Source organism: Mercenaria mercenaria, chromosome 5 (assembly GCF_021730395.1).
Source record: "Mercenaria mercenaria strain notata chromosome 5, MADL_Memer_1, whole genome shotgun sequence".
Lineage (NCBI taxonomy): Eukaryota > Metazoa > Mollusca > Bivalvia > Venerida > Veneridae > Mercenaria > Mercenaria mercenaria.
The window spans coordinates 72,815,824-73,267,729 of record NC_069365.1 but is presented as its reverse complement, the minus strand read 5'-3'; the positions used below and the strand labels follow the sequence as shown (position 1 = coordinate 73,267,729).

General features: G+C 35.9%; 14 protein-coding genes, 1 long non-coding RNA gene and 1 pseudogene across 19 annotated transcripts; 10 read left to right on the top strand and 6 right to left on the bottom strand.

Annotated features, from left to right (window-relative positions):
* The first annotated feature begins 8,537 nt into the window (after window positions 1-8,537).
* Window positions 8,538-12,653, top strand: LOC128557142 (uncharacterized). Its single transcript, XR_008371059.1, has 4 exons — window positions 8,538-8,665; window positions 9,480-9,785; window positions 10,257-10,358; window positions 12,600-12,653. It is a non-coding gene; the product is annotated as an uncharacterized LOC128557142 (long non-coding RNA).
* Window positions 12,654-17,429: 4,776 nt separating this feature from the next.
* Window positions 17,430-25,094, bottom strand: LOC123557601 (perlucin-like). The gene is made up of 5 exons (XM_053544684.1): window positions 25,066-25,094; window positions 22,296-22,479; window positions 20,029-20,130; window positions 18,958-19,048; window positions 17,430-17,748 (listed from the first exon to the last, which is right to left on the bottom strand). Exons 1-5 carry the CDS (start codon window positions 25,092-25,094, stop codon window positions 17,456-17,458), a joined length of 699 nt encoding a protein of 232 aa, XP_053400659.1. The 3' UTR covers window positions 17,430-17,455.
* Window positions 25,095-33,600: 8,506 nt separating this feature from the next.
* On the top strand, window positions 33,601-45,677 carry LOC123557615 (uncharacterized). The gene is made up of 5 exons (XM_053543967.1): window positions 33,601-33,738; window positions 36,010-36,203; window positions 36,779-36,905; window positions 37,531-37,723; window positions 40,836-45,677. The coding sequence occupies exons 2-5, from the start codon at window positions 36,017-36,019 to the stop codon at window positions 41,019-41,021; spliced, it is 693 nt and encodes a 230-aa protein (XP_053399942.1). The 5' UTR covers window positions 33,601-33,738; window positions 36,010-36,016; the 3' UTR covers window positions 41,022-45,677.
* A 19,038-nt stretch (window positions 45,678-64,715) lies between these two features.
* Window positions 64,716-67,543, top strand: LOC123557614 (uncharacterized; annotated as a pseudogene).
* A 2,587-nt stretch (window positions 67,544-70,130) lies between these two features.
* Window positions 70,131-95,580, bottom strand: LOC123557612 (protein SGT1 homolog). The gene is made up of 13 exons (XM_045349181.2): window positions 95,476-95,580; window positions 95,324-95,372; window positions 88,048-88,138; window positions 87,273-87,342; window positions 86,505-86,575; window positions 85,349-85,402; window positions 84,646-84,704; window positions 82,539-82,624; window positions 81,060-81,156; window positions 80,385-80,492; window positions 75,144-75,237; window positions 73,911-74,092; window positions 70,131-72,693 (listed from the first exon to the last, which is right to left on the bottom strand). The coding sequence occupies exons 1-13, from the start codon at window positions 95,493-95,495 to the stop codon at window positions 72,586-72,588; spliced, it is 1,089 nt and encodes a 362-aa protein (XP_045205116.2). The 5' UTR covers window positions 95,496-95,580; the 3' UTR covers window positions 70,131-72,585.
* Window positions 95,539-147,172, top strand: LOC123558528 (RNA-binding protein 41-like). 3 transcript variants are annotated; one of them, XM_053543952.1, is made up of 7 exons: window positions 95,539-95,679; window positions 140,828-140,995; window positions 141,504-141,699; window positions 142,605-142,732; window positions 143,794-144,502; window positions 145,386-145,533; window positions 146,553-147,172. In XM_053543952.1, exons 1-7 carry the CDS (start codon window positions 95,606-95,608, stop codon window positions 146,645-146,647), a joined length of 1,518 nt encoding a protein of 505 aa, XP_053399927.1. In that variant the 5' UTR covers window positions 95,539-95,605; the 3' UTR covers window positions 146,648-147,172. The 3 variants fall into 3 exon arrangements, with proteins under 3 accessions (XP_053399927.1, XP_053399928.1, XP_045206337.2); XM_053543953.1 differs by having other exon boundaries at window positions 142,602-142,732; window positions 143,794-144,379; XM_045350402.2 differs by having other exon boundaries at window positions 142,602-142,732.
* Window positions 147,173-147,485: 313 nt separating this feature from the next.
* LOC123557613 (uncharacterized) lies at window positions 147,486-149,127 on the top strand. The gene is made up of 3 exons (XM_045349183.2): window positions 147,486-148,055; window positions 148,453-148,601; window positions 148,853-149,127. The coding sequence occupies exons 1-3, from the start codon at window positions 147,974-147,976 to the stop codon at window positions 149,012-149,014; spliced, it is 393 nt and encodes a 130-aa protein (XP_045205118.2). The 5' UTR covers window positions 147,486-147,973; the 3' UTR covers window positions 149,015-149,127.
* Window positions 149,128-157,090: 7,963 nt separating this feature from the next.
* On the top strand, window positions 157,091-158,440 carry LOC128557504 (uncharacterized). Its single transcript, XM_053544897.1, has 3 exons — window positions 157,091-157,368; window positions 157,686-157,834; window positions 158,149-158,440. The coding sequence occupies exons 1-3, from the start codon at window positions 157,287-157,289 to the stop codon at window positions 158,308-158,310; spliced, it is 393 nt and encodes a 130-aa protein (XP_053400872.1). The 5' UTR covers window positions 157,091-157,286; the 3' UTR covers window positions 158,311-158,440.
* Window positions 158,441-185,742: 27,302 nt separating this feature from the next.
* LOC123557611 (CWF19-like protein 2) lies at window positions 185,743-241,233 on the bottom strand. Of its 2 annotated transcripts, XM_053543943.1 has the most exons (18): window positions 241,127-241,233; window positions 239,568-239,678; window positions 238,940-239,107; window positions 238,342-238,428; window positions 237,298-237,417; window positions 231,756-231,971; window positions 227,807-228,488; window positions 226,955-227,112; window positions 224,832-225,044; window positions 220,217-220,294; window positions 218,375-218,440; window positions 196,071-196,185; window positions 195,354-195,442; window positions 191,692-191,808; window positions 190,584-190,739; window positions 189,300-189,380; window positions 188,757-188,858; window positions 185,743-186,313 (listed from the first exon to the last, which is right to left on the bottom strand). In XM_053543943.1, exons 1-18 carry the CDS (start codon window positions 241,202-241,204, stop codon window positions 186,134-186,136), a joined length of 2,817 nt encoding a protein of 938 aa, XP_053399918.1. In that variant the 5' UTR covers window positions 241,205-241,233; the 3' UTR covers window positions 185,743-186,133. The 2 variants fall into 2 exon arrangements, with proteins under 2 accessions (XP_053399918.1, XP_053399920.1); XM_053543945.1 differs by lacking the exons at window positions 185,743-186,313; window positions 188,757-188,858; window positions 189,300-189,380; window positions 190,584-190,739; window positions 191,692-191,808 and adding an exon at window positions 192,641-192,778.
* Window positions 200,329-201,848, top strand: LOC128557135 (uncharacterized). The gene has a single exon (XM_053543947.1). It carries the CDS (start codon window positions 200,352-200,354, stop codon window positions 201,633-201,635), a length of 1,284 nt encoding a protein of 427 aa, XP_053399922.1. The 5' UTR covers window positions 200,329-200,351; the 3' UTR covers window positions 201,636-201,848.
* Window positions 208,132-210,308, top strand: LOC128557134 (uncharacterized). Its single transcript, XM_053543946.1, has one exon. It carries the CDS (start codon window positions 208,292-208,294, stop codon window positions 210,104-210,106), a length of 1,815 nt encoding a protein of 604 aa, XP_053399921.1. The 5' UTR covers window positions 208,132-208,291; the 3' UTR covers window positions 210,107-210,308.
* A 3,305-nt stretch (window positions 241,234-244,538) lies between the features above and the next one.
* Window positions 244,539-269,561, top strand: LOC128557133 (exosome complex component RRP45-like). The gene is made up of 14 exons (XM_053543942.1): window positions 244,539-244,698; window positions 249,308-249,402; window positions 249,657-249,776; window positions 249,911-250,013; window positions 250,529-250,626; window positions 251,349-251,388; window positions 252,812-252,894; window positions 253,584-253,716; window positions 254,769-254,857; window positions 256,103-256,273; window positions 257,031-257,055; window positions 258,102-258,261; window positions 263,513-263,573; window positions 269,476-269,561. Exons 1-14 carry the CDS (start codon window positions 244,633-244,635, stop codon window positions 269,519-269,521), a joined length of 1,290 nt encoding a protein of 429 aa, XP_053399917.1. The 5' UTR covers window positions 244,539-244,632; the 3' UTR covers window positions 269,522-269,561.
* A 6,781-nt stretch (window positions 269,562-276,342) lies between these two features.
* LOC123557608 (G2/mitotic-specific cyclin-A-like) lies at window positions 276,343-282,808 on the bottom strand. Its single transcript, XM_053543941.1, has 8 exons — window positions 282,418-282,808; window positions 281,847-282,099; window positions 281,427-281,545; window positions 280,927-281,150; window positions 280,383-280,587; window positions 279,768-279,881; window positions 279,089-279,222; window positions 276,343-277,729 (listed from the first exon to the last, which is right to left on the bottom strand). The coding sequence occupies exons 1-8, from the start codon at window positions 282,586-282,588 to the stop codon at window positions 277,663-277,665; spliced, it is 1,287 nt and encodes a 428-aa protein (XP_053399916.1). The 5' UTR covers window positions 282,589-282,808; the 3' UTR covers window positions 276,343-277,662.
* Window positions 282,809-291,895: 9,087 nt separating this feature from the next.
* LOC128557132 (DNA repair protein RAD50-like) lies at window positions 291,896-345,116 on the bottom strand. Of its 2 annotated transcripts, XM_053543940.1 has the most exons (14): window positions 323,115-323,237; window positions 321,681-321,882; window positions 320,612-320,641; window positions 319,056-319,136; window positions 316,692-316,750; window positions 310,760-310,907; window positions 309,476-309,649; window positions 308,965-309,090; window positions 305,976-306,028; window positions 304,376-304,461; window positions 300,403-300,545; window positions 298,606-298,739; window positions 293,102-293,230; window positions 291,896-292,200 (listed from the first exon to the last, which is right to left on the bottom strand). In XM_053543940.1, exons 4-14 carry the CDS (start codon window positions 319,077-319,079, stop codon window positions 292,152-292,154), a joined length of 1,125 nt encoding a protein of 374 aa, XP_053399915.1. In that variant the 5' UTR covers window positions 319,080-319,136; window positions 320,612-320,641; window positions 321,681-321,882; window positions 323,115-323,237; the 3' UTR covers window positions 291,896-292,151. The 2 variants fall into 2 exon arrangements, 1 of the variants encoding a protein (XP_053399915.1); XR_008371058.1 differs by lacking the exons at window positions 291,896-292,200; window positions 293,102-293,230; window positions 298,606-298,739; ... (4 more) ...; window positions 309,476-309,649; window positions 310,760-310,907 and adding exons at window positions 325,705-325,852; window positions 327,220-327,315; window positions 337,176-337,289; ... (2 more) ...; window positions 343,679-343,713; window positions 345,028-345,116 and having other exon boundaries at window positions 323,237-323,294.
* Window positions 345,117-360,975: 15,859 nt separating this feature from the next.
* LOC123558527 (DNA repair protein RAD50-like) lies at window positions 360,976-448,497 on the bottom strand. The gene is made up of 41 exons (XM_053543927.1): window positions 448,391-448,497; window positions 436,446-436,616; window positions 435,864-435,950; window positions 406,154-406,255; window positions 405,664-405,768; window positions 401,195-401,268; window positions 400,330-400,435; window positions 398,519-398,587; window positions 397,937-398,026; window positions 397,556-397,616; window positions 396,764-396,841; window positions 396,245-396,321; window positions 395,730-395,831; window positions 390,709-390,778; window positions 390,210-390,307; window positions 389,658-389,762; window positions 388,543-388,644; window positions 387,685-387,797; window positions 385,326-385,424; window positions 384,506-384,592; window positions 383,743-383,835; window positions 382,348-382,382; window positions 380,628-380,718; window positions 377,564-377,699; window positions 376,706-376,819; window positions 376,434-376,529; window positions 374,297-374,444; window positions 373,923-373,980; window positions 373,248-373,449; window positions 372,075-372,104; window positions 371,445-371,525; window positions 370,599-370,657; window positions 369,891-370,038; window positions 368,588-368,761; window positions 368,093-368,218; window positions 367,733-367,785; window positions 367,183-367,268; window positions 364,992-365,134; window positions 363,924-364,057; window positions 363,024-363,152; window positions 360,976-361,529 (listed from the first exon to the last, which is right to left on the bottom strand). Exons 2-41 carry the CDS (start codon window positions 436,572-436,574, stop codon window positions 361,481-361,483), a joined length of 3,939 nt encoding a protein of 1,312 aa, XP_053399902.1. The 5' UTR covers window positions 436,575-436,616; window positions 448,391-448,497; the 3' UTR covers window positions 360,976-361,480.
* Window positions 416,597-423,161, top strand: LOC123557605 (uncharacterized). Its single transcript, XM_045349175.2, has 2 exons — window positions 416,597-416,722; window positions 420,117-423,161. Exon 2 carries the CDS (start codon window positions 420,118-420,120, stop codon window positions 422,251-422,253), a length of 2,136 nt encoding a protein of 711 aa, XP_045205110.2. The 5' UTR covers window positions 416,597-416,722; window position 420,117; the 3' UTR covers window positions 422,254-423,161.
* Window positions 448,498-451,906: the final 3,409 nt, after the last annotated feature.

Below are 451,906 nucleotides of genomic sequence, written 5' to 3'. Positions count from 1 at the left end.
TTTATGCAATTTATTAAAATTTGTCTTGGAATTGAGTACCCCTTTTTCGTATTTATTTTTGTTATTTGAAACTGTGTCGAATCTGCATTAAAATATTGTACACATTGTTTCTTTATGACAAGAATTACTTCATACAAAACAACAAGAATTGTTCACGTTGATCTAGGTACATTTAGTTAAACAACTTTTTGCAAAACATATCTAATAGTGTACTTTGTATAATAACTTCGCTCTTCTATACGTAATACACTAACGATCATGTTTTTATCGCATGTCTCGATTTTCTGTTTTTGATATATTTCTAGCTGACGTTTAAAAGCTTAACAATACAGACAGTGAACGTTTTTTTTACATAATGCAACACAAAATGTGAGTAATAGTAATAAGAAAGTGAAAACAGCTGTTTGTCCTGGACTTGCTTTCAGATGATTTTGATGATATAATAATCGTCAAAACAGATATATTTTCACTCTCAAAATTAAATTTACTTAAATTATCATTATCCATTTCATTTACTATTGTTTTCACATTGAAATTGATTAACTGTAATTAAATATGACTGCATAAACGTAATTATGACTCTTTGCAGGAAAATCAAACTAAATATTTGACGAAGAAACAAATTCATCAACCAGACAAAGGTATTAATAAAAGGGCAAGAATCGAAGAAGAAGAGTTACTTTTGGAGGACATGGACAGTAGTGATGACGATATGTCATTATTCGCCAGTACAACATATAGCTGTAGTGACATAGAAATAGAAACAGTTATGTGATTTAGAAAATGAATCAGCTTAATAAAGAATAGAACTGTTTAAAAGTGGTACTGGTTAAAGTGTGATTGTACGAGAGTGTTGAAATATCCTCCTTTTAACAAACATGTGATTGAATATATATATGTGCACATTCCTTATTGAATATAGACACTCCGTAAGGAGAAGAATATACACATGCCCGATCTAATATAAACATGTTCTCAGGACAGGAACATAGAATGTTCCTTCGAACAGATACCATAACTTTGTCCCATTTTTACCAAACACGTAAAAGATTCTTCTTCATGAAAACGTTTTATTTATGTGTTATTTACAGCTACTGTAGATGCTGGACACCAATTTACGCAGTAATCACTACGCCTATAGTCACCATTTTCGCATTTATTGATGCGTTGTTACACCTCAAAATGGTAGCAACGCGTTTTGGTAGTCGTGATCACTACCAAACTTCGGCCGAGTTTTGGTAGCGGCAAAATACGTTGTAATAGTACATATGATGTGTTAAGGATCATGGAATGGAACGTGTTTTGGTAGTTGTTTCTACACCGGGGGCTGAGCTCATTTTTGCAATACGCATAAAAGAGAGAGATAAAAGGAGTGAATGCATCCTATGAAAATGGTCGTGTGGGGGTTCGGCTTCCCCCCCCCCCCCCCCCGATATATAGTTTTCATATAAAAACAACCAAAACGTAGATTCCCGAGAGTGTGAAAGGGGCTTCAAACGCCGCTTCCTATGCAATAACATTTTATTGTTCTATTTTTTGTTTTATTTACTTCCGAGGAATAATATGATGTTCGAGTCCATTTCAGATTAAAGTAGGCTTATTAGCTTATTTATTCGCTAAAAGATTAATAACTTTCCTGTCATGAAACCTGAACCAAATATATCATAATCCCATCTATTATAGCTCGATTCTTTCTTAAATAAAAGAGTAATTGTTGTCAGCCCATTGTCAGCATCCACACAGCACATAATGTTGCAGGATGAAAGGTTTGTAAAACACTGCTAGACCAAATAATTTCAAACTCCACACAAGTCTTTGGCAACGTGCGATGATCTCACAGGACAGGGACCGTAGCTCTGGCTTACCTTTTGTCATAATAATGCCCCTTTTTAGCTCACCTGAGCAATGCTCAGGTGAGTTTTTCTGATCGCTCGGTGTCCGGCGTCCGTCGTCTGTCGTCTGTCTGTCGTCTGTCAACATTTAGCTTGTGTATGCGATAGAGTCTGTATTTTTCAACTGATCTTCATGAATTTTGGTCAGAATGATTACCTTGATGAAATCTAGGCCGAGTTCGAAAATGGGTCATCTCGGGTCAAAAACTAGGTCACTAGGTCAAATCAAGGAAAAACCTTGTGTATGCGATAGAGGCTGTATTTTTCAATTGATCTTCATGAAATTTTGTCAGAATGATTACCTTGATAAAATCAAGGCCAAGTTTGAAAATGGGTCATCCGGAATCAAAAACTAGGTCACTAGGTCAAATCAAGGAAAACCTTGTGTATGCGATAGAGGCTGTATTTTTCATTTTATCTTCATGAATTTTGGTCAGAATAATTACCTTGATGAAATCTAGGCCGAGTTCGAAAATGGGTTATCTGGAGTCAAAAACTAGGTCACTAGGGCAAATCAAGGAAAAACCTTGTGTATGCGATAGAGGCTGTATTTTTCATTTTATCTTCATGAATTTTGGTCAGAATGATTACCTTGATGAAATCTAGGTCGAGTTTGAAAATGAGTTATCTGGGGTTAAAAAGTAGGTCACTAGGTCAAATCAAAGAAAACCTTTGTGTATGCGATAGAGGCTGTATTTTTCAACTGATCTTCATGAAATTTTGTCAGAATGATAACCTTGATGAAATCTTGGCCAATTTTGAAAATGGGTCATCTGGGGTCGAAAACTAGGTCACTAGGTCAAATAAAAGAAAAACGTTTTGTATGCGATAGAGGCTGTATTTTTTAATCGAGGTTGATGAAATTTAGTCAGAATGATTGCCTTGATCAAATCTAGGTCAGATTCGAATATAGGTCATCTTAGCTCAAAAACTAGGTCACTAGGTCAAATTGAAGAAAATGCTTGTTTACACTTAAGAGACCACATTTTTGATCCAATCTTAATGAAAATTGGTCAGAATATTTGTTTCCATGAAATCACTATGTCAAACATGTTTACACTGTTATGGTGTGTTTATCAGGTGAGCGACCTAGGGCCATTCTGGCCCTCTTGTTATAAATTTTGACAGAAGGTCTATATCTTATATGCAGGCTTCCCAGAAGCTACCGGACATAATACTTTGAATTTTTCCGAATAATAAGGTAACCTCTTATGGAAGGTTATCAATTCTTTAATTCTAGCATAAATTTGATCAGAATATGGGATAAAAAGTCAGTTCCAAGCATTTTGGTTCTCTAATACCAAATTGCATTCAGGCTAACAGAATTTGGTACTGACTAAATAACTCGCCGAATATAAGTAGTACTACTAAAACTCGGCCGAATTTTGGTAGTTTCTTCCAAAATGCGTTGCTACCATTTTGAGGCGCGGTAATGGAATACATTTTTGGTAGTTTCGTTTACATCAGGGGCTGGATCATGCGTCCTCATTGTCACATAATCATTGATTTTTATCAATTTCGTCAACAACATTATTTTCATCACTGTTTTACTGTTTGGATGGTGATTTTAAGACGTAAAACAGCTTTGTCTATATTTGATATGGAGTTAAAATATGTTTTGGAAAGCTGAACATGTGAATAAAATGTTTAATTTATTAAAAAAAAAGAATCAATTTCACAACACAAGCAAAATATACGTTCTCTTGATTACAAATCGTTTAACAATTGTAGGGTATGCACTGTCATGTCTAAGATATAAAAATGTATGCAAAACACAATTGAATCGCGCCATGAGAAAACCAACATAATGGCTTTGCGACAAGCATGGATCCAGATCAGCCTGGCCAGGATCCATGCTGATCGCTTTCATAGTCTATTGCAATTAGAGAAACCGTTAGCGAACAGCATGGAGCCTGACCAGACTGTGCGGATACGCTGGTCGCAAAGCCATTATGTTGGGTTTCTCGTGGTGCGGCTCAATTAAGAATTGTAAGAAATAGGAAAAGCTGAATATATGGTTAATATGTATAATTCTATGAAACTTAATTATTTTCATAATGCAAGCAAAGTATACGTTATTTTGATTACAATAGTCTTAGAAATAGACAAGAAATATCTTTAAAAAAGATGGTCGGCGTGATGTAACTGAAGCACAAGTTATATATGTGCAGAAACCTGTATTTTAAATCTTTTGGCAATGTTGAAAGGGACCTCTGTGAAGTTTTGTATAAATGAGGACAGTAGTTCTGAAGAAGACTGTGTTTAGAAATTGTGGAGGGACACACAACGGACACCAAACAATCACAAAAGCTCACTTTGAGCCTTTGATGCTTAAAAGAAGGTAACAGTAAGCAATCAATATTGAAATACGTTCTATACTTTATTTCTGGAATTGTTGGAAACAACATGAACACTTACCCTACTTCAGCTTATTATAAAGTTTGTCTATCATTCAGAATATGTACAGTATTGTTTTCACCGGAAAGATTGATTTAAAATTTAACAGTATCGGACATGTTGTTGCAGGTTAATAATGATTTGCACTGGTTAGAAATTGTTGCTGTAATGCAGGGTAAGAGTTAATGACTGTATAAAAAAAACAAATAACCTTATTGTAAAAACAAAACTTAAGGAAAGGAAACTTAACAAAACAGAAATAACTTAACAAGAAAACTTAACAAGACAGAAATATGTCCGGATGAGCAGATAAATATTTTGTTGCGCACACCTGTTCAAGTGGTACGCATACAACCCGATGGTGCTGTACTTATAGAGGTTATATATGACGAACGCGTTGTCATTTCACTCAGTGTCACACATTACTCAGATTGAAGCATTTTCAGCCTTTCCTCCAATTAGCGCTACTCTTACAAAATCTCTTATTATAGCTGAAAATACCGAGAATACCTTACCCAGCAATCCGATTGGTACATTATTCAGGCGGCATAAGGTCATACGAGGTCATAAAATCGTGCTTAATACGGCACGCCGAAAAAATGTGGTTAAAATTTTTAATTCTTTAAACATTAATTACTTTCACAACGCGAGCAAAGTTGACCTTACAGTAGTTTGATTTCAAAACGCTTAATCAATCGTAGGGTATGTACTTTCAAGTCTAAGACATAAAATGTATGTAAAATACAATCAAGAATTGTAGCGACTACAATGGTTGGTTTCATACTTATAAACCACACATATACCGGTCACCGTGGCCCAATGGTAAAGGCGTCCGCCTCGGGATCGGGAGGTCGAAGGTTCGAGCCCCATGGGGAGCGTTCTGTCATGAGACTCGTTCCGAAAAGGCCGGTTCGTGAGCCGCGAGCTAGTTAAATGAATGGTTACCGACTTCTATCCGCCTGGCGCCTGGCATAGTGGTAGGAGTTGGGAGGTAATTGGTACGCACAATAAAGGTGTCTCATAATCCAAATTGGCTCGCCCTTTCAATAGGGGTGACACTATAATAAACAAGACCTTTACCTTTTTTATACATGTAATATACAATTATTTCCTTTTGGTAAGGTCGATATGTGGATTTATCGACTTGATAAAAGCGATACTGACCGAGGGCGCAGCCCGAGGTTGATATCGGCTTTATCAGATCGATAAATCCGCATATAGACTGAACTTAAAAGGCAACAATTGTTAAAATTATTAAATCCAGCCTTATTAAATAAGTATCAAAATTGAATACAAATATCTGCAGCCTTTGGTAATTTTTCGCACCAAATTGTGTACGACGTCGCATTGTTTTGACGTCAAACCGTGATGACGTCACAGCTGGAGGTCAATATGTGTTTTTGGCCCCGCCTTCGAGTCAATACGGCTTTTTATTTTTGAACATGTGACTACATTTAGACCAATGGAAAGGATTATATATATGAATTTAATAATAAATATCTATCAGTATCAACAGAGTCTGTTTTGGTAATTCAAAGCTGTTATCAAGGGCCGATTAATTCCTTCTATCGTAGCTACCGAATGCCAGCTATTTCATACCAACTGACCTGATAAGATCTTCTTATGCACGTAGACGGAGCGAATTGTCTGACCATCTTGGTTTCTTTGTCACATTTTTATTTCTGAAACTACACGGCTACGCTGATTCTTCGCGGGACTTCCTCAACTGTGCCTTCGAAAAGGTAGATGCTGGGTCTGATAATTCCTGTTAATTTAATTATTTTTCTAAAATGCTCTACATTATTTAAAACAAATCGTACTGCAGGATTCTTCTTCAGACAAATTTTCACTATTTGAATGTGTACGTGTAATGGTAGCATATCAAAGCGATATATAGGAGTACGCGTATTTTTATTCCTATGACGCTGTCTTTCAACTAATCGTTGCAAAGTTAAAATATCCAAAAGTTCTGTGGAGGTCCTAATGTGATAAATGTTTCTTGTTCCAAGTCGCATAAACTATTTATCCTGAATATTCAGTTATAATAATAAGGCTCATGTTGCCAATGTACCAACATTTAGTCGAGTTATGGACACCCTTAGCAAATGTGCAACTGACTCTCAACTTTAATTCAGGAGAGTACATTTGTGCATTCAATCCAAAGGCAATTCTACAATCTGGGGTGTACGAAAAGTTTTTCTAGCACCAGGTGAAAATACGAGAAGTTATGTCCGGTAAACAAAAATACAAGTGCCTGATATTTACTCGGCCAACCTCGGTAGCTCTCGGTGAATGAATTAATCAGTAACCCTCGGAATTAAATTCACTACGAGGTTGGATTATTTAATTGCATTTCAATATATAAAACAATATTGAAAAATTCTAAAGATTTTTTGGTGGATAAAGGTTGCATGTCTACCGTGTATATACTTTTAAAGGTATTATACAAACCGTCTTATGTGACCTTTTTCCCTGAATCGCCTGACTCTTAATCTCAGACAGTCTATACTTACATATGGGCGTTTGTGAAACCTGTTCCAGGGTCGGGCCATGCGAAAGACATATCAAATAACTGTGGTAAACAGTTGTGTCAAGTTCCTTCAATATCTCTCGATACATGTCAAAGTTAGACTCATGTGTATTCCAATGGTCCTGCCTGACTGTATATATTTTCAAGATTAAAAGGTCAAGGTCAGATGAGCGATTAAGTTCCATCATGACTCTCTTTATTTTTTTGTAAATCATTAGATTTTTCTTAGTACCGTTTTGCTTTGGATTTGTATATATCCAACGCATTTTTTTGTCAAAGTTCGAATGTCGTATGTCGTATGTCGCACACTGAACGACATTCAAACTTTTTTGTCAAAGTTCGAATGTCGTATGTCGTATGTCGCACACTGAACGACATTCAAATTTTTTTGGTCAAAGTTCGAATGTCCTATGTCGTATGTCGCGATATGGACGACATTCAAAATTTTCGAATGTCGTATGTCGCGCAATGGACGACATTCAAAATTTTCGAATGTCGTGTGTCGTATGTCGAGCAATGGAAGACATTCAAAATTTTCGAATGTCGTATGTCGTATGTCGTTTGTTTAGCCAACTTCACACAGCTAGTTCTATTATATTTCCAAACATGATTTAGTATCTTAACGAATTTAGCATAGGCTTAAGTGTGCCATTATCTCTTGCAGATATCGTTTATATCTTGATTTTATAACAAACATCAAGTTTTGTTTTGGCTTTATACGCTTTTCTCGCACAAGTGACGTCATCAGCAAGGTTGCAACTGTTTATATTAGTAACGTTCCTTTCGTGACGACATTCTATATACGACTGTAGGTATATTAGCGTTATTTGCTCATGAAAATATTTAATTTTATTTTTTCCTTTTGGTATTAGGCCATTTTATATAGGAAAGCGTACCGAGCTCTGTTATCCTTTTGTTTAAATAACTTATTACCCATGTTGACAGCTAAAACGTTTGATATAATATATCATGGTTATATATTTACAGCTTGGCCATATTCCAGTTTGTGTATAAATTTTAACGTTCGTTCTATTATCACACATTTTGGCATGCCTAGACGGTTAATTATTTTTGAGGTTTTGGTTGTAAGATATGAATCATGCCTGATTGATTTGTTTTGTTTGCAAATTAAGAATTGATTTTTCACAAAAGACTTAATTATGATCTGAACTCATCTCACACATAAGCAGATATTGTTTCATAAATGGTCATTAAATTGCAATCTTACTTTGTATTTGACCTAAATGTCCGCTTCAAGTACGTTTTTCAATAAACATGCTTAATACCATACTTATAGTCGAAAGAAACTCAAACAAAGGCTATGAAATTCATCAATTCTATTTGATGACTTGCAGATAAATTAATCAAAACGTATTTTAAAACTATTTAGTTTTTCAAGACGTTAAACACATTTTTACAATACCTCATTCATGTTAACCTATTGATAACCCTCACTGGTGCAGTAATTATTAAAAGCATTCGCAATAGAGATACGGGCGTGGAATAAAAGTTAAAAAAACATGGCGTTTTATAATGTGGATTAATGAGTTCGTTTAAACGAAATAGTTATTTCGTAAAAACGAAATGATTTCGTTTAAACGAAATGATTTCGTTTAAACGAAATAAAAAAAGTCTCACATTACCTAAGTGGAAAAAAAGTGTGTAACATGTCACTTTAGGGGCACCGTACAAATGTCTTCTTTACCAATTATTTTATAAAGCAAGAAATGGCAAGCATCTATAGTTTCCTGTCAAAGGTCATAAACCAAGCTGCCTGGCTTTCACGAGGTATAGACTTCAACTGACGGACACTGACAGAGCAATTGTATGGAATTCAGGTTTCGAAGTATGCAACTTTTTATTTGTTTTGCTTTGATTTTAGAGTCGTTTTTCTAATATATTTCAATTATGTAACGGATGGCAGTAAAACTTACTAGCTTTCTTGGATTCTGCACCAATACTTGTTCCCCGCAAGTAATTGCCAACTTCCCCATATGAATTAGAGGTTGAGGACACAATTTCTTTCAGTAATCGTCACGGAGAACATACGCCTAGCCCTCCGATCGACCTCACGATCCAGCGATCTGTAGATCTGCTGTATTGCTATTGAGTTAAGCGGGCGGACAGAGGTACACAACTAGATCCATAGAACAGAGTAATCTGTATCATGTTTAAAATGTACATTATATAATGTGGGTGTTACTGTTTGAGTTCCAGCGTTTTAGAATTTTTACGAATATTAGTACCTTGTCATAAAATGGACAAGTCCCTTAATGTTTGCGTTTTATACAAATGCGGTCACTACCTGAATAATGTGTATAACTGTTTCCACCAGCTTAATCGCCCTTCTTTTTTTAACGTTTGAATACAATCCGTAAGTATTCATTATAGTGAGACTTTGAAATTAATGATAATTTGAATAAAGGTATAATGTACCAACTGCTTCAGTGTCACATTATCTGAGCACTGCAAATCAGCGATTCAACTGGCAATTTCCTCATAACGATATATCTGCTTGTGCCAAGAGACCATACATTCTGTGGAAGGAAATAGTTGGCAAGTTGGTTTTTTTCTTCAGAATACAGCAATTTTGAAGGTTGAACTGATTTTCACTTTCTCCTTAAGATATTCGAAACAGACAGTACTACTTTTTATTTTAGATTTCAGTAAACCTACTTGAAGAAATAGAAGATACTGTGAATGGATCGTTTTTTATGCGATACCTGTATATATGGAATCACGCTTATTCGATTATTTCTGCAATATGCCTATGTTTAGTATCGTTTCTGACAGCACTGTTTCTTCTGCTGCTTTTGACTACGGGTGGAAGAGAAAAAACAAACATTTATCAGCCAGCTGGATATGTTCTTATTATTGCTTTATCAGTTGTCCCTTCTGTTTTCTTTGTTTGTGTAAAGTATTCATCTAAAAATAAATGGAGAGGATTATTCAGTATATATATAAAGGTGTGTATTTCATTCTAATTTTCTAATCTGCGTTTGTCCATCAATTCTTTAGCACTATGATTTCGTTAGATTAACGTATATGTGTTTCTACATTATTACTCACTCATATTTTCTGAAAGAGGTAGGTGTAAATGTTTAAATATACAAATGTACATTATTCCTCATTCATACTTCCTGAAAGATGTAAGTGTAAAAGTTTAAATATACATTAATCCTCATTAATACTTTCTGAAAGGCGTAAGTGTAAAAGTTTATATTCACTCAAATTTTTAAGAAATTCATATTTTAGATGAATTGCTGTAATTATAAAAAAAATGATAATGATAATAATAATTACTGATGACATATAGTATTCCTTGAATTTTAAATACATTGTCCGATTAAGTTTAGAATTAAAGCTAAAATTTTAATTGAAATAGTTTTATTGATATGTTATTTTAACAATCATTTTAATATATCATTTCATAACAGGCTTTCGACGTTATGCGGGACATGATCTGGAGAATTAGCGTGAAATACGAAGAACAGACAGGAGCTATATTCTACATTTTAGCAAATGATGGCAAGAATATTGTATCCTTTTTGAATTATATCGTAGTAATAGATAAATACGAGTGATAAAATATAGTTCTGTATTTCTGGTCATTTTTATACTTCTACCCTTGAATCACTGTCTCGGTGATCGTTTTTGCTTTGTCGTCTCGACAAGATCACCCTTGCGAAAATGGAACAGGAAATCCTGGGATTATCCCAGGAAGTCCCAGGACTATCCTGGGATAATGTCCTGAAAATATCTCAGGAATTCCTGGGACAGTCCTGGGACTTTTCACGCCGTTAAATGGGAATGGGACAATCCCAGGATTTTCCTATGAACAGGAAAAAAACAGGACATCTGAGAATTCCAATCCTGCTATTCTGAAAATCCCAGGAATGTCCTGAGATTTCCTGAAGACAGGACATAAAAGTATAATATTGTCCTGTTCTCAGGAAATCCCAGGAATTCTTGAAGTCAGGATATCCCAGGACAATTGTCCTGTCTTCAGGAAATCCCAGGAATTCCTGATGTCAGGAAATTATAGGACGATTGTCCTGTCTTCAGTAAATCTTAGGAATTCCTGATGACAGGAAATCTCAGGACAATTGTCCTGTCTTCAGGAAACCCCAGAACATGTAATTGAATACCTTGTAAACATGATTTGAAATTCTCTTTGGCGGGAAATACAGTTAACAAATTGACTGTTAAAGTTCAATAGTATTTACAGTAAGAATATAAGGATTATCATTTTCTAATATTAAAAAATATTTTGTAGTTAAAAGGCATACATCATGTACATTGAAACAATACAACCTGTCATAGCAGAAATATTAATTTCTTGGCACATCTTAAATCAGCGCAAATATATGCACTCATGGCAAAAAAACTAGGTGAAAGTACTACTATCTAGTCTAGAATCATCAAATTATGAGCTTCATACTGAGCAAAAAGCTCTTATCATTCTATGATCCGTTCACTAGAGTGAAACTGTCTTTGATCAAACATGCATGTACAAATAACCTAAACTGTAGTAACGCATTTCACGTTTTAATGCTCTGACTGACTTTAGAGGAAACTACTTTTCTAAATAACTTATTGTTTTGTAAAATCATTAAATGCAAGAGTACATTTAGTATTATTTCTAAAAGTTTATACAGAAATAATTTGCTAACTTACCACAAATTTATAGAATATATTCCTGTTACACTGACAACACCACAATCAGAAGTACTTAATGATACAGTTTCTCTCAAAACATGGGCCTTCAAAACCAGGATGTAATTAACTTATTACACCATTACAAGATCATGTTTCAAATTAATTACAATCTTTCAATCTGTATCTTTTAGAAAAAATCCTGTCTTTTGCCTGTGAACAGGACAATTTTTCTATCAAAAGTCCTTTCTTTTAGTGTTAAAGTCCTGTCTTCATGACTTTCTTGCAGCCTTGCTAAAAGAATCCCAGGATATCCCAGGATAATCCTGGGATTTCCTGAGAACAGGAAAATATTTCTGCACGGGAAGTTACGTGTACTTAATATTACGTTCTATTGAAATAGTTTACCTGTGAAAGAAAGAAAAATCAAGGAATACTTAACAATTGAAAAACCGAACGACCAGCTATTAGTAAGTAATGAAAACTGTCATTTCTGAATTTGTGCGGTTGATTCTTGCACGAGATATCTTTCTTGACGATGCGACTTAAATTAAACTTCTATCCAGAAGGGTTTGTCCATCAGTATTGTACACATGAAAGTTGTTATTTTCTATGAACACTTAACTGAACACTGTTTAATTCTAAATGATGATACGGCACCAAACCAGCCTAAAAAAACAAATATTGGACCAACAAGACACTATGCCTGATAGATATGTTATATACTTAAAACCAGCTTATATATTATAGAAGCAGCTGTTGAAATACACTCAAAATTTTGATACTGTAATGAAAGTATTGCCGGCAGAAACATCACTTTTTACATAAATAGTAAATGCTTTTGCAAGTTATTTTTCTGATGGACAAACACACCATAATCTAAAATTGCTTTGTGGAAGGAGAAATAAACTCACAGCACATAAATAGATAATCTTAATAACACGGTTAGGGACATGATGGGAATGAGACAATAGTTTTAAAGAGTTTAAGGAATTACCATCTTAAATGAGGCACAGCCGTATCTATATATATCCATTACAGTTTATATCAAGATTTTAGTTAAAAGTAGGTCGTATAGAAATGAAAGACGAGTCCGATATAAGTACTTAACTTCAACTATGCAGGATCGCATTTCATTAAATATCATGCGATACAACTTCAGAACATGCAAGGTAAACGTATAGTAAGCTTGTATGACATGCTTTGTTTACATTATCATTTTGCAGCTTAAAGCTTTTAAAGTGATATATTTTTCTTTCATTGTAAAATTGTATATATACCAGTGACGAAACTATCATTGCCACTTCTTACTTCAGGCATACTTTGCAAGAAGGTTAGAGACAAGAGAAAAGTTGCATCATTTTTGTTTGGTGCACGAAACAAATGAGGTATGTGACAAAATGTAACCTAAGCACCAGAGTGTTGTTTTGTAACAGAATCGTATTTACCTACCGCAGTATACATTTAAATATCAGATTAGTATTATATATTTTATGATTAATGGGTAACTCACACAGCATGTGATTCTATTGTTAACAATCTTTTGTAATGTTTTACCTTTTTATACTTTCACAGGCAGGCTTGCCCAAATGCTTTATTCTGTTCTGACTTAGATTTTATTTGACATTTGACTTAGTACTTTGTTTTTATATTAAATTAAAAAGCTTGTAGCTTACTCAGTCCTATGACATTATATATGTTTACAAGATAACATCTATTTAAAATAAAATATTGTTTAAATCAAAGTTAAAATTACATTCCTTTTATACTTAATTGGAGGCTGTAAAATCCTATACACATTTTTACACGTAGAAAATGGAATTACAACCTCTTTATATATAAGTTATATGAATAATTGTTTTACCTTCTTATTGACAACACGATCCAATGCAACTTCAGATAGAAAAAAGACACCAGTACAGATAAAACAAGTCGATATTTTGTCCCGAACATTACAACTATATCACATTTTAGGCTAGATGATTTTTTTTGCTAGTCTTATTTACAATGTTTCAAAAAAGGTATGCATTGTAATCAAATTAAAGTATTCCTATCAAATAATTTGTAAGAATAAAATATAAAATGAGATTGGAATAATTAAATGATACGTTGGAAACTGAATACTGCCTTAACTTCTAAATGCCAAAGTGATAACAGGCAGGGCATTAATCATTGAGAAAAAAATACCCAGGGGTAGTATTATTTAAATCAAAGTAAAAATTGGCACTTTAAATAGAACCGATTAACTTAAAGAAAGAAGTTGAGGAACGTTTCTGCCTGTCGGGTCTATGTGGACACTTCATTAATAATGAAGTAGTAGCTGACTGCATACATATTTATAAGGGTAAAACAGAATGAAATTACAGAGGTGTTAAACACATCACCTTCGAACTTTATAGGCTTCTTGTTCCTGGATAGATCTAATTATGTGTCAATAGGTCAAAAGTGAAGATCAATGGGGAGCATAAATCACGCACTTGAGATACACTCACATTCGGTGGCATCACTGACATTTTCCACCTTTTGGCCTTGGTTTTTATTTGATTTATACTATTAGTAATTTATTTTAGATCCATTGTAAAACGAGTTATTTCAACTTAGTTAAATCGCTCTCGACACCTCATACCTGATGATATCGCCGCGAGTGTATGTGAGAGAGGAAACCTTTTTCCATTTTAATGCTGAGCGCCAAGCAAGGGAATTTCTTGTAACATTATTACGTCTTTGGCACGCAGCCAGGGATTGAACCCATGACCTTGCGCACTCGAAGCAGACGCTCTACCACTGAGCTATCGAGGCGGAACTACTCTTTTTCAATGGCATATCACTTTGAGCTCCATCCCTGTCCTCTCATAACGGGAGCTAAGCGAGCCACTTTCTAGTGACTTTTTAAAGCTATCCTTGTTGTGAATTATCTTAATCTCGAGAAAGAAAATGCATGTTAAATATGGTTTATAAATGTGTAAAATGCTGTTTCTTATTTTTTCTTTCAAATAGTTATATTGAAATACTGCTTTGGTCAGCATACTGGTACACGCTTCAGCAAATGATAAATTTATCTTTTTAATAACCTTCAATTTTATTCCGTTTGTAAGTGTGAAGTTTAAGCTATTTTCATCAAAATATCGTTAAGATCAGTCAGCTTTAAAAAGTTTTAGCGTATTAATAATCTTTCCTTTTTTTCATTTCAGGAAAGCACAAAAAGACTGTTTGATGAATTCTTAAAGATTCATCCAGAATACATGGAAACGGCAAGCTCAAATCAGCGTCATAAGATGGTGAATGGTGCTAAATGCGCATGTCTGCTTGTTGAAGAATGGCTCGATTCTCAGTCGAAATAAGACACATATTCTAAACCTCAAACGATTTTTCTTGATTAAGATATTAGTACGTTTCCCTCCAGACAATAAAAGTATTCAGACTGTTTGCATTTGTGACAAATATACAAATATATGTTACATAATAATTCGTCAAAATAGAGAACTAAGAAGAATGTTATAATTTGCTAATTCGTCTTGTCATGTTTTAAAGATCTGGCTTTTCAATTTCTTAAACGAGCAGAAAAAAACAGAGTGAGTATGATACAATATTGAATTAAGGTGATTTTGCTAGGGGCGCTCAAACAAAATCAACGAATCTCAGAGCTGAACACAACGCTCTTGGACTTGCTGCTTATACAGAACATGTTAGTCATTTGAGATTTTGTGAATTACGTTACTGTTATAAAGAATTTTTAAATTGATACAAATGATATAAATTACATACACATTTAGAATTGTAATTCAATTCCTTGTACAAAATAATATCTAAGTGGTAATAGAGGAAATTACAGAAATACATTTTTGATGGTGCTGTTATATATATATAGAAGACATGTTAAGATGTGAACGGACCACCGTATGAACATAATCTTTTATGTCAAAAAATTTCAGAAAATGTGGATACGTAGACTTTGAAACTATTTTCACACATTAAAGATAAATTCAGTGATTCAATGGAGTATATTCTGTTACTGCTCTAAATATTAAAACAGAACAAGAAATAGATTTCTGTGCGTTATTTATAAAACCGTAATGTGTATGGGATATTATTCTCAAACTGAGCGACGCGCGAATTCAAAACATTTGTGAATATTAAGTATCATTTACTCCATGAAAATAAACAACCAGGAAGCACGAATTCTAAACAACGGGAATATGTTTGATGTCAGTCAAAACGCGAAATGAAACTGACGCATAAATTACCCAATCTGCAGTGATAAATAAATCAAGGAAGTCGAGGCACAGTCTAATTTCCAACTTATCCATTTCTGTCATGATTTAACTTTGAAATACCAGCCGCTTAATTACAAAATATTTACAGGTATACAATAACAAAATATTATTTAGATATGCTACATTAGTTAATGATAATAAATAAAAACTACAATTTTTGAGGTATTGTAAATAATTGTTGGATTACAATACAACTCAAATCTCTTTAATCTATTCCCTCCTTGCCTCGATTGTCGTTGCGAAGTTCCGTACAATTTTTCTCTACATAGCAATGCAAAACTTAAAAAAATATTCTCCTCTGAAGCAGCCGACTCAAAGTCAAATTAACTTTACACAGACGTTCCTTGGGTGACCATATACCAAATTTCTTCAAGCTCCCGACCACTCGTTACTCCCCTATAACAAACGCACGCGCGCTTTAGTTTATTGTATTTTTTTATATTGTTCCTTATTATCAAGTCATCATTCCCCCACCCTACTCCACCCCACATGTTCACACCTTACCAGCCCCGATTTATTTATTAGAAACTTTAAAATCTTCTTGTCTGAAAACGTTGACAAGATCTCTATTTCAAAATATTTTCACAGATATTTTCCTTTCGTGACTGGCCAAGCAAGCCATCATGACCCTGTTGTTTTACATTGATGTAAACTGAGAACAATATATTCCATTTATCAAATGCACTCGATTTGATTGAAATGATGTACCATGCACTAATCTTATACATTCTTTAGACCTTGGAGTGCAAGAAAATTGAATAAAGTCCGCTTTTATTGGCGACAACAATATTTCTTTAGTCTACAAGCACTACTTTCCCAATGTGACATTGCACATAACGCGATTAATGTTTTCTCTTACAACTTCATAGCCAAATGACTATATGTTCTCACCTGAGCATGTAGTATTTATGCGGAGCTTCAAACGACATCTCCTCCTTACAGGAATGTTCCTTGGTTTGTTTTCTACTTAATTCAATCCCATGCAGAATTCTGGAAAAAATGAGATTTTTTAAAAAAAACTCTAAACTCTTTTTCAAAAACCTCAGGACCCAGAGCTTAAATATTTGGGACGTAGCATTGCCTACACGTCCTTCAACAAATTTATTCAAATTATGCCTCTGGAGTTAAAATTGGCTCCACCCGAGCTTCACTTGCTTTACATGGCATCATAAAAGCAAAACTTTAGAATTCTTCATGTCTAAAACATTACGGTCAACATCATGTAGCAGTGTGTAGTGGTCTTCTACCAAGTTTTCTCAAATCATGCCCATTGGATCAAAAATGGCCTTAGTTTACATAGACTTACATAAGTTAAACTTCAAAAATCTCCTTGTCTAAAACCTAGTATCATTGTCTAGAGGTCCTCTGCCAAGTGAGTTTAAATCATTTTTTTCTTAATTGTTTAGTTTGAGACCCGCTAAGGGTAACCCCGTGTGTGTTTAAATCTTGCATTTTGGTTAAATATTGGCTCCGCCCCCGGGCTCACTAACTGTAGATTCTTCAAAAGTTCTTTTAATTCTTTGAAAGTCTGTACTTAATCCTCAAGGCTCCGTAAAGATTTGGCATGTAGCATAGTGTAGTGGTCCTCTACCAAAACATTATGTGACAATTTGTCAGGTGAACGATACAGGGTCATCATGACACTTGTTAAAAGATAATGATAAATACAAAGAAACCCAGTAAATTTGTATTTTTTCTTTAATCAGTTAAACACTATCCATCTCACAAACAAAATATCTTCCTCGAAAACATTTCTCTGTCCGCCAGTGTCCACTTGGATACATCAATCCTGCTGCACAATTTGTGTCGCAGCCGGTATCACAGGTTTTACATCCATCCCAGTTTGTATAGTTTAGTGACTTTATACTGGTCATCCATACCCAGGTACCTTCTTCATTCAAGTCCGTGAGTCCGATCCAATAGCTGGTGCGCATTAATTGTGTCAAATCTGGTGGGCTCACTGTCGACACACCGTAACCATGTGAACTAGAGTATTTGTCTAAAATATATATTTAGATAAAAAAACTTTGCATTAAATATAAATTATATTGCAGACATAAGTATCTTTGTTTTGACAAAATTATCCATTCATATGACATAATTATGTAACTTACACTGGAAATTTATTTCATTAAATATATATTTGTACCAACTGTGGATAACTTAAACATTATTATATCAATGTTGAAATACCAACGTTTTCTTCCCATCAAAATATCATCCTTAATTATGTTTGCATTGATACAAACCGGAAAAATGTGTTAGAAGCTTATTTAAGTTTCTTTATAGAGCAAAAGAGTTAACAGTTTATGTTTAGTTTATTAGTTTATTAAAGTCTCATTCATGTATAAAACCAACATTGACATTTACAATAAAACATTAAGACAACATATACATGGCCAATGTATAAAGATTTAGGAGACTAGAACATGCACATTTTATGACTCTGCATGTTGTTTTGAAAAACAATATACATGTACATGCATAAACTGCATAGAAGAAATCAATCAATGTGTAAAGCGACCAGGTTTACAAAAAATTCTGACGGAAGATAACTAAGCTTTTTAGCGGTCAAATCGCGATGGTTTCTAAATGAAGAGAATATGCTTTTCGCGTTCAAATCGCGACAGTTTCTACCCGAAGAAAATATACTTTTTGCGATCAGATCGCGACAGTTTCTACCTGAAGGAAATGTGCTTTTCGCGATCATATCGCGACAGTTTCTAACCGAAGAAAATATGCTTTTCGCGTTCAAATATCGACAGTTTCTAACAGAAAAAATATACTTTTCGCGATCAAATCGCAACAGTTTCTAACCGAAGGAAATATGCATTTCGCGATCAGATCGCGACAGTTTCTACCTGGAGGAAATGTGCTTTTCGCGATCATATCGCAACAGTTTCTAACCGAAGAAAAAAAATGTTTTTCGCGTTCAAATATCGACAGTTTCTAACTGAAAAAATATGCTTTTCGCGATCAAATCGCAACAGTTTCTAACCGAAGAAAATACGCTTTTCGCGATCAAATCGCGACAGTTACTAACTGAAGGAAATTAGCTTTTCGCGGCGATTTTCTAACCGATAAAAAGCTTGTTGATGATATTATCGCGACATTTTCTAACCAAAAATATTGTTGATAACTAAATCGCGAAATAAACAATTTTAATCCATTATAATATTACCCATACATTATCAACAACACACTTTACCATTTAATTGTTTTGCCACACCATTCAAAAAGTTGTCTTCACTCTCGCTATCGATTTCAACCAGATAACCTCCCAGTATCTTACACATTGACTGTAAAGACAAAGCAGATTATGCATTTCCTATTTCAAATATTTAAATGTAATTACATCAGGTAAAAGTATACAGTAAAGAATTGTAGCATTTTATTTCAGTAACAAAGTAAATTCCAAAAAGTATTAAATTATTTATTTTTACTTTTTACGGTGCAGATATTTCGATTATAAATATCATGGTGGCCAACCCGCGTGACTTTTAGATACCGTACCTACGGAGAAAACGTCCCGACTGAGGTAACATTTTGCCTATATTTTCCTTATTACTTGACGGATTTTCATCAGATAAAAAGCGTCGAAGACAGCAAAATGCGTTCTTTCCTCCGAACAAAGCCTTAGTACTTTTCTTTAACACTTCGCCAAACTGCATTTCTTTATGTTAACATGTAGGCGAAATGCTACCTCAATCGGGACGCTTCCTTCGTTTGCACTATATCCAAAAGTCACGTGGGTTGGCCATCCTGAATATCGTCTTTATCGTATGACTGATTATATTTATCAACAAACTAATGATGTTAACTGAATTTACACCACATTAACGAATTTTAAGTATAACTTGGTGTTTATATAATTCTTTTTTAAAGAAAAATGGAATGGAATTTGCGTACCAAAGTTTCCAGAAACATCTTTTAGCAATTAAAAATGTATTTGAAGTTTAAAGTGTGTTCCAGAAGTAATGGATCGGTATGCTTTTCAAGTACATTTATTTCATGATTTTGCTATAACACGTAATTATAATGTCATAATGTCATGTGTATTACCTAATACGGATAAACAGTTTTTGTCTGTTTTTCCGTGATATAAAAAACAATTTATTTTCATAAAACCTTTTTTCAGCACCGCTACCGTAATTATTACAAAGGATGTATGAATATTTGTTTAGATTACTACGTTTTAAACAATGGAATGTGACAAATGTCAAGAAACTAACGTTTAAACTAAGGAGATGTTACCCAAGTATTTAAGAAATATACATACGAATGCTCCAGCCCAGCTAAATTCGTCACTGCTGAAGTTGTAACATGACTCACCAAAACTGTGCCATCCACTTGGACAATCAGCAACTGTAAATGAATTAAACTAATATGCATCCACTGTTGATACATGTAACAGCTTTCTTATGTATTATAATTTCTCATTACGGGTTTTTACTACCATTTATTTCGAACGATTTGTTATAGAAAACACGTTTTCTAATTCGTCTTCAATTTTATGATAACAGTTATTACTTGGCTTTACTCAACTTTTACAAAATTCAAATTTCCTGTCAACATTCATGGAGGTCACGTGCATTCGTGCCTTTTTATTTGTAAATGCAAACTAGAGGCTTCCAAATTTCAAAAAAAAAATCTGACAAACACATTTTTTTAAAGTTACGTTTATACGTGTACATTTATTAATTAATGGAATTTTTAGATAATGGTTATGTCAGAATGAAAACGTTGGTCTTAGTTAGATATTCATTAGGTAGCTGGCGAATATCAAGGTTAAGACATTCATAATTTAGTGATATCATTGAAAAAATCAAATTTTAGTATTCATATTAATGATTGAAAAGTGTATACACAATATATTTTATTATATGCAAACGATATTATTTTTACTGCAGGTTATATCAGATTTTCTTGATAATTGTGTGGAATTAATAAAGACAGTAAATTGTGAAAAGGGATAAGGAAAATATTATCTATGTAAGGCGTTAATAATAAATGTTTAATTTTTTTTATCTATCTATGAAAAAAATATTGATAGATTGGACATGGGTAATTACTTTATTTACTTGACCTCTGTGTGTAATTATAAGCAAGAACCAAGGGTTTAGTTTTGTATGTGACATGCCAAACTATTTGAATATCCACCAATGCAGAAAATGTCCTCCAAATATCTGACATCTAAGTTGTGTGTGTGTTCAGGTTTAAAGTCTTTTTCAACAATTTTTCAGTCATATAAACGACGGTGTCACTTGTAGCAGTGAGCACAATGCCCAACTTTATAGTGCTGCCTCACTGGAATATCACGCCGTAGACACGTGGCATGATACCCTACACAGTCACATTATACTGACACCGGGCTGACAAGTCCTAGCACTATCCACTTAATGCTGAGCGCCAAGCGAGGAAGCTGCCAGTACCATTTTTTAAGTTACGTCTTTGGTATGACGCGGCCGGGGATCGAGCCCACGACCTCCCGCACTCGAAGCGGACGCTCTACCACTAGGCTTCCGAGGCGTAACACAATACTGCTTGAATGGCATGCCGGTCAACAGGCAAAACTATTTACACTCGGTCGTTTAGAACCCGGGCATTAGCTTTTACTATCGCCGGTAAGCCATTCAGTAAATGTAAATTATTGCATAACTCTTTCTGTGAATCACATGGCCTTTGCTTGTACTATTGACCAGTCTACAGTCTATAGCTTGATAGGTTCAAGTAAGAAGATATGAAAAGTTATAATAATAAAAACTTATTGGACGGCTTGCTGGTCCATAGTCAAAACTATTCTCTGACAAGTCATTCAATATGTGTATATTGTCATACCAAAAGTTGTAGAAGTAGTACAACAATATTTCTTTTTTTCCCCAGGAAAAACATGACAAAATCTAGGACTGTCCTAGCATGAAATGCAAGCAAAAAATCCGGGTCCCCAAAATCATCCGAAAACTCGATTTTCTCACAGGTCCCGACCTGTGCAGAAATGACGATTTTTAAGGGTACCGTTTCGGGCCGTTTCGCTAGTTATTTTTCAAAGTAGGTCACTGCTTGGGCTTCTAGGACTGTCCTAGCATGAAATGCAAGCAAAAAATCCGGGTCCCCAAAATCATCCGAAAACTTTTATCCCGCCATGTCACACCCAGTATGCAAACTCTTTATTCCAATAACCATACGTGCTTTGAATAACACTGTTTCGCAAACAGGACGATCACGTTTGCCCTAATTTGATCTCTTGGGTATTCAAATACGAAATGACAATATAAAGCCACTATCTCGGGTACTCCGATTTTGTTCTTGTTAAATTCAATCCGTGCTTGTATTATACCTAGTTGATAACATCCCGTCCTACTTTGACAAAAATGATTGATTCATTCATAACCAATATTGTTTCAGTTCAGAGCTTATCTGAGAAACAAAACTTATAATTTTCACGGAAGAGGCCTTTGAGAATTTTGAGAATGACCAGCAAACTGACAATCATGGTAACGCACTTTGCTAACGCTTTCAACAAGGTTGACCACCATAAAGCAATACATAAATTCCACTGGGAGTCCAGACATTAGCATCACAGAGAACAAAGTCATTACTAAAAGACAGGTCCCAAAGTGTCATTGTTGACGGCTGTCCCTCCTGCTCTCTACCTGTTCTCTCTGCAGTTCCTCGTGGTTCAGCAATAGGCCTCAGTCTCTTTCTGATTTGCCTTAACCATTTACCGACTCTATTAAAAGAAACAGTAGATCATTTGCATATAAAACCGTTGTGTGTCTTATGCAGAAATCCAAACGTGTTACACAAACTTTGCAAAATGATCTTCATTCCCTAGAAGCATAGGAAAAGGACTGGTCAATGAAGTTTAACCCTGAAAAATATGGGATACTAGAGAATACTTGAAAGAAATTGAAATAAAATGTATTTACAATTACACAGTTATTTCATAACATAATTATCAAATTAATTGAATGAACAAATTATACAGGGTTTCACGTTGATTAAAGATCTCAGTTGGTCAATGCACGCAATTATCATAACTGCAAAAGTAAAGAACTCACCTAGAATCAACAACAGAAATGTCTAAACAACAAAAAGAAATGTCATAGAAACAGCATATAACACCTTTATGTCCTACCAAAACTTCAATGCAGCACTCCTATCTGATATTCAGCACATAAAATTCAACGAGTATAACTATCAGCAGACCGATATGTATGCAACAACTATAATCAAACAAGCAGTATAACCTTTAAGAATTTAATTGGTTGGCAATTTCTTGGAAATCGCAGTTTCCAAACCTCTCTCTCATAATATTCTATAAAATAAAATATTATCTTGTTGAAACTTACCATAATGATATCATACCCATCAGGAATTTAATATATTTGAATCCGCAATGTACACCAAGTATATAAACTCTTTATTCCAATAACCATACGTCCTTTGAATAACACCGTTTCACAAACAAAAGGACAACATTTGCCCTAATTTGATCTTCTGGGTTTTAAAATAAAACATGACAATATGAAGCCACATTCTCGGGTGATTTTTTTTTCTTGTTAAATTCATCCGTGCTTGTATTATACATATACCCGCACGGGGTTCTCCTGGGCCTTGTAATTGGCAGAAATATGATAGAAAGATATCATACTGTAGCTGGGCACATACACTTTGAACCGATACTAAGACTTTTGAAATGACACGTTGAAATTGGGAGAAAGCAGTACGCTAAATATAGTGCCAAAACAGACATCTTTTATACATAATAATATATATGTGTGCATAGAAAATAACGGTTTTTACCCGAATTCGGTACAATGAATTTTTCTTTGCAATCAACACTGGGATTGTCCTAGAAGACCAACGGCTTACTTACATTACAATATAACAGTATTAAGCCCAATCCCCGGGTCTTCTCTCTCTTTCAGATTTTATTATTCTTTGATTGAATTTCATCTTATGTACAACAAAGTGCGTAATACCATTTTAAGGAAAAATAGTAGGAAATAGCATGGTTAAGTTTTGAAGGGGCGAAATCCTAATAAAGACTTTGCAAGACTACTCAAGGAGATACACTGCACCAAAGGCCAGCTCTAGTCATAAAAAAATATATTTAAACTATCGCTGAAAACTGGTCAAGTCCGGGTAGATGGAAGAATGCAGTAACTTCGATCCAGTATAAAGGAAGGCCAAAAATCCGAAGCTAGCAACTAGCAACAAGAAATAGAAATAAAGGGTATTTACAATGACAAAGTTATTTCATGACATAATTATCAAATTAATAGAATGCACAAAATACACAGGGTTTCACTTTAAGTAAAGATCTAAGTTGGTCATCGCTCACAATTATCATAACAGCAAAAGTAAAGAACTACACAGGATCACAGAGTTATGATAACTGTGTGCTTTGACCAACTGAGATCTTTACTTAAAGTGAAACCCTGTGTATTTTGTTCATTCTATTGATTTGATAATTATGTTATGAAATAACTGTGTAATTTTAAATACCCTTTGATTTTGTTTCTTTCAAATAGTCTGTAGTACCCCATATTTTTCAGGGTTAAACTTCATTGACAAGTCCTTTTCATATGCTTCTAGGGATGGAGATCATTTTGCAGAATTTGTGTAACAAGTTAGGATTTTTGCATAAGACATACAACGGTTTTATATGCAAATGATCTACTGTTTCTTTAAATAGAGTCGGTAAATGGTTAAGACAAATCAAGAAGAGACAGAGGCCTATTGATGAACCATGAGGAACTGCAGAGAGAGCAGGTAGAGTGCATGAGGGACAGCCGTCAACAATGACTCTGTTCTCTGTGATGCTAATGAATGGACTCCCAGTGGAGTTTATATATTATTTTAAGTTTTGTTTCTCAGATAAGCTCTGAACTGAAACAATATTGATTATGACTGAATGGATTATTTTCGTCAAAGTAGAAATTAGGACGAGATGTTAGCAACTAAAATATGTTCCATCATTTAACAGGCAGTGCATTTTAAGGATATAGGCCTATAGCTGCTAGCTTCGGATTTTTTGGCCTTCCCTGTATACTGGATCAAAGTGACTGCATTCTTCCATCCACCTGTATGTGCCCAGCGGATTGAATTGAACAAGAAAAAAATAGCTATTTGAATAAAGAGTTTGCATACTGGCTGGGACATTGCGGAATCAAATATATTAGATACCTTAGGGTTATGATACGTTTCAATAAGATAACATTCTATTCTATAGAATAATATGAGAGAGAGATTTGAAAACTGCGATTTTCAAGGGTTTGTTGTCACATAATATCGTTGAGACATGGCTTACGTTGGAACGTACTTCTCCCGGTGTGCCATTGTCCTAATGTGTGATCTTGATTTAAGCTTTTTGAAGTTGAGAAAGTTTTGTTTGTTTGTTTGGGTTTATCCCGTTTTTCAACAGTATTTCAGTCAAGTAACGGCGGGCAGTTAACCTCACCAGTGTTCCTGGATTCTGTACCAGTACAGTCCTGTTCTCCGCAAGTAACTGCCAACTTCCCCACATGAATCAGAGGTGGAGGACGAATGATTTCAGACACAATGTCTTTTATCAAATCGTCACGGAGGACATACACCCCGCCCGGGGATCGAACTCAAAACCCCGAGATACGTAGACAAATGAGCTAAGCGGGCGGGCAAATTAAGAAAGTATCCATATGTTACTATTAAGCTTCTTCTGACAGTTATTGCTGCACATTTTCCTAATTTACTTAATCGTTAATAATTAGTTGATACAAATGAGCCGCACTATGAGAAAACCAACATAGTGCGTTTGCGACCAGCATGGATCCAGATCAGCCTGCGCATCCACGCAGTCTGGTCAGGATCCATGCTGTTCGCTAACGTTTTCCCTAATTGCAATAGGCTTTGACGGTGAACAGTATGGATCCTGACCGGACTACACGAATGCGCAGGCTGGTCTGTATCCATGCTGGTCGCAAACGCACTATGTTGGTTTTCTCATGGCATAGCCCAATTGCAGATGTCAGAATAACACGCCAATAACTTGGAGAGTACTTTTAATTATGAAACGGGGTGCATACCAAAAAGTTACTGGCTGAATGGCAGACAGTGCAGATCATGATTAGTCTGCACGGATGTGCAGGCTGATCATGATCTACACTGATCGCAAATGAAGAACCAATTGAGTCCAGCATGGTAAAGGTTAAATATTTCCTTTTAGAAATATAAGTTTTATTTCTATACTTCTTTTTCTTTAAAGCGACTGGCCTCCAGATCGTTCGACAACAAAAATATACTTTTTAGACATCTTGAAAAAAAATGCTATATTTTTTATGAAGTCTTCAATACTTAATTACTGACAAACTTTATGTTACGTAAATACATGAGAATTTGCTGTTCTTACTACCTTTAACGATGAAAATCGAAAAGCGTTAGTGATTTAGAATTTTGAAAATATTTTAGAAACAAAAGCTCATATTCTAATGTTCATAATATGTGAAAGAAAGCGCGTATAGAGGAAGTATATACGCTTTCTAAATATTTTAGATAACATATTCATATTTTTGAATATTTATTTTATTTACAGACAGTTTCTTGTGGGTAAATAGTTCTTTTCTGTACATAGATATATGTTAACATGATGTTTCATGTATTAAAAAGAATGTAAATTTATGTGTTCGATGTATAAAATGTAACGATTTCTAAATATTTTAGATAACATATTCATATTCTTAAATATTACTTTTATTTGACAATTAATAAAGTATTATATAAATTTTCGACTTGTTCCGATTTTCACAACTTCATTCAAGTATATCGTTAGATATTAGAAACCGCCCGCCTGTAGATTATCTAAATGCATCAGATAATGACCAAAGCTGTTAATTATCGATTTTCCCCCGTGTTACTACAACAACAACAATAAGTACGGAAATGTGTGGCAATTAGTCTGCTGATGCAACAAGTGTGGTGTGCTGTGTGTTGTGTGCTTGTCACCGTCCGCTTTCAGCCTCCACCGCTGGCTAACCTTCTGGTGAAAAAGGAGCCGAGTACGTAAGTCTTCCCTGCCAGTACATAGCCTCTCTGCAGACAAGCCCTTTTGCAGTGCCTCCGAGTTGGCGACACACGGTAACTGAGCACCTTGCGGCCTCAGGCAGAACTGCAGGGGACTCGGAAGAGGTCTGCCCCCAGACATGTGGAATGCCAGGCCCACCGGTGTGTGGACACGCCCTGATGCCTATGAACAGGCCCCCAACTATGGGACAAATAGCTCCTGTGTTCCCAGGATAGGGTTTTAACTCGGAACTAAGGGTGAGGTAACCCCGAAAGAAACCTAGAGAGTTGAAGACAGAGGTGCTGGGCTATTGGCACTCTCTTAACGAACCACAGCACCATGCAATATCGCTATGACTACACAGCCATCTGGTTTTCAACAATGTGGTGCTGAATCTCTGAGGTCCCTCCAGGGGGGTTCAGTGCCGGGCTCTGAGCTTCGACAGAGTCACCCACAGCTACTGGGGGTCCCTCCTTCAATCCACAACATGCAAAGAGAAGAAGGAGGAACATACCAAGGAGAAGAACCAATCCGCATCAACCTTTCAGGCTGATGCATTGGAATGCGGAGGGTGTCTTCAACAAGAAAGCTGAACTTAAGCATATCCTCCATGAGAAAGACATCAATGTCTGTTGCATTCAGGAAACTCACCTACAGCCAGAGAAATCCTTCAAAGTCAGAGGATACCAGTGTTTCCGCTGTGACAGAATTGGCAGTCGGAAAGGAGGCATCATGACATTGGTCAGGAAAAACATCAGCGCTGTCCAGACCAACACGCATATGGATGACTCCGAGTTCCAAGTTCTGAGCCTCAGAAAGAATGAGGTCAGTTTGAAACTTGTGAACATATACTCTCCAAGTGACAAAGCTCTGTCCCTTGACAAAGTTACAACTGATGAAATCAGGTTCATCATTGTAGTCACTCACAAAGCTGGAGATATGACCACCTGATAAACGTGGAGAGGTAGTGGAGACCTGGCAAGATGATAATAAGCTAAACCTCATCAACAAGCCAGATGATCCCCCAACGTTTTACTCCAAAAGCTGGCGAACAACATCAAACCTGATCTTGCTTTATGTACTGATGACATACATGGACATGTCAAGCGGGAAGTCAATGAACAACTAGGAGGTAACGACCATCGCCCAGTCCAACTTACTATGGACCGTATAGCCTCTACTTCACCTAACATCCCCAGATGGAACTACAAGAAGGCCAGGTGGACCTTTTACGAAAGTCTGAGTGATGAGCTCTGTAAAGACATCAGAGTGGAAGGTAGAGACATCAACCGGGTTGTCAAAGACTTCAACGCCAGTATACTTAAGGCTGCTTACAGCGCCATTCCAAGGGGAGCAAGAAAGGACTATAAGCCCTACTGGAGTGATGAGTTGGAGAATCTACAGGCAAAGTTATCAGAAGCCAGGGAGGAAGCAGAAAACAATCCCACACAAGAAAGTAACCTCTCTCTACAGCAAGCCAAGGCCAAATTCCTCAGGCACATACGGGAAGCACAGAGGAAGAGCTGGAGAAAAAAAACAACCCCGCTCAACCTAGAGCGAGATGGCCAAAAGCTGTGGAGACTGATGAGACAGCTGAACGATGAAGAAACAGGAAGAGGCTCAGTAACTTTGGAAGAGAATGGTGAACTGTTGACGGGTAAACAAGCGGCAAACACTTTTGTCTCTAACTACAACGATGTTTCCAACATCCCCATCAACAGGGAACGGCAAAGGGAAGCCCGAAGAGAAAAAAGAGAAAGGCAGACAAGCCAAAGGACACCAGAATGCATGAAGCAGGGTCTTAAACTGCATGAGCTACAGACAGCCCTTAGGCAGTTGAAGACAAAGAAGTCTCCTGGACCAGATGGAGTCACAAATGAAATGCTGACCCATCTAGGCACTGAAGCAATTTGCAAACTCCTGGAAATCGACAACTACAGCTGGACACAAGGACTGCTTCCACAGAAATGGAAAGAGGCAGTCATGATCCCCATCCACAAGAAAGGGAAGGATCCAAAGAAGGCTGCAAGCTACCGCCCAATCAGCCTAACCAGCTGTGTTGGAAAGACCATGGAGAGGATTGTGAATGCACACCTGAAGTGGTACATGGAGACTAACAACCTATTCGCAACGCAACAAGCTGGCTTCAGACAATTCGGCTCCACTGAGGACCAGACCACTTATCTATCGCAAGAGATAGAGGACGCCTTCCAAGAGCAGAAAGTCGTGCTTACAGCATGGATTGATCTGCAGAGGGCGTTTGACACAGTCTGGACTGATGGACACCTCGTCAAGCTGATGAGGACTGGAGTAGGAGGTCACATGCTGAGGTGGATTAAGTCATAACTACACAACAGGAGAGCAAGAGTCAGTTTAGAACATGCCAGCAGTAGGAAGTTCCTGTTGCGTCACGGTGTCCCACAAGGCGGAATCTTATCCCCTACACTATTCTTGCTTTTCATCAATGATCTAGTGTCTGAACAACCGAAAGGTGTTAAGGCTGCTCTCTACGCTGACGATCTGTTATGTTATGGTGTAAGGATGAACATGCAACTACAGACACATACAGGATGCAAGAAGCCATTAACAAGCTTTCAGCTTGGGCTGAAGATTGGTGTGTATCGATCAATACAGAGAAATCGTCCACCACACTATTCTCCCTGTCGTCAAAGCAGAGGGCGGGTAAAATCAAGATGGGAAATACTTCGCTGATTGAAGCAGACGAGGCAAAATACCTCGGAGTGACCTTTGACAAACGGCTAACCTGGAAGCCCCACATTAGTCAAGCAGAAGGGAAGGCCCGTAGGAAGCTTGCCATGATGCGCAAACTTGCTGGAACAACGTGGGGAGCAAATGAGCAAATACTCAAGACAGTATATCAGGGAACAGTGAGACCCCATTTAGAGTATAGCTCAACTGCCTGGTCCACTACTGCCAAAACTAACCAACAGGCTTTAGACAAGGTTCAAAACCAAGCATTGCGGATCATGACAGGTGCTACAAAGTCTACACCAATCTCCTTCATGGAGAAGCTAACAGGCACACAGCCGTTATAAGACAGAAGACATGCAAAGGTTCTTCTTCAAGCAGAGAAGTTCAGGTCTTTTCAAGACCATCCCATGAAAGCCAAGCTAGATGGCTACATAAAGAATCGGCTCAAACGTAGCAGCTTCGTACATGAGGCAAAGAAACTCAACCGAAAGTTCAAAACTGAGCTGAGCATACAAACGACTCCCCTAGATAGTGAAGACATTATAAACCCACTAGCGAATGATCTGTCTTCAGTGACTGTGAGACTTGCTGTTCCTCGTCTTGACCGCGGGAAGCGAGAGGATGAAGAATTCGGAAGAGTCTCACACTTGCTATGATCAATGAAGACTATCCTCCGGAATCATGGACTCACGTCTATACAGACGGATCAGCCACATGCGCCGTCAAAGATGGAGGAGCAGGAGTTTTCTTTCAATACCCATCTGGCAAGAGAGAAACACTACATGCAGACACAGGAAAACACTGCAGCAATTATAAGGCAGAGACTGAAGCACTCATGAAGGCCGTCTCAATGGCTGAAGACTCGACAGAAGAAAGCTCCTCAGTCGTCTTTCTCACAGATGCACTGTCTGTCATGGAAGCTCTGATCAACAATAAAACTCCGCAGCTAGCCAGGAGAATTCAGAGCCTGAGTATAACCTGCAAAGTAGCACTTCAGTGGATTCCATCCAATTGTGGACTTGCAGGCAATGATGAGGCAGACAAACCTGCTAAGCTAGGAGCTCAGTCAGAACAACCAACAGAACCTGTGAGTTACAAGGAGAAAGTAACAATCATCAAGGCACTTACGGGACCAAGGATGGAGGAAGATGCTTTTCATCTCCTTGATCGGTCTGAACAAGTGATGATGGTCAGACTCCGCTCAGGGCACAACAAGCTCAATGCTCACATGTACAAGACTGACATCATCGCCAACTTGTCCATGTGGTGAAGAAGATCAGACTGCGGAGCATATACTTCAGAGATGTCAAAAGGTATTACCAGGAGCGAGCTGCGACGTGGCCGATAGATACCTCAATCCAGCAAAACTGTATGGAGGCATTGAGGATCTGCGGCAAACCACAAGTTTTATCGAGGCTACTGATCTGACAGTGTAGTCGCGAACGAAAAGAAGAAGAAGAAGTACGGAAATCAGCGAATCCGTCCGGTAGCGCTAATATTGGATTATTGGTTTTATTGATTTTTATGATAGGTAGACCTGTCCCGCTTTATCGGTTTAGAGATGTTACTAAAAATTGGTAATGATAGCCACGAGAGGAAGGTAAAACATGGTGTTCATGAGTTAAACATATTTTGATCTTATATGTTAAACAAACAAATGTTCTTTTATTTCGTGAACATTCACTCTAATATTTAGATAATTCACTGAAAAACATGTAATAAATGATGTTCTTGTGTAAAAGATATTTTGATCTTATATGTGAAACAAACAAATTTTCTTTTAATTTCATGGTTTACTTAATTTGCCAATTTCATAATTTGTTACCAGTGGAAAATGTATTTGACATTTTCACTGTGAAAATACCAGATATGTTTCACTCATATTTCCATAATTCACTGAAAAAAATGTGTATTAAACGCGCATATTAGTGAATTGTATTTTCTTTATCCTTTTACTTCAGATATACTTAAAATTGTACAAGTCAACGTCCTTCGCCATCCCTTGTTTGGATTCAGTTGTCATTGTGGATGTATTTTTGACATTTTGGTAGAAAAAAAATGGGAGAGGAGGTTGTATTCGGTGAAGTGAAATTCAATTTTAGTATGAGTAGTGTTTCCAGGTCACAGCAGTGTGATTTTTATGCGATTTTTCAGTAAGCAAAGGTGACAAGAGAAGTCTCTCCTAAAAGATAAATGCTCCTATTTTTCTCTTCATTTTATGTCAGTTTTATTATGATTTGTTAAAATGAGGTATGGATTTGTTCTCTGAAATGGATCTAGCTATGTTTGGCAGCTCTTTAAAGAATGTCAAGTTTCAAGTTTCAAGTTTATGGATAAAGACAATTCCCTCTAGGGCATCTGACAACAACAACATAAACAGTAACAAAATAATGAAAATGGCAGAAATGACAATGATGGTATGATGTTCAAGTGTGACAGTATGAAATATAGTTTTTGCATGTTTTTCAGTTAATTTTCGGAACAATAGAGTGAGATATAACTGGCAAATTTCGCAGTGAAAAATGTCAAATATATATTTTTCACTGGTACGAAACTATGAAATGGGTAAATTAGTCAAAACATGCAATAAACAGAAAAAGATGCCCTTTTCTTATACAGTTTTCTGCACACATTGGATATACAAAAATTAGTCCTTTAGAAAAAATATGATAAGTCAAACATGTCATAACAGGAACTCCTTTTGTTGTTTTTTTTTTAGCAAAGGCGGATCCCCCAACTTTGCGACTGGTGCCAACATATGCTTCCCACTCAACTGTTATTCCATTTCACAGGGTGGGGGGGGGGGGAGGGGTAGTAAAAAAAAGGTAGAAAATGAGACTAATTTAAGAACAGACATATATACTAGAAAACGATTTTACTGAGGAGTATATTTCAATTTAATTTTTTTATATCAATGAGTTTTAATTTTATCAAAACTTTCAGAAATAAATATAGTAGGGTTGCCAATTTGCCGCCCCGGCCCTACGTCACATACACCCCTTCATGCTTTTATACCAATGTATATCTGTATTTCCAGGGGTTTATTCATGGTAAATACCGTGCAAAATCACAATGTGCGTCGCGCTTCATTCCATTTTTGCGTGACACAGTAAACAAATATCGGTCCTAAAATTGAAACATCTTTTAAAAGACTGTCACCTGAATTTTATCTAAACAAAGTTTCTACATAGAATAGTATTTAACTTATTTTAAAACAACCTGTCTAAAACACTAGCTATCAGTATGACATGCATAAATTTTTGATGATTATAACTTACTTTTAGTGAAAACCGTCTGCACTGTATACGTTAATCACCACGGATTGCACGTGATTTCAGTGGAAATTAGACAGGCTTTTAAGTTCGCACGAAATGTCCGCAGCTGTAATTAATTGCCATGATTTGCACGGGTTTTCCATGATATGTAGCAGATAGATAGATAAATAGTTACTATGAATAGAACGGGTATCCCTGTAGCTGATAATGAATGACGAGAAAAACTTGCGCATAGTCTCTGACTCTAGAAATCCGTTGACACAGCTGGCGGCACTACAGATACCGCTGGTGAAATACTATGAATTGTGTCATGCATTGAATACCTGGCAGCAACAGCGAATACATTGCAATAACAAAAAACAGTGACATTTTAAAATGAATAAAATAACATCCTAAAGAAAGACTTTACTTTTTCAATGAAAAAAAAAAAGATAGAATTGCCGGATTATTGACCGCGGTAGTTATATCATCTAAATAATGTAACGTTTTCCCTAAATAAAAGACGAGTCTCGAAATTAAACAACTTTTAAGCGTCAAAATCAAAATATATCTGTCTTAAACCAAAAAAAAGGTAGTTACATTTGACCTTTTGCTGTGACCTTACCATACCAATTAGAAAGCGACAAGCCCCACTTTAGTTTTCCCTATTTTCATAAATGGCTTTTGAGTATTAACAAAAAATTCATCAAAGGTAATTTCTATGCCTCTTTTTCAAAAATATAGGTACTATTAAGGTGTCTGGTAGTTGTTTAAATTGTTATTGTTGCGGCGAGGTAATTTAATATCTTAAACCTCTATACGTTATGTAAATGTGCATATTTACCGGTATGTGGTTTTTCAATTAATTTTGCCGTATACTACCTCATTCGCTTAAATTATAGATGTCACACTCATGTATAGAAATTTAACCATTTTAAATATATCTTTTCACAGCGTACGGGAAAATTATAAATCAACGGTAAGACGTGTTCATTATTTGTCGTTTAAACACGTTTTTCATAATTTAAAATTATTTCTATTAGTCTTTATAATTGTTTTCATCAGTCTTATATCTCTGGCAAATTTCTGAGTCGCACCTTCATAAGAAATTTACAATTTATCATTTAATTTCGTAGACAAAAAAATCGTGCTTTTAGCCATGGAGATAAGGGAATCGTGGCTTTCAACTTTTTAACTTAAATGATTGGGAACTTTACTTGATTGTTGGTATTTAAATTGTGTGGATTGTCCAAAAACTAAACCAACGTAAAATTTTAAAGCCTTATAATGCCTTTGTTCAAAATTTGTATGCAATATTTTCCGTGATGAATATAAAATATATAGATTTCTCGTTAAATCCTATTTTCGATAATTGTTTCTTTAATATTTATCGAAGATTTGAATATAGATGAACACAGTAGAAAATTTCATTGAATTTATTGTTTCTGATTACCTCCCTTTATGAGTCTCACTTTACTATAAAAGCTCATGTTCAACATCTATTGTACATCTTTTTTTGGACAGCTTTTTCATATTTTTGATATAAATTCTAAAACCTTATGGGACTTTGATTTCACAGTAAGTATGTTTCTTGCAAGACTGGCTACGAACAGCCCGATAATTTCTGTTCTGTTTTATAAAAGTTTAAAAAGGTTGCAGCAAAGGGCTTATTTTACTTCCTGAATTTCTGACGGATAGAAAATAGCATATAATTTCAACTTTGATGAACTATTTGCATTTTGCACACGCTGTTTATATCTGCACACCCATTTTATGTATTGATAATAAAAGTTTAGCCTTGGGGAAATTTTCTCGAAAAAAAAGGGCAAATATCTAAGGTTTAAGAAACTACCAATGCGTAAAATTTTATCGGGTTGAACAGGTTAAATGGTTATATAATATGTGTACCAGCCTATCAAATACAAATTGTGAAATAATGGAAAACCCCGCTATTGCGCAGAAAGAAAGAAATAGACAATTATGAAAAGATAACCAGTATTATGATCCTTGTACATCAAATGTCTTTCAAAGGAGCATGTCACTGCAATATCAAAACATTTGTAAATAAAGAAAATGTGAAAAATCATTATCATTTAATGGTTATTGTATGATAAAGTTCAACTAAATTCCATTTATCTGACATAATTGTTTTAATTACTGTTTATCTAACTCAGTTGATCGCATTTTCCAAATTTTGACGTGATTTGTACTATTATCAAAATAAAGCAAGAGGTAAAATATCGACTCAAAGTGGCTCACCTGAGGACAGTTGTTGCCGGTCTTCCGTCAGCTCAACTTAAAACACTACCCACTGTGGTCAAATATTTCAATTATAGAATATCTCGAGTCTAAATCTGTCAGAAGGAAGAAAGTATTTAACGGTTTTCTTACCGTAACATTATGTAAAACACTGACCCATTTAGGGGCCCAAAATCTGGTCTCAGGGTCCAAGCCTAAACACACATGACAGAGTTCCTTAAGTAACTCTTGCAAAAGCTTACTTCTGTGGCGGCCAAAAATTTGAACACATGGACCAGACTACGGTAGACGCTATAATCCAATTCTATATGCAAACTGTTTCATGTTTTAGCCTTCCACTTTTAGAGAAGATTGTTCAAAGTTTTCTGTTTATAACTAGAACAACTATGCAGTGTAATGTATATATAGTACCGTGTCTTTCTCGTGAGCAATTCTCGTGACCGGGATTATTCTAACTCACACTGTCCTGTAACTTTGAAATATGATGGGGATTAAAAGTATCATAAACAAGATTTTACTTCCGAGTAGTAATTATGCCTATTCCCTTCCAAGGTAGTGCCCCGCTGTGCTCTTTATTTCTTGTATTGTCCTGGCTGTTTGTGTATATATATTAAAGATGTGCATATCTATACAGTTTCTGGGGGGTGTTCTTTAAAAGTTGCTATTCACTTCGCTTTAGATGTTTTAAGTTTTCTACAGACTATGTTTCAAAAATCATAGCCCCTGTAGTTTCACTAAATGCAGTTACAGGGACTCACCAGGAATACATTTGTTTTGTAGCGACAAGCTTATGTCACTGTGTTTAAGCCCTGCGTTGTTGAAGAAGATTTGTTTTGAAGTTCTGCCTGCATAAATTTTATGTAAAAACCCTTATCTAACCAATATTTCTATGTCAATATCTAACGGGTATCTGACTCGCGATGATGTGAGTGCCGAGTTCAATACAACTTGTACTCTCCAAACTTGAAAACTTTCAGATAATTGTTTTCAGAATAGGCATGATGAGATTCTTACTTACTCTGCAAGTCGTCTGCGTTCTGTTTGTGGCAGTGAAAGCAGACGGACACAGCGAGCTTAAATTGTCGGAGTACTTGTGGGAAGAAACGTACCAAGAACAGCAAGCCGCTCTCAACTCGAGTTTGATTAAAGGAATGGTATCAACAAAGCTAAATCCTGCAAGTTTTGGTAATAACTTTTCAACTTATATTGGATTGACAATAAGGTTAGAATTCCGCTTATACCGGTGCTAGGGGGCGTGAGAGGTATTGCACATGTCATTACTTACCATGAAAAATTTCAATCAAACCGAGTCTGCTATTATGTTGCTTGGTTGCTTTCTATGCTTCCAAAGGATCTCTTCACAGATTTTATTAACTATCACAACAGCGGTCTTTAAGTGCCGTGTGTCAGCTGCAAAAAGTCTTCTCGTACTTGGACTCAGTGTTGTTATTTTCTGGCCCTTTGGGATCATGGACAACATTTATTTTTACTATGACAGAATCCCGCTTAAGCCGGTGCTAGGAGCGTGAGAGGATTACCTTCTATGAACAGACTATGCTGTTTTTTTTTTATGTTGCTTTTTTTAAAAAACAAAGGATCTTTTCACAGATTGTATTAAGTTGAATGATGGCGTTATATGGATGTGTCCTTGAACAAATTTTACATATCGTGTATACAGATATTTGATAATCACCGAGCTACATATTTTTGTACAATTCAGTCTTACTTCTGAGCCAAAACTGCAGTTTTTTGTTTCAAAGGTGCATATATGAATCAAGATGTTGTGTATATCTACAATGCCCAAAGACTGATTCAGATTGCGTTACAAAGATCAAAAGATCCTCAGCACCGACAACTACTGCAGAAAATGTCTGAAAGCTACAGAGAGTAAGTAAAACGTTACATTAAATAACTTCCGGAATAAGTTTCATCCGAACTTTTCATGTAGCTACATTTTTTCCATACGCTGATTTTATACCGTCTCAAAAATATGACCTTTGACATATCTATTATATCTTTGTTCAACCCTTGTCATTAGATAAGCCGGATCTTTCTTGAAAATGTGTTCGTGCAAGTTCTAACTCATTCTTCATTAGGAGTCGTGAATGCTATCTCCTTCTTTCCTTTTTTTCGAAATGTCTCCATGTTTTACATAGCTTTTATACTAATTAAGATGTCGTAAAAGTTTTATAACAATTTATCGACCAGTAAAGGCAAAACGGAAATTAAAAAAAAAAAAAGAAAATGCTCAAAATGGCTGAAATTACTCCAATGAAAAATCTTTAACAAATCAAGATATTTTGAAAATATGAAAAATATATTTTTTCACCCTTGGGGGCGTTAAAATGATGCATAATATGAATAGTATTGTCTTATACTTAAATAGAAGTCAAACCTTAAAAATGTGGAATAGGTTGATCAAGAGGTATTACATAGACAATTGTTTAATATCTTAGTTGAAACTGTACTCTTTATCAAGGATGTTGGTATATAGAATTCTACTCTTATTAAGGTTATACGAATACCTGTTGGTCGCGTGGCGAATAAAGTATCCAAGTGGAATCAAGCTCGACGGACCTTGCTCTAGGTACCTGAATCATTTATATGACATGGCCATCAACTATCATACAATTTATTTCGTCACCGCGATGATACCATGTTACAAACTTTGGCCATGGCTCGGGAACCAGATTGGTTCCAAACAGGTATAATGTATAACAGTATAACAGTTTAATATAGGATTTACGATTTATCAAAACAACCTTATTATCCCCCGACGAAAGTCGGAGGGATATAGTTTTGGCGTTGTCCGTCCGTCCGTCTTTCCGTCCGTCCGACCTTCCGTCTTTCCGTCCGTCCGGAGCCATATCTAGGAAATGGTTGGGTATATTTATTTAAAACTTCATATACATGTTCACCACAATGAGTTCTTGCGGCCCGTCAAGTTTCAGTCAGATTGCCCAAGTAACACCAGAGTTATGGCCCTTAGAAGTTTCTAGTGTTAACTATATAGAGTACTATAAATATGGCAATTTCTGCATCATAACTTTTGATTTATTTGACCTAGAACTATGAAACTTAAACAGAATTTAGATCACCATAATGTGGTTGTGTACACACAATTTCATTTGGATTTATTTGTAAATTAAGAGTTATAGCCCTTTAATTGTATAAAAATCCACATATTTGTACATAACAAACTTACCATTTGGTAGAATTTCATTAAATTTCTTTCATTCTTGTCCATGAACATTTATTGTAAACATGTGAAGTTGTGTACCCACACCTGGTCAACCCCTTACCTTGATCACACACCTCCCCCACTATCCCCCGACACCCCCCACCCAAAAAAAAAAATCATTCCTTATTTTAGATTTTTTTCAAACAAACTTCATATACATGTCCACCACTATGAGGTTATGGGGCCCATCAAGTTTCAGACAGATTGCCCAAGTAACACCAGAGTTATGGCCCTTAGAAGTTTCTAGTGTTAACTATATAGGGTACTATAGATCTATAGATATGCCAATTTCTGCATCATAACTTTTGACATATTTGACCTAGAACTATGAAACTTTAACAGAATTTAGAGCACTATAATGTGGTTGTGCACAGACAATTTTGTACGGATTTCTTTTTGTAACTTCAGAGTTATTGCCCTTTAATTGTCTAAAAATCCACATATTTGTACATAACAAACTTACCATTTGGCAGAATTTCATTAAATTTCTTTCATTCTTTTCTGTGAACATTTATTATAAACATTTGAAGTTGCGCACCCACACCTGGTCACCCACTTGTCTTGGTCACACCCCCTCCCCCTCCCAACCCCCCTCCCCCCCCCCTCCCAAATTTATTTTTTTTTCATTTCTTATTTTAGATTTTTTTCAAACCTTCCAAGTTGTACCATTCCCCCACCTTAACTATCTTTCTTTTTTTATTCTTTTTGACATTAATTCCTTCTTTTCTTCTATTAAACAATGTTCCTTGAAAAAAATCTTTCTTTTTCTTCTGCTTCACCTTATCCCTTTAGAAAATTAATGTTCTTTCGCTTGTCTTCTCTTTTAGCCCACAGTACATTTTTAAAATCATTTTCTTTTCATTTTTCTTCTCTTATTCTTCGGTATTTCCTGTTCCAAAATTTACTTGTATTTGTCCTCTGTATGACATTGCTTCTGTGATTTTTTTCTCTATTTTTCTTTTCTGGCATCGCTTCTTTTCAATTTTCTTTCTTTCTTATTTGTTGACACCGTTCCTTTAAAATGTGTTTTGCTCATTTTGTTCATTTCTCTTTTTTGACAACTCTCTCTTGAAGTTTTCATTTAACACCTTTTTTGATACTGCTCCAATTGTGCAAAGGTGTTGTTTTTGTTTTTGGTGTTTTTTTTGTTGTTGTTGTTTTTTGATAAAGCTCCTTTTCGCACGTCATTTATTACTTCTTTTTAACTGCACCTTTGTATAAATGTTATTTCTTTCTTTTTGGTTTTCTTTTTATTGAAATAGCTCCTTCGCAGATGTTCTTTCATTTTCCTGCTTCATATTATACATTGCTTCCTTACAAATATTATATTTTTATGCTCCCCCCCACTTCGAAGAAGGAGGGGTATATTGTTTTGTTGATGTCGGTCTGTCTGTAGACCAATCGGTTTCCGGATGATAACTCAAGAACGCTTAAGCCTAGGATCATGAAAGTTGATAGGGAGGTTGATCATAAACAGCAGATGACCCCTATTGACTTTGAGATTAGTAAATCAAAGGTCAAGTGTACAGTGACCCGGAACAGTTAAAGGATTTTCGGACGATAACTTGAGAACGCTTGGACCTAGGATCACCAAATTTAATAGGGATGACCAGCAGATGATCCCTATTGATTTTAAGATCAGTAGGTAAAAGGTCAATGTCACAGTGACCCGGAACAGTTAAACCGTTTCCGGACGATAACTTGAGAACGCTTGGGCTTAGGAACACGAAACTTATTAGTAAGGTTGATCATGACTAGCAGATGACTCTTTTTGATTTTGAGGTCAGTAGTCAAAGGTCAAGGTCACATTGACCCAGAACAATAGAACTTTTTGTGCCAAATAACTATAGAATGCTTTGGTCTAAGATCACATTTGATACGGAGGTCACTTAAGACTGGTAAATGACCTATAATTATTGATTTGAGGTCAGTACGTCAAACGTCCAGTGCACAGTGACCAAATAATTTCTGTTCCTTGTGCAGTTACTGAATGCATCAAGGGGGCATTTCGTGTTCTACGAGCTCTTGTTTCCTTTGTGACATTTTTCCTTTGCCGGTTTTCTTCGTACTTTCTTTTATTTTAAGATGTCGCTTATTTAAACTGGTCTTCAGTTTTGCTTTGTTCTGGAATTACCGTCTTGCAAATGTTCTTTCCCTTTTCTGCTTCTGACATTATTTCTTTTTCAAAAATGGTATTACTCCATTGTGAATGTTTTTTTCCTGTGTCTTCTCTTTTGATCTTTTTTGCCAGTTTCCATCTTTTTTTTCATTTTTGACATTGCTTAACTGATAATGTTCTTTCTTTTTTCTATTTGAAGTACTTCCTTGGAAATGTTCTTTCCTTTTATGGAAACTGCTGCTTTGAAAATATTCTTTCGTATTGCTTCATTTTGATACTGCTCCTTTGAAAATAATATATTTTTTCCTTTTTGGAATTGCTGTCTTTTTCCGAATATCCGTCTATTGCTGGAATTGTAATTATTTACAAATTTGTCACAATGTTTTACTAAAAGATCGTCACTATTTCTCTGTTTTACGTCATTATTGTCGAAAACCAAACGTGTATTATATTTCAGAAAAGTTTCGGGGTGTACACACAGTGGGTTGAGGAAAATTTAGACCCTAATTATGCCGGTTTCACTGATTTGGAGGAGGTGATAAATAGAGCGGATGAGGTTGGCAAAATCGACCGACAGATGGCGCTTCGCACTTACAAACGTAGCATGGAGAATGAACGCGATTTCTTTTCATCTGTGCCTTAGTTCTAATCATATGCTGTATATATTGTGCATTGTCGTGAAGTAGATTAGATTTTGAGAGCTAAAGACACTACAGTGTGACGTCATACTGGTATTTATAAGCAGGGCTTGAACGCATCTTGTTTGTTAAGTATATGCTATTTTGTTTAATCAGTTTTTTTTTTTCTACTTTTTAGTTATAAGTATTCACATATTAGACAGAAGTCTTTTATAAATGCAGCTCTAAAATATCAGAATAGTTATGTCCTCTTAACACAAAAGAAATTAAATAACTAAAAGTGCAGATCTATAAATGATGGAACAAACACTGATCAAAGAGTTAACTGCTTCTTACTTAGATTATGTATTTTACATGTAATTGACACTTTTTTTTTTTATTTGCACGTATAGTTATAGACTTACTACTTTATTGAGTACGCTTAGGAAACTATTCACAATGCTTTTTTTAACAAAAATAAAAAATCTAGGACTTAAACTACCGCGTTTATATTAAGGCAGGTCATGAGTACAGTTTTTCCGTAAGGAATATACGTATGTAAATTCTCCGCTTATCATATTCGTGTGATTGACTGGTTTTAATGTATCCGATCCACAAATAGATAACATTTCGATGCCTGATGACCCCATGTTTTTTTCGGTATCATTTGGAAGAGTTGTGTCTGTTGAACAAGAATTAGTAAATAAGATTACCATAGTAATGTGCACGACTCACTACAGTCATTTTTGACTGCGAAATGATAAATCTTACACTGTAATAACTGGATTTCTGTTGAAATATCATTGAATACGAGGGGTGTTTCATAAGTAATGCAACTCGGGTTGTAACTTTTTATTTGCCGCATTTTACACATTTTAAATCAATGCAATCCTTCGAAGTACTCTCCTTCAGCACTGACACAAAGTTTCAGTCTTTTAATCCAATTCTAAAAGCACTTTTTATAGTCATCAATAGGTATGGCTTTAAGGCACTGACTTATTGCTGAGCCCAGTGCACTATGTGAGCCATAACGTTTTCCAGAGAGCACCGATTCAAGACGCGGAAACAGAAAATAATCACAGGGAGCCAGATCTGGAGAATAGGCTGGGTGATACAAGACTCGTACTTTATGTTGTCCAAATATTCAGTCGTAATGTGAACCTTATGAGAAGAAGAAGAAGCATTATCATGGAGAAGAGATAGATCTATGTGCTTTATGCCGCTTTTAGGTCGACGTTTCTTAAAATATTTATTCACTTTCCTCAAAAGTACATTAGTGTAATACTTAGCAGTCACACTTTTTCCTTTAGGAACAGCAACTTGGATGGCGGGTCCCTGAACGGAAAAGAAAATACAGTACAAAACTTTCCTCACAGTTGCTGTTCTCTTGAAAATTACAGGTCTCCTGGAATGCTTTGAAGCCCATACATGATTGGAATATTTCCGTTTAAGTTCAAAGAAGTGCATCCACGTTTCATCACCAGTTATTAAATTAGAAAAGGTTTTACTTTCAAATTTTGGGTACAGCTTAATTAAACGTTTAGCCTTTTTAACACGGTCTCGTTTTTGTTCAGGTGTCCGTAAATGGGGTATCTAACGCACATATTTTATTCACTTTCAATATTTTGCGCAGAATAAAGTGAACTCGTGCAGCTGATATCCCTGATCTATGGGCTAATTCGCGCAAAGTCAATCTAGCATCTTCCTCAATAAATTCCTTGATTTTCATAACACCTTGCCTAGTCGTGACTGATTTCGGTCCTTCACACTTTGGAAGGTCTTGTAACTGTTCGTTTCCCGACTTGAAACGAGAAATCCACCTGGTAACTGTGCTATACCATATCACAAATCTCATTGTAAATGTTTCGGCCACTTATTCCTAAAATATTCCTAGCTTTGATATACCCTCTAATTTCATGCCACTTTTCGGAACATGTTCCTACCATTTTACATGCAGTGTTATGACTACACCTAATTCAAAATAATCTTGTTAAAAATTGTTTCAATATTATTTTGTAAAATTCCATGCATGGCTAACCGAATGATATACCTTTCAATAAAACCTGATTTAACGACAGTAGCGCACGTGGATTTCGAGATTGAGGCACAGTTGCATTACACATAAATCACCCCTCGTACTATAAACTAAAAAAATTTAATTTTTGTCATGTGATTTATATTTTCTTTTTCAGTAGACAATACACTTTCAAATGATACCAAAATTATATGAGCTTACCAGACATCAATATTTGATATACTTTAATACTCCGCGGCACTGTTTGCTTATTTGTGGACCCGATACCTTAATACTTGTGTACATTATTTTATCTCATAGCATAGCATCCTCTTATTAGACATTTTCGAATTAAGTCTACGTGGACTGTTAACACCTAAGACGATCGATTTTTCAAGGGGACCGTCTCAACATAATAATTTTAATTTATGTTTGGTAGGAAAACATTCCTATAATGATGGTAAGGTCTGGCTTATTATGTCGCCGAACAGGATAAGATTTTTGTTTGTTTGTTTTGGGTTTAACGCCGTTTTTCAACAGTATTTCAGTCATGTAACGGCGGGGAGGATAAGATTTGGATTTGTCTTTCCGGCTGTCTGTTTACCAGAGAAATGTTTTGTTATATATATCGCAAAAAGTATTTGATCTAGCGTCATAACACTTTCCTGAAATGTTATTCAATATTATAAGTTGAGCATCTGCGTCTAAGTTGAATAGATGAGCTAGTCTGATTGCAATGTATCCATATTCCATCGTCGTCGTCGTCGTCCGACATGAAAAAATCTAAACTGGGTCAGCTGGGATCAAAATGTAGGTCAGTAGGTAAGTCATTGTGAAAACTGTGGAAAACGTAATACTAGTAGCTTGCGCCTCCATTCCTTTGTTATTATTATGAGGGGACGTATTTTGGGATACCTCAGGTGTTCACCTGGCCGTCTGTCTGTCTGTGTCCGTCTGTTCGTAAGCAATTTCGTTTCGTCTCCGTTCTGTAACTCGTGAACCCCTTAAAGGATTTTAAACAAACTTGACAAATGTTCTCCACATCAAGACGACGTGCAGAGCGCCTGTATCAGCTTTAAGGTCAAGGTCACACTTAGGTGTCAAGGTCATATGACTTTGTTTCGTGTCCGCTCTGTAACTCTTGATCTGTTTGAGGGATTTTAAAGAAACATTGCACAAATGTCCACCACATCGAAACAAGGTCAATGTAACACTTAGAGTGGGGTCAAAGGTCATGTAACTTTGTTTCGAGTGCGATGTGTAACACTTGAACTGCTTGAAGGATTTTATAGAAACTTGGCACAAATTTTCACAACATTATGACGACGTGCAGAGCGCGTGGCTCGTTGTAATACTTTTTTTGCGATATGTGTAGCATATTTTTCTTTCTGATGGACAGAAACACGGAACAAGAGCTGTCCGTAAGACAGCGCGCTCGACTTTTCTCAGTGATTGACTCTGAATTAGAGCTTTGCCAGTAAAAAGATTCTTAGTTAAAACGGGACATAACTCTGTCAAAATTCAAATCAGAGTAATGAGGATTAATTTTCTGCGTGAAGACTTTGACAGTAAAAACGTATTCTAAGTTTCAAGTCAAAAGCTTTAATAATAACAGAGATATTTGACAAAAATTTATCCAAAATGATCTATGTCAAAAGGGACATAATTCTGTCACAATTCAAATCAGAGTTATGGGAACTGATTTTCCTGGTGTAGACTTCGATAGTAGTTAAGAGGGGCATAATTCTATCAAAATTCAAACCAGAGTTATTGGGATTATTTCTCCTGGTGAAGCCTTTGATGGTAAATAAGTATTTTAAATTTTAAGTCCATTTCTTTGATAATAACAGATATATTTGAGTTTATTAAAAATTTTAACCGAATATTCTAAGTTAAAAAGGGGCATATTTCTGTCAAAATTCAATCAGAGTAATGAAGATTGTTTTTCCTGGTGTAGACTTCGATATCAAATAACTATTTTAAGTTTCAAGTCAATAGCTTTGATAGTAACAGAGATATTTGACTTTATCAAAAACTTAAACCAGAAATTCTAAGTTAAAGAGGGGCATAATTCTATCAAAATTCAAATCAGAGTTATGGGGATTATTTCTCCTGGTGTAGACTTTGACAGTAAATATTTTAAGTTTCAAGTCAATAGCTTTGATAGAAACAGAGATATTTGACTTTATCAAAAACTTTAACCAACGGCGACGCCGACTCCGACGCCGGAGCGAGTACAAAAGCTCTATTTTTTCTTCAAAAAGTCGAGCTAAAACAGGCACATCCGAATTTATATCACCTACCGCATAGTGATGATATAGTAACCCAAACCCTATTGCCGTTATAAACTCCTTTTCCTACCGCCCATAATATAATCAAATTATGTTGAGATGGTCCCCTTGAAAAATCTATCGTCTTAGGTGTTCACAGTCCACGTAGACTTAATTCGCAAATGTCTATTCCTAACTTAAACGATTTTAAGTTTATAACATCATGTACCACATAATCAAATGCCTAAGTAAAATCAAAATGCTACAAAAAGTTGTTTTTTATTTGTATTCACATATGATTGAATAAGGAGAATGTTATCTCTCGTTTTAATTACTGTGTGCAATATATTAAAATGATTTAAATATATATTCTAGAAGAAAGTCTGATATCTACGAAATATATCTAGATGATATTTTGATTGAAAACATAAACCTTTAACCCTTATCATGCTGGACACGATTAAGTTCTGCCTTTGCGACCAGTGTAGATCATGATATGCACTGTTCGCCATTCAGTCAGTATCTTTTTGGTAAGCACCCCTTTTAACAGTTGATGGTACTGTTCAAACTGAAAGATGGACGAGTTCATTATAGAAATTTAGCAGGGTAAGGGTTAAACGTTACATAAATGCCGAAAGCACAGTTACTGTTTCTAAAACTTAAAATTGTATATATGGACAATATTGTGGTATGTCGAAACATGTCACACTAAATATATAGAAACTATAATTTTAGCCTTTTCAAGAGGTCTATGCAGTCAATATGATTTTTCATTTTAAAACTGATTGCTTTTTTTGAAGTTGTTGATGAGTACACGTAATTAGGGATCCTTTTTAATGAAAATTGTGTTGTCCTTAAAGTAAAAAGCATATAGCTTAACAATAAACAAAAGCTATGTATTGTCTGATAAAAAAAGCAAAGGCATTGTGTTTACCTATTGATATGCAAAAAAAAAAAAATGTTTTTCTAAAACTGTCAAACATATCTTACTGTATGGCTTTGAAATTTAGGGGTATTGGAATATAGATGTTACAGAAAGAGTTCAATCACTTCAGACTGTATAAATGATCGAGACATACTGTTGTCGAACTACTGTCTGTTGATATTGAAACACGAATTGTCTATTTTAGGCAAAATTTATCCAGTCCACATGAATGAAACAACGCAACTGTGAACTGCAAACGATGTCACTAGTACATAATAGTACTTATTTCCAGTTTCAGCTTCTGAACTTTTCATTTTATGGCAGTTTTTAATAAACAGGTTAGCAAAGATATTTCCAACCTTTTAGATAATTAATGTTTCAGTTTCACGTTTCAATACTGTAGTCTCTTATAACTCCAGGAGTAGCAGTGTACTTTTGCTCGAGTTGTTATTATATAAATATTGCATTCCTGAGAGGGTGATATGAAAAACTTGAGTTCACCGCGAGATATATGAATATTGACCGAGGCGCCAGCCGAGGTCTATATTCATATTTCGAGGGGTGAACATTTTTCATATCACCCTCTCAGGAATGCAATATTTATTTTATTATACCGAAAGCTTATAAGGGTCAAAGCATTAGCTGGAAAATCAACATAATAATTTATTTAACATTAAAAAGTAATTACTAACCAAATAATGAAGACAGAATTAACGAGTGTTTACTTGTTAGGACTCATAATTTGTGGCGGCTTTACTGTAATAAGACTTTTTTGATAGATTTAGTCGAGACGTTTACATATCGCTGACCCCTAGCTATATTTATTCTAATATTTCAACATTGCGTCAAACAGTAGCATTCGAAAAACGGCGATAACTTTCTTTTTTCTAAATGAAACATATAAGTGTGAGTACTCATTTTCTTAGTTAGATCATTTCCAAACTTATTGTTATAGTTTCGATTCAATATTTGATGAAAAATTATTTTCGAAATAGTTTGCACGTAGCATAAAAAAGAAAATAATCAATGCGAGTATCAGTCTCTCAACTGGTGATATGAAACAATAATATCACATGCGCAGAAAAACAAAATAACGCTGTTGCGCATGTGATATGAAATTATAGATCATATCACCTGCGCAGAAATTGAAAATAACGATTTTGCGCATGTGATATAAAATCACTGGGGAATATGATATATTATTCAAGTTAAACTAATAGGAAATTTGCATTGGACATTTATGTGAGGTAGAATAAATATGTATATATTTTGTATGACTATATACATTGATGAGACTTTGATAAAGATTACTTTTTTTATTATTAGTAGCCTTAATAATATCAAACCACGGTAACTTTTAAAAAGTGTCGCTCTTCTGAAAGGAAAATCTGTCTGTGTATTAATCACTGATGTGAACTACAGTAAGACAGATTCGCGTCATCGATTCAATTGTTAGGGCAGGATAAAAGTCTCAATGTGGATAAAAATTGAAATTTTACATATAAATGACCTATGAAATACATATTTGGCGCTTTTTTTTTTCTATCATTTCAGTCGGTCACAAAACTCATCCTCATAATAGTGCGACTCGAAGCAAATGCAAACTGTACACGATATTACAAGTCTTAGTTATACCGGGTCACTGTGACTTTTAAAGTGTTTGTCGATGTATTCCAATAAAATGTATCTGTGTATTATTCATGTGAACTACAATTGGAGGTGTTTCGCTGCCGAATCGATCCAGTGGTTAGGGCAGGATTACGGTTTCAATTTTAAAAAAATGAAATTTTACGTAGCAAAAGATAATACACATGGCCTATGAAATAAATTTTGTCGTTGGTTGAATTGTTTCAGTCTGTCACAGAACTCATCCTTATGCTGCTCAACGCAAGTAAGAACTGCATACGATATTACCAGTCTTAGTAATAGCGGGTTACTGTGACTTATGTGTTTGTTATTCTGTTGCAATGAAATAAGCTTGTGAAATATAATTAGAGGTGCTTAGCTGCCGAGTTGGTTCAGTAATTAGGGCAGGATGACGATTTAAATTTTGACAAAAATTCAATTTTTACAAAACATGACCTTTGCAATTTATTTGGCGCATGATGAATTGTTTCAGTCTGTCATAGAACTCATCTTTATATAGCTAAATGCAAGTGAGTGAGAACCGCACGCGATATTACAAGCCATAGAAATATCGGGCCACTATGACTTAAAAAATTACTTTTCGACTTATAACTGCAATGAAATTGTTATCGGTATATTTCTTATGCACTGACTTAGGTGCACTCACTTCCGCATTGGTCAGTTAGGGAGATACGGCTATTTTACGAAAAATTACTAGAGACATCACGTGATTAGGCATGACGTTTTTTGGACCAATTTCTATTCACAAATCTTACATAAAAAACCATCGTATATTTTTTACACGATATTGATAGTTTTACACTAATCTCGTCAATAGATAGTAAAAAACAGAAATTTCTTACGTGCCTTTTGTGGCTATGAATAACTTTGTGTAGCTCACGACGTAGTACATATTTGGAACAAGTTAATAAAATAGGCGTGAATGTGAGTTAGTATGGCACCTTAAGTTAGGCAGAAAAAGTTGTCTTTGGTAACATGACTAAACAATAGTAGTAGGCTATAAGTGCCGCGTTTTTATTTACACATTTTCTGTCATAGAACTCGTCCTTATACAGCTCAACGCACACACTATTACAAGCCTTAGTAATATCGGGCCACTGTGGCTGAAGTCTTTGTCGCTCTATTGCAATGAAAATATATCTGTGTATGAAGCATATGAACTACATGTGCAATTATAGGTGCTTCTCTATTGAATCGGTTCAATGGTTAGGACAGACTGAAAGTCTAAATGTTAAATGTAAAATTCAAATTTTACAAAGCAAAAGTTAATATACATGACGTATTTTGAGTTATTTCAGTCGGTAACAGAACTCATCCAAATACAGCTCAACGCAAGTGAGAACATTTACACACAATTTTACAAACCTTAGTTATATCGGGCCACTGTGACTACAGTGGTTGTCGCTCTATTGCAATGAAATAATATCCGCGTATTGATCTTGTTATCTACCACTACAGGTGTTTCCGAATCGGTTCAGTCGTAAGGGCAGGATGACGGTCTCAATTTCAGCAAAAAAAATTATTAATATACATTGCCTATAAAATATATTTAGCGCTAGTTTAATTGTTTCAGTCTGCAATATAAGTCATCCTTATAAGTCTCACGCAGTGAGTACAGCACACAGATTACAAGCCTTATAATATGAGGCCACTGTGTACTACAGTTTGTCGCTCTAATTTGAATAGGAAAATATATGTGTATTTACTGTGACTCACAACCTGAACATTACCTGCTGATGTTACCACAGTACCATGAACCATCTTTTTGAGAGATAGCAGTGCATGAAACTACCAAGCGAGTATGTACAGTTACATGAACTTAATGGAACACTAGCATGCGTGAACATACAAGGGTATGTACGTACATGAACACTCTAATGGAAGCATAGCAGTGCGTGAACACTACAAGGAGTATTACGTACATGAACACTTATGAGAGCTAGCATGCGTGAAAATACAACGAGTAATGTACAGTTCATGAACAATTTATGAAAACATAGCAATGCGTGAACATACCAAGGAGTATTACGTACTGACCTTATTGAGAAGCATAGCAGTGCGTAACCGACAAGCGAGTAATGTACAGTCATAGAGTATACAGGCGGTAATGTACAGACCGAACACTCTAGAGAGCTAGGTGCGTACACTACAACGAGAATGTACAGTACTCATGACACTGTATGAGCACTAGCGTGCGTGAACACACAGCGGTATGTACAGTACATGAACACCTAATGAGAAGCACTAGCAGTGCCGTGAACATACCGGCGGTAATGTACAGTACATTGAACTCTTTGAAGCACTGCATCCGTGACACTACAGCGAGAAACAGTACATGACACTCATTGAGAAGCACTACTGCGTGAACACTACAGCGAGTAATCAGTACCCTACATTAGAGAAGCTACTAGCAGCCCGTGAACACTACCAGCGAGTATGACAGTACCATGACACTTAGAATGAGAAGCACTAGCAGTGCCGTGAACACTACCAAGCGAGTAATGTACAGTACCATGAACACTACTTGGTGAGTAATGTTCAGCGAACACTTTTCAGTGACCCGTGTTTAATGGGGAGTATTCGGAGCTGTGATGACTTTCCGATCAGCATAAGCAATGGTCAGCAAGACTTGTCAGCCTTAGAGTCCTACCCGCTGAACGTCTTTCACCGCACACAAAAAGGGACTCAGATATAAAAAAATGACCTTGCGACCACATACACGAATCACATGGCTGACCCTTTCTCTTTCAAAAAAGGGGCGATAAGTTTTGATAACCTACTTTATCCCTTTTTAGGATAGATCATCAGTAAAATATAATAGAAACAGCGGGAATGGGAATAGTTTTACTGGTTATTTTACAAATATTCTTTTGCGATGTAAGATCAATTTTTTTCTTTTTACACCAATCTTGTTTACTGAGTGGATAGATGCAGATCGTCATGGACTACTGATTATTATCTATCTTTTCGATTCTGGAAACTGTTTTGTGGAGTACGCATATTAATTCAGAGTACCATATACAGTACATCAGCTAATTTAGATCAAGAAAATACTATCTATCAACTTTTTACATGACCTTACATAAAATCAAAATCAAAATCCGAGATGAAAAAAGCTGTCGACAACTAACTATCTATTTCTTAGTCTAACCTACAGGACGTGAATTTTGTGCGGTACACGTAGATGTTGTTAGAATAAGAATGCTAAAAAAAGAGAAATGTGTTGTGATTAAGTAAATGGGTGAAGAGCAAGGTGTGGTGAAGTGTGTTCAATGTTGCAAACAGCGGCATTGAATTGCTCAAAGGTAGGAGGAAGGAAGGGAATGTCAGGTGGACGATAATTCAATAGGACTATAGTTATGGAGAAAAGGAGTATTTGTAGTAGTCAGTGGTTGCAGAGATTAACCTGTACGACAGCGGATGATTATGGCGTGATTGTTAGGGGGATAAGATAATCTTCCATGGGGATTGCAACCAGCTGATTTGAGATTTTATACATAACAGAGAGTCGGTAGTCAATGTGCCGGAGATCTGTCATGCGCCATTTTAGACTGTATAGCATGTCAGTGACACTGGAGGTGCGGCCAAAGTCGGAGATAGCCCAACACGCTGCTCGTGTCTGGACCGCTTCTATTTGGTCTATTTGGGTTTTTGTGTATGAGGACCAGACTTCGCAGCTATATTCCAGCTGTGGTCTGACGAGGGTCTGATATGCCATGGACTTAAGGGGTTTGGAGTTGACCTTTATATTCCTACGGAAGAAACCTAGAGTTTGATTTGCCTTTCTGGTTGACCTATTTATCTGGACGTCACACGAGAGATCATTTGAGATATCCACACCAACGTATTTTACCGAGGTGACAGATTCTAGAAGTGTATTATGCAGATAGTATTGTGAGGGATAGAATGTTCCTTCTTGTAACATGGATAACTTGACATTTGGCGGGATTGAATTCCATATCCCAGTCCAACTTCTACTTTTCTAATGTTTTAAGGTCATTTTGGAGGGTATTTGATTGTTTGACAGAGGTAAGTGACATGTATATTGCAGTGTCATCTGCAGATAGACGCACTTCTGACTTTATATTTTGTGGGAGGTCATATATGTATGCTAGGAAGAGCAGGGGCCCAAGCATGGACCCCTGCGGAACTCCAGAAGAACTGGCACCTATAACCTATTTGTTTGAATATTTTGACAGTGTGTTCGTATTTAACCTATTTAAACATTCATTTCTCAAAAGAACCCTGATACAATACCATATAAAACAGACTAAAAGAAATTAACTATTCCTTTTTCGGTAGAAAATGTTTCATAGTCTACATGTCTGGAAAACTTTTTCATCAACAGAGCCCTCTGTAGCTTGTTACAGTATAAAAAATGTCGGGAATTAAGATAAGACTGTACTGCAACAGGGTCCTTTTGAGAGAAAAATGCCTTTTTACAATTTAGAGAAAGTTTTCCAGTCGCCGAGGCCGTCTAAATATGTCCATGTATCGGGATTGATGTAAAGGGACTAACTAACTTGACACTCCATCTACATGTATAATGAAATATTTCAGTCTTGAAATCTGTTCCGGTGGCAATCACTATTATTTATTTTTTTCGTCACAAATAAAAAACAAAAAGAGGAAGTATCGGCGTTTAATAATGGCAAGAAACTTTACATAAAACCAAACATTCTTATCTATATTCACAACAAAACTACTCTACTGGTAATAAATAACTACATATAACGATCTTTAGAGAAAGACATTCTCTTCATTCTTTGTTTGTTACCCTGATCTTCTAATCCTGGCCTCCTTTGTCACTTCAGTCAGCTTTTTATTTCTTCAATTATTCTTGTATAAAATCCTGTATGTAACGGTTACTACAGAATACAAAGAAGTAACCAAGTTACAGTTTTTATACAATCATATTACATACTAAACGATTATTTTTTTGTTTCAGTTACACATACACTTCAGATATTCTGACCGACAGTGTTCTCATATGACAGAAAATACAGTAAAACCTGTGTACAAAGACAATATTTAGGGAAATATAGAGTGGTCTTTATTTGCAGGTTAAAATACAAAAATGTATGTTTAAATCGAAAATTAAGGAACTGATCTTTAGATTCGGGTAATCTATAGTCACAAGTGTATCTACTTTCCAGATTTTATTCTTTATTTTGGTAAAATGCGTTTGTCTGACTTTCCCCATATATCAACCACTGTTCGTTTATATCGTGTATATGTGTGCCACCATGTGGTTATAGCCCAGTGGAATGTATATGAATAAACTTTCTCTATAAACTCTTTATATATTTGTCTACCGTATATTTCATTATTAACGCTCATTGGGTCGTAAGGAGGAGCTTGGGGACGTTTATTTAAGCCCTAAATTTTTTTCCAACATTTTTAGTAAGTAACTATAAATTCAACTGATGAATGAATTTTACAAGTTTAGCACTACAACATACAGTATTGGTATTCACTTATGATCTAAATCAGCTTAAAGATTTTGTTTTGAAAAATATGAGGTGTTGGCATTTATAAGTGGGAGGGCGTTAATCAGAAACTATACGATATTTAAAGAAAGAAAAAAACTAACGTATGTGCTGTACAGTTGATACACTTAAACAATGGCTAAAATATCATTTTCTTTTGACTTTACTTGGGCCAGCTATACCAAGATATTTTCTGTTTGAACTGTATTGCTTATTCAATCGTTTCGCTTTCTGACCGAGTTTCTCTCCTATGTTAAGTTTCAAAGGAGGTATAGTTACTTTTGGTTTTACTTCATTACCTTCTTCGTCAACATCATCGATATCAGTGATATCCAGCACAGTCTCAACTTTAGTTACGTCAAATATTGAATCTGTGCCATGATTAGGTAACTCGTTGCTTGTAGAAACATTAGCATTACCCGGTAGATATTTCGTTGTTTTTAAATCTCTTTCTATACGTTTATCTGTACTTACAATGGTATCATGTGTTTCTTGTTTATAAACGACATCCTTGGAAGCCTGCTTATTGACTTTCGCGACCTGTTCTATTTCTAAATCACTTACTTCTGGTTTAGTTTTCAAATGACTGTAGTCTTTGTCTGAACGTTTTCCAGCTTTAGCCTCAACATTTCGTGCGCTATCAGATTGATAAATCATCTCAACTTCGTCACCATCGGAGGAAGAATCATCAAGCTTAAATTCCGAAACCGTGCTTTCCTGGACATTATCATAAACATTAGTTGAATCTTGAATTCCATCGTGACTACTATTTTTGTCCGGTTGCTTTTCGTTTATTATACCCACTTTGTCAGATGTATTAATAGATCCTGGCTTTGGAGTAGTAATTACCTTACTATGTTTATCAATCTTGCCATTGCTTTCTTTCTTAGTATCTTTGGACCCATTCTCTGTGTTAGTGTCTACAGTCATCCCAGTGTTTTTAATTTCTCTGCTTTTTGTGTCTGATGATGCTTTCTCGGATTTATTTTCTAGATTTGGTTTACCTTCATTTTCTTCAGAAAGGACGTGTTTTGTTAAAGACTTATCTGTAGTTCTAGTAATTTCTCTGAATGCTTGACCTACCATTATCTTCTTCTTTGATTTTGCTTTCTTGTCCGTTTCGGAGTTTGCTTTAGTAGTAGAAGTATGTCCAACATCACTTGCTTTCCTTTCAAGCTTTGGCAAGGTCTTTTCAATTTTCATCATCTCTTCAATCAAGTTGTCCTTACTTTTTGAAACTTCAGTTTTATTATGTCCATATTCCTCTTCCTCCTCTGAAGTTTCTGATTCACTCTCAGAATCAAATATTTGAAAGGATCTTACTGCTGTTGTACTCTTACTATCTGGCATAATTTCCCTTTCTGCACATTCTGCTTTTTGCATTCTAAGGTCCAAAGCGTCTTGGTCAAGAGAAGCAGTCATTTTAATAAACATATTACCCTCGCGCATGTCTAAATTTACTGATACATCTACTTCGACTGACTCATCCTGGTCATGCGCACACAGAACACTTGCTATTTCCGGTATTCTAGGTGTTGTACCAGTGTCATTTTTATCGTTGTCATCATCTGAAGAGGTATAGGCTTCATTTGTATAAGTGGTTTGCATGTTCTCATCTTCTTCTATATTTCCCTCAGTTCTATTTTCATCCACTTCAGAAGCATTTGACTTCTTATTTTTAGTTTTCTTTTTGTCTGAAATTTTCTTGTCTTTGTGCAAAACCTTTCCTTTGCGTTTATCAACTAGAGCACCGAACGTTGCTGTGTTGTGTTCTTTGAAGAAACTAACATCCTCAACTTTTTCAACTTTCTTAACACAGACAAACTTATGAGTTCCAAGTGCTTGTAACGTCTTCGCGTCAGTCTGATTTGCGCTTCGTATTCTGAATACATCCTCACATCCATTCTCTGAAAAAAAGAAGATTTTCATATTATAGTATCTTACAATACCGTGGGAGGCTATAACTAATTAATTTAAAAGAGGTGTGTCAGCGATAGTCTTAAAAAAGATAGTTATTCAGGTATCGGTCAAATAACGGATTTATTCGATATATGGCATCTTCAAAATTTGTTTTTCCTATTCTTGTTGTCCAACCAAGGTAGAGTTACTTTAGCATATGTGTAAATTTCATAAACATGCTTTGCCTAAGGAATGATATGGATGTAAGAACAATTGTGTGAAATTTGGCAATGATTTGCACTGACAGCTGCATATTTAACTGAAATTTATTAGAAATACAGTACAAGTTTGTAACATTATCATTATTCCCTTTTTGTATATCATGTTTGCGCAACAAAGATAAATTTAAGATAAATAAATAAATTTCGAAGCTACAGACGATTTTAAAATGCAGATTGTTGAAATATCCTAGTGCAAATCAAGTGGAAATATAAAAACAAGAAACTACATTGAAATCAAAAGAAATAAAGAGCTTTACAAAGACTTTTATATCAAAAGAGTTGGGCGTTAAATACAAAATTTTGGTTCCATAAATTTTGATAACAGAACAGAACAGAACATAAAATTTATTTGACTTAAGTACAAGACTCATCGTCATACCAAACATATTATAATATAACAATACATGCAATGAGATATTAACAAATGGATAAAGTAGTTTGAGTCAAGGGTGTGTAGGATTTTTAACATTCAACACAGCATAATAATTCAAATACATAGAGAGTGTCGCTACAAAGATAACCAGTGTAAAAAGTACATTTTTTCTTTATTATTATATAAAAAAAAATGTAAACATAATGATGTTAACTTATGCGTTATCGCGTCTCTGAAAAGCTTTTAAACAAAAAGTTGCTAACCTACGGAGTACTGTTTTTTCGGTCGGAATTTAACAATTGTATGAATTTATAAACACTTGGATTAACCGTAAAGTACCTGGATATATATGTATTACGCAGATCACTGTATCAAGGATATACCAATATGAAATGAAATTTGTCTTACAGATCACCAGAATTACAAAGTGTGCATTTTCTTTGATTTCGTTCGATACCTTGATGTCTTCCAGTTTCAATCATTAATTTATGTGAACTAAGTCTTATTTTGGCTAAAACATTTCTCTGATTTTTATTTTCTAACACACATATATATTTTGATATTTCATAAATTGGTTTAAGTTCCTTGTAAATATAAAGATGAACATTAATCCATATCTGACTGCCATTGTGTAATATATATATCACGAAGTCTAGCTCTAAACAATGGTATAAAAATATTTATATTTTATGACTCTGGAAATAACCATACGTCGTGAAAACCTGCATTCTGTAATATATCTCTTACTTTCGATGACCAGTTTACTGTAGATGAATTTCTTATGACAACATTCCCTTGATTTTGTACAATTGAAGAGAGAATACAATTATGGCGTTTGTTACCGTGTAATTTTAATCAGTATTTAGCTATTCTGACGTACCTTTCAATATATAGAGGGAATTTACCTAATTCTGAGTATAATGATAATGTATTAGTTGACATTTTAACATTCAATAACCATTTACAAAATTTTCTGTGAACTCGTTCAATATTGTCTGCTTTAATAAAGCCCCATACTTCACAATTATAATTTAAAATTGATAATACATATGCGTCAAAAAGGTTGAACATAATTTCAATGGGGGTGTCTAAATCTCTTGTAATACTAAGCAATGAATTTAATGATAACCGATATGGACAGAAAATACATAATGAAGTCACCCGAGAAAAACAATGTACTATGCCGAATTTACACGATGTTTGTCGGCGTCTAATATTCAGTTGTCAACCCAAATTCAGCATTGCAAATGGTTTTGAATCTGAGAGACATTTAGAACGTACTACAGCAGAATTTGTAATGCATCATACACCGACCTTTGAATATATGTTGCCGCTGAAATTGTGCATCTTGAAACGATCCATGTAGAAATATGTCGTCCGCGTCAAAATCAGACCGGTAGTCATCGTATGTGACAAAGCGATGAAGCTAAAAAAGAGAAAACTTAAATATGTACAATAATAATTGCATTGCTGTTGGACATTAAAGCTGTCTTTGCAATTTAAAGAAACTATACATGTTTATTCGTTGTATTATATATTGTTATAATAAGATTACATTTTATATCATTGTAGATGTGAAATTAACTCTTTTCTTAAAACAGACAGAAATACTAGTGGGTACATTATAATAAACGTTTCAGTTTCGTTCTATAACAAATGTTATGAATCCCTTCCACGATCAAAATCCCCCAAAGCTGTAATTTAAATATAAGTATGTTCACTAAGATCTATGGAAAAAGTAAGTAAAGAAATGTAAATAATTGTGACATGATAAACGGTGTAGAATTTCCTAGTAAGGATGAGGAGGTTGCTCCAAACATTGAGTAACTTGGTACCTTATATATTGTCGTCTGCAGCAGCCAGATTGGAAAGCAGAGAACGCAGCAGACGATATCTTCAGTTGTTTCATTTAAAGGTGTATATTCTTCACCATTTGTCACGTACAGTTTGGCGCCAACAGCTTTGCAATCTGTAAGTAACACACTTTTACACCACCGTTCCACACAAACGTTCAAATTGATCTGAAAAATGGAGGAATGCCAGCTTTAAATCAAAGGCAAAGAGCTAATTCATTGATAATTTCTTGAGCCCTTAAGCTGCTAAGAGAATTTCGATACACATGCTGTATAATCTATGAAACCTGTTAAATTTATTAAGTTTGCTGAAAGTTTTGTTCTTGTGCAACCGCAACCGCCGCGGCCGCCGCTGCTGCTGCTGCTGCTGCTTCTCCTCCTCCTACTGTTGATGTTACTGCTGCTGCTACTGCTGCTGCTAATGTAAATGATAAAGGTGACTTTAATGATAAAATTTTCATAAAATCGAATACCTATTTTGTGTTGTGTTATTGTTATTACTAAATGTTCTTGACTTTGCTGTTATTGCTACTGTTGCTTAGGGTGATGGTGATGATGACAGTGGTGATGATCATACTAATACTATGATAACCCAAAATTACTATTTACCTCTACACAAAATCGTCTTTGATTGTGAAGGGTGTCCATCGCTTTGGTCAACGTGGTATAAAGTCTGTCCCCTAAACCGCCTTGATCAGGGTCCATTAACACTAGACATGGAGCTGGGAAGTATAGAAACAAGTAATTGTTAAAGTTATTTATGTTAGAATACTTTTAATAATTCATTTGTATGATTTTATCGTAACATTTATGACAATAGACTTGAAAGAAAGAAATGCCATCTTATTATTTTGGAAGGCTGGCAGAAGAACTTTACTGCGGACCGGCTTTGCAAAGCCTAAAGTTAAGCAGAATATGACTCCAAAATATTTGACTGACATAAAAAAACACCATCTTACTTGATTATGCTTCAGTATTCATTTAATTGTTTCCTGGATTAACAAACATCGAAGCATGAAATTATAGATAATAGCGGTGGCAACTGATTTGTCAGTAGAGTTTAGTTATGTGCAAAAGGAGAAGAGGCAAGTGTATTAAAAAGAGTCACGTCTGACAATTTTACCTCGGACCGGCTTTGCAAAACGTTTCTCCTTGTACACCAGGGTTACCCCAAATACTGAACATCTGTCAGTCAACATTTTACGAACTTTCCTCAAGTCGTTGACGTTGTCTACATCAATATTCCTGCAGAGAGAAATCATACTGTGTAGAGACGTAGCTTGACACGAAATGACGCCGAGACAGAACTTTTTCAGGACGTCGGAGAGGAGCTTTCGCGCAGTTTCCATTTCTTTCTTAACTGTTTCTCAGAAAAGGAAACACCTGGAAGCTGCCTCTGTGAGCAGTAGCGTCACTGTCATATGATATCACATACGTTTTTATACACAAATTAAGAGTTCTATGTTCCACATACACTGTATTAGCTCAGACAATACAGAGAGTAGCGGTAATTATGATATTGTCTGCTAAACTAGTATTCTACTAATCTTCAATAAGACTTTTAACAGAACAACAAAAAGATTTTGGTGTAGCTTTAAATCAGAATGTTTTGGAATTCACCTAAAACACGTGATTTATCGTTTGATTTATCGCGCAACAAAATGTCTTTACTTGACTTCAATCACAGGAGTCTGAAATTCTATCAATAAGACCATAGAAGTCTATCTTTACAAAAAATACCCCCTATATATATAAAATAAATATTTAGGGAGTATTTTTTATAAAGATAGACTTCTATGGTCTTATTGATAGAATTTCAGACTCCTGTGCTTCAATATCTACAGCAACAGCAACAACTGATATTTAGATACTTTTGAAAGCTTTATATGTCAGCATTGTATATTTAAAAACCAAACCAAGTTGACCTCTCTATGTTATGGGGAAGTTGTCACTTACTTGCGGGCAACAGGAGAGTACTTGAACAGAATTCAGGAAAACACTAGTAAACACACGTTTGCCGGTCAGTAGTCAAACTATTGCCCGAGGTCCAAAAAATAAAAAGTATTTTATTACATGACGTCAGAAATTTATTTTAATTTTTAATTTTTTGGCTTGTTAGCTTATTAGCCCAGTAAACATGTGTTGAATATAGACCGGTCTTATACCGGCAATTTTATACAAAAGAAGTCATGTAATATTTATAGGTTATTAGCTTTGTATCGGAAATATGCACGAGTTCTTTAGCGGAAATATTGCGCGACTTTAGGAGCGCAATATTCTTCCGCTAAAGAACGAGTGCATATTTTCCGATGCAAAGATAATAACCTTTTGATTACATACGCATCTACAAGTATAAATATAATGTTCCTATCATGAATTAGTTCAATAGTCATGATAGCATTGACAATACTGAAATAAATAAAAAAAAATAGTGCAACAACACACACTAAATTACGTCACGCACCCGATATGAAAGTCAGGCGTCAGTATATGGAAAAATATTGACGTTTCCGGTACCAGTGTAACTTAACGGGGAATAGAAACGAGTATGTAATAATTATGGATACGTGAATGCACAATACATATTTTATTCATTGCAGATATATACAAAAAGCTGTCTAAATACATAGATAGCAATAACTTTTGAGTATAATAATCGTTTTTGAAAATAAAAGTGATGAAATATTTTGGAGACAAACAACGAAGATTACCATGATTTTCCATTTTCCGAAATATCTCCAACCGTCGGCGGCATCACATTTTTCCCATGAAAGAACACGTTCACTTCTTCTGGGTCGTAAGTGATCCTGCCGTTGCTTTCTGTATAAAACAAATCATTAAAGACCCTTGGATTGAAAGCAAACTCTTCCCACGGCAGGATACTTATTCCAGAGTACCCCACATTGTATTCTTCCGTTCTATTTATGTTCGTAGATTTCGCTTCATCAGTGCACGAGAGATGAATAATTTTATCCTCGTCCGTTTGATTACTACGTTCCAGTGCCCATTCTGGTGTTTTCCCGCCAAAAAGAATGGAATTTATCTTGTCGTCTGACATTCCATCTGTCGTCTGCTGTTCCTCAGATACTGTGACACAGAATGGAAGATCTTCATTTTGTTGAATACAGGAAGACGACACAATACCGCCGACGTAGCTATCTTTCATTACTCCAGAAGTCGCCATTTTGATTATTTTATCGACGCTTCATGACCGGAAAACTTGTAAACATCTCTTTGCACAGTTAGCACCACGAGACAAATCCTTCGATTTGGCAAATCCTATTACTTTGTTGTTGATGATGTTGTTGTTGCTATAAGAACTTGTCAATCTAATTCGTTATGATCTACTTTTACACCAAGAACTATTTTTTCTTTTCACTCGCCACATATCTTAGCAATTTTGGAAAAAGTAAATAATAAATACATTTATACACTAGTTATATACTTTATTTGCACTGGTCAAGATCTTACTATATTAAGTATATACATGTAGTGTATTGGTAATATAAGTTAAGCCCTTTCCAATTGACCGCTGCATAATCTTTTTGAATACAGGTTTGTTTAGTTAATGACGTACATAAAAATCAATGGCATTAAAATTGAAAATGATTTTAATGTATAATTATAATGAATCAAAAGCGTTACTAGTTTTTAGAAGAAAAGAATCATATCTAGATGTATTATTGATAACCATAAACAAGCAACGGGACAACAACATTTTTGGCATTCAAATATGGAAAGCAAGTCGACCAGAGTCATTGACTTAAGTATATAAAAAAAAAATGAACGTTTGAGCTGACCTTTCAAAAAGTCTCTGGAATCTGGGACCGAGATCGATAACGGCATGATCTCGCAAAGAAGTCTTGTTCGAATTTAAAACTTTATCAAACACGTATTACACAGAGACTGCGAAGAAGCAGTAAACTTCAACTTTGATGAGTATCACAGTTAGGGCTACATGTCAATTTCTCTGTTGTTGGCGCCTTTGTAACTGAACTGCTATGGTATATCATCGATATCCTAAACCAAAGCAATGAGGAAAGAAAATATTGTTGGCAACTTGACATTTTCTACGAAGGCGGAGACAAAAAAGACAGTCAACATGACAATAATGAAGGAAAATAATAACTATTACGATGATGATGACGACGATGATGATGATGATTAAGTTACAATTATAATTGAATTAATGATGATGATGATGATGATGCTTATTTTGTTATTGCTGCTGTTGTCGCCGCCGTTATCATGTTATATTATATTATAAATATTATTATTATTATTGAATGGATAATGACGATGATGTGTTATTGTTGTTGTTGTCGTCGCCGTTATTATTATTATTCAGTCCAAACTGTTTATAAATATATCGTGTTTTCTAGTTTGATGATGATGATTTTGATGCTGCTGCTGTTGTCTTCGCCGTTATTATTATTATTTTATCATTATTCACTCCGGACTGTTTATAAATATATCGTGTTTTCTAGCTCATATGAAATTTCACTTTTATTGTAAAATTTTTATTTTTACCATTCTTATCAGTTTATCTTAAAAGCATGTCAAACAGTAAATCAATCGAACAATTCACTGGCCTTAAGTCTACATTATCGTGAATGAATGAATATACCGTATACGAGGCTTAAACTTGAATAAATCTTCGATCGAGAAATACAATAATGAGTGTACAGTCTAGCCTTTTGACATGTCGGAACTCGTCGGCAACATATTGTCGGCGTAGTTTGATAAATCTGCCTTGTGATAACAATTAAAGCAAATAAACCTGCGATTATATACGGATTTCTTCAACACTTAAGGTATGATTTTTTCCTTTTTATTGCCTTATTAATAATAAGTATTTTGTAATATAGCTTTATACCTATTTATAACGAACATGCAGAACAGAAAACATAAGTACGGAAATATACGTTTTACGGTCATTATCACTATGTATTACTATGTATTGATAACTATATATCTTTTGCTAACGTCAGAATCTCGTAAAATGATTCTATTTTGATATCTGATATCTTCTTTTACAACTGATCGATAGGCTTATTAGTCATCAATCAGCTGACCTACAAATAGATCAATTATATATTTATCTTTATCTGACGCCGATTCAGCTACCCACTTATGAATATTCATTATCAGTTTCTAATTTACATACGTGTAGCGTTGCTTTTCAAACACATGTATGCGTTGATACATACTGAAAATGCAAACAATTCAGTATGCATAGGTAATGTAATAACTTATATTAACGTTTTCATATGGTCTTTCATTCAAACTGTTTTGTCTTTTGACCCTGTTGACATTTGAAACGCATATTAAGAGTTTTACCAATTTAAATAAGCCACGCCCATTTAATAGAAGAGAACCAAGTTACGGGCAATGTTTATTTATGTTGACCTATGTAATCTGGATGACTGATTATTAAAATAAACATAAGAAAACATATTTAAATGCCCTGAGAGAGTTTAAAGTCAGATGAAAACTTCTCGTTGATGCTGTATAAATGTGAATATTTTAAGGAGTTGTAACAGCATATTTGACGGACTCTTTTGTAATAATGTAAGTGATTTAATTTGTATTTGAATAATATGTCTAATATTAATCAAATCTCTTAACTAATCGATAATCAAAGTATTCATGTCAGTTTGTTGTACAAAAATAGTCCTGATAAAATGAGTAAAATGGCCAATTTGTAGCATTGTTCCTCATTATTCGGGTAAAAGACGAGCTGGACCAGTAACTAAAATACCCATAATTCAGTGTAATAAAAAGTTTCGATTTCATCGATTTGTTGACCTTTCACAATATGAATTACATGTTTATTACGGTTATTGAGGTTTGTTTAGCATACTTTTGACATTAAAGCAATGTTGTTACCAGACCAGAGATCCTTTTAACCAAAGCTTAAAATAATCTATACCAGTTTTTAATATTGTGTAAAAATCAAGTTTTTTCGAAAGGGGTTAAGGCCGTGCTTGTCCCTTATATAAGACACATATATACACAGTAAATTTTAGTTTGCTGAATAAGTTTTAAGCTAAGACATAAATGAGGAGTAACATAGAATGCGTGTCCTTCCTCTTTAAAATTGCAGACTACAGAGCTGCCTGTTATAGGCTCTTGCGACCCACATCAAATATTTTCCCAGGATTCGGGCTCGACTGAAAATGACTAATTAAACCTTTGTTACAGTCATTCCAGAATAACCAATGTTTCCAACTAGATTTATATTTAATCATTGTAATAGATAGCTAAAGAATTAACAATTTTCAAATCCTATTAAGACTTTGTCTATCGAGTTAACTATATACCTGGCACCTGGCCACCTTTGTCTCATTCCCAGTCTACCTAAGCCTTTAAGCCCTTTCAAAAAATTTAACAAATTATAAAGGTAAAAATAGGATCTGGCAAAAGTCCATCATTGTTTTCTTTCTCTTTATCTTGAATTCAATCTGCATTTAGGTTACATTTTAAAGCAAGATTCTGTGAGAAAACAATCGTTATCGTGAATATATTTAAATATTCAAAGAGTACTACATCAATGTAATGGGGAAAACAGTGAGTTCATATTATTTACATCTCGTATATGGATGGAAAAAGAAAGAAACAAGCGAACGTTTTATAGATGGAATATTAAATGAAGATTCGCTACTCATCCCCAAAGTGTTTGAATCACCCGTAATCAAGGAAACTGCATGTAAACATAAAGTAAACGTTGTGAATCATTTGATATCTAATTTGTACTTTAAATCATACATCATTAATTCATTTAATTTGAAATGCAATACAACGTACAATGTAATTTACATATGCTAATATGAACGCCAATAAATTCGAATAGGCACGCCTACAAGATGGCGGATAGCCATAGCAATAACGTAAATATAAACAACTTTCCTTTGATCAAACACGTGGGTAATTCATCGATTAGTAAAAGTTTCAATACACAAAGACAAGGAAATAACTGCGCAGTATTATGGTTAATGCCTTTATGAGCTGAAAATGATGTTCATTGAACAACAATATGACACTACTTAATTAAAAATTTAATATCGCACACAAATGTGTCATAAAATAAAACTCGTGGCACAAGTTAATGTTTTTAACGGACGACCATGAAAACAGATGTACAAGGAAAATGGTGCTCTATAATATTTTCTGAAAAAAAGTAATGTGCCTTTGTGGAATTTAAATGAAACGATTTAAGACCATATATTGCGTTGTTCTTCATAACAATTATTTTGTCGTCGTTGACCTATCTACGTTTAGATATGAAACAAATGTTTTAGAATGAGTGTCGTCAGTGTATTGTAAAGTAATTTGTTATTGTACTGTAAAGTAATTTGAATAAATCATTCTGTCTAAACACATGTATTAACTTTAATGTCAGAATGTTATATTTGTTTTTGGTTTCAATTTCAGTCAAAATGGCAACAGGTGGTGACGACTCTGACGCGAGTAAACGAAACTTGGTTGTAGACGAGGCTGCATTTGAAGAGCAGTTTTTAAGATGTCACATTTGTCGCGAGAAATTTGACCAAACGGAGAAATCACCCAAGTCACTGCCTTGTAATCACACATTCTGCCTGCCTTGCCTTAAACAGGTATTTTATTGTTAAAATTACTTTAGAATTATCAATATTTGTTTGGATTTAATTTTCGCGAATTGAATCAAATTTTTAAAGGAAGATGTTTCAGGAAGCAAAATGTCTAATTGTTTCTAGGCGAAGCATTCCCAGGAGCGGATCAGAAAAAAAATCTGTAATGTTTTCACTAAATGAACTTTATATACCCTTTTCGCTTTCACCACTCGTTATCTTCCAGTTTGATTTATCGCCATGTTGTTCGTTTTGCACACTGGCTATTTTCTTCATAATTTTATCCTTTTAGATATTTTACATTGTTCCATTTTCTTTAATATTAATACCCAATTTAAAACCATAACAATCTTCTGTTTACCAGCTTCCTTGCTGTTTCTTTCTAGGTCTTTGACCACAATCAACAGAACGCCAGAAGAGCATTTACTTTTGCAGACGACACATACGAAGGTGTTCTAAAATGTCCAACTTGCCGCGTAGAAATTACTTAAGTCGGACTGAAATCAGTGCCTTGCCAAACGACCACAGAGTTATTCAAATGATGGATTTCCTGTCACAAGTTGTTGTCAAATCACAGAACGTCTGCTCAAAACACGAACGCCAACCTCTGAATTTCTTCTGCAAGACATGTACAGTACCCGTCTGCCGCGACTGTACCGTTCTGGATCACAAAGAAGGTAATCACGAGATCGTCGATGTCTCGCAAGCACTCACTGACAATGCAGAAGAATTTAATAACATCGAAAACAGAAGTAAACAGCTTCTCCAAGGTATGAAAACTAGGTCAGACGCTCTTGCGAATTCTTCAAAACAGCTGGACCTTCTAGAACGACAGCTACGGAGTAAAATAAAAGACACATTCATAGAATATCGTCTGCTATTAGAGCGCAGACAAGAGGGGCAAATCGCAATATTACACGATATGATAAAGAAACAGAAGTCGTTGATAAATGCCAGATTTGTTGACGTATGTACCAAAGGGTCTCAGTTGCAGAAGCTTTATGACTCGTTCACAAAAGCTCGACCTTCAAACGACATTACACAGTTGTTTACTGTTCACAATGAAATGAAGGAACATGATGAAGAGTTTGCTCGACAGGCAGAGGCAAATGACGATGAACTTTTTGTCGGTTGTGACTTTGAAGTCACAAATGAACCAGTCTTTCTCTCTGAAATGAGCTGCGTAGGTGAGCTTGTACAAAAGCCCGACATGAATTTAAAGAAGCCGATCCCAGCACATCAGCTTGTAGTTTTAGACATGGAAGAAAGGCGGACCTACGAAACACAAGGACCTGATCCAAACGACTGTGACGATCTTATGGTTACTCATGTGGAACCGAGCACAACTGCAGGGCGCCACCTATCATCGACAAGGCCACGCGAACGCGATCGATTGGCAGAGAGGGCAGTAGAAAGGGCAGCAAGAATTAGGGCACGTGATATAATTGCGAGAGAATCTGCACGGGACAATGACCGCGACTTGGACGAAAGTGAAGATATGGAACAAGATCCAAGCGAGATGATTACCTCGTCATACTTGCTAAGAATTGCTTCTAGATTAAACGCCAGCTCTGCAAATTTGTCTGAAGCCATTTTAGATCTATCGGCTGACCGTGACAATACAAGGTCACCAGACGCAGAAACACCTAGTTCAACATCTTCTGCAACCGGAAGTAGCAGCAGACGATCAGGTCCATCCCCGCCAAGGTCACGCAGGTCAAATCAGAACGTGCGAGTTGTAAGGCATCCTCAATCACATCGTACAACACCGGACAGGACTGACCGATACATATCTACGCGGTATGACCGCCCAAGCAGTAATCCAGACCAATAGCGACAGAAAATAAAGTAACAGTTGACGTCGGTAGTGATTGTGGATCTGGGCTCACGATAAACGCCCGGGTTACTGTTTTTTTTTCTTACAAGCCATTCAAATTTTAAATCAGAACATGAATTTTGCATTTTCGGTTTCGGGACATGTACATTGCATTTAAGCATCTTTTGCTAATTTAGAGTGCTAAGAAACATTGCGGTACAAGGCAGTAATTAAGTATTGTTCTTTTCTGCATTTATTTTACGGTGATTTCGTTTTGTGTGATATGTTTGTTCTGTGATAATGCTTTTAAAAGATATCATTTCGTCAAATAAATAAAAGCTTGAAACATAACTGTTTGGCTATCTATCATATGCAGTGTTGTTTTACACTAGCTCTGCCCTATATTAGGTTGTTTGATGATACTGTTTGAGCCACCTTTCGTAACAAGGTTAACGTCTTTTAGATTTCTCTTCAAATGTAACACAACGTCATTTATATTTTGCATCATTCTAAAGAATTCCAATGTTGGCAAAGGGATGTTACTGAACTGTCGAAGTCTTGATTAGTTTTAGTCAGAAAACGATTATAATACATGTAGTTTCCCCGTGTACATTTCAGCAATTTTGGACAACAGATCGTTTCAAAATATTTCAATCTTGACTTTATTTGTTTCTTGACTGTAACTATCCGGATACCTAGCAACATTTGCATGCAACTTTTTTAAATTAAATTTTGCAAAACCTTTTTTAGGGGATAAAATTGATTCTGAACGTTCCTACTAGCACTCATTGAGATCTGTACGTTTGTTTTACTCGTATCTGGATCATTCAAAATTAAGCCGAATTCACGAAGGACCCTATTACGGATTTGGTGGATCGAACAGCAGTCCTTGTGCAAAACGCAACACTTTAGGACCTGGGTTTATCTCAAATTTATTGACATAATTTTATTATCTAAAACAGTGACTAAGACATACACTTTCGCCCTGCCTATTAGTTTGGTCCCAATTTGACTCTTGAAACCCTTTAGCGGTTCAGCAGATATAGAGTAAATGACTGTCTCTCTCATGATTTTGCAAACCTAAATAAGAGGGCCATGAAGGCCCTGTATCGCTCACCTGACCTACTGACCTAAAGATCATCAAGATTAACATACTGACCAAGTTTCATTAAGATATGGTCATAAATGTGGCCTCTAAAGTATTAATAGCTTTCCCTTTGATTTGACCCGGTGACCTAGTTTCTGACCCTACATGACTCAGATTGGAACTTGACCTAAAGATCATCAAGATTAACATTCTAAGTTCCATGAAGATACAGTCATAAATGTGGCCTTTAGAGTGTTAACAAGCTTTTCCTTTTATTTGACCTAGTGACCTAGTTTCTGACCCCACCTGACCCAGATCTGAACTTGACCTATAGATAATCAAGACTAACACACAGACCAAGTTTCATGAAGGTACAGTCATAAATGTGGCTTCTAGAGTGTTAACAAGCTTTTCCTTTGATTTGACCTAGTGACCTACTTTTGACCCCACCTGACCCAGATTTGAACTTGACCTATAGATCATCAAGATTAACATTCTGACCAAGTTTCATGAAGAAACAGTCATAAATCTGGCCTCTACAGTGTTAAAAAAGCTTTTCCTTTGATTTGACCTGGTGACCTAGTTTTTTACCCCAGATGACCCAATATCAAATTAGTCCAAGATTTTATTTAGGGTAACATTCTGACCAAGTTTCATTAAGATTGGGCCCAAATTGTGACCTCTAGTGTCAACAAGCTTTTCCTTTGATTTGACCTGGTGACCTAGTTTTTAATCCCAGATGACCCAATATTGAACTCGTCCAAGATTTTATTGAGGGTTACATTCTGACCAAGTTTCATTATCATTGGGCCAAAATTGTGACCTCTAGAGTGTTAACAAGCTTTTCCTTTGTTTTGACTTGGTGACCTAGTTTTTGATCCCAGATGACTTAATATCGAACTCGGCCAAGATTTTATTGAGGGTAACATTCTGACCAAGTTTCATTAAGTTTGGTCTAAAATTGTGACCTCTAGAGTGTTAACAGTCAAATTATTGACGACGGACGACTGACGACGGACGGACGACAGACACAGGGCGATCACAAAAGCTCACCTTTGAGCACTTTGTGCTCAGGTGAGCTAAAAAATCAAGGAGTCAGATTCCAATAATAAGTCTTGTTTCCATAAATAAGCTGATAAAAAACATTTTAAGCTGTTCTTTGTGGGTTAATCAAACATTTACGCATATATTCTAATTGTCTGTGTTGTTAAAAGAATTATGACCCTCGTGTAATCGAAAGGGAAGTAAACTATAGATATACTTGCCTACGGCAAGAGTTGTCACCCCTTGTGGTCACAGCTTTAAATTCAATCTTAAAACTTATTGTTAAAGTTACTGATACATACACAACTTTCATAAATTTCACATTTGTGAAACCGTTTTTTGGTTATTCGAATAACTTAGGAATCAATTTCTAGACTTTATTTAATGTTTTTCTATCTTTAAAAATGTGCAGGCTGATCATGATCTACACTGGTCGAAAAGACAGAATCAATAATGTACAGCATGATTAGGGTTAATTTGTAAACAATGTAAAATATAGCAGTTAGCACAAATGCAAGAACCATAACTCCAGTGTTACCACAGCAATGTCTTGAACATGATTTTGAGGTCCTGTACAATATACACGTTCCTTTAAGATTACTCAAGAAAAAAGGTCTCTAAAGTGTTAATGGTAAATTGTTGAAAGATATATGGGCAAAGGGTGATTAAAACAGCCCACCAATGAGTACTATGTGCTAAGGTACACTGAAAAACCATTAATTTGAGAAAATGCTCGAAATGCTGACCATCTATGCACTGCATTCCTTCTTCAGCTGGACACTCCAGCATCTTGCCTCTATTTTATTTCTACAAGAAAAGTCAGAGCATGGACTTTATATATTATTTATTTCATAGATTTGTCCTCCTCATTACTTCATAAAAAACAGTATAATACATTTATTTTAAAGAAAAATCATTGGAAAGTGCTGGTAATGGAAAATCAAACAATACACACACAAATTTTGAATAAACAGACAAAAAATTAGACAAGTACTATTAGCAATAACTAGGAATCCAGTGTTACCATTTTTAATTTTCTTTTCTTTAACAAATTGGCAATAATATTTGTAATATTGAAAAAACAATCAGTCAACTAACAACTAGAGCTGCTTTTGAGAAAAGCGCATGTCTCCCACAACTGCCTAATTATCTGAATAGTAGTATATGAGTCAACCATGCACCTAGACCTCAACTGCCTTGTCAGACTTTGGCTGCTTTGATTATCAAAAACAAGTTTCAAGGCCCATAATTCCGAAGTGCCTAGGCTGATTTGACTAGTTATCGAACTTGGCCGAGGACTTATTGGCAAACACATTTTGTTCAAGTCTGGTGAAGATCGGATGAGAAATGTTCAACTTTGAGTGTGTAAAAGCTTTGTAACAGACAGACACAGTGTTAATCCTGAAACACTGTGTGGTGGGAGACATAATTACTAGCGCCAATTCTGAGTGATTTTTATGCCTTATATATTGGGGATGTTTTTATGGACAAAGTGTAAATCATCAGCAGCTATCCAGGTTAAGTAACTACTATATCAAAATGAATAAAACAAATGTATACAAAACAAATTTGCAGGCCTCTTTTAAATGCTTTATACTGAATTACTGACTTGAGAAAATGTATTACAGATACAGTAGAACACTGATCAATTAAGATAACTTGTGTTATCCAGGATTTCAAGCTATCAAAACAGGGATAATATAAAAAAGAACAGCCAAGGGTAACATGAATTGCTACAGTCAGCCTTGGTGCTTGAGCAATCTGTGTTGCACTGAACATCTATACATATGTAATTTATTAATGTGATTTCATCATCAGCAACCTACTTATTCTGTCGGTTACATTTTTATCTCTGAAGATCATTTCAGAAAGTGTGTACCAGTGTAATAAGGTAATATTCATGAAGTTTTCAAGACAGATTAACAAAAGAGAAACAAAATTAAATTGCCAATTTCTACTGAGAACAGTTTAACAGATTTAATCCATAAACAAATGATAAACTTATATTCAGGAACATACATTATGGCTAATTTTGAAAATACATGCTTTTTTAAAAAAGTATTTTAAGCACCACTGAGCATTATGTCTGTACTACTATAATGTAACTGTCAAGGACTAATAAACTGATACAATGAATCTTCACAGTTTAAGTTTAGAATTTGTGTTTAATAGAATTATGAAGAGTACTGAAGATAGAGAAAGTTTTAAAGATTTACTCTACAGTAAATCAAATGATGTACACTTGTCAAATGTTGTATGTACACACTTTTGGACATGGAAAAATTCCAGGACATAACAACTGAAATTCAACCATATTTTTATAATCTCCTACTACACCTTTGTTTTTAAAACTGAAGTAAATATTTTGACATCAGTGTCAAAATCATGGCTATGTTACAAAGATGATGAAAAGGATGAAAAGCTTGATTTAATCATGCACTAAGTTTTATGTGTTAGTCATTTGTTGAAGCTTCTTCAAACATGACTGAGAAAATTGACACATAAAAAATTACTTGAAAAAAAACAGGCAAGATGTTGAGGTGTGCACATGCAGAAGGAATGCTCAAAATTGGAATTTCAATACGACATGTTTGATTTATTGTCATTAAGTTACTGGTTACAAAACAAGTACAGAAATTGTTAATAATGTGGATAGCATGAGGTTTTAGAAATAATTTCATGTTTCCATTGTTACATTTTAAACATCAGATGATACACTGTGTCAATTTCGCCGTATTTTACAGACATTAAGACCTTGTGTCTAACAATGTTTTATAACCTTTCATAACCAAAATATCCTTCCATTGTGATAAATTGGCAATTTCAACAGGACATGTCTGTTTCATTACTTGGAGCAAGCTAAAGTTCATATTTTATGTATTTTTCACTGCCAGTTACACAGACGGTATTTAGCACATTTGACAAGTGTACATGTGCATGTATTACTGCCAAAACATAATCAACACATACTCTTTACACAAAATTTGATAAAGAAAACTTTTCAACCTTTCAGCATTTCAATTTTTCTTGAAACAGAAGGTAGCATATCAGTAAACTCAGTATTGCATATATGAAAATTCCTAACAAATTTTACCATGCAGCAGTAAAGAGAAAATAACGTTTCTTGCTTATTATGCAAATTTATGATGATAATGAGTCAATTGCCTTTTTCAATTCACTTTTCTAATGAATGCACTTAAAATTCATTCTGAATTTTTAAGTCTCTAATGCATGTTTTTCCTCCGCTGAAAGACTGATAGATATTCATTTGGCCGTCCGCAATCATGACTCCCATTTTTTAAACTCCATTCCATCCGGTGGTTTGACCTCAGTCTTTTTCGCTCCAATTTCACCCCAGTTTGTGCTCAATACTGTACCTCCAGACTCATACTGAAATTAAAATATTGAACTAATAAACATAAAAGATAATGCATCCTTAACACAAAGAACTTATACTGCCACAAACCAATATCTTATTTGTGACATATGACATTTTTAACTTATCATGTGACAGATATGACATTTTTCACGTATCACTGTTACCTATAGCTCAGTAGGCTAGACCCTCCTAATACTAAAACCAAAATTTTAGCTGACATGTATTTGATATACTGCTTCAAAAATTCCAAAATCAGCTATGTTAGCTATTTTAACATCACTGTGATAACAGGTAAGTTTTTGAAATCACATCCACATACATCATGTTGCATTGTTCTAGCTTTAAAAGGAGGAAAAAATATGACATGTTTCCCTGCAAACATTATTAAAGGCATGCTTTATTACTACAATTAGACAACCCACTTTTTACAAGACCAAAGTGCAACCTCCCATGAAACTGTGTTCAAACCAACTGCAGTGAGAGGCAAGTGATTTAACGTAAGCATTTGTAAGGGAAAATAGAATGTTTGTCACTGTATTTGCGTAAATGTGGACGACTTCAAAGCTGAATACAATATACTTTCATACTTAACCCCTATGAAGAGTATGAAACACATACATGCCCTGAAACAGCCACACCAGACACAGGGTTTAGAGTTAGGATGCTATTCCTATTACCATGACCTCGGAGGTGGAGAGCATAGATCTACGGATTGCTGGGGTCATGAGTTTAATCCCCGAGCGGGGCATATGTTCTCCCTGACAATTTGATAAAGACGTGACTGAAATCAATCGTCCTCCACCTCTATTTTTATGTGGGGAAGTTGACAGTTACTTGCAGAGAACAAGTTTGTACTGGTACAGAATCCAGGAACACTGATTAGGTTAATTGCCTGCCGTTATATAACTGAAATACTGTTGAAAAACAGTGTTAAACCTAAAACAAACAAAACTGACCTTGGAGGTAAAAGAAACGACTCTTGCGTGCAACTCACCTTCTCAACAAGCTCTACATTTTTTTTTAAGTTTCAATGGAATTCCTTGAATCATTACCTCAGACACACAGACAGATGAACAAACATACAGACACAACAATGTGATGATTATAAGCCTCCTTTTGAGGCATAAAAACTAATAAAACACTTATCTCTAACAAGAACCAACACATTTTTCTGGCAATCATTCAAAATTTCATCAAATTGTCCTGGGTCAGGTAAAAATAAACTTACAAATGATTTTGCCATGGCTTTCTTTGTTTCATCTGTTCCATCAGCGTATATTTTTTGGAAGAGTTCATTAAGAGCGGCATCTCCTTCTTTCTTCTCATCTGCCTCCTCCTTTTCAACGTCCTTTGCCAGCTTGTCCCAGTTCCTTGTATAGTGACTCGACGAAGGATAATCCATCACATGCTCTGTGGGTTAACAGATAAAATGTTTTATTAACAGTGAAATTTGTGTGAAGCAGGTTTAGTTTTTGTTGTGTTTTAAATCACTCAGATGCAGTTCATGTCATAAGGTATAGCTTTTATGTGGGGAGGAAGAACACAGGTGCCCCTCACTTCATTATTTCAACCTAACACAGACATTAGGGCAGAAACCACTGACCTTCTGCAAATCAGATGAATGGCATCCTTACATGGTTACTTCAGCAGGGCTTGAACCCTAGAGATGAGGGGCAAGTGATACAAAGTCAACGACCATGCAAGCTCCTTGGTGAGTAGCAAAAGGAAGAGGACTATTTCTTATTTCAAAGGGACATGACAGCCACCAATTCAGCCAGGGTTTTAAACGTTCAAAAGGTCATATCATAGCCTGAACTCACTGCACTGCATTTTTTTTTAAAATGTGCACAACAATTTGTTTAAACAGATAAATTTGTGCAGACTGCTTACATTTGAGCTTAGCCTAAAACCTGCATTCTGGATTTATAACAAGTACCACTGCTGTAGGTTTTAGACCATTGTCTAATTTCATCAGAGACAAGATCTGAGGACAAGATTTCTTTGTTAAGTCAGTCTTCTTCTCTACTGCAGTGCAACTGAAGCTGGACTTTGATACTATACATTATAAAGTCTCAAATTCAGCAAAATACTTAACACTAAATGACCCTGACCCTGCATTGAAATGGTTGGAAATTCTGGTTGGTGCATGGTTTCGTTATGTCTGATACTTAAGCCTTATCATGCTTGACAGGACTGATTCTGCCTTTGCGACCAATGTAGATCATGATCAGCCTGCACATCTGTGCAGTCTGATCATGATCTACACTGTTCGCTATTTAGCCAGTATCTTTTTGGTAAGCACCTCTTTCAACAGTTAATGGTACGGTCCAAATTGAAAGAAGGACAAGTTCATTACAGAAATTTAGCATGGTAAGGGTTCAACATCAAATTCTTCAGGAAAATAATAATATATATATATGGAAAATTAGCTGCCAAAAACAGCCAATTCAAAAATATGTACCAGATTCTTCTGCAAGTATTTGTTTCAAGTTGGACTCGTCACCTTCTAGCTTGTGCCACTGCAAACCCTCCTGCTTTTTCAGTTTTACTTCAATCTGAAGAAAAAAATCAGGTCAGATTACTCCATTTAAAGAATGTTAATTATTTCTCTTCGCAAAAAAACTGGAAATAATCACACACAAAAATCTAGTAGGAATCTTATTTTCTTGTATTATTTTGTTTTGTAAGTGTTAAAAGGCAGACCTGCACGTAACAAAATATTGTTCTACAATGTAGAATTATATAAAGCTATATTTTTTCAATACATTATATCCATAGGAAATTCAGCCATTAAAAAACAAGAGATCACAGAGTGATCTTGGCGCCCACCAATGTGCCATTTTTGAGTGTTCCAAATTTCAAGACTTACTGACTAGCTCAAGGTCAAATTTCATTTCCGTACACAACACTGTGCATGTGGTCCAAATTCAAAAGCTGTAGCTTGAGAAATGTGAAAGTAGGTCACTAGATCAATTTCAAGGACAAAGTTCTTTGTACACAAAACTATGCATGTGCATCAAGTTTGAAGGCTGTAGTTTGAGAAATTTGAAAGTAGGTCACTAGGTCAATCTTAAGGTCACAGTTTATTTTGGTACAAAAAACTATGCAAGTGGTCCAAATTTGAAGGCTGTAGCTTGAGAAATGTGAAAGTAGGTCACTAGGTCAATGTCAAAGTTTGTTTCGGTACACAATCCTATGCATGTGGTCTAAATTTGAAGCCTGTAGCTACAGAAATGTGAAAGTAGGTCACTAGGTCAATCTTAAGATCAAAGTTCATTTCGGTACACAAAACTAAGCAAGTGGTCCAAATTTGAAGGCTGTAGCTCGAGAAATGTGAAAGTAGGTCACTAGGTCAAAATCAAGGTCATATTTTATTTGGGAACACAGAACTATGCATGTGGTCCAAATTTGAAGCCTGTACCTTCAAAAATGTGAAAGTAGGTCACTAGGTCAATGTAAAGGTCAAAGTTTGTTCGGTACACAAAACTATGCAGGTGGTCCAAATTTGAAGGCTGTAGCTCGAGAAATGTGAAAGTAGGTCACTAGGTCAAAATCAATGTCAAATTTTTTTCGGAACACAGAACTATGCATGTGGTCCAGATTTGAAGCCTGTACCTTCAAACATGTGAAATAGGTCACTAGGTCAATGTAAAGGTCAAAGTTTGTTTCGGTACACAAAACTAAGCATGTGGTCCAAATTTGAAGGCTGTAGCTTGAGAAATGTGAAAGTAGGTCACTAGGTTAAAATCAAGGTCAAATTTCATTTTGGAACACAAAACTATGCAAGTGGTCCAAATTTGAAGCCTGTACCTTCAAAAATGTGAAAGTAGGTCACTAGGTCAATGTCAAGGTCAAAGTTTTTTCAGTGCTCAAAACTATGCACGTGGTCCAAATTTGAAGGTTGTAGCTACAGAAATGTGAAAGTAGGTCACTAGGTCAATAACAAGGTCAACTCATGTCAAGGTTCATCTTGCCACTCAAAACCATACATGTGGTCCAAATTTGAATATTGTAGGTTACTGACAAGAAGATTTTAAAAGCTTTTCCCTATGTAAGTCTATATGAACCATGTGACCCCCAGGGCGGGGCCATATTTGACCCTAGGGGGATAATTTGACCAAACTTGGTAGAGAGCCACTAGCTGATGCTACATAACAAATATCAAAGCCCTAGGTTTTGTGGTTTGGGCAAGAAGATATTCTACGTTTTTCCCTATATAAGTCTATGTAAACCATGTGACCCTCGGGGCGGGGCCATATTTGACCCTAGGGGATAATTTGAAAAATCTTAGTAGAAGACGACTAGATGATGTCACATACAAAATATCAAAGCCCTAGGCCCTATGGTTTTGAACAAGAGGTTTTTCAAAGTTTTTCCCTATATAAGTCTATATAAACCATGTGACCTCCGGGGCGGGGCCATATTAGACCCCGGGTAAATAATTTGAATCATCTTGGTAGAGGACCACTAGATGATGCTTCATACCAAATATCAAAGCCCTAGGCTCTGTGGTTTTGGACAAGAAGATTTTCAAAGTTTTTCCCTATACAAATCTATGTAAATTATAGAAATAAACAAAGGGCCATAACTCACTAAAAAATTGTTGAACCAGTCTGATTTTCAGGGGGACACAACTAGAGTACCAATACATCATTCTGACAAAGTTTGGTCAAAATGCCCCTGGTAGTTTCTGAGGAGATGCGATAACGAGAAATTGTTAACGGAAGGACGGACGGACGGACGGACGGACGGACGGACGGAAGGACGTCGGACCACGGACGCAGAGTGATTTGAATAGCCCACCATCTGATGATGGTGGGCTAAAAATGTGAAAGTAGATCACTAGGTCAATGTAAAGGTCAAAGTACATTTCGGTACACAAAACTATGCATGTGGTCCAAATTTGAAGGCTATAGCTTGAGAAATGTAAAAGTAGGTCACTAGGTCAAAATCAAGGTCAAATCTTATTTCAGAATACAAAACTATGCATGTGGTCCAAATTTGAAGCCTGTACCTTAAAAATGTGAAAGAAGGTCACTAGGTCAATGTAAAGGTCAACGTTCATTTCGGTACACAAAACTATGCAAGTGGTCCAAATTTGAAGGCTGTAGCTTGAGAAATGTAAAAGTAGGTCACTAGGTCAAGATCAAGGTCAAATTTTATTTCAGAATACAAAACTATGCATGTAGTCCAAATTTGAAGCCTGTACCTTAATAATGTGAAAGTAGATCACTAGGTCAATGTAAAGGTCAAAGTTCATTTCGGTACACAAAACTATGCAAGTGGTCCAAATTTCAAGGCTGTAGCTTGAGAAATGTAAAAGTAGGTCACTAGGTCAAAATCAAGGTCAAATTCTATTTCAGAATACAAAACTATGCATGTGGTCCAAATTTGAAGCCTGTACCTTAAAAATGTAAAAGTAGGTCACTAGGTCAATGTAAAGGTCAAAGTTCATTTCGGTACACAAAACTATGCAAGTGGTCCAAATTTGAAGGCTGTAGCTTGAGAAATGTAAAAGTAGGTCACTAGGTCAAAATCAAGGTCAAATTTTATTTCGGAATACAAAACTATGCATGTGGTCCAAATTTGAAGCCTGTACCTTAAAAACGTGAAAGTAGGTCACTAGGTCAATGTGAAGGGCAAAGTCTTTTTCGGCACACAAAACTATGCAAGTGGTCCAAATTTGAAGGCTGTAGCTTGAGAAATGTGAAAGTAGGTCACTAGGGCAAAATCAATGTCAAATTTCATTTTGAAACACGGAACTATGCATATGGTCCAAATTTGACGCCTGTACCTTCAAAAATGTGAAAGTAGGTCACTAGGTCAAAATCAAGGTCAAAGTTTTTTCCAGTGCACAAAACTATGCATGTGGTCTAAATTTGAAGGCTGTAGCTATAGAAATGTGAAAGTAGGTCACTAGGTCAAAATCAAGGTCAACTCATGTCAAGGTTCATCTTGCCACTCAAAAATATACAAGTGGTCCAAATTTGAAGGCTGTAGCTATAGAAATGTGAAAGTAGGTCACTAGGTCAAAATCAATGTCAACTTGTGTCAAGGTTCATCTTGCCACTCAAAAATATACATGTGGTCCAAATTTGAATGTTTTAGTTATTGACAAGAACATTTTAAAAGCTTTTCCCTATATAAGTCTATATGAACCATGTGACCCCCGGGGCGGGGCCATTTTTGACCCTAGGGCGATAATTTGAACAAACTTGGTAGAGAACCACTAGATGATGCTACATTACAAGTATCAAAGCCTTAGGCTTTGTGGTTTGGACAAGAAGATTTTCAAAGTTTTTCCTTATGTAAGTCTATGTAAACCATATGACCCCCAGGGCGGGGCCATATTTGATCCTAGGGGTATAATATTAACAATCTTAGTTGAAGACCACTAGATGATGTCACATACAAAATATCAAAGCCCTAGGCCCTGTGGTTTTGGACAAGAGGTTATTCAAAGTTTTTCCCTATATAAGTCATTATAAACTATGTGACCCCCAGGGCGGGGCCATATTTGACCCAAAAGAAATAATTTGAATCATCTTGGTAGAGGACCACTAGATGATGCTTCAAACCAAATATCAAAGCCATAGGCTCTGTGGTTTTGGATAAGAAGGTTTTCAAAGTTTTTCCCTATATAAATCTATGTAAAATATAGAAATAAACAAAGGGCCATAACTCACTCATAAATTGTTGAACCAGTCTGATTTTCAGGGGGACACAACTAGGGTACCAATACACCATTCTGACAAAGTTTGGTCAAAATCCCCCCAGTAGTTTCTGAGGAGATGCGATAACGAGAAATTGTTAACTGACGGACGGACGGACCACGGACGCAGAGTGATTTTAATAGCCCACCATCATCAGATGGTGGGCTAAAAAGACAGGGTCATGTGCCTGATTTTTTGTTAGGATGATTAGTAAATGTTGGTCTTCTGGCCAATTTTCAAACTTACAGGCTTCTATAGGTAAAATACACTTTTGGTGACATTTTTGCATATAGAAAAATATCCACAAAATGCTGATTTTAATGACTCTTATCATAGACGTAGAGTTACATGTTACAGTCCATGTGCTTCATTTTACAGTTACTAAAATATCAATCATGGTCCTTACACACCTGTTTATTTATCTTATTATTCTGAATAATTTCCATCAAAACTGATCTATGGTCAAAATTAATCTCAAGAAAGAAAGTAGCACTGACTGTTACTTAATACAAAAGATATAATAGATTCACAGCAACATTAATTAAATGCCACACATATAATGGCTAACATGCATTATTCTAGGTTTTCTGGATAAATGATGTTACGTCATGACTTCCAGTTAAGCAAAACAACAGAACTACCTTTAATCATACTGATACAATTACAGGCCATACTGCAACTTTCCAGCTTTTAACGGTCAGATCAGAACTGATATTGTTAACGTCTAACAATTCAAGACAAGTACAGTTAAACACTGATCGCTTGAAGTTGTAAGGGGTTCAGCAAAATGCTCAACTTATCCTGGGTTCAGAGCAACCCAAACATAGAAACCAACTCGAAAACATGCAGGGACCACATGGATTACTACAGTCAGTCAAACAAACAATGTTAATTGCTGACCATCTTTGAGACACATATTTGACACAGCACACTCTTATTGAATTTGTTGGTTTTTCTTGTGACAATAAGTGTTAAACAATACCCCTTACCTTCGATTTTAATACTTTTATAACGGACTGTGCTGGAACAATTGGATGAGATAAATCTAGTTCTAAACTGTAGTCCGATCCACTTGGTAACTTTATTGTGGCACTTAGCTGAAATATATATACACAACTTTAAAATGTTTCAACTTAAAGTCAAAGCTAACATGTAAATGATATTTTGATCTATTAACCTTAAGTGGCATAACGTAGTCTAATATGCTTGTTTCTGTTACCTTAACGTGCGATGACGTAACATTTTTGCTGCGACCAAGAAGGAACACTACTATATTTTATCTACCATACTGTTTTATATTAAGAGCATATTAGAATCGAAATAATGTATAGCAAAATCGTGTTTTACTTAAATTAATACACTCAAATCCGTTATAAGTATAACCTATTTTCATGCATTAATAACATTAAAATAAGTTTTTTTTCTATACATTATTTCCTAAATACACATACTTGAATGAAAAGAATTTCCACAATTGAGTTTCATGCACGAAAAACCTATCATAACAAAATCAGTAAAGGCTTCCATATACAAGTTGAAAGCAGTTTAAGACTGTAAAGCTTCTTGATTCATAAGCCATGAAATCACAATCACATTTTAGAAGAAACTTTTTTAACTGCTGTGAAATAATAAGGACTTCACCTCATTCATGAAAGAAAACTTACAGATTTTTCTTGTATGTCAATATCTGCATCCTCTTGTTTGATATTTTTCAGGAGTATGGTGACAACAACATGGGTCTGAGTCTGGTACCAGTCATACCTGTGCAAAAATATTAATTCAATATTGCCAATTAACCATTTCTTTTTACATTTTCTTTCACTGTACTAACACAATGCAAATCATTCTGTATAACTATCACAGTTAATAGTTTGTTGGCTGAGTTCTTAGTCACAATGACACAACTTAGATCATATGGCATTCTTTAACATTTACCCTGCTAAGTTTCTAAAATGGACTGATCCATTATTCCATTTGGGCAGTACCATTTATCATTCGAAGATGTGTTTACTGCAGTTTACTGATTGAATAGCCAACAGTGGACCATGATCAGACAGCACGGATGTGCAGGCTGATCTTGGTCTGCACTAGTCACAAAGGCAGAATCACTTGCCACCAGCAGGCTAAAGGTTAAAGCATTATTAGGCACCTAGACAGAACATCTGACCTTTTGCAAGCCAGCTGGGCGACTTCCTCAATGATGATTCAAGCAGGACTTGAACCAACAGAGGTGTGTGATCCCAGAACTTAGAACACAAGCACACACAGAGTGGGCCTTCAGTTTATAGTCTATGACTGCAACTAAGAAATTTCTGCACTCAGTTATGGTAAAGATCCATACAGAAATATAAAACGTTTTCACCTTTCACAATGACAAGAATCTTTCATGTGAAATTCCACTTCAGACAATTCCTTTAACCTTTACCCTGCTAAATTTCTAAAATGGACTGGTCCATCATTCAATTTGTGCAATACCATTTATTATTCAAAGGGGTGTTCACTGAAAATTTGCAGACTGAATAGCGAACAGTGCTGACCAAAATCAGCCTGCACATCTTTGCAGGCTGATTTTGGGTTGCACTGGTCACAAAGGCAGAATAACTTGCCGTCAGCAGGCTAAAGAGGCATACATCCAAATGCACACTGTAATAAGATTCTTTTTAAAACATTGAAAGCATGATATAATATAAATCAAACTTCCTTCTGTTTTGCCATTATGTGTGTTCACAATAGTCTAAAGAGTTGACAATTTTTTAACTTTGTAAGGTGTACCAAACTGCTTAAAATTTAACACAGAATCTTTACTACATAACCAACACAGTAAATAGCTATATTACAAAGGTGTTTTGCTAATTGAAAATTGCTTTAAACTCACCGAATCACTTGCTTCTTAATTGTTACTTATAATTACCAACATATAAATGTACAATTTCTGTTTGTTTCTTTTAGGTTTTATGCCGTTTTTCAACAGTATTTCAGTTATGTAACAGCAGGCAGTTAACCTAACCAGTGTTCCTGGATTCTGTACCAGTACAAACCTGTTCTCCCCAAGTAACAAATGTACAATGTCTATTCAGAACCTTTTTGTCTTACATAAACATGGAATTAAGCAACTTTAGATGATAACTTTCTTCCAGTATTACCTGGATTTCTCTTTTGTAGGCATAGGAACAGCAGGTTTACTTGCTTCTGTTTTATTCTGGTCTACCGACTCTGGTTTTGGTGCATCCTAAAAAGATACGAAACACATACAAATAACATGGAAATGTAAAAAGAAATATTACAATTTATTACATACCTTACTATTAGAAGTAACAAAACTGCATAAGACAGGATCTTGAAAGCCAGGTCAATGACTAGAAGTTGTCATTTTACCCTGTGTTATCACATTAAAAAGTCTGTTATGTTGATATCTAATATGAATAACAAACTCAAACTAGAACTGCTTTTGAGAAAAGCGCATGTCTCCCAAAACTGCCTAATCATCTGAATTGTAAACTAGATGTGTGTCCATAGGACACAGGTTCCCCCAACTCCTGCCACTGTAACATGGTTTTATGACTCAGGTTAAATAATTTTTAAGATGTTTGCAACACAAACTTTGGCCTAGCTGAGTAAAATCCTAAAGAGAACACTTCACAGGCTATAAAACAATCCTCTAATGTTTTATGATTCTAGGTCAAGTACATTTTAACATACATGTTTCACAATCTTATTTTTTGAGTAAGTCTGGACAAGAAGTCTGGTCTTGTGTAATGAAAAAACTTAAAAAACAAATTAAGCCATAACTCTTACACGACTGAATGAATCTAGACATGAAACCCCAGGTGCACATGCTGACCAACATTCCTGTAAACTTTGGTGACTCTAGGTCAAATACTTTTGGAGCTACACGCGACACAACATTAAAATGACCAATTTTTTACTAAGTCAGGGGCCATAACTCCTACAAGACTGAATGAATCCGGATGCGAAACCCCAGGTGCACAACTACACATGCTGACCAACATTTCGTGTAAAGTTTTGTGACTCTACGTCAAATACTTCAGGAGTAAGTTCTGGTTCAGAAAAGTACACTTCAGGAGTAAGTTTCGGTTCAGAAAAGTACACTTCAGTTGTAAGTTTTGGTTCAGTAATTCAAAAGGCCACTCGGTTCAGTAAGTTTTGGTTTAGTTATTCAAAGTGGTTCGGACGAGTGGTTCGGATCAGTAATTCAAGGGCCATAATTCCAAAGTGCCTGGGCCGATTTGGCAAGTTATCGAACTTGGCCGAGGACTTATTGGCAAACACATTTTGTTCAAGTTTGGTGAAGATCGGATGAGAAATGTTCGACTTAAACGAGTACGGACAAGATTTGTGGCAGACACATGGACACACAGACAGACAGGAGTAAATCAATATGTCTCCCACACCACTGTGTGGTCGGAGACATAATAATCAAGTAATCGTCATTGTGATTAGGTATGTTTTTGTCTGTTTTGGGTTTAATGACGTTTTTCGACAGTATTTCAGTTATGTAACGGTAGGCAGTCAACCTAACCAGTGTTCTTGGATTCTGTACCAGTACAAACCTGTTCTCTGCAAGTAACTGCCAACTTCTCCACATGAATCAGAGGTGGAGGACGAATGATTTCAGCCACAAATCGTCATGGAGAAAATACGCCCCACCCAGGGATCAAACTCCATTTCTGCGATCTGTCCTCTCCCTATTGAGCTAAGCGGACGGGCTTGATTAGGTATATAATAACTTATGATTATAAGCACTCCTAAGCCTATACTGGCACTTTCATTTACTTGAGTTCTGGCCATCCCGTTTGGCTTTATTTTACAATCAGTATTTCAAAACATTTCTAAATGAAGCTCAATACATACTGTGAACAGCCCGCCCACTTAGCTCAGTAGGTAAGAGCGTTGGTCTACGGATCTCGGGGGCGCGAGTTCGATCCTCGGGCGGGGCGTATGTTCTCCGTGACTATTTGATAAACGACACTGTGTCTGAAATCATTAGTCCTCCACCTCTGATTCATGTGGGGAAGTTGGCAGTTACTTGCGGAGAACAGGTTTGTACTGGTACAGAATCCAGGAATACTGGTTAGGTTAACTGCCCGCCGTTACATGACTGAAATACTGTTGAAAAACGGCGTACTACTGTGAACAGTTCTCCTGCTCCAAAACCTTGATGAATTTTTTTATCGTTCATAAAAATCGACCAAATAACAAAAAGGAAAACAAGTTTATTGTTTAACTTACCTGTGATTTGGTTTCTGAAACCCCAACATCAGTCTGTGCTGCTTTATTTTTTTCTTGTACTGAAATAAAAACATAAATAATTAAATTTTTAATTATTTAACATATTCCTCCCCATACTCCATTCTACTTGAATAAATGGAACATTATCTTTGGGTTTTATATTTATCTATGTCTCATACTTGACCAGTGCTAGAATTGTACAGGCAACACAAGTGGTACAAAATTTTAAACTGACTAACATGGTGAATTCTAACTAGTTTCTCAAACACAGTGGTGTTTTATTTCAGTTTGTGCAGTACTGTTTAATCATTTCATTTAGCAGGCACATCTTCATTTCGGCCAAATATCTTCATTTAGGACAAATGGCTATTTGGTCTGGATATGAAATTGACCCCTTCCAATCCTGAATACAAAAAAAATTTGAATTTTACTCATATTTTTTCTGATTTAGTCAACCAGTAAAATAAGTGAATTATTTCAGTGTTCACGTTTTCGTTATGGCAAAACAGGTATTTTTTACATATTATGAGTGCTCAGAGTTCTTATTACAACTGTGTTAACAAAGGCAATAAATACGAAAGGCAAAATTAACTTCTTTACCACAATGTTGTAATAGTAGTATTACAAAACTGTGGCAAATCTTAAAATATTCAACTTCTTTCCATTCTGTGCCCTAAAAAATGATGTATAACAGAGTACTTACAGTCTAATTCAGCCTCACATTTTCTGATCCAGGTCTTAAAGTTGTTATCCTCAGCTATAATACAACAATCATAAACCATGATTAGGAGGAAATCAATACAGAATATGCAAAATATATATAAGTTTAGGTTATGAAAGTATGTTTAGCCCTTACCTTGCTTAATTTCTAAAACGGACTGGTCCATCATTCAATTAGGGCAGTATTATTTATTATTCCAAGGGGTGTTCACTAAAAATTTACTGAATGAATAGTGAACAGTGCAGGCTGATCTTGGTCTGCACTGGTCACAAAGACAAAATGACTTGCCGCCAGCAGGTTAAAGACCAAGCTAAGAATGTAGTCTTACCGGTAGTCAGTATCAAAACTGACCTTAGAATCATCCGATCAGATGCTGAATAGTTTATAATGGTTTCAAAGCTAGACTTTAAAATCCTGGAACTTGTTGCTTTTCAAATTCATGTGAAACAAATATATGTGTTTTCATAACATATAGTCTGTCAGTAATTAAGTTTCAAAGCTTTCTCAAGAAATTATTAAAGGGAAAGGCAACGTTGTTCACAATGTCATGTTAATTTCGTCAGCTGGGATTTCTTAAATCATTTATTATAAAGAAGTGAAAGAATTTCCAAAATCAGAGTAAAATTGAGAAAGTTATGAGCATTTAAAATTGGTGGCCATTTTGTTTCCATGGCAACAAAAAAACAAAATGGCAGATTTGTTATATTTTTAGGTACACATTTGAACTGATTTACATGTATGTAAAATAATTTCTTTACTTTTTCAAGCTATAATGAAACAATTCATCATGTTTCACACCTTACACTCAAGAAACATGAAAATTAATCTTTTTAAAAGCTCATGTGCTAAATAAAGAATTCAGCAGTGTGTAAATGATGTCATAAACACAGCCATTTTCTTGAATTTCAAACTACCATATCTTTTTCAATAGTAGTCCCCATTATGAAAGGCTCAAGGATAACTTTTATTAACTTATTGTCAGGCTCTCCTTACCCTTTAAAGCATTAATTTCCTGATACGTAAAAAATTTCTGTTTTTATTGTTGTACAATCTGGAGGCCAGGGCAGCCTTTAACCTTTCCACCAATATACTGTTTATATCCACTTCTTACAGAAAGACTGGTACATACTTCACTTACCATCAAGTTTATGTCCCTCTGAAAAAGCATCTTTAGCAGATTGGTAATCCTCTAGATGAAACAAGGCATTCCTGAAAACAACTTTTCATTTAATACAGCATTAACAAAAAAAAAACTGTATTTTTTTTTTATGGAATGCTGGTACCAAACTCTGTAAAACAGTTTCTTAACTTTTTTGTTTTAAATCAAATTTGTTACAAGTGTGAATCTGAGGCATTTATTTGTTTGATCTCTTAACCTATCCAATTCTTTCAGTTTATGTAATTGACCATTTAAAGGTAGTAAAACCACAGCTGAAACTCAGTATCTCAATTTCTGGGGAACCAAGTGTCCTCCTTCTAAAAAACCTAAATCAACATAAAAATTTCACCTGGTTCAGGTGTTTTTACAAAATGCCAGACTTTAAAAGGAATAATTATGTATGTTAGCATGACATATACAATGAGACATGAAAAAGTCTATGAAATAGCCAGAATTTTGAGAAAAGCAAGTTTTGAGATACTGCCTTTCAGCTATTCTTTTAATTCAGTTAACTTGCATACCCATTTTTTAAGACTGAAAAATCAGAAATTTCTATCAAATTAGCATTTTCTTCACTTTACATGAAGTGCTTGTTGACTAATCTGTATCTTGCATTGGTTAAAAAAACCAAGAAGCCCATATGTGGTTTGATAGGCTCATAAATAAGTTGCATTCATTTTGCTCACTGTTTAATTCCCTATGTATCTAATGCTCATCAAATCAAGGACAAGAAAGAACAAATTTTACCCTTTTCTAAAGCAAGCCTTTATATTTTTGGGATTCAGTAAGAGAGCTTCTGCTGCATCTTCTGCTGCCTCTGAAAAAGAAAATTCAATACATTTTTGTTGGCCTTGGTGTCAAACTGGCACAATTTAGTGTATGTGGTTTTGTTGATGGAGGAAGCCCCAAGGTGTCTCTCCAAGTCTGAGCGTTGTTTCTGGCATGAAGATTTACCTTGGTAGAATGACCGACATTCGCTGAAACAGCTGGTTAAGTCACAAAGAATTCTAAACTTCAAGTAAGGTTTGAAAAATACAGCAGTGAGAAGTCTGCTACCTTTACCTTAACCACCGAGACCAGAGGTGCTATTAATTTTGTGTAAGTATTGGTACATGTAAGCATCTGTAACCATTCAGCCATAAAAAGAGTATGTAAAACTTCATCAGTGCCAAATAGTATATTTAATCATACAACATTATACCGACAAAATATATTATATCACTAGTTAATAAACAATTTGTTTTGAATATGGTTCGAATCTGCTAAAAAAAATATTCACTGCAGCACTATAATGCAAGCTTTCCTCCCACAATGATATATTCAGCGTCTTATGACTAAAACATGACGTGATACCAAAATTAAGTTTACCACCAGCTTGCCCAGCTATTTGGGGCATTGAGTGGAAGTGTGTTTCTACTCAGATCTGTAGTGATTTTATTTGTTGTAGCTATGTACTATTACTATGACAATACCAGATGCAATTCTAGCTCTTGCTCATAGAATCTATTTGTAAACAACAAACCTTTGTACTTCTCCAGTTTCAGATAAGCCTGTGCCCTGTTGCAGAATATGTCATCCCTACTCCTCTCCTGTTCCAGTGCTTCTGTATACAGCTGCAAACACATTTACAATGGTTTTACTTCATTTTTATCTGAATAATAAATTTCTTTCTGATATAAGTAGCTGCAAATTTACATGTAAAAACCAAATGACCAAAATAACATTGTCCAATAACTTAACTTTCAGACTGGATTATGTGTATTTGATGAAATGATTGTAATAAAACTGATGAGACACAGTCTTTGTCATAGCTAAGCAATAAAAGCATCGAATAATCCTGATTGCTTTGCAAACCGAAAGTTCAAGCATCTATCATGAATTTTGGGAAAAAGCACTCATCAAGTAGGTCAAATATATCTTAAGATTTATTAATGTAAAAATATTAGGAATAGAGCCAGCATTACAAATCCTGTGCCCTGTGGAAGTAAATATTCTCAGCAATGACCACACATGGGTAATACTTGTCCCCCTTTGATTTAGACTTTTAACAACATGGATCATGGGACAATCAGGTTCTACTAAATATGGTTTTGTTTGGCCCAGGTTGTTCAATGGTCCAGGTTGCACAAAAATATTGTACTATTTTTGCTGCTTTCTTATGAAGTTGTGCTTCTAACAGTTACATTTGTACATGTGCATTCAACAGAATTTATTCAATGAACTCTCATCAGTTATTATTTATACAAACAATCGATCTACTACACAAAACATCAAACAAGAGCTGTCCATAAGACAGCCAAGCTCGACTATTCGAAATATTGTCACAGAAGCTGGAAATTATTACCCAAAATGTTAAATATCAAAAGAGTTTTAAGTTCAAAAGGGGACATATCAGAGTTATGGGACTTGATGCTATCAACTAGTTTTATAACCCCGAAGAAACATGTTAAGTTTTAATTCAATATTTGCATTAGTTTTGGGGATAGTAACTTGCATGTAAAACTTTAACCAGAATTTTCTAAGTCCAAAAGGGGGCATAATTTGCTCAAAATACATGTTAAGAGTTATGGAACTTGACCCAGTGAGGTTGGTAATTGACCTAGAAAAAGAAAAAATAAGTTTCAAAGCTATATGCCTTTTGGTAATAGCTGTATGTACTTGCACGCAAAACTTTAACCAGGATTTTCTAAGTCCAAAAGGGGGCATAATTTGCCCAAAATACAAGTCAGAGTTATGGGACTTGGTGCTATCAACTAGTTTTATAACCCCGAAGACACATGTGAAGTTTCAATTTAATATCTGTAGTAGTTTTGGAGATAGTTACTTGCATGTAAAACTTGAACCAGGATTTTCTAAGTCCAAATGGAGGCATAATTTGGCCAAAATACATGTCAGAGTTATGGGACTTGACCCAGTGAGGTAGGTAATTGATCTAGAAAAAGAAAAAGTAAGTTTCAAATCTATATGCCTTTTAGTAATAGCTGTATGTACTTGCACGCAAAACTTTAACCAGAATTTTCTAAGTCCAAAAGGGGGCATAATTTGGCCAAAATACAAGCCAGAGTTATGGGACTTGACCCAGTGAGGTAGGTAATTGATCTAGAAAAAGAAAAAATAAGTTTCAAATCTATATGCCTTTTAGTAATAGCTGTATGTACTTGCACGCAAAACTTTAACCAGAATTTTCTAAGTACAAAAGGGGGCATAATTTGGCCAAAATGAAGGTCAGAGTTATGGGACTTGGTGCTATCAACTAGTTTTATAACCCCGAAGACACATGTGAAGTTTCAATTCAATATCTGCATTAGTTTTGGAGATAGTAACTTGCATGTAAAACTTTAACCAGAATTTTTTAAGTCCAAAAGGGGGCATAATTTGCTCAAAATACATGTTAGAGTTATGGAACTTGACCCAGTGAGGTTGGTAATTGACCTAGAAAAAGAATAAATAAGTTTCAAAGCTATATGCCTTTAAATGATAGCTGTATGTACTTGCATGCAAAAACTTAACCAAGGTGTGACGCCGACGTCGACGCCGACGCCAGGGTGAGTAGAATAGCTCGACTATTCTTCGAATAGTCGAGCTAAAAATATCTATAAACAGCATATTACATGTAATCGTTAGGACTTTTTCTCTGTCTTATTTTGGATGCTTTTTGTTTGCTTGAAATGGGAAGTGGATTAAAGTTGCGATTTGGTAAAAAAAAAAAAAAAGTTCTTGTTATTTAGAAACATTGCAGTTTTCATGTAACAAAATGGCCACAAACAACAAATACACAGAGGCATACAGCAGGGGTGTAAAATTTTCTTTTTCACCACTCGTCCTGTAAGACTAGTAGCCAGTATAATCAACTCGTCTGTAGTGAATTCTCTGTTACCCCAATAAAATTTCTTTTGTCAGCCCAACTAAAATTCTTTTGTCAGCCCACCTGTCTCAATTGATATCAAATGTGACACAGCAGTGCTCCAGCTAGCAATTTTTAGCAGGGCACATCGCCCGTTCCGAAATTCGTTCCGCCCTGTTGCCCCGCCAGGCACCCTGCCCGTTTTACAACCATTCATTTCCTTTTTAGCCAACCTTCCCTTTTTTGCCTCAGTGGTTATAATAAAATGCTTTATTGCACCTTTTTATCGAGTGCATGCACCAGTTACAAATTTATTGGTGGGGGATGCCCTTCTCATTGCCAGCACCCTGCCCTTTTTTAATCCTAGCTGGAGCACTGCACAGTATGAGATATAATTATAAAGCAGAGAATGTAATAACATTAACACTCACAAAATATCTCACATCAGGACAGGTTTACATACGTGTATATATTGGAAAGATTACAGCTAAAAAGACTTAAAGTGAATTACAGTCTTGTCATAACTGACAAAGTTACGCGCACCTGTTAATCATGATCATTGTGCGATTGAATTTTAAAATGTCTACCGACTTCATTATTATCATCACTTTTCCTGAGGAAATTCAGAACATATTAAGATGAATTTTGGAAACCCTATGTCACAAAAGGCACTGCCCAGTCAGTCTAGTATACATGAAGTTTTACTTGTCCTGTCTTGAATTTAACTCGCAACTGTGAGTGGGCAAGTGAAATTTTACACCCCTGCAGTACAGCTGTCTTTATTTTCCTGTTATAAGTTGAAGCTTTTTAATAAATCAATGCATACAGATGGAAACGCTTTGTTTGAATTATTGGTCAACAGCACACTTAGGATAAGTTTTTTCAACATTTTAATTTTCATACTTATTTATAGTCATGGAGCTGAGATTTGTTATCATGTTTCCATAATCTATCAAAATAAATCGCATCTGACGGTCTTTATCTACACCACTTTCGAACAACTCTTCTAAAGAACAATGATTGACATCAGCTGATTTAAATAATAAGATGTTTCGGGACAGCGTGATAACTTTTGACTGTCGCTGTCTCCGTCACGTCCAAACTTATTCTGCATATTTCTGTTATGAAATCCCCTGTGTAATCTGTTGGGAACGTTTTCTGGTAATGTACAAAGTATTTGTAATGATTACATCTCTGATAATGAATTTATCTTGACATTAAAGCATAAACTTGCCTCTGACATTTTATGAATGTATATTTTGTTTTGTTTCTGCAATTTACATTTGTACTTTCATCGGCAGTATGTTGTTTATTGAACCGGTGTCAGGATAGATATTTCCTCACACCTGTCACATCATACTTTCGAAGATTTAAGTCTTTTATTTAAAAATATGAATTAAATTCAACCCATTTGAAGTTTCTACATGAATATTGACGTTTAATTTATTATGGTAAGTAAGTCTGACCAATATATTATGACTTTTTTTAATTTTTAACTTCTTCGTTTTCCTAAAGGTAAAATGCAGAAACGGGTACTTAGGCTTAGAGGGATCACTGTGGGGAATCACATGATCAAAATAATCTCTAAACCAAAGTTATATTTTGAAGAACATGAATAAATTTCCTATTAAGATAAGATATGAAATTCAAACATAGCCTACCATATGACTAATGAAAATTGTTAAATTATCATGTAGTTGACAATAGTGACAGGTAACTTGTAATTACAAACACTAAGGAAAATAAGAAGTATCAGTTCCTTGAAGTGTTCCAGATAATCAGAAGGTGATTGTGACTGAAATCTATGTAGTTTTATGATACATCTATGTTGCCATATTTTAGATTTATAGCAAAAGCTGTTTCAATATTATCCCATATTATTCATATATTTATTTTGGTTTAGAGATTTTTTTATCATGTAATTCCCGTAGTGGGGATGACAACTATAAAATATCAGATCATAAAATAAGTCATCCCGATAAGCCAAATAAGTAAGGCTAGACATCAGACAACTTGCGTTTTTTTTCTGTAACATCAAAAGTTGCAAAGGCCTAAATGTGCTACGTCTGAGTTTGACACAAACTGATCAGAAGTACAAATTAAAACTGAGGACATATTACTACTAGGAATATTTTAGTTTGGTTATTGTCCACAATAGTCAAAATAATTTGACTTTCAGATTGTTTTATATTTGTGACTGGCAATCTAAACGTCAAAACTTTGAAGGACCAAAATAATGGAAGATAAATCACAGTACACAGTCGTGTAAAGTTATTGGTTTTATCGCTTGGGCATATTGGCGTACTGTACTGTACATGGTAAACATTAATCGTGCACAGTACATACATAGGTTTGAATCACCAGAAAATGCGTAATTTTGGATATTCAGGGTTTTTTTTACGACTGGGGGAAGAGGCCCCAGCCTGTCATTGGGGGAAGAAAATAGCGCGCGACGAGCAGTTTTGGGGGATTTTTTCAATCGGGGGGAATTTACAATTATGCATAATAAATACTTTAAACTATGTTTTTACTGCATATTCTTGCAACTTTTAGCAACTATACACACTGTCACTTAGCAATAGATGTAGTTGCACTAATGTTCACTTATCATTGTAACAAGGTGGGTGGGGAGAGTTGAAGTGCTCAAATCATTGAATATTTAAAGGTCACATGCTTTTATTCACAAAACAAGAGCTGTCGGAGGACAGCAACGCTCGACTATTCAACAGCCATGTCAACTGAATTAATATGAAAGTCAGAAAAGGGGCATAATTTTGTAAAAATGGGAAAAAGGGTTATGGAACCTTCACAGTGCTTATCAGCTCATAAAGTGAACAAGTGCATGAAGTTTCAATCCTTTCCCATAGGTGGATACTGAAATACCAGCTTATACAAAAACTTAACCAAAAACTGCTAAGTCGAAAAAGGGACATAATTTTGAAAAAAATGCAAAGTAGAGTTATGGGACCTACACAGTGCATGTCAGATCATGACAGTGAACAAGTGTGTGAAGTTTCAATCCATTCCCATTAGTGGGTACTGAGATACCAGCTTACATACAAAACCTTAACCAAGAATTTCTAAGTTGAAAAAGGGGCATAATTTTGTAAAAAAGCAAAATAGAGTTATGGAACCTGTGCGATGTAGGTCAGTTTATCACAGTGAATAAGTGTGTGAAGTTTCAATCCATTCTCACAAGTGGTTACTGAGATACCAGCTTACATACAAAACCTTAACCAAGAATTTCTAAGTCGAAAAAGGGGCATAATTTTGTAAAAAAGCAAAAAGAGTTATGGAACCTTTGCAATATAGGTCAGTTTATCACAGTGAATAAGTATGTGAAGTTTCAATCCATTCCCACAAGTGTTTACTGAGATATCAACTTACATACAAAACCTTAACCAAATCGGGACGCCAACGCCGACGCATGGGTGAGTCCAATAGCTCTACTATTCTTTGAATAGTCGAGCTAAAAATGCTTTAAAATAAGAGCTGCTTTTGCAAGAGTCATCATATTATTATTAAATGCATACTTTTGTTGGCTTTTTATTTCAATTGTACTAGAATATCTTGTAAGAAAGGATAAAAAAGTCCGAAAATCACGATCGCGAAAACATGTGACAAATATGAAAAAACGAAAGCAAACATTAAAAATTCTTGATAAAATACCCGTTTTAAAATTCATCTTTTCACCAGAACTATTCCATACTTATAATATCTGATTACTTAAAACATTTATATTTTATTTTGCTCTAGCAAAATACCTCGGCAAAGATAATAAATTTGCGTAACGGCCGACCGGCTTATTTAATCGAATCAAGCACATAAAATAATTACTTTAAATTAACAACACATATTACACAATACAGCATAAGCTGTTACCGCTAATTAACAAGAGGTACAAACACGATAATCTGACGCTGCATTGTTTATCAATCATCTATATTACATACTGATGATAACCACGTCAGTCGGCGCGTGGCGTGATTGACATTTGTCAGTAGCTAATTAACATACGACGCTCCGCCTACTGTCATACTTACGCTGGTGTCGACAAACAGTATGAAGTTCACTGGGATTTTGATTGACAAGGGGCAGAGCTTTCGAAATCATTATGCATCAAAGAGTATTACCGCGAGACAAGCAGACGCCCACGGCATATTATGTGCAGGTCAGATACGAGTTTTTATCGATTTTCGCTGGTCAAAACCAGAACCTCGGGTCCACTGAACGCTCTTCTAACATTTTTCTACTATTTCTAAAGGTTTTCAGACCCATTGAAAATTGTGAAAGACCGTCTGCAATTGTGAACAGGTCCGATATTCGGTCGGGAAAATCGCTGGGAGTAATCTCCATTGCTTTGTTTACGATTTTGGAGGGGGGAATTTTGGACGTAGGGGAATTTCGACTGCGGCAGGGGAAATCCTTGGCTGTGGGGGAAATCCTCGGCTGGGGGACGAGCCCAATATTCGGCCTCTGCTATAGAATAAAAAAAACCCCTGATAGTATTTGATAATTTTTATATAAATCAATTAGGAATTGAATCCCCTTTCGATACATGTAAGTTTTATTTGAATTTATGGCCAATTTGTGAAATAGTCGGCATTTAAACCTATATCAGTGTTGGCAGCGATGAAAATTTCATCGGAAGTTGCTTCAACTATTTTGGTCTTTTGAGTGTTTGACGCGAGTGGGGTTACTGCCTGTATGAAAAAATTATCTCAATATTTCCTAGGAGCGCTTCAAATTAGTTGGACTATTGTCCACAAGTTGTACTGTACCAGCAACACTGCAAATCCAGGAACAATGTTCAAATCACTTGATCCATATTACAAAGCTGGAATTAATTTGAAAAAAAAAAAACGACACTGATTTCATATCAAACAACAAAACAAAATAGAATGAACCTGCAGCTCATGGAACTTGCCAGAACAGGAATGAAACAGAAATTTACCTCAACCGCTTTTTGGTAGTTTTCATTGATGAATTCATCATTCGCTTTCCTGAAATAAAAACAAATTTGTTGCAGTTACTTTGTGTGAGAATGACAAAGTGTATTTTATTTGAATTACATATATATTTTGGAAAAAGCAAACCGAAACTTACCCAAACAATTCGGACGCCATATTTACACCGCCGGTGCAGAGGTAATTTTATAGTAAACAAATTAGTCCGAGATAAATAACACGCACAAAATAAAAATAAAAACAAACGGCAAAATCTTTATTTTGAGAGAATGCCTGGAGGATCTGTAAATGGAAGACCGTTCAGAGAGAGTGTAGATTCGTATTCGCGCACTGGTATTCCATGGTAATTGATTTTTGTTACTTAACTTTGGTATGAATTGGAAATTGGCTGTGTGATAAAGTGCATGGTAATTGGATAGATACTTATGTTCGGATAATATCATTCCTTTGAAATAATGGCCCCAGGAAAAGAAATGTGAACCCAAATATATTCTGAGGGAAATCATAGAATTGCAAATACCTCCCTGTTTTGTAGGATTTCCATATAGGTACCATGGTAGATAAACATAGTTATACTACCCCAACCAAATAATAAAGCCAAATATCAACAGTAAGTAAATACTACTCAAAACCGCATTCCAGATTTGTGTTCTTAGTGTAATTAATATGGCCAAGATATTTAAATTTCATATGAAAATGATGTGATGAAAAGTTAAGACATATACCAAACTGGTAGTCCAAATAATAGGACGTTTTGGGACAACTTTTGACTGTCGCTGTCTCCGTCACTTAGAGAGATGACAACTATAAAATATCAGATCATAAAATAAGTCATCCTGATGGTTAGAGACCACCAATTGTTTTCCCATAGGCTTACATTGTAACATTATGGCGTGTATGGCCTTCCATACATCGAAACATGTATATCGAATTGCAAGTTTTTTCAAGAACTATCTTAGTTCTACCAAAATATCGGACGAAAAACATTATGAATAGTGATACTTTATTTAAGTAATTTTCGTGTGAATGAGATGACCCCCTGTTTACATCATTGACATGGCGGGAAAAATTCGTTTGATAAAACTTTTTTTCAATACACATAAAATGTAGCAAATTTTGTCAAAATGTATAATAAAATACTGTAAATGCAGTGAAAAAATATCAACTTTGAAAAAATAATCACTTCCTTGGTTTGTTTACATGACTGACCAATCAGAACGCACAGGCGTTACCTTATTCCCAGGTATACACTTACCTCATTCCAAGTAAGTTCCCTGTACTTTTTTGAATTGGTGGTCTCTGACCTATAGTTGAATGTTTCGTATCACATTTTGCAATTTTACAGTGATATTGTGAAACATGATCCAATACCAAATGTCTTACAAAGTTTCATCAAGAAATGTTCAGTTTTAAGAAAGATATGGACAGTTTACTGAGGTCACCCCCTGTCGATTTATATGCCCAGACTCAGTCCCTGTCGTCGTCAGATTGCAATTTTTCGTGAAAATTTCAGTTGTCTGCTTTTGATTTGACTTGGAAGCTGAAATACGATTCATTCCGTAAAAAATAGAAATAAGGTCTAATAATTTTGATTATTCTCTAACATTACAGAGATAAAAATGATCCTTTTTGTCCAAAAAGCTCAGATAAAAATGGGCACACCTGTTCAAATAAGAGGCCAAATTTAAAAAAAAAAATCATATTTCACGCTTATTTTTGCACGAAAACGTCTTTCTACATCATTTACAATTGATTTGTGGCCATTTACATTACCTGTGATGACTTCCGACGAAAGTCATGTTTTAGCTCTATTATAGGTTAGAGACCACCAATTGCTTTCCCATAGGCTTACATTGTAACATTATGGCGTGTACGGCCTTCCATACATCGAAACATGTATATCGAATTGCAAGTTTTTCAAGAACTATCTTAGTTCTACCAAAATATCGGACGAAAAACATATGAATAGTGATACTTTATTTAAGTAATTTTCGTGTGAATGAGATGACCCCCTGTTTACATCATTGACACGGCGGGAAAAATTCGTTTGATAAAACTTTTTTTCAATACACATAAAATGTAGCAAATTTTGTCAAAATGTATAATAAAATACTGTATGCAGTGAAAAAATATCAACTTTGAAAAAATAATCACTTCCTGGGTTTGTTTACATGACTAACCAATCAGAACACACAGGTGTTACCTTATTCCCAGGTATACACTTACCTCATTCCAAGTAAGTTCCCTGTACTTTTTTGAATTGGTGGTCTCTGACCTGATAAGCCAAATGAGTAAGGCTGCCAAACTGGTAAGTAGTTCTCCAAAACGATGATCAACAGAAAACAGAAAAAAAAGTGTTTTACTGTCCATCTTTTATAGTTTATCTGCCCATCGGTCAAACTTTCATGTCTAATCGACTCCTATAGTTTCCATCCAGTTGAAATTAAATTTGATATATATCATTGACATGATTGAAGTTGACGTGCAAAATATTATCTGTACTTTCATGTTCAATATTTTTTTTAGCTTTAAATATCTGATCATAACTACATGTAACATCGGAACATTGTGTAGCAATACTCAACTCCTCATACAGTTTCCATCCATCTAATGGCTCATTGTCTCAGGGGGAAAAAAATAAAACTGACTATTTGGCTTTTTTTTTCTAAGAAAACATTATAATTGTAATATATTTAAGTGTATATGGCTCATGGACCCATACTGTATCCTAGGTACGTTACTGCCACCTGTGTTTCCATCCAATGGAAATGAAACTTGGTATACATCATCAACATGAAGTCATGTGCATAAGTCATGTGCATGTTGTCAAGAAGTCTATATCCGATTACTTTTTCTGGAGTTATATAACTCCTTATATGCCCCCAATCACAAAGTTAACACTTCATTTAAGTGAAGCAGTACAGGAGTGGTGAGCATTTACCTTTTTAAGAGCAGTCTCTTGTTTGAGTTATAAATGGCTTTGAAATATTACAAACACATCAAAACATTACATACTCAGCTCCTCCTACAGTTTCCATCCAACAGAAATTCATACTGAATATACATCATCAACGTCATGAAATGGTGTAAATTGTTGTGACTTTCATGTCTGATTATTGTGTCTGGAATGATGGACATTTATTGCTCCCGGTGTCAAATGCATTTAGTGTTTGAACTGCCTGTTTGTCTGTGTGTAATTCACACTTTCCTGTGTATTCAACTACTGTAACAGTTTTCATCCAATTCAAATTAAACTCATTTTCACAATGAAAATTGAAAAAGACTCATACATATTGTTAGAACTTTGCAACATTGTAACTGTTAAAAATGATGTCAGATCAGTAGTTTCTGATCGAATAAACAAATTTATTGACAAAGTGTAATTATTATGGACCCAAGTATATAAACTTTTGGCTTTAATATGATGAAAATGTTGATTATTTGGCTGTACAACAAAAATGATTCAAATACATGTATTTATAAATTATGACATAAATAGCATGTATATAATAAAGTGAACCCCATCTGTATATATTTATTTTTACAGAAATCTTCAAGAATAGTTTTATTAAGAGTACAAAAATTTAAAAGAAATGACAACTTGATTTTCCTGTAAAAGAATGAAATTAAGATTTTTCTGATGTTGTGAAATTTATCTGAACCAAAATATACCTTTCTGTTCGGAGGGCCAATCATTAAATCAAACCCTGGTTTCTCCTGGAGTTTTAGCGATGTTACAGATAAACACTGTGTGTCACACAAAAAATCTCTTTACAACTTTTTATCTTTCTGTTACCTGGATAATGATAGGGAAGTTTGGGACATCTATTATGGATTTTGCCTAATGTGGAAATAAAGAGTTGTCACAAACTAATGTAAAAATGCTTCATGTTTGGGAAGTGAAATTATCAAAATTACATTTTGATCAGTTATATATGGTGGCTGATTTCTGCCATTTTGTGTTTTCGCCCCGTGACCCGCCGAGAGAAAACACAAGAATTAAGAAGTTAAAATGGCGTGGGTGCAGGGCGAAAACTTGCTATTAAGTGGGGCGCAGAGTGAATACACGATAATTAGTGGGGTTGCAGGGCGAGATTTAGTAACTGGTATGTCAGGGGTGCGGGGCGAAAACAGGACAATTAGCGCTGCTTAAACGTTATAACTGTTCAGAAATTTTTAACTCTCAACGAAGTGGATGTTCACATAGAATTCTTGTAAATAAATGAAAATAACTAAATACATTCAAACTTCATTCGCTCGAACTCGGATAATTCAAACACTACCCTTAACTCAAATTTATAGTCAGGTCCTGGCAAAATTCCTGTATAGTGTATGTTCGATGACTCGAACTACATTTTGTACTGACAACTTGAACAATTTTTGTTGGTCCCAACAAATTTGAGTTAACAAAGTTCAGCTGTAGTAAAAGATTACGTATTGTTTATGTATATCTAAAGTGTTGTTTGTAAAGAAATCAACAATTTTTAGCTCGACTATACAAAGTATATGGAGAGCTATCCAACTCGCATTGGCATCGGCATCTTTCCGTATCCCCACCTTGGTTAAAGGTTTTTTACACTTTCTCTTTTCTCCTTATCTCAGTAATTACTTGATGGATTTGCTTTAAACTTAAAATAATTATTCCTCATCATCACCCACATCATCTGGCACAAGGGCCATAACTCTCACCAATATTTGATGAATTATCCCCCCTTTTTTAGCTCACCTGAGCCAAAGGCTCATGGTGAGCTTTTGTGACCGCTCAATGTCTGCCGTGCGACATGCGTCGTGAGACCTGCGTCGTGTCCGTCAACATTTTCTAATTTTCTAATCAACCAATTTTTCATGAATTATGCTCCCTTTTACTTAGAATTTAAGGTTAATTTTGATGCTTTTTCACTATATCTTAGTTATTATGTCTCCCACCACACAGTGGTGTGGAAGACTTATTGATTTACTCCTGTCTGTGTGTGTGTGTCTGTCTGTGTCTGTCTGTTGTCACAAATCTTGTCCGCACTCTTAGTCATACATTTCTTATCCGATCTTCACCAAACTTGACCAAAATGTGTTTGCCAATAAGTCCTCAGCCAAGTTTGATAACAAGCTGAATGGGCCCAGGCACTTCGGAATTATGGCCCTTGAAACTTGTTTTTTTTTATAATCAAAGCACTGAAGGCCTGATAAGGCAGTTGAGGTCTTGGTGCATGGTATACTCATAAACGACTATATGTATTCAAATGATTAGGCAGTTGTGGGAGACTTGGGCTTTTCTCAAAAGCAGCTCTAGTTACAAAATGGATTTGATTCAAACTTGAAGTAGTTGTTCCACATCATCACCCACATCATAATTATGACACAAGGTGCATAACTCTTGCACCAGTATTTTATGAATTGTGCTCCCTTTATGCTTAGAATTATACTTATTTAGTGTTTGGATACACTTTATCTTTATCTCTCTTATTACTTAATACTTTTGACACAGACTCAAGCTATTGTGCAATATCTTCATCCACATTGGAGTCATTGGAGTCACTCCAGTGACAGCTCAAGTTTCCTCAGATGTGCCCAGTTTCACTATCCAGCAGGGGCCTCCGTGGCAGAGTGGTTAAGGTTTAGGAGTATACCATCAAAACACAGAAATATTTGATAAACGAATAACATCTTTACCAATATCTTACCTGACCATAACATGTTCTGCCGTACTGTCCCATACGACGGATACTTAAAATATTCTGAAAAAGTTGTCTCCCTTTGAACATGAATGTCATTTGTAAAGAAATGAAAATAAACAATTGCTGAAAACTGCGTTTGACCTATTTATGTGAAATGTCAACACTTGTACATTATTGCAAATGCATCAAAACGTACATTATTTTGTAACAGTTCTTTGAAAATGGCGAGTTTTTAAAGGCGTCTTACTGTCCGGAAGTGTGGCCCTTTATGCAGTCCTTTTCCGGAATTCAATATTTATATCAGTATACCATGTATACTAACATAAATTGTTTCGTAGAGTAATATACATATTTTTAGCCCACCATCATCAGATGGTGGGCTATTAAAATCACTCTGCGTCCGTGGTCCGTCCGTCTGTCATTCCGTCCGTCCGTCCGTTAACTATTTCTCGTTATCGCATCTCCTCAGAAACTACTACGGGGATTTTGACCAAACTTTGTCAGAATGATGTATTGGTACCCTAGTTGTGTCCCCCTGAAAATTAGACTGGTTCAACAATTTATGAGTGAGTAATGGCCCTTTGTTTATTTCTATATTTTACATAGATTTGTATAGGGAAAAACTTTGAAAACCTTCTTGTCCAAAACCACAGAGTCTAGGGCTTTGATATTTGGTTTGAAGCATCATCTAGTGGTTCTCTACCAAGATGATTCAAATTATTTCTCTGGGGATCAAATATGGCCCCGCCCTGGGGGTCACATGGTTTATATAGACTTATATAGGGGAAAACTTTGAATAGCCTCTTGTCCAAAACCTCAGGGCCTAGGGCTTTGATATTTTGTATGTGACATCATCTAGTGGTTTTCAACTAAGATTGTTCAAATTATACCCCTAGGGTCAAATATGGCCCCGCCCTGGGGGTCATATGGTTTACATAGACTTATATAAGGAAAAACTTTGAAAATCTTCTTGTCCAAACCACAAAGCCTAAGGCTTTGATACTTGTAACGTAGCATCATCTAGTGGTTCTCTACCAAGTTTGTTCAAATTATCCCCCTAGGGTCAAAAATGGCCCTGCCCCGGGGGTCACATGGTTCACATAGACTTATACAGGGAAAAGCTTGTAAAATGTTCTTGTCAATAACTACAACATTCAAATTTGGACCACATGTATATTTTTGAGTGGCAAGATGAACCTTGACATGAGTTGACCTTGATTTTGACCTAGTGACCTACTTTCCCATTTCTGTAGCTACAGCCTTCAAATTTGGACCACATGTATAATTTTGAGTGGCAAGATGAACCTTGACATGAGTTGACCTTGATTTTGACCTAGTGACCTACTTTCACATTTCTGTAGCTACAGCCTTCAAATTTGGACCACATGCATAGTTTTGTGCACTGGAAAAAACTTTGACCTTGATTTTGACCTAGTGACCTACTTTTACATTTCTCAAGCTACAGCCTTCAAATTTGGACCTTTTGCATAGTTTTGTGTACCGAAATGAACTTTGACCTTTAAATTGACCTAGTGACCTACTTTCACATTTTTAAGGTACAGGCTTCAAATTTGGACCACATGCATAGTTTTGTATTCCGAAATAAAATTTGACCTTGATTTTGACCTAGTGACCTACTTTTACATTTCTCAAGCTATAGCCTTCAAATTTGGACCACATGCTTAGTTTTGTGTACCGAAATGAACTTTGACCTTTACATTGACCTAGTGACCTACTTTCACATTTTTGAAGGTACAGGCTTCAAATTTGGACCACATGCATAGTTTTGTATTCCGAAATAAAATTTGACCTTGATTTTGACCTAGTGACCTACTTTTACATTTCTCAAGCTACAGCCTTCAAATTTGGACCACTTGCATAGTTTTGTGTACCGAAATGAACTTTGACCTTAAGATTGACCTAGTGACCTACTTTCAAATTTCTGTAGGTACAGGCTTCAAATTTAGACCACTTGCATAGGATTGTGTACCGAAACAAACTTTGACCTGGACATTGACCTAGTGACCTACTTTCACATTTCTCAACCTACAGCTTTCGAATTTGGACCACATGCACAGTGTTGTGTACAGAAATGAAATTGGACCTTGAGCTAGTCAAGAAGTCTTGAAATTTGGAACACTCAAAAATGGCACATTGGTGGGCGTCAAGATCACTCTGTGATCTCTTGTACATGCTGTTCAATTTTCATGTGAAACAACTCTTTCTTTCTATGATTTGGTGTTGTTTGAATTTTTTTCTCAAAACTTAAGGCTAAGCGCGAAGGTCACTGACTTCAAATCACTTTCCCCTCACTGATGTGGGTTTGAGCCTCACTCGGGGCATTTAATTCTTTATGTGAGGAAGACTTCCAGCTGGCTTATGGAAGGTAGGTGGTTTTACCAAGCTGCCCGCTCATGATGAAATAATGCACAGAGGGGCACCTGGGGTCTTCCTCCACCATCGCCATATGACCTGTAATTGTGTCGGTGCTACGTTAAACCCAACAAAATAAATAAATAAATCACTATCCAGCATCGAAATAGTCGAGCGCGCTGTCTCCTGTGACAGCTCTTGTTGTAAATCCTTTTCAATGATTACACTGAATGCATGTATAAAACATGTACTGATGTATATAGAGGTGAATGAATATTTTAAAAGTGTAAAATATGAGAAAGAAGTATCATGAAAATAATTTCAGTTGTTACAATATTTCATATATTAACATAGAGGATATTGAGAAGGAAGCTTAAATAGTAAAAAAAATCAAATTCACAGAACAACGTAAAAAAAGTTAGTCACAAAATTTCTGTTTTCACTATGCATATCTTTAAGGACAACATGTATCAATATCTGAAGTACCTGGTAATCTGTTAAGATACGTAGTACACTGCTTGACTGATACGAAATTCTGTATGATTTGAATCAGTCAGGTCAAATCGTTTGTCTAAACTAAATACGCTGTGTAAATGTCCACTGGGTTGACAGAACACACAGAAAAAAAGATGGATAGGAACAGTTATTCAGTGTATTTGTCTAAAGCTTTGGATGCCCTTGGTTACAGTTATGAAACTATTAAATATCGTCAAAAGTCTTGGGAACTTTGTGGAGAAGGTCTTACTGCTGACGAAGCTGAAAATATTACAGACATATTAGCAGGAAGCAAGGCAGAGGGAGTAAGCAGGTTGTTTGAGGGAGATTATGACATGATGGTATCGCTAAATGATTTTATATGTTACAGAAGTTTGGATGACATTGAAAATGACAGCATCAAGGACAATGTGTTGAAAGAGGAAAATGAGGAAATACTGACTGAAACAACAGTTATACTGTATCAGAGGGCAGATATAAATGACAAATCTCATCAGATAACAAACTGTGAAGATCATGCAAGAACTGATTCAACTGAAGGGAAAACAGCCAGAACTGAGTTAGAAAATGATTGTGACAGTACTAAAGAAGGAAGTTTAGGGACTGATTCTGAAAACAGTGATGAAGAAAATACAATAAATTATGATGGCAAGTTTTTAATGGACACTGAACATGTTTCTCCCGGTTATACAAAATTGAAAGTAATACAGTTAGATGAGAAAAACATTTTAGAAACTGACTCACTAGAAAAAAAGGCTGTTGTATATGCCAAGGTAGAGAGAAATGGAGACAGTGTTCTTTCAAGTGAGTGTTTCGCTCAAAAGGCATATGAATGTGATGAAGACGATTACAATGAAACAGTTGCAGGACCAGCTGGAAGAAGTTTAGCAGATGAAGATTATGGGAGTGTTTGTGATGTTGATTCTGTGTATTGCATACCATGTGTTTGTAAACACATAAACAAGTCGTGGGCTAATCGTAAAAGGAATTTCGACTGGCCGAGTAAAGAGTTAGTAGAAGAGATATCAAGGCTTGATGGCCATGTTGTTCCAGTTGGTTTTAAGGGCAGTGAAACCAGTAACATGGAGTGGCGGATTTGTTATACTCGGTCAGAAATAAAACTTATACAGTCTTTCAATGAAACACAAATAAAACTGCATGCGTTAGTTAAAATAGTTGGTAAGCATCTCTTGCAACCAAAATGCCCAGATATTACATCTTACATTCTGAAGAATTTGTTACTTTGGATGGCTGAAAAAATCCCTGCTGAAAGATTTGAAATAGAGAATTTATACGGGTTATTGATGATGGCTCTGAAGTTTCTAAGGCATGTCATTCACAAGAGAAACTTGCTAAATTATATGATTCCGGAGAGGAACTTATTTTTAGGAAAGTTGCAAGAAGATGAAAGAAATGATGTGTTGGAAGTGCTTGATGAAATAGTAACTCATAAGCAGTACTTCATTGAGAGATATGAGGAATTAGAATTTCTGTCAAAACACATTCATATAGCTGCAAATGAACCTGGACTTGTAGAATATATGGAAATGAGCAGGCTTCAACTGGAGGTTGTTTTCCGACAAAACTGGCGTGAGGTTTGGGAAGATCGGGTGTATAACTTTGTGTCGGCCTGTCTGAAATATTGCTTGTGTATGAAGTCCCTTGTTTCCTTATGTGATATGCTTGGGGTGAGTTCAGAAACAAAAGAACTGGTTGTAGAGAAGCTATTTTGGTGGATTACTGGCAAAAAAGCAGAAAATGATGAAGATGGTAGCACAAGTGGGAATGCTTACTGGCAATGGGATGAGAATGGAGATATTTTACCTGTGTATCCAGCAAACTATTGTAGTACTGCTGAAGAGTTTGAACCATTTTTTAGAGAAAACAAAATAGAATCAGATAAGGAAGTCAGTTGATTTCATTTGGATATTTTTCACCATCAGGTTAAACAATTTGAAAATTGCATAGTGTAAGATATGAAATGTGTATCTAAATTAATAAAAAGAACAAAAAATTGATACTGAATATACATGAAAATTCAAGTGATTTGTTGACTTGGTCTATGATTTTTGCATAAGATTATTCTTTATTCCTTCCATCACATTATTTTGTTCTTTACAGGGGTACTGTGCAAACAGTCAAAATTTCACCTCATTTTCAGAGGTTTCAATTATTACCAAAAATGTGTAAATAAGTTTCTTTAAGTGTAGTGCATATTGCATAAGAACCATAACTCTCACTTTAATTTTAAAGGAGAACCAATATATCTCCCCTCTTTTGCTTAGATTTCCATAATTTTATCTGGACAATAAATTTTAGCACTGCTGGAAGGATTTTGTTGAAACTTTATATGAAAATAAACAAATTTAAGATTTTAACCAGGCTTTGAAATTTGAAAATCTGATAATTTGATTGGCGATGTCATTGGGCGGATGGATGTGGGTGTCAAGATTTGGTTTCTGTTCAATAACTTAAGTTTGGGTGGAGACATTGGCATGAAGCTTGGCCTATAGGTAGCTTATAATAAGCTAGAGGTTGGAATTGAATTTGGCGTCCATGGAGTCTTTGCTGAAAAAGAAAAATATGAGTTTCTGCTCAGTAACTTTAGTTTGGATTGATGTGTAGCTTAACAGGAAAGAAAGGTTTGGGAATTGTTTTGTTTGAACTGTTAAGTCAAAGTCATTGTAACTAAAAATAGAAAATGTTTGTAACATCTGGTTTTCAGGGAATTTCTATGTTTCTTGTTTGCAAGTGCACAATTACATTGAAACTTAAGGAAATATTAAGAAATTTGATAAATTATTGTTAGATGGCAATGAGAGCAATGCAAAGTTCAAGAATTATTACTACTGATAGTTTGCACTTTCTTTGAGAAAGAAAACAGTTGCAAGACCGCGGTTGGCTCTAGTTTTGCTCGTTTGTTTATGTATGGTACAAAATATATAACTTGATCAAGTACTGTCGTTCCCCTCAGCAGAATTAATGACCATAATGTGCACCAGACAATACAATTGTGGCTTCAAAATGTTGAAATTTTATTGACACTCCTTTTTCTAAAGCTAGAGTACTGGTAGGTCCTTTTGCATGTCAGTAACATTTTGCATGCTTTTAATAAAGAAATGAAATAACATTTTTGGTGTTCATGCGAAATGAACGACAGAATAGGATTAGCAAATCCATGAATCATACTTTTCCTGAACACTGAAAAAAATAAATTCATTTCTTATATTTACATTTTATTTCCTTTCCATCTGTAAACAAGAATACCGGTATATATTATAAATTGCACAGATTTTGTTGCATTTTCACACATTAAAATCTGCTTCCTGGCCATTCTGTTCATCAGATGGAACAGCTGCGATGTCATCCAAGGAACATTCTCCCTGACTATTATGCGGACATCATTAAATCACTAAGCAGCGTTGTCATAACTTTAGCGCTTTTCCTTTTGCTGTTCATACAAAATGAACATCATAATTTTGAATGGAAAATAATAGGGGGAATGTAGATATAAGCATTTCTTTTGCAAAAGACTAGTGAGAAATGTCTTTATGTCATGCAAAATACCCAAACCCTTAAGTTAAGTCTTAAGGTCACAGGTACACTTAAAATGCTTAAGGCACGTTCTTTAAGGATTTCAAACTGCTCTGCATAAACATGCATCAATAGATCACCAGCAAGATTCAACCTGATTGCTTTTATTATTATTATTATTATTATTATTATTATTATTATTATTATTATTATTATTATTATTATTATACCAGATTTATACTCTTAAGGAACTACAGTGTAGTTAAAATAACTAAACTGGGGCTAACTGCTCTAAACTACCTTTAGATTTATTCCTTTGGGTATGAAATTACATTTCCTGTTTAGGGTGTTTCTCGTATTCCATTTCACAATACCTTTCCTTTAATAACAAGAGATCACAGAGTGATCTTGGCGCCCACCAATGTGCCATTTTTGAGTGTTCCAAATTTCAAGACTTACTGACTAGCTCAAGGTCAAATTTCATTTCCATACACAACACTGTGCATGTGGTCCAAATTCGAAAGCTGTAGCTTGAGAAATGTGAAATAGGTCACTAGGTCAATGTCAAGGTCAAAGTTTGTTACGGTACACAATCCTATGCATTTGGTCTAAATTTGAAGCCTGTAGCTACAGAAATGTGAAAGTAGGTCACTAGGTCAATCTTAAGGTCAAAGTTCATTTCGGTACAAAAAACTATGCAAGTGGTCCAAATTTGAAGGCTGTAGCTCCAGAAATGTAGAAGTAGGTCACTAGGTCAAAATCAAGGTCAAATTCTATTTCAGAATACAAAACTATGCATGTGGTCCAAATTTGAAGCCTGTATCTTCAAAAATGTGAAAATAGGTCACTAGGTCAATGTAAAGGTCAAAGTTCATTTCGGTACACAAAACTATGCATGTGGTCCAAATTTGAAGGCTATAGCTCCAGAAATGTAAAAGTAGGTCACTAGGTCAAAATCAAGGTCAAATTTTATTTCGGAATACAAAACTATGCATGTGGTCCAAATTTGAAGCCTTACCTTAAAAATGTGAAAGTAGGTCACTAGGTCAATATAAAGGTCAAAGTTCATTTCGGTACACAAAACTATGCATGTGGTCCAAATTTGAAGGCTGTAGCTTGAGAAATGTAAAAGTACGTCACTAGGTCAAAATCAATGTCAAATTTCATTTTGAAACACGGAACTATGCATATGGGCCAAATTTGACGCCTGTACCTTCAAAATTGTGAAAGTAGGTCACTAGGTCAAAATCAAGGTCAAAGTTTTTTCCAGTGCACAAAACCATGCATGTGGTCCAAATTTGAAGGCTGTAGCTACAGAAATGTGAAAGTAGGTCAGTAGGTCACTAGGTCAAAATCAAGGTCAACTCATGTCAAGGTTCATCTTGCCACTCAAAAATATACATGTGGTCCAAATTTGAATGTTGTAGTTATTGACAAGAACATTTTAAAAGCTTTTCCCTATATAAGTCTATATGAACCATGTGACCACCGGGGCGGGGCCATTTTTGACCCTAGGAGGATAACTTGAACAAACTTGGTAGAGAACCACTAGATGATGCTACATTACAAGTATCAAAGCCCTAGGCTTTGTGGTTTGGACAAGAAGATTTTCAAAGTTTTTCCTTATATAAGTCTATGTAAACCATATGACCCCCAGGGCGGGGCCATATTTGACCCTAGGGGTATAATTTGAACAATCTTAGTTGAAGATCACTAGATGATGTCACATACAAAATATCAAAGCCCTAGGCCCTGTGGTTTTGGACAAGAGGTTATTCAAAGTTTTTCCCTATGTAAGTCTATATAAACCATGTGACCCCCAGGGCGGGGCCATATTTGACCCTAGAGAAATAATTTGAATCATCTTGGTAGAGGACCACTAGATGATGCTTCAAACCAAATATCAGAGCCCTAGGCTCTGTGGTTTTGGACAAGAAGGTTTTCAAAGCTTTTCCCTATATAAATCTATGTAAAATATAGAAATAAACAAAGGGCCATAACTCACTCATAAATTGTTGAACCAGTCTGATTTTCAGGGGGACACAACTAGGGTACCAATACATCATTCTGACAAAGTTTGGTCAAAATCCCCCTGGTAGTTTCTGAGGAGATGCGATAACGAGAAATTGTTAACAGACGGACGGACGGAATGACGGACGGATGGACCACGGACGCAGAGTGATTTTAATAGCCCACCATCTGATGATGGTGGGCTAAAAATGGTGAGAGCCATTATACCTGTTACATAAGGAGAAGTAATAATTGTTTTGCTCCATTGACTTTCTCTCCAATATAGAATTTCTAACTGATTATGTAAAAAGTTTTTTGAATTGTTATATGGCTGTAAATGAAAACGAAGCATATCGTGTTTCAAAAGTTAATGCATATTCTTTGTAATATTTACTTGGTGAACTTCCTGTTTATCGTTTTAGCCTTTGTGATTCACTTTACTAGCAATAATTTGTTATTAACGCCTAACTAGTGAAAGCATAGCAGAATCATTGAGAGTCATGATTTGTATTATTTTTTAATAAATATTAATGGATAGAAGAAGCTACTCAGTACATTTGTCTAAAGCTTTAGACATTCTTGGTTACAGTTACAAATGTATTAAACAGCGTCAGAAATCATGGGAACTATGTGGTGAAAGTCTCTCTGCTGACGAAGATGAAAATGTTACAGATATAATAGCAGGGAGCAAGGCAGAAGGGGTGAGCAGGGTGTTTGAGGGAGATTACGACATGATGGTATCGCTGAATGATTTCATATGTTACGGAAGTTTAGATGACATTAAAATGAAAAGGATTAACAGTGATGAAAGGCCAAATGAACATTCATTTGAACTGTACAAGCAGAAAAGCAATAAATTAAATGATGAGGAAGAAAAAGCTAAAAATGGTAGCAGAAATGAGTTGAATCAGAAGAGTAGTGATGAATTAAGTAATCGTTTAGAAACAGTCAAGGTCAGTAAAAAGGCAGTGGCAAGTGGTGTTGAAACTGAAGAATTAAGTATTATTAACAGGCTCAGATGTGACAACACAATTGAATCAACTAACACTAACTGTAATGAAGTTGACAGCATCTCTAAGAATGTTGAATTGATAGAACTATCTGAAGAGACTTACGGTGTGAAGAGTGAAGAGGCAGAAATTGTAAAATATGATGGAGCATTTTTACTGGACACTGAAAATGTATCACCTGGTTATGCAATACTGAAAGTGTTACATTTGAATGAAAAAAAGTTACTAAAATCTGATGTAATTGAAAATCGGGCAGTAGTAGAGGCTAAGTTAGAGAGAAATGGGACAACTGTGCTATCAAGTGAACGTTTCAGCAAAAAGGCCTACGAATGTGATGAGGATGAAATTACAGAAACTGTTGAAGGTCCAGCTGGTAGAAGTTTAGCTAATCCCTACTATGGAAGTGTCATTGATGTAGATTCTGTTTTTTGCATACCATGTGTTTGTAAACACATAAATCGCTCTTGGGTTAATCGTAAGAGAAAATTTGACTGGCCTAGCAAAATGCTAATAGCAGAGATATCAAGGCTTGATGGCCATGTTGTTCCAGTTGGATTTAAGGGCAGTGAAACTAGTAACATTGAGTGGAGAATTTGCTATACTGTATCAGAATTAAAACTTATACAGTCTTTCAATGAAACACAAATAAAACTGCATGCACTTGTGAAAATTGTTGGTAAATCTGTCCTAAAACCAGTATGCCCAGATATAACATCTTACATTTTGAAGAATGTGTTACTTTGGATGGCTGAAAAAGTCCCTTCAGAAAGATTTGAAATTGAGAATTTGTATGGATTGTTAATTGTTGCCCTAAGATTTCTAAGATATGTCATTTGGAAGAGATGTTTGCCTAATTATATGATACCACAGAGGAATTTGTTTTCAGGAAAGTTGTCTAAAGATGAAAGAAACAAAGTTCTGGTAGTGTTAGATGGATTGTTAAATGAGAAACCTTTCTTTATTGAGAACTGTAGAGAACTAGAATTTTTTACTAAGGCAATGCTTATCATTACTGACAAACCAAAACTTGCAGATTATATGGTAATGAACAGGCTGCAATTTGAGACAATTTTCCGCCAAAACTGGCGAGATGTTTGGGAAAACCGAACCCCTGACTTTTTATCAACCTGTCTAAAGCAGTGCAATTGTCTACACTCACTTCTGTCTGTATGCAAAATGTTAGTGGTGAGTTCAAAAACCAAGGAGTGTGTTATAGAGAAGCTTTTTTGGTGGATTACAGGCAAGGAAGTTGAAAAAGCAGCTACAGATAATTCTGGAAATAGTAGCGCATGCTGGTGTTGGAGTGACAGTGGGGAGATTATACCTTTATTTCAACCAAACTTAATTGATGCTCACTTGTTTTTTTAGCTCAACTGTTTGAAATTGTTCAAATAGATGAGCTTTTGTAGTCACCCTTTCGTCGGCGCCCCTGTCCGCATCACAAAAGTTTTGCATTTAAGCAGGTGTGTCAACGACTGTAATAGGCAAAATGCTTTCAAACTTCAAACGTCTTTAGAATCACAAGATAAACTCTCAGGACAAGTTACATAACCCTAGCTTTTATTTTGTCAAAATTATGCCCCTTTTTAGCTCACCTGAGCACAAAGTGGTCAAAGGTGAGCTTTTGTGATCGCCCTCTGTCTGTTGTCCGTCGTCAACAGTTTGACTGTTAACACTCTAGAGGTCACAGTTTTGGCCCAGTCTTAATGAAACTTGGTCAGAATGTTACCCTCAAAAAACTTGGGCGATTTCGATATTGGGTCATCTGGGGTCAAAAACTAGGTCACCAGGTCAAATCAAAGGAAAAGCTTGTTAACACTCTAGAGGTCACAATTTTGGCCCAATCTTTATGAAACTTAGTCAGAATGTTACCCTCAATAAAATCTTGGACGAGTTCGATATTGGGTCATCTAGGATCAAAAACTAGGTGACCAGGTCAAATCAAAGGAAAAGCTTGTTAACACTCTAGAGGTCACATTTTTGGCCCAATCTTAATGAAACTTGGTCAGAATGTTACCCTTAATAAAATCTTGGATGAGTTTGATATTGGGTCATCTGGGGTCAAAAACTAGGTGACCAGGTCAAATCAAAGGAAAAGCTTGTTAACACTCTAGAGGTCACAATTTTGGTCCAATCTTAATGCAACTTGATCAGAATGTTATCCTTAATAAAGTCTTCGACGTGTTCGATATTGGGTCATCTGGGGTCAAAAACTAGGTCACCAGGTCAAATCAAAGGAAAAGCTTGTTAACACTGTAGAGGCCGCATTTATAATATATCTTCATGAAGCTTGGTCAGAATGTTAATATTGATGATCTTAAGGTCCAGTTTGAATCTGGGTCATGTAGGATCAAAAACTAGGTCACCCGATAAAATCAAAGGAAAAGCTAGTTTACACTGTAGAGGTCATATTTATGGCCATTTCTTAATGAAACTTGGTCAAAATTTTAATCTTGATCAGGCCTCGATCTTAACTTTTTTCAGCAGTTGCCAGCAGGTCCACCAACTGCTAAAATCTAGTAGACCTGCTCAAACTTTAGTGGACCTCCAATTCTATCACACAAATTGTGATGTTGTAGACGTCATAACTTCATATGACTCAAAGAACAGGACTTATTTCTAAAATAATTAAAAATGGAAGACTGTAGCAATCTGTTATCCCGAAAAAAAATAATTATTTTGAAAAGTGTCCCAAAATATGAACACAATAATCATCATCCACCCGACCCGTGTTGAAAGTGAAAAAAAGCATTAACAATTATCGGTAATTATTCTGATGATAAACTAAGTAATTGGCCTTGTTTTCATCATCAATTAACACCCCCTCAAAGAGCTAAAAGAAGTGTGTCGGTTATTATGGCATCTGAAATAGAGATCAAAGCGGTATAGTTGCCCGAGATTATCGTGGCGTTACGTCATGTTTTCGCGCCATGTGACACATCATTGTCTGATCGTACTTTCTCGATTCCTTAAATTGTTGAGAAGAAATCAATAAAAAAGTTCTTTCTTTAATTTTTAGCTGGACTATTCAAAGAATAGTCTAGCTATTCTACTCACCCTGGCGTCGGCGTCGGCGTCACACCTTGGTTAAGTTTTTGCATGCAAGTACATACAGCTATCATTTAAAGGCATATAACTTTGAAACTTATTTATTCTTTTTCTAGGTCAATTACCAACCTCACTGGGTCAAGTTCCATAACTCTAACATGTATTTTGAGCAAATTATGCCCCCTTTTGGACTTAGAAAATTCTGGTTAAAGTTTTACATGCAAGTTACTATCTCCAAAACTAATGCAGATATTGAATTGAAACTTCACATGTGTCTTCGGGGTTAAAAAACTAGTTGATAGCACCAAGTCCCATAACTCTGACTTTCGTTTTGGCCAAATTATTCCCCCTTTTGGACTTAGAAAATTCTGGTTAAAGTTTTGCGTGCAAGTACATACAGCTATTAGTAAAAGGCATATAGATTTGAAACTTATTTTTTCTTTTTCTAGATCAATTACCTACCTCACTGGGTCAAGTCCCATAACTCTGACATGTATTTTGGCCAAATTATGCCCCCTTTTGGACATAGAAAATCCTGGTTAAAGTTTTACATGCAAGTAACTATCTCCAAAACTACTACAGATATTAAATTGAAACTTCACATGTGTCTTCGGGGTTATAAAACTAGTTGATAGCACCAAGTCCCATAACTCTGACATGTATTTAGGGCAAATTATGCCCCCTTTTGGACTTAGAAAATCCTGGTTAAAGTTTTGCGTGCAAGTACATACAGCTATTACCAAAAGGCATATAGCTTTGAAACTTATTTATTCTTTTTCTAGGTCAATTACCAACCTCATTGGGTCAAGTTTCATAACTCTTAACATGTATTTTGAGCAAATTATGCCCCCTTTTGGACTTAGAAAATTCTGGTTAAAGTTTTACATGCAAGTTACTATCCCCAAAACTAATGCAGATATTGAATTGAAACTTAACATGTTTCTTCGGGGTTATAAAACTAGTTGATAGCATCAAGTCCCATAACTCTGATATGTGTTTGGTCAAATTATGTCCCCTTTCGAACTTAAAACTCTTTTGATATTTAACATTTTGGGTAATAATTTCCTGCTTCTGTGACAATATTTCGAATAGTCGAGCTTGGCTGTCTTACGGACAGCTCTTGTTATAAAGCGAATGTGCAATATCCCGAATAAACTGACATGTAAATGTGTCAAACCGTGAACGATGATAGTGGATATCCTACCTCTTTGACCTATTTGCCCTCAGGAAATTTACATTATTGTTTGTGAAGAATATCTAACAAAGTGTTGTGTCAAAAAATACATGTACAAAGAATCGTTTAAACTTATTAAAAACCGCAACGATATCATACTGCAGTGCTTTATATTAAAACCACATTTCTATTTACGTTCACGAGGTCACGTAACCTATTCTGCCGCGCTAACAGAAATCTGTTTGCCAAAAATCGTTTTACTCCATGTATTTAAATTGCTGCCGCTTTTTCATTATTTAAGGTTTTTTAATTGTGTTTTTTGTACTTTCTAGTAAAACGTCTGAATTTTATTACCATAGTATGTACCGTTTATTTACTTTAAGAAAGAAATAAATAATCAAGATCGCGCTGTTTGAAATTTTACAAAACATTATATGAAAATTTGATCGTTTTTAAAGAATTTTGCCTACATTCCTGTCGATATCTTATTAAAATTGTTATAGAATTCAAACTGTATTAGTTCTCAAGCGGTGTTGAAAATTTGAAGCGATTATATTAAAAAATGAATGCACTACGCGCGTTTTTTGTGTCAAAAGTAACCGCGATGTAAATTAGATATTACGATAGGGCGCACGTGCTTGTGGAATGGAAAATTACCAGCATGACGTTTTGATATTTTTTTTACGATTCGCGGGTAAATTCCAGTCAATCCAGGTAATTTTGCCTGATGTAATTTCTCAATTTGGTAAAGTTACCACGTAAAAACCACTCGCCCGATCGGTGGAGTAGTCCATTCGTGCTCTCCTGACTTAAACTCGCCAATGCATATAACTGTAGAATGCCGTACTTATGGCAGAATCAACATTCGTTTTGCGAATTCGCCGATATGGGTACGATTTTTCCCCTATTTTTCACTTCTAAGGGTTTTATTTTATTTGCAGGCCGTGACTGACAATTGGTTGACCGTCGGTCTACCCAACTTTTGATAGTTAGTGGATCTGCCGTTATTTTGGTTGGTTCCAACGGTCCACCGCTGAGGTCGAGGCCTGTTGATGATATATAGCTCAAGTTCAAATCTGGGTTAGGTGGGGTCAGAAACTAGGTCACCAGGTCAAATCAAAGGAAAAGCTTGTTACCACTCTACAGGCCATATTTATGACTGTATCTTTATGAAACTTAGTCAGAATGTTGACCTTGATGATCTTTAGGAGAAGTTCGAATCTGGGTCATGTCAGGTCAAAAACTAGGTCACCAGGTCAAATCAGAGGAAAAATTAGTTAACACTTTAGAGGCCACATTTATGACCATATCTTAATGAAACTTGGTCAGAATGTTAATCTTAGTGATCTTTAGGTCAGGTGGGGTCAGAAACTAGGTCACTAGGTCAAATCAAAGGAAAAGCTTGTTAACACTCTAGAGGCCACATTTAAGACTATATCTTCATGAAACTTAGTCAGAATGTTAAACTTGATGATCTTTAGGTCAAGTTCGAATCTGGGTCATGTCGGGTCAGAAACTAGGTCACGGGGTCAAATCAAAGGAATAGCTAGTTAACACTTTAGAGGCCACATTTATGACCATAACTGAATGAAACTTGGTCAGAATGTTAATCTTGGTGATCTTTAGGTCAATAGGTCAGGTGAGCGATACAGGGCCTTCATGACCCTCTTGTTTAACTTTTGATTAAAGCTTTGCATGTTAAACAGATTTCTCAGAAACTGCAAGCTGAATACTCATACTTACAAATTCCTCGCAAGTATTTGCCATCATGAGAGAACCTGACAGTACAAGTTACATAACTCTAGCTTTTTTTTGTAAAAATTGTGCGGTTTGGATGGAAACTTGTTTCTTAAGAACTACTTGACTGAATGCTTTCGAAATCCTCTCAAGTTGTCAGCATCCAATTGGGTTTTCATAACTCTGGTTTACAATTTATCATAATTATGCTGCTTTTTATGTCCCCGAAGGGAGGCATATTAGTTTTCAACTGTCCGTTCGTTCGTTCGTTCGTTCGTCACAACGTTAACTTTTTGCATGAAGGCACTTTACTCGCGAACCACTGCACCCAGGACCTTCAGACTTCACATGCTGATAGTACTTATTGAGTACACCACCCCTACTGACTTTGGGGTCACCAGGTCAAAGGTCAAGGTCACAGGAGCCAACGTTAACTTTTTGCATGAAGGCACTTTACTCGCGAACCACTGCACCCAGGACCTTCAAACTTCACGTGCTGATAGTACTTATTGAGTACACCACCCCTACTGAATTTGGGGTCACCAGGCCAAAGGTCAAGGTCACAGGGGCCAACGTTAACTTTTTGCATGAAGGCACTTTACTCGCGAACCACTGCACCCAGGACCTTCAAACTTCACCTGCTGATAGTACTTATTGAGTACACCACCCCTACTGACTTTGGGGTCACCAGGTCAAAGGTCAAGGTCACAGGGGCCAATGTTAACTTTTTGCATGAAGGCACTTTACTCGCGAACCACTGCACCGAGGACCTTCAAACTTCACATGCTGATAGTACTTATTGAGTACACCACCCCTACTGACTTTGGGATCACCAGGTCAAAGGTCAAGGTCACAGGGGCCAACGTTAACTTTTTGCATGAAGGCACTTTACTTGCGAACCACTGCACCCAGGACCTTCAAACTTCACTTGCTGATAGTACTTATTGAGTACACCACCCCTACTGACTTTGGGATCACCAGGTCAAAGGTCAAGGTCACAGGGGCCAATGTTAACTTTTTGCATGAAGGCACTTTACTCGCGAACCACTGCACCCAGGACCTTCAGACTTCACATGCTGATAGTACTTATTGAGTACACCACCCCTACTGACTTTGGGGTCACCAGGTCAAAGGTCAAGGTCACAGGGGCCAACATTAACTTTTTGCATGAAGGCACTTTACTTGCGAACCACTGCACCCAGGACCTTCAGACTTCACATGCTGATAGTACTTATTGAGTACACCCCTCCTCCTGACCTTGGAATCACCAGGTCAAAGGTCAAGGTCACAGGGGCCAACATTAACTTTTTGCATGAAGGCACTTTACTCGCAAACCACTTCACACAGGACCTTCAAACTTTACGTGCTGATAGTATGTATGAGTACACCAACCCTACTGACTTTGGGGTCACCAGGTCAAAGGTCAACGCCACAGGGGCCAACGTTAACTTTTTGCATGAAGGCACTTTACATGCGAACCACTGCACCTAGGACCTTCAAACTTCACATGCCGATAGTACTTATTGAGTACACCACCCCTACTGACTTTGGGGTCACCAGGTCAAAGGTCAAGGTGCTGCAGGGGCATTTGTCACCATTAGTGACAGCTCTTGTTAACAAAGAAATTTTGTGAATCTGTCATCCTGTCATAAAGCTGTAGATTCTTGGTGGAAACCTAACTGTTTATTATGCCCCCCTTCGAAGAAGGAGGGGTATATTGTTTTGCAGATGTCGGTCGGTCGGTCGGAATGTAGACCAATCCGTTTCCGGATGATAACTCAAGAAGGCTTGGGCCTAGGATCATGAAAGTTGATAGGGAGGTTGGTCATCACCAGGAAATGACCCCTATTGATTTTGAGGTCTGTATGTCAAAGGTCAAGGTCACAGTGACCCTGAATAGTAAAACGGTTTCCGGATGATAACTAAAGAACACTTGGGCCTAGGATCATGAAAGTTGATAGGGGGGTTGGTAATGGCCAGCAGATGACCCCTATTGATTTTGAGGTCAGTATGTTAAAGGTCAAGGTCACAGTGACCCTGAACAGTAAAACTGTTTCCGGATGATAACTCAAGAACGCTTAGGCCTAGGGTCACGAAAATTAATACGGAGGTTGGTCATGACCAGCAGATGACCCCTATTGATTTTGAGGTCAGTACGTCAAAGGTCAAGGTCACAGTGACCAGGAACAGTAAAATGGTTTCCGGGCAATAACTCCTGACCCTAATGTCAGGAAAATTGATAGTTAGGTTGGCCATGACCAGCAGATGACCCCTATTGATTTTGAGGTCATTAGGTCAAAGGTCAAGGTCACATTGGCCAGGAACAGTTAAACGGTTTCTGATCTTCTTGTCCAAAACCATAGGGCCTAGGGCTTTGATATTTGGTATGTAGCATAATCTAGTGGTCCTCTACCAAGAGTGTTCAGATTATTTCCCTGGGGTCAAGTATGGCCCCACCCTGGGGGTCACATGGTTTATATAGACTTATATAGGAAAAAACTTTGAAAAACCTCTTGTCCAAAACCACAGGGCCTAGGGCTTTGATATTTTGTATATGACATCATCGAGTGGTCCTCTACTAAGATTATTCAAATTATTCCCCTAGGGTCAAATATGGCTCCGCCCTGGGGGTCACATGGTTTACATAGACTTATATAGGGAAAAACTTTGAAAATCTTCTTGTCCAAACCACAAAGACTATGGCTTTGATATTTTGTTATGTAGCATCATTTAGTGCTTCTCTACCAAGTTTTTTCAAATTATCCCTCTAGGGTCAAATATGGCCCCGCCCCAGGGGTCATATGGTTCATATAGACTTATATAGGGAAAAACTTAGAATCTTCATTCATTCAAATTTGGACCACATGTATAGTTTTGAGTGGCAAGATGAACCTTGACATGAGTTGACCTTGATCTTGACCTAGTGACCTACTTTCACATTTCTGTAGCTACAGCCTTCAAATTTGGACCACATGCATAGGTTTGTGTACCGTAAAAAACTTTGACCTTGTTATTGACCTAGTGACCTACTTTCACATTTTTGAAGGTACAGGCTTCAAATTTGGACCACATGCATAGTTTTTTGTTCCAAAATAAAATTTGACCTTGATTTTGACCTAGTGACCTGCTTTCACATTTCTCAAGCTACAGCCTTCAAATTTGAACCACGTGCATAGTTTTGTGTACTGAAATGAACTTTGATCTTGAGATTGACCTAGTGACCTACTTTCACATTTCTGAAGGTACAGGCTTCAAATTTGGACCACTTGCGTAGTTTTGCGTTCCGAAATAAAATTTGACCTTGATTTTGACCTTGTGACCTACTTTCACATTTCTCAAGCTACAGCTTTCAAATTTGGACCACATACACATTGTTTTGTACCGAAATGAAATTTGACCTTGATTTTGACCTTGAACAAGTCTTGAAATTTGGAACATTCAAAAATGGCTCAGTGGATGGCGCCAAGATCACTCTGTAATCTCTTGTTAGGTTAATAGGTTAAAGGTCAAGGTCAGATTAAACCGGAATGAACTTTTGTTTACAGTGAGCATATAATTTCTGTTCCTTGTGCAATTACTGAATGCATCAAGGGGGGCATTTCGTGTTCGACGAGCTCTTGTTTGGTTGATGTTAACATGGAAATATTCAAAACAATATTTTGTCCTGCCCTGGACTTCTCAGATACTGCTTAGGTGCATGCATTAGGTTACATACATACAAATGGGATATCAACAGAAGATGTGTATTTTATTTTCTTAATCATTGTTATTGAAAAGATGTCACAGCTATTGTTCAAGTTGTTAGAAAAATACTTGTGATATAATTGTGATGTAGATGCTGATGCGCATTACCAGTTTAAACAGTTCGTGAATGTTTTCCCATTTTGGCATTGTTTGCCGGCTTTGTAATGTGCAAAAATAGTCATTACAATGTATATTAAAATCATAATTACCAATACAAAAGGAAATATTTGACAAATGAAGAAACAAATATATCTGACATCTTGAAAACCAAAAACAAATGTGTCGTAAATTTTGTGTTGTTTTTTTTTTCTTCATAAAATAAGAAAAAGTATAAAGTTAAGATGATTAAAGTTATGATGATTAAGGTCAGGTTCCATGTTCACAAAATAATTTCATTAGAGTTTGATGCTGAAACTTTATTTGTCATTTATATCAATATTGCTTGTTTAAAATTAAATGTTACACTTACCTTTACCCTGCTAAATTTCTATAATGAACTTGTCCATTTTTCAACTTGGACAGTACCATTAACTGTTAAAAGGGGTACTTACCAAAAAGTTACTGACTGAATGGCAAACAGTGCAGATCTTGATCAGACTGCATAAATGTGGAATTTAACCTTAAAGCTCAAGTAAAATTTGTTTGTAAAATTTCAAGCTCAAACTGAACCAAGACTGAAAAATGCAAGTGAACATGGGGCTAGATCCCTATAGCTTTAAACAAGAGGGCCATGATGGCCCTGTATCGCTCACCTGTTATCATTGCACTTGAGGACAAGAAGGTCCTCAGTAAAATATCAAAGTCCAAAGGACAGGAACAACAAAGGGAAGAAATTTAACCAAAAAGAAAAAAAAATTCTTACAAGGTATAGATATGTCAAAATACACCTAAAAATTGGAGGTACCATCCATGTTGTACCACAGAAAAGTGGTCTCGGTTTTTCCCTACGGCCAATAATAACAAGAGCTGTCACTAATGGTGACAAATGCCCCCGCAGCACCTTGACCTTTGACCTGGTGACCCCAAAGTCTGTAGGGGTGGTGTACTCAGTAAGTACTATCAGCATGTGAAGTTTGAAGGTCCTGGGTGAAGTGGTTCGCATGTAAAGTGCCTTCATGCAAAAAGTTAATGTTGGCCCCTGTGACCTTGACCTTTGTCCTGGTGACCCCAAAGTCAGTAGGGGTGGTGTACTCAATAAGTACTATCAGCATGTGAAGTTTGAAGGTCCTGGGTGCAGTGGTTTGCGAGTAAAGTGCCTTCAGGCAAAAAGTTAACGTTGGCCCCTGTGACCTTGACCTTTGACCTGGTGACCCCAAGGTCAGTAAGGATGGTGTACTCAATAAGTACTATCACCACATGAAGTTTGAAGGTCCAGGGTGGAGTGGTTCGCGAGTAAAGTGCCTTCATGCAAAAAGTTAACGTTGGCCCCTATGACCTTGACCTTTGACCTGGTGACCCCAAAGTCAGTAGGGGTGGTGTACTAGTACTCAATAAGTACTATCAGCATGTGAAGTTTGAAGGTCCTGGGTGCAATGGTTCGCGAGTAAAGTGCCTTCATGCAAAAAGTTAACGTTGGCCCCTGTGACCTTGACCTTTGATCTGGTGACCCCAAAGTCAGTAGGGGTGGTATACTCAATAAGTACTATCAGCATGTGAAGTTTGAAGGTCCTGGGTGCAGTGGTTCGCGAGTAAAGTGCCTTCATGCAAAAAGTTAACGTTGCGACTAACGAACTAACTAACTAACTAACGAACGAACGGACGGACGGACAGTTGAAAACTAATATGCCTCCCTTCGGGGGCATAAAAAAGTTACTAAAAATAAGCTATTTATAGTAACGTAAAAGGGAAGTAATTCAAAAAATAAATATTGTAAGTGAAGAAAAGAAGGATCTGCCAAATAAATCTGTTGACATAAATGAAATTTCAGATCAGTATCTTCATTAGTTATGGAGATATACCCATTTTAATTTGAAATAAAGGGAGGTAATTTGACATAAAACCAGTCCATAGTTATCTACCCTGATTGTCTCTGTCCAACTAATAACAATAATGAAATTTCAAATAAGTCCTATAAGTACTTACTGATATAAATCCATTTTGATTACAATCAGGGGAGGTAATCAGATATAAAATAACTCTGGAACCTACGATTGGATCTGATTTGTCATGGAATCCAAGATTTATTGTTGTTGAAGATATTTTGGAAGTTTGTGTCAAATAAAACCATAAATGAAGTCTCTATATGGCTGCAAAAGCCAAAATAGCCAATTTTGGACCTTTAAGGGGCCATAACTCTGGAACCCATGATGGAATCTGGCCAGCTGAAGAAAGGAAGCAAGATCTCGTGGTGATACAAGTTGTGTGCAAGTTTGGTTAAAATCAAATCATAAATGAAGCTGCTATTTTGCAGACAAGGTCAAAATAGCTAATTTTGGCCCTTTCGGGGGCCATAACTCTGGAACCCATTGTGGGATCTGGCCGGATCAAGAAAGGAACCGAGATCTTATGGTGACACAAGTTTTGTGCAAGTTTGATTAAATTCAAATCATAAATGAAGCTGCTATTATGCAGACAAGGTCAAAATAGCTAATTTTGGCCCTTTCAGGGGCCATCACTCTGGAACCCATAATGGAATCTGGCCAGTTCAAGAAAGGAACCAAGATCTCGTGGTGATACAAGTTGTGTGCCAGTTTGGTAAAAATCAAATCATAAATAAAGCTGCTATTGTGCAGACAAGGTCAAAATAGCTAATTTTGGCCCTTTCAGGGGCCATAACTCTGGAACCCATAATGGGATCTGGCCAGTTCAAGAAAGGAACCGTGACCTTATGGTGATACAAGTTGTGTGCAAGTTTGGTTAAAATAAAATCATAAATGAAACCACTATCCTGCAGACAAGGAATTGTTGACGGACGCACACACGCACGGACTGACGACGGACGAAGGGTGATCACAAAAGCTCACCTTGTCACTATGTGACAGGTGAGCTAATAAAAGTTTTACAAAAATAGCTGTATTACTTTTGTGCATTGCGTTCTGCTTATTTGTAATAAATCAATATGTATCTGTTCTCTATGTTGCTGCAGCTGTTTTTAGCTCACCTGTCACATAGTGACAAGGTGAGCTTTTGTGATCACCCTTCGTCCGTCGTCCGTCGTGTGTCCGTCCATGCATCCGTCCGTCCGTCAACAATTTCTTGTCTGCATGATAGTGGTTTCATTTATGATTTTATTAGTCCCCTACTGGTTGAAAACCAGTTTCGGGGACTATAGGAATGCGCTTTTCCGTCATTCTGTCATTCCGTCCGTCCGCAATTTCGTGTCCGGTCCATAACTCTTTTATCCATGAAGGGATTTTAATATTACTTGGCACAAATGTTCCCCATGATGAGACGACATGTCATGCGCAAAACCCGGACCCCTAGCTTAAAGGTCAAGGTCACAATTGGAGGTCAAAGGTCAACAGGGCATTTTTCCTGTCTGGTCCATAACTCTCCCATCCATGAAGGGATTTTAATATCACTTGGCACAATTGTACCTCGTAATAAGATGATGTGTCATGCACAACTTTGAGATGCCTAGCTCAAAGGTCAAGGTCACAGTTAGCAGTCAAATGTTAACATGGCATGAACAGGGTCTGTTTCGTGTCCGGTCCATAACTCTTTCATTCATGATGTGATTTTAATATTACTTGACACAAATGTTCCCCATGATGAGACGACCTGTCATGCGCAAAACCCGCACCCGTAGCTCAAAGGTCAAGGTCACAATTTGAGGTCAAAGGTCAACAAGGCTTTTTTCCTGTCCGGTCCATAACTCTCCCATCTATGAAGGGATTTTAATATCAATTGGCACAATTGTACCTCATAATAACACGATGTGTCATGCACAACTTTCAGACCCCTAGCTCAAAGGTCAAGGTCACACTTAGCAGTCATATGTTAACATGTCATGAACAGGGTCTGTTTCCTGTCCGGTCCATAACTGTGTCATTCATTAAAGGATTTCAATATTACTTAGCACAGGTGTTCCCCATGATGAGACAACATGTCATGTGCAAATCCCGGAGCCCTTGCTCAAAGGTCAAGGTCACCATTGGGGGTCAAATGTCAATAGGGCTTTTTTCCTGTCTGGTCCATAACTCTGCCATCCATGAAGGGATTTTGATATTACTTGGCACAAATGTTCCCCATGATGAGGCAACTTGTCATGTGCAAAACCCGGACCCCTAGTTCAAAGGTCAAGGTCACAATTCGAGGCCAAAGGTCAATAGGGTTTTTTTCCTGTCCGGTCCAGAACTTTGTCATCCATCAAGGGATTACAATATTACTTGGCATAAATGTTCCCCATGATAAGACAACGTGTCATGCGCAACACCCGGACCCCTAGCTTTAAGGTCAAGGTCACACTTTGAGATCAAAGGTCAATAGGATTTTTTTCCTGTCCGGTCTATAACTTTGTCATGCAAAACAGGATTTAAATATCAGTTGGCAGAAACATTTCCCTGGATGAGACAACATGTTGTGCGCAAAGCCCCCGCTCTAGGTCTAAGGTCAAGGTCATACTTAGAGGTCAAATTCAAGAATGACTTTGTCTGGAGCATTTCTTCTTTATGCATTGAGGGGATTTTAATGTAACTTGGCACAAATGTTCACCACTATGAGACAAATTGTCTCGCGCCAGAACCAGGTCCCTAGGTCTGAGGTCAAGGTCATACTCAGAGGTTAAAGGTCAAATTCAAGAATGACTGTCCGGAGCATTTCTTCTTCATGCATGGAGGGATTTTGATGTAACTTGGCAGAAATGTTCACCACTATGAGGCACACTTTTTTTAGAATTATGTCCCTTTGTTGTTACTATAAATAGATTATATTGTAACTTTTTTATTACTGGCCGTAGGGAAAAATTGAGACCACTTTTCTGTGGTACAACATGCACGGTACAACCAAATTTTAGGTGTTTTTTGATCTATCTCTACCTTGTAAAGAGTTTCTTGTTGACATATAGATTTTTTTTTTTTCTTTTAGGGTTAATTTCACTTTGTTGTTACTATAAATAACTTTTATGATAACATTTGTATGATCGGCTAAAAAAATTCCAAATGAAAACAACTGTACATTTTTATATATGCAAATTTTAATCCAAGTGCTTTGTTATATTATATGTATATATAGTACAATATTGTTTATACATCATTGACAGATATCAGTTCATTATGTTATACTGCAGTAGAGAAAATTAGGTGCCTTCCAGTAGGGGACTTTGTATTGCATGGCAATACTTCATTTACTTGTTTTAACCAAACTTACACACAACTTGTATCACCATAAGATCTCAGTTCATTTCTTGAACTGGCCAGATCCCATTATGGGTTCCAGAGTTATGGCCCCTGAAAGGGCCAAAATCAGCTATTTTGACCTTGTCTGCACAATAGCAGCTTTATTTATGATTTGATTTTTACCAAACTGGCACACAACTTGTATCACCATAAGATCTTGGTTCCTTTCTTGAACTGGCCAGATTCCATTATGGGTTCCAGAGTTATGGCCCCTGAAAGGACCAGAATTAGCTATTTTGCCCTTGTCTGCACAATAGCAGCTTCATTTATGATTTGAATTTAATCAAACTTGCACAAAACTTGTGTTGCCATAAGATCTCAGTTCCTTTGTTGAACCAGCCAGATCCCCTAATGGGTTCCAGAGTTATGGCCCCTGAAAGGGCCAAAATTAGCTATTTTGACCATGTCTGCACAATAGCAACTTCATTTATGATTTGATTTTTACCAAACTGGCACACAACTTGTATCACCACGAGATCTTGGTTCCTTTCTTGAACTGGCCAGATTCCATTATGGGTTCCAGAGTTATGGCCCCTTAAAGGGCCAGAATTAGCTATTTTGACCTATTATGATTTGATTTTAACCAAACTTGCACACAACTTGTATCACCACAAGATCTTGGTTCCTTTCTTAAACTGGACAGATTCCATCATGGGTTCCAGAGTTATGGCCCCTTAAATGTCCAAAATTGGCTATTTTGGCTTTTGCAGCCATATAGAGACTTCATTTATGGTTTTATTTGATACAAACTTCCAAAATATCTTCAACAACAATAAATCTTGGATTCCATGACAAATCAGATCCATTCGTAGTTTCCAGAGTTATTTTATATCTGATTACCTCCCCTGATTGTAGTCAAAATGGATTTATATCAGTAAGTACTTACAGGACTTATTTGAAATTTCATTATTGTCATTAGTTGGACCGAGCCAATCAGGGTAGATAACTATGGACTGATTTTATGTCAAATTACCTCCCTTTATTTTTGAAATTAAAATGGATATATCTCCGTAACTAATGAAGATACTGATCTGAAATTTCATTTATGTTAACAGATTTATTTGGCAGATCCATCTTTTGTTAACTTACAATAATTTTCTTTTGAATTACTTCCCTTTTACGTTACTATAAATAGCCTATTTTAAGTAACTGTTTTATTATTGGCCGTAGGGAAAAACCGAGACCACTTTTCTGTGGTACAACATGGATGGTACCTCCAATTTTTAGGTGTATTTTGACATATCTGTACCTTGTAAGAATTTTGTTTTTCTTTTTGGTTAAATTTCTTTCCATTGTTGTTCCTGTCCTTTGGACTTAGATATTTTTTCTGAGGACCTTCTTGTCCTCAAGTGCAATGATAACAGGTGAGCGATATAGGGCCATCATGGCCCTCTTGTATATATTACTCAACAATTATATGTGTGTACTTATTTGAATAAATTTATTTAAATTGATTGTCTCTACAAATAAAATATATAAACAGAGTTATCTGCCTTTCCTGACATTATGGAGCAATTGATATACAATGTTTTAATACCACGATGTCCAGAATAGGCTGAATTGCCAGTTCAGTCCTAGTAAACCTTATCTCCACAATAAATACATAACTGGCTGCAAGTGATTTTGCCTTTACATGCAGGCTGATCTTTGTCTGCACATTCCGCTACTCAGTCAGTAAATTTTCAGTGAACACCCCTTCACATAATAAATGGTACTGCCCAGATTGAATGATGGACCAGTCCATTTTAGAAATTTCGCATGGCAAAGGTTAAATTGATTCTATCTACATGTAAGTCAAGCTCTATGCATCTTTATTCTCATTGAATAATGCTTCAAACTCTTCTGCACTGAGCTTTTTGCTTTCATAGATTGGTCTGATATCACCGTTCTCATTCCATTCCCAGTAAGCATCTCCACTTACGCTACTATCATCATTTTCATCCGCATTCTCCTCAGTATTTCGGCCTGTAATCCACCAAAATAGCTTCTCTATAACCTGCTGTTTTGTTTTTGAACTCACTCCTACCATGTCACATAGAGAAACAATTGACTTAAGACACGAGCATTCCTCAAGACACACTGGTAAAAAGTTATATACTCTATCTTCCCAAACCTCTCGCCAATTTTGCCTGACAACAGTTTCTAGCTGTAACTTGTTGAATTCCATATATTCTGCCAGTGTTGGATTGTATGCAACTGTGTGAACATATTTCGACAAAAATCCTAATTCTTCATACCTCTCTATAAAGAAATCTTTGTCATTTATCATTTCATCCAAAACATTCAACACTTCTGTCCGTTCATCTTCTGGCAACTTTCCTAAAAATAGATTCCTCTCAGGTATCATATAATTTGGCAGGTGTTTTTCCAAAATTGCATGTCTAAGGAACTTAAGGGACACAATCAATAACCCATACAAATTCTCCATTTCAAATCTTTCCATAGGGATCTTTTCAGCCATCCAAAGTAACAAATTCTTCAGTATGTAAGATGTTATATCAGGACATTTTGGTTGCAAGAGATGCTTGCCAATTACTTTAACTAAAGCATGAAGCTGTATCTGGGTTTTATTAAACGACTGGATGAGTTTTATCTCTGATAATGTGTAACAAATCCTCCACTCAAAGTTACTAGTTTCGCTGCCTTTGAATCCAATTGGAACAACATGCCCGTCAAGTCTAGATATCACTTCTACTAACTTTTTACTTGGCCAGTTAAATTTTCTCTTTCTTTCCACCCAAGACTTGTTTATCCTTTTGCAATCACATGGTATGCAAAACACAGAATCTGTATCACAGATAACTCCATGGTCCTTGTTTGCTACACTTCTACCCGCTGGTCCAGCAACAGATTCTGTGTATTCGTCTTCATCACATTCGTACGCCTTTGCAGAGAAAACATTGCTTGAAAGCACATATTCTTCATTTCTGAGTGTTTTTGCACTTACCATAGCTCTATATTCTTGTATTTGTGCATCTAGTAACTTTTGTTCATCTAAATACAACACTTTCAATATTGCATATCCAGGAGAAACATTTTCAGTATCCATTAAAAGCACGCCATCATAATGTCCAGTTACATTAAAGTTTTCTCTATTAGTTTTAATACCATCCTTAGCAAAGTCATCACAGAATGGTTCATCATTGACTTCAACATTTGTTTCACTCAGTTCAGGATGAGATCTTTCAGACATATCAACATTTTCCCAGTTATTAATCTCTGATTTAGTTTCAAACCGTTGATTTGGAGAGTCCATACTCCTTTCAAACAAGTCAGTTTTGACATGATCTTCAAAGCTTTTAATGTGTTCAGCTGGAACTTCTGGGTTTTCACCAATTCTTTGGTATAGAACAGTTGTAGTCTCCTTCAAAATCTTATCTTCTTTCTTACCAAATATATTTCCTGTCCTTTCCCTTTCCATGTCGTCTATACTTCCGTAACATATGAAATCATTCAGCGATACCATCATGTCATAATCTCCCTCAAACACCCTGCTTACTCCCTCCGCCTTGCTACCTGCTATTATGTCTGTCACGTTACCCTCTTCGTCAGCACTAAGATATTCTCCACATAGTTCCCAAGACTTCTGTCGATGTTTTATACAATTATAACTAAATCCAAGGGCATCCAGGGCTTTAGATAAATACACTGAATATTTTTTCTTATCCATGTTAGAGGAACAACATGAAAATAAATTTTAATAGCTTTTGAACTTATGCATTAATTTTATAATTTTTTTAATTCAGTAATTACAATGTACTGAAATAAGACCGGATTAAAAAAAGATTTAGTTCTTTGCAAAAACAATGTGTATTGACTGAATGAAACTTGATATCTTAATAGAAGTACATGTAGTGTCAAATTATGTTCCCAATTTTATTAACTGAAGTACTGTTAACTGAAAAATGCAGATCAAATAATTGTATTGCCTTGCATTTATCAATTAATTGTGCTGATTCAGCTATTTCTAGACATGCCTTTAGACAGTTAGAAAGAAACATCTGATTTTTTAATTTTAATGTAATTCTATAAGACTCAAAGGTCAGTTTGCTCTGGAGATTTCAGACAAACAAGTGCTTGTTTTTCACAAAAATGTCTTCCACCAACTAGCATGCTGACATTGTCAAATGCCACAAAGGGCCATAACCAGTGAAAATCACTGAACCTTAACATCCCAATGATGTACACAACAAGGCTTGGCACTGACCACTCTTGTAAGGTTTCGGGGAATTCCAGCCAGTGGTATAGAAGTACCACAAACATCACAGAATTGGACAAATCAAGAGTCATAACCCTGCTGAAAATCATTAAACCGGAACATGCAGATGTTATGGCAATAACACTTCACGCAGATCATTCATGTGGTTTGGTGAACTTCAGCCCAATGATAAACTTCCAAGTAGTGTACACACTGTAAAATACAACAAATCAAGGGCCAGAATTGGCTGAAATCTGCCCAATTATAAAAAAGTGGCCAAAACATAAAATTTGACAAATCAGTGGCCATTATTATTAACTCCGTTGAAAAACACCAAACTGAAATATCATGAAAATATGCACAATTACATTTAGCAATGATCACTTTTATAAAGTTTTGTTTACTTCCTCCTAATGGTATAGAAGCAGTTGCGTGGACCTTCAGAATACAATAAATCAAGGGTCATAACTCCACTGAAATTCACTGAATGAGATTATGCCAACAGTCTGCAGAATAGAGCTTGGCTCTGATTATTCCTAAAAGGTTTGATGGAAATCCGTCAGAGATAATAGAGAAGTGGTCAAACATCATAAAAGATTGCCAAATCGAGGATTATAGTAATTAATTACTGAAAATGACTGAACAATTAGGCCTGGCAATGATCACTTTTTTGAAGTTTTGTGTAAATCTGCCTGGTGGTATTGCAGGAGTTGTATGGACAAATTTGTGACATTCAGACATACAGATGGAGAACACTAAATCAGTATATCTTCCCCACATCATGTGGGAGACAAAATGGTAGTAAGATTATGACAGTGGAGAGAATTAAGATATGAAAATATATCATAGTCTAGGAGCTAGTCTAAGTTATTTCCTATGACCTTACAATTGCATATACCCAGTAAAAAAACAAGAGCTGTCAGAGGACAGCAATGCTCAACTATTCAACAGACTTGTCAATAGAATGAAAACGAGTTGAAAAATGGGGCATAATTTTATCAAAATGCAAAAGCGAGTTATGTAAACTGTACAGTGCATGTCAGCATATCACAATGGACAAGTGTGTGAAAGATTTCAAAATAGTCAAGCTAACTATGTTGACTGGATTACGGACCATCCACCTATAGTTATAGCCCAATAGCCCCCTCCCCCCTCCCTCCCAACACACCAGAACAAAGATGAGGGGAGCTAAAAATGATGTCTGCACTGGAACTTCATATATTGAAAACTTTACCGATAGGGATTTTAAAGATAAATGCAAGGTTTTGATTGCATATGGGTCCACTGGTGTCACCATTAATTTTCTTCAATACTTGATGGCTTATATTTTTGTACCCACCAACAACAAAGTTGTAAGGGGGGGTATACTGGTTTCAGGTTGTCTGTCTGTCTGTCCGTCTGTCCGTCTGGTCGTCTGTCCGTAGACGCAATCTTGTGCGCACCATCTGTCCTTATCCCCTTGACAGAATTTAATGAACCTTCACACAAGTGATCAGTACCAACAGTAGTTGTGCATGGGGCATGTTAGGTTCTTTTAGAAAAAAAATTTGCAGAGTTATGGGACTTTGTTTTTTTGCTACTATAGTATATACATACCGGTAGACACAATCTTGTGCGCACCATCTCTCCTCATCCCCTTTACACAATTTAATGAAACTTCACACAAGTGATCAGTACCAACAGTAGTTGTGCATGGGGCATGTTAGGTTCTTTTAGAAAAAAAAATTTGCAGAGTTATGGGACTTTGTTTTTTTGTTACTATACTATATACATAGACACAATCTTGTGGCACCATCTCTCTTCATCCATTTGACACAATTTAATGAAACTTCACACAAGTGATCAGTAACAACAGTAGTTGTGCATGGGGCATATTAGGTTCTTTCAGAAAAAATATTTGCAGGGTTATGGGACTTTGTTTTTTTGTTACTATACTATATACATAGACACAATCTTGTGTGCACCATCTCTCCTCATCCCCTTGACACAATTTAATGAAACTTCACACAAGTGATCAGTAACAACAGTAGTTGTGCATGGGGCATGTTAGGTACTTTCAGAAAAAATTTTTGCAGAGTTATGGGACTTTGTTTTTTTGTTACTATACTATATACATAGACACAATCTTGTGTGCACCATCTCTCCTCATCCCCTTGACACAATTTAATGAAACTTCACACAAGTAATCAGTAACAACAGTAGTTGTGCATGGGGCATGTTAGGTTCTTTCAGCGACAAAAATTGCAGAGTTATGGGACTTTGTTTCTTGTTAACATACTATGTACATACAGTCTGCATATGCAATCTTGTGTGTGCCTAATCTACCAAACCCTTGCGCACAATTTAATGAAACTTCACACAAGTGATCAGTCAAACCCTAGTTGTGCATGGTGCATGTTACATTCTTTTAGATAAATATTCTGCATAGTTATGGGACTTTGTTTTTTGTTACTATACTGTATACATACAGTCTATATACATACAGTCCACATAATTATGCAGTCTTGTATGCGTCAAATTGCAATGTACTGTGTCAGTGCATGCGGGGGGTACATTCATCACCTTTAGTGATAGCTCTAGTTTGTTTAGAAATAAAACACATTTGTTTTTGAAATAGTTTGATGTAAAACCTAGTTTTCATTAACTTTGTATTCCAGAATAAGTTGATTAAAAGCAAAGATTACTGTTTAATTTATACTGAAAATTGCTTATGTGAACTACATTATAACTTGGCAATTGTTGCTTTCTCAGACATAAAGGCGTACCCTAGTCTCTGTATACGAGATGGGTGAAATTTTTCCCAATAACAGAATTTCTTCAAACTTTGGATATTGAATGACAATCATCTAAATTTCGCCCATCTCATATACAGAGACTCTAGCATATGCCTTAAATGTCATATAATACAGTATTTTGATTGCCTGAGGCAGTATAGAGTATCTGGGGTCATTTGATCTAAGACACTTTGCCAATTATCATGGTATCGTATTCGTCATCTGTAGACTTTGGGGTAATTAACCCACAAGGGGCCTGGCTCCTCATTCGGAGGTAACAAGTTCAAATTAAAATATAAATTCGACAGCAGTCTGTGCAATACCCAACCAGGCAGGATTTCAGGCCTGCCCCCATTTCACTATCCAGCATTAAAATAGAACAGCATGCCAATTATCCAATGATATACTGTTAGTACAGGACCATCAGGCAAACATCCAAAGCAAAAGTAACCCTTTTGCCTTTTTCTCAAACTCCACACTACCATCTGACTGTACAAGGTTTCAAATGATTGTAGGTTTGATTAGTATTTTTGGTTGGATGTTGTGGTCAAGGTGATCGAGATTAATTACATGTATGGTCGACTGCAGTATATCCTAGGATTCTCCAGTAATCTGTAGCAGCTTTTAGACCAATAGTCACTGTGATCTTCACCTTTAAAGTGCGAGTTTGTTTTGAAACAATTTTCAGCCTCTGAGGTCACTTTGACCTTAACATACTCATATGACAGACATCATTAATAACCATTTAAACAAGGCAGTCTGAAAGACAGCTATATCCCCGGCCACTGTTATGGATAGTGAAAGGGTTGATGGTATTGGGTGAAAGCATTGACGTTGTCAAGTATATTTTATAGTCTATGTATGACGACATCATTGAATTTGAAAATCCTTCAAGGGGTTTAGGAGATACAGAGCAGACACAAAATAGAAGGCTCAAACCTTTGAACTATAGTTTTGACATTGACCTTGAGCCAACATGGCTGACTCATGAGTTCTGCACATCGTCTTGATGAGGTGATCATTTGGCCCAAGTTTCATGAAAATCCTTCAAGGGGCTTAGGAGATACAGAGCTCAAACCTTTGACCTTGAGTTGTAACCTTGACCCAACATGGCCGACTTGTGAGTTCTGCACATCGTCTTGATGAGATGATTATTTGACCCAAGTTTCATGAAAATCCTTCAAGGGGTTTAGGAGATACAGAGCAGACACAAAGTGTTACTGACGGATGGCAAAGACCATTCATATAAGTCCCCACCACTTGTGGTGGGGATTAACAGTCAGGCCATATTGTAGAAATGACTTAAACATGACACCTGGTTGTAAGTGAAAAATTACATGAATTCTAACTTTTTGCTGTTTATTCTATTTTCACATTATTATATACCGTACCATGTCTTTATTACAAAGTCCAAACAAAATAAACATGTTTTGTCCTTTTACACACTATTTTAATAATTGATAAATTTACAAAACAAGAGCACGCTTTCTATGTAGATGTTATTAACTGTCAAACATGCATCCATCATGGCAGATCACACTGGTCAGGTAGCCTGGGCACCCTTAGCTGAAATAGATAAAAATAAAATATTTAAACATCCCTGTCACAATTATATTTAAGACTGGCGATTTTTTTCTTTAATAGCATAAAATGTACACTTGTGGCAAAAAGTCGTAACAGCTTTCTAGCCAAACTATATAATATGATTACACCTAAAAATCGAAACTGCAATTCTGTCAAAACATTTAACATTAGCATAAAATTATGCCTTCTGACTCTGTTGGGACATGAATCTGATGATTTTCAAATCTGAATGGGAATTCTGTTCAGTTTTTGAATTTTCACAGATTGACACAGGGATATTAGTCCCCAAGAAACTTTACAAACAAAATTTCACAAAATTAAGTAAAGCAGGGTCATACAAGAATAGATTGTTTTTGAATGACTAAGAATAAAGTAACTGAAGGTTTGTTTGTGTGAGCAAGTGTCCAAATATACCAATTAACATAGGTATTACAGAAAGCTTGAGATGAAGAAGAATTATATAGAAGTTAATGTAAGCAACTTCCATAGGTCCTTGAACTTTCTGATGCATGTACACTGAGCTTGGCAGCAGGTACATTATTGTTGGAGGTTTTTTTTGTATATCTAATTTCAATTTCAGTAATTTGTTTCATCACATTTCTGATACACATTCCTATGTCTAACTGATTATGATTTTTTCACTTCAAATAAACCTTTGCTCACAGTTCAAAGACCTGTAAATTAAAGTAAAGGCCTAGTATATGTACATACTTCCATTGTAACTGCTGAGATACCATAAAATTGCTAAAATCAATTGCAGCTTACTAATCTAACTTTAAAATAACTGAATGAATTGAATTTGATTTGCAGCACCTCACAAACTACTTGAAGCAATTCAGGATCTGATAAAAATATACTGACTGAAAGTAACTTATTGAAGCAAAAAGCTAGCAATAAACGGTGTTACTCAGACTTTTATCATTAATCTATACTTTCATCTATATTTAAAGGTAACAACAACAATTTAAAAGGCAACCCCGGCAATCAAAGCCATGCCATACATGTACTAAAACAGTCTACTTTTTTCAAACTCGCAACAGCATTCCAAATTCTTCTGTACATTTTGCACAAGATTTATCACCTGACTTTAATGCATTGTTTAAACAAAGGTTTCATGTCGTCCATAGACTACCACATTGTGTTACTGGCAACATTTTTTGTATTCAATGCTGAAAACTATATCCAACAGATAACTGAAGCTATCCAAACAGAAACTCTTTCTGCACAATAGTTGGATATGATACTTTAAGTCTTAACCCTTACCCTGCTCAATTTCTTTAATGAATTTGTCCATCTTTCAATTAGGATAGTACTATTGACTGTTAAGGTAGTTCTGCACATTTGAATCAAAATTATTTCTACAATGTAGAATTTGATTAAACACTGATTTTTTAAAACTTCAGAATATACCTAGAAAATTAAGCAAATAAAAAAGATAGGGTCGTGTGCTTGATTTTTTGCTAGATTGATTTGAAAAATAGGGACCTCACGCAATATTTCATAATGAGAGTCTATGGGAAAATCATAACTTTCTTAACATTTTTGCGAATAGAAATTTTTCTACAATGTAGCTTTTTATGAAACTTCTCACAGTTGTAAATAAAGACATGGCCAATAATTTGATGAAATAAAATATATAGGTCCGTTTGCTTATTTTTGAGATATTTGACCATGATTAAAGTAAACCGGACATTTCACGCTAATTTTAGGACGTTATTTTGAATTATTTAACATGTGATATGTTTTAATATCATATTTTGACTTTACAATATAGCAACAGTACCATTGTAATAAATTTACTCACAGGTTGCAATTAATTCATTAAATGATTTTCTGTTGCGTACGCCGAATCCAGTCTTTATTCTACATTTTCCGGAAAAATGGCGTCACGCCATCACTTCCGGTTTATCAAACGTGCAGAACTACCTTAAAAGGGGTGCTTACCAAACAGATACTGAATGGCGAACAGTACAGATCATGATTCATGATCAGACTGCATGGATGTGCAGGCTGATCAAGATCTACAATGGTCGCAAAGGCAGAATCAATTGTGTCCAGCATGGTAAGGGATAAGGAGCAGTCAGGCAAAAATTAGGTAGCTAACACGTAATATTTGACAAATTACACATTCTCTGTATACCATTTCGACATACTAAGGTTTATATGGGAAGTCATGTGCATGTTAAACTACATTTATATCCAAAGAATGCCAAATTTCCTAACAAGAATACTAGAAATCACATTGAAACTGGCGAATGTTATTACTGATCTACTACTTTCAGTGCAAAAATACATGTACTCTGATGGCTTGCTTATTCTATTATTAAAGTTCTCAGCAACTGGATCCAAGGTATGCAAAAATATCTACCTATAACACAATGCATAACAGCAATGCCTAAAATTTCACACAACAATGACACGTGTAAAATTCATTAAACATTCTCAATACCTAATAATAACGAAATTCATCTTCAATTCAGATCAAAAGACACACCATGCAATGGCCCTGTACGCCTACTTGAACTAGATATGAACAGGAATATTCTAATTTTTCATTCATAGTTACTATATTAAAGCCATTTTCAACAGTAATGATGGTCATTTAATGACCAGTTTCTGGATTCTGTTCCAGTAATGACTTGTTTTCCATAAATTTATCTTAAGAGAATCATGGCTGATATATTACTTTTAAATTTACCTTACTTCCTAATCATTACCAGATCAAACTTTAAATCAAAAAGTGTATTGCTTTAAAAGTTAAGTGGTTATCTCATTAAGTAAGATCTCCAAGTTGCAAAGATATGACTTTTATTGAACTTTTTTGTAACTGTCCATCTGGTCATTTTTGTGTAGACTTTATTTAACCATTTTTATGGTTAGCAGCAATGAGAATTCATGAAACGTGAGGTAATCATACAGAGTAATACTCATAAACATTTTAAAATCAAGAGATGCATTATTCGCAAATAAAATCCAAGATTTTTTTTTTAAATGTCAGAACTCTGTTGTCTGAATTTGTGAAATGAGTAAAACGTAACAGAAAGTTAACTAATATCTCAAAATTTCAGTCATAACAAAGTATTGTAAAGTGATCTGTTGTTAAGAAACGGTATACATTACTTGATTTTTTGTCTGGCTAGGTATTTCTGATGTTAGTTATCACTGACAATATTTTGTGTTAAGATGGCAAAGCTTATAATGAAATGTATTTGCATACACATATACATGTACAACTATGCCACAGAAGTCTAAGAAATAAAGACTACACTGAAAGGTCATAAACATGCATGTAATAATCATCAAAGCGGTAGGCTAACTGGATTACCTCCGTCCACCGAGAAGGTCTTCTTTACCTAAATGCATGTAATTATATCAATGCATATCAACTACATATAAATCTTGTGTTTCAAGAACTTGAACAGTAAGATTTACCTGAGAAGCTTGCATGTTGAATAATACATGTCATCAGTATAATATATCATGTACAAATGTACACATATATTTAAGTTTATTCACTCACTAGCGGGGTCAAAGTAGAGTCTCCTTTATTCTATACTATTAGTAAATGTAAAACTAAAACTCTTAACTTTGTATCTGGGGCTTAATGTAAATTAATGGTGATATTTTCAAATTTATTCTAGCGAAAGAATAAACTGAAAAAGTAAGAGCAGATGCATATGTAATAGAAATGATTATTAGCCCTGCATTGAGAAATATGCACTCAGCTTTTGGGGAATAATACTGCACTCCTGAAGTCGAGCAATATTTGTGCCGCAGAACTTGTGCCTACTTCTTGACACAAAGTTAATATCCTATAATTCTAATATGCTTTTCTCTGTTAAAGCACTCTTACGCTAGAATGATGCAACGTTAACGTGCAGTGACGTCAGGTTTTTGTTGCGACCAAGAAAGAGCGCTACTACATTTTATCTACTTTTTTAGATTAAGGGCATATTAGAATGGAAATAATTTACAGCAAAACTGTGTTTTAACTCTTTTTATACACTCGGATGGTAATACGTCATACAAATAATTTCACTCGGGCTGCGCCCTCTTGAAATTATTACGCCCAACATATAACTGCCCATCTTGCATAAATAGTGTTAAAACACTCTTTTGCTATAAATTATTTGTTAAATATTAACTTGTGAGCCTGTATAATTATAGTTACCTAAAAGGATTTAATGTTCAAATGAAAAACTCTTAAATGATACTGACCTACAGGCTTACCACCTTCCCATTTCGTGGCTTTGATGACAGTTGCATCACCTCTTTTACTTGATTCTTGTTTCAATTCAGGCTTCAGACTGTTCCTTACAACTCTGGCGCACACGCTTGAGTATCGGATATAACTGAAAAGCAGTAGAGTTAGAAAATTATTAAATGTTTAAGTTACATTACAACTGAAGTGTTACTTAACCTGTTTCCTGCATACATGTATGATTACAGCCAGGGCCAGGTTTAAATTTTTGCAAGCACAAGATTTATCTTCAATGATAAAATTTGCAATTAAATTGGAATTTTCTAGATAGAAATGTCTGTACAAGTATGGAATCAGGTCACTTGTTCAGATGTATCAAGCCTACCAGGGATGATACTGACCTCTCCTATTAATTAAAACTTTTCCCTTTAACCGAAAAACAAATCTGGTATTATTCATATTACTGATACTTTACTTTATTGTTTAGCATCAGTTTATTTTTGTGAATATTTATTAATGATATTAAAATTATTACTAGCGGTATTGGCACTGAGGTTTAACAAGAGTAATGTTATATGTATTTATAAATGTACATGATAACTGAGCATGACTGAAATGCATTAACAGTTGACTGAAAGCATCTGGTTACCTTTGTAAATAGTTATTTATCATGATAGTAAAATTAGAATTATTTTTAATGATGGATAGATTAAACAGAAGTTCCTAACATTATGTATGATGATCTGGATGACTGAAATGCTCAAATTTATGAGTGTCTATTGGCATTAAGGTCGTGCCGATTATTTTTCTTATTTGCACATTGGTCGCGCCAGTTACTATTCTTCGCCACACAGCAGGTATTTTGGTAGCATTCCTATTTTTGGCATAAGGTATATCATTGCTAAACAAGAGCTGTCTCCATAGGATGACACATGCCCCCGATGGCACTTTGAATGAATAGTTATGGCCGATGTTAGAGTGATTGTGAATGAATGACAAACATATGGACAGGTCACGCCCATCAATGCACTTTCATGAAATACCTTTAAAGTCCAAGTGCCTCCTTGACCTTTGACCTACGGACCTGGGTCTTGCGCGCGACACGTCCTCTTACTGTACCACACATGCCAAGTTATTTGAAAATCCATCCATGGATGACAAAGATATGGACCGGACACGAAAATTGCGGACAGACCGACAGACGGTTTGAAAACTACATGTATATATGCCTCCCTAAGGGGGCATAAAAACTAGCCAATAGCATCATGTTCACTGAATTTGTTTAATTATTAAATCAATAGACATTAATTAGATTTTGAAACAACTCTGCAAAAAATTATAATAATTTTTCTAATATATCATACCATTTTCTATTAGTTAAATTAATTTAGTAATTCATGAATTGCAAATAAATCATAAGATGCACAGAAAACTTATACTTGCATATATTTATTAGTTAGTTATCATACCTTAAATGCTGTGTTTCACAATGGCATGCTGCCACAGGTTGTAAACTTACCAAAAGGTGCATGCTAAAATTGTTAAATAATCGGTACTATTGAGATCTTATCAGCAGGGAAAACTTAAGAAAATCTTAATTAAATTTTACTTTTGTACAATGTATACATGATAATACAGGACTTTTAGCATATGAATAACAAAATTAATTGACGACTTTCCAGGCATGATCGTCATGCAAACAAAAATAATTGGCACGACCAGTGTGCAGATAAGGAAAATTATCAGCATTAAATTGAAGTCATTTTTGCTAGAGTCATTCAGAACCTTTACAAACTTCACGCCTGCAAGGAGATATAGCAGAACATGCAAATGGTAAAACAATTCAGTTATATTTCGCTTTTATTTAACTTTTTCCAAGACTGTCATTCATGTAACATCACTGTTTACTTGGTTACAGTAAGCCAACGACTTTACCTTACCCCACCCACTAAAATATAACATGGCAAGTTACTCGACGATTTGTCATATATTTACAGTACAACATATCGGTTACTACCCATTTCCAAACCACAGAGAAGTATTAAAAGCATACTTTAAACCCGCCTGTCTCCAAAATGATGACATTTTTATTGATATATAGTGGAAAACACTTTGTATTTTGCGGGGACCGGTGACAAGGTCGTGCTTCGCCGGTGCAACGGTAAAATTTTACATTGTGACTTTAGCTTTATCAAAGTAATCAAAGCACTAATTCCTTGTCAGTTGTTGGTTTTGCTTAGTTTTCAGAGTAAAATTATTAATACTTATGCATTATCTGTCAGCTAGTAAAGACCATCTCTATTTCCCGTCTTTGTCTTAAATATCTATCTTCCATTACTGTCTAACCCTAGACACCACAAAGATTGATAGTAGAAAAATCGTGCCAAATAAAAGGGAAAGGAAAATTTGTTAGTGATTTAAAAGATAAAAAAACATGGATGAAGAGCAAGGTTATGGTGAAGTATGTTCAATGTTGCATATTGTTTTCCACTCTTTTTGTAGAGGTCGCCATCCATAATCACAGACTTAAAAAATTGACAAATAGTTCACTTTATTTTCCGCATGATTTGAAATTAATAAAGCAAAATGTGTCTATTTCAGTGGTAATCCTAGACGCTATCAGAGCCATGATGTGGTACGAATGGAGGCGGGAGCACGTTCTAGATCAAGAATTGTTGATGGTCCACTGGAGACAATTGAAACAGAGGGTCAGAAACAGCTCCAATCCATGCTCCAGAAACAAATGGAGACAAAAGTTACCATGCAGCAGTATGTTTGTATAAATTTTATGTTTTTCCTCTTTAATTCACTGTGGTCATTTCAGTAATTTCAGTGAAATTTTGTCAAACCTGACTTCCAAGTTATTAGTAGCAGCAGCTAGGTGTCTTTGGTTATGATTTAAAATTGAAACTTTAATATCATAAAGTGTTGCTCTTTTTTGTTATTCAAATTTAGTATTGCTTTTAAAGATGTTGTCTGTTTAGTTTTAGGAAGTCATCCGTTCAGGTACTGGACTAATCAAATCGTTCAAGACTTTTTTCATTAGTTTGCATTATTTCGATCATTTTTAGTGTTTGACAGAATGATTAAGTAGAGATAGATTCTACCATATACAAATAGAAGTGTTCATCTCTTCTACATGATACAGATTTATATAGAGAGAAATACTTTTTCAGTTTATGTGAATTCTTCATGTTAGAAAGCAATAAGGAAGGATGACTCACACCCTGAGTAAGTTGAAAAATTTCTGTCAAACTCATTTTCTTCATCTTTATAGACAGCTAGGACAGAAGCGGGAATTCACGCAAGGAGCAGAATACCTAGCATCATCAGAGGAACTGACAGGAACAAGAAATCTGAGTGACTTTATTGCACTTGGAGAAGTGGATAAATATATTGAAGAAATGAAAAATTATGGATTGACCCATGAGGAAATCTTGTACAAAGTGCAAATGGAGAATGAAGGAAGTATGGTAATAAGTGTTGTTAAACAGTTCCTATGTAGCAAACTATACAAATTATGTGTCAAGAAATGGTAATCTGTGATTATGTGAAGAGAATGTTTTGCATTAATTCCCCTGAAATGAAGTAGATCTTAACCTTTAGCCTGCTAAATATCTAAAATGAACTGGTCCATCATTCAGTTTGGACAGTACCATTTTTTATTCATAGGGGTTTTCACAGAAAATTTACTGTCTGAGTAGCGAACAGTGAAGACCATGATCAGCTTGCACAGATGTGCAGGTTGATCTTGGTTTGCACTGGTCGCAAAGGCAGAATCATCTGCCGCCAGCAGGCTAAAGATCTCAAATGTTCATGATTTATTTCTAATTTTTCTTGTATTTTAACATTCAAAGCATTCTGTAAAACTATTTCTTTCATTAAACATCATGCTGTATGATTATCTATATCATCAATATTTAGTAATTTTTTATTCAGTACAAATGAAAAAAATCCATGGTTGCAACTTTCAAAAATTTGATTCACAGAATTATATAACTTTACATATATTTAAGTTTTACAGTGTTTGGTATGAATTTTGCATATAAGTCACTGAAATATGTTGTTTAATTGTATTATATTCTATCAGTTATTTTGCTTCTCTTGATACTCAGAGAAATGGAAATGATCAAATGAGCCATGCCATGAGAAAGCCAACATAGTGGCTTTGCGACCAGCATGGATCCAGACCAGCCTGCGCATCCGCGCAGTCTGGTCAGGATCCATGCTGTTCGCTTTCAAAGCCTATTGCAGTTAGAGAAACTGTTAGCGAACAGCATGGATCCATGCTGGTCGCATACCCACTATGTTGGTTTTCTCATGGCACGGCTCAAATGAGCTTTTTTTGTATGGCATGGCTCATTCTTTGTTTCAGCAGAAGAAGAGTAAATTCAGCAACCCAGATTATAATGTATCCAGAATGGCAGAGATTGATGAAAAAATTGCTCAAAAGAAACAAGCCCTCTCCAAACCAGACAGTTTTTCAAATGCAAAGTCGCTGTCCAGGTGAGTGCTAATAAACAGAAAGTGAGCAATGATAAGGAAGGTTTTTAGAAATTTCATGAATGTGGCAGTCACTGAACCAGTGGTTGCAAATACAAACTGTATCTTCTGAGGAGACATTTTTTGTCAAATTGGTAATGGGTCTGTATGTGGGCAATTGGAGAAAATATGACACAATTGCCAGAATTTGGGGAAATTGCAGGCTAGAACCATTCCAAACACGGATGTAATTCATCCATGAAAAATGGTATTTCTACTTGATATGTTTTATGATTATTAATTTTTGTACACAGAAGGAAATATATGTAGAGAGAAGCAGTTTTTGCAGTTTTCTCCAAAAATGTCCATTTCCAGGTTGGGAATTTTTACCATAAAATTGGGCAAATATTCATATTTTTTTGACCTAAGGAATGAGTTCTTTATTGGCACAAAAATCCTACAATGAAACAATGAAATGCTACATGAAACACATTCTGGCCAGGCAAAAATCATTTCATAACCTTTAAGTTTTCATTCTAAATTAGCTGCGAAAAGCTTCCAGTATGACTCTGTGTACATCAAAGAAAATTTATTACAATGAAACACCACTAGCTCGATCTTTGATGACTCAGGCACCAGCACTTACTTCAGCAAATTCATGTAGCCCGCATCAATTTTCCTTACAATTTCTGCTTGAAATCCTGGATAACTTGAGCATTTTGCACATCCCCTTGCAACTTTGAGCTATTGGTGTTTTACTGTTTCTTACACAGATATTTCTAAAACTGACTTTTTTTTTAAAGATAATGGTTTACTGAATGTTTTATGCAGATAATCAGACCTTATGATATTTTGTAACATTTTGAGATTAATACAATTTAAATTCTTGAACAAAGTTATCTTTTAAAGGGTACTGGTAAATTTTAGTTCTGTTTCTGAAGAAGAAATCACAGTGTCATGTAAATTTTGACGATACTTCTCCAGCATTATATTTTTGAAGTGACAGAAAGTAATTTTACATAATGGTATGTATGCATAGGGTATAATTCGCCCAGATTTGATATCTTTTATTTTCCCATTTACAGGCATGAAATGGAACTTGAAAACGCAATAGCAACAGCAAATACTCAAAACAGATTTCTTCACAAAAATTTAGTCAAGGAAAGAGAGAATCAGAGCGGAAGTAATCCAAATGATCCAATGAATTGCATACCAGAAATTCTTGAAAAGTTTTCAAAAAGTAAACATTCTGATACCAAAAAACAGAAAAAGAAGGACAAGAAAACTGATAAAAAAGAATGTATGTTAGAGTGTTGTAATTCATCAATGGTTTCAAATTGTGCAGAATGTAGCAGACGTAAAATTGAAAATACTGAAACAGAAAGTGAGGCTTGCTCATTATGTGACACATCATGTCATCAGTCATGTGACCATGAAATGGAAATTCAGACATGTGCAGAAAAGCCAGCAGACTATGTGTCAAAAGAAGAAATAACTGGAAATAAAGCTAAATCAGAAAAGAAATTGCCACAAAAATCCACCTCTTTTACTGTCAAAACTTTAACAGACAAGACAGTTTCTGAAGAGACAGTTGTAAACAGTAATACAAAAGATGAAGAAGAAGGTGTAGCAGATAAATCAAATTCTTCAAAGGAACAAAATGTGGAAAATGTAAGAGAACTGGAAAATGTTGAAGCTATCCCTGAAGATGTGATAAGGCGATATAAATTGTCCGCAGATGAAGTGAAAAAGTTGCCAAGATTTGAAACATATACACCTGGAGAACCCAGTAATGTAAGGGTTTTTGGTGTTTTCATTGTACATGTTTATATCAACAATCTATTTATAACCATTCAAACCTTTAGAGAGGAACAGTGGTCTAGTGGTTAAGGTGTCAGCCACTGAACCCAGAGATTGTGCACCACTGAAGTGATGATCATGCCTTCTGAAGCTAGTACAAGTACTGGCTTTTACAGGAAGCTGACTCAAGAGTAAATTTCAAAAAAAGCTTCAACGTGCTAAATTAGATTAGTATAAGTTAAACATTTACATATTCAGAATCATATTCACCACAGTTTAAATCATCAAACAGATTTCACTTCATCTGTGTTGAGGTCATTGTTATCCTGATGAGACTAGTTTCTACAGATCTTTTGGTTGAGTAAAACTGCAATTTAATCAAAATGGACTTCTAGAATTTTCATACAGTTTATATTGTCCAAAAAAGCATTTCCCAACTAAACAGCCATTTTAGCTTGAAACCACAAAGTTAAATGCCAACAAAATGTCATAATTTCGCAGTTTAATATTATACATGATTTAAGGTACCGGTAGTCTTTTACAAGACCTTCCAGTGATTGTTTGCTAGCTTTTCTTGTCAAGGGATTTTAACCTTCAGCCTGCTGCCGGCAAGTGATTCTGCCATTGCGACCAGTGCAGACCAAGATCAGCCTGCATGTCCATGCACTGTTTGATATTCAGTCAGTAAATATTCGGTGAATGCCCCTTCTGTTAAGAAATGGTACTGCCAAAACTGAATGATAGACCAGTCCATTTTGGAAATTTAGCAGGGTTAAGGTTAAGCAGTTTTATATTGTAAATTTGTTTTAGTAAACAACAATTCTGTAACAAATATAGTTTCTTAAAAATTACTTTTAATTTTGCTGCTTGTTTTCAGGTGCTTTTTGTGAAGAATTTAGCACCAAAAGTAACAGAACAGGATTTGGCCGCACTCTTTATCCAGTTTCAAGATGATGATAGCAACAGAATTGTATTTAAACTTCTAAATGGAAGAATGAAAGGACAGGCATTTGTTACATTCAGTAGTAAGTACATTCTGATACAGTTTCACCTGACCGAAACATAAAGTGTTTGATTGTATCTTGATTTAGTTGTTGTCACTTCCTGTTTCAAGGAGAGTTTCGGTTGTAGATTTTTAGAGGATAGTGCATGATACAGAAGATTCAGCAACTCATTAGTCTGAAATTTTGACTTGGACGTTAAAGAACTAAATTTTTCCATTAGCTGTATGTTTACTAAATGACTGCAGGAGTTCACAGGACTTTGATCAAAAATAGTTCCTATCAGTACAAAAAGGTTTACAAAAATATTATACAAAAGGAGTGAGGGCAACTTTAGATTTTAGAGATTCGAAATCATAGAACATTAATGAATACAGGTGTTTCTGAAGAACTACATGTTTAAACAATGAAACACTACTCACTTGAACATCTGTGACTTGAGTGCTTGGGCTCACTTAAGCCATTTAAGGGGCTCCATGGCTAAGTGGTTAAGGTCTCTGACTTCAAATCACTTGCCTCTCAATGATGAGGGTACAAGTCTCACTCTGGGCATTGAATTCGTCATGTATAAGTACGGTAAGCCATCCAGCTGGCTTATGGAAGATCGAAATAACACACGGAGGAGCACCTTGGGTCTACCTCCACCATTAAAGCTGGAAAGTTGCTAGATGCCTACACTGTGTTGGTGCGATGTTAAACCCAACAAAACAAAACAGAAAACAAAACACTTAAGCCATTTATATGGTCTTCAGCCATGTTCATTATTTTTTCGTTGTTTGGATTGCTCAAAACCCTGGAGGACTTGAGAATTTTGCTAATAAACTTGCAATCTCAAGTGATTGGTGACCATGTTTTACTGTTCACATCAACAGTCACTTGTGTGAATGAAGTCACTCTGCAAAACCTATACTGTAAGAATTAACAAATGGCATTTTAATAATTATACCATCTCCTTAGTATTTCCACTTTATCTATTGCCACAATGTTAGTGCCATCATGTTCTGTATTAAAAATATTTAATGTCATTAACACAACGTTTTCAGGTACCGAGAAAGCCAGTCAGGCACTGGAACTTGTTCATGGATATGACTTCAAAGGAAAACCAGTCATAGTGCAGTTTGGAAGAAAATCATCATGAAGACAAACTTTTATATCAAAGTTTATTTATAGTTGCCACTTATGAGCCACATTGGCAGTTCTTGCAAACCAATGATTCTAAGTTTTTGAAGGCTCATATGAAATAAAGAAGACATTTCATTTCTAGAAGTTTTCTTGGCTCTTAAATATAATGTGTAAAGCACAGGTCCTCGATTTAAAGTTTGAAAAGACTGTGATTTTAGTTGGGCAGCAAGTTTATGAACTCAGTATCCTAGGTTTTTAATTAGTCTGAAATCTTACATTTGGGCTACATATCCAGTGCTGTTTTAGAGACAGTTGTATGAATTAACTCTAAAGTTTGTTTTTCAGTGCAACATTGCTGTAGCAATCTTCACAATACTGTTTAAGTCAGAATGTTTCTGGAATGCCTTTTTAGGCTATGGAAAGACAAATATCTGTATTCTGAATTTATGAGAAAAATAGTCCTTGAATATATAATGTTATATACATTTAAAGTTTGAATGACAAGAATAGAATGAAAATAAAAGAATAATTACAATTTCAATGTTATTTCATTTCTTTATTTCATTCTCAATTGGTATATTTCTTCTGAGAATTATTATATTCCTGATTTAATAATTTGTAAGTACAAAATAACTGATCAACTGAGGATTTTCATGAAACTAGGTCTTAAATTTTACTGCATAATAATTGCATCAACCATCCAATTTATCAAAAGGGTCATGGCTAAAAAAAGAAATGATAGCTATTTAAAGGAGTGATGCATAAAATATTTAAGACATTACTCTTTTAAGCAAAACTTCATTTTGCAATAAAGAACAGATTTTCAAAAAAAAATTTTTTCTGATTTTTTAATTTTAAAAATTGTATTTCTACTTAACAAAATGGAATTAAAATTATGTTTGAATTTAGCTTTTTTTTCAATAAATTGAATAATTGTGTGTTAAACTTAATTAATTAAGGTTTGAATATTTCCTAAATAAAAATTATTAGTTTAATTAGGCATGCAAACATTGAAATTAGTATTAATTGGCTTTAATTATGCATCATCAATAATTTTCAATCTCACTTTGAACTTTCAAACATCAAAGATACATTGTTTGTCTACAGTAAGCTGTGTTCAAGTCATTAAAGCAAACTGGTAAGGTAATTAAAGCCAAACTTTAAAACAATGGGAAGATTTTCATATAAACATTGGTAGGGCACCAGACCCAAGCCAACACATTTTGTGACTCTGACCTAAACACACACTGAGCAGAATTATACCAAGCTAAATACATTTAAGTCTAGTTAGACATTACTGAATTATACCAAGCCAAGTGAGATATATATTAAATAAAACAACATGGATGTTGTCTCTGCAGCTTCAGCTTTACGCAGTCAGTTGGTGGCTCTCCACAACAGTGATGTTAACGTCTCACAGTTAGGTAAGAGAAAATACTGGTACTCTCTTTGTAATGAAATCATTTAGTCAGAATTATTTTACATACAGTTTAGAAGCCTTTGCAAAATATGAGTATCAAGGCTTGCTTCAGGAACTGCCATGAAGTGAATGATTCACAAAATATATATGTATATAGTGTGTGAATAGAATGTGAATTACGATAGTAGATAGTAGAAAAGTTATTGATTAAAAATGAATACCGAAATAATGAAATAACTTGTTAGTAATGTTTCTATTCATTTCATTGTTTTATTTATAGAGAACAGATATGCTATACACTGATATATCAAAACCATGCAATTAAATTGACATTTTTGTTCTGTTCCAATGTTGTTACCAGTATGATAATTTATTAATTTGTGTTATTTTCTTTATTTCAGAGAGAAGTGTAACCAGTCTGGGTCAACAGTCCCTGATGTCAGCTATAGAAGACAACCAGTCTCAACATCTACGCTTGGTTCTCCGTCTGTCTGTCAACGAGGGTGTATGTCAAATGTACAAACAGTTCTCCAACAAGAAATCGACTGAGGTAATTATTGTTTTCTTTTAATTCATTATTACTGAAAAATGTTGCTAAATTAAATGTGATTTTAGATTACGAGAACTGCTGCCATCAAAAAGTCATTAATTCATTTTCTTTCAGTCCTCAAAATAGTTACTTGAAAATAAGCTGCTCTTCTAAAGCTGATAGAACTATGCGACTGTCTGTTTCTCATTTGTACATAGCAGTGAGTTTCTCATTTGTACTTACCAGTGAACATTCTTCAATTTTCATTCCAGGTTCAGAATACTGCCAGATCAATCAAGTCGAGCATGGAAGCAGACGACAACGAGCAGACACCTCCAATGATGATATCGTCACCACCAGGGGGCAGGGCCAGTCAAGATAAGGCAGCAGAAGTGTGGACCAGTGTGTTTTGTGAACTGTCTAGACTAGATTGATTCTAGTGTGACCACATGTGATAGACATCAGTGCTAATGTTGTTAATATTGTTATTGTAATAGTGCTTAAAATATGTCTTGTATGTCAGTTATAGAAATAAATATAGCAAATATTCTTTTCTTATTATTATTACAACTATTACAGCTTATTTTTACAGCTAACCTAAAATTAAATATTATAATCTGTAGGATTTGTTGCAAGCATAGCATGCAACCAAACAACAATAATAGTACACTCGGTTTTGATTTGATTGTTCATGAGAAGTAATGAAAAGTGTTATACCCCTTACATGCCCTAGCACCAGCTTCAGTAAAATTGTAAAAACAAGAGGGTCATGATGACCCTATACCACTTTGACTTGGAATCATCAAGATAAACATTCTGACTAGGTTTCATGATGATAGGGTCATAAATGTGCCCTCTGCAGTGTTAACAAGCTTTTCCTTTGATTTGTGATCCGTCATGACAAAGTTTTGAACTTTGCCTTGGAATCATCAAGAGAAACATTCTGACTAAGTTTCATGATGATAGGGTCATAAATGTGCCCTCTGCAGTGTTAACAAGCTTTTCCTTTGATTTGTGACCCCTCATGACCCAGTTTCGAACTTTGCCTTGGAATCATCAAGAGAAACATTCTTATCAAGTTTCATGAAGATAGGTTCATAAATATAACCTCTAGGATGTTAACAAGCTTTTCCTTTGATTTGACCAGGTGGCCTAGTTTTTGACCCCACATTACCCAGTTTCCAATTTGGCCTAGGAATCATCAAGATAAATATTCTGACCAAATTTCATGAAGATAGGCTCATAATTGGCCTCTACAGTGTTAACAAGCTTCCTTTGATTTGACCTGATGACCTAGTTTTTGTGACCCCATACGACCCAGTTTGAATTTGGTCTAGGAATCATCAAGATAAACATTCTGACCAAGTTTCGTTAATGTGGCCTCTTAGGTGATTACAAGTTTTTCCTTTGATTTGACATGGTAACCTAGTTTTTGACCCCACATGGCCCAGTTTCTTATCTGGTATAGAGCAGGATAAACAAGAGCAAGTTTGTATCAAATCAAAGGATAACCTCTATATGACTGAAAGGCCCAAAAATAGAAATTTTTGTCCAGGGGCAGTAACTCTAGAACCCATAGCCGGTTTTCAAAAGGAACCAAAATCTTATTGCGAGTGTGTGCAAGTGTGGTTAAATCGAATGTAAAATGTCATTTCTATAGTGTTCACAAGGTGAAAATAAACAAATTTTGGCTCTTTCAGGGGTCAGTCAGGGGCCGTAACTCCAGAACCTAGGATTGGATCTGACAGATTCATCATGGAATCCAAGATCTATTGTTATTCAAGATATTTTGCAAGTTTGTATCAAATAAAATAAAGTCTCTTTATGGCTGCAAAAGCCAAAGTAGCAAATCTGGGCCCTTTAAGGGGCCAGAACTCTGGAACCCATGATGGGATCAGGCCAGTTTTCAAAGGAACCGAGATATTATGCCAATACAGGTTGTGTGCAAGTTTGGTTAAAATCAGTTGCAAAATGTGGTCTCTATCGTGCTCACAAGCCAAAATAGCAAATTTTGACCCTAACCCTAAGGGCCATAACTCATGATGGGATCTGGCCAGTTTTCGAAAGGAACCGAGATATTAGGGCAATACAAGTTGTGTGCAAGTTTGATTAATATCAACTGCAAAATATGGTCTTTATCTTGTTCACAAGAAATTGTGGACGGATGGAGGGCAATCACAAAAACTGACCTTGTCACTACGAGACAGGTGAGCTAACAAGAAACATGGCAATGACAAAGCAAGGTTGCAATATCTAAGCTTGATGTCCATAAAACTTTGGTTTACACCAAGTTTGGTGACAATGATTCTAGTGAGTTATTGACCTTGCCCCAGCAGCCCCAAATGCGATCCCAACAATTCTTTCCTCCTCTTAAGCTGCTTACATAACAAGTTTCATTGCAATATTTCATTCAGAACTGAGCACAAAACATTTATTCTATTTTTAGTAACAACTACTTTGACTTTGACCAGAACAGTGCCAAATGCAATCCTGTGCTAGATGTACATACAACCTTGTTTTACACCAAGTTTAGTGACAATATGAGTTGCCTCTTCCTTTTTACAGACTGGGGTCATGATGGGGAACAAGTATGCAAAATATAAAAGCAATACCTCAATGGACTTTGAAAATATTTGGGGGTCAATAGTCAAGCTAAAAATTTGTCTTAGGTGAGCTAAAATTGTTTTTACTAACTAATACAGATATAAAAGTAATTACAAAAGGTGCATGACCATTCAGTTAAATACAGCTGAAAAGTCTACAAAATCGATTTTAGAGGAAAAAACGGCTTGCTCAAATACTTGCGATGACAATAACTTGTATGTATATAAAGCTCGGATCAAATTCTTTTTTAAAAATGTATTGTAAACAGTAAAACTTCTTGACAATAAAATAGGGTTATTATAACAGTAGCTCCATCTGGGATGCTGTATTCGTCTTTAGTGGAATTTTGCCAGATCTCACGAGGTGCCGAGTGTGATCCAACCTTGCAAAATCCACGAGAGCCAAATACAAAATCCCAGATCTAGCTACTGTTGTAATGACCCTTTTATTATATACCTCCACCTTTTTGTTTGTTGTTTTGTTATTGAACAAAATTTTCAATGTTTATCGATATTAAAATGGAACTTGGTGAAGTTTTTATGTGCGCTATTTATAGAACTGTGTCAGGTCATGAAAGTAGTCCGGTAGCATGCAATACAGAAGGTACAATATGGAATTTTAAAGGTACAATACGAATTTTTTTCTGCCTGTTTATATTTAACTGTGAAATACAAGGCGATTTTTTAACGGAAGTTATATAGGTATACAGTAAAATGGAATGTCTTTAAAAAAATCAAAGGAAATATGAATGAAAGATACTAAAACACAATAATCAAGAAACTAAAAATTAACAGAAAGTAAAAAAAAGAATCTTCCTCGAACAGTACTTAGTCTTGTGTAAAGCTTGAAATCTGTAGCTATTATATTTTTCTTAGAGACCTGGAAGTGAACAAATTACCAGAAATTAAGTTAGGTCCATGTGACCTTTACCTTTAGTTTAGTTTATACTAATTTATTTTAGCTCGATTGTGATGAAAGCTAAGCTTATTTGAACCACTCTCGAGTCCGCATCCTGGAATAACCAGTACTGGTGCCATATGAGAAGTCATGGTCATGACCTCAGTGGGACTCGAACCCACGACCCCACGGGTTGAGCAGCTGACACCTTAACCACTAGACCGTCGCTCCCCTTTGAGCAACTGATCCAAAAATCAATAGGGATCTTCCTTCAGTGTTACTTAGTCTTTGTGTAAAATTTGAAAGCTGTAGTTATTATACCTAATGATTTACAGTCTAGAACTCGTTTTCAGTCATCCAGTTATTGTGACCTTGACCTTTAAACTACAGACCCTTAAAACAAGAGGGACCCTCCTCAAGTGGTGCTTAGTAATCTAAAATTTGCACGATGTATCTAATATACTTTGTAACTAAGAACTCTAAAATAAAACATTTATATTTTAGGGCCATAATGGTCCCAAGTTGATTATCTGACCTTGACAATTTGACCTCGAATAAATGTATAACACAGTGAATCATGAATGGTAACATCTGTGTTTAGCATACAAAAACATAAAATAGGTAAAGTGCCTCCATTAAACAAACATGAGGAAAGATCTTACAAGGATGCTATGTACCAAGTTTAATGAAGATCCTCCAAGCAGTTCAAGCAAAAAAATCATTAAAATTTATTTCCTTTGCTAGCTCTAGTTGCCCTTATATTATAACAGATTATACAAACCTAAGCTCTGAATCAAATGTAGCTGTTTAAAGAAACACGTATTTCTTTTGTTTTGTACTAGTCATTCATTAGGAGAAGTCAGTTAAAGCTTTTTTATCTATTTTTTAGGTCTAGCAGCCCATAAAAGGGACCAAATGCTCTTGTTTTAATGAATTTAACAGAGGACCTTAAAATGATGTTACAAAGTTTGATGAAGATACATCAAGCAGTTGATGAGAAGAAGCCATTCAAAGTTTTTTTTATTTTAAGCTTTGAAACAAGAGCTCTTACAACACAAAATGCCCCCCTTGATGCAGTAATTGCACAAGGAACAGAAATTATTTGGTCACTGTAAAAAAAAGCTCTACTGTTCTGGAACAATGTGACCTTGACCTTTGACCTACTGACCTCAAGATCAATAGGGTTCATCTGCTGCTCATGATCAATCTCCCTATTAAGTTTCCTGATCCTAGACCCAAGCATTCTCAAGTTATCGTCTGGATATGGTTTAACTGTTCTGGGTCACTGTGTCCTTGACCTCTGGCCTCAAAATCAATAGGAGTCATCTGCTGGTCATGAACAACCACCCTATCAATTTTCATGATCGTAGGCCCAAGTGTTCCTGAGTTATCATCCAGCAACCGTTCAACTGTTCTGAGTCACTGTGACCTTGACCTTTGACCTACTGATTTAAAAATAATAGGGGTCATTTGCTAATCATGATTAACTTTCCTATCAAGTTTTGTGATCCAAGGTTCAACAGTATTCAAATAATTGTCCAGAAACAGTTTAACTGTTCCAGGACACTGTGACCTTGACCTTTGACCTACTGATCTCAAAATCAATAGGGGTCAGCTGCTGGTCATTACTAACCTCTCTATCAACTTTCATAATCCTAGGCCCAAGCATTCTTGAGATATCATCAGGAAACCATTTAACTGTTCTGGATCACTGTGACCTTGACCTTTGAACTCAAAATATACAGGGGTCATCTGCTGCTCATGTGCAACCTCCTTATGAACTTTCATGATCCTAGGCCTAAGCGTTCTTGAGTTATCATCCGGAAACCGTTTAAATGTTTATGGTCACTGTGACCTTGATCTTTGAACTACTGATCTCAAAATCAAAAGGGGTCATCTGCTGGTTATGACCAACCTCCCTATCAACTTTCATGATCCCAGGCCCAAGCTTTCTTGAGTTATCATCCAGAAACAGATTGGTCTACATACTGACAGACCGACCAACCAACATCTGCAAAACAATATACCTCTCCTTAGAAGGGGGCATAACAGGAGCTTGTAGAACACAAAATGCACCCCCACCCTTGATGCATTCAGTTATTGCACAAGGAGCAGAAATTATTTGGTCACTGCACTGAACATTTGACGTACTGACTTCAGATCAATAATTATGGGTCATTTACCAGTCGTAAGTGACCTCCATATCAAATGTGATCTTAGACAACTTATTTTGCACAAAAAAAAAGTTTTATTATTCTAGGTAAATGTGACCTTGACCTAAAAATCAATAGGAGTCATCTACTTGTCATCATCACCCTCCCTATTAAGTTTCATGATCCTAGGCCCAAGCGTTCTCAAGTTATCGTCTGGAAAAGGTTTAACTGTTCCAGGTCACTGTGACCTTGACCTCTGACTTACTGACCTCAAAATTATAAGGGTCATCTGCTGGTTATGATCAACCTCCCTATAAAGTTTTGTGATCCTAGGCCCAAGCGTTCTCAAGTTACTGTCTAGAAATGATTTAACTGTTCCAGGTCACTATGCCCTTGACTTTTCACCAACTGACCTCAAAATCAATAGAGATCATCTGCTGGTCATGATCAACCTCCCTATAGAGTTTTCTTATTAGCCATCTCTAATATAGCGAAACGTTCATATTCGGTCATGACTTCTTTGCCCTACGACTCAATCAAGGGCACTGCTGTCATGACAACCTCCTATTAAGTTTAATGATTCTAGGCCCAAGCATTTTTAAGTCATCAATCGGAAACGGTTTAACTATTCCGGGTCACTGTGACCTTGATCTTTGACCTACTGACCTCACAATCAATAGGGATCATCTAGTCATGATCAACCTCTCAATAAAGTTTCTTGATCCTGGGCCCAAGCCTTCTCAAGTTATCATCTGTGACCTTGACCTTTGACCTCAAATCAACATGGTCACCTGCTGGTCATGATCAACCTCCCTATCAACTTTCATGATCCTAGGCCTAAGAGTTCTTGAGTTATCATGGAACCATTTAACTGTTCCGGGTCACAGTGACTGACGTTTGACTTACTGATCTCAAAATCAATAGGGTTTTTTTTTCTGCTGGTCATGACCAACCTCCCTATCAACTTTCATTTCCTAGGCCCAAATGTTCTTGAGTTATCATCCGTAAACCGTTCAACTGTTCTGGGTCACTGTGACTTTGACCTTTGACCTACTGATCTCAAAATCAATAGGGTTCATCTGCTGGTCATGATCAACACCCTTATCAACTTTCATGATCCTAGGCCTAAGTTTTGAGTTATCATCCGGAAACCAACTGGTCTACAGACCAACTGACCAACATCTGCAAAACAATATACCTCTCCTTCAAAGGGGGGTATAAAAATTAATAAAGGGCCAAAACTATGTGAAAAATCATTCAAATGAATGTGCTTTGCACATGCGCAGCTTGACTTGGTACCAATGATAATTCCAAGGTTTGATAAAAGTCTGGCATATAAGGACTGAGAAATAGTGCAGACAATTTTTTTCCATATACATATAAAAAAAATTAATAAAGGGCCATAACTAGATGAAAAATCATCCAAATGGATCCCACTTCGCACATGCAAAACTAGGCTTGGTACAGATAATAATGACAAAGTTTGATGGAAATCTCAGGCAAATAAATGCTAAGAAATAGCTGGACAAATCCTGTCTACAGAGGGACTAACGGATGGACAGAAATCCAGTATAGACCCCAGATACTAGTATCTGGGAGTATAATGATCACTTTCAACCAAATCAGAAATAACATTAGCAGGAGAAGCAGCTATGAGAAAATTCAAACATTCATTTCAAATATGAGCCGCGCCATAAGAAAACCAACATAGTGGGTTTGCCAGCAGCATGGATCCAGACCAGCCTGCGCATCTGCGCAGTCTGGTCAGGATCCATGCTGTTCGCTTTCAAAGCCAATTGCAATTGTAGAAACTGTTAGAAAGCAGCACGGATCCTGACCAGACTGCGCAGATGCGCAGGCTGGTCTGGATCCATGCTGCTCGCAAACCCACTATGTTGGTTTTCTCATGGCATGGCTCAATTATTGATTCCATTTGTATTATATTTTGCACTGTATATAAAAATATGTATATATTAGTCCTGGTGAAATACATATCCATTAAATTTGTTCATACTAGTCTAAGTCTGAAGACCCACCAATGTGATTAATTAAATTTTGCATTAAAGAAGTTTAATCAAGTTAAGTTCTGAGCAAGAAACCCAAACTATAAATTTTAATTTTTTTTTTTAATTTACTTGTATTTAAAAAAAAATTCACATAATCTAAGAAGTGAAATTAACATTGAATTCAATTAACATTAATTGAATAACTGTGTGAGTAATTATAATATATAATTGTTAATTATTTTCTTAATGAAAATTGATTAATATAAATAGTGATGCAAACATTTAAATCATGATGTTAATTAGTATCATTAACTTTTTTAATCTAACTTTGAAGTTTCAAACATCAAAGATTCATTGTTAGAACGGTGGACGGATAGCTCAGTGGTTTGCACACTGGCCTTCCAATCCTGAGGTCGGGGTTCGATCCCTGGCAGCTACTCGGGAATTTTCAGAAACGCTTTTCAGTGTTTCCCACCCAACTAGAGGTGTACTGGTCAGGAACCCAGGCAATCCTTGCGTGTATCAGTGCTATATAACTGGGCACGTTAAAGAACCAGGCTGTCTATTCGCAACGAGCTAGGCTAAGTTAGCCGGGCAAGCCTGTATCTGATTTCTCATCTCTCTGTCGTGGGGGCTTTGTCTCACTCTGTCCCTCTGGTCAGATCGCTCTGTGTCTGTACTAGTAGAGGATGAATTATGCGCCCTGTGTGGCTGCATTTGAACTATGTAAAGCGCCTTTGAACGTGAAAGTGATCATGAAAAGGGCGCTATATAAATCTGGTATAATAATAATAATAATTGTTTGTCTACAGTAAGCTGTGTTCAAGTCATTAAAACAAACTGGTAAGGTAATTAAAGGCAAACTTTAAAACAATGTGAGGATTTTCATATAAATATTGGTAGGACACCAGACCCAAGCCAACACACTTTGTGACTCTGACCTAAACACACATTGAGCAGAATTATACCAAGCTAATATATTTAAGTCTAGTTAGACATTACTGAATTATACCAAGCCAAGTGAAATATATATTAAATAAAACAACATGGATGTTGTCTCCGCAGCTTCAGCTTTACGCAGTCAGTTGGTGGCTCTCCACAACAGTGATGTTACTGTCTCACAGTTAGGTAAGGAAATCTTCTTAAAAAATTTTTTATTTCATATAAGCATTATATTGCAGCCTTTGCAAAAAGTTCTCAGAACTGGCACTGCAGTGCAATGAATAACTTTATATGCAAAAAACACATTTAGTATTTATTTCTATATGTGAAATCCATACACCAAGGCACAGAAAAAAATATATTACTTGTTTTGTTCAAATTAATTATCTTTTTATTCTAGAGGAACAGATATGCCAAACTATCTTATCTTAAGCTTATCTTTGAAATGAATTTGTATTAATTGTTGTGATATATGTGTTGATTTTGTAATTTCTATATTTCAGAGAGAAGTATAACCAGTCTGGGTCAACAGTCTCTGATGTCAGCTATAGAAGACAACCAGTCTCAACATCTACGATTGGTTCTCCGTCTGTCTGTCAACGAGGGTGTATGTCAGATGTTCAAACAGTTCTCCAACAGGAAATGGACTGAGGTACATATTGTTTTCTTACTTCTTACTTCTGGAATAAAAAACTACAATAGAATCGTTCCTTCAACCCACAAAAATTTTCTGAGTTCAAAGTGGGGTTTAGTGTAACTGATAACAATACAATATCTTCTGTAAGCCAGCTGGATGGTTTTATCTCAAGGAGATTTTAAATCCCAAGCAAGGTTTTGAACTCAGCTATCTATATCTAATATATCCACAGCTTCAGAATCATAAAAGCTAGTTTGCTACATTATTATGTAAAACATATTCAGCTCTGTTTCTCTGTTATTTTAAACATGTTTTCATTTTAATTTTAGGTTCAGAATACCGCCAGGTCAATCAAGTCCAGCATGGAAGCAGACGACAATGAGCAGACACCTCCAGTGATGTCATCATCCCCAACAGAGGGCAGCACAGGTCAAGATAAGGCAGAAGAAGTGTGGACCAGTGTGTTTTGTGAACTGTCTAGACTAGATTGACATTGACTACATGTATATGTAAAAGAACTAAGTGCTAACTTTGTTGTTCAGATTGTTGTTGAATATGATAGTGCTTGTATGTATGTCAGTTATAGAAATAAATATATAACCTACATTGCTGTTTATTTTGTACTTCATGTTTTCATTTGGAAACCTCAGTTTTATCAAACACAATTTACAGGAAATGAAATACCCTGTCAGTGTCTTCCTACACTGTATTCATATACAGCAACACTCCTTATCCAGAGACTACATAAATCCACTGCCAAGTAAGTCTATAAAAGCTATAACATCCTTGTAATTTGTATACAAGAAATTGACCTGAAAATCATCCTAATGTAATTTTCTTCATGCATACTGACCTGAAATAATTTTACCATCTTCATATGTGCTCCTGTGGAAGGCCATTGTGCCATGCTAATTGCCAAATGGCAAACATTCAATGCTAAATGCCTATTACTTCTTGCTAAATGCTAAATGACAAATAGCTAATGCTTATTGCCAAACTTCAAATTCTTTATGAATTAATGATTTCTGTCTTTTAAACTAATGAATGTAACTTTTAATTATTTGAAAACTTATAATGTTCTACCAGTCTGATCTGAAACAATAACATGTTCCACCAATCACCAGACCATAGAGATAGAAACAGTTCTCTAACATGTTTGAAAAAAATGAAAAGAAAGTTTTTAATAGAGACAAAGTTATATAACAAAGGCCAATGAATATTTAAAGGATGCATTCATACATATTCAAGCACTGAACAATAAGAATTTGGCATTTACTTTCCAATTTTGCAATTAACAATGGGCATTTATCATTTGAAAATTAGCATTTGACAGTCAATATTTGACATTTAGCATTTGGCAATCAGCCTACCATATGCTCCCTTTCTAATCATGCAAATTCGGTACTGCCAAATAATTTGCTATTTGCCTAATCTGTCAATTGCTAATAACTAATAGCTTACTGAATTCAGACATGCCTATTGCTAATATCTATCTGTTCAGACATACCAGTTGCAAAATGCTAACTGCTATTTGCCTATTGCTCATTTACCAAATGCCAATGGCTCATTTGTCAGTCCTTCAGATAGCATTTTGCACTATTTGTCATTTAGAATTTGGCAATAAACATGGTGCACGATCAATACTGACAAGCATGAACAAGAAATGTTGCCAGTGGACATTGTACTTCCTAGACAATGGCATTTTTGGTGTATGTAAAATTTTGAGAGATGTAGTTTCATTCAAGTGCTTAAGCTCTAAAGGGTCAGCCAAGTCTTCATATTCTATATATTAAATTCTCCCCAAATATAATCCTTAATGTCAGGAACAAAACCAGGTAGGCTGTATGTAATCATTAGTAAAGCAGCTTTCCACTCATAGAGCTAACATGGTCAAACACTTGCTATTAATACATGAGCTCTAATTTACCACTTAGTACTGACTGCAAAAATTGTAGAATGCAAATCTTTAGAAATGGCAGCAATTGACAAACAAACAGCAACTGGTAAATAAGCAGTTGGTAAATGACACTAAGCAAATGAGCAAAAGTCAGTCAGCAACTGGCAAATGAACAATTGATAAATAACATTAAGCAAAGTTTAACAAGCAATTGGCAAAAGAGCAGTTGGCAAGTAGCATTTAGTAAATGAGCTGTCTGCAGTTAGAATTGAGTTGGCAAATGGCATTATTAGAAATTGACAAAATGTCAATTCTAACAGTTTTAAGATTTTCTTTTATATAAACAAAGAAGGATTTTACCGTGTATTGTCTTGTTGATTAGAACACGTTTTACAAAATGACCCACTTTTGGCTGTTCCGGTTTACTCCCTCACATTTATTCCAGATAAATATCCCTTCCTGGTGTAATTCGAACGTGTTAGGCCTTGTGATTAAATTACTACGCATACTCAAAACCGTGTTTTATTTTCCAACAAAAGCATGCAAAACTAAAATCTATTTCCCAATTAACAAATGACATATCATAATGCAAATGGCTACTAGGAAATGGCAATTGGCATGTCCAAACCTGCATTCCATACAGGGTAGCAATTGACCCATTTCCACTCTCTTGCCAATATGCAGTTGATATCTACATTTCCAGCAATATCTTATCACAAGGATATTTATTCATAGTATTTTCAGTACAATTTAGTTTAAAGTATAATAAGATTCATGCTAATTTGGAATAGATACCACAAAGAGATCATAGTCAAAGCTTGTTAACACTGAATATAACAAGTGGTCGAATGTTTAAAAACAATGGACCATAATGACATACAAGAGGCCCAAATGGGCCTAAGTAACTGACCTGAAGAAAACTTTAACTATCTCACTTTGCTTCTAACTAGGTTTTGTGAAAATCCTTTAAGATGTTCATTAAAGCAAAAGTAATTTAAAGTTTTTTTTCTATATTTTGCTGTCACACACCAAAAACGCATATCCATCAGAATTATATATCATTTAAAGGTATTTCTATTTTAACTCTAGTGGCCCCTTAAAAGGCCACAGTGCCCCCATTTCGATAAATTTAGCATAAAACCTTATAATGATGTTACAGACCAAGTTTGATGAAGATCCATCAAGCAGTTAATGAAAGGTATTTCTATTTTAAGCTCTAGTGGCCCCTAAAAGGGGCCAAGTGCCCCCAATTGAACAAACATGGTAAAGGACCTTATAATGATGCTCCAGACAAGGTTTGATGAAGACCCATCAAGCAATTCAAGACAAGAAGTTATTCAAAGGTATTTTTATTTTTAACTCTAGCAGCCCCTAAAAGGAGTCAAGTGTCTCCAATTGAACAGATTTGTTAAAGGACCTTATAATGATGCTATAAATCAAGTTTGATGAAGATCCATCAAGCGGTCTATGAGAAGAAGTCATTTTAAAGCATTTCTATTCTTAACTCTAGCGGCCAGTAAAAAGAGTCAAGCACACACCCAATTGAACAAATTTTGGAGAGGACCTTATAATGATGCTACTGAGCAAGTTTTATGAAGATCCATTGAGCAGTTCATATGAAGACATCATTAAAAGGTATTTTTATTTTTAGCCTTAGCAGCCCCTAAAAGGGACCAACTGCCCACATATGAATAAATTTGAGAGTGTACTTTGTAATGATCCTACAGACCAAGTTTGATGAAGATCCATCTACCTGTTTATGAAAAGAAGTTGTTTAAGGTATTTCTAATTTCAGCTCTAGCGGCTCCTTAAAGGGGCTGCCCCAACTGAATAAAATTGGAAGAGGACCTTATAATGATGCTACAGGCAAAGTTTGACAAAGATTCATCTAGCTGTTCATGAGAATAAGTTGTTAAAGGTATTTCTAATTTCAGCTCTAGCAGCTCCTAAAAAAGGCTAAGTGCTCTGTTTGAATAACTTTGGAAGATGAGCTTATAATGATGCTACAGACAAAGTTTGATGGAGATCTAGCAGTTCATGAGAAGAAGTCTTTTAAAGGTATTTCTATTTTTAGCTCCAGTTGTCCCTAAAAGGAACCAAATCAAATAAATCAAGCAATCCATGAGAAGATGTTATTTGAAGTTTTTCTTTTTTGAACTCTAGTAGCCCCTAAAAGGGACCAAGTACCCCTAACTGAACAATGTTGGTGAACGAGCTTATAATGATGCTACTAATCAAGTTTGATGATGATCCATCAAGTAGTTCATGAGGAGTCATTTAAAGGCATTTCTAATTACAGCTCTGGTAGCCCCTAAAAGGGACCAATCATTCCAATTTGAACAAAATTGGGAAAGGACCTTATAATTATGCTGCAAACCATGTTTGATGAAGATCCATCAAGCAGTTCATGAGAAGAAGTTGTTTAAAGGTATTTCTAATCTTAGCTCTAGTGTCCCCTCAAAGGGGCCCCTAGTGCCCCCATTTGTATAAAACTGTGAGAGGACCTTAGAATGATGCTACAGACCAAGTTTGATGAAGATTCATCTAGCGGTTCATGTAAAGAAGGAAAGTATTTCTAATTTAAGCTCTTTTGTCTCCTAAAAGGGGCCAAGTGCTCCCATTTGTATAAAATTATGAGAGGACCTCATAATGATGCTACAGACCAAGTTTCATGAAGACCTAACAAAGTTAAGGTGAGCAAAAAAGAAACATTCATGCGAAACCGGGTCTTTAGGTTTTGTATGACTTTAAGAAAGAATGTAGAATCTATGAAAATATAATCTCTTTCAACAGAACAATGAGGCGATCTTTAATATTCTTTAAAATTTAGAAACTAGACTTACAAGAAAACTGCCAAGATATTCTTCAACCTGGCCTTCAAACCATCCATTATAACACAGGCTGTTTGTATAATGGAAGTGTATGTCTGGTAAAGTTTAGGAGTGTTTAAATGTAAACAGCCGCAGTAAGATAAATTTATTTAAGGAACAAAATGACCCATGACATAAAGTTGGATCTCTACTATAAATGTATGTTTCATTGTTTCCTATAAAAATTTGCAATTACATCCCTTTAATATGAAAGTATTCAAAAACAAAAGTGTTTCCTGCCATTTCAATGTAACCGATAGATCTACATTTGCATTTGATAGATACTGAAATATTTTCACAAGAAGAGCTCCGCCAAGTGGGGCAATATACGCCCGAAAGGTTACATCATAGGATGGGAGCAAAATTTAAAGAACTTGACTGTTGTAGTCCAAAGGACTGGAACAACAAAAGGAAAACTTCAAAAAACAAATCTAAGTCCACAAAAAAAAAATCCTTATCAGGTACAGGTATGTAAAAATACCCCTAAAAATTATAGGTACCATCCATGTTGTACCACAGAAAAGTGGTCTCGGTTTTTCCCTATGGCCAATAATAAAAGTTTCAAAATAAGCTATTTATAGTAACATAAAAGGGAAGTAATTAAAAAAATATTGTAAGTGAACAAAAAAGAGGTCTGCCACATAAAAACAAGAGCACTGCAATGCAGAGCAATATACACAAAGCAAAGTCATATATGACCTTTGACATTTAAGTGTGACCTTGACCTTGAAGCGAGTCATCTGGAACATGCGCTCTGCACATCGTCTCAGTGTGGTGAACATTTCTGCCAAGTTTCTTTGAAATCCTTCCAGCATTTCAAGAGTTACAGAGCAGACACGAAACAAACTAATATGACTTTTGACCCCTAAGTGTGACCTTGACCTTAAAGCGAGTCATCCGGAACATGTGCTCTGCACGTCGTCTCGTTGTGGTGAACATTTGTGTCAAGTTTCCTTGAAATCCTTCAAGGGGTTCAGGAGTTACAGAGCAGACACAAAATTGCTAACGGACAGACAGACTGACGGACAGACACCAGCATCATAACATAATACGTCCCTTCAGACGTATAATAAGAGAAGTTTTAACAAGAGCTGTCACAAGAGACAGTGTACTCGACTATTTCGATGCTGGATAGTGAAACTGGGCACATCTGAGGAAGCTGGAGCTGTCACATGAGTATTTAATGACTCCAATGGCGGATGAAGATATTGCACAATACCCCGAGTCTGTGTCAAAAATATTAAGTAATATTGGCGCAAGAGTTATGCACCTTGTGTCATATGATGCGAGTGATGATGTGGAACAACTACTTCAAGTTTGAATCAGATCCATTTAGTAATGACTAAGATATAGTGAAAATGCATCAAAATTAACCTTAAATTCTAAGTAAAAGGGGCATTATTCATGAAAAATTGGTACCCAAGTTATGTGTCATATGATGTGGGTGATAAGTTGAAACAACTATTTTAAGTTTGAATCAAATCCATTTAGTAATAACTGAGATAGAGTGAAAGTGTATCAAAACTATAACCTGAAATTCTAAGTGAAAAGGGGAGATAATTCATGAAATATTGGTGAAAGAGTTATGGCTCTTGTGTCATATGAAGTGAGTGATGATGCTGAACAACTACTTTAAGTTTAAATCAAATCCATTCAGTAAATAACTAAGATACAGTTTAACCTGAAATTCTAAGTAAAAGTGGGGGGTAATTCATTAAATATTGGCATCAGAGTTATGAACCTTGTGTCATATGATGTGGGAGATGATGTGGAACAACTACTTTCAGTTTGAATCAAATCCATTTAGTAATAATTGAGATAACAGTGAAAATCAAAACTTTTACCTAAAATTCTAAGTAAAAAGGGAAGATAATTCATGAAATATTGGTGTGAGAGTTATGACCCTTGTGCCAGATTATGTAGGTGATGATGAGGAATAACTATTTTAAGTTTAAAGCAAATCCATCAAGTAATTACAGAGATAACGAGAAACAACAGCTCGTAGAACTGTCAACTTTCATGATCCTAGGGCCATGTGTTCTTCGGTTATCATCCGGAAACCGTTTAACTGTTCCAGGTCACTGTGACCTTGACCTTTGACCAACTGACCTCAAAATCAATAGGGGTCATCTACTGGTCATGACCAACCTTCCTATCAACTTTCATGATCCTAGGCTCAAGCGTTCTTTAGTTATCATCCGGAAACCAATTGGTCTACATACCGACATCTGCAAAACAATATACCCCTCCTTCTTCGAAGGCGGACATAAAAAGAGAAAGACTAGTGTAAAAAAACTTTAACCAAGGTGGGGATGCGGAAAGATGCCGATGCCAGGGTGAGTAGGATAGCTCTCGATATACTTTGTATAGTCAAGCTAAAAACTTGTTTAGCTTCTAGATTCAATTATTTCCTAAGACATGCAAAGGGAGGAAATAATAATTTTACAAACTTTACAAAAGATGTATTACTGTCACTGCAAACCTTTGCTTTGGTAAATATGATATTATAGTCTTACAATAATATTCTGCAGGCCGAGCAGGCTTTTATCAAATTCATCAAGTTTATACTTTCAAATCCTTTGCTAATACAAAATATTCATCATTTGTTAAGGTGCTGCAAGAAGTGTTACAGTTGCTTCTAATTTGGAGTATATACCCATGTTTACTGTTTACACTGGGAGAAAAAAGTCTGTCAGTCCAATATGCTAAAATTATTCTATCCAGGCTAGAATAAAGAAATTTTAAAAAGACTTCCAGTGAAAAACTTACATGCTGTAAGCACTCAGACACTCTACAAGTATTAGTAACTGATCGGTTGTTATAGTTTCAAACAAATCTGTTACTGTACTAAAACATGACTACCTTTAATTAAAAAAGAAAATATTATAAACAGTGTGTATGTCTGTTGAATAAAAAAATATGAAGAAAATATTTAAAACCATATTATTGTAGACGGCCCACTCTCAATAAATTTGATAATCTGACGTCTATGAAAAGCAGTCTGTCAAATTCACTTATTTTGCAAATAAACCGAGACAAGATATTGAAAGTTAGTTTTATTTTAGAAGCAACACTTGTATACTTATTAACACTTTAACAAATTGTATTTCAGAATTATATCTATATTGTATATTGAAAAGCTTCCCTCAGTATCTGAAGCATTATGGTTTAATTATTGAATAAATATTGTTGTTGATTTGCCATTGAATAAGATTTCAGAGCAGTAAATCTTGTTTTAAAGTGCTGATTCTGACCAGATTTACATTCAAAGGGAAGTGGCATTAAATGCTTAACCCGTATCATGCTAAACACAACTCATTCTGCTTTTGCGACTAGTGTAGATCACGATCAGCCTGCACATTCATGCAGTATGATCATGATCTGCACTGTTCCCTATTCAGTCAGTACCTTTTTTGTAAGCAGCCCGGCCTTTTAACAGTTAATGGTACTGTCCAAACTGAAAGACAAGTTCATTATAGAAATTTAGCAGAGTAGGGTTAAGACAATACTATGTAAAGCAGCACAAAAAGTTTAATCAGGTAAGAATCCAAATATGTAACTTTTTACTTATATATTTTTTTGTTAAAACTTTTTTGTGAATTATAATTTTTCAGACTGAAATTATCACCCAATTTAATTAATATTAATTAGATAATTGTGTCAATAATCAAAATAGATTATTAATTACTTAATCTCTCTTTAATAATTCTTAATGAAGACTAATTAGTGCAATTAGTGATGCAAACATTTAAATCATGTTATTAATTAGTATCATTAACTTTTTTAATCTCACTTTGAAGTTTCAAACATCAAAGATACATTGTTTGTCTACAGTAAGCTGTGTTCAAGTCATTAAAACAAACTGGTAAGGTAATTAAAGGCAAACTTTAAAACAATGGAAGGATTTTCATATAAATACTGGTAGGACACCAGACCCAAGCCAACACACTTTGTGACTCTGACCTAAACACACATTGAGCAGAATTATACCAAGCTAATATATTTAAGTCTAGTTAGACACTACTGAATTATACCAAGCCAAGTGAAGTATATATTAAATAAAACAACATGGATGTTGTCTCCGCAGCTTCAGCTTTACGCAGTCAGTTGGTGGCTCTCCATAACAGTGATGTTACTGTCTCACAGTTAGGTAAAACCAATCTTCTCTTAGTAATCATATAAGCATTATATTGCAGCCTTTGCAAAAAGTTCTCAGAACTGCAGTGCAATGAATAACTTTATATGCAAAAAACACATTTAGTATTTATTTCTATATGTGAAATCCATACACCAAGGCACAGAAAAAATATATTACTTGTTTTGTTCAAATTAATTATATTTTTATTCGAGAGGAACAGAAATGCCATACTATCTTATCTTCAGCTTATCTTTGAAATGAATTTACATTAAATAATTTATTGTGTTGTGATATATTTGCAATATGTGTTGATTTTGTATTTTCTATATTTCAGAGAGAAGTATAACCAGTCTGGGTCAACAGTCTCTGATGTCAGCTATAGAAGACAACCAGTCTCAACATCTACGATTGGTTCTCCGTCTGTCTGTCAACGAGGGTGTATGTCAGATGTTCAAACAGTTCTCCAACAGGAAATGGACTGAGGTACATATTGTTTTCTTACATCTGGAATAAAAAACTACAATAGAATCGTTCCTTCAACCCACAAAAATTTTCTGAGTTCAAAGTGGGGTTTAGTGTAACTGATAACAATACAGTGATTCCATGAAGAAAACTGTTAGTCTGTTATTTTTGTTTTGTTGGATTTACAGGTGGGAACCCAGTAGCACCACCTATCTTCTGTAAGCCAGCTGGATGGTTTTATCTCAAGGAGATTTTAAATCCCAAGCAAGGTTTTGAACTCAGCTATCTATATCTAATATATCAACAGCTTCAGAATCATAAAAGCTAGTTTGCTACATTATTATGTAAAACATATTCAGCTCTCTTTCTCTTTTATTTTAAACATTTCATTTTAATTTCAGGTTCAGCATACCGCAAGGTCAATCAAGTCCAGCATTGAAGCAGACGACAATGAGCAGACACCTCCAGTGATGTCATCATCCCCAACAGAGGGCAGCACAGGTCAAGATAAGGCAGCAGAAGTGTGGACCAGTGTGTTTTGTGAACTGTCTAGACTAGATTGACATTGACTACATATATATGTAAAAGAACTAAGTGCTAACTTTGTTGTTCAGATTGTTGTTTTGAATATGATAGTGCTTGTAAATTGTATGTCAGTTATAGAAATAAATATGTAAACTACATTGCTGTTTATTTTGTACTTCATGTTTTCATTTGGAAGCCTCAGTTTTATCAAACACAATTTACAGGAAATGAAATACCCTGACAGTGTCTTCCTACACTGTATTCATATACAGCAACACTCCTTAACCAGAGACTACATAAATCCACTGCCAAGTAAGTCTATAAAAGCTATAACATCCTTGTAATTTTCTAAGAAATTGACCTGAAAATCACCCTAATGTAATTTTCTTCATGCATACTGACTTGAAATAATTTTACCATCTTCATATGTGCTCCTGTGGAAGGCCATTGTGCCATGCTAATTGTTAAATGGCAAACATTCAATGCTAAATGCCTGTTACTTCTTGCTAAATGACAAATAGCTAATGCTTATTGCCAAACGTCAAATTCTTTCACGTTATGAGTTAATGATTTCATTAGTCTCTTAAACTAATGAATGTAACTTTTAATTATTTGAAAACTTATAATGTTCTACCAGCTGATATGAAACAATAACATGTTCCACCAATCCTTGGAACATAGAGAAAAAAAAGTTCTCTAAAATGTTTGAAAAAATGAAAAGAAAGTTTTAAATCAGAGACAAAGTTATATAACAAAAGGCCAATGAATATATAGGATGCATTTATACATATTTAGCTCTTTATTTGAATAAGCACTGAACAATAAGAATTTGGCATTTACTTTCCCATTTTATCATTTGAAAATTAGCATTTGACAGTCAATATTTGACATTTAGCATTTGGCAATCAGCCTTCCATATGCTCCCTTTCTAATCATGCAAATTCGATACTGCCAAATAATTTGCTATTTGCCTAATCTGTCAATTGCTAATAAGTAATAGCTAACTGAATTCAGACATGCCTATTGTTAATATCTATCTGTTCAGACATACCAGCTGCAAAATGCTAATTGCTATTTGCCGATTGCTCATTTACCAAATGCCAATGGCTCATTTGTCAGTCCTTCAGATAGCATTTTGCACTATTTGTCATTTAGAATTTGGCAATAAACATGGTGCACGAGCAATACTGACAAGCATGAACAAGAAATGTTGCCAGAGGACATTGTACTTCCTAGACAATGGCATTTTTGGTGTATGTCAAATTTTGAGAGATGTAGTTTCATTAAGCTCTAAAGGGTCAGCCAAGTCTTCATATTCTGAATAAATTCTCCCCAAATATAATCCTTAATGTCAGGAACAAAACCAGGTAGGCTGTATGTAATCATTAGTAAAGCAGCTTTCCACTCATAGAGCTAACATGGTCAAACACTTAACTCCATGTTATTAATACATGAGCTCTAATTTACTACTTAGTATTGGGATCTGGACATTTGCCCCCCAGGACATTTGCCCCCCAATGAAAAAGTGGTACTGCTTGTACGAAGTTCCTAAAAAGTCACTAGAGGACAAAAATATTGGGGGGCAAATGTCCGTTTCAGAAATAAGCACTGGGGGGCAAATGTCCTATCTATCATTTCAACTGGGGGGCAAATGTCCAGCAGTCCACTTTTTTATTGGGGGGCAAATGTCCTGGGGGGCAAATGTCCGGATCCCATCTTTATTGCTGGATTTTATTATACATAAAAGAAAGTTAACATTATTTAGACAACACAAGAGGAATTAAGCATTTTTAATATATAACATCATTCTGTCTATATACCTTCTTTATCTATTAAAAATGCAACTGAACGCTTCTTTAATTTCTAATAAAATCCAGCAATTTTTTTTTTTCGTTTTTATTTTGTTACTTTTGATAAAAAGATCATTATCATTGAATAAACAAACTTGTAATTTCTCTTATTAAGTTTTGAATAATTATTTTATAGTGAGAAATGCTTTGCTATAAGAGTTATAATTTAATTGGCCAGGACATTACTCAACATGACTGAGCAGTCAAAATTAGTATCTTATCAATTAAAATAATTTTGTGTACATGCTGAAAAAAGAATAAAAAAAACAGCATTTCAATTAATAAAATGCAAAACACAGGAAATAACCAATTTACCTGTAGGCAATAAAATTTATGATTCTCTGAAAATAATTAGGCTACATGTCAAGTCTACAGGGGTTTTATGGACCCTTATCAGACTGGACCAGACAGGATCTTTTTATCAAAAGTAACAAAATAAAAAAAAAAAAAAAAGATAAATGCTGGATTTTATTAGAAATTAAAGAAGCGTTCAGTTGCATTTTTAATAGATAAAGAAGGTATATAGACAGAAGGATGTTATATATTAAAAATGCTTAATTCCTCTTGTGTTGTCTAAATAATGTTAACTTTCTTTTATGTATAATAAAATCCAGCAATAAAGATATATCATTGTTCAAAATACACAATAATTTATTACTTCTAAAAGCTATGTGCCTGAATGCATTTTTTATATTTTTGATAATAAAAAACAGCAATAATGAGATATAATTGTTAAAAAACTTACTTTATTAAAAATATGATAAAACACTGTTGTATCTTATCACTTTGTTGATTTAGCCCTAATTCAATCAAGCTTTCTAAACTCGTTATAAAGGTGAGAACTGATTTGCTATAAAGGTGAGAAATATCACCTTCAATTTGTTTACTGCACAGTAGCTATACAGTAGCTTATTATGATAAACAGAAGCAAGTCTACCAATGGTCCTGACTTGTGTATTGGCCCTTATCGCCAATCTCCATAGGCCACATACCAGACATACCAGAATCAGTGTCTTTAAACATATTTTGGAGAGGACCTTATAATGATGCTACTGAGCAAGTTTTATGAAGATCCAATGAGCAGTTCATGTGAAGACATCATTAAAAGGTATTTTTATTTTTAGCCTTAGCAGCCCCTACAAGGGACCAACTGCCCACATATGAATAAATTTGAGAGTGTACTTTGTAATGATCCTACAGACCAAGTTTGATGAAGACCCAACAAAATTAAGGTGAGCTAAAAAGAAACATTTATGCGAAACAGGGTCTTTAGGTTTTGTATGACTATAAGAAAGAATGTAGAATCTATGAAATATAATCTCTTTCAACAGAACAATGAGGCGATCTTTAATGTTCTTTAGAAATTAGAAACTAGACTTACAAGAAAACTGCCAAGATATTCTTCAACCTGGCCTTCAAACCATCCATTATAACACAGGCTGTTTGTATTTAATGGAAGTGTGTGGTATAGTTTAGGAGTGTTTAAATGTAAACAGCCACAGTATGATAGTTTGTGAAAAGGAACAACACTCTTAAAACAAAATTATGGTTGTCAGTAACAGATGTACTTTCATTGGTTCTGCCAAGGTTATCTTTAGATCTAAGATTCTGACTATTGGTCCCAACATTTAAGGTGGTCAGTAACATATATTTTCCACTTTGCATACATTTTGTTATAAATTTATTTAAGGAACAAAAAGACCCATGACCCAAGTTGGATCTCTACTACAAATGTATGTTTCATTGTTTCCTATAAAAATTTGTTATTACATCCCTTTAATATGAAAGTACAAAATGTATTCAAAAACCAAAGAGTTTCCTGCCATTTCAATGTAACTGATAGATCTACATTTCCATTTGATAGATACTGAGATATTTGAACAATATGAACCAAAAGACAAGTTTTAACAAGAGCTGTCACAGGAGACAGTGCGCTCGACTATTTCAATACTGGATGGTGAAAATGGGAACATCTGAGGAAGCTGGAGCTGTCACTGGAGTGTTTAATGACTCCAATGGTGGATGAAGATATTGCACAACAGCTTGAGTCTGTGTCAAAAATATTAAGTAATAAGAGAGATAAAGATAAAGTGTATCAAAACACTAAATAAGTATAATTCTAAGCAAAAAAGGGGGCATAATTTATATAATGTTGGTGCAAGAGTTATGCACCTTGTGTCAAATGATGTGGGTGATGATGTGGAACAACTACTTCAAGTTTGAATCAAATCCATTTAGCAAGAACTAAGATGTAGTGAAAATGCATCAATATTAACCTTAAATACTAAATAAAAGGGACATAATTCATGAAAAAATGGTACCAGAGTTATGCACCTTGTATCATATGATGTGGGTGATAAGTTGGAACAACTATTTTAAGTTTGAATCAAAGCCATTTATTAATAACTGAGATAAAGTGAAAGTGCATCAAAACTTTAACCTGAAATTCTAAGTGAAAAGGGGATATAATTCGTGAAATATTGGTGCAGAGTTATGGCTCTTGTGTCATATGATGTGAGTGATGATGCTGAACAACTACTTTAAGTTTGAATCAAATCCATTTAGTAATAATTGAGATACAGTTTAACCTGAAATTCTAAGTAAAAGTGGGGGATAATTCATTAAATATTGGTACCGGAGTTATGAACCTTGTACCATATGATGCTGAAGATGATGTGGAACAACTACTTTCAGTTTGAATCAAATCCATTTACATTTTGTAGAAATAATTATGACAAGAGTGAAAATGCATCAAAACTTGAAATTCTAAGTAAAATGGGGGGATAATTCATGAAATATTGATGTAAGAGTTATGGCCCTTGTGCCAGATGATGTTGGTGATGATGAGGAATAACTATTTTAAGTTTAAAGCAAATCCATCAAGTGATTACAGAGATAAGGAGAACAAGAGGGTCATGATGACCCTGAATCGCTCACCTGAGTAATATGAGCCACATGTTTAAAATGGTAAATTGATGCTAAAATATTAGAAAGTAGGTCAATAGGTCACATTCATGGTCACTGAAAGTCAGTTTTAAAATTGGTGTGCAAAACTGTACATGTCATCCAAATTTCAAGGATGTATCTTAAAAAACAAGAAAGTAGGTCAAGGTCACAGTCAAGTGATCCCTAATCACTTGGAGTCATCAGGTCATTATAATAAAAGTCTAGAATATATATGACCTGATAATTTTTGAAGTGTTTATTCCTATATAACTCATATAACAAGTGACCCCCAGGGCGGGGCCTTTTTTCACCCGAGCATAATTTGAACAATCTTGTTAGAGATCCACTAGGCAATGCTACAACCAAATATCAAAGGCCTATAGGCCTTGAACTTTCAGACAAGAATATTTTTTTCCCTATATAAGTCTATGTTAAATTTGGGACCCCCAGGGCAGGGCCTCTTTTCATCCCAGGGGCATAATTTGAACAATTTTGGTAGAGGAACACTAGGCAAGGCAACATACCAAATATCAAAAGCCTATTCCTTGCAGTTTCATGCAAGAATATTTTTCAAGTTGTTTCCTATATATTAAGTCTATGTAAAACTTGAGACCCCTGGGGCAGGGCCTCTTTTCACCACAGAGGCATAATTTGAACAATTTTGGTAGAGAACCACAAGTCAATGCAATATATCACATATCAAAAGCCTAGGCCTTGCAGTTTCAGACAAGAAGATTTTTAAAGTTTTTTCCTATATAAGTCTATGTAAAACTTGAGACCCCGGGGAAGGGCCTCTTTTCACCCCAGGGTTATAGTTTGAATAATTTTGGTAGAGGACCATTAGATGATGCCATAAGTCAAATATCAAGGCTCTATGCCTTGCGGTTTTGGACAAGAAGATCTGTTACTTTACTCAAATCTGACTACCTTTAATTATAAAAGAAAATATTATAAACTGTGTGTATGTCTGTTGTATAAAAAATTATGAAGAAAATATTTAAAACCATATTACAGTAGATGGCCCACTCTCAATAAATTTGATAATCTGATGTCTATGGAAAGCAGTCTGTCAAAATTCACTTATTTTGCAAATAAACTGAGACAAGATATTGAAAGTTAGTTTTATTTTAGAAGCAACACTTTTTCCATTTAACATATTGTATTTCAGAATTATATCTACATTGTATATTGAAAAGCTTCCCTCAGTATCTGTATTATTATATTAAATATGTCTCTCTACATGTTAACTCTGTCTAGGCTAGAAGTATATATAGATGCTTTAACTATTGAATAAATATTGTTGTTGATTTCTCGTTGAATAAGATTTCATATTAAAAGGAATTTATAATGTCCTGGGGATGCAGCCCAAAGTATATAATAATATGTATCTGAACAACAAACATGGAGAAAATGGACAAAATTACTTAAAGAGCAGTAACTCTTGTTTTAAAGTGCTGATTCTGACTAGATTTACATTCAAAGGGAAGTGGCATTAAATGCTTAACCCTTATCATGCTAAACACAACTCATTCTGCCTTTGCGACCATTGTAGATCATGATCAGCCTGAATATTCATGCAGTCTGATCATGATCTGCACTGTTCCCTATTCAGTCAGTATTTTTTTTTGTAAGCAGCCCTTTTAACAGTTAATGGAACTGTCCAAACTGAAAGACATTCTCGCATACCAGAGGTCTACCGTGGTTCCCCGGATGAACCTCTGGCACATTTCGCCGATATTTATGGTTTGGTTACAATACAGGTAAAACGTTTCAGCCAATCAGCGTCGTTACGCGACAAATCGTAGCGAACCAATCAAAATCGTCCGTGAAAAGCGTGACCGCGTCCTTTCCATATTATCGAGGGAATACGATGTCCATTTACGACAAATATTATTATTTCTTGATGTAAATCTCTTAACGTCGAATTACAGGAATAAATCTTTATTTATCGCAATCATGGAATACAGCCTTTATCCATCGTAAGCAAGTATCTTGTTTACATATTTTTTGAAGTTTCAATTCGGAGTTCCAAATAATGGCGAACAATGATTGGCTGAAACCACTCACGATAGTAATTACGAGTGCGCATGCTCACCAAGTAAACGATGGAAATAAATCAGAGGTTCGTCTCGGGATTTTGACGAACCTCTGATGGATGAGAATGCCTGAAAGATGGACAAGTTCATTATAGAAATTTAGCAGGGTAGGGTTAAGACAATACTATGTAAAGCAGCACAAAAAGTTTAATCATGTAAGATTCCAAATATGTAACTTTTCACTTATATATTTATTTGTTAAAACCTTTTTGTGAATAATAATTTTTCAGACTGAAATTATCACCCAATTTAATTCATATTAATTAAATAATTGTGTCAATAATTAAAATAGATTATCAATTACTTAATCTCTCTTTAATAATTCTTAATGAAGACTAATTAGGACAATTAGTGATGCAAACATTTAAATCATGTTATTACTTAGTATCATTAACCTTTTTATAATCTCACTTTGAAGTTTCAAACATCAAAGATAGATTGTTTGTCTACAGTAAGCTGTGTTCAAGTCATTAAAACAAACTGGTAAGGTAATTAAAGGCAAACTTTAAAACAATGGAAGTATTTTCATATAAATATTGGTAGGACACCAGACCCAAGCCAACACACCGAGCAGAATTATACCAAGCTAATATATTATCATCCATTTAAAAAGATTGAATTACACCAAGCCAGTTTTCAACTGAGTTACCTATCTGAATAAAACAATTATCAACATGGATGTTGTCTCCGCAGCTTCAGCTTTACGCAGTCAGTTGGTGGCTCTCCACAACAGTGATGTTACTGTCTCACAGTTAGGTAAGACCAATTTTCTGTTAGTTATAAATGCTTTGATGTAAGCATTATTTTGTAGCCTTTGCAAAAAGTTATCAGATTTGTAATGAACCAAGTAGCTTAACCAAGTAACTTTCTGGAAGTATATGATTATAACTGGATGGATCTTTAGTATCTGGAAACATATATGCAAAGAACATTTTCAGAAATGAAATCAATACACAAAGATATTGAAAAAGAATGACTCAAAATAATTGTTAATATGGCTCTGTTCCAATTAATCATTTTTTTAAATTTTAAAGTGAACAGAATTCCACACTATATCAAAGTTTCTCATTGATTGAATTGTTTAGGGTGCGAGTACTGAAGTAAGTTTGTTCATTAGTTTATTGTGCTGTGCAATTTTTCTTATAATTTCATATTTTCTATATTTCAGAGAGAAGTAAAACCAGTCTGGGTCAACAGTCCCTGATGTCAGCTATAGAAGACAACCAGTCTCAACATCTACGACTGGTTCTCCATTTGTCTGTCAATGAGGGTGTATGTCATATGTACAAACAGTTCTCCAACAGGAAATGGGCTGAGGTAAATATTGTTTTCTTCTATTTCTTATTCATTCTTACTGAAGAATTACCATATTTGCTAACCATTAAGATTTCTTTACTACATTACTACAGTAAAATCCCCCACCATAAGAACCATAGTCTGAAAACAATAAGAACCAGTCTGAAAATTTGTTCCCACAATAAGTACCATAGTCTGAAAACAATAAGAACCAGTCTGAAAATTTGTTCCCACAATAAGTACCATAGTCTGAAAACAATAAGAACCAGTCTGAAAATTTGTTCCCACAATAAGTACCATAGTCTGAAAACAATAAGAACCATTCTGAAAATTTGTTCCCACAATAAGAACCATAGTCTGAAATTTTTTTCCTTCTGCACCTAAACTACTGTTTTCTGTGTTTCTGTTTAGTTTAGTGGGATTCCAGTGTTACATGGTTGCTGACTGCGTAATATATGACAATGCAGAGATTCCATATAGGAAACTGCTTGAATTTCATTTTGCTTTGTTGGGTTAAGAGTCACACAGATACAATTTAGGTAATATGACCAGCTTTTGCAGCTTATCTAAGATGCCTCTCCTAGCATTCAGGCACATGTGGGAACCTGGGCAAAACCACCCATCTTCTTTAAGCCAGCTGGATGGTTTTCTCACATAAGAATTGTACAACCTAAGAAAGGTTTTGAATCCACAGCTGTGAGGGCGATGTCATGAAAATAACTATTTTCTAGTTTCATAGCTAGTTTCCTTTACATTACTAAATATTTCTGTTTTTAATCATGTTTTAATTTTCATTTCAGGTTCAAAATACAGCCAGATCAATCAAATCCAGCATAGAAGCAGACAGCAATGAACTGACGCCTCCAATGATGACATCATCACCAACAGAGGGCAGCACAGGCCAAGATAAAGCAGCAGAAGTTTGGACCAGTGTGTTTTGTGAACTATCTAGATTAGATTGATATTAGAGCATATGTAATAAAACTCAGTGCTAATTTTGATATTCAACTTGTTGTTTTGTATAATGATAGTGCTTATGCTTAAATGTGTCTTATATATGTCAGTTATAGAAATAAATATTTAAAATCGCCTGTTTATTTTATATTTTCAGGTTTTTGTTTAGAGAAGTTTTGTCAAACACAATTTCAGATATATAAAACCTCCATTTAACCATGCGGTGAAAACGAAATATCCTGTCAAGGTGTCTGCCTGCTGTGTTTTCGTAAACTCTCAAATCTCAGGTTCTAACCAGAGTCCAAATAAATTGCCTGAGTCAGCTTACTGACTCACTTCACACAAAAAGTTGTGAATTTCACATTCATAAGGAAAATTTCACAAATTAATTTCGATGACTGAGATAACAGCAAAATCCCCAAAAATTAGAACTCCCAACAAGCAGACGACACTTCCACACTATAGATATGACAATGACAAAGATACACAGCAATTAACAATCAGAAAATGTTACAACAATTTATTTCAAATATGTAAATGATTTTAACCCTTAGCCTGCTGCAGGCGAATTTAACAGCCTTTGCAAACAGCTTGGAACCAGATCAGACGCCGATTAAATCGGCGTCTGATCAGGTTCCAAGCTGTTTGCTACTCTGACAATATTTCTTCCAATTTTGGAGCAAATTGAATGAACTTTACAATTTTAGCAGACGACTTTTCCAGCAGACGACAATTTATCTAGCATGCTAAAGGTTAATTATCACTATGCTTTTCTAACACTGATATTCTACTGCAAAATCTATACTCTTGATCTCTTTTTCACCAGCTATCCTTATATAAATCAGTTACTTGTTACAGTTATTATAAATGTGCCACCAAAATGGGTATTGATGGAATTAAATTTAGTATCTCCTCTGAAAAGGATCATTCCATTGCAAGTTCTTTTTCACAGCTCCACATCACTATCAACTTCAGTACTCGCACCCTAAACAATTCAATCAATGAGAAACTTTGATATAGTGTGGAATTCTGTTCACTTTAAAATTTAAAAAAATGATTAATTGGAACAGAGCCATATTAACAATTATTTTGAGTCATTCTTTTTCAAGAAGCCCACTTACATCTGGTGATTTATCACTTGGTATCACTGGTGTAACTTTTATTGAGGAAATGAAGTGAGTGTTTCTCCTACTTTCCATATAGGGTAGCATATTTTGACCAATTTCCATTCTCTTGCCGATATGCAGCTGATGTCTTCATTTCCAATAATATTGTATCATAAGGATATTTATTCTGACTTGTGTTGAATAACATCAAGTCTCGAACTATTTTCATTATAATTTAGTTTATTTAATAAAGTATAACAAGATTCATGTGGTATCTGGAATAGATACCACAAAGAGATACATAGTCAAAACTTGTTTAAGCTGAATGTTACAAGTGGTTGGATATTTAAAACAATGGGCCAACAATGACTAAAAAGAAACATTCAGGCTAAACCGAGTGTTTAGGTTATGAATGACTATATAAGCTCGAGTTAGAATGTATGAAATTAATCTCTTCCAACAGAACACTTTGGTGATCTTTAATGTTCTTCAGATACCGTATAGCGGGTAATTTCTGCAGTCAAAATATTCTGCGTTTTGGCCCCAAAAATTGTGGAACAAATGTCTGCGTGTTAAATTTCTGCGTTTTCACATAAAAGGAAGAGAAATTTCTGCATTTTCGATGCCAAGGAGGAGGTAATTTTTCGCATGATGGGGCGTAGTGAGAATGACTAGCGTGTGAAAAACAATAAACTAAATGACCGGTAACTGCTTTAAAGTAAACAAATACGTTTTCTGAGGGATTAACAGCTAGGACTTCATCACACTCAATTATACCATTATCAGTAATTGATAGCTGACGACGATAATTTCCAATAATTAGACCATGCCTTTGTGAACTTCGGATTACCTCGGGTAACATAGCGTGAAACAACGTTGGTGAAAAATGCAGATTTTTGCGTTTTAAATTTTTGTTGAATGAATATTCTGCTGGAAATATTTTTGCGATTCTACCTAGAGACCGCAGAAATATTCCCCCCCCCCCCCCCCGTAGAAATAACCCGCTATACAGCAACTTTGCTGCTTTTCATGGTGAGGAAGACCCTAGGTGCCACTTCCAGCATTATTTCATCATGGGTGAGCACCTCTGTAGAACCACTGACCTTTTGTATATTCTTATATATGTAGAATTCTATGCTGCAAGCTAGGCTCTAAGCCACACTGGTGAGGGGCAAGTGAGTCTAACCACTTGGCCATGAGCCCCAACCCCACCCCGCCATTAAATGTATGTAAATAAATAAAATCAGCATGTATAACAATTTATTTCATTCAAACCAAATTTCCATAATGCCCTATTGTCTGTTTTCTACGACTTTATATATTTTTTTATTTGAAAAATGATATATAAACAATATGCATCTGAAGTTTTGTGCATTTTCAAGGATTCATCTTGGGAGCATATTAATGATACTTAAATCTTTTATCGATAAAACTATAAATCAATATTATAAATCAATATAAATATTTAAATATATCGTCTTTATGTAATAAAATAACAATCTAAGATTCTGACTATTGGTCCCAACATTTGAAGGTGGTCAACAACATAAAAACAATAATTTTATAATGATATTTTCCTCTGTGCTTACATTCTGTTATAAATTTATTTAAGGAACAAAAAGACCTATGTAGGGATAATACACGTTTTTTTGTGTATTAACGTCTGCAGAAGCCCGCGGGATTGTTTGTGACCGAGACCGAAGGTCGAGGTCACAAACATATCCCAAGGGCTTCTGCAGGCGTTAATACACAAAACAAACGTGTATTGTCGCTATTCTTGCATAAAAAAACATTACACGACGACTAAATGCATTGTTTTCATATGTGATGACTTGACGATTCCGGTACATTTTTTATTTACCATTCTTGTTGTTCTTGGAAACGGTAAACATGTTTTAAATATCCATAACCGGGGCACACATAACAACAACACTACTAAAAGCGTGATTTGAAGGTTTTTGAGCATCTTATCTTTATTTTTAGTTATTACAAACGTTACATTACACATAATTTTGCATATAACTTAAAAATTTGAGAAACAGGAACACAATTATTTTAAGAATAACAACTTTACATTCGAATTATTTTGAGTACGAACAAACAGAGTACGGATGAGTACGAAGCTAGTGACTAGCTTTCGAGGTTTATTATATGAATTCTGCGAACAATCGGGTAAAAACAAACCGACTGATACTAACAAAAGTCATTAATATAATACCTAAAAACGGGCAATAGCACAAGTTACACGCGATACTTATTTATTCACAGTTATTTACAATAACTGAACAGACGCTTTGTAAAGGGAGTAAACTCTAAGAGAAGCTAGTGCGTACATTGATGGGGGCAGTACGTTTGGGGTTGGAAACTGATACAGCTAAACATACTATGGATTACATTGTGTCTATAATGCTACAAGAAGAGGTTATTATGGAAAAACAAGATGCAGATGCCAAATTTCAGTCTGCGCAGAAATACATACATATGTCCCTGGCAAAGCATTTCAAAAATAAAAATCGGGTATTAACAGCACGTGAATTGCCTTGTTTGCACACGATTTTTCACCCGTTAATACATGGGCGGATCCAGTGAAAAAAGTAGTTTTTATGCAAGAATGACAAAACGTTGGGTCCCTATTACAAATCATGAAATGTACGTTTTATTGCTTCCTATAAAATTTTGTAATTACATCCCTTTACTATGGAAGTATTTAAAAAGCAAAGTATTTTATAGATATTGAGATATCTTAACAATATGAATCAAACAACAAGTTTTAAAACCTTGTGTAGCTTCTTAATTCAGTTATTTCCTAAGACAGGAAAAGGGAGGTAATAATAATTTTACAAACTTGCATCTCTAATAATGGGCTAGTTGTGTAACTGTGCAAATCTTTGCTTTTGTAAATATGATACTATAGTCTTATAATAATATTCCAAAAGGCCAAGTATGTTATATCAAAGTTTTAAAGTTTATACTTTCGAATCCTCTGCTAATACAAAATAGACACAGTATTCATCATCCGTTAAGGTGCTGCCTGAGGTGTTACTGCTATTACTAATTGGATAGAGTATAACCCCATATTGTGCAATGTTTACATAGGGAAAAAAATAAAGCTGTCTGTCTGTTATGCTAAAATAATTCTATCCAGGCTAGGAAAAAGAAATTTTAAAAATACCTCCAGTGAAAACCTTACATGTTGTAAGCACTCAGAGTGTACAAATATTGGTAACTAATCAGTTGTTATAGTTTCAAACAAATCTGTTACTTTACCAAAACCTGACTAACTACCTTTATTTAAAAAAGAATATATCCTAAACAGTGATTTGCCCTTGAATAAGATTGTTGGAGTTCATATGTGAAGGAATTTATAACATCGTGAGGGCGCAGCCCAAAGTATATAATAATATGTATCTGAACAACAAATGAGGAGAAAATGAACAAAATTACTTAAAGAGCAGTAACTCTTGTTTTAATGTGCTGATTCTGACTAGATTTACATTCAAAGGGAAGTGGCATCAAATGCTTAAGACAATACTTTATGAAGCAGCACACCAATTTGCAGTAAACTGAAGTTAAATAAGGTAAGAATCCATATATGTAACTTTTCACTTTATTTGTTAAATCTTTTTGTGAATAACAATTTTTCAGACTGAAATTATCACTGAATTTAATTCATATTAATTGTGTCAATATTAAAAATAGGTTATTACTTAATCTCTCTAAGATAATTCTTAATGAAGACTAATTAGTGCAATTAGTGATGCAAACATTTAAATCATGTTTTTAATTAGTACCATTATTTTTTTAAATCTCACTTTGAAGTTTCAAACATCAAAAGATAGATTGTTTGTCCACAGTAAGCTGTGTTCAAGTCATTAAAACAAACTGGTAAGGTAATTAAAGCCAAACTTTAAAACAATGGGAGGATTTTCATATAAATACTGGTAGGACACCAGACCCAAGCCAACACACTTTGTGACTCTGACCTAACACACACTGAGCAGAATTATACAAAGCTTATACAATAAAATTCAGTAAAAAGATTGAATTACACCAAGCCAGTTTTCAACTGAGTTATCTATCTGAATAAAACAATTATCAACATGGATGTTGTCTCCGCAGCTTCAGCTTTACGCAGTCAGTTGGTGGCTCTCCACAACAGTGATGTTACTGTCTCACAGTTAGGTAAGACCAATTTTCTGTTAGTTATAAATGCTTTGATGTAAGCATTATTTTGTAGCCTTTGCAAAAAGTTATCAGATTTGTAATGAACCAAGCAACTTTCTGGAAGTGTATAATTATAATTAAGTATGGATCTTTAGTATCTGGAAATACATTATGCAAAGAACATTTTCAACATGAAATCAATATACTAAGATATTGAAAAGATATATAAGTCAAAATAACTGTTTAAATGGTTCTGTTCCAGTTAATCTTTTTTTTTTCATTAGTTAAGAGTAAACAGAACTCCACCCTCTCACTGAATTGAATTGATTGAGGTACTGAAGTAATTTTGATTTGTGCTGTACGATTTTTCTTATAATTTCATATTTTCCATATTTCAGAGAGAAGTATAACTAGTCTGGATCAACAGTCCCTGATGTCGGCTATAGAAGACAACCAGTCACAACATCTACGAATAGTTCTCCGTCTGTCTGTCAACGAGGGTGTATGTCACATGTACAAACAGTTCTCAAACAGGAAATGGGCTGAGGTAAATATTGTTTTCTTCTACTGTGTTCATTTAGACTGAATTTCTTTTACCATATTTGCTAACCAAGTAATTTCACTCAAAAGACTGCTGCCATTAAGACTTCTTTACTTTTAAATATATCTGACATTACAATAAAATCCCTCATAATAAGAACAACTGTCTGAAAATTTGTCCCTTCTGCACCTTAACTTCTGTGTTTCTGTTTAGTTGGAAGTGAGATTCCAGTGTTACATGGTTGCTGACTGCGTAATATATGACAATGCAGAGATTCCATGTAGGAAACTGCTAGATGTGTCTCCTAGTATTCAGACACAGGTGGGAACCTGGGTAGAACCCTTCTTGAAGCCAGCTGGATGGTTTCCTCACATAAGAACTGTACACCCTAAGAAAGGTTTCAAATTTACTGCAGAGAGCAATGTCATTAAAATAACTAATTTCTAGTTTTCTGTACATTCAGTTTCACTAAATATTTTTGTTTCCCTTTTTTTAAGCATGTTTCAATTTTCATTTCAGGTTCAAAATACTGCCAGATCAATCAAGTCCAGTATGGAAGAAGATGACAATGAGCAGACGAATTCAGTGATGACATCATCACCAACAGGGGGCAGCACAGGTCAAGATAAGGCAGCAGAAGTGTGGACCAGTCTGTTTTGTGAACTGTCTAGAGCAGATTGACATAAACTATACGTAAAAAACTCAGTGCTAACTTTGTTATTCAACTTGTTGTTTTGTATATGATAGTGCTTGTGCTTATATATGCAAGTTATAGAAATAAATATCTAAAATATCCTGCTGTTTATTTTATATTTTTCAGGTTTCGTTACAGCAGTTATCTTGTTTTTCAACCACAATTTCAGATATACGTGTATACAACCTCCATGTAACTATAAAGTGAAAAAGATATTCTGTTTGGGTGTCTACCTGCCATGTATTTATATACAGCAAAACACCTCATGATTGCTCAATTCTGAGGATTTAACAAGAGACCACATAAATTGCATGAGTCAGCCAAGTGCACATTCTCTCAATTTACACCAATTTAGTAATCTGAAATCATATACATTTGTGGGGGGCAAATCCTTGTGAGTCAAAATCAATAAGGTAAATGAAGTACTGAAGTGTGGAATGTAAAACAAGAGGGTCATGATGACCCTGGATCGCTCACCTGAGTATCATGAGCTACATGTTTCAAATGTCAAACTGATGAAAAAATATTAAAAAAGTCAGTCGGTCACATTCATGGTCAATGAAATTCAGTTTTACGATTTGTGTGCGAAAACTGTGTATGTCATCAAAATTTCAAGGCTGTATCCTAAAAAACAAGAAAGTAGGTCAGTAGGTCAAGGTCACAGTCAAGTGACATCATATTACTTGGGGTCATCAGGTAATTATAATTAAACAGTCTTGGAAATAGGATCAGATGATTTTTTAAGTATTTTTTCCTATATAACTCACATAATAACTAAGTGACCCCAGGGCGGGGCCTCTTTTAACCCCAGGGGCATAATTTGAACAATTTTGGTAGAGGACTACTACACAATGCATCATACCAAATATCAAAAGCCTAGGTCGTATGGTTTCAGACAAGAAGATTTTTTTTTCCTATATAAGTCTATATGAAACTTTGGACCAGAGCAGGGCCTCTTTTCACCCAAGGGGTACAATTTGAACAATTTTGGTTGAGGACCATAAGACAATGCTACAAACCAAATATCAGGTCTAAGTGTTGTGGTTTCAGACAAGAAGATTTTTAAACTTTTTTTCCTATATAAGTCTATGTAAAACTTGGGACCCCTGGGGTGGGGCCGCCATATTTGACCCTAGGGGGATAATTTGAACAATCTTGGTTGAGGACCACTAGATGATGCTACATACCATATATCAAAGCCCTAGGCCATGTGGTTTTGTACAAGATTTTCAAAGTTTTCCCTGTATAAGTCTATATAAACCATGTGACCCCCGGGGCGGGGCCATATTTGACCCTAGGGGGGTAATTTGAACAATTTTGGTAGAGGACCACTAGATGATGCTACACACCAGATATCAAAGCCCTAGGCCCTGTGGTTTTGGACAAAAAGATTTTTTAAAGTTTTTCCTTTCGGTTGCCATGGCAACCAGAGTTCTGCATGGAATTCAATTCCTTGAAAAATTTTGAAAGGGGGACACCCAAGGATCATTCCTGTGAAGTTTGGTGTAATTCTGCCCAGTAGTTTTCAGGAAGAAGATTTTTTTAGAAAATGTTGACGGACACACGACGCACGACGGACATTGAGCAATCACAAAAGCTCACCATGAGCCAAAGGGCTCAGGTGAGCTAAAAAAAATACGTGGAAATATGATAGTGTTATTTTTCAAGATCTATGGGCACTGGTTGTGAAAATTTTACATGCTTCGCTGATGTGTCGAGAGTAAAACTGAAACCTCTGAAAAACACAGTTACCCCTAAAACTATGACTTTTTCCATCTGAACACTTCAATGTCTCTCACAATTATCCATCTTTGTTTCTGAATGCTAAAAAATGTATTCAAACTTTTCAAAAATCTATCTAGGTAAATGAACATTTTTATTTTCATCACTTTTACTTACAGAACTTTCCTGATAAACACTGTAGTTATTTATTTTTTTTAGACAAATCCGTATCATTTCCGACTGAGAACACTGATATGTTAATGCTAAGTCTTTCAGAATTGCATACTGATATTATAAGATCTATATTATCTAGATTGTGCTTGATATCTGACATCTGTTCATCATACAAACTAACAGCTCATTAAACTGAAAAGACGCGGAGATCTTTATGCCCACATAAAACTAAGACGAACATATTTTTCATGTTTTCCTATACTTTTCTAGAGTTAAAATTTTGATGTTCTGGAGAAAGAAAACAGTTTCATAGGGACATGACTTGTGAATTTCAAATTTATTAGTTAAAGTTCTTATTTGTTGGGAATTAATGTGGATTGACACAAAAATGGAATCCATGAAAATAAGTCCTCCACAAAAATTAATGACTCCACACTACTGGTATATATAATAATGACAAAGATACATAGTAATCAGGAAAACATTAATATAGTAAAACAATTTATTTCAAATATGTAAATCATAGAAATTTATACCCTTGATCTATTCATTCTTCACCAGTTCTGAACAATCAGTTATTACAGAAATGTGCCACCAAAATGTGGCCATTATATATTGGTAGAATTAAGTTTAGTAACTCCTCTGAAACAAATCTATCATTACACTGCAAGTTCTTCATTTACTTGCACCTCCACACTATCAACAAGAAGCTCAGTATCAATATCACACCTAATAAGCTTCATGTAACATTGCCATGCATTAAAGTCAGCAAGAGGCCTTAATGTGTGTCATAAACATGTCTGACCAAACCTCTGAGTCACCAAGTATCCTGATCCAACACCAATCTGTGTCACCAAGAAGCTTGATTTAACTTCATAATCAATCTGAATCACTACTACTGCTATCCGTTTCAACCTTTTTTGCTATGTTCTGAGTCCAGTCATAAGGTTTCCACATTTCACTAAACTTGAGCACTTTTATCCTCTGTTCATCAAAATTCTCCTTTGGTGGTTTCTTCCATAATCTGTGATCAGCATCTACCATTCCACCAATTATTTCCTAAAAAATTATATTCACAATTTTTATAATAAAATTCACAAGGCAGTCTGAAAGGCAGCTATATCCCCTGCCACTGTTACTGATAGTGAAAGGGTTGATGGTATTGGGTGGAACCATTAAACATTTGAGTTGTGACCTTGATCTTAAGCTGGCAGGGGTGAATTTTGAATTCTGCACGTTGTATTGATAAGGGGAATATTACAGCCAAGTCATATTAAAATCCTTCAAAAGGTTTAGGAGATACAGAGCAGACATAAAATGGAAGGCTTAAACCTTTGACCATGAGTTGTACCTTGACCTTGAGCCAACATGACTGACTCATGAGTGCTGCACATTGTCTTGATGAGGTGATCATTGACCCAAGTTTCATGAAAATCCTTCAAGGGGTTTAGGAGATACAGAGCGGACATAAAATGTTACGGACGGACTTATGGATGGAGACCATTCCTATAACCCCCCAACACTCGTGGCAGGGGATTAAAACAAATAGCTACTCTTAAAAAGTTTTGCACATCGTCTTGATGAGGTGATCAATTGACCAAAGTTCCTTGAAAATCCTTCAAGGGGTTCAGGAGATACATAGCGGACACAAAATGGAAGGCTAAAAAATTTGACCCTGAGTTGTGACCTTGACCTTGAACTTACATGGCCGACTCAAGAGTTCTGCATATCATCTTGATGAGGTGATCATTTGACCCAAGTTTCTTGAAATTCCTTCAAGGGGTTTACTTGTGACCTTGACCTTAAACCGACATGGCTGATTCATAAGTTCTGCACACTGTCTTGATGAGGTGATCATTTGACCCAATTGTCATGAAAATCCTTCAAGGGGTTTAGGAGATATAGAGCAGAAACAAAATTGAAGGCTCAAACCTTTGACCTCAAGTTGTGACCTTGACCTTGAGCCAACATGGCTGACTCATGAGTTCTGCACATCGTCTTGATGAGGTAATCATTTGACCTAAGTTTCATTATTATCCTTGAAGGGGTTTAGTAGATACAGAGCGGACACAAAATGGAAGGCTCAAACCTTTGACCGAGTTGTCACTCTGACCTTGAGCCGACATGGCCGACTCATGGGTTCTGCTCATTGTCTTGAGGCGAACATTTGACCCCAGTTTCATGATTATCCTTCAAGGGGTTTAGGAGATACAAAGCGGACACCAAATGGAAGGCTCAAACCTTTGACCTTGAGTTGTGAACTTGACCTTTAGCCGACATGGCTGACTCATGGGTTCTGCTCATCGTCTTGATGAGGTGATCATTTGACCTATGTTTCATGAAAATCCTTCAAGGGGTTTAGGAGACACAGAGTGGACACAAAATGTTACAGGCGGACAGACGGAAAGACAGACAGATGGAGACCATTCCTATAACCCCATCCCCCCACCCCATCACTCGTGGTGGGGGATTAAAAATTACTGTCTGTCAAGGGACTACATATACATGTATACCCTACAACAAAAAGATGTATTAAACAGAAACCCCATACTCCCTAACTGGAATGTTGAGCCAGATCTGGCTACATCTCAGTGAAGATATTAACAACATTTGTTAATTAAAAAGGTCCCCAAGTGCTTATCAATGTGTGTGTTTGATAACTTGACCATGGTGATACATGATTTCACATGAAACAGACTAGCTACTTTTCAGGATGGAATTTCTCAAATCAAAAATATTTTGGCTACAGAAACTGACAGTACCAAATAATTCTAAGTTTACATGTTAACTATTAACATAAAACCAAACTACCATATCAGCTGATATCTAAGTGAAGTAGGAAAATTAATACAAGAAAATTCTTAGCACAGGTATCAGCTGGTCTACTGACCAAATGATATCACCCTATGAAATTTGATTGTTGTAGGTCCACATGACCTTCAGTTATAAGCTTTCATCCCAATGGCTTTTGTTACCGTGACCTTACGAACTTAAAACAAAAGCAGTCATTTACTGACCATAGACAATCATCATATCATCATATGAAGTTTAATCAGAAATCATTTTATTATAATAAGTTTTAAGGTCACTGCAACCTTTGATCAGGTAATAGTCACATACACATATGCAATCCTCCTATGAAATTTTTTTCAGGTACACTCTCAGTATTTTCTACCTACTGATGAAACCAAATGGTCTATTAAAGGAACAACCTATGTAAGGAATGGTTGGTGGCATAATACAACCTTTTTCAAACCGGGTAAATGAAATTAATACAAACAGACTCTGTACTTTCTACTTACTGATGAAACCAAATGGTCTATTAAAGGAACAATCTACGTAAGGAACCCCTGGTAGCATAATACAGCCTTTTTCAAACCGGGCAAATGAAATTAATACAAACAGATGACAAAGGCTATCTAACTATTTGTTACAACTAGAATTTTAAGAAACATTGAGGAGACATACTTCGAATGTTTTTTTATCTATAATAAAAACTTACCTTTCCAAAGTAATATGGAAACCTGAATTCATCTTCTATTACATGTGCAAATCCTCCCTGATTACCAAAGTCTACCGCAAAGTAAGGAAATCCTTTTGGAACCTGCATAAAGGGCAGATAATAACGTTAATTTCTACTGAATCTAATAATTTCAAGTAAGGCTCAACATTTGATAAGAAGCCCAGTCTATGAAGAAAAGAGTAAAAACCTTCTTTTGCTATATTCTTTTTCCAAGATAAATTGCAGTCTCAAGTTTTATACATATTGCAATAAAGAAATGTACATATTCTTCATCAGTTTCAGCTTTTTTAATGAATTTTCTTGTATAAATAAATTTATTCATGGAGAAAACTGCCTATTTGCGAAAGTTCAAATTTAAGGTTACAGTCATGAATTGATTTTTTAACAAATTTTGCCAGGAATGTTTCAACAGAACTTTGTCACACCAAAATGAAACAAATTCACTTCATACAAGTATTAAGCAATCATCAGAAGACTGTCTTGGTCTAAAATATATTTTTAACCATAGAAAATGATACATACAGAGTGTCTGATATCTTTCTGACTGAGATCAACAACTTTTTTGTTCTGTGACCATTCGCTCTCACTTTCCTGTATGGCTTTCTGAAAAGGAAGTAAATGGCACAAAATTAGTTCCATCAACTTTCCTACATCAATCAAGGATGGAGCATGAATATTTTAGACATATTGTCTTCAATCTTGATGAAGAACACATTCCTCATCCCAGATTCCAACCTGCAATCTCTAGAATACAGATATGTGCATAAATTTTGGTAAAATTTAGGGTATTTATGGGCAATCTTTGCACCAGTCATATAACTTGCTGTGCAGATGAAGGAGTTTTAATATACTAAGTTATTCTTTTTAAAGAAAACTGTGTTCAGGACTCCCTATCTGTAAAACTGGATATATACTGGGCGTCATTGAAAAGTTACCACTTAATATATACCTATTTTATTTTTTATACAATATCAATGTTACTTTTTCATGGCCTGTGCGTGGTCTGTTACTCATAGACCCTGTCTGATCATGTCTCCTAACCCATTTCATGACTGTCAGGTGAGAACAGCCCATACGACGTGCAATTTCACGACATGAAAGTTCGGTGTCAACCATGCCAATGGCCTGATGGCGTTGATCATGCCTTAAACGTGGCATTCTTAGCAAAGATATTCTGGTTTTTTAACGTAATCCTTTTAGTCTGTCGACTAACTTTCAAGTATGATGAATGATTTGCAATAGAATTTTCGTACAATGTTGACATTGCTCGAAAAAGTCATTTTGCACGTGCAGCCCGTGCCTCAAATGGAGTTCATCAAATTTGATAAATCTTTACACCAGCGACGTCTCAGCTGCATCAAAAATGTAGTCGTGTGATGCTTTTAATATAATCCAATGCGACTTTTAAAAGATAAGGGCCATTAGGGTGGTAACTTTTCAGTGATGCTGAGTATATATCTGCTGTCATATAAAAATATATTCATACCTGATATAGAAATTCATAGAAACACAGAAACAATCCTGTGAGGTTTGATGACTCTGTGTCATGTACTTTTTGAGATATGCACAACACAAATTCGGACTGACAGAAAGATGGACAAGGACAACTTTAAATGCCCCACACAGAAAAAATAGGGTGTATGGGCACAAAAAAAAATGGTGGGAGTAGGAGTGGAAAAGATGTATCTAAATAATCTCTTTTTTGCAAAACTTGAGGCATAGACAACAACTTGGTAGAACAAGCGGCCTTCCTAAAACCACCTGCATTGCTTCCTCAAATGACCCAATACAAAAATGCACAGTTACCTTGAAATATATGGGAGCTAAATCTCCCACTTCCTTGTCCATAGGTACACATTCTATACACATATGTGGGAACTGTTTAAGCTTCATGCACGTTTCCATAAATACCACATCTTCATCTCGATCTGCAAACATCTTCGTTAATGTTCTTCTAAATACCTGCAAATAACATTTCACATTTCTATAGGAAAACATAAATCACTTGCATATTTACAGATGCAACAAAACTATTTCAACTGTTATACTCTCACAGGATTTACCTCTGTCAAAATCTGTTATTCAATTTGTTGGGTTTCACATTACATTGACAGTTTAGGTCAAATAGATACTTTCAACCAAAGACCTCAAGTGCTGCTATGGCAATATTTCAGGCAAGGGCAACACCACTAGATTATTCCGTTAGTCAGCGATATGGTTTTCTCACGAGTGTTTGTTTTGTTGGGTTTAACGTCACACCGACACAATTATTATAGGTTATTAGATTTGTATCGAGAAATACGCACAAGTTCTGTAGCGGAAATACTGCACAACTTAGGAGTGCAATATCATTCAACAAAAGAATGAGTGCATACCCTCCATGCATTATTTCATCATGAGTGGGCACCTGGGTAAAAGCACCAACCTTCTGTTGGATAGCTTCCTCACATGAAGAATTCAACGCCCCAAGTGAGGCTCAAACTCACATCGGTGAGAGGCAAGTGATCTGAAGTCAGCGACCTTAACTACAAAGGCCCCTTCTCACATGAGTAAGGTTTTGACGCACAGCACTGAGGGGCATGTGATTCAAGGTCAGCAATATTAACCACCTGGTCACAGAGGCCCCTTCAGCCAAATCTACTTTGTATGACTAAGTTATAATAAAAGGATTTCCTATGATTTTACACAGTAGTAACCTTGCTGTTTATCAAAAATGAGTGGTTTTAACCTTGACCTTTGTTTCATTCAGTAGCATGTAGATCATTTACATAATGGCCCCTAGTGATAACAATTTGTTGAAATAGTATCTACCAATATGAAAAATCTTTTCTTTTTTTTCTCATTTGAGTCTAAGACAATTTTTCCTTATAGTGTTGATAAGAGCTGGCTCAAGTTAGCCTTATAAATGAAGTACCTGTATTTCACTCCAGACGTCTTCATCAACAGTTGTTCCTGAGGCTACATGCTGCATTGGTACTATCAAACAGTGACCCTCTGTCAGAGATTTGTTGTTTGGTAAACACAAGTATACCTGCAACAAGATGCTTCATGCTGCATTAGTACTATCAAACAATGAGCTTCTGTCAGAGATTTGTTGTTTGGTAAACACAAGTATACCTGAAAGAAGATGCTACATGCTGCATTAATACTATCAAACAATGAGCTTCTGTCAGATTTGTTGTTTGGTAAACACAAGTATAAAACCTGAAACAAGATGCTATATGCTGCATTAGTACTATCAAACAGTGACCTTCTGTCAGAGATTTGTTATTTGGTAAACACATGTATAAAACCTGAAACAAGATGCTACATGCTCCTTTGTACTATCAAACAATGACCCTCTGTCAGAGATTTGTTGTTTGGTAAACACAAGTATAAAACCTGAAACAAGATGCTATATGCTGCATTAGTACTATCAAACAGTGACCTTCTGTCAGAGATTTATTGTTTGGTAAACACAAGTATAAAACCTGAAACAAGATGCTACATGCTGCATTAGTACTATCAAACAGTGGCCCTCTGTCAGAGATTTGTTGTTTGGTAAACACAAGTATACCTGAAACAAGATGCTACATGCTGCATTAGTACTATCAAACAGTGGCCCTCTGTCAGAGATTTGTTGTTTGGTAAACACAAGTATACCTGAAACAAGATGCTACATGCTGCATTAGTACTATCAAACAGCAACCCTCTGTCAGAGATTTGTTGTTTGGTAAACACAAGTATACCTTAAACAAGATGCTACATGCTGCATTAGTACTATCAAACAATGAGCTTCTGTCAGAGATTTGTTGTTTGGTAAACACAAGTATACCTAACACAAGTATACCTAAAACAAGATGCTACATGCTGCATTAGTACAATCAAACAGTGACCCTCTGTCAGAGATTTGTTGTTTGGTAAACACAAGTATACCTGAAACAAGATGCTACTTGCTGCATTAGTACTATCAAACAGTGACCCTCTGTCAGAGATTTGTTGTTTGGTAAACACAAGTATACCTGAAACAAGATGCTACTTGCTGCATTAGTACTATCAAACAATGAGCTTCTGTCAGAGATTTGTTGTTTGGTAAACACAAGTATACCTGAAACAAGATGCTACATGCTGCATTAGTACTATCAAACTGTGACCCTCTGTCAGAGATTTGTTGTTTGGTAAACACAAGTATACCTGAAACAAGATGCTACTTGCTGCATTATTACTATCAAACAGTGGCCCTCTGTCAGAGATTTGTTGTTTGGTAAAAACAAGTATACCTTAAACAAGATGCTACATGCTGCATTAGTACTATCAAACATTGACCCTCTGTCAGACATTTGTTGTTTGGTAAACACAAGTATACCTGAAACAAGATGCTACATGCTGCATTAGTACTATCATACAGCAACCCTCTGTCAGAGATTTGTTGTTTGGTAAACACAAGTATACCTGAAACAAGATGCTACATGCTGCATTAGTACTATCAAACAATGAGCTTCTGTCAGAGATTTATTGTTTGGTAAACACATGTATACCTGAAACAAGATGCTACATGCTGCATTAGTACTATCAAACAATGAGCTTCTGTCAGAGATTTGTTGTTTGGTAAACACAAGTATACCTGAAACAAGATGCTACATGCTGCATTAGTACTATCAAACAATGAGCTTCTGTCAAAGATTTGCTGTTTGGTAAACAAGTATACCTGAAACAAGATGCTACATGCTGCATTAATACTATCAAACAATGAGCTTCTGTTAGAGATTTGTTGTTTGGTAAACAAGTATACCTGAAACAAGATGCTACATGCTGCATTAATACTATCAAACAATGAGCTTCTGTCAGAGATTTGTTGTTTGGTAAACAAGTATACCTGAAACAAGATGCTACATGCTGTATTAATACTATCAAACAGTGACCTTCTGTCAGAGATTTGTTGTTTGGTAAACACAAGTATACCTGAAACAAGATGCTACATGCTGCATTAGTACTATCAAACAGTGACCCTCTGTCAGAGATTTGTTGTTTGGTAAACAAGTATACCTGAAACAAGATGCTACATGCTACATTGGTACTATCAAACAATGAGCTTCTGTCAGATATTTGTTGTTTAGAAATTGCAAGTATACCTGAAACAAGATGCTACATGCTGCATAGGTATTGCTAAACAGTGGCCTTTTGGTAAAAACAGCAGGAGTCATCTACTTGCCTCATGCAATGATCCTATGAAGTTGTATGATTGTATGCAGAAGTTATCTTTAGTTATCAAGTGGTAAATGTTTTCAGTCTGTGACCTTGAACTTTGACCTACTGACCCCAAAACTATAACGGTCAACAACTGACCACAGGCAATCATCCTATAAAGTTTCTTGACTGTAGGTCAAATCTTTCTTCAGGTATTCAGTAGAAACAGTATTTAGCCTCAAGGTCCCGTTTGATGACTGTATGCTGAAAAATCCTTACCAGATATAGATATGTCAAAATACATCTAAAATTTGGAGGTACCATCCATGTTGTACCACAGAAAAGTGGTCTCGGTTTTTCACTTTGACCAATAATAAAAAAGTTACAAAATAAGCTATTTATAGTAACATAAAAGGGAAGTAATTCAATAAAAAAATCATTGTAAGTGAACAAAAAAGGGATCTGCCAAATAAAAACAAGAGCACCGCAATGCAGTGCAATATACACAAAAAGTCCCATGACCTTTGACCCCTAAGTTTGACCTTGACCTTGAAGTGAGCCATCTTAAACATGCGCTCTGCACGTCGACTCATTGTGAGCAACATTTTTGCCAAGTTTCTTTAAAACCCTTCAAACGGTTCAAGAGTTACAGAGCGGACACGAAACAAAGTGATATGACCTTGGACCCCTAAATGTGACCTTGACCTTGAAGCAAGCCATCCGAAATATGCGCTCTGCACGTCGTCTCGATGTGGTGAACATTTAAGCCAAGTGTCTTTGAAATCCTTCAAGGGGTTCAAGAGTTATAGAGCGGACACGAAATTGCGTATAGACGGACAGACGGACACCTGCATCATAACATAATATGTCCCTTCAGGCGTATAACAATATACCCCTCTTTGGTGAAAGGGGACACAATGTAAGCTTAAACTGAAATGTGAGGTAGAAAATCCATCCACATTTAAACATGAAGTAAACTAATTTCTAAAACATAACACATTCTAAAACAAGATAATGTAACTGATCTATAACAGCACACATTTCAACATCAGATAATTTTCATTGTAAAAATGTTGTAAAACTTGTTAAATGCCATACCAGATTTTGTGTCAAGCATTATTATATTTACTGAAACTTGTGATACTGTGAAAATCTGTGAAACTGAATCGAAAGAACCAATTTTCCGTAAATATATTTATGCTTTATTTCATATGTGAAGTCCACGAATTTATGTCACCACAGAACTGCTATTTTGGAAGAAATCACGAAATTCTATGCCAATCAAAGTAAATTATTTCATAGTATATGTAACTTCTATCAAAACAATACAGAATGTATAACAGTTTTATTTTGAAGCTATATATCTGTACACAGTTTCAAGCCAAGTGAGTTTACGTAGGACATATTTACCTTTGTACCTATGGCAATAATAAGATGCTTCGGCACATTTCCGAAGCAGAACCGACACTTCTCCAAGGAAGCTGCCATTTTCTTATGCTCTGAAAAATACAAGAACAAAAAGTTTAACACAACAGAAAAGTGACTGCATGATTATAATTTTCATATATTTTGAAACATAATTTTCATATATATTTTTATATTTTGAAACAACAGTCTTTCTTTGACTTAAATTTTTGTGGGTTTACCATATACAGGGGAAGTTGTATCTCTCTCTTGCTGTCTAGAAGCAGTTTCCTGTTGCCTGAAGTGGGCAAAGCTTACCATACATAGCAGCAGTTCTACCTCTCTGTTTCTGTAAAGATATAGTTTCCTGTTGCATGTACTGTGCAACGCTCATCATATATAACAATAACTCTATCCATCTCTTCTTGAAAAGAAAGTTTCCTGTTGCCTGCACTGTGGAACACTTACACTGTATAGAGGCAGTTTTACCTCTCTGTTCCTGTATAGACAGTTTCTTGTTGCCTGTACTGAGGAATGCCTACTAGAAACAGCAATGCATACCATATTTATCTGCAGCTCTGTCTCTCTTCCTGTATGGAAACTGTTTTCTATTGCATGTACTGGACAACACTAAGTCTTGTCATTTGTAGGAACAGCTATGGTCCTTTGTTCTTATATATACATACCAGTAGTTTGCTGTTGCCTGTACTGTGCAACACTTACCATGAATAGCAGCAGCTCTATCTCTCTGTTCCTGTATAGACTCTGACTGTTTCCTGTTTGCGTTGCTAATGAAAACATCGTCAACTTGAAAGTCATCATTGGTCTTCTGAGCAGCCTGAAGAAGAAAATGTCTTGCTGATAGAAACCCTGATTATTTCACTTTATCATATCTGAACTGTTTCCAGCTTTCAATTTTCTTTTGCTTTTATTGAAATTATACCAAACTTAAAACAATGACTGTGAAGCTATACTTAGAAATGTGAACTCCACAGATAAGAGGGTCTATACTGATCAGAGTGACAGTTAAGTTGAAACAAGTGACCGAGTATTACAGTGACAATAAAGTCCCCTACAAATATAAAAGTTTGTTAGTGTTCGTCCCTTGTGGCTGTTGGCAACAGTGTTAAGATTAACTAGAAATGTGTCCATATGACACAGATGCCCCCACTACATAACAAAGGACACAAATCTTTTCCTAGGTCAGGGGCCATAACTCCTACAATACTGAATGAATCCAGACGCGAAACCCCACAATTGCACATGCTGACCAACATTCCTGTAAACTTTGGTGACTCTAGGTCAAATACTTTTGGAGCAACGCGCGACACAACATTAAAACAAGAGGGCCAAGATGGCCCTAGGTCGCTCACCTAAGAAACACACCATAACAGTGTAAAACATGTTTGACCTAGTGATTTCATGGAAACAAATATTCTGACAAACTTTCATTAAGACTGGACCAAAAAATTGGTCTCTAGCGATTAAACAAGCATTTTCTTAGATATGATCTAGTGACATAGTTTTTGACCCTAGAGGACCCATGTTCAAACTCGACCTAGATTTTATCAAGGCAATCATTCTGACCAAAATTCATGAAGATCAATTGAAAAATACAGCCTCTATCGCATACAGAAGGGTTTTCCTTGATTTGACCTAGTGACCTAGTTTTTGACCTCATCAAGGCAATCACTCTGACCAAATTTCATGAAGATCAATTGAAAAATACAGCATCTGTTTAGGCATAGGAAAAAGAGATCAATATAACTGCACCTTTACTAATCCTACCAGGTTTTCTGTACTACAAAAGTGCTACTATTGTGACATTTTGATACAAGCAAAACTGTATTATCTGCACTATAAAATATTTACTGGTATTTCATTTTATTATCGGCTTGTTAAAAGTTAATTTTTACCATAAGTAAGTTGACAAACATAGGAACCAGTGATTCAGAGGTAAATCAAACACATAATAATGAATCCTAAACTATTTTGTTGTGCAAAAATGTATAATATTGTGTCTTAAACCGTTTTCGTTTTCCACTCTATTGTGTAATTGCAAGGGAAGTAAACTAATAAATATCTCTGCTTTAAAGTACTAGCCCAAGGCAAGAGTTGACATTCTTTGCAGATCACAACTTCGAATTAAATATTAAAATTTCTGTTATTGATATTAGCAAAACTATCATACATTGCACATTTGTGAAATCATTTTTGTTAATTTCAAGGACTTGGAAATCAATTTCTAGACTTTATTTAATGTATTTCTATCAATGAAAAGGTTAGGGTCTATCTCTAATCTGTTGCATACACAATGTTTTCCTTCAATTTGACCTAGTAACCTAGTTTTTGACCCCAGATGACCCATTTTCGAATTCGGCCTAGATTTTACCAAGGTATTATCATTCTGGCTAAATTTCAAGAAGATCAGTTTAAAAATACAGCCTCTACTGCATACACAAGGTTTTTCTTTGATTTGACCTAGTGACCTAGTTTTTGACCCCAGATGACTCATTTTCGAACTTGGCTTAAATTTCATCAAGGTAATCATTCTGACCAAAATTCATGAAGATCAATTGAAAAATACAGCCTCTACCGCATACACAAAGTTTTTCCTTGATTTGACCTAGTGACCTAGTTTTTGACCCCAGATGTCCCATTTTCGAACTTGGCCTAGATTTCATCAAGGTAATCATTCTGACCAAAATTCATGAAGATCAATTGAAAAATACAGCCCATATAGCATACACAAGGTTTTTCCTTGATTTGACCTAGTGACCTAGTTTTTGATCCCAGAAAACCCATTTTCGAACTCAGCCTAGTTTTCATCAAGATTATCATTCTGACAAAATTTCATGAAGATCAATTGAAAAATACAGCCTCTATCGCATACACAAAGCATTGCTCAGGTGAGCTAATGACCAATTTTTCACTAAGTCTGGGCAATAACTCCAACACGACTGAATGAATCCAGACGTAAAAGCCCAGGTGCACAACTACACATGCTGACCCACATTCCTGTAAAGTTTTGTGAGTCTACATCAAACACTTTTGGAGCTATGCGTGACACAACACTAAAATGACGAATTTTTACAAAGTCAGGGGCCATAACACAGCAGACACACATTTCAGCTATTTGACTTCTTATCTCCAAATGTGTCCTTGACTTTGGAACCAGTGACCTGAGTTGTGTGCTCTGCACATCGACTAGGTAAGGTTAACAACTAATATTACTTTGAAATTCATGAAAATCTTCCAAGCAGTTTAAACAAGATCGTGCGGACACAAAGATAAGCTATTAGACCTTTGGCCTCCAAATGTAATTCTGATCAGTGATCAGGGTTGTGCACACTGCAAGCTCACTTGAAAAGGTTCACAATTATTGCTAGTTTTATGAAAATCTTCTTAGTGGTTAAGAATATAATTATGGAATGGACAAAATGGACGGAGAGATATATGGACCAACCAATGAACATGAGCGACACCAATATAACCACCATATACTTCGTATCTGGGAATATATGAAATAAGGCAATGCCTCAATCAGGAATCGTTATAGTCTATCAGCTTGCCCAGAAATATGCGTTTGTATCAACTTAAAGGTAGATTTTGGAATAAAGAACAATACTGCCCTATTTGTACTGATGTGCAAGACATTGTGGTTCGGACAATTATGTGGACACTTATTACACACAAGGAAAAGACGTATTCTTCCAAAAATTCTAAAGTCAGATGCTCTGTGCACATGCCAGAAGACCACATTTTTTTAATTTGATGGTGTATCTCATTCGGTATATATCGCATGTTACTGTAGAGGGATTCCTCACATGACAAATTCTACACCAGAAGCAAGGTTTCAAATCAACATCAGTGAGGGGACAAGAGATTTTAAGCCTGCAACACCTAACCATTCAGTCAATGTGGACCCTTTTTGAAATTTACAAAATGTACTTATTTTAGTTAACAAGATCTAAATTTGAATGCATAGCTATTTTAATACAGTAGCCACGCTCTCAGGGATGTGCAAAATGCTCCAGGTATCAATGGTTTTGAGTGATCTGAACACAGAAACTATAAAAGAAATGGCTGAAGAAAGCCAATATGCTTGAGTCGTTGATGCTGAAGCGAGCTGTGTTTCACTATAACTGAATACATGTTAGGTGTACTTAATATTTTATCTTATATCGATGTAACAAAATTCTGATATGCTTCAAAATAAGTGCCTTTATCACAACCTCCTATGATTACTTTAAATTTATATCTGAAGACGAATAGTGTCAAAACCGATAAAATATGAACTAACATTTCTCTATATATATACTAGATTGGTTACAGTGAAGAGAAAACATATCTACAAAATACAGCATAAATAAAATCAACATTTATTTTGAGAAAATGGCTTCACTTAATCCACAGAATTTCAGTGTTTCAATCACAGGCACTTCAGATGAAGTTACTGATATGTATTGTGAGCAATGTAAATTACATGACAACAAGGAAGTTTCTGCAAGTGGATTTTGTGTGGACTGCACTGAATATCTTTGCTCTATATGTCTTGTGTATGATAAAAGGACTTACTTTAAACACACTCATCTTAACAAAGACAGTATGCCGGAAGACTTTTGTTTCGATAAATGTTCTATACATACAGATACACTTATAAAATTTTTCTGTTCAAACTGTGATGAAACAGCATGTAAAATCTGCAAAATAAATCAACACAAAAGTTGTGTGGATATTCATCACCTTCCGAAAGTTGTTGAAAATATTGAGAATGGTCCAGAGTTGAAACATCTTAATGAAGATATTGATGAAGTATCCAAAGAACTAGCAGATACATCAGAGGAATTGGATAACAACATTAAAGAAATAAAGGTGCTAGAAGAAGCAGCAAGAGCTGCCATAAACAAATACAAGGAAGACATGAAAAAAAACTTCAAAGAACGCGAGCAGGCAATAATTAAACATTTTGAAGAGAAAAAGGAGAAAATTATACATGACCTGATGAAACAGAGAGCATATGATATTAGAAAGCTCCACGAACAGAAACGAAAGGTAGAACAGAATCTAGAAAATTTAACCATTGAAACTATAATGAAAGTCACAGACACTAAAAATCGTGATGCAGAAAGACTACAAAAATGTGTACAGAAGCAAAAAAACTTGTCAACAGATGTGAAAATACTAAGAACTGATATAGAGCAGAAAACAGAAACTTGTCAAAGATCTACATTGTTCATTGCTATAAAGAAGAATGAGAAGCATTTACACAAGCTCAAAGAAGATCTTAAAGAATTAAAAGAAGACAGCAAAATAAGTAGATACTCTATTCAGACAAAGACGGCAGGTCTTATGGATGAAAGTCTCGGATTAGAGAACCAGTACTTCTTTTGCATTGAAATTCCCGAATCTGGATTGGGGAAATCTGAAAATAAGAAAACTGCAACTTTTGAATATGAAATTACACCAAAAAGAAAGGAAAATAAAACATTATCTTGTTCAAGTTTATGTATACCATCAGAAAATCATCTCCTAGTTGCTGATTACAACAACAGTGCAATTTTATACTTTCAGAATCTGCAAGATAACAAGGATTCTTTTACTCTGCACAAAATGTCATCCGGTCCCTGGGATATGACTGCAACAGATGAAAACAAAGTAGCCGTAACATTTCCAGATCAAGGGCAGTTCAAAATTATAAACATTTCTAAACTAAAGCACAGGCGTCTCAGTCCGCTCAAACCATTACTGAAATCAGAAGAAATCCTTGCAGAAATCAAGGTTGGGAAAAGCTGTCATGGAATTACTAACTGTGAAGGAACTCTTATTGTTTCGTACATAAACCCAGCCAAAATCCAGATAATGGACATGAATGGATACATTCTGAAAACTTTTGACAAGGATTACACAAACAAACCACTGTTTTCCTCTCCAATGCATATTGCTCTTGATACAGAAAACACAATCTTATATGTGTCTGATAGTGAAAAAAACACCATTACGGGTATGACCATTGATGGCAAGGTCAAATCTATCTACAAACCTAAACCATTGTTTCGACCAACTCAAATAGCAACGGATGGTTCCGGAACACCATTTGTTTGTGGACACAAGTCTAACAATATCCACGTGTTATCTTCTGAGAAACTACACATGGATATACTAGTGCAAGGCCGAGGGATCTTGCAACCAACAAGTCTCGCATATTGTAAGACAAACAACAAGCTCTTTGTTGGCATGACAACAAGCCAGGTAATCAGGGTGTTCAAAATATCAACTGACAAATAATCAGCTGCCAAGTTAATCTTGCATACTAGGATATTTGTTACCATGAAACATTCATTTTGCAATAAATATCAATCATTGCATGGGAAACAGACGATGGGCGTAAATAAGAATGACACAGACATCTTGTGACATCATAAACATGTGCATCACATGAAGTTCCATTTCATTTTATTATTTACAGCATATCTCAAACTTCTTGTTTTGTTACAAAGAATTGAGAAATATACTAAGAACAAAGTATGACTATAATTTTTACCTAGTCTTATATGAAAAAATAGAAATCAATAAACAACTTTTAAGTACAATGGCAAAACTACACTCAACAAAATTCCTAATCGGTCAGTTTATAATTAATGTATAACTATTTTGTTAATAATGCATGTATTTACACGAAATTTCACATGCCGACATTTGAATAGGTACTGCAGCTAACTATCAATTTATTTTTGTCGACTAACAAACCAAAGTAACTGCATTAGTCGTTTTGACTAATATTGGACATTTTGCACGTGTAGGGCATGTGCACCAACATGCACGTGTTAGTTTACACTTTAGGCGTTACTGATGAAAGTCCTACTAGAAAAACACATATCATCGTGAAATTGACACAAGAGCAACGCGACTGAGCTGTCGGAATGTTGCAAGCCGGGACACATTTACAACACATGTGTAATTATTTTTTTATTTCAATTTTAATTCCATTTTAACCTTATTTTCATTTACAAGAACCCTTAATAGTAGGTTATCTACCATCCGCCCTCTTTTGGTGACATTTAAGGGGACGCATACTTTGAAATTAGAAAAAAGTGGGTGGGGTATTATAAAATTTACCTGCAAAAAAGTACAAGGTTTTGGTAAATGAAATGAATACTGTTTCAACTGTTATAAGTACACAAAGGATTGCTCACTAAAATAAAAATGAGAAAAACTGAAACAAGAAAGTTATTGTTGAATTACATAAGACTTCTTGTGTACATTCAAAGTCAACAATTAAGACTTTTTGGTGCGAAAATAATAGTGCTTCACTTTGTCCAAACATTTATCAATGTCCTACAGATTCTAATTTAAAGAAAGAATGTGAAATAAGTTCACTGTCTTGCTTTTCATTTCGCATATGTGAGCTAAAACACATTATTTAGTTTGTTTACAAAGTAGTGCATAAGAAAAGATACGGTGGTCAAGGAATGCCACATTACAAAACTAAAAGAGTATATTCCCCTTAATACATTAAACATTTATTGTTACAGAAGTCTAGTGGCTTACAATAAAGGCCTAGAAATGTTGCCATTATTAATTTTTAACTTGGTATTCATGAACTACAATGCACTTAAATATCAAAAACACATTCGACAAACTTTTGAATTGTATTGTCTTAAAAATCCCTAAAATAAGGTATGAAATTTGGTTGAGAGGTCCAATCAATGTGTATATGCGCAAAAGCAACATTCTAATCTTGTTCACAAAAGTTACTAATAAACAGCAGGAATGTCAATGATCAAAACTGGACGAATATACAGTTATCCTCACTTTAATGTCATTTATAATTTGTCCTTGAATTCTCCACCATACTTTTCATAATTCTGTTTGCACGAGTTGCACCAGAATGCTGTCATTCACGTAAAAAAACGGGGTCAAATAAGTTGTAAATGCAATATCATCTAAACGTAATTAATGGATTATGCAGTTCAAGATAAACTTTATCTCATAACGTAACGAACATGTATAATGTTGTAACAACAACTTTACTTACACTGATTTAAGTAGCAGTCGGTTTATAAGTGACTTTATTGATTCATTTTGTGTTTTGTTATTGTTGTCAAAAAGTATAACGGAAGTGCCTCACAACTGAAGCGGAAACCAGTTTGATGCGCAAAGTAGTCCACTGTAAGTAATATTATTTGACAAATGTCCACAGAAATTAATAATTATCTAATATTAAAGACGAATATCTGAATAGGATTCATTATTTGATAAGAAATTATAATCATCGACATGTTTTTTTAAAAATCGTACACGTGCTGACACCTAAGTTGTCTCCCGTTGTTTATTAGAGTTACCTTTCGTCCGGCGCAGTAATACATTTGCAGTGAATCGCCGAGAAGTCGTGGGAAAATTAAAAACCATGTAAACAAACTAAAATTAACCACCTTTTCAAGATTAATTTCAAGTGATCGACATTATGCATTTAACCCGCCTGACCTGTGTAGCATCTTAGATATCTGTTCTAAGGTATTCATTGTGTAGAATGCCATGTTATGCCCTTGCAATGCTAATCCCACTCTGATTTTTTTGTTTACATTTTTTATCAATGAGAAATATGGCGTCCATCCCGAGATGAACAGACATGGCGTTAAATTTTTACATGTTTAAGCAAACCTGGTGTGTTAGAAAGAAAATCTCATCCCTTCAACATTATTTGGAACACTGTTATTGTAAAAAACCTGTATTTTCCTTATACAAAAGCTTAATATTTTGTGTTGAATGTACTTTCACAAAGACCTCTGTTTTCCTATTACATTCATAGTACCACATCCTTATCCACAAAATACTGAATATTACAGGTGTCCATCAGTATTATATCAGTTAAGGAATATGTTTTTTATTTTCCCACCATCGATTTCTTGAATATGCACCCCTTCCGCATTGCTGTATGAACTGTGAATGTAGCAATATGCGTCCCCTTAACCCAAGTACAATTCATTAAAGTGACCGATTTTGAATTCTGTTGTATAATTCCTATAGCCTGGGCACGTTGCTCTTGTGTCAATTTCCTGACGATATTTATTTTTCTAGTAGGACTTTCGCCAGTAATAATAAAAGTGTTCATTTTTCCATGCATATTGGTCCACATGCCTTGCACGTGTAAAATATACTATATTGGTCAAAGCGCGTAATGTGGTTACTTTGGCATCCCCATCCCATCCCCACATCTGTCCAATTTCCCTAGTCCACAATGTGGTATTTTAACGCTTGTAATATGCTTAGCTCCTATGGACCATTTTCTAGAGTTTTTGTCTGACTGCTGATTGTTAGGATAAGGTCATATAAAAAGGCTACTTTAGAGGGTTTCCAGCCAACAATAGCTCAGTAAACCTAATGTCTGCACTGCAAATTCAACATGATTTTAAATATATGTTATCTCCAAGCCCACCCGCTAATAGCTCAGTAGGTAGAGCGTCGGTCTATAGATCACGGGGTCACGAGTTCGATCCTCCGGCGAGGCGTATGTTCTCCGTGACTATTTGATAAATGACATTGTGTCTGAAACCATTAGTCCTCCACCTCTGATTCATGTAGGGAAGTTGGCAGTTACTTGCGGAGAACAGGTTTGTACTGGTACAGAATCCTGGAACACTGGTTAGGTTAACTGCCCGCCGTTTCATGACTGAAATACTGTTGAAAAACGGCGTTAAACCCAAAAGAAACAAACAAAATGTTATCTCCAATGAGTTTGCCTTTTTCTTTTTGTTTGGTTTAATACTGTCAATATTATGGCGACTTTCCAGCTTTTGACGGTAGAAGAAGACCCTAGGTGCCCCTCCCAGCATTAAGAAAGCTGAAAGACTATCTCACATAAAAGAATTCTACACCCCAAGCAAAGTTTCAAAACAAAAGCAGTGAGGGGCAAGTGATTTGAAGTCAGTGACATTAACCACTTGGCCATAGAGGCACCTTATGCATACAACCTTCAGTGAGTTTGCATTCAAGATTTGCTGAGTTTGCATATAACCTTTCCTGTGAATAAGGTCATTTAATCTTTCATTTAATCTTTCGAAAGATAACATCACCAGTTTTATCAATTAAAGTAAGGGTGGTATGTATGCTGGATCCACATTTTATCCAGGTTATTAAATGATGTGTGGCCAAGACTTTCAACTAAATAAACTTTCATAATTTATCTGAAGAGTAACACAATGTACTCTACGATTTATGCATGGCATAATAAAATCTTGAGTAAAAGTTTTTGTTCTGAATAAAATCTGTATACACATATACCGAATGAACTTCATGATCCCAATTTAAAGGACCACAATGCCTTTGATTGTGGCTTCCACATTTTTAGCTCACCTGTCACATAGTGACAAGTTGAGCTTTTGTGATCACCCTTCGTCCGTCGTCAGTCCGTGCGTCCGTCCGTCAACAATTTCTTGTCTGCATGATTTATGATTTTATTTTAACCAAACTTGCACACAACTTGTATCACCATAAGATCTCGGTTCCTTTCTTGAACTGGCCAGATCCCATAATGGGTTCCAGAGCTATGGCCCCTGAAAGGCCCAAAATTAGCTATTTTGACCTTGTCTGCACAACAGCAGCTTTATTTATGATTTGATTTTTACCAAACTTGCACACAACTTGTATCATGATAAGATCTTGGTTCCTTTCTGGAACTGGCATGATTCCATTATGGGTTCCAGAATCATGGCCCCTGAATGGGTCAAAATTAGCTATTTTGACCTTGTCTGCACAATAGCAGCTTCATTTATGATTTGATTTTAACCAAACTTGCACAAAACTTGTGTCACCGTAAGATCTTGGTTCCTTTCTTGAACCGGCCAGATCCCATAATGGGCTCCAGAGTTATGGCCCCTGATAGGGCCGGAATTAGCTATTTTTACCTTGTCTGCACAATAGCAGCTTCATTTATGATTTGAATTTAATCAAACTTGCACAAAACTTGTGTCACCAAAAGATCTTGGTTCCATTCTTGAACCAGCCAGATCCTGAAAGGGCCAAAATTGGCTATTTTGACCTTGTCTGCACAATAGCAGCTTCATTTATGATTTCATTTTAACCAAACTTGCATCACCATAAGATCTCGATTCTTTTTTATACGCCCACAGGGACGTATTATGTTATCGCCTCGGTGTCCGTCTGTCTGTCTGTGTGTTGGTTAGCAATTTCCCTTCCGCTCTGTAAATCCTGAACCCCTTGATGGATTTTAGAGAAACCTGACACAAATGTTCACTCACTGAAAGGATGTGCAGAGCGCATGTTTTGGATGGCTAAATTCAATGTCAAGGTCACACTTAGGGGTCAAAGGTCATATGACTTTGTTTTATGTGAATATTGCTCTGCATTTGCGTTGCATTGCAGTAACTCTTGTTTTTATTTGGCAGATCCTTCTTTTGTTTGCTTACAATATTCTTTTTTTATTACTTTCCTTTTATGTTACTATAAATAGCTTATTTAGTAACTTTTTTTATTACTGGCCGTAGGGAAAAACTGAGACCACTTTTCCGTGGTACAACATGGATGGTACCTCCAATTTTTAGGTGAATTTTGACATATCTGTACCTTGTAAGATTTTTTTCTTTTTGTTTTTGGTTAAAGCAATGGTACTCAGGTAAGCGATATAGGGCCATCATGGCCCTCTTGTTATGTTATGTTATGTTATGTTATGAACATAAAATATTCTATTTTCTTGTTAAATCCAATGTTTGATAATTGTTTTTTCATGTATTTGTCATAGTTTTGACTATATGATTAACATAATAGATAGTACTATAAAATGCACTGTTTTGATTATCTCCCTTTATGACCTTGACTTCATAGTAGCATTTTTCTAACTACCTATTCGCTTATGTATAGTCTCTATTTGGACAGCAGCATTATCTGTTTTTTCAACATTATGGAACTTAAACAACACTGGGCCCAAGTACAGGTTAGTTTACTGGGGGACTGGAACAGTTTTTGTTTTGTTGATTAATCATTATCAAGTATTGTCCAGAAGTTTTCTATGCATTAATCATGGTCAGTGATATTAGAAATCAACTTACTGATGCTCTTAAGGCATAACCCCCTTATTTGTATTCATTTTTTGACCCAAAAATAATTTCCGAAAAGTCTCACTTAATAAAAAAAAAATCCCCCCCCCCCCCCAAAAAAACAAATCCGACCTACCTACCCTAATTTTTTTTAGCATGTTACCAGAAACAAAGAATTGTCTTTTTTTAGGCCTAAGTGTTGTGGTGGACTTGTTTTTCAGTTAGACTGAATATATTTATCTAACTGAATATTGTTTATTTTTCTTTCAGAACAATGACTTTACATTTAAATCACTAGCAAGGTGGAAAGAAATTTATTCACCATAAACATTTTACTGTTTAATATGTGTTCAATCCATTTTATAGCTTATTTTCACAATGCCAATATCAAGCAATAAATTATAACATTGGCTAGTCTTATATATTACCACTTCTTTTCTCTTTATTTTATGTCAATTTTATGATAATTCTTTAAAATGAGGTAGGGGTTTGTACTTGCTATGTGTGAAAACACTGTAAACATAGTACATTTTTATAGAAAATAATATTGGGAATTACAACCTTCTACACAATTTTAGAATAAAGGGGAGTCATACATGTAGATTAAACTCTACATAACTTTAGCAGTTATCTGTTTTGTAGTTAGGCTAAAAATAGCATAAAGTTTATCTGACTTTTGGACCGTAAAATGCTGATTGTGTAGTACTATACATCAAGTGCATTTAAACACCAAAGTACATGACTGTAGAAAGAAGGAAAGTTGGTGATTTCACTGCAGAAACTTAATATCAGGAAGTTTGAGGACAATATATAATTATTGTGCACAACACTGAAAGGGAAATTACTACTAACTATTGACAGGGAAATTACAAAACAAATCCTGTTATAATGGAGAAGTACATGAGTGATATAACACATGCTTCGGATGAAGTGCCTGAAATGTTCTGTGAACAATGTGAACAACACAGTGTATATGCCGCTGCTGAAGGATTCTGTGTAGACTGTTCAGAGTACATGTGTAAAACGTGCCTTGTGTACCATAAGCGGTATATGCCCGGACATACACAACAGGATACCAGTACTATGTCGCATGATTATTGCGTGGAAAAATGCTCCATTCACCCAAAGCTCTTACTAAAATTTTACTGTCAAACCTGCGAGAAATTTGCTTGCACCGACTGCAAAATAAATGACCACAAAAACTGTGAACATGTTGGTCACATTTCAACATTTGTAAGCCATGTTGAAAATAAAGAAGCTCTTGAAGACATAAAAGAATACATTGACTATTTAAAAGGAGATTTAGAGGAAATGCAGAAAAAGATAAGCCAGAATACAGAGCACATCAGTTTACAAGAAATCAACGCTAAAAAGACAATGTACGTCCATAGGGAGAAAATGAAGAAAAATCTACAAGATATGAAGCAAGAAATGGTTGACATTTACGACACAGAGATAAATGATGCTGAAGAAATTCTAAGAGAGTTACGGCAGAAAAGGGAAGAAACCATTGAATGCTTTAATGCAAAAGAAAACATATTAGAAAAGAATCTGAAAGAGGCAGAAATGGATATGGAACAGAAAATTGAAGACACTAAAGTTGCTGATTTAACTAAATTAAGTAATATAGAACAGAAAAATACAGATATAGCAAATGACCTTGAAAAAATGATTCTCAATCTTGAACAAAAACAAAAATCAGGTGAAAGATGTAGTACATTTATAGCAGTCAAGACAAGTCAAAAAGTTCTTGAAAGTTTTGAAGACGATATGAAGGAACTGAAAGACAACAGTAACACGAGTGACTTTAAAGTTGAAGCGGAAGCCAATAGTTTTACATTTGAAACTGTTGATTCTACGAAGAAATTTTTCTCTTACAAGAAAATTGAGAAATCAAGGAAACAACAAAGTGCTGTACACCATTCACAACTGCAAATTAAGCCTGTTCATTACACAAGTTTGTGTCTACTGAATGAAAGCAAGCTACTGATTACAGATTATAAGAACAGTATGATATATGCTTTTGAAGATTTACTGGAAAACAAACTCCTCTCTGCACTTCAAATGCCATCGGCTCCTTGGGGTATAACGAAAGTAAACGACAATGAAGTTGCTATTACTTTCCCGGAACTTGGAATAGTTCGTTTTCTCGAGTTTTCTGAAATGATGACAGTGATGAAAACCAAGGACGTAAAGGTTGGGTATGAATGCTATGGTATAGCATGTGGACGTAACCGATTAATCATCTCTTATCTCGATCCGTCAAGAGTTAAGATTCTAGATATGTCGGGAAATGTTTTAAAATGCTTCGATAAAAATTCCGAGGACAGCCCATCATTTAGTTCTCCGAGACACTTGGCGCTAAGTCCAAATAAGCGACTTATATATGTATCTGACAGGGACAACAATTCCGTGACCAGTATGACATTTGATGGGAAGGTCAAGGCCATCTATAAAGATAATCAGCTAACAGCTCCATTCCAACTCGCAGTGGATAGGGAGGGATTAGTGTACGTTTGTGGGAGGGGCTCCAACAATGTTCATCAGTTGTCATCCGACTTAACTAAGATTAACATTTTGCTGAATGACAAACATGAACTGGTAAAGCCAGTGAGTGTTGCCCTTTGTGAAGATGAAAACAGACTATATATTGGAAGCTTCAGCTGCAACAACATACAGGTGTTTGAATTAATGCAGAAATAGACAAGAATAAAAGTATACATTTCCTAGAAAGTACTTTAATGTCAATGTTTTAAAATGTTCAGTTTGTAAACAACAGTATACTCTATTCAAAAAATTGATTTAGCTGGTAAAAACTTTCATGATGTCAACCAGAATTGCTATTTTACCAGGGATATGACTTGTTGGATTCTCAAGACTAAAGATAATAAAAATTATAATTTTATTTGTTTACTGTGATTTAAATTGGTGTGCAGAATTAACCAAGAAATCTACAAAAATTTGTACACCACAAGTAAAAATGTTTCACAATTTAACAATTTACAATAATGTAATTGTGTTGGTGCGACATCAAACCCAACAAAACAAAACATAGAAAAAAAACCAATTCTTTGCTAGCACACTAACTTTTGTGAGGTGTTGGGTCAGTGTGGAGTGTAACCAACAGTTGCTGATGTAGTTTACGCATTCTAACTATGGCTAATTTTTACCTTGGAAAATAGCACTTTTAAAAATTATTGTTTTCTCTTTTTTTGTTTGGATATTTTTTTTTTGTAGTTTTTATGTATATTTTTTCACCATATAAACATTATATACTTACACATGGCTAACTTTTTACATCAAAATCAAACATTCACATCACACATTCTTTCCATAAATCAAATCTAAATTTTCATCGCTTTGTCAAACAGATTTTATTACATATAAGCAGGTATATACGATGAACAAAATACCACCAGTATTTCAATACCTATGCTCAGCCAGCACAAGCTTTGCCCAAGAACTCTTCCAAACCAAACAATCAGTCTCAAAATCTCAGAACAAAATAACATACTGTGAAATCATTAATCTTCATGGGTGACTAATTTTCATGGATTTAGTGGTTGCGTCAATCCAAGTAATTAAGTCCCAATGAACAAATAAAATTCCCATTCATTTTATCTTCAAAAGATGAAATCCACGAATTCATATCCCCATGAAATAGCTGTTTTTGGTCAAAATCACGAAAATTCATGCACACAAAATTAAATGATTTTACACTATTTGAAACAATTCACAACCAAACAGCATAATATAAAATTTCCAATGAACACATCAACACACAAATGTGAATAGCAAAACCACAACCTGAAACAAGAGGGCCAAGATGGCCCTAGGTCACTCACCTGAGAAACACACCATAACAGTGTAAATATGTTTGCCCTAGTGATTTTATGGAAACAAAATATTCTGGCCAATTTTTATTAAGATTGGACCAAAAATGTGTTTAAACAAGTATTTTCTTAGATATGATCTAGTGACCTAGTTTTTGACCCAAGATGACCCATATTCAAAGTTGATCTAGATTATCAAGGCAACGATTCTGACCGAATTTCATGAAGATCAATTGAAAAATACAGTCTCTATTGCATACACAAGGTTTTTCTTTGATTTGACCTAGTGGCCTACTTTTTGACCCTAGATGACCCATATTCAAACTCGACCTAGATATCATCAAGGTAATCATTCTGACCAAATTTCAAGAAGACCAATTGACCAAGGTTTTTCTTTGATTTGACCTAGTTTTTGACCTCAGATGACCCTTATTCAAACTTGAACTAGATTTCATCAAGGTAATCATTCTGACAAAATTTTATTAAGATCAATTGAAAAATACAGTCTCTATTGCATACGCAAGGTTTTTCTTTGATTTGACCTAGTGACCTAGTTTTTTACCCCAGATGGCCCATATTCAAATTTGAACTACATTTTATCAAGGCAGTCATTCTGACCAAATTTCATGAATATCAATTGAAAAATACAGCTTTTACTGCATGCACAAGGTTTTTTTGATTTGACCTAGTTTTTGATCCCAGATGACCCATATTCGAACTTGGCCTATATTTTGCCAAGACAATCATTCTGACCAAATTTCATGAAGATCAATTGAAAAATACAGCCTCTATCGCATACACAAGGTTTTTCTTTGATTTGACCTAGTGACTTAGTTCTTGATCCCAGATGACCCATTTTCAAACTTGGCCTAGATTTTATCAAGGTTATCATTATGACCAAAATTCAATAAGATCAATTGAAAAATACAGCCTCTATTGCATACATAAGGTTTTTCTTTGATTTGACCTAGTGACCTAGTTTTTGAACCCAGATGACCCATTTTTGAACTCGTCCTAGATTTTATCAAGGTTATTATTCTGACCAAATTTCATGAAGATCAGTTGAAAAATACAGCCTCTATCACATACACAAGCTAAATGTAGACAGACAGACGACAGACAGAAGACAGATGCCGGACATCGAGCGATCACAAACACTTACACTTACCTGAGCATTATATTTGCTGAACAAAATGCACAAATGAATCTCACCAATCTCCAAGAAATAAATATTTACTTCAATAATCAAGCCACAAATTGACTCCCAGCATCTACAAAATGCGACTTTCTCTCTTGCAAATAAAACTGAATTGTATGATGTATAACTGCCTTTTCAATTAAATTTTATGATCCAGTTTCCACACTCTCTCTGCTGCAGCTTTATTTCATCTGTGAGGTTTTACCAAGTGTACATAACTGATATGCACACATGATTAACTTTTTTCTCTGTTGCTGTTAAAGCTACTATACGGTATATATTTACAACGGTGTTTTGACAAAGCTACAAAAAATAATTCTCACACTGTCACTTATAACAAACAAGAGGACCATGATGGTCCTGAATCGCTCACCTCTTCCCACATGACCCAGTTTTGAGTATGACATCGTTTTTGACCAACTTTCATGAAGATCCCATGAAAAATGTGACCTCTAGAGTGGTCACAAGGTTTTTCTATTTTTAGACCTACTGACCTAGTTTTTGAACGCACGTGACCCAGTTTCGAACTTGACCTAGATATCATCAAGATGAACATTCTGACCAACTTTCATGAAGATCCCATGAAAAATGTGACCTCTAGAGTGGTCACAAGGTTTTTCTATTTTTAGACCTACTGACCTAGTTTTTGAACGCACGTGACCCAGTTTCGAACTTGACCTAGATATCATCAAGATGAACATTCTGACCAACTTTCATGAAGATCCCATGAAAAATGTGACCTCTAGAGTGGTCACAAGGTTTTTCTATTTTTAGACCTACTGACCTAGTTTTTGACTGCACGTGACCCAGTTTCAAACTTGACCTAGATATCATCAAGATGAACATTCTGACCAACTTTCATGAAGATCACATCAAAAATGTGACCTCTAGAGTGGTCACAAGGTTTTTCTATTTTTAGACCTACTGACCTAGTTTTTGACCGCACGTGACCCAGTTTCGAACTTGACCTAGATATCATCAAGATGAACATTCTGACCAATTTTCATAAAGATCCCATGAAAAATGTGACCTCTAGAGTGGTCACAAGCAAAAAGTTTACGGACGGACGCACGGACGGACGCACGGACGGACGACGGACACCGCGCGATCACAAAAGCTCACCTTGTCACTTTGTGACAGGTGAGCTAAAAATGAAACTGAAATACTTAATTAACTGTATGTTAATGTTATATTATACATGTCCAAAACTAGTCAATTTTTAAGACAAAATTGAGAGAAATGACACTACTAGTTTGTTTTATTTGCCAATCCAGAAAAGAATGCTTTAAAAGATGACATCTTCTTGCATACCAGACGTGGATTTCCGGTATTTTTACCGGTGCTGGAAAAATCTATCTTTCATCCCGGGGTGTATGATGACTCTCGTGCTTTAAATGACGTATTACGAACTACATATATGTAGAAAATTTATGTAGTTATTTATATTTTATTTCGAAAACGGGAAAAAAAATCCAATACCTTGACAGTTCCTCTTTTTCCTGATAGTATATTTCTCGATTCAAAACACGCTATTTTATCAAAAATTCATAAGGTTACGCTGCAACTGATAAAACAAAACCGGAACTTAACATTGTTATTTGTCTTTGAAACGTCATGACGTCTTTCCTGTTTACGGACGTTGGTTTCCCGCGCTTCCTTTAAATATGCTGCTATAAGAAATAGTTCTAAAAAGAAAGCCGTTCGACTGACTTTATTTTTATTATTAAATCTTGATATCGGTATGCAAGAAAAAGATTCTGTCACTGGTTATAGGTGCAGATGGGAATATCTGGCTCTCGAGTAACTGTTTAGGTGGTAACTCGGTAGGAACCTCGTTACCGCCTAAACAGTTACCCTCGAGGCCGGAAATTCCCATCTGCACCTATAATCAGTGGAAGAATCTTATATTCTAATCAGTCTATTTCATAGTCTTCGGTACATGGAAGGTCTTCTGCTTCATCAGAGCAAATAGAAGAATGGGACAATCAGAGGAGAGAAAGTAATTGCAGACAATGACAAGTTTCATTTAGCCAGGATCAGCATCTAGAAGAGAAGGAGATGTGTGGTTTAGAACAGATTTTAACAACTTTCAGTTTTACTTGTACTCTGCTGAGAAGAGGCAAATGAGACAAGCTATATGATTATCATAAGTATATGATGCAGAAGACTAGTGCTTTTACTATGTTTGAAATTTTTTGTATCTGATGAAGTTATACTCTGCTGAGAAGAGGCAAATCAGTCAAATTATATGAATTACCATATTTCATATAGAAGACTGGTGATTTTACTACGTTTGAAACATTTTATATCTGATGAAGTTATACTCTGCTGAGAAGAGGAGAATCAGTCAAATTATATTAATTATCATATTTTATATAGAAGATTTTTATCTGATGAAGTTATACTCTGCCGAGAAGAGGCAAATCATTCAAATAATATGAATTATCATATTTTAGGTAGCAGGGTACACCTTAATTCGAAAATTTGGCCACGGTCAGCCTTACATGTAGCGAGTCGCAATATTGCACTTCCCTAATGAGCAGAATCAGGGTGGCCATTTTCTAAATTGCATGCATGTTTTGTACTTTTAATTAATGGCAAGATCAGGACTCTCATACAAGAATACAGAAAGTGATCAAAACGAAAGTTTTACATATTCCATTAAAAATAGCATGCCAAAATCATCAATTTTGCACTTTTTGAACAGCCTGCAATGATCCCGCTGCAGGAACAATGCCCAATTTTATTGCATTTCTCAATTTAATAGTCCCTACTGAACTACAGGATATAAACTGAATGGGGCCCATCCATCTCGTTTTTTCACAAAATAGCGAAAAAGTTCCTGAGTATCAATCAACAAGCAAGGAACCCTTCCGTAATTTGAATTTCCCGCGCCAAGGTGACTCAACGATTAATACAAAGCTAGCGGCAGTTAGTTTTACAACTTATATCAGAATTTTACATGTATCGGCTGTTTAAATTTTCTAAAGAAATAGCAATCATTATCTCTCACTTTAATTTACAAAATTGCGAAGTTCTAATTATAACAAATATTGACGGGGGCCAAAATTCGAAGTGTACCCTGCTACCTTTATATAGGAGTCTGGTGCTTTTACTATGTTTGAAACATTTTATGTCTGATGAAGTTTTACTCTGCTGAGAAGAGGCAAATCCGTCAAATTATATGAATTATCATATTTTATATAGGAGACTGGTGCTTTTACTAGGTTCGAAACATTTTAAATCTAATGAAGTAAATGGAGAATGGAAATAAAATTTAAATCAGTCTAGAAGCTATTGTAAAAGCGCATATTTTTGCTGGGTCAAAATTTAGCGAATTTGAAAAAAAAAATTGAATATGTTCGCAACGTTTTTATTATTATTATTATACCAGACTTATATAGCACCCTTTTCATGATAAACACGTTCAAAGGCGCTTCACATATAGCAAATATTTGCGACATTGCAAAACGTTATCCTGCTTTGAAAAGCTAGGTGCCCGTAAAATGGACACACAGTAAGGCCTTATTTACAGACATTTAAATGTCTACCATAAAGATCGATCGCTATTAAATTTATGGATGTCATTACTATTCTTGATTATCTTGACGACTCAATAACTATAACAAATAGGGTTTCTACATGTAATCTGTATCTAGGGGCATTGATGTCAATGTTTATTTAATGAAACACAGTGCAAACACGAAGTTATTAAATCAGTTTCTAAATCAAATATCTATGTGGTTTGTTCCATTTGTCTTAAAATCACATTATCCTATAATTGTTACAGAAACACAGAACATATCCAACTTAGGAAGGTTTGTGTAATAACAAGACCTTCAGGATTTACATTAAACTAATGGTAAATATGAGATGAGGGAACTCTTGAATATAGCGAAAATCAAACCATTGCAAAAATTTCTTTTTTAACAGAACTCTGATGACAGCTCCTTTTGTCTGACATGGTCAACAGAACAACAGAAAGCCCACATCAAGCTATTTATCAGTGCATGCTATCAGTTTCCTTGTCATTTCTACTGATAAGGAAATCCACATAATTTTCCTCAATATTTCAATAAAAATCTTCCCTATCGTTATAAAAATTCCCAGCTGTGAGGAAAAGTTATTTAAAGTAACTAACCTTCCAACTCAAGACTGGAGGAGTTTTTTTTTTTTTTTTTTTTTTTTGAAAGATTGTCTGTTAACCGTCTGTTAACCTTGGAAATAATCCAATAAAATTTTGAAATTTATTCCAGCAATCAGACTCCAAGTAAATCACAAATGTGAATGAGACCTACATTTCCGAAGAGAAAATATTGCAAAACATGAATAAACAAATATGATAACTGACAAATTGGTATACAGTACAAAATGTATTTAACACAGTTCTTTTTAAGGCACATTTTGACTAAAACTATTGGTATTACTGAAAGAATCACTTCAATACCATATTACAACACACTATTGCAAAAGTTTATGATATCTCTAAATTCTACATATTTACAGAAATAGATAATTTATTTTGTTGGGTTTAACGTCACACAGACAGAATTATAGGTCATATGGCAACTTTCCAGCTTTGATGGTGGAGGAAGACCCCAGGTGCCCCTCCATGCATTATTTCATCAAAAGCGGGCACCTGGGTAGAACCACCAACCTTCTGTAAGCCACTTGGATGGCTTCCTCACATGAAGAATTCATGCCCTGAATGAGGCTCGAACTCACATCAATTGGAAGCCAGAGACCTTAACCGCTCAACCACTCAGCCACAGAGGCCCCCCTACAGAAATAGCGAGTTGAATGGAAGACTGTTTTTATCGAAAATGTATGAAGAAGTTACAACAGTTTTCTGTTCAACCCTACTACTGACAACCTTAGCTGAAAATAAGATATGACATTTGATGTCAAATCACTGGCATACATATTTCACATACTTTACCAATGGTCTGGCATGAGTTGGAAGGAGTTTACAGGGTCTTCGGGGTAGCATTTATTTTGTGAAGTCAATTCATGATGACAAGTGCAGTTAACAGACAGGGAAAAGTGGTGGAAAGCAGGTCTTAAGCAGTGTTCCCATTTATGTATATTTGTACATAACTCTCACACAAAACTGAGCTTAACCATAGAGAATTTAATCCTAGAATGTATAATATTATGTATGTAACAAAAATCCAAGCAATAAGTTTTTTCCCTGTAAGAGTCTCAGAAAATCAAATAGCTGATACCAACTATTCATACCAGGATGATATTTAATGTGCCCTCGGATATCACGTTGGACTGGTTTTTTTGTTTTAGCCACTGGCTTCACCACTGGAAACTTTTAAGACCTAGTCAACCACATTGGTAATGTCATACATAAATGTGTGCAACTGTGTATCATGTGCACATTTTGTGAGGAAAAATGACACAAATAAATATAACAGATTTGTAGGCAAAACCTGGGACATACTATAGCAGCATGATATTGATACTCTAGAATAATGTAATCAAAATGAACAAGAAAGAGCTGAAAGTGATGCTGATGTAAGTATATTTCAAAAGAAAATAGGCCAAAAAAGTGCATAACTTGTTGGCTTGACAAATTTTCTTGACTTTGATTTCACTTGACAGAAAAAGCAAAGCAAAACTGACTTATTATTCATTAAAAGGGTCGTAAATCTTTCTCCCCATCTGCCAATCAAGCGGGTCAAAAATAACTCCAAACTTTAAAGCAGGAACACTGTTCAGGCAAAAGAATGATTTTGTGTTGACTATCAAAATCACTGGAAGACGACTTCAAGACGTATGAACAATTTGCAATAGTTGGATATTAACTTTCATCAAAGGTGTATACAAATGAGACAGAAACAACTGCAAGCCATCAAAAGTTCAATCTATCATCACACTTCTACAATTTGATTACAAACAAAGAGTTATTCTCTATCTGTATGTATAACTTACCCTCCCTGCAAGCCGAGCAAACATCTGATTTTGATCTTCTGCTGTACCAAGCTTCTCTCGTTCAACCTGAAAAATAGATTTGTATCTAATAATTCAATGGACTTAAACACTGTCATTCTAAACAATCCTGCATTATACCTTTTATCACCATAAGCATTTATCTATCTGGTCTGACTAGCCTGTTTCTCCTACATCTAAAATGCCTTGACTTCAATCTCTGAGTTAAGATAACTTATCATTGCTTACAAGAATGGAGTCTACCTGTAGACAATTCAGAATTTTTTGGGGGGTGTTAAGCGGCCACTACATTGTTCTCTCTGCTATTCTAGTAGCAACATTAACTAAAGCTTAGTACAAGTAACATAAACCTACTAAATAATACCAACAATCATCTATTAATCTCTAGCAATGTAAGCACAACTTTATTAGTTGAAACAAATAGATTAATTTGCAGACAGCAACCTGTATACAGTGTAACCTCTCTAAAACAAACACTGCTGGGAAGACAAAGTGTTTGCTGTGCTCCGGAGAGATTTGTTTTCTGAGAAATTCATCTAATGGGAAAGAAAATACAGTTGAATCTCAAACTTTCAGCTACCTCCATGCAATTTTCAAGACTAGCCTACAAATCAAATGCACAGGGGTTCATTTTCAAGCCAAATTTTCATTATTGGAAACATCAGGTCCCTTCAAATTTAAGATACCGACTTTTAACTCTGTAGAGTCAGTGATGTTGGTAACAGAGGTTTCAGTGTAGTTATCTTCAGCAGCAACTTACAGATGAAAATTGTATTGGTAACTGTGAAGGACAAGAGGATCATGATGACCCTGGATCGCTCACCTGAATAATATGAGCTACATGTTTCAAATGTCAAACTGATGCTAAAATATAAAGTAGGTCAGTAGGTCACATTCATGTCACTGAAAGTCGGTTAAGATCAGTGTGCGAAACTGTATATGTCATCCAAATTTCAAGGCTGCATCTTAAAAAACAAGAAAGTAGGTCAGTAGGTCAAGGTCACAATCAAGTGACCCCTAATTACTTGGAGTCATCAGGTAATTATAATTTAACAGTCTAGGAAATATGAGCAGATAATTTTTGAAGCATTTTTTCCTAATTAACTCATATACAAGTGACCCCTGGGGTGTGGGCCTCTTTTCACCCCAGGGGCATAATTTGAACAATTTTGGTAGAGGACTACAAGACAATGCTACATACCAAATACCAAAGGCCTAGGTCTTGTTGTTTCAGACAAGAAGATTTTTAAAGTTTTTTTCATATGTAAGTCCAAGTAAAACTTGGGACCCCGGGGTAGGGCCTCTTTTCACCCCAGGGGCATAATTTGAACAATCTTGGTAGAGGACCACAAGACAATGCTACATACCAAATACCAAAGGCCTAGGTCTTGTTGTTTCAGACAAGAAGATTTTTAAAGTTTTTTCATATATAAGTCCAAGTAAAACTTGGGACCCTGGGGCGGGGCCTCTTTTCACCCAAGGGGTATAATTTGAACAATCTTCATAGAGGACCATTAGATGATGTCACACGCCAAATATCGAAGCTCTATGCCTTGCGGTTTTGGACAAGAAGATTTTTTTAGTTTTCCCTTTCAGTTGCCAGAGTTTTGTGTGGAATTCAATTCTTTGAAAATTTTGAAAGGGGGACACCTAAGGATAATACCTTTGAAGTTTGGTAAGTTGTGGCCATAATTTACCAAGTTGTGGCAAAAATTGTTGACTGATGCATGACCCATGACAGACGACGGACACTGAGCGGTCACAAAAGCTCATCATAAGTCTTTTGGCTCAGGTGATCTTATAAAGACTTCAATCAATACTTACAAGAGTTTTAAGGTCAAACTTGTCATCATCATCAAAGTATCTAGTTCTCTCCCCTTCTTTGCCTGTGTGGGTCTCTACCTGAAATATACCCCGAAGAAATATTAGTACAAAAAGGTTTCACCTATAGAGATGAAGAAATAATCATAAAAATATGTCTTATATGTTGAGAGTATCATATCATGTCAGTCTCATAAAACAACGCTGATGTGTCATGCTGGGAATTACGAATTATAAATATCTAATATGATCTAATGAATTCATATAACCTTAGATGTTTAGATTTAAGGTTTATATCATTGGGATTTTTTTCACAAATTCATAACATTACTTTCCTTATACTTAACTGTTAAAATTGGTGGATTTTTTTCCAGTTTCAGTATTAATTTTTATACTCATAATATTAGTTTCTCATAACAAGAGCTGTCACAGGAGACAGCGCACTCGACTATTTCAATGCTGGATAGTGAAACTGGGCACATTTGACGAAGCTGGACCTATTCCTTGGGTGTTTAATGACTCCAAGATGGATGAAATATTGGATAATAGCTGGAGTCTGTGTCAAAAGTAGTGAGAAATAGGAGAGATAAGGATCAAGTGTATCAAACCATTAAATATTAAGTATAATTCTTAGCAAAAAGGGGGCATAATTCATGAAATATTGGTGCAACAGTGATGCACCTTGTGTCATGTTAAATCAAATCCATTTTGTAATAACTTGAGATATAGTGAAATTGCATCAAAATTAACCTTTAACTCTAAGTAAAAGGGGCATAATTCATGTGAAATTGGTGCCAGAGTTATGGACCTTGTGTCATATGATGTGGGTGATAAGGTGGAACAACTACTTTAAGTTTGAATCAAATCCATTCAGTATTAACTGAGTTAGAGTGAAAGTGCATTAAAATTTTAACCTGAAATTGCAAGTAAAAAGGGGGATAATTCATGAAATAATGGTGCAAGCCTTATGGCCCTTGTGTCATATGATGTGAGTGATGATGTTGAACAACTATTTCAAGTTTGGTTGGTTGGGTTTAACGCCGCACCGACACAATTATAGATCATATGGCAACTTTCCAGCTTTGATGGTGGAGGAAGACCCCAGGTGCCCCTCCGTGCATTATTTCATCACGTACGGGCACCTGGGTAGATCCATTGACCTTCCGTAAGCCAGCTGGATGGCTTCCTCACATGAAGAATTCAACACCCCGAGTGAGGCTCGAACCCACATATATGAGGGGCAAGTTTGAATCAAAACCATCTAGTAATAACTGAGATAGAGTAAAAGTGCACCAAAACTTTAACCTGAAATTCTAAGTAAAAAAGGGGGATAATTCATGAAATACTGGTGCCAGAGTTATGACCCTTGTGCCATATGATGTGAGTGATGATGCTGAACAACCATTTTAAGTTTGAATTAAATCCACTTAGTAATAATTGAGATAAAGTGAAAGTGCACCAAAACTTTAACCTGAAATTCTAAGTAAAATGGGGGATAAATCATGAAATATTGGTGCCAGAGTTATGACCCTTGTGCCATATGATGTGAGTGATGATGTTGAACAATTATTTTAAGTTTGAATCAAATCCATTTAGTAGCAACTGAGATAAAGTGAAAGTGCACCAAAACTTTTAACCTGGAATTCTAAGTAAAAAGGGGGGATAATTCATGAAATATTGGTGCCAGAGTTATGACCCTTGTGCCATATGATGTGGGTGATGATGAGGTACAACTATTTTAAGTTTGAAGTAAATCCATCAAGTAATAACAAAGATAAAAAGAAAGTGCATCAAAACTTTAACCAAAGTGCGGACACGGAAGGACACCGACCCCAGGTCAAGTAGGATAGCTCTCCACACTTCATATACACACCCTATTACCTGATGTCCACCACGCCGAGGGATGCGGCTGCCACAGAGGTAGGAAATCAATAACGATGAGTAGTGGTGCTAATCTTTTGAGCTGTATTTTTTCATTTCGACTTTACATGAAAATATTCTGGTGCAAGCATATGTGTAAATGCCTTAACATATTATATAATTAATCCTGGTCGCCAACTTTGCGAAATAAAGAAGTATTCAGCTGTTTAAATTGGACGTTTATTAAAATTCATGCGAAAATCATATTCAACGGCCCAATTCGAAGTGTTTACAAAATATTTTGACCGAATTTACCTCACACGACAAACGACCAATCATCTGGGGATAATCCTGGCAAGTTTCAAGTCTGTCCGTACGTCTACACCGACGTTATGACCCTCCAAAGGGACTCGGGTACAGTCACATATGATAAACTTTACCGCAGAGAGCATTTTCAAATGATGCCCATCCCACCGAGGAGTCAAAATGTAGGATACCGTTTACGGCAGAGGGGAATTTGGTATAAAAACCTCTATTTTGGCTGTTTGTTTCGCTTTTAAGTCTTGGGAGGTCATGGAATCATTTGCAGTATGCAATGTTTATATACTGATGTTTAAAAATAATTGGCGATTTTCAATGGCGAACACCGCTGTAACACAGTGTTAATCAGTCTAGATTGTATTTCTATCTATCTCCGACATTGCATACTATCTGCTACATGTATAGATTGGTTCTGCTGCTGTAAATGTTCATTTTGTAAATTCATTTTTGCTTCAATTTCTTTTATGAGAATTGTTTAAAAAAAAGCTAAGACACTGATTTGCAGCTTACGCTAGAGTGATTGACCATTTAAGTACATGGAACTGGAATAAGATGAAAACATTTGGAATGCTGGATATAGGACAGAAAATATATACCGACGTGATTCCAAATGAATGTGAAATATTCATTTTTAGTGACCAGCGTGTGGGCATGTATCGAAGTTACAGGGCAAAATATCAAAATTGAATACATCTTTAAAGTTTTCAAGAGAGATCGATCAGAATGAAATCTTCATTTCAGATAGTAACTCGGTAATAACAGATGGTTTAGTTATTTCCATTGCATTGTGATAAATCTCTCTTGACGTGACAATTAACTAAATGGTCAATCAGTCCAGTGTTAACTTCAAATTCATTGTTACAGTAATAACACGTGTATGCCTTCATCTTTGGTTCTGAAAATGAATACAAAATAAATTGTTTAGAACATTTCTGTAAATGATTAATGAATAACAGCTTTATTTAGAACCGATCACTTGACTTATGCTACTGACAACAAATATATTCAAATTTTCTAGCCTAACGGATCTTTTATGTAGAAACTATGTTACTATCAGTAGCCTCTTAGTATGAAAGCTTGATAATGCAAAATAATTTGATATTTAATATCAACATATATTCAACACTGAAACCAGCAAGAACGCAAGTACCAGGACTTAGGATTTCATTGCTGGCAGCAAATGTCTGTATATTATGATAAAAAAGAAACAAAAATGATTTTACAAAACGAAGACTTTCAGTGGTAAAACAACTCTATACATGTACAGTATCAGATTGTATGCAATGTATATACAATCTAGACTGCTTTCAAAACGATTTATCATTTAATATAAACCGTAAATTCAACACTGAATCCAGCAAGAACGCAAGTACCGATACCATCAGGACTTACGATATCATTATTTCTGTATATTTCATGATAAAAGAAATTGAAACAAAATTAAGTTTACAAAAACGAAGACTAATAGTAGCAAAACGACGTCGGAGATAGATAAAAATTCAATCTAGACTGATTAACACCGTGTTACAGCGGTGTCCGCCATTGAAAATCGCCCATTATTAAACATAAGTATAAACAATGCATACTGCAAATAATTCCATGACCTCCCAGGTCTCAAAAGCAAAACAAACAGCCAAAATAGACATTTTTACACAAAATTTCCCTCTGTCGTAAACGATATCCTATATTTTGACTCCTCGGTGGGATGGGCATCATATAAAAATGCCCTCTGCGGTAAAGTTTATCATACGCGACTGTACCCGAGTCCCTTTGGAGGGTCATAACGTCGGTGTAGACGTACGGACAGACTTGAAACTTGCCAGGATTATCCCCAGATGTTTGGTCGTTTGACGTGTGAGGTAAACCCGATCAAATTATTTTGTAAACACTTCGAATTGGGCCGTTGAATATGATTTTCGCATGAATTTTAATAAACGTCCAATTTAAACAGCTGAATACTTCTTTATTTCGCAAAGTTGGCGACCAGGATTAATCATATAATATGTTTAGGCATTTACACATATGCCTGCACCAGAATATTTTCATGGAAAGTCGAAATGAAAAAATACAGCGCAAAAAACTAACACCACTATTCACCGTTATTGATTTCCTACCTCTGTGGCAGCCGCATCCCTCGGCGTGGTGGACATCAGGTAATAGGGTGTGATATAGTCGAGCTAAAAATGGGATAACTTCAGCAGTGAGGGGTTGTGGTTTCAAACTTGCAGAGAAAATACATTTATGGTGCAATAACTCAGCCAAAACATCACTCAACCAGAAAATACTAATGATATGTCCAAACAATCTCGGCAGTGAACCTTTCTACGAAGTTTTCATTAAACCCACCATTAGGTACAAGTATGAAACAACAACTTGTCTATTTTTTCTTCAATACCAACATATGGTGCACCAATATGCTTTGAAATGGTTCATATACCTTTTGCTTTTTCCTTCTCCTCTTTCCACCTGACTCTGCAGGATACTGACTATCTGGTACAGGTCGAGCTAACCCAGATCTATCAGTACGGGTCAAGGTCACAAAGTCATCATCATCTTCCCTCTTCTGACTTTGACCTTGAGGTATAGCAGGTGCATTCTTCTTAGCTTCTCTTGCTGCTTCAAGCTGGGATTTCAACTTTGCTGCCTGCTCCTAAAATATAAATTAATAATATTATTTCAAAGAACTTTCATGTGACCTGATTCATTTTCAAAGTAAAACAATAAGTAAATCAAATCCTGATATACTCTAGACTCATTCAAATGCAAATAATACTAACACCAAAGCAATACAGGTCACATGGCAAATTTTCAGTTTTTAATGGTGGAGGAACCTTCGAGGGGTTACTGTTAAATCATTAATATTCTTGAGGGACAAATTTTCACACATTTCATAGCTGAACAACCCACAAAATCCAATCCCAGTGAGCAAGTAAACTTACCACTGATTTTATGTTCAAAGAACAAAATCCCATACATTTAATTTTCCATGAAATAAGTGCACTAGCCTAATACCATGAAATTTGGTGCCCACGAAATTAAATGATTTAACACTATCTGTATGGGTGGGCACCTGGGTAGAAGAACCAACCTTCTGGAATCCAGCTTGATGGTTTCCTCATTAGACCTTGTAAGACATTTTGCAGTTCATATTAATGTACAAAGTCACTTCTGCTACTGAAAAACATTTAAATTAAGTTTAATGTCTCAAGATCAAATACTTTTTAGATATGTGCAAGATAAACTTTTAGTCTCTTAATGCACATCTTGACCAAGTAAAGGCCTACACTAGTAACCATGGCCTTGCTGAAATAAGTCCTAAACAAACCCCAAGGTGCACAACCTATGGTTTCATGACATTAGGTTAAATATTTTTAGATAACTACCAACACACTTGAAGGTCCTTTATGCATGCTTTTGATTGTCAAGGGCCATGACACTGGTCTGGCTGAGTGAAATCCTAAACAAAACCCCATGTGCACAACTTCACATGCTGAATAATATTCTTATAATATTTCACAACCCTTGGTCAAATACCTTTTGAGATATGTTCAACAAAACTTTTAGACCTTTATGTATATTTTTACTAAGTCAAGGGCCATAACTCCAATCTGGCTGAGTAAAATTCAAAACAAAATCTCAGATGCACAACTTCACATGCTGATTAACAATCCTGCGAGGACTGATGACTATGAATCAAACACTTTTTGAGATATGCACAACACAAACTCGGACAGGCATACATCTGGACGACAAGGTTAAATCTAAGTGATTAAAAAAAATTTCAGGGGCATAAAAAAGTCCTTTAAATCTAAGTGTTAATTTCATCTTTGAGATAATGGTCTATTCTTGCATGGAACACATAGTATGCTAAAGGTAAACAAGTATGCCAGGTTATTTAAATATCAATCATTCTGTTAAAAGCTATAGACCTGCCAAAAAGAAATTACATAAAATAGCTGTAAGTATGGCCATGACATTTGAGATATGGATCTGAATCTTGCAAGCAACATATTTTCTTGTTATTGTGAATATCTGTACAAGGTATATGAATATCCAATCATAAAAATATATCACATCCAAAATTTCAAGACAACAGATGGAGCACAAACCTATAGCCTCCAAAATTGGTTTTCACCCAACAGTGGAAGCATATATAAACAACTACAGATGCTTTTGAGAAAAGCGCATGTCTCCCACAATTGCAACATTGAAAAATGTCTAGTTTCTCTCGATGGCTTTGATGAATGGACCCCATTGAAAAATGTCTAGTGTCTCTCGATGGCTGTGATGAATGGATCCAATCAGTAATTCAAGGGCCATAATTCAAAAGTGTCTGGGTGGATTTGGCTAGTTATCGAACTTGGCCGAGGTCTCATGGTCAAACACATTTTGTTCAAGTTTGCTGAAGATCAGATGAGAAATGTTCGACTTAGTGCAGACAAGCTTTGTGACAGACAAACAGACAGACACACAGACACACACACAGACTGGAGTAAATCAATATGTCTCCCACACCACTGTGTGGTGGGAGACATAATAAAACAAAGGAAACTAACATACCTCATTTCCCATAATTTCTGCCTTGACAATCTTAGCACCTAGGTCATTCATCTCTTTTTCTGACAGAATCCTCACAGGTGATTTTGGTCTTTCATCCTGTTTTGACCTTGACCTCTGACCTCTATCAGAATCCTCATCACTGCTACTTGAACTGGAATCTGTAGTGAGTATCATTTCCTAGTTAACCATGTCTTAAACTATAAGGCCCCTAATGAAATCATTGACAATAAACACCATTTGTCGGCGATTTTCGTAAAGATCTTTGTTTGGTAACGGGTATATTTAGAATGCCAAAAATAGCGAAGAATCTTGATTATGTCATTTCCAAGTTTTTCAAACATGAGATGCTTAAGGAAAGTTTATGAAATCATTCAAAGAAATGTGAAAATGTAGTGTATGTAAGGCAAGAGCAAATAGCAACAATTTGTACCAATCTGCTTGCTCATTGCGCTAATACCACAAAAGCCTACTCTTATCTGTTTAGCATTTTAAAATGATTTGTGCTATAACATGTTGCAAAGATGAAAACAATCTCAGATACATACATCTTTTCAATTACAGCAGTTGTTTTTTAGCAAGTAACATATTATAAAGTAAAGCTGCCAAATCTTACATAAAAACCTTTTTATTCAAGTAGGGGTGGCGGAATCTCATTCTGACTTGCCCATTTTTGCCAAAAGCTTTTTCCTACTGGTCCATATAACGATTATATATTAAAATATGGTGAAATTCTACTTATCTATATGGGCTCTGTGGCAAACTTGGCAAGTCGGACAATTGATTTTGTGGCCCTGAGAACACCTCCATATGAAAAATAAATCCTTACAAAAAAGTATGGTAAAATATTGATACCTGATGATGATGAAGATGATAATGGTGATCTTCTCTTTTTCCTTTCATTTTTCTCCTCCCTGTAACTTCTACCATCTCTCTGGGCTGCAGACTTATCAATGCCATCATCTGGATCAGCTGGCTTCTGAAATTCCTTCTTTTTCCATGCTGGGGCATTATTTCTTGAAGACTCTGACCTTGAACCTTTGTATCCACTTTCCTGTATTTCTCCAGGCTTCATAAATCTCCCTTTCATTGACGATGAACCACTTGACCTATTTCTGTCACGTGACCTTGACCTCTCCCTTGACCGTCTTCTATATCTATCTCTAGAATTTGATCTTGACCTTCTCCTATTTCTGTCTCTTGAACGAGATCTTTTTCTGTCTCTAGATAATGACCTAGATTTTGAACGTCTGCTTTTGTTACTATATTTAGATCTTGAACTATCACCTCTGTCTCTTGATCTAGACCTATGTTTATATCTATCTGGTGTCCTTGACCTTTCATTTTTTGATTGTCTTGAAGGTGACCTTGATGGTGACCTTGCATGTCTATGTTTATCATATTTTCTAGCACTATTATCACTTTCAGTTGGTTTCATAAACCTATTTCTTGGTCTATCTGACTGAGAACGCGATTTTGGTTCACCGTAAACAGTTGCTTCAGCATTTCTAATCATCTCCTGGATTTTCTCTAATGACTGTAAAAAATGTACAACATACAGCAACATTTGCATTCACCAGTTTACATAGTCTTTGTACAAAAAAAAATTATATTACAAACATTAATTTCAACAAGAGCTCGTCAAACACGAAATGCCCCCCTTGATGCATTCAGTAATTGCACAAGGAACAGAAATTATATGCTCACTGTAAACAAAAGTTCTACCATTCTGGTTTAATCTGACCTTGACCTTTAACCTATTAACCTAACAAGAGATTACAGATTGATCTTGGCGCCATCCACTCAGCCATTTTTGAATGTTCCAAATTTCAAGACTAGCTCAAGGTCAAAATCAAGGTCAAATTTCATTTAGGTATAAAACAATGTGTATGTGGTCCAAAATTGAAAGCGGTGGCTTGAGAAATGTGAAAGTAGGTCACTAGATCAATTTCAAGGTAAAGTTCATTTCGGTAGACAGAACTATGCATGTGCTTCAAATTTGGAGGCTCTAGCTTGAGAAATGTGAAAGTAGGTCACTACTCAAAATCAAAGTCAAATTCCATTTCGGAACACAAAACTATGCAAGTGGTCCAAAATTTGAAGCCTGTACCTTCAGAAATGTGAAAGTAGGTCACTAGGTCAATCTCAAGATCAAAGTTCATTTCAGTACACAAAACTATGCTTGTGGTTCAAATCTGAAGGCTGTGGCTTGAGAAATGTGAAAGTAGGTCACTAGGTCAAAATCAAGGTCAAATTTTATTTTGGAACAAAAAACTATGCATGTGGTCCAAATTTGAAGCCTGTACCTCCAAAAATGTGAAAGTAGGTCACTATGTCAATAACAAGGTCAAAGTTTGTTTCAGTACAAAAACCTATGCATGTGATCCAAATTTGAAGGCTGTAGGTACAGAAATGTGAAAGTAGGACAATAGGTCAAGATCAAGATCAACTCATGTCAAGGTTCATCTTGCCACTCAAAACTATACATGTGGTCCAAATTTGAATGATGTAAGTTATGGACATGAAGATTCTAAGTTTTTCCCTGTATAAGTCTATATGAACCATATGACCTCTGGGGCGGGGCCATATTTGACCCAAGAGGGATAACTTGAACAAACTTGGTAGAGAACCACTAAATGATGCTACATTACAAATTACCAAAGCCATAGTCTTTGTGGTTTGGACAAGAAGATTTTCAAAGTTTTTCCCTATATAAGTATATGTAAACCATGTGACCCCCAGGGCGGAGCCATATTTGACCCTAGGGGAATAATTTGAATAATCTTAGTAGAGGACCACTAGATGATGTCATATACAAAATATCAAAGCCCTAGGCCCTGTGGTTTTGGACAAGAGGTTTTTCAAAGTTTTTTCCTATATAAGTCTATATAAACCATGTGACCCTAGGGGTGGGGCCATATTTGACCCCAGGGAAATAATCTGAACAATCTTGGTAGAAGACCACTAGATTTTGCTAAATACCAAATATCAAAGCCCTAGGCCCTATGGTTTTGGACAAGAAGATCAGAAACCATTTAACTGTTCCTGGCCAATGTAACCTTGACCTTTGACCTAATGACCTCAAAATCAATAGGGGTCATCTGCTGGTCATGGCCAACCTAACTATCAATTTTCCTGACACTAGGCCCAAGCGTTCTTGAGTTATTGCCTGGAAACTATTTTACTGTTCCTGGTCACTGTGACCTTGACCTTTAACATACTGACCTCAAAATCAATAGGGGTCATCTGCTGGTCATTACCAACCTCCCTATCGACTTTCATGATCCTAGGCCCAAGTGTTCTTGAGTTATCATCCAGAAACCGTTTTACTGTTCAGGGTCACTGTGACCTTGACCTTTAACATACTGACCTCAAAATCAATAGGGGTCATCTGCTGGTCATTACCAACCTCCCTATCAGCTTTCATGATCCTAGGCCCAAGCATTCTTGAGTTATCATCCGGAAACCGTTTTACTGTTCCGGGTCACTGTGACCTTGACCTTTAACATACAGACCTCAAAATCAATAGGGGTCATCTGCTGGTCATTACCAACCTCCCTATCAACTTTCATGATCCTAGGCCCAAGTGTTCTTGAGTTATCATCCGGAAACCGTTTTACTGTTCAGGGTCACTGTGAACTTGACCTTTAACATACTGACCTCAAAATCAATAGGGGTCATCTGCTGGTCATTACCAATCTCCCTATCAACTTTCATGATCCTAGGCCCAAGTGTTCTTGAGTTATCATCCGGAAACCGTTTTACTATTCAGGGTCACTGTGACCTTGACCTTTGACATACAGACCTCAAAATCAATAGGGGTCATCTGCTGGTGATGACCAACCTCCCTATCAACTTTCATGATCCTAGGCCAAAGCGTTCTTGAGTTATCATCCGGAAACGGATTGGTCTACATTCCGACCGACTGACCGACATCTGCAAAACAATATACCCCTCCTTTTTCAAAGGGGGGCATAAAAAGTCTGTGATGCCTTAAGAATGAGCATGCTTTAAAAGAAGGTACATGCAGTACACAGTCATTAACATTTGTACGAGACTAACTTTTTTGTAGATTTTGTGGTTGTGTAAATCCATGAAAAGTTTAATTTTCAATGAACTAATGGATTTTCCAATTATTATACATTTAAAATTTGAAATCCACAAATGATTTTCAGGGTTGCCACTTAGTTGAGAAAACGAAATTTTCTGACTTTTTCCAGACTTTTCCCCGACTAAACCATACTTTTCACTGACCAATACCACTATATTTTTTTCGGCCTTTTCCTCCCCTACAGCCATCCAATCCTCCATTTTATATTTATTTTGTTTCAGATATAACAAACTTTCATTAAAAAGCGTTTCAGTCTTCGAAATTCCAAAGTTAACACAAAAACAAAATTGATTCAAAAACATTTAAATTACGTTTATACACCATTACATAAAAATGTGTTTGGAAATACTTATAAATACTCCTTGAAGACTGCCATAGCCACTGAACATTATAAACATCGACCCAGAATTTCATCCCCCCCCCCCAACTTTTCTAAAATCTCATTATTCACTGACCATCATCAAGATTTCCCTGACATTCCACTGACATTGAAAAAAAATCAATTTTCCCCCGACTTTTCAAGGTATGTGGCAACCCTGATTTTATAAATGACCTATCAAAATATTTCAAATGCGTCTAGCCCCTTGACAATCTGCAAGGCTGGTCCAATGACTATTCCATCATTTTACAACATGAATTTGACACGTATGTTTATATTAAAACACAGAAATCAAGGATTGAAAGACAACCTACACCCCATCTTTCTGCTGCCAGTTCTTCCAGTGGTCTTCCTTCCTCTTTAGCCTGCTCCACACATCTTTGGTAAGACTTACGTAACCATGACAACCCAGCATCTCCAACACCTGTTGATACAGACTTGTCTTTATTTTCAGACTTCTTTTGATCCTCTGGTAAACCTGTTCCTCCGTCCTTCCAGTAAGGATTTAATTCTTTCGCATGGGTTCCGGGCTGAAAAAGTAATGACCCAAAATAATCATCATACTCAAAATCATTACCATCAACTGGTATATATTTACATTCCCCCTATTCTTTTCCATTGAAAATTATGATGTTCATTTCATATGAACAGCAAAAGGAAAGGCACGAAAGTTACGTCATTGCTGCTTAGTGATAACCTGCTGCTGTTTTGAAAATATCCGCGTATAGTCAGGGAGAACGTTTCTTAAATGATGTCGCAGTTGTTCCGTTTAGTGAACAGAATGGCCGTAAAGCTGATTTTAATGTTAAATGCCACAAAATATGTATATGTATATAAAATATGTGCAATTTATAATATTATCTTGTTTACAGATGGAAAGGAAATACAGTGTAACTTCCGAAAACCGGACACCTTTGAAAACCGCACGAAACTCAAGGTCCCATTTTTTCTGTTCTTATTTCCATATATTCAACCTCTGAAATCCGGAACTTCCGAATTCTGAAAACCGGAAGATTTTTGAAGCACCGTTTATATTTAAACACTAAAATTGACTTCTGAAAACCGAACAGCAAAATATTTGCTGGATTAAAAGTGTCACCTGATCATCCAGAAACGCTGTCAACATGTTCTTTTGTTTATTTATTAGCGGTGCGCGTTTATTTTGACACTTTGACACGCTATATAATCACAATGATCATTTGATGCAAAAGTAAGGAAGTAATTAGCGATTATTTTCATTTGTATTCAATTTATGAAATCGTGATGAATTAAATATCTTATGTGTTTAAAACTTTCTTCATAGTTGAATGAAAAAAAGATAGATGATTTAAAAGATTTAGTTACACCGATTAAACTATGCATTATCAACAGTAATTAAAATTTAATGCTGACGAACTCGTGACTCCAAAAATGGTAAAATGTATGTGGAAAATGTTTGCGTAAATGCTATTATTAAAGTTTTGTTGTTTCTTTTTATATTTGTTATTTATGTATTTATTATACTTAATGTTTGTAATAATTTAATTTATTAATTAATTAATATGAAATTGTAAAATTAAAAAGAATAAAAATCTCCTTCATCCTACGTGTAAGAAAACATAACTCTTGTGCTCCACGTCCACTTTGCCTACAAACTTTCAAACTTCTGAATTCCAGAAACTTCCAAAAACCGAACTTTTAGGCTGGTCCGGAGGTCGTTCGGTATTCGGAAGTTACACTGTATAATGTAAATATAAGAAATGAAACTATTATTTTCGGTGTTCATGCGAAATGAACAACCGAATAGGATTGGCAAATTAAACATGAATCACTAGTGCGATTCATGGATTTGCTGATCCTATTCTGTAGTACATTTCACATGAACACCAAAAACAATCATTTCATTTTTTACAGGGCCTTGATCCACATCAAATGAAAGGGCTATTAATTTTGTTTTTAGGATACTGAGAATAACTTCAAAAATCTCATCTGAAAGCCACCGATGTTCTAAGATGAAAATTTTCTCTAAAGTAAAACATTTACCAGTAGTTCTACATGTTTAAAAGAAAGAACTTTGCTAGTTTTATCAATTTACAAATGGGTTGTTTTATCTGCGGCATGTGTTACTTTCCCAAGTAACAAGCTTTACATTTGACCTGACCTGGTGACCTAGTTTTTGACCCCACCTGACCCAGATTTAAACCTGACCTCAAGATCATCAAGATTAACATTCTGACCAAGTTTTATTAAGATATGGTCATGAATGTGGCCTCTAGAGTGTTAACTAGCTTTTCATTTGATTTGACCTGGTGACCTAGTTTTTGATCCCACCTGACCCAGATCTGAGCTTGACCTATAGATCATCAAGGTTAACATTCTGACCAAGTTTCATAAAAATATAGTGACAAATGTGGCCTCTAGACTGTTAACAAGCCTTACCTTTGATTTGACCTTGTGACCTAGTTTCTGACTCTAATAGACCTAGAGATCATCAAGATTAACATTCTGACCAAGTTTCATAGAGATACTATCATAAATGTGGCCTCTACAATGTTAACAAGCTTTTCCTTCGATTTGACCTGGTGATCTTGTTTATGATCCCACTTGACCCAGATTCAAACTTGACCTAAAAATCATCAAGGTTAACATTCTGACCAAGTTTCATAAAGATATAGTCATAAATATGGCCTCTAGTGTTAACAAGCCTTACCTTTGATTTGACCTGGTGACCTGGTTTCTGACTCCACTTGACCTAGATTTGAACTTGACCTAAAAATCATCAAGATTAACATTCTGACCAAGTTTCATAGAGACATCATAAATGTGGCCTCTAGAGTGTAAACAAGCTTTTCCTTTGACTTGACCTTGTGACCCAGTTTTTGACTCCAGATGACCAAATATCGAACTCCAAGATTTTATTGAGAGTAACATTTTGACCAAGTTTCATTAGGATTGGGCCAAGATTGTAACCTCTAGAGTGTTAACAATCAAACAGTTGACGACGACAGAGGGACGACATACTAAAGGCGATCAGAAAAGCTCACTTTAGTCGCATTTCGGCCCCAAGGAGTTAAAGGGCCAAAATTTGCTACTCTGGCTTTTGCAGCCATATAGAGAATTCATTTATGGTTTGATCTGATATAAAATATCTTCAATAACAATAATCCATGATGAATCTGTCAGATCCAATCATAGGGTCTGGACTGACCCCTGAAAGAGCCAAAATTTGTTAATATTTACCTTGTGAACATAATGTTTCCTGCAGACTCTAAAAGGGGCATGGTGCTTCCCTTGGAAAAGGGCACTTTTAATGCGCGGCTGAAAGGGCATTTGTCCAAGTACGCTTGCCGGCGTCATTTTACACACTATTTTCACATTGCATTTGAGAATCTTTCATATCTCATGGTAGATATTTTGAATTATTCTTTAGATAATGCCTACCATGTTGTGAAAGAGCTTTCCTTTCTTTTGTTCGAACATGACACTGATGATTCATACTTTCAAACATTCTTATTCTGTTACCATCATGAAGTGTTGGCTTGCATTTTCAGAGACAAATATCAGCTGAGAATTAATAAGCAACAAGTTTTATTGAACAAGAGCTCATAGAACACAAAATGCCCCCCTTGATGCATTCAGTAACTGCACAAGGAACAGATTATTTGCTCACTGTAAGCAAAAGTTCTACTGATCTGGTTCAATGTGACCGTGACCGTGACCTTTGACTCACTGACCTCAAAATCAACAGGGATCATCTGCTGGATATGATCAACTTCCCTATTAAGTATCGTGACCCTAGGCCGAAGTGTTCTCAAGTTATCGTCCAGAAACTGTTCCGGGTCAATGTGACCTTGATCTATGGCCTACTGATCTCAAAATCTATTGGGGTCATCTACTGGTCATGACCAATCTCCCTTTTAAGTTTCGTGATCCTAGGCCCAAGCTTTCTCAAGCAATCATGTGGAAACAGTTTAACTGTTCTGGGTCACTGTGACCTTGAACTTTGACCTACTGACCTCAAAATCAATAAGGGTCATCTGGTCATCATGATTAACCTCTCTATTAACTTTCATGATCCTTGGCCCAAGCGTTCTTGAGTTATCATCCAGAAAGAGTTTAACTGTTCCTGGCCAATGTGACCTTGAACTTTGACCTACTGACCTCAAAATCAGTAAGGTTCATCTGCTCGTCATGATTAACCTCTCTATCAATTTTCATGATCATTGGCCCAAGCGTTCTTGAGTTATCATCCGGAAACCGTTTAACTGTTCCTGGCCAATGTGACCTTGAACTTTGACCTACTGATCTTAAAATCAATAAGGGTCATCTGCTGGTCAAGACCAACCTCTCTATCAATTTTCTTGATCCTACAACCAAGCATTCTTGAGTTATCGTCTGGAAACCGTTTTACTGTTCCTAGTCACTGTCACTTCACAAGCATTCTTGAGTTGTCATCCGGAAACCGTTTAACTGTTCCGCATCACTGTGACCTTGATCTTTGACCTACTAACCTCAAAATCAATAGGGGTCATCTGCTGGTCATGACCAACCTTCCTATCAACTTTCATGATCCTAGGCCCAAGCTTTCTTGAGTTATCATCCAGAAACCATTTAACTGTTCCAGGTCACTGTGACTTTGACCTTTGACACACTGATCTCAAAATCAATAGGGGTCATCTGCTGGTAATGACCAACCTCCCTATCAACTTCATGATCCTAGGCCCAAGCGTTCTTGAGTTATCATCTGGAAACGGCTTGGTCTACATACTGACCGACATCTGCAAAACAATATACCCCTCCTTCTTCGAAGAGGGGCATAACAACTATCAATGCCCAACTTATAATGAAGTTTTCAATCATCTCATATCCATCATTTCACCATTGCTTAACCTTAAGAGCAATGGCAGTTCGTAAAAACCGGATTTTTTTGTCATCGATTTTTTTTTCTTTTGACTAACATATATAAAGTATATTTGTGTGAAAAAAATTATATTAAACAAAAAATATACGCTGGACCCGTGCCTGTGGTCTAAAATACATGATTATGTAAATGATTATGTCATGCAGCTCTCTGTTATTCTTTCAGACCTAGATTTATTTTTTTTTCATTTAAAGGACATTATCAAAGCTTTATTATCATTTTAGTATGACTATAGAATACACAGAAACCAAAAGTGTTGAAGTTTTTATTGTTTTTAAAGTAGTGAAGATGAAACTTTTTGCTTCCAAGAGGTCAATATAGTTGCAGATTATTGTAAATAAATCCCCCATTGCTTTATTTGAGGTTGATTTGTTCTAAATATAGAAGGTGAAATTGTTTAATTAATCTTTATTTTTTTTCACTTGCAATGGACCAAATATAAAAATTAAAATGAAAATTTTGATTCAAATGTCTTAAAATTTTTCCCTATCAATTTTCATGATCCTATGCCCAAACCATTCAACTGTTCCGGGTCATTGTGACCTTGAACTTTGACCTACTGACCTCAAAGTCGAACTTTGCCTGTATTTTATGATGTTACACCTGTGTACTAAAATTTATGATCCTAGGTCAAAGCGTTCTAAAGTATTATCCGGAAACTGTTTAACTGTTCAGGGTCATTGTGGCCTTGACCTTTGACCTACTGACCTCAAAGTGAAACTTGACCTGTATTTTCTGAAACCATGAAAACCAACGGACCGAACAACACACCGACCGACAAGCTCACTCCTATATACCCCCAAAACTTCGTTTTGTGGGGGTATAATACTGACCTTCTGTTAGTCACCTAGATGACTTCCTGACATGATGAAAAATGCTACATCCTTTACAGAGTTTCAAACCCAAAGAAATGAAGAGCAAATCATTCAACACACAGAGTATATATGCCCTTGTACCTTATTCATGAGTTCCCTTTGTTTGTCTAGTTCATCTTTCTCCTTGGTTTTCCGGTTTATAAGATCCTGTCTGGTTATTGTAGGAAACAGATCCACTGGGGTTTGCATCCAGCTATCCCTCTGGTAATATAGAATCGCATTTTATTAAACTTATTAGTTATTTCGTTATTACTTCATACTGTGAGCTACAAACTAAAAAGAAATGCTATCTAAGAGTACAGCCTCTTACATTATTTTAAATATGAAAAATTTATATCATATATAATGTTGTTTCTGTATCTGTTCTTATTACATAGTAACATACTCATTTTTACTCTCTGTTAAGATACAATGGAACCTGAAACATCAATATTTTTTATAGTGATGTCTCAACTCCATAGTGGAAGTGTGACATCAATGGTGATATAATTTAATATGTTTTGTCATGTTAAAATGTTAATTTACCACAATGGTTTCAATATTACTCAAGCTAAATAACAAGTTTATAATATTTACCATATATAGTATTTATATACACGGATACAAATGTAATTATAAGGCTATTAGCTTTGCACTCATTCTTTTGCAGAACATTATTGGGCTCCTGAAGTCACCCAATATCTCCACCACAGAAGTCATGAGTATGTCTTGTTACGAAACTTAAAACCTATAAATATTTATCTGAATCATCTCAATCTATTACAGATTTACCAATCTAAAAGCTACACTGTAAAACTCTACTACGTGTACATTGCAAATTAAATTTGCAAAGCAGGAATATATTGCCTGTGAGAGTTGTTTCTTGACAAAAAGCTACATAAATGCTGGCCTAATCATCACAAATACCATAGCAAACCATAGTGCATTTAAAATACATTGCTATATATGTGTGTTAAAGGCTTTTATTGGTAAATTTTTCTACTTTAACTTGTCTTGCTGTACTATATATGTGTGTTAAAGGCTTTTATTGGTAAATTTTTCTACTTTAACTTGTCTTGCTGTAGTGGCTGTTTTCCTGGAAGAACAAATTTTGTGCATTAGAGATGGATTGATGATAATGCATACCTCAAGTTTAGGACCTTTAACAGCTGTGGTACTTGTGTCAGCAGTCTGTGCTGGTTGTGACTTTTCTATCCAAGCTGGTTCTTCATCCTAAAATAAAATTCCACTCCCACTGGGAAAACCTCTACCTGCACAGTGTAATAGTCATATAGATACAAGACGTAATGCAATCAAAGTTTAAGAGTCTAAGTGACCAATATCGGACCTGGAACAGAGCATTAGATTGTTGTTTGTGCATTCAAACTCTAGGTTGATACAACTTTTTTGCAGTTAATTAGATAGATTTAATTGAAAAATACCATACATTAATTTTAGCATTATGATCTTAATAAATACTTTTTGGGACAACCAATGTCCTTTCAAGTTTTATTTATTGGAATCATTAACATCTAGATTCTGGTATTCCAGAACTAGGAAATCACAGATCTTCCATAAGCCAGCTTAATAACTTTCTGACATAAAAGAATTCCACCCCAAGCAAGGTTTATAACCTACAGTTATGAGAGGTCAGTGACCTTAACCACTCAGCAAGGAAGGCCTGTGTGTACCCATTTAACAAGATAAATAATGCTTCGGTAAAAATAGACATTTATAATCATACAGAATCGGAACTACTGCTTGATTTCTTCCTCTTCTTTTTCTTTTTTGATTTTTTCTTCTCTCTTTCATCTTCTGACTCAGAATCTGATGAGCTGCTGGAGTCTTTCTTCTTCTTCTTTTGTTTCTTTTTCTTTTTCTCTTTCTTCTTTTTCTTTGATTTCTTCAAACTCTACCAATGTACACATTTGGTTCTTTGTAAAATAAGTTATGTTGTGAAACAAGTACTGTTGTTGTTTTTGAAATGGATAATATGTTTAACCATGGCATGTTTATACAACTAACAGTAAAGTCCAATTTATGTTGTTAAAACCTGGCAAATACTTCATTCATTTGTATTGAATGTAAAGATTGTTGAAAAATATATTTTATTTTTCTAAAAACATTATATTTGATGACTGAATAAGAGATTATGAAATACACAATAAAACACAATAATATTGTGACAGGGGAGAAGCACCCCTCCAGTATTTCTTTTCAGTTTCAGTTTATTTCACTTCAACCACAACTAATGACTTCTGAAAGGACACTCTCACTTCAGTTTTAATCACACATCTGAGAAAATCACAAAAAAAATATGCAGAATTTATCATTTCTGACAACCCTAATGCCTGCAAACACAAAAGGTATACTTGTTCTTCATGTTTAATCCTCTGGTCTATAGATGCTAGCATCCAACTGTCATCTCCTTTTTTCTTGGCAATCTCTTTCTTTTTCTCCTCTTTTTCATATTTCTCTTTAGCCTAAAATTCATAAAATAGTGAAATATTCACTCATTCACAAACTTTTAGATCCTGGTTCAGTGTGCAAGCTTGGTCCAGATTTGGGTAGAAGTCACCTCCCACTTCAGCTGATTTAAGGAAAAGTGGGGAGACTTTAGTGAGAGGTGGGAGACTTAAAAGATATGTTTATTTCTTATTTGTATGTCTGACTGTACATTTTAGATCATTTTGAAGGCTGTTTTTTAACTGATACATTTCATAGAGTAAATGCAAATAAAAACTGTTACAATAATCAAAAGAAAACTGCTAGTTAAACAAAGAAATACATATATATATATATTTATATAAGACATACACGTGTAATAATTATACATTTTTTTATAAACTTAGCTGTTTTATGGCCTGAATAAGCTCTAAAATGACCTTTGACTCCTAACTGTGACCTTGACCTTTGAGATAGGAACCTGGAATCTGCACATGGCACTCTGTCTCATTGAGTTAAACATTTATGCCAAATATAAACAAGATTCCTCAATGCATGACAAAGTTATGGTTTGAACAAACAAATCCTGATGGACGCACGCACGAACACACGGACGGACACATGTACGCACAAACATATACTGAACAGTCATTTGGTCAACTATGTCTTCGCATCCGCAAGAATGCTTGACAAAAATCAGTTCACAGGTCTTTAAATGTAATGCATGAAATTAATATTAATTCCATTTATTATAATTTAAATGTTAAAATGTTATTGCAACATTTCTAGTCCTTGGTGAAATGTCAGAGCATTCCAACATTGACCATTGAGCAATGTATGAATAACAAAAAAGGTTTTGGCAACAACTTACACCCTTAGTCTCAAATTGCACTTGGGCTATTACTGCACAAGATGTGCTATTACAGCCAGAAAGCATACCACAGACATATATTAACCTCTTAATAGTATATTTTCCCTACATAATTTCCAAATTACTTTCAATAAGTTTACTTCAGAAAAAAAGTAAGCATAATTAATGCATTTTAATGAAATAAACAATAACATGTCATGTATTTTTCTAGCATTTTACATCATTTTCAACTACTTGAAAACAACACATTTTTCCTGACTTACACATTACTTTCAATTTACTTAAAAATGTAATGCATTACATTAAAGTGCATTACCTGGGCGCAGCATTACCTTATTACATTTTCAAATTATTACAAGGTTACATCAAGCCTTGTATTTAAAGCTATAAACAAGTAATTGAACTAATACAATTTATTTAAATATATATTATATCAAACATAAAGTAAAAAGTAATATCTGAATATATTTTTATATGTCATAGAATAAGTAAGTCGATCTATTCGGCTTATCCGAAATAGCACATATCCGATTTCAGACACAACACAAAAATCGTCTCATTTCGAGACGTGTAGATAGTTTTCATAGAAAAACTACCACCAGTCTTATAGACTACCTTTTCCAGATATATTTGGCGGGCTTTTCTAATTTCTTCTCTTTTTCTTTCGATTTCTGTAGCGCTTTCGAAGTTCATTTTCGGTAAACAAGGACGATTTCTACGATAAAAACAAATGTTTTCCGAACGCATTGCGTTTAATACGTACCCAGGCCAATACGTACCAAACGAATCAGTTGACAAGATAAGATAAATTTTATTTTAAGTCGGCAAGACAGAAACCACAGAGACCACAATTTTTTGTCTCGAAAGTTATTAGGATACAGTGGTGTTCACGAAAATAAACATTTTTTTTTTCAAAAAAAATATATATTTGTACTGTTATCAGTGTGTATGATATCTACATGTACTAGGACTTATCCTTGTTCTGCATATACAAAATTAAAGTCCTCAATCGAGCAACATGGACCATATAACATGGACATCATCTGACATGAGGAATAATTCAAAAGAAAATTATTGTTTTGCACAAGAAAATACTCATACAAACTGCTAAATTTTAAAACTCAAAGATAAGACCCCAACATGTAGTTGTATTGTGGCCTTAGATTATATCAACTATCCCGGTGTGGAATTATTCAAAGGTGAAAAAGGTGGCGAAAGCTTAATAGAGAACGGCCATGCAATTTTATAAAAGAATAGCACTGAACTTGAAGAGAAACATTATCTAGTGTGAAAAAATGAGATCTTATGCTCTGTTATTCAACAATAATAAAATTATCCTGGGTGTTACCTGTTGTTAAAGCTAGAATTACAAAATTTTAAGTTGAAATGACATTAGAAACATTTTTACGTTAAAAATTTACTGAATGAAATTCATCAGACATGGTCTTCATTTGGTCTGTATTCTTGTATGATGATGCAGCTTTCATAATTTATCACTCAATACGTTATACGTTTTTTATGGTTTGAAATACAGTGTGTCACTAAAGTTCACGGTCCAAATATTTCAGAACATTGATCTACCTTATCCTTAGAGTCAGACCAGTTTTGAGTTAAAGCAGTCATCAGTGGTACGCACAAGTTTGCAATAAAGTTATAGATTCGGAATTTTTTGAGTGAAAAGGTCACAAGTATGAGTTTCCATTTCAGAAAATTTTCAAAAGGCATATGAAAAACTAAGTACTACGAGAACTTTAGCTCGGTAAATACATGCCATCGGAATGTCAGTGTTTACTAGTATTATGCATTTTTAGCTGCGAGGTTGCTACATGATTAGGAACAGCTTTGGACAAAATAAAAAAAAAATCTTATTTTTCCCAAAAGTACTGTTAATATATAGAACATTTTCTTTCTTGAACGTCGATATACTGTATTGAGATTTCATCCTGCATATTCTTCCCAGTCACTGTTATATATAAAGAATGTTAAGACAATTCCTATTTATGTGAAAATGATTGTTCTGTCCCTTCGTACATTTCAAATTGCTTGTTTGCAGAATAGTGATGCCTCGGTCAATTATGGTTTTAAAAAAAATCAGAGCACATCTTGACCAACTTGAATGGTATATCTTTTAACTACAATAAAAACATTATCTCATAACTGACAAATACCCATCTTTGTTTAGTTTAACAATCATTCTTACTGCTTGCAGATTTATATTGATAATAGCATAATTGACAGGTCTAATTCCAAAAGTGGTCACTTTTATTAAAAATTGTCCACTCTACTGAAGTTATCAAATTGATTTGACAAAGTAGCTTTATAAAACAGGAACAAAATATTGAGAAACAACACAAAATATGCATATTTTCTGTTCTGCTAAAAGGGTCGTTCTGTTAACTAGAGACTATACACCTCTTTTCTTGGATTTGTAATCTAGTGTATCGTATGATCACATCTCATTAATTGTATTTTTTTTGGTATTTGAAACATGTGCAAATGTTGAGTTCCGCTCAACCTGGGGCTAGAAGCATAGACCATAGCAGATATTTCCACTACTGTCTATGAACAGACTCAGTGAAAACGAACCTGGAACAGTTCCGTTTTTTGTCGTGTTGATCGACCTATGGAGTTTCTACTTTCCCAATTACATCTTTATATGGCTAATATCACCCCTGGGTACAGTTACTTTCTTTATCTCTGGTCAGAACTAAATAGTGTCTTAACTTATGAGGAATCCCATTAGTCTTATCAGAAGGTGCATGCTGTTCTGCAGTAAGTATTAAATCAAATTTTTGACAATTTGTGATGTTGTTTCAAAATAATATGAATTTGTGCGTGTTCCTAACTGTGAAAAATGCAAATTTTGGCTATTTTTTTTTACATTTCTGACAGCGTGCTCCTTTTAAAGACAACAAAAAGTGAAATAATGAAAAATTCTAATACATAATGTATACTAATCTTATGTATTTATTAAGTGTTAACAAAACTTCCATCTCCAGTATTCGTCTTAAGTCTGTGGAATCATGAACACCTTACTTTGACTCTTTTGTTGTAATGTTGCTATGATTATCTTAATAGATATATATTTTTCGGAAATTTGAAAATTAAAACAATTAAGTATGCCCCTGTGGAAGTATATTTGTTGATATTATATAGCTTCAATCGTGGCGCAAATGACGATTCAGTCGTGTTGGTTCACATCTTTTTTTTTTTCAATACTGTGAACAATGATCCTCGAACTCGCAAATAGCTAGGGGAGTAAAATGCTCAAATTATCCAGGGTTTTAGGGAGATACACACATAAAAATGTAAGGAACGAACACGGGCTGTCTGGATTGCTAGAATCAGCACTGAAATGCTCGAAGCACTTATACTAAAGCGAACAGTGTTTTACTGAATTTGTCACAAAGGAATGCTGTGTCATAACTTACATTATGTATTTTTTTTTAAATAATAGACATCCAAAAGCCATGTTCTAAGAACTAACAGTAAACGCCATATTCTAAGAACAAGCAATAAAAGCTATTAATGTTCTAAGAACCAACAGTAAAAGTCATCTTCTAAGAAGGCAGTCCAACTCAAACTGTAACCATATAGCAGCGGATGTATATATGTTTAAATTATCAATATACAGTGTACATAAATGTAACATATAGACAGCAAAGACAAAATGAACAGATAAAGAAACACACCTGGGTATTGCATCTATTGACTAGAACACACCGCACCTTTGCCTTCGAACAGTCAGTGGCAAATAACCAGTGTTAAGTTTAAACCAGTTAATGTGTGGACAGTGTACTTTTGCAACTTAAAAAATGTTTGTCTCCAACAAGTTCCAAAGTTGTATAAGGCTGTATAAGAGTAGGCTAAATTGGACCAAACAGTTTATTTTCTTTTAAGTTTCTAATATTTGTATCATTTTTTATCGTTTTTCTTCCAAATTAAACAAATTCTTTGTCTAATTTCACATTTTTACCGCTGTAGGAGCCCTTTGCTGCGAAAAATCCGAGTACGGTATGGTACGGTTTTAAGACATTCGGAAGTGTTCTGATTTTGTCCAAAAACTCGTGCATGTTTTGTTTGTTTTCCTTTTAAATAGATTTGATTTTGTGACAGCAGAAATGAGGGAGACTCCTTTGTCAAACTGTGAAAGAGAATTTATAAAGAAAGCGGTAGCTGATAAAAGGGTAAGTAATGGTATTGAAATTCAAGTTGTTTACATTAGTGAATGTATTTCGGATAGGTTTGATTTTAGGACAAAGTAAACAAATATGCCAAACTTACTCCTGTAACACGAAAGTTGAAATATTTAAAATTTGTTTCATAAAATTGTATTTCAGTTTAAATGTTTTGGTATTCAATAATCTGGATTTTAACTGTGTTAATGCTATTTAAACCAGGGCGTTCGGTTGACCCGAGGTCCCGGGTTTTGACCCGCGAAAATCGAGAAAAACTGATATTTGACCCGCATAAAATATGCCACGTGCATCAGCTTGACTTGCAGAAATTTACTTTGATGCGTCTCGAGTTCGCAAGTTCTGCCCCTTGTCAATCAAAATCCCAGTGAATTTCAATATTGTTCTCCTGCACTGCACAAGCGGAAATATGGCAGTAGGCGGAGTGTCGTATGTTAATTAGCTACTGACAGATGTCAATCACGCCACGTGCCGACTGACACGTGATCATCTCGCGGTTTGTATTTAGTACAATAATGCCCTGTCATTATCAAAAGGGTTTATTGATCAATGTGTAAAAGTTAATTGATAAACAATGCAGCCTATGATTATCGTGTTTGTACCACTTGTTAATTATTTTGTGTGCTTGATACGATTACATGAGCCGGTCGGCCGTCACGGTCTATAGCAAATTTATTATCATTGCCAAGGCTTTGTTTGGGCCAAAACAAATTAAATGCTTTAAAGAAGCAGAAGTTATACGTGGTATGATGATTTGTCCGGAATAAAATCATGCAAAGCACAAAACCCCACCCACTTTTGTGTGTGTGTGTTCGGGTTTAATGTCTTTTTCAACAATTTTTCAGTCATATAAACGACGGTGTCTACTTGTAGGAGTGAGCACAATGCCCAACTTTATAGTGCTGCCTCACTGGAATATCACGCCGTAGACACGTGGCATGATACCCCACCCAGTCACATTATACTGACACCGGGCTGACCAGTCCTAGCACTATCCTCTTAATGCTGAGTGCCAAGCGAGGAAGCTACTAGTACCATTTTTTACATCTTTGGTATGACACGGCCAGGGATCGAACCCACGACCTCCCGCACTCGAAGCGGACGCTCTACAACTAGGCTACCGAGGCGGTTCCACCCACTTTTAGGCAATGTGCAAAATAAGACAACTAAAATATGAATTGCTTAAGAAAATCTGTAATGATTAATGTTCTTGTTTTAGATAAAGTCTGTGGGAGTTGCATTAATAACAGCATAGCTTGACCCCTGAAAAGCTGATCTTGACTCTTGAAAATCTGATTTTGACCCTTGAAAATTTAGGCTGAAGAGTCAATGACCCTTGAGTTTCAGAACCTACCGAAAGCCCTGTTTTAACCACACAAAATATCTTGGTTATACTAGTACCAGAACCCAAGTAGATTCTACACAACCAATACCAGTTCCAATACAAGTTTTTGTTTTATAAACCCAAGATAAATAAGAATTTAGTATTTTATTTATTTACCAGTAATAGTCCCCTCTGTATATGAAATGAACAAAAATAATAAAGTGAGTTAAAAATACGTTAATTTAATAGCCCTTCTGAATGTTATAATTATCCATAAGTTTAAGACTCTCATAGGGGGTGTGGTCGGGGATTGAGGTGGATTTAACACACTTCGTACTGTAGAGGGGACTATAACCAGATGCAAATTTACCAGTTAATGCCAATTTACCTTCACCTGTTTGTGCTTCTATAAAACAAACATAAAACTGTTTTTAATTTTAATCCACATTTTCTTGCCTACCATGTTGGGAAAGACAAGGTTATCCAAGTAGGAGATCACCTAAATGACACATATTGACATCATAACTTGACGTCATAGTGTATAAGCAATTTTTTATTTATAATATCTTTGAAAATGGTGCAATAATATTAACAGTAGGCAAGAAAAATCATCAAACATGCCTGCCTGAGTAAGGCAGGTGTTTTCCAAACCTTCGGGACATCGTGAATAATACGTCTTGCTAACACTCAGTTTTCCATTCTGCTTTGTCCAACGGGTACTGTATGGTATTTTATCCTGTCACTTGCAGTATTTTCGACCCGATATCAGGGTGCCGTATATCTTTCTTGATATACCGTCAGTTGATCATGTGACCAGTGATATATGGTCAGTTGATCATGTGACCTTATGATCGATATTGTTGTCATAAGAAATTTTGCAACGAAACCATCATCATTGTGTTGGAAATGTCCGAACTAAGAAAATGAGTGGTCAAATAAAGAGTTTTTATTCAAAAACGAAGAAGTTATTGCGATTTTGCCGGTAATCACGTCATTATATAAGTGACGTCATTGCGAATATGACGTCATTAAAGTGGTCGTCGCCCACTTATTTTTGTAAAATAAATTGCCAAATATCGGAAAATGAAGTAATGACAAGATAAATAGAATAATAGGTTAGTGCCTAAGATGGAGAAAGTTTATCTGGCTCGGCTCCGGATGTTATCAGGTTCGCCTTCGGCTCACCCGATAACCTCCTCCACCGCGCCAGATAAACTTTCTCATCTACAGCACTAACCTATTATTCTCTATTTGATGCAAATGGTCAGACTCTGTAGAGATACGGTGGCTCAAGAAAGCATGACTCAGTATCATGGAAGATGTAACTTTTAATACCATATCCTTTGCTTTGTTTTCTGCTTTTTAGCTCACCTGTCACAAAGTGACAAGGTGAGCTTTTGTGATCGCGCGGTGTCCGTCGTCCATCCGTCCGTAAACTTTTGCTTGTGACCACTCTAGAGGTCACATTTTTCATGGGATCTTTATGAAAGTTGGTCAGAATGTTTATCTTGATGATATCTAGGTCAAGTTCGAAACTGGGTCACGTGCCTTCAAAAACTAGGTCAGTAGGTCTAAAAATAGAAAAACCTTTTGACCTCTCTAGAGGCCATATATTTCAGAAGATCTTCATGAAAATTGGTCAGAATGTTCACCTTGATGATATCTAGGTCAAGTTCGAAACTGGGTCACGTGCCTTCAAAAACTAGGTCAGTAGGTCTAAAAATAGAAAAACCTTGTGACCTCTCTAGAGGCCATATATTTCATAAGATCTTCATGAAAATTGGTCAGAACGTTTACCTTGATGATATCTAGTTCAGGTTCAAAAGTGGGTCACGTGCCATCAAAAACTAGGTCAGTAGGTCAAATAATAGAAAAACCTTGTGACCTCTCTAGAGGCCATATTTTTCATGGGATCTGTATGAAAGTTGGTCTGAATGTTCATCTTGATGATATCTAGGTCAAGTTTGAAACTGGGTCACGTGCGGTCAAGAACTAGGTCAGTAGGTCTAAAAATAGAAAAACCTTGTGACCTCTCTAGAGGCCATATATTTCATGAGATCTTCATGAAAATTGGTCAAAATGTTCACCTTGATGATATCTAGGTCAGGTTCGAAAGTGGGTCACGTGCCATCAAAAACTAGGTCAGTAGGTCAAATAATAGAAAAACCTTGTGACCTCTCTAGAGGCCATATTTTTCATGTGATCTGTATGAATGTTGGTCTGAATGTTCATCTTGATGATATCTAGGTCAAGTTTGAAAGTGGGTCACGTGCCTTCAAAAAGTAGGTCAGTAGGTCAAATAATGAAAAAACGTTGTGACATCTCTAGAGGCCATATTTTTCATGGGATCTGTATGAAAGTTGGTCTGAATGTTTATCTTGATGATATATAGGTCGAGTTTGAAACTGGGTCAACTGCGATCAAAAACTAGGTCAGTAGGTCTTAAAATAGAAAAACCTTGTGACCTCTAGAGGCCATACCCTTGAATGGATCTTCATGAAAATTGGTCAGAATGTTCACCTTGATGATATCTAGGTCAAGTTTGAAACTGGGTCACGTGCCATAAAAAACTAGGTCAGTAGGTCAAATAATAAAAAAACCTTGTGACTTCTCTAGAGGCCATACTTTTAATGGGATCTGTATGAAAGTTGGTCTGAATGTTCATCTTGATGATATCTAGGTCGAGTTTGAAAACTAGGTCAGTAGGTCTAAAATTATTAAAATCTTTTGACCTCTCTAGAGGCCATATTTTTCAATGGATCTTCATGAAAATTGATCTGAATGTTCACCTTGATGATATCTAGATCAGTTTCGAAACTGGGTCACGTGCGGTCAAAACCTAGGTCAGTAGGTATAAAAATAGAAAAACCTTGTGACCTCTCTAGAGGCCATATTTTTCATGAGATCTTCATGAAAATTAGTGAGAATGTTCACCTTGATGATATCTAGTTAAAGTTCAAAACAGGGTCACGTACCTTCGAAAACTAGGTCCATAGGTCAAATAATAGAAAAACCTTGTGACCTCTCTAGAGACCATATTTTTCAGTGGATCTTCATGAAAATTGGTCAGAATTTTTATCTTGATAATATCTAGGTCAAGTTCAAAACTGGGTCACATGAGCTCAAAAGCTAGGTCACTATGTCAAATAATAGAAAAAACGACGTCATACTCAAAACTGGGTCATGTGGGAAGAGGTGAGCGATTCAGGACCATCATGGTCCTCTTGTTCTAGTCTTTTTTTCTATCACCCAAACACTTTTGTGTTTACTCTTCAGAGAATAGATGGGCGACAAGCATATGATTACAGACATTTAAAAGTTAGCTTTGGTGTAGAAAGAGGATGTTGTCAAGTGGAAGTTGGAGAAACAAGGTAATTTTACATAAATCATAAACCTGGTTTAGATAGCTGATAAAAAAGGTCACTTGCCTGTCTTTTCAGTTAGTTCAATTTCATCTAAGGGCATCCATTTTCTCATATCTTAGATAGGCTTGCATATATGGGAGGCAACTTTAATTTTCTTGACTTGCACAATAGGTCTTTGTTACTTTGTTTGACAAAATGTTGTCATACAGTATGATTCCTTATTACAATATGGTCATTTTAAGTTTTCGACTTTCTTACAGGGTGATGTCACAAGTGTCATGTCAAGTTGTTGAACCAAAGCAAGCTCGACCCGCTGATGGCATCCTGTATATCAATGTAGAACTTTCTCCAATGGCATGTCCAAGTTTTGAACCAGGGAGGTTAGTTTTGCTGATATATTGAGTGTTTATTTTAGCAACTTTGGAATTTTATTCATGTACAACTCAATGGTATCAACCGTCGGTTGATCAAACTGTTATTTAATTATATCAGCTTTTGTTCTTTCACTTCACAGATTGTCTGATTTTGGTGTAGAGATTAACAGATTACTGGAAAGATGTCTGAAGGAATCCAGATGTATAGATACTGAATCTCTGTGTATTGTGGCTGGTGAAAAGGTATTCCTTTAATTTTTCCATTACTGGTATATTTGTGTTTATTCACCATAACGTTCAGTTCCACCCTAAATTTTAGTCACTGAGGAAAAATGTATATATTATAAGACCCTGTTGGAGAGGTCTAACTTTATTCCTGTTGGTTAATATAATTTGCAAGTGTTTAAACGGGGCCTCTGTGGCCGAGCAGGTTCAAAACTTTGCTTCGGGTGTAGAATTCTTTTGTGTGGAAGGTCACTAGTTGTAACCAGGTGCCTGCCCATGCTGGAAATAATGCTCAGACGGGCATCTGGGGTCTTCTTTCTCCATGAAGAACTGGAAAGTCATCATATGACTTATGATTGGGTCGGAGTGATTTTTAAACCCAACAAAAACAAAATAGTTTATAAAACAGGAAAAAAGAGTAGTGGTCTTTAAATCCATATGTTCTCTGTTGACAGGTGATCTTTAGTGCAGGTTGACTATATTTCATATTGATTTTGTTATAGAATAAAAAAAAGTCTTGAATTGTGTTACAGGTATGGGAAGTAAGGGTAGATGTGCATGCTTTAAACCATGATGGAAATTTGATAGATGCTTGCAGTATAGCAGCTATAGCATCGCTTGCTCACTTCAGGTTTGTCAAATAAACTTTTAAGCATATTTATCTTGTATGTAGAAGACAATAAAAGGGTCATTCTCTATCATTAATCTGCAATCAACATTTTTCTATAAAATGTCGACATTATTTTCTGAAACTAATTCAAAGAGTAAAATGGAATTTTTTTAAATTCATTTGGTGAAAAGTAGGCAGCACCATAGCATACCCACAGCCGTTAAAATAAGCATTTTTAGAAGTGACATTGTATAAGCATTTATTTTACAAACCCTATTAGTGTAGATGTTTCTAGGCCCACTTGCTTACCTTGTATAATCCAGGCCTGGCAAAGTCCACGAGTCAAATGCAACATACCGGACAGAGCTACTGTTACAATAACCCTATTTTATTATACACCTTACCTTTAACATAACCCATGGCTGATACCCTTTTTTCAAGTCTAAAGTCTTGTATTGACTGAACCCGAAGGGCAACAGTTATTTCCTTTTTAAATTCTACAATTTGAAGCTGTTATTCTCATCCAAATATTTACAGTTGTAGGTCATTTTTTTCCAGTGTTTAGGTCTTTAATTGTACTTGACATCACATTCTTATGACATCAGTATACCATGTCACTGGTGGTGCTTTTGACTTTGTCCAACAGTTAACTTTTTATCATTAATCATATGACCCTGTTAAGACCAATGGAAAGGACACTATAAATATATAATTTGAGATTTAATAATAATTTATTGTTACAGGAGACCTGATATAACAGTGTCTGGAGATGAAATTACTATTGTGAGTATACTTCTTGTTTAGAAATCAAATTTTTCATATTACTTTCCAAAAGTACTACTGAAACATCTTATCTAATTTGTACCGTGAATCTGAAGAGAAAATGTTAAAAAAACGTAGTTTAAATATTTACAGTGTAAAGACAGAGACTGTGGCTGCTGTATGTAAATTTGTTTCTGCAAAAATATGTTTCTAAATGTAGCAGTGATTGAATTTATATTCACTTTGAAGTTATTCCCATTGAAATTCAAAGCATATGTATGTCCAAACTCGGGTGTACTATAAATGATCATTGGGGGTATTTTTACATGTATAGGGAAAAGAATGTATGACGATATGTTTGGTTAGCAAGAATCCACTAAGTCATACACTGTTAGGCAATTAAGGCCGCTGACTTCCATTCACTTGCACCTCACCCCTAAGGGTGTAAAACTTTTTCATGTGAGGAAGTCACCCGGTTGGCTTATGGGAGATAATGATTCTACCAGGTACCAAGGTACATACTTGTATCTTAAAATAAGCCTTCTTTTACCATTTGAAGCTGGAAAGTTGCCATATTTATGATATTACCATTGCCTATCCTAAGTCAATATGATTTTATCCTATAAATAAATAGTAAAATGAGCTGCGCCATGAGAAAACCAACATAGTGGGTTTGCGACCAGCATGGATCCAGACCAGCCTGCGCATCAGCGCAGTCTGGTCAGGATCCATGCTGTTCGCTAACGGGTTCTCTACTTGCAATAGGCTTTGAAAGCGAACAGCATGGATCCTGACCAGACTGTGCGGATGCGCAGGCTGGTCTGGATCCATGCTGGTCGCAAAGCCAATTTGTTGGTTTTCTCATGGCACAGCTCAGATCTGTGAAAAGATTCTTTGGAAGCATAGAACACAAACAAGAAACTCCATTTGAATGAGTCTGTTCCTGAGGGGTAATGAAATATGTATCAGCCGTCATGCCCCTTAGCTCTAGTGTTTGTGGAACTCTATTATAGTGAAAATGAATCCCAAAGGATTTGAAAATATAGAAACACACTATATAGAGTGTGCCTTGCAACTGAGATACATGAAGAAATTGGCATTGTCACTGTACTGGTAGATACACTGTAGATTAGATAATATTTAATTGCCTTTTATTTTATGATTTGATATCTATAAGCCTCATTTGTGTCATAAAGAACACACATCTCACTTCTTCCAGAGTACAGAAGTTTCAACAGTCATGTTTGTTGTAAATGTATGAATCACACAAGGAATATGGTGTTACCTGTCTTGTAAAACACTTTCAGGAGGATTAACATTTAGTTGTAGATAAATTGACTTCTTGCAAATAGAAATAAAAGTATTGGTCTTTTTATGGAGGTGTTTGATTTTTGAGGTTTAACAGAGAGTTACTGCAGGTCTTTATGTCTTCTTCCATTTACAGCATCCTGCCTCAGAGAAAGATCCTGTTCCACTCAGTGTTCATCACATGCCTATCTGTGTTTCTTTTGCCTTCTTTGAACAAGGGTAAGTCACCTGGCATGGGAAGCATAATTTTCCTATCCATGGTCATGAGTCATACCACAAGGACTGGATTATACTAATTAGGATTTTAATTATACCTATTGATTTACAAATTTTGCAGACTAGCTTCAAAAAAATTTGAAAAAAAAACCGCTGTCTTTCCACTGGTCAGAATTTCAAAACTGTGCTGAAAAACAATTAATAATCCTAATTAGGTCCAAACCAGCATATTCTAGGTCATTATGATCCTTGTGATATGATTCATGACCATGTTGTACTAATTTTTCCAGAAAACTGATCCATGTGATTTTTATAAACTTTCTTTGCAATCGTGCTAAAATAAGTCGGTATTTAAATTAAAATATTAAAAATTGGGGCTTTTGTGGCTGAATGAGTTCGTTGACTTTAAATCACTTGCCCCTCACTGCTGCAGGTTCAGAACCTCACTTGGTGTGTAGAATTCTTTGTATTTTGTGAAGAGGTCATCCAGCTAGCTTGCAGAAGATCAATGGTTCTGCCCATATGCTCGTTTGTACCTGAAAAAATTGCTAGGTGGAGTACCTTCAATCTTTCTCAGCTATGAAAAGCTGAAAAGTCCCATATGATCTACAATTGTAAGTTAAAAAGGAAAGAACCCAAATTAATGTAGAAATGATGCACTACTGTTACTGTATATGTTACCTATTTTTCAGAAAATTTCTGCTTGTTGACCCGACAGACAAAGAAGAGAAAGTGATGGATGGACGTATGGTGATAGGGATGAATAAACATAGAGAAATATGTACATTACAGATTACTGGACAGATGTTGCTTTTAAAAGATCAGGTGATTTAGTTTATACTAATTTTTTTAAGGTTGATTGTTAAGCAAGTTCCAGAGCTGATATTATTCACTCTCAATACCTCATTTCTGATGGAATCTATCATCATGAGGGTATGAGAGAAGAGAATCCAGTTTCACCCCTTTTAATGCTGAGAGCCAAGCAAGTAAACCACTGGTACAGTTTTTTCTTGTCTGGTATTACGCGACTGGGGGTTCGAAACCATGACCTCCCACACTCGAAGTGGATGCTCGGCCACTAGGCTATTGAGGGGGTTGATCAGGTATTCATTACAATCTCTTTTTTGTCGAGCCCGCTTGCGGAAGTGAAGATATAGTCGTCCAAATGGCTGTTCAGTGTATGTGCTTGCTTTCGTCCGCCGGATTTAGTTGTCTGGACCATAACTTTGACATTAATGGAGCAATCTGTCAATGTTAACCTCAGTGAGACGGAGTGTCATGCACAGACCTCAGGTTCCTATCTCAAAGGTCAAGGTCACAGTTGGAGGTCAGAGGTCATGTCAGATCTTGACAGCTTGTCCGAACCATAACTTTGACATGCATGGAGCAGTCTTGTTTATATTTGGTGTGAATCTTAACCTCAGTGAGACAGAATGTCATGCACAGACCCAATTTCCTATCTCAAAGGTCAATGTCACAGTTGGAGGTCAAAGGTCATGTTAGATTTTGACAGCTTGCGTGCTCGACATGTTGCCCGTTGGCATCTAGTTAACCATAAAACATAATGTGTAGTTTGAAAATGAAGTAGAAAAAATGCTAAAAAGTTTTAAAAAAAAAATTGATGTAATACGGCAGGTATTTAAGCGAACCTTATGTAATAATAATTAAATATGGAGTTAAATATTTTGCTTTTATAACTCATTATGTGAATTTTGACATCTCTGATGTGTACTGAAATGGAGAATTAAATCTCTCACATACATGTACCTATACAAAATTTTAATATGATATAACAGACTGTGAAATATAGCATACGGTCGTAATTTTGTCATTGTGTTTCTAGTATCGTATTTATTCCAGATTTTTCCCTTTCTTAGGTTTTAAGGTGTTCCAATATAGCAGTTGTTAAAGTGACAGAAATTACAGAGCTGATACATAAAGCACTTGAAAATGACAGACAAGAAAGGTAGGTAGAAAATATACATACAGTACTTTAATTTTATTCGAGCTTAGTCATCATGAGAAGTTTGTCTCAATGCTCAAAGCTATGTTGTCAGTCAAAAATACCTTTAATTTATATTTTCCCCTAAGCCACCAAGCCAGCTCCATCCAAATGTCAGAGGAATGTTTCTTATATATTGCTATATAGAAAACATTAAATTCTTCATCTGCAAGTCTGCTTTCAAAGTAATTTGAATTTTGGAATTCAAGTTAGCAATGTAGGTGCATCATGGCCACCTTGATATAGTTGACAGCACACTGGATTTATGAAACCAAGTTCCTTGAACCAGTTAAAACTTAAGTACATTATTTAAATATAAAGTTTTGATCATTTTTCTCAGGAACTGCAACTAAATCAGTATGAATGGTGCACAACCAAGTATGATCTTTAAGCTTGACTTATCAAAGAATAAGAAGAGCTGTTTTACTTGCTGTGACATCGCCATCACCATTGTAGCAGGTTAAATTTTGTGGCAAGATTTTCAGTTTCACTGTATCCCCTCAACTACTGCCCCTAGTACTTTCAAACCTTGCATAAAGTTTGAATTTTGTATATGGCAGACATCTTGTAGTTAAGGGTCAGATACCAAAAGGTTCAAGGTTAAATGTACATGTAAAGTGTTGGTTTAAGTTTTATGGTAAACTTCTTATTTTCTCTTTTTTCTTCCTAAATAATGCCTCTATACTATTTAACATCATATGAGGATTGATCTTAGTAAAGGGCAGATATTGTTTGATTAAGTGTCACTTGCCTCAAAGGTCAAGGTCACTGGGGTCAGATTCTGGAATAGTATTGGTGAACGTTTTTTGCAAGATTCTGAATTTCTCTGTCTGTTTTGTGTAATCTTTTATACACACTCTGCAATGTCCGCACTCACGCCCCTTCCCCCATACACACACCCTTAGAAAATGTCAGTTTTACCTTTCATTCACCAACTTGCATGCTACTTCATCCTGCCCCACACCCCTGCCCCAAACTTCTACCCCCTCCGGGTCCTTATTAACCCATAACTGCTTACCCCACACCTATTCTTCAGTAAAAGGGTGCCTCTGTGGCAATGTGGTTAAGTTTGCTGACTTCAAACCAGCACATACAGGCTAGGGCACTCCACTTCAGGGACGTTAGTCATTTGTTAATAATAACATCTCTTGTTTGCATATTTTTGTGCTATTTCCTGAAAGTCCTGAACATATAGTTAACTTTTTTCAGGTCCAAAGGAGGAAAATTTGGTTTTGCCGAATCAGTATGCAAGAACAAACTGACGACCAATCAGAAAACAACAGAGCCAGTTGACATGGATACTGTAGAAGGTGAAATGGCTTCAGCATACCTACAGGGATCAGATGATAGTGATACAAACAGTGATATTACCTCGTCAGAGTATCCTTTATTTTGAACTGTTTAACCTTTAGCCTGCTGGCGACAAGTGATTCTGCCTTTGCGACCAGTGCAGACCAAGATCAGCCTGCACATCCATGCATTGGTCTGCACTGTTCGCTATTCAGTCTTTAAATTTTCAATGATCACCCCTCCAAATAATAAATGGTACTGCCCAGATTGAATGTTAGACTAGTCCATTTTAGAAATTTAGCAGGGTAAAGGTTAAATAATCTGTTTTTCCATGTTTTTTTCTAAGAATGTTTTAACAGTACAGTAAAACACTGAGAGCAAAAAGGTTCCAATGGGATTAGCAAAATGCTTGAGTAATCCAGGGTTTCAAGGTATCCAAACTTAGGAAAAATAAGGAAACCTTCCAAGACTACAGGAATTACTTGATTTAAGCCTAAGTGCTCAATTCATAGTCCCTGGAGCAAGCTGTTTTTCACTTCGTGGTTCATTTATGTTCTGATATTGAAAGAAGGTTTGTTTATACTTGATACAGTAAAAGGGGAGTAATTTTTGTGGATATTGTGTAGTGTGGTTGAGTAAAGCCATGAAGTTAAATCTAAAGGAACAGGTAATATTCCCATTATTATTTCATATTCAGAATTTGCTATCTACAAATATCCCCACAAAATAGCCATTTCTGCCAAAACCATGAAATTGCATGTCCACAGAATTAAACGAATTCACAGTAATACAATATAGCTAGGATAATGCATTAAATGAAGAAAGGTTCGTTCTTAACAGTAAGCAGAGATGATGATTCTGTTATAATAATGGTGAGTATATTATTGTTGTTTACTGAGAGCAACATTGTAATTATGATATTTATGTTCGCAGTATAGACTTTTTATTACTAATATCAATGGATGTTGAATGAAAATATAAGTAAGTTAGAGAAACCTCATGAAAATCTTGCTTTGTTGTATGCAAGACTTATAAACTTAAGTTTTACATGAAATTGGTTGCATTTAGCCTCTTGTATGTATTTTTATGCCCCCAGCATCTACTGATGCGTGAGGCATATAATGATTGTCCTGTCCTGTCCGTCTGTCCATCCGACCTCATTTTGGACTTAGGTTGCTTTATATGGGCCATCTCTTGGTTAACCAAATAGGACCGTTTCGTCTGGCATCAATACCCCTTACAAGAATGAATTGATACTAATGCAGATGTAACCTGTTACCATTCCTCATTTTCAGACATCACCTGACCTCAGTTTGACCTTGACCTTGACCTCGTTTTGGACTTAGGTGCAAAATCTATCAACAAGGATGCCACTGGGGGTATCAAGCGTTCATTGAACGCAGCTCCTTGTATATAACTGAAGAAGATCAGATAGGGTTTTCTGGATTTTAAAGCCTGCAGAGAGCTGCAAATATAGTGCTTTTTGCAATAGCAATGCATATAGTAATTACACTGTCCATCTGTCTGTCTGTCTGTCTGTCTGTCTCAACTGGCAATGAATTTTAAGAAATATTAGGCATAAGTATGAAATATGTCATGTGCAAGAGACCAGTCTGTCCCTTCAAGGTCACTTTGAAAGGTCTCTTGTTTGCTAATGTATTGTGTGCTTTAAGTATCAAAATGCAAAGTGGAACCTTGATATTTGATACCTTAGGAGAGCAACATTAATACATCGTAATATAGGGAGGAATTATGCTTTCTACCTGCCATTTACTTTGTAAATCAGCTTGTCTAAAACAACAATCACTTCAACACGTTTTGGTCTTTCTAAGTTAAGCACAATATAGAAGATTTTTGCACTGCATTAAAAAGTTGATGCTCCATTTTGTTTTGTTTTATCTGGCATTTTCTGTAACAGGAGAGTGGTGTAGGAGGTATAGGGATGACTGGTAAAAGCATAGGGATGGGAGGTAAAAGCGCCTGGGATGTGGATGATGAAATGAAGGAATTGAAAGACGAAGGAACCAAACAATCTACACAGAAATCACAGAAGAGTCATACTACCAAACATGCAGATGGTACTATATTTAGAAATTTATAGAGAAACTTATAATTGGGGTTTAAAAAGTTTAGACACAGAGGTGAAGAAAATGGAGGGCTGTTGTACTTGCCCATTTGTCTCAGTTGCCACAGTTCGTCACCATTGCTTTTAGGTTAACCTTTAGCCAGCTGGCGGCAAGTTATTTTGCCTTAGCGACTAGTGCAGACCAAGATCAGCCTGCACATCCGTGCAGGCTGATCATGGTCTGCACTGTTCGCTATTCTTTCAGTAAAGTTTCAGTGAACACCCCTTCAAATAATAAATGGTACTGCCTGAATTGAATGATTGGCCAGTCCATTTTAGAAACTTAGCAGTGTAAATGTTAAAGTCTCAATTTCAGTCCTCTTGACTACTACCCCTATTAACATCAAATCCCACACTGATAAGGACTAATCTCAGTAAGGGGAAGATATTTTATAGTTAAAAGTTCATATACCTCAAGGGGCAAGGTCACAGGGGTCAGATATTGTTATAAAGTTGGTTAAAAGTTTATGACAAGCTTCTCAATTTCACTATATCTTCTTAACTATTGCCCCTATAATCGTCAAATCTAGTATAAGGATTGGTCTTGGTAAGCGCCAGACGTCTTTGGTTAAAGGACAGGTGTCCCAAAGGTCAAAGTATTTGTAGTCAGATACTGTAATAGTAATTGTAAAAGTTTTATGAGAAGTTTTGTGAATTCACAATATCTTCTTAGCTATTGCTCCCTCACATAAGGGTTGTTCCTGATAAGAGGCAGACATTTTCTGGTAAAGGTAAGGTGTCCCAAACAACAAGTTTGCTGGGGTCAGATATTGTAATAGTGTTGGTTAAAGTGTTATGACAAGCTTCTCAATTTCACCATATCTTCTTAACTTCTGCCCCTTTAATGATTAATTATCAAACCTCACATGAGGATTGATATCTGTAAAGGGCAGACAGCATTCAGTTCAGACGGTCACTGGGATAAGATTTTGACATGCAGGCTGATCTTTGTCTGCACTGGTCACATGCCGCCAGCAGGCTAAAGACTAAAATATCTTGTATCACAATAAGACACAAAAAACAGAATGTTTTGCATTTTAATTTTCATTATGCACTTTTTGAACTTCTCATTTACTTGTACAATGTATATTTAACCTTAATGTCTAAAGCATTTTGGAATAAAAAGGTTTAAGATTGACATGAAAAATTTGCTAAAGTCAGTTGATGTGGCAACTGACATGTGCATTTATTCTTCAGTTGATATTTTGAACACCTTGATGGCTTGGCTTGTTGTCATGCCAACAAAGAGTTTGTTGTTTGTCTTACAATATGCTAGACTTGCTGGTTTCAAGATGCCATGACCAATTTGCAGTAGTATGTCCATTTTTTGTTTTTCGGTTGATAACACATGGATATTGTCAGACTTGTGTCCACAGACATACGGTGTTCCAGAACCATCCACTGATATTTGTGTTGGCCGGAGCAGTGATGATGGTTTGTAGATAGATTTAACCTTGCCATCAATGGTCATACACGTAATGGTGTGTTCTTCACTGTCAGACACATATATGATTGTGTTTTCAGTGTCAAGAGCAATATACATGGGAGAGGTGAACAGTGGTTTGTTTGTGCAGTCTTTGTCGAAAGTTTTCAGAACATATCCATGCATGTCCATTATCTGGACTTTTGCTGGGTTTATATAAGAAATTATAAGATTTCCTTCGCTGATTGCTATCCCACAGCAACCTTTCCCGACTTTTATCTCTTCACTGATTTCTTCTGACTTTGATAAAGGGTTTAGGGAGCTTAGACGCCTGTGTTTTAGTTTGGAAAGGTTTATAATTTTGACCTGCCCTTGATCTGGGAAAGTTATGGCTACTTTGTTTTCATCAGTTTTAGTCATATCCCAGGGCCCGGATGACATCTTATGAAGAGTAAAAGAATTCATTTTGTCTTGAAGATTCCGAAAATGTAAAATTGCATTGTTGTCGTAATCACCAACCACAAGCTGATTCTCTGATGGTATGCATAAACTTGTACAGGAAATTGTCTTATTGTCCCTCCGAGTTGGTGTTATTTTATATTCAAAAGTTGCAGTTTTTTTCTGGCCAGATTTTGGAATTTCAATGCAGCAGAAGTATTCATTCTCTAATTCAGAACTTCCATCTGTAAGAACTGCTTTTTTTGTCTGAATAGAGTATCTGTTAATTTCACTGTCTTTATTTATTTCTTTAAGGTCTTCTTTGATCTGACACAGAATTTTCTCATTCTTCTTCATGGCAATAAACAGTTTAGGTCTTTGACCAATTTCCATTTTCTGTTCTATATCAGTTCTTAATATTTCCAAGTCTGTTGACAAGTTTTTTTGCTTCTGTACACATTTTTGTAGTCTTTCTGCATCACGATTTTTAGTGTCTGTGACTTTCATTAAAGTTTCAATGGTTAGATTTTCTAGATTCTGTTCTACCTTTCGTTTCTGTTCATGGAGCTTTCTAATATCATATGCTCTCTGTTTCATCAGGTCATGTAGAATCTTCTCCTTTTTCTCTTCAAAATGTTTAATTATTGCATGCTCGCGTTCTTTGAAGGTTTTTTTCATGTCTTCCTTGTATTTGTTTATGGAAGAGGTTGCTGCTTCTTCTAGCTGTTTGATATCATTCATGTTTTTATCCAACTTCTGCATTGCCTGTTTCAGTTCTTCAGACACTTTATCAATGTCTTTGTTAAGTTGTTCCAGCTCTGGACCTTTTTCAATATTTTCCACAAATTTCGGAAGGTGTTGGATTTTCACACAACTTTTATGGTGATTTATCTTGCAAATTTTACAAGCCAGTTCATCACAGTCTGAACAGAAAAATTTTACGAGTGTGTCTGTATGTATTGAACATTTATCGAAACAAAAGTCTTGTGGCATGCTTTCTTTGTCAAGATGAGTGTGTTTAAAGTAAGTCCTTTTATCATACACAAGACATGTAGAGCAAAGATATTCAGTGCAATTTACACAAAATCCACTTGCAGAAACTTCTTTATTGTCATGTAATTTACATTGTTCACAAAACATATCAGTAACTTCATCTGAAGTGTCTGTGATTGAAACACTGAAATCCTGTGGATTAAGAGAAGCCATTTTCTCAAAACAAAAAGTTTATTACATTTATTCACTGTTGTACAGATGATAATGTTCTCTTCATATATCATACAAATGTTCAAATTTATCAGTTTTGACACAGATTGTCTTCAGATAAAAGTTTACACTTTTCAGGACAGTGTTAGGAGGGAAGATGTTGATAAAGTTACTGAGTTCAAAGTACAGTCTAACTTGCATAAAGTGTAACTCTGCTTAGAACAGTCTGAGCATTGGAATTCCCTCTAGAATCATAGAACGCAACCAAGCAGAACAAACAAACTTGGTCAGAATGTTTGTTGATTTATACTGGTACAAGTCAAGTCTGAAACTGGAGTATCTGGGGCAGAAACTAAGACAAACCTTAATTCTGATATCTTGACACAAACAGTCACCATAACGAGACATTAGTCGCTTGCAAAACTCACACTTCTACCTTAAAGGTCAAGAATTATAGAATTCTTCATTTTCAGATCAAAACTGAAACAGTTTAAAACAAGTTACAATAGATGACTTAATTGACATCACCTTGAACTTTATTTAGACTTGTGTACTTGAATTTGCTCATGGTGACCTTCACCTTGTCATTAAGAGAAATGGTACTCAGGTGAGCAAGTTAGTGTCTGTATGGCCTTCTCATTTCTATAGAAGTTAGTGCATGCTTAAAATTTTCAGTAGCTTTTTTTATAGATTTTAGGGGATATACAGTAAAAGAAACATGTACTGTATTAGAAAAAAAAAATCTTATGTACATACATAGTGAAATATAAATCGATGCTGCTGCCTCAGTCACATATAAAATCTGGATATGGTAGTTACCAATACTTCCATTTAGTCCCTAAGGTGACAGCTATAAACAGATTGGACTGTTATGTCAAATTTTTGAGAGGTAAAGATTAGATAAAATGTGTGTAACATGTACTTAGTTATCTGAAATGTGGACAAGTACAAATTTCTGATGAATAAGCCAATTAAATGTAGGTGCAGTACATTTGGTAAATTGTATGTCAATTATTGTTGCTTTAAGTGGCATTATACACGTAACCTGAAATTGACTACCTACTTACAAACAGTAGGATGGACCCAACTTGCCCCTATCCCTAACTTTGTATTTACACCAGCAGCAGTGGAAATTTACTTTTTATGCCAAAAATTTGGTGAATGATCAATAACATGATGGGATAAGTTAATAAAACATGTGTGAATGTATACAGTGCATGTATGTTCTGAATTATTATTGTATAATCATTAATAATGAAATGTCATTTGTGGGTGAAATACTAAAGTGGTCATATTCAAAGGCTTTTGTCAAAACAGCATTAGTCAAAAATCATATGTGGAATTTTTTATTAAGTTTTTGCTTTATTTTTATGTTACAAATTTATATTTACATTTACAATGTTTACCTTTAGATTAAAATTTTAACAGTTTTTGGGTGTTTTTGATGGGCCTGAATGTCAGTAGTATATGTCAGATACATGTACTAAAATAACTATGACCTGCTTATCAAAACTTTTTGAACCCTGCTCATATCTGATAATATGTATATGTTTATAGCTCTTTGATTTAGTCGATTGAAGTCCAAGGTAAAGTTGATGATGTTGTTTGGCCTTGTACGTATGTTATATTTAAAACAATATGCGGCATGATCTTAATGTACATTTTATCTGAAAAATAAGGAAATGGTGTACTGTGAAATGATTAATATTAGTGGGGGACTAATTAGAACTGATTTCATGGTTGAGTCAATCTGTGAAATAAAATCCTGACAAACAAGCAAAATTCCCATTCATTTTATGTTCAAAGTTTAAAATTCACAAATTCATACCCCTATGAAACAGCTGTTTGGACTAAAACAACAAAATTTTGTCCCCACAAAATCATATGATTTTGCATTATTATTGTTTCAGTCTAGCCAAGCTAGCACTAAATAAGGAGACTTATTGACTGCACATATAGCAGTGACGAGTTCAATCTCCAGTTTGTGCAAAAATACTGGTAGTATACTCACTGCATATGAAATTATTTTCAGTCATGTGCTTAGAAGAGATAGATTCAGGAAACATATTTGAGTTTATTAACAAGATAGGTAATGATGTTGCTATAAAAACTGTTGAACCATATCATTTTCCTATTACAGGTGGTGACCTTGGAGATTCCAGCGAGGAAGAGACTACAGAGGTTCTTGGACAAACAGCACAGTAGGCACACACTTTCTCTTTTATCTGTTTACAGAGTTCCCACTCTTAATTTTATCTTGATAAGAGGAAATCCACAAACTCACGTCCCACTGAAGTCGCTGTTTTTGGCAAAAACCACAAAATTAAATGATTTCACTGAAATTTAGATTCTGGAGAAAGTCCATCTTGTACTCTTTAAAATGCCGTAGTTTTTACCCTTTTTTACTCACCTGTCACAAAGTGACAAGGTGAGCTTTTGTGATCGCGCAGCGTCCGTCGTCCGTCCGTCCGTGCGTGCGTAAACTTTTTGCTTGTGACCACTCTAGAGGTCACATTTTTCATGGGATCTTTATGAAAGTTGGTCAGAATGTTCACCTTGATGATATCTAGGTCAAGTTCGAAACTGGGTCATGTGCGGTCAAAAACTAGGTCAGTAGGTCTAAAAATAGAAAAACCTTGTGACCTCTCTAGAGGCCATATTTTTCAATGGATCTTCATGAAAATTGGTCAGAATGTTCATCTTGATGATATCTAGATCAAGTTCGAAACTGGGTCAACTGCAATCAAAAACTAGGTCAGAAGGTCAAGTAATAGAAAATCCTTGTGACCTCTCTAGAGGTCATATTTTTCATGGGATCTGCATGAAAATTAGTCAGAATGTTTATTTTGATGATATCTAGGTCAAGTTCGAAACTGGGTCAGTAGGTCAAATAATAGGAAAACCTTGTGACCGCTGTAGAGGCCGTATTTTACATGGGATCTGCATGAAAATTGGTCAGAATGTTCATCTTCATGATATCTAGGTCAAGTTTGAAACTGGGTCGACTGCGGTCAAATCTAGGTCAGTAGGTCAAATAATAGAAAATCCTTGTTACCTCTCTAGAGGTCATATTTTTCATGGGATCTTTATGAAAATTGGTCAGAATGTTCATCTTGATGATATCTAGGTCAGGTTCGAAACTGGGTCACGTCCGGTCCAAAATTAGGTCACTAGGTCAAATAATAGAAAAACCTTGTGACCTCTGTAGAGGCCATATATTTCATGGGATCTGCATGAAAATTGGTCGGAATGTTCATCTTGATGATATATAGGTCAAGTTCGAAACTGGGTCAACTGCGTCCCAAAACTAGGTCAGTAGGTCTAAAAATAGAAAATCGTTGTGACCTCCCTAGAGGCCATATTTTTCAATGGATCTTCATGAAAATTGGTGAGAATGTTCATCTTGATGATATCTAGGTCTATTTTGAAACTGGGTCACGTGCGGTCAAAAGCTAGGTCAGTAGGTCAAATAATAGAAAAACCTTGTGACCTCTCTAGAGGTCATATTTTTCATGGGATCTGCATGAAAATTGGTCAGAATGTTCATCTTGATGATGTCTAAGTCAGGTTCGAAACTGGGTAACGTGCAATCAAAAACTAGGTCAGTAGGTCAGATAATAGAAAAACATTGTGACCTCTGTAGAGGCCAGATTTTTCATGGGATCTGCATGAAAATTGGTCAGAATGTTCATCTTGATAATATCTAGGTCAAGATTGAAACTGGGTTACATGTGATCAAAAACTAGGTCAGTAGGTCAAATAATAGAAAATCTTGTGACCTCTCTAGAGGCCATATTTTTCATGGGATCTTTATGAAAGTTGGTCAGAATGTTCACCTTGATGATATCTAGGTAAAGTTCGAAACTGGGTCATGTGCGGTCAAAAACTAGGTCAGTAGGTCTAAAAATAGAAAAACCTTGTGACCTCTCTAGAGGCCATATTTTTCAATGGATCTTCATGAAAATTGGTCAGAATGTTCATCTTGATGATATCTAGATCAGGTTCGAAACTGGGTCAACTGCATCAAAAACTAGGTCAGTAGGTCAAATAATAGAAAATCCTTGTGACCTTTCTAGAGGTCATATTTTTCATGGGATCTGCATGAAAATTAGTCAGAATGTTTATTTTGATGATATCTAGGTCAAGTTCGAAACTGGGTCACGTCCGGTCCAAAACTAGGTCAGTAGGTCAAATAATAGAAAAACCTTGTGACCTCTGTAGAGGCCGTATTTTACATGGGATCTGCATGAAAATTGGTCAGAATGTTCATCTTCATGATATCTAGGTCAAATTTGAAACTGGGTCGACTGCAGTCAAAAACTAGGTCAGTAGATCAAATAATAGAAAATCCTTGTTACCTCTCTAGAGGTCATATTTTTCATGGGATCTGCATGAAAATTGGTCAGAATGTTCATCTTGATGATATCTAGGTCAGGTTCGAAACTGGGTCACGTCCGGTCCAAAACTAGGTCACTAGGTCAAATAATAGAAAAACCTTGTGACCTCTGTAGAGGCCATATATTTCATGGGATCTGCATGAAAATTGGTCAGAATGTTCATCTTGATGATATATAGGTCAAGTTCGAAACTGGGTTAACTGCATCCCAAAACTAGGTCAGTAGGTCTAAAAATAGAAAATCGTTGTGACCTCCCTAGAGGCCATATTTTTCAAGGATCTTCATGAAAATTGGTGAGAATGTACACCTTGATGATATCTAGGCCTGTTTTGAAACTGGGTCACATGCGGTCAAAAACTAGGTCAGTAGGTCAAATAATAGAAAAACCTTGTGACCTCTCTAGAGGTCATATTTTTCATGGGATCTGCATGAAAATCGGTCAGAATGTTCATCTTGATGATATCTAAGTCAAGTTCGAAAGTGGGTTACGTGCAGTCAAAAACTAGGTCAGTAGGTCAGATAATAGAAAAACCTTGTGACCTCTGTAGAGGCCAGATTTTTCATGGGATCTGCATGAAAATTGGTCAGAATGTTCATCTTGATAATATCTAGGTCAAGATTGAAACTGGGTTACATGTGGTCAAAAACTAGGTCAGTAGGTCAAGTAATAGAAAAAACTTGTGACCTCTCTAGAGGCCATATTTTTCATGGGATCTTTATGAAAGTTGGTCTGAATGTTCATCTTGATGATATCTAGATCAGTTTTGAAACTGGGTTAACTGCGGTTAAAAACTAGGTCACTAGGTCTAAACATAGAAAAACCTTGTGACCTCTATAGAGGCCATATTTTTCAATGGATCTTCATGAAAATTGGTGAGAATGTTCACCTTGATGATATCTAGGTCATATACAAAACTGGGTCACATGCCTTCAAAAACTAGGTCAGTAGGTCAAATAATAGAAAAACCTTGTGACCTCTCTAAAGGCCATATTTTTCATGGGATCTGTATGAAAAGTGGTCTGTTCATCTTGATGATATCTAGGTCAAGTTCGAAACTGGGTCACATGCGGTCAAAAACTAGGTCAGTAGGTCTAAAAATAGAAAAACCTTGTGACCTCTCTAGAGGCCATATATTTCACAAGATCTTCATGAAAATTGGTCAGAACGTTCACCTTGATGATATCTAGGTCATTTTCGAAACTGGGTCACGTGCCGTCAAAAACTAGGTCAGTAGGTCAGATAAAAGAAAAACCTTGTGACCTCTCTAAAGGCCATATTTTTCATGGGATCTGTATGAAAGTTGGTCTGTTCATCTTGATGATATCTAGGTCAAGTTCGAAACTGGGTCACGTGCAGTCAAAAACTAGGTCAGTAGGTCTAAAAATAGAAAAACCTTGTGACCTCTCTAGAGGCCATATATTTCATGAGATCTTCCTGAAAATTGGTCAGAATGTTCACCTTGATGATATCTAGGTCAGTTTCTAAAGTGGGTCACGTGCCATCAAAAACTAGGTCAGTAGGTCAAATAATAGAAAAACCTTGTGACCTCTCTTAAGGCCATATTTTTCATGGGATCTGTATGAAAGTTGGTCTGAATGTTCATCTTGATGAAATCTAGGTCAAGTTCGAAACAAGTTCATGTGCGGTCAAAAACTAGGTCAGTAGGTCTAAAAATAGAAAAACCTTGTGACCTCTCTAGAGGCCATACTTGTGAATGGATCTCCATAAAAATTGGTCAGAATGTTCATCTTGATGATATCTAGGTCAAGTTTGAAAGTGGGTCACGTGCCGTCAAAAACTAGGTCAGTAGGTCTAAAAATAGAAAAACCTTGTGACCTCTCTAGAGGCCACATATTTCACAAGATCTTCATGAAAATTGGTCAGAATGTTCACCTTGATGATATCTAATTCAAATTCGAAACTGGGTCACGTGCTATCAAAAACTAGGTCAGTAGGTCTAAAAATAGAAAAACCTTGTGACCTCTCTAGAGGCCATATATTTCACAAGATCTTCATGAAAATTGGTCAGAACGTTCACCTTGATGATATCTAGGTCATTTTCGAAACTGGGTCACATGCCGTCAAAAACTAGGTCAGTAGGTCAAATAATAGAAAAACCTTGTGACCTCTCTAAAGGCCATATTTTTCATGGGATCTGTATGAAAATTGGTCTGTTCATCTTGATGATATCTAGGTCAAGTTCGAAACTGGGTCATTTGGGGTCAAAAACTAGGTGAGTAGGTTTAAAAATAGAAAAACCTTGTGACCTCTCTAGAGGCCATATCTTTCATGAGATCTTCCTGAAAATTGGTCAGAATGTTCACCTTGATGATGTCTAGGTCAGTTTCGAAAGTGGGTCACGTGCCCTCAAAAACTAGGTCAGTAGGTAAAATAATAGAAAAACCTTGTGACCTCTCTTAAGGCCATATTTTTCATGGGATCTGTATGAAAATTGGTCTGAATGTTCATCTTGATGAAATCTAGGTCAAGTTCGAAACAAGGTCATGTGCGGTCAAAAACTAGGTCAGTAGGTCTAAAAATAGAAAAACCTTGTGACCTCTCTAGAGGCCATACTTGTGAATGGATCTCCATAAAAATTGGTCAGAATGTTCATCTTGATGATATCTAGATCAATTTTGAAAGTGGGTCACGTGCCATCAAAAAGTAGGTCAGTAGGTCAAATAATGAAAAAACGTTGTGACCTCTCTAGAGGCCATATTTTTCATGGGATCTGTATGAAAGTTGGTCTGAATGTTTATCTTGATGATATATATTTCAAGTTTGAAACTGGGTCAACTGCTGTCAAAAACTAGGTCAGTAGGTCTTGAAATAGAAAAACCTTGTGACCTCTCTAGAGGCCATACCCTTGAATGGATCTTCATGGAAATTGGTCAGAATGTTCACCTTGATGATATCTAGGTCAAGTCTGAAACTGGGTCATGTGCCTTAAAAAACTAGGTCAGTAGGTCAAATAATAAAAAAACCTTGTGACCTCTCTAGAGGCCATACTTTTCTTGGGATCTGTATGAAAGTTGGTCTGAATGTTCATCTTGATGATATCTAGGTCAGGTTTGAAACTGGGTCAACTGCGGTCAAAAACTAGGTCTAAAATTATTAAAATGTTTTGACCTCTCTAGAGGCCATATTTTTCAATGGATCTTCATGAAAATTGATCTGAATGTTCACCTTGATGATATCTAAGTCAGTTTCGAAACTGGGTCACATGCGATCAAAAACTAGGCCAGTAGTTATAAAAATAGAAAAACCTTGTGACCTCTCTAGAGGCTATATTTTTCATGAGATCTTCATGCAAATTAGTGAGAATGTTCACCTTGATGATATCTAGGTAAAGTTCAAAACAGGGTCACGTACCTTCGAAAACTAGGTCAATAGGTCAAATAATAGAAAAACCTTGTGACCTCTCTAGAGACCATATTTTTCAATGGATCTTCATGAAAATTGGTCAGAATTTTTATCTTGATAATATCTAGGTCATGTTCAAAACTGGGTCACATGAGCTCAAAAACTAGGTCACTATGTCAAATAATATAAAAAAACGACGTCATACTCAAAACTGGGTCATGTGGGAAGAGGTGAGCGATTCAGGACCATCATGGTCCTCTTGTTTCACTTACCATACTGCTCGTTGTCCACATTTGGGTTGCTACATATGTAATTAAGAAAAAGCTTCTTTATATATTGCAGGAAACAGACAACAGGAGCACATAAAACAAAGAAGAGAAAATCTTGACTTGTTTTGTAATTTGAAAAAAAATAAAAATAAATGCACACCAGTTTTCTTACTGCTTTATTAATATTGTACAGGAGGAAGTCATTCAGTTTCAGGACTGTTGATTTTCAAACTAAAACTGTCAATCATATGCTAAAGAACCTTAGCATGTAAGCTTAGGCATAAAAAGAATTGTTTGTTTCCAGTATCCCGACCTACCCTAAATTTTTGGGCCGACCCTAAATGTTTTTATGGCCTTGGAGAATATTTTTTTCAATACTGCACTTTTTACGCTTTAAACATGGCAGTGATGTTAGAAATCAACTTACTGATGCTCTAAAGGCATTACCCCATTATTTGCATTCATTTTTTGACACAAAAATAATTTCCGAAAAGTCTCCCTTAATAAAAAAAATTCCAAAAAATAAAAAAAATTCTGACCTATCTACCCTAATTTTTTTGAGCATGTTACCGAAGACAATTTTTATGCCCCCGAAGGGAGGCATAGTTTTTGAACCGTCTGTCGGTCTGTCCGCAATTTTTGTGTCCGGTCCATATCTTTGTCATCGATGGATGGATTTTCAAATAACTTGGCTTGAATGTGTACCACAGTAAGACGACGTGTCACGCGCAAGACCCAGGTCCGTAGCTCAAAGGTCAAGGTCACATTTATATGTTAAAGGATACTGCATTGATGGGCGTGTCCGGTCCATTTCTTTGTCGTCCATGGATGGATTTTCAAATAACTTGGCATTAATGTGTGCCACAGTAAGACGACATGTCGCGTGCAAGACCCAGGTCCGTAGCTCAAAGGTCAAGGTCACACTTGGACGTTAAAGGATACTGCATTGATGGGCGTGTCGGGTCCATATCTTTGTCATCCATGGATGGATTTTCAAATAACTTGGCATGAATGTGTACCACAGTAAGATGACGTGTCGCGCGCAAGACCCAGGTCTGTAGCTCAAAGGTCAAGGTCACACTTAGACGTTAAAGGTCATTTTTCATGATAGTGCATTGATGGGCGTGTCCGGTCCATATCTTTGTCATTCATGCATGGATTTTAAAATAACTACGCATGAATGTGCAGCACAGTAAGACGACATGTCGCGCGCAAGACCCAGCTCCGTAGGTCAAAGGTCCTTAACTCTTAACATCGGCCGTAACTATTCATTCGAAGTGCCATCGGGGGCACGTGTCATCCTATGGAGACAGCTCGTTTTTTTTAGGCCTTAACATTATCTGAGTACCTGTCGTACCTAATCTCTAGATTTTTGTGTTGAAATAGATTGTACACTGTAATTACTTACTTTGGCAATGTTGCAGTTTTAAAAGTAGTTGTAATTTATTTTATGTTTAAATACTTAAAAACGTCAAAATATTTGCAACAATGTAAGTTTAACATTGCTGGTGCATAGAAAAATTCAAATGTGAGCATTGGAAAAAGGAAAACTGAATCAAGAATTTATTCAAAACATGCTGTCAACATGCACAGTGGAGGCTGCCATCATTATGATTTTAGTTAAGTAGGATTGATACAAGCGTAGTCCGGCTTGTATTTCCAAGACTGAATGCTGATCTGTGCAGAAACAAGGTTAAATGGTAACACAAACAGAACACGACTGTCCTAATAATAAATGTGTGGATAGGACATGGTGCAGATGTTATTAAGTGTAGTATCTGTATGTAATTAAAAGATTACTAGATCTGCTGCGAGAAATATGTACTTGTTTTGTGGAGTGTTGCACTCCTGAAGTTGCTCAATATTTCCGCTGCAGAATTTGTGCATATTTGTCTATACAGAATTTTATAACCTAAAATTACGTTTATGTATATTCCTTTAAAAAATCATTGTCAATGGAACCTAAAACGTCAATATTTTTCCATTTTTGACATTCAAATTTCATATCTGGTGTGTAACGTTTTTTGTGATGTCAGTTTCATGTATTTAGTCGCGTTTAAAAGTTCTTCAAAGACAATAATCTCCATTTTATTCAGCCTTAAGAAGAAATTAATTTTATAATTTTTTAAGTATAAAATTAAATGCATATGTAATAAAAAGGTTATTAGATTTGCTTCGAGAAATATGCACTCGTTCTTTTTCAGAATAATATTGCGCTCCTAAAGTTGCACAGTATTTCTGCTGCAGAACTTGTGCATCTTTATACAAATCTAATAACCTATAAATATTACATTGATGATGGAACAAATTAATTCTAATATACAGCAAGGAATATCTATTGCTATGCGGACACCAGTATCCGAGGCGTCAGCTGGGTCATGTACAGTTGAAAAATGGTAGTGTTAAACTGCACAATAAACTTCCATGACTTTTCAGTGTGATAACAATATTAATGAATTGTTGGCAGTGGGGTGTTTTATGCACGTCTGTTCTGTAAAAGGACAGAAAGCAAGCCAGTAAACCAACAGTTGACCTATATAGTAGGACTGGGACAATTACTCGGTTAATCAGATCTAATTTGGTTACTAGGTGAAACCGGTTTCAATTTTGCAAAACCGCTAATCGCTCTTGAACAATAAACATTACAAATCATACTTTATACATTTCTTTGACCAGCACATAGACCCGCAGTATATTTCCACTACAAGAGGGCCATGATGGCCCTATATCGCTCACCTGTTATCATTGCACTTGAGGACAAGAAGGTCCTCAGAAAAAATATCTAAGTCCAAAGGACAGGAACAACAAAGGAAAGAAATTTAACGAAAAAGAAAAACAAAATTCTTACAAGGTACAGATATGTCAAAATACACCTAAAAACTGGAGGTACCATCCATGTTGTACCACAGAAAAGTGGTCTCAGTTTTTCCCTACGGCCAATAATAAAAAAGTTACTAAAAATAGGCTATTTATAGTAACGTAAAAGGGAAGTAATTCAAAAGAAAATTATTGTAAGATAACAAAAGAAGGATCTGCCAAATAAATCTGTTAACATAAATGAAATTTCAGATCAGTATCTTCATTAGTTACGGAGATATACCCATTTTAAATTCAAAAATAAAGGGAGGTAATTTGACATAAAATCAGTCCATAGTTATATACCCTGATTGCCTCGGTCCAACTAATGACAATAATGAAATTTCAAATAAGTCCTGTAAGTACTTACTGATATAAATCCATTTTGACTACAATCAGGGGAGGTAATCAGATATAAAATAACTCTGGAAACTATGAATGGATCTGATTTGTCATGGAATCCAAGATTTATTGTTGTTGAAGATATTTAGGAAGTTTGTATCAAATAAAACCATAAATGAAGTCTCTTTATGGCTGCAAAAGCCAAAATAGCCAATTTTGGACATTTAAGGGGCCATAACTCTGGAACCCATGATGGAATCTGTCCAGTTTAAGAAAGGAACCAAGATCTTGTGGTGATACAAGTTGTGTGCAAGTTTGGTTAAAATCAAATCATAAATGAAGTTGCTATTGTGCAGACAAGGTCAAAATAGCTAAGTTTGGCCCTTTCAGGGCCCCTAACTCTGGAACCCATTAGGGGATCTGGCCAGTTCAATAAAGGAACTGAGATCTTATGGCAACACAAGTTTTGTGCAAGTTTGATTAAATTCAAATCATAAATGAAGCTGCTATTGTGCAGACAAGGGCAAAATAGCTAATTCTGGTCCGTTCAGGGGCCATAACTCTGGAACCCATAATGGAATCTGGCCAGTTCAAGAAAGGAACCAAGATCTTATGGTGATACAAGTTGTGTGCCAGTTTGGTAAAAATCAAATCATAAATAAAGCTGCTATTGTGCAGACAAGGTCAAAATAGCTGATTTTGGCCCTTTCAGGGGCCATAACTCTGGAACCCATAATGGGATCTGGCCAGTTCAAGAAAGGAACCGAGATCTTATGGTGATACAAGTTGTGTGTAAGTTTGGTTAAAATAAAATCATAAATGAAACCACTATCGTGCAGACAAGAAATTGTTGACGGACGCACGGACGGACGGACGCACGGACGCACACACGACGGACGACGGACGAAGGGTGATCACAAAAGCTCACCTTGTCACTATGTGACAGGTGAGCTAAAAACACATCAACTTGAACGTAATCAATAGTCTTGGATTTGCTTCTCGTGATACATCTAAAAATACACCAAAATATGACTTTATCAATTATCACACTGCTTCCAAAACGATAAGTCCGTAAGTTCCTAATTAAGTCAGCTGCTGGAAGTACCTTTATAAGGTTGTCAGTAAAGAAAACAGTATTTTAAATATGGCGGCTGATTAACCGGTTCGATTCGATTTCATACAAATGATTAACCGGTTTCAAAATTTTGAAATCGTCCCAGCCCTAAATAAAGTAAAACAGAATTAGTGATTAGATTATTTAAGCCAGTATGCAAAGCTAGTCTTGGTACTTACAAACCCTTTTAAAAAGATTTAAAACAAGAGCTGTCAGTGGACAGCACGCTCAACTATTCCCAGTGCTTGACAGTATAAGCTATGAGTAAACTTTAACATTACAATAAGCATATTCTAAGTCGAAAAGGGGCCAAATTCAGTCAAAATGCTTGATAGAGCTGCCTCTTCCTTTTTACAGACTGGGGTCATGATGGTAAATAAGAATGCAAAATATGAAAGTAACATCTCAATGGACTTTGAAAATATTTGGGGTGGTATGCAAACTTTAATATTTGTGTGACGCTAACGCCGACGCCAGGGCGAGTAGGATAGCTCCCCTATTCTTGGAATAGTCGAGCTAAAAAGAAGTACATGTATCAGGAGTTCAGACCAATTTCACGACAGACATACAACAAAACAAATACATCTCCAATTGTGTGGAAGTTTGTGTGTTACCTAAACATTCCACGAAAAAGTTTGACGGAGTATTTGAAAATGTACTTCTAATTGCTGGCAGGTATTTTGAGTGGAGTAAAGCACTCATTTTCCTGTATACAACACACTTCATTTTTTAAAATCGATCAAGTAATGAGGAAAATATCAGCAAAGTGTTACTTGAATCGTGACGTTTTATGAGTAGAGTATCCAAATATCACATGGGCTGGCCACCTTGACATTAGAATCAAAATAATATATAACCCCAATTTGCTCTTTAATAAAATCATTTTTGTTCAGAAACTGGTATTATTTCATCATTTGGCTGCACCCAGTAATTCCTTCGCATCTGAACTCCAATGATTTTATTGAAGTACAAATTACTTAATTGAGATATATTTGTATTTCAAAAACAATGTATAGCAGAACCAAGTTTTGAAAAGTACAAAAGGTTATACATCAGGGAAAATGTTCCTTCCATGATGTCGCAGTTGTTCCTTCTCTTGAACAGAATAGCCGGGAAGCCGATTTTAATGTTGAATGCAACAAAATGTGTGCAATTTATAACTTAACCTTGTTTACAAATGAAAAGTAAATGTGATGTAAATACAACAATTTTTTTTTTCTGGAGTTCATGTGAATATAGGATCTGCAAATTAAGCATGAATCGCTAGTGTGTTTAATGGATTTGTAGATCCTATTCTATCGTTCATTTCACATGAACATTAAAATTATTTTAAAATTTTATTTCTGAATTATATCATTATTGTAGTCTTCTATGAAAACACAATCTTATCGCGTATTATGCAAGAAATTTAGAATAGCGATGATACACAATAATTATTGTTATCAAGGTCTGCAAAAACCTTAGGATATTTTGACAGACCCCATAGGCTTCTGCAGATGTTAATACACAGAAGTGTATTATTTCTAAAGCCTGTACTCCAAAGATCTAGAGAACTTCCCAAAGTTTTATCAGTTTGCATACATCACGTAATTATGCATATATGCGAAAGTTCAATTTTGGAAGGTGTTTCAGTTTCAAAGCCATATATCAAAAGTTGACAAAATATGGAATGGTATGCGAAACTAATTTCTGTGTCAAACAAGAGCTGTCCATAAATGCTCAACTGTTCGAATTGTTGTCCCAGAAGCAGGAATTGTACCCTTAATGATAGAATATCTAATTTCAAACCGGTATATGCATTAGTTTTGGAGGTTGTAACTTGCATGCAAAACTTAAACCAGGAGTTAAAAGTCCAAAAGGGGACATATTTGGTCAAAATGCATGTCAGTTATGGGACTTGATGCTATAATAATAACCTAGTTTTATAACCCTAAAGATACAGTTAAGTTTCAATTCAATATCTGCATTTTATTTGGAGATGGTAACTTTCAGGTAAAAATTTAACCAGGATTTTCCAAGTGGATAGCCATATGTATTTGCATGCAAAACTTGAACCAAGGTGTAACGCCGATGCCAGGGTCGAGTAGAACAGCGAAACCATTCTTCAAATAGTCGAGCTAAAAGGGCCATAACTGAGCTTAAGTCCTTGTTAAGCAGTCTTTCTTACATATGTAGACTAAGATTGTAAGTTAAAAGGGGCCATAATTCAGACAAAAATCCTTGATGGAGTTATGTTCTCTTGCCTAAATCTGGACAAAGTGATGGTACACAAGTGGCTTTATCTTGAAAGGATTTGTCAAATAGCGGACTGGAACGAAAACCTTGACCAAGGTGTGATGCTGATGCTAGTAGGATAGCTCTACTAATTCTTTTGAACAGATAAGGGTAGTAAAATCCAGTGACCTTACTGGTAAATTTTCGCATATTCATTCAATTGCAATATTGAACTTGTAAGTGCAGACCTATGTTTATGTAGACAGATATGTTGCTATCATTACATTGTATATCCCTTAATTGTATTGATAAAACCGGTTACCAGGTACTCAACCTTACTTGGAAAGCTCGGTGACTTATTAAATTTCTTCTATACAAACACATACTGGAGTTTGAAGTCAAAACGGAAACGAGTGTATTTTGAATAACTTTAATTATAAATAAGTTAAAAACATAAAGGAGCTATCTCTTAAATCTTTTTAATGCCATAAAATAAGTGATCCATGTACAAAAAGACTTAAATAAAAATACTGCAACATTAGTTAAAAATGATTAAAATAAAGTGTAAAAAAATATACAATTTACTTTCTGTTTACTACTTTTCATTCAAAATTTGTGTGGATGTTAAAATGAATTTTGGAATGTAAGTTTTGGGAAGGAGTAATGAATGGATGAATCTTTTTGAACATGGATATCATTTTGCAAATATGAGAATGATGAAAGATTTATAGAGAGTAAAAGATGAAGAATAGTTTCAAGACGGACATAAAAACATTATATACACTGTACAAAACAAATATATAGACGTAAAGAATCTACATGCACTGATTTCATAAAATTGTCTATTTGGTTTGCCATTTTTAAAATCAAAGCTTTCGTACATCATACTCCTTGAGGAATTTCACAACACTTTAAAATGCAATAGACATTCATAAATCATCTGAACAGGAACTTGCAACAGTCCTTTCTATTTACACACTTTATCGATCTGTAAGGAGTCAATCTTTCAATTTTTCACACATACTTCAATCACACAAGAAGCGCAACTTCCGAGTCACTTAGTTGCAAACAAAACAATAAAATTTCATTCCATCCATGATGAAAATGTATGCTGCCTTTCTATTGCACTAAAAATATCTATAAAACTGTCCCAGTACAGCAAATTGGTAAAAGCAACTAATTAGAATCCTGATTGGCAGTAAAACATCTTGAACACATTATGGTGGTACCTTTCCCCTCACAGCTATTTCACAGCTGCAGGAAATCACCTTGGCACCCGAATTACTTGTAATAAATAGGCTCTGCCTACACATAACCATCTGCAATTCACAGGACATCTCTCCCTTTTGTCATCTTAACTCACATGGTGCATCTCTGTAAAAGGGTTTCATGACATTCTTGCTGTATATCAATGACCATAAAAGAAAATTACTTCAAAATTTGTTACATATCTTTTTGAAGAATTTAAATAAAGATGAATATAATTACACTACTTTAAAAAGATTTAAAGATGAACATTTCCATAGATATAGGCTGATATTGATAAAAAAAAATTAAGTTGCTAGGTCTCCAACAAGCATGTGAGGAAACCCTTTGACGATGCTAGATTCGAGTTGCATGGCGCTGTAGCACTGTGAACTGTATGTGGCTATCTGCAGGCGGACCTCTATTCAACACTGTTCAGTCCATGAAAGAACTTTGGTAGAGAACACAACACTACACATTATCCTAAACCTAGACGGCAAGCAAGGCCAAATTGTGTGGCACCGGATTCTTAGTGAAATCTGACACTTGGTGGTACCTGTAAAAGAAAGCATTCTTTTATTTTCTGCTTAAATCTTTACTTTAATCGAATTTGTATGAACTGCTGAAACTTTATTAAGTTCAGCCATAACTCGAATGACTGAAAATAAGTTACCGTATGCAACTACATGCGATCTTTTTAGAGGAAATCATGTTAAGTTTTGCACGAAAGATTACCCACAGTACTGTGCAGAAAAAAGCAGTACAAACTAAACTGTCCAGTCGTCTTAGATAGAAGCTGTTTCGAACAAAGTTTCTTTTCATTGTAAAATGTCCATGATAATCAAAAGTTGATGCTATAATATACATTATGTGGATTAAAGTAAACTCAGTAGCCTGAAAATCTATTTTCTATTCAATGAAATTTATTTAATGCTTATTGATGAAATACCGGGATTTATTACAGACATAATTCAAAGTACTTGCTGTGAGTGATATAGATTTACCAGTGTTCTTTTTATTTATGTTATTAATTCCAATTTTTTACTGAAAAGCAGATAATTAGTCTGTTGACCGCCAGGTGCTATCAGCATATGAAATAAGAAGGCTGAAATTTGCTGTAATGCGAGTAATTCAAGATAGATGAGCTCTATGACAAAATATCTTGATGTGGGACAATTTTTACTTGTACTGTACGCTTGTTACAATATTTCTAATATGGCTCCATTTGATTGCCAGTTGTATAGGTTTAAGTTATGGTTCTTGGCCTGCTTAGTCACCCAATAATGACAAGTATGCAAAGTTTCAAAGCTGTAGCACTTATAGATTTTTGAGAAAAGGTGGACCTAAACAGAAATTTTAACCAACGCTGATGATCATGTGACGACAAAACCTTGTACATTCTTATCAAAAATAAGATGAGCTAAAAAGCCTCATTTTCAAACCATTCTTACACAAGAGCTGTCTGATGACAGTGCGCTCGACTTTTCTCAGTGCTTGACAATTACGAGCTTTGCCAGTAAAAACTTTAACCAAAAATTTCTAAGTAAAAAGGGGACACAACTCTGCCAAAATTCAAATCAGTTATTGGGATTGTTTTTCCTGGTGTAAACTTCGATAGTAACCGATATTTGACTTTATCAAAAACTTTTACCAAAAAATTCTAAGTTAAAAAGGGGCATAACTCTTTCAAAATCAAATCAGGGTTATGCGGATTGTTTCTCCTGGTTTAAACTTTGGTAGTAAATAACCACTTTAAGTTTCAAATTAATAGCTTTGATAGTAGCAGAGATATTTGACTATTAAAAACTAACCAACAGCAATGCTGGGGCAAGTGCAATAGCTCTAATTTTTCTTTGAAAAGTCGAGCTAAAAATCAAGGCATGTTGCTAAATAAATTCAGTAAAGTATCTCTTACTTGTCTTGCTTGTATTTCTCCTGCACCGCTTGTTGCTGATGTGACTCGGCACCAAGGTAGGTTTTGTGCAGGTCCTTTAGACAATCGACAAAATGCCCAATTTCATACCCTGTCTTCTTCACCAATGCCTCTGTCTGAAAAGTTAATGTACATCTTACAAATTGGTGGTACCATCAATATTACCATGGATTCAAGGTATATATGAAATTGAAGTAGTAACTATGTATTTTCCATCAGTTAAACAGGGGTACAAATAATTATTTCAAAATAACCCTATCACAATGGTTTGATTACCCTTTTTTGGGGTTCTTTCTTTGGATTGAAGGTTTTGCAGGTCGAACACCGCTGGATTCTCTACATTTTTGTATGTATTAAATCTAGTCTGACAGTAATTTTTCATTTACAGTTCAACTGTTATTCTACTGCAGGTCTTCAATTTCATCATTTCTTTCAAAATCTAGAATTTCAACATACATAAATCGGTATGTTCTTTTGGTGAATGCACTTCTGGGCATGAAGTTGCATGGGTAGGGAATCAACTATTGAATTGTGTAAAAACATTGAGAAACAGCCCTGTTGCTAATCTGTAATTTTGTGTCCTTAGACTATCCATTAGTTTTTGGAATTCTCAACTTTATTAAAACCAACTGGATTGCTTCCTAAAAGTTGAAATATTTACCCATGGTTCAAGTCCAAGTGAATATCTGGCTAGACACAATGCTGCTGCAGCTGTGATGCTAGGTACATATTTTAGGTAGGTATCCATTTCTATCAATGTCAACTCTGCCAAGAACTGAAATGCAACAAATACGAATTCAATTTATTGTATGGATATTACGACAAAACTGTATGTGGATTACTGGCCCAAGCAACCTTTATTTTTGAGAACAATTTTTCTACAGTCAGGATATGTTGGCTATATGTTAGAGCTGTACCATTACTGAGATAACACCTTGCATACAAAAACGGGATACAGACACATGGGCGAGTGTAAAAGCACTACCCATTCGTTAAAGTCAAGCTAAAAATTAGCTACCTAATGATTTTAGGTCATGCTGCTCTAAACAATTTTTGCTAAACATTTATGCAGTCCTTAGGGTCAGGTTTAATGTTACTTTAGTGACTTTACATGAGATTTTTAGCCTGGACAATGTGCATGTCAATTTAATGGTGATGAAAAATACCAGTTTTATTTTTAAAACTGAATCTGTAACTGTATAAGCCCAGTACACAAGATCATGATGTGATGGCCAGATGTTAAGTACAGTTCAAAAGAACAAAAATAGTTGCTTACCATGGTCAAAGCCTTCAGTTTATCATCTGCATCGCATGATTTGGCAAAGTCCTCACAAAACCAGTTTGTGGTTGGCACAGCAACATCGAAAGTCAGCACCTTGAGGATAAGATGTTCCATTCTTAGAACTTGCTGAGCACTGTACGTGTCATCAGTGATGTATGCAAATTCCTTCACATCTGGAGGGTAAATTTCCTCGTATTTGCTGAAATGTCAATGTTATTCAACACATAAAAACAAACCTTTCTTAATTTTTTTATATAAAATGTTCTAAACAGTCTTGTCTTGTAGGAAGCAAGAAAAAGATCTGGAATAGAGCCGTATTTACAAGATCCTTTTCCGATAATTTCATACACAAGAGCAACTATACAAAGTCAATATGGGCATTTTATCCTGCCAAGAAAAGTTAAAATCAATTTGCTCAGCAGTTCCTTTCACAAAACTCATCTTGGCTAAATAAGTGAATGTAATTTATTCTGTCAAAGTACAGAAGTGTACAGTGATTCAGGTAACTGATTTATAAACTTAAGTGTGTCATACTTACGCAGCTAAGAACATGCTAGCAGCACCGACCAACTGGAGTTTTCCTCGCAATACTGAGATTTTGGACAAAAATCTGTCAATATAGTTGACCGCAAGAAACAGTGTTTCTCTGTGAAGCTTGTATTCTTCTGATACCTCTACCAACCAATCTACCAAAATGGATCTCATTGATGAAGTGATATCCTGCTGTCTCTTCATATATCCTGGCTTTGCTCTGTTCCTCATCTAAAACACAGATCACACAATACATGCAAATGTACTTAATTTCTAAGGGTGTCAAGTTATGTAAATTACATTGAATGAAATGTTGACTTGGGTTAAAAACAGTGCTCAGCAATCTTGTAAGAGCTAAGACATTTACCAGAAGCTCACTTTAACCTTTGGAATTGGCAATGTAGTAGCATCTTAACTGAAAAAGCATTTCTAAAAGAATCTTCAGATTGCCAACATTACTAGATATCAAGACACCGATAAAAGACGGTATAATGGGATTTTGTATACCTCTGCTTGTCTGAGGTAGTTGTAGATGTCCTCTTCATATTCTGGGACGGTCAATATCACAGCTTCTCTATCAATAGGTTTCTTTTCATCATCTGATATATCCAGTACCATAGGAGATTCTGAAATAATAGATATATATGTTACAGTAAATTAAATTCCTTATAAAACATATGGTCAATAGAATAAATTTAAAAATCCAAAACACCTACAGAAATTTTGACACGCCACTTTCAGCTGCAGAATGAATGTTTCTAGTCTATGCATATTTGACAATGCTACATTTAAATGAAAATATAGCATTTTTAAAAGCTCAAGTGTTTAAACTTCACGGCAAGAAATAAAATGCAGTTGCCTTACATTTTAATGAAAAAATAGCATGCTTGTGAATTAACTAATATTTCCAAAAGAAACAAAATTTACCCATTGAGTCCTCTAAACATATTATGTCTGGAGATCCTGGTACTTGTGCCAATGGGACTCTTGGTTGTGGAACTGCTGTTACAGCTGCAGAAAGCTCGGTACTACTGTTCAAGACTGCTGGAGCTTTTGCGACAGCCTTCGTCTTCTTTGCTGGCTCGTCAACAAACACAGAGAACTGGCTTGGTTGCTGGCCAAATGGCTTGGCAGATTTCTTCGAGAAAGCATTCTCATCTTGAATGGCAAAATCAGAAGCCTGCAATAGATAAAATTGCATAATAAATACAGAGCATGTAAAACAAACTAGGAATAGCAGTTTGGAATGTTAACCACAATGATAAATGTGTTCAATCTTGGTTCAACAAAAAGGAAAATTTGATTTTCAGTAACACCACTCACAGAAATTTGATGGGCACATGAAAGCAAATTATTCATCCTTGCCTTTTGCACCTTGTCCATTTGGAGGGCAAATGAGACTCCCAGTTAAGTAAATTATAATGTAACAGTTTGCAAAATTCAAATTTCATTTCAAAAGTAGAGATAAACAATTTCAAACAAGATAAACAAAGGTTACCTTTGGTTTTGCCGCCCTTGCCGGCTGGACACGGATTTGCTGATTTACTTGGTTCGTAATCACACCAAGAGCTGCCCGTTTCTGTCCACCCAAACCAGCATTTCTCGTGCTTGCTTTTCCTCGGCGTGGCACCTGATTTTCATCCTGATGAAGTGCAAAAGCTTGTGACATTTTCAGTTTTTCACACGACCACGACCTTCAAATTCAAACGAATAAATAAGATTGCAAAAGCAATCTTTAACTTTCTAAGTATGAAACTTTGTTTATAACTGCACTTTCAACAAAAATTCAAAGTCTTTCTTTTCATTCAAATCCTTGAAGTTGCCTTCTTGAAAAGAAAATTTTGAATGGCAATGTATTTCTTTTGACAATCGTTGAATTCCCCGCTAGCCTCAAATGATCCAATGAAAACTTGTTTTGTGGGTCACATGGCATAAAACAAGCCATTCAGCATAAAGACGTCATTCGGACATTTCCGTAATATTCCGTTTGACAGGAACCGGAAGTCAATTAGCGCGAGTAGGTGTTTGGCAAATTGAATAATCATTACTCGGCGCAGTTGCTACGTGAAAACAATTAAGGTGTTTATTAAGTGTACTTATTCAAAGTAAACAAGAGCGCTAGTTAAAGAATGGTGATAAAGTGTAATGATATGTTTTATTATTGAGAAAAAAAGCGCATTAAAACATTAAAAGAAAAAAAAAGATATGTTAATTGCACCTTTAAACTGGATTTAATAAATAAAATTAATGGTTAAGATCCAGATTAAATTATCACAGTTGTACAAGAGAATAGGTAAAAGTTATAGAAATGATATTTATGATCACCTTGACTGAATTCCGCGGATGATTAATTGTTATTATATTATTGTTAATTGTTGATATTAATCTACGCTCGAGCATAATTAGTTTCAGGTGACATCCATAACCATAACATCCTACCGTCGCCCCGTGGGTCGATGCTGGAACGACTATATGAATCCTTTCTGGTCAATGGTATGACGTGCGAAACAATAATAATAATAATAATAATAATAGATAAATAAACAAACATCAACGTTGCAGTGTGATATTACGATCATCTGGAGGCTTGTCCCGTTGTCTTCGCAAAGGCATATCAAGTTACATGTTATATACATCGTGCATTAGGACGATATTTTAAAACGAAATTTTGTGCGATAATGACTTCTCTAAACATATGAGAGAAAAAGGCAACTTAATCTCGAATTTGTCAAAAGTTACTATATATGGGATACTTTTGACGTCTGTTTTTTATTTTCACTTTTTTTTCTTGTGATTTCGAGTACCATGAAACAGGAGAGAAAAACACCGGAAATTTCAGTATGGTCACACGGTAATCTTATAGAGCAACGATTGCATGTACTTAAAGGTTAATCTGCATTATTTACCAATTTTAAAGTCAGTTCCGCGCAGCGGGAATGAAAATATTTACAGTATAGCGCACATCAACAGTAAGATTTAGGATTATTTAAAATGCTGACAATAAAACCTTAATCTCTAAAGCATTGATACAGGCGCGACACAAATCGTTCTTGGCGCGCCTGAATTAATGCCAGCGTCTGATTGCGCCAATTTTCTCTCTTATTTTTCCGTTGAATGCATGACATTAGATTAACGTCATTTTTTTGCGAGATTTAAGAATGTTTTCATTTGTTAGTAGTTGTAATTCATGTACAGCATTGTCATCAAGTTTTGCATAATTTAGTTATTCATATTTCAATGCTTACTATTCATATTCATAATATTTTATAACGGTAATTGTACATGAATACACAAAACAATAAGCAAATGGATTAGGCCACAAGTTCTTGCAACGTTAATAAACGACCCTTCCCGATAGATATAACACCAAGTAAATATATATAGGCAGGGATTTCTTTATAAAATGATGAAGTTTCGCTTCGTGGCTCGGAACGATGTAAAAATGGGAGGAAGTTGGGGGTGGAGGCGACTTTGGTCAGCAGGACCACCGGTGGCATGACAGCGGTAAGGTATAACTCTTTCAAAAGCGTTAATTGTTATGGAATTTAGCTGTGCTCTGTACCATACACATTAAAATATCTGTTTATCATTTTCAGTATCTTGCTACCTGTTTCAGCAGCTCTGAAATGTTCTTGCTGACATGGAGGCAAGTCCCTTTAAACACTGAACACCGATTGCAGGAACTTAGAATATTTCGTGTGACGATTTTGTATAGATCTTGTACTCAGCGTCTTCTATCTCTTCCACTGACAAAGGAACCCATATATGAGTAATATGAGTAACACAAAAGCAGCGTTTTTCGGAACTCTGTTGCTACATTTGGATCGTTTATGAATTTGCGAAGTTGTTCGACAGATATAATAAAATCAACGACCTGTATCAGAAGCTATGTTAACTTGGCGCGTATGTTATGAAGTCAAGTTTAAGTTTGAATTTAAATTCGAAAAAGTTTAAACAGTTGTTTTTGGGGATGTACAATTTTTACTTATTTTAAATCAAATCTTTATCTGGTAGTGTTATCATAGTCGGCGTCCGTCATAGAAAAGCAATCAACACAAAGGACCATGTGGCTTTAGGGTGAAATAACCCTTTAAATGAAAAGGTATGCATTATCTGATATAAAGCATTCGAGTATTTCACACTTTACTTGTATTTTGATTAAATCAAATACATTGTTACTGTATGTGCTATTGGTCTGCGTGTTCTTTTGACGCATTCCTAACAAGAATACGCCAAACCGTCTGTTTTGTCATTGGTGTTATTAAAAATATCTAGTTTGTGTTAATAATGGGAAATACCGTACTGCATTATTAAGGTTTAGGTGTTCCTCACATAAATTAGCTATTAAAGAAGGCAGATTTAGAAATATTGAAAGAAACCATCGTTTTTGTACTAAATGTAATATGAATCAAGTTGAAACAGAATACCATTTTTTTATTATTGTGCTCATTTACAATGACTCGAGAAAAGCATGTTTACCTAGGTATTATTGTAGTTTGCCTAATATCAACAAATACAAATCAATAAGGAAGTCTACGTAGAGAAATGTAATATTGTTAATTCAGCAAAGTTAATATACAATTTTAAAGAAATGAAATGAAATGAATGAAATTAGTTAACTTACTTGCTTAACATCTTGATTATGTATGTCAAATTGATACCATAGAATAATATCATTAAACAAGAAATTTTGTTTATACCAATTGTTATAGTATTGTATATAAATGTGTATACCGCTACAAAGGTATTTTGTGGACATGTATGTTTTAGCATTAAGCTTGAAATATTTTCGACTCGCAGATTCATAATCGAGCTGCGATACGCAAGTTTGTGTAGATTTATATGAAAGAATTTAATGAAACCACAGTAAAAATCAACAAACAGAACAAAGATGGTAAATTACAACACATATATTCCAAGACGCTTCTACGAAACGTTTAAGCTTTTAAAATTATATAGTATAGATACTACCAGAAGCTGTTCGGGGGGATTATTTATCAGGGTTAGTTTGTCACATTGTTATGACTGGTCCTTAATATTTCCTCCCGTTGAGAGCTTAATCCCTTTCACAAACAGTAGCAGTGGCATTATGACAAATGTAGTCGTGTTAACAAAATATACAACAACAAAAGACGAGTTGCCCCATTTTGTTCGGGAATAAAATATTTGAGAAAGTACAACATTTTTTTGGTTTAACATTATTTCAGTTTTATGCGGCGGCCAGTTGATTTACCTGTCCTCCGCAAGCAATAATTCAGCTTCTCGACATGGACCAGAGGTGGAAGAGGGGTGGCCTTAGACTTGTTTTCTTCAGTTAACACACGTCTCGGACTCTTTCAAGTTATTATAAACCTAGAGAAAAATAACACTGTGTTCCTATGTTGGTGTTTTCCACATGTATCTGACAGTTTCCCCATATGATTTAGAGGCGAGGTCGAATGACTTCAGAAACATTAGTCTGTTCCTGGGATCGGTCGCGGTTCATAGTCTTGCACTATTCTTGTACTGCTGAAGGCGTAAAGATGTACGATTACAAAAAAGAGACCAGAACTGACCGAGTTGCTCATCTGTTGAGGGACCACAAGGTATTGCTACGATGAAATTCAATGATACTTTAGGAAAATACTTTGTTGAAACTTTTCGGTACGTCAACTCTATGTAAAACATATACAGCCCAAAATATGACTCACGGGAGCTAGCTGGAACGTTCTTGACTGTTTGGAGTTTTTTTAGTTTCCTTTGCTCAAACCGAGTTTATATTGTATTGTTTTTGTCTTGCCGATTTCAAAGATGTCTCATGATAACTAACAAAACAACTGACTAGCAATAAACGCACCTTACGTTTGGTAAATACATAATCTTATATAACTCCGGACAAGGGTTTAAAGATAACTATAATTATCTTAACACTCACAACAACTGTAAGCGAATTAAGCAAATGTGAATAACTTTTGGTAGACAAAGTTTTAGGGGAAGTTGGCAGTTACTTGGGGAGAACAGGTTTGTACTGGAACAGAATCCAGCAGCACTGGTTAGGTTAACTGCCCGCCGTTACATAACTGAAATAGTTGAAAAACGACGTTAAGCCCAAATCAAACAAACAAGCACTAGTTTTTCCGTTTTGTTTCATGTTCAGTCATAGGATTTTTTTTTTGCAATTACAACCAAATAGATGGACCTGCATACTCTCTATATTGCGCTTTACATAAACCGGAGTTATGATAGTATGGGATACTGGTTCCCCTACTTACTGTCACACTGTACAGTCATATATTACTTGTTCATAATGCAAATTAAGTAAGCTAAAATATTAAGTAATGGGATGGGACCGATAGTCTTTGGGCTCATGGGTGGTCGATGAGGATGCTACAAAACATGATTACATCATCAAGAATTAAAAGATAAACAAGAGCTGTCACTAATGGTGACAAATGCCCCCGCAGAGCCTTGACCTTTGACCTGGTGACCCCAAAGTCAATAGGGGTCGTGTACTCAATAAGTTCTATTAGCATGTGAAGTTTGAAGGTCCTGGGTGCAGTGGTCCGCGAGTAAAGTGTCTTCATGCAAAAAGTTAACATTGGCCTCTGTGACCTTGACCTTTGACCTGGTGATCTCAAAGTCAGTAGGTATCGTGTACTCAATAAGTACTATCAGTTTGTGAAGTTTGAAGGTCCTGGGTGCAGTGGTTCGCGAGTAAAGTGCCTTCATGCAAAAAGTTAACATTGGCCTCTGTGACCTTGACATTTGACCTGGTGACCCCAAAGTCAGTAGGAGTCGTGTACACAATAAGCACTATCAGCATGTGAAGTTTGAAGGTCCTGGGTGCAGCGTTTCGCGAGTAAAGTGCCTTCATGCAAAAAGTTAACATTGGCCCCTGTAACCTTGACCTTTGACCTGGGGTCCCCAAAGTCAGTAGGGGTCGTGTACTCAATAAGTACTATCAGCACGTGAAGTTTGAAGGTCCTGGGTGCAATGGTTCGCGAGTAAAGTGCCTTCATGCAAAAAGTTAACATTTGCCTCTTTGACCTTGACCCCAAAGTCAGTAGGGGTCATGTACTCAATAAGTACTATTAGCATGTGAAGTTTGAAGGTCCTGGGTGCAGTGGTTTGCGAGTAAAGTGCCTTCATGCAAAAAGTTAACATTGGCCCCTGTGACCTTGACCTTTGACCTGGTGACCCCAAAGTCAGTAGAGGTTGTGTACTCAATAAGTACTATCAGCATGTGAAGTTATAAGGTCCTGGGTGCAGTGGTTTGCGAGTAAAGTGCCTTTATGCAAAAAGTTAACGTGACGAACGAACGGACATACAGTTGAAAACTAATATACCTCCCTTCGGGGGCATAAAAATACTAAGCGAAAACAAACAAGCGGGGCTAACTTTTTAAATACACGCCGCTACAGCAAATGACTTATTTCACTTATTGAGCAGACTACTGCAATTTTCCTCCATTTTAACTAATTCAAGGGCCATGTCTTTAGAAGCATGGTTATCAAGCATGGCCAAGATAATATGCCCATAAATATTCTAAGTTTGGTGAACATGAAGTTATTAAAGAGACTAACTTAACTGTTTTGTACAGAGTTTTGATGTGTTGTTTCCCCAACTACGTTTTTTTTTTTTTTTTTTTTGGGGAAAGAAAAATAAGTTAAACTGGTATGTTGACAAATACTCCCACACCTGTATAGGGCTGGTTATATAGCCTGTCTGAGATCATTGTAATCAAGTTGTAACCAAGAGTGAAGTGTTTAGCAATTTTAGTAATTCAAGAGCCATACCTTCAAACACTCTGTGACAATCTTGCTGGTTACCGAACATAGCCAACTACTATGCCAAAAACATTGTGACCCAGTTTGATGAACATTGGATAAGAACTACACAAGCTAAGGAGCAGATACTGTCAATTTTGACAATTTTTAGTAATCCAAGGGCCACAACTGTAGAGACACTGGGACAGTTCAGCTGATTCTCGAACATGGCCGAGATATTGTGCCCAGACATTGTGGCCGTGTTTGGTGCACACTGAATAAGAACCGCTAAAGTTAGAGAGTGGACAACTTTAGGGATGCTTTATGAGATATGAACTACTCAAATTCAGACAGACATATGTACAGACATGTGGATGGACAGTCAAAGGCAAATTTAAAGGCCCCCCTCACCCAGTACTTTTTGGAGGGTTGGGAGGCCTAAAACAACAGAAGTTTTCACTATCCTCAGACAAACACAAAAGTCAAGTTCCTTCAAAAATTATTCTTATTCTAACATAATGTTTTAGATGTTTTTATAGCTCTGGTGAAATTCCGCTAAGAAAGTTCCAAAGGAGAGATCAATGACTGATGCCACACACAGCTCCACAGCTCATCTGTGAACCTCTGGTTCAGGTAAACTAAAACGAGACAATTCAGTATGCATGATACAATCCTGCTAGAAAATCAGTTCACCAAAACTTTCTGTTAAATTCAATACTTAAGGGAACAAAGATTATTCTAAAAGACTGAAAAAAAAATCTTGGGTAAAAACAGACCAGGAAATTACTCAATCCAAACAAAACATTTAATCTTTAACAAGTTTATTTTGGTAAACATCAAAACAAGTAACAAAATATCTTTCCAAAAGTACAAAGATGTCTTTATGTAATGGAATGCTGCAGTTTATGGATTAGTCATGATTTAATAGGATAAAACCCAATCTAAATAAGCTTCAAACCCTGATAAAGAAATTATACTACACCTAAGGTGGGAATATTATCTACACATTTAATTTTGATGTACCAGTTATATTCTCTTGACTATGGATGCATATTTTCAAGATAACATGTATCTTGTATGTTCTTGCTTATTTCATGGAAGCTACATGAACAGTCGCTGTTGGCATACTGAACAATTATAACAAAGATGAGGCCATTACAAATCAACTGCTTTGCTATCACTACTGCCTGTTGCCCATGTTTCAATGCCTTCCGAACCTCTTTTTTTTATTTTCTAAAAAAATAGAACAGTCTTTTCTAGAATTAAAAAACAGTTTTATTTCAGTAAATATACTTTTGTGGTTTTATAATCCATTTTTATATATGACAATCTATGTATATTTTGTTTCTTAATTTTAGTTTGTCATGTTTTCATACAGGAAAGACCTACAATCAAATCTGAGAAATAGAATATGATAAGTAAAATAAATTTCTTCACCTTACCCTACCCCTATTTTAATAAAATTCTGGATATTAGTCTAGTAATTATATGTAGCTTCCAATGACAGATTGGGTAATATTTGCAAAGTTTTACATTTACTTATAATTGCAAATAGTTTGATGAACAAATTATAAATAAGCATAAATCATGACCAGCATTATATTGTCAACCCTGTCCATACAGGCCACCCCTGGGTGAGCCGAAAAGTAGCTTGTTTTGGTAGATGGTCTGTAATACCAGGTTATAAATTGTAAGGCATGTTGAAATTGAAAATGAGTGGAGTGGTCTTTAGACTCAGGTGGTCTTTGTTCACAGGTAGTTGTTAAGCACAGGTTTAATTACACCAGGTACAAATCTGAACACAATGAAAGGTTTCTGGTTAATAAATTGTGATACTAATGACACATAAACATATTTAATCTACATTATTATGTATTATCTATCTAATAAGGGAAAATATTCTTCAACAAATAAAATAATAAAATGAAAATAAAACTAAATAAAATAAAATTCAGAAAATGAGCACCATTAAATAGGCCGAGACTTGTCCAAATCACCAAATGCTATTCCAATGATGCAATAAGCAAAAGGAATAAAGCAAGTTCAATAAAATATCACTAACAAAAATAATCTGCATGTATAATGCATAATATAAATAACCATGAAAACAAATGCACCAACATTACAAAATTTATTAATTCATAAGTAAAACTCAAGCATTTTAGGCTGCTGTGCATGATCAACAAAAATCTTTTTTTGCAGTAGAATTCGATTTAACTCTTTATATTACTTTAGCATACATATATGCTGGGGGGAAACTGCAAAGAAGTGTGCATGCACTCTTGAAAGACTGGAAAAATCTGGATCAAGTTTTCATAACGGTAGCCTAAATCACTGAAATTTATAAAACTAAAAGGTTCTCATGTTATATGATCAAATGCAATGCATAGGTCTATAAGCTGTTTTTTTCTCAAGAAATATGCCTATGATAATAAAAGAAGACCCCTGAACTTAAATTTTCAAACAGTTTGTCAGAATGAAGCATTTTTTCAAATTTTCATTACAATGTAATTAAGACATAGCATCAAAATGGTAGGTCATATGGGAACTTTCTAGTTCAAAGCAAATAATTCAGCAGACACCTGGGTAGAGCCACTGATCCTTTAGCCATCCCTGTATCGGTTTCCTCAAAAGAAAAAAGTTTAGAATCTTCTGTGAGGTTTCAAACCCAAAAGGAAAAGGGACAGTTTATTCGAATTCAGAAACTCAGAGGTCCCTTAAAATAGAGTAAATAGATGCTAATTTTATCATTAAACACAGATTATGTTCTATTTGTGTAACCACACTAGATAAACAAGCTTCACACTACTTACAACTTTAAGTGGTAATGTTTGATTAAGCACCTTAAGATAGTTGAACAATAATGATAACTGGCAATTTACATCAGACGAATTTTCATCATATTCAATTCTGGTATCCATGAAAACTTACTCTTCAAAATGAGCAAAGAATATAGGAAACTGTAAACAGAAAATACATAATCGAAGGAAAATAGGGGTCCATGACCTTAAATGTACACACATTTGAGCCACGCCATGAGAAAACAAACATAGTGCGTTTGCGACCAGCATGGATCCAGACCAGCCTGCGCATCCACGCAGTCTGGTCAGGATCCATGCTGTTCGCTTTCAAAGCCTATTGGAATTAGAGACACCTTCAGCGAACAGCATGGATCCTGACCAGACTGCGCGGATGCGCAGGCTGGTCTGGATCCATGCTGGTCGCAAACTATGTTGGTTTTTCATGGCGCGGCTCATTTATCTACATTACATTTGTTCAATGTCCAACAATTTACCTTGAACAAACAATATAAATGCATAGTATTAATCATCATGAACACAACTTCTTATGGCATTTCTGGCTATATATAACAATGTTCCTGTTAATCAAATCACTTGACTGTAAAACATTTCAGTTCATATCACTGTGAAATAAAATGTTTGGTTCACTAATAAGCTGTATTTATATTGTCCATCTTATACTGAATTCATCTGCTAAGTTCAGCAACCTCTGTACTTTTAAGCCTGGAACATCCACTAAGAAAAGCAAAAAAAAATATATTACAGAAAAAGTTATTCTTTCTTATGTAAAAGTCCTTCTGACAAGAAATTTTAATATATTTAAAGGCAAAAATTACAGAATCATCATCAAATACATAAACTCAGTAAAGTGGTGGCTACATACAATTTCATTATATTTATAATAATACATTTACATCATTTTGTATGGGCTGATACCATTGACCAATGTACAAATGATACTTTATGGTACAAGAAACTTCTGTTTAAAGTCACATCTGAAAGAATGTCAGTAACTGGAATAAAAGAATAACAGCAGGAACTTGTGACCAGTCTGTTGGTTTACAACTGGTTTGCAGACAGTAGGATCCGAGGTTATAAAACTGAGTTTGGAGACCAGTTTCAAAATGTGAGCTTCCCACTGGTCAAATTCAAGATTGTGTCTAAAAGCAGCCAATCATAGATAGATTTTTAGACTGGTCTCCAAACTCAGTCCTTTAACCTTGGGCTGTGGGTTTTCAGCAATCAAACTGTGTGTGTGGACCAGTCTATAAACTCAAGCATCTTTCTTTGTTCAATCTTGGAAATTATCAGCTGCAAGACGGCATTTTTGAGACTTGGTTTTCTGACCTAAAGACCTGGTCTATTTACATCACTAGAGATCAACATAAATGAAACTGATCTGCACTTGGGGTGTCAAACTAATAGATTTGATAAACATGTATTAAGCTTTTTATAAGTAAACATAACTTTGTCAATGCAGTAAATACTTCATACTGCATCAAGGCAGAAGACTAGATTTCCTGCTATAAATATCTACCAATATTTTCACTAAACAACAGGCATACTTTAATCAGCAAACTACTTAAAATTCAAATTTCTCCAGCAGAAAGTAATGTAAAAGTAATGTATCACTAACAACTGATTTTTCCCAACTCTGATGAACTTGTCCACATATTCTGATCTACCAAGCAACTCCACAAAGTCTTCATCGTGGGTAATAATCACAAGCTGGAAATTTCTTTGGTGCATACGACCTTTAATGATCCTGGAAAACAGGGTATCTGCATTAGGTGTACCTATCAAGCAACACTAATTAAGTTTTTCAAGCATTTTCTTTCTTTTTACAGTAAAAGGTGGCATTGAAAAAAATCTATATATTAATGCCTTTTTAGCTCACATGTCACAAAGTGACAAGGTGAGTATTTGTGATCGCGCAGGTCAAGTTCAAAACTGGGTCACATGAGCTCAAAAACTAGGTCACTATGTCAAATAATAGAAAAAACGACTTCATACTCAGTTCAAAATTGGGTCATGTGGGGACAGGTGAGCGATTCAGGATCATCATGGTCCTCTTGTTTTACTAGGGATGGCAACGAATATTTCAATAAACTTCATCACAGGAATATCTGAATATTGTTCAACTATTTGAATAGTAAAAAAAAATTATGACAAATAAATAAGAGTGTCATAGTGGCCCTAAGTTGCTCACTTGGTTTTAACTATTTGACCTTGAATACACATATGACACACTAAATCATGAAAGGTAATGTCTGTGTTTAGCATACAAAATCATAAAACAGGTCATGTGCCTGTTTGAACAAATTTGAGGGAGGAGAGGAAGGACCTTAAAATGATTCTACTTACCAAGTTTGATGGAAATCCATCAATCTGTTTATGAGAAGAAGTTGTTTAAAGGTTCTTTTGTTTTTAGCTCTTATGGTCCCTTAAAGGGGCCAAGTACCCCTATTTGAACAAAATTGAGAGAGGACCTTACAATGACGCAACAGACCAAATCTGATGAGGATCCATCAAACTGTTTATGAGAAATGTTTACAGGTATCTTTATTCTTAACTTAAGCAGCCCTTATAACAGACGGCAAAATGCCCCTTTTTGGATAAAATTTAGAGGACCTTACAAACATGCTACAAACCAGTTTTGATGAGGATCCAGTAAGCAGTTCATCAGAAGAAGTTGTTAAAAGTTTTTTTTCTATTTTTAGCTCTAGCTGCCCCTAAAACGGCCAAGTGCCCCCACTGGCACAAAGTTGTGACAGGACCTTACAATGATGCTACAAACCAAGTTTGATGAAGATCCATCAACCAGTTCATGAGAATTTGTTTTTCTATTCTAGCTGGCCAAGTGCCCCCATTTGAACAAATTTAAGAGGGGACCTTGCCAGGATGCTACAGACCAAGTTTGGTAAAGTTTCCGAGAAGAAAATGTTTAAGCAAATTGTTGATGACGGACGTAGAATGACTGATGCCGGGCCATCTACCTATACAGATAGCTCATCCTGAACCCTTGGTTCAGGTGAGCTAAGACCCCCAATCTTCATAAATTCATTTTGTCAAACCCATATTCATAATAATGTGCAAAAATGTTTTCCAATGTTTTTAAATGTGTCATTTTGTGTATTAGCATAAGGTAATGACAGTGTAACCTGTATTTAATATCGCTAATAGGTTGCCTTGGTTACAAATTGATACAAATCAACTACAAATCATCTTGTTTATAATAGGTGCAAACCTCTTGTAATTAAAAAATATCAAACAGAACTTGATCTAATAACTTGGATTTCAATCAAAGACAATCAAAAATGTATTTGGGTAAAGAAAAATAAGGAAAAATGTAGAAAACAATCAAATCTAATGAACATTATTTGTTTTGCCATAACTTGTGTAAAACATAATTCATGTAAAATGAAGTGTGTAAATGCATTTTGTATCATTAACATTTTAACCTTTAGCATGCTAGATAAATTGTCGTCTGCTGGAAATGTCGTCTGCTAAAATTGTAAAGTTCATTCAATTTGCTCCAAAATTGGAAGAAATATTGTCAGAGTAGCAAACAGCTTGGAACCTGATCAGACGCCGATTTAATCGGCGTCTGATCTGGTTCCAAGCTGTTTGCAAAGGCTGTTAAATTCGCCTGCAGCAGGCTAAGGGTTAATAAGGTACTAAATAGTTAGACAACTGGTGTACTTAACCCAAATATTTCTTTATACTCATTAACCTCTCCCACAGTCAAAAAATACCTCATTTGGTTGAATATATTGTTCATATTATTATGTTTAACTACTGTCAAACTGCTACCTATGCCTTCTGCTGATTGTATTTCACTTGATCATTTGATAACAAGTCGGCTATGTTTAAACTGTTTGGAGAGATCCTTACTTATGTAGAAGCTACATGCTGTTAAGAAATTAAACCAATAGATTTAATCTAAAAGAAAGCAGGTTAAGAATATGATATATTACAAAAGATGAAGAAGTGACGAGAATGATAAGTCTTAATTTGTCAATTTCTGAATTATTAACGGTGTATTGGAATGTCAAATTGATGCAAGTCGCTGATAAGAGCACAATTGATACATGAGAGTCTGAGTTGTTTTGTTGATCAGTTGCTGATTGAATATTTGAATATTTTTTACGAAGGTTGACCGAAAATTCAAATACCAAGAACGCTATTTGTTGCCATCCTTCCTTTTTACTAAACAATGAAAAAGAAGATACCACAGTATGAACATCTGCTTCCATTCAATGATGTTTGAATAACTTAACCTATAACCTAATCCATTTGTTAATGCCAATGTTATAATTATTTTTGCAATCAAATGTACTGTAAATCTCTGGAAACAGAGGTGTGGGGGCAGCTGAGCCCCTATCAAAGTTAAGTTGCTTCCAATGTTATCATCATATTTTATACCAAGGATCTACTGTTATCCATTTTATGGGTAGATGACCTGCATGTGGTAAACCAGAGGTACATAATTAATTTTAGCCTTCTTATGAAATAATTAGAATGTGTCTGCAGGACACAGGATGTGCCCCCCCCCCCCCCCACTGGTACATTTGTCACAAATAAGAGGAAATAATTCAAATGTTTGCAGTCCTAAGTGGGTATAGCCTCAACAAACATTTTATGAAAAGGATTCATTATTCTAGGCCATATACTTTTTGAGCTATGAGCATCACAAACATAAAATCCACTATTTTTGCTATTTCTAGGGCCATAACTCTGTAATAAGCGCAAAGATTCTCAAGTAAAATGCCAAGTGTGCAAGATCACATCATGATAAAGTCTCAAGCAAGGTTTCATGAATTTACATCAAATACATTTTGAGCTAGGCACATAATTAGGTGAAAATGTGCATTTCTGACTATTTCAGGGGTCATAACTTTAACAAGAGGGTCATGATGACCCTGGATAGCTCACCTGAGTAATATGAGCTACATGTTTCAAATGTCAAACTGATGATTTTTAGAAATTTTTTGGAAGATTTTCCGATGTACAATCAAGTAACCCCTGGGGCGGGGCCAATTTTTGCCCCTGGGGGTCATGATTTGAACAAAGTTTGTAGAAGTCTACTAGGCAATGTTACATATCAAATATCTAAGATCTAGGCCTTCTGGTTTATTTTTAGCAAATTTATGAGATTTCCCTATGTACAATCAAGTTACCCCTGGGGCTGGGTCAATTTGACCCTGGAGGGTCAAGATTTGAACAAATTTTGTAGAGGTCCACTAGGCAATGCTACATGTCAAATATCTAAGCTCTATGCCTTCTGGTTTATTTTTAGAAAATTTTGAAGATTTTTCTATGTACAATCAAGTAACCCCATGGGGCAGGGTCAATTTGACCCTGGGGTCATGATTTGAACAAATTTTGTAGAAGTCTACTAGGCAATGCTACATGTCAAATATTTAAGATCTAGGCCTTCTGGTTTATTTTTAGAAAATTTTTGAAGATTTTCTGATGTAAAATCAAGTGAACCCTGGGGCGGGGTCAATTTTGACCCTGGGGGTCAAGATTTGAACAAAGTTTGTAGAGGTCCACCAGGCAATGCTACATGTCAAATATCTAAGCTCTAGGCCTTCTGGTTTATTTTTAGAAAATTTTGAAGATTTTTCTATGTACAATCAAGTAACCCAATGGGGCAGGGTCAATTTGACCCCGAGGGTCATGATTTGAACAAATTTTGTAGAAGTCTACTAGTCAATGCTACATGTCAAATATCTAAGATCTAGGCCTTCAGGTTTATTCTTAGAAATTTGTTGAAGATTTTCCTATGTAAAATCAAGTGACCCCTGGGGCGGGGGTCATGATTTTAACAAGTTTTGTAGAGGTCCATTAGGCAATGCTACATGTCAAATATCTAAGCTCTAGGCCTTCTGGTTTACTTTTAGAAAAGTTTTGAAGATTTTTCTATATAAAATCAAGTGACCCTTGGGGCAGGGTCAATTTTGACCCCAGGGGTCGTGATTTGAACAAATTTTGTAGAGGTCCACTAGGCAATGCTACCTGTCAAATATCTAAGCTCTAGACCTTCTGGTTTATTTCAAAATTTTTTTTTGAAGATTTTCCTATAGAAATCTATGTAAAATCAAGTGACCCCTGGGGCGGGGTCAATTTTGACCCCATGGTCATGATTTGAACAATTTTAGTAGAGGTCCACTAGGCAATGCTACATGTCAAATATCTAAGATCTAGGGCTTCTGGTTTTTGAGAAGAAGATTTTTTAAAGATTTTCCTATGTAAAATCAAGTGACCCCTGGGGCGGGGTCATGATTTGAATAAACTTGGTAGAGGTCCACTAGTCTAGGCAATGCTTCACACCAAATATCTTAACTCTAGGGCTTCTGGTTTTTGAGAAGAAGATTTTTAAAGTTTTTCCTGTTCTGCATGGAATTCAATTCTTTGAACAATTTTGAAAGGGGACCACCCAAGGATCATTCCTGTGAAGTTTGATGTAATTCTGCCCAGTGGTTTTCAAGACGAAGATTTTTTTAGAAAATATTGACGGACGGATGACGCACGATGGACGACTGACGACGGACGAAGGACATTGAGCGGTCACAAAAGCTCACCATGAGCCTTTGGCTCAGGTGAGCTAAAAATAGGGGGTGGAAAAAATAAGAGGTGTGCATGTTTATATCATGATAAAGACTCGTGCAAGTTTTCATCCATTTATATCATATCCTTTTTGAGCTAGGTGCATCAAAAGGTGAAAATGTGCAGTTTTGACTGTTTCAGGGCCCTAACCCTGAAAATAGGCAGACAAAAAAAAGAAGATGTGCAAGTTCATATCATGATAAAGAATCATGCAAGGTTTAATAAATTTATATTAAATACTTTTTGAGCTAGGTGCGTCACAAGGTAAAAATGTGCATTTTTGACTATTTCAGGGGCCACAACTCTGAAAATAGGGAGCAAACCCAGATGAAAAATAGGTGCACAAGTTCATATTATGATAAAGACTCATGCATGGGGGCACAAAAATCACCTGTATATCAATACCAATTTCCCAATATCCAAAGTGCAGTCTTTATATTCAGGTTCAACTGTATTATTACAGTAAAACAAAATTTAGACAGACCTAATTTTCAGCTGTTACAGATAAACAGACTGAAATATACATACTCAACCAGTGCACCAGCTAAACTCTCAAGATTTTCCCTATCCAGATTAGTTGTCGGTTCGTCAAGGGCTAAGATACCACAGTTCAAACAGAATGTCTCAGCCAGGGCAAGACGTATGATCAGGGAAGCAAGCACCTGAATAGAAATTTATAAATGAATTCATACACTCCTCAGTTTAAAACTTGCCAAAATGAAAGAAAACTAGAGCTGTCGCAGGAGTGACGAATTATACCCCCACAATACAGCCTTATCGCAGAAGTAAGCCAATGTCAAAGTTGAACCTCAAAATCCATGAGTCATCTGCTGGTGATCAACCTCCCTATTAAGTTTCATGATCCTAGGCCCAAGCATTCGAAATGTTTTAACTGTTCCGGGTCACTGTGACCTTGATCTATGACCTACTGACCTCAAAATCAGTAGGTGTCATCTGCTGGTCTTGACCAACCTTCCTATTAACTTTCATGATCCTAGGCCTTAGCGTTCTCAAGTTATTGTCCGGAATTGGTTTAACTGTTCCAGGTCATTGTGACATTGACCTTTGACCTACTGACCTCAAAATCAATAGAGGCCAACCTCCCTATCAACTTTCATGATCCTAGGCCCAAGCGTTCTAAAGTTATCATCTGTAAACTGTTCAACTGTTCCAGGTCACTGTGACCTTGAGCCTTGACCTACTGACCTAAAAGTCCAACTTGACCTGTAATTTATGATGTAACACCTGTGTGCCAAAATTTATGATCCTAGGCCCAAGCGTTCTCAAGTTATTGTCCGGAAATGGTTTAACTGTTCCAGGTCACTGTGACCTTGACCTTTGACCTACTAACCTCAAAGATGACCTTGTCCTGTATTTTATGATGTTACACCTATGTACTAAAATTTATGATCCTCTAAATAAATATGGGTCATCTGCATGTCATGATCAACCTCCTTATCAACTTTCATGATCCTAGGCCCAAGCATTCTCAAGTTATCATCCAGAAACTGTTCAACTGTTCCAGGTCATTGTGACCTTGACCCTTGACCTACTAACCTCAAAGATGACCTTGTCCTGTATTTTATGATGTAACACCTATGTACTAAAATTTATGATCCTAGGCCTAAGCACTCTCAAGTTATCATCCAGAAACCGTTTAACTGTTCCAGGTCACTGTGACCTTGACCTTTGACCTACTGACCGCAAAGTCAAACTGGACCTGTATTTTATGATGTTACAATAGTGTACCAAAATTTATGATCCTTGGCCCAAGCGTTCTCAAGTTATCATCCGGAAACCGTTTAACAGTTCCGTGTCATTGTGACCTTTGACCTACTGACCTCAAAGTCAAACTTGTCCTGTATTTTATAATGTTACACCTGTGTACCAAAAATTATTTAAATCTGTCAAGCTTTTCATGGGTTACTGTCCGGAAACCATGAAAACCAACAGACAGCTCACTTCTATATACCCCACCCCCCAAAGTTCGTTTTGTGGGGGTATAAAGACAACCATATGATATATTGATGCTGTATACTACGATTGTGACTAAAAAGCTAATGTAGTTTGTTTTATTCTCACAACAATTTTAAGATTTAATAGAAAACTGATATATTCCCAATGTTTAGACTTCAAAATTCCTAGTAAGTTATACTTTAAGAGATAATGTAGCATAATGTTCATGAGTGGTTCAAATTAGTACCTGTATGTTGTTCTGTTCATAAATATTAGCGAAAAATAAAATCATCGCAAATACTACCCATCCCCACTTCGCACTATAAATATCACTGTATTTATTTTTATCAATGCAGGTACAAACATTACCTTCTGTCCAGAACTACATCTTCCTCTCATGTCTATTACAACATCTCCTGGTTTTCTCATCACCACACGATAGTTATATGTCTTCCGTGTCGTAATGGCTGCCGAATCATTCTCATCAGATTGAATCTCTATAGTCTCAATGTCTGCAACAATGGAAGAACTTGCAGAAGGTCAGCATATATAGTACAGTGAAACAACTTACTCAAACATGGATGGCTCACCAGATGAATGGTTTCCTTATAAGAAAAATTCTACAACCTAAATAAATGCTTTTGAACCACTTGGCTATAGAAGCAAAGTATGACAGGTTATGTGAACTTAAGCATGAACACTGTTAGACTTAGAGTGCGGACAAGGCTAAATTCACAGTTTTTCTAGTAATTTAAGGGCCATAATCCGAGAGTGCCTGGGGCCATTTGGGTGTTTATCAAACTTGGCTGAGATATTATGCCCACAAAATTGTCAGCAAGTTTGGTGAAAAGCGGATGAAAACTGTTCCACTTAGAGAGCGGACAAGGCTAAATTCACAGGTTTTTTTTTGAGTAATTCAAGGGCCATAATCCAAGAGTACCTGGGGCGATTTGGGTAGTTATCAAACTTGGCCGAGATATTATGCCCACATTGTAAGCAAGTTTGGTGAAGATTGGACGAAAACTGTTCAACTTAGAGAGCGGACATAATTTGGACGCCGACCGACACCCGCCCGCCCACCATGGGTGTTCACATAATACGTCCCGCTCTTTCAGAGACGGCGTATAAAAAGGCGTAAATAATGCGATCAAACTATAAAGATGTAGTTACATAAATTAAACCATTACTGGTGTGAGACATCCAGTGTGAACTGACTATCTCAAATCAGTACTTTATTTAGCATAATGTCTAATATACAACTCAGAAAGAACAAGTGAATGAAGTATTGCCATGCAGTACAAGGTCCCCTACTGGAAGGCACCTGATTTTCTCTACTGCAGTGTAACATAATGAACTGATATCTGTCAATGATGTATAAACAATATTGTACTGTATATACAAAATGTTTCAACAAAACACTTGCATTGAAATTTGCATATACAAAAACCTACAGTTGTTGATTGTTTCATAACATCTATAAATATAAACAAGATTGCCAGAATGTTACAATATACGTACGTTATAGCAAATTTCTTTACACTAGCACCTGTATTTTCATATGGAATTTTTTTGGCCTAGTGAAAAAAGTTATAATATAAGTTATTTATAGTATTAAGAAGGGAAGTTAATCCTAAACAAGAGGGTTATGATGACCCTGAAGTGCTCACCTGAGTAATATGAGCCACATATTGCAAATGACAAACTGATGCTTTTTTTCCTATATAAGTCTATGTAAAACTTGGTACCCCCAGGGCGGGGCCTCTTTTCACCCTAGGGATATAATTTGAATAATTCTGGTAGAGAAACACTAGGAAAGGCAACATACTTAATATCAAAAGCATAGGCCTTGCAGTTTCAAGCAAGAAGATTTTTAATTTTTTTTTCCTTTGTAAGCCTATGTAAAACATGAGACCCCCAACCGCAGGGCCTCTTTTCACCCCAGGGGAATAATTTGAACAGTTTTGGTAGAGGACCATAAGGCAATGCTACATACAAAATATCAAAGGCATAGGTCATGTGGTTTTAGGCAAGAAGATTTTTGAAGTTTTTTACTATATAAGTCTATGTAAAACTTGTGACCCCCGGGGCGGGCCTCTTTTCACCCCAGGGGCACAATTTGAACAACGTTGATAGAGGACCATAAGATAATGTCACATGCTAAATATCAAGGATTTACGCCTTGCGGTTTTGGACAAGAAGAATTTTAAAGTTTTTCCTTTCTGTTGCCATGGCAACCAGAAGTCTAAATGGAATTAAATTCTTTGAACAGTTTTGAAAGGGGACCACCCAAGGATCATTCCTGTGAAGTTTGGTGTAATTCTGCCCAGTGGTTTTCAAGAAGAAGATTTTTTTAGAAAATCTTGACAGATGCATGACGGACGACGGACATTGAGCGGTCACAAAAGCTCACCATGATAATGTAAGTCAACAAAAAACTCCTTTACCAACTAGAGATAGGTCAAAATACACCTAAAAATTGGATTTTGTTTGTTTTTGGTTTAACACCGTTTTTCAACAATATTTCAGTCATGTAACGGCGGGCAGTTAACCTAACCAGTGTTCCTGGATTCTGTACCAGTACAAACCTGTTCTCCCCAAGTAACTGCCAACTTCCCCACATGAATCAGAGGCGGAGGACAAATGATTTCAGACACAATGTTGTTTATCAAATAGTCACGGAGAACATACGCCCTGCCCGAGGATTGAACTCACGACCCCGCGATCCTTAGACCAACGCTCTACCTACTGAGCTAAGCGGGTGGGCTCTAAAAATTGGATTGGACATTTTAACCTATTTATAGTAGTAACAACAAAGGGAAGTAATTCTAAACACAAGGGTGACTCATGGTGGTGAACATTTGTGCCAAGTTACATCAAAATCCCTCCATGTATGAAGAAGAAATGCTCCGGAAAGCCATTCTTGAATTTGACCTTTGACTTCTAAGTGTGACCTTGACCTTAGACCTAGAGACCTGGTTCTTGTGCATGACAATCCGTCTCATGGTGGTGAACATTTGTGCCAAGTTACATCAAAATCCCTCCATGCATGAAGAAGAAATGCTCAGGACTCTAAGTGTGACCTTGACCTTAGAACAAGTGACCTGGTTCTTGCGCATGATACTACATCTCATGGTGGTGAACATTTGTGCCAAGTAATATTAAAATCCCTTTAAGGATTGTTGAGTTACAGACAGGACATGAAGAAAGCCCTTTTGGCCTTTGACTTCCAAGTGTGACCTTGACCTTTCAGCTTAGGGCCAGGGTTTTGCGCATGACACATTGTCTCATCCAGGGGAATATTTGTGGCAACTGATATTTAAATCCTGTTTTACATGACAAAGTTATAGACCAGACAGGAAAAAATCCTATTGACCTTTGATTTCCAAGTGTGACCTTGACCTTTAAGCTAGGGTTCTGGATTTGCACATGACACATCGTCTCATCATGGGGAACATTTATGCCAAGTAATATTGTAATCTCTTGATGGATGACATAGTTCTGGACTGGACAAACAGACCCTATTCATGCCATGTTAACATTTGACTGCAAAGTGTGACCTTGACCTTTGAGCTAGTAGCAGTATGAGTTGTTTATCTCTGTATCAAGCAACTCAGGTTAGTTAGGGGCATCTGTGGCCAAGTGGTTGAGTTTGCTGACTTTTTGTGCATGGCATAATGTCCTATTATGGGGTACATATGTGCCAAGTAATATTAAAATCCCTTCATGGATGGCAGAGTTATGGACCGGAAGGAAAAAACCTTGTTGACCTTTGACCTCTAATTGTGACCTTGACCTCTGAGTTAGGGATCTGAGTTTTGTGCATGATAAGTCGTCTTATCAGGGGAAACATTTGTTCCAAGTAATATTAAAATCCCTTGATGAATGGCAGAGTTATGAACCGGACACGCAACAGACCCTGTTCATGCCATGTTAATATCTGACTGCCAACAGTGACCTTGACCTTTGAGCTAGGGGTCTGAAAGTTGTACACAACAAATCATCTTATTATGAGGTACAATTGTGCCAAGTAATATTAAAATCCCTTCATGGATGGCAGAGTTATGGACCGGACAGGAAAAAAGCCCTGTTGACCTCCAATTGTGACCTTGACCTTTGAGCAAGGGGTCAGGGTCTTGCGCATGACACATCATCTCATCATGGGGAACATTTGTGCCAAGTAATATTAACATCACTGAATGAATGACAGAGTTATGGACTGGACATGAAATTGTGGACAGGTGGACGGAAAAGCGCATTCCTATAGTCCCCGAAACTGGTTTTCAACCAGTAGGGGACTAATAACCTTAATGATTAATATAAATTCATCATAAAATGCTCATACCTTGTCCTCTATAGGTCTGCCTCCACAGGTCTCTAATAATCTTGTTGATTTCTGCCATCTTCATTTTGTGGTAATTCATAATGGCCCTAGATCAAAACAGACATCATTTACATCTTGTTTTTGCCAACTTCTTTCAAGAGCTGCTTAAATTTAGTATCACATAAAGTGATGAAGAAACAAACTGTTTATATGGTTCCCATTTAGCACAATTCTAACAATATTTTAGTTCAATAACAGTTGGCAGTTAACCTAGTATTCCAGGATTCTGTACCAGTATTAATCTGTTCTCTGCAACTGCCAATTTCTCCACATGCATCAGATGTGGAGGACAAATAATTTCCGATACAATGTCTTCTATCAAACTTCCGTGGAGTACTACACTAGGCCCAAGACTGAACTCATGACCCCCACAGTCCATTAATATGTGCCAAAGCAGGTAGGTATATAAAGCTCTCCCTAACTTTCTACAATACATGTATATGCCATTATTCAATGTCTGCAAATAACTTCTTTTTTTTTTCAGAACATCTTGCAAAGCAAGGGGATGGTGAAAAGATAACTAACTTGTCCGGTTCCTAAAGATAACTTGCTTATCTAGTGTTTAAAGATGACTTATTTATCTTGTGCCTAAAGATAACTTGCAAATTTAGTGCTTAAAGATAATTTACTCTAATAATATCTAGTATTTAAAGATAACTTACTTATCTAGTGCTTAAAGGTACCTTACTACTAAGTATTCTAGTGCTTAAAGATAACTTACTTATCTAGTGCCCATAGACAACTTACTTGTCAAGTGCCTAAAGATAAGTTACTTTTCCAGTGCCTAAAGATAACTTACTTTTTCAGTGCCAAAAGATAACTTACTTTTTCAGTGCCAAAATATTACTTGTGGAGTGCCCCAAAAAAACTTAGTTATCCAGTGCCTAAAGATAAATAACTTTTCCAGTGCCTAAAGATAACTTCCTTATCCAGTGTTAAAAGATAACTTACTTATCTAGTATCCAAAAGTAACATACTTATCTAGTGTCTAAAAATAACTTACTCGCCCAGTGCCTAAAGAAAACTACCTATCCAATGCCCAAAGATAACTTCCTTATCTGGTATCCAAAAGTAACTTACTTATCTAGTGTCCGAAAAAAACTTACTCGTCCAGTGCCTAAAGATAACTTCATTATCCAGTATCCAAAGATAACTTCCTTATCCAGCCTACTTATCTAGTGTTCAAAAATAACTTACTCATCCACTGCCTAAAGATAACTTCCTTATCCAGTGTCCAAAGATAACTTCCTTATCCAGTGTCCAAAGATAACCTACTTATCTAGTGTCCAAAAATAACTTATTAACCCAGTGCCTAAAAATAACCTACTTATCCAGTGTCCAAAGATAACCTACTTATCTAGTGTCCAAAAATAACTTACTAACCCAGTGCCTAAAAATAACCTACTTATCCAGTGTCCAAAGATAACCTACTTATCTAGTGTCCAAAAATAACTTACTAACCCAGTGCCTAAAAATAACCTACTTATCCAGTGTCCAAAGATAACTTACATATCTAGTGCTAAAAGATAAATTACTTATGTACTTCACAAAGAAAACTTACTTATCTAGTGCCTTGTAATACTTCTCAAGATCTCCGTTTGCCAGTTCTGTTGTCTGAAACAAAGTCACAGTAATCTAATAAACTATTTGTTTTTCATTCAGTTTGGACTTAACTCCATTTCTAAGCTGCATTTCAATTATGTTAGAGTGTTTTTAACATACAAATGTTCAAGGAGTCTGTAGAGGACCGACCTTACAAAGATGTTACAGATTAAGTTTGGTGGAGTTTGTGAGAACAATCACTTAAAATTATTTCTATTTTTAGCTCGAGTGGCCCCTAAAAGGAGCAAAGTGTCCCCATTTAAACAACACAAGGAGAGGACCTTATAATGATGCTAAAGACTAAGTTTGATGAGGATCCATCAAGTGATTCATGAGTTGTTTAAAGGTATTTCCATTTTTAGCTCTGAGGCTTCCTGGATGTATCACTTGGGTACTGTGTCTCCATAAAGAATGAATCTGAAAATTATGTATTAATGTCTTTCATATACATCTGTTATATATTTGTTGTGTTACATTTCATAATCAATTTTTACTGGTGCTATTACTTAACCATTGCACTTAAACTGATTTTTTTCGCTAGTATTTATGTATCATACTATGATCCTGTTTATGAATTTTTCAGCAAACTCTTTGTTGAGGTTTGAAATCAATATCATTGTCAATGACATCATTTGACACTCACATCATCTCCTTTATCATGTTTATTTTGAACCTGAGAAAGGTTAGAGTAGCTGAAACGAAAGTGACTTGTTTTATTCTAATACCTATATATTTTTAGCTCCAGCAGCCCCTGAAAGGACCAAGTGCCCCCATTTGAAGAAATTTGATAGAGGACTGTGTAAGAATGAGGTTTTCTATTTTTAGCTCTGGTGGACCCTTACTTGAGACAGCACCTTATTATAATGTTACAGACAAAATTTGACTAAGATCCATCAAGTGGTTCATAAAATGAAGTCACTTTAAGGTTTTTCTATTTTGGGTTCTAACAGCAATGAAATGGGACAAAGTACACCCTTCTGAATGTATCTGGAAAGGACCTTAACATGACGCTACAGATCAAGATTTGTATATCCATTAAACGGTTCATGAGTGGAAGTAGTCTTAAGGTTTTTCTATTCTTAACTTTAGCGGCCCACAAAAGGGGCCAACTGCCCCAATTTGAACAAGAGGACCATGATGGTCCTGAATCGCTCACCTGTCCCAACATGACCCAGTTTTGAACTGAGTATGACGTCGTTTTTTTTCCTATTATTTGACATAGTGACCTAGTTTTTGAGCTCATGTGACCCAGTTTTGAACCTGATCTAGATATCATAAAGATGAACATTCAGACCAATTTTCATACAGATCCCATGAAAAATATGGCCTCTAGAGAGGTCACAGGGTTTTTTCATTATTTGACCTATTGACCTAGTTATTGATGGCACGTGACCCAGTTTCAAACTTGATCTAGATATCATCAAGGTGAACATTCTGACCAATTTTCATGAAGATCCATTCAAAAGTATGGCCTCTAGAGAGGTCACAAGGTTTTTCTATTTTTAGACCTAATGACCTAGTTTTTGACCGCAGCTGACCCAGTTTCAAACCTGACCTAGATATCATCAAGATGAACATTCAGACCAAATTTCATACAGATCCCATGAAAAATATGGCCTCTAGAGGGGTCACAAGGTTTTTCTATTATTTGACCTACTGACCTAGTTTTTGAAGGCACATGACCCAGTTTCGAACTTGACCTAGATATCATCAAGGTGAACATTCTGACCAATTTTCATGAAGATCTTGTGAAAAATATGGCCTCTAGAGAGGTCACAAGGTTTTTCTATTTTTAGACCTACTGACCTAGTTTTTAACCACAGTTGACCCAGTTTCGAACTTGGCCTAGATATCATCAAGATGAACATTCAGACCAACCTTCATACAGATCCCATGAAAAATATGGCCTCTAGAGAGGTCACAAGGTTTTTTTTATTATTTGACCTACTGACCTAGTTATTAACGGCACGTGACCCAGTTTCGAACCTGACCTAGACATCATCAAGGTGAACATTCTGACCAATTTTCATGAAGATCCATTCAAAAGTATGACCTCTAGAGAGGTCATAAGGTTTTTCTATTTTTAGACCTATTGACCTAGTTTTTGACCGCAGCTGACCCAGTTTCGAACTTGACCTAGATATCATCAAGATGAACATTCAGACCAACTTTCATACAGATCCCATGAAAAATATGGCCACTAGAGAGGTCACAAGGTTTTTCTATTATTTGACCTACTGACCTAGTTTTTGATGGCACGTGACCCAGTTTCGAACTTGACCTAGATATCATCAAGATGAACATTCAGACCAAATTTCATACAGATCCCATGAAAAATATGGCCTCTAGAGAGGTCACAAGGTTTTTCTATTATTTGACCTACTGACCTAGTTTTTGAAGGCACGTGACCCAGTTTCGAACTTGACCTAGATATCATCAAGGTGAACATTCTGACCAATTTTCATGAAGATCTTGTGAAAAATATGGCCTCTAGAGAGGTCACAAGGTTTTTCTATTTTTAGACCTACTGACCTAGTTTTTGACCACACGTGACCCAGTTTCGAACTTGACCTAGATATCATCAAGATGAACATTTTGACCAACTTTCATAAAGATCCCATGAAAAATGTGACCTCTAGAGAGGTCACAAGCAAAAGTTTACGCACGGACGCACGGACGGACGACGGACGCTGCGCGATCACAAAAGCTCACACTGTCACTTTGTGACATGTGAGCTAAAAATCTAAGACAGGACCTTGCAGGAATGCTATAGATCAAGTTTGGTGTAATTTTGACCAGTACTTTTAGAGGAGATGTTCAAGTTAAAATGTTGACAATGCGGATGGATGATATACAACAGACCATCAGCCTATACTAATACATGTAGCTCACCCTGAACAAAGTCCAGGTGAGCTAAAAAGAGATAAGACAATACGAAATTTTCTCACCCTTTTATCTATCATCTTGTTGCGGTACTTCTCGTCCGCCCCTTTATACATGTCTGTCTGTAACTCCCTTTTAGTTCCTCTAATCTGGTTCTCCAACTCTGTTTGCCGACCTTCAGCAGTGTGACGCTGTAACATACAGCAAGATATTTCAACATTATTCTATCTGTCAATATGGGATTCCATGTTGCTTTCAAGTGCTTAAAAGCCTCATAATAAACATAAGTAAAGAATTTGTAAGACAATCAATGTAAAAAGACATATTTGTCACCACATCTTGTCCAAAAGTTTGGGTCCTGATCAGGTTTAGGAGCACTGACTTCAGGCACTGCTGGGCATCTAGGCAGAAACACTGACTTTCCCCAATCCAAATGGATGACTTCCTTACATGACAACCAGAGCAAGACCTGAACTCAAAGAGGTGATCGAGGGGCAAGTGATTACAGTCAGGGTCCATAACCACATGTCAAAGAGGTCCCTTCATAATAGGAGTTTTCAACAGTCGAAAAGTTACCTCTTTTCTTAAGTTTTCCATCTCTCGTTCCAGACGACTTTGCTCCCTACATATGTAAGCCACATCTACATTCCCGAGTTTACTCTTCAGGTCGGCAATCATTCTACTAATCTCCTCTATTTCTTTCTGTTTATTTCTCAAGTTCAGATTATTCTGAAGATTAAGTTCTCGAACCTGAAGGAGTAAGTATTTATTAATGAACAGACCCTAACGTTCATTCCATGAAGCTCAACCATTTAATCTGTAAGTGCATGATGTAGATGAAAATACATTTAGCTAGTTGAATAATCCATTTCTAATTAATTACCAGTGTGCCTCACATACCCCTAGGGATGAAGTCTCATGGAGAAATGGTTTCATTCAAACCAGTTTTAGATAATGGATTTCTGAGCTAAATGCTGTGTTATTTACCGTCTCTAAAAACCAATGTTGGTTGGCATTTCACAAAATTGGTATATTGGTATGTCTGTTAAATACTTCACTTATTTTTGATTTTGCCAAAGGAGTGACTATCATTGAAAAGAATATTAAAAAGCATAATACACCTCATGCCATTTTGTCTCTTAAATGTCACATATTTCATGCCGTAAATGTCACATATTTCATGTATTAAATGTCACATATTTAATGTCATAAATGCCACATATTTCATGAAGCCCATTTTTCCATGTCATAGATTTCTGTCACCTATGACTTTGTGGTCCATGGAGGCTGCATTTTAGGAATGTGGCTTTTATATAAATTTAACCCTGCTTTTTTCAGCTTCCCCCAACACCCCAACCCTTTCTCTATCCCATCCCCATCTTTATATCTTTGCATATAGTTAAAATGGACATGTTGTTGGATTTTTGAAGCAACCCGGCTGCTATATCTTTTCAATAATGTTTCTATTTTGTTTTCGTTTAAGGTGCCATAACTCTGGAACCCATGATAGGATCTGGCCAGTTTCCGAAAGGAACCAAGATATTATGCCAATACAAGTTGTGTGCAAGACACAAAACTTAAACCAGTCCAAAAGGGGGCATAATTTGCCCAAAAGACATGTCAGAGTTATGGGACTTGACCCAGTGAGGTTGGTAATAGACCTAGAAAAAGAAAAAAATAAGTTTCAAAGCTATATGCCTTTAAATGATAGCCATATGTACTTGCATGCAAAACTTTCACCAAGGTGTGACGCCGACGCCAGGGTGAGTAGAATAGCTAGACTATTCTTCGAATAGTAAAGCTAAAAATGTAATAAAATGTTTGATAACTAAACAAGCAACTGCATTGCTAAACAATCACCTTTTGTGTAGAGATGTCTTTTCTTAATTTATCTATGTTAGTCACGGCCTCCTTTAATTCTTTGTCTATGGAGATCATTTCCCTTTCAATCTGATCTTTGTTATCACGACTTCTCTTCAGTCGGTCTGCTTTACCAGACTGATTGTAACTGTAACAGAAATATTCCAGACTGATTGTAACACAGAGATGTACTGTAACAAAAAGATATAGCAAACTGACTGCAACTGTAACACAGCTATACCAGACTCATTGTAAATGTAACAGAGATATATCAGAATGAATGTAACTGTATAAGATATAAATCAGACTAATTGTAACTGTAACAGTGTTATACCACACTGATCATAAATGTAACAGAGATATACCAGACTAAGTGTAACTGTAACACAGATATTAAAGCATTACTGTCAATGTAACAGAGATACACCAGACTGATTGTTAATGTAACAGTGATATATCAGACTTACTGTAATTGTAACTGAAATAAATCAGATTGATTGTAACTGAAACAGAGATATGACAGACTGATTGTAACTGCAATAGAAATATACCAGATTGATTTTTACTTGACAGAGATATGCCAGCCTGTTATAATTGCAACAGAGATTGTAAACGTAACAGATATACTTGACTGATTGTAAATGTAAAAGAGATATACCAGAATGAGTGTAATTGTAATATATATAAATCAGACTGATTGTAACTGTAACAGAAATATACCAGACTGATTGTAACCGCATCATAGCATTAAAAAGCTGATTGTAAATGTAACAGAGATTCAAATGTAACAGATTTACCAGAATGATTGTAAATGTAACAAAGATATAACAGAAAGATATAAATCAGACTGATTGTAACTGTAATAGAGATATACCAGACTGATTGTTACTGTAATAAAGATGTTTAAGGCTGATAGTAAATATAATAGCGATACACCAGACCAATTGTAACTGTAACAGATATAAGACAGACAGATTGTAACTGTAACAGAGATATACCAGACTGATTGTAACTGTAACAGATATACCAGACTGACTGTAACTGTAACAGAGATATACCAGACTGACAGTAACTGTAACAGAGATAAACCAGACTGATTGTAACGGTAACAGAGATATACAAGACTGATCGTAATTGTAACAGAGATATACCAGACTGATTGTTACTGTAACAGAGATACATCAGACTGACTGTTACTGTAACAGAGATATATACAAAACTGATGGTAACTGTAACAGAGATATACCAGACTGACTGTTACTGTAACAGAGATATATACCAGACTAACTGTAACTGTAACAGAGATATATACAAAACTGATGGTAACTGTAACAGAGATATACAATACTGATTGTAACTGTAACAGAGATATACCAGACTGTAATTGTAACTGAAACAAGAGCCATGTTAGACATGGCCAATCCCCCCGCCAGGCATATTATAATTGAAGGCTAAAGTTCCTGGCAAGTTAGTGTCTGAAAGTATTCATTTTGGGAAAAGCTTTGAAGAACCGTTTAGTTGTGGTCCACATCAGAGATTTTAAAGATGTGGAAGAAAGAATTATTCAGTGGTGAGGTGGTTTACTGCTAAATTTTATTAATTTTCATGAACAGTATAGCTATGATGTTTTTCTATATGGCTACTGTAAAAAGAAGGAATGGAAAGCTAACAGGGAACAAGAGTGCCAGAATGTCACAATATATGCCAGTCACAGCAAATTTCTTTTTTCTAGCAGCTGTATTTGCAAAATTAATGGAATTTTAGTTTTGTGGTTGTTTAGTAATCATTGTATGTCTTTTGTTTTTCTAAGTCCACAAAAAACTCCTTACCAGGTAGAGTTATCTTAAAATACACCTAAAATTGGAAAGTAACATCCATGTTGTACCACAGAAAAGTGGTCTTGTTTTTTCCCTATGGTCAATTATAAAAATGTTACAACATAAGATATTTATAGTAACAACTAAGGGAAGTTAATCTTTATAAAAAAAAAAAAAAAAAAAAAATTGTAAGTCCACACAAAAGTCTTTACTAGGTAAAGATTGGTCAAAATACACCTCAAAATTGGATGTAGCATGCATGTTGTACTACAGAAAAGTGGTCTCGATTTTTCCCTACGACTAGTAATGAAAAAGTTACAATAAAAGCTATTTAAAGTAACAACAAAGGGAAGTAATTCTAAAGAACGGAACTGCGCATGACACTTCGTCTCATGCTGATGTATAATTGTGCCAAGTTACATCAAAATCCCTCCATGCATGAAAAAGAAATGCTTCAGACAAAGTCATTCTTGTATCTGACCTTTGGCCTCTAAGTGTGACCTTGACCTTAGACCAAGGGACCTGGATCTTGCGCATGACACTCTGTCTCGTGGTGGTGAACATTTGTGCCAAGTTATATCAAAATCCTTCTATGCATGAAGAAGAAGTGCTCCGGACAAGGTTTTCATTCTTGTATCCTTTGACCTCTAAGTGTGACCTTGACCTTAGAACTAGGGACCTGGTTCTTGCGCATGACACTTCATCTCGTGGTGGTGAACATTTGTGCCAAGATTTATCAAAATCCCTCCATGCATGAAAGAGATATGTTCCGGATAAATTTTTTAAAGAAAATATGACAAAGGGGAATAACTCTAAAAAATAGGCAAGGTACAGTTATTGTTCTTGCACACTGCACTTCCTCGCAATGTGTTCTATCAGTGTATGAAGTTTGAAGAAAATCCCTCCAGTACTTTTGGAGTTATGCTCCGGACAATTTTTTTTAAGAAAATATGATAAAGGGGAATAACTAAAAAAAATAGGCAAGGTAGAGTTATTGTTCTTGCACACTGCACTTCCTCCCAATGTGTTCTATCAGTGTATGAAGTTTGAAGAAAATCCCTCTAATAGTTTTGGAGTTATGCTCCGGACAAATTTTTTTAAGAAATTATGATAAAGGGGAATAACTCAAAAAATAGGCAAGGTAGAGTTATTGTTCTTGCACACTGCACTTCCTCCCAATGTGTTCTATCAGTGTATGAAGTTTGAAGAAAATCCCTCTAGTACTTTTGGAGTTATGCTCCGGACAAAGATCGTTGCGGACGCACGGACGGACGGACGGAGAGCATTTCTAATATCCCCTTCGCCTTTGGCGGGGGGATAAATAAATCAGATTGATTGTAACTGAAACAGAGATATGACAGACTGATTGTAACTGCAATAGAAATATACCAGATTGATTTTTACTTGACAGAGATATGCCAGCCTGTTATAACTGCAACAGAGATTGTAAATGTAACAGATATACTTGACTGATTGTAAATGTAAAAGAGATATACCAGAATGAGTGTAATTGTAATATATATAAATCAGACTGATTGTAACTGTAACAGAAATATACCAGACTGATTGTAACCGCAACATAGCATTAAAAAGCTGATTGTAAAAGTAACAGAGATTCAAAATGTCAGACTGATTGTAAATGTAACAAAGATATAACAGAAAGATATAAATCAGACTGATTGTAACTGTAATAGAGATATACCAGACTGATTGTTACTGTAATAAAGATGTTTAAGGCTGATAGTAAATATAATAGCGATACACCAGACCAATTGTAACTGTAACAGATATAAGACAGACAGATTGTAACTGTAACAGAGATATACCAGACTGATTGTAACTGTAACAGATATACCAGACTGACTGTAACAGAGATATACAAGACTGACAGTAACTGTAACAGAGATAAACCAGACTGACTGTAACTGTAACAGAGATATACAAGACTGATCGTAATTGTAACAGAGATATACCAGACTGATTGTTACTGTAACAGAGATACATCAGACTGACTGTTACTGTAACAGAGATATATACAAAACTGATGGTAACTGTAACAGAGATATACCAGACTGACTGTTACTGTAACAGAGATATATACCAGACTAACTGTAACTGTAACAGAGATATATACAAAACTGATGGTAACTGTAACAGAGATATACAATACTGATTGTAACTGTAACAGAGATATACCAGACTGAACGTAACTGTTACAGAGAGATACAAAACTGATGGTAACTGTAACAGAGATATACCAGACTGACTGTTACTGTAACATAGATATATACCAGACTGACCGTTACTGTAACAGAGATATACAAGTTTGATTATAACAGATATATATCAGACTGATTGTAACTGCAATACAGATCTTAACAGTTTTAATGTGAAAGATAAATGGTTATTATCAACAAGAGGGTCATGATGACCCTTTATCGCTCATCTAAGTAATATGAGCTACATGTTTCAAATGTCAAACTGATGCTAAAATATTAAGAAAGTAGGTCAGTAGGTCACATTCATGGTCACTAAAAGTCAGTTTTAAGATCGGAGTGCAAAACTGTACATGTCTTCCAAATTTCAAGGCTGTATCTTAAAAAAACAAGAAAGTAATTCAGTAAGTCAAGGTCACAGTCAGGTGACCCCTAATCACTTAGGGTCATCAGGTAATTATAATTAAACAGTCTAGGAAATATGATCTGATAGTTTTTTAAGTATTTTTTCCTACATAACTCATATAACAAGTGACCAGCAGGGTGGGGCCTCTTTTCACCCAAGGAGCTTAATTTGAACACTCTTGTTAGAGATCCACTAGGCAATGCTACATACCAAATATCAAAGGCCTAGGCCTTGAGCTTTCAGACAAGAAGATTTTTCAAGTTTTTTCCTATATAAGTCTATGTTAAATTTGGGACCCAAGGGCAGAGACTCTTTTCATCCAATGGGCATGATTTGAACAATTTTGGTAGAGGACCACTAGGCAATGCAACATACCAAATATCAAAAGCCTATGCCTTGCAGTTTCAGGCAAGAAGATTTTTAAAGTTTTTTCCTATATAAGTCTATGTAAAACTTGAGACCCCCCAGGGCAGGACCTCTTTTCACCCATGGGTAATAATTTTAACAATCTTGGTAGAGGACCATAAGGAAATGCTTCATACCAAATATCAAAGGCCTAGGTCTTGTGGTTTCAGACGAGAAGATTTTTTTATTTTTCCGTATATAAGTCTATGTAAAACCTGGGACCCCCAGGGCGGGGCTTCTTTTCATCCCAGGGGCACAATTTGAATAATCTTCATAGAGGACCATTAGCTGATGTCACATGCCAAATATCAAGGCTCTACGCCTTGCGGTTTTGGACAAGATTTTTAGAATAAATTCCTGTTGGTTGCCATGGCAACCAAAGTTCTGCATGGAATTCAATTCTTTGAATAATTTTGAAAGGGGGCCACCCAAGGATCATTCCTGTGAAGTTTGGTGTAATTCTGCCTAGTGGTTTTCAAGAAGAAGATTTTTTTAGAAAATGTTGACGGACACACGACAAATGTTGGATGACAGACATTGAGCAGCCATAAAAGCTCACCATGAGCCTTTGGCTCAGGTGAGCTAAAAACTCAATTAATTTAGTTGATTTCATAAAAACTACTTTCACTTAAAAGCATATTCGTTTTTTTTCTTATGTTTTTCTTTTAACATAACAGGAGCTAGGTCTTTTTCAACAGAATTACAGTTCTTCAGCAGATATAAACTTACCAAAGTTTCGTTTTTGTAGGGCTTTATTATATATATAAGTCACACTGAAGTTTTAGGTTGTATGGCAACATTCCAGCTTTTGATGGTACCCCCAGACATTATTTAAGGCACCCAGGTAGAATCATCGACATTCCATCAACCCGCTGGATGACTTTGCTACATGTAAGAACTCTTTACCCAAAAGAAGTAATGGGAAAAGGATTCAAAGTCAGCAAACTCAACCACTTGGCCACGGATGCCCCAAACTAACCTAAGTTGCATGATATAGAGATAAACAGCTCATACTGCTACTATAAGATATGTTAGACTGGAAATGATGACATTTACATTTCTGGAAGTATAACAAAATTTTAACAAACCTTTTAATATCAAGATTAAAATTTTTCACCCGAATTTCATTGCCTCTCACTATTTCTTCCTGAAAAGATATTAAACAATCTTAAATGAACACATGAATTGCATTCAGGCAAAAACATATTAGTCTTAGGAATTCTATGAATTGACCTCTGAGTGTGACCTTGATATTTGAGCTATGGGTCTAGGTGGTGTGCATGACAAGTTGTCTCAATATGGGAAAACTTTGTGTCCAAAAAAAATTATTCACTGTCATCAATCATAGCAAAAACAAACAAGAGACTACTTTTGAACAAGAGGGTCATGATGACCCTGAATCACTCACCTGAGTATATTGAACCACATGTTTCAAATGGAAAACTGCAATTACTATATGCCCACCCAAGAGGGAAGGTGGGGGGGGGGGGGGGGGGGGGGCTTTAACAATCTACAAGTACATTGTGTATTAACTTCACATTTTTTGCACAAAGAGGATGAAAACCAAAACCGTAGTCACACTTTATAGTTTGTTTCTCAATTCTTTTACTTAATGAGAATTTCATGTTATGCTGCAAATAATGAATTGAAACATTACGTTGTATTTGTCTTTGTAATGTCAAAATGACGTAAGATGTCATTTTCATTTATGGGTCTGCTTTCTGCAGTGAGATTAAATTTGTTTTAAATGTGTACTTCAGTGTAAAAAAGCATAACAAGAGGACCATGATGGTCCTGAATCGCTCACCTATCCCCACATGACCCAGTGTTGAACAGAGTATGACGTAGTTATTTCTATTACTTGACATAGTGACCTAGTTTTTGAGCACATGTGACCTAGATATCATCAAGATAAAAAATTCTGACCAATTTTCATGAAGATCCATTGAAAAATATGACCTCTAGAGAGGTCACAAGGTTTTTCTATTATCTGACCTAATGACCTAGTTTTTGAAGGCACGTGACCCATGTTTAAACTTGACCTAGATATCATCAAGGTGAACATTCTCACCAATTTTCATGAAGATCTCGTGAAAAATATGGCCTCTAGAGAGGTCACAAGGTTTTTCTATTTTTCGACCTTCTGACCTAGTTTTTGACCGCACATGACCCAGTTACAAACTTGGCCTAGATATCATCAAGCTGAACATTCTCACCAATTTTCATGAAGTTCCATTGAGAAATATGGCCTCAAGAGACATCACAAGGTTTTTCTATTTTTAGACCTACTGACCTAGTTTTTGACCGCACGTAACCCAGTTTTGAACTTGACCTAGGTATCATCAAGGTGAACATTCTCACCTATATTCATGAAGATCTCATGAAAAATATGGCCTCTAGAGAGGTCACAAGGTTTTTCTATTTTTAGACCTACTGACCTAGTTTTTGACCCCACGTGACCCAGTTTCAAACCTGACCTAGATATCATCAAGGTGAACATTCTGACCAATTTTCATGAAAATCCACTGAGAAATATGGCTTCAAGAGAGGTCACAAAGTTTTTCTATTTTTAGATCTACTGACCTAGTTTTTGACCCCAAGTGACCCAGTTTCAAACTTGACCTAGATATCATCAAGGTGAACATTCTGACCAATATTCATGAAGATCTCATGAAAAATATGGCCTCTAGAGAGGTCACAAGGTTTTTCTATTTTTAGACCTACTGACCTAGTTTTTGACCCCACGTGACCCAGTTTCGAACTTGACCTAGATATCATCAAGGTGAACATTCTGACCAATTTTCATGAAGATCTCATGAAAAATATGGCCTCTAGAGAGGTCACAAGGTTTTTCTATTTTTAGATCTACTGACCTAGTTTTTGATCGCACATGACCCAGTTTCAAACTTGACCTAGATATCATCAAGATGAACATTCTGACCAACTTTCATAAAGATCCCATGAAAAAATGTGACCTCTAGAGTGGTCACAAGCAAAAGTTTACGGACGGACGGACGAACGGACGACGCGCAATCACAAAAGCTCACCTTGTCACTTCGTTACAGGTGAGCTAAAAAAAACCCTCTATAAACTTGAAAAAAGATTATCAACAGAAACATTTAACTTTGCTAATTCTTAATCATTTTAGTACACAGTATCATTCTATGTCAATTATAAAACCTGTTACAAGTTTTGAACAGACTTAATCAAACCGAGTCTGCTATTCTTGGTTGCATTCTATACTTCCAAAGGATCTTTTTACAGAATTTATTAGTATACTTTTGAGTAAGCATCAAATTCAGCACCTGAAGCTTAATCTGATAACTTCAAGTCAAATGTCTTTTATCGCTGCGCATGAATCTCACTGCGTTATCTTATTTTAACGCAACCCAAGTCTTAACTTTTAAAATGTGTCAAGCAAGAACATATTAATTAAATGAAAGAATACTCACCTTAGCTTTAGCAGTTTCCAACATTTTCTCTTTCTCCTTTAATAACTTTTCCTTATTTGATCTTTATTTGTCCATCTTGCTCTAAAATAAAGACATCATGTGTTTTTTTTTAACTATCTTTATGGTGCGTTTTTCAGTCTGAACACAGAGGACTTTCTTCATTAGTTACCTTCTTGGTCAAGTTAATACAGTCAAACCTGTGTTAAAGACAACATGCAGACAGAGACCACCTGACTTTAAAGACTACTTGTTTATTTCAGATTTTAACATCTGAGTCGCACCATGAGAAAACCAACCTAGTGCGTTTGCGACCAGCACGGATCCAGACTAGCCTGTTCATCCGCTCAGTCTGGTAAGGATCCATACTGTTCACTTTCAAACCCTATTGCAATTAGAGAAACTGTTAGCGAACAGTATGGATCCTGACCAGACTGCGTGGATGCGCAGGGTGGTCTGGATCCATGCTGGTTGCAAACACACTATGTTGGTTTTATCATGGCGCGGCTCAATTTTGTATTGAATAAGACCACAAGGAAATAAAGATAGTCTGGCACTCATTTTTGGTCTTAATAAGCTTGTTTGACTGTATTCTGCCAAACGTTACAGAGACACTACTGGAAAACTTCAATCCTATCAAAGAATCAGTAAACATTTTACAGAAAAAGAAAAAGTAACAACTAAAGTTTCTATCTGTGGCCACATTTAAACTACTTTCATCTGAAGTTGCTCTGCACAGTTTACCTGCAGTTAAATAATAATCATAGAAATAAACTAGAGCTAATGTACTCCCCCCCTCCCCACCCCTACATGTACTGACACAGTACATTGCAATTTGATGCACACAATATTGCATAATTATGTGGACTGTATGTACATAGACTCTATGTTTATAGTATAGTAACAAAAAACAAAGTCCCATAACTCTGCAGTATATTTTTCTGAAAGTACCTAACATGCACCATACACAAGTAAGGTTGGCACTGATCACTTGTGTGAAGTTTCATTGAATTATGTACAATGGTTCGGGAGATTAGGCGCGCACAAGATCGCATATGCAGACTCTTATGTATACAGTATATCAACAAAAAACAAAGTCCCATAACTGTGCAGATTTTTTTCCTGAAGGAACCTAACATGCACCATGCACAACTAGGGTTACTACCGATCACTTGTGTGAAGTTTCATTAAATTGTGTGCATGGGTTCAGGAGAGTTAGAAAGCACAAGACTGCATATGCAGACTCTATGTATATAGTATAATAACAAAAAGCAAAGTCCTGTAACTCTGCAATTTTTTTTTCTGGAATAACCTAACATGCACCATGCACAACTACTGTCTGTTGTTACTGATCACTTGTGTGAAGTTTCATTAAATTGTGTCAAGGGGATGAGGAGAGTTGGTGCGCACAAGATTGTGTCTACAGACAGACGAACAAACAACCTGTAACCAGTTTACCCCCCAACCCTCTTACAACAATTCTGTTTAGGGGGTACAAAAACGTTTGAGGTAAGGTGTTGCTATTTTGGATTTGTGAAATTTGACATTTAATAGGTTACCTGCAGGGGCTTCAACTTTTTTGCTGTATCCTGAAAAAGAAATTTTAATCATTACTTAAGTAGTAAATAACCCCAATCCCCCATTCTCCCCCCTCACCACTCGAAAAAAAAAAGAAAAGAAAAAAGAATGAACAATCAAAAATGGGAGATAATTAAACAAGAGGACCAAATGGGCCTAATTCACTGACCCCCGAGGATGATCACGACGTTTAGATCAACTTCTAATCAACTTTGAAGAACACATACTAAGCAGTTCATTAGAGGTTATTCAAAGGGTTTTCTATTTTTTACTGTGATCAGTCAAGCAGAACCACTAAATAAATTTGAGACAGGACCTTACAAAGATGAGACAGTCTAAGTTTTGCAATGATCCATCAAGCGGTTTATGTGAAGAAATTGTTTAAACTTTTTTTTCTGTTTTTATCTCTGGCACCCCTTTAACCCAGTCAAACTAAACCATTTTAAGAAATTTGAGAGACTCAGGGGACCTTACAAGGATGCCTTAGACCAAGTTGTGTGATGATACATCAAGCGGTTCATGAAAAGAAGTTGTTTAAAAGTTTTTCTATTTTAGGCTCCATTGGTTCCCAAAACAAGTCAAGCAGAACACTTTGAACAAAGCTGAGAGAGAACCTTTCAAGTTTGGTGATGATCCATCAAGTGGTACACAAGTTGTATAAAGGTAAAACACTAATGCTAGACAACACCCCTGAACATTTGGTTCTGGTGATTAAAAAGAAAGTAAGGCTGAATTCTGGTTCTTGTACAATGCACTTCCACTCAATGCCTTCTATTATTGTGTTGAGTTTTAACAAAATTCCTCTAATAGATTTGGGGTTATACTCCAAACAAGAGGACCATGATGGCCCTAGATTGCTCACCTGAGTTACACTGCTTGTATCATGTTGCATTATGTAATGATATTGAAGTTCACCTTTCTAACATATATTTTATGGATTTTTTAGCAAAGAATACTGTGAATGTGCCGAATGTACAATTTTGTATTGCCTGACAAAAAATCTTTAAACTGTACTTAAACCACATTTTGTCATTAAATACTTAAGCCTACCTTTATATCTTTTTCATGCACCTTATTTTCAGATTCCAAGTTTGCCTTGTCCTCTTCAAGTTTGCTCCTCTGTTGAAGGTCACTCCTGATGCCCAACGTCTCCTCCTTCAAGCTGTTGACAACGGTCCTTAGAACATGTACCTGCTCCAAGTGGTCCACAAACTTCTGGAGCTTGTGATCCAGACTGCTGGTAGCTGAACCTCTGTCAAGGCAAATTGTGATTCATAAATACAACTGTAAAAAAGCAATTCTACTGAAAAGTTTATTAGTCATTTAGCTAGGGACATCTATGGCATATCTACCAAGCCTTGGCGTTTTTCTCATAATCAATAATAAAGCCAAACATGACAATCCAGAAAATCTTGGCCCTGTGCCAACTTGAAGGTTCTGCTGCAGTGTTTTTTTCAATGTTGGCTTCCTCTATGTAGGAACATACTGGCAATAGTCAATTGTTCTACTGATGTATGGTAAAGATCAATAGGATCCTTTCCCATATATTTAACTTTTTTTTCTTTTCAGCTCAAGTAAAACAAGAGCACCGCCTTGCGGGTGCTGACGCTCATCTGATTTTTTTTGTATAATAGAAATGTTGTCCTACCCATGATTTTCTAAGTCTAAAAAGAGCCATAAATCTTGCAAAAAGCAGGATGGAGTTATGTTTCTTGCTGTACAGGGTCAGCTTATGATGGTGAACAAGTGTTGCAAGTTTTAAAGCAATAGCTTTGATAGTTTAGGATAAAAGCTGACCTAAACATAAAACTTAACCAAGAAATCTGATTTTCTAAGTCCAAAAGGGGCAATAATTCTTGCAAAAAGCAAGATGGAGTTATGTTTCTTGATGTACAGGGTCTGCTTATGATAATGAACAAGTATTCCAAGTTTCAAAGCAATAGCTTTGATAGTTTAAGAGAAAAGTTGACCTAAACATAAAATTTAACCAAGAAATCTGATATTTTCTAAGTACAAAAGGGGCCATAAATCTTGCAAAAAGCAAAATGGAGTTATGTTTCTTGCTATACAGGGTCAGCTTATGATGGTGAACAAGTCTTCCAAGTTTCAAAGCAATAGCTTTGATAGTTTAGGAGAAAAGCTGACCTAAACATAAAACTTAACCAGGCAACGCCGACGCAGACGCCGACGCCGACAACCGCTCAAGTGATGACAATAACTCATCATTTTTTTCAAAAAATCAGATGAGCTAAAAAGAATAATGCCAAGAAAACAGTCAAACACACTTTTTGGAATGTTGGAAAAATGCAGATGTTTACATTCACTATATATTTTGTACAGAAAGGAAAAAAAGATTTTAATTTTTTTAAAATAAAATCAAAAACACTGGGGCTATGATATCAAGGATGGCCCTTCCACGAGATTGCATTCATGACCTGATGTTTCACAAAAAAATCATGAAAAGTATAGTTTATCATTACTTACTTTTAAACTTCATTTTCTGACTATTTAATAATCTGTGCTGCACAATGAAACGTTGGCAATGGGAAAGAGCTAGTGGGGTACCAGTAATTTATAGATTCTAAGACTGCAATAATGACACCTACACTTTGACCTGCAGATCTTCTTTTTCATCAATGACCATCTGTAGTGTTCTTCCAGAATCTAGAAACAGACATTACAGGTCACTAATACTAATTTCACCCAAGACCAAAAGAAAAATTAAAAATTTTCATTTTTTTTATGTGATGTACATTACGTATGTTAAAAACTTCCTACATATCATTTTCCTCTCTGAACAATGTTCCTACATCAAGGATTAAAAAAAACACTCATGTTATCTCCTATGGAGATTTTTAAAGTTCTGCCATCTCACTTATGTTTCAGTCCATCCTGATTAAAGGTGACTTTTGAGGCATACTTTTATTACTGATATTGCCAAAATGACTATTGTAATACTTCTGTCACTGCTGTAAACTATTGCAATATTATATGAGCCGTGCCATGAGAAAACCAACATAGTGGGTTTGCGACCAGCATGAATCCAGACCAGCCTGCGCATCCGCGCAGTCTGGTCAGGATCCATGCTATTCGCTTTTAAAGCGTACTGCAATTAGAGAAATCGTTAGCGAACAGCATGGATCCTGACCAGACTGCGCAGATGCGCAGTCTGGTCTGGATCCATGCTGGTCGCAAACGCACTATGTTGGTTTTCTCATGACACGGCTCATATATTTATTATACCTCACTTTTGTCTACAATGATAAAATCCCATTACCCGAGAAAGAGATATTTTGACTATAAAAAACATTCTCAACCTTTTTGACACGTGACCAAGCGAAAGTGACTGTCAGGTCATGTGAACGCGCTGATATTTTGAATGTCATATAAAGGCAAATAACTGCTTCAAATTTTTAGCCAAATCATGAAATGATTGCCTCCCTTGTACACATATAGTAGTGACATCACTTTTCAATGTGTACAAAGGCGATTCAGACGAAAGATGAAACTGTCGAATTAAATGAATTAGAAACATTTTTTATATTTTTTTTGTGTACTTAATTTTGTTCGTTATAATAAAACAAATACCATATGGCAGCATGTGTGACATTGATATTGTCAACCCTCGAAACAGAATGTCACCACTCGACTTTCGCCTCGGGTGACATTCTGCCCTCTGGTTGACAATATCAATGTCACACACGCTGCCATATGATATTTATATAATTATAGCATTTCAAAATCGGGCCAGCGGTTTCTGAGGAGAAGATTTTTAACGTTTTTCCTTTTGGTGTCTGTGGCAACCAGAATTCCGTATGGATCACTTAGATTTGAAGGAATCTAACAGGTACATTTCTGTGAAGTTTGGTTGAAACTGGCATAATACTTTAGGAGATGTTCTTTAAAAAGAAATTGTTGATGACAGACATATGGATGACGGACAGATGAATGATGAATGGATGGAAAGCAGCATTCAAAGATCCTAAAAGCTCACCATGAGCACTTTGTACTACAGTAAAGTTCCGCTTTTTTCCCTCTAGAATTTAATGGTCTCAAGGTCCGAAAATGCGACCAGTCCGCTATTACGTAATACGACCACTTTTTAAAGAACCAAACTGTCAAATTGTGTCGTTTTTGGTCTCTTTAATGCGACTGCTCAACAATTATTGGGTGTCAACTAATTACCGGTTATTCACGGACTGTTTCATTTTGCAACATTACCTAAGGATGGTTTACGACATGCGGCAGGGACGTGTGAAAAACAAAATAAGTGACCGAGTAATGGCAAGTTGATTGTTTATTGTTTGTTTATATCATGTGGCATTACTGATTGTTCATTCAGTTAAAACTATGTAACGAAACTGAAGTGTATTGATTCGGCACATGTATAAATTAATTAGATAATTGGAATTGCAGCAAGTGGTAATTGTACCCGATTTTCGGATGAGCAAGCAATTAAACTAATTATGTTTTGAGTGAAATTTTACTTTAATAGGATATGAATGTTCCAAAATCATTGCATTATTGCATCTTACAAAATTCAATCTTTTAATAAAATTTAATTTTGAATGATAAAAATTGAAGAACGTAGTCAAAACTTGTTTAAATGTCTGTGCTGTGTTAGGAGAAGAGGGAGGAGGGGTTGCGTAAGAGCGGGTAATTAGACATTTTATTTTAGTGCAATGTATTAGAGATTAACTGACAAACATAGGTTTATTCTATAACATGGATTTTTTTTCTGAGTATCGTTTTGTAGGGTCTCCATAATAAGACCGACTCGATAATAAGACCACTTTTATCAGTCCCTCGAGTGGTCTTAATAGCGGAACTTCACTGTACTTTGTAGGTGAGCTAACAAGACAAGAGAAAATTGGTTGGAACTGGGTTCTATGAAGGTAAAAATATGTTTCTGCACAAACTATCATAAATATCGATGCTTATTATGAGGACACTTGAAAATCGCAATCCATCAACAGTCTGATCTATTGTTACACCTCTAATCATGATAGTATCACACTGCACTTCCATTGCAACTGTCTTCCGTTACAGTCAGTTTCAGAAAGAAATAACATACCTCCTCCAGAGTGTTCAGCAGCTTGCATAGCAATTTTCTGGTCAAGTTGGTCAACATCACCAACATATAGGTCCATCATGACAATATCTGACAGTATCTGTTTGGCCAGGTTCTCATCATCTTCCTTCACCTTCAATTCTTTCTCTATCTGAATTATATGAATCAGATTATTGTACATTATTCAAGATCAAGTTACAGTGACCTTGACAGTCATTTCAGCTTTTTTTCCTGCTTCAAATAGTCTAAATTTCTATTGATTCTCATAGTCTCAACTTGAGTCATTGAGCCTACATTGAGCCTACACTTTCTATTTCAAGTAAATTACCTGACTTTGACCCCAATGTCCCTGATGCTGATATAAGCATCATATAGCCTAAGTTTCACTTGATTCTCTTCATCCGAAGTTGAGTTATTAAGTGGAAACTGTTAAATATTTTTAGGACCAGTGACACTGACCTTGTCCCCACTGGCCCCTTGTGCAAATCAAACCATTATAATGAAATAAATTTCCTACAGCATTATGTTTCATTTGATTCACTTAAGTTATTGAGCAGACAGATGTTCTTTTTTTATGTGCCAGTGACCCTGACCACACTGGTCTTTCTATAAGCTATCTATAGACTAAGTTTCATCCAGTAAAATTTTCAATTCACCAATCAATGTAGTGGATAAAAACCAAACATGCAATTTACAATTTACTAATATTCCAACATTTCAGCTACATGCCTTCTTCAAGGAATAATAACAATAAAGAACAGATATAACGTCACAGTACGTTACACGAAAATTGCAGGAAACAAACAGCAGTATAATAGACGCAATGTCATAGCTGATATATGCATTAGTTCATTTGAATAAGAAAGTATCTAAATATCAAAACATAAATCAGCAATAACATGAGGTATAATGAACCTTCGGATCAAAATGATACAAAAGTTTCTATGAAAATTAGGATTTTTTTTTTTTCAATTCTTCAATCCAAACTGAAGATAAATTTGACACAATCAATTCACCTGTCATACAACATTAATTAACCTGGTGAATGATCATATAAATTGATGGTATATTTTCTAACTGATGGCAAGACCCTGCCCTTGTTTAGGACATCAATTAATTATATGAGCCGTGCCATGAGAAAACCAACATAGTGGGTTGGCGACCAGCATGGATCCAGACCAGCCTGCGCACCCGCGCAGTCTGGTCAGGATCCATGCTGTTCGCTAACAGTTTCTCCAATTCCAATAGGCTTTAAAAGCGAACAGCATGGAGCCTGACCAGACTGCGCGGATGCGCAGGCTGGTCTGGATCCATGCTGGTCGCAAACCCACTATGTTGGTTTTCTCATGGCACGGCTCATATTATCTCTCTCTGATGCAAGTATATCATGTATAGCGGAGATTACATTTTTACATTTTACCTATTTCATCATTTAACAGTTACTAATTTATTGGCAATGACAATGAAAGACTGTTTGAAATGAAGGACAAATGAGAGCAATCATATTAAGTGTCTTACATTACTGAGATCCTCTTTTTGTTTATGTATTTCTTCCTGTGTTTTCTTCAAGCTAGATTTCAGCTGGGGAATCTCTGTCTCATCAAGTTTCTCCATCTGAAACATGACATTTCCATGAATATAGTTCATATTTAAAGGTTATCAGATTTGTGTTAAAAAAATATATATGTAGCAGAAACATTAGGTGACTTTTGGAGCAAAGTACTATCTCACTTAGCCCGCCCGCTTAGCTCAGTAGGTAGAGCGTCGGTCTACGGATCGCGGGGTCGTGAGTTCGATCCTCGGGCGGGACGTATGTTCTCCGTGACTATTTGATAAACGACATTGTGTCTGAAATCATTAGTCCTCCACCTCTGATTCATGTGGGGAAGTTGGCAGTTACTTGCGGAGAACAGGTTTGTACTGGTACAGAATCCAGGAACACTGGTTAGGTTAACTGCCCGCCGTTACATGACTGAAATACTGTTGAAAAACGGCGTTAAACCCAAAACAAACAAACAAACAAACTATCTCACTTATGAATGAATAGCTAATAATCTTTTATTGATCGCGGCCGATGAGGCCGCGATCATTTTGAATAGGACAAGTATATACGCGCTGGGGAAAATATTTCATGATGGACCTGTGAATTCTTTACTTATGGGTGAAACAGGTCTCATAAGCGTAAATACGACTAGCTTCTACTGATTATAAAACATACCGTACGATTTGTTGTGAATTAACTGTTGTTGTACTTTTACTAGTTCAACCGCCACCCTTGTTTAAGAGCAACATTTAAAAAACACGTTTTTTTTCATCCTCAAGTAATAAGTAAGTAGACTCGCCCAGTTTAATCAATCTAGACGCACAATCTAATTTTATTTTGTACATAGAGCGCGTACTTCACCCGATTTACATTCGGAACATTTTCACGCGTTTCGGGCTTTATCGTATGTTTAACATGGGATTTTTGAACCGTCCAAAGATGTTGGAAATGTTTGTCTCATTGTTTATTTTTTTTAAAAAAATGTTACTGCTTTCATTGTCTACCACTTTTGTTCCACCCTTGCCTGAAAAAACAGTAATGAGTTTGTACACTGTTCAGACAATTGTGCTCTGTTGAAATTTAACCAAACACAAGTTTACCTGCATAAACAGAAAGCATGATATGTCACCATGCGCGGATCCAGAAGAGGGGGGGGGGGTGAAACCGGGGGTCCGGACCCCCTCTGGAAAATCTTTAAAAAAGGAAAGAAGACAGGAAGGAAAGAAAATGTTTTTCGAAAAAGGCAACATTAGGACTGCATGTAAAGTATATGCGGCTGCTGCTACATACGACCCCGACATAATTCATATTATTTATCTAAAAGAAACTAAGAATTTTACCTTCAAGAAAGCTTGATTTTATCATTTTCCCAAATTTAACAGGTTAGTCCATAAAACTGTCCCAGAATGCAAAAAATGAAGTGCTAAATTTTAAAATTTCCAGGGGGGGGGGGGGGGGGGGGGGGGCAGGGGATCGGACCCCCTCTGAGAAAATTGACTGTGTCCGTGCATGGTCACTATACCTGTCCAGTACTGGACATTATGGTAAACGCTTCTTTCCTGCACAAATGACAATTTCGCAACTTCTGTCCGGTTTCTACAAATTTCTGGCCGCGATAAACCATTTGACTTGTTACATACTTGAGTAACGGTCAGTCTTTTTCCCAGTCAGTCTTTTCCTTGTGGAAAAAACAACTGGTTGATTCTATCCATAGGGAAAACTAGATGCCCACGGGCAACATGTCGAGCCCACCAGCTGTCAAAAGGACTAGAAGTTGCACATGACACCCTATCTCACTGAGGCAAACATTTATGCCAAATAAAAAATGATTGCAAAAAGTTACAATATAAGTTATTTATAGTAACAACAAAGGGAAGTTAATCTTTAAAACAATCTAAGTCCACAAAAAATCCTTACCAGTACAGAAAGGTCAAAATACACCTCAAAATTGGATGTAACATGTATATTGTACTACAGAAAAGTGGTGTTGATTTTTCCCTATGACCAGTAATAACTAGATGCCCACGGGCAACCTGTCGAGCCCGCCAGCTGTCAAAAGGACCGGGAGTTGCACATGACACTCCTTGTCTCATTGAGGCAAACATTTATGCCAAATAAAAAAAAGATTGCAAAAAGTTACATTATAAGTTATTTAAAGTAACAACAAAGGGATGTAAATCTTAAAAAAAAAAAAAAATTCAAGTCCAAACAAAAATCCTCACCAGTAGAGATAGGTCAAAATACACCTGAAAATTGGATGTAACATGCATGTACTACAGAAAAGTGGTCTTGAATTTTCCCTATGACCAGTAATAAAAAAGTTACAAATATAAGCTATTTATAGTAACAACAAAGGGAAGTAATTCTAGGATCCTGCGCATGACACTCCGTCTCATGATGATGAACAATGGTGCCTAGTTACATCAAAATCCCTCAATGCATCAAAAAGAAATGCTCCAGACAAAGTAATTCTTGTATCTGACTTTTGACCTCTAAGTGTCACCTTGACCTTAGACCTAGGGACCTGGTTCTTGCGCATGACACTCCGTCTCATGGTGGTGAACATTTGTGCCAAGTTACATCAAAATCCCTCCATGTATGAAGAAGAAATGCTCTGGACAAAGTTGTCATTCTTGTATCCTTTGACCTCTAAGTGTGACCTTGACCTAGGGACCTGGTTCTTGCGCAAGACACTCCACCTCATGATGGTAAACAATTCTGCCAAGTTACATCAAAATCCCTCCATGCATGAAGAAATAATGCTCCGGACAGTCATTTTTGAATTTGACCTTTGACCTGTGTGACCTTGACCTTTGAGATAGGAACCTGGGGTTTGCACATGACACTCCGTCTCACTGAGGTTAACATTCATGCCAAATATAAACAAGATTGCTCTATGTATGTCAAAGTTATGGTCCGGACAAACAATCCAGATGGACGCACAGATGCACACACACACACGCACATAGTGATGGGACATCGGTTGGAAAACTCCAACCGATTATCGGTTGGAATCGGTTAGCAAACCGATGCGATGTATCGGAAAAATAATCGGTTGAATGTTATTTATTTTCATATAGTATGCCTACATATCCAAAAAAGAGGCCTAGAAATTGCCTTTGATGGCATTTTTTGTTAATGCCCGACAGCCATATTCATTGTTAACTTTATAAGAATTGGAAACATTTCAGGGGGGCTGTCACCTTCTAAGGGTCAAAGTAAGGTCACAGCACAAGGTCAAAGGTCAATAAGTGCATTTTTGTCATAAACTTCAGATTTTCGCCATTTTTGCTACATTCTAATACAAACATATTATCTTTTTGGTGATAATTATGAATCTGAGAAGTAAAATAAATTACTTCAAATTGATTTATTTCATTTGAGACTGGCAAAATTCAAAACGACTAAGGTTATTTCTACAGAATAAGCTTAACGTTTCGTACGTTCTGATATTTTGTTCATTTATGGAAGTTATCTTTCTAGTGTTTCAAAACTTCTGTTTTCAGGCTAACAATTTCCATAAAGGCTGGTTGGTTACCTGTATGATTGTCAGTATAAACAGTACAGGTAGAAAGAAATCTATGGCGCGTATTTTATAAAATAGAGAAAAGTAGAAACTTCACAGGTCGCTCAACACGACAAAAACGAAAATGTTGCAGGCTCGGTTTGATTGAGCCTTGTACAGTCAAACTTCGTTTGCTCGAATTCGGATTATCCAATTACTACTTTTGGCTCGAACTCAGCGTCAGATCTATATAATGTATATTTCACGTTTGCTTGTACTACTGATATCTCGAACACATTCTTGTCCCGTCGGGCTCTAGCAAACATATTTTGACTGTACTAACTGTTGACAGATCTAAAGTTTCCTTCGGAAGCATAGAACTCAAGGACGTAAAAATAGCAAACTCGGTTTGATTAAGTCTGTTTGTGAGATGTGCAAATTCTCGCAAGCATTATCTAAAATGATCTATGCTGTCAATCAAAACTCTATTCCAGTGGTTCACCCTTGTGCTGATGTGTGGACGTTTAGAAATACTACCTATGTATCAAAGTGTAAATATAAATATTAGATAACTGCAAATGCTATGTTTTTTATGTGTTTAATTTTTTATATTTTTTTTTTCATTCCATTAGCATGAAAATGGTACTTTTCATATTTTTGAATCAGGTAAAAAAACTATTTCTTTGCACATTAACATTAGGCTATTAAAAGAACTGGTAACCGCTCTTCAGGTGTTCCAATATCTACAATTTTGTAACTATTTGTTATGTTGGTTCTATAGATGTCATAACTTCAAAAAGACTTGATATTTGTCAGTGAATTTGATAGTATATCGAATGTTATTAGTATGATCTTTATGACTGTGAATATAGGAGCAAAGCATGTTTGTTTTCCTGTTACAAGAACCTTTAGATTTCCGAGTGACTGGTTTGTGATAGAACCGAGTAGAGCAAACTTACCAATGTATCTCAAAGTAATCTACTGATGTTATAAAATAAACAAATGTGAGCTTACGCCTATTGTAGCTTTAAACGTGTAAAAATAAATATATTGTCAATTAGATTCAGTGCGGAATGCTAGAATGAACTACCCTTATACAGAAATAACTTTATCCTTATATAACAAAAATGAATAAACCCCGTAACACTTTGCAAGCTATACGTCATAGCCTGACATATTCAATCGGCATTATTTGTTTATTATAAATCCATCGTTTTGAATTTCAAATCCATCCTTCATGCTCTTCTCATCCTGCAGGAAGTTATTTTTACGCATTGTATATTTCTTGGTAACTATCGAACCACCATATTTCATCATTTTGATTAGCTGAACCATCATCTGTCAGTAATCATGAAAATATCGGAGGGTATAAATTCAATATTTCACTGAATGAGCCTCAATGTTACTATTTTAAAAGATTCTAAATCAACCTTCTGATGTTTTTATACCTTTATTTTCACATTTTTATTTGTAAAACATCTGAATGAAAAATGCTTCAGTGTCAAGACACAAGCTTTGTTTTCACAATGTTTTCAAGGACATCCTGTCTGAAACCAAGTGTCAGATCTGTAAATTGTTACGATCAGATTCGTTTTCAACTTTTGTTTTGAACAGGAAGTAAGAGTGTAGAAGCAAAGCCAAAGATAAAAACAGTCGAAACAGAGATAGCGTGCTGAATTTTCAGAATAAAATGATGCAAATATCGCATTAAGAGCTTCGGTGAGAGAAAATCTAGTTCTTGAAATGTGCTACTTAATTGCAAATACATAAAATATGATGATAAATGCCTGACCGATAGTAAAAAAAATAGAACTACGTTACAGCAAATCAAGGGAATAGTTTATATGTAAATTAGTTGAATTCCTAAAGATCTGTTCTGTTTAGTTTATTATCGTACATGTACTGTGTACACCTATGTTGTGACCAGTATTTCAGTTATTCTTCTAAAATGGTCCTATTTAACCATCACCGCGTGGACTAATTAACATAAATATGTATCATGTAATGAATCATCACCAGATTTGAAATAATTTCTTTAGGGGCTGGAGAAGGATTCCATATAATATTATATATGTTACTTTCAACAGTATTTCAGTCATTTAACGGCGGTCAATTAACTTAATCAGTGTTCTGGAGTCGCTAAAAGTAGTAGCCTTTTCCTCGCAAGTAAATGCCAACTCACTAACACCGATCCTTAGATCTGCGCCCTACTGATTAAGCTAAAAATACTTGTTTGTATACATGACAGTAAAGTGATTTTAACTATTTACATGAGAATTTTATACATTTATATGTAATTCATTTTCCGCTGTAGTCTTCTTCCTCAAAACCTATCATATTTTCTCTTTCGCACACGCTTTCAAAAGGTGTATAATATGTAAATATTTTTTTTTTATAGTCAGTTCAAAGCTTAAATTCAAATTTTATTGCCGCCTGAAATGCAAGAAATGCATTTGCAGTGTCATTTAATAATCATTTGCTCAAACATTTTTCTAACTCAACACCTGACTTTTGTTTTTTTATCTCTGCCAAATTTTGATAGATTTGACGGATGTTCCATTACAACTAAACATAGTTGAACATTCAGAATATAATACTTTGAATTTCATTGAATTAATAGGATCGAAGTGTACTACTGTGATTTGAAATTTACTAATTATGTGACTTTTAATTTAAGGGTTACTTTATTTATTGTTACTCTTACAGTTAAATGAATTTACATCAGGCTATGATCGTTTTTATGTTATATTATAATAAAATAATCATTTAACATTGTGTAAAACATTCAATCGAATCTGTAAAACTTTCGCGATAAAGGGAATAAAACAAGTGTGGAGTTAGAAAATTTGTTGAGTATATTATTACTATACGCACAATTTTGCTACCTTTAATAACATAGAAGTTATTTTTAAAAGTTCAGTTTTGACCTTGACATGTCTGTGACCTTGAAATTACATTGAAATAACCATTGGATACGACAGTTCCAAAAATATTTCTCTAGTTCATCCACATGTAAAGATTAGCAAACATGTCAAGTAAAACACACTTTGCCATCGTATGCCACTTTTCCCAGATATATATTATTCTATATAATATTATATACAATATGTATATACATTTTGTATATATTATATATTTTCATCAGTTTTATTTATAAAATACTAAAGGGCATTGAGACACAATATTTAAACCAATTTAGATGGTATATGAAAATACAACGAAAGCATAGCAGCATAGTTTATTTGTAAATGCACGTATTTGACCTTTGACCCCATTGTACTTTAATTAGGAACCCTAGAAGGTGACAGCCCCTTTTAAATTTCATGTTCGGTCCTAAGGAACACTTTTATACTAATATCCGAGCATTAACAAAAAATGCCATCAGAAGTCACATTTTCTCAATATGCTGGCAGACTAATACTTGTTTATTCAGATAGTCATGTCTTTAAAATGACTGTATTACTTAAAATTCATATGCTCTTTTGAAAAATAAAGAACTACCATTAATCAGATGTTTTAAAGCTGGTTCCTGGTAAACAGAAACTTGTTTAGTAATGACGAATTAGTTGCAGACAGGGAAACAACAATAAATTGCAATCTGGTGTACATGTATCATAGACTCATAACTGTCATTTGTGACAGTTGACTGGTATACCTGTACCTGTAACATATCTAGCATACAGCAAGGAAGTACAGATATTTCAGTCTCTCTGGCTGACAAAAATAGTGATTGTAGAAAATCATTAAATGAATTCAGTTATTTTTCGGTAATATAAATATTTTCATACAATGGTTACCATAGCCTGACACTACTGAGTAGCACCATGTTCCAACTGCTTGTTGCTATGGCATATAACAATGTCATGAAGCTTGGTAAAAAATGATCAGATAAAAATCAGAGTTTAATCTGTTTCCATATGTACACTGGTCAGCGGTACTGGGTAAACGGAATTTCGGCAGAAAAAAATCATGACAACTCGATGACAACTGCAACTGCATAAAAACACCAAAGTTCTTTCCATTGAAATTACATTATGGACACGGAAATCTAACGGCATTAGTGTCCAGTTTCAACAGATAAATTCCCTCGGGCATACCGTTGTAAAATACGAAAATTTATCAAAGTTTCTCTAATTTATTTTGCCCCACTTTTATTGACGCTATGGACGCCGCCATGTTAACAGCTGTGCCTAACTGTAAGATGTTAAATCCATTTTCATGGGATAACCGAAATGAAATACTAACGTTTGATTGTCGGCATACTTCTGTTTTATCCGTTATGTATGCAGGTAGTCCATATTTCGGATATTTCCAGGTAAACATAAATTCTCACGCACCGTATTTCCCTTCGGAAACCTTCGTCCATACCCGTGTAGATTCGTACCCGCTATCGACTCTGAGAAAACATAATCGATTATCGGAATCGGTTGGACTTTTCTAGCCGTCAATCGATTATATCCGCTAATCGGCCCATCACTACACGCACATACTCTGAACAGCCATTTGGACAACTATGTCTTCGCTTCCGCAAGCGGGCTCGACAAAAAAGTTACAATAAAGCTATTTATAGTAACAACAAAGGGAAGTAATTCTAGGTTCTTGCACATAACACTCCGTTTCATGATGGTGAACAATTGTGCCAAGTTACATCAAATTCCCTCCATGCATGAAAAAGAAATGCTCCGGACAGTCATTTTTGTATCTGACCTTTGACCTCTAAGTGTGACCTTGACCTTAGACTTAGGGTCCTGGTTCATGCGCACGACACTCCGTCACATGGTTCTGAACATTTGTGCCAAGTTAAATCAAAATACATTGTACCTCCATGCATAAAGAAGAAATGCTCCAGACAAAGTCATTATTGAATTTAACCTTTGACCTCCAAGTGTGACCTTGACATTTGAGACAGGAACCTGCGTTTTGCGCATGACACTCCGTCTCACTGAGGTTAACATTCATGCCAAATATAAACGAGATTGCTCCATGCATATCAAAGTTATGGTCTGGACAAACAAATCCTGACGGACACACGCTGCACATACACCGAACAGCCATTTGGACAACTACGTCTCCGCTTTCGCAAGCGGGCTTGACAAAAAATCAACCAGTTGGTTTCCCCCAGTCAGTTTCTGCCCCCCATAGTATTTGTACACAAACAAGGGAGAAAAAACTGAGCAGTTGGTTTTCTCTTCCCTAATGGTTAGTTTTTCCCCCAATTTTTTTCCTTTAGAAAAAACAAACCAGTTGGTTTTTTCTCCCCCTTGGTTAGTTTTTACACCTATTCTTTCTTTTCACAAAAATGGTGAACAAGAGGGTCATGATGACCCTGGATCGCTCACCTGCGTAATATGAGCTGCACAGATAAGTGTAAGAGATAAGGTAAGAAAGTCAAATATAAGTAAACATTGAAATCTTTTCCCCGTTGTGTGAACATGTTTCAAATGTCAAACTAATGTTAAAATATTCAGAAAGTAGGTCAGTAGGTCACATTCATGGTCATTGAAAGTCAGTTTTGAGATCGATGTGCAAAATTGTGTATGTCATCCAAATTTCAAGGCTGTATCTTAAAAAGCAAGAAAGTAGGTCAGTAGGTCAAGGTCACAGTCAAGTGACCCCTAATTACTTGGGGCCATTAGGTAATTATAATTAAACAGTCTAGGAAATATGATTAGATAATTTTTGAAGTATTTTTTCCTATATAACTCATATAAAAAGTAAATGACCCCGGGGCGGGGCTTTAAATGGACCCTGGGTCATAATTTGAACAATCTTAGTAAAAAAAAACTAGGCAATGCCACATGTAAATTATATAAGCTCTGTGCCTCTCAGTTTCAGAGAAGAACATTTTTTTATCGATGTAACTCAATGTAAATTCAAGGGACCACGGGGCGGGACCAATATTGACCCTGGGATCATAACTTGAACAATCTTAGTAAAGGTCCGCTAGAAAATGCCACATACCAAATATCTAAGCTCTAGGTCTTCAGGTTTCAGAGAAGAAGATTTTTGAATTTTCAATATTGTCATATATAGTCATACAGGGAAAATAAGCCCCGCCCCCTGGCGGCCATGTTTTTTATCAAAATAGAACAGCTTCAGCAATTTTGGTAGAGGGTCACCTAGAGATCATTTCTATAAAATATTTTTGGAATCCGGCTAACAGCTTCTGAGAAGATTTTTTAAAGATTTTCCTTTCAGTTGCCATGGCAACAACAGTTCCGAATGGATTTTTTAAATTCTTTGAGCAATTTTGAAAGGGGGCCACCCAAAGATCATTTCTGTGAAGTTTGTTGTAAATCTGCCCAGTAGTTTTGAAGAAGAAGATTTTTTTTAGAAATTGTTGACGGACAGACGACGGACATCAAGCGGTCACCAAAGCTCACCTTGAGCCTTTGGTTCAGGTCAGCTAATAACCAAGACACTTACAGTTTCTTTGAGAGGTTTCAGTTGCAACAGAGCATCATACTTTTCCTGACATTCATCAATTTCTTCATCAGCTGTCTTCAGCTTGCTTGGTACCATAAGTAACTTCTCCTTCAGCTGAAAATCGAACAGCAAACATTAAGATAGCTGTTCAATGTTCAATCAATTTCTCATACATACAGTAATTATTTTACTGAATTTAAAATCATGATAACAATATTTTACTGAATTTAAAATCATGATAACCCAATGATCTAGCAATTAGCTTCAGTAATAAAATTCTGACTTTTAAACTAGATTTTCAGATTTTCAGTTATTCAACCCATGGGATCCCTAACAATGAAGTCTTATGCTCTACCTACTGAGTCAACAAGTTGAGCCATTTGAGCTGAACTGACATATTCACATCACTAAAGTATGACACTGTTAAGACATACCTCAAGCAAGAGCTTTCGGACATCTTGTTGTGTATCAAAACTTCTGTGACACAGTGGACAACATGGGTTATCTTTCTCTAAATACTTGGCATACTTCTTGTACAAATCTTGAGTACCCAGCAAAGACCCACGTTGACTGTAATACATTTGGTACAGTGTGAATCAAATGTACCCCACCACCAGTATAATTGAAACATACCTGATGCAAAAGATCATAAGCACCACCTAATGTGGTGAAACAATGATGGCATAATGGGCAATAAGGATTTTCTCTATCCAGATCTTTGATATTCCTCTTTAACATAATTTTCCTCTCCTAAAATGAACCAATGCTTACTGAAACATTCTGTACCCTTCATGTTACCTTAAATGTTTTGTCCGATAAAGGTTTAAAGCCATTTTTCAAAAGAATTTGAGTTATAATAGTGGTCAGTGAAAATAAACAGCATTTCTGAATTCTAGACCAGTACCAGTATATTCCCTATGAAAGAATGACAACTTCCCCACATGAATCAGAGATAAATATCTTCTCTTAAATCATCATGTAGAACATTTGCAAAATTTTAGGATCAAACATGCAATCTTTGGATTCATAGTCTTCAGCTCTACCCACTTAGAGCTCACTGGACATATGCTTTTGATGCAGATGTTTAAACATAAGCAACCATCTACAGCAGCGGCAATTTCCAGTTCGGGAAATCATTTTATAGTTTTTTCCTACTTTAAGAACAGGAATGTTGTTACTAAACATTGTAACTTTTTTTCTGAATAGGAAGAAAAATCAACATTTTTTGACTCACTTTCTTCAAAAGGCATGGAGCTTATTTCTATATTGCATTTAGTCAGAACTAAGGTCCTTAAATTTTTACCACTCAGAAAATTACATTTCTTGTTTTCATGTTTTGTTAAGGGTCACATCCTAGCTTTTACTGATGCATACTATATCATAAAATGATTTTTGCAAAACAACGGTTAAAATAACAAGAGCTGTCTAATGATAGCACCTTCGACTATTTGAAGCCCTTCCAACTAATACCAGCTTGCATACAGAAGTTTAAGCAAAATTTTTTAAGTCAAAAATGGGTAATAATTTTGCTAAAAGGTAAGCCAAAATTATGAAACATGCCATGTGAGGTCATCCAATGATGCCAAAGACATGATTGTGGAGAATCTGAAAATATTTGGTCAAGGAGTTCCTGTGAAACATGTTTACATGCAAAACTGTCACAAAATTTCTGTTAAAAAGGGGCATAATCTTAACAAAATAAAAACAAGAGCGCCGCCAAGCGGGGCAATATACGCCCGAAGGCTTACATCATAGGATGGGAGCAAAATTTTAAGAACTTGACTGTTGTAGCCCCAAAGGACTGGAACAACAAAAGGAAAACTTCAAAAAACAAATCTTAAGTCCACAAAAAAAATATTCAAAGTCTACAAAAAAATCCTTATCAGGTACAGGTATGTAAAAATACACCTTAAAATTGGAGGTACCATCCATGTTGTACCACAGAAAAGTGGTCTCGGTTTTTCCCTACGGCCAATAATAAAAAAGTTTCAAAATAAGCTATTTATAGTAACATAAAAGGGAAGTGATTCAAAAAAAAAATTATTGTAAGTACAAAAAAGAGATCTGCCAAATAAAAACAAGAGCACTGCAATGCAGAGCAATACACACAAAGCAAAGTCATATATGACCTTTGACCCTTAAGTGTGACATTGACCTTGAAGCGAGTCATCCGGAACATGCGCTCTGCACATCGTTACAATGTGGTGAACATTTCTGCCAAGTTTCTTTGAAATCCTTCCAGCAGTTCAAGAGTTACAGAGCAGACACGAAACAAACTGACATGACATTTGACCCATAAGTGTGACCTTGACCTTCAAGCAAGTCATCCGGAACATGCGCTCTGCACGTCGTCTTGGTGTGGTGAACATTTGTGTCAAGTTTCTTTGAAATCCTTCAAGGGGTTCAAGAGTTACAGAGCGGACACGAAACAAAGTGATATGACCTTTGACTCCTAAGTGTGACCTTGACTTTGAAGCGAGACATCCAAAACATGCGCTCTGCACATCGTCTCGGTGTGGTGAACATTTGTGTAAAGTTTCCTTGAAATCCTTCAAGGGGTTCAAGAGTTACAGAGCGGACACGAAATTGCTAACGGACAGACGGACGGACAGACGGACACCAGCGTCATAACATAATACGTCCCTTTGGGCGTATAACAAAAAGTACCGTGAGAAAACCTCTTTTCTATTTTTAGTAACGATGATCTTGACTTTGACCTAAGCAACCCAAAATACATTTAAAGCCACGGCATCCATGCAAGCTTCTTAAATTCCAAGTTTTAATGCAATCTTACAACCTATTCCTTTCAGAAACAATCTTCTAGTTTTAGTAACAGTGACCTTGACCAGAACATCTGTATATGTGGTAAGCTTGGTCACAATATCCAATAGCAAAAATGGACATTAAAAAAAAAAGATATTAAATTTGCAAAGATACTCTATATAGTAAGTATTATATAAGTACTACGGGCCCAAACATTTTGACCATGCTTCATTTTTTTTAAAAAGTAAATACAATCGTGTGTTTTCTTCAGATTAAATTATAACTTACTCTCTGACGTTCCCCATTTTTTCTTGTATATTTGAGAGCCTTTCATTGAAGTTCTGATCACCGCACACTTTATAAACTGTCTCTTTCATACCTAAACAAATAAACGGTAACTAATAATATATGGAACAAAACACAGACACTTGGTGTCAGGATCCCCCTTCCTCCGTCCCTGTCAACTGTTAGTCAATATATTTTGGCATTTTAATAAGAACTGACAATATGCAGTGATGATAGAACATGTTTTGTCATAATTTCAGCATGTTTTAAACAAGAGCTGTCTCCATAGGATGACACATGCCCCCGATGGCACTTTGAATGAATAGTTATGGCCGATGTTAGAGTTTAGGACCTTTGACCTACGGAGCTGGGACTTGCGCGCGACACGTCGTCTTACTGTGTCACACATTCATGCGTAGTTATTTTAAAATCCATGTATGAATGACAAAGATATGGACCGGACACGCCCATCAATGCACTATCATGAAAAATGACCTTTAACGTCTAAGTGTGCCCTTGACCTTTGAGCTACAGACATGGGTCATGCGCGCGACACGTCGTCTTACTGTGGTACACATTCATGCCAAGTTATTTGAAAATCCATACATCGATGACAAAGATATGGACCGGACACGCCCATCAATGCACTATCCTTTAAAGTCTAAGTGTGACCTTGACCTTTGAGCTAAGGACCTGGGTCTTGCGCGCGACACGTCGTCTTACTGTGGTACACATTTTTGCCAAGTTATTTGAAAATCCATCCATCGATGACAAAGATATGGACCGGACACGCCCATCAATGCACTATCCTTTAATGTCTAAGTGTGACCTTGACCTTTGAGCTACGGACCTGGGTCTTGCGCGCGACACGTCGTCTTACCGTGGTACACATTCATGCCAAGTTATTTGAAAATCCATCCATCGATGACAAAGATATGGACCGGACACGCCCATCAATGCACTATCCTTTAATGTCTAAGTGTGACCTTGACCTTTGAGCTAAGGACCTGGGTCTTGCGCACGACACGTCGTCTTACTGTGGTACACATTTTTGCCAAGTTATTTGAAAATCCATCCATCGATGACAAAGATATGGACCGGACACGCCCATCAATGCACTATCCTTTAATGTCTAAGTGTGACCTTGACCTTTGAGCTACGGACCTGGTCTTGCGCGCGACACGTCGTCTTACTGTGGTACACATTCATGCCAAGTTATTTGAAAATCCATCCATCGATGACAAAGATATGGACCGGACACGCCCATCAATGCACTATCCTTTAATGTCTAAGTGTGACCTTGACCTTTGAGCTACGGACCTGGGTCTTGCGCGCGACACGTCGTCTTACTGTGGTACACATTCATGCCAAGTTATTTGAAAATCCACCCATCGATGACAAAGATATGGACCGGACACGCCCATCAATGCACTATCCTTTAATGTCTAAGTGTGACCTTGACCTTTGAGCTACGGACCTGGGTCTTGCGCGCGACACGTCGTCTTACTGTGGTACACATTCATGCCAAGTTATTTGAAAATCCATCCATCGATGACAAAGATATGGACCGGACACGAAAATTGCAGACAGACTGACAGACCGACAGACTGACAGACTGACAGACGGACAGACGGTTCAAAAACTATATGCCTCCCTTCGGGGGCATAAAAAATGCACTTTCTTAAAAGTAGAAGATGGACTGACACTGGGAAACCTTGTGCTGGATGCCTGCTTTGTATCGTGCATGCTCTGGGTAACAAAATTAAAACACATGTAAACTATGTAACAATATTGAGGCAAAAAATGAATCTTGCTTTGTTACATAGATAGATGTTGTATGCTGCACTTATTATATTGAAATTTACGAGTAACAGGTATTGTATTATCACTTCAGATCGACAATCTCATGTTCTTGCTTTGGAAATTTCCGAGACATCAATGATGTCAACTTGTATCCATTTGTCCAGTAACCGAATGCACAGCCTCGCCTATCCTTATCTAGGTGTCTGGTAATGAACTTAACAAAGGCGGGTGTATTATTAACCCTTAGGTATGTTTATTTTCAAAAACATATTAGCAAAAATACAGTAAAACATGTAATTAATTTTTCTTATATTCCAGTGTAACTGCAGTGAAATCATGTGTGTTTATGTAGTTGGGTAGAGGGTATATGGATGCATTTATACTTTTTTGTTAAATAGCCCATGTCTGTATGTACCGTGAACTACCAAGTGCATATATTGATCAATTAGGGCAACTAGCTTCCATACAACTAGCTTCCATAGCGATGACTTAGATGATGATCTGTTGTCGCAAGCTGCCTTTTACACTGCAGTGACAAGCGTGTTCAATAAAACCCACCTCGGGTGTGTGAGGTCCTGATTTCGAGGTCCATTCATGGCTATATCTTATTTCGTCTGTTACATTTATTTAGAATTAAATATTATAATTTAAAACATCAAATACATTACAGAAACCACATGTAAACCGAAACTACCTCACTCTAAAAACTAAAATAACAAATTTCTGAATAAAGACTAAAATCACTAGACATATGTAAAGCGAAATCGTGTGTTTCTTTAGTTGGGGAGAGTATAAGGATGCTTTTATAAAATAGCTAGTCCTTCTATGTACAGTCAATTAATAAAGTACAGACACGTACCTGTCTTCGCCTGCATGTTAATATTCAATGTATGTCTGCCATCATTATCTTGGTATATACTCAATATTATAATTAGAGGTACCTATATTAGTATTACAGGCAGGAGTATTTAAAAATATTAACCCTTAGCCTGCTGCAGGCGAATTTAACAGCCTTTGCAAACAGCTTGGAACCAGATCAGACGCCGATTAAATCGGCGTCTGATCAGGTTCCAAGCTGTTTGCTACTCTGACAATATTTCTTCCAATTTTGGAGCAAATCGAATGAACTTTACAATTTTAGCAGACGACATTTCCAGCAGACGACAATTTATCTAGCATGCTAAGGGTTAAAGCAGAGATAATAACTGCTGTAAGGAAATGCCGCCCTGCAAGTATCAGTCACATTGCCTGAGTAAGACAAGATTTGGGGCCCTTTGAACATGTATATAACCGTTTGCTAACGATTTCACTAATTGCAATAGGCTTTAAAAGGGAACAGCATGGATCCTGGCTAGACTGTGCGGATGCGCAGGCTGGTCTGGATCCATGCTGGTCACAAATGCACTATGTTGGTTTACTCATGGGGCAGCTCATATATGAATGAATAAAGTAAGACCAATTGGAGCAAATTCCCAAAATAAGTTCAAACAAACTTTGTGTGTCTTACAGCCTTTAGAAATTGAGTAATAAACCTTTGTTACATAAAATACTGTTGACAAACTGGAGAAAAACAACAAGAAATGATATGCATGAAGATCAGCAAACAATTGTTTTCATTCTATACAAACTGATACATAAGAAATAAGACTTACCTTTTAGTTCTGCCTCTCTTTTTATAAGTTGGTCCCTGTAAAACATAGAACTAGTCCTGATATATTTCAGTTGTTTTTTTTAACATGGATGATATCTGAATTGAAAGAATTTAGGAAGATTCAAACTGCTTTAGAAAGTTAGAAAAGAACTTCAGTCATTCAACTTTTACCAGGGAGCATCGACTATAATTTCTGATAAAACCAAATAAAAACTATGAAACCAAAGTATACATATTATGTCATAAACTTCTTGTCATGAAAATGATAAGACTTCTGTGTATTGTCAAACATCTGTGATTTATGTATTGTCTTTTTTAAATCCTAGTGGCATTATTCATAAAATATTTGTCTGGAGTTATGGACCTTGTGTCATATGATGTGGATGATGATGTGAAACAATTATTTAAATTCTGAATCAAATCCATTCAGCAAAAACAGACATAGTGTGAAAGTGCTCCAAAACTTTTACCTGAAATTCTAAGTAAAAATTGGGGGATAAGTCATGAAATAATGGTGCAAAAGTTATGGCCCTTGTACCATATGATGTGGGTAATGATGAGGATTAACAATTTTAAGTTTGAAGCAGATCCGTTAAGTAATTACAGAGATAAAGAAAAAGTGCATCAAAATTTTATCCAAGGTGTGGAAGCAGAACGGACGCCAACACTAGCTCTCCATATACTTTATATAGTTATATGTGCCTATGGCGGCAAAAATAGAAATATTAAGCTTTTTATAAAGATACACAGTCAAGCACAATTTTGGTCACAATATAACTTTCAGGATTTTAATGGTGGAGGAATACTTCTGGATAAGTATTTCAGTTTTATTTATGGACAGTTCTTCAGGACAGGCAGGCATCTGGGTAGAACAACCAACTTTCCACCATTAGCTGGATAGCTTCCTTTCATGAAAGAAATCTACATCCAAAGTTGGTACTGAACTAGTCTGGCTACCGACTAGATAATCCTTTTTATTTTAGAAAAAAAAAAAAAAAAAAATTCTGTAAAAAAATTCTGACTTCATCAGTCTTGGCTCTGATTATCGTATGTTTTGAGAAGACAAGGGACATAATTATACAAAATTTGAATAGCCTCAAGAGTTATCTCCTTTGAACAAAACATACGGTCTGAACACAGACTAGTATTGAACCCACACAGTAACAGGAAAGTAATTTGAAGTTAACCAGAGCATCTCCAACATCTAAAGATAGACATACAAACAGACAGGCAAATACATAATTGTCAAAATATCTTGTAGATTGAACTTACCACAATATAAGCCTCATTTTATTTTCACACTCGTATAACCAGACATGAAAATGTTTAATATCCAATAATCTCACTTACATGCTCATTTTTCTCTCTGTTTCCATATTTGACATTTTGTTTTTGATCTGATTCATCTTAGCTGAACACTTCTTCACATCTTTATTCTGGTTACTACACAAACAGATAATACATGTATAACTTTAACTTCATTAAAACATATCATTAGAAGGAAAATTTGTGTTTCTTTAATTCCTATGTTATGAAATACATGTACATCAGTCAAACATGTGCAATGGGTTAATGCCCTTGCAGGTGACATTTGAAGTACAGATCGGACTTTTGCCCAGAAAAAACCTCATCATTCTCAACTTGGGGAGGGCCCTGGATAATTTTGGAGCAAGAGGTTTGGTAAATGATGACATTGGATTGATTTTTACATTTTTACAGAATTAGAACAATTTGAACAATCTTGGTAGAGGGTCACATGAGAACCATTTGTGCGAGATTATTTTAAACTTGGGCCAGCAGTTTCTGACAAGAAGATTTTTTATTAAAGTTCCCAATATATACATACACACCCTATAAACGACTGTATTTCCCTCTTCCTCTTGCGAGTGATCAAAACAATAAACTGACTGCTAAAAGTTGAAAAACAGCATTTTAAAGTGACTGATTTGCTTTGAAGGTATGTATATTTACATTTTATCGGAAGCTAAACATGATTTGTTTCTGTATATAATATGTTAGTCTGATGACAGGAAGAATTATAGCAAAAAACTCGATTGATCACTGATTTTGTCCAGAAATTGTACATTGTCGGCGTCAAAAGTACTTATTTTCTTGCTTGAAGAATTACCTACATGTAAATTCCACTGTTTCATGGATAAAGAAACAATACTAGTTTGGTAAAATAAAATAAAATCATTGATAAATTCTCCAATTTGTTTATAACCGTAAATGAAAGAAGATTCGGTGTTATTTCCTGACTGTATGCACGCTTGCTTAATTACTGTACAAGTGCTTGCGAGTTTGGTAAAAAGACTGTATGCCTGTTTGTGAGTGACTTCTTTATAAAATATCGGCGTTTCCTATGCTCCTGTAGTATTTCTTCATATTTAGAACCCGCAAACAATGTTTGAAGGAGGGTGGTGTAAAGCAGTCACCATGCGGTCTGTCTGTTCGGTCTGTTTGTGTATGTGTGCTCATATATTTGGTCGTGCAATTACTTCAATGCTATTGCACCTACCTCTCTCAAAGTTTACATACAAACATCGGCCATACGTAGTTAATGTCCGTCTTATCATTTTCCTTTTTCTTTTTAAAGTGACACTTAAAGGTGAGACATGGTCTGTTTTTCATGAGAGTGCCATAACTTCTTTATGCATTAAGGGATTTTGAAATAACTTGGCACAAATGTTCACCATCATGAGACCGTAATGCGACGATGTGTCGCATACAAGACTATATTTTCTAGAATTTCAAACCATTGAAACCAATATATAATCGCAACTACAATTAATAAGGTGTGAAAATATTAAAAGTAAATGGGGTGATTTGGAGTGAAATGGCGCCAGATTGAATCCACTAATCCTTTGTGGATCGCTATCTTGACAGCATCGCACAGTAAACAGCTCTATTTTAGTTTTGTCTTTGTATTTGCCATAAACACATGCACTTTAACAAGAAACTTGTCTTATTTTACTGAAAATACATTCTGCGAATGAAATAAGTCCCCATTTTACAAGCAGAAGTGCCATTAGAGGGAAAAATGAGGGTTTATTACCTCACCTGAGCAAGAAGTGCTCAAGGTGAGCTTTTGTGATCACCCCGTGTCCGTTGTTGTTGTCTGTTGTCAACAATTTTACTGTTAACACTGAGAGGTCACACTTTTGGTCCAATCTTTATGAAACTTGGTCAGAATGTTACCCTTAATAGCATCTTGGACGAGTTCGATATTGGGTCATCTGGGCTCAAGAACTAGGTCACCAGGCCAAATCAAAGGAAAAGGTTGTTAACAGTCCAGAGATCAAAATTTGGTCCAATCCTAATGTAACTTGGTCTGAATATTACCCTCAATAAAATCTTGGACCAGTTCGACACTGGGTCATCTGGGTTCAAAAACTAGGTCACCATGTCAAACCAAAGAAAAACCTAGTTAACACTTTAGAGGCCACATTAATGACCATTTATTAATGAAACTTTTTTCAAAATGTGTTTTTGGTGATATTTAGGTCGAGTTCAAATCTGGGTCAGATGGGTCAAAAACTTGGTCACCAAGTCAAATCAAAGGAAAAGCAAGTTAACACTCTAGAGGCCACATCTATGACCAAATCGTAATGAAACTTAATATTAATCTTGATAATCTATAGGTGACTTTAAATCTGAGTCTAGTGGGGTCAAAAACTAGGTCACCAGATAAAATCAAGGGAAAAGCCTGTTATCTCTCTATCGGCCATAAATATGGCAATATCTCTAATGCCTACCTACGACTACCCGCTGTGATTTGATAATCATTTCCTGTACATTTATACTTACCAAATAACATACAGCTTTCAATATAAATCTCGGAATTTGCCGATCATACTGAAACAAAGATGAGGCACAACTCACGCCATTTTTAAAACAACGGAAGTGGATTGAGCAAGGCCTAGCAATGAAAATGACCAAATCCGCAAGGACAGATTCCCGGCGTGTGTGCGTTATCACTATCAAATGTAAATTATTTCTAACATGAGAAATAGAGGTAAATCTTGACAGGTAGTAAACACGACTACTGTATTTGTAACGATAACATGTTTATTTTATTGTTGCGGAAGGGGGAATCGGGCAGTTAAATCATTAGGCCGTTCAACTATTTTGTACTACGTTTGAATCTTGCTGACTGATTTACCATGAAGTAAACTCTGAATTACTAATAAGGACTTAATCGACTTTTCCGTTAACGTTTTCGTTATCCTTTTTCTATATACGCCCATTCGCAGGATACTTGCGGGTGAAATAGTTGTTTTTTTTTAAATCAGAGGATCATTTTGTTGCAGATGGACAGACAGGATGGGATCAACCTATAGTCCTCTCCTGTCTCATCTCATTGATATTTTGAAATCTTAAGGTAACATTTCTTCGTGTGATTTCCATAGGGAATTGACGGTTAATTTCTTGCAAGACATAGTAGGGACCCTGTGTATACATTCAGTTTCTAATTCGTATTTTATGATAGTATATGTGTGTAAAACCAACACTGAACACATGCATGTAAACGACGCTGAAGCATTCAATTAATTATTTAATTAAGTAGGATAGCGAGTCACAGACACTCGCCCCCCCTTCCCCCCCCCCCCCCTCAAAAAAATAAATGGAATAGTACAAGCATCGCATGGGGGGTTCGACATTAAATGACATTATAAACAGGACGACTGATCAAAAGAAATCGCCTATTGTACTCGCAAGATGGAATACAGTATCACTCGCAAATACGCATTCAGATCAAATATCAAAATTGGCAAGTCGGCATACAGTAAATGTTTTTTCACCGACTAGATAAAAATTAACTTCATTTAAAAACGCAACAGAAACGAAACATTTTATTTACATATATTTATGGAGTATGCATACTTATTACAGAAAACATCATGGATAATTGGATTACAAATCAATTTGGCGTGATATTCATCAGTTTCGTGACTTGGTCGAGTGAATTTTCATGCAATGAGTGTGATCAATCAACATTTTTTTAACATTACCTGTCAGTTTCATCTGTTATATCACCATATACACATATTTATATTAGACTTATCGTTTAACTTAAATACACATACAGTGTAAAGCCAAATAATGAATTTGAAGACGATTCTTACCTTTTGTGTGTCTGTTTATTGTTTTGATCACTCGCAAGAGGAAGAGGGGAAATACAGTCGTTTATAGGGTGTGACATATAGTAAAAGGTGACCACGCCCACTTGATGAATCAATATCATGACCTTGCAACTGCCCCTTTGAAAAATGTCTAGTTTCTCTTGATGGTCTTGATGAGTGGATCCGATCAGTAATTCAGTGGCCATAATTCAAAAGTATCTGGGCCGATTTGGCTAGTTATCGGACTTGGCTGCGGTCTTATGGTCAAACACCTTTTGTTCAAGTTTGGTGAAGATCGGATGAGAAATGTTCACCTTAGAGTGCGGACAAGCTTTGTAACAGACACACAGACTAACAGACACGCAGACTGGGTTAAATCAATTTGACTCCCACACCACTGTGTAAGGATATAACGAGCCATTACCTCTATTCGAATTGAATACGTAACAGCTCTGCGCTAGCCGACGATGCAATCCATGTGATGTGATTGAAAATATAAGACAAGAAATATCTTTAAAAATGATGGTCGGCGAATTGTAATAAGGAAAGAAGTTTATGAATTTTTCATCTAACATTCATCTTTCATCTAACATTTTGCAAAACTAAACACCGCACTTTAACAATTTAAATGGTTCTCTATTAATTTTTCCCAAAGGTTTTCGTAGGTTTGCAATTTTGTTTCGTTTATCCTTAGACGAATAATTACAGCAGTAGTTTGATGAAGATTCATGAAGCGGTTCATGAGAATAGGTCATTAAACGTGTTTATATTTTTAGCTAAATTGGTCCCTCCCCCCTTTGTAACAAATAGCAAGAGACCTTACGATATTTTTACCATCGAGTTGTTTAAAATCCATTACATTTTAGTGGTTAATGCGAAGAAAGGCATATCTACTTTTAGCTATAGTGGTCCCTAATAGGGCCCAAGTTCCTATATAAATTAATTTGGAAGAGGACCTTATAATGATGCTCCAGACCAAGTATACAAAGTTCCACCAAGCTGTTCATGAGACGCTGTTTAAAGGCCCATTTCTAGTTTTAGCTCTAGCAAAACCCAAAAGGGGTTAAATTGTCCCAGCTGAACAAAGTTGGCTGGGGGCCTAATAAAGATGCTACAAATCAAGTTTGATTAGAATACATGAGAAAAAATCAATTAAAGGATTTTTTTTTTTATTATTTTTTTTATTTCTAAAATTGGCCAACTGATCCCGCTTTAACAAATGCATATTCGCTATTCATGGAATCTTTGGACAATGACGTCACACCTATAAAAAAGTGAAGGTCAAGCAAAACATACAATTGAATTATTTCAATATTTCTGTTTCATAGCAAAGTTTGAAGGTAGTTATATCACATAGCTAAACTTTTATGCAGCGTACCTTCTTTTCAGTGTAATGAGATTCAGTCACTATATAGCATAATATAAAAAACGATTTCAACTGATTTAAAAATATCTGCCATGCCATACTAAAGAAAGTATTCATATATGATAAATCAGTTAAATAATTTATAACAAATATATCAAAGCAAACAGTACTCTTTTAATATGCAAATTGAATAAGTCACAAAAACCAGGAAACTTTTTCATATACGACGACAATTGTAACAAAGAAAATCTTTTAAAAAGCCCTTTCTACATAAAAGACTTTATCCACCCTATTCATGTGATACGCAGACAGTATTCAGCTCTTTCTTTAATTTGATATACGTTGGTATTTGAACAGGTTTTTATCATATTTATTAAACTTACTTATCATTTTGAGATATATCAATATTCTTGCTAAATATACTGAGCCAAAGTTAGCTTTAAAACTGTGAACAGCGTCGTTTAGGATAAACGCTTTGTCTACATTTCACTCAGCGTAGCACAATCAACAGAGTGAAAGAAATTGACACTCTCGTCCAATCTGGCAGAGTGTTGCATAAATCTTCCACTTTGATAAATTATCTATAATGCTTTATCAAGAAGTTTGATTTGCTAACTGAAGTCACGTGGCATAGGTAAACGAAAACGAATTTAGACGGCGTCGCCGAAAAACTCATTAAAACTATATAATCAGTCTTGATAAGAAGGTACTATCCCAGAAAGCTGGGGGCGAAGCCATCATAGTACCAATACATAAGCCCAACAAGGAAAAGAACTTCTCCTGCATCATATCGCCCCATATCCCTTACATCAACCCTAACCAGTGTCATGCAAAGAATGATAAAGCCAAGGCTGGAAACTTACACTGAAAGTAAATACATGTTCATCCCATATCAACAGGGTTGTAGGAAATCCCATTCCTGCGAAGATCACCTCCTCTGTCTCGAATCAGACTGTAAAGAGGCCCTTACCTTTTAGCTTTTACCTGCTGGGCATATTTTTGGACCTAAATAATGCATTTGATAGACAGTGGAATAAAGGGTCTCTCCGTAATTTAATATCCCTAGGCATAAAGGAGAGAATGCTTACATGAATATTGCAGAAAAATTAAGGTTAAGGTCAATGGCCAAATGTCGAATACAGTTAGATCCCGACAACGACGCACCACAGGGAAGTGTGATTAGTCCTCTGATCTTTAAACAAATAATGAACACTCTAAATACGGCAATAGATACCCAGAATAAACAGTATCTCTCGGATAAGGAAACCGAACTGGCCCTTTGTATACGGTGGCGCCCTTTCGCCATTGCACATTGATAAAGGGATAAAATGCTCAAGGTCATAAAACAATGGAGCAAAGACTGGGGATTTACTTGCTAATAATTTTAAAATATACAAAATAATATACCAGATAATGGTCACTTTTAAACTTTTGTACTTTTAAAGATTAGAGGACAAATAATTGCACTCCTTTTACCCCATGGCAATGATATTCTTCTGTTTATAAGTTATAAAATTAAAACACAATTTTAGAATTATTTTGTATATTTTGGAGAATTAGAAGTCAGAATTCTGTGTCTTTTCTCTAATTTTATTTATTTTTTATTTTTTATTTTATCAAAATTCTTTTTTTTTTTTGGAAAACAAAAGTTCTACCATGAAATTATCAATAATTATTCATACTATATGCTTGCCTGAGATGGATTCTTGTAGAATGACCTACGCCCAACCCACTCTTTGTCTTTTAAGACAAAGACCTTATGCCTGTCTCACTGAGGCAAGTTTAAAGTATTTACCAAATGTACGACAAAGTTATAATTAATATGACGAACGGACGGACGGAAGAGTGAGCTATTTCCTCTAGTAACACTTGGTTGGGACTGACCAATACATCATAGCTATTTATAACTATTACCAATTTTCATCTCTAATTCAATCAATACAATTATGTCATTCCGGAAGACGAAAAGACGAAGTTGGGCAGTGCGACGTTCGACCGTGGGCGACGTTCGGCGGGGCGACATTCGGCGGGGCGCCATATCAACGTTCGGCGAGGCGCCATATCAACGTTCGGCGAGGCGCCATAACGACATTTGTCGTTCAGTCGATGCAACAGAACGAAATAACGAAATGGCATAAATCAGCCACCACAGCTCTCTGTAGACATTTTGATTTTTCATATCCGACCAAAATCGGTCCTTTGGTAAATGAAGAAATATTTATGTGCGCTTATACCGATAATGGTAAAAAACAAAATATCAATCGCGCTAACGGCTTATCGATGTTTACAGACATGGGCGACAAGATAACATACATAAATGTATTGATTTTTACGGAATGTCTGCTCCCCTTTCATGTTGCAAGTAACTAAATAAATCGTACATTTTAAACAATTCAGAATTTTCCCCACAGTGCCAATAGGGTACGATATCGGGAGAAATGTGCCGTTTCAGTCACATCAGCCACAGCTTTCACAGATGCGGTGGTTCCAACGCCGCGACGGTGGAGGATTCGTCACAACGGAAGAAAAATATGACCGGGTGAATGTAATCGGTAAGTTTTACTTAACCTTTTCACGTTTAGCTGGAAACAACAAGTAAGACAGGAGCCAATATATGTACTCTTCAAGTCAAAAACACTTGTACAGTGCAATTCCTTGTCATTAATGTAAACACTCCTGTAGAGTTTAATGAGGACTGCCGTTTTCGGTAGAATTTCGATCAAAATGATAGCATTTTGTACTAAACGGCCCCTGATTACTTACTAGTAGTATTTATTTATTTGGGTTTTACGGCGCACCAACACAGTATAGGTTATATGGCGCCAAACAGGACTACAAATTTTGGTTCCACATCTCATTTACATCGAAATAAAAACATGAGGTATGAAATCAAAATTTGCATACCTGCTGGAATCACAGAGTTACTGCAAAACCAAGTGTTCAGACCCTATTCGTCGCCTCTTACGATCATGCAAGGGTAAGGCAGTTGTTCCGATTACGTTTGCATATTATAGCGTAAGTATGAAACTATCAAACAATGATCAGTTCCTCGTAATTGGTGAATTGTCATTGACAGGAATATAACAATCAACCAAAAATAATTCCAACGCAGGGGCGGTAGATACAATAACAAGGCTTAGGCATACAGACACTAAATAGAAAAATGGCGGATAAAAATAGTCATCAGTTTTTTCGCTGTGTAGAGCTATTTTCCTTATTTTCTTTGCATTTTTTTTTTGGTAAAATCACATGACAGATGTATGCTTGACATGAAGATAGCATTTTGATCATGAAATAACACCATGACAAAATTTTCATGGAAATTAATATACACCCACAGTATAAATTTTGGGGTCTCATTTTAGCTGATTTTGCAGTTTGTGTGTTTGACTGAAATTTTTTTCTTGCTCAAACATGACCCCCACTTTTCTTTTGTTTTTATTTAGCCTGACAATATTCTTCAAAAAAATGTAGTTTACAGACATTTAAAATGGGTCCTGATGTGTGCTGCGGCCATTGGAAATAGGTCAATTTTATATAGAATAAAGAACAACAACTATTTAGTGTGTTATAACCTTTACGGTGTTTCCAAATGCGTTAGTGACAGTTTTGGACCTCAACTGCATTTTTCTCGGGATGAGAAATCGAGAAAGCAGTAGAAACTCGATGTTTAGTGATGTTCTACTGATTTGCACTTCCGTTTTCTGACTGTTGAATAACAGACCAAAAGTAACCTATATGTTCTGAACCATATGTTACTTTCTCTACTGCCAAGAACTCGAACCATTTTCTTGTAATATTAACTGCAAATTAAATGGGCTGCATATTGTATGTTTATATGAACGCATGAAAAGACAACTTAAACATTCATTTTCCCCAAAATATAAACAAATATCAATGGATAATATCGAATGTTCAATAAATGCCCGACTCTATTTGATTATAACATCATATACCTTACTAAAATGACATAATGTACATTAAAATGAATAATACGTAGACATATAACAACAGCATGTCATGAGAAAGTGGTACTGAGGGTTTTTTTTTTAAAAAAAACTGGGCTGACTTATCTTGACCTTTTTCAGAATTATAAGACAGGATTTCAAAACGACAAGGAAAAAGTCAAGACTTTTTGTTTGAATATTGAAAACTAAATGAAGAAACAATAGAGGCAATAATAATAAAAAAACCATGCTACAAGTAAAAGGCTTGAATTTCAACCACCTCTCAAACAGGTCTCAATCAGACATAAGAGACCTTGAGCTTTGATTTATTTTTGAGATGGTAACACTTCTTTTCGTTTTCTTTCAAAATATTGTTAAATGCTCTCAATATTATCTCAATAGTCGGAAGTTTCCTGGAAATATCATTGCGATAATTTATTTTATCATCTGGACTTCGTTTTGTGTAATGCTATTAGCTCGATTAGCTATCTCGATACTTTGATATTATCTACGTATTTCGAAATTTTCCGAAAAGTATTTCTCAATAGCCTACAACTTCCTGGAAATAAGCATATCTCGCAAAAATAAGATATTGCGATTAAGTTTTCAGAAAAATGAACAACTTTGCTGGAAAGTTTAGTATATCATGGTGCTGGCTACCAAGCATCTCATGGCAGGTTCCAGCATTAACTTGAAATTTTACGCTCAAACATTTTCAGGAAATAAATGAAATATGTAGAAAAATATTATTTATTGCTGAAATATTTTCAGAAAATGTACATATTTCTTGTTACAATAGTATCGTGAGTAGCTACCTGGCTATCTCGTGGCAGTAATATGCCACCACATTAGGGTTATTTTACTTTTTCTGTTCGATGATAGTAATGTGCGGGGCAAATAACACTGTTATCTAAACAAGTTGAATATTTTGTGAAATAACTACCTACTTTCGTTTTCGACGACGGCAAGACAAAAAAATCGTCCTGAAATCTGTATTACTTTGCTCACAAATCCGTTACCGAAGATCGTCACAAATCGCCTCTATGTGTGACTGACCTCCCTTGGCGTGAAGAATAAAGCATACTATGAATCCCAAGTCAGTCATATGACTACATGCACAAAGACATAAAACCTTACTTTAAAGTGATCGATAGCGGGTACATATTACTTTTCAGTGGTTATAAGAGGTACATACAATCACCGAAAAGCACTGAAAAAACCGGAAAGCGCTTAAATTATATATATAAACAAGAGGGCCATGAAGGCCCTGTATCGCTCACCTGACCTATTGACTTAAAGATCATCAAGAGTAACATTCTGACCAAGTTTCATTAAGATATGGTCATAAATTTTGGGGCCCCCAGGTGTTAACTAGCTTTTCCTTTGATTTTACCATTTACCCAGTTTTTGACCCGACATGACCCAGATTCAAACTTGACCTAAATATCATCAAGATTAACATTCTAAGTTTCATGAAGATACAGTCATAAATGTGGCCTCTAGTGTCAACAAGCTTTTCCTTTGATTTGACCTTGTTTTTGATCCCACCTGATCCAGATTTGAACTTGACCTATAGATCACCAAGATTAACATTCTGACCAAGTTTCATTAAGATACGGTCATAAATGTGGCCTCTACAGTGTAAACTAGCTTTTCCTTTGATTTCACCTGGTGACCTAGTTTTTGATCCTACATGACCCAGATTCAAACTGGACCTTAAAATCATCAAGATTAACATTCTGACCAAATTTCATGAAGATAAAATCATAAACGTGGCCTCTACAGTGTTAACAAGCTTTCCCTTTGATTTGACCTGGTGACCTAGTTTTTGACCCCAGATGACCTAATATCGAACTTGTCCAAGATTTTATTGTGGGTAACATTCTGACCAAGTTTCATTAAGATTGGGCCAAAAATGTGACCTCAAGAATGTTAACAAGCTTTTCCTTTGATTTGACCTGGTGACCTAGTTTTTGACCCCAGATAACCCAATATCGAACTTGTCCAAGACTTTATTGTGGGTAACATTCTGACCAAGTTTCATTAAGATTGGGCCAAAATTGTGACCTCTAGAGTGTTAACAAGCTTTTCCTTTGATTTGACCTGGTGACCTAGTTTTTGATCCCAGATGAACCAATATCGAACCCGTCCAAGATTTTATTGAGGGTAACATTCTTACCAAGTTTCTTTAAGATTGCTCCTGTATTGTTAACAGTCAAATTGACGACGACGGACGGACGCCGACGACACAGGGCGATCACAAAAGCTCACCTTGAGCACTTTGTGCTCGGGTGAGCTAAAAACTTAATAAAGTTCTCATTTCGTTTCTGATTAATTTCATGCAGTTATAAGAGGATATGTCTTGATATTTGTTAAATTTTATGTGTATTTGGTCTCATATCGTATAGTGTGATAATGTTCCTTTGGGAAGTGATGTCCGGTCTGGTTATTGGTCTCAGTCTTGCCTCAGAATTTCAACTGACCATCAGAAAATAGCTTGGAAGCAGCCTTTTCTCAGGCTACATGTTTCTGAATCTGATAATAACGCGACTTTATCAAATTATCTTTCCTAAATAAAGGAACAGTTTAATCACTTAACTAATGTTTTAGGGACCAATCTGCACTTAGCTATGTTCAGAAATACTGCACACCATTTCATCATCACCTACCTACATGCCAAGATTAAAGTCAGTAGCTTCAGGACACGAAATACGACAAGACTCGACGTTTCAACACAATATCCTGGATACTTTGGGTTTGCGCTTGAAGAAATTTGGTCGAGAGTCACCCAGGGAATGTTCATGTTAAATTAATTTGAAATCAGACCAGCGGTTCCATAGATTTTTGGATTTTCAATGTAGTGTGTGACGAAAACTAGGCCCTACCCCCAGCAGGCCATGCCTTTTACTAAAACAGAATAATTTAAAGGAATTTGGTGGAAAGCCACCCCATTAACATTGCTGTGAAATTATTTTGAAATCGTGCCAGTAGTTTAAGAGCAGATTTTCAGTTTTCAAACTGGGGGAAACTAGCTCCGCCCCCTGGCAGCCGTGTCTTAAGTGGAAGGAATTTGATAGAGGGTCACCAAAGGAACATTTGAAAAAAATCAGGAATTATTAATTCTAACAAAAAAAAAAAAAAACAACTGAATCATCAACACGTTTATTTCTTGAAACAAGTTACAAAATATATATATTCACAAAGTGTTCAAAGGTTTTTTTTAATGTTGTGAAATTCAGCAGATACTGAATAAATCACAATTTAATGGTACATTGTATAAAAGCTTTTTTTTCTCATTTAATCAAAGTAACCTTCAAACCTTGATAAAATAGATTATACTGCACCTAAGATTGGAATATTATCTAAAATTAAATTCAGACAGGCAAGAGATAAAAAGTAGGCAACCCTAATCTCTCAGCCACGAGGCCCTCATGCTCCCGATTGATAAAATGTGATGTCAATTCAATAAATGCATATTTAATCTGCATTTGTATATTATCAATCTAATAATGGAAAATATTCTTCAAAAAATTATTTACAGAAGAAAATGTGCATTATCAAAGAGACTAAGACTTGTCCATATCACCAAATGCTATTCAAATGATGTAATAATCAAAAGAAATAATGTAATTTCAAAAAAAAATCATTAACAACTAGAACCTATAATGCATATATACATGTACTGGTTAAAAAGTTTTTCAATCTCTGTACAAAAAATACCTATGAAAATAAATGCATCAACATAGCAAAAATGTATCAATTTAAAAGTAAAGCTTATCCATTTTAGGTAGTGGTGCATTGCTTTTTTTAAAGTAGAATTTGATTTGAACTCTTATTACTTTAGCAAAATGTATGCTGTGGAGGAACTGAAAAAACAAACAAAAAACAACAACAAAACAAGAGGACCATGATGGTCCTGAATCGCTCACCTCTTGCCACATGATCCAGTTTTGAGTATGACTTCGTTTTTTTTTATTATTTGACATAGTGACCTAGTTTTTGAGCTCATGTGACCCAGTTTTGAACTTGACCTAGATATTATAAAGATAAAAATTCTGACAATTTTCATGAGGATCCATTGAAAAATATGGTCTCTAGAGAGGTCCCCAAAGGGTTTTTCTATTATTTGACCTATTGACCTAGTTTTTTTAAAAGGGACTTTACCCAGTTTCAAACTTGACTTGATATCATCAAGGTGAACATTCTGCCCAATTTCATGAAGATCCATTCAATGGTATGGCCTCTAGAGAGGTCACAAGGTTTTTCTATTCAAGACCTACTGGGCCTAGTTTTTGATCGCCCGTTGACCAAGTTTCAAACTTGACCTAGTATCATCAAGATAAACATTCAGACCAACTTTCATACGTTCCCCTGAAAAATATTGCCTCTAGAGAGGTCACAAACGTTTTTTTTATTTTGACCTACTGACCTACTTTTTGATGGCACGTGACCCACTTTCGAACTTGACTTGAGTTTCATCAAGGTGAACATTCTGACCAATTTTTAGGAGATCCATTCACAAGTATGGCCTCTAGAGAGGGCACAGGGTTTTTCTATTTTAAACTACTGACCTAGTTTTTGACCGCACATGACCCGTTTCAAATTTGACCTAGATATCATCATGATGAACATTCAGACCCAAATTTTTTGAAGATCCATTGAAAAATATGGCCTTGAGAGGTCACAAGGTTTTCTATTATTTGACCTACTGACTAGTTTTTGATGGCACGTGACCCCCCTTTTAAACTTGACCTGATTTCATCAAGATGAACATTCAGACCAATTTCATAAGATCCATGGAAAATATTTGGCCCCTAGTTAGGTCACAAGGTTTTTCTATTATTTGACCTTCTGACCCAGTTTTGGGTGGCACGTGACATTTTCGACTTGACCCTTAGATATCATCAAGGTGAACATTCTGACAATTTTTCATGAAGATTTTTGTGATTATATGGCCCCTAGAGAGGTCACAAGGTTTTTCTATTTTTAGACCTACTGACCTAGTTTTGACCGCACGTGACCCAGTTTCGAACTTGACCTAGATATCATCAAAATGACATTAAGACCAACTTTCACCCCAGATCCCATGAAAATATGGCATTTAGAGAGGCCACAAGGTTTTTTATTATTTGACCTACTGACCTAGTTTTTGAAGGCACGTGACCCAGTTTCGAAATTGAACTAGATATATCAAGGTGAAACATTCTGACCAATTTTCATGAAGATCTTGTGAAATATATGGCCCTAGAAAGGGCACAAGGTTTTTTTCTATTTTTAGACCTACTGACCTGTTTTTATGGCACGTGACCCAGTTTTGAACTCGACCTAGATATCATCAAGATGAACATTCAGGGCCAACTTTCACACAGACCCATGAAAAATATGGCCTTTAGAGAGGTCACAAGTTTTTCTATTATTTGACCTACTGACCTAGTTTTGATGGCACGTGACCAAGTTTCAAACTTGACCTAGAAATCATCAAGGTGAAACGTTCTGGGCCCAAATTTTATGAAGATCTTGTGAAATTTGGGCCTTTTAGAGAGGTCCAAGGTTTTTCTATTTTTAGACCTACTGACCTAGTTTTTGATGGACGTGACCCAGTTTTGAACTCGACCTAGATATCTCAAGATGAACATTCAGACCAACTTTCACACAGATCCCATGAAAAATATGGCCTTTAGAGAGGTCACAAGGTTTTTCTATTATTTGACCTACTGACCTAGTTTTTGATGGCACGTGACCCAGTTTCAAACTTGACCTAGATATCATCAAGGTGAACGTTCTGACCAACTTTCATGAAGATCTTGTGAAATATATGGCCTCTAGAGAGGTCACAAGGTTTTTCTATTTTTAGACCTACTGACCTAGTTTTTGACCGCACGTGACCCAGTTTCGATCCTGACCTAGATATCATCAAGATGAACATTCTGACCAATTTTCATGAAGATCCATTGAAAATTATGGCCTCTAGAGAGGTCACAAGGTTTTTCTATTTTTAGACCTACTGACCTAGTTTTTGAGGGCACGTGACCCAGTTTCGAACTTGACCTAGATATCATCAAGGTGAACATTCTGACCAACTTTCATAAAAATCCCATGAAAAATGTGACCTCTAGAGTGGTCACAAGCAAAAGTTTACGGACGCACGCACGGACGGACGGACGACGGACACTGCGCGATCACAAAAGCTCACCTTGTCACTTTGTGACAGGTGAGCTAAAAAACAACAAGTGTGCTGGACTTGCTGTTTTGTTAGACCGATTTGGAAAAATTGGATCATCAGATTTTCATAAACTTTCAAGCTGGCATTTTTCCCACATTTTCATTAGAATGTAAAACTAGTGACTGATCTTCAAGAATACTGTCATTATCTGCCTTGTTTGCTATGCAGGCTTTAAAGGTCATACATGTATTATCAAAATTATGTTAAATGACGGACTTCTAGCTCTATGCATTATTTCAGACATGAACGGGCACGCTGGTAGAGTCACTGATCCTCGGTAAGCTGACTCAACGGTTTCCTCACAAGAAATGGTCTTAAAATACAAAACCAAAATGACTAGAAACAGTTGATTCAAAGTCAGCAATGCTGATGTCACTTGAAATGCAGCAAAGATGCTTCTTTTTTTCATTTAACACGGCTCATATTCTATCCTATATATTCTATCAATATTTGAGCCGTGCCATGAGAAAACCAACATAGTGGGTGTGCGACCAGCATGGATCCAGACCAGCCTGCGCATCCGCGCAGTCTGGTCAGGATCCATGCTGTTCGCTAACAGTTTCTCCAATTCCAATAGGCTTTAAAAGCGAACAGCATGGAGCCTGACCAGACTACGCGGATGCGCAGGCTGGTCTGGATCCATGCTGGTCGCACACCCACTATGTTGGTTTTCCCATGGCACGGCTCATTTAATATATTTAACGATGTCTACTTTTTCCAATAGTATAAGCACCTTAATTTGGACATACTAATTATCATGTGCTATTTCAGCATACTTCAGCCATAACAGAAAACTGACTGTTCAAAATATGCAAATGATGCAGAAAATAGCAACTGGAAAATTGTCAATTGAAAGAAAATTGCCCACTGTCATTACGGGTCATCTACTTTAAGTGAACAAACATTTATCTACGTTATGTTTTTTAAGTTCCAATAATTACTTTTGAATAAAGTATATAAATGCACAGTATTATTTAACATGAACACATCTTCTTATGGCATTTCAGGCTATATACACAGTGCAAACAATCAAATCACTTTTTTAACTGTAAAACACTTCTGTTCATGTTATCAGAAACAAAATGTATGGTCCACTTGTAAGCTGTATTTATACACCTTGCTTTAATACTGTGGTAAAGCCATCTCATCTGCTAAGTTCTGCAACTCCTGTCCTTGTAAGCCTTGAACATCCACTGTGAAAAGAAAAGTATAAAATATATTGGTGAAAATGTTGTCTTTCTTACGTAAGAAGATGAGTGGAACATCGTCTTGGCAAAAGATTCTAATAAGTTTAAAGCCAAAACTCACAGGAATCCATCATGAAAATACAATCTGTAAAGAGTTGGCTAAATACAAATTTGTCGTAAATGGTACATTTATGATAAATGAGCCACACCAAGAGAAAAACAACATAGCGCATTTGCGACCAGCATGGATCCAGACCAGCCTGCACATCCACGCAGTCTGGTCAGAATCCATGTTGTTCACTTTGAAGGCCTATTGCAATTGAGGAACTGTTAACAAACAGCATGGATCCTGACCAGACTGGGTGGATGCGCAGGCTGGTCTGGAGCCATGCTGGTCGCAAATGCACTATCCTGGTATCTCATGGCGTGGCTCAAATATTTCATTGAAAAACATACAGATGATGATTAATGAATCTTTTGTCTGCATGGTGTCAGGCACCAATAACAGGGAATCCCTGTGAAAGACCATTAGTAAATCTAATTAAAGCATTTAGTCAGGAAGTAGTGACCCTGGTTAAATACCGGTAGTCTGTTGTTTTACAACTGGACTGCATAAGAGTTTCAAGACCTGTCTCAAAAAGTAACCTTATCATTGGCTGTTTTCAAGACTTTGTTCATATAGGCCATTCAGAGGACAGAGTTTTAGACTGGTCTCAAACCTCATATCTTTAACCTTGGGCTGTGGGTCTTAAATAATCAAACTGTGTGTGGACCAGTTTGAAAACTCAGCAACTTTTAGCACAATGTTAAAAATTATCAATTGCAAGACTGCCCTCCTAAGACCTGGTTTTAAAACCTGCTGGAAGCAGGTGATTCTGCCTTCATCCTTGCAGTCTGATCATGGTCTGCACTGTTTGCCATTCAGTCAGTATCTATTTGATAAGCACCCCTGTTAACAGCTAATGGTACAGTCCAAATTGAAAGATGGACAAGTTCATTATAGAAATTTAGTAGGACAAGGGTTAAAACATTACAACCTGATCTTTTACATCATCAGAGATCAAAACAAAATTGCCAACAACATAATGTAAATGCAGAAATTTTCACAAGGATTTAATTTTTGCTAAGCCCTACATCTCACCAAAATTAATCCTTGCATAAATATTCACTATTAGTATAATTCAAATTCAAGTATGACATCATTTTTACAATTTCACGAATATTAAACCTCACAAACATACTCAAAATTTCAAATTCACGAAATTCTGACCAATAAAAAATATGTGCTTTTACAGTAAATGAAACTGATCTGGACTTAGGGTGTCAAACTAACAGTTCTGATATATACAGACATTTATATGCAACACTACTTGATACTCTTTGAAGACAGAGGACAAGATTTCTTAATATAATTATTTACTATCATACCTACTACTAAAGAGTAGTGTTATCTAAAATTCAAATTACTCCAGCAAATATTAATGTATAAGTAATACTTACTATTGATTTTTCCCAACTCTGAAGAACTCATCCACATATTCTGATCTACCAAGCAACTCCACAAAGTCTTCATCATGGGTAATAATCACAAGCTGGAAATTTTTCTGGTGAATACGACCTTTAATAATCCTGTAAAGGAAAAATATATCAGGTTGGGACTTTTTACAGTAAAGCCTGGCATGAAAATAATTCTGAATATTTTTTTTTTGCCAAACAACCTTGGTACTTCAGGCAAGACTTTTTTGTGAGATTTTAATCCTGATGAAGGTGAGTGTGTGTGTGTGTGTGTGTGTGTGTGTGTGTGTGTGTGTGTGTGTGTGTGTGTGAACACCGAAACCTGTAGATTATTATTAAATTTAGATCATCATATCCCGTTGGTGTACCTGTTGATCTCCTTCTCCTACAATTATTATATAGTTTTAAAACAATGAAATAGAAGAAATCATTGCATGAAGATCATATCATCCATTTATTCCTCTTAACTGTTCAATGATCCTGGAATAATTTGTGACCTAATCTGTATGTAAAGGGCACTGTTATAATGACTGTAATCAAATGTATTGTCATGTATGGAAATGGGGGTGTGAGACTAGCAACCCCTATACAAATTAAGTTGCTTCCAATATTTCATCATTATTTGACATATTTATACCAGGTGTCCACTGCAAACGGTTTTAAGGGTAGATGAACTGCACCCCATACGCCAGAGGGATGCCATCAAATCTAGCCTTTTAATAAAACAAAACCACCAGTAAATGAAGTCTGAAGTTTGACTATCCAAAGGTTGGCTTTTATATTCAGCTTACACTGTACTATAAAAGCACAACAAAATTCATATGGACATAATTTTCAGTTTAAAATATATACTGTCACAAAATAAACAAATTAAAATATACATACTCGACCAGTGCACCAGCTAAACTCTCAATATTTTCCCTATCCAGATTAGTTGTTGGTTCGTCTAGAGCCAAGATACCACAGTTCAAACAGAAAGTCTCAGCCAGGGCAAGACGTATAATCAGAGAAGCAAGAACCTAAATAAAAATTGGAGATGAATTCATAATTCTTTCATTTAATACATTTTTTGTTGGGTTCAACATCACACTTACACATAATTATAAGTACAATGGCAATTTTCCAGCTTTTGACCGTGGATTTATTTATTTTTATTTTGTTGGATTTAACGTTGCACCGACACATGATAGGTCATACGGCGACTTTCCAGCTTTAATGGTGGAGGAAGACGCGAGGTGCCCCTCCGGGCATTATTTCATCACGAGTGGGCACCTGGGTAGAACCACCGACCTTCCGTAAGCCAGCTGGATGGCTTCCTCACATGGAGAATTCAACGCCCCGAGTGAGGCTCGAACCCACATTGATGAGGGGCAAGTGATTTGAAGTCAGCGACCTTAACCACTCGGTCACGGAGGCCCCTTTGATGGTGGAAGAAGACCTCTCTGTGCATTATTTAATCATGGATGGGTACCTGGGTAGAACCACTGACCTGTAAGCCAGCTAGATGGATTTCTCACATGAAAATTCAATGCCATGCGCGAGGTTTGAATTCACATTAGTGAGGATCAATTTAAAACTAGCCATAATGATAGAAAGCAACAAAAGTAAATGATATAAAATTATAAATTAAAGGTTAATTTTTTTATTTTATGTGAAAAGCTACTATAGTTTCGTTAGTTTTAGTGTCAATTTACAATTTAATAGAGAACTGAAATATTCCATTTGTTAGTACTTCAAAATTCATCGTTAATCATTCTTGTGGAGATAATGCTGCATAATTTGATGTGTTTTAATTCAAATGTTCTGTTCATGAAAATTTGCAAAAATAAAACCATTGTAAAAGTTGTTTATCTCCCTTTCCCCCAACACTTCAATAACTAATGTATTTCTATTCATCAACACCATATCAAATTCACAGGTATAAACATTACTATACACCAGTATAAATATTACCTTCTGTCCAGCACTACATCTTCCTCTCATGTCTATTACAACATCTCCTGGTTTTATCATCACCACACGGTAGTTATACGTCTTCCGTGTCTTCATGGTTGCAGAATCATCCTCATCCGACCGAATCTCTATAGTCTCTATGTCTGAAACAACATATGGACAACATGGTACAGTAAAACACTACTGGCTCAACTCACCTTCTGTTAGCCAGATGGATGGTCTTCACACTGAAGAACTCTACAACCCAAGCAAATGATCTTGAACCACTTGACTACACAGGCAAACTAGAAAATGCTTTTGTAAAAAAGCGCATGTCTCCCCCAATGCAAAGTCCTATAGGCAAGAAGTCAATAGGGGTCAGGAGCAAAAATCAAAGAGACACTGATGGTTGGCTGCAATAGGGATCATCTACTTGGCATGTCCAGTCATCACGCTAAATTTCAACACTCTTGGCCTAGTGGTTCTCCAGTCACTGTTCAGGCTCCTGTGACCTTGACCTTTGATCAAGTGACCTCAAAATAAATAGGGGTCATCTACTCTGCATGTCCAATCATCCTATTAAGTTTCAACATTGTAGGTCAAGTGGTTCTCAAGTTATTTCCAAAAAATGATTTTACATGAACAGGCCACTGTGACCTTGACCTTTAACAGACTGACCCCAAAATCAATAGGGGTCATCTACTCTGCATGTTCAATCATCCTATGAAGTTTCAACATTCTGGGTCAAGTGGTTCTCAAGTTATTGATCAGAACTGGTTATCAATGTTCAGGCCCCTGTGACCTTGACCTTTAACGGAGTGGCCCCAAAAACAATAGGGGTCATTTACTTTGCATGAACAATCATCCTATGAAGTTTCAACATTCTGGGTCGAGAGGTTCTCAAGTTATTGATTGGAAATGGTTTTCCATGTTCAGGCCCCTGTGGCCTTGACCTTTAACGGAGTTACCCTGAAATCGTTAGGGGTCATCTACTCTGCATGACCAATCATCCTATGAAGTTTCATCATTCTGGGTCAAGTGGTTCTCAAGTTATTGACCGGAAATGGTTTTCAATGTTCGGGCCCCTGTGACCTTGACCTTTCACAGAGTGACCCCATAATCGTTAGGGGTCATCTACTCTGCATGACCAATCATCCTATTAAGTTTCAACATTCTGGGTCAAGTGATTCTCAAGTTATTGACCGGAAATGGTTTTCAATGTTCAGGCCCCTGTGACCTTGACCTTTAATGGAGTGACCCCAAAATCGATAGGGGTCATCTACTTTGTATGTACAATCATCCTCTGAAGTTTCAACATTCTGGGTCAAGTGGTTCTCTAGTTATTGATCCGAAATGGTTTTCCATGTTCAGGCCCCTGTGACCTTGACCTTTGACGGAGTGACCCCAAAATCAATAGGGGTCATCTACTCTTCATGATCAATCATCCTATGAAGTTTCAACATTCTGGGTCAAGTGGTTCTCTAGTTATTGATCGGAAATGGTTTTCCATGTTCAGGCCCCTGTGACCTTGACCTTCGATGGAGTGACCCCAAAATCAATAGGGGTCATCTACTCTTCATGACCAATCATCCTATGAAGTTTCAACATTCTGGGTCAAGTGGTTCTCTAGTTATTGATCGGAAATGGTTTTCAATGTTCAGGCCCCTGTGACCTTGACCTTTGACGGAGTGACCCCAAAAACAATAGGGGTCGTCTACTCCAGCAGCCCTACAACCCTATGAAGTTTGAAGGTTCTAGGTCAAATGGTTCTCCAGTTATTGCTCGGAAATGAAGTGTGACGTACGGACGGACGGACAGACGGAAGGACGGACGACAGACGGACGAACGAACAGGGCAAAAACAATATGTCTCCTGGGGGAGACATAATTAAGACAGGTCTAGTGAACTTAAAGATGAATAATGCCAGAAAACTATGAAGTTATAGTAAACTTAGAGCAGCTTTTGAGAAAAGCGCATGTCTCCCACAATTGCCTAATCATCTAAATAGTAAGTCGGTCATTATATATACTGTTCACTTAGAGCACATGCGCATGCGCATTTTTGACACCAAAGGCACCCCTATACTACTTTTTTTCTGGTTATTCAAGGGCCATAATTCCAAAGTGCCTGGGCCGATTTGGCTAGTTATCAAACTTTTCCGAGCCAACTAATATGAATTAAATGCAAAGCCTTTATCATATAATGCTCATACCTTGTCCTCTATAGGTCTGCCTCCACAGATCTCTGATAATTTTGTTGATTTCCGCCATCTTCATATTGTGGTATTTCATAATGGCTCTGTATCAAAACAAAATTCCATTCAGAGGTACTTGAACTTAGTAACAAATAAAGTAATCAAAAACATATTATTTGTTTCAAATCTTGGTCCCATTTTTATTAAACAGTACTATGGTTAATCAGACCAGTTAAACTAACTAGCATTTCTGAATTTTGTACATGTATCAACAATCTGTTCTCTAAGATTGTCAACTTTTCCATATGAATCAATGGAAAACAAATATTTTCAGACACTACTGTCATGGAGAACCTTATTTGGTTAAAGATCAAACTTAAGACTCCACAATCTATAAATCTGTGCCAAGACAGGTAGGTCTGTAAAGCTCTCATCTACATCCAATCAATAAGTTAAAACTTCAACAATTTCTTTTGCAGAACATAATGCCCAGCATGTAAGATCTTTAAACACTTCTTTCCACCTTTATATACTTGATTACAGCAAAACTGAAGCAAAGATTACTTACTTATCTAGCGCCTTGTAATACTTCTCAAGATCTCCGTTAGCCAGCTCTGTAGTCTGAAACAAGATCACATCTAACTTGGCTATTTATTCTTCTTAATTTGGACTTCACTCCATTTCTAAGCTGTACTTCACTTATGTTAGCCAGGGTACTTTTTAACATACAGATGCTCAAGTTTCACAGCATGTAACTCGAGTCCATGGAACATGAACTGAGCATAGTTCATGTAAGCTATGTGATCTTCAAAAACTAACAGGTATTCATGGCAGGAGGCTTCTTTTGCAGAAATTAGTTAAGACAAAAGTAAGGCTTACTTTTAAGGAAGTTACAAAAACAGACATGAGACAATATACATTCTCTTACCCTTAAATCTATCATCTTATTTCGATACTTCTCTTCTGCTCCTTTGTACATATCTGTCTGTAACTCCCTTTTAATTGCTCTAATCTGGTTCTCCAACTCTGTTTGCCGACCTTCAGCAGTGTGACGCTGTAACATATAGCAAACGATTCAATATTTGTCAATAAAGGTTTCCACGTCGCTTTCAAGTATTCAAAAGTCTCACAGTAAACATTTTAAGGACCTTGTTACACAGTAAATGTAAAAGACATTATCAAGTCAACAGATACAAACTTTATTTGGTCCTGGTCAGGATTTCACTTTGTGTTTTATGCACATTAACTTTGACTCAGCTGGGCAAATGACTAAAATCACCAGCCTTCCATAAGCTAAGCTGATGTCTTTTTCATAGAGTAAGCCTTTGGTGACAAGCAAGTGATACTAGTCAGAGACCTAAACCATGTGGCCACGGAAATCTCTTACATCAAAGAAGATGACCAATTATATTGAACAACTTACCGCCTTTGTTAAGTTTTCCATCTCACGTTGCAGTTGTCTACGCTCACGATCTAAGTGAGCCACATCTATACCCCCGAGTTTACTCTCCAGGTCAGCAATCTTTCTACCGATCTTCTCTATTTCTTTCTGTTTATTCCTTAAGTTCAGATTATTTTGAAGATCAAGTTCTCGAACCTGAAGAAAATAAATATTTATAAATGAACACACTCTTGTTCAATCTACTTAACCTTTTGAAAAGAGAGTGATGCAGTTGTTACAAAGTCAGCTAGTTAAATAAGTGACCGAGCATTGCAGTGGCAATACAGAAGTCTTCTACTGGTGGAAAACTTTAATAGTGACCCTGACCTTTGACCGACAAGCATAGGTCACCTGTTGACATTGTCTCATCATAGGAAACATTTCTGTGTAGCACTAATATAATCCATCAATGCATATAAAAGTTATGAAGAGGAATCAATTCTTACTTGACCTTCAATAGTGACCTTGACCTTTGACTTACAAGCATGTCAAATACGTACATAATCTACATAATTATCTACATACTGCAGTCTATTCACATACCAGTTTTATAAACCTAGCTTGAATACTTTTTGAGTAATTGCAGGATCCAGACTTGCGGATGGACAGAGGACGTTACTATAGTCCCCTACGGTTTTAACTGTAGGGGACTAATAGTACGTTTCTTACATAAAACTAATATGCATGTAGAATACATTTTGCAAGATATATCACATATTGTACTTTTTTCAACTCATTCTGACTTTGAAAACAATCTACAGTTAAACACAAATCACTCTTAGAGGTACATACATAAATGCCCAGATTAATTGCTAAAAGACAGCCAGGTAGCTTGAGGCTGTGAGGTTTCTCTGTGCTTTTTTAAGTCTATTCAAACCTAAGAAGGCAGAGTCATATTTAAATGACTTCAGGCATGCCTTCTCTGTAAAGTCTGCAGTGATGTTTTAAAAGTGAACTCATCTAGAACCTTACATTCAGTTTTAAGAACTTCTCAATTTAACTTTTACTTAGTACAAAGAATTGATATCAACTGTACAACAAGAGTATAGTCGAAAGAAGTTTTAAAACAAGACGGAGCTATCGACTTACAGAAATCATCAGAAAAAACTAGTTCCTTAAGGTTATGGTGCATGTACGTAAGTTTCTTGTGCCAAACTTGATTTGGATCTCGTGTCGTGTACATTCTGTTTAAATTTTATAAAGATCCTTAGGAAGTGAGGTCTTCAGTATGTAAAATTGCTGACACATGAACAAATAGTGAGCACTCAGATGAGCTAACAATCACCTTTTGTGTAGAGAGATCTTTCCTCAATTTGTCTATGTTAACAGACACTTCTTTAAGATCATCTTCAATGGAGACCATTTTGCTTTCTATCTTTTCTTTCCTATCACGACTTTCCTCCAATCTGCTTGCTTTACCAGACTGATTGTAACTACAAAACACAAAACATGTCAGATACTGAAAAATCATTTAGCAAAGCTTAATCTTTGTTGTTTTTGTGGTCGTGTTAATACAAGAAATTAAATTCCAACAAACACTGATTTCCAATTCCTTTTATCGTCAAACATCTTCATACATGTAAACCCGGCGATATATGACCATTTGTGTCGATTTGCCGTAAAACCCAACTCACTCACTCATACATGTAAAAGGAATTCAACAGACACATATCCCCATAAAACAGCTGTTTTAGCCAGAACCATGACATTTATGCTGAAGAAAATTACAAGATTTCACAGAACACACTTTATGTAAGACTTTGTAAAAAATATGATATTCAAAATTGTGACTCTAAACAGGTAGATTTAAAATCACTTTTCAATTTAGCTATGTAGCAGCTGTAGACAAGGTTTTGTCCTTTTACAGATGTGATTCAAAACACCATATAACAGCTGACATCCTAGGTCCACCAAACTGCTACTGAGAGGTATGCAAATGGCTATCAGTAAAAAGGTAGCTATAAACTTTTAGAACTATCAAATATAATCATACCCTTTTATATCCTGATTTATGTTTTTCACCTGACTTGCATGCCCTTTCACTATCTCAACCTAAAAAATAAACCATTATACATCAACACAAAAGTCATTGCTCATTTCAGGTATAAAGAAACTAGTCTTTTCAACGCTCCTTTTGGTTTGGGTTTAACACCATCTTTCAATATTCTAATACATGTAAACAGCAAGCAGTTTACCTAAAGAGTGGTCCTAAATTATTCTCCACCAAGTAATTGCTTATTTCTCCACATAATTAAAGGTGGAGATGATTTCAGACAGTGTGTCTTTTATCAAACTGTAACAGAGAACTTGCATCTCACCCATAATTCAAACTTGTGATTATGCAAAGTGCAGATCTGTGCTCTCCCTACTCACCTAAGTAGGTCAACATAATACCCCGTTGCAAATACACGTCTAGAATACAGCATCAAAAGTTTCATTTTGCACCCAAATGGCAAATTTGAGTTCTGAGAAATCAATTTCCATGCTCCACTTCTGGCTGGACCTGTATATCACACTTTGATATTTTTATTTTAACACAGTCCCGAAATGTTATATCTTTAAAACGTGTCATGCAAGAATATATGAGCCGTGCCATGAGAAAACCAACATAGTGGGTATGCGACCAGCATGGATCCAGACCAGCCTGCGCATCCGCGCAGTCTGGTCAGGCTCCATGCTGTTCGCTTTTAAAGCCTATTGGAATTGGAGAAACTATTTGCGAACAGCATGGATCCTGACCAGACTGCGCGGATGCGCAGGCTGGTCTGGATCCATGCTGGTCGCATACCCACTATGTTGGTTTTCCCATGGCACGGCTCATATGTGAGAGAAAACAAACCTCTGCTTTAGCAGTTTCAAGCTTTTCATCTTTCTCCTTTATCATCTCTTCTTTCTTTGATTTTAATCTGTCCATCTTGCTCTGAAAAAAAAAACAAACAAAAAAACATTTTGTTTGTTGTCTAAAGTGTTCACTTTCTTAGGATAAACTTAACTTTTAGCCTGCTGGCGGCAAGTGATTCTGCCTTTACAACCAGTGCAGACCAAGATCAGCCTGCACATTCATGAAGGCTGAGCATGGTCTGCACTGTTCACTATTCAGTCAGTAAATTTTCAGTGAACACCCCTTTGAATAATAAGTGGTATGGCCCAACTTGAATGATGGACCAGTCCATTTTAGAAATTTAGCAAGCAACCTGCTTATGAAGGCTGCAATATTCTTGTGCCTTTCATCCATTAAAGGTTTTAATTTGAGTGTGTTGAAAGACCACAATTTAACAAAGAAAACTTTTTCCGTCTATCAACAGGCTGATGACTGTATTGTCAAATGTGTGTACAACCAAAACTTTTTAATTTGTGACAAAGTTTGAACTACTTTCATCTATAGTTGCTCTTCAGTCTTAATGTGCATTAATACTAGTAGAATTAAAAGAATCTAATGGTAAGAAAATCTGACATTAAAAAGAGTTACCTGCAATGGTCTTAGCTTTTCTGCTGTATCCTGTAAAAGAAATGATATACATAGCTAAGTAGTCAATCAAGAATATGACTGTTGAAACATCAAAAAATACCTTAAGGTCTGGAAAAGTAAGGCTTTTAACACTGAGGTATGAACAGGGTGTTTGAGAACTAACTCAGTAGGAATGAAGAAAACAAAATAAATGCACATGTTACAGTAAGGTCAATTTTATGAAATATTACATAGATTTCACCCCCCCCCCCCCACAAAAATAAGACTTGAAAATTAAGAAATGAAAGTTTTTGGAATCAATAATACAGTTTGGCATTGTGAGGATTCAGGATTAAAAGGTTACAGACTACACAGTATCAAAACTACAGTAACAGTTAAATGCTGACCTTAACACAGTGAAACCCCCTCGTTCAAGCATCAATGACTTTGACACTCAGATTTACCTAACAATTTTACGTTGTCCTTGATCATTTTCCAAATATCTTCTATATTTAGATCATTTGAAATTCTGGTTAACTTGAGTATTTTCTTCTACTAGTTATGACCTCGAGCAATAAGCTTTTTTTTACTGTACAGTCGACATTGTATTAAGAGACCACCCAAGGGACTGCAAAGAAGTGGTCTCTTAATGGAATGGTCTCTTAATGAATTTCAGTCAGATGAAAAGAAAAGTTATTTTAACTGTTAATGTAACTGTATTTATTATGAACATACATGTATGGTTTCAAAATCTGTTTTAACATCGTGAGCACTTTTCCAAGTCCACAAACTTTGAAAATTATGGCTATATTGTTTGTCAGTTCGACTGATACAAAGGTCAATTACATTCAGTCACGTGCAAAACGTACTCGCTAATTACACAGATGAAGAAGTGACCGGTAGAAATTTGGTACCCGGTCGCTTGATAGATACTTTTGTCGGATATTTTACCTGTCGGGACTACATTTATGTGGTCGCTAGTCGTTTAATAAAAAAGTCGTTTAATGGAATGAACCTATATACTAAAAACGTTCGGGAGGGATTTTGACCGGTCGTTTAACACAAAAATCGCTTAATAGAGGTGGTCGCAAGTACGATGTCGACTGTATATTGTTTATCCATAAAAATGGTAGATGGTCTTACACTGTCAGTCAAAAGAACTTTTTATTGCTGAATACTTAGTTAAATATATACCTTTATATCCTGTTCATGCATGGTATTTTCTGATTCTAAGTTTGCCTTGTCTTCCTCCAGTTTAATCCTTTGTTGCAGGTCACTCTCAATGCCAAACTTTTCCTCCTTCAAGCTGTTTATAGTGGCTCTCAGAATCTGTACCTGCTCTGAGTGGTCAGCCAACTTCTGACGCTTGTGGTCCAGACTTCTTGTAGTTGAATCCCTGTCAAGTTCAATCATTCATAAATGAAGGTGTCAAAGGTCATACAATATTTAGCTTGATTATCAATAATCATCAGAGGGCAATATATGTCCAAAGGTATGTCCTTTGACCCCTCTGGGACCTTGACCTTGAAGCAAGCCATCCAAAACATGTGTTCTGCACATCGTCTTGATGTGGTGAACATTTGTGTCAAGTTTTTTTGAAATTCTTCACGGGGTTCAAGAGTTACAGAGCGGCAATGAAATTGCTAACAGACGGACCGAAGGACACCGGGGTATAACATAATATGTCTCTTCAGGCTTATAAAAAGGAGCTTGCTATAATGCAAAGAAATATAATAAATTGCTCTGCAGGTGAGAATGAAACATAAAATTTATTTTATCATTACTTATCTTGATGGGTTAGTCATGAGATAGAACTAGAGGGATAATTTATGAAGTTTATGACTGAAATACTGCAATAATGACACATACACTCTGACCTGTAGATCCTCTTTCTCATCAATGACCATCTGTAGTGTTCGTCCAGAATCTGCCAACAAACATCACAAAGAATTTGATGAATCAAATACAGGAAAACCTTGACAGACAGAATGCTCTCAGCATTTTCTTGAATTTTAAGGAAATGAATGTTATCAGGAGTTTTACTGACAAGACCTTGCCAAGCATGTCATCATTTACCAGCATATGGTTTTTCTATCATCAAATGACTTGCTTGATGGCAGGGAAGATTGTTTGATAATATTCTTGTGCAAAGATGGCTACATTATCTATGTTCAGGGCTGCACTTGTTTTGCCACTGGCTCATAATCTTCTCTAACCTTCAGTTTAAATAGGAATTATCTTACCTCCCCCGGACAGTTTAGCAGCTTGTGTAGCAATTTTCTTGTCAAGTTCGGAAACATCACCGAAGTACCTGTCCATCATGACAATATCTGGCTGTATCTGTTTGGCCATGGACTCGTCATCTTCCTTCACCTTCAATTCTTCCTCTATCTGATTAATATAAATAGTTTTTTTTGTGTATTAAGATCTGCAGGATCTTGACAGAATTCCCAGGTGCTATAACTGGAAAACAAGAGGGCCATGAAGGCCCTGTATTGCTCACCTGACCTATTGACCTAAAGATCAACAAGATTAACATTCTGACCAAGTTTCATTAAGATATGGTCATAAATGTGGCCTCTAAAGTGTTAACTAGCTTTTCCTTTGATTTGACCCCGTGACCTAGTTTTTGACCCGACATGACCCAGATTCGAACTTGACCTAAAGATCATCAAGATTAACATTCTGACTAAGTTTCATGAAGATACAGTCATAAATGTGGCATCTAGAGTGTTAACAAGCTTTTCCTTTGATATGACCTAGTGACCTAGTTTTTGACCCCATCTAACCCAGATTTAATCTTGACCTAAAGATCATCAAGATTAACATTCTGACCATGTTTCATTGCGATATGGTCATAAATGTGGCCTCTACAGTGTTAACTAGCTTTTCCTTTGATTTGACCTGGTGACCTAGTTTTTGACCCGACATGACCCAGATTCAAATTTGTCCTAAAGATCATCAAGTTTAACATTCTGACTAAGTTTCGTGAATATACAGTCAAAAATATGGCCTCTAGAGTGTTAACAAGCTTTTCCTTTGATTTGACCTTGTGACCTAGTTTTTGACCCCACCTAACCCAGATTTGAATTTGAGCTATAGCTCATCAAGATTAACATTTTGACCAAGTTTCATTAAGATAAGGTCATAAATGTGGCCTCTACAGTGTAAACTAGCTTTTCCTTTGATTTGACCTGGTTACCTAGTTTTTTATCCTACATGACCCAGATTCAAATTGGACCTTAAGATCATCAATATTAACATTCTGACCAAGTTTCATGAAGATACAGTCATAAATGCGGCCTCTACAGTGTTAACAAGCTTTTCCTTTGATTTGACCTGGTGACCTAGTTTTTGAACCCAGATAACCCAATATCGAACATGTCCAAGATTTTATTAAGGGTAACATTCTGACCAAGTTTCATTAAGATTGGGCCAAAAATGTGACCTCTAGAGTGTTAACAAGCTTTTCCTTTGATTTGACCTGGTGACCTAGTTTTTGACCCCAGATGACCCAATATCAAACTCGTCCAAGATTTTATTGAGGGTAACATTCTGACCAAGTTTCATTAAGATTGGGCCAAAATTGTGACCTCTAGAGTGTTAACAAGCTTTTCCTTTGATTTGATCCAGTGACCTAGTTTTTGACCCCAGATGACCCAATATCGAACTCGTCCAAGATTTTATTGAGGGTAACATTCTGACCAAGTTTCATAAAGATTGGGCCAAAATTGTGACTTCTAGAGTGTTAACAAGCTTTTCCTTTGATTTGACCTGGTGACCTAGTTTTTGACCCCAGATGACCCAATATCGAACTCGTCCAAGATTTTATTAAGGGTAACATTCTGACCAAGTTTCATTAAGATTGGGCCAAAAATGTGACCTCTAGAGTGTTAACAGTCAAATTGTTGACGACAGACGGACGACGGACGACAGACACAGGGCGATCACTAAAGCTCACCTTTGAGCACTTTGTGCTCAGGTGAGCTAATAACACTTTTCCAGCATAAAATCTGTAAACGCTAAAGTTAAACAAGCAAGTTCCATCAATTGGTATCCCCTGCCAAATGCTCTTGTGTTGAGGAATGGTAAAGAAATATATCCAGCAAAAAGGATGTTACTAAGAAGCAAATAATTTCCTTACATTTGAACTTAAAAGAACAGAAGTCCTTAAGACAGCACAATCAAGTAAGAAATCTGGAATGTTGGTGGTGACGGGGATTGGGGTTTACGACTTCACATGTTGATAAATATTCATGGAAGGGAGATTGGTTCAAATAAGCTTGAAGCCTTCATCACAATCCAGCTAAAATAAATAGTATAAACTAAACTAAGTTTTTAAAAGTCAAATTGCCCTAAGCACAATATTTAGTGTCTTACATTACTGAGATCCTCTTTCTGTTTATGTATTTCTTCCTGTGTTTTCTTCAAGCTAGATTTCAGCTGGGGAATCTCTGTCTCGTCAAGTTTCTCCATCTGAAATACCGTAAGTCATCTGCCACTTTATATTTAATGCGCAAATGCATTTCCATGGAACGATTATGAAATCTTACAATTATGTGGGCATCTGAACCAAATAATTTATTTGCCCAATTAGAAACTGAGTATAAACGATCTTTATTACAGTATATAAGATTAACAGAGACACCTACATTTTCCTTGAGAGGTTTCAGCTGCAACAGAGCATCATACTTTTCCTGACATTCATCAATTTCTTCATCAGCTGTCTTCAGCTTGCTTGGTACCATACGCAACTTCTCCTTCAGCTGAAAGTTTAAACGATAGAGCACTTGACTATTCGAAGAATTCATCTAAGTATGGGGTCAAAGTTTCAAAGCCATATATCAAACAGTTTAGACTTTGGCTCAGTTATGGCCCTTTTTCTGACATAGAAAAGTTACATACCCTTGACTACAGATGGAGGTCATCATGATGAACATGCGTTCAAAGTTTCAAAGCGTACATTACAGTAATCTTTGTACTGAATAAGAAACAATGACAACCTTATGACATAGCCATTAGCTTCTCTAAGGAGTCTAAATTTTCAGTAAATCATTAAAAAGAACAGGGCCCAGTTGTTCAAAACTTTAACAGGTGATTAAGCTAAAGTTCGATTAACTTTTAGAGTTATATTTCAACATTTTAGAAAACTTAGAAAAACAAATGTATGAGTTAATGATTAGGAACACTAAAATGTCTTTACAGCAAAACTATAACTAGTGTTTCCCACCAAGATTATTATTATCTTGAATCAAAATTTAACAGGCGCTTAGTTTAACAGCCCATTAAGTTCCAAACAACTGGACCCAGGTCTTGCTCAGGATCCAAACCTATGACTCTCTATTACAGGTTCTATGCTCTGCCTACTGAGCTGATAAAGTGAAAACTGTGCATAAAAGCCTCTGTGAAATAGGAAACAAATCTAGTCATCCTTCTCTAAATCCCTGGCATACCTGTACAAGTTCTTCTGACCTGACATATACACTACACTAATACGAGTGAGAGCATACCTCAAGTATGAGTTCTCGGACATCTTGTTGTGTATCAAAACCTCTGTGACACAGCGGACAACATGGGTCATCCTTCTCTAAATCATTGGCATACTTCTTGAAGAAATGTTGAGCTCCCAGCAAAGACCCACGCTGACTGTAATACATTTTTTATGATATAAATCTAATGTTCCCCATCACCAGTATAACTAAAGCATACCTCATGATAAAGATCGTTTACTTCCTGTGATGTATTAAAACAACGATGGCATTACGGGCAAAATGGATTTTCTCCATCCAAATCTCTGATATACTTCTTGAACATATTTTCCTCTCCTAAAATGAGCCCATGCTTACTGCAAATGACATGTAAATACGATAAGTAACCTTCATTTGTTTGTTTGTTCTGGGTTTAAGAACATTTTTTCAGAAGTATTTCACTTAAGCAATGGTGGTCATTTAACCTAACAAGTATTCCAGGATTTTATACTAGTACTACCTTGTCCTCTGCAAGTCAATAACAACTTTGTCACATCAATCTAAGGTGGATGGCAAAAGACTTAAGCCATATTGTCTTTTTTCTTATTGCCATGAAAAGCAATTGCCTCTTTTGAGGATCCAACCCACAGCCTCTCTTCTTAAAGTCATCTGCTCTACCCACAGTGATATTAGAAAAGTTTCAACATAGATGTTTAAACAAAGAGACTAACTAACAGGCTTCAGTTGCTGATAACTGGTTGGACTATCTAAATCTTATACAAAGAAATCAGAAATATTGTTGATGCTTTCTAATTCAAGAACTGCCTAACCAGGGATCAAATTTGTTGTCTCTATATTTGCGGTCATGTGTTTTGTAGATGGGGACCAAGAAATAGGAATATTATAATAACAACAAGCAAGAATCGATGCTTAAAGCTGACTTAACATCATGGTAAGTAACAATTCTGAAATCGTTCTCCCCAAAATACAACAAGAGGACCATGATGGTCCTGAATCGCTCACCTATCTCCACATGACCCAGTGTTCAACTGAGTATGACATCGTTATTTCTATTATTTGACATAGTGACCTAGTTTTTGAGCACATGTGACCTAGATATCATCAAGATAAAAAATTCTGACCAATTTTCATGAAGATCCATTGAAAAATATGGCCTCTAGAGAGGTCACAAGGTTCTTCTATTATTTGACCTAATGACCTAGTTTTTGAAGGCACGTGACCCACTTTTAAACTTGACCTAGATATCATCAAGGTGAACATTCTCACCAATTTTCATGAAGATCTCGTGAAAAATATGGCCTCTAGAGGGGTCACAAGGTTTTTCTATTTTTCGACCTACTGACCTAGTTTTTGACCGCACATGACCCAGTTATGAACCTGACCTAGATATCATCAAGTGAACATTCTCACCAATTTTCATGAAGATCCATTGATAAATATGGCCTCTAGAGAGGTCACAAGGTTTTTTCTATTTTTAGACTACTGACCTAGTTTTTGACCCCACGTGACCCAGTTTCGAATCTGACCTAGATATCATCAAGATGAACATTCTGACCAATATTCATGAAGATCTCATGAAAAATATGGCCTCTACAGAGGTCACAAGGTTTTTCTATTTTTAGATCTACTGACCTAGTTTTTAACCCCACGTGACCAGTTTCGAACTTGACCTAGATATATTCAAGGTAAACATTCTGACCAATTTTCATGAAGATCCATTGAAAAATATCGCCTCTAGAGAGGTCACAAGGTTTTCCTATTTTTAGACCTACTGACCTAGTTTTTGACAGCACATGACCCAGTTTCGAACTTGACCTAGATATCATCAAGGTGAACATTCTGACCAATTTTCATGAAGATCCATTGAGAAATATGGCCACTAGAGAGGTCACAAGGTTTTTCTATTTTTAGATCTACTGACCTAGTTTTTGATCCCACATGACCCAGTTTCGAACTTGACCTAGATATCATCAAGGTGAACATTCTGACCAATATTCATGAAGATCTCATGAAAAATATGGCCTCTAGAGAGGTCACAAGGTTTTTCTATTTTTAGATCTACTGACCTAGTTTTTAACCCCACGTGACCCAGTTTCGAACTTGACCTAGATATCATCAAGATGAACATTCTGACCAATTTTCATGAAGATGCATTGAGAAATATGGCCTCTAGAGAGGTCACAAGGTTTTTCTATTTTTAGACCTAATGACCTAGTTTTTGACCCTACGTGACCCAGTTTCGAACTTGACCTAGATATCATCAAGATAAACATTCTGACCAATATTCATGAAGATCTCATGAAAAATATGGCCTCTAGAGAGGTCACAAGGTTTTTCTATTTTTAGACCTACTGACCTAGTTTTTAACCCCACGTGACCCAGTTTCGAACTTGACCTAGATATCATCAAGATGAACATTCTGACCAATTTTCATGAAGATGCATTGAGAAATATGGCCTCTAGAGAGGTCACAAGGTTTTTCTATTTTTAGACCTAATGACCTAGTTTTTGACCCTACGTGACCAGTTTCGAACTTGACCTAGATATCATCAAGATAAACATTCTGACCAATACTCATGAAGATCTCATGAAAAATATGGCCTCTAGAGAGGTCACAAGGTTTTTCTATTTTTAGACCTACTGACCTAGTTTTTGACCCCACGTGACCCAGTTTCGAACTTGACCTAGATATCATCAAGGTGAACATTCTGACCAATTTTCATGAAGATCTTGTGAAATATATGGCCTCTAGAGAGGTCACAAGGTTTTTCTATTTTTAGACCTACTGACCTAGTTTTTGATGGCACGTGCCCCAGTTTCGAACTTGACCTAGATATCATCAAGATGAACATTCTGACCAATTTTCATAAAGATCCCATGAAAAATGTGACCTCTAGAGTGGTCACAAGCAAAAGTTTACGGACGCACGGACGCACGGACGCACGGACGGACGACGGACGACGGACACCGCGCGATCACAAAAGCTCACCTTGTCACTTTGTGACAGGTGAGCTAAAAATGTACATGTAGTACCATGCTTTATTTTTATGAAAGTGTGTTTTCTTTAGATTAAATTACGACTTACTCTCTGACTTTCTCCATTTTTTCTTGTATTGTTGAGAGTCCTTCATCAAAGTTCTGACTACCACACACATTGTAGACCCTCTCTTCTAGACCTAAATATACAAACTGTAATTACTGGTACAGCAACAAAACTGAAAAACCTCACATCATCAACAAAGTAAACAATGATATAACATAAACAAATTAAAATGAATTATTGCTTTTATTATTATACCTAACCTTACTCCTAGTAGCATGAATAAATGTTTCTTCCAAGTCATTAACCATTACTTCACATGTTAAACAGAACAAGAAGCTGCGTTCAATAAACGCTTGATGCCCCCGGTGGCATCCTTGTCGATACAAAGCAACGTAAGTCCAAAATGAGGTAAAGTTCAAGGTCAAACTGAGGTCAGGTGATGTTTGAAGATGAGGAATGGTCACAGGTTACATCTGCATTAGTATCAAGTCCTTCTAGTAAGGGGTATTGATGCTAGACGAAATTGTCCCATTTGGTTAACCAAGAGATGGCCCATATAAAGCAAACTAAGTCCAAAATGAGGTCAAGGTCAAACTGAGGTCAGGTGATGTCTGAAGATGAGGAATGGTCACAGGTTACATCTGCATTAGTATCAAGTCATTCTAGTAAGGGGTATTGATGCTAGATGAAACGGTCCCATTTGGTTAACCAAGACATGGCCCATATAAAGCAACCTAAGTCCAAAATGAAGTCAAGGTCAAACTGAGGTCAGGTGATGTCTGAAGATGAGGAATGGTCACAGGTTACATCTGCATTAGTATCAAGTCATTCTAGTAAGGGGTATTGATGCTAGACGAAACGGTCCCATTTGGTTAACCTCGTACGGACAGACGGACGGACAGGACAATCACTATATGCCTCCCGCATCAGTAGATGCCGGGGGCATAAAAATGTTAGCTATTTCAGGTTTTTGGGGATAATGGTAAGACGCGCAAGACCCTTAATTTCAGAAGCTTCCTATGATTCCTTGAACATGCAAGATGTGAAGCAACCACACTGGACCTCAGTTTAAAGTCTACGCCTAAAATGTTCCTTATTTCAGTTGGGAGCAGCTGGTGATCTAACTGTCAGTTTAGCAGTCTAAGATCACTAGACAACATATCCCCTCTATACTGGCTTCATTAGCCCTTACCCTGCTAAATTTCTATAATGAACTTGTCCATCTTTCAATTTGGACAGTACCATTAACTGGTAAAAGAGGTGCTTACCAAAAATATACTGATTGAATGGTGAACAGTGCAGATCACGATCAGACTGCATGGATGTGCAGGCTGATCATAATCTACACTGGTCGTAAAGGCAGAATCAATCGTGTCTAGCATGGTAAGGGTTAGAAGTGCTTTTGACTCTGATAACTGTAAGTGTTGTACAAAGTTATGATACACCCTATCTATTAAGTTACAATGTAAAGTATACACTACAGAACAAGGTTACCAACTACATACAGTTTCTTATCCTTCGGACATACTGAGAATAAATGATGTGTATGAAGTTCCATTGAAATCCCTCTAAATATATGGAAGTAATTACTGCCACAGACGTTTCTGCAATGGATAAACGAACTAACTGCATCACTGACCGATAGTAAGATAACTCCTATATACCTTTCCCCAAGCTTTGCAGGCATAAGGAGCAGAACACACCTGCACTTATTCTTGTGTTTATTTAAAGTTCATATTTTATACTAAGAAACAAGAATTACCTTTGAGTTCTGCCTCCTTTTTCTTGAGTTGGTCCCTGTAAAATAGTGTTTTATCATGCATGAAGGCAATAGAGAAATATTCAAACTGCATTAGATAGTGTGAAAGCAAATTCAGTAATTCATCTTTCAATTAATACTAATTTATTTAAACCATATTGTATCAAAAGCTGGAAACTTCTTTGAATTACTGTCAAGTCTGCTTCCTCGAAAATCCAGTGACGGTGTCACAAAAATCCAGTGACGGTGTCACATGAGGTGTGGTCATCACCAACATGGCATTCAAACCCATGACCTCTGGGTTGAGCATCCGGCACTTTACCCACTTAGCTAACACTCCCATTAGATTGGATAATATTCATTATGTTTGTCTTTTCCCCCATTAAACATTGCAAGACAGGGATTAATATCAACAAGTTTTGTGACAATGAAACTTAACCCATACCCTGCTAAATTTCTAAAATGGATTGGTCATCATTCAATTTTGGCAATACCATTTATCATACAAAGGCGTGTTCACTGATTCACAATTTACTGACTGAATAGTGAAAAGTGCAGGTTGATCTTGGTCTGCACTGATCACAAAAGCAGAATGACTTGCTGCCAGCAGGCTAAAGGTTAATTAACATTTTCCTATCAGTAATTAACAATGTCCCAACATCAAAGATAGAAAAAAAAGTGTTTAACCTCACCTCACTTAAAACATCTTAATTCAAAATCTCAGGCTCTACCTGTGGTATTGCAGTTATAGGGAAGGTAAATATAGTAATATCAAACTTTCATTGCTTTATTTTCATTTTTTTTTTTGTTTGTTATAAGTTGCACCAACACCATGTAGGCCATAAGACAACATTCCAGCTATGAACAGTGCAGAAAGACTTTGGTATTCAGTAGAACCGCTGACCTAAAATTAGCTGGATAGTCTCCATATATGTAAAATTCTACTATGCTGAAAGAGGAAACTACGTGATTTGAGGTCAGCAGCCTTAATGTAAGAACCCCTGAAAATTTACCGACTGAACAGCAAACAGTGCAGACCATGATCAGCTTGCACGGATGTGCAGACTAATCTTGGTCTGCACTGGTCGCAAAGGAAAAGTCTTCTGCCGCCAGCAGGCTAAAGATACCTACAGACAGGCAAATACATAATGCTCACATTCTCTTGTGACCATAACTAACCAGATTATAACCATACATGCTACTGTTTTATTCCATGAAATCATTAATAATCACTGGGGGAATCTACAATACCAACAAACTTGTATATGCTTTGTCTTTTGAATTTGAAAACCACATATTAACCTGCTTACGAAAAAGCTGTGCTGACTCAAACCTAGAAATTTCAAGCCCACCAAACTATTTTTAAACCACAAAATTTAACACAATCATCGCACTTACATGCTCATTTTTCTCTCTGTTTCCATCTTTGACATTGTGTTTCTGATCTGATTCATCTTAGCTGAACACTTCTTCACATCTTCATTCTGGTTACTACACAAACAGAAAATACATTAATACACATGACTATAGCCTTGGAATTTTTTAAAATGATCAGACTTGATAAAAATTTATAACAGTTGGCAGACACACTAAGGCCAAGATTCTTCCGGTCCACAGTGGCGTAACTTTGGAATTATTTGCTGCAACACTTTCAGGAAGAAACCAATTTTAACCAGTTTAAAGGTTGTGTGGAGTGGAGAAAGCTGCATCTGCACTGTGTATTCTAGTTTCTAGAAAGATGCAGTTAATGTGAAACTATGGCACGTTGATATCAAAATTTGCATGAATGGTGTCTCAATTCTGCTGATTTTGTAACATCTCTTATATCGTTTACAGCTCACATTTTATCAGCATATTATCCACAATGTTATCATTACTATCAAACTATTACACCACATTTATAGAGTACTCTTTTCATGAGCATACACATTGAAAAGTGCTCTACAGTAGATATTCTGAAGAATACAAACTATACAGATAACACGAAATTATCTGATATCTTCATTTTGAAGACAAAACCAAAAATACAGTTCCTGTAGGCAGAATTTGAAATACTCTGTGACTTTGCCACTTTCCTTTCATATTCAACAAACACTGTCAATTCAATGTTTATCTTCCAATGTAAAACCTGTCATTTTGAAGAGCAAACTTGATAAATTACCTGATATAATCTTCTAGTTCACCTCGAATATTTTTGCTTGGCGCATGACCCAGAAGATATTTGACTGTGTCTTCACGTTTGGCTTTCCTGAAACATAAAATCATACATCTGCAGAATCTTAATTTACTTATCATTAGATCTCTATAAAATGGAACAAATGAGCCGTGCCATGGGAAAACCAACATAGTGGGTTTGCGACCAGCATGGATCCAGACCAGCCTGCGCATCCGCGCAGTCTGGTCAGGCTCCATGCTGTTCGCCTTTAAAGCCCATTGGAATTGGAGAAACTGTTAGCGAACAGCATGGATCCTGACCAGACTGCGCGGATGCGCAGGCTGGTCTGGATCCATGCTGGTCGCATACCCACTATGTTGGTTTTCCCATGGCATGGCTCAAATCTTTCCATCATGCCTTATACTTGCATAAAGATCCTTCGGAACCTTTCGAATCGTTTCAAAGTTACAGCCCAGACATGATGCATTTCAGATGGATGATCTTACATACCGATGGACAGTCCATTTACAGTGCGAATTTGGTTTACTGAGCACAACTGTAGATGTAAAACACCCTTTAAATCCGTAAGCACTTGTTACACGATACTAATTTGTCATTAAATAATGATACCATTTAAGATTACTAAACTGTAAATGGGAAATACTCTCCCATCATTCTCATTTGTAGACTATGCACCAGCAAGTGCAACCAGTAAACCAGAGTCTAGTCGTGATTTCTATATGCCTTCCTTTGGGTCATAATAAAAACTTAAGTAAACAGTACTTTAAGATAAATTTCCATTATAAAGATGCAGAACATAACATACAGCCTTCTGATGTTTTCTTCTTTTGAAACTTTATCTTTCTTCAGCATATCTAGTTCAGCCTGGGCGCTCGACTGTAAGTGAAGTCTGTTCATCTCTGAGCTGAAATAATGTATGTATTGTAATCAACATAAAATACAGCAAGCAAAGATCAACTGTTTAATTATTTTCAATTCTTGTATTGGTTAACTAGTTAAGCAGAGACTAAAACACAACCTAAAATACATCAACTTTTCTCCCCAGTGTGACCTTGACATTGGAATTGCCACCTCGTACTTATTTTATTCTAAAATTTCTCCATGCATTAGAAACTTATAAAACAAAAGACCAAATATGCCCAATATGTTTTGAACCTTGACCTAGAAGCCCCTATAGTATAACATATATAAATGAGAACTATGAAGAGCTTATACCTCTTTACAAAGGCAGTAATTTCTTTCCAACTACAATGTTGTCTTAGTAAATTAACCTCTTCAGAGATACAACCTCTATACAACAACCAGGTTTCAGTTTTCCTGCTGTGTTGCATTACAAAGGTTGCACTGAATGTAGCAAGCAACATGAACCTTAAGATCAGCTGAACGCTCAGAGGTAAGGTAGGGTGTCTCTCTAATATAATTACTTTCACTTATAAAACAAGAGCTGTCCGTAAGACAGCCAAGCTCGACTATTCGAAATATTGACCCAGAAGCAGGAAAATATTACCCAAAAAAGTTAAATATCAAAAGAGTTTTAAGTTCAAAAGGGGGAATAATTTGACCAAAATGCATATCAGTTATGGGACTTGCTGCTATCAACTAGATTTATAACCCTGAAGGCACATGAGAAGTTTCAATTCAATATCTGCATTAGTTTTGGAGATAGAAACTTGCATGTAAAACTTTAACCAGAATTTTCAAAGTCCAAAAGGGGGCATAATTTGCCCAAAATACATGCCAGAGTTATGGGACTTGATCCAGTGAGGTTAGTAATTGATCTAGAAAAAGAAAAAATAAGTTTCAAATCTATATGCCTTTTAGTAATAACTGTATGTACTTGCACGCAAAACTTTAACCAGAATTTGCTAAGTCCAAAAGGGGGCATAATTTGGCCAAAATGAAGGTCAGAGTTATGGGACTTGATCCTATCAACTAGTTTTATAACCCCGAAGACACATGTGAAGTTTCAAATCAATATCTGCATTAGTTTTGGAGATAATAACTTGCATGTAAAACTTTAACCAAAATTTTCTAAGTCTAAAAGGGGGCATAATTTGCTCAAAAAACATGTCAGAGTTATGGGACTTGACCCAGTGAGGTTGGTAATTGATCAAGAAAAAGAAAAAATAAGTTTTAAATCTATATGCCTTTTAGAAATAGTTGTATGTACTTGCACGCAAAACTTTAACCAGAATTTTCTAAGTCTAAAAGGGGGCATAATTTGGCCAAAATGAAAGTCAGAGTTATGGCACTTGCTGCTATCAACTAGTTTTATAACCCCGAAGACACATGTGAAGTTTCAAATCAATATCTGCATTAGTTTTGGAGATAGTAACTTGCATGTAAAACTTTAACCAAAATTTTCTAAGTCTAAAAGGGGGCATAATTTGCTCAAAAAACATGTCAGAGTTATGGGACTTGACCCAGTGAGGTTGGTAATTGATCTAGAAAAAGAAAAAATAAGTTTTAAATCTATATGCCTTTTAGAAATAGTTGTATGTACTTGCACGCAAAACTTTAACCAGAATTTTCTAAGTCCAAAAGGGGGCATAATTTGGCCAAAATGGAAGTCAGAGTTATGGCACTTGCTGCTATCAACTAGTTTTATAACCCCGAAGACACATGTGAAGTTTCAAATCAATATCTGCATTAGTTTTGGAGATAGTAACTTGCATGTAAAACTTTAACCAAAATTTTCTAAGTCCAAAAGGGGGCATAATTTGCTCAAAATACATGTCAGAGTTATGGGACTTGACCCAGAGAGGTTGGTAATTGACCTAGAAAAAGAAGAAATAAGTTTCAAAGCTAAATGCCTTTCATTGATGGCTGTATGTACTTGCATGCAAAAACTTAACCAAGGTGTGACGCCGACGCCGACGCCGAGGGTGAGTAGAATAGCTAGACTATTCTTCGAATAGTCGAGCTAATAACAGACCAATCACAGTCTAGGACCTGGCAACAAGTTAAACTGCTTTTGTCCTGGTAATTGTACTTAGACACAATAAGCAGTGAACCAGTCAACCCTAGCTCTGAGAAGAGATAGTTTAATTCAGCTCTCTGTGTGAAAGGTATGAATAGCAGTTACTCGAGTTAACCTGAGTTTGTGAGTATAACTCAATCAAAGTCACCCTTTTTATGCATAAATTTTTAATCTAAGATCTTACTTCAGTTCACTTATTTTTGCCTCCATGCTTGACTTTTCCTTAGACAATTCTGCTATTTCTTGCTTAAGTTCATCAGTGTTGACTGAGGACTCCTGGGTCTGAAGATCATGCTCCTACAATAAACATATCACAATGTCTATATAACTAACAAATCTTCTGTTCTGATTACAGTCATATTTTTGTTTTATATCCGATATGGAAAAAAACCCCATTAATTTTGATATGCTTTCTTACTGGACATAATTAAAGGTTGACATTATAGCTAATAGACTACTCTGGGGACAGAGTTACACATGCATATGTTAGGTATACCCAGAGTAGTCTATGCAAGCTGTCAGAAAGTGGACTATAAAACTATAAACACTTTCTGTGTTGGCTAAAAGAAAATTCTTTGAAGGAACCTACAGCCAATCTATGGAACGGTCTCTGAAGATTTCTGAGAAATCTCACTGAAGGTAAAAATTCTGAAACAACCTTTGTACATTATGTTTTTCTTTTTTTTTTTGTTGGGTTTAATGTCGCACAAACACAATCATAGGTCATATGGCGACTTTCCAGCTTTATGGTGGAGGAAGACCCCAGATGCCCCTCCCTGCATTATTTCATCACAAGCAGGCACCTGGGTAGAACCACTGACCATCTGTAAGCCAGCTGGATGGCTTCCTCACATGAAGAATTCAATGCCCCGAGTCAGGCTCGAACCCACATCATTGAGGTGCAAGCGATTTGAAGTCAGCGACGTAACTTTTATTTCAACTGCTACAAATCACGTTAACCTAAAAATCAAAGCATTTACCTAGTCATAATGCTTGAATCTGTCAGACAGACAACTGTCTTGAACTTAACAATGATACATACATGTCTTTTGAGTTCCCTCTTGATCTGATCCAGTCTGCCACCTGAAGCTTCTATGGCACTCAGCTTTCTGTTGATCTCCTTTATCTTGTCTCGGTTGTCCATCTGAAAATTATGTATGAAACTTCCATGTTCATAAAGTGTGAATCTACTACATCTTTTGAGTTGCGGATAAGGAAATCTCAACAGAGGTGGAGGTTCTGTCTAAAGCAATGTTCTACTGAGATTTTGGACATATCTCAAAACGAAGATGGAATTTCAATATAACCACAACTTCACTGGCCTGTTAGTTTTATTTTCACACTGTTTCGACCAATTTACTGAACTAATTAGCCATTACTGGGAAACATACACATGACAAATTCATCATAAAACCACGACTCCATTGAGTTTAAACAACTGATTTTTCTAAATAACACAACTTTCTGACAGTGTTTAATAGAGTTAATGACCTTTAGCATAAATATAAAGTGTAAATAATGCAGAAAAACTTTAATATAAAGATGTAGAAAAATAAAGAAACATATGACTGATAAGAGACAATAGATGAGAGAGGTTTATCTTGCACTACTTTATCTTGCAGCAGTATTTTTTTTACAATACAACCTCTCATAGGTGAGTAAAAAGAGTCGCAGCTAAGAAATGCAGTAATTTAGTAGAAACCAAGGTTTTTAACAATCACAATCTAAATAAATATGCTGTTATTTAGCTAAGCATTTTTTTTTAAAGTAAACCTACTATATACTACACTCAAACACTCATTGTAAGTCTGGACATTATATACTTCAAGCAAACAACAACCTGTTATCTATGATCCTTGAGATTTAGTTTCCTCAAGTGTTTAAGTCACATTGACAAAATCTGGGTCATATGATGATATTTCTGCTTTTAATGGTGAAGAAAAACCTCAGTTGCCCTTCTGGGTATTATTCTAGACACAGGTGAGCTCCTGGATAGAACCATTGGCCTTTCATTAGCTGGGTGGATGAGTCTGTACTAAGAAAACTTCTACCCCTCAAGCCAAGTTTCAAACCCATAGCAATAAGGGACAAGTAATATGAAATCAACAACCTTAACCACTCATCCACGAACACTCAACCAGAGCTTTAGATATTTACCATCATATCCCTCTTTATTTTCTCATTCTGTTCCAGCTTTGTTTTGGTATCTCTTAATTCATCAATCTTCTGCTGTATCACCTTCTCCTCTTCTTCAAAGTCAGTCTGTAGGAAGAGAAACAGTAAATGATTACTTTTAAGAACTAAATGGTCACTTTTTATGATCCAGAGGATCCAAGTATTTATGCGTGAACCAATACCCAGGAAATTTAGAATGTATGCATTGACACGTTCACAATTTTGTTTTCCTGAAATTGAAACAAGTATACCACTTACTCCAAAAAGCATGCTCACATGTTGATATTTTAAATTAATTATTTTTCGACAATAATTTTGCATGTGATGCTACATCCAGAAGAGTGTCAGAAGTTTGCAATGAGTTAACAAAAGTGCCTAGACGTTTATCATGCCAAATGTATTATTTTCATTATTATACCACATTTATATATACATCTTTTCAAGTATTATACATGTATACTTGTATAATCTATATACAATGTACTTGTACAAATGTATAATGGTTATTGATAAAGAGTATAAAAGTTTGTAAACCTTTTTTTGCCTTGTTTCCTCTACCATGGCCTCGAGTTTATCACGCATGCTCTTTAAGAACAGTTTGTACTTCTCATCAGTTATGGCTCCTGTTAAACCTGAAAATATAAAAAGACTCATAAATACTACAGTAACCTTCCATTACTGCATCTTCTTATTATAACCTCATGGGAAAGATGTAACAAATTGTTTTGTTTCATTTTTGTTACATTTTTGAAAGTCAGAAAAATTCTTACATCCTTAGCATAGCTCGTCCAAAATTTTTCTGCATTACTTAAACATCATTAGCCATTTACCCATTTATCCACTGATTCGCCAATACTGTGACAATATAGTACTGGTGTTCTTCATTATTATGGTAAAAGAACCATATACAAGCTGACATCAGTTCAAAATGTCAAGTCTTTTCAGCAGTAGGTGCCTTCCTAATGACTCATTTTCCATGACTGTGAATTATTAGTCACAATGCTACAGACAAATGAAGGTTTTTATTATTTACCTTCAAAACTATATTCATCTGCAAACTGTTTTATCATGTCATCTCTCTTTGCTATATTTTCCTCTTGGCGCTGAAAAGTGACAGAATAAAATGTTTTTGAAAATTCTCCAATTAAGGGGGAATGGTACTTTGTCAAAATTTAAGACTTGCTAATAGTCGTATATACCAAAATAAACTTGTAGATATTTCAAATTTGTATCATCATCTTTTAGAGCGATAAACATGCGTATGACGTTACCATGACGTCGCAAACATGACCCGTTTTCGCGCTTTTTACGTCCGTTAATGGTAGCACTAAAATGGTATAAAACTCGATACTACAAACGTATTGTTGGCGTCAATGCATTAGATTATATATCAAACGACAGAATAAAGCAATTTCTTAGTGATCATTAACATGAAAAGGTATTTTCTATCCGAATTTTCGAAGGAGGTGCGAAAACAGACTTTTGGTTGTTTAAGAAAATTCAGGAAAAAAATCGCTTCTGATCCATTTTGCAAAAAATTGGCCCGTGGAATTTTTGCCAAATTTTTGTATGTAAAAATTCATTATGTTGTAAATGGCTGTGCAAAAATAGAAAAAAGTTCACCGAAGCGTTTTTCTAGTACAACCGTTTGAATTAGAGCATTGTGACGCAATAAACAACGTCGCTTAAGACATGACGTAAGCACGTGAATATTTACATTATTTGCCTTATTTTTACACCAGTGGCTGCAAAGATGGTGCTCTCCATACATATGTGGAACTATGCTTTCTAGCGCCTGTATTAATTCAGCTTCTCCTTTTTGTTTGTTTTGATTGACAGCGTATGTGAAATTCTTAATGAATGATGATTTCACTTTTTCGGTTAATGATGGACAGGCTCGACTAATCTTTTCAAGTTTATTTCCTACGATCCGTTTTGTATGTGCTGGATCTGAAAATTTTACAATGTCAAAATTAACTTTCTCCGTTGTTTATTTCGTTGCTGCAGAGTCATCGTCCTCTATAATATGTTTGTACATCAGTCCAGAATTGCTTGCCTCTTTATGCAATTGAGCACTAATATCGGGCTCCATAGCTTTTACAGAATCGCTCCAATTTTTTGGCATCTGTGAAGTTGACCATATTTAATTGTTTTTCGTGTAAACTTTGGTAAGTTTTCACACAGTTATTGTTACTTTCAAACATTATGTATGTTGCAACAATATTTGTTACTTATTTATAAACTTGAACCCATATAATAAAACAGTTATTGACTGTTAAGCCGTCGGATATGATGTGATATTCACCGGAAGAGGGCATTACCTCTTCCAGTGAATACCATACCATATCCAATGGCTCAAAGGTCAATAATAATATAGTTTTCAAAACGAAATTAACATAAATAATTGACAGAAAACCTCAATAAAAATAATGCTTTTTTTCGCTCTAACTTTTAGAAAATTATTGTACTTATATAGCAGTCATAGATAATTATCATTCACACGGGCGTGTTAAATTTGCATATATATTATTTTTGTATGTGTATTTATTTATGTAATAAGTTGCTTTGAAATAAACATAATTTTTGATGGCAAATTTATATTTATAGATAAATTTATTGATAATATTTCTTTAGTACTAATATTTACGAGATTATCCCATTTTTGTTTTCATGCAAAATATAGCCAAGGGAGACAAACAGATACTGATTAATTAAGTACGGCTGTTATTACATTCTTATTACAGAAAACACAACCTAAAGCATAGATTTGTACCAGCATCGTGTTGACTTGTCAGGAAATTATCAGTAGTGCGGTACGGTGACCTCGGAAAAGGGCGCATAACATGCGAGATTGTCGGCTTACATGGAAATTCCAAATGAATTCATATTATTGTGTGTTTTGATTGATAGAATCCTGTTTTACGGCCCTTTCAGTATTTCAGTTATGTCAGGCAGGTAGACAAGCTTACTGCCGCTCATAGGCTGTTTTTTGATAAAAAATATAAGCATTCTTAATTTATTAAGACTTATTATACAGCCATTCTATTCAAAACTTATTCTTTCTAAAATACGTGTAAAATAAAAGCTCAGTACATAATCCAGGATCGGGAACGGATTTAGCATCTTTTTAAGTGATCGTTCTCTAGTGTATACTGCTAGTTTCTATATGGACCAACATTGCAAACTTTAATATATTTTTATTGAATTTTAGGAAAGACAATATTGTGAACCAAGCCGCGAAACAAACGGCATCTGGACGAACATTCATCATTCTATATCGTTATGTCGTCATGTAAACGGAAGGGGCACCTGTCCGTGATGGCATGTTTAAAATTCATAATTTAGTCGTTTTTATTCAGGCTTTTTTCCCCGTCCTGTGCAACAAATAACAAATAACAGAAATGTTTAAATGAAATGAGCCGCGCCTTGTGAAAACCAACATACGGTGGCTTTGCAGTCTGGTCAGGATCCATGCTGTTCGCTAACGGTTTCTTAACTTGCAATAGGCTTTAAAAGCGAACAACATAGATCCTGACAAGACTGCGCAAGCTGGTCTGGATCAAAGCTAGTCGCAAAGCCACTATGTTGGTTTTTTCATGGCGCGGCTCAAATAACATATGTTAAAACAGGTAGAACGGTAACCATTTATGTAAAGGTTTTAAAGTGTAATCTTTGCAAACAGTACACGGCGGAATCTTAAAATGCATACGTAACATTCGAATTTTAAAATTCCGTTGTACTGCTTGCAAAAGAAAAATAGCGTATATATATAAACTGTCAACGTTTAGGACTGCCTACGTGGTCTGATTCACTGAGATATCTCACTGATGGAGGACTGTAAGTTCGAGCCCCGCTACCGAACATGGCTCTTTATGTGAGAACACTTGGTAGTTTGTGTCGGAGGTTAGGAGTTTAGTACTGGTCGTTCCCAGGAACAATGTTTAAGGAAACTACCCGCCATACTGTAGAAACGAGCGTAAAAACTTGATTCAGAAAATTAATCAACTTTTTTGACAGTCTTATTCCTGTAGTACTTACTTAAATTCTATAAATCTGCCTTTAATTGTATCATTAATACAATTTAAACGAAACTCACATTCGGATAGAACTGTGCGGAAATGTTTGTATTTTGATTATTCCATGCTTACCTAATGCAGCTGCAACGTTTATTAAATAGGGTTCCGTAAAATGCCATAGCATTTTAGATATTTAAAATGTAGTACACTATATAGACCTACTTAGTTTCGGAAAATAGGTTTTTTCCAGTAAAGTCTTTGTTTTGAGTTTAACGTCCATTTTTTCAACAGTTTTTCAGTCATATAACGGCGGCTGTTAACCTAACTAGTTTTCCTGGATTCTGTACCAGTACAAACACTGTTCTCCGCAAGTAACTGCCAACTTCCCCACATGAATCAGAGGTGGAGGACTAATGATATCAGGCACAGTGTCGTTCATCAAATAGTCACGGAGAACATACGCCCCGTCCGAGGATCGAACTAGCGACCCCGAGATCCGTTAGACCAACGCTCTTACCTACTGAGCTGAGCGGCGGGCTTCAGTAAAGTCTTTTTCCGCATATTTTGCAACCATTGTCGACGATTCTTCTATTTTGCTTTTCTCCGTTTTATTATCACTCCCGACACTCCCTTTCTTCAAAAACTTAACTTTTTTAGCCTTCTGAACTGTCTGTATTTATCGCGACTTATTGTAGAGAGCAGCTGAGTTTGAAAAAGGTGCATGAAGTGGCTATTGAAATGAACATCAACAACTTCTAGTAATTTAAAATATACGCACTTTCAATGAAACTATTTTGGAATACTGCATGTTATGAAATTGTGTAATATTTTTACGATTAGATTGAAATATTTAATTCATGTCTCATAACTGCTTGTTTATAGGTTTCCAGGTAGAATTATGACAAGCCATTTAAAATAAACACATGTAACGTTACATAACGATTACATGTCTTTTAACGACGCTGCAGTAGTCAAGTTCAAACGGTTTTACTACAAAAACGCGTCGGTGAACTTTTTTCTATTTTGGCATAGATATTAACAACATTATGAATTTTCACATACAAAAATTTGGCAAAAATTCCACGGGCCAATTTTTTGCAAAATGGATCAGAATCGATTTTCTTCCTGAATTTTCTTAAACAACCAAATGTCTGTTTTCGAACCTCCTTCGAAAATTCAAATAGAAAATACCTGTTCATGTTAATAATCACTAAGAAATTGCTTTATTCTGTCGTTTGATATATAATCTAATGCATTGACGCCAACAATACGCTTGTAGTATCGAGTTTTATACTATTTCAGTGCTACCATTAACGGACGTAAAAAGCGCGAAAACGGGTCATGTTTGCGACGTCATGGTAACGTCATACGCATGTTTATTGCTCTAAAAGGTGATGATATCAATTGGAAATATCTTCAAGTTTATTTTGGTATATAAGACAATCATCAAATCTTAAATTTTGACAAAGTACCATTCCCCCTTAAAATAGGAAATTATGTAAATGAAGAAAATTTCATGTTTCAGCAAAATAAAATAACATTATGAAGAGGATAACTAACTCTTAAGACAAATTTTGAAACTTCATGCTAAGAGTTTTGTCATTCGCATTACTAAAACAATTTAATAAAGGGAGACCACTATAAGCAGAATTAAGCTTTTGCATCTGTATATACATGTCTGCCTATATAACACTTCACAAGGTTATTTATACCAAGTTTAATTTCAACTGGATGGAAATATAATTGAATACAAATTAAAGGTACAGATGCATTTCAAAAGTTGACTTATTTTTAAGTCCAAAAAAGGAGTATTAAAAAAGAAAAAGAAAAAAAAGACAGACACGAGACTCTCAACAATATGCGCATGTCAACTTGATACTGATGAGGTATACCAAGCTCCATTTGAAATGGATAAAAACTGTAAGAATTGAGTATTTCAAGTAAATGTGACTGTCAGAACAACAGATGGACAATTCAAAAACATACCGCACATGCTCAACACCAGGGGCATAAAAGGTAACATTAGAATATATACTACCTCTGCCTCTTGCTCTAGCCTTCCAACTTCTACTAAAATAGTAGATTTCTCTTTGTCGAGTCTCTCTGATTGCTTATTCAAACTGTTCTGCTTGTCTTCAAACTAAACAAAAAATTATGATGCTTTAAATACTTCTTTCTGATTGTGCTTGGAAATAAAATCATGTGAGACCATTGGAAACTTAAAACATTTTGCTTTAAGGCTGGTTAAGGCTTTAGGATCCATTATTCTATTATAGACAAGTTTAAGCAGCAGAAAATAAATTTAAGATAGAAAGATCTATTAAATTTTGTTCATATAATACACCATCTTTCAAGCTTTCAATGGTGGAGGAAAACCCAAACTGCCCACCACCATCACTATTTTTAGCATGGGCAGGTACTGGATAGTACTAAAGACTTAGTATTAGACAAGACATAATATATTTATTCACTGCAGAAGAAGCATCACAATCACACATTCACATATGCAAAAATAATCTTCCAAACTTCAATGAACTTTATTATGTTGTGTACCTCTTGCAATGTTCTCTTTCTCTCCCTCAGTTTATCTTCAAAATCTGACAACATCCTCTTCAACTCCTCGTCAGACCCTGTAAAAACATACCACTTCATGGAAACAGGCTTATAATCAGTTAAGAATAGGGTACTGTATACTTCATGTATGACCAGCTGAAATCAGTAATCTCCTTAAGATGTCCTGGCCAAATATTTTACATTTGTTCACTTGTACAGGAAGGAAACCTGATGTATTTATGTTTGTTTTGTATGGATTTAAATTACATTGACTAAAATAAGGTTATATGGTGACTTTCTAGCTTTAATGATGGAGGAATATCCCAGGTGCCCCTTTGGGCAGCATTTAAGGCATTCACTAAGACATTGGTAGAACCACAAACCGTCTGCATGACAGATGGATATTTTCTTCACATGTGGGGTGATTTGATGTCAGCAATCTCGATGACTTGGCCATGTAGGTGTACACTTATTACTGTACTCAAAGCCAAACAATCTACAGTATAATCCATAAAATACCTTGGAATTCATTTTCTATTTGTTCCTGAAGCTCCTCAGCATGCTTCTCAATCTGTTTCTTCTCACTGCCATACTGAGCTGAAACACAGGGAACCAGTCTTAATAATGCAACCTTACCATTGGTCAATGAGCACAGATTCAACCAATCAGATGCTTGAGATTTTTAGACTGGTTGTCAAATACAGGGAAACATTAGTATAGTAACAGTCAGCACTGCTAGTAAACCGTAATGTATAGCTAAACCTGTGATAAAGGCAACATGTTAAAACAGACACACTTACCTGACGAGACATTTTATATTTCTGACATTTTAACCGTTGAAATTAGACCACCTATAAATAGAGTTCACTGTATGTCTTTCCCATGAGTCATCTGTTGTCTTTCTATTCAGATTTGACAAGGGCATACCTCCAGATCATATAACTTGATACTTATTTTATTCATTTTATAATCTAAAATTGTTGGCACTACATCTATATATTTTATGTGAACTCCAGTACAAGGATTCTTGAAACACTACAATTAGCTACAGTGTTAAAATTACTAACTGCAAGTGCCTTCCTGGAAGACATTTTCTTACCAACTTGACCAATATCATAGTTATTTTACCTCTCTAATGTATAATTTATAAACAACACTGGAGCAATAGTCTTTTTACAACAAAAATATTTCTGTCTTTTCAAGCAGAGCTACTTCATAGCATTTTGACAGTGCTGTGAAATACTTTCATGGAAGGATTATTCTGAATTAAACGCAAGTGCCTGATTTATCATGTTATACTTTGACCCTTACTGATTTTGTTCTGGATGCCATAGATTTCTGCTGATTGCTCATCTATTTTGTTCATCTTTTCCTGAAAGAAAAAAAAAAACTCCAAATTTTTATACTTTATAAACTAAAGAAGCTTAATCTATCAAAACTCTCAGTATGGTCATCAAGCACAAGGCTTTCATTTTCAAAGAATTTCATTTGAATAGGCTGTTTTTATTTTTTTGTTTTTGTTTTGTAACTGTAGCAGTTTTGTCTATTCATATTTTTCACTGAAAACATCTTAGCTCATCTTAGTTTTCTTCACAGTTTATTACTCTACAAAGGTTTTATTAAATAGAACAGGTATATCAGAGGTACTATTTATAATTCTGACTTAAATGGTTACAGCCAACACTGTCTTACCTCTATAGGTTTAAGCTGACTGTTCACTTTGTTCACAGACTCTTTCGATGCTTCTAACTTTGCCTCTTGTTCTGCTAAATCACATTCCAGCTATAAAATAACAAAGCTTCAATGTGTGTCCTTGCTAGACTTTGAAAGAAAGATTTACATGAAAAACAAGAATTAGCCTTTAACTTTAGTCTTTACTACAAATTGTTTTAAAACAGGAGATTCACTAGTAAGTGACAAATCCTCCCAAAATGAAGTGCTTTTGGCATGCGACCTTGAAAGTATGGATGCTTCTCCTGCTTTTGACATAACTTGTTAAGTTTAACATCTGTGTTAAGTTTCATCTAAATCCGTTTGAACCATTTCAAAGTTATCACTTTGATTTGAAAGTTTCTGCAGACAGAAGGATCAACTACTAAGTGTGCTATATGTCTCATTTCGGCAGCACACAAAAGGTCAACTTTGATAACCCTGACTTAAAATATTGAGTGCAAAGAAAATACTTCTTTAGTCTGAGTCACCAAATGACTCCATATATCCGATGCTGAAAAAAAAAAATCAAGTGAAAATCAATGCTGTGGTGATTAAGCATACCTGATGGGCCTTTTCTTTATGTTGTTTCAGATACTGAACATCATTTCTGAACATCTTCAATTTATCATCCTGAAAATAATTATTTTGGGTTGAGATTTTATGTGACATGCATAGGTCTATGATTATGATCGCCAGGCTTGACAGGTATAAGTCTGTGAGCTGAATCTTAAACAAGATATACGCAGGTCTGCCAGTTTCATCCCTAGAAAGGACAGGTATAGGACTGAGTTGGATCTTCAGTTAAACATACAGAGGTCTGCACAGTCAGAATGTTATGAAGTAGCTGTCTCTAGATGGGACAGGCAAAGGACTGTAAGCTAGCTCTTCAATGAGATGTATATAGATCCAGATGAGACAGGTCTAGGGCTTCCAGTTAAATCTTCCAGCGAGTTCAGTCTCTAGGTGGGACAAGTATAGAACTGCAAGTTGAATCCCTTCATGGACAAATGTTTTTTTTTTCTTAAGAACTGACAAAAAACATTCATATGAAACCAACCTGTGTAACCATTATGTTTTAGATAAAGAACTAGTTAGATATTTGTTCAGCATAAAATTCAGGCTGAGAAATATTGGTATACTACTATGTTAATAGGTCATCTTAACAGTAGTGCAAAATTAGGGGGAAAAAGGAATACTATTTAACATAATGCCGACTTCACTCTGCATGTAGTAAAAGCAGGGGTTCCACTAGACCTGAAAACCCAAGTCCTGGGACCTTTGGGTCCAAATTTTGAAGGGTCCTTTTCCAAAATACAGGAGTCCTGTCCCAACACGTCGATACAATTGACTATATTTTCTTTTATAGTAATACGTAATAAATAGCTAATAAAACAATATAACCAACATCATGTTACAGCATAATAACAATGTCTGTTTCAGGTCATATAATCTCAAATTGTAAATTAATATTTATCAAAATTCATGTTAATTTGAACAGGTTTTTCTTCAATATTTTAATTTTTAACAGAAAAGTGCTAAAACACTCTGTAAAAATGTATCCAAAAAGTACTATCCAGATACTGGTATACTTTCGGAATGTCGTCTGAATGTTGCTTTTGCTCAGGAACTTGGTCCACTAAGGTAAACCAGAGATAGTTCCTCAAGTAATAATGCTATTTTCCATTCAAAATTGCATTGAGTCAGTTTTTTAAGTGAATTTTGGAAAAATTGCATATGTCATCGGGTGTAATTAGAATCCTGAACGACATTCTAAACTTATTTTTGCTTCCCAAATTCATTAAAATTTGTGGATTTCCTTGTTGAAATTAAGGTACGATCACTAAACAATGGTATAATTCAAAGTTTGCATGAAGAAATCTTGCAGGGCACATTTCACATGCTCGGTAATCAGCTGGTCGCTTTGATACAGATAATTTAATAATTGGCGCCATTTTGACAGTACACAATCAATACGCTTTATCAATTAATCTTAACACTTCAATGATTCTTATTACCTATGTGCACTCGCCGTGACGTAACTTGCTGATAAAGAAAAATCGGCCAGGCATGTCTACAGGATAAAGGGCGGGATTTAGCAGCATCAAAGGCAGGAGGACATGAGCGCGAGTGTTTATTTTGAATACACGTGTTTATCGTGGACATAGTTTTACTGTAGGAAATGAATAATAAGAGGAAGGAAAATGCCTCCGGGTCCCGAGTGACGCACAGGAAGTATCATGCCGGGTCCTTTGAGCTTCTTTTGAAAATCTCCCAGGTCCGGACCCGAAAAGGTGATTTTTTTTAATGTATACTAATACCAAAAATAAGAAAACCAGTAGCACTATGCTAGTGAATACTGTAAGTTAATATACCTGTTCCTTCTTGGTTTTCTTTATGCTGTCTAGAGCTTTCACATATCTTGTTGAAGCAAATATGGCATCAAACTTTTCTTTCAACTGTTTTCCTTCACTGAGTGGCCTACAAAACAAGAGGTTAGACAAATGTCACTTTTTATAAATTATTTTTTCACTAACTGTTTTTGGACTGACTCCATCTGGTAAGAAAAACACTTCAGCTATCTGCAACACAGAGGGTTGGAATTTCTATAATACAATGCTTAGTGAGAGGATTTCATTCTTTTTTCAGTATGCAAATAGATTGTCAAAATTTAGATCCGTGCAATATTCTGATAATTTAGTTATATATGTTCAAAATCTGCTTTTAAAACTAAATCTGAATATCAAAGCGAAAATTTAGCTATGTATGTTCAAAATTTCCTTTTAAAACTAAATCTAAAATGTTAGTGTGTAAACAAAGCTGTTTTTTTTTTGTATATGTTGGTTGACAGTCACATGGGCACAGTAATTATAGGTTATGTGGTGACTTTCCAAATTTGGATGTTGGAAGAAGACCCTGGGTGCACCTCTTGGTATTATTTTATCTTTACAATCTCCTGGGAAGAACCTCTTCCCTTCTTAAGTCCTCAAATGAAATATTTCTTCACCACTAATGAGGTTTTGAGAGGCAAGTCAACAAACATAACCACTCTGTCATGGAGGCCCCATAAAACAGAAACATGAACTACCAGCAGTTGTTTTATTGTGTACGTCAAATAATTGTAATACTTCAAATTAAAAAGTAAATTTTCCCATAAATAACCATTTCTTTTTTATCGCCTTCCTGTAAATGGAGTTAATAAACATCCCCCCAAACCCAGTATAATGATCATATACCTACCAGTTAGCCTCTTCCTGATGACAAAATATCACATTCTCCAGAACAGGCTTTGATACTCCAAGGGAGGTAATCATCTAAATAAATATTCATTCTGATTTATCACAAACACACATTTCTTTTAGGTTTTGAATTAAATGTCTGTGTTCAGCTGAATTAAAGTATTCAACAGCATTTAGTAAAGATACTAAGTCAATTAGTTCAATATAAAAGATTCCTCTACAGTGATACCAAGAACTATCATAAGTTGTACATTTAGAGTCTAATGACAAGTTTTTGCAACTCAAATGACTTCTAACTAGGAAATTATTTGCTAATGCATACAAAAGAAAACAAGAGCTATCACTGTAAACTAAGGCTAAAGTTAGGCTGGATTGGGAACCCCCACTTTTTTTCAAATTGTGCTATGGACAAGCAATATGGGAACAGATGGACAAATGATTCAGCTACTATATGTCACCTTTCTGGGGCATAACAATTTTCTGAGTCAACTTATGTATGAAAGATTAGTCACTTGCAGTCTGAAAGACTATTTTTTATAGATACTTCACAACATGAATAACATAATTGAACAAACAAGAGATCACACTGTGATCTTGGTGCCCACCATTGAGCCATTTTTTAATGTTCCGAATTTCAACACTACAGTAATTGGACGGTTATAGGTCACACTCGTATATAGGCCGCAGTGAAAAATATCAGCAAAATTCTGGAAAAATGCTTATACCCACTTATCCGAATTTATGTTTGTCCGAAAGTTTCTAAGAACTCGCCTGTTTTTGCTAAATAATTGTCGATGTTTTTGCATCTTGTGCAAGTATTTAAATTGAAAAGCATAAACTCTGTGTAAGCACTAAACAGCTGCATCCTCTGATCACTCCATGAATATTGACGCCAGTGAAAACGAAAGTACACTTTGGCACATGGCGGTAAAATGTACATAATTATAAGACTGGTTTGCAAACTGTTTTGAACATTACAGATCAGCGACTATGATCAAATTGGATCAGTCTAAAATCTCACATGCATAAATTATGTTTACAATTGCCTCCAGGTATGATTAAAGGGTTAATTGTTTGCAGATTGTGACAGTAGGTGTAAAGTAAGTAATGCCTTGAGCATGAATTTCTCAATGAACAAGAGGATAAATTATGTTTGAAGACTAGATAATCGATTTCAGCTACCTGATATGGAGTTTCAAGTGTTTTAATGCAAAATGTGTAAAAACATGCCAGGAAATGTTACACAGGTCTTGTTAAAAAGTTCATGATCAGTTACAGAAATGCGTTGTAAAACATATTTTAATGATAAACTGCATTTATTCATCATAAGATTTTACCTAAAGTTTAAATTTTACACTTTATACGAAAGTAATTTAAGACGCCGGGCCTGATACCGGCTATTAGATATGCCCGAGTCACTGGTATTTACTCCCCTTGAATTATCTTCAATATAAAGGTACGCGGTATAAACAAAGATCAATCTTCTTAATTTTTAAGTCGGGGGAAATGTTTGGTCTTTTTCTACCCCAACATAGCATTGGTCCTTCGAGACCAGAATCTTGGTAAAAAATGTGCATCTTATATTTGTAGGATGACGGTAGCTAAAAATTCTAAAAGTAGGTAACTATGTCAGAATCATGTCACTAGGTCAAAATCAAGGTCAAAGTTCATTTCTGCACACAAAACTGCATGTAGTCCAAATTTGAAAGCTCTAGCTTGAGAAATGTAAAAGTAGGTCATAAGAGCAATTTCAAGGTTAAGGTTCATTTCGGTACATAAGACTATGCATGTGTTTCAAATTTGAAGACTGTAGCTTCAGAAATGTGAAAGTAGGTCCAAGGTAAATATCACGGTCAAATTTCAATTCAGAACAAAAAACTATGCATGTGGTCCAAATTTGAAACCTGTAGATTGAGAAATGTGAAAGTAGGTCACTAGGTCAAGCTAGAAGTCAAAGTTCATTGCAGTACAAAACAAGAAATGCTTGATGCCCCCGGTGGCATCCTTGTCAATACAATGCAACCTAAGTCCAAAACGAGGTCAAGTTCAAGGTTAAACTGAGGTCAGGTGATGTCTGAAGATGAGGAATGGTCAGAGGTTACATCTGCATTAGTATCAAGTCATTCTAGTAAGGAGTACTGATGCTAGACGAAACGGTCCCATTTGGTTAACCAAGAGCTCGTCGAACACGAAATGCCCCCCTTGATGCATTTAGTAATTGCATAAGGAACAAATTATATGCTCACTTATGCATGTGGTTCAAATTTGAAGGCTGCAGCTTGAAAAATGTGAAAGTAGGTCACTAGGTCAATCTCAAGATCAAAGTTAATTTCAGTACACAAAACTATGCTTGTGGTTCAAATTTGAAGGCTGTAGCTTGAGAAATGTGAAAGCAGGTCACGAGGTCAAAATCAAGGTCAAATTTTATTTTGGAACAAAAAACTATGCATGTGGTCCAAATCTGAAGTCTGTACCTTCAAAAATGTGAAAGTAGGTCACTAGGTCAATAACAAGGTCAAAGTTTGTTTCAGTACACAAACCTATGCATGTGGTCCAAATTTGAAGGCTGTAGCTAAAGAAATGTGAAAGTAGGTCAAGATCAAGGTCAACTCACGTCAAGGTTCATCTTGCCACTCAAAACTATACATGTGGTCCAAATTTGAATGATGTAAGTTATGGACATGAATATTCTAAGTTTTTCCCTATATAAGTCTATATGAACCATGTGACCCCTGAGGCGGGGCTTATTTGACCCTAGAGGGATAATTTGAACAACCTTGGTAGAAAACCACTAGATGATGCTACATTACAAAATATCAAAGCCATAGTCTTTGTGGTTTGGACAAGAAGATTTTCAAAGTTTTTCCCTATATAAGTCTATGTAAACCATGTGACCCCCAGGGCGGGGCCATATTTGACCCTTGGGGAAAAATTTGAACAATCTTAGTAGAGGACCACTAGATGATGTCATATACAAAATATCAAAGCCCTAGGCCCTATGGTTTTGGACAAGAAGATCAGAAACTGTTTAACTGTTCCTGGCCAATGCGACCTTGACCTTTGACCTAATGACCTCAAAATCAATAGGGGTCATCTGCTGGTCATGGCCAACCTAACTATCAATTTTCCTGAAACTAGGCCCAAGCGTTCTTGAGTTATTGCTCGGAAACCATTTAACTGTTACCGTTCACTGTGACCTTGACCTTTGACATACTGACCTCAAAATCAATAGGGGTCATCTGCTGGTCATGACCAACCTGCCTATCAACTTTCGTGAGCCTAGGCTGAAGCGTTCTTGAGTTATCATCCGGAAACCGTTTAATTGTTCTGGGTCACTGTGACCTTGACCTTTAACATACTGACCTCAAAATCAATAGGGGTCATCTGCTGGTGATGACCAACCTCCCTATCAACTTTCATGATCCTAGGCCCAAGCGTTCTTGAGTTATCATCCGGAAACCGTTTAATTGTTCAGGGTCACTGTGACCTTGACCTTTAACATACTGACCTCAAAATCAATAGGGGTCATCTGCTGGTCATGACCAACCTCCCTATCAACTTTCATGATCCTAGGCCCAAGCGTTCTTGAGTTATCATCCGGAAACCGTTTTACTATTCAGGGTCACTGTGACCTTGACCTTTGACATACAGACCTCAAAATCAATAGGGGTCATCTGCTGGTGATGACCAACCTCCTTATCAACTTTCATGATCCTAGGCCCAAGCGTTCTTGAGTTATCATCCGGAAACGGATTGGTCTACATTCCAACCGACCGACCGACCGACCGACAGACCGACCCACATCTGCAAAACAATATACCCCTCCTTCTTCGAAGGGGGGCATAACAAGAGATGGCCAATATAAATCAACCTAAGTCCAAAATGAGGTCATGGTCAAGGTCAAACTGAGGTCAGATGATGTCTGAAGGTGAGGAATGGTCACAGGTTACATCTGCATTAGTATCAAGTCATTCTAGTAAGGGGTATTGATGCTAGACGAAACGGTCCCATTTGGTTAACCTCGTACGGACGGACGAACGGACAAACAGACGGACGGACAGGACGATCACTATATGCCTCCCGCATCAGCAGATGCCGGGGGCATAAAAACTAGGCATGTCATTCAAATTTGAAGGCTGCAGCTTCAGAAATGTGAAAATAGGTCACTAGGTCAAAATCAAGGTCACCTTTCATTTTGGAACACATAACTATGCACGTGGTCCAAGCTGGAAGCCTGTACCTTCAAAAATGTGAAAGTAGGTCACTAAGTCAATGTTAAAGTCAGTTTATTTGGTACACAAACCTATACATCATTCTGACAAAGTTTGGTCAGTAGCTTCTGAGGAGATGCGATGAGAACTGTTAACAGATGGAAGAACAGATGGACCACGGATGCAGAGTGATTTGAAAAGCCCACCATCTGATGATGGTGGGCTAAAAATAGACAGACACACAGGCAGAAAATTTCACCTCTCTGTCAAGGTCGGCACATTTTGAGTTGATGCTCTGTTTTTCACCAGCTGCATTCATCCTCGTTATTACCCCATCTAAAGTCTTCATTTCGACTTTCTTTGCCTAAAATATATGTTCAAGCAAGCATAAAACAATATTCAAACTGGAACAAAATGTTTTGAAATTTTCACCTCTCTATCTAGGTCTGCACATTTTGTATTCAGGTCATGATGATTCCCCTCCACATCATATCTTCTAACAACACCATCCAATGTCTTCATTTCTACTTTCCTTGCCTAAAAGCAATTTCAGATGATTTCCTCCATTTAATGAACTTTTTATCAGCTATTAACAAAAACACCAAACTTTTTCTTGTTAAAATGCATAGTTTTCCTATCAGGCAGCAACTTTGGATGCCATTGTTTGACTGTCAATTAATGGGTGGAAATGTTTTTTGCCATTTTTAAGAAGAATAGAAAACTAACTAACAAGCATTATATCAACCTACCTTTTGTGTGGCTGTCAATGACCTTTGTACAATAACAGGTTTGTGTGATATATCACGGAACTGTAGTCGCACTTGACCTCTGACCTCCCTCTCGTGAGCAACCTAAATAAGAAGTTTGGAGAACACATTCAGGTACTAATTGTGTAGTAAATCAAGTCAGCTTAGGTTTTGATATACTGTAAAATTATTAATATCTGCGGGGCACAAACTTTCGTGGATTTCGTGGTTGAGTCAATCTAAGAAGGGTTTTCAAAACAAACTGATAAAATTCCTATTCAGTTTTTGTTCACATGCTGAAATTCACAAATCCATATCCCTATGAAATAGTAGTCTTATCCAAAATCACGGAATTTCATGCCCGCAAAATTAAATGATTTCACAGTACAATATATCCTGTGCTAAAGGCCACCTGTTAATACTTAACAACCAATTATATATGAAGCAATAACTTAAACAAGAGGGTCAAGATGAGCTTTGATCGCTCACCTGAGTAATATGAGCTACAATGTTTCAAATGTCAAACTGATTATAAAATATTAAGAAAGTAGGTCAGTAAGTCACATTCATGGTCACTGAAAGTAAATTTTAAGATCAGTGTGGAAAACTGTATCAGGGCTTTTGGGAACACTCAATTTCACGTACTTGGACATATACTTTATATCTGAGATGCATGCAGAGTCCGTCCATGGATTCCCTTTGTACGCATACTTTTACAGTTTGCTGTACGCTAATCAGAACGCACAATTTTCCAATAATGAGTTTGATGGGTGAGGTGACAGGCGGCTCGATGCCAATGTGTGTAAATTGCAGGTCGCTGAGTAATTTATTGACTGACAGAGACTGTATACATGTTAATTGAAGGAATACAGTTTTAATGAGAAATATGAATTTAATTGTGATAATTAGGATTGCAGGTTAACGAGTCGGGCTATGTTTGAAGCGGGCAGAGTGCAAAATAGTTGTTTTATTTTTTAGAGACGTGCAGTGCTAGCCCTGGCCATTATAAATTAATAGCCACTTTTCTTACAGGGGAAAAATTAATAGACAAACTTGGCATGGGCGTTATTCGTGCAGGCATTCGTATTTCAATAAAAATCATAAAACAGGGTATTTATAACTATTTAATCTTTTTTTTTTTTCATGAATTACTTAACATGCTTAAACACACTTTATTTTTCAATTATCATTATTCATGTTTATCATAGGCTTTGATTAATCAAACATTTATGCATACCTTCAGTTCAGTCATAAAACAAACAGTATGTATTTATTAAACAAACAGGAATAATATTTTGTTGTGTTTTTTGTTTTTTTCATTCGAATTCATAATGAATTTCCAAGTTTCTTCTAGTGCAAATCTGAATACGTTTTCAAAAAATGTCATTATAATATACATTCATCATATTACTGAACATACCGAGTATTCACGGGTATAGATGATTTTCCAACTTCAAAATAAGTTCATTGCGATTTTCGCCATTTCGGTAAAGGGAAACTACTCTCAGCGCTTACTGTCTATGCTAGTGGCTTTGCGACCAGCATGGATCCAGACCAGCCTGCGCATCCGCGCAGTCTGCTCAGGATCCATGCTGTTCGCTATCAGTTTCTGCATAAAAGTCAAAATCAAGGTCAAAGTTCATTTCGGTACACAAAACTGTGCATATGGTCCATGCATGTGGTCAAAATTTGAAAGCTGTAGCTTGGGAAATGTGAACGTAGGTCACTAGGTTAATTTTAAGGTCAAAGTATATATCAGTACACAAAACTATGCATGTGCTTCAAATTTGAAGGCAGCAGCTTCAGAAATGTGAAAGTAGGTCACTAGGTCAAAGTCAAGGTCAAATTTCATTTCGGAACACAAAACTATACGTGGTCCAAATTTGAAGCCTGTACCTTCAAAAATGTGAAAGTAGGTCACTAGGTCAATGTCAAGGTCAAAGTTTATTTCTGTATACAAACCTATGCATGTGGTCCAAATTTGAAGGCTGTACCTACATAAATGCGAAAGTAGGTCACTAGCTCAAGATCAAGGTCAACTCATGTTAAAGTTCATCTAGCCACTCAAAACTATACATGTGGTCAAAATTTGAATGTTGTAGGTTAAAAACAAAAAAGTAAGTCATTAGATCAAAATAAGTGACCTTGACCCTAAACAAGAGAGATGACACCATTAATGAGTTATATTCAATTATTACTTTTTTCTTATTATGGAAACAGAGAATGCACATATAATTACTTATATTACAACTAATAATTAAACCCATACCCTAAACAAGAGAGCTGACACCATTAATGAATTATATACAATTATTTTTTTTTTCTTATTATGGAAACAAAGAATGCACATATAATTACTTATATTATAACTAATAATTAAACCCAGAAATTTGAGTACTAAACAAATTAATCATCACTCTACTAGGGTAGTCCATCCACTGCTGAGGTATAATAGGAAAATAATGAACAACTTGAATGATTATCTCATTAGTGTCTGCAGACTTTATGACCCTTCTACAGGTAAGGCCATAAAAAAACAATTACTTGGAGGGCCACTGGATATAAAATTATATTAGAAATCAAAATAAACAAAGGGCCATAACTCACTCAAAAATTGTTGTAATTTCTGAGGAAATGCGATAACGAGAAAATGTTAACCGACAGACGAAAGGACGACGGACGCAGAGTGATTTGAATAATAGAACAGAACAGAACAAAACAGAAATTTTATTTGGCATTAAATAATTAATTTATTTATTTGGGTTTTACTGCGCACCAACACAGTATAGGTTATATGGCGCCAAACAGGACTACAAATTTTGGTTCCACATCTCATTTACATCGAAATAAAAACATGAGGTATGGAATCAAAATTTGCATACCTGCTGGAATCACAGAGTTACTGCAAAACCAAGTGTTAAGACCCTATTAGTTGCCTCTTACGATCATGCAAGGGTAAGGCAGTGGTTCCAATTCTTTTCATACACAGATCGTCCCAGAACCACATAGGGCGGCATTAAATAAGGGCATTAAATAAAGGTTATCTACTAAATAAGCCCTGCCACCCTATGAAGTTTCAAGGTTCTAGGTCAAATTGTTCTCAAGTTACTGACCGGAAATGGATTTGCATGTTCTGTCCACTGTGACCTTTAACAGTGCGATCCCAAAATCAATAAGGGTCAATTTTAGTCTACTCTGCATGTCCAATCATCCTATGAAGTTTCAACATTCTGGGTCAAGTGGTTCTCAAGTTATTGATCGGAAATGGTTTTCCATGTTCAGGCCCCTGTGCCTTGACCTTTAACTGAGTGACCCCAAAATCAATAGGGGTCATCTACTTTGGATGTTCAATTAAGTTTCAACATTCAGGGTCAAGTGGTTCTTAAGTTATTGATCGGAAATGGTTTTCCATGTTCAGGCCCGTGACCTTGACCTTTAATGGAGTGACCCAAAAAACAATAGGGGTCATCTACTCCATAAGCCCTGCTATCCTATAAAGTTTGAAAGTTCTAGGTTAAATGGTTCTCCAGTTACTGATTGGAAATGAAGTGTGACGGATGGACAGACATACGAACAGGGCAAAAAGAATATGTCTCCCCCAGTAGGGACATAATTAAACAGTTTAGGAAATATGAGCTGATAATCTCTGAAGTTTTTTCCTATATAGCTCATATAAGAAGTGACCCCAGGGCGGGGCCTCTTTTCACCCCAGGGGCATAATTTGTACAATCTTGTTAGAGGTCCACTAGGCAACGCTACATATCAAATATCAAAGGCCTAGGCCCTGAACTTTCCAAAAAAAAAAAGAAGATTCTTTTTCTTCCCTATATAAGTCTATGTTAAACTTTGGACCCCCAGGGCAGGGCCTCTTTTCACCCCAGGGGCATAATTTGAACAATTTTGGTACAGAACACTAAGCAAGGCAACATACCAAATATCAAAAGCCTATGCTTTGCAGTTTCAGGCAAGAAGATTTTTAAAGTTTTTTCCTATATAAAACTTGAGACCCGCCCCCTCTCCCTCCCCATTCCCGCAGGGATATAAATTAACACTCGCCCAGTGCGACCAGATTTGAAGCTGGTCGAGTCAATTTTCCAAAATAGTCGCCCAGCCGGCGAATGGCTTTGGATTCTCCTATTAATGCCAATATTCTGGGTTTTTCCGGGACTGTCTTATTAATATGCACTACGTCACTTAAATCGACCAATCAAAATTACCGATATATACTATGACCAATCGGAATACGCGGATCATTTACTCCGTCACTAACAATGGCTGTGCCCATAGAAATACAGCACTAGAGAGTAGAGGTTTATTGAAGGTTGTTAAAGAGCTTAGAACAACCGGTCGCGGCGACAAAAGGAAATATTATCAGGATTATTTAAAGACCTAAAGGCCAATGAGGACATGGTTTGTACTTTTTGTACAAGTAATAATTTCGTAATTGCGAGTGACCTGTAACTCTACAATGTAACAAAATACTAGAATTCAGATGTTCATAAGCTTGCAGCCTCTATCAAAATGCCCATAAACAACCCAAATCCTCTAGTGCTGCAAAAATCATTCAAACTTTAAGTGCGTCTGTGTTTGAGAGGCTGTATCCTATATTTAGAAAATGTCATGCACTGGTTGATTACAACTTTCCTTTTCAGTGTGAGTTTGTTGAGTGTTCTGTAATTATATTTAAGAAATTGATGTATTTTGGCAGGAAGCAAATTACAAGACTTATTATTAAGTATGTCGATCTAAACTGCTGTTAGTATATTTTCCCGCTAATAATAGCTGGGCCCCTAACTTTTAGGCTGGGCCCCTAGAATTTGCCTGTAATGAGCCCAGTTGGCTAATAGGGTCTGAGTGTTAATTTATATCCCTGCTCCCCCCTCCACAGGACAGGGCCTCTTTTCACACCAGGGGTATAAATTGAACAATTTTGGTAGAGGACCACAATTCAATGCAACATACCAAATATCAAAAGCCTAGGCCTTGCAGTTTCAGACAAGAAGATTTTTAAAGTTTTTTTCCTATGTAACTTTTTGTTCAAATCTCATTTGCATCTCAGCACCTGCTTTAATTGATATTTTTTTCAGAAATGAGATTCAATGCCTTTTATATGGTTGTTTTAAAATTTTACAGTTTTATGACATTATATTCAATATATCAAATAAACCAATAGCACATGCATGTTAAAGTAGCATTTAATTTTCTTTCACTGTGGTATTTTCTGTTTGTATACCTGATATTTACAAGGTATTTTATTCCACACAGAAATCTACTGGATAGTCATCCGATTCCAATGATTTCATGTGAATTTAAACTTTATATGAGTATGGCGAAAATCCATCAAGAGGTCTATGACAGAAGTTTATTAAATGTTTTTTTTTCTGCTTATAGCTCTTGCAGCCTTTGAAAGGGGCCAAGCAAAACCTTTGAACAAAACTGAGAGGATGCTTCAGACAAGGTTTGGTGATATCAATCAAATAGTTTAGAATGGTAATTAAGTTATGATTCATACCAGTACAGACAAACAGACATACATGCCAAATAAACTAGAGATGCTTTTGAGAAAAGCGCATGTCTCCCACAACTGCCCCTATGAAAAATGTTAGTTTCTCTAGATGTTTTAGACGAGTGGATCCAATTAGATGTTCTGGATGAGTGGATCCAATCAGTAATTCAAGGGCCATAAATCAGAAGTGCCTGGGCGGATTTGGCTAGTTATCAAAACTGGGTAAGGTCTTATGGCCAAACACATTTTGTTTAAGTTTGGTGAACATCGGATGAGAAATGTCCGACTTAGAGAGCGGACAAGAGTAAAAAGACCCATTTTTCGATAATTCAAGGGCCGTAACTCTAAAATGCCTGGACCGACTTGACTAGTTATCGAACTTGGCCGAGGTCTAATGGTCAAACACATTTTGTTCAAGTTTGGTGAAGATCGAATGAGAAATGTTCGACTTAGAGTGCGGACAAGAGTAAAAAGGCCGATTTTTCGATAATTCAAGGGCCGTAACTCCAAAATGCCTGGACCGATTTGGCTAGTTATAAAACTTGGCCGAGGTCTCATGGTCAAACACATTTTGTTCAAGTTTGGTGAAGATCGGATGAGAAATGTTTGACTAAGAGTGCGGACATGAGTAAAAAGGCAGATTTTTCGATAATTCAAGGGCCGTAACTCCAAAATGCCTGGACCGATTTGGCTAGTTATCGAACTTGGCCGAGGTCTCATGGTCAAACACATTTTGTTTAAGTTTGGTGAAGATTGGATGAGAAATATTCGAATTTGCGTGCGGACAAGAGTAAAAAGAACGATTTTTGGTAATTCAAGGGCCATAACTCTAAGACGCCTGGACCGATTTGGCTAGTTATCGAACCTAGCCGAGGTCTTATGGTCAAACACATTTTGTTTAAGTTTGGTGAAAATCGGATGAGAAATGTTCGACTTAGAGTGCGGACAAGCTTTGTGACAGACACACACACACACACAGACAGACTGGAGTAAATCAATATGTCTCCCACACCACTGTGTGGTGGGAGACATAACAAGAGCTGTCACTAATGGTGACAAATGCCCCCGAAGCACCTTGACCTTTGACCTTGACCTTTAACCTGGTGGTTCGCGAGTAAAGTGCCTTCATGCAAAAAGTTAACATTGGCCCCTGTGACCTGGTGACCCCAAAGTCAGTAGGGGGTCGTGTACTCAATAAGTAATATCAGCATGTGAAGTTTGAAGGTCCTGGGTGCAGTGGTTTGCGAGTAAAGTGCCTTCATGCAAAAAGTTAACATTGGCCCCTGTAACCTTGACCTTTGACCTGGTGACCCCAAAGTCAGTAGGGGGTAGTGTACTCAATAAGTACTATCAGCATGTGAAGTTTGAAGATCCTAGGTGCAGTGGTTCGCGAGTAAATTGCCTTCATGCAAAAAGTTAACATCGGCCCCTGTGACCTTGACCTTTGACCTGGTGACCCCAAAGTCAGTAGGGGTCGTGTACTGAATAAGTACTATCAGCATGTGAAGTTTGAAGGTCCTGGGTGCAGTGGTTCGCGAGTAAAGTGCCTTCATGCAAAAAGTAAACATTGGCCCCAGTGACCTTGACCTTTGACCTGGTGACCCCAAAGTCAGTAGGGGTTGTGTTCTCAATAAGTACTATCAGCACGTGAAGTTTGAAGGTCCTGTGTGCAGTGGTTTGAGAGTAAAGTGCCTTCATGCAAAAAGTTACATTGTGACGAACGAACGGACTGACAGTTGAAAAGTAATATGCCTCCCTTCGGGGGCATAAAAGGACTTTTTCATCTTTACACATTTAGTCAATGGTGGTTTTATAATTTGTTTGATAAAACACTGGGATTTATTTTTTTATAAACTACATAGGTGTTTGGATTTATTTTTTCTATAAACTACAAAGGTGTTTTTCACCAAAACTTCAACGTTAAGGTAAATTCGTAGTAACTTTATGTTAATCTGTAGGCGTACTAATGTTGATAACTTCTTGAAAACATTGCAATGGATAAAATTCCCAAAATGATTTTTTTAATTAATATATATATCAAACATAATGTATCTTTATTATCATACCATGTTTTTACATTTTTTTTTTCAAACTTTAACAGACCAGATTTAACTATGGCCGATCAAGAGTTCTCTACACAATAATAAATCTGACATTTTCCATTCTGTGACATTGCAGTGAAAAATTAGAGCCAACATTTTGTATTTCCAATAAAAGTAACACATACCTTGATTGTAACAATCATGCTGTTTACAAACCTAACAATAGAAACTTTAAACAAATTTGACTGAAACATGGAGAATTCAATATTTCTGTAATTCGTCAAATTCTAAATATTTCTAGTATTCGTACTAATTATAATTAAGCTCAGAGGTATAAAGTTCTGATTATGTTCTTTTCCATGTGGGTCAGTAACGTTCTGATTATGTTATGTTCTTTTTTCATGTGGGTCAGAAACTCAGGGACAGCAGTAAATTTTCTTTTTTTTTTTTAATTTTTGCTTCAAAAATATTTTTGTTCCTTTCAGTGTTTATTGTTTTTTCATTGACACAACAACAGAGAAATTTAGATAAGAAAAGTTTAGTATCATATCAAATTTAATATTAGTTAAATGCATATACATGTACATGATGAAAGTATGTTATACATATAAATATATATATGTGAATACTACGGAACAGTATCAGTGCCATGTGCGTTTTATTTATTAACTCGAAATTTCGAGATACTAACTCGAACTCGACTTAGTTACTAGTTTCTTAATTCAAGTTAATAAATAACGTACACCTGGCACTAATGCTCTTCTGTAGAACACAAATAATCTAAGAAAGAAAAGGAAATGGAAAATGGGTAAGAATAAGAGCTGTCTCCATAGGATGACACATGCCCCCGATGGCACTTTGAATGAATAGTTATGGCCGATGTTAGAGTTTAGGACCTTTGACCTACGGACCTGGGTCTTGCGCGTGACACGTCGTCTTACTGTGGTACACATTCATGACCAATAATTTTAAAATCCATGCATGAATGACAAAGATATGGACCGGACACGCCCATCAATGCACTATCATGAAATATGACCTTTAACGTCTAAGTGTGACCTTGACCTTTGAGCTACGGACCTGAGTCTTGCGCGCGACACGTCGTCTTACTGTGGTACACATTCATGCCAAGTTATTTGAAAATCCATCCATGGATGACAAAGATATGGACCGGACACGAATGCACTATCATGAAAAATGACCTTTAACGTCTAAGTGTGACCTTGACCTTTGAGCTACAGACCTGGGTCTTGCGCGCGACACGTCGTCTTACACATTCATGCCAAGTTATTTGAAAATCCATCCATGGATGACAAAGATATGGACCGGACACGAATGCACTATCATGAAAAATGACCTTTAACATCTAAGTGTGACCTTGACCTTTGAGCTACGGACCTGGGTCTTGGGCGCGACACGTCGTCTTACTGTGGTACACATTCATGCGAAGTTATTTGAAAATCCATCCATCGATGACAAAGATATGGACCGGACACGAAAATTGCGGACAGACTGACAGACGGACAGATGGTTCAAAAACTATATGCCTCCCTTCGGGGGCATAAAAACAAACAAAATTATGATCGAAAAAACAACAACACAAAAACAAGAGCTGTCCGTAAGACAGCCAAGCTCGACTATTCAAAATATTGTCCCAGAAGCAGGAAAACATTACCTAAAAAGGTTAAATATCAAAAGAGTTTTAAGTTCAAAAGGGGGAATAATTTAACCAAAATGCATATCAGTTATGGGACTTGCTGCTATCAACTAGTTTTATAACCCCTAAGGCACATGTGAAGTTTCAATTCAATATCTGCATTAGTTTTGGAGATAGAAACTCGCATGTAAAACTTTAACCAGAATTTTCAAAGTCCAAAAGGGGGAATAATTTGCCCAAAATACATGCCAGAGTTATGGAACTTGATCCAGTGAGGTTAGTAATTGATCTAGAAAAAGAAAAAATAAGTTTCAAATCTATTATGCCTTTTAGTAATAGCTGTATGTACTTGCACGCAAAACTTTAACCAGAATTTGCTAAGTCCAAAAGGGGGCATAATTTGGCCAAAATGAAGGTCAGAGTTATGGGACTTGCTGCTATCAACTAGTTTTATAACCCCGAAGACACATGTGAAGTTTCAAATCAATATCTGCATTAGTTTTGGAGATATTAACTTGCATGTAAAACTTTAACCAAAATTTTCTAAGTCCAAAAGGGGGCATAATTTGCTCAAAAAACATGTCAGAGTTATGGAACTTGACCCAGTGAGGTTGGTAATTGATCAAGAAAAAGAAAAAATAAGTTTCAAATCTATGTGCCTTTTAGAAATAGCTGTATGTACTTGCACGCAAAACTTTAAGCAGAATTTTCTAAGTCCAAAAGGGGGCATAATTTGCTCAAAATACATGTCAGAGTTATGGGACTTGACCCAGAGAGGTTGGTAATTGACCTAGAAAAAGAAAAAATAAGTTTAAAAGCTATATGCCTTTAATTGATGGCTGTATGTACTTGCATGCAAAAACTTAACCAAGGTGTGACGCCGACGCCAGGGTGAGTAGAATAGCTAGACTATTCTTCGAATAGTCGAGCTAACAATTTGATCATTTGATACTGGTATTTGCATTATACCCAACTGAGCTATTTATACATCTTAGGGAGTATTAAAATAAAATACTTCTCAAATAATGTACAAGCAGAAATGGATGCATCCTTGCTTTTGCACAATGAATCAGTTGTCATTAGGGAATAGTACCTCTATGATTCTGGGGTGGACAAGTAAATTTGGAGAAAGCTGGCAGCTCATTTCAGAACTGTAAGGGGAAATAATGAGAAGTTCTTTTTACCTTACTAAATGAAAGAGTTACCTCTCTTAGTTGAACAAAACTAAAAGAGGAAATAAATTAGAAATGGATTTCCAAATAAAACTAGAAGAGAAAGTAGACTTAAAGTAATTTCCATTTTATGTTATTTTTTCACGAAAAAGAAATAGGCAATTAATAAAATTATATGTTATGAGAAAATTCAAGGTAAGTATATCAGTAAAGGCACTTTTCTGTATATCTATATCGCTTAAATTTTACACATTTTGTAACAAAATCATCCAGTCCTATTAGCATGTTAACCCTTGTCATACTGGACAGGATTTATTCTGCCTTTGCGACCAGTGTAGATCAAGATTAGCCTGCACATCTATGCAGTCTGATCATGATCTGCACTGTTTGCCATTCAGTCAGTATCTTTTTGTTAACAATTAAGGCCTCACCAAATTAAAAAGTTGTTCATCGGATTTGCAGCTTGTATATTTTCAGAAACTAAAAAAAATTATTTTTTTTGTTTTTGGCTTGCGCTCGCCCCATTGAAAAAAATCAATCCAAAATATTTTGGTGCGCTACTTTTTACGGATGTAAAAGTGTATAAATGTTTATAATTCCAGTCCCAGATTGTTCTCAAATGGATTTTAATCAAAACATGCAAATTCGATGAATTGGTATCCCCCGCCGAAAGGTTTGTGGTGAGGAATGGCAAAAAAATATATCCGGCAAAAAGTTAAGGATGTTAATAAGAAGCAAATAATTCCATTAGTCAAAATCAATTTAAACAGAAAACAAATGTTTAATTAAAGAGTACATAATAAATGTATGATACTTTGATCCTGACTAAAGAATTTATTTTAAATGGGATATGTTTACTGTTATAAGCTTAGCTTTTAAAATTAAATGCAGTTAACTGAAATGTGAGCTTGAAGTTAACTGGAATGAAATACTGTCTTTGAGTGGTTTGGCACCAGGTGTTGCTGTTTAACAAGTTCTTTGAACTTAAAAGAATAGATGTCCTTAAGAGAACACAGGTAAGATAACTTGAACATGGCTGAGGGCAAGGTTTGTGCAATCACAACATGTTGAAGGTTTGAACATTGTATAAAAATAAAATAAAAAAGAAATGGAATAGATATATGTATATTATTTTATGTGGGGGTGCGGGGAACGGGGGGGGGGGGGGGGGGTGGGGGGGGGGGGGGGGAGGTGACCAAGGCAAGTGGGTGACCAGGTGTGGGTGCACAACTTAACATGTTTATAATAAATGTTCACAGAAAAGAATGAATAAAATTTAATGAAATTCTGCCAAATGGTAAGTTTGTTATGTACAAATATGTGGATTTTTAGAAAATTAAAGGGCAATAACTCTTAATTTACAAATAAATCCGAACGAAATTGTGTGTGCACAACCACATTATAGAGCTCTAAATTCTGTTAAAGTTTCATAGTTCAAGGTCAAATATATCAAAAGTTATGATGCAGATTGCCATATCTATAGTACCCTATATAGTTAACACTAGAAACTTCTAAGGGCCATAACTCTGGTGTTACTTGGGCAATCTGTCTGAAACTTGATAGGCCGCATAACCTCATAGTGGTGAACATGTATATGAAGTTTGTTAGAAAAAAAATTTAAAATAAGGATTTTTTTTTTTTTTTTTTGGGGGGGGGGGGGGGGGGGGGGGGGTGTGATCAAGGTAAAGGGGTGACCAGGTGTGGGTACACAACTTCACATGTTTACAAATGGTAAGTTTGTTATGTACAAATATGTGGATTTTTATACAATTAAAGGGCAATAACTCTTAATTTACAAATAAATCCGAACGAAATTGTGTGTACACAACCACATTATGCTGATCTAAATTCTGTTTAAGTTTCATAGCTCTAGGTCAAATATATCAAAAGTTATGATGCAGAAATTGCCATATTTATAGTACCCTATATAGTTAACACTAGAAACTTCTAAGGGCCATAACTCTGGTGTTACTTGGGCAATCTGACTGAAACTTGACAGGCCGCAAGAACTCATAGTGGTGAACAGGTATATAAAGTTTTAAATAAATATTCCCAACCATTTCTTAGATATGGCTCCTGACGGACAGACGGACGGACGGAAGGAAAGACGGACGGACGTACAACGCCAAAACTATATCCCTCTGACTTTCGTCGGGGGATAATAAATACATACTACGCACACATCGTCTATAATAAATCATAACACTTATATTTAGTTACATTAAAGTTATTTCCCCTTTATGCAGTTACGCCATTTTCTCCAAATGTTTACTAAATTACATGCTAGAAAAAATCGTTTTATTTCATTGAAAATTGGATGAAGAAAAACATACTTATTTATTTGATAACATCAATCTACATTATTTTGGTAAGGGTAAATACTTATTGATGCATGTCACTTATCTGTTTTCTGTTTTTCCTGTCCAAATGATCAGCATTTGCATACAAAAGTTGGTGGGGTAAGGAATTTACACTATGAATTGTTTTCAGAACAGTTTCAATTTTCAAATTTTCCAATCATTTAGTAGTAAGACTAATATTAATGCACGTTAATCTACATTTCAGACCTTAATTGAGACTTTGTTTCAACAAATTTAATATGTTCTGAAAGTTAAAAGTTAGAAAAAGAGCTGTACATAAGACATCATGCTCGACTTTTCTGAATCAGAGCTTTGCCAGAAAAAGGGGCATAATAGTCAGAAGCTTTGAAAGTACAGAGCTACAGGTCATTATATAAAACAATTACAAATATTCTATGTTAAAAAGGGGCATAACTCTGTCTAGATTCAGACTTAAGAGTATTGTTTCTCCTGGTGTAGACTTTGACAGTAAATAACTGTTCTAAGTTTCCAATCAGAAGCTTTAATAGATCTAATAACACTCACATAGATATCTGATGAATCAAAAACTTTGTAAAGTCAGCTAAGAATGCTACATTTTCATAGCAGTAAATATTCAAGTCCTGTATGTATGTGATATGTATGGTGTAAGGTTATGCGTTGTTGTTTATTACACATTTTCTAACAGCATTTTCAAAAGCATGCATTATCTGATTACAGTGTACTGTATGACAATGTTATTACCTTTTTTTCACGAGTTCGCTTTGTTGTGCATCTGCAGGTCAGATTTTCTCAATCCCTGGGGACTTACTTTTTAATTTAAAAGGGCTATACATTCTATTTTAAGGTTTTTTTTAGTCAGTTGAGAGCCAAATGAAGACAAATATATTTCTTCGCTCTTCGCTCGCTCTTGATTTTCTCAAAAACAAAAAAAATATTTAAATTATTTTTTCGCTCGCCGCCTCAATTTTTTCAGAAAAAAATCCAATGAACAACTTATCAATTTGGTGTGGCCTAATGGTACTGTCCGAATTGTAAGATGGGCAAGTTCATTATAAAAATTTAGCAAGGTAAGGATTAAATGTCTCAAACAATTCAAAATACAGCAACAGGAAACACAGAAATAAGTCACACAGACTATAACATATGACAGGATTTCTTTGAGAGCTCTAGTTAATTAAAAGTTTAGATATGAAGACATAAACAATACGATGATAAAAGCATCAACATTTTGCTGTTTACATTTCCAGAATGTCTCAAGATCCTGATTATTACCGGAATGTATCATTGAAACTGTCAGAGGTGCTGGATGATATTGGTGTCAATGAGGGAATGATTGTGAAGAGCAGAAGGATGGCCTTGTTGAATGAACTTATGAAAAATTGTACACAAACAATGCTGGATGGGAACATTACCATCTATCATTTTGGTAGCAAGTCTGAAGGGTCCACAACATTAGGACTTTATTCAGATGATGATAATCTAATATGCTACAATGAGAAAAATGTTATACAGGATTGGGGTGAGTGGCAACCTGGTCAGGACAATCTACTAATGATCCAGGATGAGAGCACATCACCAGGCTACTGTCTACTACAATGTCTGAAGAGTGATGAGCCTCTTCCTCTTCTTCATAAACCAGACAACATCAATTTTACAGTTAGCAGAGGTAAAGTGCTGCGTAAGAACAATGCTTTGAAAAATTACCATGCAGATAGGCCTACATCAGGATATGTAATAAATGGTCCCGCTGAGTCAAAGAAAGGAATGCCAGGATGTGCTGATCAAGATATTGTTTCAGCATTCCACTGTAACTCGTGGCCTGTAGAAGCCCGACCATGGTTATCAAGACAAGGTAAAGGAAGATGGCCTACAGAGGACATGAAGAGAAATTGTAAAACTACAGGATGTTTTGTTGTACCAGTGAGTAGTAAAAATAGCAAGAATGAAGAACTTGAATGGAGAATATCTACCTCTCATGCTGAAAGTTTGCTGATGTTTAGTTTAAACATCACACAATTAAGATGTTACATCCTGATGAAGATGATTCTTAAAACATTCATAAATCCTCAGTGTGATGGTGTGCTTTCAAGTTTCATGTGTAAAACTGTTTTATTTCATTGTATACAGAATACACATTCAAATAAATGGCAGCAACCCAATTTACTCAAATGTTTGATGTGCTGTCTTAGAAAATTGCAGAACTTTGTTAGGCTCAGAAATTGTCCACATTTTATAATACCTGAAAACAACTTGATGGCTGGAAGAATTTCTCTTTGTAACGAACATAAAATTCTTGAAAACCTACAAAAGATCATACAAAGTGAGGGTCATGCACTGCTGGAGATTCCCATTGATCATCTTGGCACAAGACTACAAGCGAAAATGAACATGGATGAAACTTTTCAGTATTACAAAACACCATCTGAAATACATACCTACATTTCAACAGAGCTGCTACTTGCTAATACTTTTACAATTAGTGGAAGTCAGAAGTCACTTTTAGAAGAAATAATGCATGATGGAAATGAGAGAGTGCGTAAGAGATTATCAGACTTGATGTTAACACTTAGTCTAACTAAATGCTACAGACAAATGGGTTTATATAGTTTAGAAAAACCTGCAGTAAGACTTTTAGCACCTCTGCTGTCATCTTTACTAGGGTCTGTGATAGCATCTCATGACATTTACACTTCTCACAGTATATCTCCAGAAGCACTGGACTGGTTTTCAGATGGTTTGAACTCAGATGTGGCATCTTCTAGATTAAAACTTGCATCAGCATTATACTGTGTAGGAGACATGGAAAGAGCAAAGTTTTATCTGACGGATACAGAAGAAAAGTATGATCCGAATACTGTTGAACCTGTATGTCAATGTTATCCTTATCCCAAGCATGAACTAAGGCCAGGATTCGTGAATAAATGTAACACTGGAAATGAAGAGGTGATAAAACATACAACAGCATTTTGTATTAGATTTCTGCTTTGTGAAAAACACTGTATTCCTAAAGAACTGCAATACGAGATGTTTAGAACTACACAAGAGGACAGGCTAGAAAGGGATAAACTGATTGACTATTGGATGGATTGGGCTGTGGTAGATTGTCGCCCTTACCTCTACTTCTTAAAATACAAGATTTATGGGGCTCTAAAGAGAGTGGCAGACCAACAATGTGCACTTGCAAAACTTGTCACTAGCATTGAAAAAGAAATAAACCTAGGTCACAAGGAAACAGCACTGAACTTACTAGGACAGTGTATGGAACAGGAAAACCGACATAATGATGCTTTACGCTACTACATGACATCTCTGAATATCCGAGCAAGAAACAACATCGCAAATGTACTTATATGTAGACTTCTTAATAAGTTAGTTAACATGTAGGAAACTGTACTGACTTGAGTATGGTACAGCATGAAAGATGAGTACCTATATAAAGGCGCTGTGCCCTGCTATATATACTATCGTCTATTTTCGCTTATAGGACACACTTTTAGGAGTTATATTTAAAGTTGAATGAGAGGGAAGTGTCTTATAAGCACGTACTACAAGGAAATTAAAAGAAAATTTCAAATAATACTGAATTTACAGATCAAGACTTTTTTTCAATTATCTCAATGCAAACCATTACTTTCTTTTTTTTGGCAGCCATTTACAAAGCAGCGATAAAGTCTGTATCTGTATGTACCTTATTTAAGCCCAATTTAAAGATCGATATTAATTCATTTCATGATTCAAAAGTATTTTTATAGACGTATTTTCCCTTTTTAAACACCATGACATATCAGCTTTAAATAAGTTTGTAAATTAATGACAGCAGGCTGTCAACCAGGTCTTCTCCAAAATATAGGAAGAATATAGGAATATTTTCACAACAAATACAGGAGTTTTTGGATAGTTTTGAGGCAAAATATAGGAGTTTTCAACAACATATATTTTCATTTACTGGTACATATACTATCAACTCTTACCTGTACACTTACTGTCTTACTGTTTCTACATTAATCAATGTCTAGAATGTCTACCATTCTCTTCAACAGCATCACAATCCAGACAAGACAGAAGACTGATACAAAGCCCACAACATATTCTTCTGTACCTTTCATTGCTCTCAAGCTGTTTTCGTGCAGACCTGGATTTCATTGATTCTGGAAGTTAGACAGTGAAATAATCCACACTTACCCTCTAGTTTGTTAATACTCTGGTCATGGCTGGCAACAATGTCAACCATCTGCTTGGTACATGTCTTAGGAACAGGCTCTCATCCATGTCATACTCCAGTTGAAGGTCTTTAAAATTTCTCTTCTGACTGGCTTCTGCTTGAAGAACTGATACATGTCAAAAGTTAACTCTTCTGCATCACTTCCAAAACAGTTGAGACCTTTTCTAAAAGCATTGTGCTCTGTATGGAGGGTTTCAGGGTTCAAAGACAAGCAAACCCAGGTTGCCATTTGCTTCAAACTTTCATGACTTTTCTGTGAATGGATTTGTTGACATTCGGGCCATCAGATGAGAGATTATCAAATTCTTCATGGGTAGGTCTACTTCAAAATCATTCCCTAATTTAAGGAAAGCTTCACTTACAATGTCAGCTGTTGCATGGCCAAAGTGAAAAGCTTTCAAAAACCTCAGACACTTCTCCTTCAATATTGCTCCAAAATCTTATCGTATGTCCATTTGTCTACATTTTCTGTGCTGTAGTAGTTTCATCAAACATAAGAACATACCCTAAATTTCCATCTATAACTTCCTTCACAATTGCTTCTGTCAAAAATGGTCTTATGGCTTCTGAAACTATGTATGATGCTTTTGTCCTTGACAAAGAAAACCGATCAGCAATATCACACTTGAACATCTTCTGAAACACTTTGTCAAGGCCATCACATGATCTGAATGAAAAATCAGCAGCTGCTACTTTAAAAAACCACAACAGCTCAGATTCTGTGACTTGATGTTTCAAAGGGTGACTTGTGAATACATGTTGTCTTTGCCTCTGCTCAATATCGCTTGAACCTACAGTAGCTGGTTTATTAGATGCTCCAGAGGCTGTAGCAGTCACTGTTTTACTGTCACCCTTGGTCAACACTTTTTGGGCAGTGACGCGGCAGTGTTCTCAGTCTCTGAGAAAATCTTCCTGTTGACAATTCAGTAAATGAAACTTTGAATTTTGGTTAAAACTGCATGAACTGTATATTAAAACAGACATGGTACTTCTGCACCAGTTTGTCATCTTTACTATACTTTTTTGATGTCAGAGATCTCAGAGATTTGCCTTGTATTTCATCATTGGGGAGTATCTGAAAGAAAATGTCTGAATGAGACTTTGATTTACCTGAAAGACCCATGTCCTGTTTCACTGCCTTGCAAAGTGACCATACAGATGATGAAGAAGAGCAAAACTACATTATCTTAAGGATGGTGATGCTGTGGCAGACATGGGAATTTTCTTACCAATAAAATAAAGAATCCAAAAGCAGTATCGAACCAAGATTTACTCTCTTATTCATCGGCAAGAACTTTACAAAACAAGAGCTGTCCGTAAGACAGCCAAGCTCGACTATTTGAAATATTGTCCCAGAAGCAGGAAAATATTACCCCAAAAGGTTAAATATCAAAAGAGTTCTAAGTTCAAAAGGGGGAATAATTTTACCAAAATGCATATCAGTTATGGGACTTGCTGCTATCAACTAGTTTTATAACCCCGAAGGCACATGTGAAGTTTCAATTCAATATCTGCATTAGTTTTGGAGTTAGAAACTTGCATGTAAAACTTTAACCAGAATTTTCAATATCCAAAAGGGGGCATAATTTGCCCAAAATACATGTCAGAGTTATGGGACTTGATCCAGTGAGGTTAGTAATTGATCTAGAAAAGAAAAAAATAAAGTTTCAAATCTATATGCCTTTTAGTAATAGCTGTATGTATTGCACGCAAAACTTTAACCAGAATTTGCTAAGTCCAAAAGGGGACATAATTTGGCCAAAATGAAGGTCAGAGTTATGGGACTTGCTGCTATCAACTAGTTTTATAACCCGAAGACACATGTGAAGTTTCAAATCAATATCTGCATTAGTTTTGGAGATAGTAACTTGCATGTAAAACTTTAACCAAAATTTTCTAAGTCTAAAAGGGGGCATAATTTGCTCAAAAAAACATGTCAGAGTTATGGGACTTGACCCAGTGAGGTTGGTAATTGATCTAGAAAAAGAAAAAATAGGTTTCAAATCTATATGCCTTTTAGAAATAGCTGTATGTACTTGCACGCAAAACTTTAACCAGAACTTTTTAAGTCCAAAAGGGGGCATAATTTGGCCAAAATGAAGGTCAGAGTTATGGGACTGCTGCTATCAACTAGATTTATAACCCCGAAGACACATAATGAAGTTTCAAATCAATATCTGCATTAGTTTTGGAGATAGTAACTTGCATGTAAAACTTTAACCAAAATTTTCTAAGTCTAAAAGGGGGCATAATTTGCTCAAAATACATGTCAGAGTTATGGGTCTTGACCCAGTGAGGTTGGCAATTGATCTAGAAAAAGAAAAAATAAGTTTCAAATCTATATGCCTTTTAGAAATAGCTGTATGTACTTGCACGCAAAACTTTAACCAATTCTAAGTCCAAAAGGGGGCATAATTTGGCCAAAATAAAAGTCAGAGTTATGGGACTTGCTGCTATCAACTAGTTTTATAACCCCAAAGACACATGTGAAGTTTCAAATCAATATCTGCATTAGTTTTGGAGATAGTAACTTGCATGTAAAACTTTAACCAAAATTTTCTAAGTCCAAAAGGGGGCATAATTTGCTCAAAATACATGTCAGAGTTATGGGACTTGACCCAGAGAGGTTGGTAATTGACCTAGAAAAAGAAAAAATAAGTTTCAAAGCTATATGCCTTTAATTGATGGCTGTATGTACTTGCATGCAAAAACTTAACCAAGGTGTGACGCCGACGCCGACGCCAGGGTGAGTAGAATAGCTAGACTATTCTTTGAATAGTCGAGCTAAAAATATAGGAATATTTTTCAAAATATAGGAAAATATAGGAAATATAGGAGGTTTTTCAGAATATAGGATTTTGATCCAAAATATAGGAAAATATAGGAATATAGGAATCAGTTGACAGCCTGTGACAGTAACTTAAAATAGAGAATATTTTCACAGCCCGCAAACTGAGAATAATTTAAAGTTTATTGGTGCCAATTGCTGATTACTGTTTCAGGGTGTTTATTGATAAAACGCATTCGTTATGAATTGTTTAATGCTTCCAAATGGCAAATAAAAACTTGCATTGAAACAGATTTATGACAGACACTGACTGATATCAAACTTCAGCCACTTCAAAGAATGACCAACAGCAATTATTTTGGATTTGTCTTCTTGTCAAATGATGGCCCAGTAGAGATGCCCAGCTATGCAAATTCAAACTCAAATGTGATTGGATATTATATCAAGGCATGTGTCATAGTTATGTTTGATTGACATTGTATCATATCGTTTGACAACCATAAAGTTGGCGATATTATTCTGTCCATTTTATAGATTTAATTTCGCTGTTTCCAAGCAACTTAAATGTACTTTATTACATACAAAAAGGACTTTATAATTTTCTGTTTTAGTTTTACGTTTTATAAAACAAGCTTGCAAAGTCTTAAACCTTGGTGAACACCAATCTTTTCTAGACGTATTTTTGCCATCTTTTGGTTATTCAAATGCATTTCACTATATATAAAATGTATTTTATAACAGCTTTATTTTATTTCATTGAGTAACATCGGCAAATATCGTCATTATAATGCAGGTGAACAAAAATATCAGATTTTTCATGGGAGACTTTCGACTCACTGCAGCTTCCTGAATGTACATCTATTTTCAAAAAAATATTGTAAACAGTCCATTGTGTGAGTGTGGGGAGGTAGAAAACACATACTATTTCTTTTTCAGGTGTTCCTTATACCAAAGGGAATGCACAGATCTCCTAATTATTATTAGGCTAATAACCACTGTTCCACTAGATACATGTACACTGTTACATAGTAATCTCTCAATTTCAAGCACACTAAATGAATCAATACTTCTACATGTATATATAAAATACAGAAAACAAAGGGATTTGATAATTATGTAGTTTAAATACTATTCACAATTATAGCTGTGAAAACAGTCTAGTGTCCTAGGTTCCATGCTATCTTAGCCCTACTACACACAGTCTTAAGAAAAGTCCTCAAAAACTCTGTGTGTCTAAAGTGACATTCCTGACCTGTAAATCTCAATTCCTATTTTTCACTTCCTTCTTTCCTATCCCATCTTTTAAAATATTAATATACAACAAGTCGCTACAGTTCACATTTAAGTTTATATAAATAGTTCCAATTTTATATCCGAAAATGTATTCCTTTTTATACTATAGTTTGACAAATTTATGTCTCATACCATATTGATAAATGAAGAAACTGCAAGCAGAACAAGTAAGATAGATTTATTTAATTTGTTACCGTTGAAATTGTACTATGTATAGGGAGAGAGTTTCTAAAAAAAGCTATTAGCTTCCTACTCAATCCTCTATGTTGATAAATGTAATACTGTAACAACTGCAATTATGTTGAATAAATATTGTTTAAGCTAACTAACTATCATTATTATCATTATTCCTGATTTCTATAGCGCCCTTTTCGTGATAAACACATTCAAAGGCACTTTACATATAGCAAACACAGCCACACAAGGCGCGAAATTTATCCTCTACTAGTACAGACACAGAGCAATCTGACCAGAGGGACAGAGTGAGATAAAGGCCCCAGAACAGATGGAGAGAAATCGTTTTTAGATAAAGGCCTGTCTGGCTAACTTAGCCTAGCTCTTTGCAAATAGACAGTATGGTCCTTTAACGTGCCCAATGTATAGCACCAATACACATGAAGCCTTCATTCCTGGGAAGAACCAGTACAGGCCTCTTAGTTAGGTGGGAGACACTCAAGAACATCTCAGAAATCTCCAGTGCCTGGACCGGGATTCGAACCCCGGACCTCTGGAATGACAGTCAAGCGTGTTACCACTTGACCACCGGCCCACCCAGTCAAACTATCGTCAAAATTCTGACTGTTTTGTGGACGTAAATTCACTGTTTCTTATTCATGCCAAATATTCTTTACTTCAGGCAAGTGTTTTTATGATCTATGGGTGGAAACAAAAGCAAACATAATACAGTGTATAACTATAACTGTGACAAAACAAAAGCTAACACTTTTGCCAGCATATAAGGCTGAAGTAGCACCTGCAAGGCTAGGGAACCTTCAACAGATTCAATGCAACAAAAATTCCATACCGAAACTTTGCCCGTATACTCTTGAAATAATCTACTCATTTAGCATCGTACCTGCGATCTATCCATGCTTTTGGTTTTTGTTTTTACCAGACTATTGACTCCCATTTTTGTCAGTGAACAAATTTATCCAAAGGTTCTTGAAAGACCTGTTTATGTTTCCGGTTTCTATTCATCAGTAAAAAGATGCTAAATTTAGATGCAAGTGTATGGTTTTTCCAAAACTTCAGCAGTTGAGAGGCGGGTAAAACATGGATTTCGTAGAAAAGATTAAACTTCAAGCAAAAGAGTTAATTTTTCTTGCTTTTTGTGTGATTTATACCTAAAAATGTATGCTTGCCTGCAGACAAACGAAATGAAACTAGATGTGTGTCCATAGGACACAGGAGCCCCCACTCCTGCCACTGTAACATGGTTTAATGACTCAGGTTAAACAATTTTTAAGATGTTTGCAACACAAACTTTTAAGAACCTTATGTGTATTTTTCACTTAGTTGGCCATAACTCTGGCCTAGCTGAGTAAAATCCTAAAAAGAACACTTCATAGGCTATAAAACAATCATCTAATGTTTTATGATTCTAGGTTAAATACTTTGTACTTAATGTTTCACAAACTTTTTTTTTTTTTGAGTAAGTCTGGACAAGAAGTCTGGTCTTGTGTAGTGAAATAATGACTGTAGGTAAAATATTTTCGGAGCTACACGCGACAAAACATTAAAATGACAATTTTTTTCCTAGGTCAGGGGCCATAACTCCTACAATACTGAATGAATCCAGACGCAAACCCCCAGGTGCACAACTGCACATGCTGACCAACATTCTTGTAAACTTTGGTGACTCTAGGTCAAATACTTTTGGAGCTACGCGCGACATAACATTAAAATGACCAATTTTTAATTAATTCAGGGGCCATAACTCCTACATGACTGAATGAATCTGGACGCAAAACCCCAGGTGCACAACTGCACATGCCGACCAACATTCCTGTAAACTTTGGTGACTCTAGGTCAAATACTTTTGGAGCTACGTGTGACACAACATTAAAATGATCAATTTTTTACTAAGTCAGGGGCCATAACTCCTACATGACTGAATGAATCTGACTGCTAAATCCCAGGTGCACAACTACACATGCTGACCAACATTCCTGTAACGTTTTGTGACTCTAAGCCAAATACTTTTGGAGCTAGGCGCGGCACAAAAATGAACTTGTCCGCCGGCAGAAAGTCCCGAGTCGGACAAGTCGGACATAGGAATTCCACACCACTGCATTCAATGAAGGAAGACATCACTGATATCAAAAAACGACCATGTCTTGTCAGTGCAAAAAAACCCAGATTGCATGTCTGATATTGGGGTGCGTCTTATAAGCCAGTGCTCCTTATATGCAAGAAAGGACTGTAAACGTATTATAATGCAGTGGATTAACCAAAGAGGGAACGTACATGAATCATGGTGCATAATGAACATCTGAGACAAACCTCTAGTACTTTTCAAGGACTTTTTAAAAATTTTCAAGGACTATTTTTTTTTCAAAACCACAATCTAATCAGAATAATTTTTACTGGTATTGTGTTCATCATGGTAATGCAAAAGTTGAACAACATTCAAAATGGTATCAACAAATACTAATCATTTGCCAGACCAAATGCATGGCTTAATACTTAACGCTACTACATTAAAAACATGTAAAAAGTAACAGCACAAAAAAAGCATTGATTTCATAACTATTTTGCTAATGTTTAAAACTTTTCACATGGCTTTTAAGGGCACTCATTCTCCAGATTGATGATATTTCCACAACTGTGTCACAAGAGGTAACAAGAGGGTCATTGACCCTAAAGCGCTCACCTGTGTACAAGGCTTCAAGTGTGCTTGTGTAAGTACAGAGTTAGGTGTGTGTGTGTTCGGGTTTAACGTCTTTTTCAACAATTTTTTCAGTCATATAAACGACGGTGTCTACTTGTAGCAGTGAGCACAATGCCCCAATTTATAGTGCTGCCTCACTGGAATATCACGCCGTAGACACGTGACATGATACCCCACCCAGTCACATTATACTAACACCGGGCTGACACTAGGCACTACCCTCTTAATGCTGAGCGCCAAGCGAGGAAGCTACTAGTACCATTTTTTACGTCTTTGGTATGACGAGGCCGGGGATCGAACCCAGAACCTTCCGCACTTGAAGCGGATGCTCTACCACTAGGCTACCGAGGCGGTTTTCTTCTGTGCTAACCTATATTATGTATTATTATATCTCACTTTGGTCTACATTGATAAAATCCCATTACAAGAGAAAGAGATATTTTGACTATCAAAAACATTTTTAATCTTTTTGGCACATGACCAAGCAAAGGAGTACTGATATTTTGAATCTCATATAAGAGCAAATAACTGCATCAATTTTTTAGCCAAATCATAAAATGATTGCCTCCCTTGTACAGATATAGTAATGACGTCATTATTTAATGTTTACACAGATGGTTCGATGACAGTAACTGTCAGAAAGAAAAACAAAAGAATTAAAATCATTTTGTACTTTTTTATGTACTTAATTTTGTTCAGTATAATAAAATCAAAGGCCTGAAGGGCCTGAGTCGGCTAATGATTGATGTACTGACAGTATAGTCTACCAGTTTCAGTTTGTTTTTAGCTTTTTTTCCCCAACTAAAGAGAGATTTTGTTACAATAAATGAAATGAACATACGGTCGATGCCTAGTAAAACTTTGATTGACATTATACAAGTATTTAAACCCAATATATTTCTCTAAAATTGAAGAGTGGTTCGCAGAAATAAAAATGTTGAAAGTACAAACTACAATTTGACAGCTGACACTAAGATACTGCCCATGACTTTATATGTTTTTCCAGTAAACATTTGCCTCCGGCATTGCCAAAATAGGCAATTATCGCACATGATAAGATTTCAATATGACAATTTATAATATTAAAATTTTACAGCGCGGATTGCCACATACAATTTGTAACGGATGGACGAAAGAACTGATATTTTACAGATATTATAATGGGCCTGGCGATAGCCTTGTCATATGCTAGGTATTGTTCAATCATATTATAAGTGATGTCAATTTAAAGTATACTTACTTTTGCGTTTAGAGATACATGTATGTAAATGTTGCTGAGTGTCAATATATAGTGTAACTGATATTAATAAATGCAGTTCTTTTTTAGTTAAAACTATCATTTATTCTATTTCAGACTTATTAACCCCTTAAAAATCATGTCTTAGTATCCCGAAGTCCATCCACTTTCAATAATCCATTTTGATTCATGCAGACAGACAGGCCCAGACTGGGCAGAAAAATGTTTGAGCCATTTTTACGTGGTCGGTAGCAGGGTGGGTGTGGGGAGGGGTGTTTTTTTCCGCTTTAAATTGCAGTCAGATTTTGAAATGGGCATTGCGGCAGGTGGTAAAGGGGCAAATGTATCAAACTGTGGCAAAAGTGGCAATATGGGGGAAGGGTGTGGGAGGATACCCCCTCCTGCAAGTAGGGTTTGGGGTATTACCACAAGAAATTTTTGAATATGTAGACGCTTGATACAGCCTTTGGTGCGATTTTAACTGGAAATCTTCTGTTTCAATTTCTAAATATTACCTAGATTCTTTCTAGTATTACAATATCCAAAGTATGACTGTCACTTCATCTTTTTACTTTCAGATCATGCCTCAGGACTAGAATATGAGTCTGATATAGATTATATCGTCACCTCAGTGCAAAAAGTGGATAACTGCATTGACTTAAAGAAGGACTTATTCACTTTTTGCACTAAGGTGACGATATGTAGGTGTAATAAAAATAAATTCTAGAATCATTTCTGTTACTATAATATCTATCATGTATGTTACTTGAATGTTAAAATTTCATAACACAGCTCGATATTTACCCAAAATATTATATCCGGATACGATTACACTTTTCTCCAGTTTCAACAATATATGTTTACAAATTGTGATGATAGAAGACATTTAGCAGCAATTGGCAGTATCTGACATTGAAGTTTACGGTTAAATTACCTCTTATTTAAATCTTTTCATAAAAAAGTTGTTTCGTTTCGTCAAAGCAGCCAAACATCGTTTCGATAGACATAGACGATCTACTTTCGATTTCAAAAACCACAAGAAAATACAACTTAATGTTTCGCCGATTTGTTTATTTCTCGAAAAATAAGAAATAAAATCATTTTTAATATCAGTAGTAACTAAACAAACCAGTAAGAGCTTCTTCTTCCGATAATTTATCCGTTTACTGACTGCAAAATTCAACCAATGCAAAGTCGTAGAAGCGTTGTTATACACAGGTCACGCGTGTTCGCCGACAAGTGTCCAGAATGTAGTTAGGATTCATCCGCGAAGTCTCGCGGAATAATTAACGTACTGCACATATCTTATTCGGGTCATTTAAAATGAAGCTGTCATAATTTAATTTCATCGATGTGGTAAACTCTTTGATAAGAGACATTCCAATGCTTTCAGAGGTACCCACTCAATAAAATACTAGCGGTATGTTCTGGAACTATATTTTGTCTTTCGCTGGATGTTACGCAAGCTTTGTAAGCCTGCGCAATTCATAAAATGCACAGCGCAATAAATTTGTTATTTGCGCAATGATTTTAAAGATTATTTTTTGAAACGGACAGGGTAACAAATGGATAATTTGGCTAATAAGTTAATATGCAGTTTTTATTTGAATTTGTGAACATCATATTTGCTATTTTGTGACAAAAGGGCATAAAATTCATCACCATAATCATATGCGCAAATGTATTACCAAATCCCGCATAATCGTTATGCGTGTTTATGCTTAATGAGTTACCGCGGAAGAAAATACGTGGCTTTATTCGAGTATTGCACAATTACAAGTCATAAATATGACAGATTACATCGTATATTGGTCATAGCAAATAGGATTGACATAAATGAACTTCATTTGATCAATGAACTCTTTGAAATTAGAGACAATCTTATGGAACTACATCACTTCGCTGTGTTGTGAGGCCATTTAAGAATGAGAAATCGGGCGATAGCAAGGACTCGTCAAACGCTTGACAGCGTTTAGCCGACTCAATAAATATCATATGGCAGTGTGTGTGACACTGATATTGTCAATCCTCGAAACAGAATTTCACTACTTGGCTTGCGCCTCGGGTGACATTCTGCCCTCAGGTTGACAATATCAATGTTACACACACTATCATATGATATTTATATAATGTCACAAACACGTCACACACACTGTCATATGATATTTATATAATGTCACAAACACTTTTGAACCTAGGGCAATAATTTGAACAATTACAGTAGACATTATAAATCTGATATCACACGCCAAATATCAAGGCTCTAGCTATTATTGATTTAGAGAAGAAGATTTTAAAAGTTTCTAATATAGTACAGTACATGTCAGACACAGGGGTGTGGCCATCTTTTTTCCTTAGGGCAATAATTTGGACAAGTATGGCTAGCAGTTTCACACAAGATTTTTAAAGTTTCCACTATATTTATATTATAGAGAAAAGTGACCACGCCCTCTGGCGGCCATGTTTTTTGACAATCAAAATAATTTGAACAATCTTGGTAGAGGTTCACACAAGTACCATTTGTGTAAAATTATTCTAAAATTGGGCCAGTTGTTTCACACTAAAAGATTTTTAAAATTTCCACTATACAAAGTGACCACGCCCTCTGGCGGCCATGTTTTTTGACGAATCAAAATAATCTGAACAATCTTGGTAGAGCGTCACACAAGGATCATTTGTGTAAAATTATTTTAAAATCAGGCCAGCAGTTTCACACAAGATTTCTAAAGTTTCTACTAAATAAATAAAGAAAAAAGTGACCAAGCCCGCTGGCGGCCATGTTTTTTTTATATATAAAATTGGTATAATTTGAATAATTTTGTTAGAGGGTGACATAAAGACTATTTGTGTGAAATTATTTCTAAATCGGACCATCGGCAATGTCGTTTGAAGATTTCCTCTATTTTTAGCTCTAGCGGCCCCTATGTGCAACCAAGCAGAACCGTTTGTACAAATTTGGAAGAGCAGGGGTTCCATTTGACCCGGGACCGGACACAGGAGATTTTCAAAAGACGCTCAAAGGACCCGACATGATATACTTGCCTGTGTGTCACTCGGGACCAGGGGGCATTTTCCTTTGATAATCCTTTCTCTTATCATTTACTTCCTGCAGTAAAACTGTGTCAACGATTAACATGTGTATTCCAAAATAAACACTCGCGGTCACTGAAAGCACGCATGCGAATCTCCAATACACTAATAATGATATGTGTGATGTAAGAAGGTGGAGTTAAACCGCTGTTGACAGGCAAGTGCAATGTCTTCATGCCTTTGATCTTCTGCTAAATCCCGCCCTTTATCCTGTAGACATGCCTCGCTCTTTTTTTTTCATCAGCAAATTACGTCACGCAGAGTGCACACAGGTAACGAGAATCAAAGAAGTGTTAAAATTAACTGATAAAGCATACTGATCCTGTGTACTGTCAAAAAGGCTCCAATTATTAAATTATCCACAAGCCGAACGCATGAAAAGTGACCTGCAAGATTTCTTCATGCAACATTTAAATAAGACCATTGTTTAGTGATCGTACCGTAATTTCAACTAGAAAATCCACAAATTTTAATGAATATTGAAAGCAAAAATAACTTTAGAATGTCGATGAATATCGAAAGCAAAAATAACTTTAGAATGTCCGTTCACGATTCTAATTATGCCCGATGTCATATGCAATTCTTTCAAAATTCCTTAACACAGCTGACTTTCAATGCAATTTTTTATGATAAGTAACATCAAAATTTGAGGAACTATCTCTGGTTTACCCTAGTGTGTCAAGTTAACTGAGCAAAAACTGCTTTCAGACGACATTCCGAAAGTGTACCAGTATCCGGATTGTACATTTTGAATATATTTCTAAAAGAGTGTTATAGCACATTTCTGTATAATGAAATATTGATGCAAGACCTAATCAACAAAACATGAACTTTGATAAACATTAGTTTACAATGTGGCCTGTAAAAGACATTTTTATTATGTTGTAGCATGATCTTGATTTTATTGTATTACCAGTTGCGTATTACGCTATAAGAAAAATTTGTCAATAATATTGACGTGTTGGGACAGGACTCACGACTGTATTTTGGAAAAGAACCCTTCAAAATTTGGACCCAAGGGTCCTGGGACTCTTTGGTTTTCAGGTCTAGTGGAACCCCTGGTAGAGGACTACCGTAGCAACATCCAGGCCAAGTTTCATCAAAATCCATTCTGTGGTTTTGGAGGAGATGTCGTTTAAACATAATTGTTGACGACGGACGACTTGACACACGGACGACGGACATAGCGTGACCACAATACCTCACAATGAGCACTTTGTGCTCAGGTGAGCTAAAAAGCCCATGTGTGAAATTTAATTTAATGACTTGAGACAACAAATTATCACAGAGCTTATCAAACTTGCGACACCAGGATCCATAGATCTGCGCTTTTTTGAGCTAGGTGGTCAGGCTAATACTAATACCTTATACATTACATGTACTTGTTCAGCATTTTAAAACTTCAAATATTCAAAAGCTGGATCCAAAAATCATACAAGACTAAGCTTTTGTCATACATGTACAAGGTGCCTACCTTTGGATCATGGATAAAAGCTCCGCCTTTAGTACATCCCGGTGGCATAACACCTGTTGTCATATACTTCAAACACTCAATAATCGTCTGAAATTGGAATGTACATTAATTAAATAATTACACAGATGTAATGAGCTTACAATTTCTTGTGTAAACAAACCCTAAAAAGCACTGCCACTAGTCTAATCTTGGTTACCTGGCATGTATGAAATAAATCAAAGACTGTATGGTGGACACTGCTAATTCAACAGAAGTCTGGACAAGAATCCATCAGTAAAGAGAGAGACCCCATATCAGAAAAACATTCTATGCAACATAATCCAAAAGCACATTCCATATAGGCAATCATCCTGCATCCCTGCTCTATGTTTTTCAGTGGTCACTTTCTTGTGGTGAACAAGTTAATAACACTGGTGTCTAAAAGTAAACAATAACATATTATCTGACTTACTTATATAAATCTTAAATGAAGTGTAAATTAAATTCTTTAGCTTCAAAAATAAAGTTCAACTGTTCAGGTAATAAACTGAAAAAAAAAACAACTCAGTCTAGTGAGAATGAAAACAGGGTTAAGAAACATACAGTCTTCCCTGTTCCATTTGGTCCAAGTATCAGTGTCAGAGGCTTGCAGAAATGGATCGTCTGTTTATCCTTTTCCTCTGGACCGAAACTTCGGATTCCAAGAATGCTCATCTTATCTATGGTAGACATATTGGTTGATGGAACACTTCACAGTCTACACATAGGCTTTCCCTTTAACAAAATAATAATAAAAATAACAATAAAGTCTTTATTCAACAAGAGGGCCATGATGGCCCTATATCGCTCACCTGTTATCATTGCACTTGAGGACAAGAAGGTCCTCAGAAAAAATATCTAAGTCCAAAGGACAGTAACAACAAAGGGAAGAAATTTAACCAAAAAGAAAAAAAAATATATTTGGAGGTACCATCCATGTTGTACCAGAAAAGTGGTCTCGGTTTTTCCCTACGGCCAATAATAAAAAAGTTACTAAAAATAAGCTATTTATAGTAACGTAAAAGGGAAGTAATTAAAAAAAAAATTATTGTAAGTGAAGAAAAGAAGGATCTGCCAAATAAATCTGTTGACATAAATGAAATTTCAGATCAGTATCTTCAGTAGTTACGGAGATATACCCATTTTAATTTGAAATAAAGGGAGGTAATTTGACATAAAATCAGTCCATAGTTATCTACCCTGATTGGCTCAGTCCAACTAATGACAATAATGAAATTTCAAATAAGTACAATAAGTACTTACTGATATAAATCCATTTTGATTACAATCAGGGGAGGTAATCAGATATAAAATAACTCTGAACCTACGCTTGGATCTGATTTGTCATGGAATCAAAGAATTATTGTTGTTGAAGTTATTTTGGAAGTTTGTATCAAATAAAACCATAAATGAAGTCTCTATATGGCTGCAAAAGCCAAAATAGCCAAATTTGGACCTTTAAGGGGCCATAACTCTGGAACCCATGAAGAAATCTGGCCAGTTCAAGGAACCAAGATCTTGTGGTGATACAAGTTGTGTGCAAGTTTGGTTAAAATCGAATCATAAATGAAGCTGCTATTGTGCAGACAAGGTCAAAATAGCTAATTTTGGCCCTTTCAGGGGCCATAACTCTGGAACCCATAATGGAATCTGGCCAGTTCAAGAAAGGAATCGAGATCTTATGGTGATACAAGTTGTTTGCCAGTTTGGTAAAAATCAAATCATAAATAAAGCTGCTACTGTGCAGACACGGTCAAAATAGCCAATTTTGGCCCTTTCAGGGGCCATAACTCTGGAACCCATAATGGAATCTCGCCAGTTCAAGAAAGAAACCAAGATCTTATGGTGATACAAGTTGTATGCCAGTTTGGTTAAAATCAAATCATAAATGAAGCTGCTATTGTGCAGACAAGGTCAAAATAGCTAATTTTGGCCCTTTCAGGGGCCAAAACTCTAGAACCCATAATGGAATCTGGCCAGTTCAAGAAAGGAACCAAGATCTTATGGTGATACAAGTTGTGTGCCAGTTTGGTAAAAATCAAATCATAAACTAGAAAATGCTTTTGTAAAAAAGCACATGTCTCCCCAAATGCAAAGTCCTATAGGCAAGAAGTCAATAGGGGTCAGAAGCGAAAGTCAAAGAGACACTGATGGTTGGCTGCAATAAGGTTTATCTACTTGGCATGTCCAGTCATCCCGCTAAATTTCAATACTCTTGGCCTAGTGGTTCTCAAGTCACTGTTCAGGCTCCTGTGACCTTGACCTTTGATCAAGTGATCTCAAAATAAATAGGGGTCATCTACTCTGCATGTCCAATCATCCTATTAAGTTTCAACATTGTAGGTCAAGTGGTTCTCAAGTTATTTCCAAAAAATGATTTTACATGAACAGGCCACTGTGACCTTGACCTTTAATTGACTGACTCCAAAATCAATAGGGGTCATCTACTCTGCATGTTCAATCATCCTATGAAGTTTCAACATTCTGGGTCAAGTGGTTCTCAAGTTATTGATCGGAACTGGTTATCAATGTTCAGGCCCCTGTGACCTTGACTTTTAACAGAGTGACCCCAAAAACAATAGTGGTCATTTACTCTGTATGAACAATCATCCTATGAAGTTTCAACATTCTGGGTCGAGAGGTTCTCAAGTTATTGATTGGAAATGGTTTTCCATGTTCAGGCCCCTGTGGCCTTGACCTTTAACAGAGTGACCCCAAAAATGTTAGGGGTCATCTACTCTGCATGACCAATCATCCTATGAAGTTTCATCATTCTGGGTCAAGTGGTTCTCAAGTTACTGACCGGAAATGGTTTTCAATGTTCAGGCCCCTGTGGCCTTGACCTTTCACAGAGTGACCCCAAAATCGTTAGGGGTCATCTACTCTGCATGACCAATCATCCTATGAAGTTTCAACATTCTGGGTCAAGTGGTTCTCAAGTTACTGACCAGAAATGGTTTTCAATGTTCAGGCCCCTGTGACCTTGACCTTTAACGGAGTGACCCCAAAATCGATAGGGGTCATCTACTCTGCATGACCAATCATCCTATGAAGTTTCAACATTCTGGGTCAAGTGGTTCTCCAGTTATTGATCGGAAATGGTTTTCCATGTTCAGGCCCCTGTGACCTTGACCTTTGATGGAGTGACCCCAAAATCGATAGGGGTCATCTACTTTGCATGTACAATCATCCTATGAAGTTTCAACATTCTGGGTGAAGTGGTTCTCCAGTTATTGATCGGAACTGGTTTTCAATGTTCAGGCCCCTGTGACCTTGACCTTTGACGGAGTGACCCGAAATCAATAGGGGTCATCTACTCTTCATGATCAATCATCCTATGAATTTTTAACATTCTGGGTCAAGTGGTTCTCCAGTTATTGATCGGAAATGGTTTTCAATGTTCAGGCCCCTGTGACCTTGACCTTTGATGGAGTGACCCCAAAATCGATAGGGGTCATCTACTTTGCATGTACAATCATCCTATGAAGTTTCAACATTCTGGGTGAAGTGGTTCTCCAGTTATTGATCGGAACTGGTTTTCAATGTTCAGGCCCCTGTGACCTTGACCTTTGACGGAGTGACCCCGAAATCAATAGGGGTCATCTACTCTTCATGATCAATCATCCTATGAATTTTCAACATTCTGGGTCAAGTGGTTCTCCAGTTATTGATCGGAAATGGTTTTCAATGTTCAGGCCCCTGTGACCTTGACCTTTGACGGAGTGACCCCAAAATCAATAGGGGTCATCTACTCTTCATGACCAATCATCCTATGAAGTTTCAACATTCTGGGTCAAGTGGTTCTCTAGTTATTGATCGGAAATGATGTTCAGGCCCCTGTGACCTTGACCTTTGACAGAGTGACCCCAAAAACAATAGGGGTCGTCTACTCCAGCAGCCCTACAACCCTATAAAGTTTGAAGGTTCTAGGTCAAATGGTTCTCTAGTTATTGCTCGGAAATGAAGTGTGACGTACGTACGGACGGACGGACGGACAGGGCAAAAACAATATGTCTCCTGGGGGAGACATAATAAAGCTGCTACTGTGCAGACAAGGTCAAAATAGCTAATTTTGGCCCTTTCAGGGGCCATAACTCTGGAACCCATAATGGAATCTGGCCAGTTCAAGAAAGGAACCAAGATCTTATGGTGATACAAGTTGTGTGCCAGTTTGGTAAAAATCAAATCATAAATAAAGCTGCTATTGTGCAGACAAGGTCACGGATGGTGGACGGATAGCTCAGTGGTTTGCACACTGGCCTTCCAATCCTGAGGTCGGAGGTTCGATCCCCGGCAGCTATTCGGGAATTTTCAGAAACGCTTTTCAGTGTTTCCCACCTAACTAGAGGTGTACTGGTCAGGAACCCAGGCAATCCTTGCGTGTATCAGTGCTATACACTGGGCACGTTAAAGAACCAGGCTGTCTATTCGCAACGAGCTAGGCTAAGTTAGCCGGACAGCCTGTATCTGATTTCTGATCTCTCTGTCGTGGGGGCTTTGTCTCACTCTGTCCCTCTGGTCAGATCGCTCTGTGTCTGTACTAGTAGAGGATGAATTATGCGCCCTGTGTGGCTGCATTTGAACTATGTAAAGCGCCTTTGAACGTGAAATTGATCATGAAAAGGGCGCTATATAAATCTGGTATAATAATAATAATAATAATAATAAAATAGCTAATTTTGGCCCTTTCAGGGGCCATAACTCTGGAACCCATAATGGGATCTGGCCAGTTCAAGAAAGGAACCGAGATCTTATGGTGATACAAGTTGTGTGCAAGTTTGGTTAAAATAAAATCATAAACGAAACCACTATCGTGCAGACACGAAATTGTTGACGGACGCACGGACGGACGACGGACGAAGGGTGATCACAAAAGCTCACCTTGTCACTATGTGACAGGTGAGCTAATAAAAGTTACATACAAAGTGTACATAACAAGAGCTGTCTGTAAGACAGCACGTTCCACTATTCTGGGATTTGACAGTAAAATGAATATATATCTCAATAAGAGACCTCTACTTTAAAAGGAAGATACACCAAGGGGCATAATTCTGTCAAGAACACAAACAAGAGTTATTGGGATTGTTACCACACATGCAGATGATGATGGTAAAGATATATTTTGAGTTTCAAACCATTATCTTATATGGTACCAAAGTTATGTCAAGAAAACGAAGTTTGTTAAAAAATTTAAGTATGAAAGGGGCATAATTTGGTCAAAAATACAAATCAGAGTGATGGGGATTGTTACCACACATGCAGATGATGATGATAAAGATACATTTTAAGTTTCAAGTCTTTAAGTTATATTGTATAAAAGTTATATCCAGAAAGTGAAGATTGCAAAAAAAAATTTTTAAGTACAAAAGGGGCATAATTCTGTCAAACATACAATCAGAATTATGGGGTTTGTAACCACACATGCAGATGATGATTGTAAAGAAATATTTTTAATTTCAAGTCATTATCTTTTAAAGTACCAAAGATATGTCTATAAATGAAGCTTTCGAAAAAATTTAACTTGAAAACAATTCCAAGTATAACAACTTGACTATAATGGGCCCAGCCCCGGCATGTACTTTGTTTGTATGCTGGACAATGTTCATGTGAACTTAAAGTCAGATATAAGCAATAGTAACAAAGATATGACAGAAAAACAAAGGTTGCCGAAAAATTTAACCTTAAAAATAACCTAAGTATAACACTTTAGTGACCTTGACCTTGATTATAATGGGCCTAGCCCCTTTACATACTTTGTTTGTATAATGGACAATGTTTATGTGAAGTTACAGTAAGATATAAGCAATAGTAACAAAGATATGACAGAAAATCAAAGGTTGCCGAAAAACTTTTAACCAAGAAAGGTCACGCCGATGCTGGGGCGAGTAAAATACACCCCCTATTCTCCAAATAGTGGAGCTAAAAATGAAATGCATACTTTTTTCCAGTATGGCCTTCAGTTAAAAACAATAAAAACAACAATATACATGTATTAACTTAACAATAAAATAAACTTGCTGGTGATGCTGGAGTGCTTATAAACAGTCAGGGGTGTAACTGTTTTAAGTTATCGCAGTTTATAACCCATTTGAGTTATTGCTTAAACTTTCATAACTTGTTTCAGTTATCATAAAATATTACAAAGCCCTCTTGTGCCAATTCCTCATTTTGAATGAGACAAATGCAATTATTTCCTGAATCCTTGACCTTGTATCTTTCCAGCTGTGCAGTAAATTTTTTTGAGCAAGGCTGATAAAGCTTTACGCAAACGTTTTAAAGCTATAAAACTCTGAATATCCCATTATGCTTATCAGGTCATGCTCAGACTAAAAGAGAATTTGATTAACCACAGTTTGCTACTAATTTCACTTTAAAGGTCACTTTGTGAGAACAGCAAACAGACTTTTTTTGAATAACCTACCTGATCCACAAATAGGTAAATTTCGATGCCTGGTGACCCCATGATTTTTTGGTATCATTTGAAAGAGTTGTGTCTACTGAACAAGAATTAATAAATAAAACGACCATAAATAATATGCAAGAATAATTACAGTCCTGTTTTATGACCGCAAAATGATAAATCTTACACTGTAACAACTGGATTTCTGTTGAAGTATCATTGAAGACTATAAGGTAAAAAATTAGAAATTCTATAACATATTTTTATCATGTAATTAATATTTTCTTTTTCAGTAGACAATACACTTTCAAATGATACCAAAATTATATGAGGTTACCAGGCATCAATATTGGATATATTTATATAGCACTGTTATATAGAACTTGCTTATTTGTGGATCGGATACCTTAACTACATTTTATAACTAATACAGGTTATAAAATGCTTGAAAAAGTAACTGAAATAGGTTACATAACTTAAAACAGTTACACCCCTGACTGATAAATTGCCTTGAGTTCTACATGTATATTAGTTATCTGAGACGTCTTTAGCTATAGCCATTGTTGATGACACAAAGTCAGTTGATTATTTACAATTTTATTTCCAACGACAACAAATGAAAGATGCTAGGACTTCATAATTCACAGTTCTAAAGTTACTGAAATCTTATACAAAGTTTTTAATCAATTCACACAATTCATAACAGACCTTAACTATTCACTAGGTAAGACTATACACAGCAGTGTTGCAGCAACAAGCAGTTTAATAACTACAAATGTATAGCATTCTGTTTGCGTAATGAAATTCTAACATGAAGTAGTTGTTGCCAAGTAGCACAAAGTATTTTCCAATCTAATATTTATCATAATGTATTAATTCCTTTTTCTTCTATAAATGAATAATCTAAATATCACAAAGTATTTCTTTCGTATCTTATTTTTCTCCCTTATATTTTTATCTATTATATCTTTCTAAAAATTTTTTGGTTATATACTGTTGACATGTTGAGTAAACTTACTCCCAAGCTTAAAAGATATGTTTTGATATAACAAAAAGTATCAAACTGAAAGTAACAACAATAAACAATAAATAAGTGACAAGTAAGAATAATAAAGCTGTTTGTTAAGTAACAATAAAAGTGATAATCATTACTCTAGTACATGATATCAAACTTAGCGAATGTCAATCATAGGTGAGATTATAATTACTTAAAAGGTAGAATTTACTTATGCTGATTAAAAGAAATGAAATATGCTTTAAAAAAAAAGATGAAAAGTAAGATGTTTATTAAAACATTAGAATAAAACAATATGATTCAAAATCAAAGTCATAAATCCATATTATACAAATTACAAGCATCATTTGATTCCAAATATGTCATTTTATGATTCACATTTAGAAATGTTCAGTAACAAAAAATAAGAGGGTCATGATGACCCTGGATCGCTCACCAGAGTAATATGTTTCAAATGTCAAACTGATGATTTTTAGAAATTTTTTGGAAAATTTTCCGATGTACAATCAAGTAACCACTGGGGCGGGGCCAATTTTACCCCGGGGGTCATGATTTGAACAAAGTTTGTAGAAGTCGACTAGGCAATGTTACATATCGAATATCTAAGATCTAGGCCTTCTGGTTTATTTTAAGCAAATTTATGAAGATTTCCCTATGTACAATAAAGTAACCCCTGGGGCTGGGTCAATTTGACCCTGAGGGGGTCAATATTTTAACAAATTTTGTAGAGGTCCACTAAGCAATGCTACATGTTGAATATCTAAGCTCTAGGCCTTCTGGTTAATTTTTAGAAAATATTGAAGATTGTTCTATGTACAATCAAGTAACCCCATGGGGCGGGGCCAATTTGACCCCGGGGTCATGATTTGAAGAAATTTTGTAGAGGTCTACTAGGCAATACTACATGTCAAATATCTAAGACCTAGGCCTTCTGCTTTATTTTTAGAAATTTTTTGAAGATTTTCCTATGTACAATCAAGTGACCCCTGGGGCGGGGTCAATTTTGACCCTGGGGTCATGATTTGAACAAATGTTGTAGAGGTCCACTATGCAATGCTACATGTGAAATATCTAAGCTCTAGGCCTCTTGGTTTATTTTAAGAAATTTTTTGAAGATTTTCATATGTAAAATCAAGCGACCCCTAGGGCGGGGTCAATTTTGACCCCGGGGGTCATGATTTGAACAACTCTAGTAGAGGTCCACTAGGCAATGCTACATGTCAAATATCTAAGCTCTAGAGCTTCTGCTTTTTGAGAAGAAGATTTTTTAAGGTTTTCCTATGTAAAATCAAGTGACCCCTGGGACGGGGTCAATTTTGATCCCGGGGGTCTGATTTGAATAAATTTTGTAGAGGTCCACTAGGCAATGCTACACGTGAAATATCTAAGACCTAGGCCTTCTGCTTTATTTTTAGAAATTTTTTGAAGATTTTCCTATGTAAAATCAAGTGACCCCTGGGGCGGGGTCAATTTTGACCCTGGGGTCATGATTTGAACAACTTTAGTAGAGGTCCATTAGGCAATGCTACATGTCAAATATCTAAGGTCTAGGGCTTCTGGTTTTCAAGAAGAAGATTTTTTAAGATTTTTCTATGTAAAATCAATTGACCCCTGGGGCAGGGTCAATTTTGACCCCGGGGTCATGATTTGAATAAACTTGGTATAGCTCCACTAGGCAATGCTTCACACCAAATATCTAAGCTCTAGGGCTTCTGGTTTTTGAGAAGAAGATTTTTAAAGTTTTTCCTTTCGGTTGCCATGGCAACCAGAGTTCTGCATGGAATTCAATTCTTACAACAATTTTTAGAGAAGACCATCCAAGGAACATCCCTGTGAAGTTTCATCAAAATTGGCCTGTTGGTTTAGGAGGAGATGTTGTTTAAAGGAAAGTGTGGACGGACGGACGGACGATGGACGGACGGACGGAAGGACGGATGACGGACGGTGAGCGATCACAATAGCTCACCCTGAGCACTTTGTGCTCTGGTGAGCTAACAAAGGCAAAAACAAAGGCAAAAATATAGCTCACAATACATGTATAGTATACAAACATTTACAATTGTCACAAATCATTTATATATCTTTACAAACAAGATGTATCAATGTTTTGAAAAGTTTCCCATTTATACATTTGATAGACACACATAAATTTAAGAGAAAAAAAAAACAACAAAAAGTAAACAGCATCATATGTAACAAGAGCTGTCCGTAAGACAGTGCACTCGACTTTTCTCAGTGCTTGACTCTGAATTAGAGCTTTGCCAGTAAAAAAAAATTTCTAAGTTGAAAAGGGTCAAAACTCTGTCAAAATTCAAATCAAAGTTATGGGAATTGTGTCTCCTGGTGTAGACTTTGATATTTTGAGTTTCAAGTCAAAAGCTTTAACAGTAACAGAGATTTTTGACTTTTAACAAAAAATTCTAAGTTAAAAAGGGGGATAATTCTGTCAAAATTCAAACCAGAGTTATGGATATTGTTTCTTCTGGTGTAGACTTTGGTGGTAAATAAGTATTTTAAGTTTCAAGTCAAAAGCTTTGATAGTAACAGAGATATTTGACTTTAACAAAAAATTCTAAGTTAAAAAGGGGCATAATTATGTCAAAGTTCAAACAGAGTTATGGAAATTGTGTCTCTTGGCGCAGACTTTGATTGTTTATAACTACTTTGAGTTTCAAGTCAAAACCATTAATAGTAACAGAGATATTTGACTTTATCAATTTTTTTTTAAAAATTCTAAGTTAAAAAGGGGCATAATTCTGTCAAAAATCAGAGTTATGGGGATTGTTTCTTCTGGTGTAGACTTTGATGGTAAATAAATGTTTTAAGTTTCAAGTCAATAGCTTTGATAGTAACAGAGATATTTGACTTTATCAAAAACTTTAACCAAAAATTCTAAGTTAAAAAGGGTCATCATTCTGTCAAAATTCAAATCAGAGTTATGGGGATTGTTTCTCCTGGTGTAGACTTTGATAGTTAATAACTATTTTAAGTTTCAAGTCAATAGCTTTGATAGTAACAGAGATATCTGACTTTATCAAAAACTTTAACCAACGGCGATGCCGATGCTGGGGCAAGTGCAATAGCTCTCCTTTTTCTTCGAAAAGTCAAGCTAAAAATGGAAAGAACTTATTATTCTAAGCAATGGATTTGTTTCAAATTATTTTAGAATGTTTGAAATTTGTCCATGACTCCTCGACTTCAGCAGGTACTTTATTCCAAATATTAACATTGAAGAATGAGAACTGACCTTTAAGACTTGTGCAAGGTCTTATACCTTTAAGCATCAACAGGCCCCAGAAAAGTCACAAATTACCCCCCTCTGTATACCACTAATTAACAAGTGGTACAAACACGATAATAGGCTGTTCTTCCAAGCATTGTTTATCAATTAACTTTTACACATTGATTAATAAACACCTTTGATAATGACAGACATTATTGTACTAAATACACACTGCGAGATGACAATGTGTCAGTCGACGCATGGCGTTATTGACATTATGTCAGTAGCTAATTTATATACGTCGCTCTGCCTGCCATACTTCCACTTGTGGCGGTGAACAATATTGAAATTCACTGGGATTTTGATTGACAAGGGGCAGAACCAGCATGCCCACTCATTTTTAAAGTTAAGGACACATGTACCCCCTGCTTTTGCAAAATAGGTGTACACTTCAAAATTTGAGGGTACACTAGTCACTACATGACAAATCTGAAATTTTTCTATTTAACTACTGAAATTTGTATATACATGTTGTTTTTTTTCATTTTTTTTTTCATGCAGAACTCTCGCGGGTGGAGTACAACAGATGAGATAATTTTAGAAAATTTAAAATGTTTTTCCAAAGTTAAGATAGGAAATTCTGAATCAAAGGACACCTCCCTATATTATACTAAATATAATTAAGTTTTCAACAAGGTTCATTTATTCCCGATTTCTTGGACGGAACACGATTCGTCCGAAATAACATACAGTCAACTGAAGACTGGTAAAAATCGCCGATCAATAATAATGCCCAAACTATTACAGATATGTAATGTGTATCAAAACTGCAATTAAATATAAAAAAAAAAAAATAAAATACTGTTAACCTTTTGCTGAGTTCGTAAAAGCTAAAATGCTTTTTTGCATTTCTTATCCATACTTCTTTTGCACACGACCCATGTGACATCTGACTAAAACACTTACCAATCCCCTCTATGTGACTGACAATTACGCCAAGAATTCGGTGATGGAAACAAAATTATCATGTCCCTGAACTGGATCTGCGTTTAAGACCGTACCAAACAAGTGGCAAGTGCGCGATGAAGTAAACAGCGATTTGGCAGCTGAACATAGGAGTTCCAAATCTCTGTGTGCATGTACCCCCAACAAGTGATTTTTATGCGTGCATTTGATATTTTGTGCGTGATTCACCTACTGCAGTGCGTGAATGGGCATGCTGAGAACTTTCGAACTCGAGATGCATCAAAGAAAATTTCCGCAGGCCAAGCCGACGCACAGGGCATTTTTGTGCAGGTCAGTTATGAGTTTTTCTCGAATTTCGCGTGTCAAAACCTGGAACCTCGGGTCTACCGTACACCCTGCATGTCTTTTCCACCAAAAAAAAAAACAAAAAAAAACCATGAGTATATTTTTTAATTTTTTAAAGAGCGGCACTTAAAGTCTACTTTCCACAGCCATATTTGTTTACATTAAAGGTCAAAGTCTTTGAAATACCTACACTAGGTTTAGGAAAAATCACTCCAGATGGTAATGCAGCATTAATTAGAAATGGTTGGAAGCAGGAAGTGGGCAAATCATTTCCTGCAAGCTTGCTCAAACTGAGCAAAATTATGTTACTATATTTTCTTTTTCCCTCTAGCTCACCTTAAGGCATTGTTTTATTCATATTACGATTCCGTTTACCACAGAACATATTACGGACATACGTCTATAACAACAATTAAACGAATAAAATTTGCTGACTCAAATAATTTGTTCACTATCGCGAAAACAGAACATAAACAAGAATTACACAAATTCGAAGAATAAAACACAACATTCTTCTAAGTAAGTCATTTGAATACATTAATATTTACATAAAACCTTACTTTTAGTTGGTCAGTATTTCTTTCAAAGACTTTTAAGGGGATATATTTATTTTAATTCTTCTTGAAATCGCGGGAAAGGATCAGTTATTATAAAAAAAATTTATTAGCATATATCCTGTTTAAAATAACAACTTTTATATCAACAAAAATAAAGTCATTTTTCTTCTATTTATATATAGATAAGTAGTGCACATTTACTGTTTATTTTAATCATTTAGTATTATTGTTTGCAGAAAAAAAGGACTGCTCCCTTTTGGGGGTTTCTTCTGTCTATTACCCGTACAGAGCCGTACTTTAAATCAGAGACGTGATAAGATTATGAGCCTGTCACCTACTCTAATTTTGCTAAAAGACTATTAGAATTATGGTTGTTTCAATAAGATAACATGTTAGACACGAAAAAGTAGTATAACTCTATATAGGTTAAACCAGTCCATTTTTTCACAAGTTCTTTTCCAACACACTTATCCCCTTTTAAAATTTAAAATGCCCACTGCCACCGACAATTTAAAACTCATACTTTCAGCCAGGCTCTTGTAAAGTTTTTCGAATTTCATCCCCAGAAATGTAGTGTTATGAGAGTGACAAGGTCAAGGTCTCCATTGCAAGCACATTACATGCTAAAAGGTGAAACATTGGCACTGGAGCGGACATCAAAATATCTCGGTGTCGATATACAGTCTGACCTTTCATGGAAAAGCCACGTCGACAGAGTATCTAAAAAGGCAATGAACATGCTTGGCTTCCTTTGACATAATCTACATAAGACCAGTCGGGAAACAAAGACACAAGCCTACATCAGTCTTGTACGTTCCACCCTCGAATACTGCCACACCAGAAAGTTTTGACAAGGAAGATAGAAATGGTACAACGGAGGGCTGCTCGCTTTACAACAAACTGGTACCATAACACCAGCAGTGTGTCCGATATGTTGGAAGAGCTCAAGTGGGAAACTCTGGAATCATGTCGCTGCAAACATGAAGTCACTATGTTCTACAAGATAGTTCACTACCTTGTAGCCATAGACCATGAAGACTACCTTACACCGGCGACGGTCCTGCCCAGATCCTCACACAGCAACATATATCTACCATGTCGAACATTAACTGACTGCTACAAGTACAGCTTTTTTCCCAGGAGTATCCCTACATGGAACTTTCTGCCAGCAACACCCAGCCAGCATGGCTATATCAGCCCGATATAGGTATAATGTCGGAATGTCAGCAAAATGTGTCGATGTAGGGCCGACATCGGGCCGTTGTAGTGCCACAAAGTAATGAAATCGGTAGATCGACGTCAATCAGTGTAACTATTTCATACGTCGGATTGACATCGGGGCGATATTGGATTCTCTTATAACTATATTTTTCAAAATATTATTGGTAAACGTGAAAAAGTTATCTAATTGTTTATGTGCTAATTTATTAAGCAAATATGATGTATGCCAGAATTAATCAAACTAGGTTCCAAACATTTGTAGACGGTATTTATCAAAATTTTATATGTAATAAAGGGAGGTAATGATTAAAATGCATTTTTATTTTTATGTAAAATGTCGCCATAGAAATATTTATATTTACAAAATATTGAAAATATAAATATGTTTAAAATTCTAACTGAACAATTTTAATAGTGTTAAGAATATACAGAAAGCTTACGTAACTGTATAAAACATGTAATATTTAGTTGTGAAAATATTTTATCAATAAAATCAAATAAGCATAGTACACATGTTGCGAGGCACATCAGTTCTCAAGAAAGTTACTCTGAGAATTTATAAAGTGTATGTTTTAAGAAAACTTGGATAAAGCACTGCGTGTCAAACTATTTCACGACCACGATATGATCTAAAAAATACCGGGCCGATATCATTTTGATGTTGGCCAAATATCGTTTGCAAATATTGGACCAATGTCATGATGATGTTGGCCCGATACCGTCTGCCGACGTCGGGCCGACATCATTCCTATTTGCAGCCGAAATTGAAGCCGATGTCGGGCTGTTATAGACAACGGCGTCGGTTTGATATCGGGCCGATATAGAATGCTGGCTGGGCAGTTGCTTAGCCCCCCCCTCTTTGGCATCATTTAAGAGAGGGCTATCAACCCTGACTTTCTAAGGGGACTCTGTCCAAGCTACAAAGTAGCTCCAAATGAGGGACTTGAGCTATGTCGGCGGGGCTCCGCGCCCCGGTACCGCCACGGAAGTAGAACAGGTCATTTCCTGATGGTGTGAAAGTAGCTGGTCAACACTTTTCTACACTTGTTTCTATCTTTTTACTTAGCACCATGCATCCTTAGACCGATCTGCTTCTTACTTTATCTATCAGCTCTTCTATATACTTTCTCTTATCCTTGCGCATCGTCATAGAATTGTCAAGTCTGACAGTATGACGTACTGATGTAGATGAAATTCCACAGAAAACATGGTTTTGCTTTATTTTGACACAAACTTTATCATTTTATGTCCAGTTTAAAACAAATTACAAGACAACTTAAATTATTATGTAGATTTTTAAAACTTTTTTTTTTAACTTATTGATAGCACATTAACGTTGATCAGAATTGAACACCCTCATGTAGATATCAATCATGATGATGACAATGATGTCGATGATGCTTATTATTATTATTATAAAAAGGAAAACGGTATAAATATATAACTTTTTTAAATTAAAACAATAGTTTCTCTCTCTCTTTTTTTTTTTTTTAAAAAATATATACAATTAAGGAAAACCATATTCTGTTTATTTCCCGGTCATCATGAGTTATGTCAGCTAAAGTTAAATCGAAATTCTTCATTAGTTTAAACAATATGTTATGAAACTATTTGCATCTGTTGACATGTCGCATTTACAAGTAACAGTATAATGGACTGAGCAAGAACAGATCTTATTTTGAAACCAACTCCCTTTCCACTACGTAATACCTACGGTGACTAAATAAATAATTTAACGTATGTACATGTAAATTCCTAATTAAAGAACGTCAGGGATATAACGCTGTTTGGACGATTTTATATCATTTTTACATTTTTTTTTAAATTGAAAGAGATATTTTACTTTTTTTGCTTTATTCTTTTTGATTGTTTTTCAACACGAATAAGCACACACGACATCGTTCGGTAGAAAGTTATGTTCCTTCCGGTTTTTCACCGTATCTATCTATATATCTGACCCTATTTGCGCGTCGAGCTAAAATACTTCAAGTTGGTACAATACAAGTGATGAGAATAAGAGTAGTAGAGAAAATGAATCAAACTGACCCGGAGAGACTTGATAATTTTCACAAGGACTCTAACTTGCAGCATATACTATTTATTGGTTATTGTAGATGTTGAGGAATGGCATAACATATCATTCCATGTACTGCTTGAAAATAATCGATATATTTAGTATTGATGGTGATGAGCTTGAACATTTCGACTTGCGTGGTTCAAATACTCACACTTTAATAGCTTTTGGTATTGTTTAATTACCTGTAGGCTATGTTGCATGTTTTTAATATTGTCTTTTGG

Excerpts from the sequence above, each read along its gene's own strand:
- LOC123557601 (XM_053544684.1), bottom strand. The coding sequence starts at position 25,094 with ATGGCACACCGGGAGAAGTACGTTCCAAC. Across the intron at positions 22,480-25,065 it reads CGGGAGAAGTACGTTCCAAC|AGTCGGTAAATGGTTAAGGC; the intron begins GTAAGCCATGTC and ends TTCTTTTAATAG. Across the intron at positions 17,749-18,957 it reads TGTGGCAAAACAATTAAATG|ACAAATACTCTAGTTCACAT; the intron begins GTAAAGTGTGTT and ends TATATATTTTAG.
- LOC123557615 (XM_053543967.1), top strand. The coding sequence starts at position 36,017 with ATGATGAGATTCTTACTTACTCTGCAAGTCGTCTGCGTTCTGTTTGTG. Across the intron at positions 36,204-36,778 it reads GCTAAATCCTGCAAGTTTTG|GTGCATATATGAATCAAGAT; the intron begins GTAATAACTTTT and ends TTTGTTTCAAAG. Across the intron at positions 37,724-40,835 it reads ACCAGATTGGTTCCAAACAG|AAAAGTTTCGGGGTGTACAC; the intron begins GTATAATGTATA and ends ATTATATTTCAG.
- LOC123557612 (XM_045349181.2), bottom strand. The coding sequence starts at position 95,495 with ATGGCGTCCGAATTGTTTGG. Across the intron at positions 84,705-85,348 it reads ATGTGAGGCTGAATTAGACT|TACAAGAAAAAAATAAAGCA; the intron begins GTAAGTACTCTG and ends TTTTTATTTCAG. Across the intron at positions 80,493-81,059 it reads TTGACATACAAGAAAAATCT|CTAAGTGCCACAATAAAGTT; the intron begins GTAAGTTTTCTT and ends TATATATTTCAG.
- LOC123558528 (XM_045350402.2), top strand. The coding sequence starts at position 95,606 with ATGCCTGGAGGATCTGTAAATGGAAGACCGTTCAGAGAGAGTGTAGAT. Across the intron at positions 141,700-142,601 it reads TGGAGAATGAAGGAAGTATG|CAGAAGAAGAGTAAATTCAG; the intron begins GTAATAAGTGTT and ends TCTTTGTTTCAG. Across the intron at positions 145,534-146,552 it reads GGCATTTGTTACATTCAGTA|GTACCGAGAAAGCCAGTCAG; the intron begins GTAAGTACATTC and ends CAACGTTTTCAG.
- LOC123557613 (XM_045349183.2), top strand. The coding sequence starts at position 147,974 with ATGGATGTTGTCTCTGCAGCTTCAGCTTTACGCAGTCAGTTGGTGGCT. Across the intron at positions 148,056-148,452 it reads TGTTAACGTCTCACAGTTAG|AGAGAAGTGTAACCAGTCTG; the intron begins GTAAGAGAAAAT and ends TCTTTATTTCAG. Across the intron at positions 148,602-148,852 it reads CCAACAAGAAATCGACTGAG|GTTCAGAATACTGCCAGATC; the intron begins GTAATTATTGTT and ends TTTTCATTCCAG.
- LOC128557504 (XM_053544897.1), top strand. The coding sequence starts at position 157,287 with ATGGATGTTGTCTCCGCAGCTTCAGCTTTACGCAGTCAGTTGGTGGCT. Across the intron at positions 157,369-157,685 it reads TGTTACTGTCTCACAGTTAG|AGAGAAGTATAACCAGTCTG; the intron begins GTAAGGAAATCT and ends TCTATATTTCAG. Across the intron at positions 157,835-158,148 it reads CCAACAGGAAATGGACTGAG|GTTCAGAATACCGCCAGGTC; the intron begins GTACATATTGTT and ends TTTTAATTTTAG.
- LOC128557135 (XM_053543947.1), top strand. The coding sequence starts at position 200,352 with ATGAAACAGAGAGCATATGATATTAGAAAGCTCCACGAACAGAAACGA.
- LOC128557134 (XM_053543946.1), top strand. The coding sequence starts at position 208,292 with ATGGAGAAGTACATGAGTGATATAACACATGCTTCGGATGAAGTGCCT.
- LOC123557611 (XM_053543943.1), bottom strand. The coding sequence starts at position 241,204 with ATGAACTTCGAAAGCGCTACAGAAATCGAAAGAAAAAGAGAAGAAATT. Across the intron at positions 195,443-196,070 it reads TAGAGCTGCTGCTATTCATG|AGCATAAGAAAATGGCAGCT; the intron begins GTAAGTGTTGCA and ends TGTATTTTTCAG. Across the intron at positions 189,381-190,583 it reads TAGCTCCCATATATTTCAAG|AAAGCCATACAGGAAAGTGA; the intron begins GTAACTGTGCAT and ends CTTCCTTTTCAG.
- LOC128557133 (XM_053543942.1), top strand. The coding sequence starts at position 244,633 with ATGAGGGAGACTCCTTTGTCAAACTGTGAAAGAGAATTTATAAAGAAA. Across the intron at positions 251,389-252,811 it reads CTGGAGATGAAATTACTATT|CATCCTGCCTCAGAGAAAGA; the intron begins GTGAGTATACTT and ends TTCCATTTACAG. Across the intron at positions 252,895-253,583 it reads TTTGCCTTCTTTGAACAAGG|AAAATTTCTGCTTGTTGACC; the intron begins GTAAGTCACCTG and ends CCTATTTTTCAG.
- LOC123557608 (XM_053543941.1), bottom strand. The coding sequence starts at position 282,588 with ATGTCACAAGCTTTTGCACTTCATCAGGATGAAAATCAGGTGCCACGC. Across the intron at positions 281,546-281,846 it reads ATGTTTAGAGGACTCAATGG|AATCTCCTATGGTACTGGAT; the intron begins GTAAATTTTGTT and ends CTATTATTTCAG. Across the intron at positions 277,730-279,088 it reads GAGAAATACAAGCAAGACAA|GTACCACCAAGTGTCAGATT; the intron begins GTAAGAGATACT and ends TTTCTTTTACAG.
- LOC128557132 (XM_053543940.1), bottom strand. The coding sequence starts at position 319,079 with ATGTTGGAAACTGCTAAAGCTAAG. Across the intron at positions 298,740-300,402 it reads GATGTAGTTCTGGACAGAAG|GTGCTTGCTTCCCTGATCAT; the intron begins GTAATGTTTGTA and ends ATTTCTATTCAG. Across the intron at positions 292,201-293,101 it reads AGAGTTGGGAAAAATCAGTT|TGGATGTTCCAGGCTTAAAA; the intron begins GTTAGTGATACA and ends TGCTTTTCTTAG.
- LOC123557605 (XM_045349175.2), top strand. The coding sequence starts at position 420,118 with ATGTCTCAAGATCCTGATTATTACCGGAATGTATCATTGAAACTGTCA.
- LOC123558527 (XM_053543927.1), bottom strand. The coding sequence starts at position 436,574 with ATGTCTACCATAGATAAGATGAGCATTCTTGGAATCCGAAGTTTCGGT. Across the intron at positions 376,530-376,705 it reads TGAAACCTCTCAAGGAAAAT|ATGGAGAAACTTGACGAGAC; the intron begins GTAGGTGTCTCT and ends ACGGTATTTCAG. Across the intron at positions 361,530-363,023 it reads AGAGTTGGGAAAAATCAATA|TGGATGTTCAAGGCTTACAA; the intron begins GTAAGTATTACT and ends TTCTTTTCACAG.